This window comes from Drosophila santomea, chromosome X, assembly GCF_016746245.2.
Source record: "Drosophila santomea strain STO CAGO 1482 chromosome X, Prin_Dsan_1.1, whole genome shotgun sequence".
NCBI lineage: Eukaryota > Metazoa > Arthropoda > Insecta > Diptera > Drosophilidae > Drosophila > Drosophila santomea.
In genome coordinates this window covers 16,303,767-16,781,074 of record NC_053021.2, presented here as the reverse complement: position 1 = coordinate 16,781,074, position 477,308 = coordinate 16,303,767, and the positions used below count along the sequence as shown (strand labels likewise).

General features: G+C 43.1%; 42 protein-coding genes and 4 long non-coding RNA genes across 87 annotated transcripts; 26 read left to right on the top strand and 20 right to left on the bottom strand.

The window, feature by feature from the left end:
- The first annotated feature begins 675 nt into the window (after positions 1-675).
- Positions 676-4,391, top strand: LOC120455762. Its single transcript, XR_005616764.1, has 2 exons — positions 676-3,795; positions 4,145-4,391. It is a non-coding gene; the product is annotated as an uncharacterized LOC120455762 (long non-coding RNA).
- Positions 4,392-13,396: 9,005 nt separating this feature from the next.
- LOC120456497 lies at positions 13,397-25,969 on the bottom strand. 2 transcript variants are annotated; one of them, XM_039643365.1, is made up of 7 exons: positions 25,747-25,969; positions 18,804-19,036; positions 18,407-18,623; positions 16,288-16,865; positions 15,761-16,220; positions 15,296-15,695; positions 13,397-15,236 (listed from the first exon to the last, which is right to left on the bottom strand). In XM_039643365.1, exons 3-7 carry the CDS (start codon positions 18,459-18,461, stop codon positions 13,739-13,741), a joined length of 2,991 nt encoding a protein of 996 aa, XP_039499299.1. In that variant the 5' UTR covers positions 18,462-18,623; positions 18,804-19,036; positions 25,747-25,969; the 3' UTR covers positions 13,397-13,738. The 2 variants fall into 2 exon arrangements, with proteins under 2 accessions (XP_039499299.1, XP_039499298.1); XM_039643364.1 differs by having other exon boundaries at positions 18,407-19,036.
- An 829-nt stretch (positions 25,970-26,798) lies between these two features.
- On the bottom strand, positions 26,799-29,867 carry LOC120456267 (vacuolar protein sorting-associated protein 4). Its single transcript, XM_039642992.1, has 5 exons — positions 29,697-29,867; positions 28,799-28,938; positions 27,841-28,702; positions 27,523-27,751; positions 26,799-27,453 (listed from the first exon to the last, which is right to left on the bottom strand). The coding sequence occupies exons 2-5, from the start codon at positions 28,932-28,934 to the stop codon at positions 27,352-27,354; spliced, it is 1,329 nt and encodes a 442-aa protein (XP_039498926.1). The 5' UTR covers positions 28,935-28,938; positions 29,697-29,867; the 3' UTR covers positions 26,799-27,351.
- A 403-nt stretch (positions 29,868-30,270) lies between these two features.
- Positions 30,271-31,564, top strand: LOC120455602 (mitochondrial fission process protein 1). Its single transcript, XM_039641981.1, has 4 exons — positions 30,271-30,289; positions 30,513-30,639; positions 30,705-30,930; positions 31,267-31,564. The coding sequence occupies exons 2-4, from the start codon at positions 30,534-30,536 to the stop codon at positions 31,427-31,429; spliced, it is 495 nt and encodes a 164-aa protein (XP_039497915.1). The 5' UTR covers positions 30,271-30,289; positions 30,513-30,533; the 3' UTR covers positions 31,430-31,564.
- Position 31,565: 1 nt separating this feature from the next.
- Positions 31,566-38,172, bottom strand: LOC120455600 (glutathione synthetase). Of its 5 annotated transcripts, none has more exons than XM_039641975.2 (8): positions 37,795-38,167; positions 37,513-37,727; positions 36,912-37,124; positions 35,594-35,967; positions 32,928-32,970; positions 32,583-32,821; positions 32,138-32,522; positions 31,566-32,013 (listed from the first exon to the last, which is right to left on the bottom strand). In XM_039641975.2, the coding sequence occupies exons 2-8, from the start codon at positions 37,669-37,671 to the stop codon at positions 31,711-31,713; spliced, it is 1,716 nt and encodes a 571-aa protein (XP_039497909.1). In that variant the 5' UTR covers positions 37,672-37,727; positions 37,795-38,167; the 3' UTR covers positions 31,566-31,710. The 5 variants fall into 5 exon arrangements, with proteins under 5 accessions (XP_039497909.1, XP_039497910.1, XP_039497911.1 ...); XM_039641976.2 differs by having other exon boundaries at positions 37,884-38,167; XM_039641977.2 differs by lacking the exon at positions 35,594-35,967 and adding an exon at positions 33,511-33,644 and having other exon boundaries at positions 37,795-38,164.
- Positions 38,173-38,428: 256 nt separating this feature from the next.
- LOC120455695 (fibrinogen-like protein 1) lies at positions 38,429-39,596 on the bottom strand. The gene is made up of 2 exons (XM_039642103.1): positions 38,635-39,596; positions 38,429-38,570 (listed from the first exon to the last, which is right to left on the bottom strand). The coding sequence occupies exons 1-2, from the start codon at positions 39,579-39,581 to the stop codon at positions 38,429-38,431; spliced, it is 1,089 nt and encodes a 362-aa protein (XP_039498037.1). The 5' UTR covers positions 39,582-39,596.
- A 1,017-nt stretch (positions 39,597-40,613) lies between these two features.
- On the top strand, positions 40,614-65,784 carry LOC120455021 (serine/threonine-protein kinase minibrain). 3 transcript variants are annotated; one of them, XM_039640850.1, is made up of 9 exons: positions 40,614-41,428; positions 49,573-50,651; positions 54,880-55,031; positions 55,594-55,728; positions 57,534-57,705; positions 57,776-57,943; positions 58,031-58,317; positions 58,388-59,222; positions 63,872-65,784. In XM_039640850.1, exons 2-9 carry the CDS (start codon positions 50,594-50,596, stop codon positions 64,843-64,845), a joined length of 2,781 nt encoding a protein of 926 aa, XP_039496784.1. In that variant the 5' UTR covers positions 40,614-41,428; positions 49,573-50,593; the 3' UTR covers positions 64,846-65,784. The 3 variants fall into 3 exon arrangements, with proteins under 3 accessions (XP_039496784.1, XP_039496783.1, XP_039496785.1); XM_039640849.2 differs by lacking the exons at positions 40,614-41,428; positions 49,573-50,651 and adding an exon at positions 53,080-53,652; XM_039640851.2 differs by lacking the exons at positions 40,614-41,428; positions 49,573-50,651; positions 63,872-65,784 and adding exons at positions 53,095-53,652; positions 60,167-62,637.
- Positions 42,719-44,247, bottom strand: LOC120455024 (RNA-binding protein 25). Its single transcript, XM_039640855.2, has 2 exons — positions 43,303-44,247; positions 42,719-43,242 (listed from the first exon to the last, which is right to left on the bottom strand). Exons 1-2 carry the CDS (start codon positions 44,163-44,165, stop codon positions 42,789-42,791), a joined length of 1,317 nt encoding a protein of 438 aa, XP_039496789.1. The 5' UTR covers positions 44,166-44,247; the 3' UTR covers positions 42,719-42,788.
- Positions 65,785-65,876: 92 nt separating the features above from the next.
- LOC120455025 (zinc finger protein 622) lies at positions 65,877-67,570 on the bottom strand. Its single transcript, XM_039640856.1, has 3 exons — positions 66,870-67,570; positions 66,383-66,745; positions 65,877-66,304 (listed from the first exon to the last, which is right to left on the bottom strand). Exons 1-3 carry the CDS (start codon positions 67,386-67,388, stop codon positions 65,954-65,956), a joined length of 1,233 nt encoding a protein of 410 aa, XP_039496790.1. The 5' UTR covers positions 67,389-67,570; the 3' UTR covers positions 65,877-65,953.
- Positions 67,571-67,679: 109 nt separating this feature from the next.
- LOC120455023 (actin-related protein 8) lies at positions 67,680-70,206 on the top strand. The gene is made up of 3 exons (XM_039640853.1): positions 67,680-67,835; positions 67,909-68,488; positions 68,544-70,206. The coding sequence occupies exons 1-3, from the start codon at positions 67,831-67,833 to the stop codon at positions 69,780-69,782; spliced, it is 1,824 nt and encodes a 607-aa protein (XP_039496787.1). The 5' UTR covers positions 67,680-67,830; the 3' UTR covers positions 69,783-70,206.
- On the bottom strand, positions 69,929-71,781 carry LOC120455032 (putative sulfiredoxin). 3 transcript variants are annotated; one of them, XM_039640865.2, is made up of 4 exons: positions 71,685-71,781; positions 71,344-71,535; positions 71,047-71,230; positions 69,929-70,472 (listed from the first exon to the last, which is right to left on the bottom strand). In XM_039640865.2, exons 2-4 carry the CDS (start codon positions 71,436-71,438, stop codon positions 70,260-70,262), a joined length of 492 nt encoding a protein of 163 aa, XP_039496799.1. In that variant the 5' UTR covers positions 71,439-71,535; positions 71,685-71,781; the 3' UTR covers positions 69,929-70,259. The 3 variants fall into 3 exon arrangements, with proteins under 3 accessions (XP_039496799.1, XP_039496798.1, XP_039496800.1); XM_039640864.2 differs by lacking the exon at positions 71,685-71,781 and having other exon boundaries at positions 71,344-71,603; XM_039640866.2 differs by lacking the exon at positions 71,685-71,781 and having other exon boundaries at positions 71,047-71,211; positions 71,344-71,600.
- An 830-nt stretch (positions 71,782-72,611) lies between these two features.
- Positions 72,612-75,637, top strand: LOC120455022 (laccase). The gene is made up of 4 exons (XM_039640852.1): positions 72,612-72,761; positions 73,166-73,392; positions 73,869-74,505; positions 74,566-75,637. The coding sequence occupies exons 1-4, from the start codon at positions 72,689-72,691 to the stop codon at positions 75,564-75,566; spliced, it is 1,938 nt and encodes a 645-aa protein (XP_039496786.1). The 5' UTR covers positions 72,612-72,688; the 3' UTR covers positions 75,567-75,637.
- Positions 75,638-75,932: 295 nt separating this feature from the next.
- On the top strand, positions 75,933-76,720 carry LOC120455031. The gene has a single exon (XM_039640863.2). The coding sequence runs from the start codon at positions 76,001-76,003 to the stop codon at positions 76,718-76,720; it is 720 nt and encodes a 239-aa protein (XP_039496797.1). The 5' UTR covers positions 75,933-76,000.
- On the bottom strand, positions 76,716-78,240 carry LOC120455026. Its single transcript, XM_039640857.1, has 3 exons — positions 78,000-78,240; positions 77,836-77,938; positions 76,716-77,774 (listed from the first exon to the last, which is right to left on the bottom strand). The coding sequence occupies exons 1-3, from the start codon at positions 78,140-78,142 to the stop codon at positions 76,938-76,940; spliced, it is 1,083 nt and encodes a 360-aa protein (XP_039496791.1). The 5' UTR covers positions 78,143-78,240; the 3' UTR covers positions 76,716-76,937.
- A 73-nt stretch (positions 78,241-78,313) lies between these two features.
- Positions 78,314-80,564, top strand: LOC120455029 (RING finger protein 121). The gene is made up of 7 exons (XM_039640860.1): positions 78,314-78,400; positions 78,603-78,773; positions 78,859-78,893; positions 78,966-79,262; positions 79,332-79,560; positions 79,624-79,859; positions 79,917-80,564. Exons 2-7 carry the CDS (start codon positions 78,726-78,728, stop codon positions 80,035-80,037), a joined length of 966 nt encoding a protein of 321 aa, XP_039496794.1. The 5' UTR covers positions 78,314-78,400; positions 78,603-78,725; the 3' UTR covers positions 80,038-80,564.
- Positions 80,565-80,703: 139 nt separating this feature from the next.
- On the bottom strand, positions 80,704-83,668 carry LOC120455028 (mitochondrial uncoupling protein 4). 2 transcript variants are annotated; one of them, XM_039640859.2, is made up of 5 exons: positions 83,230-83,657; positions 82,891-83,159; positions 81,884-81,993; positions 81,256-81,744; positions 80,704-81,193 (listed from the first exon to the last, which is right to left on the bottom strand). In XM_039640859.2, the coding sequence occupies exons 2-5, from the start codon at positions 83,137-83,139 to the stop codon at positions 81,019-81,021; spliced, it is 1,023 nt and encodes a 340-aa protein (XP_039496793.1). In that variant the 5' UTR covers positions 83,140-83,159; positions 83,230-83,657; the 3' UTR covers positions 80,704-81,018. The 2 variants fall into 2 exon arrangements, with proteins under 2 accessions (XP_039496793.1, XP_043862466.1); XM_044006531.1 differs by lacking the exons at positions 80,704-81,193; positions 81,884-81,993 and having other exon boundaries at positions 81,472-81,744; positions 83,230-83,668.
- A 249-nt stretch (positions 83,669-83,917) lies between these two features.
- LOC120455027 (replication factor C subunit 4) lies at positions 83,918-85,279 on the top strand. The gene is made up of 3 exons (XM_039640858.2): positions 83,918-84,107; positions 84,183-85,050; positions 85,113-85,279. The coding sequence occupies exons 1-3, from the start codon at positions 84,001-84,003 to the stop codon at positions 85,197-85,199; spliced, it is 1,062 nt and encodes a 353-aa protein (XP_039496792.1). The 5' UTR covers positions 83,918-84,000; the 3' UTR covers positions 85,200-85,279.
- Positions 85,246-86,441, bottom strand: LOC120455030 (transcription initiation factor TFIID subunit 9). The gene is made up of 2 exons (XM_039640862.2): positions 86,201-86,441; positions 85,246-86,138 (listed from the first exon to the last, which is right to left on the bottom strand). Exons 1-2 carry the CDS (start codon positions 86,349-86,351, stop codon positions 85,462-85,464), a joined length of 828 nt encoding a protein of 275 aa, XP_039496796.1. The 5' UTR covers positions 86,352-86,441; the 3' UTR covers positions 85,246-85,461.
- Positions 86,442-86,839: 398 nt separating this feature from the next.
- LOC120455104 lies at positions 86,840-97,861 on the bottom strand. Its single transcript, XM_039640985.2, has 5 exons — positions 97,230-97,861; positions 88,319-88,448; positions 87,890-88,230; positions 87,655-87,820; positions 86,840-87,588 (listed from the first exon to the last, which is right to left on the bottom strand). Exons 1-5 carry the CDS (start codon positions 97,353-97,355, stop codon positions 87,479-87,481), a joined length of 873 nt encoding a protein of 290 aa, XP_039496919.1. The 5' UTR covers positions 97,356-97,861; the 3' UTR covers positions 86,840-87,478.
- Positions 97,862-100,876: 3,015 nt separating this feature from the next.
- LOC120455103 lies at positions 100,877-107,160 on the top strand. The gene is made up of 9 exons (XM_039640984.2): positions 100,877-101,117; positions 102,567-102,918; positions 102,997-105,133; positions 105,206-105,318; positions 105,380-105,548; positions 105,626-105,716; positions 105,785-105,892; positions 105,953-106,085; positions 106,163-107,160. Exons 2-9 carry the CDS (start codon positions 102,601-102,603, stop codon positions 106,184-106,186), a joined length of 3,093 nt encoding a protein of 1,030 aa, XP_039496918.1. The 5' UTR covers positions 100,877-101,117; positions 102,567-102,600; the 3' UTR covers positions 106,187-107,160.
- A 1,609-nt stretch (positions 107,161-108,769) lies between these two features.
- On the top strand, positions 108,770-109,226 carry LOC120456454. The gene has a single exon (XM_039643294.1). The coding sequence runs from the start codon at positions 108,835-108,837 to the stop codon at positions 109,219-109,221; it is 387 nt and encodes a 128-aa protein (XP_039499228.1). The 5' UTR covers positions 108,770-108,834; the 3' UTR covers positions 109,222-109,226.
- Positions 109,227-114,896: 5,670 nt separating this feature from the next.
- LOC120455813 (homeobox protein unc-4) lies at positions 114,897-135,274 on the bottom strand. Its single transcript, XM_039642273.2, has 4 exons — positions 134,752-135,274; positions 116,964-117,166; positions 115,451-115,590; positions 114,897-115,386 (listed from the first exon to the last, which is right to left on the bottom strand). Exons 1-4 carry the CDS (start codon positions 135,173-135,175, stop codon positions 114,993-114,995), a joined length of 1,161 nt encoding a protein of 386 aa, XP_039498207.1. The 5' UTR covers positions 135,176-135,274; the 3' UTR covers positions 114,897-114,992.
- Positions 135,275-141,158: 5,884 nt separating this feature from the next.
- On the top strand, positions 141,159-141,920 carry LOC120456477. Its single transcript, XR_005616833.1, has 2 exons — positions 141,159-141,303; positions 141,384-141,920. It is a non-coding gene; the product is annotated as an uncharacterized LOC120456477 (long non-coding RNA).
- Positions 141,921-148,228: 6,308 nt separating this feature from the next.
- Positions 148,229-159,406, bottom strand: LOC120456883 (homeobox protein unc-4). Of its 2 annotated transcripts, none has more exons than XM_039643980.2 (4): positions 158,269-159,401; positions 151,350-151,528; positions 150,468-150,607; positions 148,229-149,841 (listed from the first exon to the last, which is right to left on the bottom strand). In XM_039643980.2, the coding sequence occupies exons 1-4, from the start codon at positions 159,002-159,004 to the stop codon at positions 149,010-149,012; spliced, it is 1,887 nt and encodes a 628-aa protein (XP_039499914.1). In that variant the 5' UTR covers positions 159,005-159,401; the 3' UTR covers positions 148,229-149,009. The 2 variants fall into 2 exon arrangements, 1 of the variants encoding a protein (XP_039499914.1); XR_005616880.1 differs by having other exon boundaries at positions 149,706-149,841; positions 150,468-150,611; positions 158,269-159,406.
- An 18,400-nt stretch (positions 159,407-177,806) lies between these two features.
- On the bottom strand, positions 177,807-219,484 carry LOC120457256 (ras GTPase-activating protein raskol). Of its 8 annotated transcripts, none has more exons than XM_039644659.1 (9): positions 218,488-219,484; positions 208,812-208,924; positions 207,959-208,151; positions 193,375-193,446; positions 182,798-182,918; positions 182,599-182,726; positions 179,018-182,530; positions 178,655-178,949; positions 177,807-178,496 (listed from the first exon to the last, which is right to left on the bottom strand). In XM_039644659.1, exons 1-9 carry the CDS (start codon positions 218,564-218,566, stop codon positions 178,247-178,249), a joined length of 4,764 nt encoding a protein of 1,587 aa, XP_039500593.1. In that variant the 5' UTR covers positions 218,567-219,484; the 3' UTR covers positions 177,807-178,246. The 8 variants fall into 8 exon arrangements, with proteins under 8 accessions (XP_039500593.1, XP_039500594.1, XP_039500595.1 ...); XM_039644660.2 differs by having other exon boundaries at positions 177,807-178,475; XM_039644661.1 differs by lacking the exon at positions 193,375-193,446.
- On the top strand, positions 184,121-202,935 carry LOC120457257. Of its 3 annotated transcripts, none has more exons than XR_005616922.1 (4): positions 184,121-184,694; positions 199,004-199,397; positions 202,475-202,569; positions 202,760-202,935. It is a non-coding gene; the product is annotated as an uncharacterized LOC120457257 (long non-coding RNA). The 3 variants fall into 3 exon arrangements; XR_005616921.1 differs by having other exon boundaries at positions 198,978-199,397; XR_005616923.1 differs by lacking the exon at positions 199,004-199,397.
- On the top strand, positions 185,062-186,026 carry LOC120457258. The gene is made up of 3 exons (XR_005616924.1): positions 185,062-185,307; positions 185,368-185,430; positions 185,501-186,026. It is a non-coding gene; the product is annotated as an uncharacterized LOC120457258 (long non-coding RNA).
- Positions 219,485-219,975: 491 nt separating the features above from the next.
- On the top strand, positions 219,976-222,197 carry LOC120455717 (lymphokine-activated killer T-cell-originated protein kinase). Its single transcript, XM_039642132.2, has 3 exons — positions 219,976-220,439; positions 220,955-221,313; positions 221,410-222,197. Exons 1-3 carry the CDS (start codon positions 220,180-220,182, stop codon positions 221,964-221,966), a joined length of 1,176 nt encoding a protein of 391 aa, XP_039498066.1. The 5' UTR covers positions 219,976-220,179; the 3' UTR covers positions 221,967-222,197.
- Positions 222,198-222,524: 327 nt separating this feature from the next.
- Positions 222,525-226,171, bottom strand: LOC120455718 (partitioning defective protein 6). Its single transcript, XM_039642133.2, has 3 exons — positions 225,796-226,171; positions 224,960-225,188; positions 222,525-224,898 (listed from the first exon to the last, which is right to left on the bottom strand). The coding sequence occupies exons 1-3, from the start codon at positions 225,868-225,870 to the stop codon at positions 224,147-224,149; spliced, it is 1,056 nt and encodes a 351-aa protein (XP_039498067.1). The 5' UTR covers positions 225,871-226,171; the 3' UTR covers positions 222,525-224,146.
- A 613-nt stretch (positions 226,172-226,784) lies between these two features.
- LOC120457400 (ubiquitin-conjugating enzyme E2 S) lies at positions 226,785-229,684 on the top strand. Its single transcript, XM_039644979.2, has 3 exons — positions 226,785-227,345; positions 227,735-228,205; positions 228,299-229,684. The coding sequence occupies exons 1-3, from the start codon at positions 227,337-227,339 to the stop codon at positions 228,446-228,448; spliced, it is 630 nt and encodes a 209-aa protein (XP_039500913.1). The 5' UTR covers positions 226,785-227,336; the 3' UTR covers positions 228,449-229,684.
- Positions 229,685-231,087: 1,403 nt separating this feature from the next.
- Positions 231,088-257,248, top strand: LOC120457399 (serine/arginine repetitive matrix protein 1). Of its 3 annotated transcripts, none has more exons than XM_039644976.1 (9): positions 231,088-231,250; positions 234,056-234,219; positions 240,200-240,284; positions 244,711-244,880; positions 245,003-245,281; positions 251,784-252,306; positions 252,699-253,989; positions 254,799-255,455; positions 255,523-257,244. In XM_039644976.1, exons 2-9 carry the CDS (start codon positions 234,160-234,162, stop codon positions 256,589-256,591), a joined length of 4,134 nt encoding a protein of 1,377 aa, XP_039500910.1. In that variant the 5' UTR covers positions 231,088-231,250; positions 234,056-234,159; the 3' UTR covers positions 256,592-257,244. The 3 variants fall into 3 exon arrangements, with proteins under 3 accessions (XP_039500910.1, XP_039500911.1, XP_039500909.1); XM_039644977.1 differs by having other exon boundaries at positions 231,089-231,240; XM_039644975.1 differs by lacking the exons at positions 231,088-231,250; positions 234,056-234,219 and having other exon boundaries at positions 239,316-240,284; positions 255,523-257,248.
- Positions 257,249-258,098: 850 nt separating this feature from the next.
- On the top strand, positions 258,099-260,758 carry LOC120457052 (O-acyltransferase like protein). Its single transcript, XM_039644226.2, has 4 exons — positions 258,099-258,409; positions 258,519-259,242; positions 259,311-260,244; positions 260,308-260,758. Exons 1-4 carry the CDS (start codon positions 258,217-258,219, stop codon positions 260,446-260,448), a joined length of 1,992 nt encoding a protein of 663 aa, XP_039500160.1. The 5' UTR covers positions 258,099-258,216; the 3' UTR covers positions 260,449-260,758.
- A 126-nt stretch (positions 260,759-260,884) lies between these two features.
- On the bottom strand, positions 260,885-272,545 carry LOC120457051 (spectrin beta chain). 4 transcript variants are annotated; one of them, XM_039644221.2, is made up of 8 exons: positions 272,379-272,544; positions 262,781-269,030; positions 262,516-262,712; positions 262,278-262,446; positions 261,845-261,895; positions 261,586-261,692; positions 261,305-261,471; positions 260,885-261,224 (listed from the first exon to the last, which is right to left on the bottom strand). In XM_039644221.2, the coding sequence occupies exons 2-8, from the start codon at positions 268,827-268,829 to the stop codon at positions 261,038-261,040; spliced, it is 6,927 nt and encodes a 2,308-aa protein (XP_039500155.1). In that variant the 5' UTR covers positions 268,830-269,030; positions 272,379-272,544; the 3' UTR covers positions 260,885-261,037. The 4 variants fall into 4 exon arrangements, with proteins under 4 accessions (XP_039500155.1, XP_039500156.1, XP_039500157.1 ...); XM_039644222.2 differs by having other exon boundaries at positions 272,383-272,544; XM_039644223.2 differs by lacking the exon at positions 261,845-261,895 and having other exon boundaries at positions 272,379-272,543.
- A 559-nt stretch (positions 272,546-273,104) lies between these two features.
- On the top strand, positions 273,105-277,181 carry LOC120455977 (integrator complex subunit 2). The gene is made up of 3 exons (XM_039642530.2): positions 273,105-274,148; positions 274,476-276,112; positions 276,188-277,181. The coding sequence occupies exons 1-3, from the start codon at positions 273,333-273,335 to the stop codon at positions 277,050-277,052; spliced, it is 3,318 nt and encodes a 1,105-aa protein (XP_039498464.1). The 5' UTR covers positions 273,105-273,332; the 3' UTR covers positions 277,053-277,181.
- Positions 277,182-277,379: 198 nt separating this feature from the next.
- LOC120456354 (rho GTPase-activating protein 190) lies at positions 277,380-289,901 on the top strand. 7 transcript variants are annotated; one of them, XM_039643142.1, is made up of 15 exons: positions 277,380-277,446; positions 279,753-281,045; positions 281,194-281,876; positions 282,200-282,782; positions 282,865-283,043; positions 283,104-283,346; positions 283,412-283,477; positions 285,208-285,252; positions 285,819-286,316; positions 286,863-287,096; positions 287,339-287,391; positions 287,455-287,851; positions 287,908-288,039; positions 288,099-288,243; positions 288,315-289,901. In XM_039643142.1, the coding sequence occupies exons 2-15, from the start codon at positions 279,763-279,765 to the stop codon at positions 288,511-288,513; spliced, it is 4,740 nt and encodes a 1,579-aa protein (XP_039499076.1). In that variant the 5' UTR covers positions 277,380-277,446; positions 279,753-279,762; the 3' UTR covers positions 288,514-289,901. The 7 variants fall into 7 exon arrangements, with proteins under 7 accessions (XP_039499076.1, XP_043862550.1, XP_039499077.1 ...); XM_044006615.1 differs by lacking the exon at positions 277,380-277,446 and adding an exon at positions 277,459-277,840 and having other exon boundaries at positions 286,863-287,087; XM_039643143.2 differs by lacking the exon at positions 277,380-277,446 and adding an exon at positions 277,459-277,840.
- Positions 289,902-291,153: 1,252 nt separating this feature from the next.
- LOC120456356 (probable ATP-dependent RNA helicase DDX10) lies at positions 291,154-293,878 on the bottom strand. Its single transcript, XM_039643150.2, has 2 exons — positions 293,406-293,878; positions 291,154-293,331 (listed from the first exon to the last, which is right to left on the bottom strand). The coding sequence occupies exons 1-2, from the start codon at positions 293,790-293,792 to the stop codon at positions 291,247-291,249; spliced, it is 2,472 nt and encodes an 823-aa protein (XP_039499084.1). The 5' UTR covers positions 293,793-293,878; the 3' UTR covers positions 291,154-291,246.
- Positions 293,879-294,104: 226 nt separating this feature from the next.
- LOC120456358 (nucleolin) lies at positions 294,105-296,610 on the top strand. Its single transcript, XM_039643154.2, has 3 exons — positions 294,105-295,051; positions 295,285-295,688; positions 295,968-296,610. The coding sequence occupies exons 1-3, from the start codon at positions 294,296-294,298 to the stop codon at positions 295,987-295,989; spliced, it is 1,182 nt and encodes a 393-aa protein (XP_039499088.1). The 5' UTR covers positions 294,105-294,295; the 3' UTR covers positions 295,990-296,610.
- Positions 296,611-296,776: 166 nt separating this feature from the next.
- LOC120456359 (NADH dehydrogenase [ubiquinone] flavoprotein 2, mitochondrial) lies at positions 296,777-297,930 on the bottom strand. The gene is made up of 3 exons (XM_039643155.2): positions 297,772-297,930; positions 297,121-297,639; positions 296,777-297,035 (listed from the first exon to the last, which is right to left on the bottom strand). Exons 1-3 carry the CDS (start codon positions 297,808-297,810, stop codon positions 296,865-296,867), a joined length of 729 nt encoding a protein of 242 aa, XP_039499089.1. The 5' UTR covers positions 297,811-297,930; the 3' UTR covers positions 296,777-296,864.
- A 271-nt stretch (positions 297,931-298,201) lies between these two features.
- Positions 298,202-300,550, top strand: LOC120456357 (neurofilament medium polypeptide). 3 transcript variants are annotated; one of them, XM_039643152.2, is made up of 5 exons: positions 298,204-298,438; positions 298,499-298,789; positions 298,932-299,119; positions 299,209-299,520; positions 299,578-300,550. In XM_039643152.2, exons 1-5 carry the CDS (start codon positions 298,321-298,323, stop codon positions 300,340-300,342), a joined length of 1,674 nt encoding a protein of 557 aa, XP_039499086.1. In that variant the 5' UTR covers positions 298,204-298,320; the 3' UTR covers positions 300,343-300,550. The 3 variants fall into 3 exon arrangements, with proteins under 3 accessions (XP_039499087.1, XP_039499086.1, XP_039499085.1); XM_039643153.2 differs by having other exon boundaries at positions 298,202-298,438; positions 299,374-300,550; XM_039643151.2 differs by having other exon boundaries at positions 299,209-300,550.
- A 319-nt stretch (positions 300,551-300,869) lies between these two features.
- Positions 300,870-302,131, top strand: LOC120456936 (coiled-coil domain-containing protein 137). Its single transcript, XM_039644076.2, has 2 exons — positions 300,870-301,027; positions 301,093-302,131. The coding sequence occupies exons 1-2, from the start codon at positions 300,945-300,947 to the stop codon at positions 302,006-302,008; spliced, it is 999 nt and encodes a 332-aa protein (XP_039500010.1). The 5' UTR covers positions 300,870-300,944; the 3' UTR covers positions 302,009-302,131.
- Positions 302,132-302,483: 352 nt separating this feature from the next.
- Positions 302,484-306,853, top strand: LOC120456068 (transmembrane protein 41 homolog). The gene is made up of 4 exons (XM_039642657.2): positions 302,484-302,952; positions 303,141-303,435; positions 304,604-304,732; positions 306,040-306,853. Exons 1-4 carry the CDS (start codon positions 302,931-302,933, stop codon positions 306,548-306,550), a joined length of 957 nt encoding a protein of 318 aa, XP_039498591.1. The 5' UTR covers positions 302,484-302,930; the 3' UTR covers positions 306,551-306,853.
- Positions 306,854-324,455: 17,602 nt separating this feature from the next.
- Positions 324,456-331,357, bottom strand: LOC120455561. Of its 6 annotated transcripts, none has more exons than XM_039641915.1 (12): positions 331,255-331,357; positions 329,643-330,168; positions 329,028-329,567; positions 328,852-328,965; positions 327,854-328,795; positions 327,492-327,801; positions 327,133-327,272; positions 326,991-326,996; positions 326,528-326,893; positions 325,982-326,458; positions 325,773-325,913; positions 324,456-325,707 (listed from the first exon to the last, which is right to left on the bottom strand). In XM_039641915.1, the coding sequence occupies exons 2-12, from the start codon at positions 330,033-330,035 to the stop codon at positions 325,636-325,638; spliced, it is 3,501 nt and encodes a 1,166-aa protein (XP_039497849.1). In that variant the 5' UTR covers positions 330,036-330,168; positions 331,255-331,357; the 3' UTR covers positions 324,456-325,635. The 6 variants fall into 6 exon arrangements, with proteins under 6 accessions (XP_039497849.1, XP_039497854.1, XP_039497850.1 ...); XM_039641920.1 differs by having other exon boundaries at positions 327,133-327,254; XM_039641916.1 differs by having other exon boundaries at positions 328,852-328,962.
- Positions 331,358-332,027: 670 nt separating this feature from the next.
- LOC120456258 (uncharacterized protein DDB_G0271670-like) lies at positions 332,028-350,755 on the bottom strand. Of its 4 annotated transcripts, none has more exons than XM_039642979.2 (7): positions 350,514-350,755; positions 341,449-341,542; positions 334,288-334,382; positions 333,708-334,221; positions 333,074-333,617; positions 332,824-333,003; positions 332,028-332,743 (listed from the first exon to the last, which is right to left on the bottom strand). In XM_039642979.2, exons 3-7 carry the CDS (start codon positions 334,337-334,339, stop codon positions 332,633-332,635), a joined length of 1,401 nt encoding a protein of 466 aa, XP_039498913.1. In that variant the 5' UTR covers positions 334,340-334,382; positions 341,449-341,542; positions 350,514-350,755; the 3' UTR covers positions 332,028-332,632. The 4 variants fall into 4 exon arrangements, with proteins under 4 accessions (XP_039498913.1, XP_039498914.1, XP_039498915.1 ...); XM_039642980.1 differs by having other exon boundaries at positions 332,830-333,003; XM_039642981.2 differs by lacking the exons at positions 332,028-332,743; positions 332,824-333,003; positions 333,074-333,617; positions 333,708-334,221; positions 334,288-334,382 and adding exons at positions 338,589-339,130; positions 339,236-339,965; positions 340,028-340,536 and having other exon boundaries at positions 350,514-350,750.
- A 709-nt stretch (positions 350,756-351,464) lies between these two features.
- Positions 351,465-358,857, top strand: LOC120455844 (ankyrin repeat and LEM domain-containing protein 2 homolog). The gene is made up of 10 exons (XM_039642314.2): positions 351,465-351,584; positions 351,924-352,178; positions 354,777-354,956; positions 355,039-355,754; positions 355,834-355,986; positions 356,134-357,132; positions 357,201-357,743; positions 357,806-357,939; positions 357,996-358,127; positions 358,250-358,857. Exons 2-10 carry the CDS (start codon positions 351,947-351,949, stop codon positions 358,698-358,700), a joined length of 3,540 nt encoding a protein of 1,179 aa, XP_039498248.1. The 5' UTR covers positions 351,465-351,584; positions 351,924-351,946; the 3' UTR covers positions 358,701-358,857.
- Positions 358,858-361,523: 2,666 nt separating this feature from the next.
- LOC120455857 (sodium channel protein Nach) lies at positions 361,524-364,165 on the top strand. Its single transcript, XM_039642328.1, has 8 exons — positions 361,524-361,970; positions 362,075-362,374; positions 362,442-362,523; positions 362,621-362,903; positions 362,966-363,104; positions 363,168-363,378; positions 363,439-363,612; positions 363,674-364,165. Exons 1-8 carry the CDS (start codon positions 361,594-361,596, stop codon positions 363,791-363,793), a joined length of 1,686 nt encoding a protein of 561 aa, XP_039498262.1. The 5' UTR covers positions 361,524-361,593; the 3' UTR covers positions 363,794-364,165.
- Positions 364,166-395,288: 31,123 nt separating this feature from the next.
- On the top strand, positions 395,289-475,192 carry LOC120455176. Its single transcript, XM_039641107.2, has 7 exons — positions 395,289-395,862; positions 395,978-397,213; positions 466,687-467,786; positions 467,852-468,079; positions 469,263-470,124; positions 470,191-470,885; positions 470,947-475,192. The coding sequence occupies exons 1-7, from the start codon at positions 395,304-395,306 to the stop codon at positions 473,188-473,190; spliced, it is 6,924 nt and encodes a 2,307-aa protein (XP_039497041.1). The 5' UTR covers positions 395,289-395,303; the 3' UTR covers positions 473,191-475,192.
- The last annotated feature ends 2,116 nt before the right edge of the window (positions 475,193-477,308 follow it).

The window sequence follows — 477,308 nt, the reverse complement described above, 5'->3', positions numbered from 1 at the left end:
GTAGTTTCTCTATATCTGTAAGAAAGCAAAGATTTAAGAGATGAATAAGCATTAGAGAAGATAACGATAAAGATAAAGATAAAGGTCCAGTCGAAGATGATGAAACTAGCAAAACACCAAAAACGAACGAGGATTGAGGAGAGGGAAATGAAGCGTAACGAAAAGAAAACCGCCTACTTAAGATTAGATTTTATGTTTTAGATCGATCGGTCGGAGGAAATGATTTTAGCTTCATAAATACAAGATACCAGATAGCGGATAAAGGTAAACGATAAAAGATAAAAGATACCAAGCGCATGATATATGAACATGGAAATGAATCCAGATAGCGATACAAAGAGCCGAGTGTAAAGTAAGGTTGTTTTTTTTTTCTAGCCTTAATCTAGACAAATGAATAAATTTAGCAAGCATAAGTGTAAATGAGTCTAAGAATTACCGATGTATAGCTGAATTTAGAACATTATTTTAATTTATTTATTACAATTATATGTTCATATTTTGTCCTACATCTTAAGACTTTGATTTAATCACAAAATAAGCCACTATAATTAAACAAAAATAAAAAAAAGAAACCAAAATTAAAACCACAAATAAAATGGAGAACAAGAAATTGAAAATCGTGTTAATATTTACTTATGAAAGCTTAACAAAAAAAAAACATAAATTATAAAAAAAAAAAAAAAAAAAGAAAAAAAAATTTGGAATAAATGTGTTCAGCAAAAGAAATGTTATTATATGTTTAAATAAATTACAGTTAATTCGAAATGAACAAAAAATTTAATGTAATTAAATTAAAGCTAAGTACACAAGTAAAATTCTAAACAATTTCAAATTGTACATAAACAGCATATACATATACAGATACATTTAGCATGTAGCATATCTAGCATATCTAAAACATATGCATATGCTGCATCCGAATTACAAGCTAGCTAATCGCAGACTAAGCGCAGACTAAAATATGAAAAACTTAAACCTTGAACATACCAAAGACACTCGAGCATGAGAAACTGAATGAACAGTGAGAAGATTAGGAAAACGGAACCCCATGCTGATCCAATCCGATCCGAACCCACAATAAAGAAGCGATATCAAAGCAAATAAATTGAGAAAAGCGTTTTCGAACCGTTTTTTATTTCGCACAGTCCCCTGTGCCCTCCACCACCCTAAGTTCCCCCTTGTAAATAGTAAAATAAAAGAAAACTCGCTATTCGAATTATCCGACTCATTCCATACTTGTATGTACCTATATATTTTCTGGTATTTGTATTTTGGCCTTAGATCCGTAGTTAGTCGAATCGAAATGGAATCGGAAACGATACCGGAAACCGGAAACCAAAAACCGTATCCCTTTCGATCTAGGATCTAGTCTGAAGCAAAAACGCTAGTTCTGTATTCTTAGTTCGTATTGTAATTGTATTAGCTGGCGCTCAAAAAACCAAATGTAATGAAAAGTTCTAAATTGTAAATACGTATTTGATTTCGTTTCGTAACGTACGAGTATCTTGTGTGGGCTCAACCTAAGTTTCGTCTTTGGCATATCAATCACTCCCAGCTGCAGTTGAGTTTTTCGATCAGTAATCAGTAATCAGATATCAGTCAATCAGTCGATCAATGCTAACCGATTAGATACACCCACATACATATATACTGCATACTAGCACATACACACACACACAAACACTCACGTACATGATTTAGGAGCTGAAAGCGCACTTCTTTCGGTTTTCTTATTACTTTCATATGCTTGAACTATGCTCTACTCAACTCTACGCTCTACTTAAATCAACTCTAGTCTAGCCTACTTTAATCCAAAGCGAAATGCATTAAACGAAATCGAAAAACATTAGGCGATATATTAGTGAATAGAATCGCAGGAGAACAAGAACAAGATGATGATAATGATGATGATGATGAAGAAGCAAACATATCGTTGTAAAGCAAGAACTAAGTTATGAATACCACGAATAACTCAAAAGGAAAAGTCTAACTTATGATGCATAATTATTTTCGAATATAACACTAACACGCCACAACAAAGATTCGACTTCTCCAGTTTAATTCCAACCAAAAACAATCTTTTCAAGTTTTCCATTAAATTTAATTGCAAACCTAACAAAAAAAAAATCTTAACACGCATACGTAAACAAAAAGGAATATTTATATAAAAATAATGAAAACCATTTTGATTGTACGGACTATAATGAAACAACACACATTTACCATATGCTATGTACGAGTAAATCAAAACATAAACCAACAAAAAGAAACCAAAAAAAAAAAATAAATAAATCTTTCAAAATCTTCTCAATGCTTCAAGAACAAACAAAAAGAAAGAAAATTTCTATTAAGGACAAAGACTGCAAATAGAGATTTAAAAAAAAAACGTACACTTAAAAAGCAAATGCAAATGAAAAAACATTTAAATTAATTGATTTTCAATTCTAATTTGGCCTTGATTCAACCTACCAGGAAATAAGTTTAGGTTTAGTTAGAAGTTCAAGAGACAACACCGCACACCAGCATACAATACAATACCATACAATACCAAACCGGACCGGACCGGACAGAACTGAATCGAATCGAACTTTCAATTTGAAGAACTCCACCCGAACCGCAGTCATTTAGCATCAGCAATAGCATAATTTTTGAATAATAATAATAGCAATCATGCAGAACCAAAGAACAAGACCCAGTCACTAATAAGGATATCAAAGCAGATAATAACATACATACATACGTACTTATAATACAAACTTGATTCGAACACGAAAAACAGTCGCAATAATCTCCATTGACAAAAAATCTAGTATTACGCCCGATAAGATATTACAAAGCAAAAACGAAAACGAAAACCGAAACCGAAACTCACACACAGAAATTAAACTAAAAGAAACAAAAGAACGCATAATGAAAACAAAAGAAAACGAAACAAAACAAAACAAAAATGGAAATGTTGTTAAGATTAAAAATGAAATGTTTTATAATCGTTATTCAATAAAAATAAAAAATAAATCAATTTCCAAGAAATCATTAACCAATAAACGCAAGCAATGGCGCAATTCGAATTCATTCGAACAATTCTAGCTGTAATCTACCACCATCTCTATCGATATACCAATCTATCGATCTACCAATCTATCGATTCCTAGGCAATAACCCAACCAACTTGTCCCAAAAGCCCCATTTTGATACATTTTAGACTAGCTGGTAGTATTTGCTTTGTGTTCGTACTTCTAACTAATTAATTTATTTTGGGTAGGCCTATTCGCAAGGGATGGCATTAGATCTAGTTAGTCACTACGTTATTCCTACAGTTATCGTAATTATCGTAATCATAAGCCTTGGCGCTAGTTACCTAGATCTAAGTCCAGACCCTTCGTTCCGAAGAGGGGGGCTTGGCACCTCCCCCTTTTCTTGTCGAACACGCAGACAGACAACCCCATACACACATACCCGAGTCATTAACCATTACAACCCACAGTAAATATACTATATATACATATATATATATGCCATGCCAGTAGCACATTCCATTGCAGACATCTCCTAGCGTAGTTTAGATCTCTTGCCCACCCTCCCCCACAACCTCCCCCCAAAAGAAATGCATACACATATCTCCGTGAGCACACACTATATCGCAGATATAGCGATAAATCGAGTGAGAAAAGTAACAAGAGTACACTTAAAAAAGAATACCCACACAACTTACTGAAAATCTTGGAAAGTTGAAGTCCAAACAGGTTAAATCCGGCCCCGGCAGTCAAAGCGATGCTAGTGATAATCCAGCGAACGGTGAGTTTGAAAACCCTCGAGAAAACCCCTCCCCAAAACCCCCGGTTATCCTATATCTATGTCTCCGTCTCGTTAACAATGCCCTCTGATATGAATATATATTTTATACTATATAAATTCTCTCGCTCCCCAAGAAAAACAAAAAAACGCCAAGTCTCAGTCGGTTTTCCCATATATGTATCTCTCTCTCTCTATATATATATGTATCTATCTATATTATGTTTTGACTTTGACTAATCGTATTCGTTTTGATTTTATTTTTATTTCTTTTATGCGTATGAATCTTCATTTTGATTTTGCCTATGCCCCCGGATCTGCGCTACATGCCACTCTCGATTTACGTATTAAGCATTGACCATATTATTGATAATAATCGTATATGGAATATTTTGTAAACTTTTGCTTACGTTCTCCCCCCTGCGCCGAATGTAAAACTGTAAGAATCGCTTCAGCGCTCAGCCGCCTGCACCTGCTCAGCCGACGCTCCTGCGCTATCCTGCTATACCGTAACCGTTATCGTAGCCGTTACCGTTACCGTTACCGTTATCGCTATATCATTAACGCTATCGCAACCAGAAATGCCAGCAGCAGCAGCAGCAACTGCAGCAGCAGCATCTGCCGCAGCAACATCATCAGCGTCTAGAACAACAACGAACAACTAGGAAGATCTAACAGCCCTCTCAAAATGCTGAGGCTGTGCGGCTCCTGCTTCTGCTCCTAAGTCCCGTTTCCCTGTGCTTCCCGATTCCGGTGCATGTGCAATCAGTTGCTGTATCCAATCGAAATCGAATAGCAATCCAGCAATCGAAAATCGATATTGAGATCGCGACAGTACCAGAATCAGATCGCGTCAAGCGCAATCTGCCAGCAAATTCAAATCCAAGCAAAGCAAATCAAAGCAAACCAAAAGCAAAAGCAAAGCAATCCCAAATCAAAAGCAAACAAAAAAACAAACTGCAAAAAAGCAAGAAATATACACAACGGCGCACGCTTAGCACATTTGCATAAAAATACAACTTACTTGCTACCTACCTACCTATCTACCTATCCACAGCCAACACACCCAAACTACACCCAACACACTCAAACACACACACACAGATACCAACACACACAGGAATGCATACACCAACTAAGGAGTTAAAACGAAACTTTTTTGGCTTTTCTACTCACTTTGAACACGTTTTTTCTCTCGCTTTGATTTTGATTTCGTTCTCGAGTACTCGAATGAGCATTATATCAGCAACTACTCTTTGCCTAATTACGATCGCTTAACTATACCTAATCTCTATGTTACGAACCCATCAAAAAGAACACGTCCCAATTTAAAAAAAACACACACACATACCCACTGCTGCTTGGCAATTCGGCTGCTTTGGTCGGGAGAATTGCCGAGCAGCTTTATCCATTCATCAGCCATTCGCGCCATGATCATCCTAAAAGAGAAAACAACAAATTTAAGCACACACACACACACAATCATGACACGCACAGACAATCGAAAGAAAAATTATGAAATCATGCACACAAAAGTACAGTCAGTTCAAAACATACAGTCAGACAGTCTAAACAGACGATCCAAACCAGTGGAGGCGGACAAGCTCCGTACGACGGCGACGAAGGAGAAGAATTAGACGAGATGAACCAAACGAAGAAGAAGCGAAAAAAGAAGAAGAACACGAAGTCCAGGCGCTCTAGCTATGTGTCTCCCTCCCACCTCCGCGCTCCACCGCTGTGTCAGTGTGTGTGTGTGCCGAAGCAGTCGGCGGATGGCTCCTTTTGCTATCCCTCACCGTTAACCGATCGCTGATCGCCGATCCCTGAACGAAGGATCGGCGAGGATCGGTTCGATTTGCTTTGGTTTTTCCACACATCTCTATCTATGTATATTCATTTTATGTCAAGTTTAACAGCGACGACGCCAAACGCCGGCACATTTTGTTTATTCAATTTGGCAATAAGTACGCTTCGGTTTTTTGTTAGCCAAATCAACCCGCAATCCACCCATCAATCTATATGTATAAGTATGCATAGTATGCCACCATGATTTTGTCATCTTGATTTTTGAAATTTATTTACGATTCCGACTTTGGTTTTGATTTAAGTTCATAGTTTTACCCACCACTCAGTTGGTTGTTGTAACCAATTTTGGTTGCCGCCAACGAATTGCTTTCGATGTTTGCATACAAATACTTATACGAATACCATTAACCAGAACAATAACAATAACAATACCACCCCTATACCTATATATACCAATACCTAGTTAAGCTTATAGTTTTGACTTTTGCTTTCCCCTGAGTTGAGTTATCGCTTTCCCACCCGCCTTCCCCATCCACGGATACTTACTCGAACGTCTCCAGCCAACCATTTGTAAACCCAACTTGTATCGCTTCGTTTAAGTAACCCATATGTATTTGTTGTGACACGTTTTTCTTTTTTGCGTTTTTAACAAGATTTTAACACTTTAGTTGGGTCCGGAGCCAAGAGCTCGGGACCCCAAATCTAAGCCACTATCTAGAATAGTATATCGAATATATTAAAACTTATAACTCATTTCTACTTGTTTGTTTTTTTACCACCTGATTTACATACTGCGTTCTTCTTCTACGTTCTTCTTCATACCAATACCAAATCAAAAACCAACAAAACACACCAAATTCAATTGACTTTGAAACGAATTTGCATATTTAAACACGGATCGGATCGAATCGAAACGAAACGAAACGAATCGATTTAAATATACAAACCAATTCGAACTCGAACACACCCAACGACAATGACCATTGACAAACATGAATCGAATCCACAAATATTGCCATTAAACAAACGAATGCATTCAACAAAAATGCATCCAGGCCCGTCGGCTTCTGGGGCAAAATTGTCGGCTCTTTGTGCGTGATCGCTGGTGTGCTGACAATCGCACTGCCGGTACCGGTTATCGTCAGTAATTTCAATTACTTCTATCACCGCGAAACGGATCAGGAGGAGATGCAGAGCCAAAATTTCAACCACGTTACAAGTTGTTCATATTTACCTGGTGCACTAGGTACATACTACTACTACTAGCGGTTAAGAAAATCCCTAAAATAAAAAAAAATAAAAAAAAACAAATAAATCCCCTATCCTTGAATCCCGCCCACTCTGAGCAACCCGTATAATTTCCCCTCGCTAATCGTTGTATCTGATCCACGACCCCGGATATAGGTCAACATTTGAAGAAATCCTCACTCTCCGAATCGTCGTCGGACATCATGGATTTGGATGATGGCATTGATGCAACCACGCCAGGTCTGACTGATCACACGGGCCGCCACATGGTGCCATTTCTCAGGACGCAGCAGTCATTCGAGAAGCAGCAGCTCCAGCTTCAGCTGCAGCTGCAACAGCAGTCGCCACATGGCCAGCAGATGACGCAGCAGCAGCTGGGCCAGAACGGCTTAAGGAGCACAAATAGTTTACAGTTAAGGCACAATAACGCGATGGCCGTCAGTATTGAGACCGACGTCTGACTACTAGGTGAGTATTGCTTGGCGTAAGTATAATCAATGCCCCTCGTTGGGCGCCAAATAATTCTGACTCATTAGCTCGGTCCCATGTTGGGCGCCAATAACTTTTGACATTTGAAAACTTTCATAAAATAGTACTACTTATGGTAAAATAATAAAATTTAATTAGATATCGAAATATAGTCGTATACATATATCTTTCAATTAATGTATTATTTTTTTTTATAACTCTTATTATGATAATGCAATATGCTTGAATTTGTAGCACTAAGTCAAAAGTACTAAATATATTAAAGTAGCACATGCTTCTCCTTCAAAGTTATATCTTTATTGCAAATATAGTACATATTTCTAGGCAACAAGACATTTTTTGGTCACACTCTTTATCGTTCTCCTTTGAATCTATTTCGCAGTCAAACAAATGGAAAATGGACGAAATTTGCGCAGTGAAATGCTACGTTGGATGCCAGAAACGTCATCAAAAGCAGTCTAATTTAGAATTTTATTAATAAATACAATTAAATTATAATTATAATAATTAGTAAGCAACGTAGTTGTAAATTAAACAGCAAGTGTACACAGACACAACACACACACAAACACAGTGCCAGTTCACTAAGCTTGAATTAGAGTATTTGTAGACACCAAAAAGAGTCAAATATGGACTGGCCTTCAATAGGGATTTCCTTGTTTCTCCTTTCATTTTCCTTCTGGTAATCTAGACCCCGAAGAGACTCACACACACACACGTCCACACATACACACACACTCAAAGAAAAAACTCTACTTGATACCTATGTTCAAATTTAGCAATTAACAACTAACAATCGTTAACAACAACAAAACAAAACATAAAAAACCCAAAAAGGAGAAAAAAAAAACAAACAAAACTAAAATCTAATTATCTTAGTAGACTAATCTAATTGGAGTTTCTTCCTTTCTTTAGAAGCTAGCAAAACAAAGAACAACAACAACCAGACAAAAACAAACAACATACAATATCTGCTAATTTTATTTTCATCTTTAAATTATGCTCTATTAATTAAATATTAGTCAGAATATTAGTAAAACAAACTAAACCAAAAAAAAAAAAAATACCAAAACAGCAACAAGTAGCGGAAACAGAAAAGCTAAGGGCAAACTAAAGGCAAGGCAAAAAAGAAGAGGAATATGAAACGACGGGTAATCGTCGTTAAAACAGTGCTCGGTTGATATTTAATATCATTTAATATTTTAGATACCGATTTGTTTTCGGAACGTTTTCCTTGTATTAATTACCAATAATTTACTTGGAATTATTCGATTAATTATTACAGTCTATAAAATGGAAAGCCCTTAGCTTATATTGACAATTAAGCATTGTCCGATGATTCATTATCCTTTTCCTATAAAGGTCATCCATTTAACTCGAGCGCTGTTTTGATATTTCGTTGACACAACCAACACAGCCATACACATAGACACATGAGACACACATGATAATGCTAAAAACATCAAAACTGCCGTTAAGTTTAAAGAATGAGTAATACAAAGATTATATATAAATAAATATATATTAAATATATACATACATTTACATATATAATTAAATATACATAAACTAAAGTAAAACTGCTATTTTGTAAATAAGTGAGTCAGAGCTGAAGCTGAACAAATAGACATAGACACAAAATAAATATTAAACGACAAAAAAAAAACAAAAACAACCAAAAACCAAGCAAAAACCAACCAAAAACCAAAATCATAGCTAACTAAAGGGAATACAAAAAAGGAACCTAAAACCAAAAATAAGGAAAGCTGCTAACGATACAAAAACAATAATTAAACTTAGCAAATACAGACAACCGAAAACAGCCACAAAAAAAGAGAATGCGAATGCGAATGCCACAAGAACAAAATCTAGAAGAAACCGCGCTGATCTTTCCATTTAGGAACCAAGAAACCAAAAAAAAGAGAGGAAAAAAATTGCAAATTTTATATGAGACCTGTAGGAGAATCCTGGCTCATCCAGTACTAGCTATGATCTCTTATAGAGACCCTTGTGATGCCCACGTGCATGGACCTGCTTTCGTTTGGTTAAATACAATCTATTATAGTTTCTAGTTTAGTTTAGTTTAGTTTAGTTTAGCTTGTCTTCCCTTAGAAAAGAGAGACGACTGTAACAGTTTCGATATTCAGTTCTCAACTCGAGAGTTATGCAGTATAACCTATATATATTCGTCAGAACTGTTGCATGTTGTTTCTGTCTTTCTTTTGTCTCCACTCGCACGCACAAAACACACAGATACAGATACAGAAACAGAAGCTTTAGGATCTAATAGCTCACACAAACATGTTTATGAGTTGTAACTTGATTCGCTGTCTTCCTGATTTTTGTGATTTAAAAACAATCGAAATCTTCTCACTTGAAAAACGTTCAATCTAGCGACTTCAACTTTTGTCAAATTCCTAGAAAAATGGCAAACGGAAAAAGAAAACTAAAAGCTACAAAACCAAAAAAAAAATCGGATAGAAAAATCGTTAGGGGTAATACCAAAATTATCAATTTCAATTTGCATGCGCATTCGATATATCAATTCTATACAACATAAGATACAAATACGTTTGAACTGCTTCCACTGCTTCACTGTGCAAATGTCACTAGTGCCGAATGTCAGCGTGCAAATAGATCGATCGAAGCCATATCTAAATTTCTCTATACCTAGAATCCTACCTACAAGCTTTGCTTCTACTGCTCTTGCTAACCAAAACGAATTATGAAAATCGAAATGGAGTGAGGAGAATCAGACGAGGGAGCCCACAAGTTACTTTGGACCACAGAAGAAACATCTCACAAGCCAGTAGATTTGGATGTTGAGAGATACGTTGCGTTACGATAACCATTGCGATAACGATTACGATGATATAACTTTGGAGTTAAAGATGGGATGGTTGGGATAACCAAGCCGAGAACTAAGCTAACGCAGGCATATATACATGCACACATATATGGTATTTATATATATTCGGATATATATATATATAAATATGTTTTTTTTTTGTTAGATATGCGACTGAATAAAAAGTTTTTATTGATTTGCTGCTTGTTGTAATTAAGAAGAACTTAAACCAATATTTATACCGAAGCAATCTGTAAATATGTAAAAACGAAAAATGAAAAACCGGAAAAACGGAAAACCAAGCAAAAATATGAGAGCGGGGAGAAAAATAACGTTATATAAATCGAATCAATTTACAGCTTTGAAAACCGTCCACACGCACACAGCAAACGAAAGGGAAGAAGATGAAGAAAAAGAAAGAGAAAGCGAAGGCGAATGAGAAAGAGAATGAGGCAAGGAATAGGCGCGGAAAAGAGAGGGAGAACCAACTAGAACCGAAAGTCATTCTTACGTATACTTGATTTGGCCTTAAAGAAACACGCCTGCTTGCACACACACAAACACAGACACACATTCATGCTCCGATCGGCCCTACTTATATACAAATATATATATATTATATATGTATATACCAGTAGCAACAGTTGAAGTATCCCATGTAGTGTACTCATGTCAATGTCCCGGCCATATCCATTAGCATTATATATTAGCGGATTTTTGAATTTGTGAATTTGTGATTTAATGGATTATTGGATTATAGGATTCACGGACCTGCGTCCGAGTTCAGTTTGGTTTTAGTTCGTTCGATTCGTTGAAAAGTTCTCGGTCAGCCAACCGATTAGATAAGCCCAATGAGCAATAACAAAAATACCACAAGATTGCATATAAAATATTCTTAATATTAACTACGATAATTACACAATAATCTCTATATAGGCATACAAATAATAATACAATTAAAAACATATCGTCTTCAAGTCATGCAAACGGATAAACCAAATTCAAAATATTTTTTTTTTTTATAAGCGTAATTTACAAACTAATATTAAACTGAGAAATCGCTAAGAAAATAAAGCTTACTATTAAAAACCCAAAAAAAAAAAGATGCAGAGAGACCGCAGCATAGGAATGATAATTTGAGGGCAAAAGGAGGAGATGAACCAACTTGGCCAGACTACAACTAAAAGTGATATAAAAACCAAAAACAAGAGTCACAAAACAAAAGTAAAAAAAACCAAAACCAAAAAAACTATTAACTTGCCAAAATAATTAAGGGTATTAGAAAGCGGAAGCGGAAGTGGAAGTGAGCCGGAAGTGAAGCGATGAGAGGAGCGAACTATGTTTAATTATAACAGAAGTAATATGCTTAGGTACAAGTACAGTCTGTAGAGTCTAGCTAAATCCAGCTTGCCCCTTCCAGTAGATCCCCCCCATAGCCACCCCCCGCCCCCAAATAGTCGAGGAATCGCCGATTCCTTCGTTGCTCGTTTCAGGATCGATGAGGTGGACAGAGAAGCCGGAGGAGAAGCGAATTAAATGAATAAAAACAAAGACTGGAATAAAACAAATAAAGATTACAACAACAACAAAAAAAAAACAAGTATATACACGAAAGCCGCGGGACTGCAGACATATATTTATGTATAATGTTCGATCAGTCGGACTTGACATACATACATATATACTTGATAGTTCCAGACCACTTCATTCAGCTTAAACCGAATCAAATTAAATCAAATCAAATCAGTCTTCATTATCGATTTCGATTCCATTCCGAGTCTTCATTTCGATTCAATAAAGTGCAACTACCAAACAAAAAACCAATATATATTTAGCTCAAGCATGCGAAATACAACAATAAAAGTAAATGCAAGTAAAGATGATAACTATGCCTAGATAATACCACACTACCAACCACACACAGAGAGCAACGTATTAGGCCCAGATCAAGTAGGAGGCAGGAGATATAGCAGATATACATATATGTATGTATGTGGGAGGCATATGGGATATAGGATGGCAGGAGGGATAGAAGGGATTGAAGGGATAGAAGGGAAGAGTTAGCATTACGAATGCGGTAGTCACTCCATGTAAATTATGCGTACAACAATAATAACAACAATTAAAAAAAAAAACCAATAGCAGCAACAACAGAGATGGGCATATGGAAAAACTACTTATGAATTAATGCTAAACAAATTTACATATTAAACGTATACATAAATAACACTTAAGTAAATCAAATTATAACAGAATGAACGCCGCAACAATTATAAAAAATATATGTACATATATATATGTATATAATATATATATACATGTATATATATGTTGTTAAGATTCTAAAATGAAATGTTTTATAAATAGTTAAACCAAAAACAAAAGAAACCAAAATGATTATTATACATTAAATACGAGAGAAAACGAAACCAAAACAAACCAAACCAGATAAAGATAAAGAGAAAAATAAAAATAAAAACACACAGCTAGGAAGCGAAACAAAGGCAAACAGACACAGAACAAACACACACAAGGAGAAACAACACCAAAACCACAATACGCAATAAGCAACAAACAAACAAACAAACAAATAAACAAGGCCAGCAAGCACCAAAATCTACCATTTGACTTTCGATAAATTTAAAAGCAATGGTTGAATAGCTAAATCCAAGCCTAGGTGGCGAAAACCGAAAATTAATTTTTACAATCATTGTAAATTGAAACCAACCAAATTGGATCTCAAATCAAAGCAGCTTACAAAACGAACAAATTTAAGTGAATAATAAAAACTATGAATAACAAACAAGACACAGACATGCTCAAACACACACACACACACATACCTACACAGACAGAGGCAGACACACGTTACTTTATGAACATAAAACAAATTAAATGGAAAGTATATAAAATAAATTATGCTAAAAGGAAAATTAAAAGAGCGCGTTTCATTTTGAATTTCAGTAAGCAAGCAGTGCACAACTATTGTGAGCCGTTAACAGCGTTACCGGCAAGCAGTTTATCACTGTTAACTCCAGCACTGTACAGTACTCCTTAACAGAAAATGTGCAGTAAATTTGAACTAGATGAAATCGGTTACACTTTAATATTAATATTTAATATTTATTTTGCAAATAAGGAATGCACATGTATGTGGACATATCTTACCCAGTTAAGGAGGCAATGTAATCCCAAAATATTGAAATGCAACCATTATATTGTGGTATCTTAAGGTCGAGACCCTCGACAATAGGCTTTATCTTACCAACTAAATTTCTCACATTTAAATTCTTACATTCAATATCTTATTCTACGATGCAACATCCCACGATTTGAAATTCCATTTCATTATCTATGTATGTACCATTGCTTGCTCGTTCGAATATTTACAGTGTGAGGAGTATGGGTGTAATGCGAATGAGTGAGTGATCTGGATTGGGATTAGGATCGAAATGGGATGCGGTTTCAGGAGCCACGTTCTGGTGTGCATATCACAAAGTGTTCATCCCCGATGGCGGGACAGCTTGGGCAGCTGAATGTCAGAATGTCTGAATATCAGGGAATTAGCTTTGGTGATCTGCCACGCCTTCTGGCCCTCGATGCGGAAACGGTACCGGAACCGGAAACGGCAGCGGATGCCAGCGGAGCGGAAACGGCAGCGGAGGCGGAAAATGCAGCTGCTGTTTGCGGCTTATAGGTGGGTAGATCGATGAATACGGGCCTATATTCCGGTGCCTCGGGCCGCATGGACCGCGATTCCGATTGCAGCACATTGGTGTAGTAGTTGACCTCGTTCCGCTGCCCCTCACGCTGCCCCTCCCGCTGCTCATCCGAACCACTCTCGTTGTCCTCCACGCCGTGGGATCGCGCTCTCAAAAGTCGCAAGAGGTTTCGCTGCTGCACGGCCGAGCGACGCGATGCCTTCTGCGAACGCCTCCTGGCATTGGAGCTGGTGTTCAGGAAGGCCGACTCCTCGTAGCGTGGAATGTACCGTGGCTTGCGCGATTCCCCCGGACGCACTGGCTCCCGATCGTGGGGCGTCACATTGAAGCCAAAGAAGCGCGGCGCCTGCACGGATATGAGCGGTAGAAGGGTCTCCCGTGCATAGCGCTCCGCACGCTGAAGCAGTTCGCCCAAACGGAATGGCAGCAGTTGCACGGTTTGCGGTTCATCCGGGTCCGGCGAACGTCCGGTGCCCATTTGAGCCATCGTCTTGGCGGGCAAGCGGGAGGAGCCCGCGACGGCGGATGTAATGGCGCCCAATGTTGTGACCATGCCAGCAGCCAGCTCACTTTCGGACAAATCCAGATCCTTGCCCTGCTTCACACGCGGTGTGGTGGCCTTCAGAACGGGTTCCACAATCTCGGGACTGTCGGTGGTGGCATAATCCTGCAGATTTCGCCCCCTATTCACCGCCAGCCGGCGATCCTTGAGCACCGGCTCAAAGATCTCGCCGCCAATCGAGTCCGAGAGACTGCGACTGGACTCCGCAGCCTCGGCAGTCTCGTTGTCCAGCGAATTGCCCACCAAAATCGGTTGCCACGGCAGTTCGTCGCCCTGATCCAAGGGATACGTCTGATTGCGGGCCAACTTGAAGCTGGTGCCCAAATTGAAGATGTCCTTGCGCTGCTTGGCGCTCTCCACCCCATCCACCGATGCCGCCAAACCCGATTCCTGGACACTGGAATCGGGCACATCGGTGGGCACGGCCACCGTGGGATTTCCCGCCTGCTGGGCAGGTGGTGCAGCCGGTGGTTGGGTGGTGTACGCCCCATAGTCCTCCTGATTGTCCAGCTCACAGTTGCCCGCCTGAAGGCGCAGGCGCACCGGACTGCCGCTGCTCAGTTTGGTGGTGGGGCGGCACAGGGAGTGGCTGCGGCCAAAGCTGTCCGTCAGCACCACCTTGTCGATGTCCCAGTGGGGCAGGCCCTTGCTCAACCACCCACTGTACGACTTGTAGTGCAGGCTCAGTGTGGTGGGGAATCCCAGTGCCGGATGCGGCACAATGATCTTGGACACAATGTCGCCGGCGAAGAACTCCGCATCGTCTTTCCTGCAGGTGAACAATGTTAGGAACGTGGGTAATTCAACTGCTTGATCCATCACACTCACTCGGATATCTCGAAGGTCTCGTTGAGGCCACCATCTCCCTCGAGGATCGCCTCCAAGCGACCAATGGTGCGCAGTGGCAGATCGTTGAAGGAGTTGAAGATCTGCAGCTGGAACTGGTGGGCACAGAAGGGTTCCTCCTCGCGGGTGAGCAGATACAGCTGACCCCGGCCCGTCGAACGATCGGCATAGTAGCCCATGTTGCCGCACCTGGGCACACCCTCGGCCAGATCCTCATCATCCTGGGCACAGGGAAAGCATCTGCCCTTGAGAAAATCATCATAATTTCCGCAGGGGAAGGCGGGGAACAGACAGCGTGGCGCCACCGAGTCGATGAAGAACTTATAGGCACGTCTGTGGTTGCACAACGAACGACCCTCCTCGTCCTCTGCAGCCTGGGCAGCTGTGAAAGATTGGGTATCCCAGTAAGCAAAGTATACTGAAAGTATATTAGAAAAGTATACTTACACCATATGAAATCGGTGACTGCGCCTACGAAAAGATTCGAGCAGCCGGTTTGCACCCGCCCGCCATTTGGATAGTAGTCCACGTGGCCCATCGGCTGCCAGGAACCGAGTCCGCCCAGGATCAGATTCTCGCCATTCGAGTGGATGACGTCCACGAACTCCGCATCGCTGCTGTCCAGTCGCACCTTCGGATGCTGGGCCTCAAAAAGCGGACCCGCCGGATCCAGACCCGTGATTCGGGAAAGACCCGGGAGTTCAGCGCCGGCAAAGCCGGATACATGAGCACCCAAACTGAAACCAATGACGTGGGTGCGCATCAGATCGAGACCCTTGTGCTGCTGGAGATTCCTGAGCAGCATGGCCAGTTGCTTGCCCACCAAACGGGTGTTGGCCGCTGCTCTCACGTAGTTCGGAAAGGTGGCTCCATTTTCCCAATCCACGCAGATCACAATGCAGTCCTCCTGAAAAGTGGCAAGTGGGATTAGGAAGAAGCCTATTACATAAATGTGGACATTGTGCAGCACTTACCACCGCCATCAGAGCTGTTTTCATCTCGTAAATCCACACATGCGGACAGGCCGAACCGAATCCATGGACAATAACCCGCACGGACAGCTCATCGAATCCCTCGAGATCATCGATGGATGGCGTGGGCTTCTTTTGCCCGCCACCAGGACGTTCTGTGGTGAACGTGGCGTTCATGGCGGTCATGGATGATGACCTGCCACTGGTGCCCTCGGGTGGACTGGTGCTCAGCTCCGTCTCCCTCTTGCCGCGAAAGGCATTGGTCATGTTCAGAAAGGACAGCTCCATCAGCGGACGATCGGAACGCTGGCGCGTGGAGTAGAAGTAGAACTTGGTGTTGATCTCCTCCGGCGACGAGGGCAGCATCTCCAGATAGGCAAACGGGCCGGAGTCTTCGAAGCAGCCCAGTTCGCCGTAGCACACCCGTTTCACTGCCCGCCGGGAGCGGTGACCACGACGCACTCGCTCCCGCTGGCGCTCCTCGTGCTCCACCAACTGATCCTGCACAGCCTGCGATAGTTCCGCGAATTGGGACGGCGAGGGTGCGGCGGGCACAGTTCTGGCCACTTCCTGGGCGATGGCTATAAATATCCAATCAAACGGCACACAAATGCGAATCAATAGTAGATTGAAATGCAATCAATTCCGTAAATACTGCTATGTGCATGGCAAGCACGTTCGCCGCCATACACATTAGATTTATACACTCGATTTGGGTGTTTCCAAGTTTGTCACTGCTCCTTCCATGCTGTTTATATTTTAAAAACCCAAACCCATCAATCGGTTAAGTCTTGCATCAAACCAGTCAAGTTATGGTACTTTTCTGGGTCTTATAAATTCGTTAATTATTCTTTATCATTATCAGTAGAGATAGATTTCAAATCCCCTAAGTTGCATAACTAGTTAAGCCAAGCCCTTAAAGTACATGTGTACGTGCTGTTCCCTGATATAACAATTTATTGCCCAAGCCGATAAGTTGGTGACAACAACTTAAAATTTCTTTCCAATGACAACGCGTGAATTATTTTAATTTTAATTTTCCGTCTTACGTTTCCAGCCGAAACGATTCGTTTCAATTCAATTCGAATTGAAACGCACGCCATGCGGATGACATAACTACGATACTCGTGTGCGGGTTTATATGATGGATCGTCGAAGCGTGATTGCGTTTTTAAAATTCCTAAATACCCCAACACCTTAAAGCCGAATCTAAAAGGTATTAACCCAAGTGCTGAGCCCCAAAATTGTCAACACGCGTCACCGGCTTAACGAGCTTCTAGGGTCCCGAAAAGGAAATGGGGAAATACTTCTGAGTAGCACTTAAGGCGACTATAAAATATATATCTAAAAACTTAATAGTGGTGCACTGAACACAGGACTGCACATTCTATACACTTAAACTGAGATTCTCTCTACACCAAATATAATTGTATATTTGAAAAGTTGAAGGGTAAGTTTCTATTCACTTGGAATTTCTGCCAAGGATCTTTTAACAGCAAACTTTCTATGTGCAAGAAATCAAAGAAGATGAATCCGTCATAAATATATTTTACAAATGGAAGCATTTAAATGCCAGATCCTCAGATCTTCAAGCCATGGCTCGACTCAAGGGTAAACTAATCGTGGCCGCTCTTGGCTTTATTGGTTTTACCTTCACAACGCAGACAATCAGACACTTGTAAGCATGAAAAACTACACAGCTAAAAACGATTGAATTAAATACAAATAAACGTGGTTTATTTAACATATAACGAATCTTTTTATTCTTGGTATTCCTGCAAAACTCAAAAGGTATAACTATTACTAATTGCTGACCCATATAGGCCATTATTTTTCCGGGTGTAAGCACCACAAAAGCATATATGGCATATGGCCCCTTGAAAATCTGCTCTGTGGACCATTGTGCAATCATCGCATTGAAGTGGTTCGTTAAACATCTTCTCAATTGACACAATCACCGCACCACCCACATAAGTACAGCTATAGATATGTATATATATATATAAATATGTGCGGAGACACTTGTTAAAAGCAAACACAAGTCGAGCACTTAGTAAATTAGTTAACGCTTCGCGCCGCCGAGTGGCAATTAGTTAATGGAGCCCACAGGGCGTATACTCACCATTTCCCGTGTGGCATATGAGCAGCGCCAAAATGACGTAGCTGGCACTTAGCATGGTGATTTCGTTTGCGGTTCCAGCTGTTCTGAAGCGATCCTCATTGATTGAATTCCACAAGATGTGCTGTCTCCTTGGTTAACTCGCTGTCTGAATGGAATTGCAGTGGCCAGTTGTAGTTGTAGATGGAGGTTGTCTCAGTGGTGTTATGCGTCTCTTTCGCTTTGGTAATAGCAAAATATACAATAAACAAATTCACTTTCACTTATTTGTGAACCTGCCGGGCGACAACGGCAAAAAAGCAAAGCCAAAGCCAAAGCCAAAGCGAAGACGATGTGGATATAGACGTGCTTGTGCAGTCGTGACTATAACTATGACTACAAGTTCGAGTGGCTGACTCACTGACTGACTTAGCCAAAAGGCAGACACCACCGACACCGACACTGTCGCCAAACTCCACTGGGATCGGGTATCGAGTGCCAAGTACCGAGTATCGGACCCCTTTGAGTCCACTGATCCACTGTCCAGGTCTCAGGCTGCCACTTTGGCTTTCTCCGAGAAGGGAGAGCAGCTCCAATTTGCGACGAGCGGCATTGACTGATTGATGGCCTGATTGATGGCTGGCGATCAGTCGCCTGCAATCAGAAGAGTCAAACTCATGTACTTTAAACGTTTTCGCTACACACAGAAAAAAATAAGGAAAACCTAAACTAATCCTAGACAAGTATTACTTTTAAATTAAAATATTATTAGTGACCGTTGGTGGCATTAGTAAGTCTGTCAAATAAATCATTTTAAAAGTAGATCGTATGTGCAATTACTTATTACTTAGATACAGAACAGATGTGGACTTAAATATATAATATATATACATATATGTATATTTTCGCATATTTATTTAAGTTTTTACATGGTTATGTAAATTTCATTGAATTTTGGTTTGTAAGCCAGCGAGTTTGTGCTCCGTGCAGCCATTGGCCATTGTATAATAGGCCGGTTGCAGTGGCGCCCGAACAGGATGTTGCGCATGTGCGACCGTCTCGTGTTGCTTGCAGCTCGCATCTTGCAACTTGCATCTTGTGTGCGCGACATCTAGTCCATTGACCTTACACTTGACTGCCGACCGATTCTGGCCGCTAAATCCCGCCCGACCGCTTTTTTGGCCGAATCACACATTTGGGTCAACAGGCAGACAAAGCCAACATTCAAGAGTCGAGTGCCGTCGCCATCGCCATCGCCATCGCCGTTTGTTGACTTTTGGCTAATTTACTCGGCCCCAAATTGCAAGAGGAGTGGATGGAGGGGTGACTCAGGCGAAGAGCCAAAAAGATGTGACAAACGAAAGTGAAAACCTTTGGTCATAAAAACAACAAACTGGAACTGAAACCGAAACTGAAACTGGAACCGACACTGAATCTGTATCTGTAGCTGTATCTGTATCTGAAGCGGAATCAGAAACTAAAAAACCGCACTTAAACTGTTTCCCCTATCGATTAACAAATGCGGTCTTCAATCAACAACATTTCACTTTCGTTGGGCGACCAACGTGATCTACCAATTAGCATCTGAAGACCAAAGATTGTGCAACATTTACAAAAAGATTATTTGGTCAGATACTCGAAACTCGGGAAATTGCCCACCCACGAAATATTTTGTCATCGGTGCAGCGTAGCACACAACGAATGCACCTGTTACAATGCAACGGCTAATTTCGAAAGAACAATTTGGCAAAGACAGAGATTTGCCATAGATTGCGTAACCTCTCATTAACCTTAATTGGCATTTTTGCAAGTTGATAAGCCATAAAGATAAATGGCGAACGTTAAAAATGTTTATACAAATTTATATTCTCGATTAGTCGCCTTTTTCTAGGAACCACAAGCATAAAAGTTAAATATGTTCAATTAAGGTATCAGATGATTCAAATGTTTCCAAGAAGTCTAGAAAATTAAAAATTCAGAAGTATGTTAAAAAGACCACAAATATTTCAAAAAAGCAAAGCAATTTCAGAGACACATCTCCATAATAAAGAAAATGAATTACCTATGCTCAGAACATGGAAATTAAATTACACTGTTTCGCTTCCAATTAGTTTGATCAAGAACTCAACCACTTCAACCACAATCGCTCTAAAACTGTAAAAGTAATGCTCGGTAAACCAGGCTAATTTGTGAAAATGTATGGCATTAAGGAAAGCTCGCATCCTGCCAGTAACGATTTGCTCAACTTTCCGTGACTGCACCGATCACCCCAATAAGCTGAGCCCAAACGATTCCAACGGATGCCAACACATAATTATCATTAAATTGCGGTACGGAATGGGCGATTTTGGGCCCTTTGTTCGCTGCGGATCGTGTGAACATTCAAAGCGGATGGGTTCGGCGAAAAGCGAATTCAAAAGACGAGTGCCGTTAAAGAATAGAAAGACTGTGAAGACAGGTGAAGTTGAAGTTTCTGAGAAAGCGGAGACAAATGTCAGCAGCAGCAGCAGCAGCAGCAGCATCAGCTCGAATATCGCCAACAAAATGGAAAGTAACGCACAAAATAATGCTTCTAAGGCGACTTTCGCATGGGTTCCATCAGATGTTCATTTTTTTGCGTCTTTACCAATATATATGCATATATGTATATATATATATATATATATATAAGCTGGTGGTGCCGCGACCAACGCTTCCACTTTCAAATAGATTAACCCAATTCGGCGGCTCCGACGCTTTCCGCTGCTCATTTTCGCGTTTGGCGGCTAATTCAACTCATTACGAAGAACGATCGCCTGTGATCTCTGAACACCGAGAAAAGCAGCAAGTACTTACACTGATAAACTCAGGATGCACAGCAAAAATATTAAAATATATCAGCTTATACCGAATAGGTGTCTCTTTCTTTTGTTTTAAGCATTTTTAAACAAATATTTGTGCACAATATTGATGTTTTTTCCGTGTGCAGGTCCCATTTGAATGGGAAAAAGTGAGACGAACTGAGAACTGGCTGGGAAAGTCTGCAAATCGATTGGGAAAACCGAACCGTGCCAAAGAAAAGTGCATTTCGCAGCAGACTGCTGCGGAATCGAGTGTTTTTCTGTATTTTCTACCTCATGACCGACCATCCGACCATCCGTCTATCCGGCGGAATGTCTCATTAAACTCTGGACGTGAGCCAAGCGAATGGCGGACAATGGAAATGGCCACTCGGCATTGCCAAATGCCAGACGGCGAGAAACAGAGAAAATAAAACCAAACTAAAAACAATAACACCAATGCATTGTCTTCGCCTTGTGTCTTTGTGCAATCGAAGTTCGCATTAAGTCGTTTGATTGATTTGTCAAGCCAGCGACATAAAGACGGACGACACAAGTATGTGCCCATAGCAATAGAAGTCGATAAAAAAAAAACAAAACAAGTCCCAACGCAATAGTTATAACTTTTATTATTATTACTCTATAGCCGCCAAGCCCATGCCAAGAAATCGAACAGATTATGAAGAAATCCGGAGTGATTTATAGGTTCCCAGTTTAATTTTGCAAACTGTGTTGGTGGTAAAAGCTGCAAGGCAATCCAAGCTGGCATGCAATTTAAAAGCCAGGAATTACTGACTTAACATTCTGACTGGGCATTAAAACTTAGGCAATTTATACATCTATCCTAAAATGTTATTTTAAATTGGTTGTTAAAAAACTAATAAGCTACAAAACAGATAATCAATTACAGGGAATTATTACACTTGGTTAACCAAGTCGAGGGTATTCCTGTCTCGCTAAACAATATTTCATTTTTTCAAATCAAAATGCCACTTGCCAAACGAAAGACTTAGGCAACGAACTTGCCACCGATGGCTAACGCCTGATTGCAATCGCAAGAAACAAGCGCTACATTAAAATGAAGTAAGGAAAACCCAAAAGCCAAAAATACATATATAAATTTCCCTAGCCAATTTTCGCATGGCAGCATAAAATAGTTTCCTGTTTGTTACGACGGACCCAGCAACTTCACACAAAAAAAAAGGGAGGAAGCCGATCCGATTCAAGTCGACTGCCAAAAGCTGGGGCAAGAAAATATAACGAAAACCAGCAATGCATAAAGTTTCCGCTCGCGTCTTTGGGGATTTTCAGCCCAATGTAGGCAGTGCACTGCAAGAAACTGGCACCTTAATGAAATAATAATAATTAAATGTAATACAAATTATTTTCGATCAGCTTTGTTAAATGGCATAATGATATAATCATGAAATAATAATAATAAAATGTTATACAAAGTATTTTCGATCAGCTTTGTAAAATCGCATAAAAGTGAATCAGCTATAGAAGCATTTGGAATTTAATATAGAGCACCAGCTCTCCTCTTGAAATAGTATAAGCATTATGGAGAATACGCTGTAAAATGTAGTTTTTAGATATAAATAACAAAAAAGTGGTTTTGCTATCGCTCGTCAATCTGCATTAACTACAAAAGCGAAGGAGGTCAACTTTGGGCTGTATTTTTTTTGCGATGTACCTTTTCATAGCCGCTGCAGGCAATTAGTGGCGCCTATTTGTGGTCGTTTCCGAGGTGCTTTTTATGCCTCCCGAAGCGCAGAACTTTTTTTGTGGGGCCACGCAACTCTCATTGGCGATGCAGAACAGCAGCGGCGGCTTATAAACAATAAGCAATATTCCATAAATCAACTGGCTGCAACGGCGGTGTGGTAAAATACCAAAAAAAAAAAAAAAACTAGCACAATTACATGCATGCAATGGACTTGGCTCACAAGTGTACATTGTAGCCAGGTGACACAGTTTTTCGGGAACAGAGTACTCTACTCCGAACCCAAATACCAGCACTCTTTTGTCATTTCCCGGCGACAGCATCAAGTTGCCAGTTATGGTTCATGGAACGAGTTGACCCAATCAGGCACTGCTATATCATTTCTAGTCTTATGAAACTTTCTGGCCCAGTTACCCAACGACAATCAGATGAAGAACAATGAAAAGAAAAGCAGAGAGAACCACCAGAATGTATTCACTAGACGAGAAATAGTCAGTTATACATACATATGTGTGTCCATACGAAATCCAAAATATAACATGGCATTTACAAATATTATGAGAAATATATTAAAGCATATACTAGGCATCTCTGCATTTTTCTAGAGAAGACTTGAGAAGACTTTTCCCAGACTCTTTGCTGGAAAATCTAGAACCCTGGCTTATCTTTGGCTTTCCACTCACATGGCCAGCGTAATGACAGCCACAATTAACACACCAGATTAAAAATAATTATTCTGTTTAATTGTGTGCCACGCTCCGCTTTGTCAAGAACAAAAGAAATTTAATTTGCTTGCGCTGGTTTTTATGGTCTCCTTTCCAGGCAATTATATTTTTCATTACTGTGAACTTTTAATACTACAAGTAGACAAGTGAAAAGGTGAAATACGACAAGCGTATTGAAGTTTAAAGCCGAAATTGATGTAAGTGATCAAGACAAGGGTAAACACATTCAACGCAGCTATTATCCAACAAATTATGCTTAAATCACTTAAGGAAATTTTCCAGCGTTTGGCAGACATAATGCCCATTTGCATTTAATAATACCGCGTGGTAAACGACCTTGTTCCTCGGGCAATTCGATCCAATCAACAACCAGCAATCAAATGGAGGTGATTGTTCGCTGGCTCTTCGATCGCTTTGTTTTGACTTCAAATGCATTTCCAAATGGAGGTACGAAAGGAAATAGTTGCAATTTCTCGTCTTAAATAATAAAATTCTGAGCAGCATCTATGAATATTCCTTAATTGATTTTAAACCTATGCATTTCTTTTCGATACAATTTGAGTTGAAGTTTGGTCTGATAATAATCAACCACTTAGCGAAATTTGCCTAATAATACACCAATATTATAGAAGTTAGTGAAGCAAAATGGCATATAATTTAATTCGAAACTACCCCTTTTAGGCACCGTTTTCTTTCGGTGCAATGTGCCACTGAATTGACCAAATACAAATTTGTAAGCCAAATTAATATAATTCATTGCTGTTGGCCAGTGGCATTGGTGGAATTTTATGCACTTTAATTGTGGAGCACACACAACAGATCTTAGTCATAAATTTGAAGTTGGCAGTTTTGCTTGGATCTCAACTTTAAACTGTATGATTTGACTTTTGTTTGTTGGCTCTTGGATATTTTGTTTTTTGTTTTTTTTTTTAGTTGTTGCTGGCGGCGACAATTCGTGTCAATGTCAGCATGATTTTTCGTTTTTTCTGAACCACGAGGGTGGGCCGTGGGGTTGGGGGGGTTGGAGGGGGTCGGGTGTTGATGTTAATGCGTCTGCAAACAAGTTTAATCGAATAATGCATAATATGCACCTGGTGGCCAGAAGAAAAACCAAACAAACTGGATGCAAGCAGTGCAGTGCGAGAAGTGCAAGCAGTGACACACTCGCAGAAAAAAAGTAAGTCGAAGAAACGATGATGATGAAAGGCATTTCCATGCGCATAACTCAGTCAGTTGGACACATATTTGAGCCACAAGAAATATGCATTTCTGAAATAGTTTCGCAAAACGGCGACTGACACAAAAACAGTAGCCAAAAACACAAAAGTGAAGCACACAAAAAAAAGGGGGTAAAACAATGCGAATATGGGGGAAAAAACAGAGTCACCAGCAACAGCAACAACAACAACTAGATATACCAATAATAACAACACCGAAAATAACAACAAATCATGTGAGTTTGGCTGCTGTGCGGCTTCAACTCGACTTCTTCTTCATTTCGCTTATTTGAGACCCGGCTCACGGTTTTCACCTGAAGCGCGTGAAAGTTGCGCTTCGCCGGGGCAGCAGCAGCCCATATGCACTGAGAGAAACGTCTGCCTACTTTGGTTGGCCCTCCCTTCAAATTCACTACATGAAACTAGCATCAGCAAACACTTGCAAAATCTCAAAAAACAATACCTGAACATATGGATACTTATAAATTTTAAAAGATCAATGATTTAGATGCTTAAAGCAAAATAAAATTTGATACAATATTATATTTTAGTAACATTTATCAGTCATACACAATTGTAGTATTCTAAACTCCTTGCTTATAAAATGTAATGCTTTGTATGGATGTAATGGGAAATATCCTAAAAACTCTGATACTTATTGAATATGTTTAAAAAAATGGCATTATTTTTTTATGACGAGGTATGTAAATAGTGAATATTTTCCTCCGTGCACCACAGACCGCACTTAAAAAAAAAGAGATCAAATAAGGTGTGTAAAGTAAGGGCCGGGCCCATGAGCCAGGTAATTAATGCACCTTTGAAAAACAAAAGCCACTTGCACACCAAACAAAACAAAAAACAAATCACAGCAAATACGCACTTTTTTTTTTGTATCTGGACTCTATCACGCTTTTCACAAAGTTGCGCAAAACAAACCGAGAAACGTTGTTGCCGTGTATCTGTATCTTTTCGGCTTGTATCTTTTAGCTTTATGCAGCGCAGACGACGGCGCTGCACTCACGTAACGGAACTGCCGATGTGCGGGCGAATAAAATAGCGAAAAACTCTAGCGGACCGATCCTACAGTTTTCAAACCTCTAGCCTTTGCGGCCGAAGATCAACTGAAACTCTGGCCCAAAGCCCGGCTCAAAACCCGCCATCCGAACGCGAAAACTCAGCGAGCCGAAGGCGAAGTCGGAAAGCCGAAGCCCACAATCACTGCTCGGCTGCCTTCGGCATCGCACAGTGGAGCTGATGGTCGAAAAAATGTCAGCTTATGGAATGGAAGTAATATGATAATTGCTTGTCAAATATTTTATTTATAACTTCAATAAACTACTAAAACATCTATAAAATAAAGATAGCTGGATTTGTATAGCATTTATTTTTGATGGACTTAACTGGTGACAAAATATTTAGAGCTATTGATTATCTACATTAAAAAAATTAACTTTCAAAGGGGAAATAAGGAAGAGCAGTAAACGAGAAATTCAGTTTAAATAAAATTATTCCGAATGAAAAGAATATTTCTGGAAGCAAGTGCTCTCATACCAGTAAGTATCCTCAGTTCGCTTTGTACAAATAAATCAAGGCCCACGGTGCGCTGGCAGTAGCCGCTCGCCATATGCCCGATATCTGGCCGATCGGCTAGAAACGAGCATACATATGCTGTATGCTGGTGGGCCTTTGGCGGCGCAGAAAGATCTTATCGCACTTGGCATGTAGGGCAGGCGGCTGAGTCTCACACATTCTTTGCGCCACTTTAGACCGAAATCGCTGGCACTCTGGTACTCTCTTCGCTCGGTTTCTCCAGTCCGGCCGCCTGCCACCCACACACCTGGTGGCTTACACTGGAATGGGGTCATTTGCGGCGGCGGGGATTCCCCGCGACGATTCGCTGATTCGCTGGCAATTGGCATTCCCGGGCTGTCGTTATAGTATACAATTTTCGCTTTTATTTCTGGTACGTTACAAGTTAAATAGGTTTGCTCGGCTGCGCTAAAACTCCTTCAACATCTCATGCTCCTTCTGCTTCTCATCATCCTCCTTCTTCTCCTCCTCCTCCGCTGCTTGTTGCGGTTCTGGTCAGGTGTCCGTGGCACGTCCGAGTGGCAAATATTGCGCAAGCGCGGCAGACACTCATATTGCGTTCGGTTTCCGTGTCGGTTTCATTTTCAGGCTGGCTTTCGGGTTTCTTCTATCGCTTAACATTTAGAGTACAAAAATACATTGACTTTGTGATTACAACAATCCACAGATTCACAGATCCACCCACTTTTATCGCTCACTGCATGTCCTTCATCTCTGTAGCAATCGCACGACAAATTTGAATTACAATTTAACCATATATCGTATGTATACATTATATATATAAAATAAAAAAAATTATTTAAGGAGAGCCAGAAGTAAAACGTGTTTGAATTTATGCAATAGGCAACAATTAGAATTAGCTGGTGGTGCTGACGGTTTCTGGCGGGGATCGTTTCTAGCCCTCCTGCCCAAAGTCCTCTGTGAATTTGCGCAGCTTCTTCAGATCGTCTTCGTTGACAGTGGGTTTCGTGCGGGACAAGGACTTGAGCATGTCACGCTGAATGGGATAGGTCAAGAAAGATTATAGGCATTATAGGATAATAAGCGATTATTAAGGATGGCGTACCATGGTTACGGGCGGTTCGAAGAGCTTGTCGCTGGGCACATCCATCCAGTTCATCTCGATGGCGCCCTGGTCGCCAGGCGAGCACGGAACCAGCAAATCGTTGACAATCTCCTCGTGGTTGGTGGGGCTCGGACCGGATACCCGCTTGAAATGCGTGGCGGTCTGCACTTTCCTCACAGGTTCCATCAGCGCATCGCGCACCACAATCGATATATCCGCGCCAGAGTAGCTGCAAAACAGAACAAGAGTTAATTAGTTAATATGCTTATTATAAAACCGAATAATAGAAATGTATCTGCTTAAAAGAAACTTATTTACCCCTCGGTTTTGCCGGCCAACTCCTTGAGATCCTGCTCGGTGAGCACGTGCGTGGTGTTGCCCAGATGGATCTTGAACATGACGAGGCGGGCGTGGGCCTCCGGCAGCGGAATGTAGATGCGCTTCTCGAATCGCCGCCGAATGGCCGAGTCGAGGACCCACGGTATGTTTGTGGCGCCGAGGACGAGAATGCCATCGGTGTCATTGCCCACGCCCTGCATCTGCACCAGAAACTCGGTCTTGATGCGCCGCACGCTGTCGTTCTCGTTGTCCGATCTCGCCGAGCACATCGAATCGATCTCGTCAATGAAGATGATAGAGGGCTTGTGCTGGCGGGCCAGTTCGAAGAGATTCTTGACCAGCTTCTCGGACTCGCCCAGCCATTTGGACATCAGATCCGAGCTGGACACCGAAAAGAATGTGGAGCGATTGGCCTCGGTGGCGACGGCCTTGGCCAGATAGGATTTACCGGTACCGGGCGGGCCGAACAGCAGGATGCCCTTCCACGGAATCCGCTTGCCGGTGAACAGCTGCGGGAATTTAATCGGCAGGATAACGGCCTCCTTCAGCGCCTCCTTGGCGGCATCCAGGCCAGCGACATCGGACCACTGAACCTTTGGCTTCTCGATGACGATGGCGTCCTCCAGCTTGCTCTGCAGCTTCTTCTTCTCGGGATCATCACCATCCTCGTCGTCGCTATCGCTCTTTTTGTCCTTGTCGTCCTTGGCGCTGGACTCGCCGCCCTCCTTGATCGGTTTCTTTTTGCCCTTCTTCAGGTACTCCTTCAGCTTCTCGGCCCGATCCAAATACTGCAGACACTTGGCCCGTATGGAGTCCTTGGCCTTCTCGCCCTGCGTCTCATCTGTTCGGAAGATGGTAATTAGATTGTTAAGAAGTTAACTTGCTTCTATTCAGTGAGTTTAAATGCATCTTGGATGTACTGATGTGGACTTCTTACATTTGATGGTGTGCAGGAAGTACTCCACTCCGTGCTCATACAGACGCAGTGCCTCCGCGTAGTTCTTATTTCGATCCTCTTCGGTGGCCTTGGTCACCAGATCGATGGCCTTCTGTAGTGTGGTTCCGGCTGCCATGGTGCTGGAAGATATAAGCGTTCAGATATCATTACCATTTTATTTGAATATGTAGTAAACTAAAGAACTATCCGCTGGGACTTAATTTTTATGAGGTTTATTTAAGATCTCATTTCTGCTTTCTATTAATTTAGTTGAGCTACCATATTTACAATACCTTAAGGTTTAAATCTTATACATAACGAAGGTGCCACAAGTGTGTGGATAAATCGATTCGTGCAACATAAAGTCAAATGCAGGTATAGTACAAAATAAAGTACATAGAATCATAACAATGGTTCTTAAACTGGTTTTAAAGTTATAGTTACAGTATCGATTTATGCAAAAACTGGCAAATCAACTGGAAATAGTCCTAGCTGGCTATATATCCACAGCTTGCTGTGCACTCACTATCACTAACCGATACCACAACTCATATCAGGTTTGGCATCCCAAGCTCCCCGAGCATAATGGTTCCATAGAAGATGGTGGCTTTTTGGATATATTTCGGGTTATAATAGCCCCTCCCCATGGGGATATATCATCTCTCCGTGAGTTTCACTGGCCAACCGATGACGATGTTTAATCAATTAACCCATGAAGGAGTGGTAACTCCCATCTTGATGGCCAGTGTCCTTCGGTGACGCAGTTCGCGAGCAAAATCGAATTTCTGGGCATGACTAATGCTCGAATACAGCGGCATTGACAAAAACACAAGTCGACAACTTTTTGCGGGGCGGCTGCGGAGGGGATGGCGGCGGGGCAGTTCCGGGCATTACTCACATTTATGCTGGCTGACTTGCTCCTGAAATCCCGGCAATCGTCACTGCTCAACTCGTTGGCTGTTCGACAGGTGTTAAACAAAAGGAAAACTTAACTATTTTGTTGGAATTCCAACGCGAATGACGACGTCTTGTTTTTTTTTTATTCGGTCAGTGTGACCACAGTGGGGGCTAGGCCATAAGCCGAGGTGCAGCTGCAACGGTCACACTTCGGGAGATGAAATCACTTGGCGCGCTTTTTAAAACTCCAAATAAAAGACAACTTCATTTTATCAAAAAGTTATCAAAAATAAAATCCTTACACACCCATTTTACACTTGGTAATTTGTTTAAATTACTTCATTACGTTTAAAACACGTCAGTACACATTTGTTATGACACTAAGTATACGGCAAACGATATTAAGTGGTTTTAACTCAACTAAACGCTTAAATAAGGTTTATATTTACCATGGAGCAAAGAATATTCCATAACTAAATGTGTCTTAGATAATTGCTATAAACTGTAATCGCCATAAATAATCAATTTTAGCTTTTTTCCCCCTCTGGCTCTGGCAATCGATAACGATAGACCTTATCGATACGCGCAATTAAGGTATTTATGTAAACAGTTTGTTTTTAAAGACTTTCAATTTATAAGCACTCAAGTGCTTAAATCACTTTGAATTTATATAAATCGAATTCAATGGATTTTTAGAGAATCCAGTTGCCAGCTGATCTTGCGTCAGTGGGAACAGATCACCCTGTCATATTACCCAACTACTCAAAAACTACAACTGCAACAAAACTTCTATCATTCCAAAACTTTAAACAATCAGTGATTAAGTACAGAGAAGGCAATGGCGGAGGACAAGCAGTTCATCCGCCGGGATAAGGGCACTAAGGAAACCTCCGCGGTCATGAAGGATGTGGACATCTACCGCGACACCTTCATTCGCTACATGGGTAAGTAATCCTCCGATCTGCATAGCTCCATCGAAATGTGAGTTTGATTTCTTCCGGTTTTCCAGGCTACAGCAACGAGATTGGCGAGTCCTTCCGCCCGCTGGTGCCCAAATCTCTGGTGGCCGCATCCTACGGCATGGCCATCGGATATGTCTGCACGGACACCTTCGACAAGGCACTGCGCCTCCAAATGGGTGGGGCTTCCCCCAGAGAAGTGGCCGTCAAGGGCGGCGACGTCTTCTGCTGGCAGATGCTGGCCTCCGTCGCCATTCCCGGCCTGGTCATCAATCGGTGCGTTAATCTGTTGCCAGATAATTACCCGAAAACGTAGACTTATACTTATCTTAACTAAGTAAGCATAGTAATAATGAGATTCCTGCTATCCTATGGAGTGTATCTATAGTATAATGGCATGTGCAATGTTGCAAAAACAGGTTTGCTGCTTAATATCTACTTCAAATTTGTGCTGGTAGATAGACAGAGTGAAGTCATCGTTCACTCCACGATTTTATAACTTTTGGTATAGGTATTGCTAACAATGTTAAAGCGAGCAACCAATTCTAATACATTTGCTTATATCGAGATGTTATGATTAAGATTAAGAAATGCGCATTTGTATCGTTTTAGAATCACCTGGGCCACAAAAACACTGCTGAGCAAGGCGCCGATGCCCGTGCTGAAAACGGTGCCCACTCTGGTGGGTCTCGCCAGCATCCCGCTCATCATTCATCCCATCGACAGCATGGTGGACCGCCTGATGGACGCCACCTACCGCAAGACGGTGAGGTAGTGAACGCTGCGCGGGATATGCCCAACATCTACCCTACTCCTATTCTAATCCACGGTGATAGTTCTTAGGTATTAAGAGTTTACGTGAACTGTAGCAAAGCTTTAGCCTCCAATCCAGTTTGCATATTGACAAGGAGTTTGAGTTTTACGTTTTGTTTATTGCCATTTGGGCGGGAAAAATAGTGCAAAATTTACAATACGCTTTACAAAAATAATCATGCATACAAGACTGAGGCAACTGGTGGAATGCCGGCGTTTAAAGCCTTTATCTCATAAAGGATCCTACTTCTGCTCATCCTCGTCATCGCTATCGATTAGATATGGACTGTCCAGGGCGCCCAGACCGGCTGCCACGCCTCCTTCGTTGGCGGTTGAGAGCTTTGTACGCAGCATGTGTCCCGCCTGGTAGTTGTGCACAATGTGCTCCGCATCTCCGATCACCACGCCGAAGATGCCCAGCTCGGAGACCATGTCCACGATCTGGGGCGGCATATCGCCACCGGGCCTCACCATATAGCCCTTGGTCAGCGGCGGATGAATCAGGTCCATCAGAATCCAGGCGGAGCGCTCCACGCGTGACATGCGCTGAAAGAAACAAGGACAACGATTTTAATGATTTCCTCAATGCCTTCAAACACATCTTGTTCAAATAAACTAAACTTACTAACTACTTAGAGTTTGCTGCCATTAACCAAATAGGATAACTTACCTTAAGCGCATCGGGTATATCCACGCCGTAGACGTTATTGCCACCACCCTCGCGCTGAGGCTTCAGCACGAATCTCTCCGGCGTGCGCAACGCCATTTCGTAGCTGGCATTGCCCGCCTCGTTGTCGTCCAGCGAGTAGAGACCCGTGAAGATCTTGCCCACCGCCTTGATCTCCTCCGGATCGTTGATGAAACGCTCGAGCACCGCCGGCTGGGCGAGTGCCTGCTGCACCTTCTTGGTGCCCGCCAGATGGTAGTGAATGGAGGGGCACTTGATGGCCAGCGAGGTCTCCATCAGGTAGCGGGCATCCCACTCCGCCTGCGAGTGATAGTGTCCGGGCTCGTAGCCAGCTCGGAAGTAGATGACGGCCACCTCTTGCGAACCCCTGTGGAGTGTGGGGCAAGCGTGAGAGTTTGAAGGATCATTTGCACATGTCAACACTTACAGGAGCAGCTCCTTGGACTGGCCCAGTTTGCCCTCGCGATGCACCTCGGTGAGGGTGCGACGCAGCACCTTGATGTGCGGGTACGTCTCGCGAATGTAGAACTCGTGGAAGCGCTGGTCGCAGATGTTGTACGACACATCCTCGATGATGAACAGGATGACGGCCTTCGGCTTCGCGTAGATGTCCCACGCCTTCACCATCCCATCGCAGAGTCCGGCCAGGGCATTGTTATCCGGCATCTGCAGCGGGGTAACAAGCATATAACTTAAGTTGTCTGATACTTATTGTCATTATTTGATTACTACAATAGATGTTTGAAACTTGTAGAAAAAACCATATACTCACATTGTGCAGCTTATCCGCATGTCCCAGCTCGCTGAGTACGAATCTACGCGGGTGAAAGAGACGGGTGGTGCCGGAACAGAAAGAGACAGATATTAGCATAATTCCGCTGTCTCTTAACAACCAACAACAGCAACAAACAACAACAAATGTTCGTGGGAAAGGGGGCTGGGGTCAAATGGGGGGTGGGGGGTTAATTACTGAGACCAAAACCATCAATGGGGGGTTACGTATGGTTAGGGAAGGTGTGGAAGGGGGGGTTACGTGTGTGTGTGTATGAAGGCCAAAAATGTGAAGCTACAGCGTGTGGAAAGAGACGGATAGAGCCATAACCAATCAAACTGCATGCAGAAAGAGACAGCAACGGTTGCAAGTGATCAGTGATCAGTAATTTGTTCAGTGATCAGCGATTAGTGAGGGGGAAGTGGGTGGTGGGGGGGGGGAGGGATAGGTGTGTGTGGACAGGTGTATGCTTTTCTTTTAGGTGTGTGTTTGTGCATTCGTGCGTTTGATAAAGAGAGATAGACAGATAGATATATAAATAGATAGAGAGAGATAGAGAGAGAGAGAGAAGAGCGCTTAATACTTCTGCTGCGGCACCAATTGGGTGGCTATGCCAGCGAAACTGGAGGCCACCGTGTTGATCTCGACCTGCTTTATCGCACAGCCCTCGGACACGTGTGCCATATAGTCGGATCGCAACAGACCGATGCTATATGCCTGCAATTATGATCATTATACAAGATATATACATTAGGTGCGTCCCTTAAAGAGCAGCTGCTTAGCCGGTAAAGCGATTCAACAAAAATTCAAATGCATTATGGTGTGTGATCCTCGTCCGTGGGTCTTATAGCATATATAGGATGAGACAGGTGCGGATATTTACATTATCATATATTCAAAGAGAGAGAGAGAGAGAGAGAGAGAGAGAGAGAGAGAGAGAGAGCGAGGCGAGAAATGGTGCAAGATGGGTACAGTGAAACGATGCTTCTCCCAATGCTACTCTTAGTACTACCACTGAAGTTTATTTCTGGGCTTCCCTATGAAAGGCTCCTTATATTTAGTTTTCATATTAGAAATTTCTGATCTGTCTGCTGTTTCTATGAATAATTCATCACAATGGCGGTGAAGCATGGCGAAGTAGAAACGAGTTTTTAGCCCATTTTTTAGTTCATTTGCAGCTGGTACTTTTGCAATTATAACTATAATAAGCATGCTCTGATCTAATCTGTTTATAATTATGTTTACGTCACCATTGCTGGCAAATAAACAAGCAGACAAAACAGCTGAAACCCCAAACCGTATGATAAACAGATGTTTTGGGTTCTAACATTTCCTAGCTGGAGTCAAGCGCAAGTAATCTCGGTTTTTCGAGCCTTCAACTGACACTCTCGCATGAATTTGTAATTGAAGACACATTTTGCACCCAGCAATGCACTTATTGGGCCCGCTATCGCCTTCGTCTCCACTTTAAATAAACAATTACCAGGCGTATCTATATCAGTTGGGTTCGTATCCCTATCGCAACCCTATCTGTAGTACAGCGGTGGGCTCTCCATGTGGGGCTTTATATACATTGTATATGTGTTTCGTCTACAAATTTTGGTTAGCTGCTAATCGCCAAAATGTGGCCCTGAGTTTAATATCTCTAAAAGTAAAAACTACATTTAAATGGTCTGTTCCAAACATTTGAATGCAGAGTTTAACTGCCAGAAAATTTTGGGGCTTTAATAACCCAAGCGTACAAGTTGTGAAATTTTTAATTACGGCCTTTACTGATTACTGATTACAAATGACAAATTACAATTGTGTATCTTGTGAAATCGCTATCTCCGAATCTTCTAGAAAGGCATTTTTGACTTTTTTAGAGACTTTTGTATATACATTGGCTAACCTCTGACCTTTAGGCCCCAAAAGTCTGTACGATAAGTCGGAAGAGTAAGCGACAGCAGAACGGACAATCACTGACGGAAGTGGAGATTATTGTTCGGGTTAGCTGATACTTTTGGATCGGGAGGAGCAGGTGGCAGGTGTCAGGATGAGGGATGCAGGGTGCCAGGAGGCAGGTGGCAGGTGGCGGGAGCAGAGCAGAGCAGTTCGGGTACAGAGCAGGCAGGAGGCAACGGGCGACAGGCAGCGTCAGCAAATGAAAACTCTGGACAACAATCTCGCAGACTCAACCAAAAAGAAGTTGGCATTTAGGCATATTTGCAGCAAGGTTTGTAGCTATGGTTAATCATAAATACATGTCTAAGGAACAGTGGAACAAAATCAACTTCAACTAAAGTACAATGGACTTTACAAAGCAACACACACAAAAGCACACACTACGAATAGATTAGCTCATTTCAGTTAACTGATCTGATTCTTGTTGTAAATTGGACTTAATGTTTACAGAAAGTTCTCTACGTTACTTCGCTTAAATTCCGATCTTCTTCTGATTGCAAAAAATCAAATCAAATGAAATTTGATGCGGGCATCGTAAAGATTTCTACTTCGAGAGTTAGTGTGTGATTTTGTGCGGTTAGGCGGAGGATGCAAGCGATGCAGGAATGCAGAAATGCGATGAGATGATCGGGTCATGGGAGGAGTACTGGGTGTTTATGGAAGTGTTGCTGATGATGGTGTGGTGCGGAGTTGCACTGATGCACTGTGCGCGTGAACAGCACCTTTGTATGGTTTTACTTGCTGGTCCCAAGTGGCCAAAGCCCGATGCTATTGTATTGATCTCGACTTGCTTCCAGCAGCAGTAAGCGGAATGGACGCCGTTCGCCCTCCGTTCCCGCTCTTTGGTGGCCCGGCCCAGCTGGACCTCCCTGTGCTGCTTCTGCTTCTGCTCCTGCTCCTGCTGCAATTCCTTCTCCTTGCTGCCCGTGCCAGCGGCAGCTCCGACAGCAACGACAACTCCAGCTCTTTGCCCCACAGCAGCGCCCGCATCCTGACCACCATCCTCACCAGCCGCCGTTCGCAGCACCCGTGGCGACAGCTCTGGACAGCCGGACTCCAGCATCAGATCGCTGCGCAGCATTCCCAGCGATGTTTTCTTTGATTCAATCATTTTTCGTAGCACAGCGATGCAATGAGTGACGGATAATGGAGCAACGGATTGCGATTTGAGATCGAGAGTTTGTACAATTGCGTGGTTAGGTTTTACATTTTTGAAGGAGTGGTGACGAGAGAAGCACAGATCGTGAAATAAATTTAGCACAGCAAGCAAATATTGCAACTAAACTTGACTTGATATTCGGTAATTAAAATGACTAAGTTGCAAGTGAAAAACCAAGCTATTTACACTAAAAATCATTGCCAAAATCAACAAGTTTAACATGAATAATAATTTAATAGATCCTAGCGTTCAAATGCTTGAAGTGACACTTTGATAAGATTTGGGACAAGCTTGAATAGTAATGAAGTATAAATAGCCCTGACAAAGTTATATTTAATAAACCCTATCAGCTACTGGGCCAATAACTATTCAAATTATAAAAATGTCACCTTTCTGATATGATCTACAAAGATTAAACTTCTTGCGACGTGGAAGAGTTACAAGAATTCGCCTCTGTGCTGGTTTCGTTAGGGGAAATGAAGGTAAATCAAAATAGGAAGAGCAATGGCAATGGCAATGGCAATGGCAAAGGGCTAGCGTTATGGGGGTCAGGGATGGCCTGTCCTACGTCGATTTACAAGCCAACGATAAGGAGCTGCGAGTCCAGGATGCTCGCATAAATCACGCGAGATTAGCGACTACCACCGACTTCTGGGCTTTGGCTTTGGCTATGGCTATGGCTATGGCAATGGCCGGGCGATTTATGAAGGAGCGATTAGATTGCGACCGCGGGTGGAGGGGCCCAATAAATTCTAGCGAGTAACCCACTGGCTGCCTGTAGATGTGCTCCCGATGGGGATGAGGTGGATACGTTGGTGGGTGATGGTGATGTGCAGGGCGGAGGATCGATGATGAGTGGACGCCAGCTGACGGAATCTCACCTGGGTGAATCCGTGCGCGAGCACCTTGCGATAGATGTTGAACAGATTGGCCGTGAACTCGTCCACTTTGATCGTCTCCGCCAGCGTCGTCGTGATGAACTCCTCGTCGTGGGCCACATTGTGCATCAGCCGATTGATGATCGGCTGCAGGGCCACCGCCTTCTCGAACTCCTTGCGCGGAAACGAGGAAGGCACCAGCACAAAGGGGGCGAACTGCAAGGAATTGGCAAGGAATTTAGTATCTCGGCAAACTGCAATGGAATCGCGCTAGCTTGAGTCTCGATTAAATGCTATTGCGTAGCTTTTCCTATCAAACTGTTATGCTTACTAGTTGTTCAAAGTGGTTTATCTTTTGCTGCTGCACATGAAATGGAAAATAACTCAAACGTCTAATCACAATTTGCATTACACATAATTTAAAATTAACAAAACTAAATGGAAACATATATGAGTAGATAAGCTGAATGTCAAGTTACTGCTGTCCTATTGAAAATGAGCTACTTGTGTGCAGAAAGCTCATATAGCACCAAAAACTAGTACAACCTAGTTACCCTAGCATGAAGTCGAGCTCTCACTAGCGAATCCCCACTGTAGCACCCACATTCAGGGAGTCCGGACTGAAGGCCGTCTTCGATCGCATGGCGGCGCCGTGCATGATGGCATAGTCCTTGGCCTTGGCTGTCACCTCCAGGAGCTCGTCCTCCGCCAGCGGCAACCGGATGCAGTTGCGCAGCACGGGCGTATTCGCGTCGCTGGACATGATTGGTCTTTGTCGCTCGGTCGGCTGGTGTGGAATCTGGGGGGGCTCAGCTGCGTCTGCAAATGGCAAAGTTTATTTGTTAAGTTGCCTGCGTTTGTGCCGCACCATGAAGATGAAGCTCACGGGGTCTGCTCGCCGGAACTGCTCGCTGGGCACTGAGCACTAAGCACTGAGCAGTGAATGACTGGTGTGCTGGTGTGCTGCCTACTCACCACTGCTGGGGAGCCGCTGGAAACTCTAGAAGCTTTGGAACTGCGACGGAGTTATCTCTGCGCTCCCAATTTCGTCACTCTCAACGCTCGATTGTTGTGGCTGCGCCGCTGGTTTCCGTGGTGACGCTGCTGCTGCTGCTGCTCCGCCTGTTCCACCGGTTGCACTGGCAATTTGGACACACCGTAACGCTTGGGCTTGGGTTTTCAATTTACAATTTAGCCAATTGATAAATTATAAATCTGTTTTTTGAGTTTCTAGTATTTTTGGTCTGAATCTGTGCAGTGTGACCGCAGCGGGTTGGGCAGAAAATACCAGCCGGCGGAAAGCCAAATACCGCAATATGCCAGATGGTATGCAACAAAAATACCACGCAAATACACTGCGACAAAAGTGTAGCACACACGCGTAAATCATAGCCTTATTCGGAATAACCAATGCAGCTCAGTAAATTTGAAGTGAGATGAATTATGAATTGAGATGAATAATAAATTATGAAGCCATTTCATTTATTTTGTTTTTAGTTGAACATAGCTTTTATTTTCGCTCAAAAGCTGCGCGGCTTTATCATCATCTCCACAAAGGTAAGCGAGTAGGTCCAGTCGTTGTTGTGCCACGAACCCCACATGATGCCATTGGTCTTTCCATTCCGCGAGCGGCCCTCCTTGTAGAACTTGCCATTCAGCATGCTGCAATTAAACAAGTTGATTAACACAACTCAACTATTATTTAGATATATGGATGTGCACTCACCTCTTGGCGCAGTCGTAGTACCACCAGCCACCGTACTCATCGGCGGCACAATTGAACCTGTAGGCATCGTTATCCCGGTCGTTGGTGGTGAACTTCTGGCGCTCGTGTGGCCTCAGGGAATCGCCGGCGGTTCCATTGTAGTGGCCCAGCGACTTGAGTGCATAGGCTTCATGCTCGCCGCCAATTTCGAAGTCATCGTAGTGGGCATAGCTGGTGGAGCCATCGATCTTGCCCAGCTTTATGTACAGCTCGTGCCTGCGTTGCCGCGTCATGCGGTGCACTTTCTCCAGACCGATGAAGAACTCTCCCCTCACACGCCCAAATCCATCCTTGTAGTCCTGCCACGTGCGATCGAAGTTCTCGGAGCCATCGTGGCGTTTCTGTATGCTCAACCAGCCAGTGGAGCTGCAGGGTGCTTCGAATGCATCCAATCCACGGATTTTCAGCTTGTAAATGCCATTTTTGCGGTCAATGGGGCACGTATCCTGGCGGCTGCACTTCAAGAGTTCATCGCTCATGTGGTTGAGTTTTTCGGCACCCAATTGTATCTGTATGTCCTTGCTTTTGAGCTCCGCATTCGCAGTTAGCCACTCAGTGCGCAGAATCTGCAGATTCTTGGATAGAACGTTCACCCTGGCACTTTGATCTTTCAGCTGTGTGGCTTGCAGCAGAAGCTGCTCGTCCTTGTGTCTGATGCGAGTCTGCAGGTCCTTGATGGTTTCTGCCATGGCGTTCATCTGATGCTTCAGCTCCTCGCTGGAGTTCACCTTCACGAAGCGATCGAGGATGGGTCTCCACACCCAAATGCGGTACGCGCTGCATGGATTGTCGTCATTTTGATCCGTCATTTTGATCCTCTGCAGATCCTTCGCTGCGCTGGCGGAAGCCAAGGATATGGAAAGCGAGAGAAGAAGGATAAGGCATTGGGGTTTCATTATCCTGAACATGCGTACTGCGCCAGCTGCCACGCCAAAGTAAGCTGATTTTTTATTTGCAAATGAATATTTATAGGCACTTGATGTGCCATCAAATTTTTAATAACGTGTTGCTTTAGAGTTTTGGGCATTAAGCTGGAAGTATAAGTGTTCACATAAATTCGCACAGTGGAAAAGGGCTTGACTTTGCACTGCGATCAAATTGGGAGCCTTTTAAAATATTAATTTAAAATAGGTGGCAATTTATTGTTTGGAAAACAAACAAACGACAGTGTATTCAAAATATTGTCAACTAATAAATGGTATTTTCAATCATTGTGCACCTAATTATATTCTCACAGTGCCACAATTTTACGATCAACTGCTTAATAAATCGGGTCAGTTTTACAACTTCTTCGTTTTTCGAAATAACTGGATTAATGTGTTCTAATTAAAACCGGTTAAAATTCACATAAAAGTTGCTGGTCAATGAAAATAAAATTTGTAATTGCAAGGGATTTGACTTTCTGAAAGAATTTATTAAATAATAAAACTCAAGCAGTGGGTTATATGTTAATGGAACTATTGTTCCCAATGCGATGAATGGCTTATTAATAGAACGGATATTATGTTAATGAAAAAACAAAAGTTTGATATGAAACAATGTTTTTAAATATAAATCCACCTCGCGTGGTTTGAGTGCTCGCTTAGCCAGGAGTGTGTATTAGCTAAATGTATTTTGGACAACAACCACTTTGAACTGATATCGATTATTCAGATGTATATTTATCGATAAGCTACCAGCCCTGGCTAACAATGCCTATAATGAATGGTCTCATTCGATATGCAAGATGTTTATAAATATATAAATACAAAAAAATATATATACTTTACAAAATTCCAGCTGTATATTTCGAGTCGGACAATGGGAATGGTATATTCATGTGCATAAACTGATGTATGAAGAAAATTCCCCGAAAACATCGAATGGCAATTCATCGGCTACTATCGAAACCAAAACGCCGATAGTGCCTAGCAACCACCACCACTCCACCCGATACATCGATATCATCGCTAGTGGCTAACCCAGCTCTGAAAGGGAAGCAAGACACCTAAAACCAGCAACAAAATGCGCAGCGCGGAAACACAGGCGGCGTGTTAAATAAAATAATAATATAAAGTCGGTGCAGCTGGCCGTGTGTGGCCGCTGGAAAAACGGGAAAGGCGTTAACACAGTGCTTTTTATTTAGCATTTTCTCCGTTTCGCCCGTGTCTGTGTATGCGTGTGCTGCGTGCGTGAGTGTGAGTGTGTTTTTTTTTCCCTCATTTGGTGTGTGCTTTTTTTTTTGTACACTGCGGAGACGCGCTCTTTTTTGTGGCAGACGGGCGGAAAAGATGAAAACCGCAGAGAGAGCTGCGAAAATTGAAAGGAAAATGTGAAAAGTTTGTTAATTGATCGAGTTCGAAATGAAAGTATAGAAAAAGGAGCAGCGGCGGCGGCAGCAGCAATAACAACAACAACAATAACGAAAAACGGCAAAAAATTTTTTGTTTGCCTCGTATCGCTCTCTCTCACTCTCTCTCTCCCGCTGCGTGTGTGCGTGAGTGTGTGTGTGCGCGTCACATATCGACGTCCCTCTCTTGCCACCGACAACAACAACAAATACGAAACGAAGAAAGGAAAGAAAAAGGGGAATAAAGTGAAACATGTTTTTCTGTGGCAACAGCAACAACAAAAACAACATGAGCGGCAGCTGCAACTATCGGCAACAACAACAGCACCAGTAGCATAAAACATGTGTGGAATAACTACAGCGAAATTAACAAAGCCCAAAGCCTGGAAATAAAGTAACCAAAAGGGAAAACGACGAAAATCAAATGTAAGTAAGCCTTTTTATGCTTCTGTTTTTGCTGTTTGGTTAGGTTGAAAAAAGAGAGAGCAGAAAGAGAGTCGAAACTCAAGCGTCCAGCATTATACAGCGTGCTGTTAGGCGTTAACAGCGTGGCTGTTAGGCGCCCAGCAGGCAAGCCAATTGGACTTGCCGGCATTTTAAAGTCCAATTGGCTTGTGTCCATTAGTTCTGAAATTTGATGTTTTTTCAGTTAAATATGGTATTAGACTATTTATTGGTGATATTTAAATTTAAATTAGTCATTTGACGATCTGGCTTATTATTTTAGACTGCAGTCTCATTAAATTCACATGCATTCCTCCGAAAAGGATATTAAATTCGTTGGATTATACAAGAAAAAGAATATTAGTCCCAGTTGTCTATTCGCTTTATGGATCATCCAGATTTAAAACTCTTATCAAGTTCTAATTACTCTTTACAAACGTGCGCTGAGCAAACCATTTAATTGACTTGATATCTACGATTTATTAAATTGGTTCGGTTGTTTTTGCAACTGCCTAATTAAATATGCTTGAAGTGTTAATTGAGGATTTTAAAATTATAATTCAATTTATACGTTTTCCATGAATTTGCTCTCTTCTATCGCTCTCACTCGTTTTCTCTCGTTCGCTGCGCGCGCCCTCTCTCTCCTTCTCACTCTCTTCCGTTTCGAGTTTCATGAAGCGACGCCAAAATAGCAATAAAAACAACAACGACGCAACAGCGCCGCAAAAGGTGGCAACCCTGCTGCCGTTGCACTTTTTACACCCAACCGCCCACCATTTTTCCGAAAAACGAATACAAAAGGGAAAAGGAGGAAAAATCCAAACAGCTGCCAGCATCGCATTGGCAGCTGTGATTTTCCCTTCGCTTTTCCGCTGGACAACATGGGTTTTCCACTCTATCTATCTCCTCTTCTATTCCGCTTCCACTCTCCGTCTCCTCTTCGCGATCGTGTTTCGTTGCGACTTGGCCTTGCACTCGTTTCCATTGCCTATCCCATTGTTATTGTTTATTTCGCAAGAATTACGACACTGCCTGGCGAATTTGTTGGTAAACAATTGTGTATTGGGGCAGCTACAGTAATCACTCGCTGGGTGGACCCACTTTTGTTTATGGCTATGAAACCATTAATGAAGGCATTTGTACCTGAAAGCTGTTTAATACGATCTTAAAAGTGAGAAATAGATAACAGGAAAAACAGAATGTACAACTTGCAGATAGGTAATATTTAATATTTAAGCACGAAACAAGGTAATACCCTCAAACTCGTAACTGTTATCTAAATATAGCATTTAATTCGCAACGATTATAAAAACAGAATTGTAGATGTAGCAGATATCTCCCATCAATAGAGGGAGCGCATTGGATAGAACGAGTGATCCCCGTACAGGGAAGGTTCTCGATAGCGATCCACCCCCTTCAGCAGCTTTTCCCGCCGCAATCGCTGTTGCTGCCGTCGGCGCTGCCTGTAGAGTTCCAGGAGGGCGTTGCATGTGTTGCTGTCGAGGGCGTGGCCACACCCATCTTGGGGCCTTGGAACGGGAGCCGCCGTGGGCGGGGGCAGCAAAATGCCGGCGGTGACCTTTTGCCTGGCCTCCACGGCGGCGGATGCGGCACGACAGGCCGCCTCCCTCACCTGCTCGTACTCCGACCTGGCTTGCGCCACCTGTCGGGCCAGTCGGTCACCGCGCGCCTTCGCCGCCGCCAGCATTTGGCTCTTCTCCTCGATATCCCCGTTCGACTGCTCCATTAGGCCGTCCAGGTCCGACAAAGTGCCCCTCGTCTGCTCCACCAGGGCCCTGAAATCATACAATACAAATGAAAGCATCAAATCGATAGTTTCTCGTTGGGATTTATACCTGAATGATGCGGCTTGAAGCTCCGCTGCTTTGGCCACCGCACAGGCGGCATCCATGTTTGTCTCACTGACCTCCAGCGAGGAGCTCACCTGCTCCACCACCGCCTCGGCCTCCCGAATCTCCCTGGCGTAGTTGTCCACCATGGCCAGCTTACCCTCGAGCACGGCATCGGCGGCACGGGCGGCGGAGATGGCCTTGTCGGCCAGCTGCATCTTCACCTGCCGCGATGCATCCATGGCGGCCGCCGCCTGTGCATCATTGGCGGCCTTGGCCACCTGGGCGGCATTCTGGGCAATGTGGGTGGCCTTCAGTCGCGACTTGTTCGTGTCGCTTTCACTGGAGTCATAGTTATTCCTATCTCTATTCCTGTCGTTGTCCCGATCCTTGTCTCTGTCTCTGTCCCTGTTCCCATCTCTATCCCTATCCCTATCCCTATCCCCACACCTATTTCTATCCCAATCCCGTTCTCGATCCCCATCCCTATCCCTATCGCGATCTCTATCTTTTTCTCGATCCCGATCCCGATCCTTGTCGCATTTGTCCTTGTTTTCACATCCAGATGGGTAGGACGATCGTGTTGTGCATCCCAGAAGTGGGGGTGGCTCCATTGTGGCCGCCGCACTGTTATCCCCTTCGCAGTTGAGCTCCTCGGGGAATATATCATCGTTGGCGTTGTCCAGATAGCCGTCCAGGTAGGAATTGTATCCGTAGTAGGGCAGGTCGAAGCTCATCGCATGGACACTCAATATGCGGAGGCTAATCAGAAGCACGGTATATGGTGGAAATATATTCATTTTGGATACGGAATTTGAGGGAAGTGACGCAGGCTGCTGCTTTAAGATCTGTTTAAAACTATATATCATATAGATTTTGTTGGGTTTTGTAGTATTTTGGTATATAGTATCAGTTTGATTGATGTTTGAACCCCTTTAGTTTCTTTAACCTATTGGTGCGGAAAGGCACTTGTTTGCCCTTTAACGATTTTTTAATTGAGCAAAATGGTTTCCTCATACTTTTACGTCAGCGGTATTCCCATTTTTCATTTTCCATTTTCCTGGAGGATTAATGGCTGTCAGAACGATGGGTAATTAGCAGCTCTGTTGGCAGCTTTCACACCTTTTTCCCTTCGCCCATTGCATTGCAAATGCGAACCAAGAATATTTCATTAGTGCCAAATTGCGGCGCAATTGCGACACTGACGCAGCCAACTAACTCGCTAAGTAAGTAACTAACTAAGCGACTAACTAGCTGACTGGCTAGCTGGCACGTGTGGCCAGCGGAGAAAGGGGAGAAAGTGAGTGGAGTGGAGTGGGTGGTTTGGGTGGTTTTGGGAAAGGCTGCACTTTATCACAACAAACCAGATGCCAAGCACGTGCTGCCATTTGTTTTGGTTATTATTATTCTTGATTCTAGTCCAGTAATCAGTGCAGCCAAACAAATAAGTGTGCGAAAAACAGAGACCATGAATGCAGTTAATGGGCGGTGGGGAAAACCCGTTGGCGTAAGTAATATTAACAATTGCAGCGATCTGTATATACAGTACAACTTGCTTGATAATTCAATATTTCCCTTTCTCATTTACGAGCTAAACCATTATTGTTATTCATTATTAATGAATAAACGAAACAACTAAATATACTTATATTTATTTGGTGAAAGAATTCAAATGTGTTCTATGCCCTCGCTATACAATTTTCGAAGAGTTTTAAATTAAATTACGCATAAAAGTCAGGAAATATATGCTATCCGCATAATTAATGTCAGACTCATAATGTCAAACTGAAATTCCAGAGATGCAGTGAATAAAAACATTTTTCGGCCCACATATTTATTAAGTGAAATTCATTCCGGCCATTCTGTTCCTTTGTTATATACTACATAGTACATAGTATCGTAATTGTAGTCTTCTCGTTCTTCTTTTTGTTGTTGTTGTTGTTGTTGTTGTTGTTGTTGTTGTTGTTCTTCCTGCATTCATTATCATTGTTGTTGTTGACTGGAGACGGGTGATTGGCGACTGCAGTCTGCCTTCAGTTGTGAAACTGAAATTTTCAATGCCAGTGTCAAAGCTGCGACGTCATCCGTCATCAATGAATGCGCAGTTTTCAATTACCATACAAAACAGCCAGTACGGCTCTACAGTAGCGGAAATGGGGAATGATACCGCCAGGTTGTTTATAGGAAAGTGAGAAAGTATAGAAAGTAGCAGAACGAACTACTGTTTACAAGGCAAGTTGTCGAAAACCCAACAGTATTCCACTCAATTAACAGTCTGCATGGGCGATTCATGTGCCTTATGAGAAAACTAGTTCTCATGTGATCCTAAATACATACATATGTTTATAGAAAACTATGTGGGGGTATCGTTATCAGTGCTATCTACATGTCAAAAAGATTATGTGCAATGATTCTTTGTAAAACAAACCAAATACTCATTTTATGTTCTTTCTGATTTATAGAAAAGTAAATATAATCATTGCCAAAATGATTTATATTTTATTACACCTTGCTCGATACATTTATGCATATTTTATACATGATCTTGAGAGATCACTTAAACAACTTTACGAAAGGTTCTTTTTAAATTGCCGCTTGTTGTCTTTTGTATTTTCGCTTGCCACTTGTTAATGTTTATATTTTTTATTTGCACATTTTTGCGCTATTGCGTATTGAGCAAAAATCAACTTTATTAACTGACCTTGTGTGTGGCCATGTGCCCCAGTGTGTGTGTGTGTGTGTCTGTGTGTTTTTGTAAGCGAGATGGCAACAAAGCTCTGCGACTGCGCCGCTCACTTCACTTCATTTCGGTTCATTTCAGTTCACTACGTTATTTAATTTCAGTTCATTTCTCTTCAGTTTTGGCGAAGGCAAAATCGGTCATTGAACTTTGAACCACGTCGAGCGAAACAAAAAAAAGAAAAATAAATAAGACAGCAAAAAAAAAATAATAAAACAGCAGCAGAAATAAATATAATAATAAACTTAGCCAGCCAGCCAGCGGCATTTACATTCTTCGCTCTTCTCTCCGCTCTTCCTCGCTTTCGATTCTTCTCTATCTACGCACTTGGCCAGTGGGTGCGAGCGGGACGGGGATTGGGCTCAGGGGGTGAGTGCGGAGAAAGAAAGCATAAATTCTTCGCCTTTCTCTGCACAAGCTTCCATTGAAAAAGTGCTTTCAAAAGCGCAAAAACCGTTTTGATGTCGCTGTCGTCCAATTGTAGTTGCTGCCACAGTAGTACTTCGTTAACTGGCTTCAAATGGAAAATGGAATCCAAAGACTTGCATTCTAGTTGATTATGATTTGTACGATTTGTAGGCTACAATAAGAGAGATAGCTAATCTCCACGCAATTGACCTTCAGATTTGAGATAAAACCATATTATTTGAACAGTGCACAGTTGGATTCCAAGTTATGGAAGTCGTGCCGTACTAATTCCTTGCCAAATTCCCTTAGCTCTTCTCGTTCTTGGCTAATCAGCGATACTAATGAATACAGAAGAAGCGGAAAACGCCTACAAGGTATTTTTAGTAGACACCTAGAAAATCTGGAGCACGCACATAGCCAAATAAGTTTGTATATGTACAAATGCGCAGACGTGTGAGTACACGCCGTATTAATAACAAAACGTTTTCTTTCCTTTTTTTTCGGGCGTCGCCACATGTTGCACTAAAATAAAATTGAGTCCAAAAATAAAAATACAGGAAAACAACGCTGTTGCAGAAATATGATTTATTTCAATTATTAGTTTAGTAACAGCATTTAATGTGCACGCAAATTGAATTAAACAAAACGAGCGCAAATGGGAAAAGTCACACGAACGATTTGGGTCACCACATGACGTGCTCATCCCCTCTCCACCACCCACCAGCCCGCTCCTCCTTCTTTATCTTCTTCTTCCCATTCTGCGGTGGGTGGCTGTGGTGGGTGGACAGCGGAGAAAGACGAAAGCGAGAAGAAAGAAGAAAGAGAGCGCGAGCGGCAGGGCGACCACACATACATGTGTACATGTGTATTTCCACCACACGTTCATACATACATATATTGGCGCAGTCCGACAGACAGACAGACAGCCAAGCCAAGCGATTCTGACGTCAAACGGCCGCCGCCGATCATAAAGTTGTATTTTTTATGCCCCCGCTACAGTGGCTACTCGCTAAGTTGGGCTGCTAATAAAGATTTCCGGTAAAACTCATTGGATGTTTTACATTTAAGAAACGATGTCATTTTGATCATTATCTTACGTTGTTGATGTTTTGATATTTATATAAAAAAGCAATGCAAAATTGTATCACACTCTAAAATAAAGTAATCTAAGTGCCAACCAAACTAACAGCGTATCTCTAGTTTTGCATATCTCTTAAATGAAATCGTTGATAACAACTAAAGTTTGTATTGGCGATTGATGCCTGTAGTAGTGGTAGGAATCTTAATGTGGAATTTTTAGTACTTTTCCCAGAAGTTGGGGGAGTAGACTGCGATCCAATTGCGGAGATATTCGTAGACCACCCAGCCGCGGGACAGGGTTGCCAGCTGCAACCAAAAATCAAAAATTAGCTGGCTAACGTTTCTCTCAGTGCGCCTCACTTTTCTACTCGATTGTTTTGTGTGTTTGTGTGGGAGTGCGTGGGTGTGTGTCGTTATTGCAGCTATTTATTGCTGCTTTTTGCCGATTTCGTGTTGGCCCAAAAATAAACGATGAAGCATGCAAAAAACTGGCTGCTGCCGCCCGCGCTAAAAATAAACACAATAGTAAATAAATAACGATCCCCGGACATCGGCGGATGGGGGGACACATTGCAGAAAAGTGTGAAAAGTCAAATGAACATGAACTGATAATGGTAATAATAATGATAATGATAACGCAAAAGCCGTTCGATCGCTGATCATCGATCGTCGATCACAGTTGACAACAACGGGTTAACACTCGTCAGCCACATGATCTGCAAAGATCCGCATCCGCACACTGCGAATCGCTTGCTTACTTATTAGTCACAAAGTGCAGGCAGGAGTGACGCATTTCTTTCTACTTTTTTTTATTTATTTATTTTTTTTTTGTAGTGATTCCGATTCTGATTCACGCCAGGAGAATCATTATCGGGCTGCAGTTTTCCTGCTCTTTGTATCCCGTTCTGTGGATTTTGCTGATTTGGGAACTGGTTTTCTTCTGTTTTGCCGGTAAAATGTGTGAATAATTTCTGCAGAAATGCGAAAAAAAACACAAATACAGTAGCAGTGTAATAACTTGCCCATAAAATATTGTTTTAATTCTGCTAATTTTGTTTTGTTTTTTTTTTAGTTTTCTGCATAGTTTTCTGCTAAATACTTTGACAGAAATATTAATTATAATTATTATTGTACTTTTATAACTTTGCTGTGTAGCCTTTGGCCCTATAATAGTGACCGCAGCTGTACAATTGTGCATTTATTTTGCTGCTATTGTTTATTATCCCTTTTTTGCGCCGCGAGGCAGAACAAGAAATTGAGGGAGGGGTGGCAACCCTGGTCGCCTGCTGGTCAATTCCATTTGCTTGGCAACAAAGTCGCGAAATGCCGACAGAAGAGCAACAACAACAACATCAAAAACAAAGCAACAATAAAAAGTAGCAAACAGCGCACCTCTAAACGCTAATAAACGCCACTTTCACCGCAGCATAGGCAACAACAGCATTTTTCCCTTGTGTGTTTTATTTTGTTTAGCTAATTAAAATATTTGCTCACGTATATCGTGTGTTGTGTGGGGTTAATCGACATTTGTAATTAAAATGCACACCAAATTTTTCGCCTTGACAACAGAGTCGAAAACGAGTAATCGAAATCGAAATCGAACTTGAACAGCTGTCACTCCACGGTGCGTATGTATGTGTGTTTGTGTGCGAGTGCAATGTCAGAGGTGGGAGTGTGTGTATGTATTAGAGGCGGCGCCCCGGCAGAAGAAAAAAAAAACAACAACGAAAAAAGCCAAGCCACACGTTGAACTTGCGCGCTCTCTCGCTCGCACACAGACGCATGCTTTTTGCGTCGCGTGTCGTTCGTTCACCTGCCAAAGAGAGCGAGAGCCGCAAAGAGAAAGAGAGAGAGTTGGAACAGCAAGCTTAATAACATCGCGTTAACAGAGGCAGAGAGAGCGCTAGATTGTTATTATTTATTATTTTTATTTGCGCCGTACGCTTCAAACCTTATCCGACTCCCCAATTCATTCACATATATATTTAACTATAAGTAATTATAATTCAATTAGTTAATTAAACAAACGTCTTCTCTTTTCATTGCAGCAAGCAACAACTCAAACAAAAACAACATCAGTAGCAGTAGCAGCAGCAGCAGCAGCAGTAGCAGTACAGTTTTGTAAACAAAGCGAGGCGACAATTATTTACCATTATCAAATGTAAAAGGAAATACAAAAATAATTAAGTGCTTGTGAAATGTTTATGCAAAATGTTGAGCATAGCCGAAACCAAAAATTACCATAAAACCAAAAGTACACTAACTTGAGAAAATCGATAGATTTTAGCTAAAAAATCGATAAACAGAAGAAAAAAACCTAACGGCAGATCGCAAAAGTTTTTGCTTTCTTCTCAGATTTCCCCGTGCGTCTGTGTGCGTGTGCGTTCGCATTCGCGTGTGTGTGTGTGTTTTGTTTTCATTAGAGCACACACACACGCCCCGTTGTGTGGGAGTGTGTGTAATTGCAATGTTGAACGTTAAATAAACGGAAAGAGAAATAACAATAACAATAGCAGCAGCAGCAGGAGAAACGTGTTTTCGTTTTGTTTGTTTCATAAATGTTTGACAATTACACTGTAAAAAAAAAAGGAAAGTAATTCATAGCAAGCGCAGACAAACGGTAAAGCAAATTCGACAAAAGACTTGAAACTTGTGTTCATAATTTTAAACAAACAACAAAAAGTATTCGACCCATTTAAAAATATATACGAAAAAATATATATTAACCAATACCACATACATAAATCTATATTAACTGGTACTCACGAAAAGAAATTCAAACAAAAATAATAATGCAACAACAACGACACAAACGATAACGAAAAGAATGCAAAATAAACTATTTAATTTATAGAAAACTACAAATCACAAGCAACCAAAATCCGAAACAAAAACACAATTTCAAACTATCCAAATCACATGAACAAATAACGCAACATATTTATACATCTATATAAATATATATAAGCAAGAGTATATGTATGTCAAGTACATATAGCGTAGTACATAGGAGCCAACAAACTAAGTAACGATTCATTAATCAGCGCAAAACCAACAAACATCAGCCCCATGTATAGACTAGAGGATACGAATAGCGGCGGCGTTATGGATAAGAATAAACAGAAACGTAAGTATATCTGCAGATCCTTCTCTAAAAAACACAGGATCAAATCGCTTGTACCGCTTGAAAAACTGCCAAATATTCCATCAACTTTTCCCTATAGTTAGCCAGTTCTTTTTGGTAGAAGTATATCCATCGAATTTATACAGTGCCAGTGTTGTGTATATTTAAGTTAGTTTTCATTGAAATATAGATAGTATTTCGTGGTAATTGAATATTTGTAGAATGAGGGGTATAAATCAAATAAAATGAACCCATTTTGCAAATACCTTTGACATTCCAAGAAAAAAAAAAGGGTGTTAATGATATAGTATTACAGCTGTAACGATAGTGCACTATTTACTTTTCAAATAAATCAGTTAAATTTAACTGATTTCGATTGCAGTGCATGTTCTGCAATACTGCTACGCAAATGGGGCATATCACCGATAATAATAATAAATATAAGGGTTCAGGTGCAATTTTAAATAATGGCCATATTTCGAACCGCTAATTTCGGCTGCCTCACCCCACCGATTCCACTGCTATTGCACCGTGTGTTCATTTCGTGTTCAGGCCAGTAATGCAACAATGTCACTCCATTCATCCAGTAAATAGTGTGTCAACTGTTTGCTTATCACTCAACCGTCACCAACCGTCTGTATTTGCTGCAATCCGTACAGTTTTGAAAAACCCGTAAGTGAGTGCGGGACTTCCCCATTATTTGCCAAATATGTCGAGACTTTAGTATCCGATTAGCCGGCGCCATCTGTTCATAAAGTTGTCAAGTGGAGGGCCACTCCACTCCACCAGTAACTGCAATTGCCGCCGACACCACCTCTTCAACGTCTCTTCGTGAGTCACCTGCTCCGGATGCCATTGCCATCGCCATCGCAATTGCAATCGTCATCGTCAACGTGTAATTATCGATGGAGGTTGTTGGTAGTGGCCCGATCCCCCCATTCCTGGCCCAAGATGCAAGTGGCAAGTGGCAAGTGGCAAGCAAAAGGTGGCGGGGAGCGAACGCAAAATGTCGTCAACTATTTTTATTTTCGCCGAGACGCGACAGACAAACGAACAAGAGAACTTTGGGGCGAAGATCCCACATTGGGTACAGAGGATCGGATTGGATCGGATCAGATGGGAGGGGATGGGATGAGATGGGATCCCTATAAATAGAGGGGCTGGTGGCTACGCTCCTGCGAATTTTTCGAGGGCCCCGAACTCATTAATCATTGAACTCTTTCATCGATTGGCAAGCGTTCAATTCGTTTATAAAAGCAAATAATTTTATAATTGCTTCTGCAAAATGGAAAACACAAATTAGTTTGGCGTGTGGACAGACATTTACATAACTCTAAAGAACACAAGTTTATAATTATTTCGATTTGAATAAGTTTCAAAACAGCTTGGCTTACTTGGCCATTTAGTTTCGAAAGCGATTTCAAATTTCTATGGCTGTCACTTGCAAGTGACGACTCAAGCAGTTATACAGTTTTGTAACGCACTGCATTATGTACACACATTTTTTGCATGGGGTTAATTACATTTTATTTTAATTTCACATTTCGTTAGCTTTGTTTTGATTTCCTTGACTTGACGACGACGCAAATTCCGAAACAAAGAAATGCATACATACCATGTATATTTGTATATCTGCGCGCACGAGACAAGTGCGAGCACTTTCCCACCAACCCACCCACCGTTCCCCCATTTTCCCCACCCTCTTTCACTTCACTACGCTACATGTCATTATTGAAATGCCATTATCTACGAAAAGCGGAACTCCCGCTTTTAAAAAACATTTGTGATAAACAACAAAAAGCCAGCCAGAAAAGTGCTTGTAAAAACAACAATAGGGGAAAACAACTAAGAAAACAGATTTATTCATTTGTGATTAACCAAGTAATTGCAAGTAACTCTTTGATCACTTATGGTCAATACAGGGTTACTGAAAGGCATGAATCATATGCACCTTAATAATTTACCCAACATTGTTTCAATCAATTGAGCTGTTCTAACACTAGAGATGTTCAACTCTGACTTTCATTGACTTCTTTCCCCAAAAGAGCTTCGTGTTCCCCTTCACTCAAATGCAATTGTGCAACACTGAACGAGTGCAGTGTAAACATAACGCATTCCGATGCCAGATCGCCGGGCATCCCCTACTTTTGCTTCATTATCATTACCACGCCGAGATCGTGATCGTGATGATCGTTGCAATCTCGCTATCGCCGCTCTGTTCGTTCGTGCGATCGGCAAAAGTGCAGCAAAAAAGTGCAAAAAAACTGAGTGAAATGAAAGAGCAGCCAGAAAACACGGTTGTTCCGTATAAATAAAACAGACGACAAAAACGACGAGTGGCAATCTTTGGGGACAGAACTGGGGGAACAAAAACTGAGGCAGTTCGCGCTGAATTTTCACGCGACGCAGATCGCGCTTCGCCAAGCCATTCAAATGGATCTTAAATTACTTAAATAAACTACATAAAAACGGGGAAAACCTAAACAAAATAAGCATATATTTTTGATTGAAAAAAGCAAGCGGATAGTGCGAGTGACAGTGCAAGTGCGAGTGCGAGTTATGTCGACGGCTCTAGTTTATTGGCAGTCAATGAATGGCGGCGATCCGGTTGACAAGGCCATCACGGATTGGGCGCCATTTGTGGTTGGTGCAGCATCTGGTGGCAGTTTCAGTAGCAGCACCATCACCAGCAGCAGCTTGAACCACCATCCACACAACGGCCACCACAATCACCATCATCCGCCTCATTACATCAATTATTTGGCGCAAATTGGCTGCCAGCATCGTGTCAGAAATTGGCCAACAAATGGCAATCAGGAGGCGGATGACGACGACGACGATGGCCATCAGATCATCTCTAAATGCTTACCCAAAAGTGCCTGGAACACGGTGCCGGTGGATGGGGATCGGGATAGAGATCGGGTCGATGGCAATCTGCTTGGGGTTCAGGGACCAACATCATACCCATCGAGGAGGGAGGCGGAACGAACACTCCCTTATAATAGTAAGCTTATTGGATAAACAGAGGATGTTAGTTGGTGGTTGCTGAGTGCCAGTTCATTTAATTTCTTTCTTATTTGCCTTTGAAATATCATTTGAAATAAATTAAGCCATTAAGAAAATATACCCAGTATATTAGTTCAGTTCAGTTAGAGTGGAACTGAAGTGAAGCATTTATTTGTATATATACGGATTGATAGAATAGAATAGAATCATGTTTTATATCCCTTGTAAGAGGGATATCAATAGATCAACCTGATCTTATGTCTTAAAATCTCCGCTCTGATTGCATTTCTCTTGCCATCTGCTTTTGGAAATTTTGAGCTGTTAGAATATCAAATATCTCGGTTTTTTATTGAAACCCCAGCTGCTGCCTCTTACAGGTTTTCCCCCCTAAACCCCCCACAGCCCCTGCACGATTTTAGTTGCTGTTTTTTTCTCTTGTTTATAACGTTGGGTCTATTTTTGTTGCACAAGCCACCAGCCAGCAAGCGAAGAGCAAAACAAAAAGAGTGAGCATGTGAAATGGTCATAGGAACTTGGGAAATAGAATCTACAAACGGCAGAATTATGTATCTGTGCCTGCATATTGTGTAATAATTTCGTTTTAGTTCCGTCTGGTTCTAAAATTAAGGTGGATCTTCTTTTTACCATTTCTGACTGCCAATGCACAGGAAAAAAAATGATAGAAAAAGTTCAGAAAACAAATGAAATGATTCAATTAGTTTTTTACAAGGCAGCATCATGGGTTTACCAACTTTAGCTTAGTTGTATACCAATTCAGGTTGGATTTTTAAATACTTAACTACTAATTTTAGGAGGAATTGCATCTTAAGTTAAAAAAAAGAACGGATGACTCCGGGCTATATCACATCTTAAATGGGAATTGGCAGTGTTTTCCCTGCTGTTGTTTTTTTTTTTATTTTTTTCGGTGTGTGCATACTTGCCGCCCTTCCCGTTGCTTTTATTATCGTTTTGGCAACTCTCGACGCTGACGTAGTCAGGTGTGCGAGAAAACAGGTGCATTTCGCAGAGGAGCGGTGTCCGAGCGATCCGGTCAATGAACCAGCACAAACACGACGGCGCACACCAAAGGCAAAGGCAGCAGGCAGATGCAGCTAAATAATTATATACACATTTATTTTGTATAATTTCCGCCGATATCTGATACCATCTCTGATCACTCTCTTACTCTCTCTCTCTCTCTTTCTCTCTGTCTCTTTTGCTCTAGTGTCCGCTTATGGGTCCAGCGGGGGCAGCGTCGCCGTCGACGCCGCGCAGGGCAGCGGAAGTGGGGGCGGAAGACAGCGCCACGCCCCCCTCTACGGGCGATTCGTCGACGCAGAGGATCTGCCTGCCACGCACCGGGATGTCATGCACCATGTGAGTACTGTTTAACCCTTTTCTTTAATCTAAAACATGCATTCAAATGAAAAGAACCTGATAATCGTAGAAATTGTAGGGAGAACAACCTGTACCTTAAGAAAAGAGAATAGTATTCAAGAAAGTAGATAAACTAGATGTTAAGAAATATCCCAAAAGTACTTTGAGCGCACCGTGTAAAAGTTAGGGTCACTTTGGTGAATGTTTTCCCATGCTCCACTTAAATAAAAAGTTGCAATTAGAAAGGTTTATGGAGCATTTGCGAAAGACTCGCCCTCAGAAGAACAATGAAAGGTACTTTTCAGGACTGGTTTTGCCATTCACAATTACCTACGGCCATTAAGACTACGTATTTATGTTTATTACACAGTTTTGCAACCGCGTTTAAAATGTTGTTTTTAGAAGTTTAGAGATTGTTTTCAAATAGTAAATGACTGGTATTTATGATTTGCACGGTTCGGGTTACAGGGCTTTGGGTTACTTAGCTGACCATCACTGTACTTCTTGTTACCCATTTACCAGCAGCTTGAGTATTAATCTTTCAATTCATCTCATCCCACAGCATTCTAGTCCCTCGTCTTCGTCGGAAGTGCGCGCCATGCAGGCCCGGATTCCCAACCACTTTCGGGAGCCCGCCTCGGGACCTTTGCGCAAGCTGAGTGTCGATCTGATAAAGACCTACAAGCACATCAACGAGGTGAGTCTGGACCACAACTGGCGAATGTTAATCTACCACTACAACATCACACTATTAGGATCCATAAGGATATTTGATCATAAAATCCAGTGTTTATCGAGATTTGTCCTTATGATTTTTGTTTCTATTTCTATCAGCATTTTGTTGTAGTTCTATTGAGTAATTTGTATGGCATCATTAAGCATACAGTTTTGCAAGATTCCATGTCATTTGATATTCATCTATACTGATTGAGTCCATGAACCTAATGAGCTTACAAATCAAACTGTTGGTGTTCTTGTTTTCTGCAAAACTGCGAAGGAACCTTGGCATCCAAACCGAATTCTTTCTTCTTTTTATTTACGCTCATATGACGATCGGAATTTTTGTCGGGGGCTTTTCTCGTCTTGTGGCTTTTTTTTTTTTTTTTTTTTGGCTGTCTGACTATCTGCTGACAGCGGATATTTGTGGCGTTGAGCTGGGCTAAAGATACGTTTGTCCTTGACCCGCTCGTGGGGTCAATTCCCCTCAGCACCACCACCGCCCCCACAGCCGCCCATTTGCAGTTGGCTTCGATTGACGTCGTCTGCCGCCTCGGTTGACAACAGCCGAAAAAATAAAAGGAGCATAAATGCTACACGCAACTGTCTCGGTTCTCCTGCCAAGTTCCCAAATTTCTCAACAAGAACGTCCCCCCGAATAACTAATACTTGTTTCTTTTGATGGCCTCTCATGGAAACTGTCAAATGACGCTATGACAGAATGCCGCCGACCTAAATCGGTGATTATGCGCCTTTTGTGGGTGGGGCGATTGTCGCATGTCTCATAAAAATGTTAATATTTCACGCAGTTTGAGTTCATACGAGTTGCACGCAACTTTTCCCCAAAAACCCTGAACTTTCTGACTAAATCGGTTGAGAATAGATATACATTAGGAAATCTGTACTACATATTTAAGTAGGTATTAAAACTTCTTCGAAACGTTTCTTATTGTCTTTATCAAAAAGCCTACTTAACTGTAATCAATTTGGAGGGACCTTAAGACATGCATCTAGAAAATCTTGCTTATTTATATCGAAAGTCAAACATATTGATGTTGGTCAATTAAAGTTCTGCAGTTGACCGATTTGACAGCTAGCGATGTTGCAAGTATTCGAAGTATTGCAAGTATTTGACAGGTGCTCTCGAGCAGTTGGAGTGCTTTTGACAGAAGCTACAGTTACATTTGCATTTGGCAGTTTGGGCTGTTGGATATGCCGTAATATTGCAAATGCCTTTTCGCTGCCGTTTTGTATGCTACAGTTTTCGATTTCCAGAGAGTGGGGCTCTCTTTCTCTGTCTCTGTCTCTTGTTTCCTCTCGCAACGTGGCGCTATCTCACTCCCACCACCGCCAACTTGCCGCGTTAGCAACAACTTTTTTCACTAAGCTGAAGCCTTTTTTCCCCCGTTAAAGAGAAATTGTGGTGGGGAAAAAGAGACTGCGAGAGAGAGTGTGGAAAAATGGGGAGAGGATTTTCTCTTTTTTTTTATGCTCGGCGTCGCCCTCTTTTGGCATTTTTTTATTTGCCGGTCCTGGCTCTCATTTTCGCGATTTCCCCATCTTCCCACTTTGTGTTTACATTTGTCGTTGGTGAAGTGGAAGTAACGGGATTACTTGCAACTAGCCAATAGAATCCAATTATCTTTACTTCTTTACTTATTTTTGAAAATTTTGTATGTTTAAAATTGATCTCTTTGGTGCATACAAAAATTAAAAAATTGTATTTAAATATATTAAATTATTAGTTTATGAAATATATAATAATATTAATTTACTTAATTGCAGGTTTACTATGCGAAAAAGAAACGTCGTGCCCAGCAGACGCAAGGAGACGACGACTCATCTAACAAAAAGGAGCGAAAACTTTATAACGACGGCTACGACGACGATAATCACGATTATATAATCAAGAATGGCGAAAAGTTTTTGGATCGCTACGAGATCGACTCTCTGATCGGTAAGTGGAAATCAAATATATCTAAATTTTGTTCATTTATTTACTAAATATGCTTCCCAAATCTCCGCAGGCAAAGGCAGCTTTGGCCAGGTGGTGAAGGCTTATGACCACGAGGAGCAGTGCCACGTGGCGATCAAGATAATTAAGAATAAGAAACCGTTCCTAAACCAGGCACAGATCGAGGTCAAGTTGCTCGAGATGATGAACCGGGCGGATGCCGAAAACAAATACTACATCGGTATGTAAATCTATATATGTACATACATATATACCAATATCAATTTATACACCGTATTTAATCTATTTAAAACAATTCGATCCGCAGTTAAGCTCAAGCGGCACTTCATGTGGCGCAACCACCTGTGCCTGGTGTTCGAGCTGCTCTCATACAACCTGTACGACCTGCTGCGGAACACCAACTTCCGGGGCGTTTCGCTGAACCTCACGCGCAAGTTCGCCCAGCAGCTGTGCACCGCACTGCTCTTCCTCAGCACCCCCGAACTGAACATAATTCACTGTGATTTGAAGCCCGAGAACATCCTGCTGTGCAACCCGAAGCGCTCGGCGATCAAGATCGTTGACTTTGGCAGCTCCTGCCAGTTGGGACAGCGGGTAAATGTTGGAGTAGAGTCCTTAATATCTGCACTAGAAATTAAACAATGTACTCCTTGTATACCCACAGATCTACCACTACATCCAGTCGCGCTTCTACCGCTCGCCGGAGGTGCTGCTTGGCATCCAGTATGACCTGGCCATCGATATGTGGTCACTGGGCTGCATCTTGGTCGAGATGCACACTGGCGAGCCGCTATTCTCCGGCTGCAACGAGGTGGACCAGATGAACAAGATCGTTGAGGTGCTGGGCATGCCGCCCAAGTATCTGCTCGACCAGGCGCACAAGACCCGCAAGTTCTTCGACAAGATCGTGGCCGATGGCTCCTATGTGCTGAAGAAGAATCAGAACGGTAGGAAGTACAAGCCACCAGGATCCCGCAAGCTTCACGACATCCTCGGAGTGGAAACAGGCGGCCCAGGGGGCAGGCGTCTCGATGAGCCAGGCCACTCCGTCTCGGACTATCTGAAGTTCAAGGATCTGATACTGCGCATGCTCGACTTTGACCCCAAGACACGGGTCACGCCCTACTATGCCCTGCAGCACAACTTCTTCAAGCGCACGGCAGACGAGGCAACCAACACGAGCGGCGCGGGCGCCACAGCGAACGCAGGAGCCGGTGGCTCCGGATCTAGCGGAGCTGGAGGCTCCAGTGGCGGAGGCGGCGGCCTAGGAACGAGCAATAGCAGTAGCGGTGCGGTCTCCTCATCCAGTGCAGCAGCTCCTACGGCGGCGACAGCAGCTGCCACTGCCGCAGGATCCTCCGGTTCGGGTTCAAGTGTCGGCGGAGGATCCTCCGCAGCGCAGCAACAGCAGGCGATGCCGTTGCCCTTGCCGCTTCCTTTGCCACTGCCGTTGCCACCACTCGCGGGTCCAGGCGGTGCGTCAGATGGCCAATGTCACGGTGAGTAGTAGTTGAACCCACTTAGAAACAATCCCCCAAAGCTTGGTTACTGGTTCGATTTTATGGCATACAAATAGGGAGGAGGTTATTGATAAAGTCTGTGCTCAGAGTTTGGCATCAATGAAAATCCTTTATAGAATATTTAATACAAACAAATTGTTTCCTTCAGGAACATTAAAATATGATTTCCAATGTTGTTTCATCAACTAACCATTGATATTAATACTTTTCCATGCATAAAAAAGACAAATTTCTATTCTCTAAATTGTATAACTGAAATACTTCTTAATCTACTTGACATATACGTTTTAAGATAAAGATGTTGATGCCATGTTCTATTGCCGCAGAATACATTGAAACCCCAAAAGCCCTGGCCTTTAAAAATCGATACCATTGAGTTTTGTAGCTCCTGTCCCATAGAATTTTGCGTTTGTTGATTATGAATTTAATTTTTTGCGAGCTGCTTTGAGCAATAGCTCCGTGTTATGTGTTGTAGTTCGTAGCGAGTGGGTACTGTGTTTATGCGGACGCCTGGTGGCAAACGCAGAATCGCAGTCTTCAGTTGCTGAATTTCGTGTGTGTTTTGTGTGTGTGTGTATAATTTAGTTTTTAGCTGTGGACAAATTTGTACTTAAATATATATTGTTTGTATTAGGCAATTATGATTTCTATTCGCTACTTGATGATTACCATTTTGTTGCACTAGTCACCCTTAGCTATAAGAAGTGTTTCGTTTTATCTTTAGTTCGGCGCATAGTGCGAATTTAATTAGTTGTACGAAACTAAAGTTTGTGATAAGTAGCAAGCAAGAATGCAAGCAATGATTGTGGTCCCTCATATAAAGATAAATTCCTTTCTTTTTCTATTCGAACACCTCGATCTCGATCTCTCGAATACAAATATGTGTCAAATAAAACCCATGCAAATTCAAATGATGCCAGCAGACGATCGCCGATGACCGGCAACAAGCGCAGCCACATCTGCAGCAGCAACATCGACTGCGGCGGCAAACTCGAGGATGACACATCAGTAACCAGGGACATGCAGCACGCAGCATGCAACTGTGCAACTGTGCTACTATGCAACGTGCAACTTTAGGAGCTGCTGCAACATGGTCATGTTATCCATTATCTAATAGCTTTGTAAATATTCATGTATTTTTTTCACATAAGAACACACACACACTCTGTCTATCTCTTTCCACGCCTTTGTATCTCTCTCTTTCCCAAACGCCACCAAAAAACAAGAAGTGCATTTGTTTTTTTTTTCCTATCAGAAGTAATGTGGCGCCTTCACAACTGATTCCAATAAACCGAGAATTTTTTTTTTAGAACTTAATATGTAATTTGTATCATGCTCACGCATTTTAAGCGCTCGGATGAAAAACAATCGTGTGTTAAGTGTTTAACGTTTTTTTTGTCAACTTAATACCGCAAAAATGTCTAAAGAGTAATTACCTAAGTCTAAGCATTTAGTGTCATAGAACTGTACGAAGAGTTGGCGAATACATAAGAATAATAATAAGAGGAATCCTTAACGACTTTCTTAATGACTGCCATACATATATACATACATTTAATATACATACATATATGCATAAGTACAGGTATATACAAGTTAAACGACACTGAGAAAAACAGCGAACGGCAGGGTTTCTCGTTGCAAATTATAATTTCTTTAAAAAAAAATCAGATTTCAAATCTCGAGTGCTTGTTAGCATTTTTGACAATACCTACATTTGTTTGTAACTTTTGAAATCATCTGTACAGATGGTAAAGGTTTCAGTTTTACTAAGCTTTTCTTACTTAAAAAAGAAAACACTCGACAATTTTTAAAATAATTTGAACTGTTTATTTCGCTTTCACTCAGCACCATTTAAGTAACAGTATGTTTTAAAAAAATAAAATAATAGAAAGAAACGCTAATCATCACTGATGATGACCAAAATTCGAAGTTTCTGTAGTCGAGATAGGCAACCCTGCTGTTCAATCTTCGTAAATATTTAAGCGCGAAAAACGAAAATTTGAAAAAGCGATAATGGATCTCAGTGAAATATGCGAAATACGAAACACAAATCATAGTTTGTAAAAAGTATAAATCCAAAACGAAAATCGTAGACATGTAAAAACGAAACAAATTTCACAAGCAAAAAAGTGGTAAGGAAAAGAATCTGTTTAGTAACCAAAGTACATACACAAAAGTCAAGTAATGAGAACTTAATGGAAAACCCCAGTTTGTAATATAGACATATATAGTTTTTTTTTTATCCCCAAATTATACCCGTTACTCGTGGAATAAAAGGGTATACTAAAATTCGTTGAAAAGTATGTATGTAAAGGGAAGAGTTTCCGGCCCTATACAGCATATATACTCTTAATCAGGACCACCATCCGAATCGATCTGGCCGTGTTTGTCTGTCCGTACGTCTGTCCGTATAAACGCCTTGATCTCGGGTGCTATAAAAGCTGGAAAGTTAGAAAGCAAGAATTATGCCTAATCATTCATTTTCCAGAGACATGGACACTACTGTTTCCAAATGTCACGCCCACGCCCAATTTCTACCGATATCTTAGAAACAAGCACTTCCACTAGCTGGGTAACGGGTATCTAATAGTCGGGAAACTCGACTGCAGCGTTCTCTCTTGTTTTAAACCTTTAATTGCCGTCGGATAATGTGTGGTAAAAGCAAATAATAATAGTTTTCTTTTCAATTCTTTCAAAGGAATATACGTTTTTATAAATTATGCCATCATAAATATAGATAATCTAACGAAATTGAACCCTGATTTAAACTTTAAGTGAATGCGGAAATTACTCGATCGAACGTACATAAATTAGTACTCTCCAAATAGCATAACGCATTATATTTGCTTTTACGACCCTTTTTGTGTGTGGTAAAACACTTCTTGGCATTAAAGGGATAACGTAACTGTGGCTTTCTCGCTCTCTTTCTCAAACTTTTGGGAATTACAGGTATTTCGTGTGACGAAACCTTAGCGAAGAAGGAGAGCGAGTGAGCAAGCGATAGCCGCTTTCTTTTGTGATAAAAACCGCAAAAAATAATTAACCCTATGAAGCCCCAACATTGCCGCAATCTTTAAAACGTTCGGGCCTTGTTACAAATAAAAAAAAAAAATAAAAAACAGGCAAAAATGTTAAGCAACAAAGCTAATAGATACAAAAACACAATCTCAGAAATAAAACAGCGGTTAATATTTAAATATATGCATAACAGTTTTAATTGGATCGATTGATAAGCGATAACCGATATAGAAAGGGCGATAAATATCGATGAGCGTCAAATATGCGAAATACGAGTTGAAAACCAAACACAAATCATAGTTTGTAAAAATATAGGCATGTAAAAATAGCAGAAAAAAAATTGGTAAATGAATAAATGAATGCGTTTTGTAAACCACAAGAAGTGAATAAGAAAGGAAATGAAACCGTATAGCAAGCATAACAAATTAAATCATTACGTACTAAAGAGAAGAACTTTAGCATTTAATAAATTAACATACATACATCTATATATAACACTTACGAGTAATTATGCGGAAAAACTCAATTAATTTTATTATACACAGACGAAAACGCAGACAGACAAACGGATACGAAATACATATAAAAGTAAAAAGTAAATATTTATTAAAACTAGAGGTTAGCCCCGAATAAAATGATCCCATGATCTATGAATTTAACAGCAACCAGAGAGACACTTAACGAAACTTGTGTAAAATACTAAAACCCGAGAAGCGAGTGTTATAGGTCGAGTAAGTTTAAAAGTCACCATACATACACACACATACATACACCCAGCAACACACTTAGGAGACGGCGAAGTATGCAATAAGAGCGATAACTTGATAACTTGAAAGATAACGATAACCAATTGTTATTTGGGCAGAGTTGCATTTTGGATAGAAAGCGGAAATGAAAGCAAAAAGAAAGTGCAATAGCGGTAAAGAGAGCCGAAAAATCGGGGAGACCATAATGCATTTTTTTTACGAAACAGTATTGCAATGATATGAAAAATATGAAATTCGAATTCAAACCAAATTATTAAAAAGAAAAAAAAAAAGAAAACACAAAAAGCACTCACACATACACAGAAAACCGACAGACCGACACACATATGTATAAACATGCAACATGTGTGGCATTTATATAATATAAACATACAACAGCTGATGGTTTAAGTTGAATAAGTACGAGATAATTTATTAACGATTAATGAGACCGAAATGAAAACTTTACCAAAACCAAACCAGAAAAGGAATTCATACAAAAAACTAAACCAAACCAAAGCAAAAGATAAAAATTACAAAAAAAGTGAAAAAAAAAATCTTCAATAAAAACTTATGATATAATCAACAAAAAAGAGCGTGGGGTAGAAATGTTCAATGCTTGCGGGGCTCAAAGGATAACTTAAATCCTTGGAAAATACTATGGTTTTCTTTGTTAGAATTGTTGTATGAGCTTTAATTATTAAATTAATTAAAATATTGTAACAAATATCGGAAATTTTCGAGTTGAATGACCAAAGTGCTTAGTATTCTCCGAGGATAGCTAAGTTGTCCATGGGTTTTTCTAAGAAAGGACTGTGAATATGAAACCTATCTAAAACCAAACATCTATTTCTATTGCAGGCCTGCTTATGCATGCGGCGGCGGCCAACGCGATGAACAACTTCTCCGCTCTGAGCCTGCAGCCCACCGCCCATCCGCCGCCATCGCTGGTCAATAGCCACCATAGCACCAACAGCCTGGGCAGCATGAATCATATCAGTCCCGGCAGCAGCAGCTGCAACAACAACATCGGCAGCAGCAGCAGCAACAACACACGCCACAGTCGTCTGTACGGCAGCAACATGGTCAACATGGTGGGTCACCACAACAGCAGCAGCAACAGCGGCAGCAGCAGCAGCAGCAGCAACAACCACAACAGCATCAGCTATCCGCACGCCATGGAATGTGATCCGCCGCAGATGCCGCAAATGCCGCCACCGCCGCCAAACGGACATGGCAGGATGCGGGTGCCGGCGATAATGCAGCTGCAACCGAACAGCTTTGCGCCCAGTTCGGTGCCCTATTACGGCAACATGTCCTCGTCGTCGGTGGCTGCGGCGGCGGCAGCAGCTGCTGCTGCCTCGCACCTAATGATGACCGATTCGAGTGTGATTAGCGCCTCGGCGGCGGGCGGTGGACAGGGCGGCGGCAATCCCGGCCAGAATCCGGTTCCGCCGTCAGCTGCCGCCTTTCTCTTCCCATCTCAGCCCGCCGGAACGCTCTATGGAACGTCGCTCGGCTCGCTGAGCGACCTGCCACTGCCGCTGCCTATGCCACTGCCCATGTCCGTGCCCCTGCAACTACCGCCCTCGTCGTCAACCGTCTCCGCAGGTTCAGCAGCAGTTGGATCTGGAGGAGTGGGTGTGGGTGCGGGTATGGGAGTCGGCGTGGTTGGTCAGAGGCGGCACATCAGCGGACCCTCCGCACAGGTGGGCATCTCTCAAAGTGTCGGCAGTGGCAGCAGCTCGGCCACCGGAGCCAGCAGCAGCGACGCCTCCTCGTCGTCGCCCATGGTGGGCGTTTGTGTTCAACAGAATCCTGTAGTTATACATTAGCATAAACTGGAAGAAAGCGACGAACGTTAGATGCCCGCTTAAAATACTACTTTTCACGCCCTTTGCCGCTCTCTGCTGCTATTTATTGCACCGCCACCAACATCTCCACCTCCACCACCCGCCCTTCAACCAATGAACCACAAAATCACCAACGCAGCAGCACCATAGGTGGTCGAGAATCGGGAGTCTTATCGAGCACTTGAAATTCTACAACGTACGTGGGGTATTCTTTGCAGAAGGGTACGCGTTTATAAGGTCCAGCTCTTAAATTAATTGCGAACATATTTGTTTCTACACTTTTTTCCAAGTGTACATACTTTGTACGATGTACACGACGATTTAGACGAATAATTCTTTCTGTTATTTGTTGAAGCAATTTGCTGTTTTATGTAAACAAGTTTAAAGTATATCATTCTAGGAGCCTAAACCTTTTAATTTGCAATAATAATGTAACTCCGATTGGATAAATAGCGAAGACCCTTTGCTTGCCAAATTAAAACTGTTTTGTTTAAGGGGTAAGCTGAAAGTAGGCACGTAATAGCCAACTTTGAGCTCTTCCTGTAGACGAGATGAGGTTTTTGGATCTTTGTGAGACAAGAGGCCTGATTGAGACCACTGCACCACAGACACATGCCCAAAATAAAAATACATTAACATTAACTAGCTGAAATTGACCCTCATTTCCCACGAAACACACGAAAAACTCACTCACCTGCGGTTCTTACTGATTAGTCACTTCGAGCTCTCACCGCCGCGCCCACAGCACCGGCCACGCCCCCATTCGCCCGGGATTTAGGCAGGAATGCCGTGTGGGCGACTTGAAGGATTTGGCAGAGTTTATTTTTTTTACATGCTAGAACCTATTTTTTTTTTGGTCTAATTATAATGTTTAACTTTATGTTGTAACCGTAACGACATAATTTTACTTTATATAAACGAATCAAAATTAAACTTTATTTAATTGTTAATTTAAATTATGTAATTTTATTCGACGAGAAATCGCTAGTAATATAGAAAGCAAACAAATATGCTTAATTTAAGCAAAACTCAAATTCTTTTTATTGTACATGTGGGGGGGCAATAGCAGCTAGAAACCAAATGGCAATGATTAGATCAGAACCTGTGCGCGATAGTGCTTCTGCAGCTTATTGGCCTTGCAACCGAGCTTCATCTGCCACTTGGACTGGACGCGCTTCATCAGATGGATGTCGCGTGCCTTGCGAGCGGCGGACAACTGCTGGGTTTGCGTCCAGCCCAAAGCCCGGTACTCGCTGAGCACGCGGTGCAGCTTGCGATCGGACTTATGGATGACCACGGCGCGCTCCGGGCGGAGGCGCTGCTTGTAGTAGCGGAGCAGGGAGCGATGGCCAATGACTGCGCCCGAGGGCAGCACCAGCTGATACTCATCGCCATCGAGCAGATCCGGCACCACCTCTTCGTCAATGTCCATGCCTTCATTCTGTGGCGGTCAAAGGATTTTCCAAGATTCAGTCAAGATAACATACATAGGTTCCTGGGGGCTCCATGATATACTCACATTATCCGGATAACTGCTGCTGTAGTCGTAGTACTCGGCATACTCGGCCAGGGCCACGCCCTCGTGCAGCATCTGGCAGTGGCCCTTGTCGACCATGTGCTTGCGCACGGCGTCCAGGGAGTAGAAGGTCTTGCCGCGATCGTTGCAGAACAGGCAGATGAAGTAGTTGGCCACCTTCTCGCCCAAGTAGTACAGAAGGCCCTCGATGTCCGTGCAGAATTCGGTGTCCGGGATGAAGAACGAGTGCGCCACAGACATGTGCTTTAGGTTCTCCACCAAGTCCTCGCTTGCATGTGTACAGAACAGGCAGTCGCGCTCTGTTAGCGGATTCTCGGGTATCTTGTCCCACTCATCGGAGTCCACCTGTAAAATAAAGTCTCGTTACAGAAAGCTGTATACATTGTAAAGGCGATAAACTACAAGACAGATTAACCCTTCCATAAGCAAGGTAAAGTCTTTGCGAGCTGTATACACATAGCGCTCCTACCTCCTCCTCTTCAATGTCCTCGAAGTCATCGTCGTCCTCGTCGACAAACTCCTCGTCGTCATCGTCCGCCTTGGCCACACGCTCCGCAAAGGCCAGTCGACCCTTGCCAGCGGCTGCGGCGGCCAGGGCGGGATGGGGCCGCTGCTCTACGACGCTGCGCGTGCAAACGGATGCGGCGGTGCTGGCGCTGCCGCCACTGGCTGTCATCTGCTCGCGCTCGAAGCGGGCCAGCAGCTCCTTGTGCTTGCGACTGTTCAGGTGATTGTCGTGCGCCTTCTGGCTGGCGAATTGGCGCCTGCAGGCGTGGCAGTAGACACTCAGGTTCTGCTCCTCCAGAGCTGCATCCGTGGCGCTGCGGGCGCTAAGCACGCGCTGCTGGAACTCCTCGGCGGTAACAGGCGGCAGCTGGGCCACCCTGCGCTTCAGGTTGTAGCGATGCCAGTCGGTCTTGTAGTGATCCCGCTGCACATCCGCGCTGGCGAAGCGGGCATCGCAGTTCAGGCAGGTGAAGTGCGACATTGTGGCGCTGATTGGTTACTGGATGCGCTTGACTCGATGCGGCTGGCACTTTCTTTGGCACTCTGCAATTGCGTATTTCACAATGGAGACTAAGGCTGCTCAATCTGATAATGATGATTAACAAACAAAACCACGTTCTCGACAGTGTGACCAGCCGACTTCAACAACGGGACCATGCACAATATACCGAACGCAGCTTTTAATATTTGTATGTTCATATATATGCGTGTAAACCAAACGCTGCAGCGAATTTCAATAATTAATTAAACACAAATTTTGAAAAACAGTCCCATTTTGGTATTGTTTCTAGCTTCTATGTTTGCTGTGTTTTTATTCTATTCAAGCTCGCGTTTGGCCAGTACGGTCACACTGGCTGTGCTGTTATGTGTTGTTGCCGCCGATTTCCGCATTTTCAAAGGATTCGGATTCCGGAAAGCAAACGATGCAGTAAGTGAATAAGTAATGTGCGAAGCAACTAATTAAGCAATCATGCGATGACTTGGATGCTCCCCTCGCCTAGACGATCCCGTGCCAGCAGCACCAGCAGTGGCCGCCAGCCGGCGCCTCCGCCAATTGGACTGCCCCAGCCGCAGGCGCAGCCACTGGAGGCGCCAAAGATCATCGTCATCCATCCGGGATCGCAGCATTTGAGGATCGGTAGGGCAGCCGACCTGAATCCACTAACGCTGCTGCATGCGGTCGCCTATAGGCGGCGTCAGCTGGCCGGCGATAGGCCGCATCATGATCCGCTCCTGCCGCCGCTGGACAACGTCAACTCCGCCCTGATGGGCGAGTTCGAGGAGCAGCGCCTGGCGGTGTCGCGCATTCTGCAGCATTGCGTCGTCGATGACAAGAACCGTCTGCGGGTGGCCACTCCGCCGCAGCAGCTGGCCCACTTCAATCGGAGCAGTCAGGCGGAGAAGGTGCCGCCGCCAGGTGGCCAAATAGCGGACGAACCCTGGCTGGATCGCGAGGCACCCGTGCTGTTCGACGACCGGATCCTGCGACTCAGCGCCGTGGATGCACGCGACTACGACATCCATTTCCCCATGCAAAGGGGCGAGCTGAATGTGCACAAGGAGAAGGGCGGTTCGCTACAAGTGAGTGTTGCTCCACAGGCCGCTCGTAATCTAAACTGAAGAATCCTTTTTTCAGGCCAGCCTGCAGCACTTGGAACGAATCTGGTCGTACGCCCTGAAGGAGCGTCTGAAGATCCCGCTGCGTGAACTGGGCACCCACTGCGCCGTCTTGGTGGTCAACGATGTCTATGTGCGGCGGTATTTGCGCGAGTTTATGACTCTGCTGCTGCAGCGTTTGGGTTTTCGACGCTGCTTCCTCGTCCAGGACAGCGTTGCCTCCACCTATGGCGCTGGCATTGGGTACGGCTGTGTGGTGGACATTGGCGCTCAAAAGACGTCCATTGCCTGCATCGAGGATGGCATTTCCCAGCTGGATGCCAGGGTGCGACTGCCCTATGGCGGTGGCGATCTGAATCAGGTGCTACTCCTGCTGCTGCGCAAATGCGGCTTTCCCTATCGCGAGTGCAATGTGCAGGAGAGCTATGTGGATGCCCATTTGCTGGACGAGCTAAAGGAGAGGTTCTGCCATCTGAATGCCAGCGTTTGTGGCGCCCAGGAGAAGCACTTCAACCTGCGCAAACAGAACGGCCAGTGGCTGCGCTACACCATACAGGTGGGCGATGAAGCCCTTATGGCACCACTGGCCCTCTTCCACACGGAGCTGCTGAGTATCACTGGACGGACGAAAGCAGTTAGTACGCAGCAGGCGGCGCAGGACCAATACGACTGCGAGGACTGCTTCGATGCAGAGTATCTGAAGGAGACGGGTCGGAAGAATGGGGTGAGGGGTGGAGACAGTTTGGCCCTGACCACCAGCGGATCCCAGCCGCGACCCCAGCTGCCCGTGACCGCCGACGATGAGGAGCTCGTTGTGGTGGATCAGGACGAGACCAACAGTAACTGTCAGTCACAGCCGGGATCACAGACAGCTGGTGGGCAGCTAAACTCGAACGGCTGCTATCACAACGGCCAGGGTCAGGTATTGCCTTTGGACCAGGCCGTGATCCAAGCCATTAGCCGACTGTCCAACTACGAGACCAAGCGCAAGATGTTTGGCTCCATTCTGCTCGTGGGCAGCAGTGCCAAGCTGCCGGGCCTGGCTGCCTGGCTGGAGCACCGGATTAGCCAGCAGGTGCAGTCCACCGGCACCGAGGTGAACGTCCTCACCAAGGGCATGGACGCCGGCATGGTGGCGTGGAAAGGTGCGGCCATTATGTCGGTGCTGGAAAGTGCCCGCGAGCTGTGGATATCTCAGCATGACTGGCAGCGTCATGGACTGCGGGTACTCCGCGAGAGATCTCCATTCCTCTGGTGAGATGGTGGTGCCCCACTGCATTTCGAATAAGTTTGAGGATTCTTCTGTTCTATAGGGTTTTTAATTGTTAACAGAGTACAAGTAGTATCGTAACCATAGGCTAAAATGCCGACCAAAACATTACCCTGAAGGAAACACACTTTAGATGGGTTCCATAAAAAATGATAAAATTATTTATTATAAGGCACGTAAAAAACACGCAGAATGCAAACAGGAATCCGAGCCTGTTTTAGCTTCTGCTTCATTGTATTTAGAATTATATTACTATGTATCAGTGGCAGATTAGGTAAACAAATTTAGAGTCCAGCGATAAGCGCAGTATATACGCAAATTTAACGATTGCCAAAAAAAAAAAAAAAATGAAAAGAAAAGAAAAAGAAAGTAACACAAACAACAAAGAATAAAGCTATTCTTATTGCTTTGATCACGACTTCCTTATCAACAACAAATGAACAACAACAAACAAATGCCCAAAGATCAGGCCAGGTACTTGGGTGCACTGGAGCCCATGTAGTGATATAAATCGCCCAGGGTGGACTTCACCAACTTCGCCTTGATCGTCGGCCGTTGAAGCCGCTTGTACGCCTCGAACCGGTGGCATCCTCCGAAGCTAAAGTAGTAGTCGCCTCCCTCGCTGCCCGTGATCCACAGCAGGTCGATGGGGGGCACCTCCTCCTCGCTGGCTTCGTACTGCGGTGAAAGAGAAAATTGATAACCGGTGGGGTAACCAGTGGAGCAGGTGTGTGTACCTTGTGGGGCACATGTATTCAGTGGTATGTACATTACTTTAGCTTTTAAATTTAACTTTTAACTATCCTTCAAAAGTATTTCTTAGGACTGGCAAATGGTAAATAACAATCTATAACTGTTAACTGTTTATTTAATATAAAACTGGGGTCCATTTTTGAATGTTTTACTTGGTTAGAAAGTTTGATTTTGGATAAATGGATAATTTGGATAAATTCGAAAAGCTGCTTCTATGAGCTATTTTAATTAACTGCACTAAATAAATAAATAATATTAGGACACAATAAAAATAATAAAATTAAAATAATGAAGGTTCAGAAAAATTTTAGACTACTATCTTACATGTAGAGTACTTTACATTTTAAGTCTAACTAAGATCTTGTAATCTTCATTTATCTGAACAGCGAACGGAGCGTATTTTGTACCCCGCCCTTATCTAGGTACACAGGTACGTAGGTACGTTGTAGTCGTACCCCAAGCCACCCTTCTTCGGACCAAAGTACGTCCACCAACCCACCTTAATGGTTTCCATCAGGGATTGCACCTTCTGCTCGTCCAGAACGGAGGGAATGGGTCGCTGGATGACGCTCATGGGCACCAGGTGGGTCTCATCAATGCCGGCGGAGTGTACTGTGGTGTCCATGGTGCTGCAGCTGGATGTGAATCTGTATCTGCTGAATGCCTGTCGATTGGTTAAAGATCTTGGCCAGTTGTGAAATTTCACCAAAAACAACCGCGTTATCAATGTGCGTGTAGGTGGCAACGCTGTGCTGCACACACACACATAGCCACAGTTGTGGCACAGAAACCTTACTGTTTTTGGATGATTTCGCTACGATTTCTCTGCAGGATTGGACCCAATACGGTGCGTCTGCTCGTCTCTCGCAAGAAATGGCTAATGAACTCCATGGCGGCCAATTGCGCGATTTTTGAGACCGCACGGCGTTGAAACTTGTTTGCTGCTCATGTGTGGGTTCGTTTACCGCTATATGTTGTTTTGCTGCAGCTACTTGTTGTTTGTTTTATGCATAATCATACCCCCCACCACCCACAAACGCACACACACACATGCGACCAGTATTGCCAGTGCGATAAAAGCGAATGAAAACAAAATTCAAAATAAGAAAAATACAATATATGTATGTATATACATACATATGTACATATGCTAATGATAGGCCGGCGGGGGAAGGGGTATTTGGTACACCCCGAAAGACAGAGGCAAAAATGCAGAACTCTCGACTGGGGGGCAATCGCTTGCTGATTAGCGTCAGCACAGAAATTAAAATGTGTAATCTACGTTGACAACTCTTGCTGCTTGTTTATGCCCCATTCCCCATAGCCCTCTATCAGAAACCAAGATAAATGCTATGTGCTATTGGGCGGCAAAAGTACTTGTGTGTCTGATAACGACAGGAATAAGGTGCCATTTCCATTTTATAAGCAAGTTTTGCATATATTTGAATAAAAAAACTGTCCCAAAATCGACAGCTTTTTAAACACAACAGCTGGCCCGCGGTCAGTTGGCAACTCTGTGCACTTGACCAGATGGGCAGCACTGTTCCTGCAAAGTCAAATTCAAAATTTCAACAGCCTGCTGCGCGGGCTTTTTAAAAATGACGTGAGTAAATGAGATTTTAAAAAGGACCAAGAGCATAGTGTTATTTTCGTTTATATGCAATCCTTTTAATACTGTATCATTAGCTGGATATCGTAAATATACAAAAGTTTGAATATTACACTTAAAATTTTAATATTAAGCCTGCATATTTTTGGCAAATGAAAAAACTAGGCCAATGGCACTGCATATTTCATTTTGGCAAACAGTAGCGACTGGAACATGCTAAATTATTCGTGAATGTGCGTCAGTAATCGGCATCCTCTGTTCTTCCAGCGCCTTGTCAGCCGCACAATCTTCAATTAACCGATACGAGATGTTCGACAACGGGCAACAAGCAACCGATTCCGGGTAATTTTTAGACACTTTCCCGGCGGAGTTGCTTACAAAAAGGTAAGCGATGACGGAAGCCCATTGACAGTAACATTTGGCCCTCAGCCACAGCCACAGCCACAAAGGCGGCTTCTTTGCAGCATTTTTATTTTTTACCCTAAGTGTTATTGATATTGTTTTAATTTTTTTGATTCGATTGGATGCGAGCATGAAATTCAATTTGGTGCAAACACTGGTCTTCACTTTGTGCCTCATCAGCGTGCAAATTTATGGCATTCAAGGTGCTTAAGTGAAATGGAAAATCATATAAAAACTGAAAACTAAAGTTTAAATAAGTAAAAAAGCGAATACTTGGTGTTTCTCAATTAAAAATATTCCTAAACGGTTTCTTTTGGATATTTAACCAATTGGTTTTACGCGACCCACTTGGAAAATGAATATTTAACTATACCGCTTACATTTAACCACATTTTAAAATACCAAGAAGTTGATAATACAAATGAAACTATTTTAGAAATAACGAACATATTAATTCAAAGCCCCATAAATAAAAAAGCACATTCAGTTCACTACTACAATACTTAAGAGTTTAAATATCATGAACATACTCCAAATAAAACAGCAATACATAAGTTTACACTAGTGAATACTGGCAATAAATCAGAGTTTGCTATAACACCAACAGATGCCAGTGGCAAGCGGATCGTGAGCAAGTACGAGCGCATCATGCAGATGTATCCGCAGCTCTCCTCCGGCGCAGGCGAGTCCTCGCAGTGGCGGGCAGCCGAGAAGGACAACCAGCGGCATCCTTGCAGACGCGACTGCGCCGACAAGCAGCCGATGACCTGCTACTACTACATGGTGGTCCACTACGACGACACGATGGCCGAGACCTGCAAGCGGTACCTCCAGGTGAGTTGAGGATCCCAAAGATCGCTAGTTCCATGGTCAAAAGAGGTATCTAGGAGTACGCAGTGGAAAATTGAGTTGTTTTGAATGAATCAAGGAATACTGTTACATAATTGCTGTTACCTGTATAGGAAATCATCACTTTTATGATTGTTAATATGAGGAATACACCCTATTTTTGTACACAACTAAAACCAAAGTATATGACTGTAGTTTCCATCCAAAAGGTATACAAAGGTAGTAACTGTTTGTATATTGTATGGCGTACTTTAGTTTTTTGCAGGATGTAGACAATGTTATTTAGATTTCATAACTCGATTTAAGCTGTCGAAATAAGCCAACCCTGCTATCTTAAGAATTGTTTGTTGACAATGTTGAAAGGCCTGTGGATTCATTGGGTTATGATAAAAGCCACGAGCCTTTGCTTTGTCTACATAAAGCTTCTTTCCTCCTGGTAAATAATATCTTCCTCTTGGCAGTCCAAATTCCGCTTCAAGCTGAGTGGCAAGGAGTTCATCGACGGGATTGCGCTGGCGGGGCAGCTGGCGGCGAACGACGACTGCAAGTACGCCGATGGCCTGGAGAGCGAGGTGATGGTGGTCAATGGCCAGCTGCCCGGCATGAACATCGAGGTGTGCTACGGCGACACTGTGGTGGCGGACGTGATCAACAGCATGCACGAGACGACGACGATCCACTGGCATGGTATGCACCAGCGACTGACGCCCTTCATGGACGGCGTGCCCCACGTGACCCAGTATCCAATTGAGGCGGGTCAGGCCTTCCGCTACCGCTTCGAGGTGGATCACGGCGGCACCAACTGGTGGCACAGCCACACGGAGCATCAGCGGGCCTTCGGACTCGCTGGGCCACTGGTGGTGCGTATGCCGCCCAAGCTGAATCCCCATGCGCATCTCTACGACTTCGATATGTCGGAGCACGTGATCATGATCCAGGACTGGGTGCACAACTTCGTGGAGAGCGTGGCCGAGAACATCCTGATCAACGGGCGGGGCAGGAACCTGAAGAAGGGCGTCAAGGCCGCCAAGCCCACGCTCTACGCCCACTTTCCGGTGGTCAGAGGAGGACGCTATCGCTTCCGAGTGATTTTCAATGGTAAGTTAAGTTAGGGCGCTTTTGGCAATGGGTTTGAGTTCATTGTTCATCCATTTGTAGGCGTTTCGAACTGCCCGATCAGCTTCAGCATCGACAAGCACGACCTGGTGGTGATCGCCAGCGATGGCAACGACATCGAGCCGGTGGAGGTGCAGCGGATCATGTTCCATGGCGCGGAGCGCTTCGACTTCGTGCTGCACGCCAACCAGGAGGTGGGCAACTACTGGATCCGGGTGAAGGGCTACAGCTTTTGTGCGAAGAACCAGCTGCATCAGGAGGCGGTGCTGCACTACAGGGATGCGGATACCCGGGCGCTGGACACGCACACCCTGAGCTATGCCTACGATGCGCCGGGCAAGACGCTCAACGAACTGGGCGACGAGACGAGCGGTGCGCGTGGTGGCAATAGCATATCATTGGCCAGTCTCAATGCACAGCGACCGGAACCGGAAGTGCCGCCATCGGTGACCTTCTACACCAGCATGAACGCGTTCGAGGTGCGACAGGGCGAGGGCTTCCGCTTCCAGATGGACGACATCAGCTTCAGCATGCCCAGGATGTCGCTGTTGCAGACTCGCAACCTGGGCGTTGGCCAGTTCTTCTGCAATCGCTCGCAACAGGCGGATCTTGGATTCAATTGCCGCCAGCGGCACTGCCAGTGCTCCAACGTCATCCAGGTGCCGGCCAACCAGCAGGTGGAGTTCGTCATCTCCAGCCTGTCGCAGACGCCGCATCCCATCCATCTGCACGGTTACACATTCCGTGTGGTCGGGATGGGGATGCTCGGGGAGCAGAAGATTGGCCAGATCGAGCAGATCGACAAGAAGACGCCGCTGCCGCGACGCGCAAAGGGTGCGCCTTTAAAGGACTCCGTCCAGGTGCCCGCCTTTGGCTACACGATTCTCCGGTTCTACTCGAACAGTCCCGGCTACTGGATGTTCCACTGTCACATATCGCCGCACTCGGAGAACGGAATGGCCGCGGTGGTGCGAGTGGGCGAGGATGTCGAGATGAAGATGTGCCCGGTGAGCAACTGCGGACTGTGCAGTTCGGTGGCCTAGTGGGTGTGCTATGTCCCGAAGTTACGTCACATATCCCTTTATGAGCAATAAAAGCGTTATCTTTAAGCTGGCATTATTTCGAATGGATTGATTTGGAGCGGGCAAATTTGTGTAACCGGAAACGGAAGAGCAAGTAAACGTCATGTGCATTTGCTTAAATAACAAGCAATTTCCACAATAAACTATAGGTTCAGATTATTTTAGGTCATGAAGTCTCTTGTCTGCTAAAATGGCCCAAGAATGTGACTTATCAGAAAAAGTATAAGCAATCGAAATTATACTCCAATTTTTAATTTAGTATTCCACCATAGCGCTTTTCCAATGTATCGATATTAATCGTTTCGAAACCTGACAGGTTCAACTATCGTACAAGTTAACGGCACACCTATCGTTTAAAAATAAAGTGTAAATAAATATTCAAAGATCGTACAAAAATGCCAGTTAAATCATGCGACAGCGACTCCGACTCTGAGGATGACGCCCAGATGCGCCAGTTCCTGGAGGCGGCGGACACCACGCTGCTAACAAATGCCATGTTTCAATCGCAGCCAAAGTCGGATGGGGGCAAAGCAGCCAACGAGGAGCAGTCGGTGGCCACCAAGAAAAACGATGCACCACCGGTCAAAAGTGAACGCTACGTGGAGGATCAGGACGCGCCGGCCAGCGATTTGCAAATCTCTCAGGAGATGCAAACGCACATCTGGAGCAGGCTGAGTGGCATTATCCAGGAGCAAATCGAGTTCTCCCTGGATGCCCCCAAATGCGTGGCCAAACGGAAGCCGCCACCCGACAAAGTGAAGCTAGTGTCCAATGCCGATTGCTATTTGATCGCTGATTTGGTGGTGGAAGGTCCTGCGGGTCCGAAAAAGAAACCCACCATCAGGAGACGGACCCCCAAAGAGGACCATTCTGCGCCCGAAGCTCTGGACTCTGTGGTGGTCACTGGTGAGTCCATACTGGAAGGCAAGGACCTGCTCGCCTGGGCACAGAAAAAATCGCGCCACGACAAACTCTTTCAGTACAGAGCCAGCGATCCGAATGCAACCAAGCTGGTGGCCATTGAACCCACCAACGAGTTCACCAAGCGGAGGCGACAAAACAACTGGAACGAGTCCAGGATAAGCAAAAAGAAAAGTAATAAACAAAAGAAGTAGTTAAAGCTATTTAATGAGTACGTTTTCTAAGAATTGATCTTAGCTTAAGCCTAGAGATCTTAGTCGTTTTATAAAAAATTTGAAAGATTTGATTACTAGGGATATATCCGTGTGAGATATTTGCTCCCGGTGAGAATTATATAAATATGGGACACATTGAACAATCTAATAATAATTTGAGCTTAAAGTAATGAAAATATCGTAACAATTTTAAAAATCACGTCTCAAAAGTGGCGTGAAAGTTGCTAACCGTGGCGCCATTGCCATTTCCATTGCCGCCCGTGCTGCCATTGCCACTGGTCCCGGTCATGTTGGAGGTATTGGACGATATTTGGCCATCGAGCAGGCCGTACAGCATCTGCTGAGAGCTGACTGTGCCACTGGAGCCCGTGCTTCCGCCGAGATCCTGCAGCATATCGCCCATGGCCAAATTGCCGCCTATGCTCTGGCTGCTGCCGGTGGCGCTGTTGTCCAGGATGTTGAGGAAGTCGTGGCCATTGAACTCGTTGTGCTGCTTCTGCATGCTGCTCTGGCTCTCCTTCATCAGTTTGTCGTACTCCTGCAGCACGCTATTGAACTCGCCGATCTCGACGCGATTCCTGGCCAGCACCTTGTGCTTGTAGTAGTTGTGCACCTGGGTGAGCGAGGTGCCCGTTAGGGCAACATGGGCGCGCTCTAGGGGCACAAGCTGCAGCACCGTGGACTTTTGCAGCCGTGGCTGACTGTCATAGTAGCCGCGATACTCGCCGATGAAGCTGCGCAGGAACTCCTCGGTGGCATCCGTCAACAGCTGCACCGCCGATTCGGAACAGTCGGTGAAGCCGGCCAGGCGCAGCATGCCGCACATCACCTTGCGCATCGCCTGGCGGCAGGCACTGCTGGAGATCTCCGGATACGCCTGCGGATCCCCGCGGGAGTAGGCTGTGTCCACGGAGGGTGTAAACCAGATGGGCTTCTGGAACTTTTGGCTGCCCACCAGTTCGGCGGCGTTCTCTGGCGGAAAGTCCACTTCCGGTATCATGAGGCAGGGATTCAAGAGGTAGTTAGAACTTCCCTATGATTATATTATTAGGTTAATTGGGTAAATACTTCGGTTTAACCAGAACAGAACTTGCATTTTTATTGGAGTACGTTTCGATGAGGGACTGCAGAACTTCGGTTTGCTTCATCACCTCGATGGTCTGGGTAACCAGCGCGCTTTTCAGTTCCACCTTGTGGCTATATGGATTATATTTTTAGTTTACTGGCTGTGTTATACCTGTTATTTAGATTTATTTACTGTTTTTCATCCGGTTGCGGATCGCCGCGCAGACGAATCTCGTCCAGCTTGGGTTTCTTGGCCGCCGTGGGAACGTATTTGTCCGGTGTTAGTTGGACACCGTCGTCCTCTGCGGGCAGGGAGCCCCAGTGCTCCGTTTGCATGTTTATTCCCCTTAAAAACCTATGTATAACATTTACTTTACAATATTTTGTTTATTTATCCGGCCCTAAAATAATACGATTGGTTATCGGTTACTATCGATAAGTTCGGTTGCGCTGGTAAACGAATTACTCAACTCATTGAACTAAACAGCTGATGGTCGGTAAACATCGGCTTGGCCAGATGCATCTGGCAACCTTGGACTCGAACTTTTCGTTTTCGATTATAAGAAAGCGCTGTCGTAGTCAAAGTAAATAAAGGTTAGGATAAAATAACAATAATTTCGGAAAAACCCCATTCTCCAGACAGCTGGTTTTGGAAGTCAGGCCGGGCTTGTGTTTTTGTGGATCACGTCACACACACACATGTATTCACTTTTTCGGCCGCTTTGACAAATGGCAACGCCACGGCAGCTGGACACGCACACAAGCACAACATGTAATTATTTGTTTTCGTTTCAAGAATTTCAAAGGTAAAAACCGAAAGAAATACGTGGTCGGCAAGATAACGCAGCGACGCAGACGACGAGTGGGACTGTCCGGCGGATTGGCGGCAGCGGGTTACGGCGGATACAACGGCAACAAGATGCACCAGGAACACATGGACCTGCATGCGCCCGTGGACTTGAACAAGGTGAGTCTTTTCTAATGGGAATCGAATAAGAAGCCCCACTCAACTGGAAAATTTTCCTATTCCCTGGTGATGCGGATTTCCTTAGTCCCTGGACGAGATGACGCCGGAGGAGCGAATGCGGTAAGTGGAGGAGTGGCCTTCGAAAATGCATTCTTTTAATCATGTCAAATTTTCGGTTATCCAATTTCGCAGAGCGCAGCACCAACTGATGGTGGAGAAACATCGCGGCCACGACGCCATGCACTCCGAAATGGTGATCATTCTGTTTGTCACCCTGGTCATTGCCCAGATAATCCTGGTTGAGTGGAAGAAGCGGCACTACAGATCCTACGCTTTCGTCACCCTGCTGGCCATGTGGCTTATTCCGCTGATCATCTCCGTTAGCTTCGGCTGGCTGCGCTTCATAATCATCTGGCTGGTGTTCACCTGCATCACGGCACTGGTTATGCGCCGGGCCATCAGCAAGCCCATCCAGGGCACAACGCCTAGGTGAGTCACCGCTGATATGAACGGCACTCGACGAACGGCCAGATAATAGCCCATAAAATCCGCTTTCAGGCTCGTCTACAAGTGGTTCTACTTCATCTACAAGCTCAGCTATGGCCTTGGCCTTGTGGGCTATCTGGTGATCATGGCCGCCTTCCTGGGCATGAACTACATGTTCTCGCAGCCCCCAAACACCTGGATGGATGTGGGCCTGATGTTCTGCTTCTACGGCCTGTACATCGGTGTACTGGGGCGCGATATATCCGAGATATGTTCGGATAAGATGGCGGCAGCTATTGGCGTAAGTTTACCACGATACCTTGATACAAAATTGGAAAGTTATAACCTTGCGTTTGTCCTACAGTACTACACACCTCAGGGCATTCCCACCCGACATCTTGATCAGAATGTCTGCGCAGTGTGTGGCAATCAGTTGCTAGTCTCGGAGAAGGAAGAGGGCGTCATTGAGAACACCTACAAGTTGTCTTGTAACCACGTATTCCACGAGTTCTGTATACGTGGCTGGTGCATTGTGGGCAAGAAGCAAACGTGTCCCTATTGCAAGGAAAAGGTCGATCTCCAGAAGATGTTCCGCAATCCGTAAGCCATTCAGTGCCATCCGTGTGACTATCGTACTTAATATTGTTTCTCCGTTAGGTGGGAGAAGCCGCACGTATTGTACGGTCGCCTGCTGGACTGGATTCGCTGGCTGGTGGCCTGGCAACCGCTCATCTTTTTCATAGTACAAGGCATCAACTGGATGCTGGGACTGGAGTAGGTCCTGATTCCAGTATTGGCTTTCCTCGGCGTCTAGTCAAGCACACACACTTTGGATTAAGTCCTGCACATGTAACCACACGAAAAACTCGACGATTAACAACGACAGACCAACATGGAGGGGCTGCGAAACACCCGCACCACTAGCACCGTCGCCGTTCATTCCCCCGCTCCCCTCCACGACTCCTGAACTATAACGAAGATGACGGATGAAAGATCTGTAGACGAAGCCATCCGGATGCCTGCCATTGCCATCCAATCTGTTTCCGGGTTTCCAGTTCTGTGTGTGGTTAGCTTTTGGGCACCCAAAATTTTCCATTGGAGTCTTTAATCGAAACGTAAATGCAATTTTGGATATATGTATCTATATCTATATATTATACATAGCTATGTATTTATGTACATATGTGTGCCTGTGTGTATGTCTCCTAGGTATTATTACCAATTTTATTTTCTTGATTTCACTTAATTGCACTGGAGCTGGTTAGGAATATACATATACCAAAAAAAAAATCTATTGATAAAATACTCGAAACTCGTTTCACATTCACAGCGGGAGGGGTAATGCTTATTATTAATTTATTTTACTGGATTATACAAGTTCCATTGACCGCCAGCATTGCTGTCTCTTTCGATTTCGCTCGGCTCTTAAGAAAGTAACCGCTGCTTTGAAATAACAAGTTTCTTGCTTTATTGTAAGTTTTGATTTTAATCTTAAGGCAACAACAATAACAAAAGATAAGTGAAAGAAACCTGAAAGAAATCAGTGGGGAAGACCCCCTGGCATAACAGACTAAAATGGACAGAGTATGTGCTAAGCTTTGCCAGGAGCCGCAACAACATCCTGCTGACTTTCAGCATTCAGGCATTCAGGCACGGAAAATAGGATTATGACCGACTTTAAGGCGGAGTAACATGAACGAACTGCGTTATACATCTGCTTGTATGTACATCTACACCTAAAATTAGATTGAGCCACCGCTCAGTAGCCGGAGGCTCCGATCATCTTGCGGATCTGCTCGAAGGACAGCCAGAAAGTCAACGACCACGGTGCCATTCGTATCCAGCAGGGCAGGAAGCCTTTGTACAGCGCCACAAAGGCCTCCTTCGCAACCGTCTGACGCAGGCAGTCCACGGATCCGCGGTAGAGCAGGCCCCTGCAAGAATAATATAGGTGATTAGGGATTCTAGTGGTTAAACGCGGCAGTTGTTCACTTACCGCCCATTCTCGTCGGTGGGCTGGTTCATGATGCGCGTCTTAACCACATCAGCTGGCGTGCCCATGATCGCTGCCACGAATCCGGCGCAAACGGAGGCCAGTACGTGGACTGTGTGACAGTCGGGCATCTGCAGGCGGTCCATGATCAGATGCTTGATGGTGTCGTATGTGGTTAAGTCACCCAGATTAACCAACGCCGCTCGCTGCACATTCGGGATGCTGCCCTTCCACAGGCCCTTAATGCCGCCCCGCTGCACGATCTGGCGGAAGGCATGGCCAGCGGAGTGGACCCTCGGTGGCTCGCCCATCAGCCGTCGTCGACCTTCCATCTGGATTTGCACCTTGACCAGGTCAGCGGGCGAGGCAAGCCACTGGGCAACGGCTCCGGCGGTGACGCCGCACAGCGCCGACTTCCAAACCGGCAGAGCCTGGGTGCCATTCTGCGTGAACTCCTTGCGCATGAGGTCGTAGCTGCAGATCCTCACACCGCTGCGGATGAACATGGACAAGGAGAAGTCGGGTTAGAACTTGCTGAGCTAATGGCTGATGGCTGATGGCTAACAGCTGCTGGCAGATTGGCTGTGGCGGTGATCTAGTTGCTAGAATGAGGAGTTTTGGGAATGCCCACCTATAGACGACGTGTCGGTAGAGCGCCGGCGTTACGCCCTGCCACAGCTTCAGGGCGCCCTCCTCACGCGCAATCCCGAAGGCGGTGGCCACCATGCCGCGGTATTGCATCTGGTAATGGTAATCGTTGGGAATCGGTAATTGTGGGTGGTTCATTGTAGTATCTGTATCTGTTGCAGGCCGAAAAACACAATATTCACATGGAACAGGCACACACAAACGGGATGGGTTGGGCAGCGGGATGGGGGTCCTATATTAGTTGGCCGTTCCTATCGCATATCTAATTCAATTTACTTAGCTTACCCTAGAAGCCTTCTAAGTTGTTGTTAATGTATCCTGTCTAACAGAGCTTTTCGCTTAAGAAGTATTGAAGAAGTTTAATTTATATCATAATTGTATATCACTTTATTGATTCAATAATCTTTATAGCTTCATACTAACGATCTTCTCCTGAGGAACCGAGTTTGGCCATTCTAATATGCAACATGTTCTTTGTGGTAAGCAAACTGTTTTCTTTTAATAAGATTAGACTAGTATCTACTCATTTTTGTTAGCTATCGTTATCATATATTCTCTTAGTAATCAATTGTTCCAATACAGTCCATAAATACAATGGGGTTCAAACCAATCCAAACACACACACATACAAATGGGAAGAGGGAATGCGTATACGGGCACAGTGGATGAGCAAGCCAGGGTGGGGGCATGGGTGTGATCTGGGCAGAAGCTGTGACTGATACCGAAACACCTAGCCTAGCAAAGCGTCTTGTGAGCCCAGTCTTATCAGCATGGTCGTGCCCATTCCGATTTGCCATATCTCTGACGTTTGAAATACATTGCGATTGGAGTAGATAAATCGGAGGGGCAGCACCATCTTTGGTTTAGTTTGTAAGCTGGCGGATGGAATGGATGAGGGGGATGTGGATTAGGTTCCAGAGTTAGGAGTAACCAAAAGCCTGAGACAAAAGAACAACAAGCGGAAAGCAGTTAGTATGGGGTGTCACTCACATTGGACTTTCCAGCCGAATGGGCGGCACCTTCGCCCTGGATCTGCAGACGCGTCTTGGTCAGGTCCAAGGGATAGGTGGCCAGCTCTGCGATGGAGGCGGCCACCACGGAAACGATGTAGGTGCAGGCAAATGAGTCCGCGTAGTCGAACTTCACGGGTCGCAGCTGGTGGCGTCCACTGGAGGGCGCGGGACTGTTGCTTTTGCTTGGCGCCACGGCTGTCGAGGATTCGTCCGTTTTGGCGGCCATTTCCGAGCCGAGTTTCCTATCTGAAAGGCACAAGGGAGGGGGAGACTTAGTAACTTCGTTAAGCGTTGGGTAAACAAGCGCTAAACAAACTCGAGCAAGGCGAAACTTTCACACAATCGCGTGATGTGTGCGGGTGCTGGGCGCTCCGAACTTAAGCTCCGTGTCCCGCTGCGGAGCACGCCGATTGCGGTGGATTCCGGATGAGGATGTTGCCTGTGCCAACGTTCTGCTTCCGTGCATTTACATAACAACGTTTTGGCAACGCTTCTTTTGTTTTTTTCCTTTTCGGTTTGTGGGGCGAAGGCGGGGCACAAAAACAATAACAATGGCAATGGCAAATCAAAATCAAAACCAAATCGCGCTCTTATAAAACACTCGTTGGCACGCGCTGCTCTGGGCGGTTAATCATGTTTGTCCACCCCGCCTGCGAAAGCCGCTCTATTTATATCCTTTATAAAAAACTAAAAAGCCCGTAGTTATCAGCGCAATAAAAAAAACGCAACAAAAACTAATGCGATGCAGGCCAGGGCTGCCAGATAGATAGATGCACCTACGCGGCAAGAAATTGGAAATTAAATGTTCATATTGTTATAATATGTTAATAGTAATATGTATTTAATAGACAATGTTGTGGAAATGGTGTACAAAGTTTTAAGTTTAGGAGCACAAAAATTAATAAAATTTTATTATAAAATTAAATTCGATTCGATTTATACCCGAAAGTTTTGGCAAGTGTTCATTTGCTCTATCTGGCAACTCTGCTGCCGGGAACCTTTCAACTTGTTATCGATAAACGCGCGGCAAACTTGCATTGTGCGTCCAGATTTATTTATAATTTTGTCAAGTAACCCGGATTCCGGTATGCAAGCATTTTTGAAAACAGGAAAATCAACGGCGGGATCCGGAGATAAGAACCAGGGAGCTACGACGGCACGACGCAAGCCACCGGCTCCGTGGGTGGAGAAATAGTGAGTTGACGATTTCGTCAAATTGGACCACATGCTTATTTAAGTGTTTTCTTTCTTTCCAAATAACAAATACAGCCGGCCACGCAATGTGGATGATGTGGTGGAGCAGTCCGAGGTGGTGGCCGTGCTGCGCAAGTGCGTTGAGGGCGGGGACCTGCCCAATATGCTGCTCTACGGACCGCCCGGCACGGGCAAGACGAGTACGATCCTGGCTGCCAGCCGACAGATCTTTGGGGACATGTTCAAGGATCGCATCCTCGAGCTAAACGCCTCCGACGAGCGTGGCATCAATGTGGTGCGCACCAAGATCAAGAACTTCTCGCAGCTGTCGGCCAGCAGTGTGCGTCCGGACGGTAAGCCGTGTCCGCCCTTTAAGATCATCATTCTGGACGAGGCCGACTCGATGACCCATGCCGCACAGTCTGCGTTGCGTCGCACCATGGAGAAGGAGAGCCGGAGCACCCGCTTCTGCCTGATCTGCAACTACGTGTCCAGAATTATTGTGCCCATCACGTCGCGTTGCTCGAAATTCCGCTTCAAGGCGCTGGGCGACGACAAGGTGATCGATAGGCTGAAGTACATTTGCGAGAAGGAGGGGGTAAAGATAGAGGAGGATGCCTATAAATCCATTGTCAAAATTTCTGGCGGAGATCTGCGTCGCGCCATTACCACTCTGCAGTCCTGCTACCGCCTAAAAGGGCCCGAGCACGTCATCAACACTGCCGATCTGTTCGAGATGTCGGGCGTCATACCGGAGTACTATCTGGAGGACTACCTTGAGGTCTGTCGCTCTGGGAACTACGAGCGCCTGGAGCAGTTCGTGCGGGAGATCGGCTTCTCCGCCTACAGCGTTGGCCAAATGATGGAACAGTTCGTTGAGTTCATTGTCCATCATCCGGGGCTAAATGATCCGCAAAAAGCCACGATATGCGACAAGTTGGGCGTATGTATTGAGTGCATAGTTAGATATGTTTCCTCTTGTTTAATGGTTTCTTTGTCACTCAGGAATGCTGCTTTCGCCTGCAGGACGGCGGTTCCGAGTATCTGCAGATCATGGACCTTGGCTGCTGCATCATCTTAGCTTTAAAGTAATCTCATCCCACTCACCACATTCAGTATATGTATTTTTTTTCGCGACTGGAGTCTAAAATAAATTGTATATTTAATATGAACATCTGATAGTTGTATTTATGTATAAAACGTAGATTTCATAATCATTAACGGGGGAATCTATACTAAGGTTTTTTGGATATCTCATTAAAGTTCAAACTTAGTTCCCCTGAACCCCTCAACCAAATGCAAATGCTTTGGTCTGGTTTACGAATATTAGTTTAAGGTAAATGATGTCGTTTCGCTAGTTGGTTACAAACTCAAACTCCTCTTCCTCGCGCTCCCGCTTGACGGCAACTCCTACTCCAGATGAACCTCCTGCCCCGCTGGCATTTCCCGCTCCTGAACCGGATCCGCCAGCGATGCTGCCCACGGCCGCCGCATCGCTGTCTACCTCCATCTTGAGATCTCCGCCGGAGCCACTGGGCTCGCTCTTGACCTCCAGACCACCGCCGCCACCAGAGCCACCGGCGCTGGCCACCGTTTTTGTCGTTGTGGTGGTGGTAAACTTGATAACGGGTTTGGGAATGGTCACCACCTGCTGCTTGGCCACCACAGAGTGTGGTCTCTTTGGGCCATTGGCGCTGGAGACGGGTTTAACGACGGTCTTTAGCGGACGCCCCTCGACCGCCGACTTGGTCATTTTCTTGGGTTGATTGGTGGCTCGCAGCTTGTAGTTGACGCCGGTGAGGCAGTAGCGGTCGGGCGGCAGTCGAAGACCGCAGTGCGGCTTGATGGGTGGCAGGGGCATGCCGTTTCGTACGTCGGCCACCTTGGCCAGAACGTGACGCGCCGGCGGTCCGGTGAAACTCTTGTCCAGCGTCGTCTCGGTGGCCAGACGCACGTCGTCCATGTCGATGGTCTTCTTGCGTGCATGGTTAGCGTACACCTTGGCGTCGTCCAGAATGCAGGTGACATAGCCTGCAATTCAAGGCAGCATTTAGAAAAATGGAGGGAAAACCAAAAGATAAGCCGCCGCTTACGAAAGGTAAACTCCAGCATTTGGTTGACCACGCGCGGCTCGTACTCCTGAATATTCAGCTCCTTGAGGATGGACATGATCACCTGCGCGTCCTTCGGTACGTGCTTGATTTGGGCACTGATCTTGGCCTTTTCGGCCTTTTCCACACTCATACCTTTATGATTGTTTACTACTACTCTACTACAAAAAGATTGTTTATTTCATTGAAATTGTGCACGTACATATATATTAGTCTATCGAAAATCGATGCGTTTATGCGATACTATCGATACGCACGCCTAGTGTGGAAAACGCCGAACCGCTTGACTGCAGTGTGGCAACTCTGGCCAACGACTGACATTTTCAAAAGCAGCAATGTCTAAATCATAAATCGATTTGAAAATGTAGAAATTAAACTAATGAAGCTTATAGAAAACTTATTATTAAATATAACGAAATTCGCTTCATAGAATTTTGTGTGGATATGTTTCTTATCTCATCAGAAACAACAATTTCAATATATTTTGGAAAGAAAATTCCCAAACTTTTTTATTCAGCCAATTTAACTAGTCAAAATCACGAATAAAAATGCATTTTCTCCTTAACATTTGATCGAAATTAAAATCAACAACCCACCAAAATTAAATGAAAACAGTAAAACTTTAACGTAAGAAACTTTTATTCATTAAACGTACAGCTCTACATACAATATGCACTATACTTGGAAGACAATTGAAGCTTGTCGCGCATTATTACATTCATATACATTGTACAATGAAACTTTTAGCTTAGATACATACACATATTTGTTTATTATTATTTTAGATACGCTACATGTACGTTAAGTGCTACAATAAATTAACTCTTTATTGTTCCGTCTTTTAATCGCCATCTCGCCGTGGTCAACATATAAAACCATCCATCCATACGTCTCTCTATGATATTTGCAAAATAACGCGCAAACAATTCGCGCACCAAAAACTTGGACGCAACTTTGACTCAAGTCCCACGATCAGTTATACATACAAGCATATAGATATACATATATATATATATATACTATATATATATACTATATAGCTCTATATAGACTACAAACTAGATTCTTGTCGAAAAAAAAATGATGCTTTATATAATATTGTCATTGTCAGAATGTATGCAATTTAAGATTTCGTTAGCGGTTGCTCTATTTGATCGCCAAGTGGTTTGATTACTGGGGAGGGTTACCAGGTGCCCTCCTGGTCATGATTTGTGATCTCTATGCTGGTATTGCTTCAGCTTGCCCCTTTTGGGAGTCGCCCTAGTAGTTGTAGGGTCCGTACTGCGAGCCATGATAGTAGGGTCCTGGGTAGATCTGCGGCTGGGCATAGTTGGCATAGGGGGGATAGGGTGGCTGCTTCTGCGAGTAAACTGCAAATGGAAACACAAAATTAGTGACCAGATATAATAAGGGTTTTTTGTTGCTGGACGACATACCTGGCATCAGGTACTGCAGGTTCAGCTGCTCCTCCTTTTCCCGCTCGTTGCGCAGGCAAACGGCAGCGCCGGAGAGCAGGATGGACGCCAGGAGACAGGTTCCGATTCCTGCCCAGGCCACGATGTACGACCAGTCGTAGGCGATCTTCGTGTTGTCGCGCAGGACCTATTTAATCAAGATATCCAATAATAATAATCAATCCACATACTTGAGCAAAGTAGCTAGTGCACATACCGTGTTCCACTGCTGGAAGTAATCCTCGCCCACGACCTTCTCCTTCTCAAAGAACTCGACGGTGTGCCAGAGTCCCATGGCGCCGGCGGCCAGGAGACAGGTGACTAGCAGCAGGATCGAGGTGGCTGTAATGGCGCCCGAGGAGCGCTTCCAGCAGCCGGATAATCCGGTCCAGAACGCACAGAAGATGGTCACAAAGCTGATGATGAACAGGGCGATGCAGGAGCGGGCCAAATGGAGGCGCGATGTGGCGTCCTCGTTGGCGATCTTCTCGTCCTCCGCCTGCGGGAAGTAGTCAATGTTCGAGCAGTGCGTCTCGATCGGTGACAGATAGGTGGGCACTAAGCATTGGAAAAGGATTGGAAAAGGATTAAATATAGGATTAATATATGTATATGCATATATAGCATATGCAGCTTTACTACTCACCGGCTGAAACTGGCGGCCGCTCCTTGGGATAGCAGATCCTGAACAAGCCCCGTGTCCTCGTGTAGTAATAGTACTTCACGTTCATGTTGTGCAACAGGGACTCCGCATCCGAGTGCTTGGCGGCAAAGGACTGAAATGAAAAGGAAAATCCGTATTAGATAAGTTCAATTGCAGCCCTTCTATATAAGGAGTTTCTTTTCTGAGAGTAAAACTCTGGCACTCCCCATATACTGTATTTGATATGTACATATATTTATATGTATATTTATAGCTAGCGGATTAACCTTCTTGGGGAATTAGCGCCTAGAGTAAATGCCGCAATTCAAGCTCATGTCGCAGAATTGTTATTCAATCGAAATGTACACAAAGCCCCACTACATTTTCAATACATACTTATTAATAAACCCGTTTCCGCCCCTAGTGGGCGTATCTTGATAATGTGTCCAACTACCTCGCCCCAGACTCCATTAACAATCCCAATCGCAATCTCAGCGAGAAATACAGACAGTCAGCATTGAACCGCTGTCGATCATCATCATCATCCGGTCATCTTAACGATATACGGATGTTCGAATGTTCAGATAGTGTGGGTTGGATATGGTGCTATATGGCATATGCTTAAATGATGCGTGCATTGTGGCCCTTGTATCAGATCGTGTGGCATTTTGAACACGTTCCGCGGTTTTCCATTGTTTTTGATTTTACTTTTAGGCATTTGCTGCTGCTGGGTTGAGCAATTCTCGCGAGCGAGTCTACGACCCAAGGTTCATGATGTATAATACAGTGCGTTTCTGGGCTGTAAGGCCCTAGAGATCTCCAACTGATCATTGTCACCAGGGGTCGTGTCTCAGTGCAAGTTAATGTGGCGGCCTTGAGCTTAATGGGTTTTACTTGCGGTGTGCTAATCCGATAATTAAGATCTAATTAGATTTAACCCAGATATGATCTTTAACCCACGCGAAGAAGAGTCTTTTATAAGCATTACAATCCACAATTAATGTGGAAATTATTGAATGAGATCTATCAGTTTTACTTAAATCTTAAATCACCTTTATTTCAACCTCCAAGTTGAAGTGTGATCATAGATGAATAAAAATATGACGCATTTGATTAAATCACCATTCAATCTTTTGGAACCCACTGCCCATTGAGTCTGGAATCGTGCTGTGAACATAATGGAACTCCACGTAGTGCTGTCTAGTATTTCGATCCCTAATCACCCCCCAGCACCTGGCCAGAAATTTCTCTGCGTGTAAATCCGAGTGAAATCCAACTATCTCGAGTGATATCACGTTCCTCACGTTTTGGCACTTTGCCAGAAATTCTACGATTTCGGTTAACGCGGATGATCGTTGGCTTTTCCACCTTTTTTTTTTTTTTTTTTCCAAATGGCGAGGGAAATCGCACACAGACGCGAGGCGAGACTAGTTTTTCACCATCGCAGCCATGCATTTTCATGAGGGGAAAAGAAATGGAGCCGAAAAACGTGTTTTACTCTACGGTATGTCCGGTACTTAAACAACAATGGGAAATCCAAAAAAACAAAAAAAATGGAGAAAAATATAAGAGTTGGGGGGTTCGTCGCCCAGTTCATATCGAAAAGAGTTTTCAGTTTTTGCTATCTATACTCAAATATGTATATATATGTATGTACATCGAACTGGGCGCTTATGTAAATTGGCGGCTGGCTGGAAAATGATTTTCGCTTGCGTAACTCTCGTCTGGAGACGATGGTTAGGGCACCGTGAACTGGTTAGGGCGTTCCACCTTCCATTTCCATTTCCATTTCTATGACCATCACCATCACCATTACCATTCGCTGCTATTGAGAAAGGTTTTCGCTTGGCTCGGCTCCTCAAAAAAGCTGGGCTCCCTTTTTATTAGCGCCTCTTCAGCGGATTAATTTTGTAACTTTCTTATGAAAGTCTTGGGCAATTAAGGGCCCTCGGACTGGTAACATTCAACAAATTGTGCAGCATTCAATCAGGAAACGCATTCGGCTGTGAACAGAAAAAACAAAAAAAAAAAACAAAAAACCCGGAGAGATACTGCCCACAAATCCGTAGAAATCGGTAATCATTGGGGGGAAAGAAGGTGGAGATGCAGTTGGAAAACGAGAGCGATTCGAATTATCGGTTGGTTAGCTGGATTAATACGGCATACTATATAGATATATAGCTACTATATCTATATAGCTATAGATATAGATATGGCCATGTGGTTAAGGGGTTACGCATGGCGAGATATCGATTGCGAACAAAACTGTAATGCGAAAAGTGCTTCAAGGTTGATCGCTGATCAGATCGGAAGGCCCAGTGCATCGGTGAAAATATGACAGCCAAGCCAGCGATTTCTTCGACTTTATCGGATCGATAATACAATGCACGTTGTTCTGGGAACCCAAATCAATACGATTTCATCAGCGGCCCCACAAAACACCAAACTCAACACAACTTTCTTCAAACGAATTGCCCATCGTGCGGCATGGAAAGAAAGTCTTGGAAGTCGAAAGACTGTGTCAAAAAGCTTTAATTTGTTGCTGATAAGATAATCCCACGAATGGGACACTAAATCACGATTTAACGTTTAAAACGGGTGACTGGAAAAGTTAGGGATTACATTTTAAGATGGTAGCATTTTGTACTGCGATACAAGCTATAGTAGTAAGCAGATAGTAATATTTAAATTGGCCATAATGAAATGCACATGTGAGTTTGATCGCAATGGTGGCATACAAATTATTCAGCAATCCAATGATTCGAATTCAAGTTCCCCTGTGTGTAGAAATTCCATTCGATCGGTGGAACTGCGGAACTGCAACCACTTGGCAGTCGGTTGGTGGTTCAGTGGCTTAGTGGTTCGCTGGTTCGGTGGTTCGGTGGTTGCCTCAGTTACCAGAGCTCAGTGGCTCAGTTGGACACTTGGTAAGTTGGCAAGTTGGCAAGTTGGTAAGTTGGCAAGGCACAAATATTTTTATGACACCCGGGCCGCAGCACATGCGAAACTAGTTTGGGGCCTACTACCAGAGTGCAGAGTATATCCCCAACCCCCACAGCCCCCTAATCCCCCCAATCCCCCCACTTTGTGGCGACGACGGATGTCGGTGATTAGCCAATCGGACGGACGGCATTTGTAAGGCTGAAACCAGATAAAAGACCGCCGAGAGTGGCAAACTGGATCGGTTCTTGAGCGCAGGACGGGATGCCAGCAGCTGTGCTCCAAGTTTCCCCCAACTCCCAAACACGAAAAACAGCCTATCGTGAAATGCACTCAAGTCAAGGCCGCAGCTGAATTGGATTGAACCACCTCCCACTTGGGCGCAAAAATATCAACGAGATTAGTCATATTCTACGTATTTATGGCTAGCAAAAGATATATGTATATCTGAGGCAAATTTCAGGAGAAAAAACAGTAAGCCCACAAGTAAATAAAAATTAAACTTAAGTATTATTGAAACTTTTAAGTTATATGATCAGATCATATAATCAGTGAGATAGCAGATTATTAAACACATTTTAAAAACATACTGTTTCCCTATCAAGGCAGCTTGTTAACACACTAAGGTTGCATTACTCTCTACCTCCATTCCTTTGTGCCCCCATTTTGTTGCAGTGCAGCCATTAATGAATAATTTATAACACACTGCACCCAAGACAATGCAAAACAAAAAACAGTTTGCAACAATTCCGATGCACAGACAACATCAATTTAAGCCATCGGGCAACTGGCAACTGGTTTCTCTATTTCTGGTTTCTCGATTTGTCAAAAACGGAGAAAAAACTGAAAAAAAACTGAAAAAACTGAAAAAAAACTGAAAAGAAACTGAAAAAACGAAAAAAGGTCGTGGGAGCACGACATTGAGGAAAGATCGCTGAGGTATTTCAATTCGACACCGCATTCTTGACACTCGTCGGCGCACTTTGGCCCACACAGATACTTAGATACTTAGATACATAGATCTGTAGATAGATGGATTGTTAGATTGCTAGATGGCAATTACAGAGCCCAAAGAAGGCACATTTTATGCCATTTATGTGGAAGACTCTGCGACGCGGAAGTCGCCACATTTGTGGATAAAAAGTGATAATGAAAAAGTAATAATAGAGGCGGCCAGCAGAAACCTGAAACCGATTGAAATCAAATGATTTGTTTATTGATTCAAGTGGCGAATAGAAAAAAAACAACAAGAAAACACACGCACGCGATAATCGCTTGAAATTCGGTTTGCTCTGCCCGTCTTTTACTTCTACCAATTTGTACATATGTATATATATTTATTTTTATTTTTCATACATATATATTTTTTTGCACTTGTGGGAAGCGAAAGCGTTTTCAATCGCACGCTCAAGCGGTCTCCATAATGAGGAACCTCGGATGCTGCGATCTTCGAGATCTTCGAGATCCAAGAATCTTGCATGCGGATAATTGCGATGAAATTAAGTTTCGTACATCGTATAGCCTTAATTTTCAATTGCCGGAACCTGATTATTCGCTGGAAAATGGCGAACTTAAGGGTGCTTGCAGATTTTTATGGTGAAATGTGCGATCATTATAATATCTATACCATTTAGCGCGATTGCCTAACCAAGGAATCTGTGAATCCTGGAAAAATATTCCAATTTATTCAAGTGCTGTTTATTTGCTGGAAAATTACGATTTCACAGGATTAAAAATAATAACATGTGGGATCATAAAAAATCTATCTCTATCCCACAAGACGCTTGTTTATCAATAGAAATGTAATATTTTTGAATATGTTGCTCATTGAAGAATTGACTTTCAGTATCCCTGCTTAAAACTCCCTTTCGTATTATGTCTTTAGGTTCTCTTGACTTGTTATGTGACTTGTTAGAAAGCCATTTGGAACCGGAAACACCGACCAGTTCCCGATAATCTCAGATTCTTAACCGAAATTCTCCCAGGCTAAAATCAAAACACATTCTATTGGATTTCAGTCAAGTGCAATTAATTTGATGCTAATTCAAGCCAATCGCTGGAAGTGCTGATTAATCAACCTGGAATTTCACATGATGTCAGCAATAAAATAATAAATTAAACACTCAGTGATGGCGTCAATACCTATTGGCGGTGCCGTAAAAAATGGGTTCCACTTCAGTTAAAATGCCGCAAAAAAACAAAAAAATCAGCGAAGAAAGGTGGCCGAAAGAAGAAGAAGGAGAAGAAAAGAAATCTTCTGTCACACACGGCGTATGCGCAACCGCAGCTGAAAATAATTAATTTCACATCGCGAATTAACATGTGTTTCGTTTCGTCTTTCTCCCGACAAAAAGCTTACTAAGCGTAAAGACCCAACACGAAATTCATTCATCGCCATCGCCATCGCCATTGCCAAATGGCAGGGAAAACGGCCAACTGGAAAGAGCCGGGCCAACTAAATAAATGAGCAACGGCAGCTTTTCATTTGATATTTGACTTGGTTTTCGGTCTTTGCTTTGGTTTTTCCTATTGCTTTTGTGTTTGCAACCACTTTTTCCTTTGGACATTAGCTATGTTTTTGGCTTTTTGTCATCGCATTGCATTGCCCAAAGTAAGATTGCTGCAAAATGAAATCGAAGACACGGCAAAATGAAGGTTTGCACATTGCCAATATACGCGGAGAAAATATTTGTAAATAATTACGGGTTAGGTCCCGATATAAAAATGTATCCTTTGGGATAATCCTTTGGGTTTATTATGAAATATCTTGAATGCAAAGTATACACTATTTCTTACAAATTTCTATTGAAGATCTTCCATTGCAGTTCATTTAAAATGGGTAGCAAATTCCAAGAGAATTATTATGTAAATGTTTAATTCGAAAAGTACAACATACTTGGACCTACATATGTACATATGTATGTTTATAATTCATTTTTTGCGTAGCGTGGGGAGAAGGGTTTTCTCTTTTCACCGATCGAACAACGAACCCCGCGATTCGAGTTAAAGACGCGGCTCCAATCCAAAACGCAGCTCCATCAATTTCGGCTTGGGTGCCCGGGGATACCAGATACCAGATACCGGACCCCCTCCCAACCAACCCACCCCCCTGCCCAAGCGGAGAGAGGGAGAAAGAGAGAGAAAGAGACACCACCACCTGCGAGTTAGGGCCAAAAAGCGAAGTGGCAAACCAAACCGGCCAACTAGCCGCATACCAATTTTGAGTCGTCGTGCTTGTCTCGAAAACGTGAAACGAGTGAAAACTCAACTCGAAAACCAGTTTGTGGGTTGGGATGTGGATTGCGATATAGGCGTGGATACGATCCAAAGCCCCAAAGCCAAAGCCAAAGCCAAATGCTTTGGCCTAAGACAAAACCAAAAGCAACATGGCACTGGCATGGCAGCCAGTAGCAGGGAACTTCGAACACGTTGGATGCACACAAGGAGTAGCAGGATCGGTGGGGAAAGCTAGAAGTAGATGGGGAAGTTAGTGGTCAGGGCAAAGATGTAGAAAATTCAAGGAAAAGGGCGGCCTGAAAGCTAGGAAGACTTATATTCCACACAAAAGAAGAAAAAAGTACTATAAACCGTATGCAATGTGCTTCTATGTACAGATCAGACAAGATAAGTAATATTGTAAGATATATGAGTAAGAAATTACTGTCAGTGCTTATTGAATCGCTCAAGATTGTAGTTTTCATTTCCCATTATAATAGATTCCGCTGGACTTCTTCCGAAGAAAACGATTGTAATTAGCTGAAGAAAGGTTGGAAATGTTCATATTCTGACAACATCATCATTATTCCGTCGACTGACTTCCCAGGATTCCCAACCTTTTTGAGTAGCGCTCATAATCGCTGTGGGTATTCAATTCCCCACTCCCCCGGGGATGCACTTCCTCTGGCCAGGTAGCCCATCTCGAGTTACCTGTTGCACCTGAGCGGTTCTTCAAAGGCTCTTCCAGGGGCGGAAATCGAAGGAGCAAGAAAGAGAGAGAGATAAAGAAGCAACGTGGATGGGGGGAGAGGGGAGCGATGACCCAAAATGGGGGAGGTCAAGGCAGACGATTGCTTCTAATGGCTTTATAAGTGTCCGAAGCACTGAAGATTTCGAAACACGGCGAGATTCGAAACTCACCGCAATTATCGCTCCCTCGATTCCATTGAAACTTTCGGATTAGGCGACAAATTCGAAAAACGTGCAAATATTTTTAGCACACTTTGAGTGCTTTTCTTCCTCTTCTTCAGCTTTGTTTTTTATTGTTTTTTCATTTTTTTTTTTTTGGTTTTTAGCTAACTTGTTTTGGTATGATTGGTATGCGCACGCACACTGCCGCAATTTTACACCTATTTCCATAGTGCGCTCTCATCTGAAGTTCTCTCGGTTGCACCTACAAGTCGGAGTTGAGTTTTCTACAGTGGCACCTCATTAACACAAACTGATACGTTTTAGGAACCGTTTGTGTATTATTAATTATATTAACACACATTTCAGCAAATAACGAGTAACCAACTTAAAGTAGAACATTTTACTACGTTGTGAAGGAATGAAAGATGTGGTAATCCGAAGTTTGACTGTATTTGCAATGCAAACTGTAAAATGGTGTGGCTCCCTCCACTTCTCCCCCCTTTCTCCTCTTTCTGCGGCCTCTTCTGCCTGGGCTCTTCTTCTTTTCTCGCTTCTCATTCATCGCGTTTGGCTTGGCTAAGCGCTCGCGTAGAAAGTTTGAACGTTAACGGCCGTTGCCCACCCTCCACCCCCCACTCCGGCTTTCCGCCACCGCCCCTCACTCCACTCCACTCCCTCCCTTCGTCGCTCCCCCACCTCCTTCCAATGCCAGTTGTTCGTGTGTTTGCTTTCGACCTTTCTTCTTCTCCGCCTTGCCCTTATTTTCTTTTGGCCAAGCACAAAACGAGCGACTGTTACTGTTACCTCCGTTTGTTGCTGTTGCCTTCGTGCCTTCATCTCCCCTCCCTTTTCTCCAACTCCTCCTGCCTCTCTTCTTTCGCCCTCCTCATCCTCCTCCACCTACTCCGCACAGTGGGCCGCGCACACCTGTTTGCAGTGCACAAATGTCAGCAAGTGCATCTTAATCATCTTGTTTATCTCAGCACCGCTAAAGATAAGATTCTTGGAAGGGGCAACACGGATAACAAAAGATATTCAAAGAAGTTTGTGCATCTAAATGTAACTACTATTATTTTTGGTAGAGTATAATTCACATAGTCCTTTTAATTCAACAGATATTTCTTTTGATGCTACTATCTTTAAAGTATAAGGACCATAATCCTTGTCGTATTTATTTTTATAAACCTTTTATACATTTCTAATGACATTGGTGAACTGTTGGTCTTTCTCCTCAATTGATATCTATTGTATAGGTATAGGTATATCATAGGTATATATATCATATATATATATCATATTCCTTTCCAATTCCCAAATGTTACCATACCAGAGTCACCAAAGTACCATTATATCGCTTTGTGGCACGACTTTGAATCCGATCTTTTCGGATTTCTTAAGCTGTTGCCTAATCCCCGCCTGGATTTACACATTCACCACGGCTCTGGGCCCAATGTGCGGAGCTTGTAACCGGAGTTTAAGCTCCCTCCTAACAGCCAGAGTCTTCTGCTTTGGCTAAGACTGTTAAGAGTGTTTCTGTAGCTGTGGCTTCTGCCACGCAGTCGCAGATGCACCGTATGTATATTTTGGTGGCGCTGGCTCTGGTTGTGGATCTGGCCTTAGCTGATTATGTATTCCAAGCGGATGGGCCTTGGGTTAATTCGATTTGTAGCCCCCCACTGCTCTGTCACTGGAGACCAAAGACCAAAGACTGCAGACTAAAGACTGCAGACTAAAGACGGCAGACTAAAGACTGCAGACTAAAGACGGCAGGCTAAAGACTGCAGACTCAAGACTGCAGATTAAAGACTACAGACTAAAGACTACAGATGAGAAGAAGAAGACTCACCTGTATTTGGTTGCGCCAGACATCGTAGTGCAGCCAATTATCCGTGGAGAAGGCGATCGCCAGCAGGGCGGTGGCGATGATCGCGCAGATCGTCGCTATAGATAGGGTTACGGCCGAGCAGGGCATGCTGGTGTTTTATTCCCCGGAACTGTTTCGGCTGTGATACGGGATTTATACAACGAAAATCCGCGAGAAGAAAACAATAACTACAGTTGCTATTAGTTTTCTTTCGATTTGTAATCTCCAGCGTCTTCTATGTCTTCTCCTTCTTCCGCAGCTAGATTCTGCCGCTTCTTCTTGAACTGCTGCTACTGCTGCTGCACAAATACACAGTTAAAAGAGCAGCAACCAGTTTGGAAGGCACAGTAAAAAAAAAAACAACCAACGTTCGTGAAAAAAAATAATAATTTTAGCAACGGGCCAGCACTAACACACTGACACGGGCTCCACTACACACGCACACAACACGATACACACACACACACGCGCGCGCCGGCGAAGAATCTGAGCTGGAGAATTGAGAACGGAGAAGTGAGAATCTGGATCTGGGCAGCGAAGAGACGGAGAACTGATAACCAAGACGTTGTGATCGCAACAACGTTCGCCAGCGGACTGAAAATCGTCGGCGACTGAGCCCGACTTCAGGTAATACCAAATACCCATATACCATTGGTATGGTATACCCATACACATGCACACATACCCATAGTCTCAAGTCGCAGTCGGCGTTTCATTTGAGCGCTTTGCAATGCAGCCGACTTGCGGGGGGAGGAGAGTTGGGAGCAGGAGGCAAGGAGACGGTGCCTCTTCTACCTGCTGGATAAAGCAAAAACAAGAAAGGAGAGACTGTTTCGGTGGCAGCCGGACCATGGAATACCCTAACAGAATGCCTATTTCTCTATCGATTTATGGCAAACTCGATATGATCCTCTATAAGCTCATTATGCATTCATGTACCAAGTTTCAGATTTTTATAGTCGATAAAACGAGAATTGCGTTAATGTGACCTAATGTTATCGTATCTGCGGAACCCACGACTGGATAATCACAGCGAAACAGGATCCCTATGATATCCTGAGAAAACAAGTAGATTTTGCTAAAATAACATACAAGATCTAGTAACCTCTAGATAGGGTATACGAAAAGCAAACAACAACAAAGCAGCAGCCTGTTGATCTTTTCGTGAGTTTGTTTGGTATTTGGTATGCGGTGCTGCCTGTGCCAGTGGTTTCGGAGTCCCAGTGGGCAGGAAGGTAGGACGCGAGGCAGAAAGGCACACAGGCACATGGGCGTAGGCGGTGGGCTGGAACTCGAGGGGGGGCGTTCAAAGGGGAGTGCTGGTGCTCCCATATCTCGACCGTATCGCAGTTATGCCACGCCAGATCGTAACTCTGTCAAAACTAAACCACATATTTTATTAACAACGTATTGGGATCAGCCTCCTAAGTACAAATACCCATTACACTGAAGGATTATTATCATAGTTAGGATCTAAGGATCATAATGCGTATTTCTACGGAACTTTTGTGATGAAGCATACGTTAATATTATTACTAGCACACCCATTGAAACAGTATTGTATCAAAGCCTGAATAAACATACATCAATTGGCGATGAAGTCAGATTAGAAAGCCTATATCTTAAATGGTTCATTTGAAAACAACACAATACGTCCAGCTGCATAGAGAGCCATTAGCTTCTGGGGCGAGAATCTATATATTCAAATACATAATCTGAAAATCCGCCCACATGAGGTGCGATTAGTGCGGCCTTTTCCATCGCCTGCTGTTAATCAGGGCGCAGCCAATTTCTCGCAGTGTGCAATTGACCCAAAGATGCTGCGGCTGCGCAGGTAAAAATATATACATCTCGTCTACAGACTTATCCATAAACAGATATGTACATAGGTGTGTGTGTGTGTGCGGCATTGGCATCTCGCTGCGTCTACTTGTTGTTGTTGATTTTCATCGGCTTTAATGCCTTTGTCTATTTTGGGTTTCTGTTTATGGCGTGGGTTTTTCTCAATTGCATTTTTGGGCGCGCTCTCGACTGCAGCAGATCAAATACAATGGTGGTGAGTAAAATAGCAGCGCTAAAATAATTGAAACTTTTTCTTTTGGATTTGTTGAAAGTCGCACTGCTAAATTATGAACTAGTATTTACAAATAATATAATATTTAAAAAGATATATAAAAGTGCTGCTAGTCTTTGCTATTTATACGTGTAGAGTAAAAGGGTATACTAGATTTATGTTGCCCCGCATGATATATTTATTAATTTATAAAAAATGTGAAACTTATATTTTGATGACTGGTATTGTAAGTGTCGTATGTGTGAGTGTGGAAATACCAGAATTACCTAAATAACAACAAGAATAGCCGTGCACTTATAAAGCAATGTTTGTAATCGGATCGCATTGGCATGTTGGCCAGTTGAGTTCGGTTCTCAATTGCTGGCCAAAAGTTTCTGGCCCCTCGAGTGTCTGTCTGTCAGTCCGTTTGTCTGTCCGTCTGTCTCTGTCTGTGCCCCATCATCCCTCTCTTTCTGCTCATATAATTCGTTTTCTTTTCGCATTCCGCTGGAATTCCACAACGTCGCATTTTGTTGTAGTGGTTGTTGTGCTGTCCCGACTTGTTGTCACTTTTTTCAGTGTTCAGTGTTCAGTATTTAGTTTTTAGTTTTCATTTTTCAATTTTTTTTTTTTTCAGTTACCCAAGTTGGTGGTAACCAGCATGGTGCGTTATGCATGCCGTCCGGCACTTAATTCACAGTTTAGCACAAATTATTAAATATTTGACGGGCCGCAACGAAAGTGAGAGCGGTGACGACCGATGTTGGTGAAAAGACCCTACACTTCCGCCACTGCACGCAGAATGGCTAATTTATGCGATTATTGGTAAGACGGCATTGGTAAGACAGCCCAGTTCGGTCGTCCGTCTGTCATTTTAATAACTCATGCATTGTGGCCATGCAGAAATATCACAATGCCCAGCGAAACGTGTTCGCCGCAGTGAAAGTAAGAGCCAAAGTCAACAGTCACTGGGTAACAGGCAACAGGCAAAAGGCAACAGGTGGTGACCGCGACGGTCTGAAGCTACAAATGGCAACGGTTCCCTGTTCCCAGTGCATCCCTGGTGGAGGTTGGGGCAAATCCGATCCCCAAATGGTTGGGGTCATAGAGGCATCAAATAGCTATAATTCAATTACCGGATTCCTTGCTGGTGGAAATCAACTTGGAGTGTCAAACTAAACTTATTTATGTTAATAAGCTATTATCATTTTATTTATTCTTTACTCATGGAGTAAAAAGGGTATACTAGATTCGTTGAAAAGTATGTAACATTCAGAAAGAAGCATTTTCGATCATATAAGGTATATATATGTTTTCTTGATCAGGATCAAAAGCGGACTTGAAATGGCCATTTCCGTCCATAGGCATGTCTGTCTGTTTGTCCGAATAATCCTTGTAATAATCGTTATAAAAATAAAAGTTGTTTAATTTTGTTTTAATTGTAACGGCTATTTTGCACTTATCGATTATACATTTAAAATATTTTCAAGATGTCTGGCAGCACCGATAATATCGATTAGAATGCGATGTCTGTCCCATCACTCGTGCGTTAGAGCCGCTCCGCCAATCGATAGTATCGCACTTACATCGATGCAGTGCCATCGCTAGCTAAACTGAAATGCTGAAATTGAACATCGAAATTGAAAGCAGCGGCCGTGCAGCAATTGCAATGCGTGCAATCAATCCCGTCAACAACAAATTGGCGCAGAGCAGCCAATAGGAATCAGATCGGAATCGCAATTGGAATCAGGATCGGATCCGTGTGGGTGTCGCGAATCTAATCGGAGGAAAGCAGCCGACGAAAGGGGCAGCGAAAGGCAAGTGCGATTGCAACTGGAATTGTATTTGTAATGAATGCAAACGGCTGTGTATGTGCATGTGCATGTGCCTCTGTGTGTGTGTATGTGAGTCTGGCCTGCGCTGGTGTGTGTGTGTGTACGCGAGAGCCAGGAGAGCAATAATTAAATTAAGCAAAGGTGTTAAATTAAACCCGTGTGTGCGAGTGTGTGTGTGTGCGTAGGTGTCGTGGCTCTCTCGCAAAGTGCGCTGGTGTGTGCGTGAGTGTGTGTGCGTGCGAGTTGTGTATACACGCAGAGTGACAAAATTCTAATAAGAATTCTTCTTATCGCTGCACTGCACTGCCGTGTTCGCCCCCTCTCCCTCCCACCCGCTGGCGGCGCCTATATAAAATGGCTTAAAAAAAATACTAGCAAACGTCGTACTACGAAAACGACGACGCACGATGTCAGTGGGCGGTGGGCGGTTTTCGGGGGGCGGCTGACTTTTCCGGCTACTCTTTTGCCCATGTGTGTGTGTGTACTACAGCGGTACTTTTTACGCACTTCAGATTCCAATTGGCAAAGATCCTGGATTCTTGGATTTTTGGATTCTTGGATTCCTGAATCTTTCACTACCACACTGAATCTCGCGGCTTTTCGTTCTCTGAAAGTGTCTTTGGAAAAGCCGCTGGCAAAATCCGCAAACTAAATCTCTACGCCCAAAAAGGGGGATAAAAATCTCGTCTGCTTTTTTTGGCTTCAATTTCTGCGCACAAGCACGAGCGTAGGTGAAAAGGGGGCGGCGGTGGGGTTAGGCTCGACGAGGGGGCGTGGTAAGGGGGCGGGCGGCTAAGGACGACAGGACGAAAAACGGCGCACGCAACTGTCATTGACCTTCAATTGCATTCGTTGCAAGCTGCAGCCGCCGCACCCAAAGGTCATAGGTTGGGATGTGTGTCATCCAATTAATCAAAATCGAATCCTAAAAAACCTGCAGCTAATACTATCTTCATAAGTGCCACATACCGCCTACAAGGCAGCATTTTCATCGCTCGATTTTAGTGGAAATTATGCACGGAACGCGCATGAAATATTGCTGATAAGCTGCATTTTCCGCACATTCAGCGGTATTTCATCCTTCGCGAATAATGCGCAGATATTTGGAGTGAAAGAAAATGGTATGAGCGAAGATCTTATAAATCATATCTTGAAAAGTGGTTAACAGTTCGTTCTGACATTGTTAATAACAAACTTAAATCTTAACTTATATCGAAAGTACTACTAAGAAATAAAGTAATCTTTCGAAATTTAAAAAGAAATCTTAATTAAAAAGCAAAGTAAAACGCATTTAAGCATTTCAACGATAACCTTTGTTGTGTCTTTCATTAAAGTTCTTTTTTTTTAAATACGTATCCAGCCCAGCATCCTTTAAAAAGTATTTGTTAATAACACGAATAACACGAACCCGCTTTTCTTCTCGTTATTCAGCTGTTGCCTCTCACCTGAGTCTCTTGCCCCGAAAATGGAATCGTCCATTAAGCTTAAGGACAGCAACTCCAACTGCAGCTCCAATTCGAATGGCAATGTGGGCGGTGGCGTTGTCGGCGGCGGAGGTGGAGGCGTGGCCGGAGGAGGTGGAGGCGTCTGCGTGTCGAGCATCTGCAGCAGCGACAGCTTTAGCATCATGCCACCGCCGCATCACGAACTGGTCAGCGCAAACAGCATCGAGCTGAATGCGGCGGCCTCCCTCAGCGATGATAGTGGAGTTCCCCTGACCACCAACAGCTCCATCTCCAGTGGCGACTCCTACCGACTGGGCATGTGCAAATTCGAGATTGAGGTAAGCCGCACTGGGTCGCACGAATTACCCCCACATAGAACCCATTTCCACCTAATCCCCCTATTCTATCCCTTGCAGATGGTGGAGAGCGATGGCGAGGTGTCGCAATTCGATTCACTGGACAATTGCTCCGAGGGCGGAATGAGTGCAGAGAACTTTAATACGCTGAAGAAGGGACCGCTGGCGCCCATTGATCCGCCGCCCGAGTTCCAGGACTCGCCACAGACCACCCTGGTGCGCTCCATCTCCAAGAATATAGTGAACAGTCTGCGTCGCTGGACCTCCTCGCAATCATCGTTCGAGCACCTGAAGGACGATGCCACCACCACCATGGTGAGCGGTCTGGCCACGGCCGTACTGCCCGAGGAACCGCATCCGCCCAGCCAGGAGTTGGTCCTCTTGCTGGCCAAGACCGAGTGCAAGCTGGACGCCCTGGATGGCCAGGCCCTGGGACAGATGAGTCTCAAGGAGTCGTATGCGATCAACAAGCACCTGTACTCAAGCGATTCCATACTGAACAGCCACACGGACAACATTTACGACGAGCCCAACAACATTGTGAGCAGCTCGCTGGGCAACAGTGTGGATCTGCTCGAGGAGGAGCAATCGGACGCTAGCAGCTGCTCCCCGCTGCCATCTCCCCCACCACCCGTGTCAATAGTTAAGATCAAGCAGACGCTATGCCCGTACTATCAGGACCACACTCGCTATTTCAAGGCCATACCCACGGAGCAGGATAACATAGCCAGTGCCAAGGCGGCGGCTGCCCAACAGAGGTTCAACAGCGCCGGCCTGTCGGAGATCCACGACTACGACCTGTACTACGGCGCCAGGAGGCAGCCGGTGGATAACAGCAGTCTGCAGCGCCGCCAGGCCTCGCTCTACAGTCCATTGGGCCACACCAGCCATTGTCACTACCACCACAGCCATGGCCACGGGCATGGCAGCCATCATCACCATCACCACCATCAGCCCGGCTACGGCTACAGCCATGGCCAGCGGCCCAACTCGAGGAACTCGCTTAACAGCCGCCTGAGCAGCTCGCACAATTCCTTGAACGTCTCGTCGGCCAACAAGCCGGACGACTCGATCTTCATTACCCAGGCCATGTCGCACGATGCGCTGTTTACGCGCGAGATTTCCGACTTCTACAACGTGCCCATCGACTCGGACATCTACGCTTTCCCCGTGGACATGATCGAGCAGCAGCAGCAGCAACAGCAGCAGCAGCAGTTGGTGCAGGAGCAGCAGCAGCAGAAGCCCGCGGCGCACACTTACCACAAGGCAAGCAGGCGAAACAAACGCAACAAGCGCAAGCAGCGCTACGGAGGATCGGGCACGGGCGCCGGCACGGAGACCAGTGACGGGGATGGCGAGAAGAGCAAGCACGGCAAGTACCGCACGCCCGTGGGCGTGGGCATGGGTCAGGTCAGCGAATCGGAGCCATTGCACATGACCCTCGACGAGGTGAAGCAGTTCTATCACACCCTCTACTCGGATGCGGGCAAGCCCACGCCCAAGCCGATGGTCAAGTCGAGCAACGAGACCATTTGGAGTGTGTCGACCAATACCACCACCACTACGGCGAGAACGCGGAGCAGTGTGGGCACCACCCGAGGCGGTGGTGGCCCGCCAGGAGCGGGCAATGGGGCTGGTGGGGCCAGCAGTGATGGTGGCGTTGGCGGTGTCAGCGGTGGCGGCGGTGGCGGCGGCGGCGGTGGCGGTGGCAAGTATCTGAGCAAGCAGAACAAGCACAACCTGGACAACGATAAGCTCAACAACAACAATAACAACAACAACCATCAGCCAACGCAACAGCAGCTGGAGAAGCCGCCAACGGAGCACCACAACCAGCACCAGCACCAGCCACCAAACAACAAGCACGTCCTGCACTCGGAGAAGAAGTCGCAGTTCACGCTGAACCTGAAGCAGCGGTTCTGCAGCATCTTCCGCTTCCGGCGTAGCAATCACAGTCGTTGCCGCGGCTCGGGCGGCAACCAGACCGGCACCTTCGCCAGTGCCAATGCGAATGCAGCGGCAACAGCGCCCCTCATCCCGCCAGCTGCCGTGATAACCAGCGCTCCTGGGGCAGCGGGCCAAACCCAGTTGGCCAGCGAACTGAACGGGGCGTTAATTACGGCTGAGGCAGACGAATCGAATGCCGATCTGCGCAAGAAGTTCCAGTCTCGTGCCCTGCCACCACTACCAAAGAAGGGTGAGTAGTGGCCTCCTGAACTGGTCATCTTCCATGTTTATAAATGACTATAAATACCTTTCCCATCCACAGCCGCAGCCTATGCCATAGAAGCCGTCAAACCGGAGCCGGAGGAGGTCAAGACGAACATGATCCAGGAGCCCCGCGCACTGCAGTTCACCTCCAGCATTGAGAAAGTCAAAGACGTAGGTTTCCGTCATATTGTTAAGCGAAAAGTGCTAATCGTTCCATGATCTTGCGTTCCAGTATGGCTGGTACTGGGGTCCCCTGTCCAGCGAGGCGGCCGAGAAGGTGCTATCCAGCGAACCGGACGGCTCCTTCATTGTGCGCGACAGCTCCGACGACCACTACATCTTCTCTCTGAGCTTTAAGCTGAACAACTGTGTGCGTCATGTGCGCATCGAGCAAGATCAGGGTGAGTTTGAATCGAATACCTTGATTTATTTTACAATACTATATGCACATCATGTTTCTTTTTTACAACCTAAACAGGAACCTTTTCCTTCGGCTCGTATGCCAAGTTCAAGTCGCAAACCATCACCGAGTTCATTGAGAAGGCCGTCGAGCACTCGCGGAGCGGCAGGTTAGCACAGCCCAAAAGTACTGCATCCACTGTCCGTCATTAAAAACCCAATCCACATTCTCCCCCAGATATCTATTCTTTCTGCATCGTCGGCCTGAGCACGGACCAATGCGAGTGCAATTAACCAATCCAGTATCTAGGTTTAAGCATGTACAAAGCTTGCAGCACATGTGCAGGTGGGTTCGTCCTTCCACTTGCCATTATCACACGTATCTATAATGCATCTATCATTTCAGATTTGTTATACTAAAGGCGGTTATACGAAAGGATCTAATACAGACATTGCCATTACCGAGAAGACTTCTAGACTATCTTAACTATAAGCACTGCTATTCTGAGCAGGTGGAGAGCGACAGTTCGCATTCGCAGGTGGGCAGCAATCAGTTCAATTCTGTGTATATCATATGTATTTCATGTATATAACACCTTTGATTATAATCCTATAGATATCTGGCGATGGAACGATGTAAGTGAGGGGATATCGAGCAGAGAGACGATTCGCTTGTGACAACAAAACGTAAACGAAAGCAACAGAAATTATTACCTTAAATAAGTAGTAGAATTTAACGAAACATTAAACAACAAACAGTAACAACAAAGCAAGCAAGCAAGAAACAAACAAAGAAACAAACAAACAACCGTTGAATGTGTTCTGTATAACAAGAACAGCGAAAAACAAACAGAAAAGGAGAACACCAAACAACAAAAGAAAAACAAAAGGTTACATGCGTAAGCAATGCGGGAAAATTGTTAGTTTTGCTAAAACAAGAAAAGAAAAAAAAGAAAAGGAAAAAGAAAAACAAGAAAAAGCGAAAAACAAAAAAAAAACCAGAAAAATCAAGGAAACAAAATTCAAACTCTGTTTATTGATCATTTTTTTGTACTCGGTGCTATACTATAAATATTAACTATTTAATGAAAGGATGAAAAACAAATGAACAGAATATGACGATTATATAAATTAATTATGCGTAGTCAAGTAAACGAATACCAGAGTTGTACATAAGCAAGTTTGAGAGCCAGTAATCCAAGTCCCACCCACAACCAGAACCTCAACCCCCACAACCTCCCACTTTGGGCACGAATCAGACAGAGAGAGAGAGACAGTGACAGTGACAGTGACAGAGAAAGAGAACGATAATGAGAGAAGGTCGTTGATCGTTGATGTTTTGTGTAATCAATTAATTACTTTTATGCTTGCCTTTTAGCTGTGATTTAAATAAGTCGTCGAATGTTAATTGGAAGACGATGTGCAGTTTGATATTTGATATTTGATACTTGATAGATTTGATATAGCCTAGCCCCCATATAGTTGAGGTTCTGTTATGCACACTCGATCTGAAACCATTTCGAAGCAGCTCAATCATCGCAATCATCGCCCGTGCCCAAAGGTCCCCGAAAGAAAGCGAACCATATGAAATAACCATTATTGTACTTAGTTTAATCCGCGTCATGTACTCAAACGACGAAGGACGAACGACGAACGACGGCATCGTCGAGGATCGATTGCCAGATTGAAAGGATCGCAAACACACACATACACACACACACCGATGAATGGGAAACCAAGGAAAACCAACAATTGTATTGTGTTGTCTTGTATTGTATTGTATTTAGGTTTATTTGAACTGTTGACTAATTTTTGTTTTCGGCTTTGTTATTTATGTTTTAAGCTCGACTCTTTTGTACACTATTGCGTATGCTTTGTTTTTAGTTTGTAATTTCGTATTTATTTAGTGTTTTTTTTTTTTCTTATTTGTCGTTTGTCATTATTAAGTATACGATGTAAGGGAACCCGCGCCCATCCAATCGAATCCAATGAAGTCCAACCCAAGCCAAGCCAAGCCAAATTCGAGTCCGTCGTGGGCTCTGCTCCTCTTTGAACATTAAACAAACAATATTTGTCTATGGAAATTAAATAAACGAATCGAATGAAATGTAATGAAATGAACGATAGAAATACAAAGCAATGCCGACGATATGCAATGCGGTGGGGAGGAGAGGAGAGGAGTGCGAACGGTCACAGTAAATGAGCAAAACAACAAAGGCAATATAAAGAACATTTTTAAGAATAAAAATTAAACAAAGAACTTGTAGCACTTGTCGTTTGACTTCTAATTAAGCAGTTTTGCAAACAGTTTTCGGGGTGTTGCCTAATATGGTAATGATATCCTGCAACTTGAAGGTTGCCTATCCTTTAAACAGTTTGCGAAGAAAGGATTAACATCGTGGTAAGGATATACATATGAATATATTTGAATAATATGAATTTACACGAAATTACACGTATTCTACATTCTACACAAACTCAGTCTACTTATTTGTAATTTACACAAGAGATGCAAACAAGATATACGCCACGTGCAATAGATGGCTCTGTATGTTCAATTGCTGAACCCAGATACAAACATAGGTGGCGCCACTATACTCGATTTTGGAAAAGGAAATTCAATTTCGATTTATTCTTTTCATGAGAAAATGTTATATTTATTAGATTTAATTTTTACAATGATATCCGATGTGTTTTCTATAATTCGTTTGTAGCATTTAGAAAAAAGTTGAAAGTATACGAAATAACATATTTCAGCAGCTAAAGTGCTGTGTGTGCCATGCTGTTTATCAATAGGACTCGTGGTGTGGTTTTACCTGCAACTTTCCCAATTAACTCCAGGTAGTACTGCAAGTCCGGCATCAGTTCGAAACGTATTACGCAACAATAAAAACTGTCACCGAATGGCGCCACCAGAAAATGCTCACTTTGGACTTTGGCTCATCCCGCAGGTAACCTTATGAATGGCGGGAAAGTCCATGGGATTTCCCGTAGAGCTGGTCATTCATGAAACTGCAACGGCGATGCGTTGCGCACACGTGTTATCAATTACCTGGATTCTCAGTCCCAAATCCCGCGTCTCGAACTAGAGGATCAGATATGGTGACCAGGTAGTTAGTCGGGGTTTTCCAAATGTTTTGTGAATGAAACGATTTGGAAACGTTGGCGGCGTTGGTATATAAGGCTATACAACTTCACCGAGACAATCAGAAGGACGACAAATCTGAAGCGATTCACACATCTTTTCGAACTGAAACTAACTATAAGTACCTCAAATTCAAACGAACCATGGCTGTAGGAGCGAAAACCCCGATGACCATCCTGTGTCTGAGCATCTTTCTCGCTGGTCATGCGCTGGGCGCATCCATATCCACATCCACATCCGGAGGACTACAAGGACGAGCACAGAGGATCGCCGAGTGCAGGGAGCTCTGCTACCGCCAGTCCATGCCAGTGGTCACACCACCGCTGCTCTGCCGATCCCGGCCAGAGTGCTACATGTGCCACGACTACTGCCGCGTCCTCGACGTTGTCCAGCGCAGTCTGGCCACCTCCATGTGCGCGGACCGGGAGTTCTGCACCCGCGGATGCCGGGTGGCCTGCTCGTACCATCGCCTGAGGATATTCCAGTTCCCCCAGGAACTGGCCACTGCCAATGCGGTGATCAAGCAGTGAGAATGTCCTGGACACTGAGACTCTTGTACATATGTAATTCGCCATAAGTTAGCACCTATTATTAGTGTACAGTTCGTATAAGTTACAAAATAAACTAAACTACAAATTACACTCAATAATTTAATCATTCTGCTGCATTCTGTGGGCACTAAAGATATTTCTTGCTATGTGAGATAACTTAATTAATTTTGACTTGATGATTTGGATTTTCTTGTATTCAAGTGAGCTACAATCTAGTGGATTGATAGGAAATTCAATAAATCCTGCAAAGAATCAAGTAAGTCGTGTAAACGCTCGTCAATTAGTGACTGGGCAAGTGATTACAATCATAATCATTATTAGGCCATAAAAAAGAAAGTCAACTGCACTTTTTCGGCACTGTTTCTGTGCTTTTGGTTTTGGCTTTTGGGTTTTGGGCCCGGTCGCTCTTCTCACGAACGCGATTGGCAATTGGCAATGGGAATTGGCCAGGCTGTTGCAGCCAGCTGTTGCAAAAAGGCAACATTGTCGATCCGGTCTGGATGTTGGCTTTATTAATCACCAGCGATGGCCAGGAGGAGCAGGAGGAGCAGGAGGAGCAGGAGCTGTAGGATGAGCATAAGCAGGAGGTTCGAAGTTGAGGAGCGTTCGAAATAATTTAAACTTGCATATGAGGGAGAGTGCAAAAAATTAAATTAAAAATGCGGCGCACATAGAAAAAGGGGCACAACAGGTGGCCACGACCGGATATTGAATCGATCGCATACACATATATAACTTATAACTTATAAGTTGTATGCGGCATATGGTCCATATAACGTGCGATCCGAGTGCCTCGATAAGGAGGGCCGCCTAACGGAGCTCCAAACATCATCATCATCATCATTGTCAAATTGTTTGCCCTAACACCTAATCACCTAATCACATAATTACATAAAGATGCAGCAGTCATCCGGGTTTCCAATGGGTTAACACCCGCCCGTTGGTGTTAACTTTAAGGCCGTAACCCATAATGGCCATAACCACACCCCCCCTGCCTCCCCCCGCTGCACTGCTGTCACATAAAACCGTGGCGAGCGCATAAAAAGTGGCAGCGATGATCATAAAAAAATCGATTTGAAGTCTATAAAAATCATATCATACAAATTTTTATATGCCATGCTCGCTTCAAAATGTCACGATGCACCGGGTTGGCCAAAAGGAAAATCATTTTTCGATGGCGAGGCTAACAAACTGAGCCGCAGTTACAAAAGAAAATATTACCAACAAAGAGGCGACCTTAAAGTAGGGTATACAGTCGCAATCCAGATGCTCTGCAATTACCGAAAATTGCTACAATATTTTAGAATATTTATCTTTTATCTGTTGAATACTATTATGCCTGTCATTTTATTAAGGATGATTGCGTATTTATATGCATACATTTATTATGAACGTGATAATGCAGATATTATTACATTTGCTTTAAGTTTTAGACCAAATATAAAATATATAAATATTATAAAATAATGTCGTCAATGCAAAAGGCAAACAACCTTGCCACAAATGATGAGAGATGAAGACTTTGAAATGGAAAACTAAGCTGCGTTTTGAAAGGAAATTAAAAGCCGCGACAAATGCGGCAAAAGGAATGACAAATAAATTTCCCATTGACCAACAGGTGCTTCGATATGGAAATGAAAATGGGTATGAGCATGGGTATTGGAATGGAGGTGGGAATGGGAATGGGTATGGGAATGGGAATGGGTATGGGTATGGGGATTCCAAGCAAACTTTACTCACACCCAGCCTATCGCACCTCTTATTTCTCGGCTGCTTCGCCAGCGAATTGAAAACTTTTCGATGATGCAATAAATTCACAGATAAATGTTAATTTACGAGTGGAGGAGAGCAGACTGGCTGCAAGGGAAATGGGAAAAGGGAAAAGGGAAAGGGGGGAGGTGCCACTGCGACAGGCTGTCTGGCGGGTAACCAAGCTGGGCACTCCATGCTCCATAGATGCCATGCCCATTGCCCCTTTTCCAGGGCTCTCCTCTCTCCTCTCCCCTGGAACCTGCCCCACTTTCGAGATTATGATTATTGAAATGTTTTTTCTTTCTTTTTTGGAGCCCGTCAAAGCGAAACGCTGGCAAAGCCCAAGAAACGCGGCGGGCGTGCAAATCACGAAGTGCTATATCCAAATCCGGATATTTATACCTGTATTTGTACATGTGCAGCTACGTATTAATTAATTATAAGCCGCAAGGACGGACAGACGGACAGACGGACAGACGGACAGACGGAGGGACGGAGGGACGGAGGGACGGAGGGACAGAGGACAGCGAAGCCTCCATAACGTGCACGAAGGTGAGAAATCAATTTTCAGTATCTCGCTTTGTGTTTAATATTTTTCCAGTGAAATGCGCCGACCATCCAAAGACGACGGCTGGACGACTGCGACCACGACCACGTTGATGATGAGCCTCGCTTTTGGCCAGAGGTTGGGGCTTCAGTGCTACAGCTTTTCAGTTTGGCTTCAGTTTGAGCCCCGGGGCATCGCTTGTGACGGCGGTTCAGGTTCACACACTGCAAAAAACTAGTGCCACATATCCTTCACCTTAATTCCATACCACAAAGAACCAGAGAGATCGCGATAGCACCTTTCAATGTTGCTACAATGAAAGTCAATGTTGCTACAATGAAAGTCAATGTTGCTACAACTAATGTCAATGTTGCTACAATGAAAGTCAATGTTTCTACAATTAATGTCAATGTTGCTACAATTAATGTCAATGTTGCTACAATTAATGTCAATGTTGCTACAATTAATGACAAATCAATGTTTATTACATGTTTCTTTCAGTGCACCGCATACTGGGTTTCTGGTTAGGTGCCTTGTTCTGGGGCACGTAAATTAGGATAACAACGTGAAACATAATTATTACTTTGGACAGATATGGCAGTGTCTGCTGCGCCTGCGCCTGCTCCTGAGCCCCAAAGTTCCCGGCTTCCTTGGCGGTGGAAGTCTCAGTTTCAGTTGGCGACCCCGTCCCAATCCCGGCCAGCTTTGGCTTTTGTGGCCCAAATAAATGTATTAAAGTTGGTTAACGCCTTCATTTCCAAGCCGCTCGCTCCGCCGATCCACGTCGCTGTTGCGGACCTTAAAGTAGGTGTAATAAAAAATATGAATTGTTGTTATATTAAGATCCATCCAAACGGCAAACAGCAAAGAGCAAACAGCAAACAGCAAGCAAGGATCATTCAGCGCTTTTTACGATCTGCAATTCGTGTGAAACTCACGCATGCGTAGCGCTTTTGCACAAAAGTTTGACCAATTTATTGGAGACATCCTTTGCAGGCCAATTTGGAATAATATATTTTGTATTATTATTTTTATTTATTTTTAAAAAATAAAGTTTCGTTTTTTACATTACACGCTTACATTTTACCCAACTAACTAGCTCAGTTGATTGAGAAATGATTGTGTGATGAAAGCAGTTAAAGCACTTTGTAACTTACTTACTAAATAAATAAATAAAAAACTTACTTTCAACTTGTATACACATCATCATGCGTATTTTAAGTAGCTATGACTTGCAATGTCTTAAACCCAAAATAAGAACTCATCAAGTGCGTGTGATTCCATTTCGCGTATAATTTATTGCCCAATTTATTTGCACAACCCCGATACTTCACTCCAGTCGCTTGACTTGACCCTAATTCAATAGGGGCGCCTTTTGTGCACCTCGATTGGTTAATTGGCATTTGATCTTCCGGCTCATCAGCTAATTAACACTAGCCAATCCGCAGACAATCCCCACCAGCTGAGACCGCTCGCCACCCGCTGGCTAAAGCTTTTGGCTTAGGTGCGAATCCAAGATCCCAAGATCTCCAGATCTCCAGTTCTGCAGATGTCCAGTTCTGCAGATCTCCAGATCTTCAGATTCCGAAAGGAAATGCCACGAAATTGAAAATGCAAAACGAAATTGGCAGCGGAGACAGAGTGGTTCTCTGTTTCTGGTCCAGGTTTTGATTCCGATTCTGATTCCGATTCTGATTCTGATTCTGTTTCTGGGTCTCTGTTTCTGTTTCGGTTTCAGTTTCTGACTTTTTTGCAGATTGCAACTCGGTTCCTTCGGCTCTTGGGAGAGAAAGGTGGCAGGAAACGTGGGCCGTGGCCGTGCGTAATGAAGACGTTAAGCTCGGAGGATCAGCAGTGGGCTATGTGGATGTGGATGTGGATGTGGATGTGGCTGGAGTCGAGCGGATCTTCAAGAAAGCTGCCAGGCATACGTCGCCGTTAAAGTCCAACCCCATCTCCATCTCCATCAGCAGAGTTACCCTCTTTACCGATCCTCAGCTACACTGAAGATAATTCTAATGGTTTCTTAAATTATTAAGTATTTTGAGCGCTAAAAGTTGGAAACTTCTAGAACAGCATTTATTTAAACACATTTATATAAGATAAATCAATCAAAAGTTAAAGCAACCAATCATGTAATCATGATATTGAACAGTTCTAAATTGACTGGCATATGACTGGGCTTTTTCGCGCAGTGTGCGTAACTCTTTGAGTCTCGTTTCGGTTCCGCTTGCATGTTAACTGAAATGAAAATTCGTATGAAGGCGAGAAATTAATGAATCATTCACACCTGCATGACGGATTGTCTGCATTACTCGCCACTCTGCATCCCCACTCACCTGGGTTTTGGGTCTGGTTCTGGGTCTGGTTCTTGGTCTGGGTCTTGGTCTGGGTCTGGGCTACGGGATGGCTCTGGGTTTTGGGTTTTGGGCTCCATTTTGTTGGATTCGAGTGCGAACGGGGGGCGCGGCCTGGCTGACGCTTCTGCCGAAGGAGTTGCCTTCTAATTTATTTGCCTGATGTGTGTATTACATTTGTGAGTCCGCCGCTGTCCTTGCAGCCGTCTCTTTCGTCCCCCGGCGTTGTCGTCTCTTTCTGCGCTGTCTTTGCTTCAGCGGTTGCAAGTTGCATTTCTGAAACTCTTTCTGCCCCGAGGTCGAAAGCTGCGCGACTCTCAGATTCCAACGGATGCGAATGATGATGGGTACCATGGTTGTCGGTGTGCAGAGCACATAATCACCATTTACAATTCAATTAATAACTCTTTACCCCCTTTTAATCGATGAAGAATTCAATCAAATCAAAGTTAAGTAATCCGACAATGCAGCACAATTCGATTCAAGTTCTTTTTTTTTGCTACTAAGCTTCGTGAATTGTTTCCACCGTGCGAGCTGCGTGTGAACTTGATGGATGCACTGCCTCCGCCTCCTGGAGCTGCTTTCCTCTGCCTGGTTTCTTATGCTTAACCCATCGAGAGCCTTCGGGGTGTTGGCTGGAAATTAAAAAGCACTCGCATTTTGGCATGCGTACTCCTAACCGTACCGTACCCAAATCACCATCGCGATGCCACACTCTTGACCCCAAAGAAAACGCTACAGTCGAGTCCCACGACTATCAGATACCCGTTAATCAGCTGTAGAAGTTCGGGATGCCCATGTCCCACTTCCCGCCACATATCCCGCCATGGATCAACAAACTTTTGCCAGATCGACTGGGCTATTGATCGTAATTAAGAATATATATACTCTATATGGTCGGAGACGCTTACTTCTGTCTGTTACAAACCTGTAAACGCATCCAGTATACCCTATTACCCCACGAGTAAAGGGTATAAATACCAGACACACGGAGGCGGTTGCTTTGGGTTTACAGTTTATTTTCGCTATAGTTCCTAGCTAACCACCGAAATCATAGTAGACTTATGGAATCATAGTGCAACACCCGATATTCACTAAGATCCCAATATGGATTCGATGCTGAAGGGCGAGCTGTAGACGGTCTTATTCTGTTGTGGTGGTGATGGTGGCTCCAGTTTTATCTGAACGCCCATGTCGTCGGCATCCAGTTCGCTGCTGGTGCTCTTCTGGTACGTCCTGGAGGAGCAGAAGGAGTTGTCCTGACTGTCGCCAGTATTGTCCTCCTGCCCACCGCACACCGCCACCACATCGATGGGCGGATCGTCATCCACCTCATCCTCCTCATCGTGCTCCTCCTCCGCCCAGTGCTCCTGGTGGGTAGCTAGGTAATCGGCCTTCAGGCGGGCATAGTTCACCTGGATTCCCTTGAGCCGCAGCTTCCTCGCCTGCCGATCGATGGCCTTCTTCATCCGCTTGCTGCGCTGAGCTCTGTTCAATGTGGATTTGTTTTTGGATCAGGAATTTGATCGGGTTACAACCTGGTGGTACTCACCGTTCCCTGGCTCGCAACTCACTCGGCGGAATGGGGGCACCACTGCAGCTCTGGGGCTGGGAAGTGTGCGCCGGTCTGCCAGGACCTTTCTTGGTATGATCCTGTTTGCGCCACTTGGCACGACGATTCTGGAACCAGACCTGCAAGGAAACGGTTTACTGTGGATTTGCGATTTGAAAGGATTTAAGGCGAAATTGTACAAGGATGAGAAGTGGGAATGTTGGCACTGCCAGAGCCATAATATCCATTACTAGGTAATCATAATTCGTTTCAATAAGTCAGCAATTCAGATGCGGACGATTAACCAGGTCAGGCCAAGGGCAATGTGTCATGGATGGATCGGATCGTCATCATCATCGCCCTGGAGATCGTGACCACACAGTGCTGATGATAGTGATGATGATGATGATGATGATGGCTATGGTGATGATGCGGATGGAGATGGGGCTGGTTGCTTTGGTTAGTTGGAGTCATAAACAAGATGGCGTCGCTAATTGACGTGCAGTTTGCCGGGGCATCCAGGCGTATCAATGGGGCGGTGGGTGGGGGTTTGGGTTTGGGGTTTGGGTTTGGGGTTTGGGTTTGGGGTTTGACACTGGGCTGGAGTCGAGGAGGGGCTTTCCAGTGCGTGCCTGTGTGTTTGCGTGTGTGTGTGTGTGTGCGTGTGTGTCTGCGACAATTTGAAGTCATTTGCATGCATTGTGCACTTTTTAATGTGCAACAAATTGTTTTCGAACAGCGGCATGCAATGCTTCGTTCCCGACTTTAACAAGAGCCCCCCTCCTCTGCCTCCTCTGTCCCTCAGTTCTCTGTTACATATACATACATACATATATATATGTACATATGTATGGTTGTAGCTCCAAAGCCCGTGGAGTTGAGTTCGCCATTCGAGTGACGGACAGACTGTCGCTGTCTTGCCGTTCGCATTGACAAATTGATATGTCATGTCAAGAAACAATTTCAGACGAAAAGCGTAGCCAAATGTCCCCGTCCCCGAAAGAGATAGAAACAGAGCGAGAGAGTGAGAGAGAGAGAGAGAGGCATATTGCCAGATAGACAAAGACCCACGATAATCACACGACTGACATGCAAAGTCAGCGTCAGCCATCGGTGGGCAATGTGTGGGGGGTTAATGGGGGGAGGGGTGGTGGTGTGGGTGGCCAGGGGTTAAGAGTGAGCCGACTGGCTAGGGGGGGGGGGCGACCAAAGGGTTAAGCTACGCTATGGGAATGCAATTGAAATCATTACAACAACGAGCGACACGAAACGCAATTGCAAATGAAATAAAATGAATTATAATGGATAAAAATAGTCAGGTAATTGGTTTTATTGAGTAATTGAGTTCCAGTTGCCACCAAATTGTTTTACAATGCTCACGCAAATGTTATCGACACGGTTCCAAATGGAACCGATGGGGATTGTGGATTGGGGATTGGGGATTGGGTATCCTTAAAGGGTATCCCCTACGACCTTATAGGAATTGTTTAATAATTTGTAAGGCATAACTCACCGCTATGCGACCCTCCTTCAGATCGAGTTTCGTGGCCAAGGACTCGCGCATGAACATGTCAGGATAGTGACTTCCCTGAAAGGCTTTCTCCAGCTCCTCCAGTTGCCAGGAATTGAAGTTGGTCCTGCAGCGCTTCCGCTTCGAGGACTCCGCATCCTCATCCTGCTCCAGATTGGACTTGGCCTTCTTATCGCATTGCGGATCTGGTTTAGCAGAATTATAGTTAGATTATAGTAAAAATATCAATGTAGAATCAATGTAGAAATATCAATGTTACAAGGACAATGGAATGATCTCGATGATCTATATATTTCCCCGAATGTATATGCATTATAAAATTGTTAAAATCGCTGTTCTTGCGCATAAGGAGTTGCTCCCAAGTAGATTAGATCGCTAGCCAGCCATTGATAGCGCCCACAATTATCCCGAATACTATCTAAATGGGAATGCCCCAGTCAGTGGGTGTATTCATGAGTCCACGTATCCATGTTCACATGTTTCCATGTATCCATGTATCCCCATGTATCCATGTTTCCATGTGTTAGTCCCGGGAAAGGCGGTGCCCCGTTCGTTTCGGTTTCGTTTTATAATTGCAAACAATTAAAGTCTATTTATGCAAATTTCCAAGATATGCAAGCGAGACCGCAAACAGCAACGGCAACGGCACACTGAAACTGAAATAGAAACAGAAACAGAAACAGCAACCGGAAGCGGAAGCGGCCACGCCCCATTCCCAACCAGACCAGCCCAGCCCAGCCGCCCCCTTTGGAAATTCAGCAGGATTCGAGGAGGAGCGTCGTTTGTCTTTCTAATTTATAGCGGCGCAAATTGGTTTCCACAATTAGGAAGTGGTGGGTGTTGCTCGGATATGTTTAAAGCTCCAATGGCGGAAGTAAATTACTCCTACAAGCCGACCCCCTCCCCTCCCCTCCGCTCTCCTTTCGTATCCCCCCGCCCAATCTAGTCCATACTATACCATACTACTACACTATACCATACCATACCATATAATTCTATCCTTTTGCCGCCTTGCCTTCGCTCCGTTCGGTTGCAGTTTTAAGTGAAATTTAATTGCAAAAATTTGCCAGAGCCAGTGCTCCGCCTGCTGACTGGGCAATTACAATGGGGGTAAGGACGACATGATTTCGGAGCTTTGGTATTTCGAGGTTTGGGCCATCGACTTGTGGAGCCACCAAGCGAGCGGTTAACCACACGAACCACCAAGTGGAATGGATTCACTTTCTTTCGTAAAAATGGAAAAAAATACAATAAAAATCATAGAGCGGTCGGCGGCTACGTGAGTTTCATATGCTGAAATGCACACAGATTTCGACAATTTACAAACACATCTGCTAGCAAATCGAAGGAGCCGCAGGACGCAGGACGCAGGGGGATTCAACCCCTGTTCGACACGACCCAGACATTTCATAGAGTTCACCAAACACCAAACAGCAAACAGTGAACAGTGAACACCAAACACCGAGCAACAAACACAACAAAGGGGCAGGTCCCTGACAAGGACCAAGGAGAAAGGAGCAAGGAGCAAGGACCATATCGGCATCAGTGTATCGGTGTCCATCCAACGCATTGTTGGATTTACCCCCTGTACGCTCGCAACCTCATCATCACACTTGAAAGAGTAAATAAAATATAATTCCTCAAGGGTGTTATAAATAAAATTATCTGAATTATGGTTTTTGTTGACTTTCCGACTCCCCGGCAAATGCGGAGAAGGACGAAGGACGAAGGACGAAGAAGGAGTTGCAGTAGAATCGTAATCGTATCCTGGCATAGTTTCGTGTGTGCCGCACAGCATTTTCGGGGGTTTGTCCACCTAATTTGCCACGAAGATTCTGGCAACTGGAACAGGTCTTTGGCTTTTGTTATTGTGTATCAGTTCGGGGATTTGGATTCCGGATTTCGGATTTCGGATTTGGGATTAACAGTGGACTGGGAATAGGATATCATGTGTGTGTTTGCTGCTCGCCAATCGATAAGGGGGCGTGGCAACTAATGGTTAAGACATTTGCCGGGCATTTAGAGGCGACGCCAAGGTAAACTGGCCAAACTGAAACTGAATGAGACCCCCAAGGATTGATGGGGGGAAGTCCTGCGAGGACCTTTCATTCAGAAAGTTACAGTGCGAGAAAAGTGCAATGCAAACTGTTGAAATTCGTTTACAATTCCAGCAGTTTATATTCATAGAAATAGTTAATATGTTTTAAAATATAAGATGGTACTCCTTCTGAATATTTATCCATTTATATTTTAGATTCTTATAATTGGTAAAGACACATCTAAAAATAAATACAAGCAAAACAGCGCATTAAAGCTTTAAATACTAATTAATTCGGGCAATCGATTTCCGCCTCACTTAAAATTCAGCTAAATTAATTCAGTTGAATTAGTTTGATCATAAACTCCTTCAGAGTGCTTTCAACCCCCAACAACAAGCGCTCACCCCCCTCCCCTTCGGTTGGCTAATTAAAAACGTTAACCCAATTTAAATTAGGCCAGCGAATGGTAAATCTGCATCCGAATCATATGCAAACTCGGCAGCGACTGAGTGAAAAGGCGATCGGTGAAATTAGCATATAAACAGTATAAATTGCTGTCTGCTTGCCGTCCAGTCGAGCATCGTTCCAGAGCCACAAAAAACCCAGAACCCAGTGCCAAGTGCCCAAACCCAAAACCCAAACCCATGCCCAAATCTCAGAGGCAACCCCAGAGCAGCGGGCCTCATGCTTTGGCCCTTAGTTTTGCCTAATTTCAAAGGTCGTTAAACAAACAAACTCAAGTGGAACAAAATGCACACGCAGATGAAGGAAGGAGGCCCTCGGGACGATGATGATGATGGGCACAAGGACACAAGGACACCATTGCTCGTGGCCTGGCTCATAACGATTCCGAAACTACGAAACGACCCACAAAAAATTACCCAACAAATGCCCGTAAAAATCTATAAAAAAAAGGCGATGTTGAATTGCAAAAGAAAAAATGTGAGGGCTCATTAGCATTTATAGGCCACACAAATGTCGCTGGCTGGGAACAGGAAATCATAGTAAAAAATGTAAAAAAAAACAAAAATGCCATTTCAGGGTGCCTTTTTGAGGTTCATTAGAAGCTTGTCACATGATTTGATTTGCCTGACTTGGAAAAAAAAGAAACTCCACTGCAAAAACACAAATAAAACGCCCAAAAAAATGGCCACACAAACTATTAGGGCTGCTAATTATGCGACCCTCAGTTTGACTCCTGTTCACTGGCAGTCAACCCCCAGGATCATCGCCTAGAAAGGAAAAAAACTAGTGCCCAGAATCAGGCATTAAGTCTGACACGCGCCCCTAACACGGGGATTTCCAACGTACGCCTCTGTTTCACACTCTAAACTCGAATTTTAACCCCTTTTTTTTTGTTTTCCACCAGCAACAAGGCCGCTTTTCATTGCCTGTCAAAGGCGTTTAGTTCCTGGGCAAATTGATGGATTGTCCGTCCGAGTTTTGCCCAACTCCAAGCCAAATTCAAGTTGGTAATGGAACTAAATTGTTTGCTCAGCGCATAACGTGGGAATCTGCTGGAAATTAGAAAAAGTCTTTTAGATTTACTTTGAACTGCTTTTCCCAGCAAGAGTTGCGTATTATCGCCCACCCAAAGCTCTTAGTCGCATAATTAAATCTTAGTATAAAGGTGGTTTACATTCAACCCCCTGCCAAGTGTTTAAATAAGAACTAAACTGGGATAAATACTACAGAGATCAGAGATTCCCCTAGAGAGGCGATCGCTTGAGTCCATCATCATTAGCCGACTGCGACTCCGCCAAGCGCATTACAGTAGACACTCGGACAATCGCCATTTGCGAGGTGCCCAGTAATTTGTCTAGGTTCCGACGACTCAGACGCCGTCACTCAACTGGGTTTCATGTGGTGGGCTCCCCCCCTCCTCCTGTTATCCTGGCCAAGTCCTTGGCCACAGTCTCATTTCCGTCGGCCGCTTTATGGGCGAGCAATAATAACCGCAATCGGAGCTGAACTGGAGCTGCTTGCTCCAAAGGCACCGCACAGTGGGCCACAAATGTGTGGCACTTAATTTAATGAATTTCTTTGCACTTTGCCTGATGCCTGGTTGCCTGGTTGCCTGGTTGCCAGTCGATGGCGATGTTTCCAGGAAAGGGATCTCCAAAGGAGCAGGGGCACCTCACCGGCTGGCTGCCCACTTGCCACATGAATTTATACGAGTTGTTTGCATTAAAACGAATTGATCGACACGACGAGCGAGTGCAATCGACAGCAAAAGGCTGTCCCAGGTATTCTTCTCCTACTGATACTGATACTGGTTCGGTGCTGTATATTCTGGGTTACCTGTTCCCTGATCCCTCCTCGGCACCGAGCGATCTGGTCGAGCCGGGTCATTGCTCATCTGCCAGGCCAGGCACGTCAACGCGGCAAATTACTTTGCCCTGCTGCTGCGATGCAAAATTGAAAATTCAAGTGGAAGTGGCCGAGTGGTTAACTTGGCAACATGCTAGCCATCTCCATCTCCATCTCCATCGCCCAGTACCTGTTGCCATGCCCCCTGCACTCGGAGAAATCTAGCGGCACATCCCATGAATCTAAGCGTTTAAATATCAGCCTCCTTTTAGGCCAAGTTAACTAAAAGAATTCTTCCCAAGTTAACACCTTTATATAAATGGTTTTTGGAATCAATGCTCATTTCTAAAATTTGTGCATATCACATCATCATATATCATAATATGTGCATATCATATCATATATCATATCATATTATATTGTTTAGTAAAAAATAAATTTAAGTTGTATATCTATCCTATTGTAAAAATATGGCAATACCCATTGCATTTGTATTATTATTTTTGGGGTAGTGTATTAATATTATTGAACGAAAGTAAACGCCTATTAGTAAATATATCATCTATAGAGTAATATGTTGCATGTACATATTATCATATTCGTTTTAAAATCTATTTTTTCCAGTGCACTATTGCCTCTCTCCTGTTTGCTGGTTGTGCTGCATGTTATGATTAAATTTTGATAGCCAACAACAATCAAGTCAAAGAAAATCAATAATTTTTACGCATCTTGTTACGATGTTGCCAGTTGCCCCCGCTCCTCTCTCTCTCCCCCTCCCTCTCCACCGCAAGTCCGCTCCATTGGACGCCCCCCCTGTAACCCCCCTCGCCCAGAGCAAAGTCTGCTGCCATGACGAACTGCTCTCGAACGATCTACCAGCTACGATCGACATGCCAAAGCGGCGCATAAATGTTTTGTTGTTTTAATGAAGACGTCGCTGGATCTTGGATCTGGGGTCCTCAGTCTTCACTCTTCAGTCTTCAGTCTTCGGTCTTCCGCCTTCAGTCTTCCGTCTTCAGCCTTCAGTTTTCAGTCTTGCCGAGTCGAAGAAGACATCAAGGCGTTGCATGCCACATTTTTTACCTCGTTCTTGCCTGCTTCTCTTTTTCTTTTGTATTTTTTTTTGCGCTTTCGTTTCTTTATTTTTTTTATATATTTTTTTTGTTTTTTTTTTTGCTTTGTTTTTCATTTTTGCAAAGGGGCGCGTCAGCGTCTGCACGCCAAGAGGATCGCTCTATCGCTATCTCTATCCGGGTATCTGGCCTCTCGCTCGCACGCTGCCAGCTTGTGGCGCATTATTACGAATAGGGTCTAATTATTGTGGCAAGCCCCTGAGCTATAATTTGCCTGATTGATTTACATAACGATCGAAAATGATCAAGACATTAATTTCTTATTAACGTCGTTTCGTTCGGTTGTTCAGTTTGTTGCTTGTTTCGTTGGTTGGAGCTCGTCTTCAACTTTAGATCGCCTACGTCTGCTCCGGGTCCAGCTTGGAGTTCGAGTTGGGGTTCGGGCACGGTCAGGTTTTCCTTTGGCTTCGGTCTCTGGGGCGTAACTCTGAACGGGGGCTGCACTCGTTTTCCTTCCCCTTCCAAATTCCAGCTCAATACCTCCAGCCCACTTCACTTCACTCCACTCCACTCCAGTCCTTTGCTTTTCTTTCCCTTTTTGGTTCCCTGCTTTGTTGCCATGTTCGTGGCTCTAACATCTTTCCATCGATCGCCGGTGGGTTCTGCATACACATGCACATATATAGCTGAGTATATATATACATATATCAGATCGGGGGGCGCCACTAAAGCCACTTACAGTGTTGCATGTGCTGGCTACATCTCTCATGTTTTTGCGCCAGCATTCCGTCGAAAGCTAATTTTCATTTCATTTACCTGCTTTAAACGCTATATTATTTGACAGTTATGAATTTGATATGGTTTGCCAGGATCCCAGGCTGGATTTTCTTATGCCACATGGCATGACGTGAATTCTTGCATGCTCAACACCATTTATATCGGATCCCCTTGATTAAGCCACTTCATTACATGGTGCTATAACACGTTGGCAGCGCCTTGTTTGCTCTCGGGAATGTCTTTATCATGTTTATTGCAGCACCAACGAATGCAGCTCATATTGCTATCAATAAAGTGTGATTATTCAAATACAAATCTCAATACATTTTCCCGCATAAACGACCTTGGCTTCTTTTACAACTTTGGTGACACACAATAATACTGCCCCACGTTGGGCGCCAGTTTCTATGGCAGTCGAGCTTAGGCCAGTATTATTTATAGATGTTACATTTCTTCAATTAATCAATTCACAAGAGAACTTCCGCAAGTTAACGCCGCATAAACGATCTTCGCCTTGTGCCACTTTTGTTGTTTTCAACCAATTTGGAGCTTCCTTATTCCAACGTTCCCCGTTGTTCAAGTTCCCTGCTCTCGATCGTTTTGTTCGTTTCGGACATAATTAATGTTAGTTTTAACGCTGCTTGAAAATGTTATTTCCCTTGATTATAGGAGGACTGCCGTCTGCTCACTGTCTCCATCTCCGTCTCTGTCCCTGTCCCTCCCTCGTCCCTTCTCTTTCTGCCGCTGTTTACGGCCGCTGATTGTTGGTTGCCTTTTTTTCCCCCCTCATTTTTTGGCGTTTGCACCGCGCTGCTCTGCCGCTGCGGGCAGTCATGGGGAAACATTTTATGACGATTACTGTAATTCGTTGCCGCAAACAATAATTACTTTCCATTACGAAAATGGCGGGCATATTATCACCTGAATATCACACATACACACACACACACACGTCACATTGCAAGCGGCACCAACACCAATACCAACACCAATACCAACACCAGTACCAACACCAATACAGGTGTGAAGCCGCGCCTGCGCCGGCGTCAGCGTCAATGTGGACGTCACTAGGGGATCCCAAGATTGCAAGATCGCAAGATCACAAGATCTGCAGATGCCCAGATACCGAACCCAATTCGCTATGGCAAATGGGACCTTCGGCTGCTTGGGCTTGCAACGTTGTCTAAAATTTTCGGTAATAAAATATGACAACTCAATCAAGGCCCATAAAAGAGCCAACACCAACAAAAACAACAACAGCGAAAGCAACAACCACAGCAAGAATAATAATGATCATTTTGGGGCGGTGCCCGCTTGAAGATCGGCTACAACAACAGAACCCGAAAGCTTCGGTAATTTGCAGAGGCTGCAAAGACGATCAAAATTTACGATCATTTTGTTTTCAAAATCAATTTAGAAAGGAAGCGCGGCAAAGATCAGGCTCTGCCCGAGAAAGAGATAGTCGGCGCGGGTGCGAGCGAGAGCGAGACAGTGAGCGCAAATTGAGTTCTTAAGTTGTCTGAAGGGTTCTCGGGGAATTAGGGGAACTTGTGGAGCATTGGGGAACCTGGGGAATTGGGGGAACCTTAAGGGGAACTTTGGGGGCAAACTGGAACTGAACCGAGTCCTCCAAAGCTGCGGATAAGGCCATCATGCCGTTTCTCGGGGATCTCGTTTTGGCCCTGCTTGGTTGGGATTCTCCGCCGTTTTCGGCAGTTATTAGCCTGGTAAAACACGAGTCTTGCACATTTGAGAGCTTGTAATTTACTTAATTTGATTACGAAGCGACTGCGTCCCGCTCTCTTCATCTTCGCAGAGGAGGCGTGGTCCAGCTGTCTGTCTCTTTCGCGCTTTCTGCGAGTGCTTGTGTGTGTGTTTCTGGGTGTGTGTGTGTGTGTTGCAGGTGCAAGGTTGAAGAACGATGGCAGTCACTGATTTAGAGTTGCAGATTGCCATTTTATTGGCAGAATTTGAGCGAGGTTAGTCATGCTACGATGCAATAATTTGCATTTTATTAAGATTTATCTGAGACCTACTATAATTAAAGCGACAGATTGCAGGATGAAGAATTTAAATCAAATTAGTAGTTATGTCAGATAATATTATATATATTGTCTTTTTCCTTAGCAGAAAGTTAACCTTATTTTGATGTCTTCTCATAACTCAACTAAAGTATTTAGCTCATTACACATACTGCCCATTTACAATGCCCAATAACACATTTATTTTAATTTGCTTCTGGAAATCCACTTGAGCTCCCCACCAGCTCATCCAGTTAAAGGGCAATAATCCCCAAAATACGATTATGGCGTGGGTTTCAAGACCAATTTCGGTTGCTTTGTATAATTAATTGGACAAACAAATCTCGACGCAAAAGCCAAAAACCATGCCACAAATGGCATGGCGCACAAAATCTATTAATGTAGACAATAGTTTATTAATTGAAAGTTATGTCTGAACGCGAACCGATGATTTATGCACAAACAACGGCAATTTGAAAATTTGAGCAAAAGCAAAGAGCACGGCAAAAAGCTAAGCAGGTAAAAAGCAAAAACGACGGAGCGACGAAGAAGCAAAGAGGCGAGCATAAAAATTGATTTCTGCTGCTGCTTTTAATGAATTCTTCCCCAGCAGAAACAACAACAGAGACAGCAACAACAACAATAATAATAACAGCAACAACAACAATAACAACGACAACAACAACGGCGGCAGTATCAACAACAACAACACAATCTCAATCAATTTCCAGTCGCACATCACATCAAAACAAATTACCAAGGAATTAATTTGCCATCGGAATCACGCAAGCGCAGATTTGGGCCCACGCGAGCGAAAGAGAAAGCAACAGGGCGAGCAAAAGGGAGGGCGACAACGAGGATTTTGGCTACACAGAAAGAAAATCTCAACCCTGGCTTCTATAATATAATGATAAAAGCAAATGCAATAAATGATAATTCTTAAATTGAATTCACAGGGATATTTTCAATGTTTTGAATGTTTTTTTTAAAAAAGTATTTATAAAAGAATTTCAATTGTAAAGCTAAGCCATTGAAAATACGTCTTTTTGTTAGATTTCCTGATAATCGAAGTGTAGGCAAATATGCCGTGATTTCTTTCGGTGTACAGGATTCAAGCACAACGGGTTTTCGGGCGATGGCGATTAATAGAGCGAAAGTGTGGGCCACAGAGGGGCTGGATGTGCAGAGGGGGGAGGAGGAGGAGAAGGAGAGTAGGTAGGTGCCGTGATTAATACATGAGGATTTAATTAACTTGCCATCGCGCTATCTCGCTCGCGCACATCTCATTCCCCTGGAATGCGCAAACTATGGCGACTGCGACGTCGCCGCGCTGCCGCGAGAGTGGGAAAGAGATGGGCAGAGGGAGCAACTTGTTGTAAATGGTAGGTGTATGTGTATCATAAGCAGGTGAACGGGTGTGTGTGTCTGTGTGTGTGTGTGTGTGTGTGTGTGTGCGTGTAATTGAAACGTGTTTCGCTGTTATTGTTGTTGGTGTCGAACGCCTGCAGCGCGAAAATCGGTGGCATGTATAATTTTTATCACCTTTAATTAACTTTTCAATTAATAAAAAAACGCAGCAACAACATCGCCAAACATGTTGAGCGCATGTTAAGCGAAAAAGTCGCAGCTGCCAAAGCTGACCACAGCAGTGCGAAAGAGATGGCGCAATGGGGGTGCGAAAGAGATGGACAGTGCGAGGCAGACGGACGAATTGCCGACGGCATTTGGCCAAAACGAACAAAAGTGTAACGAAAAACATGGCCAAGTAGCGGAAACAGATACGAAGACGAATAAGAATACCAATGTCCACTTCTTCCACTCTTTCTGCTTTCGACTTCCGTTCGGAACCACTTTGTTCTTAAACCTATCTACTATATCAACATTCCTATAAACAGCCTGTACTCATTTTACCCAATTTCGTACTATCTGATTTAGACTGTATGTACATATGTTACTGTTTTTGTAGAAATTAAATGAATAATTTATATATAACCTAAATACTTGTTAAAGCAACAGGATAAAATTACCAAGCTGTTATTGCTTTTTAAACTATATTATATTTACACTATATTATAAAAGGGAAAAACCTTGGTTTCTATTTCCAAGCCATTTAAATGGAATAACTTCAAATTAAATTTATTTTTTAGACGGACTTGCTTAACGTTGGCATTGAAAATGAAGAGAAAGTTGCTGTTTTATACAATTAAATCTGGGAAAGTCACGCACGTTTGCTCGAACGCAAAGTAATGCCAAGTCAATCGTGTCCCAAAAATTGATTAAAAACCGCATCGACTCGTGGAGAGAACAATAAACAGTGGGGCTTCGAAAAGCACGGAACGGAAACGGAAATGAACTCACACTCGCGACGGGTAAATGGCTTCAAAGTCAGCTAAAAGTGTCATTACAACTCACCGAAAGCCAAAGCAAAGCATGGAAAAAAAAAGCAAGGAAAGCCGAAAAGCAAAAGCAGAGCACAGACCGAAACAACAATAGCAACAACATTGAAAAATAGGGAAAACTTTCAGGGACGTCTGCTGCACCTACCGCCACCCCTCGCAACCACTGGAAAACCTCCCTAGGCATACGGCTCAATTCAATTTTATCGTTTCAATATTAACCCAAAACAACCCCACAATATTGCCTTCATTTAAGGTTTATTAGATACAACGACAACGTTGTGGAGGCAGCTTGAGGTGGAGCTACAGTTTGCACGGTCTTGGGGGTTACGAGGTTCGGCTTTTGGGAGTACGGGGGTATGGGGACTTCGGGTTGGGGGAGGGGGGGGGGGTGGCGACTGGGTAGACAGCCAACGAGCGGAACGCTCTTGGATACAAGAAATATTGTGACTACAGCCAAATCGAGACTAGGAAGTTAAGTCGAGGGAGCCGACTATAGTGCACCCTCTATATGTATGTGAGAAGATTTGGGTAATGATTTTCCTAGGTCACAATAAAAGATCTATTTAGAATATGAATATATGTTATATATATATTAGAGAGTATGTATTAAACTTATTTTTAAGATCATGCCTTTGAAATATATATTTCCCAAATTTGAATATCTTTTATTAATAATAGATGAATATAAATAATAGATGATTGCATTGCCTTTATTAAATAACTTGAATGAATGTCTCATTTGATCTCCTAAATCCGTGTGCATTTTTGAATTTACTACAATATCACTTTATTTGCTAGGTACTGCAGCAGTCGATTCGAAAATACTTCTGTGCAGGACACGAAAACCAAAATTTTCCAATTTACAGACGAAATCCGGCAGGAGAAAGGAGCTTAGAGGGGCGAAGGAAAGTGGCGGGGCAGTGAGGGGCAAAGTCAGTAGACAGGGCGGTGTATAACAAGGATAAATGCCTCGGTGTGCTTTTGCTCCTGCTCCTGCATATATACCCATACATATATATATATATATATATGTATGAATATATGTACATATATATCCCCCGTACGTTTGCATGTATTCGTGTTTGTATAATGGCATAAACATTGATCCAACCGTAAAACTGGCTGACAATCGAGTTGGGCGAAAAGAGCGACAGACAGCGGGCGAGAGGGAGATGGTGAAGAAGAGGGAGAGAGAGAGAGAGAGAAAGAGAGAGACAGGTCCTGCCAATCCCCAGTCCTTTCGCCCCCGTAACTCCCCCTGTTTTTGGACCATGGCACTGAGCCAAACCGAAACGACGCCAAGCCAAGTGTATAAATTGTATTAGCCCCGAAGTGTCGTGCGGCTTTTCTTCTGCACACCCCTTCCCCCCTCCTTCTTTGCACGATTTTTCCTATTTTGGCCCGGGAAAGTGGACGAGTGGGGGGGGGGAGTGGCGGGGGCGTAACCAGGGTAGGCAATTGCTCGTCCTTCTCCCCTTTCCGCTCCATTTTCCTCTTGGGTGGTTGATGCGCACCATACGCACACACACGCACCGCGAACCACATGGCGTATACGCAATATGGCCGCCATCGTTGTCCTTGCAGACGACGGGCAAAGTGGAATGGGAGGAATGGAGAGGGTGAGAGGGGGGAAGGATAAAAAAAAAGGGCAGGAGGACAAGTATGTCGAGGCAGAAGCAAGAATAGCACCACCAACTCGGTGTCATTTGCAGCAAATTGCAAACCGCAACAATTTCACAAAGGACAGCGAAACAAGTGTCACGCACACACACACAGAAACACACAGAGTGTCGCAAGGATACACACACAGACACACATACACAGAGATCAGCAGGGAATAGAATGGAATGGAATGAACGGGAATGGAATGGAATGGCAGGGCAATCTGTTTCAATATAAACGCACATGAGGCATTTACGAGAGAATCCAACAAGCGTCGAGGGTTTTCCGAGTGGGCTCTTCATTTTTGTGTCCTTTGTGTGGCATGTGTGTGTGTGTGTGTGTTGGTGGGTGGGTGGTTTTGGGTGGCCACCCAAACGAAGCTGCCACTTAAATGCCGCTAGATTTTGTTGTTTGGTCAACAGTTTCTAGTTGTGCCTCATGCTGAGATTTTTTAATGTGCCTTGCTGTGAAGTTATATATGTACATATACAGCTCTTTTAAAGTATCGAATATCAGCAACCTTTTCCATATCCCATGTATATTCAATGACAATGTATTATAAACAAAATAGTACTATAGTTTTTATGCCGTAGGGTATACACACTTCGATGTGAAGCAACGAATTCAACCTCACCCACTTGATTCTAGGGGTTGCTGCCACCGAACACACATACATATACATCCACATCCACATCCACATCCACATCCACATCCACATCCACATCCACATCCTTGGACTCCCTGGGGTGCCATAATTCTTGACGAGCTCATCTTTTACTTAAGTTTTACATAATTTTCATGTCGTCGAGCGGGGAGTTCGCTTGTTGGGCTCAAGTCCATGGAGATAACATAAAAATCGGGACGTGTGTGGGTGCTTCTGCTACAGGATGTTGCAGGATATTAGGGGTTTTTTTTTTGTTTTCCTTTTCCTGGGTGGCAAGTGGGTGGTGAGCTTAGCTTTAGCGGTAAAACGCTCGATTCTACGTGCTTGCGGCTTTTCCGCTTAGCGTTTCGTCGCTACTTGATATTTTCCACCCAAAAAAATGTTCCACCCTCCTGCTATTTATTTTGTGGCTTTGGGTCGTGTAATTGCCTTGATTTCTTGACACTTGTCGACACAGATTGCCAGCAAAGTGGCGAAATGAGTAGGGGATAAATTAGTGGAGGCTCGACTGATGGATTGGCCATTCTATATCACTTCCCACTTACCACTGCCCTCCGCCATCCACAAGCAGTTATTAAATAATAAGCGGGATGGGGAAAACCCTTCGCTGCCGCCAATAAATCTACCAATTTACCAATTTAACATTTTCGGGCGTCTAACCCTAATTTGCTAATCGCCAAACGAGTTGTACAAACGAGTTGGAGGGCGGTTCGGGGGCGTGGCACTTGTAAAGGTATTTAAGACAACAACAAAAATTACACCTCAAAACTGCAAATGGCCAAAGAACAGAGAAACAAAAAGGAATACAAGTGAAACAAGTCAAGTGGCCGAAACAATATACCTCTTAATATTTTTTTTTTTTCATTTTTTTGCCCTACCCACAAGCACTGCTTTTTTCGCCCCTTTTGGCCAAAAAATGTTTTAATCTAGCGCCGCCATCTTTGTGCTAAACGGTAATTCAACAATGGTATAACGGCGCAAAGCAGGGGCGGCGTGGGCCAAGAAGGGGGGAGGAGGGGTAAAGGGGGCACTAAGCCAAATCCGCCCCTTGAAGTGTTTATCCTTTGGTTTTTGGGCAGGGGAACGGGTTTTGTGTTTTTCTTTTTTTTTTGGGGCAGGACTGGCCTAAAGTGTTTTCAATTTAAGTTTAGAGAACAAAACGCCTTTTGATTTTTATTAGTCCACCCAAAAGGGTTTGGGGCACACCAAAAAAGGGCGTTGAAAATATTGGGGAAGGGGAGCAGAAATAAGCCACTTGGTAGTGGGCAAAATGAAGTGAGTTGGAGCTGCCAAAATGCATTCGCAGTGGGCCTAGAAAAAACCAAAAGAAAAAAAGATGTTGGCTTCTATTTTGGCTGCCTGCCATTCTGGTGAATTTATGGCCACCGGCCAGGGTTGTCGCCCTCATAAATTATGCAAATGCTAATGCAAATGCAAGGACAACATGGGCGGGTTGCAGTATTTAGAGCGATATAAGGGCGCTGTGCTTTTTTGATAATGCTCTGATTTTCTGATTTTCTTGTTTCTCGTTCGCTTTTTTGGCAACCGCCTAAATGGGGCTCCACTTAAATAATTATCATTTCCCGGGCCAAACGAACAAAAAAAAAAAAATGAAAACGAAAAACAAAAAACAAAAATAATAAATAAATAAAGCGGAGAGCTCGTCAAAAGCTCATCAGGGGCCCGACGATCGGACCAATTAGTGCAACGAGCCCACTGAGCGTTTTATTAATTATCCAAGGAAAATCTCGCTGGAAATTGGACCAATACCCCTCACCACATACCCTATACCCCATAGCTATCCCTTCCAATTGCCCCGTTTTCCGATGCGAACAAGAGTCCCATTAGTCGCTGATGTTGATGGGTTGCGTTGTTCGCTTTTCGGCTCTTCGGGCTTCCAGTCTTGTTTTCGATCCCCTCCACTCCCCTCCCCTGCCCCTCCCCTTCCCCCTCCTACAATATATACCACTCACTCAATCTTTCACTTTTGGGCGAGAGAAATCTTTGGATCAGCACTCATTCACTCGTCCATGCAGAGCATCTATCATCTACACCTGAAAAAAATGCTTCCCAATGCCTAATAAATAAGATTGGTTACTTTTATTGCTGTTGAAAATGTTGGATTTGTAACGAAATTTCCTAAAACTAAAGCTTATTCAGTTATGGCGAAAACAGCGATTGAAAATATGAGGTTAACGTAAATTTTTTTTGTAAATCGCAATATTTGTTAAAATTCTTTCTTAGCTGTGCGCTTAGTTTTTAAAACTGCTTCAGAACTTATAGAACTAATGCCTAAAATGTTAAATATTGAATACGAGCTTGAGAATAAACTATTCAAGTTGAATAGCCATATCCTTTTCATGCCTTTTTAAATCAATTGAATTTTTGTTTCATGTTACTAAGAGTAAACCCCGCTTTTTCGCCGTGCAGCGGTACCTGTTCCCATCTTTATTTTCCACTCGACACAATCACAATTAATCTATGGCTCTAGTAGTTCAGCCAAGTTCTCCCGGTAGTTCAGCTCCATCCAAAACCCCTCAAAACCCCATCGAAAACCCTCGAAATGATGGCAATTACCAGAAGCGCTCGCGGTCAGCGCTGCCTAATGAGCGGCCAACGGCTGGAGCGGATCATCGGAGATCACCTGGAATCACCTGGGATCACCTGGGATCGCCTGGGATTTGGGAGCCAACAACTCAATTCATTCATCACCAATTCACTGATGATCGCCTGTCGGGCGGGGGCCCTTATGTTCGGCCCAGAAAAAATGTTAGAAAACAGAAAAAATAGAAGAGAAAAAAAAAAACAGAGAAACCGAATGAAAGGAACCTGACGGGGCGTGCCAATGGCGTTCTTATTAATTTGCCCAATTTCCACAAGCAGAGGAAAATGGGGAAAACTTAATTAAAATGTCGTAAACGAAAATTGTATGTTTAGGCACGCGGTTTTCGGGACTGGCAGGCGAGGGGCGGGAGAGGGCGGGTGGAGGGAGGGCAGTGAGCTACCAAAAATAATTAAGACATTTCGCTGCGAGTTCGACCTTTTTCCCCTGCTTTCCTTTGGGCGCACGAAAAATGGTAAGAAAAATAGCTGCCACAAATTGTTTGGCTGCCCAATTGCCACAGGTCTTCCCCCCACCCCCCTCCGACTTTCCACCGATGGTTTTCCATCGCTCGCTTTACAGTTTTCAGTTCCCCGTTTTCCTCTCTCTTTCCTTTTTATATATTCTTTTTGTATTCTGTAGTTTCGGGGCCGCGACCGAAAACAATAAAAATGACTAATGGCAGCTAATTTCCCGTCGTCGAGAAAAGTAGGAGGATGAGGCCCAGCAAGACGGCCAATTCGGAATTGGAATTGGATGCGCCTCGAAAGTGGTTCAATTGCCAAAAGACCAAAGACCAAAGACCATAGACCAAAAACAAAAACAAAAACAAAAGAGAAAAGGGCGAAGTACGAAATAGGAAATACAGGCGTTTCCCGAATTGGGCGTGAACTGGGCGAAAAACCAGGAGGAAAACACGGCGAGAGGAAAGCAAGACTTCACCTGTCACTGCTCATTTCCCATGCACCATTTCCCATTTTCCGATGCCAGCTGCCTCGCACCTCCCCGCATTTTCCATTCACAAGTTGCAGTTACACATTTTCATTGACCTTAGAACTTAAGCCATATATTTAATTAAAAAAGTGCCAAGAAAATGTTTATGATAGAAAATTTGGTGTTTTTTTTAACTATGTTTCTAAGATAGACAATTTTTTGTTTTTTTTTTATTTATCTATGTTTCTTAGAAAAGAAGATATTGGAGTTTGGGGTTTTTATTGATAATAAGTCTTGCCAGAAGTATACTTTATATATTTTCTCATTCAGCAAAGTTTATTTACATCAGCACCGTTTTATAAAAGCCCATTAAAGTTTTTACTGGTTAGTTACCAATTTCCCCAACATTTCAGCCGATCTCATCTAATCACCCACGTTTAGCGGTAATTCCCGGCAAGGACACTTCCGAAATGGCGTTATTTATGACCACCCCCCACATGGCCACCCGCATTCTATGTCCGTATGTCCGTGTGTCCGTATGTCCGTGTGTCCGTATGTCCGTGTGTCCGTATGTCCAGTGGCCCACTCATTTGTTCATTCATTACATTCATTAACTTTGCGGCGAGCTTGCGCAGATAATGCCATTTTCCAAATGACCGAATTGGAATGGAAAACAAGTTTTCCGGCCAGGACCTTTATGCCGCCGCGCAGTTTATTCAATTTACCAATAAAATTTCAATCGAATTGCTCCTTTTAATCAATTCAGCGCCACCCACACACGCGCAACACACGCATTTACATACGCGCATGCATAATTCGTGTGTTTTTATGTTTTTTGATCAATTTTTAATCAACAACAGGCGGCAGCAACAGCAAAATCTACAACATTATTTGCCCGCAGGCCAGCACTTTCAATGTGTGTGTTTATGCGTGCTTGTGTGTGTGTGTGTGTGTGTCTGTGTGCGTACCTTTGTGTGTTTTTGCCAGTCTGTAATTGTTGTTGCGGCTTGTTGATTATTCACGTAATTAAATTTGGCCAGCAATTTCGTGTATTTTGGCCAAATGCGAATTGCTTAGTTTATAGAGAGCCAGTGGAATAGAGTGGTTTTTGGTTTGTTGTATATGCTATTACTAACCTGAGCTATAATATTATAATTAATTATGATCCGTTGAAAAATTGTTACTAGTTACTTGGAACATTCATTGAAAAACTGTTACTAGTTTCTTGGAAAATTCAATAGGACTTAGCTGGTATTATTATAGATATGGTATTATTATAATTAAACTTACCCGCGCGGATGTTCTGCGGATGCTGGCCTGCTAGCTTCCTCTCAGGACGTTCAATGGACGGCAGTGATTCCACTTCACTGGGCTGCCCAGCCGGATCCCTGTCCAGTTCCCGATGGAGATCCCTTTGCTGCTGGATTGCTACTGCTGCGGCTGCTGCGTTTGCTTGCTGCATCAGCGCCATCTGGCGGAGCATATAGATGGAGGTTGCGGAGCTGGGGCCATCTTCCATTCCATCTTCCGCGGCATTTGGGGCATCCAGGGACGACAGGCCGAGTAAGGCCGACCAGCCGGGCACTCGCATGTTGACGACCGCTGCTGCCGCGTACAGTTGCAACGCGGTTGCCTCATGAGGATGTGGTTGCACATTCTGAACTTGCGCCTGAGCTGCGATTGCCAGCTGTAGTTGTTCGATTAGTCGATCCATTTTTGCGTTAATTTTGGCTCAGTTCCTGATTAATGCTGTCAACTTTGCTTCTCTTTCACACAAGTCAGTGCTAAGTTGACGTTTACAACTGCTTCGTCGAAGTTGAATTCTGGGCACTCTATATTATGCTTTTAGGATTTTACTAGTTCATTTTACTAGTTCATTTTACTAGTGCATTTTACTAGTGCATTTTACTAGTGCATTTTACTAGTTCATTTACTTTAATATCATAATATTATTTATATTTTTATATTATTATTATTTTTATATTTTTATTATTTTTATATTATTATATATTTATATTATTATTATTTTTATATTATTAGCTTTCTTTTTGCTATAATTCTGGAACCCTGACTCAATAGTTTTTGCTTTGTTTATGGTTTTCCTTTATGCTCGCCATTAACTCTAGGTTACTTTACGTTAACTACGGGTTAGTGTTCATCTCGGGTTAGCGCTAACTTCGCCTTAGTCTGCAGGCTCTTTCGGTTAGCTTCGTTTTATTTGGGGACTCAATTCACAAGGCACTTGGGCACACACATACACACAAGACACACAGGCACTGAAAAAAATGTAGCGAGTATCCTGGCCGCACAGTGGAACGCAATGGGCGAAATGTGCGAAATGTGGCATAGCCTGCACAGTGGAGCGGATCGGCGGCCCACTGGGCAAATGGCTGAACTCAGTGCAGCGGCGGCGACAAACAAATTGATTCGAATTAAAATTACGGCCAGCACTCGCTGGAGTTGTGGAGTTTTGTGGAGACGCACCGCGAAGTCGGTGCGAGCGGGATGGCGCGACGGGCGCGTTCAAATGAATAATATGTGGAGTTCGTTTCGTCTTCTTCGTGTTTGTTTAATAAAAATGTGCACATGTATGTGCGAGCGTGTGTGTGTGTGTGTCTGTACGTATGTGTGTATGGGAAGGGGGGTACCACCGCTACAAGTCAGTGGGAATAATAAAAATGGGGAAAAAAGTGTCACCAATGTTGGTTGGTTGCTCGTGGTTTGAGTCTGTGCTAGAAAGTGAGATGGCGACACCTGCTGCAGCAACAACAGCAACAACAACAACAACAACAACTGCTGCAGCAGCAGCGGCGGCGACAACAACAAGAAACTCATTTTCAACACTTGATGGTCAGCTGCCGTTGTTGTTGTTGTTTTAGGGTCGCATGCGCGACTGCAAGCAAAAATCATTAACGTTCAAATTTATGTGCGCCAAAGCGAGAAATAACAAAACGAAAAGCGAAAAAAGGCACAGAACTCAGCGGAAGAAGAACAAGAAGAACAAGAAGAAGAAGACGACCAAGCTGAAGCTGAAGCAGCGGCAGCAGCAGCAGGAGCAGCGGCGTCGACGTCGACAGCGCAGTCGTGGCAATAAAAAGAAAAATGGTTTCACTTAACAAACATGCCAAGGCGCCGTCCGCAAAAACCCACCACCCACTGAAACCACCCACACCACCCCCCACTTAGACCCCCCACCACCCCCCGCGGGACACGCTTAACCCCGCACTGGCCCACAAATGGCCAATGCAATAATGGTATTTTTCTGCCTGACTAAATTGTGCGACAGAGAGGCAAGGCGGGCGAGAGAGAGAGAGAGAGAGAGAGCACGCGGGTCACAAGAAGAGAGAGCGAGCGAGAGCGTGCGATGCGCAACAGGGAAAATGAAATGAAAAACGCCAAAAAAATTGATTTAAAGTGAATCAGTGTGCGTGTGTGTGCGCGGGTGTGTGCGAGCGTAACCCAACAAAGAGCGCGAACGAGAGGGAGAGCAATAGCCAGCGAAGGCAGAGAGCCAACACGAGTGCGGGCGAGACAAACGTAGTTCGGTGGCAGGCGTGGCCAGAGAAAAAATAGGGGGAAATTTCATATTAATATGATTATGGCCAATTTAAGACCCGGCAAGAGGAAGACGGCTAGCGAGCAGCAAGAAGAAGAGCCACTGCTTGGCAAAGAAAGGAGAAGAAAGAAGTGCATGGCGAAGAGTGGTGGGGGTGGCGGGGGAGTGGGTGCTTTTCCCTCGAACGGAGAAGAAAGAGAGGGCACGAGCAGCGCTGTCCCTACGAGAGCAGAGCAAAAACTGACATTTTATTGATTGTTTTATGCGATTATAATGTAATAATGTCTTAAATATGCGGGGAAATGGTTGGGGGGCGAACCGAGTACCCCCCGTTCCCCCACCCATAAATACACCCACTTTTCCGAGGCAGTTTCAATGCGCAGCTGCCGTCTTTGGAAAATGAATTATGGCTGCAGGAGAGGGACAGAGCACGACTTTAGCCAGGGCAATGAAAGCCAGGAGCGAGTGAGTGAGTGAGCGAGCGAGAGAGGGAGAGAGAGCGAGGGAGTGGGCATGAGTGACCACCCAAAACCCCCCGCCAACATTTGCTGGACGCTCCTTCATCATTGCTTTGTGATTGGCAAAAAGAAAAGGGCAAAGGGAAATTCCATTTGCAGCTTCTCCTTTTTTGCGTTTTCGGTGGGCTATCGCCACATGGAGATCTATATAATAACCCACCCCCCACCCACCGCCGCTTTCCCGAACTCAAACTCAAACTCAAGCCACTCGAACCCAAACCATTACGGCGTACCCGCACTCAACTCAATTCAATTAATTTTCACTTGATTTTTCCACACACAAACAAATTTTCATTTAATTTGCTGCGGGGCGTTGGTTGCCCGACTTTCCTCTCGCTTTTCCGTCCCCCCACCGCTTTCCCTCCTTGGGACTCCAATGCTGGCATTTTCCTCATCGCCTTATCGGACGCCATTTTCTTGCGCTTGATTTTCTATTAAGTTTTCCCGGCTCTATTCCCCGAACAACTTTTCGCCGCTAATAGGGGCACTCAGACCCCCGCGCCTCCCCGCGATCTTCTTCATTTTCCTCATTTTCTTCCTGCCAGAGTTAGAAGTTGTTGGAAAGTAAATTTTCCTGTGACACTTTGTTGCGATTTGATTGTTATGCTGGGCCATTATTCTCTATGAATTTCCCAAATTTTACTTAAACTAATTAATTGGAAAACAGATGTAAGCGCATAGTAATTTCCCTAGACTAGAGAAGAAAAATTATGTAAATATTTAATGGCAATTATAATAATTCAAAATAGCTTTAATTTATTTAAACATTTTCTGGAGAAATCTATTACAACCATATTAGTATATGAGCTACTGTAAATACTTGTTTAATCTACGTGTAGGCCTTGGTATAATTTATAGTTTATTTATTAGTAATTTAAAGGAGAAACAGGTCAGCAAGGTCACCTTAATTTGAAGGGAAACAGCAGCCAAATGAATATATATTTCATTTAAAATGAATTTGCCGTTTAATTACGGTTTGTATGCCATTAAAATAAGCCAACTTCAACAGCAATGACATAATTTGTTTTGACTCTTCGCTTCATTTACTTGGTTTATCAAATTGTTGCAATCGCAAATCAATTATTATTAAAAGCGCATTTAAAACAATAAAATCGTCATTGCAATGAGCCAAGCGTATGGAGAAATAGCAAAAAAAAAAAAAAAATGGGAAAATAAGCGGAATAAAAATAAGGCAAAACGCGTGGCATCGGGCAAAATAAACAAAATGTATATTAAGTTTTAATCATTTCACATTCGATTAAACAAATCAAGTTCGCTTCGATCCGCTTATCGCTTCATATCGACAGACTGTCTCCTGTCCCTCTGATTTTTATTACACTTTATTGTTATTATTGTTATTTACCTTCTGTCGACTAATTTGTTTTTAATTTGTGCTGATAAAATTGATGAATAAATAAAACGGACAGCGAGCAAATAACCAAATTAATAAGTGACTCCGGCAAACTGCTGGCTCTTCGTGGGAATGGGTATTGGTTTTGGGTATGGGTTTGGGTATGGAAATCGGATGTGGAGTGGGCTTGGAAATGGTAATGGTAATCTGAATGGGGAATAATGCCACCAAATAATAACCGAATGCGGCACAATCACCGAAATTGTGACATTAGTAGCCCGATTGATTTGTCAAATCATAAACATTTATTGAAGTCCCATTTGTCACGCAGTCGTGGAGAAATTATTTTCGGGGGTCGCAACTGAAAATGATCGAGTTTCTGGCACTTTGATTGAACGAAGTTCATACCTGGATTTTTTCTAAATATAAGGTGGAGTCAATTAAATAGTAGTTACTTTATGTTAATTTATACATTTTATAATACCATATAGTATATATTTATGTACATATGTAAGCGTATGTGTTCCTCCTTACTTAACATTATATAGATAGGTTAATAAGAGCTCAACTTGTTGGATTCTTCCGTATGAATTCCTTTGCCATACCGCCTAGCTGACCCAATATACCCGCAGACAGGTATGATACCCTTTGCTGCCAAAATCAAGCCCCACTACTCTTGCAGCCTTATCAGCGATGTCTGGTCAGGAATGGAGCATATATGTTTGTAGTTGGCATTGTGTGTGTGTTTGAGTCTAATAACTTCATTAGGTGAGCGTTACTCATACGAAATGTCACATGACAATGCGTGGCCAGGGGCGTGGTGCGGGGTAAATATCGGGCATAGCGAACCAAGGGGGAGAAGGGGTGTTGGCGGGGTGCTTTGATTTGTTTTGGGTGATAAGCACTTAAATTAAGTCTTAATACAAATGCCGCTTGTCGCACACGTGTCGCATCGCCATCGCCATCGAGGTCGAGGGGTCGGGTTCAGATTTCGAATCCAGATTCGGCCCTTCTATATCCCACATATATCGTACGATCAGGGGAGTGGAGAGGGGTGAGGGGGCAGCGGCGACATTGACGTTGCGCCTGTGAAATGGACATTTAATTATTTGCCGTGATTAAACAGAATGAGAGCAGATACACACACACACACCCCTTCATGTCACACTTTCCACTGTGTGTGGTGTGTGTGTGTCTAATTCCAGGGGGGGAGGGAGGTGTGAGGGGGAGGGAAGGGCTCGAACCAGCTTCATGTTCCAATTATTTATCTTATCAGCCGTATCTTGCAGTTTTGTAAATAGTCAAAAACCGCAGCCACCCCTTCGAATCAGAATTCGGAAATCAGAGTATCTGGTGTTTGAGAACTGCGAGTCCCTGACAATTTGACAGTTGCATCAGTTCCACACCTCCCACCCCCCCGCTCAAAGGACCTTATCGCCAGCATCTTTTTGTATCCTTGCGGAAATATTTACGTTTCCCAGAGCCAAGGAGCGATGTATAGAGTTCGAAATGCGAGTCCTTTCCGCTGTCAAATTAATGAGATTTTGCGTTTTGATTTCTGATGGATCGATTTGGGCAGGAAAAGTGAGGGAAAGTAAGGAAAAGTGAGGGGAAGTGAGGAAAATGTTAGCTGGCGTGAGGGGGGGGGGGGGGGTTGGGTTAACCCAAACTAACCGTCCAATTATACAAATAGCAGGTGACAACTCAGCATATGGCACCCCTGGGTGCCAGGGTTGACTTTGCTCCTTAATATGCAAATTTACACTTGCCAAATGGCTGTGCGATTTTATTGCGGGGTCTCTCGGTTCGGGACTCAGACAATCATAATACAAGTGTTAAAAAAAAAACAAAAAACAAACTGAACTCACCCCCACCCACAAAACAAATGACGAAACAAAAAAGCCAACTCAAACTCAAATTGACTTCTAAAAGCGGCAAAATCAGCAAAAAATTTGCATTTCAATAAACGATTATCGTAACTTTGCGTACGGTTTTCGGTTACGCTCGCAGTTTGCCATTTCGGAATGGTTACGGTTACGGATACGGATACTGATACGGCTACGGATACGGCTATGGATTACGGGTTGAGGGTTACGGGTTGAGGGTTACGGGTCGAGGTTCTCCAGATCCACTGACATTGTGGGTGGCGAAGGTTTACGACCAAATTGTTGGTGTAAAAGTCAAATGTGGAAAATTTATTTTATATTTTTAGCATTCAAATTAAATAAAGTTTTGCGTCGACACCGTTTTATTTGCATTGCCATGTTGTCACCTCCTCCATTCCGTTCCGAATTTCCGCTCACGTTTTCCCAGTTTTCCAGCCCCCTCTCCGCCCCCCGCCCCGCTTTATTGTTTAGGCCGTTTTTATTGCGGCGGCAAGAGAGAAGGAAACTCCGGCAAGAAGACCAGCAAAACTGGTAAACTGGTGGCTGCCACAAATCACGTACGGCTCTTAAATATGCCGCTCGTTTCATGTCCATTTCATGTCCGGCAAAAGGAGCACAAGGAGGAGCACAAGGAGCAGCAGGAGGAGGAGCTGGAATCCCCGTACATAATATGATATCGGGGGACTGAACGTATATATGTACATACATATGTACTATACTGTATGCACCAGGGACGGAACAGCAATCCGTCCATTTTGCATGCAAACGCAATTTGATAACGAGCGAACGTATTAATATTATTGGGCGCCATTATTTCACTGCCCGGCACACAGAATGGCACCCCTCCAAAAGAGCTGCTCAGCCACCCATGTGCTTTCCCCAAAACCCCCATCCTGCAACCCCCATCCTGCAACCCCAATCCCCAATCACCGAAATACCGGGACAAAAAATGATGGACATTTGAAGCTGGCAGGCAAAAGAAGCAAGAAGAAGGCTGAATCTACTTTGCACGTTTTTCAAGCCAATTTGTTGCTGCTCTTCTATAACTATAAACCAAAAATGGTGTTATATGCCATAACTAGATGATAGATCCTGATAGGATCTATGATTCAAAGAATGAAACAATAAAAATATATATTTTCATACTATAACTGCGGCAACAACCAAGTGATTGGGGCAGAAGAACTCACAACCTTTCTAAACATAAATGCATGTGTGCATAAATATTAATAATATTTAATATAATATATAAGATATATTTAATATAATATATAAGATATATTTAATATAATATATAAGATATATTTAATATAATATATAAGATATATTTAATATAATATATAAGATATATTTAAGATAATATATATTTTTTATATAAGAAAAGTATGAACATATTAGTGTTTAATTTGCGGGTAAGAAGCAATATTGCTCATACGCCGCATTGGCCAAAAGCTGTGAAGTGCGGCATAGAGTGTGCAAATCCTGCTCAAGGAAAATCTCGAGGAGCAGTGGACCGTAGCGATGGACAGTGGGAAATGGGCAGTGGGCGGTGGGGGCGGGGCTTATCGGAGCGCGTGTGCAACTTATTGCCACAATTCGCAGCCATTGCCGAGCGCATTGGCAATTGTGACTGATGGCCAATAAATTTTTACAGCCTGGACATATGGAAATGGGAATCAGAATCGGAATCGGATTCGAAGTCGGAGTTGGAGTCGGAGTTGGAATATGGCAACCGATCTGGACATGTGCGATGTGGGTGCTTTATCAGAGCACATGAATATGTATATATATGTACATTTGGATGTACATATGGATGTATGTGGCAGCAGTCGACCCCAACTGCTTATTAAATAAATCACACAAAAAACGAGGAGAGGAAAGCGGAGCGCTTGCATGCCACATAAATCCGTGCACCCAATTATCTCATTTGTCTAAACGGGCCTCTGACATCACGGAAATCGGAGAAAGACCCCAGAAGATCCCCCAGCTCCAACTCCACAGATCCACAGATCCACAGACTCAACTCACAAACATTTCATTTCATTTGAATTCGATGCATTTCAATTGCGCGGCGGGCACAAAAGTTGTGTCCCCCGGGAAAAAAGGGGCGCAGAAACAAGTAACGAGAATTGTTCGTCTCTGTCAACCCCTCAAATTTATTTGGCTTTATTTTATATTCATCTTTCCCTTTTTTTTTTAAATAGTTTCTTGTTTGCTTATCAGGCTGCCGTTCGAGTGCTTATCAACTGGCTTATCAGGCCGGGCAGCACATGAATTATGAGGGGTATCAGGGGGTCTTGAGAGTTTCCGAGTTTGCGAGTCTTTGAGTTTCTACTGACAAGGCGCTGCCTTCAATAACAATTTGCCCATGACTAATTGGATTTATTGGAATCGAATTTATTGTGCTATGCTTATTTAATATTGACTGCATGCGCTGTTGGTTTTTGATTTGCGATTTTCGAATTTACAGCATCAAATGGAATTGCAATTGAGACGATTCCATTTAGTTGGTTGCAGCAAAAGCCCAGCAAGCGGGGGAGTAGTGAGAGGTAAGGAGGAGGAGAAAGTGGATCCGGGTAGGAGGACCAAAAAGGGAGGCGTGTTGAGGCCTCGCTAATGACCCTAATAAACAGTTTTGCGGACGCTGGGCATACTAATGAGCCTTTGACCAAGGAGGCCAGGACCTCAAGGAGCTGACTCTATCCCACCTTACACATCGAGTGCACAGAAAGAAAACTACACTTTATTTTACTGTACTGCAAGTGAAGCTTATAGAAATGTATATGGCATAGTAATTAAATTTAGAAAACGACTTGAATTAGGTTGTAGTTTCTTTCATCATTTATCACTACCACATTTTAATTTTAAATCCAAAAATAATAATCGGAAATAAATGGGCTTTGAAATGACTCTTGACTGTTATGTGTTTCTCTATCTCCAGCTATTAAGTATCCATTTATGTCCTTCAACTTCCACGTTCTTCCTGTGTATTTCAACACGGGGCAATAACAATAACAGTAATAAATGCAAAGTGCAGGACGTCAACACCTTACACAGCTGCCGATCCATTTACCGCCACCCCCCCTTCCACGTTCCCCCTTTGCCACCCCTCGCATTACAACCACCAACTTACTGATGTACATGCATACATATCCATCTGGTTTGGGCCAGGCCATAATGAGCAATCCATCTGCGGCAACACCCGCACGTAGTTTAGTGAAACTTCCTTGATTTACATGATTCCCCCCCCTCGCATCCCTGTTTCCCTGCTTCCAAGCAGTTACTGCAGGTCCTGGTTATGAGGTCCTTTTCCCTATTTTCCCTGTTTTCCACCTACTGGCATGTGTGAGTCCTTCGCCTTGTCCTGCGACTCGTCCTCGTCCTCGTCTGCGGCGGCTGGCTGGCTTAATAAATTGTTTGCCATTAATAACAATAAAAATAGATAATCTCCGTATAACAAATTAATGATGTGCGCCGGCAAACAGAGATGGCTAGATGCGACAGGCGTTAGTGGGAAAGGGAGGCAAACACTTGCGAGGGTGGCAAAATATGAAAAGTTTTGACTTCACTTGCTGGCTGCACTGGACAACATGATTGCGGTTCAAATTTAGATTAGATCGCTAAAGGATTTCAAACACTTTATTAAGCCTTTAGTTTGATTTACTAAAATATACAAAATAAATACACTATAACTAAAGTTTGCTGTAATATTTGGTGAAGCTTCTCTGTGCCAAGGCAAAAGGTGTGCCTTGTTGGCCAGTGTTGCACGGCGCTTCCTCGGTGGTTGCTCACCAGATACCAAAGTCATAACCCAGCGGACAGGACCTGCTGTCCGGGGTCGAGGTGAGTGCTCCGTGGAGGACGTGCCACTTGCCGCAACGGGACGCACAAGGACGCAAGGACGCAAGGACGAAGTAAACGAGTGGTGGTGTGCTGGTGTTTGTTCCCGACTTCTATCACCCCCCCCTCTCCCTCCATCACCACCATCCCCGTGCACCCACGGGAGTCATGCAGTTGAGTACGGATTTGAAGTAAATTAAAAGTCACTCACACCCGCTTTGCTTGGGTCGTCGTTTGGTCCAGGTTCAGTTTCAGGTTCAGGTCCAAGTCCAGGCGCTGGAACTCTGCGGAGTTCATTATTATGATATTTGGTGTCAGCGCCCCGTGTTGAGCCAACCCCCGTAATAAACTGGCAGATAGCTACTCTCCAGGGCGTGGCAGCAAAAAACACACACTAAAGTAGAAGGTAGATGGGTAGAAAAGCCGAAACTCAATTATAACAATATGCCCAGATTTTCCCTTTTTCAATTTGTGGCCCAGCAGCTACTACCTACTACCAAATACCACTACTACTACTGACAATGGAGCGGATGAGCACAAACTGGGGGTCATAAACTATGCCAATAACCATAACTATGAACTAATAAGGCCGCGATGCTCCCAACTCTCCATCCTCATCTCAATCTTCATCTCAATCTCGATCTCTGAAATCGAGGAGATCTTAACAGGGCATCAAAACAAAGAAAGTGGAGCAGCGAGCTGAAAGGCCGAGACGAGAAATGCTGCTAATCATCGCACAATGAAATAAATTACAAACATTGTTTGGATGGCTGAGAGTCTGTAGTCTAGAGTCTGAAGTCTGAAGTCTGGATATTGGTAGTTGTAGTAGTTTTGGTAGTTTTGGTAGTTTGGTAGTTGATCCCTTCAGAATGCCCGCTGTGAAAATTGAAAAGCGTTCGAAAGGCAAATAGAAAACGAACGGGGCACAAGGCGCAAAGATTAACACCAATACCAACACCAAGTCGACTACTCATGTTGCACGTTTACACACAGAGAGTGTGAATAAATTAAGGCATCAAAAATCATAATACAAACGATCGGGCCACGATAAACACTTTGATTAGCGTTCCATCCATTCGCCTTCATCTCCATCTCCATCTCCATCTCATCTGAAAGCCCCCGCTGCGAAATTGAAATGGAAGCAACTCCCAGTCGATAAGTCGAGAGAGCGGCAAACACCAAAATGCCCATAATTATGACAATCATCTCTGGGATCCGCACCACTGCTTCACCCGGATCGGATCAGTTTGGCATTGGAATCCCAGAGACCCAGAGTCCCAGAGTTCCAGAGTTCCAGGTGCCAGTTTGCTGTTTGCTGTTTGCCCGCTTTACGATGGAGCACTAATCCCCATTGTGGGCACCTTTGTTTGGCACCCCTTGTTGTTGGCTTAAGAATCTGTTACAGAAAACTTAAAAGCGTCGCTTTAATAACTTTATTGATTTCGATTAAGCGCTATAACGTAGGGTGATCATCATCATCATCATTGCCAGCACCATGGACCTCTATTTCAGTGCGGGCATTTCCGTTTTTGCCAACAGCATGGCTAATCATACTGAAACAGGACTTGAATATAGTTAAGCTAATATTTTATATGCTCTTAACAAAGTAATTAAATGCTCTATTAGGTTACATTCCCATTGCAAGACTTACAAACTTTGCTTGCAATCTTAACCTTGGAAATACCTAGATATTATATTATCTTAAGATTGCTTGTAGCGCACATCGCAGCCTGAAATGCCGAACCCATGTCCCAAACATCGATTGGCCTCCAATAAACAATCAGTGAGCGAACAATAAGCTTAACAAAAATATTTTCAGCTCAATAAAAAACTCATTTACAACAAAGCGCGAGCCGAAGCAAAAGGCCGAGATGGCTATTCACTATTCACAATCGATGGTCAGGTTTAAGGAGCTGGGAATGGATCGACTCACTATTTGGTTACATATATATATATAGACAAACAGACATAAAGACAAACAGACAGACGCACAAATAAACCCAATGAGAAACGTGTGAAGAATGGCTAAGAGCGGCCAATTTGATTTGCATCGAAAAGTAATTGAGCCGCAGTAAAATAAAGTGAAAAAGAAAGAAATGCCAACGAAGTTATAAACGCTCCACGGGGGCACGAGTCCGTAAGAGTCCAAAAAATCCAGATGAAGATGTGGAAAATCTTCCAAATCATGCACAATAATTAAAATCCATAAACGTAATAATCACATCAACAGGCAACAATAACAACCAGGTGAAGCCATTAACAGCATGCCACAAAAATACAAAAAAACAAAAAAAAAACACAGCGGCGGAGGGGAGATTTTTAAAAAGGGGATTTTTACAGATGGGGAGAGTGGGGCGAAAGCGCAAACAGTGAAAAATTAATAAGCAATAAAATTGGCATGAAATGAACTGCACAACCAGCGCTTAAATTCCCATGAAAGCGACCGCTCCAGGTACCGCTGCCCCGCCCCCTTTACCGCCGCCGCCCCCGCTGGGAGGAAGTCGCAACGGTTAATCGGCGGTGGTACCGTTCGCAAGCTGACCGCTGACCACTGAACACTGACCGCTGAACGAATGCAAATTCAATTGACACTTTGCCGGCCTTCGCGACTGCAGGACAGGTTTGCCGCTTTGCCGCTTGCCCCTGCTGCATGCCACACTCTCCACTTGCAGCTCCACGGGGGCTCGCTTCTTCTCGCTTTCAGCAAAAAAAGAAAAGAAAAAAAGAAAATAATAATAATAACGAAGAAAATAAAGCCGACGCCTCTGCGCAACCGCAAATCGGTTATATGGACAAACGGACCGATTTGCGGCCTGAGTTGCAGCCTGATTAATGGGCTCAACTCGAAAACTTGTTCCAATTCGAAATGAAATATAGCCACTCGGTCGGTTTGTAGTTAATTAAATAATTTTAATGCTTAGATAAGGAAAATAGCCATAGTTTTATGACAAATCCATTTCATTGCAATTTCTGTCATTAAAAATTTAATAATTCTATTAATGATTGAATCCATTAAAAATTGATGAAACAACTGTGAAAATAAAGATTTGGAACTCAAAAACTGCATTGCAACTCTTCCTATCCCCATTTCCATGACGAGAATTGGCCATTTGCAAAGGTTAAGATACTTGAAACGTATCTTCTATCTTTGTATCTTTAGAGTGAAAAACCAGAGACATGAATAAGTTGCAAGCCCGTCGGCAAAATGGCATATTAACAACAGAATTTCCCTTGATTTTTCGTGCTTTTGGAACTGCGGCACTTGACCAGAAGCCCATTCCATTGATATATTCCGAGATGCTGGAGGTCCATAAGATTAATGCGCCGTATAAAGATGATGTGCGTGCCATTAGGAGATCCTTCCCAGCCATTTGCACGCCATTCCACAATCCAAAACACTCTGCAAACGCCAGATTTAAGTGTATTTTTGATGCCATTTAAATTGCCATTTATTGAATTCCATTTCATTGGGAATTGGGTAATTTTCAGAGGGAGCCTTTTTGGGGCTTGCGCAGTTTTTTTTTTTTTTCTCGTTTTTTGTTTCTTTTTTTTTTTTTGTCCTATTTTTGTGTTATTTATTGTGGTTAAGCTCGACTCGAAATGAAAAGGGGGGGAGGGGGGAAATAATAATCGTAATTTGTTGTTTATGTGGTTTTTCTCTCTTTACAGATTCGCATTTTATTCTTGTTTGACAATCAGTTTTTTTTAGATACAATATAATTTTTTAGCAGCCATTTCGCCGTTCTTTGCATGTCTATACGTAATATTGTGTGGGTTCTCTCATATTTGTAATATTCTAGCCTGCTTTTATCGACACAAAAAAAAAAAAAAAATATTCGCTTACTTAACTCGTGGATTTTTTATTATTTCAATTCTTTGTGTTTCGTTTGTTTTGCTAAATTAAATTACATTTTTACACACGCGCTCTCCCACACACACACGCACACACACACGCATACACACACACACAATCGCATGCACACTTGGAAAAAAAATGTCCTTAGTCAATAGACTTCTATTACATAATTATATTATTCATGTTTCAAGCATTGCTTTGGGCATCAGCCACTCCAAAAAAAAAATGGTTATTTATAGTATGTATATATACGCGGTACAAATAATAAATTCATTTACAACACTAATTTAGTCTCTCTCAGGGAACAAGGTGTACGATCAAAAAAATACAAAATATAAACGACGAAATAATACACTACACATTACATTGGAATAAATAAATCACTTAGGGCATATATTCAAGCTCTGAACCGAAGATACGTACAAATGGTGAAACTTAGAGTGCGAGAAGTGGAAACAAGTTGAGCAACATATACTAGGAACGCGGAAATCCAGGAGTTCTCGAGGGGATGCGGCCGGATCGGGATCCTCGCGTGGTTGCCTCACGTGTTGTTGAACAGCAAGGACTCGATGCTGAAGGGATTGCTGCGCCGCATGCTGATCGGCGATGTCTGGTGCACCAGATTCGCAACTGCCGCCGCCGCCGCCGAGGCGGATGCACTGCCATGGTGAAGATGGTGCTGATGCGGATGCTGGTGCTGGTTGTGCTGGTGCTGGTGCCCATGCCCATGACCATGCCCGTGGCCGTGGCCGTGTCCAGATCCCGAGCCCTGACCCTGAGCCACGACCAGTGCGTGATGCTGTTGGCTGCTCTGCAGGTTCAGTTGGTGGAAGGCCTTGGCGGGGAAGAGCAGCGGCTTGGGCGAGTCGCGCGAATCCCTGTCCCGCTCCTCGGACTCATTGCCATCCATCGGCTCCAGCTTGCCGAACTGCAGCGCTCCATTCGAGAGCATCGACGGTGGAGCCACCGAACTGGGGCTGCCCAAACTGCCGCCGCCGCCAATGAAGCTGCCCGCCCGCGAACTATCGCCATCGCCATCCAGGTTGCCGCAGTGCAGCGATGAGGAGGCGCCACCACCACCACCACCGCCGCCTCCCGAGCCACTGCCACCACCTCCTCCTCCTCCGCCGCCGCCACCGAGACGCACTGGACTGACGGCGTCGCTGTCGCCCTCGTCGTCGCTGTCCGTGCCGCCCACCACGTCGATCTGGATGCCATCGTCCTCCAGATCCGAGTCGGAGAAGGTGCCGTTCGCCTTGTGCTGTGATATGTACTCGGCCTTGAGGGCCTCCAGGTCCACGGTGATGCCCTTGGCCTGCAGCTTGCGCGCCTGCCGGTCGATGGCCTTGGCCAGTTTCTTTCGGCGCCGGGCTCTGCAAGTGGTAACAAGAGAGGGGGAGACGGGGAAGATGCGGTTTAGTAATTGATTTTGTATAATATATACTTCTGGTCAAGAAGAACCAGAGGAAAGTGGTGTATGCCTTCCATTTCAACGCCAAGCTATTCAAATCCTAAGTATAACACTGCGTATGTCTTAAAATTGGTATTGCTTAGCAATGATACAAATTAACACTTTAGTTAATAATTAAATAATACTTTGAAATTGAAACTAAACCCTGACAATGGCTTAATACCTTAATTCATAATTATATAATACTTTGAAATTGAAATTAAATCTGACAATGGCTAACACTTAAAACAATGGCTATCAGTTAAAATATCACTTAGCAAATGCTCAGCAAATAACAGTAATAAAATAACGACTTAATTGGAAATGCAAATTAAAACGCGTTTGAAAGCTGTTCACTTCAAGAAATCGCATTGTTTATGACAGGTGCAATTTCGCAAATGATTGAATTTAAATATTTGGAAGGTGATCCGAATGGACATTCGATGGGCAGTTGGGCACTTGGAATATAGCTGTTAAATGGCATGCTTATTATGCCATTTATTTGTTAAATAGTTTAAATCAGTTCCCCTTTTTTTGGGGCTTACTTACCGCTCCTTGGCCTTGAGCTCGTTGGGCGGAATGGGCTCGCCGCTGCAGGTCTGCGGCTGGGCGTTGTGGGCGGGGCGGCCGGGTCCCTTCTTCGTGTGCTCGCGCTTACGCACCTTGGCACGTCGATTCTGGAACCATACCTATCTGGAACAAAGCGTATAATCTCAGCAAAGGTGCTCGCCAAAGGACATGTGTGTGTATGTGGTTCGGGAAAGGAGGTTTGGGAAAGGAGGTTCAGGAAAGGAGGTTCAGGAAAGGAGGTTCAGGAAAGGAGGTTCAGGAAAGGAGGTTCAGGAAAGAAGGTTCAGGAAAGGAGGTTCGGGAAAGGAGGTTCGGGAAAGGAGGTTCAGGAAAGGAGGTTCAGGAAAGGAGGTTCAGGAAAGGAGGTTCAGGAAAGGAGGTCCAGGAAAGGAGGTTCAGGAAAGGAGGTTCAGGAAAGGAGGTTCGGGAAAGGAGGTTCGGGAAAGGAGGTTCAGGAAAGGAGGTTACTTTAAGAAAGTTCCTTCGAGAAGGTTCCTTCAAGGAGGTTCCTTCAAAGAGGGTTCCTTCAGGAGGTTCCTTCAAGGAGGTTCCTTCAAGGAGGTTCCTTCAAGGAGGTTCCTTCGAGGAGGTTCATTTAAAGGTTCCTTCAAGCAGGTTTCTTTAAGAAAGTTTTTTTAAGAAAGTTCCTTTAAGGAGGTTCTTTCGAGGAGGTTCCTTCAAGGAGGTTTCTTTAAGAAAATTCCTTTAAGAAAGTTCACTTAAGGAGGTTCTTTCGAGGAGGTTCCTTTAAGAATGTTCCTTCGAGGAGGTTCTCTCAAGGAGCTCCCTTCAGGAGTTTCCTTCATGGATGGATGATAGGTTGCAGCTATGGCCATACTTATCGATCGGAACTAAACTCACCGCAACTCGCGACTCTTTCAAGTCCAGCCGCATGGCCAGCGCCTCGCGCATGAAGATGTCCGGATAGTGGCTGGCGGAGAAGGCCCTCTCCAGCTCCTCCAGTTGCCAGGAGTTGAAGTTGGTGCGCGACCTGCGTCGCTTGGCCGCGCTGCTGTCGTCGTCGCCGTCGCCGGGAAAACCTAGGGAAAACAAACGGAGAATGGGGAAATCTAAATGAAAATGGGGATTCGAAAACACGAGAATATAGTCATTAATATACGCCCGCCGCTCGAATGGGTGGTTGTGGGTGTTGGCTTATTAAAACTAATTAGGGTGCTGCCAAAACCGAATAACCGAATAACCAAAGAAACCAAAAAAACCAAAAAAACTAACCACCAAAACTACGCACACATGGGACAGCCGAAAAATGACCCAAAAATGGAAAATGGAAAACACATAGGAAACATTGGGCGCAAAACACTTTGTAACCGACACTAAAAACCCTATAATTAAGTGTTGGAAAATTATTTAAATTAGCCGCCGCACAGAGGCACACACGGAATGCATAAATATTCATAATCATATATTTCAATTACACCGCCAAAGGGGCCACAAGCGAGTGGCCCACCACCTCCCCCTTTATATGGTATATGCTATATGCTATATGGTATAACTCATAGCTCCCCCTCCCCCTCACCATCCCCCTTCCATCTGAACATTTTCCCAATTTCAATTCCCAGCCGCCGGCCCACAATAAAAACGAAACAATTTAATTACGTTTGCCTGCTTCTGATGCTCCTGATGCTCCATTATGTGTCCGTTCCATGCGATCCTATCTATAGTTTCCTATATTTAGATTATATGCCCCGAAAGGGGGCGTGGCAGGCACACACATTTACACACACATTCACACAAACAGCGAATGCATGCAAAAGGCCGTGCCATTTATCAAATTAACTTGAATCTGGCCAGAGGAGGAACATGGAGCAGAGTTTTGAGAAATGGGAAAGGTTTAGGGACCCAAGGTGTTGTTTGGCCATTAGATGATGGCCACCAAATACTGAGGGGCAGCACAGCGCAGGACAGTAAGACAGAAACATGAAATGTGAGCTCTTTTGAGTAAACTTAACTTAGCTAATTTGTGATAGCAAGGGATATTATTTGTGCCATCAATCAGAGTTAATTATACCAACATTATATATCCTAACTACCTATGTTTAATAGCTCCGAACTGCACTCATTGAATCATCCATTCAATCCGCACATGCCAATCGAAATAATCGATACACGGGCATCGATGGCCGCTAAATACAACACTGCAGTTGCGACTACTGCAATTATTCACTCGACTCACTTTCCACTTTCCAGGCCAATGAATGGAATGCCTGGCATACATATGTACATACATATGTATGTATGTACAATGGGCCATTTAGTGGCTTAGCTCAGTGCCGTCGGCTGATGTGAGGCGACCACTCAAAGCGCCGCCACTCAGCTGACTTTGTAATCGCATTAATTTCGGTTTTTAGACTCTGTGCTCTATACTCCGGACACCACCCCCTCCCACCCCCTTGCCACAATGGTAGAGGGAGGGGGGGTAGTCTACCTACTGCATACGCACACCCGACATTAAAGCGCAATAACAAGAGGACGCCCCTAATGAATGGCTTGCATTCTGCTGTTAAGTGTACCTAATTATGCGTGCCGCACTGTAACGCGCCCCACTACCCGTCTCTTTCACGCCAGCGGGGTAGAGAGGGAAGGAAGGGAAAGAGGGAAAGTAAAGACGGAAACTCGTTTGTTTCCAGCGATTCGGTGTCGGTGTGGCAAAGCGAGAGGTTAATAACTCAATAACAAAACACGGCCAAATACACAACAATAATGGAGACATTAAAGCCAAAAGCGACAAACACCAACAAAAACACCGACTGCATAAGGTGTTGCGGTGCGAGCGAGACGGCCTGCACAAAGTGCATTCAAATGACTTAATAATAACAGGCCAAGTTACCAGGGGCGGCTCAAAAAAAGGGGGTGGAGGGGTGCGAGGGCGGTTTCTATTCTATCAAAGATTGCGGAGTTGGGGGGAGGGGGGAGCATTCATTTGGAGTGCCCGACGACTGGAACATAATTCATGTTTTTGACTCTTTTGCGATTTGTGAGTGGCGAGTGGCAGCAGCGAAACGAGATCGAGTGCAGCGAGTGTGGGAGCAAATGCAAACGATAATTGAAATTTATTATGATTATTGCACGCCCCGAGTGTGCAGTTTGCAATGAGCCATATGCAGTATGCAATTCAACAATGTGCAGCCAACAGCTAACAGCTAAGAGCTAGCAGACTGCAATTTGGCAACGTCGCATGGAATCACTTCACCCAAAATGTCCAAAACGATGAGCACAGAAAACGGAACGGAATGGAAACGAAACGGAAAATGAAATATTAACTTAATAGGTAACAAATCTGAGGTACGATATGCAGTTAAGCACTGTATTTTAAGATTCCACAATTGATTATAAACAATTCACAATTACAAAAAATGTAGCGATCTCTATTTCTTTTAATAAACGACTATAAAACGTTAAGTTCCATTGCAGCTATTGAACTTAAGGATATTTTATAAACATTTTGAAGACATTTTCCTCAGTGAGTGGCACACATTTGGTCGAAACTCGAATACCCTGGGTAAGGGCATCTAAGGAAGTATGTGTGTATGTTGTTGCATGCCCCAGTCACATTCCGTGGCATGCTATTTTCGTTTACAGCTCGCGTCAGCCAGGCAATATAACAGTTACCCAGACGCACACACACACACACACACACACACCACACCAATCACCACATAACCTAACCCTTCGTCCTTCGCCTCCCCCCTTTCCATTCTACCCCCCGATACTCGCGGGTGAGCCACTTAAGTCATAAAAATTAAAGCGAAAATATAAAAAAAGGTAAGACAGGAAAGGAAGGAAGAAAGGAGAGGAAAGGAAAGGAAAGGAAAGGAGAGAGAGTAGAAGGCGAAAAGGTGAAGGAGTGAACACTAACAGTTAACGGAGGGGAGGGGGGGTTCTTAAAAGGGGTGTATGGCAGAGGCGCACGGGTGGGGCATTCAGAAGGGGTGTGTGTTGTTTATTGCATTCCCGAAAATCTAATGACAGCACTTTTGTACGTATTGAGTATCCGAAGCGAACCCATAATTATCGCAAATTAAAAATGTTCAAAATTGTGCAATCACAAGGCGTACCAGCCATTAACAACATTAAATTGTGAACAACTTTGCATGTTATCACAATTAATTGAAGTACACACAACAATCCCAAAGGTTGTAATCACCTTGAGGAAGTATAATTTATTGAAAATTCACTTGCGTCTCCATTGCTGATACTTCAAAAACTCATAGTTGTGAATCCTACAACAAAATGAAAAAGGTTCTTCGGCAATCATCATTGAGAAAATCAGCTCATTTCCACTCACACGAAAATGGAGACTTGCACTGGAAAAAGAAAACCCATTAAAAGGCGGAAATACTTAAAAAGCCAACGGGTATATTCATTCTTGATAAGAAAACTGAAAACTGAAAATGCGACCAAATCTGAGGAGTCCGAGTGCAAAACGATTTATCATTCAGTCAGTCAGTCAGTTAGTCAGTTGCTCCGGCGGAATGGAACCTTCATGCCATCATTCCGCCGTTCCATCAATGTGCCAACTTCCGTTTTGAAGAGGCGGAACGGAAGTGCTCTACAATTATGTATGTGTGTGTGTGCCTTTCGGTTTTTGGCTATACGGAATTCATTAGGACCAGAAAACAAGACAAGGAGAAAACAAAATGGCCGCACGGTGTGATGGTGAACTGAAAATCGCATGATAAATGATTCCGATCGCCTTATGACAGTTTCTTCATTTCCGGCGTGAAATGAGCAACGGCAAGTAAACGTCACGACGACGATGACGATGACGATGATGATGATGATGACGTTCCACCACCTTTGCCACCTCCATCACCCACACCCATATAAATACATACATACATATAATCGTATACCTATATACCCATTGAAATCGCAGACATTTGGTTGCATGTCAACTCTCTGCCGCAAAATGATTAATGAGCAACGAGTGCGATGGCAACCCTGCCTCTGCCACAAGCTCAGAAAAAATAAACGAGGGAAAACTCCCACTCTGCCAAACGTATCCACAATCTGCACAATCGCCAGCCTAATCAAATTGAATCAAATCAAATTAATAATTACTTTTCAAGGAGGAAGTGCCTCTGCGTTGGCTGCCAATTAATTAAGTTCCCGATCTGGGGACATAAGAACTTGGGGGCCCAAACCCAAACCCAAACCCACAAATAAACCCACAAGTAAACGCAGCCAAGTGCAGTTAATTACAACAAGCGGGCGAACACGCCCCCTGCTAACGCCCCGCCTTTGGATATATGCATTATGGCCATAATTACACCAACTAGCCATCATTTGTTAATGCTAATTGGTCAATGAGCCACGATCTCTGCTTCGCTCTGGCAACAACCAACTGGCAACTGGTAACTGGTAAATGGTACTTGGTAACTGACCAGTGCTGACCAGTGACCAGTCCGGTTTGCCAGCTCCGAGTTCCGAGTCGCCACTTAATGGCCAACTGGGCGATCAGAGCAAATGGCGTCCCATCAATTTGGGGTCCAGTGATTGCGGCCCCACCAATTGTCAGTGCGGCGAAACGAATTGAAAGAAAGTATGCTTATAAGTCGCGCTCACCGCAAACAAGACGAACTTAATGCATCATCAATGGGAAAAAAGAGATATCTTTTTGTTGGCTAACAAGAGTTTCCCGGAATTGTAACGATTACGGAATAGGTTAGACAATTGTTTGATTACCCAATGAGCTCTGCCACTCAAGCTGTTCCCGTGCTGGAGATCTTAATTGGCTCTTTTTTAAACAAAAGGTTTTTTAAGCTCGTAAGTGCTAGGCCACAAAATAATATTAGATGCGAAATAAGTTACATTAATTAAGTTATAAAATAAGTATTATTGAAAACTGAAATATAACTTGTTTGCAGTTTTCCATTTACAATTACAAATTACAATTCGAATTTATTTATAAAAATACAATATCGCTGGATTTACAATTTTCGTTCCACTTTTGTTTGCATTCTTGGAAACTTAATCCCAAAAGTGGCAAGGGATCTTGGCCAATTAAAAGCGAAATCAAAGTTATACTATTCACACGTTGCCTTTCGTGTGTTGCCTCAGTTTTAGCATGACATGGGTCAGTTTGGGTATTGTTTATGGACTGCCATGCTCCATGGATGTGGATGTGGATGTGTGTGCCCAATTTGGAGCCTACGACCTTTTCCGGGGGAGCACAGCAGGCGGCCAATCGCCGGCAGTTGGCATGCTACTTTGTATGCTAAATCGAATCAACGAAATCAATCGCACTTTACATAATAATCGATCGCTGATTAGCTAAATCAATAAATGTGTTTCGCAGGTAGCAAAAGTCAAGCACAACTGGCCCGCCTGATATACATTCTGTATGCTCATCGATTGGGGCAAAAAACAGCGTGAATAACTGAATAACTGAATAAGTGAATAAGTGAATGACTGAATGACTGACTGGCCGACTGGCTGACAATCGGAAAGCGTTTAGCAGGGCTAATTGAATGAATTAGCATATTGTCCGTGCAGCGATAACAAGCAGGATGAGTGGAGCTTTGGAGCTATGGCGTCTATGGCGTCTATTCACATGGTAATCGATTGAAATTCGATCTGACCAAATGGATCGCCAAATCGATCTGCCGGCGCTGACCTCCACTCGCGATGCGGAGGCGCGTGTTCCCTGCGACTTGATAGTTGATTTGTCGATCTCGGATTCCCAATCCCCCAATCCCCCAATCCCCCGATCCCCTAATCCCCCAATTCTCCAATCTCGCCTTTGAATATAGCTATACACCCGGCGAAAGTCGGCGTTGGAAATTGATTTCATGGGAAAGACTGAGGTATGCGACTTGTGACGCGAATTCCAGGTTACCACACACACGTGTCGCCGATTAGCTTTCGCATCCGTCAGCAAGTAAACGGTATAACTTAATTGATTATCAGTGAGTGATCGCTCACTGAGTCACTTGTGCATCATCCGAATGAAATGATAGCGAAGAAGATTGTTTATTACCTAGCTTTTCCATTTAGCTTTTGAAACTAGGAGTTGGAGTAGTAGGTTTCACCCATATAAAGCTGGCTTTGTTTGGACTGCTTGATTGGTTCATTGAGTTTGGGTGTCTATTGTGACTATAGACTATATTTAAGAAGCTTAACCTTTTATAAAGACAGATATTACTTGTTATTAGGAAAGATGCACTCTTTAAACGTTTGGTTGTTCGTAGAAAAATGTGTCTTTTCAAACGGCTACAGTCCTATTGGAAATATGAAGTAGGCTTTTTTCTCATCTGCTCAAAAATAAAAACCAGCATACAACATTCTTTTATACAATTGTGTTTTTGGGGTGCAACCTTATTCTTGAAACTAATCAAACAAAAGAATCGAGAATTCTGTCGAGTAAATCCCCCAGTCAACTTCTTTAAAATGGACACCCATTAACTTACATAAAGTGGTACATAAAGTGGTACATAAAGTGGTACATAATGTGGTACATAAAGTGGTACATAAAGTGGTACATAAAGTGGTACCTAATGTGGTACCTAAAGTGGTACCTAAAGTGATACATAAAGTAGTACATAAAGTGGTGCATAAAGTGGCACATAAAGTAGTACATCCTGGATGAAGGAAGTTCAAGCTGAGCAAGTTCTACAGCATTTTCAACAAGACAAACTCTCACATTTAAGAAATACCAACTCCCTAAGACGAAACATCTAGAAAGCTTTACTTAGGCAGGAGCTACTGTGCTCCCAAAATCGCAGGTCTTACTGTAATTCAATCTATGCCTTTGACTTACCGCCATCCTCGTTGGATCCTTCGCTGGGCGGACCCGCCGGCGGCAAACTCTGTCGATTGCCGATCATCAGTCGGTGCTGTATGGTGGCCACTGTACTGGCGACGGCCGCCACCGCCGTCGTTTGGGCGGCACTCACGTTACGCAGCGCCGCCGCGCTCAGTCCCGTTAGATTGGCGAACGCATTGCTGGCATTAACGGCGGCCATTTGCGTGGCGGCGGCGGCAGCAGCAGCGGAATTCGGATGTCCGCCGGCGGAGGCGGCATCGAAACGTGGCCGCCCGAGAAATGGTCCATTGGGACCAAAGACGCCCGGCACGCCGAACTGCAGGAAGGGACCCCAGGGCGGTACGCGGACGCCGTTGGGCGCCAGTTGGGCGGCGGCGGCATACAATTGGAGGGCGGCCGTCGGATGGAGGCCCTCGGAGGGCATGCCGCAACCGGAAACGGATGTGGAGCTGCCGCTCGATGGGGAGCCACCCAGCAGATGCTGACCGGTGGTGGTCCGGTGGGCGTTGGTGGGTATGGGGATGGGGATGGGGATGCTGCTGCTGCTGGTGCTGGTGCTGCTACTTCGGCCAGTCTCCTCCTCAATTTCCTTGGGACTGTGATGATTACTGTTGTTGTTGTTATAGTTGCTACTGTTGCTGTTGTGGTTGTTGTTATTTCGACTGGCACTCGAGTTATTGTTGTTGGTCAGGAACTTTTTGGTATCGCCCTCGGAGGTCTCCAAAACCATTATGGTCCCTGGTTTAGGCCATGAAAATAGGTCTATTTTTATGCACAATTCCGTTGAAAAGGGGCTTTGATTTTGCTGTGAAGGAAGGGGCTAGGTATTCTAGTTATTCACACGCGTAGGACTTGCAAAAAAAAAATATTTGTGTAAGTGTGGTGTTGTGGTTATTATTTGTATAAATTTATGTGTTTCGCTGAGCCGTCGGCCGGCGTTAACCAAACAACGCGTCTTTGCACACTGATTAAATAAAACTGCACTTGGGCAAAAGTTCGGTGTCGGTTTGGTTTCGTTTCGTTACGTTTGCTTTGCTTTTGTCCACCGTTTATCAGCTTTTTTCTCGGCAGAGAGCGAGTGGGGCGGCCAGTGGGCGAGTGTGTGTGAGCGAGAGGGCGAGCGTGCAGGAGCGGCAGACGCGCTCGCAATGAAAATTCAATTTGAACTGAGCGCAGCAATCGATGCGTCCAGCGAGGAAACCCAGAAAAGCGACGTCGTCGTCGTTGTGCGAGCGAGAGCCACATACCCATGCGCGGGGGGTAGGAGCGTGAGCGAGAGTGGGAGAGCGAGAAAGGGAAAGAGAGAGAGAGAGAGAGAGAGAGAGCGCAAGAGCGGGTAGATTGTTGCCATGTTTCAGTGCGAGAGTGTGCGAGCGAGAGGGAAATTCATCAGCCGCAGCAACAACCACTTAATTTTTATATGTGCCGTTTCAATTTCGATCAGCCATCCCGCTCTGCCCGCACTGCCCGCTCACTGCCACTCTCTCTCCCTGAGTGGCCATTTTGCCGCGCGAGCGAGACAACCGTATGCACACGCCGCATAGCACTTCCATTGGCCGTCTGGAATAATAGTGGGAATTCCGGCTGCGCAGTCGACGTCGCTGTCGCGACAAAGGCGCTGCGTCGCCATTGCCAAAAACGACTTGAAGTGTTTTCAATTTTCTTCAACTGTGTGCGAGCGCACTTTTCCAGGGCGGAGTTATGCGGCATTTTTTCAATTTGCCGAGACATGAAATTATTATGCTGCCGCTGCCGGCAGCGTTGCTGTCGCCGCTCTGCCGCTCTGCCGCTGCGCTGCCAGCTGAAAGCTGAAAGCTTCGCCATAACCATACCATAAATGGCAATTTTCCTTGCGACAAATAGAAAATGAAAATTCGTTAACAATTAATTAGCCAAAAGGGAGAAGCGGCTGCTTAGCCCGAAAGCGATTGCAAGGCGTTTTCTGGCCGATTTGTTAGCACTTTGTTGGCGGTTTGCACAATCAATTTATATCTGTGGAAAATCTGGGGAAATTCGCCTTGAAACCACATTCTTCTTGGATTTTTATGTGCAATGAAAATCGGTATTGTTATTGTTTGTTTTGCAGTGCTTTTACACAAAGAAAAGTGTTTGGTTTTATATTATTGAATATGTTGTTATACTTACTAACAGCGTATTAGTTTGTTTGTTTAATTTTTTAAGGAATTTGATTTGTTGGCAGATTCTGTAATAATTTGTTGACATAAACGCCTCGCTCCCAGTTTTCCATTCTGAATGGCATCTGCCCACTTTTTTGGGGCGGCTGCTGTGCTGCGCATGAATCATTCATTTTCATTTTCATTTTATCGAGCGCCAGTCGAGGAGCAGTGCCACTTAACCCATTTGCCAACCTTAACACCCCGACGCCGTTTTTTTTCTTATGGCACAAACTCTGGCCTGGCAATCAATGACATTGTACGGTAAAGACCCCACGAAAAGTACCCGATTTTCCCCTCCCCCCCTAGCCCCCCATTTCCACCCCCTCATCTGTCAGATATTTTGTTGGCAGGTTACTTAATTGCTCGCCTCTCGCTTCCCTACTCGTGCACTGCAAGAAAAATAGAAAATTTATAGAGAATTTTTAAGTTGAATCAACTGTCGAAATGATTCTGATTGATTTCTCGCTAAAAATGGTCAAATTATTGAACCAATTTCGATACCAAATAGTTCATCTATCTTACTGCACTGAGAAAAATATTAGTGCTTTACTTGGCACTTGTTTGTAAACCTATTTTTCAAAACTTTTTGTATTTCATAGACCATTACACCTTTGAAAGTCGTGTATCAATGCACTTCTGTACTGCAAGCTGTCTTCTGACCCGCATTTTGTCGCCGTGTATCCCTTTGCTTTTGCGCTGCTGCTAACATCCGCCCCTCCGCCCTCCCCCCTCCGCCTGTCACATGTGCAACGTTGACGCTGTCGGTTGGTGTTCGCTTTATTAATGACTTACAGCGGCAGTGGCCAAAAGCGAACGAAAAGCACACCGCCCCCCAAAAAAAAAAGCACCCAAAAAAGGAAATCCCTACGCCACAATCCTCCCCTCCCGCCCCTTCCCCTCCTTCCACCCCCTTAGCCCAGTGTCCTTTGTGCTATCAGTGTGTTAATAAAATTTCCATGCGTACCGAAACTTAATTAATTCTGCTACAGTTTGTTGCAAAAGTTCGCCCCAACGGCGCCCATGTCCTTGGGCCAAACCCCCCAAACTCCCCCTTTCCCCTCCCAACCCCACGGCTCACGCAAATCAAACGAATGAATTTTAATTATTTTTTGTGCCAGCAAAAAGTTTTCCGCTCCCAGTTTCCACGAAAAAGTTTTCTTTTCCTCCAGCAAGAAATGAAAATGTAGAGAAATGATGAGCGAATAATGAGTGGGAAACGTAGGGGAATTGGGGTATATTTTTTATGCTCTTCTCAAGGTTTAGCTAATCAGAATTTATTCGAGTGAATGTGATGAAAATCGAAGTGGAAACTGCCAAGACTCAAAAATGAATTAATGGTTGTGGTATGCAGATTGTATGTTACTTTGACTTTGGGGGGAAAAACCCCAAAAGATATTGATTAAAAAGAAATGGTACTGATTCTGATTGGATCAGTTAAGAGATCAGATTATCTATATGTTTCTAAAATTTTCTTAAAATTCGATCAGAGATTAGTTAAGAGATCACTCATTATCTATTTATCTATATGTTTCTAAAATTTTCTTAAAATTCGATCAGAAATTAGTTAAGAGATCCCTCATTATCTATTTATCTATATGTTTCTAAAATTTTCTTAAAATTCGATCAGAGATTAGTTAAGAGATCAGATTTTGTATATTTTCCTATAGTTTATTTTAAAACCAGAAATTTTAGATTTTTATTATTTAGAATTTGCAGAATTGTAGTATAAATTTGTATATGCTTTACATAATACAGTAAAAAATATTTCATTACCCCTATAATATATTTCTGTGATTTATACATTACTATTTAACTCTACTTCTACTAAGAAAATTAAGCTATGTTTAAACTTCTGTACAAAAGCCCCGAAAGAATTAATAAATATTGTTAAATCAAAATACAATTTATTCCCACTATTTTAGGCACAAATATAAAGGCTTAAATATAACAAAATAATTTAGGAAACTCATAAACAAATAGACTTTGAATAGCCAAACTCGAAATGAAAGCCAACCGAAAGTCAGTAAAGCAGGGAAATCGAATACTGGGAAATTCGCCGGCGAGGCAGGGAAATTGGCCAAGTGGCAGCGAGCAACTCGGATTGGATGTGGAATGTGAGATGCTTTGTGGGGAATTTTCCGCTCAAAATGTCTCTTTGATTTGTCTGTCAAATGGCTGCAGTGGCGTGGGTGGAAAATGCGATGGTGTGGCGAGGGGGGAGGGGCAATGGGGCGGCATGGCGATATGGACGGATATGAAAAGCAAGGGAATGACAGGCAGGAAATTGAAGAACTGCTCCATGTCATTTGGAAGTAAGTAATGATAAGTGCGGATACCCAATTGGCGTGGGATGTTGCGTACTTTGCAACTCTTTTGGAAGCTAAATTTACTACGAATTCTATTCCTGAACTTTATCTAAGTAAGGGGAATGTAAAATATGCAACAAATTTGTAGTAACTGCTTTATTTAGCTGAAGAAAAGGTTAAAACAGTAAAAGTATAACTCCTTTTTATACAATCTTATATTTGAAAAGGCAAGTAAGCAATTGATTTTCCATAATGAATAGGATAATTCATGAATTATAATTAAATAATATATAAAAGCACTAAATTGGCATTCTAAAAATAGTTAATTTTCTATCTAAAAAAACCTTACTTGAATGATACAATTACGTGAAAAACACGTGAATTGAAAATCCACTTTGTTGCTACCCATTTCATATATTACAGCCATAAAATCCATTTCATTGAGCCAAACTTTGATGGAATTCCATTGGGCCACCCCAAAAATAAATGCAGTCAGTGTGAAAGTCGGAAAGTCAGAATTGTGACAGTTGTGAGTTCGATTTGAGTTGGTCCAATTAACGAGCGTGTTAATTGGCCGTCATTGGAACAGATAGAGCATAACCACAGCGTGTCAGCCGCACATCATATTGTGGCCATCAAAAATGGCTAGTGCCACGCCCACTCAGCCTCATTCAACGAGCGATCAACAGATGCAGCGGAAAACAGGAGTCAGAAAACAGGAGTCAGAAAACAGGAGTTAGAAAACAGGAGTCAGAAATCAGGATCAGGGCGCACATGTGTCGCTAATTTGCAACCGACACGCCCACTTTTCCTGCAGGCGAAAACAATAAAAAAGAGAAAATCAAAACAAAGAACAGGACAACCCCCTTTGGAAAACTGCGACCATGAAGCAGGAACCAGAAAACCAGAAAACCAGGAAACCAGGAAACCTCCCTCCTCAGCGTCTTCTGTTTTCGGCTGGCAAAAGTCAAGTCACACAAAACGATGGCAATTACGCTAAGCAGGCCATTTATTTTTATGAGCCCACGAATTATGAATAATTGCAAGTAAACTAAACGTGCGGAGGGGGGGGCGTGGTCTTTAAGGGGGGGTGGGGGTGAGGCAACATCGTTAGCAGACATGTTCGAAAATCCATTTCGACATTCGGCGCTGACATAATGAAAAAGCGCATTCGCATGCCGGCAGTTTTCTCGGCGATTCCATCACGGATCGAAGCCAATCTGCAGACCCTCCCACACACAGAAGCACACACCACACTCACACACACACACACACAGGGTGTGTGGATTCGTCATTAGGCTCATAAAATTACAATGAATTGGCCAACACACACACACAGACACACACACTCGAATATGCATAGATATTCACACAGCAATCTTGACAAATGACAAACACAAAAACTGAAGACCTTTTGTGCGCAGCAGTGTACGGAAGTGGGATTACCCTGTACAATTAGAAAATACACAATCAGTTTATTGGGTGCTTAAACGTATTACCAACTCACAGTAGATACAGCGTATGATGGAAGTGAATAGTCATTGAGTTCCAATATTTTAGTTTAGTTTCCTTGCTCTACAACTAACAGCTATGCAAACATATAATTTTTAACACTCAAAAAAGGCTGCATTTAGTCACAGTCCAACACGCTCTATCCTCCATTTGCACCAGCGATTTCCAGGGTATTATTTCTGGGGCGAGACGCTGTGTGATTTGGCACAGACAACGAGGACATCGAGGACAACAAGGACATCAACGCCATCAGCGGCAACAACAATTGACATTCATTGGCTAGTTTGATGCTCGTTTCGCAGCCCTCCGCTGGCTGTCCTGAGTGTCCTGCATGTCCTGGATGTCCTGAATGTCCTGGATGTCCTGGCTGTCAACCCCGCACAGCCTAATACATTGTCCTTGCCCAGTTGCTGCTGCTGGAATCCTTGGCCTGGTCCTTGCTCCTTTGGCTGTCGCGATTGATTTTCTCTCCAGCGCCTGTGCCACAAACCCCCTCTCCCCCTCCCCCCCGCTTCCTGCTACCCCTCTATTGGCTTGGCGGCAAATAAATTACATTGTAATTTGTGTCCCCCGTTGAATTTGGCCTCCCCCTTCGCAGGTCCTTCGTCCTTCGTCCTGACCAGACTGGCTCCTTCAACCCTCGACTTTTCTGCCGCTCTTTCTGTTTCTGTGCACTTTAAAAAGGTTTTTGATTAAGAAAAACGCTTTTTCTGTCAGCCAAGAATTATTATATATAAAAATTATATTTTTTATTGTGGATTTTAACATATTAACATATATTCTTTCAATACTTTAAATCTGGATTTATTTATAAGGCAAATTGTGATTAATATATTTTAATGAATATTATTAGAACCATATATATCAGAGACCAACCATATATTTATACAAAATAGTTATGCTACCACAACAAAAGTATAGTTTAAAGCACATCCTAAAATTTTATTTAAATGTATATATTGTTAATTTAGTGCAAATAGTTTTTTGCAGTGCCGTTCTTGTTGGTCGTGTGTGCTCGTAATTTCATTTCGAGTGCCTTTTGGCCCACCGCCCACCGTTTTGGCATTGCTTGGGCATACTGCCACGCCCACCAAGGCCAGTTCTCCCTCTTAAACCGCACCCCGCCTTTCCCCCGCACCCCGAACTTGCCCCATGCCCCTTGCCCCGCAGCCTCTAGCTCATTTAAAGTTGATGGTGTGTGAAAAAATGTGAACAGATTGTTATGTAATTGAGTTTTTAGGCAGCCGTTTTGAGGTCGCCTTTTGTGGTGGCCGCCTCCTTGCGATGTCCTTTCGTCCTTTCGTCCTTCCAACCCCCATGCCCACGCCCACTTCCACCACCGCCCACCAGCGCCCACGCCCCTGACTGTTGTCGCATTTTGTTACATTTATTTGTCGCTTGATTTGATTCCTATTTCCTCAGCCTTGGCTGTGGCTTCAGTTTTCCCCGCTTTCCTTTTTTTTTTCCTTTTATTTTCCGTCTGCTCGTCGGCATTTCCCTCGCCCATTTTCCCTCCCAGGTCTATTTGCCCTATCAATGAACAGGGGCGTGGGCGGGAAGGGGCAGTTTCTGATTCAGTTGACCGATTTGCGGTCGATGAGGCCAAGTTGTGCGGTTTGCAATTGCACTGGGAATGGATAAATGGCATTGGAGTGGACCAAAGTGGACCAGAGTGGACCAGAGTGGACCGGAGTTGGCACAGGGATCGGCATCATTGATTTTATGTAGCGTAATTAGCGCAATCTGTTAGATACATTTTGCTGTGGAATAGAGACATGCTGTTGAATGCCGATCATCCCTGAGCTATTTATTCATTTATGTGGCATGCCACATGTGGCATACTGATGAAACCTATTAACTTGTCACGTTAACTGATAAAGCACATTACATATTCTCCTACAGGTTTTTCTAATTGCATTTTAATGTGGAGTGCTGTAAATCAAGAGATGCTTAAAATGATAGAACACTACTTTTCGGTAGCTTTCCTATTTGCCTCGTATCTCTGCATATATTTCCACCAGTTTATATATTACGAGGTGCATAATGCCGCTGATGAAGTGATCTTCATGCCGATCATTGCTTACTGTCCATCACATTGGTCATGCCAATCCACCGCCGACTGCCCAGCCCCATTATATTCCCATTTCGGTTGCATGTAACCGATCAGGAACCGAACATCGGTTAACCCCATTCCCCCCTTCTCCCCCATCCCTTCCAGAGCTGAAGGATGAACCGAGCATGAGGATGAGTATGAGGATGAAGATGAAGATGAAGTTGGCCTGACTTGCAGTCCGCTGCTTATTAGCTTGCATTTAAGACCCAGCAGGGTTTTCACACCTCCGACGCCCCACTGCGCCGCTGCAAGCCGACAAACGAATGGTGAGCGACGGCGAAAGGCAAAGACAAAGGAGGGGAACAAGGGTACAAGGCACAGGGGAAGAGAGGAGGGGGAAGAGGAGCAGGAGCAGCAGGAGGATTCCTCGGAGGAGCAGCGAGGAGGAGCAAGGAGGAGCGCTGCAACAGCGCACGCGCGGTGCAATCAAATTCAAATCACTTTGCATCTTTGAGATCTCAATAAAAATCTTTTCTCCTTGCCTGCGATTGTGCACTGCAAAAAAAAAGGTCACTGTGCTGCAACCAGTCTTGAGATTTTAGTTATTAATTCTCCAATAAGGATGCAATAACTAGTGCAAATAAACTATTACATTAACATTAATTTAGTTTATTCAGATAAATATATCTCAAACTTAAAACTTGAACTTTGTCAAATAATGTTAGAAATACTTATTATTAATATATTGCTCTGAGTGCTTACTATGAAGTGCATGCCACATGTGGCACATTATATGCATTGTTTTGGCCACGGTATTGCAAGAGTTTTTCGCTCAGTGCAGCTGCTGCCGCTGTTTTGCTGCGGCTGCCATTGACTTTAATTGTTGCCGCAGGAGCATTGCTCAAATATTAATTGGTTTTTTCTCTCTGTGTGCGGAGGCAGCGACTCCTCCGATTTCTGGCTAAAAAGTGGGGGGGGGGGGGAAGGGGTGGGGGGATCCGTAGGCGGCGAAGGGTTCCCTTTTCCACGTCTGTTTGCAGCGCGAAGGCTGCAAAAATTAATTACGATATCATGATTTACAAAATTAGCCGCAAATGGTGCGGCCTTTTTTCCCTCTCTTATTCCACGCCACTCCCCCTCCTCCACCGCCGCCCCTTTTTTGCTTACCTGAGTGGGCAGGTTGCGGGGCGTGGGCGTGGCACCACAGAGTGGAAGGTTCCAGGTCGCCTACATGCCCATATATGTACATACATGTGTGTTATGTGTGTGTGTGTTCGAGTTGGGCAACAAACTGCTGCCACAGGAGGCAGTATCTTTAGCGAGATCAACGTTGTAATGCAACACAAAATGGGCAACAATTGCGAGGCTCTTGAATGGGCACAAGTTGTGTTTGCATTTGTATTTGTTGTGTGCAACAGTTGTAATTTTCAGGGGAAAATAGGGAAATTTCTGATGATTCAAGTACTTTTTGACATTTTCTAAAAATATTACAAGTATTTTAGTACTCTTTGACATTTTCTAAAAGTATTACAAGTATTTCAGTACTTTTTGACATTTTCTAAAAGTATTACAAGTATTTTAGTACTTTTTGACATTTTCTAAAAGTATTACAACTTTTTCAGTACTTTTTGACATGTTCTAAAAGTATTACAACTTTTTCAGTACTTTTTGACATTTTCTAAAAGTATTACAAGTATTTTAGTACTTTATGACATTTTCTAAAAGTATTACAACTTTTTCAGTACTTTTTGACATGTTCTAAAAGTATTACAAGTATTTTAGTACTTTTTGACATTTTCTAAAAGTATTACAACTTTTTCAGTACTTTTTGACATTTTCTAAAAGTATTACAACTTTTTCAGTACTTTTTGACATTTTCTAAAAGTATTACAAGTATCTTAGTACTCTTTGACATTTTCTAAAAGTATTACAAGTATTTCAGTATTTAAATGTTGCATATGTGCAACTCTTGTTTTGTATTTACAAACAAGTAATTTGTATACTGTGTGTTCATCTATTTGATTTGTTTAATATTCTTTTCAACCCATTTAATTATACACACTTTACAGCATCGAGGACCATTCATCATTCGGCACTCACTTCCTATGGCCATAAATCTGCACCAGACTCACTCCTCCTCCCTTTGCAACATTGCAACATTGTAAGGAATGCAGAAGGGCTGCAGGTATTCCACAGTTTCTTCTTGGCCAGATCCGTCACCCAAAACTAAAAAAAAATTAAGGAAACTAAAGAAATAAAAAGGTAGCTACCATTCCTGGGCAATTAAATGCGCCACCTGATCGGCCTTGGGCGGCATCTTCAGCGCTCCAGTTACGATCCCGATCCCAATTCCCATTCCAGATCCCATTCCCATTCCCGCTCCAAATTCCCATTCCCGCTCCAAATTCCCATCCTGCTCCCAATTCCCATTCCTGCTCCAAAGGGGAGCAGCACTTGCCCAATGGGTTTCGCCCTTTTTCCAGCACTTGGTCCAGCTGCCGGCCACGCCCCTTTCGCTTTTTAGGGGCTGGGGCATTTGCCACTGTTACAATATTGTCGCCCCTTCTCCTTCTTCTTCTTCTTCTTCTGGGTTTCTTGTTCCGCCTGGTGGTAATTAAGATTGTGGCTTCTTCTGCTCGCCTTTTCCGCGCATTCCATGCGCCTTTTTTGCATATGTGCATTGCGTTTATTAATGTCATCAACGCCCCAGCTAAAGCCCCATCTTGGCCACCCCGCCCCCCGCATGGCCACGCCTCCTCATCCGCAGTGGGGCAACGCCGAGTTGACAACTCAATCTGTTGCACTGGGCGTAAAATCCAGGTAATTTCTTCTCACTATTTGCATTTATACATTACAATATAATAGTTTATAACCCTTTTTTGTGCACTTTATAAAGCTTTAATTTACTTCAAGCTTCAGAGATTCTTTATAGAATACTGAAATGATATATATTTAAAATAAAAATATAATAGCATTTATAATATAATATATTATATGATATGATAAGATATATTTTATAACGAATACCTTAATCTAAATATGTTTATAATTATAAATTAGTTGTATCCTTAGTTATCCTAGTTTTAGACTTCTTGACTGCTTCTGACCAAAAACGGATTACCAACTTGGTGATTGTTTTTTCCAAGTGCAGCGCAAGACGTGCAGGGGCGTAGGACTGAGGGCAGAGGGGGGGACAGGGTGCTCATCATCAGCGACATCAATTAAAATGATTCCGGCGATCAGAAGAAGAAAAAATACAATACAGAATACAGAAAAACCGAAACAAAAACGGGCGCAAAAAGGCAAATTAAACGCCTAACAGTAAGCCAAAGGCGCTGGCGAAACAAGGAAAAAAAAAATTGGAGCTAATTTGATTAATATGCCAGGGGGGGGGGGCAGGGGGCAGGGGGTGGAGCACACAAAAGGGGGGCCTAATGATGGGAAGTGCGAACGCATTTTGGCTCCCAAGACGAGTTCGTTACGCGCGTAATTGCGAAAGTAATTAGTGCAAAGCGTTCAATTGCGATACTCGCAACCTGTAACTGCTTAAATCCCCACTTCCATTCCCCCCTTTTTGAAAAAGCCACAAATCCCATTTAAGCCCCCATGCCCCCCACAAAAAGGTGCAACTGTACTTGCAACAATGGCGCGTTCCCACAGACGAGCTTCTCGCTGGTGACCCCGACAAATGGCTGGGAAGCCGCGAAGAGTATCCAATGGCAGGTTGACGACTTGATGGACTCCATTTTTTGATTTAATGAAGCACACACAGTATTTGCGCTCATTCAGAGAATGAAATCATTTGAAGTTCAGGCGACGAAGTTGTGGTGACCCCAATCAAGGTGACCTACCAAGCAGAAAGCGCTATTAAAATATAATATTATAGTGAAACTCTTTGCTGAGTTTAAGCAACTAATCTAATTGCCTTTTGCTAGCTACTTAGTTAATAATAATAATACTAAGCTACTATGCCAAGTACCAAGTTCCTGAGTACCAAGCCCACTTAAGTTGTATTTGCTCACCCTGGTGACCTCACAAGTGTGCCTGCAACCCTTGCATCTGGTGACCTCGTCCCTGGAGTTGGAGTTGGAGTTGGAGGTGCAATTCGATGTGCATCTAGGCAAGTAAGTCGCAAATCCCCGACAGCCGCCCGAGCCGGGCACACGTAGCGATTTCACGGCTAGCGAAACCACAGAGGACTCGGCTGAGCTCCGCCTCCGGTGCGGGATTCGATTCCAGATCGGATGGCCCGGATTCTCCGGGGACGCGGTTACTCCGGGCATATTTCACGCCTCCTTGGCCGACGTGCTTCATGACAAACTAACCACCAGCTTGGGCGCAGGAGTAAGGGGGGTGGTGGGTGGTGGGCGGAGTGCCGATAAGGATATGACAAATTTCACGCGCTTAGCGCTAAAAGGACAACACAGCTGCACTGAGAACAAATTTGAAGAATTAAGCAGTTAATTAAGTGAATAAGTAGATGCGCACTTAAAATGTATAATATTTATGTCTTAAATTCATAATTTCTTTACTTGTGTAATTACCAAAAATGGTAAAAATATATAAAATTTTTGTGCTAAATTCATAATTTCTTTAGTTGTGTAACTAACAAAAATGGTAAAAGTATATAATATTTTTGTGTTGAATTCATAATTTCTTTAGTGGTGTAACTAACAAAAATGGTAAAAATGTATAATATTTTTGTGCTAAATTCATAATTTCTTTAGTTGTGTAATTACTAAAAATGGTAAAAGTATATAATATTTTTGTGTTGAATTCATAATTTCTTTAGTGGTGTAATTTACAAAAATGGTAAAAATATATAATATTTTTGTGTTAAAATCATAATTTCTTTAGCTGTGTAATTAACAAAAATGTTAAAATTTTTGAGTTAAATTAATCATTTTTTTAGTAGTGTAATTAACAAAAATTGTACAATTCTTGCTTTCAATCAGCTTTGCCCTCAAGAAGCCTAACTTATGTATATAAGTCTTATAAAAACCAGCTAAGGAAGTGACTTTTATTACAATATGTTTATTTGTTTCTTTTTTAAGCCAATTACATTTTATGCAGACATATATCTGTTGATTGCAACGCAGTTTCTCGCAGTGCACTGGAAGGTGGCTGACAAGACAAGGTGGACGCCGTCAGCGGCTTAATTTCGAGTCGCACAGCGGCTTTTGTCAGCTTCCCAAGGACCAAGGACCAAAAACCCAAACAAGCAAACAACCAAAACCCAAATCCCGCAACCCGAATCCGAAACCGAAAATCAAAAACCAAAAACCAAAATCCAAAAACCAAAAACCAAAAAAACAGAGCGACCAATGCCGAAAATGAAGTCAAGATAGCAATCGCAGGGATGGATGATGCCGTGCGGCTCAGCTCGAGTCGCACTTTAATCAATCGCAACCGATTTGTCGGCTTAGCATGTACAACATGACGTAAACAAAGAGTCGGGAAACGGGAAATGGGAAATGGAAAATGGGTGGGGGAAAATGTAAGGAAGGGGAAGCAAAGGGAAGGCGAGGCAAAATCGGCATAGCAAAGGCAATAGAAAGGCATTTCGAATAGAAATCGGAAGTCTGCAGCGAAGGGTGGCCGGCATTAAAGTGAGCAATCGACGAGGATTAGCGGCTGCCTGGGAGTCGTTCGCCGCGGTCGGGCTTAGCGGGTATTGCCTGTAAAGTGGCCCGCTAATAGTTGTTTGGAGCGTGAGAAGATGACGCCGAATGATGACGGTTACCAGCGGGCGGGCCGAGATTACCGGATTTGTGTTTTGTGTTTTTGGCCACTGCAAAAATCCCTGGCCAAAATGGAAATTGCAGTTGAAAAATGGCACTTGCAAAGGTGCCAAAATGGGGGAAGTTATTGATTTGTTTTGGAAAATACTCCTATATATATATAAATGTTTTTAGACTCCCATATTAGCGATAATCAAAACACTTTGAGTGGGTCCATAGAATGACATTATAAGTGAGGTCTGCGAACTCAGCACTTTGCGAAATACATTTTGTAGTATTTATTATTTGTGGGAAATGGCCAGGAAATGCATACCTTCTTGACTTATCCCATGTTTCCCAGCCGAGAGATACTAGTTTACCATCCAAATGGCTAGTTGTGTCCAATGGGATGATGGGATAACAATTTATAATGGCTTAAGTACGATTTATATGATGCTAATCGGGCGACCAGCATCGCTCGAGGACTTAAGTTCGCTCGAAATAAGAATCCTCCCCTCGGTTTTTGGACAAGGGGAGAGAGGGGGGAGGAAGGGGGATGGCAGGGGCGCACAACCCCGGGGGTCCGAACCCTTGACAATGGCTCTATTTTTATGCGATTTACTTGTTTTGATAAACATTCGACATTTCTGACAGTCAGACGACACCATTCGAGACGCGAGTCCTTTGTGCCAGGAGCACCCCTCCTCCTCCTTTCTCCTTCCTCCTCGTGGAAGGATGAAGGGCACGGGCTGCTGGAAATAATTTGGAAATTACTCTCCTCCTGCCATTTGGGATTTTTATGAAGGTCGCGTGCGGTTTGATCGGCTCCATGCAGATAGATAAGGCGACCCGCCATATAAATCATACATAAATCTGCATTCAGCCGAGAGTTTACTTTATTGTTTGATAAGTATTTCGATAATAATTCCGGGCGCTGCGACGAGCGCTTAACACCCTCCGCAACAGATTGGAATTGCAATTGGAACAGAGATCTGAATCGGTAACTGGAATCCGAGTCTGAATCCCGAGTCTGAGTCCCGAGTCCCGAGTCCCGAGTCCGAGGGTTGCCATCAAATGGAGATTTATGCCGGAGTTAAGAGACTTTTATGGGTTACCCAAGCTGAAGCTGAAGCTAAAGATGAAGCTGAAGCTGAAGCTGAAGCTAAAGGATGGGCATCCTTAAATCGGAATCCAAATCAGGCAGCAGCAGTCACTCAAAGACAAGTCCCAAGTCTCAAGTCCCAACTCGAATGTCCACTGTCCAGTGTCCACTGTCCAGTGTCCAGTGTCCAGTGTCCGCAGTTTGCAGAGCAAGGGGCACTAATAAGCACCTTGGGCCACTGGCGTTGGACAACCGGTGAGCAAATTGGATTACTTCATTTCATTTCTGGCGTCGGCTAACATCAAGCACACCAAGGATTCATCCATCCATCCGCCAGTCCCAGTCGCAGTTTAAGCTCCACTGCCAGAAAAACCTAGTTGCATTGATTTGAAATAAATAATATGAAATAAATTGAATATTTAATCAATTGCAAGTGGAAAAAGATGTCGAAAAGACTAAGATTGATTTATTAACTTATTTTTAAGGAGTATGTTTCACTAGCATACTTATTCACTTATATACAACTTTTATCAAAGGAAATACTAGCTTATTTGCACTTAAGTTACTCAAGTATTGTTTGCTGCATAATATTTGCATTTCTTCTATATAGATTCGGTTTTTTTTTAAGTGCACATCTTCGGTTTCGGCTTCGCAGGCAGAGTAGGAAATAAATAAAAACAAATTTGCAGTCGGACATTTGGTCGATTGATTTCTGCAGCTCACGGATTTCAGACTCGGGCGCTGTCTTCCCCTTGGTTTCTTCGCACCCCTCCCCTCTGGAGACCGCCCTCTGGAGGCCCCCCTCTACACCCGCCACCCATGCAATTTGAATCTTCAAGTTTGTGGCTCAAGTTGCCTGAACTTGCTGTTCGCTTGCAAATTGCCGCATATTTGTTGAGTAATTACGCTTTAACTTGTAATAAAGAAGACAAACAATAAAACGAGGCCCCAGCCGTGATACCCCCTCCGCTCCCCCCCTCTCTCTCTCCGAAAGGTGGGCTGCCAGGGGCGGCGTGCAACTGACAGGCTGGACAGGGGGGGAGGGGGAGAGGAGCACATCTGGCGGCGTGTTCTCAATTGAAAAGCGTGAATAACAAACGTGAACGGGGCGCAAATTGGTGAAAAAAAGAGTCGATGGCGAAGTTGAAGACTGTTCAACTGGATCGAGAGATTTGCGTTTATGCGGTGCCGAAATCTCGTAATTGATGGTATACGTTGCTGATCATTAACTTGTGAATTTGTATGCAAGTTGTGGTACTAACTAACTAATTAGGTATAGTTAAAAAACTCAAAAAAGCTCCAAAATGTAGAACAGCATTTTGTAAAAGAAAATAAAGAAATTTGAATTTTCTTTTTTAAGAATTTTCTTTGAAATTAAGATAGAAATTTGATTGAATGTTCTACAATTTGTTGCCCATATGTACATATTGCACATATGTATTTATTGGTAACAATTTGGCTCAGTTGAAATCGGTGCACTAATCAGCACTGAAAAGCCACCAAGTCTGGTATAATTGACGCGAAAACCGCGAAAAGTTAAAAACCAGAGACAGAAGAAGAAGCAGTAGATGAAGAAAACTGGACGACGAGATGGCAGGAAGCTGGAGCGAGATGGCAGCAAGGATGGGAGCGAGATAGAGCGAGTGCTCCGACTGGCCAAAACCATAAAATGCATTATTATGCTAAATGACTATAAAAATCACGTTTACAATCCATTTATGCCTGGGATAATAACCCATCCCATTCGACTCCATTCCATTGCCCTTCGCTCCGTGAGGCCAAAAAGAGTGAGGGGTGGTAGAGGGGTGGTAGAGGGGTCTGGTGTTGGGCGGTGGGTTTGGTGGGGCGGTGCAGATGGACGGGATGTTGGCTAAAAACCCTGAAAGGCAGCATTTGTTTACGCCGCGAATAATTGAGTTATCTGATCTCGGTCCTCGGAGTTGGACTCGCAAACTCGCAAACTCGCAGACTTGCAGCTAGCCACAAGACACGAAAACTCACTTGGATTCCTGCGCTTGGTTCCATCCTGCAAACGAGGCTGGTCTCTGGTCTCTAGGTCTATTAACCAGGTGGGGGGACGGAGAGGATGGGGGGCAGGGAGGTTACCAGGGGGCGGTGGTTTTGGACGGCACATTGCATGTTGGCCATTGGCAGCAGGTAGGTGTGGCAGCGGCCTACGTAGCAAATTGTTTGGGGCGCATTAGACGGCTGCTTACCAGTGCCCATGCACTGAGAATAATAACGCATTAGCTGGGAATTTTAACTGTTAATAAGAGAGAGAGCTGTTCAGAAATCCCTTTAAATAATAAATAATAAATAATAAATAATAAATAATAAATAATAAATAATAAATAATAAATAATAAATAATAAATAATAAATAATAAATAATAAATAATAAATAATAAATAATAAATAATAAATAATAAATAATAAATAATAAATAATAAATAATAAAATAATAAATAATAAATAATAAATAATAAATAATAAATAATAAATAATAAATAATAAATAATAAATAATAAATAATAAATAATAAATAATAAATAATAAATAATAAATTAAATAATAAATAATAAATAATAAATAATAAATAATAAATAATAAATAATAAAATAATAAATAATAAATAATAAATAATAAATAATAAATAATAAATAATAAATAATAAATAATAAATAATAAATAATAAATAATAAATAATAAATAATAAATAATAAATAATAATAATATTTCAATATATAAATGTAAATATCATTATTGAAGATATGAACATACTGACAGTGATTAGTTAACCTTTTAAAGGAAGTGAAAAAGGTTCTACAACAAACTTCAGATACCACAATGAGTAAAATGGAGTACCTAGTATATTTGAAAATGTTATAACATAAAATGTAAAAAGCCAGGCACAATTTGGAAGTGTTATTTGATAAAGAATAAGATAGATTGTTAAGTAAAAATAGCCATATTGCACAGCATTTAATAGAGTACCTACTGAAAGAGTACCTTTTTTCTGAAATAATCTCATTTCTTACAGTGCAACGTGCCCCTGGAACCCCCGTCTCCTTTTGCAACCTGCGCATTGGTAATGACTTTATTTGGTTGCTGCGTTAATGGGGCACAGTCTGCTTCTACTTCTACATCTCCATCTCCATCTCCATCTGCATCTGCATCGCCTGCCTCTTTCCGTTTCGTACCGTTCCCATCTTCCATTTGGCGGCAGCGCAAATTGAAAGCGCATTTCAAAATTTTTCACACCTGAAAATTATTTCGTCTCGAGAAGGTTTTCCTCCATCTTCCCCTTCCCTTTTCCCTTTCCCCTTGCCGAACAGCCAGCGGGGGGTGGGGTTGAAAGGAAGAAGAGCAGGACGCGGGGCAAGTGCAGCGAATTCCGTTTGTGGAGTGGCAGGCTGCAAAACACTCTTCCCGTAGCGCCGCACTCGAAAAACGAGAAACACCAAAAAGAAGGTGCCGACTGCAATTAATCAAAATTTAATTTCAAAAAGTGACGCTGACGATGAGGCCCAAAAAATTGAATTGAAAAGCGGCCAGTGCGAGAGGGAGAGAGATAGCGAGTGAAAGAGAGAGAGAGAGAGAAAAGAGGCAAAAGAAAATGTAATTAATCACAAGACGGTTGGGAAAAATGGGAAAAAGCCGCAGCCAACATGGCAACAAGGCAGCCAGGCAACAAGGCAACAAAGCAACAAAGAGCCAAGGAATACAAAAGAGGCGTCAAAAGTTGACCGGCCAGTCCATCAGCAGTCGCAGAGGCGCCCCTCCCCCCTTTGCTTTGATGGTGGGGGATCCCCTGCTGGCCCCACCGTGAGCTAACCAGATTTCCGTTACAATTTATAGGCCCCTCTTTTGGTAAGAAAAATGATATGATGATATGTGCCGTGAGTTTCCCCCCCCCCCCCCTCCCCCCCTAAAATCGTTGACAAAGCAGGGCGATCGCATTTGAACCTGATTACCGATTGTTGCTCATCGAAAGACCATATTCTTTGGGCTCCCTGCGGCGGGGATCAGCTTAAATATATGATTTCTATAATTCACTTTTCACTTTTTAATTCACTTCCACATTTGTTAAATTTTCAATAGATCGGGTCTCTAAAGTTGACTATCTTAAGGTCTTTACTCAATGTTTAGCTCAATGGCTTAAATAGCTTTTTATTCGTTATTTATTATTTAGTGCCTCACTATTTAAATGAATACTTTGTGTTTGCTTTTATAAAAAGATATTTTTTAAAGTCCATTGGAATTACCTTTTATGACTTTATCATCATCATAAATGATTTAATAAATAACCCTTTTATTTGTTATATTTAATATTAAAACAAGATTTTAAAGATTAAACTCTTATACATTTTTTGATTGTGAAAAACGAAATGTCGTTTTAAGACTGCTGGCTCCATCTAACTTTAGGTATATCCCAGAAAAAAGCGCCCTCTACATCTGGATTTATTAAAGATCACTGTTTATACATTTTACATGAAACTACACTAAATATCCACTATATCGAATGTAAAAAAAGTGCTGTTTTGCGTATCTACACTGTCGAAGTAGTTTTCGTGTAAGTTACATTTGTGACATCAAATTCTACATGCAAGCAGCAAATATTTATACAAAATTCAAAACAATAAGAAATAAGTAAGCCAAGTCGTAATTTTTTGTCTAACTTTGGTTATAATTTTATTCATTATCTTAACTTGTTCCGGTTTCTTCTTCACTTCCATGCTCCGATCTTCAGGGGTTTATCTTGCTGCCTTTGCAGTTGCGTTTTGCGTTTTCACATTTTGTTGGTTTTAAACATAGATTGAGAAATTATGTATAATGTGTATATGTTATGCATAGTTATATATTAAACATGTAGTATATATATATATTATAATTTATGTAGCATACAAAAAAAAATATCTAAAAAAAAATAAACAAAAAGGTATCCTTAAGACAGAACCGCGACGGTGTCCAGCGCAACAACGATGCCACCGTCAGTATGCTAGGTATGCTAGGTTTTCGGTTTTGGGTTCGGTCGCGGTCACCTCCTAATCCTCCTTAGTCTCCTTCCATTTCTCCCCCTTCTTCTCTCTGCCCCCCATCCGCTCACTGTGGCTTCTGGGTCTTTGGTGGTGCTTGGTGCTGCTGCTGCTGCTGTTGCTGCTGGGTCTCGTACCGCTGGCGCAGGGCGGTCAGGGCACTCAGCAGCCGGCTGTTGGCCGCATCCAGTGCCGCGATCTGCTGGCCCTGCTCCTCGATCACGCGCTGCTTGTGCGACAGCGCCAGCGACATCTTCAGCTGTTCGCGACGCAGCTCCTCCTCCATGGTGATGAGTCTGCAGGAGGATTGAAAGAAACTTTAATTAGGTTTACCCCTGAAGTATGGGTCCATGCCAATTATTTAGGCAGTCGTGCGGCCAAAATTAGTGCGTATTCAAAGCAAAGCTGGTTAAGCATTAACAAAACATCTATTTTGGCTACAACGCTTGCGTCTTAAATTGATTGCAATCCCTACCTGTCGATGATGCTGCGCATTGTGGACTCCGACTGCATGCTGAGGTTATTCGCTCCATTGCTGCCCGCTTGACGCTGCAGGCCGAACAGCTCGTCGCTGGAGTCGCGAAGCTCGGCCTCATCCCGGTCCAGCGTGTGACAGAGCGTGTCCAGCGTCTGTTGCAGCAGCTGGATCTCTCCGTTCTGGTCATAGCTCTTGCCCAGTCCCTGTTCCGAACCGGCACCTCCTCCGCCGCTGCCGCCACTGCTGCGCAACTGCCTGCGTCGCTTGCCCTCCTGCAACTGATTGCAGTGTCCTGGAACCAAAAATGCATCTCAAGTTAGCTACGTTCTAGGTACATTCACACGGATTTGTCCAACTCACCCTCTGTATCCGTGCTGCTGTCGGAGAGCGTGCGCGCCGAGTCCAAGCTCAGGCGCCTCTGTGCCGCTGATGTGGCCGAGCCCACGCTGCCCGCCACACTGCCGGCATACTGCTTCAGTTCCTGATCCCGTTCCCTCTGCTGTTGCTGCATCGGATTCTGCTGCTGCTGGTGGGGATGTTGATGGTGTCCCGCGGCATTGGAAGTGGACAAGCCATAGCCCACATTTCCACTGCTGCCGCCGTAGCCACTGCCGTAGACATCCTCGCGCTTTAGCGGTCCATTCAGTCGCCCGTAGGCGGATGAGCCGCCGCTCTTGCCCAGATTCGAGGTGGACGCAGATGCTGAGGTGGAGGAGCTGCTGCCGCCGCTGAGCGAGCGCTGAGCCTCCAATTTGGTGGCAATACCCGCTCCAGCAGCTGCCGCCGCTGCATAACTGAAGTAATTATCCGCCGACAGCTGTTCGTCCGAGGAGCTGGGCGTCAGAGTGGCCGCCTCCAAGGCTCCGCCACTGTTGAGGAAAGCCGCCCTGGCGGCCACCAGTCCACCACCAATGGGTTTCAAGCGGCTGCCAAACTGCTGTTGCTGTTGCTGCTGCTGCTGCTGTTGGTGGGGATTACTTTGAGCCGATGATCTGGACGAGCCAGTTTGGGGCTGGAGCTGATAGGAGGGATTCTTGAAGGCCAGCGGCGCATTGTGACTGCCCATCGCGGCCTTCAGCTGGCTCTCCACGGGACTGGAGGACTGCGAGGGCGAGGGATTCGTGGAGATGCTCTGGTAGCCAGAGCTGCAGTGACTGCTTTTCGCTGACAGCTGCTCCTTGCCGGCAACGGCTGTGGGTTTCAGGTGACCCTGATGGTTCTGCTGACCTTGGCTGTGATGGTGATGGTTTGCTGGTTCCGCCACGTCGTGCTCCTCGGCGTACTTGAACAGATCGTCGAGATCCTCCAAGTTCTTGGGCATATTCGAGTTGGGATTCAGATTGTTACCCCGCACATAGCCACCTGAGTGATCGGGTATGCCCAAATTCAGTTTGTGGTGGCTTCGTCCGGTACCCGCTGGTCCCAAACTGGATTTCATCATCGGTGTGGGCGACTTGCAGACAAAAGCACTGCTCGTATCGAACCCGGAGATCTGGATTTGGAATTCCCCGTGCATGTCATCGTAGCTGCCGCTCTGGTTATTGTTGCTGCTGCCCACGTTGCCATTGGCATTGGGATTACCATTTCGTGGCAGTGTCCTGGAGCGAGTGCTTGATGGCGTGCCGGCCTCGTAGTCATTGCCATTGTGCGCCATATACGGATAGTTCATCCGATCCATGCGCTCCATTGTGCTGGATGCACTGGTCTGTGGCGCCGGCGGGCAGTGATGTGGATGCAGTTGCTGCGGGTGATGGGCATGTTGCTGGTGGCCATGCAGCAGATTGCTGCTGCTGCCATTGAGCGATGAGGATGCCATCGAGGTCTGCGATTGGGCATGCTGCAGACCGCCCGGCGAACTCATATATTGGTTGCCGGCAATGGAGGTTTGTGAATTGGAGAGCAGCTGGAGGGGATGCTGGTGGTGCGGCTGTTGCTGGTGGCCATGTTGTTGCAGCTGCTGATGCTGCTGTTGCTGCTGCTGTTGTTGTTGCTGCTGCTGCTGCTGCAACAAGCCATTGACCGTGGGGTCATTGTATCTGAAGATATTCTTCTCCAGAGAATTGGGCGTAAGTACTCCTCTCATGATGCCGCGCTCCGCAGACAATGGTTTACTGACAATCGCATGCTGCGGCTGGGCCAACTGGCTTTGTTGTGGCAGTAACTGCTCCGAGTTGGAGCCGACGTGCGAGCCCGAGGAGCCCGGATTTCGATTCTCCTGATTCTCGCTGGCTATCGAGTGCGTGGAGGAGGTGGCCGGCAAGTATCCGCCCGGCAGTGCTGTGCCCATGCCGTGCTCTTTGGCTCGGCTGATCTCATCCAGAATGTGCTGCAACGGATCCAGCTCGTGCTGCCTGGCCTCCGGCAGCTTGGCCAGGCTCTCGCTGAGCAAGCTGTGTAGTATGGACAACTGTTTGCCCTGGTCAATGTACCCGGCCCAATCGAGAATCGAGTCCGGAGCTGGATGCTCCGGCCGCGTGGATATAATCTCCAGAAACTGTTGCATGCGAGCGGCCTCCTGTTCGAGAAAATCGTTGAGGAACTCCATAAAGTTCTCCTTGCCCTGGAAGCGGGTGAAGTTCGCCAGCGTTTGCAGCGTCTTGGCCACCAGTGTGAGATTGCGGGTGGCCCGTGCCGATGGCAGTTCGCTGGTGATGTTGAAGAGCGACGGCGACAGGATGGCCGGGCACAGGAAGCGCAGGAAAATGCTCGCCGAGATCAGGTTGTCGGCCATATCCTGACGGCCCAGCTGCTGCAAGCGCTCCCGGAACGTGGCAAAGCAATTGCGCAGCTGGGCGGGGAAATGCTTGTGCGATTCGAAGATGCACTGCCACGCCCCTCGCACGGCGCCACGCAATGCGGCCTGCTGTCGCTGCAGCGAACCCGCCGACGTACCGCTCGTCTTGGTGGGATCCACCTCGCAGTCCCTCTCCGACTGAATTAGCTCGTTTATGGGCGCGGATAGTGTGTCCTGCAGATACTGTTCGCCCGTCAGCTTGAGGAATGCCTCCATGCTCTTGGTGGCCAACGAGTTGCCCCTGAACGTAAGCCTCTGATCGCCCACTCGCAGCAGATCGAGGGCCACCACATCGGTGAGGAAGGCGCCCGCCAATCCCTGTGCGTGCATCAGCAGCACCAGTGCCTGTCCAATGTCCTCCTTCGCCTTGACGCCGATCACCGGCTCCAGGGTCTCGCACACGCGCTTGTAGTTCTCCTTGAGGTAGGCCAAAAAGTTGGCGTACACATTGATGGGCAGGATGTCGGTGCTCTGGAAGCGGCACTTAATCCTCAACGTGGGCAACTGCTCCTTATCCTTGGACCCACTGCCGCCGCCGCCCGAGGTCCTGCCCAGACTGTCGCCCGCCTTGTCGCTCAGTATGGGATACCATTGCTCGCAGGGCAATCTGGAGGTGACATCGTGCACGGGTATCTTTACCGATCCCACGAACTGGTACTTGTCCCGCTTCTTCTTCTTGTCCACCTCACGGAATACGTTAACGGTGATCACATTAATCTCGGGTATGTCGGGAAAATCGAAGTGCTCTCCCCAAAACAGCAGATCCGTTTGCAGCTTCACCGAAGTCCGGCCGTACAGGGTCTTGTCCAGTTGCAGTTCGCAAAAGTATCGCTTCTTGGGCGGCAGATTCTTCGCCTCGTACACCCACATCTTCAGTGAGTTGTCCGTGCGACGCGTGTGCTCTGCATTCGGTGCGATCGACTTGCGCAGCGAGTAGATCCAAAGGTCACGCTCCTGGCGCGATCCGCACGAGTAGTACCGCTCGCCACGAGGCCCGCCCCGTACCTGGAAGCAGTGACGACGTCCCAGGACCGACTGGTGCACCGGCGCCACGCCCACCGCCCCAGTGCAGGAGAGATCTGGAGGAGCAGAGAAGAAAACGGTTTCAGGATTGCGGCCTAAAACTCCAGCATTATGGAGAACTCACCTATGGTGGACATGACGGCGTGACTGGACAGCAGACTCTCGTGCGAGCGGGAGCCCCTCAGTCCGCCGGATCCGCGCTTGGTCCGCTCCAGCTTGGTCACCGACTTGGTCCGCTTGAGGGGATTGGATCTGTTGCAAGGAAAAACGATAGCATATGATTAGTTTTGTAATCTTAAACGCACACTACGTCAGCGACTTACTTTTTGGAAAAGAAGTTGGTGAAACGCGAGGTGGCATTGTGCTCCGTCTGGTGCTGTTTGCTGCCCAAAATGGGCGTGGTGGGCGCTGATCCACGGCGACACGCCTTCTCATAGGACGTATCTGCAAAGAAGGAAGCGAAGGATATGGGCATTAGAAGGGATTATCTCACAAGTGCCAACTCGAATTTCTCATCTCGAGCACATTTCATTGACCTTCTTTCTTTCAGGTGATTCACATTCACATTCAGATTCAGTCAGATTCATATTGAGCTCGGCAAGTATTTTAATCCCCAAATGATGAATTCCCATCCCATCTCACACAACTTCACCCGCACATTCCTCTGGAATCCCGTCCCGCATAACAAAAACGGCCACCACACTTTGGCATGAATCGGTTGTAGAACGTTTTTTTTCATTTTTTTTTTCATTTTTGGAAGACTTGAAACTGGTTTTCGCCTGTCGAACAAAAGAAAAGGAGCAGCTGCTGCTGAAATACATTTTTATCCCAGCTCCGGAGAGCCATCAACATCGCCGCATCACCTGCCGCAAAAAAATAACAACAGCCGGAGCAGCCCGAAGACATGGAAACTGAGGCAAGGAGGCAAACTCTGTGGCAGCAACAGCAGCAGCAACAGCAGCGGAAGGGGCAGGTAGGTATGATTCATCAGTCATGTGCCTCATTACCGTGGCAAGATGCTAAGCGAGTACACTCAGCACAGAACTCAGAAAATAGAACCAAATGACACGAACCAGATGATCCGAATTCAGGTTATCAGACCTGTTTTCTAAGTATTCCTCATTGTACCTATAAACCACGACACATTTACTTTATTATCCTCTTCGATAATTTAGTTTGGAATAACAGGAATAGCAACTTATTTTATTTTTGTATTTATTTATCCATTTAAAATCAACATTAAACAGGATATTCACGGTAATAAGTTCATTACCATATATGTCAGATGAAGAGAACAAGACTAAAAGTATCTTTTTGAATATTCCACATTTAAACCCATAAATTCTATAATTTCTATTCTCTATTTAAAGTGTTGCTAATATACTAAATTAATCGAGGAAAATAGAGAGAACTGCGCTTGTAAATCGTGTTTTCCGCAGTGCAACAGTAGCTGAAGCTGAGCTCAGAATCCGGGAAGCAGAAACCAGTTTCCACGAGGGCATCTCGTCTTCTCCTCCTCACAAAGCCGCCCTCACAGCCAAGAAGAAAATGAAGAACGAGCCCAAAAACAAAGCGACCTTGTCGAAGGCAGGCCACCTACAAAGTTAGCCATGAAAAATAGGGGGGAATATATCGTGTGTTGGTGAGTTGGGAGGAACGGAGGTGGAACCCATGGACGTGGTGCCATATCCCATCATTCTGACTCATCGGGGGAGAGCAAACATCATTTCTTTATCTGATGGCATGCAAAAGAGGCATCGGGAAAACAAAAACGGGCAGTTCCATGTTTTATGGGCTACTCTCCGCCCATCAGTTTCGTTTGGTGTCCAAGAGGGCTGCCTTCCGCATTTCCAGGTTGATTCATTTCAATGGCCATCACCAGCACCAGCACCACCACCACCACCACCACCACGACCACCAGATGCAAACAGCACGATTTGTCATTCATTCAAAAAGTACAACAAACCAACCAAGAAGATGGGGCAGAGCAAATTGTGTCATGTTTGGCATTCAGAGACACATAACTTCTATTATTAATACAAAATGGAAAATAGCGAGCACAGAAAATTATGAAATATTCCTATATAAGATCAAAACTCGTTGATGAGCAACTGTATCATCAGTATCATCATCTTAATCTCACCGCCTGGCGTGCAAAGCAAACAGCCACAGCGAAAAAAGCATCAAATTCAAAGCGATAAACCATAAATGAATAAAAAGGTGAGTCGAAAACGGCGCATTTATACCAATTTTGTAGTCGGTGGGTGTTCCACGCCCCCAGATTAATGCCAAATCTAGAATAGGCACGCAAATCTGGCTAGCACAAAACAAAAATAATAAAAAAGGTTAGCAAAGAACACGCACTCCGTGAAGAAATGTGTTTTTTAATTAAAGGAAACTAGGATAGGTTGCTATCTCAGCACTTTCAAATTAATCTATACTCTGCATAAACATGATTTTTTCTCCTCACAAACTTTCCATACCAATCTAGGGCAACTTGGCTTATCAAATTTCTGTAGAAACAAGCTGCAATTACTCGAACATTTCTGCTTCATAAAGAAAGTAATTATTGTACTTCCTAAGCATTTCAATGGGTTTGAACTGCCGTTTCAATGATGACCCGCCCATTAATCCCATTTATAACTAATGTAGCCCAGAGTTCAAGAACTGATTAAGTCGCTGTCTCTCTATTGGAAGATACAACCGAGATTGTCTGTTTCTACATTTCTACAGTTCCACAAAATCCAATGAAACCCAATGATGGCAAACGCCATTTCGGGCAATAAAGGTGGGCCAATCGCATATATAGTGCGATGAAGTCAGCGGAGATCAGGTCTAGTATATTACACCAAATCCCCGGAGAGTGTGTAATAATTTGGTAATTTTTGGCCAGATGACCGGACCTCCGAGACAGCGGGTTCATGATCGTGATGATGCTGATGCTGAAATGCTTATGGTGACTACTCATTTACGAATATTGCTCATCGCTTGAGTCACTGCATCAAATCCAAGTTCTTTGTTTTTAGATTTCGGGGTCTTGAGACAGCGATGCAATTAAAACGGATTAAAACGGATCGTTGGGAAGGGGAGGGGGTTGGGGGCAAAAGAGAGAGGTTCGCTTTCACTGGCCAGCGAGCGAAATGGTGATCGATCGAACTGGATCGGATATGTGTATCTTGGGCCCCTTGGGCAGATGCTAACTGTGCGATAAGGTCAGCGCTCAATTATCGACGCGTTAAGTAAACCAAAGCCAAAGCACCGTGTGGAAAGTGGAAAATGCGTACAGTGATCACTCACTATCTCACGATCCGTCAGTGGAGCGCAGTGATAAATGGAACTAGCTAAACCAACCAACCAACCAACGATCGTGGCAGATAAATGGCCACAGTATCTTTATCTCCACTTTGCTTTGTTTCGCTTCTCTACTCTTCTTGTCGTATTTCTCGAAAATGTCAACAGTTCTCGGCTGAGTGATATGTGATATACGATCTATGGGACCATGGAGTCGCAGTCTTTTTTTTTTTTTTTTTAGCGATAAGGGGTCGATCAATAATGAAGCAACTTCATATTTGAGCAGCGCACGCTCTTCAAATCATAAATATATGTATATTCCTTTCAGACTTGTCTATTTTCATTTCATTTCCATCGTCGCTGCCGCTTTATCGACGAAAAATGGAAACCGCCTTGGGTTAAGTCGTTAGTTACGAAAGCGTTTGCGCCTTATCACATTACAAATAAAATGCAACTGAACTGCAACTACAACTACTACAACTACAGCAACTACACTGAGCGAATGCAGCGGCAAACAACAGCAAACACTATCTCCATGTTTGCTGACCACTTGAAACGGACTGTGCGGCACTTGAACGAGATGCACATGTGTGTTTCGAAACTCTATTTTTGGGAAATGTACATACAAAGTTTACATTTGAATATGAACTCGCATTTCGTAGCATTACAAATTTGGTTCTTCTGAGAAATAATAGACATTTGTATAGCCAAGAAGCGTAACTCTATTAACAGAATCAGCAAAAAGTCAGTTAATATGCCCTCGCATGTAACAAAAAATTCGTAAGGCATTAAAAATTACAACACAATTTGGATGTCGTAAATTGTTTGGCACACAATCATTGAAGATGATTTAACATAATTGCAAGTATTTCATCCACAATTTGTTTGCTCATTTTCTCGAACTATCCTCAAATTGACACCAATTATTTGCAGTGCATCAGCGAAAAATGGCAGCAACAATTTGAGTTTTAAAATAAAGCGGTTCGTTTGTTTGGCATTCTCATTCTCGCATCTCTCTCACTCGCTCTCTCGCTATCTCTCTTCTGGCTTCCAAAACGAAAAAAAAAAAAAAAAAAAAAAACTGGTTTCTTGTGCGGGTGTGTGTGAATCATAATAAAATAGCAACAGTCCAGAAAAAAAGCAACGAAATTGAAATTGTAGCCAGAGAGAATGGAAGGGCAGCAGAGGAAGAGGAGCGCAGGGGAGGGGGAGTGGAAAATAAAAACAAGCAAACAGAAACGACGCCGCACAGTGGGACCACGATTTAAATGATCACAAATCGAATTGGTCACACTTCTGCGGCGGCGTTAATGCGAATCGATCGGGCATTTAACGGTATCCTCTCTCTTTCGAACTCATTGAAATGCAATGGGCTTCCTGGCGGCGTTCCAAGTATAGAAAACTGATTCCGATTCAATGGCCAGCGCAGCGGGAATAATTCAAGAAGTCGTCACTAGTTGGAAAATACACCAATGGCGTTCCTGGAATACCAAATCAGAATGCAAGAGGCCAGGATAGAGATACTTTATTTATGTACACACTCCAATCACTTTCGAATCGGTTTATCTCGGGGTTCAGTTCAGAAACTACACCGCAAGAAAGCCAAATCACAAGTTAACAAGTGGGTCAGAATTAAATAAATATCGAACAAAAATCATATAATTAATATAGAATGTCATTCAGCGTAGTCTAATATTTGTTCTGCAACTTGATATCATTCAATATTCTTCATTTGCTGTGCACTGCTGTGAAGCCCATGGTGCGACGCTTCACTGCCCTCCAGGGCCATCAAATTGAGCTACAATTGAGCCACACAATTGGGCTACGTTCCAAAGGAATACATACACTTGGGCGCACATAAATATATATAGTATATATATATATATGTATTATGTACATGGTGGCGTTGATTGGGGGAGGAGGGAGGGTTCACCTCCGATCGTGTGTAAATAAAGTAGCTGGCAGGCTTGATGATGATGGCAAACGTCGCAAAAGAAACGCACAGGAAGGCTTAATAAGAGCCGCCCGAAAGTGTGAAGAACACATGAAGAAAAGAGAAGGGGGCAGTAACAGTGGCAGTGGCACAGCTGCGGTCATAATAATAGCCCTTGAAACATCTGCCCATAAAATTAAAGGTACCCACAATAAAAGTTGTAATTCACAAGCATAACATAGTGTTGTGGAGTTTTTATATTAGCCATTATCACCCCTAATAGACACTTTGTTATATGGTTTGTACTTGAGTTAATAGATCTGGATCATGGGGCAATATTTACTGGATAGTACTGGACAGTAATAGCAAACATGCTAAAAGGAAGTTTTATCACTATCAAAAAATATAACTATATTATACCAATAACAAGTATTTCTTATAGAAAACAATATTATTTTCTACTTGAGATCTTCTAAGAGAGATCTATTAGATCTAGAACCGATTGATTTTAATGAGCAAATTGGAAACACATTAAAGGGTTTCGTTTTTGATACCCAGAAGTGATCTTGTTAGTGGGAAACAAGAATTGTAAATGAGTTCCTGATACCTTTGTCGTAGATTTCTGTTTCTCATTTCTTCGGATAAAGATAGCTATCGTTGACCTATAACTTTGGCCCGTACTGTGATCGAGGGGCGCGGGTTATGTCTTATCTTATCGTGACCCTGCGCAGATAGGGGAATACCAAATGCGATCGCCGTTGCTCGATACAAACGGAGTTTGCTCGATCGGATCGAAATGAAATGAAATGGTATATGGGATCGCAAGGGGTTGTTTTTCGGTTGTTTGCCACAGGAAATACTTATGCCTGCCCATTGAGCAGACACACAAAGAATTCGGTACTTTTTTTTCTCTTTTTTGGTGGGGGGAAATCGACCTACCAGAATGATGTCCCGCATCGTCCTCCGCCGTTGTCGTTGTCTCATGCTCTGTGGTCACAGAGAGATCCGCTCCAGTTGCGGATGCGGATGCGGATGCCATGTGTATGGCCAGATCCCTGATCTTGAAACGTTCGCAGATCAGTTTCTCGCACTGATCCGCCTGGAAATAGCAGTTGAGCTCGTCCAGACTCAAGGGACACACATCGTAGGGCTGATAGAAGTGTTTGCCCCAACTGCCATTGTTGCTGGAATTGTCGCCAGCACAGCTGGTGGACAATGCTCCCTGCATGACGCCCTGATGGACTCCGAGTCCTCCGTTGGATCCACTGCCCGAACCCAGAAGGCCAGCCTGATTTGGTTTGAGCAGCGAATTGCTGCGTGCCACTTTGGTGGAGTGGGCACGTCGGATGAAGCTCAGCGATTTCTTGGGCGGCGAACAGATCGTCGAGGTATTTGGGGGCGTGGCCGCGGCGATATCCGTTGTCAGTTTGGGTGTGGACTTGAGTAGAAAGAGGTTCTTCGGTGGGAAACTGTGCGTGAGTATCGAGGTGGCCGAACAGCTGTTCTGCAGCTTGTAGGGCGATGAGCCTGCTATTTGACTGGCCGTACTGCCGCCGAACAGCTGACGCTGTTTCTCCTGCAGCTTTTCCCGCTTTTCCCGCTTTTCCTGCTTCTCCTGATACTTTTCCCGCTTCTTCTCCAGTTCATCCAGTGCGGCTGCCTCGCGTAAAACAACTGAAGGCGATAGATTTTGCGGCAGGGTCTTCGATTTTGCACGAAGTGTAATCAGTGTCGTCGTCGTTGTTGTTGTTGTTGCTGTAGTGGTAGTATTACTGGTATTACCATTACTGTTACCATTATTATTATTGGGCGTCGTGTTTGTGGCCAAACCGCGCTCCACCGACGGCAGCGGTACGGCCAGTATATTGGTTCGCGATCGCGATTTCATTAGCTTTATGGGCGTCGAGGTGTTCGTCTGCATGCGACTTATCTCTGAATCATCATCGTAGTCGTTCGACTCATGGGCGGCGGATAATGCCTGCTGTTTGGGCGGCGGGGGCGTGGCCAGGACAATGTCGTTCTCCTCATTGAAATGAGTCCTGGGCGCAGCCGTATTTGGTATATTCTGGCTGTTTGGCATGATGGGCATCGTTGGCATGGTACTACCACCACCATTACTATTACTACCCAACGAGGACTGTTCGTTATCGCTGCCATTCAAACTGATGACGTTCAGTACGATGCCATATCGTTTCAGTTTCGATGGGGATGCGGTGGTGGTGGCATTGTTATTGCCGGTGGGCAGGGACTTGAGCAGCTGTTCGCGATGACGCGCCTCCGTGGAGTTCTCCTCATCCTCATCGGTGTCGGAGTACTGGGCCGTATTCTCGCTGCCACTGATGCTCCAATTGAAGCCGCAAGGTGGCGACATTTTCGTTGGGGTTTTCCGCTCGAATAGTGCACTAACCTTGGCCACGCCGCTTTTCACCGAACTCGATTTGCGCAGACTATAGCTTTTCGATGATTTCGTTTCGGAATTCGTTAGTGAATTACTATTGCTACTTAGGCTGGTATTGCTCGAGGACTTTTGTACCAGATGATCTGTGGACGTATCCTTTTGGGTCTCCTCTTCGTCTTCTATTACCAGTGGTACATAGAATGTGGAGCGTCGTCTTTGGGATTTTTCCTCGGGCGTCGCTATTATTGGGCTTTCACTGTTTCCTGTGTCTACTGTATTTCCCACTGCTGCTGTTGTTGTGCTGCTGGCGGCCTGCAACATTTTGTTATTTTTCGCTCAGTGTAGTTTCGAGAGCATGGCACACACACACGTTTGCAGAGTGAGAGAGAGCGATAAAGAGATAGGGAGAGGGAGCACACGCAGGTATATTTTGTATTTGTGTTTGTTGACGCTGCTGCTGCTGCGGCTGCTGCTGCTTCTTCTTCTTCTAGTACTTCTACTTCTTTCTCTTTTTCGCTGATGCTTCTGTTTTTACTTCTTGAATTTTATTTACTTCCCCTCTCGCTTCGTCTTTAAGTTATTTTTGTTGCTGTTGTGTGCTGTTGTTGCAGTGTGCGTTTGTCGCTTGGCTTACAAAAATTATGCGCTCAACTGCATTTCCGCGTTTTTTCTCTTTCTTCACGCTTTGTTTTTGCTGTTACTTTATCGCCTTTTCGCACCACATTGTCGCTTGGTTAAGTTTTTCTTTATTTATCTTTATTTTTTGTACTACTCTTGATTTCTTTTTGTTGTTGGTTGGTTAATTTTGGTATTCAGTTGCAGCATACACACACACACACGCACGCACAGACACAACCGCAGCGCAGAGAGTCTGCACTAATACACACGCACACGCATCTTTTTTCTCCTTCGTGTGCAGGAATGCGTTTTTAGGTTGTTGTTGTTGTTGTTGTTGGAATTAAGGGATAAAACACTTTAACAAAAACAGCACTAGCTTTAACAATTATTAAAAAAAAATATATGTGTAGCTCAGCAAACAAGGCAAAGGAGGTAATATTTATGCAGCGCAGGACATAATAAAATGCAATAACATAGTTAAAACCGACGCACGCGACAGCGAAACTAAAAACAACAATAATAATAAACGGGGCGATTTAAACAAACGCCGGCGCCGCTCCGTTCCGTTCCGTCCACTCCACCCGAACTCAAAAATCGATCTGATCTAGCGATGTACAAAACATTTGCGCAGCGCGCACCGATGTTTGCTGCGGCGCGATACTTTTCGGCTTTTGTGTCGCTCGCTATCGATTAATCGATTTTCAAGCCATGATCGTGATCTACGTGCGGAGTCATCCCTTTTCACAATTTTGCTCTAATTAAACGCCTAGTTCTTAGTGTTAAATGTCAATATACAACGTTTTTCACACAGCGGCTGATCGCGAATGCGAAAAGGCAAAAAACAGCAGCCGACGATCGTCAGTCGGCAGCGCTGCCCATCGAGGGCTGCACATGCGCAGGGCTACAACAACGCCACAGCAGCGGTGAAAATGATAGCTACTGCAGCAATAAACAAAATTTTGCAATATAACACAATTTCAATTAAAATGTGTTCTCAATTTAATATATAAAATAAACCAGGTTTATACATGTTCAGCAATATATAAAATATATATTTATATATATTAAAATAAAAACATAGCAAATTTTCATGAATTCCCATTAGTTACTAATTAAGCTATTATTTTTATGACACGACATATATGTATGTACCATCTACGCTTTGGAGCACACTAAGTAATCCTATTTTCCTACCTCAACTGTGGCCGTATGTGTGTGAGTGTGTGTTAGGCGCTAGTTGGGCAGTCGGGCAAGGCATAATACAAATTAGGGGAACACCAACCGAGCACCACCCTCCCCCCGCAACAACCCACTCGTAGCAGCCGTCGTAACGCTTGGTTCGGTCTTTGCCTCTATTTTATTTTATTATTGTGTTTTTTTTTTCTTTCCGTTTTTGTTCACTGCGGAAGTGCGTGACTATGGGGTTTTATGTGACACGTTCACCTCCTTCGCCGCAACGAAAAACGGAAGACTTGTTTACGAGCGGCTCGAAAGTAACCATTTTCATGCGCATTTCCATGGGCATTACATTAGCATAGGGGCACAATGAACTGTGTGAGAGAGGGAGTTTACTGCTTTACTTTTCAACTTTCAACCCCTGGCCAAGCGATCGTTATATAAGCCACGTCCTGCCTCTTGAAATTCCGTTACCCTTATAGGGATTGGAATTCCCCTAAATTCATTAACTACTTCTTATTCGGGGAGTTATGCAAATAGAGAACGGGTAATCCATGAAGTACTGCATACTTTTTGGGTTGTGTAGAATACCTGCGCCATGTCAAGTAGAAACGTGCGTGTAGAATTCGGAACATTACAGTAGAATCTACGAAGTAGATCATCTTAAAACGCCGCGATTTATGCAGGCAGTTTAATTTTATAAAGAAAATTGTGCAAAATATATATATTTTTTTTTTCATTAATGATGTACTAGCCTTCTTTAAGCTACCGAAAGCAAACCAATTTAAACCAAAACCTTAGACTTTTAACAATACAACCAGTTTGTTTACAAAAACTTAAAGGTGCTAATAGTTAACTCAATTTCATGGTATGTATAAATATTTATGAAACGTTTTAAAACTGGTTGCTTTTAAGTGGCACATAATTATCAACTTTTAAGTGGTTTTAGAATACTCAATTTTGCAAGACATGAAAGTAAAATTGTTTGCAATTGCAGTTTGCATTCTTTTTCGTTAATATAATGGAATTCCGGAAATAGAAGCACATAATTTGAGGGTTATGTGCTTCCCATATTATCTACAAGTTTTGAGAACCCCCAGGCGTCAGAATGCATAGAGTTAAGTGTCGCCCATGAAGTGATAATGTCCAGCAATTGCTGATAAGTTCGGAGCAGATCGGATTGCGCTGAGCCGGCAAAAGTATTTGCATTTGTGGGTTTCTAGGTCTCTATCCGGCTGTCCAGTGCAAAAGCGTTCTAAGCGCCACATGGAAATCGAGGGGGGAATCAGAAGCAGAAGTAGACACAGAAACAGAAACAATGTCACGACATTGAGATACGGATAATGCATGAGTAAGTTGTTGCCATAGTCACTCACTCAGTCACTCACCCACACACTCACTCACTAAGTCAGTCAGTCATTCACTCAATCATTCATCACACTGAAAGGGAATCAATCGAACAATCGGGCACTTTGTGTTGTTACCTTCGTTCAGCGATGTATCGTTTAGCGCCGTATCGAAATGTATGCGAGGCAGTGTCTTCGACTTGTACTCACCTGTAAAAGTATAGGAAAAAAAAGAAAAAAAGAGGTTTAAATGGATTAGTTGTGTTAAATGCAAATGCCAGAGACGTCTTAATACTAGATGTTTTGTTTTGTTTTGCAAAAACGCGACCCATTTACATGGCCTGACCTTTGAGCTGGTGCTGTAAAATTCACTTCAATTAATGCAAAATATGAAATACAGCGAGATACAATTGCCACGAGTAGACATCGCAAATGGTCGCAAGTGATGACAATGTGGGGCACGCTCGTAAATTGAGCAATTGTTGTAGGTGACCCAGGAGTTTGTGCTCACTGTCTGTTTCTCTGGGATCTCTGGTCTTTAAAGACCCCCTGGGTTCCCAGAGCAAGGCGTCATTATGGTGATTATGAGTGTGCCGTTGACACTTTTTTTCCCAACCAAACACTGCATTATTATCTACTTTGCGCGGGTCATCGGTCGTAACTGTGCAACTGTAAATTATGCCGCCACACAATTGACTTCAAAGCGAAATGGCCGAACTGACGAACTGATGAACTGCCCAACTGATGAACTGCCCAACCAATCCACTGATTATTGTGAATTCTCATTCTCATTCTCGATGATGTCACATCCGTCTTCCGTCCATCCATACAGTTATTCATTCATCCCATTGGGCAGTTATGTGATGACAGATAAAATAAAACTCTCTGGGGCTTCTCCGATATGAATATACAGCTGAATCATTTAGTTTTCTGACTCAAGAGTTTTCTTTACGCATTTAAAGCTCTACTTTAACTATATCCTCGCTCAAACATATACAAATACTTTAGTCAGGGGTCAAGAAGTATGCAATGCAATATTTAATATACGGAAATTCAAGGAATTCCAACTTAGGGCCAACTTTACACACACATATTTAACTTATCCTTAAAGATTTTACGTTATTTGCTTCCCAGCACTAGTGATAGTATTACTTACTCCTGCCCGTGGCCTCCAGAGTGGATGCACCCGATGCCGTGCCGGCAATCCGCTCCTGCTCGCCGCCCTTCATCAGCTGCAGCGCCTGGAGTATCTCCACATCGGTGTTCATCGTCCCGTGAATGGGCGGAGTGGGTGCATCATCCCGTTCGCCCCTCAAACAGGAGGCCAATCCCCGACCCCTGGGCATTGTGCTCCTCCGCATAGCCGAAGTTGGTGGCTGCTGCTGTTGCTGCTGCTGCTGCTGCTGATGATCCATGGTTCGCGTTGCTGGATTTGGTGTGGAGTGCTGCGAGTTCTGCGATTGCTGCGTGTTCTGGGAATTCTGGGGGGCAGTACGCGGCATGGAGTGCATCTTCCTCTGCTGCGGAGTCGTCGAGTTGGCCGTCTGCATTTGCACCTCGTCGCTAATTGCTCGCAAAGCACCGCAATTCATTTTAATTTGGTTAGCTGCTTTACTATTTGGTATCCTTGCTAAAGTTGCCTTTGCAGATTTTTGGTTTCCGTTGCCGTCGTAGTTTTCTTAATTTTATTATGTATATATTATTTTTTTTTTTAGTTTTTAGTGCTTAACCTTGACATGGTTTCCTGTGCGACAAAGGGGCAGGGTATAAATTTCAGATCACAACACTCGCGAGGGATGAAACACACTGGCCTGGCTTGGTTAATTGCATTGAAAGGAGTTTCGTTTAAAGGAGTTTCGAATTTTAAGAATTTAGTTTCTATTTCAATTAAGCGAACACCATTCGCACGCTAGCGTAAAAAATCCATTAAATTTAAAGGTTTTAAAGGTTTTCTTTTCACATAAATGCAGCACATATATGATCACTGATCTCGGACATCCATCCCCACTTTTTTCGGCTAACACACAGGGCTGTTTTCCGTTTTTCCTTTTGGCCCAAACCATCTGACATCGACTTGGCTTAACTTGGCTCGGTTTCGCTTGCCTGCGTCGGCAATTAAGATTTATGGTCATGGCGTGTTGGCCCCTGTAAGCGCACCCCTACCGGTTTCTACCGCCCTCTAAAGCGAGGAAATAATATTAATAATAATAATCTAAAGGCTCCTACGACTGCCACTTTTTTCGGGCCTCCAAATGTTGTTCAGCTAATTTTTCCAAGTGGCTTTCCGTTCTTTTGCACACGCGCGACTGCGCAACAAAGGAAAACATATAAATAATATTGCACACACACACACACACACATACATGCATGTGTGTGTCTTAGCCTTCAGTGTTTTGGCTTAAATTTTCCTTTTAACTTGTTCAATTTTACGCTCGTTGGCTTTCGGTGTTGCAGTATTGGTACGAAACGGAATCGAAATGTTTGTTTATGTGTGAGCAGCTGTGGGTGCTTTTTTTTCAGTGGGTGGGGGTTTTCCACATCTGATCGAGAGAGAGACAGAGAGAGAGAGAGAGAGAACTAGAGAAATCCGCAGAAGAGAGACTATAAGTTATGCAGCCCACACAAGATTGTTATTACAAAGTCTGCAACTCATATGAAACTATTAATATAAGTGTACACCACTCTGTTCTAATTCCTGTTTAAATAATATAGTTACAAATCACATTTATCTGGCAGATAGCTCGACTTTGAAGCGAGAGTTTTCCTCTTTTCCTCTTAATTAAGGCGCCAATCGATAAATGCAGGCCAATTAAAGCGCCAGCACACATAATGTATGCAATCAGCCCAAGGCGTTAAAAATCTGTAATGATTGAGGAGCTTCGGCTTTCTCTAGTTCGCCTTTTGCATTTTCCCCATTTGAAAATGCCACAAAGTAAAAAGAAAAAACGAAAGAGAAAAACCAAAAATGGGGTTTTGTTTGAACGGCGGTGTGAATTCTAGGCCTCAATTTTGTGGTTTGCTGATTTCCATTACTGGATTTTCCTCTTGCGTGCGTTTCGCGTTTTTATTTTCGTTTTATTTTCTTTTTAGTTTTATTGTTATTAAAATAATTTTTCCATAACTGCTTTCAGTTGCTGCTGCGTGGCCGAAAAGAAAACTGCCTGCTAACCATCGTATTTTTCTAGTTGAAATTTTTTGTGTGCGTGCTCTGGTGATAAACATAAATTTCGCCACAGAAACTTGACTATTTTTTTTCATTACTTTCTCCAACGGTAGCGACACAGACACGCAGCAGCTGTTCTCTAGCTGCCTCTCTTTTCTCTGCTACACTGCCAGAAATGTGGTGTTCGTTTGGGCAGCCAGCTAAGTACAACTTGATAGTTGATACTAGTTGATAGTGTAGAGTTGAGATACTACTACTCAGAACCTAAAATACACTTTCTCTTTAATTTACGACCTCGAGTCAATGGATTTTCTGCGAGTGCAGGCTTGTATCTCTGCTTACTCGAGCGAGTCGCCCACGTTGGCACCTGTGCGTCCAGAACGGGCAGACAGACTCTCTTTTGTCCACCTTCCTTCCACCTTGCACCTTCCATTTAAGCGGAAGTGCAAGCCAATGGCCAGAAGTGCTCAGAATTCGATATGCCATATATGGCATACTATACACATACTATACTATACTATAGTATACTGCACAATATGGTCACATGAGTCGCACTCCCACTCCGCTTCCCTTTTTTCATTCCGCCGGCGACTGATGATGTTTTTATATGGGAAAAAGAGAAAAACTCCAAACAAAAGCGGCAACTGCAACGGATGCGCCATATAAAGGCAGCATGCAACGCTTCAAGCTGAAAGCTCTTTTTTCTCCATGTGATTCCCTGCTTTTTTTTTGCTTTTTGCTTTTTCTTTTTTTTCATTTCTTTTTCTGTATTTTTTTTTTTGTGTGTTTTTTTTGCTGATTAATGCAGCCGGCGTTGGCGTCACAATGTGTTTGCTTTATTTACGTTGTTTGGGGTTTTCTTTTTTACTTTTTCGATATTTTTTATTTATTGTTTTTGAGGGCGTAGCGGGCCCGCATAATGAATAATTTGGCAGAGATGCATTTTTGCACGTCGATGACGATGGAAACAACAACAGCAACAGCAATAAAATCTCAAACATCAGCCAACAACGTCAATCCAATCATAGACTTTGCCCAGACTCAACGCAACTGATTATATATGCAGCAATGCAAGTATCTCTCGAAAAGTGCATGCATATGTACATATATTACTATACATCATGGCTCGAAGAGGGCGGGGGGGTTGGTGGGGCAGGAGGGCCAGGTGATAAGCCACAAAAGGTAAAGTCTCGGCTGTCGAGGTGTAAAGAACAAAACCCAGATCCAGCGGAAGATGAATGATCCCCAGCCAAGGGTACATCATCCATTTCCTACACACCAAATCCCGAGAAATCAGATTAAAACTTTTACCTTTCATAGACAGCATTCCAAGTGCCACATGAATAATCTATTATAATATAGTTTAGTTTAAATGGCATTTAAATACACACTTCCTAACTTTTAGAGTTCATTTATGTTGCAAAACATTTTTATGGCTGGTGAAGAGAAACACCCATTCTTGAGAATTCGCTGCCGATTCTCTTTGTTCATTTATACTTATTTTTTTCTATTTTTTTTTTTTTTTGGGCAGATAATGGTTCCGTTCCGGAGAAGTTGAAAACCGCCTGGAAGCAAGGTCCCACACAATTGCGAGTGGCAGTCATAGCCAAAGCTAAAGCTCATTAGGTTTACGGCTAATATATATTATAATGAGTATCGCCTTATAATAGGCACTCTGGTGTGGCTGCCCTCGTCGCGGGGACGTGGGAAACTTTCCATCTATTCATCTTTTGTCGCATAGAACACCATGGCGACGATGATCGCCAAAGTCAACGGCTGTTGTTGAATGCCATCAGAGCGAAACCGGTGTTTCGATCGCACTTGGGTTATGCAAGCGAAACAGGCCCTCTTATTTTGCTTAGTGTATTCATACGGCTTCTAACATATTAAGATCTTTTATAGATACGATCGTATTTAAATCGATTTCAAAATGTTTCAGCTATCAGTATATGCTATCTATATAACCAGGAGACTTTAACACATTTAAAAAAGTAATTAGTAATCCTAACTCTTAGATAATATATGCTAGTATCTGTCATGTATCTTATTCCCAAATAATAAAGTTGTTGCACTGCAAACTACTGCATAAAAAGGTGTAGTATCAGCAATGCCTATAAAAGCTTTTGCATCTTTCTAAATCACTTGCAAACAGAAGTACACTGTGTGAAATTTTAGATAGCTGTCTTTCCGAGTGGCGGGTTCATGGATCGTGGACAATGGACTGGGGACTGGGGACTGGGGACCGGGTAGCCATACAACTTGTGTATTGGAATTGAATGAAAAAAGGGCCGTGGGCTCCGTGTGCACCGGTCCCCAGGTCATTTCCCTCTGCGCAAATCAGTCAGTTGAGAGATCAGCATCAGACAGAAGTACACAAGTACAGGGTACAGTAACTAAAGTGACTACAACATCGGCACAGAAAGTATAAAAAAATACATAAAATAAGGCAAAAGGCAGAGATCTTAGATTTCTATTATGGCATTTCTTTCATCTTCTTTTTTTTCGTTTGATTTTTTTTTTTTTTTATTCGCATCCATGTAGTGGCCCGTTCGTCTTCATCAACATTTTCATTTTCCAGGTTCTTTTTTTTTCTGCCATTTTCAGTTTAGCCATTTGGCGGGGCAAACGGCGAATTGAAGTCGCGGCGTAATTGACGTTATAGTGATGAGATGAGATCAAAATGGACCACAATGATTGCGGCGATAATTGCGACACAGACAGACAGACAGACAGACAGACAAATATTCTTTTGGAGCCACGCACCGAGGAATGATAAATGATAAATGAAATGTGCCAGGGAAAAGATGCAGCAGCAGATACAGATACAAGCTACAAGATACCCAGAGTTCGGATACGCGGAAAAATCAACTGGCGATGAAGACAATGGAGAAAGGGGGAGGCGGAAAAACCACTTCTGAATGAAAAGTGCTGCGGAAAAGTGTTAATGTTCCAGGAAAATGCCCATAAGGTTCGCCTGACAAGCTGCTGCTCAACATTTGTATGTACAATCTAATTTCTTCAAGAAAATCGTACAACTTTATAAAACTGATGATGTAGATAGGTTAGCATGTTTTCCATATGATACCATCCACAATTTGCATAATTTGCACATAAAGTATTCAAATGAACTGCACCCAAAATGGCAAAGAAGTGAAAACATGTCTTCAAAGTATTAAACTGCAAATATGGCTTAATAAAAGGGGTTTCTAGTAATTCCATCACTTATGGCAAAGCTTCGCCATAAAAACAAGTTCCCAGAATAACGCTGAGAAGCAAGTGCTTGTACATCTGTTTTTGGCGCAGTGTATAGAGTAATCCACCCATTTTTTTTCAGGTGATTTCCAGAGGGGTGGGCGGTTTTGTGTGAGTTTGTGATTCATTGAGAACAATGGCAATCTAATGATGATGATGATTATTGCAAACAACAACTAGGTAAACTCTTCTGACCAGGTCAGAGGGTTGAAGAGGGGGGAGGGGTGAAGGGCGGGGGTCGTGGTCGTTGATCCACAGTCAAATTAAATTACCAACCAACCACAACGAAGTAACAACAACGAAAAAGTGAAATTGTTGTTGCTCTCTCGTCCGGTTGTCATTGAAGGCACGTTTTCGTATTTTCGACGGATATTCGCGGTTTCTTATTTGAAGTGATCAGATAAATAAAGTGGACTGCGGACGGGGAATGGAGGGGGGGTACGTACTACGTATCTCAATCCCAATAAAGGGAGTTCATGTTAGAGGTATAATACGTGAGCGGGAATGATTTTCATCGCAGATCCGAGCAGCGAGAAATTCAGCAAATATCGTGGGAGCATCTAACTTCGATGAAAGAGTTCTTCCAACTTCCCAAAATGAACTCAATCGAAGCTCTAGCATATCAGTACTATGATTTACTTTAGTATCAGAGTAAATGAAACAACTGCCTTTGCATATTGATCACGCTGATATTATCGCAAAGGGAAATTGTGTTAGTTTCTGGTAATTTGAGCGCAATTAGTAGCTGCAAATGAGCTCATAAAAGAGAGCTTCCCAGATCCCAGCGATTATCTGTGCACTTGCTAATCTACTGTTGTACACTTCCCCCAAATGACTGGGGAGCCAAAGAACTATGGAACTATAGAACTATAGAACGATAGAACTATGTAGCTATAGAACCATAGAACTATAGAACTATAGAACTATAGAACTTAAACACCGTTAGAAGCCGTCATCATCAGCATGCGACGGCTGTTTGAGCCACTTTCCTTTCACAACACAACTGGGAAATGGTGTTCTATGGCGGAGACAACGCAATTTTCACACGATGAACTTAAGGCGTAGTAGCCCCTACTTTAGCCCCCCTTTTCCCCTCTCCCCTCCAAATCTAAGGCCCCCCCTCGACTCAGCCGATATATTCGTGTCAACATGTGTTGTTTTGTTGCATATTATGTAAATTATTTGCGGGGCAAAAAGAAATGAAAGAGCAGCAAGCTCATTGTCTTAGTGCAGAGAGAAATATTCCTAAGGTTTCTAAATAATATTCTGTATATTATATTTAATGTAGGTAAATAATGTAAGTAATGTAAAGAATACATTTTTATAATATTACGTTTGAATAGCAGTATGTACATGATGCATACTTGAAGTTTGTTTATTCAAATGCTATACTATTGAGAAGTTCTTGAGTTCCTGAGTTCCTTTTCGCACAGTGTCTATCTTGCCTCTCTTTCTGAGCCCCAATTGCGGCCTCTTTCGTGGACTAAGTAGCACCCAATGGGCCATCTCCAGCAGACGGGCCACAACATTGTTGACCATGTTGAAATACATCAAGCAATTTTAACCGTTTTAATGCTTTTTTCGCCCTGCAGTGCGAGCGAGACAAAAACAGAGGTGCGAGCGAGACAGAAAGATAGAGAGGGAAAGAGAGGGGTAGTATAGACCAGGAACTTATGGAGCTCATATAATTTCTGGCCATTTCTGCTGCCATTTTATTACCAGAACTGTGTGAACTTGTTGCTCGCGCTTTTCCTTTTCATGCCTGTAGTTTTGTTTAGTTGTTCGTGCGATTATTTTTCCAATTTCTTCTCTTGTTTTTTTTTCCCTGCGAGACTTGCTAAATTTAGAGTAGCGTAGAGAGAGCTTAGGAAAATGAAAACTTGGGTGTATTTTTGGAAATGATTTCAAACGCATCTCAAGGTGCGAAATAAACAAATTTCTCGCCCGATGTAAACAAATCAAGCGTACCGAAAAATTTCGGTTCTGCTCGTCAAAATATAAACAAAATCAGCGGGATCGTTTCGATCGTGTTTACATGTGTGGCCACAGTAACAACAAATATTGGGAACTGATTCGGAAAATACGAAAATTTGCATCGAGAAAAGGCATACATATGTATGTATCAATATGACGCGTTGTCTTCGTAATGTGTTTAAACAATTTGAATTACAATTTACTGATTTATGTAAGGAAAATCTTAATCATTGTTATATCGACAATCAGCCAAGAAAATGAAGGGTTTTCTTATGACCTTAGTTTCGGTCTGCAAATGAAGCCGCATGATCCATCATCATCTGCTTTATCACTCATCCAGCACAACGATTAGGTTGCTGCCGCCACTTGATTATACAATCGAGTTAATTTGATGTTTCGCTGGCAGCAATTGCCACCATATCCATACACCATGCAACACACACCATACACCATACACCATACACCATACACCATACACCAACTATACCAAATACATATATATATACACTATAAATCCCATATAGATCGGGGCGTGTCCCGGGCCACAGAAAAGCGGATGATTGTACATCCCATACGTTTGTGCATTAGCCAGTGCGGCGATGACGACATCTCTCAAATGTGTGGCAATCCGCGGACGGATAGACAAGTGGAAGATACAGATACAAAGACAGCTACAGCTACAGCTACAGATACAGATACATTTACAAACAACTCGGCTACGGATACGCAAAATGCCGACAGACAGATAGATTTATGACATATATGAATTACTAACTGTGCCGCTTCGCTAATTGTTGTTATTGCTACTCTGTGCCACAGTTATGACTCGAATTATTCAATTTTCAGCAGCGCCCCGAAATCAACAGAAACTTCAAAGCAACGGAAATGCAAAAACACTCATGTGAAGGAAGGAAAAGAAGGGAAAACTTCAAGCAATCAAATCGGTAATACCCTTTTCGTATCAAAAAAGAAGTAACTTCAATCAGTAAAATAAATGAAATAATAGTAACAGATATATAATTAATAAGTACAATTACTTCTGTAACATTCAATGATTTGTTATATTGCTTTTAAGTCTTTTGAACATCATTCAGAGAACACTTTGTGATATAAATGTGATTTGTGTACTTGCAGCGCATCGGGCAGATCATCGTGGCCGAAAGCAAGTGCAATTGGCCAAAACCAGCGCCACAACCAGATAAAAACTGAAAAAACAATTTCCAAGCGTTCGCCGCCCGTTGCAATGCATTTTAATTTGACTTTAACTATTTGCGCATATAATTAACAGCAGCAGTTAGTACACATAGAACAAATAGTTTGATGTTTTAATGCAAAAATGTTTAGTAGTGAAAATATCGTTTAATTTATATGAAAATATTTGATAAATGTATATTTATGCATTTTATTTATTTATATTAGTTGAAAAAATAAATCTGTTTCATGTCTATGTTTTATGGTGGCAATAATCAACAAATGCTTTTTAACTTCAATGAAGATTTTAAAATATTATCTTTGTAGTTTTCAACGAACTTTTTCTCTTGGTGTATCGCTGCAACAAAAAACACCAACTGCGTGTTTCTTTTTTCATTTTGAGTGGAAGGGGATCGCATTGTCTGGCAATTTCGCCCGCAACAATGAGATATATAGCCATTAATACATATATATGCATCTATATACATATATCTCGTTGGATAGGCTCGACAACTACAACTGCCAACAGCACCTTGTTCGCAATAATAACTCAAAAAAAAGCTCTCCAATGTGACATGTGCCAGCCCCCTGCCATTCAGCCCCCCTCGAAAACGCCGCCCCTCCTCCAGCCATTCAGGCAATGCAAATATGAAGCTTTGTTTCCAACAACTCCGCTGAAATGGGCGGGGGGAGGGGGGGAAAGGCGGCGGGAAACTGGGAGAAAAAGCGAGGAGGAAACCGCGAGGAAGTGGAAGATCAGCTGACAACAAAGCATCAGCAAAGAGAAGGGCAAGCAAAAACAAAACAAAATAGTCGAAACAAAAACAAGAAACAAGAAAAAAAAAAAGCACAAAGATCTCAAACAATTACACACAATTCCCTTGTTGCAGTGCCAAACAAAAGATGATGGCCACAAATTTGATCGACTGCTGAGAAAACCTATGGCCAAAACACTTTGTTGCCAACAAAAGGGACTTCCTAGGGGGCCAAACGCTGGTTTCCCCACAAACTTAACTACTTACCATCAAAATATGGTTACGAAAGCAACTATGCAATACCTTCACCAATTCCCAAAGCATCACAATATCTTTGGGTTCTTCAGCTTGCATTCGTTACTTTTAAAAACAGAGTTAAAATATCTATAATTTTTAGTGCGATTTCACCAAATCAGTTTACATTTTCGACACTTTCAACTTTTTTCAGCTCAGTTTCAATCTGCTCCATTTAAGGCTGCCAATAAAAGCGTATTTGACAAGCTGTTGACCTCAGTTTATTAATTTAGCGAATATCTATCTATGAATATATATCTATGAATATCTATCTATGAATATCCATCTATGAATATCTATTCATTCATTTTCATTCACAGAGTAGTCAAAATTCATAGAAGAAAACATGGCCACTGGGCTAGATGAATGCAAATTTAGAAGTGAAGTGCTATTTTCGTATGATATTCAGCAAGTGCAGTTGCTATCAACAATTGTTGATGTTGCAGTTGCTGCTGCAGTTTGTTGCAGTTGTTCTTGGCTCTGAATAATATACTATAGTGTAGTATAGTATACTCCACATGCAGTGCGTTCAAGTAGATGCATGTATAAATAAAATGTGGGTCATGTGCATCAAATTATTTAATTGGTGTCAATTGGCGTTGGATTTTTCTTTTCGCTTTTCGCTCGCTCGGCCGCTTTTCTTTTATTTTCATTGCATTTCGTTTCGATTTCCGTTAAGCCGTTTAACTTGATGATGTTGTTGTTGTTGTTGTTGTTGTTGTTATTGTTGCTGCGCTTACAGCTGAAATTGCAGTTGCATTTCGTGTTGCTGTTGCAGTTCCAGTTGCAGTTGTGTCAATAAGCCGGGCTTAACACTTTTGTGTGATTTGCATGGGCCTCGAAATTTTGATAGAGCGCAAGTACACAGAGGGAAATCTTCAAGACATTACACTCAATTTGAATTAAAAAGGAAATATGCTTTCAAATTATGATATAACTACACTCTTAATTTTTGGTTAGGTATCAAAGCCAGTTTAAACTAATATATTTACACCAAACATCTAACTATTAAATTTGTTATTTTTAATTAAATGTGTAATTTTCTGCTAGCTTATTGCATTTTAAAAGAGTTTCTTAGTTTGGTTGGCAATTGATAGTAGTTGATACACAGTTTCTATTCAGAACTAGCATTTTAGCTGCCAGCTATTGCCCTGTAATTTCTCTCAGTGCTCAAAGTAGAAGCAACAAATTTGAACCTGCCTATAATGTGTGTCAACGGCTTCTGATTGCAGCAATAACAACAATAATAACTGACAACACCAACCAGTATTTACAACAAATAACAAACAAGACGGCCAGAAGCTCCCTTATTACCCCCCCTAACCTACCACCCACCCCCCACCCACCAAGCAAATGGAAATGGGCACCCCACTTCCCCTCCCTTGTTGCCATGTTCCAAATACTTCGATGGCAAAGCGAAAACAAAAAGACGGCTAATCCGGATACGATTATGGCCGTAAACGGTTTACAGTAACCAAAAAATATAAAGTAACACAACAACAACAACAACAAAAACAACAACGTGACTTTCCGGTGTCCCTTAAAACGGTGTCAAGCGCTCATTTCCCTAATTTAGTTTACATTTTTTCCTCTTTTTTCTCATTTCTTATTTCCTTTCTTTTTGCCTCAATTTGGTGTCTTTTTCTTGCTCACCCAAATACAAAACACCCAAAAAAAAACAGAAAAAAAAAACAGAAACATTGAAAACCGCCCATGGAACGCAAGTCGAATGATAAAATGTGAAACTTTTGGTAATAATAAATAAATAAACATTTTAAGATCTCATTTAAATATCCTAAAAAAAAAAATTACATAAAATATTTAATTTGCATAACATTTTAAATAAAACAAAACCAATGCTATGCAAATTAATTGAATCGAAGAACGCATTTTAAGTGCGTATTTTTTTACTGTGCAGTTTAATGCCTTTTTTATATCAGAACCATATGATTTAAACCATAAACCATAACCATAAATATTTAAATCCCATAAATAACCATAAGTCAGTGTCAAAGTAAAAACTTTGTAATAGTTTTGATCTTGAAAATATGAGAAATGCTTTCTGTGCCTGACTGCTTATTTTGCTCAATTTATATGGCCAAGACGACGATGATGGGCCATGTCAGAATGCGGGGGCGGGGGCGTGGTTGGTTTCTTGGGCGAAGGGCGGGATGGGGGATTTGCACTCGCAGGTTTGCCTTTGTAGTTGCCCAGTATCTTTTTTTTTGTTTTGTATATATTTTTTCGTACGATTTTCACATTCTGTTTGTTTTTGTTTGCATTTATTTTTAGAACATTTTCGAATTCGCAACGCACACGCACGCAAATACAAGCACGGCCCGCATAGTTTAGCCATGTTTTCAGCCATTTTCCATGCTAGCTACTCATACGATATTCACTTGGGCCAAAAAAAAAAAAACAAAAAACATTCAAAAATATTAAACGATTAAACGCATAACTTTGTATGAAACGAATGTTAAACGCGTCTTTGTTGTTGTTGTTTAGCGGAACCAAGCCAGGCCAGTAATTTTGCACTGTTAACTGTTGGCCAAGTAATAACAATGACAACAATAACATTAGCACCAAAAACAACGAACCGAACGGAGCGATCTCAACCGCCTGCGCCGGAAGCTTAAAGTCGACTGAATGCCGCTCAGCCATTCACGGCCATAGCAACAAGATGAGGCAACATTCCCGAATGTTGCGGAAATGTTTAGCCGGCAACATGTTGCCGAAACGGTTAACAGAGTATCTTAACAGCACACTGTTACTGCTACTGTTAACCGTTTTTCCTCGAAGTTTTACGAGATTTTTACGAATTACGTTCGTATTTTAAAGGATTATTTAAAAAAGAAATACATTTTATTAAAAATAACTTTTTACACTCAAGGTGCATTGTAGAAGGGGCTTACATTTTTCATTACAAGCGGAGAAAGAAAGGGAGAACATGCGAGTGCTTGGGAGAAATTCAGAATGAAACCTAAAAAACAAACAACTTTTATCTATAAAAAGATTCTGCTGTAGTGCGGATATTTCGAAATAAAGTACCAATATTAATAACACCAAAAAACATTTATTTATACAAGTTTTTCTTCCAAATGTATGTTTGTATAAAGTTAATGGATATTAATTTAATGAACAATGTACGCGGAAACATGTGATCAGCATGGCGATCAGGCATTGCAACGTTATCAAGAGATAACTTAGTGTGTACATCCATTGAAACGACTGCATTTTGCATGGCTGGTATTGAAATGTATCCGTTCTTAAAGAGCGACACATCTTATAGATAAGCGCACACGCAGGCGAGCAATAGAACCGAAACGATCTCGCCATCGACGGAAGTGTCGGCTGCACGGACGGCACCTTCCACATGGGCCCAAAACCCAAACCGCCCAACCCTCCCACTGCAGCCACCCCAAACCGCCTCCCGTTCGGCATCGCCATCGCCATAGCCATCGCCATTGTGCCGAATGCTCCGGCATGCGTGACGATAGAAACAAATTTCCTGACTACTCACACACACCACACACAGAATGCATTGAAAAAACGCCAAGACACGGATACACACACCTCTAGATACGATCGAAAAGTGTTACGGACCCACGGCAAAACATGAACAGCAACAAAAAAATACAAAAAAAACACAAAATAAAACTGCAATTACTGATGAGCACTGATGAGCCCGCTTGCCGGTCAAATGCAATTAAAGCGCCGCTTGACCACACCAACAAAATCAAATCCACCTGACGCGAAGCCATATGTATGTATGTATCTATGTGATTGCATAACACTCGAATAGGGTGATATGCCAATATCACTTCCTTCCGACTGAAATGCTATTGTTTGTAATGATCATTGGCAATTAGTTCTTAAATTTTAGGTTCCTTGTTCAAGTTATTTATATTCATAAAAGAAGTTATTCGTGGAGAGATATTCTTGTATTCCACGTTCAGTATTGTAGCAAATACTCCAAAGTTCTTCTTACTCTGAATACTTTAAAGGTAGCCCAAAAGTATGGTGGCATTGTAAATAGCTTTTGCAAAACAACACCTTCAAAAACACCTTCTGTAACACTAAGTTTCTCACTTACCTAGTTCACTGTAGAGCGTCGTGTTCAGCACGATGTCGTTGATGCCACTCATGCCGCTGCTCCCGCCCACACACGAATCTGAATCCTCGTTCTCCTCGGCCAACGTCGGCGGTCCATCCCACAGAGCCTTCGCAGGACGACGAACTCGGTCCAGTCGCACCCTTGGAATGTCCTCGTAGCAAGTATCGCCTCGCTGAAGATCAAAGTTAGGCGTTTATAAAAGTATTTCAAATATGCCAAATATGCGACATTTTACAGTTTCCGTTTTAAATGCTTTTACTTAGATTATGCTTTAAAGATACGATTTTCCTATTGAATGTAGCAAAATCCGAGTTAAGTTAAAAGCTTAGTTATAATTAGTATTTTACTAGGATAGGGATATTAGCTTTTAGATATTTAAATTTCCATTTCATTTCGAGATCTCAACATAGATCTAAGCTTTCATATATTACAATTACATTCTTCTTTTACCAATGACGTAAAAAACGGAAACAGTAACGTGTCTTTTCGATTATGGTGGGCGGTTTTCCAGTTCCGCATCGGATTGCACTACCCACCTCCGTTTTGGGCGTGGCCGGGAATATCTACAGGTTAGTAGAACGATAGTAGTAGTAGAAGTAGTAGCGGTTTGTTTACATCCATATTGGTTAGCGATAGTGTGCAGTGGGGAGAGACAGGGATAGATATACACAGACGAAAAGACAATGCCAATGAACTTGATATGTTAACAGTTACGGTTACAAAGCGATTAGATGTCTGTTTTACTGCCTGTTTCAGCATGTGTGTGTGTGCTTGTGTGTGTGTTAGTTGCTATATATTGGGGTATACTATCAATATATCTGGGATGGCTCACCGATATCTCCTCGCTGCAGTAGGCGGTGAATGTCTGATCGTCCTGCTGCAGCACGCAGTACAAAGGACCCCAGGGCAGCGTCTTGATCACGCGAGTTAGTTCTCCCTCGGTTTCTGTAAGACAAAATACAAACATTATAGTAAAATGTTAATAGCATAACATGCAATGTGAGTCTTGCTTAAATCTTAACCTTATTATCACCAAGTGGCGCCACCTGTTGGCGAACGCCTAAGCAGTTATTGGAAAAGTGCTGCCTACTTTTAGGCTTTATTTTTTCAAAGCAAATGTAAAATGCGCGTAAAATGACATGGTCGTGTTATCTACCCGCAACTTACTCGCTCAAATGTAAAGTATATAATGACTGATCTGCAAACTGGATTTAAATTGCATTTCAATTGCAGTTTGAGTCATTAAAAAAAAACGAAATCCAAAACTGCACACCGTCAAACGTCGTGTAGATGCCATGTAATTGTGCCAAAAACTTTGTGTGGAAAATGTGGCGCATGCGTGTTTCTAATTATGCTGCGGCAACTGGATTAGATTATTTATTTATGCATCTGCAATCGCATATGCAGTCCCAATTGCAACTTTGGACTGCAATGCCGTTTCTGATGTGCAAATTATATGCATTAGAATTTATCTAATGGGGGATAAGCAGACGAAGAAGCAGAAGAAGCTGTAGTAGCTGCTAAGATAAAACAATGAGAATTGCTTAGCCAAGTTGAACCGCATTGTGATTCAATGCCCGTTTTTTGCCTTCAGTTTTCAGCTTGCGTGTCTGAGTTCTCAAAGTTCGTTTCACTCAGTTTGCGTCCTCTTCATGCTTTCTCCTTCTTCAATTCTTCGTTTTTTTTTCTCCTCTCTATGAGATAACAATGTGAGGCAGCTACAAAAATGATTTTAATTTGAAGTTTAGCTTCGTGGCGATGTGGGCGTGACACGGATTACACGGAAAATCAAAAAGTTTTCACAGTCGTACTTAGAAATTTGTGTCTACTCATCGACAGAAAAAAGTTTGTCATTCTATCATGATTTAGATTTACATTTATTTCGGCCGCAAAAATATTATTTAAAGAATAATTAAAATAAAAATCACATTTTACTCTTACTAATTTCGAAAATGTATTATTTACTTTTGTATACATAAGTGATGTAAATTACATTTAAATAAACTTGTTGCAATTTAAACTCAAAATAAAAGGAAAAGGACTTTAAACGAAATTAAAGACCAAGCAGAATGATGATTATGATTGTGCTTGGCCAACTGCATTCCTTTCAGTGTATTTAAAGTTTGACTTCGTTGAATTCTCTGTTTTTTTCCTATTTAAGCGGCGAATCATTTCACATACAATATGTACGTACGAGTGAGCGTATTTTTCAAGTCCGGCGCCGTCTGCCCATTTAACATAAATATTGTAAGTAATTGTGAAGGCAACAACAACAACTACAACTACAACTGCTGTAGTGGAGCGGAGCGATGACGTCGAAGCCCCAGAAAGAGATGGGGCTACATGGAGTAAGAGAGAAAGAGAGAGGGCGCGAAATTGAAGTCGTTGCTCAGCAAGTTTGCGTTAATTTTTTTTTTCTATTTTTTTAACGTTCGTTAGCCGTTTGTTTCTTTATTATAAATTTTCACATTATATTTTTTTCGGTTTTTCTTGTTGTTGCTTTTTGCATAAGAATTTCTCGCTTTTTGAGTTCTCGAGTTCAATGTACTGTGTCAGCGGTTTTTCTTTTCTGCACACGGCAACAGGTGGCGACGAGGGGGCAACAAGGGAGGTGGGGGGTTAGCTTAAAAGTGGGGCTGAGGGGGGGTTGGGGGGTTAAGGGGGGCGAGCGGAGATTTGCGGTTGGCCAACGGACAAACGCACACAAACCTTGGCCATCAGCTGGCATCTGAGCGTGGAAAACGTGGAAAAACAAGTGTTTTGCTCTTGGTTTTCCCGCCCCCCGTCACCGCATCAATTCGGTTTTTCTTCAATAATTCTACACAGAAGGAAAAGGAAGTTGAAAACTCAATCTATCTATTGCTTGCTTCTTAAAAGAAAACTAAATACAAATGTACTGCGAATACTTTTCGTTCGTATGAGAAATTGTCTTGTTCTTTTTTTTTTCTTGAATAATTCGAACAATCTGTGAATTATCTTCGCTCCGCAGTGCATTTCCCCGTGGCATTCGCATTCATATACATATATGTGCTCATATGACCGTCAGGGAACTCGAAGATAAGATACAAACGACAGATTTAATTCCACGTAAACCGCTTCTCGTCATGAATGTTTCAGTGCGTTTCAGATGTAGATATTTAAATTCCATATAGTTAAGCAAATATTTTCCAGAATAACATCAGTTGTGAGTCTGGGAAAACATTAACAATAACTTAAAAGAACAATCAATATAATTCCGCATCGCAATTTGGAGTTAATTTGTTTGCAGTGGCAATAATTGTATACAATTTATTTTTCAATCAACAATTGAAATGTGAAAATTTAAATCCTAACTTAATACTTTAACAATCCCTTTTTTTTTAAATTTACAGCTCAAGTTAAAAGTATGAAATTTGTGCCAGAATAATCAATATAATAAATATTTGTCCACATTAATGAACATAAAATGATGAATTATTTATTACTTTTAAGTAGTCATAGGAATGAATAATTTTAGTTTTATTGAAAAAAGTTAGCTAAATTTTATAAAATTTACATAAGTGAGTCAAAATATTCATCTTTGAGTAAACGATCCAAAGTAATTTGGCAATTAACAACTAAATAATCAAATAAACCTCTATGATAACAACCAAAAGTCATTAATTAACTCTTCATCACTCATACAATCATTAACAATTTTCTTTCGGTCAAAGCTTTCTACACAACGAATAGTTTAATTTTCCAATTAAGCTGCGATCGATTTACCGCAGCGAAACGCACTGTAAAAGGTTCACAATAAGAATGGTATGCTAATTGAAATTATCTCATTACAATGCCGACAACTTCTCACATCTTCGCGCTGTTTTTCTTTCATTTCGCTATCACCGCGCATAATTAATGACTTCATCGGTAGTCTTGTACCACTATATATACATATATACCCACTATATTCCAGTTGAGTTTTCCCTTCTTTTTTTAATCGGAATTTGGATTGATTCACTATAGTTTTGTGGTGGAGTTTTGTGGAAAAACGCATCTCCCACCAAATTAAATTATTAAATGTTAAGGCGCAACGAAAAGACATTGCCAATTAAAACTAATTTAAAATAATTTATGCTTTGTGCGTCATCTGTACGATGGTGTGGGTGTTGGCGGGGGGAGAGGTGGGTGTTGTTGAGGGGGGAAAATCGGAGGGGCAGGGCTGGGGGGCGGGGTGTTGAGTGAGGGGAAACAGTCAAGCTGTTTTTCCCTTGTCCATTGTCGCCAGCGAAACCACAAGCAAGAAATGAGTTTTCCTGCGGTTGGTGTTTTGTTCAAGCAAATGGGGGCGTGGCAGCTGCAGCCTCTCAGCTGCATTTACAGAAAAACTTGGAAGTTAGAAATGGTTCCTTAATTACTTGAATTCCTCACGAAGTAAAAGTATTTATTAACATTAAAAGAAAACATTTACTCAAGTTGTTAAATTGAAATTTGTAGCATTTTACCAAGGCCAGTCTTTTTGCACACAAATCGTAAATTTATGACCGATAAACAAATTGTTTGTACAGCTATAGCAACAATACTATACTATACTATACTATATTACAGCTTTTTATATTGGTGATCTCATATTTGTATAAATTGTGTTTCTTATCTTAAAAAAATAAGAATTTTGCTTTAAAGGGATTTTTAAATTTGAGTGAACATGTGGGCTGCTTAAAAATCCGATAGCAAGTGGTACATCTTTTTTCTGAGTGTCCCGTTTAGGCTATAGCTTCCGCATGCTGCAGCTGTCCCAAATCATCTTCAACCCCACCTCCTGCGCCCCCAAAACAACATGTTGCATTTTGGGCGGTGACCCCCGCCCGACCCAAATGCATATACATACATACATACATATATAAATCTCTATGTGCCCAGACATCCGTATATATATGTATGTACATATAGGTATGTATATATAGATGGCACGCAATCCCGACACAAATCGTATGCGTTGCGTAAACGAACGAACAAACGCATTTAATTAGGTTTATGGGAAATATGCGAAACGTTCGAGAAATCAAACACAAACAACCGGGCGCAAAAAAAAAAAAAACAGAAAAAAACAAGAAACAGAGGCAAAAAAGACCGGAGACTGAAATCTAACAAACCAACTGGGGCTGTTCCACTTTTTAGAGCCCCAATCCCCCCCTTTCCACACCCTTTGAAAAGCAAACAATGCAGAATTATAGCATAACTTGGATTTTGCATCATGTAATAGCAGCGACCTGCTTGCATTTGATTTGTCAATACATTTATAGACTCTTTTCTTTCGACTTTTTCCCAGTCTTTCGACTGACTGCCCAACTTCTCTCCCACATTGTTGTGGTGATGTTTTATATTTATTTTTTCGGTGATATGACAAAGGGAATCACGGCTCTGTGAGTCTGCGATCGTCGCCAATGTTTGGTTGCATTTTTGTGCCCATACTATACTATACACACACACGATCCCATTTTGTTGGTCCATTTTGATGGGCTTTATTTAGTGGAAGTTCCGATTTTAGTTCGAAAAGATACATACTAACTTAACTGAGATATTTATAAGAATTTCTCTCAAGCTAGCTGAGTTATGCCTAAGGAAATGTTTAAGAATTCCCCTATAATTCTTAAATCATATCGAATAAAGAAAGAATTTCTTAAAAACTGCTATCGTTTGATGTTCGATTTATGTGAGCCATTAGTTCTTAGCTCAGCGAAATGATTCGATTTTCTAGACATCTGATTGCGAATTGCGATATTGGTAAATCGACACCTTGTTTCCGAGAAAGAAAAATAAATACCTGTATAGCTGGCGAGTTGCGATGCATTGCACCGAAATGAAACACTATAGGATCTACATAAATAAAAACCATAGCTGCCAAAATGCGACACTTTGCGGATTGTTAGTCGAATTCTTCGGGTGTGAATTGTTTTCATTTGGCTTTTGTTTGGCTTTTGCATACGCAGTCCCGCTGAAAATGTGTTTACATTCCGCTCAGACTTATTTTGATGTGATTCGTATGGATATAATTGGGCGGCTGGTGGGGGAAGAACAAGTGTTTTGGCAGCCCAAAACCCAAATATGATTCAATACGATGGGAATCCAGCATTCGACAAGTCCCATATGGACAATCATCACTTTATCGCCTCTTTTGGCTTTTCTAAGTAACTATATATATATATATATATATATATATTGGAACGATGCGAAACGGGTTTTCTTTCACTGAAGTTTCCCTTTTGTTTTAACGACGGGGCAACGTGTTAATTTGTTCGAGTTCGATTTGCTAAAAGCCCCACAAAAAAGCCGGCTTTGGACCCCCAAAACACTTGGTAACTTCGTAGACTTGGAGACGCAGGTGGTGAGGTGTTGTTGCTGTTTCTGTTGTTGTTGGTCATAGAGGAAAAAGTGAATTTTTTCATAGAAAGTTGTTGGGCAACATTTGCAGCGGCGACAGCGCAACGCATTCGATACTTGAAAATAGAAAATTACAGTAGGTTCCCCCACCAACCGACCATCCATCCATCCATCCATTCGACCATCCGACAGCAGGCCGTCTCTTTCCTTCTTCCTGCCTCGCTCTCTGTCGCTCTTAGCCGGGGCGACAGGTAATCGCAGCCGCATCATGTTGTTTCGACCATGTTTCACTTTCTAGCAGATGCAGTGGGTCAAGCTCGCCAGGCGGCAGATCCCAGCCAGATTATGGATGGATTGCAATTGGAAAGGTTCGCCTCAAACGAAAGTTACCCGCTGACGGGGATCATTGAACTTGAACCATTACAATTTTCAATTAATAAGCAGTGGCAATTTGTATTTCAAACTTTTTCACTTCTATTCGATATTCTACTGTAGAACAATTTATACTTCATTGAGTTATGGTTAAGTGTTTCTCAATGAGAGTTTGGCATATGACTCATGTAACATTAATTAATATAATCCCCAACGAAATATTTTATATTTTACGTCATTATTCATTCTTATATATTCTTATTCATTAAATTTATCAGCTTCTTCTATTCGATAGGCAAACTTTTAGCTAGTTGATCGTAAAAAATTTAAAAACCTGAAGTTTTCTTTACAAATTTAGTTGATTTTAGCATAGCTTGAAGCCACTTTTCATTTGAGCTTAGAGAGTTTTGCTAATAGCTGGCGTTTAAATGCTGCAAACTGTGAGATACATTTGTATATGAAACCTGCAATTTGATAGTTAGCAGGTGGCGGCGTCGCTTTAACCCATAAAAATCGAATTGGCCAACAAAAACGACAACAACGAGTGCAATGCCAAAAAGTGTGTCAGCGACAAAAGCTTTCGGCCAAGTTAATGACGCCATCATCTCGACACTCGAATGTCGCTCCACCATTTATCGTTCTTCTCCATCGGCTTGTCGTGGCCAATGGCCACTCCTCCTCCAGTCGCAGTCGCAGTCGTAGTCGCAGTCTTGAGTCTTCAGTCTTCAATCTTTGCTTTTCAGTCTGCCTTTTGGCCCAGTCGATTTCTCCGCTTCTCGCCGTCTTCCTTTTAACGCTTTTGCCATGGGCCTGCCTGCTGTTGGTTTTGTACGCAAGCGGCCTCATAACCAATTTCTAAACGCCAAAGCCAAAGCCCAAAGAACCAAGTCGTACCGTACCACACCACACAAACGGGCCAAGACGAAGAGTTTGGACATGGCCAAGTGACATGCAAAGCGAAAGCCAAGAGGGGTTAACAGGGTACAGTGGACACCATCGATCAAAAGCGATGAAAACCCTCTTTCGCATCTAAGCAATTTAGCAAAATCTTCATAAATTAAGTAATTCCTTGTCAGGCAGATTTATTAATTACATTTTTGTTCAGATCTTACTTTAAACGGCACATGTTTTCATCATATTTGTTTTTGCAGCTGCTTGCGCACATTGTAGCCATTGTTGACTGTGCCATCTAACAAGCGACCAAATAAAAAGGCAGCTACAACACGAAACATGACAGAAATGATGTCAAGCCAGCGGGCGACACGAAAGAACAACAGCAACTCTAGCAAAAAGAAAAAACTAACAGGAACAACCAAATGGATCGAACTTCTGCGATTAGTTCTTGGCTCGAATACACTGACAGGAACTCGAACTTTGAAATCAACATAATATGCAAGATCAAAGTTTTGTTTTAAATCTTTTGTCTTACAACTAGACTGTGTGACAGATAAGCTTTAAAAGTAGACTGCAAACAGTAGGAATCCATTAGGTTTAAATCTATCTCGCTGCTAAACAATGAGATATAATAACTTTCAACATAGTAAGCATACTAATGAAATTACAATATAGTATGTATTGAACAAAAAGATGCTGTACAGATGTCGTGCGTTTTTTCTTTCTGTGCATCTGTTTCGCTGCCTCTGCGCTTGATTGTTAACCGAGTTTTGTAGGTGGGCTTCAAAAGCGAGTGTGCAAGAAAATAACAAACGTCCGAGAGACATGGACAAAGACGAAGCCAAATGGCGAGGCAAAAGGTTACCATAGAATGCCATCAATGACCTTGACACACCAACCCGCACGCACACAAACACACACACGCACGCACACACACACACACACAGTCGTGTTCACCTGGAAATAAACACACCTTCCTTCCGCTGCGGGCAAATAACCGTAACAGAAAGGTAAGAAAACAAAAAACAAAAAAAATTGAAATGGAAAAATAAAGCAAATGAGGCAAACCAACGAAATCCGAAAACGGCAATAAGAGAAGTTGCCTTCAAGGCGAAGGTAGCCTTTTTTACTGTTTGCTGCCACTTATCGCGATCGTTTCAATGTGTGTGTGCCTGTGTGTGTGTGTGTGTGTGTGTGTGGATGTCTGCTATTACCAATTTCAGCTATACGTGTTCCCTCAATGCCCCATGCTAATCCAAATACACACGAGCATATCGGCCACAGGCGACAAAACTAAATGTGCTATTTGCCCTGGCAAAAACCCTTTTACCAATTATAAACTGTAAGCTGTTAACTAGCTTTAAACATTTATATTCAATACAGCTTTCAAACACTCGATTTATTTAAAAAACTTACGCATAAAACCCTTTTAAAAGGTATTATTTACTGCCAAATGTGTCCGTGTTTAAATATTTATAACATGTGATTTATACATTTGGCTTTGAATAACATTTAAGAACGCTATTGAAAATATTTTAAAGTGTCCAAGTAATGGATGGGTAATAGCAACTACTTAAGTATTTATGACCACTTCACCTTCGCCACTTTGGTCGCCTGAACATTCGATGAGAGGAGATACCCTGCGCAGGGCTTTGTTGTCTATTTGCCTGGGTATTTGCAGTGTGCGATATGTGTGTGCTTGTGTGTTTGTGTGCGTGTGTTTTCACCTTTTTCCGAGGGACGTACAAGCAACCCCTCACTGTAACAGCAACAACAACTAAGGCAACGACAGCCTGCGACAGGTAAAATGTGAGATAACGGGGAAAAACGTTCGTCGACAAACATGAACCTGCCCGAAAAATGTGGAAAGGTATTTTTTCCCAGGCCAAGGAATTTGCACAGGTGACACGAAGACACTTAACTCGAGAGAGCTCATCCCACAGCCCTCAGCAAACATCACAGATCACACATCCCACATCCGCATCCACATCCGCAACCGCTTCCACATCCACATCCACATCCGCATCCGCTGGGAGGCAACCTCTCCATACGAATTTCCCCCCGCAAAACCCACAGATGAACCTCCTCCCATAAGTGTCACATTAAAAAGCCGACTTATGGACACTTGCTCACCATTTTTATGCACTTTTAAAAAGGTGTTAAATGTAAAGCCAAGTGAAAAACAATTGGTCACTGGGTTTGATTTTCATGTTTGACGTACTCCCAAACTATAATTTCCCACTCAAAACTCGCTATGCCTAATTAAATGATTCCTTAATAATGGTTAATATTTAACTGCCATATCTTCCAACATATATTCCTACTAGATTTTGTAGACAAATAACAAACTTTTATCTGAGCCGCTTTCATTAGCAGCACATATAAAGATTGCATCTAATAATTTGTATCTAATGGTACCTAATAGTAATTAAGATTACAACCATTTGCTTACTTTGAGTTGCGATTAGAAAATACATTTGTTTCTCGACGGTGGGTACTCTTGGGCACCATTATTTGTCTTCAGATGTTTTTCCTTATCTCCCCGGTTCCATTAACTCTTAAAGTACTTTTAGTTTCGAGTTTATAAAACAAAGTCTAGGGGATAGTTAAAAAAACTATACTTGGCAATTGCTCAATTGCATAAATTATCAAATCATCCAGTTTTAGTTGCTAACAATATGGTTTATTAATATGGTTTAGAAATATTAGGCGCGGTAAAAAAAAATATCTGATGGCAGTAGCCGTAAACTAGTTTTATGGTCTAATCAACTTCATTGTAATAGACGAGTGTATTATTATTGGATAAGGATACACAACAACCCTATATTTCCTTTATCGAACTTAAATTGGTGAGTTATTCACTATGAAGTCTATGTATGATGTTATATGTAACTCGCACTCACCGCAGACGTCCAGCCATCCTTCGATTCTGCTGGGGTAGGAAATCGCTGAGGACCGGCTTAAGTAAGTTCGACGTCCCATTTTGTGGGGGTGGTAATTTTGTGAATTTGGATGGGCTTGGGTGGATGCTGTGCTCTCTGTCTCTCGCTTTTCGCTCGCTCTCTCTCTTCTCCCCTTTTGGCTCTCTCTCACTTATCGTTTAGCTTATCGACTCGACTCGTTGAGTTGTTGTTGTTCTTGTTGCTGTTGTTGGTTCTGCTGCTGCTTAATTTGAATATTGATTTTGTTTGTTCTTGCTGCTTTAGTTGTTGCTGTTGTTGTTGTTATGGTTTTTATTGCACTTGTGCCTTATGGCGATTTTGGGGGTTATTGTAAAACAAAAGATTAAAGCGAGATTTGTGTCGATTTTAAGAGCAGGTTGCCGCCTTTGTTGTTTCTGTTGTTGTTATTATTTGATTTTTAACGATTTCGTTTCCAATTCCGCTCTGTGTTTTAATCTCCATCTTTCCTCTCTCTCTCCACCTGATTTTTGATGTTTTCGGTGATTTTCGCTGTTTTTTCGCCGTAACAGCTGAGTGGCATTTTTGCGGTTCCTCTTTATCGTTTATATTTTTGGTTTCTTCTTTAGTTATTCATGTTTTTTTTTGTTGTTATCACCAGAAACCAGTAAAGAAACTTTATTTTGCACCTTACATACGCGCGCGTGTGTGTGTGCGTATATTTTATTGTGGTGTTTTGTATTATTTTTAAATCACGACTCCGCCAAGCATGTGCATATTTCGGTTTTACGGATGTTGTGTGTGTGTGCCCGTTCCAGAATATTAACGGAGTTGTTGTTGCTGCCGCTTTGCCTTTACGAAGGTGACACCCTCCCACACCGCACTCGAAAAAATAAAACAAAAAATTTTGAAAACCCGCGGCCTGGATTTTCACACACGTCCGCTTTCGAATCGCCGCGCTTGTGTGCGACTCCGCTGGTGTTTCTCCACAGACTGCCTCTGCGCGCCTCTTCTTAATCGCATCTCCGCTTTGGCACGGCCTTCGCGCCAATTGTTGGTATGAAAATACCAACAAAATGCGCTATTTCTATATCGGTTGTTGTCTGGGGAAGGTGCACTTGTTTCGGTTCGTGTCTTAGCTAACCATTTTTTCAGTTACATTTAATTTAAAGCTTAACGGTAAAACCGACGCTTTTGATATGCAAAATGGTAATGAAAAACTTTAATATAATAAATCTGGCATTTGTTCGTTCTTTATTATCAACTCCAGTTAATTTAGTTGGCACCCTTATTGAACTTGCTTCCGTTTTTGTTAATTCGTAGTTAAATGGAGGTTAGTAAAAGCAATTTGAATGCCAACGGCTAAATAATAAGTACTGCAAGCTGCTTCACTTGTCAGTGTGACCAGTCGTATGGCGCCATAGAACAGCAGGCGGGTACTTCGGTTTTTAACTATTTCCGACGGAAGTTTATAAGCTATAACTTCGTAAAAATTAAGTATGTTACATAGCAATAAGAAGAAATTTCAGTTTAGACGCAATTTCGCGATTAATTGCTGCCAAACGAGCCGATACGGTCACACTGGCGCCGAGGACCAAACACAACACCAACACTGTTGCATTCCATTTACAGTTTAAACGGTGTTTTGTGCGCGTCGCTTTAATTTCGGTTTGATTGAATTTTGCCATTGATGCGATGGACACGCCACGCCGCAAGCTGAGAAATTTGCACATGGAGAATGTCCAGAACAGCAGCACGCCCATCAACGTGCCGCCCTCGCCGATGCTGAAGACCCTGGGCCACGGCACTGGTATCCGGGTCTACCGCCTGGACCGCTCCCCCCGTCTCGGCGAAATCCGCTCGCCTTGGGCCGTCAAGCGGATCACGCAGAACATGCGGGTGAAGAAGGACACGCTCTTCAACGAGCGGATTGTCCACGAGGCCGATATTCTACGGTAGGATCATCCAAATACAAATGTCCATTCAAATTGAGCGTGTGTGTCAGTGTCCTGCGTGTGGGTGTATGTGTGCGCGAGTGTGCGTGTGCGGATGCTGGATGTGCGTGTGTGCTAGGGTGGACCGATATGTGGGTCAGCAATTTATTAGGGTTACCCACAGCTGAACAGCTACAGTTTATGCACAACTCATTAAAATGTTATCAAAATAGTGATCTCGGGTCTATTCAATGAATCACTAAAAATTTCATGGACCATCGCTTAACTCTTGCTTGAAATGTTATTTTACTAAATTGCTATCTTAAAATTTAGCTGATCGCCTAAATATACAAAATCCTAACTCTTAAAAAAAATTTTAAGTTAATTAGAAGAAGTTTTTGCTTTCAAGGCATTGAGTTACCTTGATGTGCATGCGTAAATTGTGCCTTTTGGTGTACACACCACGCAGGATTGTTGTTGTTATAGTTGCCTCTAAAACTGAAAGTTCCTATAAACAGTACCTTCTGACTTTGCAGCAAACTGAAGCATCCAAATATCGTGGGCTTCCGAGGCGTTGTCACCAATGACGAGGGCATCAACACATTGGCACTCGAAATGTGCACCACTTCACTGGGCTCCATACTCGAGGAGCGTCACGACGAGGACCTGGGCCCGTTGCCGGCCAAAAATACCTATAAGATGATCATGGACGTGGCACTGGCACTAGATTTTCTTCACAACGAAGCGCGTCTCATGCACGGCGACCTCAAGTCCTTTAATGTCTTGGTCAAGGGCGAGTTTGAGATCTGTAAGCTGTGCGATTTTGGAGTCTCTCTTCCGCTGGACGAGCAGGGCGAGGTTAATTTCCTAAAGAATCCCGGACTGCGCTATGTGGGTGAGTTTACTGAGCTATTATGCAGTATATCAACCAATATGCTATAAAACTGCATCTAAAGGAGTTTAATTCACAACCAATGTCGTGTTATTTTAGGAACTAGCCTCTGGTGCGCCCCGGAGGTAATAGACGAAGTGGATGTAATTGACAGCAAGGCAGAAATTTTCAGCTTTGGCCTGGTTATCTACGAAACCCTTGCGCTGGTGCCTCCACATACCTTGGAGCTCGATGCCGCACTTGGCGAGGATATGGACAATTCCCACGATTTACCCACCGACACGGAGAAGCTGCAGCGCAAACAGCTGGACTTCTCCAGCGATGAAAGGAAAAACGGACTACCTACTGCAATGGATGAACATACAGACAACGATATGAGTCACGATGATGACGACGAGGAGGAGGAGGAGGAGGAGGAAGAAGATGATGACACGAAGGAGAACGACATCTCCGACTTTACACTGAACAACCTTCATTCCGCCTATGGTACACGCCCACCATTGCCCGTGGCCTTTCAGCTCAGCGACGATTACAACTGCATCGTGGAGCTGTTTTATCTGTGCACAAATGCTCTAAGCGAGGATCGACCAGCGGCCAAGACCATTTGGCAGTGCCTGGAGAACAATGCCGCAAATGTTGCGACTGGAAGCGATTAGACTGATTATCATTCTTAGTCTCCGAACTCCACAATCTTCCTCTTCAATGTAATTTGCTTAGATGACTCATTTTTGTTTTGAATGTACGATTAACTAGCTATAATTTTTACCATGTAAGAACAAACCAACCTACGATCCAAGCCCCAAATTCGCGAATACACACTTGAACAAATGTACATATTCAGCAACCAAAAGAGTGGTCGAATAAATCGAATCCCTAATGAAACAAAAGCTAGATGGTTTCCAAGTTCTTAGGATGCAAAAAGGCTAGGTTAGTTTAACTAAATAGGAATTAACCAGCTATCAATTCGCAGTCTATAAAATGGTTAAGCGGATTTCTGTAAGCTAAAAATAAGTAAAAGCAAACCAATTAAATTGAAAAGATTTGCTTACAATGGACTAAATACTTTCTTATACAAACGCACGAACAGGATATAATTTTTAACTTTATATTTTTGTAAACTTTAGGTAACAGAAGCTTCGAAATAGTTGTGATATAAATAGTAAACTTGCATTGTTTTGCTACAAACTCCCAGGAAAAATCAATCACACACCAGCTCGGTTACAAGTTCTCTTAGGTTTATTAAAAAATAATAATACATACATCAAAATATAGGGTTTTCTTTCGTGATTTGCTTTTCGGTCTTTTCAGTTGCTTAGCGGGAATACACTTTTGTTTTATATATATATATATATGCGTGTGCTTGGAAATCGGGGATTCTAAAGATTTTTAGTTCGATGTAAGTTCAGATTTCTAGGTAATGTAGGGGGATATGTGGAATGGGTATGAGGGGAATGGTGAGACGATACGCATTTAGATATAGTTTCAGATTCTCTGCTGTCTATCCTAGATCTTGCTATCTATCTAGGTTACATCGTATGGTTAGTTATGCTTGTTCCGCCACATTAATATGAATATTGTTAACTTCAAGTCGAGCAGTCGGGCTTTGCTCAATTTGACTAAAGCGTATACAGACTTCAATTATGTGTACAGGGGTACGTATATAACATAGATTGTATTAGTGTATATATTCTCTTGTATATATATAAAAAGTTTCGAATTGCTCTCTTGAAGGCAAAGGCGCTGTTGGTGTTTCGTTTGTATCTTAACGTTTTGTTAACTTTTTCTCCTCGTTTTTTCCTTCTTTCTCCATAACTCTAAGGGATGACAATTACAACAAAGAACTTGGACGAGTATTGGACACATTGACGAAAAAACAAAAGTTACAATTACAAAAAGTATATAAAATAAACAGATATAATGAGTAATGACAAAAGAACAAGACGCTGAGCTAAAAAATACATTGCAGATATACACAGAATGATCGTTTAAAATAAAAAAAAAATGTTTACAAATCAGGAAATATAATTTTGTTGGGCTTTTTCCGACTTGTCACAGTACATAAAATGGAATGTTTTTTATAAATTATTCGTGCTAGTATGTGTGATTTCGTTACAATTATTGCCGTTTCAAATGGTTTAGTTAATAAATCTGCCTTCTGCATTTGATGCCCTCTCTCTATTTCACTCGCTCCTCTAGCTGTCTCACTTTAGTCTAATGCAACAAGCAAGAATAATAACAAGACGTAAATCTTACAAATTTAAATACACATATAAGTATGCCAGGAAAAAAGATAAAAACAAGGGACTGCATTCAAAAACGTGCAAATGAATAGGTGTGTTTTCTTTGACTTTGAGTGTTTCGTGGAATGTATGAAGGAAAGTTGTATGATTACACATGTATATACAATCGTGTTTTATATATTGCTCACCTACAATCGGACTCGAATTTTGCAGAACATTAAATTAAAATGGCCAAGATTAACAAGAAATGAATGGGATATATGGCCTATACATTAATTACTCAATCTTTCAGGCATTCTGGCTAATGCATATGGATTTTACAAGGTTATTTTCAAAATCATTATTGGTTGAGTCGCTCTGACAGTCGCTTTAGTAAGTGAGCGATATACATACAATCGATCAGAGAACATGTGATAAGTTGGCCTAACTTGTATAACTTTAAATAATTGACTCGAGTTTAACGAACTTATTCGATCTTAAGGAAAGTTAAGTCTGATAAACTGAAAATCCTCTGCGCTTCTCTGCGATGAATTCGCGTTTTCCGTTGCTTAAGTTCTGGACGCTGCTGCTGGAGGTGCTGTATCTCCTGGTTAATCCTACAAATGCAGCACTCCATCCTTGACATCGCTGGCCATTATCGTGGACGCATTGGAAGCTGCCTGCTGATGGTGCGACGAGGGTGATGAGGATAATGGTGGCTGATGGTTGTGGTTGCCGGCTGACGTGGACGTGGGACTCTCGTCCAGTGTAACACCTGTTAAGTCCACAATATCGTCCTGATCGTCGTGCTCGATCTCGTCGGAGGTGTTGGTATTATTAGTGTGATGTGACCCACTGGACAGCTGGCTGTTCCTCGAGAAGGATCCGCGATGTGTGGACGTCAGTGTGCGCTGATTGGCCGGCTTCACGGTGATTATCAGATTGGAGCTATTGGCCACCATCATATCGGTGACCTGATCCAGAGTCTTGCCAGCCACTTCGATGCCATTCACCTCGATCACCTCATCGTTAACGGCTAACAGACCTGTACTTTCGGCCAGACCGCCCGGAACCAAACGGGATATGAAAATGCCCGGTTGCTTCTCCAGCCCACTGGCCGTCACCCTGACAGAGGTGCCATCCCGTATGTAGAATCCCAGGGGCTTGTCGCTGCCGTGCTTTAGCAGACGCACTCTTCTATGCGTTTCCGGCACAATATCCACATCAATAATGGCCGAGACCTGGCGGAAATCGTGCGGTATGGATATCGACGGCGCCTTTGTCTTCACGGGCGTATGGCCCATCAGTATGCTGCCGATGAGGTTCCTCGGTTTCATCGTTCCAAAGCCAGAGTACTCATTAAGATCATCTATAGAGTGGAAGCAACGATTGTAGTTGAGTGGTTTGTATAGTGTCTCATGCATACTTACCCTTTCGCTGTACAATGACCCGTAGAAGTGGACGTGCTGTTTTCAGGGCCCGGCCGAAGTTGTCGTCGTTGTTGATCGGCAACAGATCGTTGTCCCGCGGATCGATGTAGAGTATGAGAAACTGGATGTTGGTCAGCTTGTGCAGCTGCTCAATGAGGGCTGCGAATTTGTCGAAGCTCTGCTCCGCCTCATTTCGCTTAAAGCTCCACCGCCGAAACTCTGCATCGAACTAAAGTATTGGATTTGATTAGTAAAAGGGCTAAACGTTTGTTTAAGAGCATCACTTGTTGATTCAATTGTATGCAACCTTTTTACTAGTTTAATGGAAACTCTTCTGAATTGCAGTACATTTACTATCTTTCAGCTATAAATGGACTTTATCGTTTAATCTTTAAGACCTTTTCTGTATCGAATACCATGCAATCACTGAAAATGAGCGCAACAGGGTAGTTTTCGAATAAGATGCAACAGATTGATTTTCAGTCAAATAGCCCAAGCATTAAAGGGTGTTTCAACATTCCTTATCAGAACCCAGGAATTCCGACAAGTAAGGTGCATTGCCAAGAGCACTTTGACAATTTAGGGTGTTCCGAAGATGGAAACCAGTTGCTCCTCGCCCCTCGCAGTCCAAGTACTAATATAACCCAACCGATTGTGGAATGTCAGCAATATAAGGAGTTCCCAACTTGGTAGCCACAATGTTGCTCAGACTAAAGACCCCTTTCCCCCACAGAACTTCAATTTAAGCTATTAATCCCATTTCTGTGCGCATGAATCAGCAGCTCAGCGTCGCAGAAAGGGGCGTGGAATGCGGGGCCACGAATGTTAGGACTCACCTTCGACTTCACCTCGATCAGATTTGTTTCACTGGCCGCCGTTCCTGACGTTGTGTTTATCTTGTTCTTCGACATTTTCTCCGATCCGCCCGATCAAGAGTGCACTCACAATTTTCCACTCCCTTGCCTCACACACAACACAAAACACGGCAGTTCAGTTCAGTTCCCCAGACTCTGATCTGATCTTCAGGATCGAAATCGAACCGATACGCCCGATGCGAACCGAAACCGAACCAAAGTGCAGCGTACCGATGGCGGGGAGCGACGATAGTAGGGAGCCGCCAATAAATTAGAGTTAGAAATCTAAATTAAAACTAATTAAATAAAAAAAATGGATGGATGAACCTATCGGGCACTATCGTACTTCGATATTGGGAGGCCCTATCGGTTATCGGATGGTATTAGTTACAGTGTGACCGTCGGAAAGGCAAGCCCAAAATATACCATTTCAGTTGTCAAAAATACCACAAATATGCAAGTGCAATGCATTTTAAAAGTAATCAATGTTTTCAAAGTTGTTTAGAAATACCAGATATATATGTTTTATAGATAGCTAGAAATGATTTGTATAAGTCAAAATAAAAGCTTAGCTTTTTTTAAATAATAATATTTTCATGTTTGTTCTTTAATAATTTCCAAAATAAATACCTTTTACTTGGGCAATAAGCGATGTTGTGCACCTATCGATATACCGATAGCGTCTAAGCAGCCCTGTTGGTGCGTTAGTGTAGAGACAGTTTGTTTGTGTGGGCTATGTAGATCTTTAGATGCGCTACACTTGCAAAAACGCTACTAGTTGCACGTAAAGCTAGGCTTTACTGTCACATGACTGTAGAAAAGTGTTAGCTTTATTAATATGCTTAGTTTATATAACTCCGTATTGAACTTGCTCGCCAAAATTCAGCGCTCAAATCAAACGACTTTCATGCACGCATATGCCCCAAATTGTAGCGCAGCGCCATCGACGAGGGTTACTGTAAAATTGAACTGTTTTTGTGTGTTGTTGTCGAGCGTGAAGTGTGCAATTAGACAACTGAATTTGTTTAAATGTGACGAGAGAGTCGAGAAAATTCACACAGCAGCAACGACAAAGGCGAGCGAATCGATTTTAAGACAATAGCAAGCTACGGAACAAAATTTCAAGTCGCTCGGCTATCCCAAAATCGAGGTTTTCGAGAAGTGCTATACCAAATACATATACGAGTCTGTAGAAGAGAGCGTGCGAAAACAGAAACCCAAACAACGGATAAGGAGAGACAAGTGGTGGGGCTAAGAAAAGCAAAAGGAGTACGCATAGGAAAAGGAAAAGCCATCCACACACATATACCCATATTTTTGGGCCACTTTTCCAAGCCAGCTGGGAAAAGGCGGTGAAATTGGGACTTTCGAAGGCCCGAAGAGCTCAGCTGCAGGAATAAGCTGACGAAGCTGACGAAACTGAAACCTTGAGACAGCGATTCGCACGCACACCAGCGCAGGTCCGCATCTACTCACACACACACTCACGCACAGAAACAGGAGCAGCAGGAAGTTCAGACATCATGAGTTCGGTAGGATGAACATGTTCTTTAAATAATTGTTTGCATTCTTGGATATTGCGAAACCATTCATAAGAAGTTGTTTACGCGATTATAAAGAATCTGAGCCTATCAGAGAATGCCTGTCTTTACCAAATAGTTCTAGAATAAAAAGCCCTGTTTGTGAAGTCATATGATTCTGGTAGTGAAGTTTGCATGTAATAATCCTTACCAATAAGTACTGTACTTGAAATTCTGTATATCTGATGATTTGTCAATTCATTTTAGAAATCGTACGTCCAATAAGTATTCCAACCGCGATTTATCTTTTAAACATAAGGCGATTGTGATGCTAACGTGAAATTTAAACTTTTACTGATGTAGCAGTGCAATTCCAAACTAATGATTTCTTCCATTTGCAGCAATACTCGAATGTGGAGAACCTGTCGCCGCAGACGATAAGGCAGGTGATGAGGGAGCTGCAGGAGATGGAGACCACGCCACCGGAAGGCATCAAGGTGCTGATCAACGAAAGCGATGTGACGGATATTCAGGCTCTGATCGATGGACCTGCTGGCACTCCGTACGCCGCTGGAGTTTTCCGCGTGAAACTGACGCTCAACAAGGACTTCCCGCAGACGCCACCCAAAGCGTACTTCCTCACGAAGATCTTTCATCCGAATGTGGCCGCCAACGGGGAGATCTGTGTGAACACATTAAAAAAGGACTGGAAGCCGGATTTGGGCATCAAGCACATTCTGCTCACCATCAAATGCCTGCTGATTGTCCCGAATCCGGAATCGGCGCTGAACGAGGAGGCCGGCAAGATGCTGTTGGAACGCTACGATGACTACTCACAGAGGGCGCGCATGATGACAGAGATCCATGCCCAGGTAAATGAGGGGTTTTCATCTCCGATATGTTTGTGTAGCATTATATAGCTTATATAGCATTGTGTAACCCATATGTTCGCTCTTCCATTTTAGCCTGCGAAATGCGGTGTTGGCGCTCCTGGCGATGCCAAAGATGATGATGGACCCTCGACGAAGAAGCACGCGGGCCTGGACAAGAAGCTGCAGGACAAGAAGAAGGAGAAGTTGCTCAAGGAGAAAAAACGCATGCTGAAAAGATTATGAGAGGCATAAGGCGGAGTTCCATGGACTAGCTAATCAACCAGGAGCAGTAAGCAGTAAGCGGTAGCAGAACACGTCGGATACGAATGGATGGATAGATGTTAAAGAATGGATGAGTGCGAGCGTAAACCCCAAAACCACGTGAAAGGCGGCAGGATCGAAGCTAGCAAGATCGAATCAAAGGAGCAGGCGCGCTATGAAATTTTACACTGATCTGATACAAAACAAAAACAAAAAAACCAGTAAATTGAGCTACTGAAAGGAACGGAGTGACCGAGGAAACCCGAATAAGAAACTGAGACACCTGAAGGCTAATATCGGAAACGAAAGTTAAAGCTGCAGCAATTTCGGTAGAACGAGAGAGAGACAGAAAAAAAACCACTCCAAAGAACAGTGCATCCAGTTACCATATACGATTATTTTAACCACATTTTTTGGTGGCACGCCGCTGTCAACTGAGTCTAGGATATAGAAAACAAAAACCAACAAAAACGCAACCAAGAGAAATGGGGATTGCAACCATCTCCCAAGTAATTTATGTAGTTCTTTTTTCTTAACGCTCCATGGGCTAATCCTAGCATAATTTATGTAATTAGATTAAACGAAACAAGGATAACATTATCGCCTCATACATGCCACCATCCAAACACCCTGCCTCCAAAACTCTCTAGAAAGCATCACTAACATACCTTAAAGAGCATTATGATCGTTCACTTGGGGCACGTCCGCATATTGGATAAGCGCCCCGCCAAACGTACACTTACACCTTTTATTTTTTTTTTGTGTCTTTTTAAAATTGTATTCGCTTAGTTCGTTAATTAATAAACTTCGATTCGTTACATTCAATTGCCCTGTTTAGACATAAGATACACACAAAACACACATCCACGCATCCAATACACAAATTATTACAAAATACTGTAAAAGATTGATTGCACATTCTGTAGAGATTTAGTTTTAAGTGCTTCCAAATTGTAAAATCCTCGACGCGGATCGGATGGCATCGGAAAGAAATGGACTCGAGCGTATTGGATTGGACCGGAATGACACGGTGATAAGTGCATTGGATATCCAGAGCCTCGTCCTTTCGCTATCCTTCACGCCTGCTGCTCTCTCTTTCCTCCTTCGTTCGAACATCCTTTTGAAGCTCATACACAACAACACACACACACAAATCGAGGACAAAGAGTAAAAAAGCAATAAAAAAGAATAAAATTCCAAGAAATTACAAAAAATGCAGATGTGCCTAGTCGATCGCATTGTGGGCAAAGTGAGTTTGGGAAATTGTTCTTCAGATTTGTATAGATACTTAAGGCAAGCTCAGCTTCAAAGCTGAAAATTACACAATTTTACATGTTAATGATTCTGATTTTACATTTAGAGGCAGAAAATTGGGGTAAAGAATTCCAATAACTATGATTTTCAAAAATCAAAGCTGTTATGAAATCAATATATCATTAAATTTTTTCCGTGCACTGCAGTTAGTTTTCCAGATCACGTCGCGCGTGCCAATAACAAAAGGCATTTCCTAGTTCCGCTTCGCTCCATACAAACCCCTCCTCCCCTTCTCCCCCCTCAAACTGTTTTGTATATTGTATTTTGCCCACTGTCCACCGGAAGAGTTTATCTGTGTTTTGGGGAGTTTCTCGATTACCGCGATTCTGCGAAATATCATGAGACACTCGCAAAACTAACACCGATAAACAAACATACTCATTCGCGAGTAGGTGTGTGTGTGTGTGTGTGTGCGGCTCTGCCCCTCTCGCTCCCACCGCCTCTAGCTGGCTTTGTCTAACCGCCAACGCTTTCGAGACGGGCCAACATTCCAATCCGATCGGATCGGATCGGGTCTAACCTTCAGGCAACTTGTCGCTCGAACCAAATATTGTCGCACAGCAGAGAGTCAGAATCTGGCAGGGGTGTCGAATGGGAAATACCCTTTAATGAGTAGTTGCTTACCCGCGTGCAAGGATCCTACAATGATCTGTATATCTAACTTGATTGAATTTGAATTCTTATTAAGCCACAGCATAAGAGAGCAGGTTAGATATAACATGAAATTGAAATTCAATACTGATAGTGTATAAAAATGTATTTTTTATGATTTATTTAGGGATAAAAACTGGAGAACTTGCCTATACATACATTATTTTAACTTCATACTTTAAACATTTTACGGTTTTCTTTAGACCTTCACCAAAGTATAAATAGATTTTACTGATAAAGGACATAATCAATTTGAAACTGATCTCAGAGCGGCTGTTCCCGCTCCGAAGTTAGGGTATTGCCTCTCTTCGAATTCGGCCAAAGATTCAGATTCAGATTCGGACCGAGTTCGATTTCGATTGTTCGGACTGGCTGGGCGCTCTCTCGTGCTCTCTCGCGCTCTCTCTCGTCCGAAGTCGGACTTGAATGAATGGCCAGCAGATGGACCGACCGCAAAATGGAAAATGCCGATCGGTGGCGGCGGCGAGGGGCGATGCGGGGGGAGTGGCGGGGACTGGGGGGTTTGCGCCAAGAGGGAGCGGCGATCGCCAATTTCAGCTAAAGCTATAGCCAAAGCCAAAAGCCAAAGCAGCAGCAGCAGCAGCAACAACTGAAAAGCGAATAACAAACGGCAAAAGCAAAAAGCCAAGCAGGTAGATCAGTTGTGAATCTGGCAACAAACCATTTGGCTGGGGCTGCTGCTCCAAAATAACAAAAACAACGCGATCCGATCCAATCCAATCCGATTCCATTCGATTCGATTCGATTTGATTCGATGCGATCCTCTCTTCGGCTCCAAATGTCCGCGTGTGAGTGAGTGTGAGTGAGTGCCTATTGGATGCACTGTGTTTACTGTATTGTTGTTGTGCTTTTGCCGCGCTCCTGCTAATAAATATCACAATATATCCCCATAATAACCACACTTGTATATCATAACTGTTTAAAACCGCCCTTTTGGTCATATATGTATGTACATATGTAAGGGTTTAGGCCCTTTGGCACGTGACGACTTTTGCAAGGATAACATTTTCCCGCTGAAGTGAACGAAAAACGCGTGTTTTCTGCGCCTTTTAGCGGCCTGTATGACGCCCTATTGGCCTTTTTAGAAACATCTGTTTGCCAATGTGTGTGTATGTTGGCTAATTGGCCAATACCCCAGCCCCTCCACCAGCCACATGTTTGTCCACAACTCACAAACTCTCGACTTGTTTGTTTTTGTTTTTTGTTTTCGTTTTTGTTAAGTGATCGATAATATGCGATCTGCTGATGACCAGTGTTAAGTGATCAGAAAGCGGGATAACTTTGAAGAGTTGACTGCGAATGAAGTGTAAATGAAGGCTTTTAGAGTCAAAATATACATAGATATACATATGTACATAAGTATCTAATGTAAAACCTATGCCAAAGAGGGATCATCCTCATCGCGGGCTAGGATCTACATATGTAACTAGAACACATCCGTATAAGTGCGGGTACGTGATACCGTTTATAAGGTGCATATATAGTCAGTGTACGTGGGTAGTTTGCCATTAGCTGCACAAATGCGAGCGAATCAAATTCTAGTGGATTCTAGTGGAATGGAATTGAGTTAACGCATGATTCGATGACGCTGAATCAGTTAGCCCTGTTTTTCGCTCTTACTGTTATGGCTTTCGTTACAATCGCCCCAATAAGTTTTGCATATGATCACAGTGAATCCTCGCTTCAAGTTCTGCAAAGAGTCCTATGTTTAATGAATAGGTATTTCATTGACTAACATTTAGCTGGCTTAATCGATAGGTTCAAAACTCTATAGATGGATGATTAATTTGCAGCCACAAATTAGCCAATAAATACATTTTTATTAGTTCGTTAATCACTTCATTCACCAAACTATTCGCTTCGTTCAATGAAATCGAATCGAGTTCGTTCATTCAAGGCGAGGATCGCGTTAGGAATGCTGCACTGTGGTTACAGGTACGACAAACTGACAAACTGACAAGTTCCACTTTTTGTATGCCACACAACAAACACATACAGTCAACACCAGACAGATCACGGTTCTATAACGTGTATATAATGTATGGCAGATACATCTACTCGCTTTGTGTGGGTCGAAGAAAGAAAGAAAACAGCATCAAGAATGAGTTAAGTAAAGTCGCGCAAATAACTCGATCGTTTCGTCATTTTGAGCAGCTATCAATATTTGATATATGTCCAAATACACAGACATGACTATATCCATATGTAAAGTGTACATATGCAAATCGATTCGAAGATCTACACTGGGGAAAAAGTCTGTGAACTTGCTTATTTGGTATATTTGATTATTTTACATCTAATGATTTCGCGTTTGAAAATAATATTGTCAGCATTCTTTAAAGTCGCTTTATAAGAGAGAGTGAATACAAATAACTTTTGGAGTAGGATTATATGTGGTTTAATATTATACCAAAAGTATTTTTCTCTGTGCACAGACACATATACAGAACGCCTTGACGTCGAGCATCGTAAAATCCTCCGATTTGGTAGATTTGTTGACTCCAAACCCCGTTTGTGTGTCAACAGTAATATTGTGTTTAAGTCTGTATGTTTCTCTTTTAGTTTCTGGCTCTGTTTTTTTTTTTTGTTTTTGGTTTTTTGTTTCGAGAACGCTTGAGCGTTTCATTAACAGGCGGGGGCGGGTCGCCAGGCGAAGGCGTTCCAAATGATTTGGATTTGACTTTGGCTTTGGCCAAAAACGAAAATTAAAACTCATTTTGACCAAATGCGTTCGAAACTATGCGGCAAAGCTGCGAGTGGGCCGCTCAGTCAGTTCAAAGTTGTTCGAAGGCAGCAATTATCCAAATGATCGACCGATGCCAAAGATCGGAGAAGTGGCGAACACAAAATCCGAGTCAAGGGGACGACAACAAAATAATTGATCCTTTGATTTAGCATGGAAATGGGGGCTTTTTTTTTTTGTAGATTCCCAATCATTAAATTTCTTTTTGAGGCATACACAATTCAGCCGCAATCGTTGCAACTATAAAAATTATTCACGAGTTCATAAAAATCACAGGTTCAATGGTAAATCAGTTAACACTTTCTTATCGGCTTAATTGTACATTTGATGGGGTGATCGATCTGTTAAATGGACGATTCAAAAATAAAGCACTGAATGAGGCACAATCTATGTATGTTATGAATGGCTCTCCACATACAACTAAGTCTAGACTATAAATAAATTGATTTTAAATGTTTTAAAATGTGAAATGAATTCAGCCAGCTGAGAATTTTTGTGAACAATGTAAATAAATATTGTGTGGCGCACTTATTTTTGGAATCTGATAATGAATCGTTTTAAATCCCATTAAATATACTATCGAGTGGCTCCATCTCTCGGAATTATTGTGAACTCCCCACTGAGAAATTTGAAGCATACTTTACTGCTTGCACTAAAGCGGAAATAAAGTTTGAAACTCGGCTAAGCAAATGCATAAACCAGTGAATCTAAATATAAAAAGCTAAAATAAATTGTTTAAAAAAGTTTTCGTGCAAACACTTAATTAAAACCGCTGTATAATTCTTTATGAGTGAATAAATTAAAAATGAAAATGTGATTAAAATTTTACCAAAAACCCCTTTTTATTTATTTTTAAACAGAAAACAGGTTCAACTCAGCAAAGTGAAAGAACTGTAGGAGAAAAGTAATCGTATTACATTCAACTTTATATTTATGAGACAAATCTGACAAATCTGCAGTGGCTATGGCTTTAAGCAAGACCATCAAATCAAAAGCTGGCGCCAAAGACGAACAAAACGAACTGGTGAGTGCTAGATGGACCCCTTTAAACCTCAACCACCCACTGCCCCCTAACCCATCACAGTTACTTACAATACCATTACTCACAGTTGCGGTCAAACAAATATGAGTTTTTGAGTACCTAAAAATTACACTTAAAAGAAGTGTTTAAAAATGTGCAAAGTATATTTCTAGTCAGAATGAACAATAAACTCAGACGTTTAATGTACTAAAGCATACTTATAGACATTTGTTTTAAGATATTTCAATATTTTGCATGTTTCCATGTTCATAGCAAAACATAGCCATATTTTTTTGACCGCAACTGTACTCCCCTGCTGGCTGGAAGTGTACTCACATTTGGGCCACGTTAATCGCGTAAGGTGGCTCAGGTAAAGCTCTCGACGAGCGGGCAAAAACAATGAATGGCTGCCAGCGTCGACAGAGCGTCGGCAGAGCGGCGGCAGAGGCAAAAATACAACAGCAAAACAGCAAGAAAATAATAAAGTTTTTCAGCTCAGGTGTAACAAACTAACGGTGCAGTTACCGACGGCCAGCAGTCGCAGACGCGCCATCGAACACGCCGCTCGCGATCGCGCGCTCATTCGGATTCGGATTCGGATTTTCCATTTTCCATTTTCCATTTACCATTTTCCGTTTTCCAGCAGCGGCTCAGCCAGCACACAGTTTTTCCAGCTTATTCGGTTCGGTTTTTTTTTCGGTTTGGCACGATCGTTTTCCGTTTCGATTTCAATTTCCATTTCGTTGGCGCTTCATTTAACACAAGCGCTTAAATTGAAAAGCCCTCGAATTCAATTGATCTAAATTTAATTGTGTTTTGTTTTGTTTGCTGATTGTCGCGTTGCACTTGATTTGTTATTTTGTATTTTTTTTATTTGGTTTTATTGCTCGTGCGGTTTTTTGCGCTAATTGCCTGCTGAATGGCGAAGGCAAAGTGCAAAGTGTGACAGTGCACGAGATAAAAATAGCCAGCGATCGCGAAAGAGAGAGTGAGAGGGGTAGAGAAGGGTGAGCGGCAGGCAAGTACACTCGGAAAAAAAAATGTGCATCATGCTCAAGAACTTGTTCTTGGTTCGTGATAGAATGCATTTGAAAGGTATTTGGCTGATTATTTGCATAGATATCTCCGCAAATGTAAGGTGCATTTCGATATTTGAAAGTTCTACCTGTCTACACTAAGCCAAATACTTGCAGTTGCATGCATCCGTAAGTTGTATAAATTGACTCGGTAGTTGAAGTATGACACTAGTAAGGCATATGTAATTCGTCACTACGCAGATATTGATGCTGTGAATATTTATCTAAATGCATGCAAATATTTCGCTGTACATGCAATTTCGATCTCAAAACAACAGCGAGTTAGTAAGAGTATGAAAATATTTAAATAAACAGTAGAATTTCAAGACCATTGCAAATAGTGAGTACTAGCTTGGGGCGAAAAGCCATTAACAATTATGAAAACTAGGCCAACAAATAGATTTCGCTCAACAACTTATTTGCATGTGCGTGGAATTTCTAGCGATGCGCATTGTTTGTCGTACGAAAGATATATGTTTTTTGTGCTGTGCAGAATTGTAGAATTGGATATATATACATACATATATATATTTTTGTGATATTGCGACCCATTCCCGTTGCCAGATCTCGTGGCCCAAGTGGCGTATACGTGCAAAAAATTAATCATTAACTTGGGCTTTTTGCCTTTTTGCTTTTTTGCTGCTTTTGCACTCACTCTTCGTCGTTCGTTTCGTATGTTGTTCGCTTCGTTTTCCTGCTCCATTCGTTGTCGTGACATTTGTTGTTGTTGCTGTTGTTGTTCGGCTGCATATTTGCCAAACAACAAACAATTTAGTTTGTACTTCTATTTGGTTGCCATTTTGTTGATCTTTGCGTGTTGCATCACTCAACCCACATGGCCCATCGCGCATACGCAATGTTGGCCCAGCGAATTAGTTCTACCATTGGCGCAATATTGCCAGTTTGTCAAACCCCAAACCCCCAAACCCCCAAACCCCCACCCCCTACTACCCCTACCCCTACCCCTACCATTGCAGCGGGCCACGGAAATATTTTCCCACCATTAAGAGGCCCCCAAAGTCCGAGAGATCAGGCAATATAACAACAAGGCCTGAGAAACACTCACATATAGCCACAAATCAAAGCCTGCACACAAAGTGTTGGACACAACACAGCGAGAAAAGGGATGGCGCTTCTTCAGGAATTTTGTTGCCAAATGTATTATTAAATTATTATAAAATATTTTAAAATCATAATGCAAAACTAACTATAAAATCTCACCAGAACAGTAATCATTTGAAGAGTTTTGCCAGAGTTTTTTGCAGTGCATCAAGTTTCCAAGGGGGTGTAGTGGGGGGGGTTTTTCACTAGCACCCACAACTAATGCAGTTGTTGTTGTTGTTATATCAGTTTGCTATTATTATTGTTGTTGTCGGCGGCTGTTAGTTGCCAGTTATGTGTGGCTGCCTTTTTGAAAAAGAGTTTTGTTGCCCGCTTGTTTATTGTTGTTTTTATACGTGCTCAACTTGTTTGTCCGTTGTGGTTGTTTTTGTTGTTTTCGTTGTTTTGTTTGTTGTGGGTGAACTATTTAAGATTTTTTCCCGCTCTTCTAAAAGGAAAAACTCTTTTTTGGCCTGTGTGTTGCGTTTTATTTTTTATTTTTTTTTTTCGTTTTTGGACAGCAGCCACAATTCAATGTCTTTGTATGGCCAAAAGGCGTGAATTAAATGCAACTACAACTTGCCGGTGGGAAAAGGGGACTTTGGCTGGAGGGTGGAGGGTAGAGGGTAGAGGGGGTAGTGGCGGCTTTTGGGGGATTGGCTGGGACTAGTTGCTTTGGATACCTATTCGACGTTGGTTTGACCAGTGCGTGACTTGTGGGCTCGGCTGCAACTTTGTTGTTGCTGCTCAGATCGCACAGCTCACAGCCTTCATATATGTAGTTGCTGTTGCAGCACACGAAAAATAGCAAGAAACTTGAAGATATAACAGGATTAACACATGAAAAACAGGTCATTCTTATCAAAATTCTTTTTTCCAAAAAAAAAGGTATCTTAAGCTATGCTTTTTTCCAAAAATAAAGGTATCTCAAGCTATGCTTTTTTACAAAACAAAAGTTATCTCAAGCTATGCTTTTTTACAAAAAAAAGGTATCTCAAGCTATGATTTTTTACAAAAATAAAAGGTATCTTAAGCTATGCTTTTCATTGAAGCTTGGTCACACAGCACGAGTAATGTGACCCTGCTGTTCAGCAGAAGAAGCCCAAGACTAAAGTTGCTATAAAACTAATCTGCATTTTGATGGTCCATCTGAAAGCTTGATTTTTCTCAGTGCTTTGCTGCTGTTGCTTTTGGGTCAAGTAAAAGGCATTGCGATTGCATTAGGAATTGTCAAAGTTTGCCATTGCTGCGACTCCAAACTCCAGCTCCCCCGAAAACAAGCGAGATTATTCAATTGGTGACTCATTGTTGGGCGTGACTACACCCCCTCCCCCTCCCCCCACTCTCCAGCAGAGACCCCCTTTTGATTTTGGCCCAAGTAAGCCTATCACAAAAGAGGAGGCATCGCCTTAAGCGGCACACCGACAATTCCAACTCAGAAGCTTCTCTGCCATATTTTTACGTTTATTTCTTTGTATTTTTGCGGTGGCTTCCATTGATTCCCTTTTACAAAACATCAACAACAAATCGATTTGACCGGAAGCAATTACAAAAATGGCCAAATTGCAGTCACAATTAAGTGTGTGTTGTTGTGCTGGCCTGACGTCATCATCATCATCGGCAGATCGCTGAAAAAAAAACTAAAACCGAAAATAGCAAATCAGCCAGTCGACAACCCGGTCAAGATTTATTGTCCGCTTGCCTAATTATCGATTCAAGAATCGTTTTTCCCGCACCAACGAGCTTGTGGATGTACAAACATAGATACATAGATACAGTCGAGTCTGGGGAACATCCGTAGGAAGCAGAATCTGGGTTCACAAGAGCGATGGTCAACATAAACAGTTAGTATCTCAAGTTGGTATAGGGAAACTGGAGTTCAGTTTGCAAAAGATTAGTAAATCCCATAGGAAACTAATAAGAGGTCAGTTTAGCGAAAGTTATGTAAGTTACGAAACTATTTCTATTATTCAAATATGCAAACGTAGTTGAATTAAAATTTCATACTTAGTGCTATACTTTATGTTAGCAGTTGAATATTAGAAATAGTTAGCATTCAAATAAATTCCCGACTTAACTACTGATTGAAGTCTTACCCATTTCGCAAGCTTTTTACCATTTTTCTGTGTAAATCCAGCCAGATATCTTCGTGTATATCCAAATATTCCCTAATACAGCAACTGCAGTCAGAGGGCAACATTTTCACAGGCCACTTGGTCTTGTTTTGTATTTTGTTTGTTTGTTTGTTTTGCCAACGCCGTGGGTCTGCTGATCTGACCTTTGGCCGCTCTTTGGGTCCGGCTAATTCAAAGTGGGCCCACAAAGTTTGTTTTGCGTCCGAATTTCCACTTCTATTTTCCATTTCATCGCCTTGAACTGTGCACGTTGCCCTTTTGGATTTTCTCTCTTGCTGGCCAAACAAAAAAGTGTATATGTATATGTTTTGCTACCAAAACAGATATAGTGGCCCAAATGCCGGAGCCGAATCCATTTATGGCCCTTGGCTGGGGCCTAATGAGCTAGCAGAACCGTTCTGGGCTTAACGCTTGAGGAATTTAACGCCCACTGAAAAGGCGGGCGGCGTATCATCCATGGTTATCACTCGAACGAGTATGGGTACATAATTTAAATACAATTTTGATGGAAAATATACAGTAACATGAATGCTGTGAATGCCTTGAAAATTATGAAGCTAGGTAGGTCACATTTTCTGTGTTGTTTTCAACTACATACATTGCTAAAAAGGATCTTAAAGTTAGAAGTTGCTGTTTTGTAATCCCCTCTAGTTGTTCATCCAAAATATAAATTTAGTTTGTTTAGGGTTCTTGTTTTCCCCGTTTTCTATCTCTCTTTCGCCGTTCGCTGCTTTAATTGTCTTTCAATTCGATTCGTTTCGATTTGGTTTGGTTTGGTTTGGCTTAGAATCCGGGCTTAATCCTCGCGAGCTGGAGCCGTGAATCGCGCTCTGCGCTGCGATGTGGTGCGAGCTCTGGACTTGCCGCCGAGCAATACCACAAACTGGAGCTGGAAGTGCGACTGCAACTGGAAGAGGAAGGGGAACGGAAACTGGAACGAAAACGGAAAGTTGGCGGGAAGAGTGGGACGAGCAGATGTAGTCGGCAGTTAGAGCACAGCCACCGTTGCAACCGCCAGCGCCAGATGATCGAATGGTGGTGATCCTCCTACTGTCGCCATGCACTTGCAGCCGCAGCAGCAGCAGCAGCCACGCCCACGACCACGCCCATGATCCCGGCCACGCACCATCCAAGCACCACCACCAATACCACCACCAGCAAGCACCACAGCAACCACCATCGGTGGCTAGAAGCGGAGATTCCCGTAGCAGCAATGAGTCTTCATCGGCATCCACGGGCGACACAGCCATTCCGGCTGGATATCTGCAGTTGCACCACCAGAAACAAAAACAGAATCAAAATCAAAATCCAAATCAAAAACAGAATGAACAACAGCATTATCCCCAGCAACCTAGTCATAGTTGTAGCACAGCAACAACCACCGCCACAACCACAGCACCACTGCCCGTTTTTGGCCACGGAAGTTGGATGCCCCAGCAGCCGGCGAACTCCGTGCCAAAGCCACCGCGATCCCATGGCCTCCATTGGTCGACGACGAACGCCTATCCTGCCCCACATGCCTGCCCCAGCCAGCAACAACCGGTCATCTTTCGCGTCCAATCGTCACTGCCCAACGGGAGCTTTACTAACGCCACCACCACCACAACCACCACCACTGACTACGTGCGTCACGTGACCCGCGTTAACTTCTACGACATTGATACTTCGCAGGTCGAATTCGAACCCAAAGATGACGAGGACAGCAACGAGGTCAACGAGGCAAGCAATTGCGATACAGAAGCTATTACCAAAGAAGGTGAGTTCACCTAGTTTATCTGCACATCAATTTATTAGATTGGGTAACTTAGTAGGTGATACTTTACTTACTGATACCTTCCAGGTTAGAGGTTCATTTGCAATAAGTTCTAACAGAAGTGGTTTAAGACTAGTTAACTCTAGTTAACTGCTTACAAGAGAGTTTATTTGATTGGGTAAAAGTTGTATCAGCCAATAAGAGTTGAACCAAAGGCTTAAAGAGTTGGAGAATCAACCTGAGATTAAGAATAATTCTAGATTTCAGGTTACTGGCTGTATAATAAGGCTAAAAAGATAGATAGGTAGTCAAGATAAGTGAGGGAAATATGAACACGAAATGACAGTATGTATATATGAACATGGGCAATCGCTTAACTATCACATCACTGCGATCTCCAGCGACGAAGTGGGTTCGACAGTTCATGTCAAGACAGTGATCAATCGGAACGTACTGAACAGTTCGACTGCCTGAACAGATCGTGGGTGAGCCAATCAGGTGACATCATCGCCATTGGCATGTCCAAGCCTTCGAGCAACAAATTGCCACCAACCACCAGTAAGCAGTAACCAGTAACCAGTGAGATCACAGGGAGTGAGTAGAACAGCGGAGATTTGCATGGATCGGATGGATCGATAGCAGTGGTTTGACATAGTCAACTCCAGTGACTGGATTACTCACTTGATTATCGATTGCGGCTTGTGGTTGTGCAATAGTGCATTTATACCGCAGCGTACAATTGCTGCTTAATTTGGCAAAGAAAATCTGTTTTAATTCAGTGTTAACAACTGACCTATCGCACATTAAGTATACGACCCGGTGGCCGCTGAGGAAGATGGGAAATGCAAGCGAAAGCAGCGAATGCTGTGAATGTGATTCCGATCCATTTCCATATTCATAATTCAGCTGCTAATCCCAAATTCCTTTCGCTCCCTGCTGTTATTATTAGTTTTTTTTTCAATTATATGTACCACCCGCGGAAATCATAGAAAGTTTTGATTTAATTATGTGATTAACATAACACAAAGGCGCCACAGGCAGCAGTAGACTGCAAGCAGCCAGCAAGTGGCAAGTTGCAAGTTGCAACTGCAACAATAAGTCGATTACCTGCGGCAATCTGAAAAATGTATGCACAACAACCGTAAAAAACGTGTAAAAATTAGAAATAACAAGCGGCTAACAACAAAATGCAAATGCATGGAAGACTGCCAACTGAATTGTTTGGAAAAATGATCCAAAGGAAAAGGCAATGTTGCAGTGCTGCAGCGGCAAAAGATTTCCCACGTTAGCGAATCATTAAAAATCAACTCGCGAGCCAGCTTGACAAGCCATATGCAAAAATGGGAGGAAAAGCGCTGGAAAAATTACAATAATTGGTGCACCACCTAGCTACACCTCCCACCTCTTCACCTCTTGCCACTTGCCACTTGCCACTTGCGACTTGCCAGTTGCCACTTGCTTCTTGCCACCGAGCTGCTACTTTGGTTTCCATTTTATTTGTATTGCAAAGGAAGTGGCTCCTTAACTGCGACAAGAAAGGGAAAATTGTAGCTCTCGGTTGGAAAGTCACATAGTTGTATTATTGTATAAATATATTTATAAGCATATTCAATTCTCATACTTTCCTATAAGTGTTTTCTATTAAATTTCTAAGTTCCTAACTAAACAGGCTATATAAGTTTTGGATAGGCGTCTTAACTTGGCTTAAACCAATAGTTTTGGCGGCTTCCATATTTCCTAATACATGTTTTTCCAATAAAAGTATCAAATATCAATATGATTTATTTAGGGAATTTTAGCAAATGCTCACCACTTTATTTTGCTATAAAATACAATAAAAGTAATATTCTATAATGAATTAATGATCACCTGTTTCCCTGTGGATTCTTTTGGTTTCGCACCCGCTTTTTTTTCTCTGTGTGCCCACAGGGGGTGGTCTATAAATTGGAAAATGCGATTGAGAAGGGGCGACATCGGATTTGGGATAGGTTGACAGGCCATAATCGATACCACAATTAGTACAAGTGCTGATCGCAGCCAGAGATGTAATGCAATATCTTGGTGCTGTGGAAAGACCTGCAGACAGATCGTTGGTGGATGGTGGAAATGCGCGGAAATCGCGGGAAATCGGTGGAAATCGCTTGAAACCGAGGCTTGTTAAGTGGGCGTGGCGAAGTAACATAAATTCACATTAGCGTCAAGAGCCCAAGCGCAATCGATTGAAGCGAATCGGTTTTTGCTTCGGTATATTTTTCCCCTTTTTTTTTCCTCCATTTTTCCATTTTTCCATTTTCAGTTTTGAATCCGATCGAAACAATGGCAAACGAAACCGAGAATGCAATTGCACCCGATATCCAACCTGCTGAAAAGCCCCTTTATTTTTTCCCTTCCCCTCCCCTCCCACCTACATCCATTTCCCCCCCCCCCCCCCCCCCCCCCCCGATCCGCAGCATTTTCCTGGCCACATTTTCCTCTACGATTTTCCTCTCCTCGTCTTGTGCCGTTTGTTTGCTTAATTGTGATTGTTGTTGTCGATGGCGTTGTTATTGTTATTGTTGCTATTTATGAAGTGGTTGACTGCCCTGAAGGAAGGGAAAGAAAAATGGGGCGGGGGGGAGGGGCGGGGCGGGAAAAACTGAACCAGCAGCAGTTGCAACAATGCGGATATGTATATATAGTGTGCGCAAGTGATAAAGATAAACAGTCTGGTCAGGCAAATATATATAGACGAACAATGGGCAAAGGCCTTGGCACAGTGACACCTCCTACAAAGTGAATACTCTTACTCTTACTCTTTTATTCTTAAATGCATTAATCTTGAATGCTAATCAAAAATATATTAAGCATCTGAGATAAGTAGATGAATGTGGAGGAAGTGGAAGCATGTAAGTATCTAATAATATAACTCCATCTTTAAGCTATCTATTTATCAATGAAGCGTCTGCAGAAAGTTGTGTCCTTTAAGTTGCCAAATTGTAATCAGTACCCCAAAGGCTTACGTACTCCATAGGCAGTGCGGACTGTAGTTCAATCGACTGCCCAGCGGACTGCAATTGCGGTCTCGAATTCGAAGCAAGTCGCGGACTTAGATTCAGATTCAGATTCAGACGGACGCCAGACAACGCGACGTCTCGTTTCGGTTTCTGCCGCTGCCGCTGCCACTGCAAATGCAGATAGATTATATAAGTGCGACCTTTAATGGTCCAGCGATCTCAATGCAGCCGAGATCCAGCGATGGGTCCAGAGAGCGGGGGCCACAAATGGACAGAGATGGAGCCCAGGCACGGCGGGAAAACCCACCCCATGCTCCTTTTCCCTCCACACGATGAAGGCAGCAAAAAGCTGCTGCAGCGGGAAAATCTCGCGGATGTCCGTGCTCGGAGCTCTGGGCTCTGGGCTCTTTGGTCTTTGGTACAGGTTGCTCAACAACTAAAGTATGACCATGTAGGTACATTTGGTAATTTAATTTCAATCTTAAGGTAGTTAAAATTCAACCTGAGTTTATAAAATCACCGCAAACAAATGCAATATTGTAGGGTAAATCAACCATCTTATAGCTTTTTTTTCATTTCCCTCGTTTTTAGCACAATTAAAGCAGCAATGCAGGTTTTTTTTCTGTACTTAAAAATGAAAACGTGCCGGGTTAAGTTTAGCCTTTTTTTTCAAAAATGCAACAAAAATCGGACAGCACTAGGCTCGGAGTACAGTTAGCCGAGAGACCAACTTGGTCTGGATTACGTAATTTGGCGAGCAGCTCGAATGCGCTGGAGCGCTTCACGCCCCTCCGACTTTCCGACTTTCCGTCTTTGCGACTTCTTTTGTTAGAAGCGACGGAGTAGATCTCAAAATGGGCATTATCCACATGCAAATGAGGCATCTTGGGCAGTTGGCTCTGTTGCAATTGGTGCCAAAAAAAAAAAAGAATATAAAAAAAATAACAGCAACTGCAGCAGTTGGCCGCACGAGAGTCATTGGGCAACATCTGGTCCTGTCTGCAAATCTGCAAATCTGCAGTTGGCTGCCCCAAAAGCTCGGCTCTGAAGAGCTTTAGTTTTGGCCCAAACCCGAGCTTCAAATGGCCAATCAATCTGCCAGTTTGGATAGCCGCCTTTTGGGATGCAGCCCCAAAATCAATTCGAAGCTTAAGATATTGTGTATGAAAGTACCAGCAGCCAACTACAGAAATTTGATAAGAACTTGAGATTAAAACTAATTATTATTAATTATGTCTATAATTCCTAGAACATTATAAACATGGCTCAAAATTACAAAAATATGCCAAGATATGATAGCAATATATGTGAGCATTTTTTAATATTTGAAAGGATAATAAGCATACTAAGCAATATATTTTAAATAAATTTGTTATAATGGATTATTTATTCATTCAAACTGATAAAAAGCTATCCTCGTTTAACCCATTTTGCAGAGGAGTGGATAACGAAGCGCAAGACAGAACTCACAACCACCAGACAGATCGAAACGCGGGTGAAGCGACAGGTGAAGCTGCAGGATGGCAAGGTGATCGAGGATTCGGGGCCGATTGTCTCCACCAACACCACCGAGGACACCGATAAACAGGAAACGGAAACCACTGAGGTGGGTTGTTAAGTGATTCGATTGCATTGCTATAAAGAGTGGTGTGCGTTCAAAGGCGCACTTTTAAGTATATGACTTACCATTAAATCCCCATTTTCCGCTTCTCTTGAATTCGATTTTAGAAACGCGACCTTGACCTGCCGGATGACCTCGATGGCAATGCCCAGCTGATCGACGTGGCCGCCCTGCAGGCGGGCGCCATAAATGAGACGCAGTTGGCCCAAATCCAAGAGGTCTTTGGACCGGCCGACGGGGCCGGAAAGCTGGTCAAGCGCATGGTTCCGCGTCCGGTGGACGGACTGGTGCGTCAGACGGACGACAAGCGGGTCATATCGCACGAGGAGATCAAGGACTACCACGAAACGGAGGACGTGCAGCATCACGGCGACTTTACAGATCAGGTGGGTGTACTTATGTTAAAATCGGTGTGGCTTTCAATCAATTTCTATTAAGACTTTAAGATTATACTTTCAAGTAGTCCCCCTCCACCGTAAAACATTTACTTATTACAAGTTAGCTTTATGTTCCAATTTACCGCGAGTTGCATCAGGAAAAAGGGGGAAAATGGCTTTGGAGCGCAGCATTTGGCGGGAAAGCGCTGCAATTTTCTCATTAGAAGGGGCTTTCTTCCAATCGGTCGTGGAACTAGCGCCCACTCCCGACCTCCGACCCCCCACAGTGGAGTGCTATTCATCTTGTGCCTAAGCTTCGGCTTCATCTTCGTCTTCATCTTCGACTTCGTCTTCGGCTTCAACTTCGGCTTCGTCTTCGGCCTCACCATATTTTCATCTCAATCACGAGTGGCGCTCTGCCACACTCGCCGCTCCGAACAAGAAGAAGATCGACCCAAGACCGGTTGGGTTAAACGAAAACAGGAGCGGTTCAGGCCAAGATCGGTAGTCAAGTAGCCAGATCAGCCATTAAGTGCAATTTATTTTATTTGATAGGGATGTTGTTAATTAAATTTAACATATCACTGAGTTAGTTAATTAGTTAGTTAAAAATTCGAGGTATACATGCAATTTATCTGGGAATACAACTGTTTAGCACTGATTTTGAAATTTGAATTTATTCGATGTATATTTCTTCGAGTGTTTTTTGCCTGTGTAATCGGAGACAGGACTGTGGACAGGCCGAACCGAAACCGAAAATTGGCGTAAATAACTGAAAATCAATTCGGCGTGAAAAGCAACAATGTAGCAGCACTGGATAGTTGGCTTTTTTTTTCCCCCCGATTAACTTGCCTGCCGAGGCACTCGGACGATGACGATCAGTTGCCGTTGAGCGAGCGAAGAGAGTACAACTCGGCTGTTGGCTTTTCGCATCGTCCCGTTTGATTTTGCGTTTTGCATTGATGTACTGTTATTTCTTTTTGTTTGGTTATCTGTTATTTATCAGCGCATTAAAGACAATCGGTGGAAAAGCACGTTAATCGTTAATCATCTATCGGTATCGCCAATCTTTACGGCTGTGCGGTTGTTGTTGCTTTTTTGTTTACAAAAACAAGCTACACTCTCTCTTTATTTGAAATTAGATGAGTGTTTCGTGTTTCGTGTGTGTGTGTGTCTGTGTTTGTGTTTGTGCGGCTTAGTTTTTGTTTTAATTTAGTTGTTGATGCGTGGGTCGTCTTGGCCAAGTTAGCAGTAGATGGTGCAACAGAGATTAGAGCATCGATAATTTTGTGAAGAAGTTGTGCGAAAGAGCAGAGCAGAAGGAGAAAAACAAAAGAGAGAAGGAGGAGCGGTAGGAGGAGCAACACATGCCCAATTTGCATAATTATCAAGGTGCGATATGTTCCAATACCTAATGGTATAATTAAGACCAATAAGCATCCCGAAATTTCCTCCCCTAAAACAAATTCCCATCGTGGTCTTCGGTACCCAAAAGACCAACATAAACCGGTAGTTGGCAATTAACCAAGCCAAAGAGGTAATGCCATTGAAGATGTGTTGGGGCTCTTGTTGTGGTCGTTATGCGGACACTTACAAGGCATCAGAGTTGTCCGCTCGACCACATCCCTGGAAACCTTATTAAACAAATTTTAACTCAAATATAACCCTAGGTTTGAACGTATAATTACAAACTACTATTTATCAGCTATATACAAATACCTATACTAGTTGGTTATAAATAATCACGTTCCCTGTAATTATTATTAGGTTGTTATTTATTTATTTTATTTATTATTTTTCCTGAATTCGTTATCTGTCAATATTGGTATGTAAAATAATTTGGCTTGCATTTCATGATTGTTATTTTATCATTGCGTTGCTGTAATTCCCAACTGGTGCTAGCTTTGAACATTTTAGACATTGTAGATAGTAGACGGTGGCTTTCTTTTACAACATTTAATTGTAAATGTTATCAACGAAAGCAACATTGCAACATTGCAGTTAGTTACAAGCTATTTCATTTAGTCCAACCAACTAATGGCTAAAATGATGGTCAACACTGCGAGGCATACACACTGGGATGATCGAGCGAGACAGAGTCAGAGGCTGGCAGAAAGAGAGAGGGCGATGGGAGTGCACACTCTCCCGAAGGCGAAACCTCGGAAACCTCGGAAACCTCTGACAAAAACCCAGAGCAGCTGGCTTTCGGCCCGGGGCAGACCTGTTCTGAGCCAGGTTTAATCAATAGCCAAAGAGCTACTGCTGCTGCTGCTGCTGCTGCCGTTGCTCCTGCTTGGCTTTCTTGGATTCTAGGCGTGTCTGCGGCAGGTCCATGAACCTAAGATACAGATATACACAAACAAACCAAACCAAACACCAACCGACCAGCCATATAGCTATATAGCCATCCAGCCATCCAGCCAACCAAACCCCATTGCGAACAAATTGCGGAATCGGTGCGAGATATACACAAGTACACAAGTACACAGTACACAAGTACATAGCACATTAAATTTGTCCATGCCACAACATTCAGAGAAGTTTTGTGGAAAGCGACCACAAAAAGTGTTTGGAATTTGAATTTAAATTTTGTATCTCTCGGTACGTGTGTACTTCTTTGTCTCAGCGGCAGTCTCAGTCTCAGCTCGGTCTCCATCTCCATCTCCATCTCCAGGTGTATCTATGTGACCACGTAGCGCTCTGTGTGAGTGGGTACTTGGCTGGTCGAAAACTCGTTTCGAGTCAGTCTAGGTGCCCCCACATGCTAAATCCAATCCAATCCAGCCCAAACAACTCTAATCAGCAAATGCCAATCAGCAGCAGCAGCAGCAGCAATAGCCGGGCATAGCCGAGGTTCAGGGGGTCTAAAGTTGGTCTAAAGTTGTCTTAAAGTTGGTCCAAAGGGGCATTAAAGGGGCTTAGACTCCACAATTCACGCAACGGAAACGATAAAACGACTTCGAGTCCAAGTTGGAGTTGGAGTTGAAGTCCGAGGCCCACGGATCCCAAGCATAGACCAAGTATCTTTCCCTGCTTAGCTGCTGGCCACTGCAAAGCTCAAGCCACGAATTTGAATTCGGCTCCAGATTCAACTCTCAATGCCCAAAAACACCAGCATCAACTAGCGCGTACACTGGCACTTACTTACACTTACCACTTACCACTTACAATGGGCCAACATAGGTGTTGTGACCTCTAAGAACAACTAAAGTTTGGTCTAAACTGCCTGACTTACTTATCTCCTTAATAGTACTTCTAAAGGATTCTATTGTTTCAGTTGTGTAAACTAATGGCAATGGTTAAATACCATTCTCAAAACCTACTTTGCTTGAAGTTTCGTTGTACCTACTATGTTTTATTCTTTAAAATTCACAAATGTCACATATTGTTAACCTTTTAAAGATCATTATTAATTGGAAAAAATTGTAAAATTGCTAATATTGAAATTGTTAATATCTAATTACGCTGATACAAAACAAGGCCAAAGGCATTTGGGTTTTTTGCGACCCACACAAACGACCTTTGATGCTATCTATTGGATTTGGTGAAGAGGAATGTGGTAGGCTTTTGTTGCCGTGTAGACATCATTATCATATGCAGGCGCGTTGGCGTTGGCCGCACACTAACTGAATTACAATAATAATAATCGATCGAGAGCTCTGCTCCATTCCGCTCCGCTTCGCTCAGCTCAGTTCAGCTCAGCTCCGTTTGGTTCGGGTTCGGTTTGCCTCAGTTCGGAGAGGTTGAGCAACTCCCAAGGCAAACTGGTCTTGCTCGGTCTTGGTCGCTGGGTCCAAGCGATCCACTCCACCGTGTACACAGGGGGAATAAGGCTAAAGTCATCCATTGTTTCCTTACAACCTTAATGTATATTATGAACTGGAAATATTGGCATTTTAAGAACTCGTTCCCTGCTCCTGTAGTCATATCTTCTTATCAGTGTCATGCCGGGCAACTCAAAACATACATGCTCACATTTTTATTTATATTATGAACAGGAGATACCTAGATCATAGGAACGTCTCATTTTCCTGTAATCTTACCTTCCTATTATTAATACAGCCATCTTCCTCATACATAAGTATTTCTAAAAATATATACATTAAGAACAGAAGATACCGAGATCTTAAGATCCCCTAATGTTTTTGTAATCCTAGCCCAATACGATGCTCTTCTAACATAAGTAAACTGTTTGTGTGCAGTTAAATAGTTAAATATTACATTTAATTTGTACCAATTATTGCAGTACTTTTTGGCTCTGTGTAGCCTGCTTCGATACCAATAGCGAGTCAGATCCACCGCCTTTCCGCCCCCTTTGGTTTGGCTTTAACAAAATTTGCTCATTTCTCTTTTTTTTCCCATTGCGATTTTGCTTTGTTTTTCATTTATGTACATATTTTCTGCTGGCTTTTGCTTTTGGCCACTTGTCATGCCAGGCCAGGCAACTTGGCCAGCGAAATGTCCATTTGAATATGCTGGCCGCAACATGAGTGCATGCATACGAAGTATCGGGGCCTTATACCAGTAAAGTACCAGTTCGAGTACGAGTACGAGTTCGAGTACCAGTATGAGTACTTACATAGCCTCCGGGCCCAGACCCTCCTGCACCTGGGAAACCCTCTACTTGCAGTCGATTTTCGTTGGAATTCAAATTCGACTTTTGGGATTTGGCCAGGTGAAGGCAATAAAGCGAATCAAGATAAATCACAACATGCGGGAAAAGTTGTCAACGCACATGGGTTTAACCAGGATTTTTTGGGTGGGCCAGTGGGTTGCACTGGATATAATTGATTGTATCTTTCATAAATATAGCTTATATCTGGACTTGTTAGATTTATTTGATAGCTTCAACTTCATGTTATAACAAATAGATCATAGATCATAGGCAGCAAACGCTTCATTTGCATTAAAAGTATTCTTCTAAAGTAATTTTTAATGCTTCATACAGAGCTAATTTAATATTAATTGAATAGTAATTAGATTTACATAAATCACAGACTTCATTACTTGTCTAGCCAATATGCTATTCCAAAAAAAAAGAATGCCACCAAGGTGATGGCGGTATTTTTGGCCAATGACAAATAACTTGACAATGCCGAAATCAAATCGCCAAAAGGGGGGATCGCATAAGGGGATATAAAGGTGAAGGGCCATATAAATCTTAAAAACGCAAACTTTTCGAAGCGGAGGAGATGAAGAAGTGATTCGTGACCGCCTCTGCGTCAGCAGCAACGTCATCGTTTGATATTAATCACCGATCGAAGAAGTTTTCAACCTATCCGCATATGTATATACATATATGCTTGGATGCTTGGATTTCGTGTCCAATGGGGCTTTGAAAAAGAAAAAAGAAAACAGACGGGATTAGTGGTTTTGAGTGTTGGGGGAGGGGGTATGAGTAAATAAATATGGCTTTGAAGCTGACTGACCATCAAGTTTCTGGCTGAAAGCGAGAGAGATGGCAAACACCAACTGGCTGAGCAACAACAAAACACTTTCTACGCGCGTTACCGTTAACGCAAGGTCGTCGACAAACAACACAAAATAAATAAATAAAACAAAAAAAAAAACAAAAAACTAAACTAAAAAAAACAACAGGTTCAGGGGCGGCGGAACGGGGAGGGGGGGATCGACTGTGGCTTCGAATGACGAAGACGAAGACGAAGACGAAGAGGTACAACTCTTCAGCTCTTTATCCACTGACCAGCGTCACCCAGGCGTGCCATCTGCTCGTCATCCAAGAAATCCAAGATGCGATACCCATTGCGATTCGACCTTGAGCTGTCCATGCCGAAGCGATCCCTTCTGCAATCCCCCGTACACAGAAAGAAATGTACCACGCGGTTGATAGAACTTTAAATTCACCTAGATAAATTGGATATTGAATCATCTACATTATGTTCACTTGGGTTCAGCTCACAAGATGATATTTATTCTCCCTAGTTTATTTGTATGTCAGTTTAAATAGCTATACAAAAAATTATTGATAAGAACCTACTAAAGTGATAATTTTGAAATATTTAACATTCCTACAATTTTAATCCTTTTTGGTAGCTAAATATTTCTTTCGGTGTACCCCCACCCATTTTTCACCGCTCATTCTTGAGTCGCATTCTTGACTTTTACCGTTACCCCAATGACGTTGCCCCATCCGCGTTGGCAACTCGAAAAAGTAAGTGGATCGTGTGGATTTGTGTTGTGGTTACTCGCTCTGAATACTTAGGTGCGGAAGGGGTGCGCGGTGAAGGAGAAGGAGGAGGAGGAGGAGGAGGAGGATGGTGACGGGAGGTTGGGCTAAACGGGCTAGGAGCCACCATGTGCAGTGACTGCATCGCTGCAGAAGTGATGCAACCCTTTGTGAGAGAAGTGAAGTGGGGAATGGGCCACAGATAATATTGGTTTACCGATTGGCAAAATCCGCTAAGTGAATCGGGCGAATATTATGACACTCATAATATTTACATATATATGTAATAATATTTAATCAATTTATATTGAATTATATTTGCAGACCTACGTGAACGCAGTTCGCGACGGAGTCGAAAACCTAGAGGCCGTGCTCTGTTCGCCGGAGAGCCAGCGGCAGTTGGTGCCGCTCGGACCCAAGGTGGTGGCCAATCGGAGCAAGTCGCGCAAGACCATCGACTCGGAGGACACGCAGAAGCGCTGCCTGGCCCAGGAGGACGGCACCCTGGTCACCGAGAGTCGACGGACCACCGAGCACGAGCTGATCCTCGACGACGAGCTGCCCGATCCGCCTGCCAACGGCGCCACAGATGAACGCGGGCTGCAGCTGCAGGTGGGCGAGCAGGTGACCACCACGGCGGCCAACCAGCGCTTCTTTCGCCAACGGGACGAGCAGCATGTGGACGTGCTAGCCAACGGTCGGCTTCAATCCACCGAGATGCGCTACGCCGCCGAGACCACCCAAATGGACAAGGACGGTCCCGCCGATCTGGAGCGACCAGGTGACTGGGACAGCCTATCCGACCGGATGCGCAAGCTTCGACGATCCCAGCAGCAGCAACAGAAGGGTGAGTCTATCTGGATTACAAATTACAAATCCAATATATGTATATTCCATAAGTTTGTGAAAAGGAATACATATTATTAAATATATATTCTAGATTTTCTATAACAAAGCAAGCATGATATTTGTATAAAGTGATTGTTTCACATTCAATTTGACATATTCGACAAACTTTTAGCCGATGACATCAGTTAAGTTGATTAAGCGAAGAACTCGTTTTAATTTGGTTTTGAAAATACAACATTATATAATTTAAATAAGTACAATACATCGCAGATAGCAATCGAGAACATTTATTTAATCAAGCACGTTAATTAGTTAGTTTAGGGGTTTAAAATCATTCGTGATCGATCGAAAATGACATATGAAATCTTGTTGCACACGATTCAATTGCAGAGGTGGCCCTGCTGGCGGATCGCAAGGATGCGCTCACCAAGCGACCACTGGACTTCGATCGCGAGGAGGAGACGCGCAAGGGCGAGACCATGAAGTGGCTGGAGTCGCACTTTGGCAGCGAGTCCACCGCCTCCAATGATTCCCGCGACGACGAGGCCGATGCCGAGGTGGAGCCCACCAAGAAGAGCTACTTCAATGTGACGATCAAGTCGCAGAGCCATGCCCAGTCCCATCTGGCCACCCAGCAGCATCCGCATCCGCCGCACATCTCGCATGGCCATCATCCGCAGACTTTGCCCAGAAGCGCCGAGCGGGAGCGGGAGCGCGAGAGGGAACGCGAACGGGAGCGGGAGAGAGAAAGGGAACGGGAGAGGGAGAGGGAGCGGGATAGAGATCGACATTCCCATGGCATGACCACATCCGCCGCGCTGGATCGCAAGGCGCCAGCCAATGCGGCTGGCGGTCGTTCCAAGTACTTTCAGGGCATCTCGAACTGGTCGGAACGCAAAGATCCCGGTCCGCCAGTCAATCACTTCTCGTCGCAGGCCTTTCGCGACGATCTGCAGGAGACCATCCGTCGCAATGGCCTCAAGAAGAAGGTCAGCGGTCCCGGCTCCAGTCAGGGATCTGCCCTGGCCCAGGAGGCGGTGGGCCAGCCCAAGGACAGCTATGTCAGCCGCGAGGATATACTGCAGCAAAAGCGCCAGAGCCTGTCCTCCCAGTTCCTGGCCCGCTCGATGCGCGGCTCTCGCGATGCTCTGGACGATCTGGAGGCCATACCGGGACCGGGCCCAGGTCCAGGTCCATCCATGATATCACCGCGTGCCGAGGAGCCATCGCACAAACGGGTGGCCTACGGTCATCGCGGCAACAGCAACATCAATGGCACCCACATCAATGGCCATGCCGTGAATGGCGTGGCTCCCGCCCTGGTCAATGGCCGCGGCAAGAGCTATGAGCCACCTGCTGCTCCTCCGCCGGCCGCAGTTCCGCCACTAGAATTTGGGGGAGGCGGCGGCGGTGTTGGTGTCAGCCAGCTGGGTCAAAATCCGCGACCCACTGTCCCGCAGCGACGACGTGCCATCGAAAAGAAGCTGGGCGAGCACAGCCACACCCACAGCCACACCCACAGCCACTCCTCCCACACATCGCATAGCGGCCATTTGCCAGTCAAGTCGCAGGCTCCGATGCCGTCGCAGGTTAACCAACTGGAGCCTCCGCCGGACTACTCGCCGCCGCCCAGGAGTCGCAGTCGTTCGTCCTCGCCGCAGGTGGATTACCTGATGACCAGGTGGGCTATGAAGCTACATTGATGTTTGTATTTGCAAAAAAAGAACATCTTACATAGTGATTTGAGATATAATCCTAAATGATTTCAAAATAGCGATACACACCGGGTGTAAACACCTAGTGCACCTCACAGCTTTATATTGTTTTGAATTGGTTTTGGTTTTTATACAATATATACTACGTAACGCCGTAATGTAAATGGTAACCATAATTGTTGAATCGAAATCGAAATCTGAATCGTAATCGTAATCGTACCGCAACTAGTCGGGAATGTGGCAAACCCTTGACAGCTGCGAGGCGCTCGACCGCCAATTGAGACAATCGGGTAGTGCTATTTATACGCACCGCTCGCGGAATAAGCGCTTGGGAATTATAACGAAGCTCACTGAAGCTTGCTATTGTCGTCAGCTCAGCGCTGCGGCTGCGTTTGCGTTTGCGCCCCAACTAATTGGCATTCTGACTCGAAATAAAACAACTAATTGGATTTATATAATATTATTTTTAAAACAACAATTTCCTAAAAAACTCATTTATTAATATTTATATTAAACATAAGCTTTTTTTATATTCTCTTGACTTAGACAAGCTGTTTGTTTTATATTCTCTTTATTTAGATAAGCTGTTCTTTTTAAACCTATTTAATTTATGGTTACTTTTATTATTTATAAACTTATAATTTATTTAATATTATTTATAAACTTTTTAAAAATATTTCGAATGGTTAGTTTTGGAGAATTTACTTATAATATATGTATTTCTGTGATTTTAAATATTTAATAAATAACTAACAAATATATATATTCCACATAGGGAGTTGCCTGCCAGCACGATGACACTCAGCCGGAAGCAGCAGCAGCGCACACGCTTCGCACCCACATCCAGTTATCCGCCGGCAACTGGAGGCGGAGGCGGTAACCTCCGGCCACCTGGAGCCACCTCGGCGTCCACATCTAATCTCTCGGCCATGAGCGGCGGCGTCAGTACGTCCAAGTCGAGTCGCATGGGTCAGGTGATTGGCAACTCGCTGCGCAAGCTGGTCAGCAAAATCCGTTCCGCCAGTGCGGAGCGCAAGTTCCGCATGAAATCGGCGGCCAGCAAGTCGCGCGAGCAGTCTCCCAGTCCAGGACAAGATCTACGGGGAGTTGGTCCGCCGGTGACCACCTACCAGCAGTACAATGTGATCGATGGGCATATCGGTAGTCACGATTCCGAGGATTCCAATAGCGACAATCAGCGACGCAGAGAGCGGGAGCGGGAGCGGGAACGGGAACGAGATCGGGAGCGTGATCCTCTCAAGCAAGAGACCCAGTCGCGACAAAATTTCAAGCGCGCCGAATCCGCGGACCCGCAACTGCAGCACCTGGAGCAGGCCATAAGTCCCAGGCAGCGGTACTACCTGGGCGAAGATCCCTACTCCAGCACGCTCTATGGCAAGGAGAACCTCTACGAACGACGGCCACGTCAGCGGTAAGGATCTCATGCTAATCCCTTAATGGTTTTAGGCACTAATACAGCTAAACATTTAACATTTCAGTAACATGGAGCGACCGGATGAGCGAATGGAGCGATTGGAGCGCTTAGAGCGGGAGGATGACTACTACGAGTCCAGGGCACCGCCACCAGTGACGGCTGCACACACTTTGGGTCGCTACCAGAAGCATGGCCAGCGCTTCAGTGGCTCCACGCCCAATCTGCACCAGCAGCAGCAGGATTACCGCTCGGCTCAGACGCTGCCACGCAAGCTGCACGAGCAGCGCACCCAGCGATTTGGTAATGCCATGGAGAAGCAGCCGGCTCCGGGCAGGGGGAGCTACCTCTCGGCGCCTGGACAACAGCACCAGTCAAGGGGCGGGATTCCCCATAGCCAGAGTCAGCAAAATCAACAGAATCCCAACCCAAGCCCCAACACCAACGGCAATTCCAACCCAATGCAGGCACAGCAGGGACCGGCCAAGCCGGCTCGCACCTACGCCAAGGTTCTGAATCGCAGCAAGAGCTTCAATGTGCACGGCATGAACGGCAGCAACGATCCTAGTCCCATCTACATCGAAAAGCTCACCCGGAACAACTATCAGCAGCGGCAGGAGCCGAACTTTGGCTACGGCCTCGGCCAAGGACCCAATGCCAACTACAAGTCCAATCCGCATCTCTTCTCTGGCAAGGACAACTCGCTGAAGAGCGGCCTCAAGAGTCCATCGATTGTGAATCTCATCAGTCGCAGTCAGAAGGACCTGACCAAGATCGCTGGTAACGATGAGGATGACGGCGGCTATCCGGAGCAGGACAAGAAGCAGCTGTATCTGCGCGGCCTGCACCAGCAGGCGCCAGACCTCTACCGGGTGATCCATGGCGACGAAGATTACGGATCGCGAAAGTATCCGCTGCAGGCCAAGTACTCGCTGGACTCGCGTTCGCCGCCATCCGTGGAGCTCAACAAGGATACGGCGAGCATTGTGCGGCGCAGCAGCGAGGTGGACCATCAGCAGAGCCATCACCACCACCAGCAGCAACAGCACCACCAGCACCACATCCAGAACCACCAGCAGCAGAACCTGAGACGTGGTTCGGGTGCCACCATCATTGAGCTGCGCCACCGCAAGTGACCCGTCATCCCCTTGAAACACAGTCGTCCTATATTTTGCGAACAATCGAACTTCCCATCTCGAACTATATAATCAGAAATCGAACAGAAATGAAATGCTGAACTGTTCCACAGCTCAAAGTGAATTATAAATAATTCATTTTCTCAAAATCAAATTATATAAATGCTATATATGCTATATATGCCGTTCTAGAACTTACTTTCTGTTCGAATACATATCCATAAATCCCTGACAGGTCACCCTAATCCCTAACTATTTGCTAACAAATGCTCGGCCGTGGGCTTTAGTTTCATTTGACAAGCAGCAAATTTAAATATAAGGCCAATCAACCAATTGATTAATAAATGGGTTATAAAAAGCTGCATAGTTGACGGTAAACGGAAGACGAATTGCAAATTGAGTTAATTGTTAAATAAGTGAACAAAATCTATATGTAATGTGGAAGCCATTCCCACTGTCCTGCCACGCCTCTTCCAATCGTAATTTGATAATACTATATAATGCCTACATCTAATTACATAATCTATTTGATCATTTTTGTTTTTTTTTTTTGACTACTAATATTAACGTTTGTTGTATAGATACCGTTAAATGGATAAACTAACTAAAATAACTAATATTAATTCGATATTATTGTACAATTTTGATTAATAAACAAATTGCAATTAAAATAAAAATAAAGTGCCAAAATAAAGAAAATCTTGGGTTTAATTCGTGTTTTTATGCCCTTCGTCCAAAGTAGTTGGACTTTCTCACCTCTGGATGGTAGTTCACGTAGTGACGATGCGCACCAGAAAATGTGCCAAATCGACTACTAAATATGTAAAAAAGGATAAGGGAATTTGGAACAATGTAATGTCGAATGTAAAATCACTGTTCGTTACAAAACTGGTTCTCTGAACTTTGTATATTAGAGGTGCGTTCGTTACTAGTTGCTCACCTTGTTGAGCGTGCATTTGTTGAATTACTATATGCAAAATATTTATTATTTTCCAATAAACGGCCCAAATTATTGACCATGTCTGAACTTTGTATATTAGAGGTGCGTTCGTTACTAGTTGCTCACCTTGTTGAGCGTGCATTTGTTGAATTACTATATGCAAAATATTTATTATTTTCCAATAAACTGCCCAATTGATTGACCATGTCTGAACTTTGCATATTAGAGGTACGATCGTTACTAGTTGCTTACCTGGTTGAACGTGCATTTGTTTAATTACTATTTGCAGAATATTTATTATTTTCTAATAAGCTGCCTAATTTCTTGACAATGTAGTATTAGTGTTTACCCTTTCTAGCATTGTTTAAATTAATAAGCACAACCTAAAAGTAAAAGTAATTTCCGACACAAATGGGTTATCCGTACCCGTACCAGGTAAACCTCAGTCGAGAAGTCCAACATGCTGTCATTCGTGCTAACGACAAAACAAGCTCAGGTTTAGTACAGATGTAAGCTATAAAGCAACTACTCAGATCTTAAAGAGCGTCACGGATCACTTGGCCCTAAATAAACGGAGATTATGTGGATCGGCTTAGACTTTGCTTCATCCCCGGCACAGAATTAGTTGTGCGGCGTCTGTCGTGAAGTACTGAGGTGTTCTGCCCCCAATCCTCCGATCGTAATCATGCTCCTCGTTCTGCTACTTATCCAAATTATCGCTGTGCTCGGCGATGTCGGGAACTGTGAATCGAAATCCCTGCTCAAGGACCTCATCGAAATGGTTCCTCAACATCAAAATGCCACACTGTCCAAGTGTGAGGAGCAGCTGTTGGAACTGAGAAAATCTTGGCAGGATCAGCAGTCCTGGGCACTGAAAGGTAGGTGTGCAGGGTGCTTAAAAGTCCTCGCAAATAATCACCGAAGGATAACTTTTTATTCAAATAAAATCCTTATATTTAAATATTTGCTATTTAATGCAATCGCTAGCTATTGACGCCTCCGGCGAGGGCTACTCCAACTTTATGATGGGCCAGAGCACCTGGCTGGGCAACAGATTCACCTGCCGCGCCGTCAATGAGCCGATGCTCCGGGATATGACCTCCAGCAATTTCCGCCTGCTGCGCTCGGTTTCGCCCATTAAGTTCCACTATCTGGTGGCCTACATTGAATCCAATTCGCCGTGGCAACTGGAGGTGACCATCAAAGAGAATCCCCTGCTGCACATTGGCCTCTGTATGCCCACGACCTGTGACGTCCCGGAGGTGGAGCAACTCATCCGAAGAGCGATGGCCGAGAAAGGGTCCTTCCATTGCTGGGATATGGATGCCAAGTTGGCTTATGCCAAGAAACCAGAGCTTAAATCCCATTTCTTTAATAGTGGAGCTGTGCAAATGTTCTTTGTAGTGGCTGGTGTGACCTTCCTATTGACTCTCGTGGCCTCCACTGGTCTTGGCCAACACTCACGCATCCTGGCCTGCTTTGATCTGGGCGCCAACTGGCAGCTGGCCTGGAAGCCAGTTAATCCCAGCCAGGAGAATAGACCCATCAATGGACTGCGAGTGCTCACCGCCTTCTCATTGATTGGCGTCCATGTGATCTGGTACAAGTACTTCTCCGTGGATCAGTCGGTCGAGATGCTGAGCAAGCTGGTGTCGATGACCATGCGGCATACCTACTGGCCCAGCATGGTGGAGATCTTTTTTGTGGTCAGGTGAGAATGGAATCCGAGTACCTTAGGTGGAAGCACAAACTCAAGCGAAACTCTTTTTACCATCGCAGTGGTTACTTGACGGTTTTGAATTTCATCAAGGACGAGCAACTGCAAAAGGATATCGCCAGCGATGGACTCCTGGGTAACGGGCGTCGCTACCTCAGACAGTTCATCCATCGATACTGCCGGCTGGCTCCGCTGCAATTTGTGATTATCCTGATGGGTGTGGTCGTCATCGAGTACCAGCGTCAAGTGTCCGTTTTGCATATAACCGATCCGCAGGACGAGCTGTGCCGACGCAACGCCGTACGCAACTTTTTTTTCATCCAGAACCTGTTTCCCATTCAGGTGATGTGCGGATCGTGGACCTGGTCGCTGGGCTGCGACATGCAGCTGCACATGATGGCGATGCTGCTGCTCTTCACGCACACCAAGCACCCAAATGTGGTCAGGTGGTTAATCCATCTGCTGCTGGTGTTCAGCGCCTTGATGTCGATTGTCATGATGGAGATCAAGGAGGTGGGCTCCAATTTCGAGCAGCTATTCCACACCAACGAGTGGTCGTACATGAGCCCGTTCATCCGCATGCTCGCCTACATAATTGGTGGCTCCTATGCCTACTCCCACGTCAAGGGTACGCGCACTCCCTTCGATTTGGTAATGCCAAATTGGTGGGTCAGATTGTTGGCCATTGTGGGCATTGGCTGGCTGACAAGTCAGGTGGCCATGGATGAGCTGCCAGCCACCAGTATTATTGTCACATTCATGGTCATTCTGCGGGTTGTGGTGACCACGTCGGCCAGCCATCTCATCATCTGCGGCACCAAGTCGGACAACAGCGACTCATATGCTCCTACGCGCTGGCTGCTGGCGCTCCTGCAGTCGGAGCTGGTGCAGCGGATCAGCAAGTTCACCTACGCCATCTACCTGCTGAATCCCATTGTCATCATGTACTTCTACCACTCCTTCAACAATGATGTTAAACCGGACAACACCATGATAGTGAGTTCTGTAACTATGTTAATAGGGATCCATATAATTAATTAACTATTTTTTTTCTTCTAGATAATGCTGACCATCTCCTGTTCGGTGGTGTGCTACCTTTTGGCCATTGTAATGACGGTGTTCTTCGAGATTCCCTTCAATCGGCTGATCAGTCTGATAATTAAGTCTAGATCCACTATTCCAACGAAAAAGAGCCAATAGATACCAGTAGATCATCCCCAAATCCGACGAATATTTTGCCGGAATTTCAAACTTAATTCATTTAAAAATAGCAATCAAGAAACCTTCACAATAAATTGCACTTCGATTGCCAAAATCAATAAGCGATAGCGGTAATTGATCAATTCGCCGGCAATTGGTGTACTTTAAAGGAATATTTCGTTTATTTATCGAATACATTGAAATGCATACACGAGTTGGTTTCCTCAAATTTTTTGTATGTTTTTTGTATTTTTTTTTTATCTTTATATTACTTTGTATTTGTTTAAATAAATAAGATACATACGTTTAATCATAATAGCAGTATTTATCGTGCAAATTTGATAAGCATAATAATTGTTTACGTTTTGCTCGTTCTTCTCTCTTGCAAGTTTTTGTCGGTTTTTTTGTTTTTTTCTCATTACGAAATAAGTTTAAATATATGAAAAAAAAATATATATTTGCTTCTTCTTAATTTTTGCTGTATAATTTGTTGTCGTTTTGTATTTTGTATTATATCATTTGTCATCATATTATTTGTTATTTGTTTTAATTAGCTGCTCTTGCTTATGGTTGCGTTACGGCTGTTAGTTTACTTTTTCTTTAAAGTAAAAAACGATCTGCGCTTTGGTTCGTCCTTTTGTGAGGTGGCGGGCAGAGTCTGGGATCTGCTGGCGGCCACCGCTGTCGAATCGCTCTGGGCTTTCAGGGAGGTCACCCACTGGGACATCTCGGTGTCGTCATGGGCCTGCAGCAAGAATAAGGCTCCGTTGGCGAGCCTGTATGAAGCGAATATATAGAAAGTATATCCGATAAGTAAATGGGTATACACAATATGGATAATATTTTTGCTACTCACTTGACTCGCAGAACGTGCTTCTTCTTGGTGTAATCACTGGCAATTTCAATGGCAGCGTTTTGCAGATCGTAGCTGGGCTCACCGCGGAAGGTCAATTCGGGATTACTCTTATAACCCTTCTGATCTTTGTAGAAAGAAATGCGTCCGGCCCTGGCAGCCATGTATACCTGAGAAACAAAAAGGGTTTATGGATGATAAATGCAAACTTTTTAATGTTGAACTCTTTTAAGCATTCTTGCAAAATGCTTTTATATCCATTAGTTAAATGGAAATGACCTTACCTTGTCCCAAGATCGGTTGGAGGCCTTTTTGGTGGTCGAGTCCCACTCGTGTTTTCGTGTCACATAGCCTTCGTGTCCCTCGCCGGCGCCGGGGGTTGCACCTCGTTCTAGGAAACAGACAAGAAAATTATTAGTTAATAGTTTCATTGCCAGGGGGTTTTCAACATTAAAAATAAACGCAAGCGAAATGAATAAGCTCCATGGGATCACATAGATGCGAAAGGACATGGATCTGCGCCTACATAATGATGCTTTATACCTGTTTGGATCTCGACAACGCGCTCGAACTCGACGGCCGTGTCTTTGGCCGCTTCATGGGTTTAAGTTGATTGGTTAGTTGGTTAATCCGTGGCAAGATGAGATTGGTTTGAGTTTGGTTAAGTAGGCATGATTGAATGACAGAAAACGTTAAGAGAGATTTTGGTTAGACGAGATTTGCAGCAGGATCTTGAGTGCTATCTTGACTGGGATCTTGACACTGCGGCTGGGAGGGATGTGGATGTGGATATGGATTTGGTTGCGGATATGGCAAAGGACAACTGGACTATGATACAGTATTCTTGAAAATAAACACACAAAATGTTCAAGCTGTATTCAACAAATGTTGAATGCTATTGTTATATTAATAATGTATGTTGCTGTATTATTTTCAACAATCCTATATATACCAAGTAACAGTTTATACTTCATACCTGAATCGTCGTGCGAGGCTCCAACATCCACGTCGTCGCGTCGCTCAGCCTCTCGTTTGGCCTGTTCCGCCGCCTCTGAGGCGGCCTTGGCCTCCTGCTCCTCCTTAATGCGTTGTCGCTCCGCCTCCTCCGCCAGCTCCTGGCGCCTCTTCATTTCCTTAAGCTCAAACTGAAAGCGAAAATGGACGTTTAAATGTTATGGGCTATACTAAAAATATATTCGCAAGCAAGCACTCACTGTTGTCAAACGCTCAAGAGCACTGAAGCGCTCCTCTTGGGCGGCGGCAGACTTTTCAAAGGCCTCGTGCTTCTTAATCAGGTTCTCGACCTCGTCGATTGTGTGGCCCAGCTCCGAGGAGAGCAGGTAAGGCTCCTGGGCGATCAGCCAGGCCTCGGCCACGGCAGCGTCTCTGGCGAACTGGTACACCTCCAGGACTATACGAATACAATGGAAAATCGGTGATTAACCAGGGCGTACCTTTTAAATATAGAGTTTTACTCACTCAGCTGGAGATTCTCCCAGCGCTCCTCCCAGCGGCGAAGCAGGGCATTGCGGCTATTGCTCAGCGTCATCAGGCGATCCTTGATGTCAGCGGAGGCGTAGTGGTTGCGGGTGAGCAGCTCCTTGCCCAGCGAGATGCACGCACCGAAGTTGTCCTCCCGTGTGTCGATCTCGGCCTTAAGGCTCTGGTGGTTGTTCATCAGCAGCTCCACGCCGGACACGTCGCGCGGCTTCTCTGACGTGTTCATTTGACGGACGAGGTCCTCCATCCAGATCATCAGGATGCGCACCATGTTAAAGAAGCGGAATAAGTCGCCGGTGTCGGCCAGTTTCTGTTTGCGGGCATCGCACATCGCCTGAAGATTGTCCCAGGCATGGAGCACCTCCTGTTCCCGATTGGTGATCTCCTTGGCCTTGTCACCAGCATAGGCGTCCTGCAGTTTGGCGGACTCTTCCTGAATCTGCTGCACTTGTGAGTATAGGGTGGTGAGGTCTTGCAGGAAGTTGTAGTGCTTGCGCTGCAGCGTCGACACGGAGCCGGCATCGCGTCCCAGTTCATCGGACACACCATGCTGCTTCTCCAGGATGCGGCCCAACACATCCTTGCAGTCGTGGAAGAATTTATGCAGCTCCCGGGAAGCGGCCAGCATCTGGGTGCGGGTCTCGATCAGCTCCAGCAGATCCTGCCACGATTCGTTGAGGTTGTCCTTCCATTCGGCAATGGTGGCGGAATCAGAGTGTCCGGCCTGGATGAGATTATCGGCAATGCCGTTCACCTTGGCCACTCGCTCGCCGCCAACGGCTTCCGTGTCACGGGCAAACTCATTGAAGCGCTCCGACAGCAGGGTGACGTGGTCAAAGTCCTGGCCCAGTTCCTGGGAACCGGCCACAACCTCGCGATCGGTGATCCATTGCTCCAGATCGTCGACCTCGCGGCTCAGCATGAACAGCTGCAGAGCCTCGTTGAGGCGAGCCCTCCTCTCGCCAGCCAGATCCTTCAGTCCAGCATAGAGCTTATCCAGCTGCGATTGCTTGACGGCCACGGCATCGCCGGAGGAGATGTCATCCCCGCTGAACTGACGCGCCACCTCGCCCAACTGGCGAATGGTGTTGGCGTAGTCCTCCACGGATTGCTCCAGGTTTTCGTGCTTCTTCATCAGGTTCTGGGCACTGATCTCGTCCTTGCCGCGATCCTCGACCATCATGTACAGCTCCTGCTCGCTCATCCAGGACTCCGCCTCCTGGGCATCGAAGAAGTACTGCTGCACCTTCTCCGACTCCAGCAGATGCTTCCGTCGGTTCTCGATGGCGTCCTTGAGCTCCTGCCACTTCTGGGTCAGATCGCTGATCAGTGCCTCGAACTTCTTGGCATCCTCGTGGCCCTCGTCGATCAGCTTGCGGCCATTGTTGCAGATGGCATTGATGCGCGGCTCGTGGTTGTCGATCTCTGTGGCCAGCGACTGGTTCTTCTTCTTCAGCACATGCACGTTGAATAGGGAGTTGCCGTAATCTGGTGAGTTGGCCACCGGCAGCTTCTCGTCGATCCAGAGCTTCTCGTCCTCGACATCGCGACAGAACTGGAAGGCCTCCTTCTTCTTCTCCAACGCTTTCTGGCGCTCCAGAAGCGGCGCCTTGATCTTCTCGAAGCGCTCGAGCACGGCCGTCTTCTTCACCACAATCGGTTCGATCTTCTCCTCGGGCACAGTCTTCTGGAGGTATTCGGTTTGCTTGTCGATTTCCTCCACTTGGCGAGCCTTTACCGCCATCTGGGTCTGGATAACCTGCTGCTTCTGCATCAGGATGTTCACGGATGTCAGATCGTTGGCAGTGTCTCCGCTGACAATCTGCTTCTCCAGGTCGGTGATGTAGGAGTCGATGTCGTCGCATGTCTGCTGGACAAGCACCTCGCGGTTGGCGTCGAACAGCATGGCGCCCTTCTCCTTGGTGTGCACCTCCAGGTCGTCGAACTGCTTGGCCAGCTCCTTAAGCTTGGGCTCGATGACGTCCTTGAACTCGGGCTTCTCCTTGGACAGCTCCTGGGCGGACTTCTCTGCCTCGAATAGGCGCTCCTTGTTGGCGGCAATCTCCGCCTCGAAGGCCTGATGGCGCGTCCACTTGGAGTGGATGGTCTTTGCGCTCCTGTACGACTCGTCCTGTGAAGTGGCATACTTCTCCTGCACCCACTCGGCCAGCTCTTCGAGATCCTGCAGGAACTCGTGCAGTTTCACCTGATTCTTGAGCTTCTCGTGTTGGTCCAGAGCACGCTGACGGTTGTCATCCCGACGTCCGGTAATGTTCTCCGCACGCTTGCCAATCTTGTCCGCATCGAAGTGATCCTTCTCCACCAGGGTGTCGGCCACCTGCAGCAGGGTGTTGATCTTGTCGTCGTTAGCCTCCATGGTAGTGAGGAAGGCCTCGTGGCGCTTCAGCTGATTCTCAGCCTGCTCCAGGTTGACTGGGGTATCGTCCTTGCTGAGGAAGTGCTCCTGCTGGCTGAGCAACACCTCCGTCTGGCGGGCATCGCGGTTGAACAGCTGCTGGTCCAAGCTCTGCGACAACAGCACCTGCCTGTTCTCCCACATCTGGTGCAGCTCCTCCCAGCCATCCTTCAGGGCGTTCAGGCGCTCCCTCAGGAACATGTACTGCGGATCGTCTGAGGTGCTTCCCTCGGAGGTCAGCTGCTCGCCGTACTCCATCATGTTCTTGTAGTCCTCAGTGTAGTTGTCAATCTCCTCGCGGATCGATTGATGCTGGTTCAGAAGCTTCTCAGCCTCCGGCAGGGAAGTGGGAGTGTCCTCGGAAGCGACGTCTGTCTGGGTCTTGGTCAACCAAGTCTGGAAGTGATCGAGATCGCGCAAGAAGCGATGCAGATCGCCGGCCTCCTCCAGTTTCGAATCGCGCTCTTTGAGCATCTGGGTAAGCTGCTCCCAAATCAACTCGATCTGGGCAATACGCTCGCGGATGATCTTGGCCTCCTCAGGATGCTCATCCTCGATGCTGTTGGCCTCGCGTTCCAAGCTCGAGAGCTTGGCCTGAATGGCGGCCAAGTCGCGTTCCATGCCGCTGAGGCGACGCTGCAGGGTCATCACTCCGGTCAGATCCATTTCCAGGCTGTCGGTTTCGGTAAGGATGCGCTTCTTGTCCTCAATCCACGAAATGGTCTCGCGGCACTCAATGTAGAAGGTCTGGACGCCATGAGCGGACTTCAGATCATCCATCTTGGCCTCGGCCTTCTCGCGCAGGGTAGACCACTCCTGGTTGAGGTGGTTCTGCCTCTCCAGTATCTCATCGGAGTTGGGATGCTCGACGTGGAGCAACTGGCGGGCCAGTTGATTAACCACGGCAACGCGCGACGCATTGGCGTTCATTTCCTTGTCGAAGCCCTCGAAGCGGTGCTTCATGATCTCCACATCCTCGATGTCCTTGCCAGGAGTCATCGTGTCCAGCATCTTGGTCTTCTCCTTGATCCATTGCTCCACGCCATCCGCTTCGGACATCAGCTTGTACAGGCTGAGTGCGTCGAGCAGTCGCTGCTTGCGCAGCTTGGCCAGCTCGGTGAGCTCCTTGTACCGATTGTCGATCGATTCCAGGCGCTTGTCCACATTGGCCTTTTCCGCCTCGTTTAGCTTTAGGCTCTCCGCCTGTTTGTGCAGGGCATCGATCACTTCGGCGTAGTTCTTCAACTCGTCGGCCACGTCCTTGTGCTTCTTTAGGAGGGACTGTACGTTGGCCTCGTCGCGACCGACGTCCTCGCTGGAAACAATGCGCAGGGTGTCCAACATCCAGTTATCGACATCATCGGCATCGGCAAACAGCTGGAAGTACTCGACGGCGTTCTCCAAGCGCTGACGGCGATACTTGGTGAGGTCCAGAAGGTGGTCCCACTTGCTGAGGATCTCCTTCAATCGATCCTTGATGCGATCGGCACCAAAGTGACCCTCGGTGATCAGCTCCGACCCGACCTTGGCCACATTCTGCAGCTGGGGATCGTGCGACGTGATCTCCGACTCGAGGGCCTTGTGCTTGCTGAGCATCAGATTGACGGTGGTCAGATCATGACCCACCTCGTCGGTGGAGACGATCTGCTCCTTCTCCTTGATCCAGTTCTCCTCGTCGGCGGTGTCCCAGTAGAACTGCCAGAGTTTGCGGCTCTCCTCCAATCGGCTGCGACGTTCCACGGCCAAACGGACCAACTCTGCGTAGGCATCCTCCAGTTGCTGGACGCGCGACACAATGATTTCGGGATCGCAGGGTTTGTACGACTCTGGGTCGTCGCTCAAGAACTTCTGCGAGTTCTGAACCACCACCTTGACGCGCTCGCCCAGGATATTGATATCGGCCTCGACAAGTGAGTGCTTCTGCAGCAGATCCTCGACGCCCATCAGATGCTTTCCGTAGTCGTCGGTCATCAGCAGCTGCTTGATCTCCTCCATGTTGTCGAGGATGTAAAGCATCTCCTGGAAGTTCTGTTGCAGTTGCAGCGAGATCTCCAGGCGCATACGGCGCGCTCTCAGGAGCTCCAGCAGATAGGTCCACAAGCGCATAACGTTGTCCTTGCGCAGCAGGATGCGCTTCACATCGTGATAACGCTCCGATTCCAGTTCATCGCAAACGGCAACCACGGCCTGGACACGCTCCTCGTAGGCGAAGATGTCGGTTTCGATGGCCTCGTGCTTCTTGGCCGCCGCCTCAACAGCCGCCAGATCGAAGCCGAAGTTATCCTGGCTGACCAGACGTTGATTCTCCGACAACCAGGTCTCACGCATGGACGCCTTGCGGTCGAAGCGAGCGGCTAGCTGCTCCAGCTTCTCCTGTCGGATGAGCTCCTCGCGCAGGGCCAATTCGCGTTCGTGTTCCGCCTTCTCCAATCGCTCCCAGGCCTTGTTGATGTCCGAAATCATTTTGCCCTCCTTGGGTGTGTAGGGCTTCTGGTTGTTGGCCCGCATCTTGGACTGCAGGGTGAACAGGAGCACCTCCAGATTGCCCTTTTCGACGAACTTGGGCGGCTTCTCGATGGTGCGGTAGTTGGAGAACTGGGCCAATTGCCCTTGGACGCCGGCCAGCGAGTTTTCGAACTCCCGCTCGCCCAGCGACTGGATGGTCGTTTCGATCCACTTGAGCAGATCACTGGTGAAGTGCTCGTAGTCGTGGACCATTTTGTCGTTCTCCATGGCAATGCCAACCACCTTGCCGATACGCTTGCCCTGCACCGTCTCCTGCTTGAGTTTGCTGAAGTAGTGATAGTAGGTGACCACGTAGGTGATAATGGACTTCTCATCCGGATGCTCAACGAACACATCCTCGGCATCGAGGAGCTTGGCCAGGCCAAGTTTGTCCTCGGCCACGTCAAAGGCATTGTTCAGGTTGTGGATGGCGTTCGTCTTCGAGAGCTTCTCGAACTGAACCAAATCCGGACGGTGTTTGTGGATGATGGCATTGAAGGCCAGGCCATCGCGCCACGAGGTGGTGAAGTTGCGCACGTTCACATTGTGATAGCCGGCAGTCTTCATCTGGCACCAGAGCAGCAGGGCGTCCTTGGCCGACTTGGTCTCCTTGTTGTCCACCTCCTCGATGGTGATGTCCTGGATCTGGAAGCGCAGGATGATGGTCCAAATCAGGCCCAAATTGAGGGAAGCATTGCCATCGACTATGTCATGGGAGCCAATATTCTCCAGATGGACGCGCTGTTCGCGCAGGAACTGCAGCGCCTTGTCCACGTTCTCCAGGCAGTGGATACGCATCTTGCCCTTGGTGGGCTTGGGCAGTCGCTCGCCGGAGAGGACCTCCAGCAGTTTGATCAGGTGCTTGCCATCCCGCATATCCACATAGAGATCGGCAATGCGGCAGTTGACCCGGCACAGATGCGAGTTCACCCACTTGGTGAATGTCTTCTTTTGCACACTCTCACGCTCCTCGGCCAGAGCCTTGATCCTGGACCGCTCGAACAGTCGGGAACTGGAGTTGCCGCCATCGTACTCGTACTCATCGATGTACTCGTTGCCAGGACCCTGGCTGGGATCCCAGCGAACAATCGAAATGTCCGTCGTCATGGCTGGGGATCTACGGTTTCCACAGTGGTTTCGTGCTTAATTTAGTTAGTTGATAGCTGCTTGTCTATAGTGTGTATAGAGTGTCAAGTGTTTGGGTTTTGTCGTTTCGTTTAAAGGGAGCTCGCCACTCCTCCGTTCGTCGTTCCGCTAAGTTTATCCTTTCAAGTCCAAACCGAATGTGTTGCCTTCAGAAGAGAATCACTGGAAAAGGCGTTGGGAAAATCGGTTAGATAATTGTCAGCAGCGGCTGGTGATTCATTTATGTATGTCAGTTTTCGTTTTCATTTTGAGTTTGGGTTTGGGTTTGGGCTGCCATGGCGGGATGGCATGGCGTCACGCGGGTCGCCGGGGTCACCACTAGAATGTCCGATCGTAATTGTCACTATGACTTAAAGCGATTACATCACTCTCTGGCCAAAAAAAAAAAAGAAAAAAAGAGAATACATAAAACTGGGGCGGACCTCCCCCAGCCGGATTCGAATGGCAAAACCGTGAAATTGCAGGAAATTCAATTCACAAAAACCATCGAAACGGCAGACAAAAAAAATTAAAAAAAAAAGGTACATATGTACATATATGTGTATACTGTATCCACATAACAAGTAGCTAATTACTGAGGGTTTGCTTTACATGCGGGCTTCATTCATTTAGGGGTGTCATCCATGTAAATGCACCATAGGTTACTGTATTTAATTGTTATTTAATTGCCCATTCATTGACAAATAGTTTACTCTAACCATTGCATATAACTATTTCTTGTTATTTTTTGAAATTAAATAGTAAAAACGATAGGGAATATCAATAAATAATCATCAAATATCAGTAGTAAATAAATAATACATTTCAGCTCGATTGCTAAAGTTCGCTGCTATCTTTATGACCTCGACTGTGAGCACACATCACACATTTCACATTTTCATAAATCATATTCATGCTGGGCCCATTCAGTTTCCATTTTTCCATCGGCGAGCTTTTTGTTTTACGTGTGTCCGTATGTCTATCACTCATTTACATGGGCTTGTATACTGGTATTTTACTTGTTTTTATCGACGTAGCCGACGATTTGAAATTATGACCTATTCACACGCCAGTTGGCTGGCCCTCGAAAATCCATTCGGTTTCACACATCGCAGCGTTTTTCACACTTTTGCAAGCTTTTGGACTGCAATGAAAATGGGCGAAGTACTTGGGCTGTACTTTTTCCACTTCATAGTTTTTTTTTTTGGTTTATTGCGCACTTTCTCCCCGGCTTTCACATTACAAATTAGGAGAACACAGAAATTAATGCAGAACTCAACATTTTCCCAAAATTTTAATAATTTTTTCTTTTAATTGTATTGAAAGTTGTATTTTATGTCCGTAGATGTTTATATTTAATACATTTAATGCATAAATAATCAATATGATGATATTTTTTAAATTACTTGTAAGACAAGCATTGAATTATTCACTGAATTGCCTCATTCATTCATTGAATTAAGTAATATAAGCTTGCCGACCTAGGTCAAAAATAGAATCACTGATTGAATCAAGCCCCTTTTATTCTGTATACCAGTGGGTTTTTGTGCTAATGTCCTTTGACCTTTATTCCCGTTCGCTTTTGCACAGGTGCCGGGGTCATTCCCTTCTACGCACACGATTGCAAAAGCAGCAAACATAACTTTTTCCCATCGTTCGTTATCGTCCTCCTCCACACTTCGCTCTTCCTCTTCCCGCTTACACAATTAACTAAGCTGCTGATTTCATTTGTACTAATTTTATGAGAGCACCGCAACAACAACACCCAGTGAAAAGAACAACAAGAACCATAGTGCGAGCGGGAATTGTTAAAACAAACAAAAGCAAAATCAGCACACACGCACGCAGCAGCTTCTATCTTAGTATTACGTAATATTTTTATTAAAACGAAGCTTAAAACTTTGAGAGAGCGAGAGCGAGCAACAACAAAACTGGAGCGGCAGAGATGGGTAGAATGGCAGAGAGGGAGAGAGTGTGCTATTGTATCTATATATCTGTATCTGGAAGGTGGTGCAGTTGGAGTGGGAGTGCTGAAAGTGGGAGCGAGCAAGGGATAGAGGGGTGGAAACTGCACAAGTCGCTCTCACGGGCTAGCTCTCTCCTGCTTACACACCTCACCCACCCCACCTCCCCCCTTCAAATTGTTGGTGCTTTCTAGACTTAATTATGATGGCCGATCCGATCCTCTAGTTTCCAGTGTGAGTTCATCACAGAGAGAGACACAGTGAGAACGGAAGAAATAGAGAGAGCGAGAGAGAGCGGGGCGTGTGTGCAACTGCGAGTTCAATTAAACAGGCCAAGAGTTCAACTTTGGAAACTTGGAAATGAAACCACCACCAAAGTTGAGTCTTCGCTAAGGAAAAACCAGTTTTCCCTGCCATTTATGAGCAAGTTAATGAGTTTTCGGCGATCATTTGATTGAATGCCTGTATGTTTGTAGGTGTGGGTGCGGGTCCGGGTGAGGGTGTGTGTGTCTGTGTGTGTTGTGTTTACAACTGTACGTGTGTGATTTGTCATAAACAACAACAAGGCAAGAACAGCAGCGACAAGGTGAAACACAAACAAACCCACAAACAAACAAACATTGGGCAAGTGCAGCTCTGTATATTTGTGTCTTTTAACTTCTTCGTAATTTCGAAAAGAAACTTCAACTCGTGACCTCTGAGGGGAGGTGAAATGGCGGGTGGGTGGGGTTGCAAGGGAAATGGGAAATGGGGAGTGTGTGTTATTTTTAGCCGATGTGTTGGTGAGCACGTAACTGTATTTCAGCCAAGTGCATAGGCGTATGCGTATCTATGGGGAAGAAAAAAGAGCGCACCGCTTGTATTTCATAAAAACTCACAAACACACGAACAACCTCAATGTATGATACATATGTATATATATATATATCTCCGATTAGGCGATAGCCGTGTTCTTCATTTTTTATCACCAACGGAACAACTGACGCAAACGTTACTTAAGGCTTGCGCTTCTTTTTTGCACAGCACCGTGTTTTTCATAATTTTAATTCACAGCTCAAAGTTTTGGCCCTACCATTGAGGCACATTTACACCAAGTAAATTAAAAAATACAAAAAAAATGCGAACAACACTCGTCCAATTCGATTACTCGAACAAGCACACACACAAACTCACGCACGCTACGCGCTCTCACCAAAAACCGAATGATGTCATCATCGGAGGCAGAGGCAGCGACGCCGGCAGCGACGGCGACAGCGTCGAAATATATGAGTTAGCAGGCAATTTTAATCGATGATGTTTTTATTATGTACGTTGAGATGTAGCGAAAAATCACTTGGTTTTCATATTTTAGCACACTTCTCATTCCCAAACCAAAAACACACACACACACTCGCACAGCAAGAGTAAGATACTTTTTGCTCTCTTTTGCCACTTCTGCCTTTTATTGGTGGCTCCTTTTTCGTGGCCTATTCACTTGGGCGTTGGTCTATTTCACATTTTCCCCGTTCGACCGCTTGCAATTCGCATTTCGCGCCGTTTTCACTGCACTGCGGCGACTTTCACTTACCTACTCGATAATTTTGCAGCTCCGCTCGCCCTAATTGATTCATAAAACACAGTTAATTTCATAGATTTAGCACGTTCGACTAAAAATCTTCGGTCTGGCGGATGAACTTCACTTGGCGAGAATGGAAAAAATGTATGTATTCAAAACATCGCGTTGCGAACGAGTGAACGAAGTGAACCAGCGCGAGAAGGCGCTAAAAAACGCTTACTGCGCAGTGTGACCGTGCCGCGCGGCAGCTAGCGAATGATTTGGCTTTAAAGTAGCCAAAACTTTAAAGCCCAAAAGCTTTATATGTTATTAACTTGCAGAATATAGTCATTTAACTTTAATACCTCACATTAAATAAGCAAATTAAGGAGTTTACGTAATATGCGTAAATGTTTTTGTTTCTTAATATGTTGGCTTTGAGGGAGAAAATAGATCGTATTGATAATAATAGTAGCACAATACTTACGTCTTAAGTGCAGTTTAGAGGTAGAAAACTAAATGCTAATTGTATTTGTAATTACAAAACTATTTAATAATTCTTCACAAAGCATACCTATTTGATTTAAATTACAAAGAGTAACAAAAAGATTATTAATCAAGTAAAGTAGTTGCAAACCTTTTGCAATAATTATAAATATTTTTCTTTAGCTGCTCATCTCTTCGATACCATAACTTCCTTTCATAGTATTTTTGAAAATAAACTAAGTGAGGTTATTGCTGTTATTTTTATAGCCTCTCTGACTGGCCACACTGACGTGTGTTGATTTTTTGGATGCGGATCGCATTGGATTCTCGGATTCTCCGGCATTCCCTGGCCCACCTACCGCTCGCTGAGATTAAAGCAGACCCGCACCGGCATCTCCAGCACGGACACCCCGCCGGCCAGGCCAAAGGAGCGGGACAACCGAGCAGACGAGCATTGCCGGGTGCAACAAGTTGAGACGAAACGACGACGACGAGGACAAGATGCCGGTGAAGATGTACGATGTGTCGCCGCGCGTTTTCTGCGCCATGCAGAATCTGGACATCACCCTGCTGGCCAGCTATCCGGAGGCAGAGATTCGGCCCGTTCTGCCCTCGCTGGTGCGGATGAGCCTGCTCTCGCCGCTGGACAACACCGAATCGTCGATGGAGTCGCGCAAACAGATCCTGGCCGTGCTTATCGGCATCGAGGTGGTGAACAGCATCGTCTCCTATCTGCAAGTCAACTACCATGAGCTGGAGAACGAACTGAAAAAGGAGCTGCAGGCCCGCCAGAAGTCGGCCTTCTTCGAGGGACAGCAACACGAGTACGGACTGCAGTCGGGCATCGCACTGGGCTTCGAGCGGGCGGATGTGGCGCGCAAGGTGCGCGTGGTGCTCTCGGAGATCTTCAATCTGCAGCAGCAGGTCTCCGAACAGAAGCCAGCCGCCCACTCGGAGATGCTGGACGATGGCATCTATCTGGAGGAGGTGGTCGACATCCTGTGCATTGCTCTCGCCGAGCTGCCCTCCCTGCTGAACATACTGGAGCTAACGGACGCCCTTGTCCATGTACCCAACGGGCATCGCATCATCTGCGCCCTGGTCGCCAACTTTCCGGATTGCTATCGCGACGTTGTGTCCCATGTGATCGCCAACTGCGACGAGGATGGCAGCGATGGCAAGCACCGGTTGATGCTGCTAATGGGGCTCAGCGAAATGAATCCCTCCCAGGCGCTGGCCAACAGGTCCATGTGCGTGGACATGCTCAAGGTGCCGTCGTTTATGCTCAAGCTCACGCTCAAGCATCCCGAGGATCTGGTGAGTAGGGTAATATTAACCCGACAGTCGGTGTAAGAAGGTTCAGATCTACAGATTCACCACATATCCTTTACATTTTACTTTAAACTTAACCTACATAAGATATGTTATTTTAACAAATATTTTTAATTGATCATTCTGTAATTTTTGATTATTTTTGTAACATGTGTACATTTAAGCTTTAATGTACATAAAGCAGAAACGAGAGAATGCATCGATAAATGCTATCTCTCTCTAATTCGTTAAAGCGAATTAAACTAATTTAGACCTATGCCAATGTTTACAAACAATGAGATAACAATGCTGACTGCACCTCTCCACCCACAGATCGCCTTCCTCACGGGCCTGCTGCTGGGCAATGACCAGAATCTGCGCTCCTGGTTCGCCGTTTACATACGCTCCAGTCAGAAGCGAAAGGGAGACGCACTGAATCTGGTGCGCGTGGAGTTGCTGCAGAAGGTGATCCAAACGACGACCAATGCGGCGGAGCTGCGCGACTTCAATCTACAGGGCGCGGTGCTGTTGCGACTGTACTGTGCCCTTCGCGGCATTGGTGGTCTGAAGTTCAACGACGATGAGATCAATGCTCTGTCGCAGCTAGTCACGAGTTGTCCGCAGGCGACGCCCTCGGGCGTGAGATTCGTAACGCTGGCACTGTGCATGCTCATCGCCTGTCCCTCGCTGGTGTCCACCATTCCCCTGGAGAACAAGGCTGTGGAGTGGCTGCAGTGGTTGATACGCGAGGATGCCTTCTTCTGCAAGCGCTCCGGAACCAGCACCTCGCTGGGTGAGATGCTCCTGCTGCTGGCCATTCACTTTCACAGCAATCAGATCTCGGCCATCAGCGAGATGGTCTGCTCCACGCTGGCCATGAAGATACCCATACGACCCAATAGTACAAACAGAATCAAGCAGCTCTTCACGCAGGACCTGTTCACGGAGCAGGTGGTGGCACTGCATGCGGTTCGGGTACCCGTCACTCCGAATTTAAATGGCACCATACCGGGCTACCTGCCGGTGCACTGCATCCATCAACTGCTGAAATCGAGGACATTCCTCAAGCACAAAGTGCCCATTAAGTCGTGGATCTTCAAGCAAATATGCAGCTCGGTGAGGCCAGTGCATCCGGTGATGCCGGCCCTGGTGGAGGTCTTTGTCAACACACTGATAATACCCAATCCCACCGGAAAGGTGAATATTGATCACATGCACCGGCCCTTCACTGAGGCCGAAATCCTGCACGTATTCCGCACATCCAAGCTCACGTTCTTCGCCGAGGAGCTGCCACCAATGGCGGAAAGTGACGAGCTGAGCCAGATCGAGGTGACGTGTCCACTAACCGCCCAGCTGCTGATGATCTACTACCTCATGTTGTACGAGGATACACGGCTGATGAACCTCAGCGCTTTGGGTGGCCGCAAGCAGAAGGAGTACTCCAACAACTTCCTGGGCGGACTGCCACTGAAGTATCTGCTGCAGAAGGCGCACAACTACCACCACGACTATCTCTCGCTGTTCCATCCGCTGCTGCGTTTGATCATCTCCAATTATCCGCATCTCAGCATGGTTGACGACTGGTTGGAGGAGCACAACCTGGCGCAGGGCAACTCCACGGTGGTGGTAAGCAAGCGTGAACTGAAGCCGGAGCAACTAGATCGTGCACTGGCCGCCATCCAAACGAAACCGCATCTGGCCATCCGGGTGTTCAAGCAGCTGCTCCAGATGCCTCCAGAAACGCAGGCACAATATGGTCAACAGCTGGTGCAGCATCTGCCAATGGTGTTTGCCAAGTCGGTGCCGCGCTACATCAAGGATCTGTACAACGATATTTGGCTGCGCCTGAACGCCGTGCTGCCCACCACGCTGTGGATCATGTCGCTGCGAGCGATTACCAACAGCTCGGATTCGATCAACCGACGGACCTTTGCCAACGAGAGTCTTCTGGAGCCCATGGAGGTGCTAAGGTGAGTTAGCTTCCCTCTGTTGCTTAATGCAGTTTTTGTTGATATTCATTGTTCTGCACTCTTCTTGTCCAACAGTTGCCCACGCTCGGTGTTCTGTTCGCCTTATTTGCTGATGATCCTGCTGCGCATCCTGAAGGGCAGCCTGGCCGCCTCGAAGACCTATCTCAATGTGCACATGCAGATGCAGCAGAAACAGGTGCTGGACAAGAACGGCATGGTGCAGACGGATGCAGTTTGGGAGGACCTAAGGACCACGCTGATTGCATCGCAGGAGAGCGCCGCCGTGCACATTCTGCTGGAGGTGCTGGAGTACATGGCCAGCAAGGCATCGGACCGGGTGTCGCATCTGGAGCTGCGTGAGATACAGGGCATAATTGGCACCTATGTGCATCAGGCATTCATCTCGGAGCCTTCGCTGGCGAAACTAGTGCACTTCCAAACGTATCCAAAGTCTGTTATTCCCATGATTGTGGCCAGTGTGCCATCGATGCACATATGCATTGATTTCGTTCACGAATTCCTCAACGTCACCGAGATGGACAAGCAGATCTTCACCCTCGAACTGACATCCCACCTGGTGCTGAACTATTCGATACCCAAGAGTTTGGGCGTCTCGAAATTCTGCCTGAATGTGATCCAGACGACGTTGTCCCTGCTGACCGCATCGGCCAAGTGTAAATTCCTGCGCAATGTACTGCCAGCGATGGTGCGGTTCGTGGAAACGTTTCCCATTCTGGCCGACGATTGCGTCAACATCCTGATGACCATCGGGCGCAGTCTGCATTCGCAGTCATCGCTGGGCGTGACCACCATGCAAATGCCCCTCACCGAGAGCGCCAAGCTCTGCTCGTATCGGGATGCCCAGCTGCACATCATCATGATCGAGGACGCGTTCAAGGCGCTGGTCACGGCCGTCATGCAAAAATCGGAGCTGTATTAGTTGGATTCGATCCCGCCTTGTTCTTCGTAATCGTAAGCAACCCCTTCTCCCCCGCCACCCGGCTGAATATAATAGTGCTTGTAAAATTTATAACAACATTGACCAGAATAAACATTAATTGCAAAACCATTTCTATCTAACACAACACTTTCTTAAGTTTAAATTTGGCGCTTCAAATAATTATCAGTACTCAGCTTGTTATCGCATCATGCTTGTTATCGATACGCCACTTAGCGAGTACACCTACCATCTGTTTCTCTGGGGTTGCCAGCCCTGCCACCCTTTCACTTGTCGTGTTATGTGTTATCGATAATACCTAACAAGCATCGGAATAAGTTCCAGCTCTAGTTTTTGTTGTTGTTAAATTAAAGCTCGGATGTGAATTACAATAATTGTGAGTAGCGATCGTGCGTGCGTAATTTGCGAATTCGCTGGCATTCGGCTTTGAGTTTTGTGTTTTGAATCCTGATTTGAGTCAGGACGTTTTAGGCATCCTCTTCCAGTGTGCGTTTACGATGCTGATTCGTAATTGTCTTTTGTATACGTTGTGTACGCGCTGCACCTCTCTCCTCTCGCTCTCCCGCTCTCCCTTGTCTTGAGTGTGTGCGCCTGTGTGCGTGTGAGTGAGTGAGAGTTTCGTGGTGGGAAAATAATTATTGAAACAAATACAACAAATACATTTGCTTAGTATTTTGTCAAGTGACCGGCTGGAAAGCCAAGAAGCACGGGCTTCAACAAAAAGTGTCGCCGAGGCGGATTAAACTTGAATTCTTTGTGCGCAGCTGCAGGTAATTGTTCACACACACAGAACCCACGCACACACACGCAGCATGCGAGCACGGAGAGAGCGAGATGCCGTGATGCTGGGAGTGTGTGCGCTAGAGCGGGATGGTTAGGCGGATGCGGCAACAGTGTTTTTCTTTTCTGCAACAAATCTGAAAATTCGTTTCCAAAAATTGTTTGGTGTTGTGTCTCTCGCCATTGCGCTCTCTCTCTCTCCCGTTCCCGCCCCACCCGTCGCTGTTTGTGCTTGTAATTGTACCATTGCACATGCACTTGCAGTACTATCTCTTCCTCCTCTCCTTCCTCCTTGCTTTCTCATTTCTTTTTGCCTTTGTCGTTGTTGTTATCACTGGATCGTTGCTCTCCGGTTCCTTCGCTATGGCTCTGACTGTTGCTGTTGTTGTTGTTAGTTTTGTTGTGCAGCGCGGGGAATGTACAGGAAATCTGTTGCAGATCCAATTTCGCTTCTGCGCTGCACTTGTCCAGCATGTATGTGTGTGCATGTGTGCAGTGTTTGTACGCCGGAAAAACTCAATTAAAGACCAGTGGGGAATTTATTATTTCCACTCCCATTTAAAAACGCACAACCACACACACCCACACAGTTGCACTCCCACTCGAGGATAACAGCAACAAATTGGAGTGCACTAGCAAAAGCAACAGCAATAGCAACAACAAACACATTCACATCCACCCACGCGCTCTCTCCGCTTTCCACTCTCACTCACTCACTCTCAGTCGCTCTGACTCTGATTCTCTCTCTCTTTGGAGAGTTGCGCCGTGTCGTTTGCAGCAGCAGCAAAAGCAGCGCTGCGACAGAACAGCCGCCGCAGTCAGGAAGGAAAAAGGATTTGTTGCAGACTGACTTTCCCTACTTGCCGAAAATGTTGTATAAAAACTAGCCATATAAATAAATACAAAGATCAAACCGAGAAACCGAAGAGAAAGCAGGTAAAAAACAGCCCTGTGCATTTGTTGTGAAATCACAATTCGCGGAAATTCGTTGGTCAAAAATCACATGGAATGAATTTTCGGGTAGCGCCGGCATAAGAAAATCGCTTTCGCGTTTTTCTTCTTCGTTTCTGTTTTTTTTTTTGTCACATCGCAGCAGCCAATCTCTCTCTCGCTCTCTCGTGATTTTGGACCCCAATCCGTGGATGTATCCGTAACTGCGTAGTTGTAGCCGAAAGGAACCCATGACAAAGTCCTAGACTGGCGAAAAGTGTGCGAAAATGTGAAGGTCCTGCGGCCAATTGGAGCAGACGGCGCGGGGGACACGGGGCGAATCTCCAACTCGAAGGTTATCTTGGATAATAGTCATCGCCTGGCATCGCAAGCCAGCCATTTTCCGTGAAAAAGTGACCAGAAATCGACGACTTTCCGTGTGCGTCCGAAGAAACAGAAAGGTTATTCCTAAATAAGCAAAGATACCCATAAGCTGGCATTTCCACGTAAACACATTGGAGTATAGTGAGTGCCGCAGCAAAGTCTATCCCACGCTTTTCCTTTTTGTATATCCCTATAAAACGGGGATATATTTTTATGTGAAATCCTGAAAAGAAGAGCATTTTATATTGTTCTTTTCACGCAATGGCATCCTCAATTGATATACTATAACAGGTTATCCCAGGTTATTGATATCTTCGAATATTCACTTTTCAACTGATTGAGTGAATCATTTTTCGATGGATACAAGGTTACAACATTGTGTCATGTTAATAGGCATGTTAGGAAAAGCGTCAGTAGATAACCCCTTATCGATATGATAAGGCACAATCGTAATTTTGAACAAAAACACATGCGAAATTCCCAATTCGGAATTACCTGTTCCGTAACATTTTGATGTGCTTTCAGCATTAATCTGCGAATATACAAACCAGTATCTAATACACTTATTTCACGCTTGAATCCTTGCAGGAACGTCAAGATGCGTCAGTTTAACATCTCGGTCATTGGACTATCCGGGACCGAAAAGGACCGCGGCCAGGTGGGAGTGGGCAAGTCATGCCTGTGCAACAGATTCATGCGCCCGATGGCCGACGACTACTTCATCGATCACATATCAGTGCTTAGCCAGAGCGACTTTAGTGGCCGGATCGTAAACAATGACCACTTCCTCTACTGGGGCGATGTGCGCAAGACGACGGAGGAGGGCGTCGAGTACCAGTTTAATATCATCGAGCAGACGGAGTTCATGGACGACTCCACATTCCAGGCCTTTAAGGTGGGAAAGATGGATCCATACTCGAAGCGCTGCACGGCCACCAAGGTGTTCTCCGCGGAGAAGCTTATGTACATATGCAAGAATCAGTTGGGCATTGAGAAGGAGTACGAACAGAAGGTCATGCCCGATGGCCGGCTCAGTATCGATGGCTTTGTGGTCGTCTTCGATGTGAGTCCAGTGCCCAATCGCAGTGTGGAGAAGCAGGTGGAGTTCGTGCAGAATGTGATCGCCACCATACTGAAGAACAAGAAACCCCTGGTGCTGGTGACCACAAAGAACGACGACGCCTATGAGTTGTACGTTCGTGAGGCGGAGAAGATTAGCCAGCGAAAGGATTACAAGAGCACCGTGCAGCTAATTGAGACGTCGGCCCACGAGAGCATCAACATCGATTTGGCCTTCCTCCTGCTCGCCCAGATGATCGACAAGGTTAAGAATCGGGTCAAGATCATCTCGTACCAGGAGTCGGCCAAGTCGCGCAAAGAACTGCTGGACACACGATCCGAGGCGGTGACGCGACTAATTCGCAACCAGATTACCGACTATCATGTCCTGTGGTCGCAGGGCTCCAAGATGCTGTCGCAATACCGCGAGTGGAACGAGTTCCTCAACATATTTGGTCACGAGGCTGGCCAGAAACTATTCCGGCGGCACATGAAAAAGCTGCGCGACGATCATCTAAACAAGAAACTGCATCAGTACTTGGACAAGTTTGCCCTGGCCCTGGAGTACCTGCTGCCGGACATTGGGGCATTAAATATCAGCGATGACGATGCTTGGGAGTGCGCCAGGAACTATCTGCAGAATCACATCGAGTTCGAGCAGTACTTCTTCGAGTGCCCGCAGGCCTCGTGGACGGAGCTGGTGGACATGGACGAGGCGGAGGATGAGGCCCGCATTCCCTTCGATGTGCTGGAGACTTCCGAGGCAGAGACTGTCTTCCGTAACTACTTAAACTCGGTGCAGCAGGACAAGAAGAAAATTGGGTGAGTTCAGACCGAACGTGTAATTTAATTAAGTCATTTTACAAAGGGGGGAGTTGTAATAGGAATACACATTGCTCTATTGATTTGTTGAGCTTTCAGTTATATTTTAACACATATAAAACGTGTCTGTATCTTTTTATTCTCTTAGATGGAAGCAGCAGTTCAAGATGCTACTTGAGGAGTCGGGCTTTGTGACGCCCGGCAAGCAGCTGTCCGAGGTGCGCGTCCTGTTCATGGGACGCGAATGCTTTGAGGCGCTTTCGGAGCATGATTGCCAGCAGATCTACGACATCCACCAGGACGACATCATCGAGAAGAGCAAACAGAATTTTGTGGAGCTACTGCTGGAACACGCTCAATATTTTCTACAGTTCAAGAACGTTGACAACATCACGCAGGAAGATGTGCGCCAGATCACCGATGTCATACAGGAGGATTCACGCTACAAGATGCTCGATCGCTTGGACCAGGAGCGGCGATTGATGCTTGTCCAGCACCTGCGCTTCATCCACTGCCCCATCCGCGATCACTGCCCCTTCTTCTACAACTGTGTGGATAGCCTGATTGAGGAGGTGCTATCCGACAAGTCGGCCAGCAACCACAAGACGCCCAGCGGCGGCGGCTGGAAGAGTTCCGGCAGCGGCAGTGACCGCACGCTCAATCTGCTGATCGTGGGCTCCGAGCACCTGGCCAGCGATCTGCTCAACGACATCCGCATCTGCACCGGGAGCAAGGGCGAGTACATCTACGAGAACCAGACGTATTATCTCAATTATCGCATCGCCAACGGTGACATGGAGGCCTTCAAGGCCATAGATGTCTACTCGAGTGGTAGGTTTGGTGTTTCATAGAATCACAAATAGGGGCTGGCACCTTATAATAAGTAAAGCTCACTCAAGTAATTGCACTTAATTGCCCTGCGGCTCACTATGCTCCCAAGATATAGTAGTTAGCTAATTAACGGACTAACGAATTTATATTGCTGGCATATGAGATCATGCTGCTTACTCACAACCTTTTGATTTCGAATTACTAATTGCCTATTGATGATTGTTTTCACTTAATGAAAAAAGATTGACATACCTGCCCGATGACATAGAGAAATGTGTTAAACGCTTCAAGTACTGCAACTAAGAAATTTCGATTTTTTGCAGGTCTTATTTGCGTGTATTCCAACCAGCAATCTTTTGAGACGCTCAAGGACAACTTGGAGCGCACGCTGCTGTGCAACCTGGAGCTGGAGGACAAGTTCGAGAACCTGCCGATCGTGCTGGTCTACCAGCCACAGGATCTCAAGGAGAACGAGGTGGAATACTTGCGTAACGAGGGCATGCGTCTGTCGGAGATGCTGCATTGCGACTTCATCGATCATACGCAGAATCACCAGAAGTACGTCTATGACATACTCAACATAGTCATCCTGTCGCTGAAGCTGACTGAGATGAAGAGCTACGAGCCGTATCCCTCCAATCACACCGACCTGCGCATCCTGTGCTGCATCTTCTGTGGCGATCAGTACGACATCGAGAACATTGTCCAGCCGCTGGTGGAGGAATCGACGCTGGTCAAAGCCAACGAACACTCCATCATTATCGACGTCTTTATTGGCGATGCCAAGCGACGGGTCGAGTTTATCCTTTCCTCATATCATGGCACTAGCCAGTACCGCGATGAACTAATCCATGGCTACATTTACTTTTACTCGGCCAAGCGTCGATCATCGTTGGCAAATCTAAGGTGAGTTCACTTATCTATGATGATTTAAGGCATTTACAAGCATTAAAGATTCCGTTTCTTTCTTTCCGTTTCATGTGTTTAGCATCCTGGCAGCACAGAATGCCAACATTCCATTGCAGATTATCGCGGTGACCGAGAGCGGAGGCGTTAATGCCTTCTTCAACAGCGATATTTGCCAGTATCTGATCACCGAGGGCAATGCGGTGGCCGATCGCTTCAAGGGCAGCTTCATGACCTTCTCGGCGGATCAGTATGTCAAGTGTAAGTGAATTATGAAACGAATTCGAGGCATTTAATCTAACATTGTGACCCGTTTTACAGTTGCGTTCTATAATCCATTCCTGAAGACGGCATGGGACAACAAGTACGAGGTGGAGAACCTGCATGTGGAGGAGTCAATTACTTTGGATTCGGGCGAGGGCACGCTGGAGAACTCGGTTAACCAGATGCCACGCCCGCCGCCGCGCCACGAGAGCTATATGCTGTCCAATACGCTGGGAACCGATGGTTCCGGCAGTGAAAACTACGAAATGGCTCCAACCCGATCTCTCAACTCATTAAATGGTGAGTCAATCCATCGCGCCAATGCTCCCTAAATCCTCTCTAATCTAACATCTTTAAATTTGCAGAAGAAAGAGATATATCATTAGATGAAATCTACGATGACAACGAAAAGCCGAAGCACCTGCATCAAAGTAAGTTCCATGCTGGCCACTGATCCCAAAACGACCAAGCCAAAAGACCCCACCTAAAACAAAACCAAACCAAACCAAACTCATTCAGAATTCGTGATCCATAGCCAATGAACTATATATATATTATACATACCCTATATACGATATAATTATCCATGTTTGAATATTCATCCATTCCATCATCCAAACCATTTTTCATTCATTTATTCATTCATTCATTCATCCATCCGTTTCATTGCCAACTCGTGGATATCGAGATCGTGCCATTTCCATGCCATACCATATATACTTATATGCGCCATATCTATCTATATCATATATATAATGATTATTATTAATTAACGATTAACCTTAACCATTTTTTATCGATTTATCTCTGTGTGTGTATTTGTTGTTGTCGTTTTGCCTATTGCAAATCAAATTATTTGCTCTCAAACAAACAATACTCAATCAAAAAAAAAAAAAAAAACCAATGAAACCAAAAAAACAAAACGAAAATATATAAGGATTCCAGATATTCCCTCCTCCAACAACTCCTCCAGAGCCAGCCCCTCCAGATCATCAGCTCATTACATGCACATATAAGAGTCAATTCGTTTCGGCTTCAGAATCAAGTTTGGAAGAAATAACATGTAATCTAACTATTTGAATATATTTCTCCTATATTCTCGTTTATCTCTATCTCTCTTATCTCTATCTGTCTCCCTCTATCTCGTTATCATCCCTTAGAGTTTTTGAATTATTCAATTATCTATTTGGTTTCCTTGTTGTGATCACTCGAAAAAAAACACCAACGAATCTTCACCAACCCGTCAATCCGCTCCTGAACTCACTTTCCTCACTTTCTTCCCTTTGATTCTTTATTTTCGGGTAAAGCTGGTGAGGTGACATCCTTACAGAGAAGTTTATCCTGAGTTTGTTGCATTGTTTTGAAAATATTTCGTTTGAATTTCGTGAAAAAATAGGAAGCGAATAGACTCGAACTATGATGGATTGTTTTTAATGCTCTGTAAATAGTTTGTAATATACAATATGGTATAATTCAGAATTTGAAACCAATTGTGATAAAGTTGCATACATAATGAGAAAGTGTATATGTATATATATATATAAATTCTTCTTGGAATTGTTATGTAGACTAAGAGTAATGTAGAAATAACCCAAAAGTTTATTGAAACGTATATTATGGTATTTTGAAGGCCAACTTGAGTAAGTTCTAGATTTTGAAAATATGCTTTTCTGGCATCCTCTGCAAGGATAACTCACCAGATCTATCCGGTCGATCGTAATCAATCGAATCAACTTTCATTCGCTCCACCACCTGAATGTTTCTACCCGATCCTCCCGGTTTTTTTTTTTTCGAATGTTCCTTTGCTATGTTACCTCGTTTTGGTTTTCGTGAACTCTTCAGTTTCGTGAGCCCGTACTGTCTGCCAGTAAAGCTGTTTATGTATATATTCCATGTGCCCACGATTTGTCCATGTCGCCATGGTGCCCGACCCACGACCCCCGGCCCAAATGCAAATGCCAATCGCCATATCGTTGGGAATCCGATTGTACAGATGTTCTTAAGTTCGTTTGCTGTTCCCCACGTTCTCCTTTTGCTTTGCTCAATCTGTTCCTCTTATATGTATATATTTTTTTGTGAAATCACTCGTCGGAATTTGAGTCCATTTTAAATCTGGTATCCGGTGTGTTTGCTCTCGTTTTTCTCGTTTCCCGACACGCAGCGGATGTTAGCGGGTCCAAGGATTCACTGGCCACCCATGATGCAGGTTAATCTCACGTTTCACTTACGTTCTAGACACTAGATTAAGTCCTTTTCTGTTCTGTGAATATGCAACCGAAGCACTGCCTGAAAATCCAATCCAATCAAACCAAACACAAAACCCAAACCCAGGCACGAATCCCCCGAGTTTATTTACCTGCTTGCCCCCCTGTAACTTATTCTTGTATATGTTTTCTTGAATATAAAATGAATAATATTTTATTTGAGTGAATAAGCCAGGCTTGAATCGTCTTTATTCAGAGTGTAATCTATATTTAAATGAATAAAATGTTACACTTAACTTATATTGTATATGTAACTTGCGTATATTAAATGTATCGCTCATGTTTTGTTGATAACAACTCACTTACAAGTTATAAGTAATAAGCATAAATGTGACGCAATTGCCAAGAGCTCATATCAAATTATTCGTTTTATATCAAGTAATAATTGTGCCCCAGACCGATGCATTTATAGTTAGAGAAGTTCACACGCAGAGGAATCACCTTCGATTGGGCTAATTGTGAATCTCTGCTTCTCTCCCCCCAAACTCAAATCGCGTGGATAATTTAGAGTGGCTGGAGGACAAGAGCGATGGGCGGCGCAACATGAACAAGAACTTGATATGGAACAACTTCAGCGGTTCCACACATGCCTACACCACCGGCCGACGGCACATCGACTCCAATCTGAACAAAATCCGCCCAAAGGGACCCAGTCAAACGCTCAAAGTGGGCGAGGCGCCCAGTCGCAATTGCCCGGCCATGAGCTCCTCCACCTTCACCCTGCCCACCCAGCAGCCGGGCAAGCTGAACATGAAGAACTTCCAGCTGGTCAGCGATGCGGTGGCCAAGATGAATTTCACCGGCTCCGGTTCGGGCTCCGGATCCGGTTCGGGTTCGGGCAGCACTGGACTGGGCCTGGGTCTGGGCTCCGGCAGTGGCTGCATGGGGGATTCGTATCTGGAGCCGGGCGACAAGGACGGCAAGCGGTACGATCATGCCCAGTTGGATGGCGAGGATGAGGATTCCGAGGAGCTCGCCGAGTACGAGCAGATCTACGAAAATGAAGGTATTGATGCCAGGGAAACTCCAATCGCAGCGCAGCATCGTTTCGCTAGAACTAATTAACTAACTAACTATCCTCCTCGCCCACTAACTCACCCAAATCACTCACCCTGCACACAGCCATGCTGATGACTCCACGAACTTGATGCTAACAGATCGAAATTATATATATTTTTTTGAATTTCATTAATACTATAGTTTTTTAACTTTTTATCGAAAAGAACGCATTTGTTTTTAAAGAATAATGTATATTTGTGACAAACACTGAATGAGTAGTTTATTTGGCGTAGGCAAATACTATCTTTCAAATTCAACAAATAACTGTGATACACATATGCTCATTTTTTTTACTATGTTTTCTATAACGTTGTTACTTAAAAATGTGATCACTCTTAGTTTGCATTTAAAATGTTAGGATCAAGTTCGCTTTGGAGTAGAACAAGATTTTGTCATTGCTTCTCGAACGCAGCATTGTCCAGTGTCCCTCGCTGCTCCTTTCCCGAACCAAGGGGAACACACTTCTCAAACCAATCTTCCGTGTCATCCGCAGACTGCACCGAATCCGACAGCTGTGCCAGTTCCACGGAGCGACGGGTGCGCCAGCAGAATGCCTACTACAAGGCCAGCAAGAAGCCGGTGGCCGCCAAAAAGCAGAAGAAAAAGAAGGTGGCCATTCCGGTGCAGACGCCGCGTGTTCCTCCGTTCGGCTCCTATGTGAGTCCGCCGGAGATTCCGCTGCACTACCAGCGCATGGCCATTGGCGGCGGCGGGCCAGGTGAGAAAAGTATGTGTCGTGATTTGTGTTCTTTGCTTATATCTACATATATGTACATATATCTTCACTGGAAGCTGGCAAACTGTTTGTATCTACAAAAACTTTGCATCTAAACGGTGCAGCGGCTGCAGGTGGAGCGTTCTGCATCGTTTAGAACTAAATTTCATTCATTTCTTTTAATTATTAAATCATCCTAACCAAATACAAATACATAATATCTAATGTTTTTTTTTTTCTTTTAATTTTCACAGAGAAACCAGAGCCTTGCGTTCCGGAGTTCATGAAGAGCGACAAGTCACCAGAGGTGGGTGTCCCTGAAATAATATCTACACTTGTACAACTTGAACTGATCCTCCTTTTCCTGCAGTATTCCATGGTGCCAGAGCTGGCGGGTGCCGGCATCTTCGGTGCAGAGAATTTGCCCGAGTACAACATGAACCAGGCCAAATGCTTGAAGGACTTTGAGAAGCTGGAGAAGCGGCGCATCAAGGAGGAAACGGCCAGGCAGCGCAAGCTCCAGGAGAAGGAGAAGGAGCAGGAGAAGAAGCTCAAGCGCAAACTCAAGCAGAATGCCAAGGGCCTGGTTGAATCCGTGGAGGCGCAATTTGGCAAGTTGATGATTACCTCCGAACAGGGCGAGATACCCATCTTCCTCAACAAGTGCGTCGAGTTTATCGAGAAGGAGGGCCTGGACTCCGAGGGCATTTATAGGGTGCCCGGAAGTAGAGCGCATGTCGACATGCTGTTCCAACGCTTCGAAGAGGGTAAGAGTCACAACAAAGTTACAGTCGCAAACAAATTATAATGTTTTCAAATTCAGATACCAATACTGAGATTGATGCGCTGGACATTCCCGTCAATGCCGTGGCCACGGCACTGAAGGACTTCTTCTCCAAGCGCCTGCCTCCGCTGTTCAGCAAGGACATCATCAAGGAGCTGGAGGAGATTGCCGGTATGTAGCAGACAAAATGTAGTCCCTGCGAACGCGTTTAACATGTTTTTACTTACAAGGTTCCCGTGGTGTGGGCAATTCCAAGCTGAATGTTGAGGTCAAAACGGACCGGAGTTGCCGCTTGATAGCTTTAAAATCGCTGCTCCAGAAGCTGCCGCCCATCAACTTTGCCATACTCAAATACATATTCCAGCACTTTGTGCAGTAAGTTGGGCAAAGGGAATCCACTGTCTCTGATTCGTTGATATTTACTTGTATATATTTGCTCCACACAGCGTATCGGACAACTCGAAGCTGAATAGCATGGACAGCAAGAACTTGGCCATCTGCTGGTGGCCCACACTCATACCCATCGACTTCACCGACATGGGCCACTTCGAGCAGCTGCGTCCGTATCTAGAGGACATTGTCCAGACAATGATTGACCAGTTCCCGTATCTGTTCTGCGGCAAGGACGCTTTTGTCATGGTCTAGGCCTAGATCCCCGCCAGGCCATGGCACACTTGGACTTCTACTTGACCGCCGGACGCGAAGCCAAAACGAGATAGTTAGATTCAATGTGCGTTTGTGTATGAATGTGGGCGCCAGTGCCATGTGTGCTTTGTGTTTTTTGGGTGATCTAAGGAGCATATTAGTAATAGCCATAGGGAGAAGGAAGCAGGAGGTAGCAGGATGAAGCAGGATGAAGCAGGAGGAGGCAGGAGGCGTTAGCAGGAGGCAGCCCATCGATCGATCGATTCATTCAAATGAGGATCAGCAGCCAGGCATATACATATTTATAATAGTATATAATATACTTGGGTCTATTGTGTGCATCGTGTGTGTATCGTGATTCGTGATTGTGTGTGCGAGCGTGCGAGCGAGAGAACAGAACTTGGCTAAGTAGGGTATATTTATTTTTTATATATACAATATATATTTTGTATCGATGGCTTTGTTGTGTTTCCGTGATATATGTAAACGCGTCAAGTATTTTCTCTGTGTGCTGGTGCGTCCCTTTTGTCGTTGCATGCATTGAGTGAGACCTCCCCTCGCCGCCCCCCATTCCCCGCCCCTCGGCCACCGCCAGTCTCCTCCCCTCCCCTCCTCCTCCCCTGCCACCTGTCACCCGCCATCCACAAACGATCCTTCCATTACGAGGGGCGGGGCGGGGGCGCCAACGACAACGCACAAAAAACCAGAACATAACTAAAATGTAAAACAAACAAATGCAAAAACAAAAAGAGAACAAAAACAAAAAAAAAACAACCAAGAAATAAATGTATGAAAGCATGGGGAGATATCTTGTAAGATGTCTGCAGGAAGATGGTTAAATAAAATTTACTGTGTATCTGTGTATGTTATAAATGTAATTGTAATTGTAATTGTATGTTAAAAATAATGCGCGATCAGCCAACCAATTTCCACATAAACACAATAGCGATAATGCTAGATATATAATATATATTTAAATACCACTAAATGTCTGTGTGTCTAGTATAGGAGAAAGTAGGCGAGGAGGAGGAGGGGGAGAAAGGACAAGCGAAGAAAGGACTACACTATAAACAACACAACACAACACAACAACAAGAACAGAAAACCCAATAAAAACAACCGAGCAAAATCTAATTTTCGAGCTAAACTAAATGTGCATCTCTCAGTGTGTGTGTCTGTATATGTATGTTTGTCATCCAACTAGATATATACACTATATAATTATATAGCTACCATATAAGCGAAAAACAAATGAAAATGATAATTACTACGGCAAAGGAAATCTCCCACAAAAACTACAAATAAAGTTACAAATAAAAACAATTATACAAATAAAAAAAATAAAATGAAGCAAAGCGAAGCGAACTCAAGTTTCCCCCACACTCGAATCTCCACTGATTGTCTAATTGATATTTGCATTAGCCAGGCATATAATCCTTAATGTAATACTCTCTATTCTGTCTCTCAAAAACCAAAAGCAAACTGAGTGTGTGTGTGTGTGTGTGCGTGTACTGTCGTATCGAATTAGCGAAAAAAACAACAACAAATTATACAATTTCTACTCATGTACGCATATATTTTAACTAAAAGCGAGCAGCAGATTTTCCACAAACGCAATTTCAACAGGCAGAAGGAACGACTAAGAAATGCAAAATCGTAAACAATTGTAGACAACATACGCCTAAGTGTTATTCCTTGTAATTGAGCATTAATTTTTTATATACAAACCGAAACCTAATTATATATAATTGTGTATCTTGTGTCTGAAACGGACCTCAAACTCAAAGGAAGAAAATAACGCGAGATCTGTTGCCAAACAAAAAAAGAATAATAATAATAATAATACAAAAAAAAAAAACAAAAGAATTAAGCACTCCAAATGAAATTTACAACAAATAACGAGAGAAAAAGAAAAGAAAAACTTAACCATTATATAGTATAATTTGTATAGATGTGTGTCTATTGCATTATTTGTACACGTACATATATACGCTAAACTGAAACAAAAACATAAAAAAAAACAAAAAACAAGCAAATATGTCTAAACGAAACAAAAAAAAGAAAAAGCAAAACAAATCGAACAAAAAAATTGTAATTGACGTGATGTGTAATGATATTTTTAAAAGCAAATTTTATGCCACGCCCATGCCACGCAGCCACGCCCCCTCCCGCCTTTCCAACCGGAAAGGAGAGTCCCCTACCCACCCAAAACGAACCCATTCCCGCGCAGAATCCAGCGAATCCCCGTCCCGCCCTCCCAGCTCCATCACTCACCACCTCCACGCTGCGGATTCTGGATGCCGGATATGCCATGTCTGATGGGTGACCACCGCTCCACTGGACTCCATCCGATGGGCTGGTAGCGGTGTGGAGCCGCCGCAACCAAAAGACGAGAGCGAAAACATAATGAAATCAAATCAAACGAAACAAAAGTAATAAATTTGTGGGCATTTTCCAAATATTTGTGAAGCATTTGCCAAGCGACTTTTTACTGGGGGTGAACTTCCTCACAGATACAAATGTATCTACTTAATTGGGCCTGGGAATAAAAATAATTACACGACCGCCTTTTAAAACTTATTTATAGTTCAAGTTTAGTTTCCTTTCATTGAGCCCAATTAAAATAACATCGGCATGAAGTTGAAGTATCAATAAAAAACAAGCTTCTATTAAACTACACATTATTTTTACACAGTAATTTGCATTAATTTATTCCCACAGGCGAGCCCCCACTTAGCTGCCCAAAAGACTGGCCGCGATGGCCTCCGTGTCCATAAGTGTCATCTTATTCGTCAGCTTGGACTTTTTGTAGGCGGGTTCATCATCGGAGTCATCGTCGTCCTCATCGTCGGATGCATCGCTTGACTCTGATTTGGATTCAGTATGCGCGTCTTCATTTCCATCCGAAGTGTTAGCCTTATTTTTATAGACCTTGTCGGGATCCGGCAGCCAGGAGAGGTCCACTGAATGGTCACTCTCAGTGCCAGCATCGTCGGCATTGCCATCATCCTGCTGCTCATCTTCCTCGTCGCTGCCCTTGGCCTCCTCCGTCTTCTTGCGCAGCTTCTCCCGTTGCAGTTTGTGCCGCTTCTTGACCAGCTCCCGGAATCGCTGCTTGTCGTATTGATCCTCCTCTGTGAGCAGTGCCTTGGACAGCACAAGATCGATGCCTCCATCGTCGTCGTCTTGGTTCTCTGTTCTCTGCCTGGCACTCAAAGCCTTCATTTGGCTGCGATCATCTGCCATAGTTTCGCCCTCGTCATCGAACTTCAGCTTGGAGTTGACCTGCAGGTTCTTCTTCAGCGCCTTCTTGGCCAGCGAGGCCTTGGTTACCAGCTTCTCTCGCTTGGGCACTACAAGTGGACCCTCTGCCTCATTCTCTGTGGCTTCGACTTCGTCCAGTTGAACTGGTTCTCCTTCCACATCGTGATCCTTACGTTTCACCTTGATAAAGTCGTCGTCATCACTGTTCTCTTCATCATCATCAGCGCCGCCAAAGCTCTGCTGCTTGGTCATCTTGCTGAGCACTGGATTGTCAGCTGTTGGTTTATCACCTTGTTCCTTCTGCTGCTGCAGCTGCTTCTGGCGCCACAGGAATTTTTCGAGGAAGGGAACACGCGGCGTAACCGCCAAGCCCAGCGACTGAGCAAATGCATCTAAATCGAGACTAAACACATTGAACAAGCGCTTGTTGCGCATCAGGAACACGGATTTTATGTACGAAAGGAAGGCGCGCTGGGCGGTGGCTCTCAGTTCGGGAAATTGGGCCAGAAAGGCCTCGATCTTGACGCGCGGCGAGAAGAGCTTCTTGGGATCGATTTGCACACACCGAATGTCAATATTCAACTGTTCCTTGAGTGCACTAATCATGTACTCCTCCTCGCTGGGTGTCAAAACCAACAGACACTCGCCGCGCGTCTTGTTTCGGGCAGAGCGTCCCGCTCGATGAATGTACTGGGAAACATCCTCCGGGCAGTCCAACTGCACCACCCAATTGACAGCAGGAAAGTCCAGGCCGCGCGATGCCACATCAGTGGAGAACATGACGACGTGGCTCTTACGAAGGAAATCCTCGTAGATGGCAATGCGGCGATCCTGATGAAGGGTTCCATATAGAGCCAGCAGCGGGCTACCCGGTCGCAGTTTGCAAAATATCTCGTACAGGTACTTGGCCTGCTTGCAACTGGATACGAAGACAATGATCTTTTGCTTCAAATGGTTCTTGATGAACGACCACAGCATGGTGATCTTATCCTCGAGGTTCAACACCACATAGCTCTGCTGCAAAAGCTCGGGAACTGCCAAGACAGCGGTGTTCGGAGCCTTCTTCGTGCTGGAGCTGGGTTCTTCACCTGCCGTCGCTCCTCCGTAGCCAACGTAGACCGGATCTTTTAGATTGAGCCTCGCTAAATCCTGCACCGTATTCGTTTGCGTGGCCGAGAATAGCATCGTTTGACGCACGGGTGGGAAATTTTCTATGATTGAGTTTAGGGCCTTTTGGAAACCCATATCCAAACAGCGATCGGCTTCATCCAGGACCAACACCTCCATGGTGCTCGTATTGAAGAGCGGATTCTCGTCCATGTGCTGCAGCAACCTGCCGGGTGTGCAAATCAATATGTTGCACTGGTCCATGCGAGTCCGCTCGAACTTCAGGTTCTTGCCTCCGATGATGAGGCCGGCGGAGAAGTCGTGGTGTTTTCCCACCTTCTTTAGGGTCTCGAATATCTGGTAGGCCAGCTCGCGGGTGGGCGAGATGATGATGGCGCCAACGCCATCGGAGCGCGACCATTTGTTCATGAATAGATGCTCCAGAACCTGCAATAGATGGACCATTGTATAACTTGCATTCAGACTTCCATTCTTTCGAATAAGCGGGGGGACCAACTTACGGGTATGAGAAAGGCCAGTGTCTTGCCACTGCCTGTGACGGCCGCACCCAGCACATCCTTGCCCTGCAAAGCGGGTCCAATGCTGTCCCGCTGCACCTGTGTGGGATGCACGAACTTGGACTCCGTCAGTGCCTTTAGGGTCTTCTTGGACAGCGGAAAGTGGGCGAACTTCTTGATGGTAGTAGCATCGATCTCCGCGTATTTGGCCTGCAGTTCCTTGATCTCCGCTTCGGTGGCGGCCAGTCGCGACTTGTTGAACTCCTGGCGCGGACGTTTCTGGTTGTTGTCGCCACTTTTTCGGCCACCAGGAGCTCCTTTGCTCTTGCCGGAGCCCGGCTTGAAGCGCGGACCCGGTTTGCCGGGTCCCTTGGGTTTCTGGCGTTGCATTCCCTCTGTTTATTGGTCGAAATGCGCTCGTTTCGAAACGTATTGAAATTCGCACGCGGTTGGTATTAGGGATGACAGAGAAGTCGATTCTTAAATCGATTAATACGCATTTTAAGTCGAATGTATCGATTAATTCTTATCACTAATTTTGTAGTACCGTTTTTTTTAGAATTTTGGAAAAATATTTGAAATAATACTTTTACTGCATTCAATCTTTTGAGCTCGTTCATACAATATAAAATATATATTCTCACAGATTGTATATTTATACCATTCATAGAACTGCATATCTTGTATTCGTGCACTTGCAGTTTTACAGTCTGGTAACACTGCCAAGTGTACAGTCGTCGAAAAACTCTATTAAAAATTTGTTTTCTTGGTACGCGGCAATTTAAGTAACCAATTGCCCATTTGCGTTCCGACGGAATCGCCATCGTATAGCGATAGTATATAGGACGGGACGATTCCACACAACCAAACACTACCGGATAACCAGGCGCATTATGGCCAAGCTGGGCAAGAAGGTGGCAGAAAGTAAGCGCAGGAACGGAGTTGCCGCCGAGAGCGAAAACGAGGATAAAGATCAGCAGGGGTCCAATGGGAACACCAGCTCCTCCAACCCCTCGGGCCGATTATCCAAGAAGCCGGCCAACAAACGCAAGGCACCACTAACAGTGGCCTCTGGAAGCGAAGACAGCGATGACCAGACCTCCAACTCCAATGCCGCGGATGTATCAAATGCCAGGAACAAGCGCAAAGTGGGCAGGGGCAGGAAAGCCATCACTGCAGCCGGCAAAAATGGTAAAAAGTTGGTTGTAGAGGATTCGGTGGCCTCTGGAACCGAAGACAGCGATGACCAGTCCTCCAACGCCGCAGATGTATCAAATCCCAGGAACAAGCGCAAGGTGGGCAGGGCCAGAAAAGCCACCACTCCGGCCGCCAAAAATGGTAAAAAAGTCGCTGTAGAGGATTCGGACAACGATGCCAATGATTCTGATGTGGACGTGAGTGTCGACGGCTCGTCAAAGAAGGCAGGGATCAAACGCAAGTCACGACGATCAGTGCCCGCTGGAACTGAAGATAGCGAGGACCTGCCCTCCACCTCCAAAGCCGGCGCAGATGCATCTAATCCAATCAAGAAGCGCAAGCTGAGCAGGGCTAAGCCTTCTACCCCTAAAAATGGCAAGAAGGCCGCTGAAGAGGATTCGGAGGCCGACGACGATGTGGAAAACGATGAAGACCAATCAGCCCAACCCCAGGTGAGTCGTACAATCAAAAAATCAAAACCTAGTCCCAATTTGATCATGAACCTTAGTTCTTTCTGGAATCACAACATTAAACTCTGATTGGAAATTGTGCAATTTGAGTTATTGCTTTATATGGAGATTACCTTAGCCAAAAATTCCTCGTACTTTCAGATTCATTAGTTTATAAGATAGCCCTTACAAGATAATCTTTTTAATACAACTTTTTCATCGTCGTTGTTTTGCAGAAGGTTGTAGCAAAATCGAAGGCCACGCAAAATATTAAAAAAACCAAGGGACGCGGTCGACCGACCGCCGGTACCAAGAAAGTCGCAGCCCCAGCCGATCCAGAAAAGCAATGGGAAGTGGAAAAAATAATTGATTATGTGGTCACCAAGGAGGGCGACATGTTCAAGATCAGATGGAAAAAGTATGGACCCCAGGATGATTCCTGGGAGCCAAGGAAAAATCTGGCGTGCGACGCCTTAATCGAGAAGTTCATGCGGGAACTAATAACCCAGCAGAACGTTGATGCCAAGGAGCTGCGCGAATCTCCGAAGAAGACCGAGCGACTCGTCGATGAATGCTATCCCAGGACAAATCTACACAATCGCATTGAACGCTCCTCGAAGCGGTCAGCCGCCAAAAACCGGTGCGTTTAATATCTCTATATACAAAATGAGGTTAGAATAATGACACAGCCCTAAAGTAATTCATTTAAATACTTATTTTTCGCGCCGAAGTTTTTAATTTAGTCCTATTACTTTTCATTGCCATGATTAAATGGTTTTTTTATATCTCGTTTCCTTGCATAATTTTGTTTGTATAATTTTACACACTGTGTCTTATTTTCTTCCTTAATTTGTTTATAGCTTGATACCCATACTCAACAGTTTTACTCATGTCAATAAAACATTTTTCTTACTTTCAGCATTTTTTACGGCGAGGATTGAGAAAGGGCAACGGCCCTGCCTCCTTAAAGTTATCGTCAGCGGAGGCGGTTCGTTTAGGATTTTAGTACATTTTACCTTTTTTTTTGTTGGCATAGACTCTAATGATGCGTGTGGACCGGTGTACGTGGAGAGGTGACCCAAGGCGGATCCAGTGGATTTTAACAAACTCTTTCCTTCTACGTCATTGGTTTTAACAAAGCTCGCTGGCGAAGCCAAACCACCTCTTGTCCATAATTCTGACTATTGGCAGACACCTTCACAGGCAACAAAATATAATATTACTAAATATTAAATTCGGATTTTAGCACATAAGTAAGGACTGGCGAACGATTGCAGCATAGAGCATATATGTAATATTATATCTGGTTTTGCTGCACTCAACCAGCGTAGAATGTAAGCCTAAGTTTGTGTAGTTTTAGTTCTATCCCGAGTAATTGATGTCCCTGTGGGCCAATTGCCGCAGCTGAAAATAGCCTCTTAACTACTCTTCCAATCATCTCAATTCATAATATACGTTCATACCTACATATGCAATAGTACACACCAAGTAATAACATAATAATTAGCAAGGGAACGCTGCCGTTTCAACTGCAAAATAAAAAAATCATCAAGTGTAATGTATCCACTCGCGCTTGTGTGATTCCATGGGGTTCTGGCGATCTTTCACATCTAGTTACTTGTACTGGTCAGCATTTTCAAATTTCTTTGGAAAGTTAATAATGTATATTGTGGTAGCAACAGAAAATCTATTATTAAAAGGGCGTTTCCACAAATAAGTCACAAATCCTTTATCAATGACCTCTAAGAGTTGCTTAACATTTATTTAACTTTCGTTCGACAATCAGTGATAGGTTCTGCTCCTTTCTGCTCATCCTCTACAGACCGGCCTGCAGACCAAAGCCAGGTCCCTTGGGCTCCTCGCTCAGGGAAGTGGGCTCGCCCTTTGGCTCGCTGGCAAAGCGTCCGTTGCGTGGACCAGGGGGCGATATCTTATCCGCCTTCAGGTCGTTCAGGATGTCCTGCATGTCCTTGGCCGTCAGATCCTCCTGCAAAATGAAGGACACGTTAGCAATGTCGGATTTTCTAACAACAAATGACCAGGAAAAACATTTAGCAGCTAGAATTGCTTACATAGTAGTCATCGTTGATCGCCACCATCGGCGCATTGACACAGGCGCCCAGGCACTCGACCTCCGAGATGGTGAACTTCTTGTCCTTGGTGGTGTCGCCGACGCCGATGCCCAGCTGCTTCTTGCAGGTCTCCAGAATGTCGTCCGATCCGCGAAGCCAGCAGGGCGTGGTGGTGCACACCTGGATGTGATACTTGCCAGTGGGCTTGCGCATGAACATCGTATAGAAAGTGGCCACCTCGTAGACGCGCATGTTGGGCAGCTGGAGGATCTCAGCCACCTTGTGCATGGCGGAGATTGGCAGCCAGCCGTACTGGCGCTGTGCCAGATCGAGCAGGGGGATCATGGCGCCGCGCTTGTGCCCCTCCGGATAGATGCTGAGTATGGCCTCCACGCGCTTCTTGTTCTCCGCCGTGAACTCAAACGGGATGTTCGGATTATCCTCCGGTGTGTCGCGATGGACAAACAGATTGTCGCTGGCCCGGGCACTGCTGGTGGCAATGGCCCGAATGTTGGCACGCTGCAAATAACAACACATATCCTTAATGTTATTGTTTTCCTGTCGCGAATTATATAACCCAGGGAGGAACAGGTTGGTTTCCCCGGCTGCCAGCGCAAATTATTGGCTAGTTTGGATGGCTGCGCTACTCACCACGGCGGCCAGCGTCTTGGAGGCACAGTTTGTCAGCATTCTGGCGTTTCCAAAATAATGAAAAGGCTAAAAATTTGCTCTTATGTTATGTGAAGTCCGTCGGCTGCTGTCAGTTTTTTTTTAACAAGCACCGCTTACAGCTGATTTTCGGCGGAGCGATTTTCAACACTGGCCTGTGTCGTCAGAGATGAGCAAATCCGTACATATCTTGTACAACGATTTTATTCATTAATCACACTTTTGACGATTATTGTCACTTAGAATTTGACAAATGTAAAATACATGCATTTCATAATATATTGATTTAATACAAACATTACTGATAGTTAATAGAGCTTAAAACAGACTTTTCTTTGTTATTAAGTAATTAATATTGAGTAATACTTATTGTTTAGTTTTGTACAACTGTAAGCGATGTATATTACCGTTATTCCGATGTTCCGTATCTATTCAACACTGGCTGTTGTTCCTTACTATTCGATTTTCGATTAATTGCTAAACGCGCAAACTTGAAAGTTTATCGAGGTGACAACGTTCGACGGACTGAAAATGGAAAATTATCCGCTTGTCAGAGAGTTTTTGGGGCAAAATTGTTCAAATGATGCCCAAATGTCGCAGCTTGAGAAGGAGCTGAAGAAGAGAAGGGAATTGGACGCCGAAGAGCAGCGTGAGTGGGCTTAAATCGCGAATCTCTAAGGGAGTCTCTACATGTTCCTGCTTGCTGTAGTTATAGAGCCGCGGTTGGAGAAGGAGCTTTTTGAACTGAAGTTGATCGAACAGTGCGCTTCGCAAGTGAAGGATAACGATGTCAAAATGGCACAGGCCAACACCATAGCGCAAGACTGTATGTTCCAGATCCTGCAAATTGAGGAGCTGCTCGAAAGGGCCGGTGTTCAGGACATCCTATACTACACGGTGCATCGCAAAGAGGAAGAGGTGCTGCGCCAAATGAAGCTAGAGGAGGATTCGGCCGAGCAAGAGGATGAGCAGAACACCACCCTCGAGTCGCGCAGTGTCGGTAAGATTCTGTGAAACAAGTCTGCCATATAATCGTTACCAACAAAATGCATGGTTTTTATATTTTATACCCTTTCTGATAGTATAAGTTTTATGCGCATAATGTTGGTCTTTTGTATTACCTGATTGATTCTCAATTGCAGTCCAGGAATTCCGCAAAGTACAAGGCTCAAAAAAAGAGGCCGAAAAGGAGCTAGCCTTAGTGGAAGAACAACTGGACCAGTCGGATCGCGAGTGGACAATTACACTGAGAAGTATGACGGACAATCGTAACAAAAAGATCGTCAGCGTTTTACAGATGAGCAAGCTAATCAACGAATTGGAGGAACAGGTAACACTACTTTTTAAAATAGTTCTTAACCCGAAATCAAACTGTTGCAATTACACAACTTTAAGTGAATAACTTTTTTCGTTTTTTAGTTGAAAGAAATGAATTTGATTAAGACGAATGCCACTAAAGGGCATATCAACATACATGAAGATAGTCAGATTGATAGTCTTTCAATCGGAGTTTCAAAACCATTCACTGACACCACTTCACCATTTCAGTCCGCTTCAGAGTTCCTCAACAACTTTTTCTTTAAGAATATCACCACAGATGACAATGAAGTCAAGACGAGCGTGAAAAGTAAGAAGGACAAAACTAAGAAGCTGGTGACACCGCTGCGATCCATTTTGGCCAATCGCAAGGAAGACGAACCTTTTGCCATTTCCAACTCGCAAACAAAGCAAGTGCGTTTTTCTCCTTATCTAAAGATAAACCATATTGAAAAGAATAAATCTGAGCAGCAGGATTGCCTTTCTTATTCTGGAGAGACAGAAGAGGACAATGAAGAAATGGAGTCCACAGAAGAAGATTCCGAGGAAGTATCAGAAGAAGAATTGGCGGAAGCATCTGGAGACGAGTTAGAGGAGGCTTCCGAAGAGGAATTAAATGACGAAATGGAGCTAGAAGATGAAGGATATGAGGAGGAAGTAAAAATAGAAAAGTCAGCAAAGGTTTTGGAACCAGAACAGGGCGAATATGATGAGAAATCTGGATCAGAAATGGAGGAATCCCTATCGGACGACAAGGAATCAGGAGAGGAGGCATCAGGAGAGGAGGAGTCGGATGATGCGGGCAAACAAGTGAAAAGCGGCGAAAAACCAAAGCCGGACGAGCTGAATTCGAATGAAAATTCTGATAAACCCGAAATTATTCGAGTCGATATACTTTCACCCATTAAAGACATATCTTCGTGGGTTAGCGACGATATACCCACCACCTCCACAGGCACTCTCAATCGCTTTACTGCAAACCAGTTGATGAACTATGGCATTTATATTGACGGAAACGAGGCACCGCCCAACAAGCGACTCAAACTGGAGGAGGATGAGTTCCCAATGGCCCAGCCTATGCCGGATTTTTACAAGCATCCGTCGTCCACATTCAACAACTTTGATGATCAATCACTACAATTCAACACTCCCCATAACAATTTTGACGATGATTATCTGCTGAGCTTCAGCGATGATAATGATGCTACACCTGCTGGCTCATCATTTAAACTGTAAACGTATTTCGATCAAAAATTAATGTGTGTTCTTGATAAGAACGGACAATTAATTTACATACAGCTATTAAAGCATTTTTATTTTTCGGCATTAGAAAAATGTTCATAAACAGCTAAAGTTATTTTAGCTTTATAATGAAGTAAATTTCTTTACATATGTACATATGCATATAAATCATGCGTATATAAAAACCGGGACTTCCCAATTACCATATCATACTCCATTTCCATTTTGTTATTGTTCTTAAACTAATAATAATAATAAATTCATGAATTACAATTTTAAATTTTACTGCAAAGAGTAATAAACATTAACACTCTAATAAAGAAATCTTAGTTTGAAAATGTATTATCCATTATTTAAGGAATAGAGGGTACTTAGTGTGATACATGTTATAAAATGCATATATAGGATTTGAAAATCATTTAAATATTTCATTTGTAATTCTTGGCGCTAATGGTTCGAGTCCAAGCTAAAGGTAATTTGGTATATTTATGGTTTGTTTTGTTATTTGCCAGCATGCATTCCGTTTAGTATATTTACCCATGCGGTCAATACCACGAGTTTATTTTGATAAAAATTAAACAAAAAACGTAGACAGAATGGCTCGGAAACGAAAGATTCCCGTGCGCAAGCACCACGGCGTCCGAGATCCCCTCAAGCAGCTGGAACAGAAGGAGAAAAAGTACGTGCACAGCGGGAAGTCTGGAAAACCAGCTAAACTAATATCTGCACCATTTCACATTGCAGGCTTTCTAAAGTAACGAACAATCCGCCCGTGAAAAAGGATGAGCAGCAGGTGTCCTTCAAGTTCCGTCAGTTTCAGCAGCTAGCCAACGCCACCAAATCGGGCAAGAAGCTAAGATTAGGCGAAATCGGACGGGAAGATAAGCCGAAATCCTCTCCAGGATCCAAACCTGGCAGTAGTTCCTCCTCGAAGGAAACGAAGAACATTAAACAGTTTGCCAACGAAACGGACGAGGATTATCTGCAGCGAGTGAATCGCATGACCAGCGCATCCGTACGAGAAGCTCACTACGAGGCCAAATATGGTGTGAACGTGATAAGAAACCCCAAAACCGGGGAGATTACGGTCCAAAAGAGGCCCAAAAACGAGATTGACGAGCTGCTCAAGCAGAAGCAAAAGGAGCAACGGCTGGCGGGCAAAAGGGGTCGCAAAAAGGTTCAAATCGTGCACAAACCCATGGATGCGAAAACCAGTCGCGAACTGGTCAAGAGGGCCTACAAGGAGGCACAGCAAGAGGTTGAAACCGAGGAGAAGCAGAAAGCCGGGCCAACGGAATTCAAACAGGATGTTGTGGCATTTGGTGAGATCGTCCATGCTCCGCCTTCCCTCAAAATCCTGCCACGCAAGGCGGAAAAAAGTGAAACGGTGCCGCGTCCAGGACGCAAAGCCAATCTCCTTCTCAAATCCATGCTGGATCCCGACAAGGCGCAGTCAAATCGGGGCCAGGAAGACGACGACAGCAGTCGATTAAAGCTGGCTGCCCAATCCAAGAGCGCCTTCAAAGCACCCACCAAGGCCCAGTTGAAGGGCAAGCGGAAGGATTTACCCTTGGCCACAAGGTCCATGCTCGAAACCGAGCGCAGCAAGATGGTTCAGCTATATCGTCAGCTTAAAAACAAGACGACGGCGGATTCTTGATAAATTCTAGAGTAGAGACCAGCGTACATTTTTTTTTAACATTAAAACAACTAAACTTAGTCACTTAAGTTACGTGAATGTATTTGTTACCTACTGAAGTGCAGACGTAGTTTCATTATAGGATGTTAAATATATTGATAAGATTTTTAGTAAATTTATTTTCATACAAAAAAAGTATATTTTTAACAGCGTTTTATAGACGTGATAATATACAAAATGGATTTTTGGGTTAAAAAAATGTCACGGATACGTTGACATCTATAGATTAAAAAAATATTTAATTTGCTTATGCAGACATTCACATAATATTTATTATAGATGAAATAACATTAAATAATTAAATTAATATAGATTTAAGAAACTAAAAAGAAGCGCAAAATATTTGAGTGTGACCCTATTAGATTTCTACCCAGATAGATTTTTTGGTATATGTACGGTAGCTGTGTCAATTCAACTTGGCCTTATTCAACACTGAGCTTTCGGTCACATTGGTCGCGACGGAAATTTATGAAATTAATTTAATTTAGTTGAATTAATTTTTCAGCGTGAGCGTCCGCCGCAGAAGTCGGCCAAAGTGAAAAAGATAAAAAAAAAAATAAACAAACGATGAAAGCCCAGTAGCCAACGACAATTACCGTTGTCAACACATTGTTAGCCAACTTCCTATTTTTTTTTTATATTGATTAAATTCATTGTGTGTAGACATACGCACAGACACACACACACATACGCACAGGCACGCGGATAGAGAGGAAAACAACAACAAATTGTGACTGGCGCGCAAATACACACACACAAATAACATAACAATTGATAAATTGCTTAGACGCTAAATGAGTCAATAGTGAATTAAAATCGGCTATAGAAGGCTTCTGATTTTTTTTTTTCAATTCGGGCTTACGTACATCGTGTCAAAGCCGCAATGTCTTGCTGCACTGGTGTGGGTGAGTGTGCTGTTTTTGTTGTTTTTGCTTATCAGCTGAGCGAAGGAACGGTGATTAACCCGCAGCTAGTGCGCAGCCCGTTGGGCCAAAAACGCCAATTAACCCTTAGTCAGTGCATTCGGTTCACTACCACCCCATTTCCATTCAAATGCGTTACATTTGCACATCTACATCTCTCTGTTTTATAGCCATGTCCGCCGACGAGGGGATAACAATGCGCAATGGCAGGACCAAGGCGCTGCAGGAGCACTCCCCGGATCAGGTGGCTACTTCGTTGTTGCCACAGGTGCCGCCGCAGGAGCAGCAAGATCTTAATCCGCAACAACAACAACAGCAGCAACAACAGGCCACTCCGCAAAAGCAGGCCATGTCCGCCGACGAGAAGAAGGCCACCAAGAAGTCCCTGGTCATCGTAGCGGGCATTTTTGTGGCCAGCTTGGTCACCATGTGCTATGTGTACGCCATATTCCCCGAGCTCAACGCGTAAGTGGGTCTTTCTGGGGTTAAAGCGCCTGCAATGATGTGTCTCCATCGCATTCGTGCACCTGTAAGGTGTTAAGTGGCCTCCATGTGTGTGTGTGCATGTGTGTCTGCTTGTCACTTTGGCTCGCTTGATTTGCGAGCAGAGATGTCGGCCAAAGATCCGCTTAAAATAGCTAGAGCATATCCAACTATGATTAGATATGCCAGGTAGTCATTTATCTAGTGCTAGGTAGTTCCAATACGTCTCTCAAAGTATCTTGTATCTTCAAATATCTCACCTCGTATGCCATTTGAATATCCAAATTTGAACTATTACAGCCATAGTTAGATAAGTAACTTAACGCAAATGTCACGCTTTGCATAAGCAACCCTTTCTGCACACGTTTTTTGTTATCTTTAAAGTTTAGCCAAAGCTGATTGCTGATTGAAAATCTGGTTCTGTGAGGGACTAAAATAATAATAAGCACTCATTTTGTTTAAAGTTCAAGACGTTTGTGTACACGTACATTACTAACAATCTGAATTCAACGGAATTTGATTTGCATGGAATCAGCAAGTCAGCGAATAATCTCTTTGTTTTTTTCTGTCAAATTTGTTTAGCAAACGCAAGGTGTTCAAAACTAAAAGTGCGGATCACTCTAATCATTTTTTTAAGTCGCTTGCCAGACTCATTACTCTTATTGATAAAGTTGTGAAATTTTACTTATCTTTTTTTTTGTTTTGTTTTGTGCTTGTGCCTTTTTACCGCATTGGCATACAGTGATTATAAAGTAATTGAAGTAGCAACAAAATTTGGATGTCTTTTTACGGCATTATAAAAACACTTATCTGTGTATCGTAAGTTTGCTTCCATTCAAGAGGCATTTTCGGGTAATAAAGATAGGATCTTTGTACAAATAGCTGTTAAAGTAGGTTATTTAATCAAATAGTAAGTTCCCTAGTAACTAGCCGATGCAAATTTAGAAACATTTACATAAAACTCCAGTTAAATAGCCAGATTTGACTGGAAAATGTCTGAAGTTACAGAGCTATCTCGCGAGAGGGTTTATTCGCACATATACACACGCATTGAGTCACGCCACCAATATGGTACATACATATATATATATATATATATATATATATACAAAAATACTGTGTTTACACCTCGTCTGGGTTCTTTTTGCAGGTCGGAGAAACAACACTTGAAAATTCCGCGTGATATCCAAGATGCCAAGATGCTGGCCAAGGTCCTTGATCGCTACAAGGACATGTACTACTTCGAAGTGATGTTCGGCGTGGTGGTCGCCTATGTATTGTATCCTTTTAGCAAATCTGAACAAAGCATTGCTCTAAAAACGGCATCAAAAGTCGGTCACACCGACTGATTAGATAGTGAAAGAGTTCTATTGCCCGGCGGTGACCTTGACCCGATTACCAAAAATGAACACCGCGCACCGCAAACTATTCACGGTCAGTCGTGTGCGTTTGTGTGTATTTCCACCTTAATTAATTCACGATCACCGTTTGAAGCGCATAGTGTGCATATTAATTACGTGGGCAGCACGGGGAAGTGCGAGCGAGACAGCTGTAGGAAGCAGAGCTACGGTTGAGGTTGCCTTCCCGCTCTCAATTACTACTTGCACTCTCTAGGGTGGACCTTATTCATATTGTTACTGGAATTCAATGCTATCAAAATATTAAATCCACAATGATCAAAACTAGTGGTTCACTGTGCGTATGTGTAATTAAATAACTTATACGCAATGTAACTGTTTTGCCATTAATTCGCTTATTTTAAAGACGAAACATCATCGAAACAAGCTGCTCCAAGAATATGTGATAATGATTGCTTTTATGAATGTAATAGGGTCCACCCCAGTGCACGCAGCATGTGCTGCCTAAAAATCGACTTTGGTCGCTTGTTCATGACGCATTCCCTGTGTTTGTTGCTGTTGTCTTCGCAGAAATCAGCTGAGCTGGACATTATTTTGTTGTCGTCAGTGTTTTGATTTGTGTATTTTGTTTATTGCTCCTCTTCTTCCCCATTCAAGTGCGTTTTTAGCCCCCAGTCAAGGCAGGAGTAAACAAATGAAAAAGAGGCAACGAGCAAATTTAAAAGCAAAAGCAAAAGCTAAAGCACATACGTAACTTTATGGCCTTGCGCCAGTGTGTTTGTGAGCATTTTTTATTGGCCCGTGCATTTGTTATCGGGCATTTGTTGAATACGTGGTCCGATGCCAGATGAACCGAGTGTGTGCGGGATACTCGGACGATGGGGGTGTCATTGTCAACTCTTTGCGTCTATAAATACCCGCCCACAGACGTCGAGCACGCGCCCAACTAGTCGTACGATCTGGCTTTAATCCCAGGCACAGTGCTTCCACGAAACACGGCATTTGGCTAGCCAATGTGACATGACACGTTTTTTACTACCAGAAAAAGAAAAACTCAGAGTACTCGCCATCACTTAAAACATCTGTAATGGTTTAGCTATTTTTGATATAAGCAATACGTCGGTTAGGTCTTTAAATTCAGTTGGCACTGCATTGAAAAGTGCAGCTAAATATTCAGATGAAACCGCCTACGACTGGTTACCTTGACCCAATTGAAATCCATTTATAGCCTGCAAACATTCGCCATTCCCGGATCGCTGTTTCTATCGATTCTGCTCGGATTCCTGTACAAGTTCCCGATCGCCCTGTTCCTAATCTGTTTCTGTTCGGCGCTGGGCGCCACGCTATGCTATACACTTTCCAATCTGGTTGGACGCCGCCTGATCCGTCACTTTTGGCCAAAGAAGACCAGCGAGTGGTCGAAGCACGTCGAGGAGTATCGCGACAGTTTGTTCAACTATATGCTATTCCTGCGCATGACACCGATCCTGCCCAATTGGTTCATCAACCTGGCATCGCCCGTCATCGGTGTGCCGCTGCACATCTTCGCATTGGGCACCTTTTGCGGTGTGGCACCGCCCTCGGTGATCGCCATCCAGGCGGGCAAGACACTTCAGAAGATGACCAGCTCGAGCGAGGCCTTCTCCTGGACCTCGATGGGCATCCTGATGGCCTGCGCCTGTGCATCCTTGCTGCCCGGCCTACTCAAGAACAAGTTCAAGCACAAGAAGGAGGCGTAAGCTGGCCAAAGGACCTTTCCGAAATATATTTATATGTATGCTATTCCCCAAACCGAAACCAAAACAAACCGAAAAATCATTAATTGTAATTTATACACTACGACAGAAACAAGAGGTAAAACACACACACACACAAACCGCGTTTTTTTCAGTGTAATTGAACGCGGCAATGGAAAAATGAAAAGCCCGCCCCAGAGAAAATTTCGGTATGCCACTTTGGGTCTCGATCCACTATGTTTAAGACAACAACAAAATATCTGTGTTTATCCTATTAAAAAAAAATATTAATTTTTTTTAAACCTATTTCTTACCAAACAATCTTTTGCATCATATATTTCCATCGATCGTTTTTAAGTTAGTGAATTTTTGTTTAGTGCTATGGCAGTATTTACTAGAAAAGTTTTCCTCTAAGTAAATGAAGTTAGCAGAAATACATTGAATATTACGCAGCGTATGTAAGTTAAAACATGAGAAAAGTATGTATGTGTCTGCAAGTAAATGTTAAAACTACAAATTACAAATTACAAAACATGCGTTTTAATTTGGGTGATATCTGGAACTAAGAAATTGGCTACTTATCATGAGTATAAATATCTTCGCTCCACTCAATCTATTTACACTTTGAAAAAAGCATATAAATAAGTTGTTTAATATAACAGTGAGATAGAATTCAAATATACGTGGTAAATATAGTGGAATTTAAGCTTATAGAATTCAGTGCTTAAAGCTATCCATTTTCTGTAAGCTTTTGAAATGTTTGGCGGCGCCTTTGAATTTACTTGGCACAAACTTTGGCCTTTCACCTTCTCACCCAACTGCATTGTTCATTTATATTGGCCAAAAGTTTGGTTTCCCTTGTCGCCCATTCTTTGTTATGCTTTTAATTAGCCTTTATTATTCTTGGGCCGCAGCTCGATTTTTCTTGGCCGCCTTCTTGTTATTCTTGCGGTTTTTTGGCCGCCATTTGATTTGTGTGCTCAATTAGTTGGGCAAACTTTTTTAAAAGGATTAACTGCGAAGATCCGTTTTGCAAAAATATTTTTAATTTACTTTTGCTGAGACTTTGCGTTGCTCCAAGAGATTTTTTACCAACAGTCTGCGAGCTTGTGGTTATATTGCTTGGTGCATGTAGAGCAAATGGGTATACTAGACTCGTTGCTAATTATGTAACAGGTAAAATATAGTTTTATCGAATTTATGTTTATTGTAGGTTTTAAAGTAGTGATCCTGCAAATAAAAGAGTTGCAAACGATTCCCGCTCGCACTGCCCTTAGCTGCGTAATGGGTATCTGATAGTCGAGTCACTTGACAATAGTGTAGTGGCTTGCTTTTTCTTAGAAGGTCTTCAGCCAGACGCTGCTACAGGTGTCCCCACACACAGTGGCAAACAAAAACAGCCATAGGAATTTCGCCCATCTATACGCAACACGCACATCATAGACAACGTGGCCCTTATCTGCTGTTGTTCTGCTCTTCGTAATTGATTTAGGACGCGTGTAGTGAAACATAAAGGGCCGTGTTGTAGACAACAGTGGGTATTGCCTATGGGGGAATCCATATACGTTTGTTTCGAAGTGATTCCATAAGTAACAACAAGTTGATATTTAAGAATGGCATTGCAACAAAGGAAAGGGAGGCAAATCTTTTAGGGGAAGTCTCAAGTGCTCGCTGATATAATTAATTTGATATAATTAATAATTAAAACCCAACCATTGCATTTATCTATTCCTTAAACACGTTTCCTTTATCGATGCATTACTGCGCGACTGTGCCAGCATGGAAATTGTATTAACGACATCATAATTTCGCCTGCCATGCGTTTCATCAGTACGAAGGCGTACGCCAACTTTTGGTAATTGCCTAAAAAATATGCACATCTTTATTGGGCTTAAGTAGTACAGATATGAGCCGAGTTTGGCTGCTGCGAGTGTTTCTGTCTGTTTCAGCCAACAAATTCTGATCACTTAATGCGCCCAGACAAATGGGAGTGGCAGTGAAAGTGGGAGTGAAAATGGGCAACCAAAGGGAATCGTAATCGTTTGTAAATTATGCACTTCATTAGCTGGCAGCCATGGGCTTTGTCGAACAATTTACATAGTGAACAAATTAAATTTTAAATTTTTGTATCTAGCCAACTGCCTACAATATGTTTAGGCACCATTTATTTAGCCAAATTTGTGTCAAATTAAAAATAACTACTGGGTTAATTATAAGCAAATGGCAGATAGGTGTACATTCTATTTGTCGCACATTTCCATGCTTGGTACTTCTGTTTTTTTTTTAGCTGAAGGGTTAATTATTTTCGTTTTAATTTCGTCTGGCCAAATGTGTTTTTTCTGGGCATTAGAAAAGGCCAAATTGTAAATCTCAAGTGTGCTTTCTGGGCCTGGGCGGACGACTCTAATCCACTTTGTCGCCGAGTCTGCCAATTATGCAAATCAATCAGGGCGAGAGAAGGGCGGACACACTTGTCCGCTTCACTAGCGAACGTGCCCTTTTGCAAGTTTCGCACTGACAGCGCACAGTGGGCCTAGTAACTCAATTCTTATACCTGCCAAATTACAAAAATATAACTGTAGTAAGCAGAAAATGCTCAAAACTGCACACAAAACATTGCAGCATATACGCATAGCAAATATATCATTTATTTTCAAAAAGTAACAAGGATAATCGAGTCTCTGGAAAAGCCGTAATCAATATTTGGTCCATCGAGCCGAATTGCAATAAACTTCTTAATTAAAAGCAACTCTTTATGACATATGATATATTTAATAGTTAAATAACTTTAAATGAGCTTTAATGATTTGAAATACTGCACAAATTTATCGGCTTTAAAAGGATGTGAATCAACTTGGCCCAGTGTTCCGAAACTCGAGTGTTTGAAGAGCCTGGAGCTTGAAAGTGAATCTGCAATTGGCCGATGATTGAGGCCCTGCCTTGGTGGCGATGTGATGTGAATTGGCTGACGTGACAGGGCCAACAAAGGGCCACACAATATGCTAGGTGTGTATTATTTTTTAATTGCCAAAGAGGACATAGAGCCAAGAGGACCTGCTCCATGTTTGGCTTTCACAGAGAGATGATAAATGAAACTTCAATGACCATCGAGTGCTTATCGAAAACTCAAGCGAAACACGCACATGCGTTCGCTTTAATCCAAATTCAATTCACTTTGTGCGGCCTCCTTATCACAACTCTCGACCGGCAACAATTCCTTACAACAATTCCTCAGAACAAATCCTCACAACAATGCCTCAGAAAATTCCCAATCGGCATAATGGCCTTGAAGTCTATGGGCACAAGGCCAAGGGATCCCAAATCTTAGCAAACCTGTCCATCCATCTACGCATCCTTGTGCCAGGCCACTGCTTAATTAAATAAGATTGAAAAGCTTCAATTATTCAATAGAACAATAGAAGGGATTGCTTGCCGTACGCTGCGCTCCATGTCTGTATTTCTATTTCAGAAATCAAAAGCTAGACAAACTAGAAAACCTGTCTGTTACTCTTACTAAATAAAGAAATAAATGTTGAGGCTAAGGCTTTAGCTCTGTTTTACCATAGAACTCGTTTCCTTTTGGAGGATATTACCTTAAGGTTGTGCAACGCACTTTGTTGGCCTTGCGAAGGTCATCTGTTATTGCATCTTTTCGATCGACTGAACACTTGGAAAGCCGTGCAGAAACAATGGACTTATCAATGGGCGCACATGCAGACCAACTAATTGTAAAGTCAATCAGAAACTGTTAGCCAAATGGTTCTTGGAATAATCTATCCACTGGGATGTGGGATGTGCGTTGCTGGCTCCTAATTCTAATACTAATTCGAATCCTAACACATTTGGGCCGTCGATTCGCTCCTTTGAATGCAGCCACCACGACGGCCATGGGTATTAAAAAAGTTTTCAATTTCCTCGCCGTCCTTGAGAGTTTTCATCGGCAGACGCTGGATATTTGATACTCAGTTCTTGGATTTCAACTGAATAAATGACTAAGTTTGATGTAAACAAAAGCATAGTTGCTATGTGGTTAAATAATGAATATATATTTCATATTTCTAGATTCCATATTCAGTGCAAATAAATTAATCACACGTTGCGTATACGCAATATTTTGCAGAAGCGCTGCAAAGTAAACGCATGGCTAACTAAAAAGTGTGTTTAAGGCAAGATTTTAAAACTAACTAAATTAAATTACAGGATATCTGGCGAATCCAGAGCCAGTGTCCTGGCTGCCATTTTTATTTGTCTTCTGGCGAAAAGGGACGCGAATAGGCGAAGGCCACTCCATGGGCACCACATAATTTTAACTTTTGTAGGCCAACATAAATACTTGATTAAGTAAATCCACATTTGTAGACAGTCTCGAGACGAGTGACGAGTGGGTCCCACAGAGAGAACAGAGAGGACAGAGAAGAAAAGAATGAAAATGGGGAGCCTTTGACCCGCCGATCGTATGTTGTGGCCCCGACTTCTTTTATGTTGCTCGATTTGCATAATTTAGCATGAGAAAAAGGCGCGTGGCTAGGCTCGAAAGTTATACCCAATTTGGCAAGTAATCAGGTTAAAATGGGTACCATGCCATTGCTCGAAAGTTAACCTGTCAATGGCGACTCTGAAAATTCCACAAATCTTCGTTAAATCCCGACCAGATAAATATACTACTAAATATACAGAAATAAATAAAAGAGCGCCCAGTCATACAAAACAAACAATCAACTTGAGTATCTCGCCGAATCGCCGGGCAAATAATGAAGCAATGAAATGGCCAATTTAAATCAATGCTCCTCTTGGCCCAGACGCAAAAAAATAGGCAAAAAAAAATACGCTTAAAAGAAAAAAAATAAAGAGCAGGGCAAAAAGAAAGCGAATGGCTAAATTGCCTTTTGGCCAGCTCTGTTTTCGTTGTTTTTATTATTTGTGCCACTGCTGACCCATCATCGTCTTCTACATGCCATTAAATGTTGCAGATTTTAGACGGATTTCAGTCTGATTCGTTTTAGAGCCACAATCAATCGAACGGAATCACCACTTTTGATGGCCAGTGCTTTATGGCAGTGTCTACTGTAGTAAAACCCCAGATTATAACTCATTTAACGTGCGAGGAATTTATTATGAATAATATGTGCTATGCATGAATGGTAAGCTCTTAAATATATATATTTAATGAATAATTTATTATATATATTAGCCTAGAAACTTCTGGTCAGTATGCTTATCTGCCTAATGAATGCATATATTCTTGTCAGTTTCAGATGGTTTTTGGTTTATTTGGAAAATATTAATTAAATTATTCTGGGCGCTTCTGGTGCCATCTTAAGAGTCCTTTCTGCCGTACACATGCTTGCCAGGACTAAGTATGTGTGTCTTGACAACAATGATAAATATTGATTTTGCACCATCGATGGCGACAACAATTACAATGATAAAAGATTGGCAGCCGCTTTTCTTTGGCATATGGCTCGTCCTGCGTCCTGCGTCCTGCATCATTCGTCCTGGCTCCTCAATGCTGCGTACCGCCTTCCATCCATCAGCTGCGTCCTCCAGAGTCTAGACATTTCCACATAAAAGCCTCGGCGTCCCGCTTTTCCCCTCCACTTTCCACTTTTACCCCGGTGTCTGACACAAATTTTTTTGTAATTATGCGACAGATTCGTTTTTCAGCGCCCCCTCTTTCTTCCTCCCACTCCCAGTTTTCTGTTGTGTGATTTTTTTCCCACCTTGTTTTGTTTGTTGCCATCCTTGCGCCTGCCTCCTGCGCGGATCCTTTGTGCTCCTTTTTAATGGCAGCGCTTTGCGTGCCTAATTTGCAGCGCACACGGCGCACATTAATGAGGAGAGTCCAAAAAGGACGAGGACGAAGGGCGATGTGGGGCAGGATGTGGGACACTGTGGCGCAGGATCACCTTTTAGCAGGAGGTGTCACTCAAAATACACTTCTTTGTTGATCGCATCAAGCATCTATATTAATGATACAAATTTAATTAATATTTAATATGGATATAAGGAATTATAATTAAATATGTTACTAATTGAAATTCCTATTTTACTGCAGAGCTCAGCGTAGTGACGAAGCTTGCCACAGTATGCATAGATTATGAGATGGTTCGATTAAAAGAAGTCGTGCATCGTAAGATATTCCAATAGAATTATAAATATTTATTATAAAAATAATATAAATACTTACATACTTGTAAAAATTGTTTATAAATAGTATATGCCTTTTAATGAAGTCAGTAATAGATTTAATCCACTGTGAGTGCGAAATAATATATCTGGCGATATTATATGGCGACCCGTATGCGCGCATGATTAAATAAGATGGAAATGTAGCAAGGGGCGTAATTTTGCGTAGTGGGCGTGGGAGTGTCGAGTGAAATGCAATTTCAACGCCTTCTTTTAACTGTTGAATTAATGATGATAGAGTGCGGACCAGCCAGAAGAAGTGGGTTAAATGGCGCCCAACGATGGTACCAACGACGGAGGATCCTCCGGCACCATCAAAAATCGGGCCTATGTATATTCCTGGGCATACACGCATGAAATTAATTACGAAATGCGTGGGCGAATGTGCAGAAACGTTTAGAGCAATTTAATGCCTGTAAATAAAACAAATTGCAAAGCAAAACGAACAGCAACGAAATCTGAATTCAAATGAGAAATAGAAATGCGGGATGCTTGCAAATCTATATCGATTCGCAGAGTATCCTGGAAATATAAGAAATATACAGCTATCATTGAAGAATACTTGCTTAATAAACTAACATTGTTAATCTAAAGTTATTGTAAAGCTATAAAAATAATATAAAATATACGAGTATTCAGATATTTTCAAAGCATAAAGTTCTTCGCATTCACCTATTTTGTTTTTTTTCCAGGGTATCAAAATAGAGAGCAGTGCGAATCAGACGCCAAATATGCAGACAAACAAATGGCGGGCAAAATCTGACGTATGCCATGTGTGCGAGGGGGAGGGCACGACACTGTCGCCCGCTGGTGGGAGCGAGAGGGGCAGAGGCGTAAAAATAAAATGAAATTTGACACTTTGTTTCTTTTTGTGGGTGCCAAATAAAAGCGTTTTGCGTATGTGTGTGTGTGTGCCATTGGAGTTGTTGTTGCTCTTTTGTGGGTTATGAAATAAACACACTCTCACACAAACACACACACACACAAACACATGCACTCACATATCAGACACAAGTGAGTGTTTGTTGTTGGCAGTAGATTTTCCGATCATTTTACGCGTATTTTACTCCGAATGCCAGAACCAGCATAAACGACCTTGGAGTGGGTGGGTGGCCGCAAACAAATCGACTGCGACATTTACGGGACCCCAGTGGCCTTCGGCCCTCCCGTATTTCCCGACCACCTCGCCCTTTTCCCTGGAAACCGTGGTAAACTTAACCAAACAGCGGAAAACTGGACAGGAAACAATGAAAACTGAGATGCCCTAAAAGGTATGCTACATATTTTTTCAAAACTCCAAGCAGACACAAGGAACAACTTTGTAATGGAAACTGGATGCTAATAATAAAACAAAAGTTAATTTATATTTTCTGGTACATATATTATATATATATATGGAAGCCTATGAATATTTTTGTCTAGATAAAACCAAAATGTGTGATGTAAAAAACCTACCATTTACGTGAAACTAATATAAGAGAAGCAAACGAAAAGATTGAGAAAAAAAGGACAAGTTGGATGGAAAATGGCCCAACACCTCTTGCATTGAGGTAGTCCCTTTTAGCGACAACCAAGCAAATGAAATGGAAAAAGTGTCACGGGGCATCGCGATGCAAGTGCATCACGCATCCGCCCTGGTGTACAGAAGCAAAATCGAAAATCGAATGGCAGGAGCACTAAATAAATATACAAGACTATATAAATAAAGTTAGCCCGACGCTGAAGGGGAAAATCAAAACAAAAGAGGAAAAAAACGGGCAAGACAACAGACAAGAGTTGAAAAATTTCATTGAAACAAATTCGAAGATTAAATTACAGCCATTTACCTCGGCAAATATTTGCTGCGAAGATTTTCCCCAGAGAAATGGAATCCGCTTGACTGCCGGCGATGATGAACATGAATGATGATGATAATGATGACGATGGTGATAATGATGATGATGACATTGATGGGCTAACTGACTATGGACGTGGGATAGTGTAGAGCGATCGGGAATGGGAACTCAAATCTCAGATTGGCTTTAGAAGTACGCCTGGGGAACATGTGTAAAATAAATTAAATTTTATTGGGCAGAGTATTAACAGAGTATTTGACAAGTTAAGGGCTTAAGCTACAACATTTTGAATGGCATTTACATACTCACTTTATAGCAATTACATTTGCACATTACATTAATTACCTTTATTTCCATATCCACTCGATTTGCTACTTCTTCACCGTAACAATATGTATAAATATATATATATATTTTCATATAGGCAAATCGAGTGGCGAGTGGGAAGTGGGCGACGTTTTCCATTTCGCCGGAGGAGTTCAAGTGCCAATGTGCTGTCAAAAAGTTGCTAGTTGCTGGTTGTTGGTTATGTGTTTTATGCACCATCTACCCCTGACATTGGATTTTTACAACTTGTCTGAACTGGCTTAAGTACAAATTGAGTTTCACTGTCGTCCATTGTTGTTGGCGGCTGCTTATAAACATTTAAGGTTGTAATATTGTTGTGCTGGCTTTTTAATGGCTTTGTTCGCCCTGGGCTGTCCCGTCTAGCCCCCTGGCCCACTAGCCCCTTCTCTGTCGCACGGCATCAGGCCGTCTCTTTCGATTGTGAGACAAAAGCGCAGTGCACATAAATTCATCATAAACGTCGACAATATTAGCTAAATTGACATATGGCCAAGGAACAGACACCAGAAGGTGGGCAAGAACTTCGCCAAAGCCTGGCTACACTATAAAAAAAATGGCAGAGAAAATCATACCTAAATCATAATCATTAATTTAAAATATCAAAACGTAAATCTTCCATTTTTAATACCCAAATAATTATTAAAATGTAATACGTTTTATTGTGTTGAAGACAAGTTTTCTGATCTCTTGTTCAATAAATACTACATTTTTGTTTAAGTGTAGCAAAAGTTATAATACAACGCATGAAATGCAGACAATTCCCAAGATAAAAAGGCACTCTTTAAGTTTTTACTCCGCAAAGATTGTGGCTGCAGCAAAGTCATGTTGAAAGTTTGCAAATTAACCAAGAGCATAAAGCGTAAATCGAATTAATTTGGCTAGGCGGCAATAAAGGTTAATCATCAAAAAATAGAAAGGAATGCGGCAAAATAATTTGACGACGATGACACTGCTGGATTAAAGCTGTTCCATCTTAACCCATGTTTTTGGGTTAAATACTTTAAAAGCTTCAGTTTGCTTCAAACTAAACAGATTTCAATTTAATAATAATAATAACGACACAAAGACGAAATTCTCCAATGAGCTGCTGCATTTAAGTTCAAGGAGCTGTTGAGCATGGCTTGTGGTAAAATTGAAAGTGATAAACCAGAAATGGAAATGGGTTAAAGGCCTGGATCCCTGGGCTTTTGTCTATGTAAATGAGATGGCGCCCCGAAGGCGCTCAAACTATAGCAAAATGTTTGTGAATGGCAACACAGAAAACGAAGCTAAAGTAGAAACCAAAGAGATGAGAAAGCAATCTAAAAGTTCTGTTCCATTTATTGACAATTTGTTTCAAAATAATTGGCGAATGTCCTCGTACCCTTTTGACCCCCCATCTTTGACCCAATAACACGACACTGTCCTCTGTTAACTGTTAACTGCTAACAGCTGAGGGCTCCACTCATTTGGTTTATGCGCCGCAAGACATGAGCACGTCCTGCGTCCTTCGTCCTTCGTCCTGCGTCCCTCGTCCAGCGATTACCAGTTGAATGAACCACACCGTGGGCCGCATATTCGCTCAGTGTGTTTATTTTGCACTTTTTGAGGGCGGCGGAGAGGCGTGGCCACATGCAAGCTGCATGGAAAATTAATTGCCACTCTGCAAATATCGAAAAATGTCAATATTGTGAAAACTTTAGTGCAAACATAGTGTCTGCAATCAGGCTAAAAGGTTCTACAAATTTGTGGTTGTACAATTTGTCATAAAGAAGTATGACAAAATACGTATTAAAATACATTCAAAAGCGAGCTCTTATCATTTTAAGATGGCTTTAACTGAAAGACGATTTTCTAGCCCGCTTTTTGACAAATTCAATGGATTTATATATGTTTTTAAAAGCCACGTGCAGGTCGATTGAATGACAGTTGGCCATGTATGAAATAATCCCACCATAAGCTTTATAAATCATCGAAAAGTACACAAAAAAAATAGGATGCTTTAAAATGGAAAAGTGTCAATACTTAGATAAAGATAACACTTTTATAATTATACCCGTTACTCGTAGAGTAAATGGGTATACTAGATTCGTTGAAAAGTATGTAACAGGCAGAAGGAAGCGTTTCCGACCATATAAAGTATATATATTCTTGATCAGGATCAATAGCCGAGTCGATCTGGCCATGTCCGTCTGTCCGTCCGTATGAACGTCGAGATCTCAGGAACTACAAAAGCTAGAAAGTTGAGATTAAGCATACAGACTCCAGAGACATAGAAGCAGCGCAAGTTTGTCGATTCATGTTGCCACGCCCACTCTAACGCCGACAAACCGCCCAAAACTGCCACGCCCACACTTTTGAAAAATGTTTTGATATTTTTTCATTTTTGTATTGGTCTTGTAAATTTCTATCGTTTTGCCAAAAAACATGTATTTAATCATATGAACTTCGCACCCAGCACCCCGCACCCCGCACCCAGCACCCCGCACCCCGCACCCCACACACCGCACCCCGGACCCCACACACCGCACCCCGTACCCCGGACCCCGCACCCCGGACCCCGCACCACGCACCCAGGACCCCGGACCCCGCACCCCGGACTCAGCACCCCGGACGCAGCACCCCGGACCCCGCACCCCGGACCCCGCACCCCGCACCCAGGACTCCGGAACCCGTACCCCGTACCCCGGACCCATTTGCACCCCGCACCCAGGACTCCGGACCCCGGACCACGGACCTCGCACCCCGGACCCCGGACCCCGCACCCCGCACCCAGGACTCCGGACCCCGTACCCCGGACCCCGCACCCAGGACCCCGGACCCCGCACCCCGCACCCCACACACCGCACCCCGCACCCCGCACCCAGGACTCCGGACCCCGCACCCCGCACCCAGGACCCCGGACCCCGCACCCCGGACCCTGCACCCAGGACCCCGCACACCGGGCTAAATTTTTGTTACATGTACTTCATTACACCCCGCACCCCGCACCCAGGACCCCGCACACCGTACCCCGCACCCCGGACCCCGCACCCAGGACCCCCTACCCCGCACCCCGGACCCCGGACCCCGCACCCCGGACCTCGCACCCCGGACCCCGCACCCCGCACCCAGGACTCCGGACCCCGTACCCCGTACCCCGGACCCCGCACCCAGGACTCCGGACCCCGGACCCCGTACCCCGGACCCCGCACCCCGCACCCAGGACCCCGGACCCCGCATCCCGGACCCAGCACCCCGGACCCAGCACCCCGCACCCCGCACCCAGGACTCCGGACCCCGTACCCCGGACCCCGCACCCCGGACCCCGGACCTCGCACCCCGGACCCCGGACCCCGCACCCCGCACCCAGGACCCCGGACCCCGCACCCCGCACCCAGGACTCCGGACCCCGCACCCCGCACACCGGACCCCGCACCCCGCATAGAAATTGCTAAAAAAACAAGAGAGTACGCTATAGTCGAGTTCCCAGACTATCTGATACCCGTTACTCAGCTAGTGGAAGTGCAAAGGAGAAATTTCGACACTGACAGTTTTTGGTGCGGTAGCACCCCGCTGAGTAACGGGTATCAGATAGTCGAGAAACTCGACTACAGCGTTCTCTCTTGTTTTTTATTAAATCAGTATTGAATTAGTACTAGAATGAACATTGCGGATATCTTAATACATTTTTCTATCACTTGATTTTTTTTTGTGTATGTACAAGAAGGTAGAATCACCTGCGAATGGCACTTTATGCTATCTTTATGGGGTTGTCCCTGCGACAAATCCTGAGCAGCTGCTGGTCACCAGAGCGGATAATCTCCCTCTCCCTTTCTCGCCTTCCTTCTCTTTCTTGGCTGCCTTTATGCAGACCCTTCTTCATTTATGATTCCGTTTTACTTGCAGTTTGTTTTCAGTGATTTTCTCCATTTTCCAGCAGCAATTGCTTGCAAAAGCGCCTCTAATGTGGTCACTTCTGTGATTTTTTTTTTATCTACTTTTAACCCACAACGTGCCGTCTCTTTCCGTCGGCTAGTGCCATCTCTTTCCAATGGCAGCTTAGTGTCGCCAGCGGCAGCGAAGCGTGTTAATACAATGAGTAGATAAGTAGTTGCGATTCGCAGTCTCAGTCTACTGTCGATGTGCAGATTGAAGTTGCGGATGTGCGAAAAATAGCAAGCGATGGCAGGTTGGCACTCGGGGGTTAACATGGACACTAAAAAACGTGGCAATACTTAGATTACTTCGTATTATTTTAATATTCACCAAATTTATGAGTAAATGCCTTTCTATTCCGGGTTTTTAAGTTTTTGAGCTCTTTAAATTGTATCAAGTTAATCTGCAAATTGGTTACAATATATACTCATAAATTCATAGATAAGATAAATCTCCTTTCGGTTTTAAACCATTCCCAGTTAAATTTTAAGAGAGTCAAACGTAAAAACTCTCTTAGCCAACTTTCCCCACCGTTATTTACCCCAACCAAAGTTGTTCCCACTATTCTATGCTGCCCCAACTGGGTACAGTGAGGACTGCGTCGGCGCGGATAAGTTTCCCCTAGCACGCAGGAATCGTGCCTCAGGGGAAAATCGCGATTTATGAATGAAATCAAATTTACTACGCCGCTGGGAACAGTTGCTCTGGTTTCCGAGGACAAGGAACAAGATGTCCTGGCTGTGTTGGTTAGTCAAAAGGTTCACGTTCTTTTAAGGTTGAATGACATGAAATTGAATGAACAAAAAAGTGGAAACGTGTAAAGTGAAAATAATAACACAACGGAAAATGTGAAACAAACCAAACAAAATGCGACGGAAACTTAATTAAATTGGCTTCCCGTTGAATATGCAAAACCGAAAAGTCAATTTAGCGTTGGCTATCAAGCCAATGTCCTTCATTCACGGACAGGATTTAAGGACTAAGATTTATTGCAATCAGAGTGGTCATCGTCATTATTTAATATGCTTGCTGGAGCCAAAGTCGTAGTAACACTTACCGTGGGTCTTTGGCTAAGGACATGCAACTGATGTTGCACGCTCAGAAGCATTATTCATATCCTTGAGGATTTAATAGACTGCAAACAAGTAGTAGTTTTTACTGCCCTGCAAAAGGGGTTGAATAATGGCTTCTCATGAAGGATGAAAGCGCCTGATGTACAACGACAGAGTGCAAGTAAATGTCTTGTTTGTTATTCGGCTGGCTGGCTGGCTGGCTGGCTGTCCTTTTCAGGACACTTTCGTCCTTTTGCAGCAATTCCTCACAGAAATATTCATTTTTAAACCAAAGCGCTGACTTTAAAACTCACATACGCTGCTGGCAGTTTGCAATACGAGTACCTTTCAATCTGCAAGCCAAATCGGAAACTTGGCAAGTCCCTTGTCTAAATCACAAACTGCAACCGCTTGTATTTATGGGCCATTGTATCTTGGGGACACAGAATATACAGAATATGCAGTATATCACAGAAATATGCGCATATTTCGATGTTATTTCGCCCGACCGCTGTGCACACTTGTGCTTTGCACAATTTACACAATGCCATAAACTCAAGTTCGACAATGTGAGCGCATGAAAAGCGTCCAAAGTGCAGACAAAACTCTCAGAACTAAGATAGTTATCATAAGCGGCAGTGGCCACAAATGTTCGCACCATATTCACCATAATTCTGAGCGATTCTGCTATTTCAAATGCTTACGCGTGCGATAACAGTAAAAACTATCAACTGCGAAGCCCCCAAGGATGTAAACCTACATATTTTTAAAGCAAAACATTTACAATCGAAATATAATAAAAACGGAAACAGAAGAACTTGAGCCCTTGAAAAGTGACTGCGATTGCTCGTAAAACCGACAGACAATCCAATTGTGACTTATGCTCTAGACCAAAGCAGAATTGGCAAAAGCAAAAAAAAAAGAAAGCAGAAGCAAATGCATTTGGCTGTTGATTAAGCCTGGCTAATTGGGGGCTTTTCCGGGGGAAAACACGATGCAGCAGCGCAGCTGTGTCGATTGCATGCAAATGAGGCACGAAAAACCAGTCGGCGGCTTTAATTGTTATGTTTTGTTTCGGTTCTCGCTGCGTTTCAAGTGGCAAAAACCTCCATCAACCTTGTTGGGGCCAAGCAACGCAAGGTCATAACCGTTCCTCATCCCAAAACCCAAAAGAGAAAAACCACCAGCCATTTTCCAACGCAACCCAACCACCCAGAGGAGACAACAACAACAAGAGTGCAGAACACTGACATGCGAAGCGACAGCGACTGCGATTCAGTTGGGAAATATGAAGTATACGCCGAGTATACACGTGCGACACGGCGCAAAAGACAACTTATTTAACACATTATGTGCAAGTTCAAATATTCAACTTTAGCTCGGAACGGCTTCACCTCCGAACGACCCGCGCTTTCCCATTTTCTCCACTTTCTCCATTCTCTCACTTTTCCATCACTTTTCCGCGACATGTGCGAGAAACTTTTCCCTTTGCCCAACAAACTTGAGCTGTAGCTGAATCTTCCACAGGATCCATGGCGAAGCAACACCTCCGGCGAAAATGCACCAAATTATTCATAGTTTCTTTGTGGCACAGGGAAGTATTAAATTACAATGTCTAACTTATATGCGAGTATGCTAATCATTTTGGTTCATTAAAGAAACATTTGTCAGAGTCTATGTGTCAATGTGTCACTTAAGTTGCCATTGTTAATTTGTATATTACTCCTCCTTATTAATTTTTTAATTAGAAATGCCACACAAATACATAGATTGCACTTGTTTTCTTGACTTGGTGGTCACAAACTCTTAATTCTGCTTTAGTTTGCGGCAATATTTCTTAAACCACTGCAGTTTATGACAGAGATGCCCTTCTGGTTTTGTGGCCAATGCAAAAAGCGTTGCAAGGGCGTCGTTTGCAAAAGGTGCAAATAAGACTTGCACCTGGCCTGTTAACGCTTTTTTGACCACATCGTATTTTGATTAAGTTCCCAGTTGCCGGTGTTGTGTGCCAAAAAATGGGCGGGGTCGGGGGCGTGACAGATGCAGAATCACGGGAAAGCGCATATTAAATTCCACTTTGGCGGCAGATGGACGTCCAAACGAACAACTGCTTCACATAATGCACAAAGGGACTGAGACAGTGAACTCTGGCTCACATGCACCGGGGAAAAGTGACAGTGAAACAGTTGATAAATAGTAACTGCAATCTAGATATGTTTTTGATTGTAAAAGCAATCAAATAAGATATGACATTTCAAATTTGAACCATTATTTAAACTGCTGTGTTGTATAAACCTATATTTTTTGCCATAACAACATAAATACGTTTCATATATTCCCAAAGCCAACAATATATTTTTCCGTATATATAGTACTCTTTATTATTAACAGATAGCGGGTGTTCACTGTGGCCCTTGTGCTCGCTCACCCAGAAAGGTGGCAAATGGCAAATTGGCAAAAATGCACTGTTTCAGCGACAGGACTCCGTTCCGCGTGTCACTTAATTTCCAGCGACAAAAAGCCAACAATGGCAATAAAAAGCCAACAGGCAAACCACACAAAGAGCCACCGTCGACCACGGTTTTGCTGCGGCAAGGATTCAAAGGACACGCCAGAGCGAGTTCGAGTCCTGCATTCAGCTCACTGCTCCCAGTTAGTGGCTACTTACTGGTCAAAGGATTCGATCTGGTGCAGCATGATATATGACAGCCGCATGGCCATTTGAAAGCACTTTCATCCAGTGTCCATGTGCACACAACAGGTTTTTTTATGTTTGCTGGAAATGTTAAAACGGCAACGAAAGGTGGTCTCGTAAATCAATGTTTAGCCTTGCAGCTTTTCTGAATAGTATGAAAAATAAAATAAGAGTTTACATTTAATTGGTCCTTGGTTATGAGATGTTTTAAAGTAGCGCTGAATTGTGAAACTGCAGGGTAGTTTATACTATAAGATATCATAAGATAATGTTAAATTGGTATTATAAAGTTATCAATTATAGATATACAAATATTAATCAAATGCATTTAATGACATTTTACCTTTTAATGAAACATTCCCTCGAGAATTATCCTTATATCTACATCTTTTCCAACTCCTTTAAATCTTAATAATGTATTATGACTATTATTATGTCCCAAGTTGAATTCAATTAATAAATATGCACACACGATTTCGTTGCGAAAATTGCGAAAGATGGGAACCGCAATGCCAATGCCCCTTTTAATTCGATTATAAAGCGTATGGAAAAAACAGGAATGTGCAAAAAAATAAATAAAAAATAAAATCAACGTGCATCATATATTAATATTCCACCTTAATTCTGCATTTCCCTGGGGCCAAATAATTGCAATCCCTTTTCCGCAAAGGAGTTGTGAAAGTATTTTTAAATTGCACGTTTTTCCGGGCCACATTTGTAGTGAATGGCTGTACACTGAAAGAAATATTCTGCAGTGCCCAACAATTCCCTTTTTTATACCATTTAAAATGTTTTTTATTTACGTGCCCTCAAGCCGAATTCACTCTTTAAAAAAGTTATTTTCATGTGTGTTTTTCCAAAATTTGTTTATTAAAAACTAAAATTTTTGGTCACATGTCATGTGTGCATCCAATGCGATTTCTGCGTAATTGGAGCAACTGTTTTTTGTGCCCGAAGCCGGAAACAGAATCCAACAAATTGAGTTTCGTGTTCTCCGTGAAATTGTTTCTGGTTTCGTCGTAAATCAAAAGTTGCTTGCAGCGAAACGGAGCGATACTTTTTTACATTTTACGTGGGTGGCGCGCATAAATAATATCCATTTGACTGCAGCTGCGTCAACAAGCAAAACATTTGGCGAAAATGTGACCCATGACCCCATCAAACCACCACTCTTCATGTATCATCAATTAAAGTTGTACGCGAAAAGCGCTCAGCGAAAACCGAGTACAATTTTCATTAAAACAGAGGAAAGCACGTGGAAACGTTTTGCAATCTAAAATTAATCAGTAATTCCAATTAGGGAGATTTAAATTAAAATTAAAAAAGGGAGATTTAAATTAAAATTAAAAAAGGGAGATTTAAATTAAAATTAAAAAAGTTGTTATATTGTTAGTTGTTATATATTAGCTTTCAACTTACCGCTTAACTTTCGTTATTCCCAAACTGAGCTGCAAACCAAAATTGTATAAAACTCGGCTTTTGTGTATAAATGTAGTTTATTTTTGTATTTTTGTTTCTCGCTGTTGTTTGCATTCGGTCACGTGTTAAGTATTAATAAATAAATTGCATTAGGTAGTATACGATTAGTGTTTGGTTTTTTAGAAGTTAGTTAGAGGCGCAGTAGCAGAGAGTTCTATAGTGGGTTACTTAGTGTGTTTGCCGTGTCCCGAGTAGCTTAGAAATTAATAATTTAATTGTTGTGGCCGTGTGTGTCGTCTGTGTTTTGCAAAAATATTGCACCTGCGCTTCCGAATGGCGATCAGAAGAATTCTATATATATATATATATATAAATATTATTAACTTGCGTCTTTTGTTGTTACCTGCACTTGAAATATTTAAAATATTCTTTTAGTTTAGTCGTTTCCATTTAGATTAATAACATATGTATACATATTGGTTTCAATTATTTGCTTTTTGTGATTTATTTGCCTTTTTCTTTGTCGCTTTTAAAGTATGCAAAAATAAGCTCTCTCTCTCTCTCTTTCTCTGTGTCTATCTCTTTTGCTTTCTATGGCGCCCTCTCTGTCCGTTATGTGACTTCGTCTCTTTCTTACACGTACGTATGCTCTTGCTTAACAGAAACTAGACAATGCTGAAATTATTGTTCTTCGTATTACTTTTGCTGTTTTGCTTATTGTTTTCGCTTTAGATTTATCATAATTATCGTACGAGTATATATCGTTATGTATATGGCAATAATCGATCGAGAAATGTGCAGATTTCTTGTACAAACATTACATATACAATTAGAATCAATATGCGCTTCATTTTTTTGTTGTTTTGTTTTGCTGACGCTTTTTAAATGCATTTATTTTGTTTGTTGTTTTGTTTGTTTTGCAGGCATGGCTTCGTTTTTCTAAGGCTATTTTTTAATAATAAATATCGGTAATGGTATTGCAATAATTATCCGCAATGGCTCTATACAATAATAAGTTTAACGAAATCTAACTCTTTTTTGGCATAAGGTGTGTTGCTTTTTGTTTCTTTTTATCGAAAATTATAAATGTAGTTAAAGAACTAAAGTACGGTTAATTTACATGACAAATAATGGATTAGATCATATAATAAAAATTAGCTTGCAAGTAAATTCAATCGAATGCTTAAGCTAATTGATGCGAGGGAATTTGGGAAGGTTGAATATATTTTTGGGACATTGGGTTTACAATTTTTTAAATACTTTACAATGACTGCTCACATACGCTCGCACTGGCTTTAAATTCAGTCTTTTTCATGTACAAAGATGGACAAAATGAACCAAAAAGTAGCATTTCCTGGAACTGCATTAATAATAACCTCTATTGCAGTTGTCGGTTGTGGACAGTTGAACTATTTGACGACGAACAATTAATCTCATTGTAGACATAATAAATGTACACATTTAAATTGGCTAAAATTATCCTTGCAATGTGAGTACATAAATACCAATATTCAATGAACCATTTAAGCAAACTAAACAAATTCCAATTTTGGTCTATTTGCGAATCGATGGAACTTAAAGCTGATCAAGTTGCAGTCGACGAATTTATAGTTTTTCGATTCCAGCGTAGGCGTGTGAACAGTTGCATATATATATTTATATATAGATTGGCGTCTCCTGACCGGTGAGCAAACGAAACATGGACGTGGGCATTGTCTTCATCAGGATCTGATCAGAAAGTTATTGTAAATATGGGTATACAAAAGTTTAAAAATCATGTCATATGTACATACCTCGCCCACTGAGGATGACAACAGCTTAACAATCGTATCGTGTGGCACGGCCACAACACTCTGGTTGTTAATCTCAATGATGCGGTGGCCAACGCGAACTCCGCCCCGCTCAGCGATTCCTCCACGCAGAAGACTGCAGATCTACATAAAATAAACATAGATTATTAAAAACAGGAAAATCCGAGCTATTTGTAGCATTTTGAAGTTACCACGCCATTTTGAACACTAAAACCCAACTGGAAAAGCGCCTTGGGCCGCAGGATCTTGACCTCGACGACGGGCGGACAGGGCACAACGGTGAACTTGACGGCAGTTTGGTTCTTGGCATTGCGAATGTAGCTCTGGCAGGTGGACAGCGGCAGTCCCACCAGACTCATGCCGTTAATGGCGATCAGCTGGTCACCGATGTTCAGCTGGCCGCAGCGGGCAGCTGCTCCGGAGCTCATCAGGTTGGCAATCACCACGGTGGGCAGCATGGAACCCCAGCCACTCTCTACGATCACCACGCCTAGGATTTCGCCTTTGGCCTTCGGCACAACCACCTCCTTTTGCAGCTCTTTTTTGGCAAAGATCTCCAGTTCGTCACCGAATATCTCCTGGCTGTTGAGCACTTCCTGGTAGTCCATCTCTTTGGCAAGGCTCTCGTTTTCGATGCCGTTCGCCTTCAGGAACTCCATGTAGGCCACCTGGTTGAGTATAAAAGAAATCGATAGTTGGTTATATATTGCAATAATACATTAAGGGTATATGTGTACCTGGAAGGCCTGTCCAATGGACTGAGCTATGAACTGCGCCTCATCGCTCTCGAACACATGGCAGATCATTTTGGGCGTGCGATTGTGCTTGCTGAGTGGCTCCTTGGGCGGCGACTCCTCCTCGCCCATTCCGGGAGTGGAAACATCACCCAATGGACTGCTGATCGATGGATCTACAACACTATTCGGTACGAATCTGCGACGAGCCATCAGCACAACTAGATCGCCAATGTCGGCTATATAGGATATAGTACGCAGCGCATGGTCCATCATGATCTCCTTGAGATCCGTGTTAAGCACCATTATCTTCTCGGTTGATATGAACAGGTCCACTTCAGTGCTCGGCTGACTTTCGCCCTCGGGAGCCTGTTAAAAACAAAACCAAAAATGTATATAAATGTATAATGCATTTACGTCTAAATGGTATTAATTGTCAACTAATAGGGGGCTAACGATCGCTTACCAAAGCCTATCGAGAGGAATGCGCAGCAGGGAACGAGAAAAGCGAACGAGAAAGTTTTAGACACACACATAGAGCATAGCCTAGCGGGGTTTCTTTGAATGGATGTGCTTTCATGTGCATCACCAGGTTCTTGTTCACTTACCTTGATCCTGGAAACGGCCTCCTCAGCCTGCATCATTCTGGTCGACTTGGTTGGCTGACCCTCGCAGACAAGTTGAGTTGATCCAAGGTATCTGGCCCGAAACAACACGCCCTCAATGAGAACTTTGGGTTCCAAGAGACCTAAGAACGAACCATATTGAAATTAATTAAGAAGCACATTTGTTTCTGATTGTTAATAAACAAAATATATGTTTTAAAAATAAACCAAAACATCTGCTGGGTAACAGAGACTTACGTGATATCAGCATTTAATATATACGGATTGCAGCGTGAAATGTTTAATCGGTTTTGATATCAGTAAACGAACAAACAGGGGCGTTGATTACTCTGCTAACTTACCCTCTTTGTTTCGAGATTTGGCCTTCTTGTCCGAGTTCGCAGAATCCTTCAGGGATTTTATGGAGCCCGTTGGACTTTTGGTGAACTGCAGCTTTTCCGGCGAGCTTATGGAGATGTCGGTCGTGCCCACGATCTGGCAAATGTCCGGCGAATTGGGTGTCAGCGAGGTGCCGATGCCTTGTCGAATGGTGGCCGTCGAGTAGGCTTGCGGCTTGATATTATTCATTGGATTGGGATTATTGTTGTCTGACGTGCCATTTAGATGTCCATTGCTGGCAATATCCGTGCCCTCATTGGCATTGTTATCAGCCTGTAAAGATAATATTTTAATAGCTGATATCGCTGTATGGTTGCTACTTTACCTGATCGGCGAAGAAATCCTGCTCATCGTGCCGCTGCTGACCCAACAGGCGATCTGTTTCCAGATCAGTGTCTGGTTCCTCATCTGCCGTCGCACCTTGAACCGCTGAGACCGTCGTCCCCTTGCGTGGAACCCAAACCGGTGAGTCTGGATCCGTGGGCAGCACTTCGTCGCAGAATTTCAGCTTTTCCGGCTGCGTTTTAGCACGCTGCAAGGCGGTTCGTATCTCCTTCATGGCCTCCTGGATTTCGGAAGCAGCCTGCGATGGCAAAGTTCCTCCTGCAGATACGGCAGCCACTCCCAATCCAGATCCCGTTGATTTTTCTGCGTGAGAAGTACCCAAAGCTGCTGCATAAACCGCACCGTAATGACTGTCCAGTGGATTATCAGCATCTGCCGCCATGGTCATGGATTCACTTGCATCGGCGATCTCGATTTGGGGCGGCGATGATGGAGGCGGAGCCGGGGGCATGGGCAGTGAGGCGAAGTCGCTTATCAGCGCCGATTGCGAGGCATCTGTGGTCAATGTGGCCATGCTGGCGCTCATCACATTGTAGTCGTTCTCCAGCCGCTCGCCATTGCCGTTGTGCTCGTGGATGGGCTGAGATTGGGACGACTGCTGCTTGTCGCAGAGCACGGACACGTTGTTCTCCGTGTCGGAAGCGTGGCCACTGCTCAGGCCATCTTCTAGGACGGGCATGCTCGTATACAGTTTACCATAATCCGTGGGGCAGTTGATGTCGTTAGACAGACTGTCCAAATCGCCGCAATTCGAATCGTAATCCGTCGTCTCGGGAGACAGGGTGAAGTTTCGCGAATGCCGCCGCAAATTGGCCTCCAGTTCAGTGTCCGCCAGATCGCCGCTGCTTCGGCTATTCGAATCAATATACAACTCAATATCATTATGCTCCTGGTAGGCTGTCGCTGGATTCTGGTCACTGGGCTAAAAATTAAACAAACATTAGCTCCTTTAACGACTGTCATTTCGCTATGACTTACCGGCTTCTTAATGGGCGATCGGTGCACCATGTAGAGCTCATCTTTGGGTATTCTCGCCAGCCGCTGTCCAATATATGCCTGTTCCATGGGCGTAGCTGGGTACTCTTGTGGCTGCTAGTCAATCGAAATACAATATTAAATGGGATTCTAAGCTTTTTGGAAGTAGAAATACTCACCGAACTAGCAACATCGTCTCCACTTTCCGTGGTGTAATCCGTGTACCGCTTCTCGTCCTCCGGATTCGCCTTGAAGAACTCCTCCAGCACCTTTCTGGTCTCTGAGAATTCGTACAGGTAGTCGAAAGTAGGGGTCTTCTCGCGTTGCGTCCCCGAACGCTCTTCCTCGTGGTCGACCAGATCGATGAGGTTGCCCACCGATGCTTTTGCCGCGGCAGTCGCATTATTAGCGCCACTGGTTGTGGGCGACACTCTTTGCGGAAAACCCGGCGGACGTTTTCTAGGACCACCCATGGTAATTGTATTTGTATTCGGTTGATTGCCAAATCGTCGCGGTGATCCCTCGTACTCGGCAATTGGCAGCTGTCCAATCATTTTGGTCACCTTGAGGACATCCTCATTGCTGCCAGGACGTTGGCCGCTCGATGCCTTGTTCATCCAGTTGGTGTCGATGTCGTCGAACACCACGATCTCACCATCACGCAAGCACTGACCGTCCGCCTTGCCCACATCCGTTGGCGAGCCGGGTCTGGCCAATCCCTGAAAGAAAAGTCAGAAATATGTCATTGTAGTGGATGAAACTTAGCCTCGAAGTATTTTTCAAAGTTAACTTACCTGTGGCAGGACATCCCGTGTCTCGAACTGGCTGCCCGGACTCCTACCCAGTCGTATTTGATGCAATTGCGGTCGCTGGTAGTAATAGCCGCCAGAATCACGGCCCGCATTCGAACCATAACCGCCGGATCCCTGACCACCGCCGCCCGATGGCGAAAGACCCTGCAGCGGAACGTAGGACAGTTCGGCATTGAGATCCGGCGAATTGAGCACCGTGCTGGCTGGCGTCACATTTGGGCTACGGGTTCGCATCTCCCACACATATCGCTCCTGCTGCTGCTGGTGCTGATGTTGATGCGATTGCTGCTGCGTCTGCTGGCCAAAGTTCATCTGTATGTGCGCGGGATTGACCATGGACTCGTTACTGCTGTCACTGCAGGAGTTTGAGTTCATGGCTGCACCAACAACTGCGTTTCTCCGGGGATGAGGGACTGCGGCTTCGATACTACTACTACTACTGCTCTAGTGCTGCTGCTGCATCCGCTGCTGCTGCTGCTGCGATTGCTGCCTCACTGTGGGCCACTGCCTGGGGGAGAATGTGTGATTAGTCGATGATCTAAGGCGGCAATGAATCACTGCGAATCACTGCACTACAGCCCAGCCCAGAAAAAAATCAGGGACAGGTGGTCGTTGCCGATGACGTACTATGGATTTAAATGGACATAGAAATACTTGGGGGTTTCGTTATAGGAAGAGGCGGGGCGAAAAGGGCCACAGCAAACAGGCCCATCTATATGCTGATTTGTTTATTTTTGGACCTAAGCCCATTGTTTTAAATCTCATTTTTAAATTTTTTTAAACACTCTCATGTGTATTTGTATCTTTTTACAGGTCCTAGCCCAACTCGTTAAATGCGATTGAGTATTGTTATTAAGAAGTATTCTAATTTTTCGAGCTTCGGTTTGTTGGCTGCGCTGGTTTGGTAACCTCTGCTTGTGGCGACCTCCTGGCTGGCCAGCGGAATCAATGCGGGCAATTAACCCACTATTGCCTGTCTATGTGTCTATATGTCGACACCTCAGGCAGGGCCCCCCGCCGCGGTTACCACTGGCCTCCGAGCTTCCGAATTCCGGAGCTTCTGAGTTCCGGAGCTACCGTGTCCGTGGTTGATTGCGCACACGTAAACTTGGCCTCCAAAAGTCCTCGCGCAGGCAAAACAAACGCAGGAAGCTGCAGCCAGACACAACAACCACCCACGCAAAGGTTGAAGGATGGGTGGGCGGTGCAAGTGGGTGGTGCCAGGAGGCGGAACCAGGGGGTGGTGCTGGTGACCCTTTGTTGTCGCCGATTGTTGCAATCGCTTAACACTTTGGAGGCGTGGGAAAAAAAACAAACTCCCCGTTACCGTTATGTGTGTCTATCCATGTGCGTATTGTTAAAAATCAATAGGTTTGTCGTGTTTTTTTTTTCGGAGCTCCTTGGCTGTTCGTTTCGTTATTTTTTTTTGGTGGGGGAACCGCACAACACAACACACTCATACACACACTCGTCGCACAACATCACACACACACGGAGCACACTCGGCACTCGCAATAACTACTGCAATGGTGGCAGCAACAACACGGCCAGCAAATAGGTACGAAAACAACACCTGTCGCGGTTTTATATTTACCATTCAATTCATATTTATTGCACTACTCCTTCAGCAACTCGATTGGCGGAGAACGATTGGCAGCCATATAGATAATCTCGGGCTAGACATCGATGGCCTATCGATTGCTATCGACAGTCGACAGCTCGGTTAGTGTTGAGCAGCGTTAAATAGTGCCATGCAATTTGTACCTAAGTAGGTGCAATCGAAACAGCATATTTTCCATTTTTATATATTTTGAAAAGTTTTCTTTCGCCACCTACTTCACCCATATACCACAACGGCTTGTACCTTTTCCTAGGTACGCGTTCACTGGTACCTAACCGTTAGGGCCATCCCAACACTGATTGTACGAAGAATTTCCCAACAGTCTGGCCACGCCAATTAATAACATTTTTTCGAATAATATCAGTTTAGCATTTAATGATTAATGTACTATATCTGGGTTTTGTTTTTCGTTTAATATTTGCAACATTCGAACGGATAGTACAAGTACAAGTGGTGTATAAAAGTTCGATGAGCAAAATTGACAAGGATTGTGTGGCAGTAAACAGTTTTTCTTGCTCTTCGTTAGCATATAATTCATTTTTTTTATTTGTGTATATTGAAACAATTTCATGCAGCCTTGCCAGAATTTTAGTGATAATAACTCGTTATCAGTATATTCAAGATTTTGAAAGCAATTTAAATTTGAACTGCAAGTTCTGTTTACCCATCGAAAACTTAATGTACTAATTCAGAAATTAGACACTGTTTATTTTCTCAAAAATTCTAGCAATACCGGTGTGTATGTGTATGTATGATGTTCTCTTTTAATTGTTATTTGCTTGCGTCGCTTTTAATACATTAATTACAGTGTAAAGTTGCTCTATAGGCTAAACTGGAAGGAATGATTGCATTTAATTGTTGGACACAAAGTTGGAAACTTAATAAATAGTGATTTCTAAACATAGACTTGGGACTTGGGGAAGGGCGATAAAATAGTCAACAATATAAATAAGGTTTAATAATTAACTAACAGATACGAGTACAATGGGGTTTATTCAAAGAGAGCGGGCATCGGATCAGTGGGGGAAAGTTGTTAGGGGAGGGAAGGCTTTAACTAACAGCCAAGACCAACAAAAACATTGCGCACTTAGGATCTATACGTACACTAAACATAATTTTGGTAGTTTTGGGCTTAAACTAGTTGCTCGTTTGGTTGCCTAACATTAGTAAATACATACACGCGCTTAAAAACTACGCTACTTAATGATTATGATGTCTGGTTGTCAAATCAGGAATGGAATTTCATTTTAAGAGCGAAACGAAACAGAATCGTAATCGAAATCGAACCAAAAACGTACAATAAATGATAGAGGGGGGGAGGGGCGGACTTCCAAACGGGGAAGGCCGGAAATTAAAGCTTTGTATGTTTGACCGTATCCGTCCAGTAGTTCTGTATTGTCATCGCCTCCAGCGAATTGAGAAACGAGTCGTTGTCCAGGCTATACATCTCATCCGAATTGTCCTGCAAAATTGAAAAAAGGGAAAAATATTTAGTGCATAGGACATTCGGGCGCCACTGGCAATTGGTCAACGAATCCTTACACTCACCCGCATGGTGCTATCATCGATATAGACACTCGAGTCCGGTTCGCTGAGCGCCTGCGGCTTGTTCAGATACCGACGGCGATACAGGACGATCCCAATGGTGCCCACTGTGCAGCACACGCCGAAGACAGTGAAGCAAATCGCCGAAATGGCACCCGCATCCAGGAAGTACGTGCGCTGGAAATATAAATATAGCATATTACTTTAAGAACTATATTTAAGAAAGCTAATGATTAGTTTCACCCACCTGAATGGCCAGTGCCTCGGATGAGATATTGCCCTCGTCGCCGACGCCGCCGTCGTAGAACCCGGATCCGGTCACGCCCTCCGCCACGCTGGGCGCCGCGGAGGCGGACCTGGTCAGCAGACTCTTGGTGTCGCCAGAGAAGTTGATGTAGCGATTGATGTGCTTATACTCCGCGGATAGAACCTTCGACTTTCGCGATCTATGCTCGCTTTCGGCGCGCCTAAGTTCGTCCTCCTTGTTGGCATTTTCCAGGGTGAACGGCGCCTTCTCGCCCTCGGCCGTGACCCCTGAACCCACGCCACCAGTCGCACCAGCCGCCAGCAGCTCATCGGACAACCACTCAGTGTGAATCTTTGGCGTGGACGGCGTTGCCGCGGAGCCAGCTGGCGTGGATGCGGATGCACTGCCTCCGGCCCTTGGTGTTGTTGCTGCTGCCGGCGATGTGGCCAACGCTTTCGCGGTGGTGGTTGTTGTGGTGGCCGGACTACTGCTGCTGATTGAAACAGGTTTTGTGGTGGTGCTACTGCTGCTGCTGCCATTTGTACTAAAGGGAAATAGTTACAATTAGTTAGAAATTTGAAAAAGTATAGTATATACATTTACATTCATATATACTTTTTTTTGGAAAACTTACCTAGTGCTACTGCTAAAATTCGTAAAGTTATTCAACTGGTCGGAGGTAAAATCCGCCGATCGCTTGAACTCGAATTGAGCCAGCTCCTCGTTTGCTACAGCGTCCTCTATATCCGCATCCGCATCTGGATCTGGATCTGGATCTGTCTCATCCTCCTCCCGCTCCTGATCAGAAATCTCATCCTGCTCCTGCTCGCGATCGTTGAGCGGCAGCTCCTCCTCCTCCTCCACCACCTCCTGCAGCTCCACTGCCTGGTCAACATCAGCGACCTGCGCCAGTTTGGGGCCACCACCATAACTGGGGGTCACCACCGGCCGGCTGGTGGTGGGTCGGTGGGTTAGGTCCATGATGTTGCTCTGGGTGGCTGGGCCCCACGTCTGCGTCACCGTCGTTTGATAGAGCTTGGTGGTGCGCACGGGTTGCGGTTGGGATTGGGATTGGGTACGCGGACTGGAGGTCAGTGACTCCGCCTCCTGGCTAGGATATGTGTGGACATGGCTGGACAGCAAGTTAACTGCAAAAAATGAAATTGAATTCAATTAGAATTCAAGTAAATCAATAATAACCACTCAATACTTACCACTCAGGATCAGGGTTATCCAGAACCAGTGTGACCACCAGTAGAAAGTCATGATGCGTCCCGTTCTGTGATCTTGCGACGACTGCTCCCAAACGCTGGAAGAGATGGGGAGAAAGAGTGGTTGAGGATGAGTCAGTGGCTCTCGGCTTGGAGGGAAACAATTGGCATTAAGTGTGTGAGGCTCGATGAAGTCATCGAAATCGCGTTTTCGAAATACGTTTCATATTCTGAGGAACGGGTTTAGTCGCCTGTCGCCCCGGAGTAGTTGCCATTTTTGGGCATTTCTGGGTGCCCCCAATATCATCCCGCCTACACAGGAAAAAAAAAAAAGCAATCCCTTCAGACTTGCCAATTAGGACATGGAGTGTTTTTGCCGCATTGGCGAGTTGAAGTTGGCGAATGAAGTTCAATAATTGCTTTTAAATGCTATTTAATAATATTTATGGTGTACCACCCACCCACTGAAGGTCGACGACTTGTGCGTTGTAAACACAAAGGCCATCTTCAGTCGCATCTTCGAATGAGTATTTTCAGCCAGCCCATCCCTTGTTTCTGTTTGTTAATTCCATTTCGAGTTTATGCCCACGCCAAAAAAACATAAAACAAAAAAAAAAAACAAGATGTAACCGTCTTAAATGGCTCTGACTGTATGGGCCAACCACTTCGAGCCTCTCGTGCTTGCTCTTAATTGTTTTGCCGCTTTGTTCTGGCCAACTGGCAATACAAATAAAGCCAGGAAACTTCTAACGAATGGGTTCGAAGCTGTGATGCTCTGTAAAAATTAACAACGAATGGGTTCGAAGCTGTGATGAATCGATTCGAAGCTGTGATGCTTAGTAAAAATTAACAAAACAAAGAAAATGTTGCATAACCAGTAACAAATTAATATTTCCTGAAATATGTACTACATTTTAAATGGACATACAAAAATGAAAATAAGGTCAAAACACATTCGCATCATAAATGTCGAGTATACCCCAAAATAAATACCAGTTACTTGACAACGAAAAAATTAGCATTCCAATTTTGGGCGGCTGTGAAAATACGAAATTTAGTGGTAGCTGTTGTGTTTTTGTTGTTAATGTTTTCTCTTCTTTTCATTTTGTTGCTGTTATACACAAACTTTTGGCAATTCCAAGAGAGTCGAAAACCACAATTTGAAGCCCGGCCTAATTCGCATTTGTGAGGCACGTACATTTGCTTGTGCTAAACAAAAATAAAAAAAAAAACGCGAAGTGAGAATTTGTTAAACTTATTATACCCATTTATTTGGGTTAATGGACTTGTTTGAGCTGTGTTCTCCGCCCGAGATAAGATATGTGGTGAATATCTAGACATGCTGACGGCCGATGAAAGTGCACCTGCAACATTACGCATACGCCACATGGCACACGGCAAGATACCTACGAACTACGAACATGGTTGACATGACGGCATCGTGCGTTAAAGGTCACAAAAATCATTTGGCCGCCTGCTCCATGTTTTATGCTCCATGGTTATTCGAGGGGCCATAAAACAAAACAGCAATTGTTTAAAGCCCGCCGGATTTATTGTAAACAAAGGCAGGCAAATGGAGAAGTTCTGCGAACCATAACGAATGACATCCATACCACACTGAGCCTCAGCTTCCAAGCTACGGGGCATAATGGTATGGAATAGTGTGGTATGGTATGGTATGGTGTGGCTTGGAATGCTATGCAAATCTCATCAGCATCGTTAAACAATTTGCCCAGCAGCGGGCGAAAAAAGAGATGCAACTCAAATACAGTTCGGTCCAGTAAAATAGACGTTTTCATTCAACTAAATACCAATTAATTATTCTAATAAAATTTAGTTCTGCTATAGCAGTTACATTACATTAAAATTGTTGCACACTTGCAAAATATAACCACTTTAATATCATTACAATTAGGTACTCAAAAACCTTATTTATTTAGTCGAATGTAAGGTAATAGAAGAAAGCGCGTTCGTCACTAGTTGGATGACGCACTAGGTTTGATAAAAGAAAATGAAAAACCTTTATAAACTGTGGCTTTTCATGTTGTTTATGAAATGAAATATCTACTAGTTTTTAATGAGGTTTTTGAGTTTTCTTTTTGGTGTCTATTTAATTTGAACTTGGCTGTATTATGTGTATGGGCCGCATATTCGAATCGGACTCAAGGCCCTGGGCCCTGTGTGCAGACCATTTCATAATACCACAAAGGCAGAGGCGAGCAATGAAAACGCTGCAGAAAAACCAAATGCACTTTCATATGCCCGCAAAACTGGAGCAAGTGCCTCCACATTGCAGTTAAGCCCTGCCGCAAAGAAAACACGAAGGGAAACATGTCGTTTCCTCCGATACTCTTTTTTTTCCCTTTGCCATTAAATGCATATTTAACTTTAATCGACACTCGTCGCAGTCATAATTTAAATGCTTGTTAGGATTGTTTAAAATGGAAGCAAGTCGCTTGACTAGTGCCCTGAATAGATTTAATCCAGCATCTTGAATTTATAATAGCACCAGTTCGACATCCTTTATTATTTATTTAAATGGGTTTATCATATACAAAAACATTTGTATTTGATCTAAAATTAAACTAAATACTCATTAATATTTTTGTCTTGACAAAGCTGACAACAAAAGGAAAATGCCCGATTGCTAGGAAAATTCAACACCTCAACGGCGGAGAACACAACAGAAATTAAAGAAAATGAAAACAAGGCAGCCTTCAAGTGCAGGCGACAACGGCGAAATTGAAAAGGCAAAGTGCAATAATTATATGCAAGGGGGCGGGGCCAAAAAGGGGCGGTGGGCGTCGCTGGTGAAGTGGGTGGGAAAGTTCACGCTCACTTTCTACTCGTGGCACGCAAAAGTTGAAGCTGGAATCCCAGCCACTGATTATTACTTCAGAGCGCCGAGAACTGCGATTACCCATAAAAATCTCAATTAATTTAAGCAAAAATTTAAACTAAAAATCGGAATTGCGAATATACTGCCACAAATTGATCAGTGTGGGATTTCAATTGCATATAATGTGAGAACTTGACTATTCTTGAAATTAAGCAAATCGGAAAAAATGGCGTAGTGTTACGGTGACCTCATCCAATTTTGTTTTGAATGCCAGCCATTGTGGTTTAATAAATATATATTTATCGAAATTAGCAAACAATTGTTACTTTCCGCACAGTGGAAACCCATTTAACTGGTTGTCCCTGCAATTTTCCAGCATTTCACTACTTTTTACCACGAAACTGTGGGCTTTCTTTGTCTGAGAAACAGTCTACCCGCCTATTTAACAAATAACTAAATTTTTGGTATGCAAATCGAAAGTGAAGGCTCCCCCACTTCGCAGAACAAAGTGAAATTTAATTTAACGACAAGCCAAATGCCTCCAGATCGGGGTCACCACCCAGTAACGTGCGTGTCGCAACTGCAAAACAATGGGCAACTGGCCCCTGGTGTTTAGATTTTATGTATTTGTATACTACTAGTTATTATAAAATAATTCATATAGATACCGCTTCATATGCTAGACAATATAATTTACTTATATTAACTTTGCGATGTCGGGATGTAAGTATTTGGCAACATATGTATATATCAGATGTATTTTTTTTCAGTTCAAGATTGCGCAATAAACGCAAGCACTTAATGTGTAATTACAAAGAAATGTAAATAAATACCCCTTCATATTTTAATTACCATCAACATTTACGCTACTGATTTTGATATCCAACTACTTGAATAATTTACCGCGTTCAATGACCAACACGCTTTCTTTAATAAGTGATTTGACATGTCTGTCTGGGCTAATACATGTGAATATAAAGCAATAAGTGCATGTAATTGATAAGATATACGATTGATTGATTTACTTAATGAGTTAAGTGCTTTTCGCAGGTGTTATCAATATCTTTGATTAGATAATGAAATTCTAATCACAATGAGAGGAAATCATACAGATGACAACTATTATTTCTACACTATACAATACTTTTTATAAGGCAACTCATCTTATTTGATTTCTTATTTCACTTGGCCAAAAAAAACCTTTTGTTGGCCTTCGTTTGGTAATATGAGAAAAGCAAACTGTCCGCCAAACAATCGATGCTGACTAGTTGATTTTTTCCTTCATTTCGATTGTTGGTAAGCTGCTCGATTTTTTCTTCACTTTTTTCGCATGTTTTTCACTTTCTTCCACTGACTTTGATAAAAAGTGAAATTTAATGGCATTTCTATATACATTTTATACTAGCACTTCTATATTGCGTTCATTCTAGTTTAAGGTATTTAAATATGTACAAATAGCAGTGGATTTTGTTTGAAAAGTGTAGTTTACAAATATATGGAAAATATTTGTAACATTACAAATGTTTATTGGTACATAGATGAAAAATGAGATGAATGGGAATATGGCAGTGGTTCTTGATATACATTAACAATTTTCTTCGAATGATCTTGAATAAATGTTCAATGCTACACCATTCCGATTTCCCTCCGGATTTTTTTACATCATATTGCCGTGACTTGACTTACTGCCACTGGCAGTGGCAGTGGCAGAGGCAGTGGCAGTGGCACTGGCACTGGAGTCTTGTGGTCCACCACCAAACATAAATTGCGAAACATATTCCGGAATGTAGACCGGCCAGCAATTCTGCTGCGGTTGAACCTGATAAGTTTCGTTACTCGATTGCGATTGATTAAAATTCGGCATTTGAGCATGCTGCCATTGGTTACATTTTGGCCAGCAATCCGACTGCTGGCACATCGAGAAACCAGGAGGAGGACGGCCATAAGTCGATGGCCTGGACATCATCGATTGATCGTTGAATTGGTAATTGGAATCATAGCCATAACCTGGCTGCGATTGGTGGTAGCCGCCAGCAGGAGGACGGCCATAAGTCGATGGCCTGGACATCATCGATTGATCGTTGAATTGGTAATTGGAATCATAGCCATAACCTGGCTGCGATTGTTGGTAGCCGCCATATGGCATACTCGGCGAGTATGGAGTCGAATCCGCCTGCATATTGGTGGTATTAGTGTCGCGAAGATTGCGGATTACGGTCATGAAGGCCTCCTCCAAAGGCATTTCCTGCTGCCGACGCATCTTTTCATCCGCAGCTAATTTAGCATGGCCCAACCTACTAGCATCCGAGGCGGAGCCTTCCTCTTTTTCCGGGTTGAGCACCGGCTGGGATTTTTTCTCCGGGGACTCTGAAATAGAAAGGTTATCGATCGACAGATTCAGTGCAGCCGTATCCGTGGGTTCAGCCTCCGTGCCTTCCATCTCGTCCGCGCTGGACTCCGCTGGGAGAAACTCCGGATAGGAGAAGAAATCATGGGCAATCTTCGTCAGATTCTGCATACTGAATGGATCGGATGAGGAACAGCTAGATTCGCCAGATCCCTTGCTTTTGTCCGCCTGACGGGGCCAATGGAACGAGGCGGATGATGAGCTGCTGGCTCCCGACAACTCCTGCTTGTCACCCGATAAATTGCTAGACTGCCAGTACCATCCAGTTTGGTAGCCAATTGAGTCCTCTTTGGGCGGAACGTCCCCCTTCAGAGGGGTGGACTCGTCGGGCTCCTTGGCCAGTTCGGTTTTATTGGAAGAAACTTCCTGCTCCTGATTGGGATTCTCCGGCTTGGTTGTTTCTTGCCGATTGTAAAGTACCTGCATAGATGGATTCTGCGAAAAGTACTGAGTCATGGGGTGTGTACTCGCTAGTGTCACTTTTCTCGTTGCTTCACCTGTTTCACATCGTCATCCGGCTCCACGTGCTCCACAAGCACCTGCATCGGCACCTTACCAGCTCGTCCAGGATTCGGACGAGTGCCAGTCTTGCGCTGCTTTTTGGCATAAGCAGAGTTCGATGGCACTATGGATTGCCTCAATATTGGCTGATGTATTATCTTCGGTGGCTCTAAAATACACGCGGCCTTTTCTAAATTCTGATTTTGTGATTTAATCAAACGTTTGAGCTGCGCCTGTGACATTCTAGGGAATTTTTTGTGTGGCATTTTGATTGGAATTTTACTTTCAAACGTTAGTATGTGTAATCGTGCTCGGGAGGTATACGAAACTGAATGGAGTTCAGGCAAATCCCAATGACATTCGATTTGACAGGAAGCAGCGCTTACTTGAAATTTGATGGCAATTCTATTTCTAGTATATAAGTTTAGGGTTCCCACTTTCACAGCTGGTTGCGATGTCACCTCACAGTTCAGTTTATCAGCGAATTATACAACACTGGATGTCTCTAAACTTATGCAAACAACACTTAAATTAATTATGCAATACTAGCTATATAAATATATATATTATACATATGTAGATATGAAAGGATAATACAACACTGAATATATTTAAACTTATTTAAAGAAGACGTACATATATTGAAAAGATTATACAACACTGAATATAATTCAAACATCACTTAACTTAATTTGGATGCACATCGCAGAATAGGTTAAGCCATTTAAGTTATTATATATATTTAAGTTATTATATATATTTAAGTTATTATATATATTTAAGTTATTATATATATTTAAGTTATTATATACATATATTTAAGTTATTATAATGTATTATAATTTATGTATAACGCATTATGTTACTTAACAACTACCACTATTTAGAACAATTACTTGCTTGATTAAAAACCAACACAAGCCAAACTTATAGAAACATAGTTTGACCCTTTTGATTTCCACATCATCTTTCGACCGATGCGATGCTATCGCCCGATCTACTGTGAATATATCATAGTTTTACGCAACTTCCCCCACATACATATGTATCCCCACCCAAACACATACAAATACAAATAAAATCCCCATATCAACAATGGCGAATGCCAAGATGCGATTTCCATGGGCCCTAAAGACCCCAAGTTGCGTTTTCAGTTCGCTCCGCATTTCGTCTTTCATCTTTCGTCTTTCGTCTTGGGGTTTTTGCTATTGTTTTGGTGGAAGCTGCAATTGCAATTGCAACTGCTGACTCTGATGACTCTGCCGACTGGCAACCGGATATGGTCACAAAAATCTGAAATCTCATTCCCATATGCGATATGCGAGTGACGCTCTGCATATGATTTGCAGATTGTTGTTGGCTCTTTTCCCCCCTCCCAATTTCCACCATTTTCCGTCATTTTCCTTACGGTACTCACAGTTGTAGTTGCTCCTACTTTGATTTCCTCAGTGTGGCTGGAGTTTTCCTTATTCGATATATTAATGTGCTTCCTTCTGGCGCCTCAGATGCAACTGCAAGTAAATCAAGTGATTTAATGAATAGTTGCATTAACAAGAAATTGATATTACTTAAAGGTGCGTAGCTAACATATATTTTTACAGTATTATAGTTTTCAAAGCGACTCGTCGTAATTTGATTCAAATTGCCAGGCTGACTTAGTTGATTCGTTGAGTTGCACAACGCTGACTTCAAGGACATTATCTAGAATTCTCGGATCTTGAGATCTTTGGTCTGTTTGGGATGCCCCGCTGACTTGGACACACTCAGATGCGCTCCACTGCCGATCCGGCTGGCTAAGTCCACCGATCTTAGCCAGATATCTTGGCCCGATATGTACCGCCCCCCGCCAGCCATTCCCTTGTCCCTTGAACTGTGGTGTAATTTGACTCAGTTTTTGGTTTTTGTTTTCCGCTTTTGGCTAATCAAAAGCAAGACTTGCCCTGGCTTTGCCTAATTATAATTAATAATTACAACCCACTGGGCTGAGTCAGAGACAGAGATTAGGTTTACGTATTGGTATCACTCGCAGAGTTCGCGTTGCTTATGCAATGCGGTGCAATTAATTGCGATAAGAACGTGCTCGAGTGTAACGTCAACTGCTCTGGGTTGGGTTCAGAACCTCACAGCAGGGGGCAAGTTACTAGCACACATATCACTTTATTTGACTAAATTCATTTCACTGCTCTCTGTGCACTTTGGTTACTTATTTCTTTTAATTGATGAGTTAATGAGGTACGTTTACCTTTAAGTCTTTGTTTTAAATAATAAAGCAATAAATGTTTGTCTATTATTGTGCACTTTTTTCTGAAGGGCGCACCCATATGACGCGTTCGTGTTTCTTTGGTTCTGGCTGAGAAAGTGACAAGCCAATTCCGTTGACCATGTTTGGAGTGGCGCTTCTTGGTTTTGCTTTCGGCTTCTAGGTTTGTTTTCCGTTTCCATTTCTGTTCAGTTCAGTTTTGTTCTCGTCTCGTTTTCCATTTCCATGCAACGTGGTTGGAATGGCCAAGTGGTGCTCCACAATTGGGGTCAGCGGTTCGCTGGTTGTGGGTGCGATTAGCTGACACCGATTCCCGGTGGTTGATAAGGCCAGTTAAGCTGCCCGAGAGACTGGGCCAACTCGAATTTAATCGCATTGATTTCGTTTAAGTGCACCCAAAACTATTTACCCCAACTCCCAAAAGGGGGTTTGACCACAAAAGGGGGGTTTGACCTCAAAAGGGGGGTTTGACCAGCAAATATTAGCCCGGTTTCCTGGCTATCTTGGTATTATTAATTCATAATGGGTACTAGTTTGAGGGGTAAAGTGTAGAGTAATCGCTTACCAAAACCCCAACTGAATAAACAATAACTGACCTCATTCACTGACCGATTTGATACCATCTATTATTTACCTTTCGTTGGCTCTTAAGCCATTTTATTCTGGTATTCAGAACACATACTAGATAGTACACATTAAAATATAATAGTTTGTTTGCAGTTTTGCGAAATCAATTAGTAAAGTAAACAAATGAAGACATTTAAGCTATTAAAGAGTGTGAATCTTTTAATGTGGTTTATATGGCAGCCTTTCTCTTCACTTCTTTAAGTTTTTTCCACGTTTTTTTGCTTAAATATTTTCCAGTTTGTCATCTCCCGACTGATGATGGTCAAAATATTGCTAACATCGTTCGTTCAACTCGTTGCGGATTTGCAAATCTGGCTAAGAGCTGGCACGCCACATTTGAACATGCATATACAAACATACATATATATTATATACATATATACTTATTAACCATAATGATATGGCCAATTCCGATGTTTCACATGCGTCTGGCTTCCAGCTAACTATGTGCAAATGATCGGGCGCACAAAGGCGAAGAAACTATTTGCCAAATTTTTAATAACCATAATTAAGTGCTTAGAGCCGGGCAGGAAATTGCATAATTGTGGTTTTCTGGGGGTTTCTCCCCGCACCCCACCTCACCGTTCTCCACCTCCCCATCTTACCCATTATGCAAATGCCTGTGTCTCGCCGCGTTCTATTCGCGAATAAATCACGTATGTGGCACGTATAAAGTGGCAAACAAAAAACTTTGACGTCATGCCGACCCAGCCCCCAATAGCACCTCGCCCACCTTCCCCAGAATTTCCCCATTTCATATTGCGTTCCATATTGCGACCCTTTCCAGGGGTTTTCTGATATCAAGTCTATCACTCGAATCGGGAAAAAAGCACGTAACTGCCTCCGAATATTGAAACTTGAATGTTTATACATTTTTTGGGAAAAGAATAATACTTCCATGTGTAAAAAATGAAAATGATTTAATTTTAAATTGTTTTAAGTTCAAAGCAGATAGTAAGAACGCACTAAACAAACTAATATTGTTATCATACAAAATAAATAAATAAATCCACATTTAAATCAAATCTGTAACTTTTACTCAGTTAATTCTTTCTCAACTGAAATCTATGTTCATTCTAGGCTTAATGATTTTTTCCGGTGCCGAGTTCTCAAGGTGACTATTTGTATTTGTCCGCTGGGAAAACTTTCATTTCGACCAATGTTAATGACTTTCGGGGACTGCAAGAGGTCTTGGCATTGAAATCTGGTTATTGATGATTGCACGCGAGCCTCACATGTGCCAAGATATATCCATAGACACCTATATATATATTTTTTTTATTTTTTTTAACAATAATAGTACATATAACGAAACCGAGCCAAAGCGATCCGAAAGCATTGCATCTCCACATGTCTGCCATTCAAATGGGCTCGGGGAAAACCTTTCCCACTCGCTACCGTTTCAGACAATAGCTCTGTATATATGTTAGACGTTATACGTTTTACGTTATATGTACCCCCGATTGCCCGCAGTGCAGCCCACTTTTACTTTCGGCTAATTGCACTACTTGGCCAGCAGGCGGCGCCACTTTCCCAAAACGGCAGCATGCTCAATATTAACAACAATATAATAACAATAACAAATATAATATGGATCGGAACTCTTAAAAAGCCATTTCCCTTTGCTGTGTGTGAATGAAAAAATGTAACAGACTTAAGGGCGATGGAAAGGTTATCAAAAGACGTTCGCAAATTGATTGGACGGGGTGACATAATGGCGATGGCTCCTTGTAATTAATTACAATTAATTGTGCTTAATCAATTTGCCATCTCATGTCTATCATGCAGACATAATGCGTTACATGATTTTAAATACGATATATGTAGATAATTGGCGGAGGAGAGGCGTTATAACATACAGTCCGATCATTAGAGTAAAGATACCTCAGCTCAGTTCCTGTTTTTTCTGCGCCTTTTACTCGTATGCAGTAAACACCATTCGGTGTTCGGTGTTTGGTCTTCGGTGTTTCCGATGCGGATATGAAGAGGGAATGACTGTTACTAAAGGGTACAGGAAATGTAACGAAACTCGTTAGTATCTGCAGCTAAAATGAAGAGTTTCCCATCGCAGATGTATCTTCAATGCATATAAAAGACCTCTCCTTTCTGCTAAATAGAAAATAATCTGTCATGACTTGTTAGGCGAATGCCATAAAAGATGACACATTTTCAAGCATTTCCGTTGCTAAAGAATTCATGTACCCGTTTGTATTTTTATCCCAAGACATTTTTTTCTGTGAGTCACTAAGTAAGTTCACCCAAACCCCATTTCAAAAGTATTAAAAACGACTGCTGAAGGTAACAATAATTCCGCTGTCTCACTCACATGCAAATTACATCATCGCGGCGACAAAGAAAACAGTTTTAAGTGACCTTTTTAATCACTGCTGAAATGCAGTGTACTCAAGCATTTCAAGGACTTATTGTACCCTTTTGAAGAATAGAATATGAAAAACTTGGGCGGCAAAAATAAGAAGTACAGCGACATTTATCAAAGAAAAGTCGCTAGAGCGACACTTGCTCGTTCCGCTTGTGACCGCATTTTAATGGCTGAAATTTCGAGGTGTTGGGTGACTCGAAACTCTTTATGTAACAAAAACTTGTACAAAATATACAATTTTCCATATTGATAACGTTACCATAAAGATGTCTTTGCATTGCCATTACTTTAAACAAATATACATGTAAACTTTTCCAGATTGATTACGTGTGTGTGTTACACATTTAGTCGAATTTTTCTTTTAATTTTCTTGGCTGGGCTCCAGGCTTTTTTGATGGAGAAATTTATGGCACAACATCAAAGAGACGTTGGGAAAACGAAATTAAAATATCACAGTGGGGTCTTAAGCAGCCCGATTAAAGCCGGTGAAAATCTGTAATTGAAAATCTCTTATGCAACATTCATTCATGGCAAAAGTGAAGGCTGCGAAACCTTTTCCGCATTTATTTGCAGACCTACAAATCGAACGAAAATCGCCTTTGTTGAGCCAGAAATTAGTGAGGCGATTGTCATAGAAGTCGAAATGCTAAAATAAAATGCAAGAGTGGAAAAGGGGAGCCTCGCGCTGCGCTAAACATCCGCTGCACAACGGGTCGTATGAGTAACGTCAATTGAATTGACAGTTTAACAACAAATTACACAACATCCAGGGGGGCTGGTGGGGTGTTTTGGGATGCCCAGGGGCCAGACAATAGCTTAGAGGCCTCATTAAATGCTTAGAGTGGAAAACGTATGTGAGCTAATTATTTGTGCTACACAGAAAGAAAAATATAGATGTGAATACAATTACATTTTCTGAACTCATTTTAATGGATTTCAAACTGCTTAAGAAAATATTTCGATTTGTTAGAAAAAATAATTTATATTAAATGGATATTAAATTTATTATATTTTAATTTTGCATTAAATAAATAGATAAATAATTGACATTTCTGTATAAAGTACTTTAATTCTGCAAACTAAGATATCTTTTTTCCAACTTGAACTTTATTTCGCTCAGTGTATAATGCCCGCTCTATTTTATAGTTGCATTTTTGCATGTGAACGGTGCTTTCGATTGGCTTTTGTTATCTGAAACTATGCTCCACTGTACTGGCCCGGAATGCGGCGGCTATGACATCACAGTTAAGTAGCATTTACCATATAGTATAGTATAGTATAGTAGTTCGTATACCCACCCACTTGTTTCGCACTTGAATTGCCATCATCGATGGATCGTGGCTGTTAAATAAATTAAAGCGCGATTTGCATAAATTTGTAATCGAATCGAGGTGACAAAGCGTGTAATTTATGCCGCAAAATCAATAACACAGGGCCCTCGATGAAGACACCAAATCCCATTGTTGTCTCCTTCCATTCACAAAAGGCAGTGGGAATATGGAAATGAAATCGAATAAAAATAATATGCAAAAAATATGAATAAAGCGGCGACAATGAAATTTTTTAACTGCAACTGCAACGGCATCTGAATCTGCATCTGCATCGGAATCTGCATTTCAAGGCACCACCGTTCCCATAATGATGTTCATATATTTTTTGGCATCCGAAATACAAGTCATTTGCGATCGCCTTCGTCATCGTTGGGCGAAAACCAGAAAGATATCGTCATTGACATTGTCTTCCCACAAAAAGGAAACCCAAATATGTATAAATACATATATGTATCTGCGATCCGGTTTAACAAAACTATTAACTTTGTGTTCTCGTAAATGCAACAAGTTAGGCCGGCCAATTAATAAATTGTTTTGATTGATTGGCTTACAACATGGCATAAACCAGTTTTTAAAAGTTTTTCCCTGGCAGAATCTCAACTTATATTCTGTAATTTGATACTACAAATTCTATAGCTATTCCTCAAAACATTTGTATTATTTTGAGGCTTTATTTACGTCAATCTCCGTTATTGGCGAATTATACAAATTGATTTCTGGCCATTTGGCACGTGCATTTGGATGCTGGCATTGCTGACACAATTTTCGAATTAGCTAAACATTTGTTCATGCTCCATTCAGCCCATTGTGCGTTCAATGGACTAAACTATCAACCATTGTGGCTGCATTTGCAATCCGTTGAATGTATAAGTTGTTTATATTATTTCTCGTTTTTATTTTTTCCACCGATGTGAGATATGTTTTGTTGCGTGGAAATCATCCATTATATGTCGGCATTTGGGTCATCGGGCGAACAGGTGAACAGGCGACCTTGAAGCGATCGATCCTAGAGAATCGGGAAGGTCAAAAGGCCCACGATCGTCGAGAAGATGCCAAGTTCAAAGTCGAGCCAATAAGGAAGTGTGAAGTAAACTACCGTACAAATATATGCCACTAAACAAATAATGGTTGGCATAAAAACGAAGAAAAAAAAAAACGAAAAAAAAAAAACGAAACTCAAGTCCCAAGAGAGGTAAATATCGGGCGCAGCTGTTGAAGACTTGAAATTCGAGACTCAAAGTGAAGCTTCCATCCTCGCCGCCGGCAATTTACTTGCCCCATTGATCACTCAATGTTTAATCATGTTTCCGATCATTGTTTCTGGTCAATTATTTCGGCTTATGTTAGCCCCAACTACCCCCCCTCCTCTGACATTGGCCTAAATTCAAATACTTCTGTATTCAACTATTGGGTTACCAATCGCAATTTGTCAGGGCCCAGAATTAAAGGGCTCAAACGGGGGAAACCCAATTCGATGACATCAATTATTGACGCTCTGCCTCGCCACAAAATCAAATGGAATATTTAATTTTTAATTTAAAATTGTACTTTGTAAAATGCGATTATGGCCGCCGCTCATTAAACGCACATACTCGTACATATGAGGAAGTTGCATCCAATGGCACGCTTCCCCCAACCATATAAACTGAATTCACCCCGTTTCTCGACCCCTCCCCAACCCCTTTCTCTTCCGCTCTTTCTTAACTCTACATAGTAACAAAGAAAAGACTATAAAGAACGCTCCGCTGCACAACATCGACTTAAAGATACCTCTTAACGACGTAGCTCTTCAAAAAATATATTTCTAAAAATTAGTTCAACTTAACAGTTCAGACTGTCTTAAAAAAGCTGAAAATGTAATCTAAGAAATCGAATTCTTAACTAGAGTTAAATCTGGAACCAAGCAATTTCGTACTTATACAAAACTTTGGAGGCCCATCTACTTGCATCCCAAAATTAATGTCCCTATATGATAAAGATCCTGAGATATACAGCCTTTAACTTTGGCATAAATATATAGGGCTTTCAACTGGCTTATACAGCTATACTCTCGCGACTTTACAGGTAATCAAGACAGCCACAGTAGCTATGGCCGTAAGATCCGCAGCTGATTCAGAGTCTGTTGATTCTACTTACTTAACGTATGGCCTCTATGCCCGGCCAGTCATAAACTGGTTTAACGACTTAAAGTTCTATAGACAAGCGTGGCGAAAGAGAGGGCTAGAGCCGCGTAGAAAGAGAGGGGCATAGATATAGGCAGGTAGGCAGTAGAGTCCAGCGAAACGGCGAAAATGTTAATCAGCCAATTGAGACTGCACTTGGACTTGATAGCCAGCTCAACTGCACTTGATACTTAACTTGATGTACATACATATATAAAAATGGCAAAAATATAGATCGACGGTATGAGTCATTTAGCAGCTATAGGCATCCTCCGATTAGATAAAGCCACAACTGATAAAAATAAAAAAATTAATATACCTGCAATATGCTACATATAGAGCAAAAGAAAGAGGTAAACAAAAGACAGCGCGGAATGGGTGAATGGTGAAGTATCAGAATCAGTGCATGGCAGCTGGCAAAGTGTAAATGATTTAATATACAGCCAGGCAATTGCCAATCCAGTTAAGAAAGGCATTAACAAAAAACGTATAAAAAAACAGTAAGCTGCTCGCTAACTGTAAAGAAAATAATAGCAAAACACCGCGGCGCAGAGATAAAATCGCCATTACTATTAATATGGGGTCTTGTGATTATTGTTTCGACGGTTTTTCTACGGGGTTAACTCGCTTTATCATAGATCACTTAACACCAAAGTGCGGCCAACTACAGTGGATAGCGGCTAATAGATAATACGAGTGCGGTGTTCAATATACGGTAAAAGTAATTCAACATACCGTTGAGTTAGTTAGTTACTCGCTTCAGGTATTTCTTATCATTTAATAAGTTGTCTATGGCAATAGTTTACTAGATTGCACACTCAGATGCCGCAGATATTACTCATCTCATAGTGGGAATTTTATTGAAAGGAATACAAAATCTTGTAAAGAAATTGAAAAGTTTCGGAATTCAAGATAAGTCATTCGTATAAATCAGCAATTTAAAACTCATTTGGCATTATCAATATATATTTTGTAAACTGTATTGGCAACCAAGAATATTTAAAGAATATTCAATTTAAATAGCTAGCGATGTATATTAAATTGTAATTATATATAAATTACAGGAGTATGCTGATTTATAAATAAGATGAAGGATTTATGATTAAAATTAATAAGTGGCAAGCAATTGGGGATAAGTAAGTAGCTCAGGAACAAATGCGAAAATCAAAAACAATTGGGCACTTCAAAGTGGCAATTAGCTTGGCCATTTGAAACGGGAAATGTTTTGTAAAACGAACGGTTAATGCAGGTGCAATTTACAGAGGGTAATCGCCTAATTACCGTTAGTCGTGCCTCACTGTATATTCGTTTGTTTTGGGCTTCTAATTGGCAATTGGCAACTCGGGTTTTTTGGCCATGCTCGACTAACTAAGTGAGCCTCGTTTAACGGTCTTTTATTTATTTAGTTATTGCAGCTGCTTACTTACTGCAAAGTAAACCCAATGAATAGCAGTACCTTTTTCAAACACACACACGCACGCACACACCACTCACATGGATACAAAGGACCTGCAGTTTTTGTTGCTTTGACTTTTGCTTTATTTTATTGATTTTTAGCCAAGAATAAGAGACAGGTTCAAAACACACAAACAAACACGCATACACCCGCACGCAGGAAAACACACCCCTGCTGTGTATGTGTGTATCCCTGAGCTACCAAAAAAAAAAAGGGACAAGGAAACAAAATGTAACCAGTTAATTAACTAGAAGTCTTAAACAAACCTTTTTGTGACGCAGGATTACAATTTGCTTGTATTCACTTCCTTTTTTTTAGGAAATTACTGTTTTCTTTTAAGTTACTGTTAATAATGGCGCGCACGTTGTTACCAACAACAACTACAATTGGACAACAACAACGGAGTTAGCCGCACGCCAAACACACACACACACAACACAAACACGTTAAAAAAATCAGATCGCGCGAGTAGACCGCTTTTCCCCACGAAATCCACGAACGTTATGTTTCCAACTGTCGGCGGCCGTTGAAATATGTCCGAAAAATCCCCCACCGTTAATTGGGGGGCCTTATAAAAATACCAAAAAGATACCAAATGTGCACAAAGTCACCACAGACTCAAACCAACCACTTGCAACTTGAGCTGTATAAAATCGTATAAAAGGGGTAAAAGCTTATTAGCAGAGCAACTGTTACACATATTAAAATAATTGTAACTTGTAACTGTAAATAAACGTTAAGAGGGCTTAATTCTTGGCGGTAAATTTAAATACGTTAGAATTTACTAAGAAGATACCAAATTAAGTGATAGCACCATGGACTCAAACCATCTAATGTTTTTGTTGCCTACGAGATAAAAATTGGGAAAGAAAAAAGTGAAAACCTCATTTGAACGATGTATGAAGAGTATAATACTGAGTTACAGTCACGCATGTCGGTTAAAAACTTAAAATAATATGCAATTTCTTCTGTTGTATTTTAATAGTCTACTTTGTTGACAAAAATAAACAATATTAACTATAGCTTTTTCATGTGTAACCGATTTGATGAACTACCAACGTCTGGTGATCAACCGTAAATATAGATTTGCATCTAAATGTGACGTCATTTTAAAGTACGTGATTTAGAATTATTTCAATGTAATGGGAAATTTAAAAATTGACTGGCACTCAACAGCGATAGTCAGGCAGGAAGGCGATATTTGCTATCGATATTACTCCACACCTAAGTTCAGTGGCAGGCCGCCTCTAATTTCATTCGGTTTGTGCACATTTTGTTTGAAAGACGCCTAAAATTGTTAGATGTTATTTCATGTATTGTGCCCCATGTGCTAAAAGGTAAGAATAACGGCATATATGTTTGTGATTCAGCCGATTTGTTAGGTATTTTAAGTTTCTCTGGTTCGCGTCGGTGCTTGTTTTTGTGCGTGTGCCGTTTTTTTCGTTTTTTTTTTTGCGTTGTTGTGTTTGTGTGAGTGTGAGTGAGTGTAGGAGTGCAGCCGAAAACAACAACAAAACGGAGCAATAGAGTTACCTGGTATTTTGTGATGATATTACCCTATTTTTACTGTTGCCTTTGCTGGCCAACAGCCGAACATGAACATTTGCGCGGAGTTGTGAAGAAGTTGCCTGGTATTTGATGTTGGTGTTAACCCATTTTTACCGTTTACCTTGCAGTCGATCCGCCATTTTACGCAGAGATGTCGACCTATTTCGGGGTCTATATCCCGACCTCCAAAGCGGGCTGTTTTGAGGGATCGGCGTCCCAGTGCATCGGCTCCATAGCCGCAGTGAACATAAAGCCATCCAATCCGGCGTCTGGATCGGCATCAGGAGCATCCGGATCGCCATCCGGCTCGGCTTTATCCTTGCAATTGGGTAACTCAGAAGATGGCAATGCTGCCATCAAGTACGATGATCCCGACTATCCACGTAAGTAGGAGTGAGATGGAGCGAGTGTCGGTATGTGTGTCTGTTTTGCGTTCCAGTTATTTGCCGCTTGTTGCTATTGTGATACCCTGTAATCGGGGGTCATGCGCGAAGGCTCGAACGGTTTGCCTACTCTGGTCACTAAAAATCTGATTCGTTTGCTTTAAGAAATAGTTTTAGTGTTCTGTTTATTAATTATTATTTTTTTTTATTTTGCAAGGGGTTACAAGTCATATTGCATTTCGGGGGTTGAAGTTTCACAAACCAAGCAACAGGAATGTTCATGATCGGATTTGCTTTGTGTTTGTTTTGAAACTAAACCAGAATTGCTTGACAGATTTTTGCAACGAAGTCTGTTTCAAAAGGGGTTGAAATTTCATTACCACTCAACCAGAATTTCCTCAATCGAATTGTGCACAGTATATGAATAACTCGTTACCTGTTCTTAAAGTTATCAGTTTAATAAACACATAATAGTGTGTATTCCACAGGTTAAGTGTTTTAATATTACTATATAAAATGAAATGTAACTGGGAAAATATGCAGGGTAATTCAACGGTTGCATTTTTATAAGTTTTGTATTGGCTGTTTTTCCCTCCATGACTAACTGTCCATGAAGAGGTTTCGATGTGTGTGTTCAAAACTTTTTAGAATCGGGGAAAAATAAAACAGAATCGTGGCTTGCGCAACTGTCCCGCTCGCACAGTCGATTTCCTTGTCTGGGAGCGGTCTTTCGATTCATCGGTAAACAAATGGTGAACGATTGCGATTACCTGACTAATTAAATGCAACTCGCCTGCTCTCACTCGTTCGCTCATTAATCCAATTAAATGCGATTCGAAAACAATAACCAATTGGGGCGGGTTCATTCCACTTCTACATCCACATCGGCATCATCCAGTTCCCATACCAGGCAATACCCAAAACTGAATGCATTACTAGGACCTTGACCTGTCAGCACCCATATTCTGGCATATTTATGCTCCAGCAGTCACAGCTGCGGTCAAAATAATATGTTTTTTTTTTATATTTTTACCAAGAATAATTATGGGTTCAATGAACAATTATCGTAATGAATATTGGTCAAATTCGGGGCAAAGTATTTAACTTTGTAGCAGCCTTTTCTTTTTTTAGTATTACATGAGTATTTTCTTTTTCTATATCATTCCTTTTTTATAACTCCCAGCTAATTTGATTTACTTATGTATGTACATGTCAAAATGCGATTTTTAGAGAGCTCCCGAAATAATATTTGATAAAAAAAACTAAAAATGAGCTCGCAACTGTATATCACACAGAATTTCTCCAATTTGTTTCCTTTTTAAATTTATTTATACTGCGAGCTGCAGAACAACAAGTATCCCGAAAAAGTGTGTGCGTGTACTTTCAAGAGTCCCCGGATCCAATAATTACACATACATCCCCGGTTTTGCCGGCTTGTGTTATTGTGGGTTGTGCCTGTCCCTGTCCCTTTCTCTTGGCCCTGTCCCTGTCTTTTGGGCCAAGTCAACAGTCGTTGCCCAAAAAAAAAGAAAAATGAAAACAAACGCGCAAAAAACGAGAGAGCCAAATGTCGTAAAAGCAAATTACAACGACTTGTGAAGTACTCTACAATTGCGTGTGGTAATATGTTAAATATTTTTAAATAATAATATAAAATATTTAATAGAAGTAGCAAAAACGCACCAAAAAGTACTGAAATGTACCAAAAAGTACTTAATTTGCTTTAATTACAAATAACTTCCCTCTTTATTCAACCCATAAAATAAAAAAAACATTAACACGCCTAATTAGTGTCAAATTAATCCAATAGCAAATGATTTATGCCTTTTAATTGAACTTTCATACGTGCCTCCTATTGGCCCACACTTGTTGTTAGTGTTGTTAGTTCTACATGCTATATGTTGAGCTTTTATCAGATCTTTGATAGGAACTTTACCACCAAGGCTGCGGTGTTTTTGCATGTAGTTTTATTTCTGTTTTTGTTTTGCTAGCACAGTGCGAAGGGTTGAAAGTAAATTTAATTATGGCACACTCGCTAATTTCGAGAGGTAATGTTCAGAGAAATATACGAAATGTTTGTACGCCACAGCTGCGATCTAAATATATCTGCTTTTGTTTTTTTATAAATTCAACAAGTTATATTTAAATGGGCTAGTTAGCCACAAGTGATCATAAGTGTCATTCATCTTTGTGGGGGTGGGGTCTATTTAATATCAATACGTTACCTTAAATGAAATACATAAAGAACAGGTAACCAATTCCATTCCAATCATACATATCTTTGAAATCAGTGACAAAACTGATGATACTTCTGATAAGGCAGGGCCTAGGAAAGTTTTGCCGGCGTTGTGCCAACAGCTGCGTCACACGCATGTGCCCCACGGCCCACAGCCCACAGCCCACCCAACGCCCCCTCAGCATAGTTTGTTTTGATTTTGTTTTGCTCGAGACAATCCTCCGCTCGTCCGGCATACGACACTCGTTCGCTATACGCCATTCGCCAAACCGATGGCGTGACCAAAACAGCCAGCTCATTTATTAATGGTTTATCCCTCTCGATGCCCACACATCAACATTGCCAACGCTACGACGGAGCAGCGGACTCGCCACTGTGGCTGATCTTCACGGAGAAATCCAAGGCGCTGGACGTCCTGCGACACTACAAGGAGGCGCGCCTCCGCGAGTTTCCCAATCTGGAGCAGGCGGAGAGTTACGTGCAGTTTGGGTTTGAGAGCATCGAGGCGCTTAAGAGATTTTGCAAGGCCAAGCCCGAAAGCAGTGAGTACATAGTACATTTAGCTATATAATTGCTCACCCAGTGCTTTAACTTATGCACTTATATTATTTATTTTTGTTTTAGAGCCCATTCCGATGAGCGGGGGCGGTTACAAGAGCTCACCGAGTTCGACGGACAATTCGTACTCCTCCTCGCCGACGGGCAGCGGAAGTGGTTTCATCATTCCCCTGGGAAGCAATCCCTCAATGTCCAATCTACTGCTCAGCAGTTCACCGACTTCTTCGCCGAGCAGTACCAGCAACATCATTGCCAATGGCCGACAGCAGCAGTTGCAGCAGCAACAGCAGCCGCAGCCGCAGCAGCCGGATGTGTCCGGAGAAGGCCCTCCGTTCCGTGCGCCCACCAAACAGGAACTGGTAGAATTTCGCAAGCAAATCGAAGGTGGACACATCGATCGGGTCAAGAGGATTATATGGGAGAATCCACGATTTTTGATCAGCAGCGGTGATACGCCCACCAGTTTGAAGGAGGGCTGTCGCTATAATGCCATGCACATCTGCGCCCAGGTCAACAAGGCCAGGATCGCTCAGTTGCTGCTAAAGACCGTTTCGGATCGGGAGTTCACTCAGCTTTATGCTGGCAAGAAGGGCAGTGGCAAGATGTGTGCCGCCCTCAACACCAGTCTGCTGGACTACTACCTAAACATGCCGGACAAGGGGCGTGGCGAAACACCTCTCCACTTTGCCGCGAAGAACGGCCATGTGGCCATGGTCGAGGTTCTCATTTCCTATCCGGAGTGCAAGTCGCTACGAAATCATGAGGGCAAGGTGCCCAGTGAAGTGAGTTGCGTGCTAGAAGGCTCGAAAGGAAAAAAGGAGTCGCTTTTCACCATAATGTAACCTGTTCTCCCCCTTTTAGATCATCTGTCTGCGTAATGCACAGGCTACACATGTGACCATCAGGAAGCTTGAGCTGCTCTTGTGCGATCCGTATTTTGTGCCCGTACTACGATCCCAATCAAACACACTGCCGCCAAAAGTGGGTCAACCGTTCTCGCCCAAAGAACCGCCGGTGGGTATCTGTTTTACATTTTTTAGCTTACCAAACTTTTTCCAGTATATTTAAGTTATTTAAAATTTGATTAGGTATTTATAGAGGACCCTATATAACATGCAACAATGAACAACGAATTTATGTATTTGTTCTTATACTTTACAGAACCTGCAACACAAGACGGACGATTGCGAGGGTCTCAGTGTGGACCTGACAATCAGTGCGCTGGCAGGACCCATGCCCCGCGAAAAGGCCATGAACTTCTATCGCCGGTGGAAGACACCGCCACGGGTCAGCAACAATGTGATGTCGCCGCTGGCTAGCTCACCATTTAGCTCGCCGGTGAAGGTAACGCCGAGCAAGTCGATCTTTGACCGAAGTGCTGGAAACTCGAGTCCAGTCCACTCCAAACGTAGGGTGCTCTTTAGTCCATTGGCGCCGACGACCAGCTCACCAAAACGCACGACGACCGTGCCCAACGGCAGCAATGAGTGCGAGAACAACAATAATAATGTGAAGCCAGTGTATCCGTTGGAGTTCCCGGCCACACCCATTCGCCAAATGAAACCGGATTTATTCATGGCCTATCGCAACAACAATAGCTTTGATTCGCCATCGATAGCTGATGACTCCCAGTTCCTGGACATGAGTCTAAGCCCCAGCATGAATGCATCGCTAAATGACAGCTTCCGTGAGCGCCACATCAAGAACTCTGATATCGAGAAGGGTCTAGAGGTGGTTGGTCGCCAACTGGCACGCCAGGAGCAGTTGGAATGGCGCGAGTACTGGGACTTTCTCGATTCCTTTGTGGACATTGGTGCGGCCGATGGGCTGGCCCGCCTGGAAGCGTATTTCCTGGAGAAGACCGAACAGCAGGCGGATAAATTAGAAACGGTCTGGAACTTTGCCCATCTGCATCAGTATTTCGATTTGATGGCTGGCGATCAACAGCAGCAACTCCGAAAGGATAGAAATGCGGCTGCGTCAGCAACCTCGCCATCCGCCGGAGTCATGACTCCGTACACATGCGTAGAGAAGTCGTTGCAAGTGTTCGCCAAGCGTATCACCAAAACGTTGATCAACAAAATCGACAACATGGTTTCCATCAACGACACGCTGCTCTGCGAGCTCAAAAGACTGAAATCGCTGATTGTCAGCTTTAAGGTGAACATAATAAAAAGAATACCTCAGAATTTACTCAGAATTTAATATCCCACTTTTAACCTTTTTAGGATGATGCCCGCTTCATTAGCGTGGACTTTAGCAAGGTGCATTCGCGTATTGCCCATCTGGTGGCCAGCTATGTTACCCACTCGCAGGAGGTCAGTGTTGCCATGCGCCTGCAGCTGCTGCAGATGCTCCGAAGTTTACGTCAACTGCTGGCCGACGAACGAGGCCGGGAGCAGCATTTGGGCTGCGTGTGCGGCAGTCTGTTGCTGATGCTGGAACAGGCACCGACCACCGCCGTGCATCTGCCAGACACTCTGAAGACCGAGGAGCTATGTTGCGCCGCCTGGGAGACGGAGCAGTGTTGCGCCTGTCTGTGGGACGCGAATCTCAGCCGCAAAACCAGCCGTCGCAAGCGCACTAAGTCGCTGCGTGCATCCGCCGGTGTTCCATCGCAGGGTCAACATCAAGATACAACGGGATCCCTGAACGCTTCTCTAGGTCTGGGAGCATCACGGGTGGCCGTCGTTGCGCCCATCTCGAAAACTGCTTGGCGCAGTCAACAAAGCGACGACGAGGACTACGGCAGCGACGAGGAAGTAAACTTTGTGAGTATTAGTGGTTAGTACTGTTGATCTCTACTAAACATTTCTGTTGTTTTTTCCTCAAGTTCGACTGCACCGATGTGACGCCACCGTATGGAAGCAGCAGCGAGGACGAGGAAAACTTCCAAACACCGCCGCAGAGCTTGTCGCCACGTGTGTCCGTTGATTTGGAACCGCGCTATGAGTTGTTTATTTTTGGGTGAGATAAAAGATGGTTTAAAATTTATGTTTAAGACTAAACTTTTAAAATTGTAGAAACGAGCCAACCAAGCGGGATTTGGATGTGCTGAATGCCCTTTCCAATGTGGAAATTGAGAAGGAAACACTGCCGCATGTCTACGCCTGGAAGACTGCCATGGAGAGCTTTTCCAGTGCTGAAATGAATCTGTACGTTTTTAACACCTTTACTGTTATACAATTTTCAATTTAAGAATTTAATGTTTCATTTGGTTTAAGTATTTCCTTGTTGATAGTGATTTTGTAATGATTTTTGCGCACTTCTATTACAGCTTCCCATCCCCAAAGAACGTCAAGGTTCAAAAGCCGGAGCCTTGGCATTCAGGAACCAGTGCTAGCCACAACAGCCAGCCATCGCTGCATCCCAAGCGTCTGCTTGCCACGCCCAAACTGAATGCCGTGGTCGCCGGCAGACGCGGCTCCGGGCCACCGACGACGCCAGTTCCGCCGCGTCTGGCGCGAACTCCGTCCGCCGCCAGTATTCAAGTTGCAACCGAGACGAATGGCGATTCGGTCGGATCCGTTGTCACTCCGGCATCGCCGCTTTTGAGTTCTGCCGCCTTGTCGGCAGCGACGCAGTCATTCCTAACACCATTGAACAAGGTGCGCGGATTGTTTAGCCAATATCGCGATCAACGGGCCTATAACGAGGCGGACACGCCGGTGGGAAACAGGAACGGAAACGGCATGGTCCCGGAAACCGGAAACGGAAACAGCGACTGATAGATGAGAGGCCGCCTGCATACTTACCCCCAGAATACCTTGTGTCACCCTTTATCCCTTTTAATGTTAGTCGCATGTATATTACTTTTTTTTTATACATTATGAAAATAAAATTCATGAACAAAGTGAAATAAAAAACGAAATTTTTGCTACCAAATGCTTTGCTACAGATAACAAGTTCATTATTTGTTCATTTCGCAGCAAATCGCATCAAGTGCTTTTCCAAATACTTTCCAAGTTCATTTTGAAGAGGAGAGGGGGCTATCAGTACATGCGACTGCGACTAAAAGCGAAATTACCGCAACAAATTGTGGCCGAGCAGCGCCGTAGAAAGCCATAAAAGCAATTACCATTAATCACACAAACGGACGGACAGTGGAATGGACACCTGGACGCTGGGCAAGATCGCGGCTCAAAGGAACATTCTTCGCCACCGATCGATCTTGTTGCTCGCTGCAATGCAAAACGAGAAACTGAAACCGCTCGGTTCGGAAAAATACAAAAAAAAATAAAACAAATTCAACGGAAAGGAAAGCAAAAAAAAAAACCAAAAAAAAAATGTTTATCGAAGCCTGTATACCCATAGATTCTGGCCCAGCTCAGGGGATCCCCTCGACGATCCTGATCCCGATCCCAAACCCGACCAGGTCTCGTTTACTCTCAATTTCTTATTTATGAGAGTACTCCCGACGTTGGAAGCGGAGACTGCTTCTTGCATTACAATGGGTATGCTCGACTTTCGATGGGGAGCGCTGACAACAGGTGTAAGATGATTGTGGTGTATAGACCATTTTAAATTCTCTGCATTTACATAAAGTACTTAGGTCAAAACTAGAAGGTATGCGATAGTCGACGCTCAGGTACTCATTACTCTGTAAGCTTTTAAAAAGTAGTTATTCTGAACCCAACGATCCCAACTTACACTTCTGTTATTTTAAAACTTTAATACCTAGTATTAAAAGCATTTCAATTGTAAAATTAATTACGAGCTCAAAAAGCTGAATAACTAAACCTGTAGGATATCTTTGGGTCGCCACGTTCCCATCGAAGTGTTTCTTCGTTGGTGTCTTTTGGTTTCTGCTCCTCTTCTTTTGTCAACTGGAGCAGAGGGTGGTGGGGCAGGGACGTGGGGCAAGCTGGGGTAGATGGTTGGGGGTCTGAAGAAGCAGCGAACAAATTTGTTGCAATTGCCATTTCGCTCAGTGGTCGGGCCACTTTTCAATGGCAGGGCTTTGACAAATGATCGCTGATAAGAAGCCGAACCGAGGGAGAATACTAAAAGCGAAACAAATTGAGAGGCTATAAGGCGGCATCTGGTGGATTGGGGGGGATCTGTGAGGATCTGGAGGATCTGGTGGATCGGGGGCAACTGGGGGGAGTTCTGGTCATAAGTGGGTCGCAATGCCAGTGATAGAGATTATATAGTACATACAAAGAAGTATTTTGTGAGAAGAGCCTCGGCCATGGAATTCACATTATGTATTGAGTCCTCTTATGGGCTTTGAAATATAAGACAATGGGTTTATCCAGTAGAATGTTGATATTTCCTTGGGACTGGATAATATATGCTGCGATTAATCTTTATATAACTTGCTATACTCCTTTTTGTAAATAAATGTTGCTTAACTTAATGAAGTTACCATTTTATTCGCTTAATATAGTTATAAGCAGAGCGGCGAGTAACAAAAACAATATAATATATGCAATACGCACGGTTAATGAAGGGGAAAAGCGGAGTAGAAGGGAGCCCAAGCGACTGGCGCCAGTGGCTCCGATTATCTGACCACCGCCATCAGGGTCAACTCATTCCAGCAGTTCTTTTGTTTGCCCCCCAGCTCCGGGCCATAATCCAAAACCAAAACCAAACGAGACCCGAAAAATCCAAAACCCATTTCTGGACGCTTTGTGAAACTTGAGAACACTTAGCGATTGAAAACAAAAACTAAAAAATAAACAAATAAATGAAATGAAATAAAAAAGGAAAAAAGGGAAAAGAGAGGGCGAAAGAGCGAACAAAGAGAGTCTGGGCCGTGTCAGAAGTTCACACAAAACTTGTGAAGTTCCTACGATCCTTGGAGTGAACTGGCTTTCGGTGGAGTGGCCAGCCCAATCCCTAGATTTTTTTTTTTTTTTTACCGAATTGCAAGGCGGCGCCGGAAGCTGTTCAGACAACCTCGACCAATTAGCCAGCCATTTATCCAGCCAACAATCCATCAATCCAGCCATCCATCCAGCCATACATCCATCCATCCATCCATCCAAGGCAGCTGCATTCGGTGACTGGACTAACCCACAATTGCACAGGACTTTAGCCATATCACTGACCCTAATCTAAACGATTTGGGTACGAAAAGTTGGTAGACTCATTACTAAAATCAATTTACAGATACGTTACTCCAAAATAAAATAAATTCTGTGTAAGTATTTTACTTCAAGAGAATTTTATTTTAAGATAGTTAGAAGTATACAAATTGCTAAATAATAATTAAGTTAGAAATGAAAGGCTTCATGGAGTATGTAATTCCCAAAATTTGAATTTATAACTTGATCTGCAAAAGTTCTATATGGTTAAATTAAAAACCTTTTCTTGAATATTCACCAGTTATTGTTTCAAGTATAAATATCTAGATAGTCCATGGTAACTTACACAATCGAAAAAAACAATCAAGCGCATGCAAACGGCATTATGTGAACAATGAAAGGCTTTTAGTACCTGCAAATGGAACCACACGCAGGTGGACTAATGATACACACATCGATTTGCCACTCAATGTATCGCCATGAAGTAATGCCCCAGGTTTCAGTCCAAATGTCGACTTTGGATCCGATGCCAGGGCATCAGTTTTGAGTTCATTTCCGAGCCGCGTCGGCGAGCAATGTTCCTGAAACGGAAATGCCGCAAGAGAAACGCCAATCGCCGGAGTCCAGGACGCAGCGCTTCCTCCAAACTTTGGTCATCTTTCGGCGCAGCCTCATCTACCAGACAAAGGAGTTCTTTCAGAACTCGACGCTTCATGGAGTGCGATACATTGCCGAATCCGGCCGGCCCATCGGCGAGAAGTTCATGTGGTTCTGCTTCACATCCATCGGTGCGGTCACCGCACTGGTCATCATCATGAGTCTCTGGGAGAAGTTCCAGACCAATCCGACCATCACCGGTCTCGACACCGATTTCCACAACCAGAACGTGGTCTTCCCCACCACCGTCGTCTGTCCGGATACGGCATTTGACCACGACAAGACTTACGAGAAGGTTTACAACACACTGGCGTGAGTACTAAAAATTAAAATAAAATTAATATGTATTGTATATGTATATGTATGATTGTTAAAAAGTTGGTTAATATTAAGTAGATAGTATTTTGTGATTGCAGTAACTACGACGAGGCGCAGGCCCAAATGTATACCCCGTTTCTGCGGCTTCTGACCTCCCTGAACTTCGACAGCATTCGGGACGCCAAGATGCTCTCGCAGTCGATTCCGCAGAACCTGCTAGATGCCCACACCATCCGGGAGTGGGCCTTCGAGGGCCACATTGATTGCCAGAACGTCTTCGTGTCCTGCAAGTATCGCGACGAGGACATACCCTGTTGCGACCACTTCGAGCCCATTTACACGGAGCACGGCTTCTGCTACGCCTTCAACAGTCGTTTCAAGTCCACGCCCACTGAGGAGTAAGTTTTAAGGGATCGGAATCTAATCTAAACTGAGTTTCATTATATTTTATATTTTATTGCCTAGCGTTAAGACCGGTGCACCTCATGATCTCTACGAAACCGACAAGAAGTGGGCGCTCTTCTTCATACCCAACAGCACTTCAAGGGTAAGTTGTTAATTATAGTACTTATGCCAATATGACTTTACAATTTCCTAAACCAAAAATCCTCAATTTCTCTCCATTATGAAAACCCATTCTTTAGATCTATATCTTTTCGAACGAGGAGTACTTCGGTTCGGATTTCAATGCACAGATCGATTGGTCGGAACCGCAGCTGGTGGAGGTGAGGATCTCCAAGAAGAACACCTACACCACGGACGATGCTCGCCAGCTGTCCATTGGCCAGAGGAAGTGCATCTTCAGCGACGAGGTGAAGCTCAACTATTTCCCAGATGCCTACACATTCTCCTCCTGCATGAAGCAGTGTCGCATGAACAGGGCCATCAAGTTGTGCAAGTGCAATCCGCCATTCTATAAGCCCATACGTGAGTTTCTATGTGTAATTAACAAATTTACCCATCTATTGCATAATTATTATTATTCGTAGCTAATGTGCCCATGTGCTCGATCAAGGACTTCGATTGCCTCGATGAGTTCAAGAGCAACATTACCAACATCAAGGATTGCCTGCAATGCGAGCTCAGTTGCTCGAAAACCGTTTTCAACATTGATAAGCTGATAAAAATGTTAGTTTTTCCAAATATTCATATCTAAGATAGTCCCCAGATGTATGATGTACCATATTCCAGGTCGGATCGACCAGAGAGCTTGGGTGTGCTGGTGGAGTTTCTCACCTGGCCGATCATTCGCTATAAACGTGAAGTTCTCTTCGGCTGGGTGGACCTGTTGGTGTCATTTGGTGGAATTGCCAGTCTTTTTCTCGGTTTTTCATTGCTTTCCGGTGTGGAGATTATTTATTACTTTACGCTGCGAGCCTGCTGCATGGTCTATAAAAATCGGGTAGGTTAAGCTAATCGATTATTTAAAGAACTTTCTCATTTAAATACATCTACATTACAGCAAGATCTTTACGAGATCGAGGAGAAAATACGGCAGGAGCCGCCACCCAAAATAGATCTAAAACTGAGTTTAAGTTTACACAATCCAAGGATTGGAGACACGCCCACTTCGGCGGTGCTGAAAGTGAAACCGGCGGAGGAGTCCGTAGGACCAAATCAAAGAAAACACGAAAAGGTTAGTCTTTAGAAAAATAACTAGTATTTTTCATGGCACTTTTACAATAACTTTTTCCCAGGACTACTCCATCAATACAAAGAACTATTATAAAACACCCAAAGTTTTACCAGACTATGGATATACAAATAAATCGAAAAACTCCTGGACAACTTACAATACTTCTCAATACATGCCCTGAAACTTAAGCTTTTTAAAAAAAACAATATGAAAATACAACTGCGAAGAAGCAAAATATTATCAACGCTTCAGTAATGTTATGCCAATTGAAAGTTCTTTAAACGAGAAATGTACCAAAAACATTTAAAAAATATATTAAACACATAGATGTAGCTTAAAATAGTCTCTATTTCAATTTGGCCTTTTGATATATTTCTTAAATGTTATCAAATAAAAATTGAATAATGTAATACAATTATTTTAAGCACAGCTGTACCCAAAATAATTGAGCAACAAATACCTAGCCATCAATGAATATTCATGTGCACCAGCTGTTGCGAATGCAAATACTCTTATCATGTAGTAAACTCTTTTTTTTTTCAATAAAGATATGCACCAGCAATAAAGAAATATCCGCTAGTAAAATACTTTCGACTGCCGCTGAAATGTTTCGATGGGTTTTGCTCCCAATTAAACTTCAGTTCTGTGTTGCATACTTAGCGGCGCGGCGGGTTCACTGCACCATGGTGGTTGACAAAGCGTTGGCGTGGGCAGTGGGCGTGGCTGGGCAGGTGCTGGGTGGGCGGTGGCAAGCTAACCGCCGACCCGTCCGCAAAACTCCCATCTTTAGATCCAACTGCATCTGTGGCTCCCAGCCCGAAACTCAAACCCACTACCAAATTCCCGGCATTCAGCCGCAGCTCAGCAAAGGCGAAAAGCATTTTTCAGTTAACATCGTTGCTGGCTCATTGTTAATTCCCCTCAGTGCTGCCCACTATTAGCCCTTAAACTGGCTATAACAGTGTTCTAACTGCTTTGGGGATAGTTAACCAATTTCACTTGTAAAATTGTATAGATAAACAATGTGGAATATGCACAGAATCGGTAAAATGTGAACTACTATATAAAAAGAACTGCTAATAAAAGGCGTCTTAACGTTAAGAACATTTTGAAATTTCTAAATATAAATGTATAGTATTTTTCTTTAAAGTAAAGTTTTCGCATTAACACTTAATAGAATTCAGGTATTTAAGCTTAAAATAGCAAGAAATTACGTTGAAGGTGCATTAAATAGCTACACTTACAGCACTGACGTGCGGCAGAAAGAGAGAGCAGGCGAGTGTGCGAGGAAGAAGGCAATGCCGCCTCCCAAAACGGCCAACAGGTGGAGCGTGGTGTTGGTCGTAGTTGTAATTGCAGTTGTAAGCCGCGTAGTACGCAACGAAGTCTACTTTTCCGTTTTTCCGGGAGTTGGATGTGTGTTTTTCCAGTCTCGCATTCAATTTGTGGGATTCCCCCCACCATTTGCATATTTCTGTGAATGAAACCGCCGCATAGTTTGTACTTTTTCCCTTACTGGCAAAAAAGAGGCGTTTCCATGGCCAGGATTAAGATGCAACGATCGCTTTATGACCCCGCCGCCAAGGATTAAAAACGAGCACAAAATTTAAGGGGAGCAAATAAATAAAAATCGTGAACAATCAAAGAAAATAAAAAAAATGTAGGCACAACTAAGCAAAAGAAAATAAAAAAAACACTCAGTGCCTGTTAACGGACTTGTTGACAATAAACACACGCCCACAAATAACTAATCTCACATGCATGGGCACACAGAAAAAAACATTAGGTATATTTCCTAATCGATGATTTACTTTACATTTAAATACAAATTTTTTAATGCGAATTTTGTGAAAAAAATACACTCCTTTTATCAGAAAGTTTTTTTTAAACAATTAAGATTAAGATTATTTAAAATTATTGAATATTTTTTGTTTTATAATGTTCATGCCAGTGCAATAGCATGCATAAATAAATTTAGCAAACTTAATTAAAATAAGGGAGTTGAAAGCGCTGTTTGCACACTCCAAAAAAAAATAAAGAAAAACAACTTTTCAAATCTTTTGCTCCCCCTCCCACTCCCCCCCTTTCCGAAAATGGTGCAAAAAGAGGAGAAAACAAGCGAACAAACAAACACTCACAAACTCCCTTCCGCATTCCGTTTGAGAGCTCTTGTGCACTTGATTTTCGATTTGCATTTCTAAAATGGCCCATAAAAGTGCTAAAACTAATGAAATAGCTTTGATTCAGTTGATGGCCACTGCCAGGTTGTTAAAAAAAAAGAGTAATTAAACAATTAGGAGAAAGGTGTGGGCAGTTTTATCAACGGTGATTCACTTCAGTTTCTGCCTGAAAACCTATTAAGCCCTGGCACTAAAAATTAAGCTGTAGATACACATGTCGTATACGTAATATAAATTACTACTTTTGGAAACTAATTTAAACATATAAGCGCAGATTGCGAACATTACACAGGAGTTTTTTGTTAAGTTGTTTATGCATATGCTTGATATTTGATTACCATTATGATTTCTATACCTACAAGAATATTCCATAACACCAGCGGGTTAATAACAACCATTAGTACGCCTCGCTGCAAATGCTCAAAAATTAAATAAAAAACTGAGCTAGCAGGGGAAGTATAATAAATTCAAATAAACTCACGAGGACAATGGCAATGGTTGAAATGTGGCTCGCGGATACGCAATGTGCCACAGGCACCGGAACCGGAAGCTCTGTACAGTGTGTACCAGCGCCAGCTTCAAAAAAAAAATAAATGTATGAAGTAAAAGAAAATGCCAAACACCCCGCGAAACATGGCGGCAAACAAATGAGCAGACGGCGGTGGGCGTGGCGCCTCCTGACAGGCAGCTTAATTAAGATGGCCAGGATAATGCAGAAATTAAGACACAAAATGCCACGAGAAGGACGAGCAAAGTTCCGCCAGACGCCGAAGTTTTCCCAGCCAGACGAAGACATATCAGATGAGATTTTCTCCGATTTTTACGAGCCACTTCGATTGGAAAATGCCAGAGGCACGAATCATTTGATATATTTATTGAACTTGGTCCTGCGGGCGCATTGCACACAAATGTCACCCATAAAGTTTATGGATTTCCAAGACATATTTTATTAAAAACAGGAAAACGCAGAGGTAAGCTTAAATGATTCAAAAACTAAGTGTTGCTGTAATTCCTACATTCAATAAAGTTATAATTAAATTTTATTTTAATTTCTTCATTTATATAAATTGTTCTTTTAATTTCAGTAGTTCCATTAGTAATTGATTTATTTTCAGATCGGTTTAAGCCACTTTTGCATCTCTGGTTACGCCGACAGCCTGGCAAGTGCTTCTGTTTCCGCTGGGTCTTTGATTGCATTCGACTTTTGGCTGCAGTTCAGCCGCCTCTTACCCCCTTATATCCCTTTGCCACCCCACTTTTCCACCCACTCGACGACAACAATATTGTCTTTTTGCCTGAAATCAAAGTGCTGGAAAGTTTTAGCCCGACAACGTAAACATAAAGTAAACGCAGTGCCAAAAACAAAAGTCAAGTCCACTCCGAGTGTCCAACTGCATTCGCTGTGTGAGTGAGTATCTGTGTGTCCGAGTATCTGTGTGTCCAGAGTATCTCCATGTGTGTGTGTGTGTGTTCGTTGGCTTGTTGATGCGTGTGCATGTGATCTGCTGGCTGCGATTAGAAAATGATTTACACCTCTGGCTGCAAAAAAAAAAGAAAAGAGAAGTCAGGATAAAAGATGGGCCTTACAACGTCTGCGAAACTTCTTCTTCCCCTGCATCTTCTTGTTCTTGGCCAGCTCTGCTTCTTCCCAGTATGCAATTACACATTTTATTATTATTAACGTTAATGTCGCCCCTGGGAGGGCACTAACGCCCGGCTCCACATAAAAGGCGCTTATTAATAAGAAATTGCAATAAACTACAAGACACAACGGAACGTACAGCAATACGTCGCTACACTAGAAGAATTTTTAATATCAATTTACGAATGTTTCGCTACACTGAACAACACAAAAACTGTGATTATGCTAGCAATAAGTAGACTGAAACTAATAAATTACTTTTCGAAGAACAGTTTTATTCATCCTTATATTATTAATTCATTTATTTATGTGTAGATAGTAATGTTTTTAGATTTTTAAGGCCATAGTTTTTTAAAGTTCATTCCGGTACGCTGGCGCTTAAAGGAGCAACAGCTGGCGTGTGAGTAAGAAGGCAGATAGTGGGAGAGGGACATCGAAACAGAAACATAAGAGAGTGTGAGAAAGGGAAAGAGAGATCCCAGCCGGCGAATGCGCGGCAAAAACAAAAGGCAACGGGAGAAGCTCGGCGAAACAGCTGGCGAAGAAAGTCGCTCTCTTTGGCTTATCTCTTATGAACCCCCTTCTGCCATTGCTTTCCTTAACCCTTGCGTATCCTTGTTGAGAGTAAATCAAGCGCTCCACATATTTTATTAAGTTGGAAACCAGTAATAAAGTAGGAAGCTCGTTGCCAGCTGCAGCTCACAGACGCACACACACCTACACTCACACACACTGACATCGATGCACTCTCCTGCGGCGCTGGGGTTGCTGTTGTTGCACTGCCTGCTGCACGCGCGAAAATGCTAAATTGACAGGAGCGGATTCAGCTAGTTGGGTGCAGCATTCCAGCGGTACTTTCAAGTGACTAGTTAGTACTAGTTAGATTAAAAGACTAACAAAATTGTTAAATTAAAAATATTTCTATAAAACTTTGCCTACTTTTTTGGGCATTTGTGTAAATTTCAATATAAATGTATGGCTTTGCATCTATATACATAATTGGTTAAGCTGCCGTAAGGTAGCAGTACAATATTTTCTTTCTACATGTATCAAATTACACCGTTGCACCGTTTTACAATGATCCGCACCTGTCCTGAAGCATTCTCTGCTCTCTCCTTCGCTCCCTCTTCCTCTTCGTAGGCTCAAAACGTGCGCCTAACAAAATGCCGGTTTAGGTTTTACGTTGTTTGGCGTATACGTAATGCAAAAGGAGAGAGAGAGCAGTGTGCGAGAGCGGGAAAAGAGCGCGCGCGTCGCTAGTTGCTTTTCGTCTGATTGGAACTCCAAACTCCAATTCCAACTCCTACTACAAATACAACTACAACTCCACTGCATCATCTTGCTGTTGTTGTTGTTGCCGCAGCCTTAGCTGTTTTTTGTTTTTGTTTGAGCTGGCAGTTCTTGTTCCTTTCCTTCTACACTCCATTCGCACACAAGCTCAGATCCACAGCAGTAGTCAATACAATAGCAGCTAAAACTGCAGCTTTTAAAAGTTTTCATACTACCCAAACTCGCAATAAAACTATGTTGAAGAATATAATGTTAAAGCTATTTAAAAGATGAAAATCATTTTTAAAGTTCGTGTGCTTAGTTAAATAAAAAACTATAAACAGAAATGGTTTTAATGACCATCCTAATCCTTAGCATAAACTAGCAACAAGCTCTGTGCTATTTGGGCACTACTTCACTAACCGCGTCTGTGGCGAGCAAACTGCATTTGCGGCGCTGCCGGCGTCGTCGACGTGGGGACGTCGCTGCGTCCATGGGATTCGGCCGCAGTTGGATTTTGGTGCTGCTCGCGCGAGGACGTCTTCTCTAATACTGCAAAGAGTGTCGTTTTGGAGTCGCGATCAGAAACAGCAACAACCACAACCTGGTGGCCAGCAATTCTTACCAGTTTTAAGAAAGAGCGACGAAAAAAAATGAAGTAGTGTGAAATATTATATTTTAATTTTGTGTGCGCGTGTGTGTGCGGTTCTCTTTAATTTCGTTACACTTCTCTTTTTTTGCGATTTTTGTTTATGTGCCAAACTAGTTTCGAGTTAATTGAATTTGCGGCGCCGTTGTCAACCGATCGTTGCTGAAAACGTAAGTGCAGCTTTTTAAGTAGCTAAGGACATTTGTTTGCCGCAGGACATTTGCGGTCACGTGGCAGCTGCCACTTGCGAACTGCAACCGCAAAACGAAAAAGCCGCCAAAAACATTAGCACTTTTGTGGAACAGTATTTTGCAAATTGGGATTATACAAGTGTGAAAAAAATATTTTTGCAGTGAACCAAAATTGAATTATTTTAACAAAAAATAGAGGCGTTTATTGCTGATTTTATTGACCATAATAAGTTTACAATATTTATATACATTTTCGTTTTTAAATGCAACTTTAAGGGGTAAAATGCGAACTAAAGTTTTTTCAGCTTTCTCACATTCTCTCACATCTCTTTTTCGACACTTTCATAAAATATAAATCTCATATTCTGTACTCATCTCTTCTTCGACACTTTCTTAAAATATAAATAAATGCCAGGAATTGTCAATGTTTGAGTGAGCAGTTTCCCCCTTTTCTGCACACTCACTTTATTTATATTAACAATAACTTACCTCTTTTGTCTCCCAAGCAATTGGCTCCAAATGTTGGCGCGTCGCCGTTAGCTGCATCCTTTGTTTCGTCCTTTGCCATTAGGATCCCTGTTAATTAAGATGAATAACTTGTAGTTTTCATACGTCACAGAAATCCGACGTCGCCGGGATTTAGTTATTGGTTTATTAAAAGCTTTAAAACTGGGAAAATTTTGTGGCTCGGATGTGTTGAAATTTTTGGAAGAAGGAATTAATAAAGTGGTTACGAAGTTAAGAAATATTGTTTGCTTATTTGTTTTTAAACTTTATAACTTTATACAGTTTCTGTAGCTTTTAATTGTACTTTGCTAACTAGAAGTTTCCATCTCAAACCGTTAAGTTTTTCCAGCATTTTGGCACAGCTTAAAAGTTGCCAAGTGCCAGAAGTTCAAGCGCGCTGCTCACCTTTTAATTAGCCAGGAATTTAGAGCGAATCTAATTAGTTGGCCATGGAGGTGGCAAGCGGGGGAATGTGAACGGTCCTCTAATTTCTTGGCTCCCTGATTGCTACTAAAAGCCGATCGATCATCAAAAGGCTCAACCGCCACGCACAAACATAGCAAAAAAAGTAAACAAACTGAAAAAACAAAAAAAAGCAAGCCACGAAACAAAAAAAAAGGGCCGAATTCTAAACTGTCGAAATTTTTTGGCAGTTTCAGCGGGGGGCTGTTAAAAAAAAAGTGATGGAATCTCTGAAGTGTCACCAATCAAATTGATTGAAGAAAAAAAGTGTCCGTTTGGTTCACACTTCCTATTTCACCTCACAGAAAAACTTTAAAAATGAATAGCAAGAATAGTTTTATACTTTCAACTTAAATGTATTGTGTTTTAAAATGTTAACATAAAGTAGACATGCATTAATGAATGTTGGACAAATAAATATAAGAAGCCAAAGTTCTTTGAATACTTGTTCATCAAATTAGTTCTAGTTCATCTACCTTACGTTACGAATGTGAAACCCTTTTAAGCAACCGAAAAATGCAAACAATTTGAGCAACCCTCCGCTGATTTCGCTTATTAACTAAAATAAATCCGTCCAAACGGAAAGGTGCAGAAGGACAGGGCCGTTGGCCAAGTGCTACTGGCCAACTAGCTGACCATTTCCCTGTTTTGCCTCTTTTTTCGTTTAATTTTTTTTGTTTTTTGATTTTTTTTCTAGCTTGGCTGCTGCTTTATGTTTGCCTTTTATTTTGGCCACAAGTTCTAGTTAGTACGAGGCGGACGAAGGCGAGTTCATAGAGCCAAAGGAACCGGTCTTGGAAAGTCGTCTAAATGTTTCTCTTACCTCGGCGCACTGCGAGAAAAAACTAATTACAAAATATTAGATTTCTTAAACGGCAGAATTTCGGAATTTCGGATGCATCAAACTAACTTGGTGCGCTTCGTTACTACGTGGACTGCAAGCCTACAATATTTACTACTGAAGTTATTATTGAAATAACAGAGCTTGAGCTGTGTTAATGTTCACCCAAAACTTACCAATATATATAGTTCCCATGCGTTTTTATCAGTGCACCTTTTTATCCCCGTCCAAGTCGAAGTCCGAGACTTTTCGATGTCGATGCTGAAGGCCCACTAAAATGTCCGACTGTGTGAGTGTGCGAGTGTGTAGTGGCTCCTTCCACAGAGTATTCATTCCCAGAGGAATGTGTTAAAGTGTCTAAAGCTGTTTGCCTTCCCCCGCCATTCGAATGCCCCCCGCCATCCATCCAAATCGCCAAATAGAAAATTCTGAGCTCGAGGAGCAGCATAAAATACAAAGCCGAACGCATCAGAATGGCAACGGCGATTTATAAGATAGTCCACGGAGCAGAGGAAAAATAATATCAAATATCAGGGCTTAATTGAATTTTTTTCTTCGCTTTTTTAGCCTTTTTTTATTGGTCATGAGTCATGAGGCTTATAAGTTTTATATGCACCATAAAGGTAGATTTTCATTACAGTTTATTGCACATAATATTGCCAATACAAAATGTTGCGAAAATTCAAAATGCCTTATTTCTTATTTAACATGCTCCTCAAAAATACAAGTTCGTTTAAATAGTTAAATCTTAATATTGGGTAACTTAGTTTTGAATAATGTAATTAACTCCTCAAGACTGAAATTAATCGCAACTAGTCGAAAAAATGTGCAGGACCTAAAATCATTATGGGAAAATTCAAGCAAATTGAATTTCAAGCTGCCTGCTTCCCAGTTGATTCTCCTTCGCTCTTGCCTTGTTTGATGATGACATAGTATTTGCCCAAGTTAATGGGAAAATGGGAAATGAGCTAGCTATGGAAAGTACAGTGAATGGCGAAAATGTAGTGCTGGATGGGCAAAAAGAGTAGTCGCGCTACATATTATTTTAATACACTTAAATTCACTTTATTACACTTTAAATACACTTAAATTCACTTTATTACACTTTATTACACTTTAAATACACTTATCTGCAGTATTTACCTACACTTGGTATTTGTAAACTACATGTCAAAAAAGTCGATCGGTTAAGTGTGACTTTTGAGAAGCGCAGAGAAGGGCACATCTTATTTAGTATTTAGTATTCACTTACACTTGGTATTTGTAAACTACATGTCAAAAAAGTCGATCGGTTAAGTGTGACTTTTGAGAAGCGCAGAGAAGGGCACCTCATATTTAGTATTTAGTATATACATAAAATACCAAAATTTTAAAGTCTCAAATGTGGCCTAATAAAATCAAAATTTTTTTGTTCCTAATGACATTCATCAATTTCTTTATTTAATTTTTTATTGCCTGTTGAAAATACAAAAACTACCGAATATAAAATTAATATTCGCTAAATCCGACAACAAATGGTTAGACAGAAAAACCCTCCTACATTTTGGGCAATATATTTATGGCTGGCACTCTTTAGGTCCTAACCCTAGGCCTTAACTAGCCCCCTCCCCCGCACGTCCCTGGATATTGGACGTGTTCTAATGGAGTTTTTAAATAAGTAATCACTTGCTGTTGTTGGCGGGCAAGGAGTTACGTCAAAGGGAAAAGGCGACCGGCTAACGGTTAAAGGCGAATGCAAACATAAGCCCAGACATTGCCACGCCCCCTTTAACCCTTTGACTGCCCCCACCTCCGCGCAATTTACAGGTTAACATGGTAACAAAGAGAAAAAAAAAACCAGCACAGGAAACTCGGACCCTAATTGATTGTTAACTCGTGTGTGGTTCGCAATTTTTGTTTTTTTTTTTGTTTTTGCCTCTTGGTTCCCCTGGAAAATTGAGTCGCAGAAAATGCGGGGGAGTCCCCCGCAAGACCACCCAACCCCCGCACAATTATGGCTTAAAAAGTGTTGCTGGCATTTCGGGCCCAACAACGGCAACTGCAAAAAATAAAGGCCATAAGTAAACCAATTAGTCGCCCGGCAGTCGTAAGCTCAGTTTGCAGTGCAACTGTCGCCATCGCTGTCACTGCCAGGGGTACTCTAACCCCCGTGACCCCTCCAGTGTCCCCACCGCGCTCAGCCCCCCCGCCGCCCGCAGCCCATGGCGAAGCTGGTCAATTGGCTAGCGATATTTTTGGGGAATTTTTTGTAAACATTTTAAAAAACAAAAGTTGGTATTTTTCCATGTGCTTGATTAAAGTAGTTTGTTGATATAGTATTTATACAAATAAATATTTAATCATTCTAGTCATTTTATTTATTTATATGTTTATAAATGTGTTTTATATTTTACGTTACATACTTTTCTTTTAAACTCTATTTACATATACATATGGAGTTTTCTAATCAACACTGCGTATGCGTGATACAACGCACACTTTATGGTATATAGTGCTTTACAAATTGCATAGCTATAGCTAATTTAGAAAATCGATAGTTGGCAGCACCGAAACTCGAATATGCAGCACCAGCAGCTCGAACTGAAACTGCGGCTTTGGTATTGTGTAGTGTTATAAGCGCATTTGACTTTTTGCACAACGCAAAGTTGGTTGAAAACTGGTGGCAAATCGGGGTTTAGTTGGTGGGCTAACAAGGCCCCCTTATGAGCGGGGAACTGTGCAGGCTGAGGCTTTTCGTTCGTTCAACGGAGGAGCATTTAATTCTTGCATTTTTCTCAACTTAATCTGTATGAAATCTATATTCTTAAATCTATTTAAATCCAGATATTGAAATATTTAATTTACTTCTCAAGAAATAAACAAAATAACATACTTTTAGAAACAAATTCCATTAGACTACCAAAATAGCGCTTGTTAACTTAAATTTAAAGGCAGTTTGTGCCTTTTTCAGTGTCTCACTGTTAAAAATGGGCCGTTGGCACTTCTTGCTAGACACATTGCCTGTCGGCTTTTAGTTGCAAGTATTGCTTATTACAACTGCAATGGCATCACCCACCGACCGCCCGCCCCCTGGCGCCCACTTTTCCTCCCACGCTTTTCCGGAGCGCTCAATGAAGCTTGAAACGCGCTTCTAAGTAATGGCAATCCGCTTTGGCTTTCAATTTGCTCCTCTCCACCACATCTCCCTCCCCATCACATCTCGCCCCCCCCTTTCTCCACCACATCTGCCATCTGCCATCTCTCTTTCTCCTATTTTGCATATCTTGTACATATGCCCTTTGGCTTTTTTCATACCAACAGCCAGATAAAGCCGAAGAACTAGCAGGCAGAATGGGGCTTACGCTAGAGATGGGCTAGTGGTGACATTTTGTTCTCAAGGCAACTGCTGTTATAAAAACACTGTATCTTCTTATATTACCTATAAGCATATTATGTATACTCTCTTGTATCTTTTGTCTTACAAACATTTCTCATTGAAATCTGCACTATTTATCTCCAAAATCGGCGTGTCACGTTTCCATTGACATCACGCGCCCATCCCTAGTTTTTTTTAAGTTCGAAGTTTGAGGGGGAGGCGCAACAAAAGCCTGTAAACGTTACTAATGTTGCACTGATGGGGAAGTGCAGTGGGAGTGGCGAGAAGCTGCACACGAAAAAAGACACACATCAAATTTTATTCTAAAAAAGTCACACAAAAAGATATCAATTTTTTCTTACCAAAATATAAGTACATTTAAATACAAAATTGAGGACAAAAATGTATTAGTATACATTTTATAGTATAATAATATTATAAATTATTTTAATTTATATAATATATATATACTCCTTAGTTTTGCTTAAGGCGACAATTTCTTTCGGTGTACATTTATAGTCCGCAGTGGAGTGAAGGTGGTGAAGTTGTACATATTATTGCATTTTGTAAGTAAAGTGATTTCGACATCGTTATTTTCTGCCGCTTTTTATTTCATCTTAAGCTGCTCTTCCGTCTCTTGGCCCGTTTGAAAAACTTTGCTCTCTAGGCTTTTTGCTTTTTATGGCGCTTTCCTTTGCCAACTAAAATTTTCGACCTAGAACTTTTTTAAAACCCATGGAATGGGAATATGGGCTCTTCTGGGGGACGAAAAGGAATGAAATGGGGAAATTGCCATGTTGATAAGTTAAGAGCAAAAGGTAATGCTGCTGCAGGGGGTGGGGAGTGTTGTCCATGACTTAAGTGGCCTTTTAGTGTTTCGCGGTCCACTCCAATACTCCACCGGTCCCCCCAACTTGGCTTGATCGGCGGTTTTAACCCCGAGCATAAATAATGGATGGATGGGGTGGCCCAAAGAGGTTGGGGGAAAATGCAAGAGTAAACGTAAGAAACTTTAATAATCAATTTTTCTGTTCTTTATAGGTATTGCAGAAACAATTAAATGACGGAAAATGATTTAACAAATATTTATGAAAAGGCTGTAAGAAATTAATTAGCACATCTTTACTCTTAATATTAAATCAAAAAATATTATATCGGAAAATATGGCTAGAAAACTATTAAAATGTGAAAGTGTGATGATAAACAAATATAAATAAGCAACATATAATCTTTGCAATTGTGATGATAACTCTAAGAATTAAATAAAAGATTTTAAAATAAAATATACAAATATTATTCCACCATAAAATGTCGGTAGTTGAACTGCATTTACGAATTACAACACACAAAAATACAAAATACATGCTGGTATAGATATTAAAGTAACACAAAATTAAATAACTGAAATCAAAATGCCACAAATGTGTGCAACAAAAGCCACAATTAAATAGGAAAAAAGCTGTGCAACCGGAATACCGCAAAAATTAATGTGCCACAAAAAAATGTCTTCAACCAATTCAATGTAATGCCAATTAAGCCAAATTCGCATTTAAGGCTTATTTTTAAAGCTGCAAAAATTCTGTGTGCATAAAAAAAATGTTATAAAAATGCAAAGAAACCTAAAGAAACCGACGGGAAAGACACCAGTGGGCATTCAATGAGATCGACAGCAACATGAGTAAAACGACATCAGAAACTGGCAACTGTCAGTAAACTAGTAGCCTGCAAATGCACCCGCAGCGAAGATCGGAAAAAACATAAAAAAAAGGAGAAAAAAAACTAAATAAATATATGTATAGATAAAAGGAAAAACAACAGCACTCCCTAGAGTTTAAATTGCAGTTCGAATTGCAGTCGTTGCCGGCGGCCTAATTACGCAATTAAATTATATATTTCGAGTGGCATTTGGAGTGGGAAAAGTTCAAAGACCACAAAGGAACCTAATGCAAAACAACAGGAGACGACTGGCCCATCATTTCTGGTGAGTTTTATATCTGGCTTATGGCACTAACAATAAAATGGTTGGTTTTTAATTGAATTCTATTTATAAATTAGCATGTTAAATGCGAACGTAATCGGCTTTTCTGCCTAGATATCTATTTTAAATAACTAATTATGGAGGATTAAATAGTAGTTGCATTTAAATAAACGCAAGCTGAACATTAAGTATTCAAGTCATTAAAATCATCAAGACACAAAAGAATAAAGCTTATGATTACAGGAATGGCGTATGATGATCAATTTTACTTCAGAAAATAGTCATTAATTTGTTGGTTACAAGTATTACCGCTTGGAATTTCCAGAGCTGTAATATTTCTCAAACTTGTAACGTGAATTATCCATTTTCCGGTCTTTTGAAGAATGCCAATCAATAGGAACTCTTTCCACAGAGGGATGTAGGGGAAAAACAAGCTTAGTGATTATGTAGGCCACTTCTCGTGGGTTAATTGCAAAAAGTTCAGAGTTGACATTCCTGGCAAGGAAGGATTTCAAATTCCAGTGGGGCAGCGTACTAAGTGTGATGCACTGAGGCATGCGTTTTTTTTTATGCCTTTTCCTTATGCAACTTTTGCCTGAAACAAAAGTCGTTTGTTGCACTTCTTTTGTGGCGCCTCCTGCACGGGTTAGCTAACCTAACCGCCCCCTTAATCCTTCCGCCAAGTTGTGTGTGTGTGTGTGTGTAAGTGTGTGTGTGTGTGGGGGGCATGTTGGTAATAAAAGTTTCATTGACTCTTGCACTAGAGTTGACTTCAATGGCTTTTTATTGCCGCTCTCTTTTGAGGGGTCTTTGCCGGCTTCCAGTCCTGTTCTAAACAACTTTCCCCACCAGCCAACAACAACAAGCTACAGTGAAGATTCCGCAACTTGAACGCAATCGAAAAGAAAACGGAAAAGTGTTGAGCCAAACTAACATTTTTACCCCATTTAATTTGTTACCTTCCATAGCATTCCTTCTACCTTTCTTGTGCAACACAGCAAATCTTTTGTAATGCAGCATGCAACAATGTTGCCATTTTTACGATCCCCACCATCTAATTCTAATTACCCCGCCCCTCCCCGCGGATCAAGTATCAACCATAACCGTCATTAAAATGAAACGACAAATTGGCCCCGGCTTTTTCATTTCCACTTCATCAGCAATAAATGAGAAATCCAAGTGCGTACGTCTGTGCTGCATTTTTTTATTGAGCGATTGCGGAATTAATGAAATTATCAGCATTATATAATGAGTGTCGGAGGACTCGTCGCTGTAATGACTTCATTTCGAATGCAAAACGCAAAACGCAGAGCACAGACGATAATGACGATGATAACGATGATAACGACCATTGGGTGGTTCAGTGTCTGTGTGTTAATTAAATGCAATTTGCCAGGCCAACTGGCATCTGATTTTTGCCATTCGAAATTGAACTAGTGCAGTATATCAAATTATTTACACTCATATTAATGCCTGTATAAATCTCAAGAAATTGAAGCTATAGTACAAAATGAAATCACTATAAAAACCTGTAATTGAAACCGTATAAGCAGAAGCTCAAAAAACACCAAAAAAAGGACGGAAGCTAACTGGCTTGAATTCAAGTAATCCCTTGAGAGCCCTTGCAGCTGAGGAACCTAAAGTAAAACGCTAACTTTCAACTAACGGACAGAGGAAATTAAACTTTATAATGATGTCGTCGAGTGGTATAAATTTCCATTGAGCCACTCCCCAATGCCAAATACCCAATGCATTCAATATCCCGGCAAAGGTGCGATTTCCTGCACCGCACTTTCCGACTGCCCGGCAACCTGGCAACCCTAATGCAGCGAAAATAAACAGCAGAGTTGCCTCATCAGCCCGTTACGGGCATAAAGAAATCGCCACGAATCATGAATTTCTAATTGAAGCGGCGAAAAAAAGAAAACAAAATAAAATAAAATAAAATAAAGCCAGAGACAACGGAAAGAAAAATGCGAAAAGCCAAACGCATGTGGATACGCACACTGAGAGAAATTCTAAATAAAATCGCTACATTTGCTAAATAAATATTAAGATAATTAATGGTATAAAAAGCTGATGAATTATTCTTAGGCATTTTTTATTAGTGCTAGGCACTCTGTTAAACACATGAGAACATTGCGTAAATTTCTCTCAGTGCAAGGACTAGCGTGGGGAGGGCGGGGACGTACGCAGGAATGCGTGCAACGGGCGCAACGAATGACATTTTGTTGCCGGGGCAACATCGAAAACGAGACGTCACTTCGGCTCACGGACCAAACTTCCAGACACGGATGCGACTTTGGACAGGAAAAGAGACAAGGACAGGGACAGGAACAGGAACAGAGACGCAGACGCAGACAGAGACAGAGACGGGGCCACAATGTGAGAGAGAGAGAGAGAGGGGCATAGGCGGCGAAGAGAGACAGAAACGCTTGGCACTTGACGTATGCCAAAAGCATTTAAGCTCCACGCATGCGCAGCCTTCGAAGGCATTTTTTATCCGCTACTCTTGGCCGCGGTCACTTTTTTAGGGTATTTCGCACAAGTACCGTTTAGCTTAAGCCTCCAATACACTGTAATCAAAATGGGATGAAAGGCCTCTGTCTATGAACATGTAATGTAAAAAATTATTTTATTTTATTTCAAAATCAAGGGCTTACTGTTTTATCAATGTTAACACACATCTTTTTCATTTTGTACCCTTTATAAAGTGGTCATATAACAAATTAGACCCTTTTAAAAATATTATTTACTGTTTTAAAAGCAATATACATGTATGTATGAGTGAGAATATTTTCATTATTTCGCTATAAACATACTCTAAATAGATAAAATTATTACTGGATAGAGCATGTAGAAGTCGTCGTTTTCCATTTTATTTTGGCTTTCCTCGTGGGCTACAAACCGTTTTATTTATGCGCATTTTATACGCATCATTTTGTGCGAATGAAGAACGGGCTTAAAAAAGGAGAAGGAGTTTGAAAAGAAGTTTGCTGTTGCAGTTGTTCTTGTTGCTGTTGCTGTTGCTGTTCCTGCAAATGGCATTGCAATTTGGCCCACGTACAAACAAACAATTAAGTAACATACATATGCACCTTATGCAGTGGGTGCCGCACAAAAAAGTGATGCAAGCAGTGGGATAAGGGCACTTGAATAGTATTTATACTTAATATTCAAAGTTAATTCGTATTTTAGACTAGGTACTGTTCAAAGTTATTTCGTATTTTAAATTATGTTAAAGTTGATTTTATTTGTGAAAAAAAGAGGATTTTAATGGGTTTGGCACCACTGTACTGTACTGTAATCTGTGAATTCAACCCCATCGTGCGCCGTTGGACATTCGGACTGTTGTCTAAGCCGCGTCTGCATTTGAACTTGTGAACTTGCCTGTCTGTCATTCACAGTGTTTTATTGTTGCCAATATGGCAGTGGGCAAGGGGATTGGCTGGTTGGGGGGACTAGGCCTAGAATTGCCTGGCAACATATTCAGCCAACAGGCTTCAACTGATTCGCCATTCCGACTTGAATGACTGGTCGAAAGTCTGCGACTCCGCTTAATCCACTTACACTTTGACATGAGGAATGATCCGTATATATTATCTCAGTGTTTCCTTGCATAAACTGCAATAGCAAGTTGGGCATTACCTTGAATCCAGCTATAAATTGATTTGATTTTTACCAATAATACCAACAAATGAAAGTAGCAGCTAGCGGCTTTTCCAGCCATTTTGGCAGCGCTGTGTCGCATTTGCATTCAGCTTCATTTCAGAGAGTTGGGACGCGACTCCTTTTCTGCATACGTTCCATTTCGTCTCGACTCGTTGGGTCCTCGACAACTGACATCTGGCATATGCCGGCCTCCATCTATATATAGATGGTCCAGCTCCAGCTCCAAACTACAGCTTCAGTTTCAGCTCCATCTGTATCTTCAACTCCAACTCCAGTCCAGACTGTCCTGCATCCTTTGGCAGGTCCCGTCTATCTGGATATGCCTTCTGTTTGCTTGTTTGTGGCTGCTGTTTGCATGACTTCCATTTGGCAAACATTTTAATTTTAATGAATTTATGTAATCGCTTCGTTTTGCTCTGGTTTTTTGTTTCTTCTCCTTTCATTTGTTTAAATCATTTTTTTTCTTTTTTTTTTTTGCCCTGCCTTTGCTGTTCCGTTCCTTTGTTTGTTTGGCATCAAACACCCCTTTCCCACACTCGCAGACATCGGCGTGTTTGTCAACACTTTTCATACACTCTGGCAATTTGGTTTGTTGACTTTGCTGGTGGCGCTCGGGAAATGAGAATTGAAAAACTGGCAGACAGGACAGAAGCTTTGGCCATCATCGTTTGTACATTGTTGGGCTGGGCAAAAAACGTGCAACAAATATTGCCGCAGCCTTCTATGGGAAATTTAACCAGTGGTTAAAAATGTTAAGGAAATAAGGAAAATACGCTTCCCGCAGACATACCTCATGAAATATTATATGTAATTGAAATTACAAATAAAAAATCTGGGCTTACCTTATTTTACAGAAATGAAATATATTGTTAACTTGTTGTCTGCGAGTCAATCAATACCTTTAAATGACTACATATGTTACGCAGTGTTTTTGGAATTATTAAATTTATGTTGAGGGCATTCCCCATTCGTTGTGTTTAATGCGTGCAAAAATGCACTTAAATATCATTTTCTCACTCACGGAGGCAGCGACTCCCGCGGCACTTGGATCCTTTGACAGCCGAGATGAGGAACTTTTATGAAAATTGCTTTCCCCGCCGGCCGGCGAAGAAGTGCAGCGTAGGGATCTGCTGAATGGCGGCGACTCCCAGCTGCCTGACGTTGGTCCCATCAGACGAAATTGATTTCAATTTGTTGGCGGTACATAATTGTATTAATTACGGGCTCAAAACTAACCGCACAATCAAATGAGATGGCCAGGTAGCAAGGGTATGGGTTAAGGTTTTGGTTTGAGTTTGGGTTTGGGTATGGGTATAGGTATGGGTATGGGTTTGGGCTTGGGTTTGGGTCAGGTGCCTGGCGCTAGTTGGGCATGGGTATCCACTTAAACCGCAAATTGAAAAATTGAATTGAATTCTGCGGTTAAACACAGTCAAAGGAAATGCAGCGAGAATAGAGCGATGGCAGAGCAAACAATGCCTTGTAAATCGATTAATTACGCGCAATTGAACAAATATTTAAAATAAAAAGAAAAAACAATGCAAAAAGGCAGGAGTATGCAAACAAATATGTGGAAAGTTGGGCTCTAATGAAGCGCCCATTTCGCAAACAAAAACGCCCAAACCAAAAACCACAATCCATATGAAAACTTTTACAACTGCACTGCAAAGAATCACAGATATAATTTAAATAATATAGCTGTAACTCGAAATTTTCATAAGCATACAATATATTCTTTACTTTTTCCTAACTAAATAATATAAAAGGTATCCTGCTAATTCCTAGCCTGTTTTAAATTTTGTTAAACAAAAAGGTGACTCAAATTTCTTTCAGTGCCTCGTGCTATTTTACTTCTGCTCGTCAACTCTCAATGGACCAATGTGTCTAGACGTCGATCGAGTGCAAAACTAAAGTTGGCCCAAAGTTTGGTTTTAGTTTTTGCGTGCGCAGTGAAACTCGAGTATTGATCACGCTCCGGTTGAAAGGACACTCGACCCAATTGTCCTGGGTATTCGTATTTAATTATTCAGTGTAATGGTCCCACTGTGTTCGCCATCGAGTGCCCACTGTGATCTGCATTTCAAGATGTGTCTGCTCCACGCAGATGTGCCACGCCCCTTGTTGTTGCAGCTCGAGAGGATAAGGGCAACAAAGTGCCTACAAAAAGGCTTCTCCCACTTGGCAATGCGAAATCCGCTGTTGGGTGGTCGTAAATTATTATGATTATTGGCAGAGGGGTTAATGTGCAAGTAGAACGGCGACAGGGGGTTAAGAGAGTGGGTTAAGAGCGGTGGCAGGCCAATCGGCAACTTGTTAGGCGGACAAAGAGTTCGAGTATCTGCACAGGAAAAAAAAAAACGAAAAAGAAAAAGGTATATGTTTATTTGGAAATTATTATAAGCCCCACTAATTAACGAACACTTTTACAAACACAGCAAAAAATTACTTGCAATACGTGGATTTAATTTTTAAGCTAAAAAAACAGAAATGTTATTAATTAAAGTAAATTAACAATAAGTATGTATTAAAATAATAATAAGTATGTGGATTTTGCATTACAATTTTCTTCCTTTTCAATAAAAACATACTATATTTTGAACATTTTCGGTTTTAGAACTAGCATGCTAATCTTAACTAAAGAAAGATACATCCCGATTTGTATGAATTTTTTAGTTGCAAATGAACTGTTTATATTCTTCTCTCCTAGTTCGACCCACTTTTTTCCCAGTGTACACATACACTCGCAGAGTATCCGTAAATAATGCCACAAAACGTGCAGCACGATCGTGAACTTGCAACTGCCAGCTTCGCGGATTCCAGGGGGGAGGTGGGAGGGGGGGAGGAGCTGGGGATCGGGATCCCAAAGGGGGCATATGTATCTCTGGCAATTCGCGTAAAATTATAAATGAGCCTCTGGGTAGGCGTTTCCCGATATCGGGAAATGAAGCAGCAGCAGTTGCAACAGGCGTTGGAGGAGCATTCATTAGACGGCTGCCACTTGGCGGAGGGGAGATGGTGGGGATGGTGGGGATTGGAGGGGAATCGAGGATCGCCCTCATATACAGACCACGCCCCCGGCGACCAAAGGTGTAGCCAAGGGAATGGCAAATATTAATTCGTGACGAGAAATGTTCTTTTCTTTTCTTTTCTTTTCTTTTTTTTTGCAATTTGAATTGCCAGCCGCCCGACTTCATTAGCGCCTGCACACTAAAAAAAAAACAAAAAAAAATTCAGCGAAGAAACAAAGAAAAAAATTAAAAAACAAGTAAAACCGGAGAAGAAAACATTTTTAACACCTCAGCATAAAGCAGTGGACGTGATGGGGCTATTGGATTACACCAAAAAATGGCAACGCGAAAGCGGGATGCGGATTCAGACGGTTCACTGATAATGATCATCAATGCCATATTTAACGCCATTTAGGCAACAGGATGGGGATGCCCCCGAGGCTCCAAAGGGGGTGCTCCACCAAGGCGGTATGAATGTGATGGAGGGGTAGGGGGAGGAGGAGTTGGAGGGGGGATGGCAGACTCTTCGGATGATTTTGCTCGAGGCTCGAGGCTGGCAGCTGTTGGCTGAACAATGAAATGTAATGGCAATACGTGCATTTATTTATAACGGTGTTGCGGGAGAAATGCAGGGATACAAAGATAGCTACACAGCAAAAAAATTAAATATGCAGACCCATTCACACATTTTTCCAAGATCTGTAAAGTATGCAGATCGCATAACATATTTTTGAGATTTTTAACAAAATAACAAAGAAGTAAATAAACACAGGCTTACAAAATATTTGCACCTTTTTTCGCTGGCTATATAATGCTCCTTTTTTTTGGAGTGCAAAGGAAGCTTATGTTTTGAAGCGTGAAGCCAGAAGATTCGCTGCATCTTCCTCGCTCTGTTCCTTTCCCTATCGCCCTCTCTTTCGCACGCTCACTTGCCATCTCCCTCACTTGTTAGCATTTGTGGGCGTCTCAGCTTGCAGTCTTCTCCGCCCCAATGATTCTTCCCAAAGAGGACGAAACTCTTTCCTTCAAATTTATTTCGTACTAAACGGAAAAACCAAAAAAACAAAAATAATCCACGGAAAACGGCAAAGAGGAAACGTGATGAACGCATTTTGTGTGGAGGCTGCTTTTAAGCTTAAACATTTTTGTTGGACCAACTTTTCCCTGCGCTGGGCCAAAGAGGAAATACTTTATGGGCATTGATAATTTGAGCCATAATGTGCAGCGAAATTGACTCGCTTTAGTGCCGGCTAATTTATGTGTGCCACAGGGCACAGCGCGCACAAAAAAAAAAAGGGGACGCGCAGGGGCGTTCGTTACTAGGCAAATAAATGGGGATTTTGTGTAAACTGTAATGTGGGAAAGTTTGGCTTTGCCGCTCCGCGGGATGGCATTGATTGATTTTATATTAACTGCTTGGATAAACTTGTATTTTAATTGAATAAAATATAGCAGGTTTTATATATTTATATAAAATGTAACATTTTTTAGGCAATGCCATTTATTATTACCTGTGCTTCCTACTTTCCCCGACTTTCAACTTTCGCCAAACAGAACCAATCTACGACGCTCACTTTCTTGAGATGATGGCAGCTTCCGGGGAGCGAAGGAGACTCCGCAGGAGTAGTGGCCACGGAGGAGCAGAGGGAGGAGCTCTGCTTGCACGGGTGCCATTTTGTCATATGCCAAGCAATTTGCCATTGTCATGCCCATCTAACGCGGCGTATGCGCAATTACTATAATTTACCCGCCGCCTTAAACGTTTTTAATGAACGTCTGCCAGAAGGAGGGTTAATGCACTGTAAAAACAAAATAAACAGCTAGTATCAAATCGATTTTATTGAACTTTAAACAACGTACGCTGCTTTGCAGCTTGTTTAAAAAATATAGTATGAATCCTTGATATTTAAAAGAATATGTTATACATATATTTTTTTCTCTGTGTGCTGTGCTGGCCGAAAGCTGTCCGAGATTGAAGTGCAGCGGAGTGAAGCCAAGTGGAGCAGCAGTAGCTGTGGCACATTAATTGTTAATGCCGCTGCGATGACTTCAGCTGCAATTGCAACTGCAACTGCAACTGCAACTGCGGCTTCTGCTTCTGCTTCTGCTGCGTTTTTCACAGCGATTTTCCACGGCTTCTAATGGCTGCAAACGATGACGCGGCGCGAATTGAATGCCCAATGCTGAGTGCGGTAATTGTCGAGTCACTGCCTCCTCATCTGGGGATTCCTCCTTCTGCCACAGCAATCGCTTCCCAGGGGGATCTTCCTCACTTCCCCTGCAAAGGAAAGCATTACATAAATGGCCAAAGTACATATCATAATAATGCAGACAGTAAATTGAAAAGTTTATCAAATCCTTCAAAAAGTTTCCCTTTTAAGTTAAAATATAAAGTCATTATCTGAAACGTCTTCGTCTGAAACAAATAAACAAAAAAGAGAAAAAACATGGAAATATAATTTTAAAAGATATATCTGTATTAAGAGCATACAAGAGGCACCAAAACTAATTTTTAAATGCATAATTAAGCGTATGAATAAAGGAAGTTAACGGGCATGCAAACAATTTCGCTGGCCAATCACTTAAGTGCATCACTTTCACCGTGGCCACAAGCCAGATCCATATCCACATCCATATCCAGATCCAGATCAATGTCCACAACCACACATCGCAGTGTTGTTGGGCTGGAAAGGCATGTACATGTATCCATTGCTAAAAACAATGGCTGTTCATAATGGAACGCAGGCACCTTGTTCTCCTGCTCCGCGAATATTTGCTGTTTGGCCATAAACACTTCATCGACACTTTGTCCATTGCTCACATCCATCCACAGCCACATCCACAGCCACATCCACAGCAACATCCACAGCAACATCCACATCCATATCCATATCCATATCCTTGGCTTCGGTTCTCCATCCTCATCCAATTCCACGTCCAAGTGTGTGATACATCAAACATGAGTTGCACACAGAGCTCATTGTTGCTGCTTTGAGTTGCCAGTGGCAAGCCGTCAATGCACTTGAAAAAAAGATTTGATAATAGAAGCAACTAATTTAATAAATTGCCTTAAATGCAAGCAAGCACAAATGTTGAAAGGAAATCAATCACAATTTATAACACACTTAAAATAGGAAATATTAATATTACATTTTTGTGAAGATTATTAAGCTAAATTTTTAAATGTCATCTTACATATTTACTTGTATTACAAGAGCTGAATCATTAAATAGTTCTTAGTAACTTGGCAAGAATTGGTGTGACTCTTTTCGCTGAGTGCATCGCTTCCAACTGAAGTCCTCCTGGCTGCTACACTTTCCTTTTGGCCAAGTCGCCAACTTGCGGAAGCGAACATTTAATTGACTTGGCGTGTTAAGCGCTGCATACCAGCACATAACAGCAATCAACCGACAAACAACTGGTGGGACACCACTTGGCCACTTAGTGAGGGATTCCGTCCGCCCGATCCGCTCCTCATCCCCCAATCCCCCAAACCCCCGATCCCCCAATCTCAATCCGCTCCTGGAGCCGCTGAACAGCCGTTGCGGCATTCGAACAATGCCAAGTAGCCGCAAAGTTTATTGGGCGCATCTGATTGAGCGCATCATCCTCGGTCTCATCAAGCTCTAGGATGCGGCAGATGGATCGCGGCAAGCAGGTACACTGAAATAAATTTCTAATCTCATTGTATATTTACACAAAGAAGCAATGAGTAGCTTATTACAGGATTAGGTGCTTCAATGAAATGTTCTTATATTGCATATTATATTAAGGACTTACAAATCCTTTTCTTAGTCCGCTGTTTTTTCCCAGTGCATTTCGAGATGGATCCCAACTGTAGAACAGCCTTTGCTGCCCATTAGCGCTGTCACTTTTGCACGCATATCATTTACAAAAACAAAAAGAGGGTCGGGGGGGAAAAAGAAAACCAAGAGTCCAGCTGAAAAAGGGGAAACTCTGGGGCGGAGAAACCACAATAACCAGGCGGTCATAAGCCGATTACCATCAACTGTGCACTGGACACTGGACACTGGACACTGGACACACTGGACAATGGACAGTGGGCAGTGAACAGTGGACAGTGAACAGTGGACAGTGGACAGTGTGCAGCAGAAAGTGGACACTCGAGGTCAGCCGCATCACATGGCATCCAGTTGGCTGGATTGGATGCGGTTTCGGTTGCATTTCAGCGCGAAATTTACGCGTTGTAAACTTAAGCGGCAAAATCAATTAGCGCACAATGTCCGAGATGAGTTTCGAGTGGGGGGAATGGAGTGCGATACGATACTGGGACACTGCCCCCGGGGCAGGACATCATTTAGGAGGTGTCAAGTGAGCCGGACACGAAACTCGACGTAATTACGTGGTGGAGTGATGATACGCGTAGTTTCCTGATATCTACTCACACTTGCGCCCTTCATTTCAAATTGAACGCAGCCTGAAAAGGGCATCCGATGTGTTTATATTTATTTATTAATTGTGTATTAATTAGGAGGGAACCTAAAGTCATGACTTAACGATAAAGTCAATTTATCGGCACCTAAAGTCGTTTTAATGACGCTTCTCGCGATCGCGTGTCAGATGGACAATCAAGTGACAGGTGTTAGATAAACCCATCTAACCCTGCAATCCAACACCTCAAGCTACAATTAGCAGACAAGTCGCTGTGATCTTCGCAGAGAGAAGATGTTGTGGCATTCGAAAAATCAACGGAAAGTTGCTGCAATTTATAAGAGAAAGATATGCTGCAAATGCAAGACTTCAAGACTTTTAAAGAAGATTAGCAAACTCGCTAAACGTTACAAACTTCTTTCCCAATGAACCAACCTTTACTTTCTCAAGTAAAAACTGTTTTTGAGACTTTAATTGAGCTGCGAATGGTTGGGTGTGAGTTGTTAAGTTATGTGAAAGGTGTTGGGTGCAATTAGAAAATGCCGGATCCAAATCAAGGTGCATATCAATTGGCGAGGTGTCAAGTGCTGTCAGCTTTTCCACCTTTTCACTGGAAAAGTGCGTGCTGTTGACTGTTAATTAAATTTTAACGCAACGCAACGCACTCGCCGGGTTGTTTAACCCCCAGGTGAATCCGGATGAGCTGAGTCCATGCAGCCCATGGAGCCCATGGAACCCATGGAAGCCATGGAACGCAGGGATCCGGACAACAGTCATTGACTCTTGTCGTGTGAGCTTTGTCAGCGCCACTAACTTTTCGAGTGTCACCATGGATTCGGGAGGGAGCTGCCACTGCTACCCAGCACTTGGCATCAAAGTATCTGCGAGGGAGTCGCGACCTGCCGCAGGCTATAAAAATACTGGCAAAAAAAAAAGAAGGAGGAGGAGGGGGAAAAGAAGAAGCGAGAGGAGGAACAGGAGCCAAGGATTTAGTTGCTCCTGGTGGGCAAAGAAATGAAAACTTCGATGCTTGAAGGTTTAACGAACTCGCGGGGCATCTCCCCTGTCATTCGGATGCGAGGACCACAAACGTCAACGTTTCGCTCTTTGACGTTTTGCAAAAAAAAATTAAAAAAAAAAAGAAGGGAAATTATAAAACACGAAAAAAGTATATATGTATGTATGTATGTAGTATATGGGGGAATGCCACCCGCTGCAAGTGTAATTTTTACTTTCACCCCAGCGTTGTTGGCTTTTCCGCAAAAGGGTTTCTGACTTTGGGGAGTCCCATGTGAGAGTCCCAGCTTCGTATGGCACTTGTCCTTATCAAGGGAATGGGAATGGGAATGGGGATGGAAATTGGAATGGGAATGGGTATGTGGGAAGTGGGATACTGACGACGAAGATGACGAGCATGATGGCATTCATTCATGCCCAAGAGCTACTCTTAATGGAGCACACAAACACGGGCGTTGCAATATGCATGGAGATACATAGATGAGCACAATAAAACCAGAACGCAGTGCAACTGGGATTGGGAATGGGAATGGGAATGGGATTGGGATTGGGATTGGGATTGGGAATGGGTGCCAAGGAACATATGGTTACGGGGAAATAAGTGATTGTGGCAGGTTATGGCACTACCTTCAAGGAAATACATTCATTTAAATCTGTTTTATTACACCTCTAAAGTACACCTCTAAAATACAAAACTACAAACAAAATATGAACAAGAGGCTGAGAAAGATAAGTGGATTTGTAATTTTGTAGGTTAAAGAAAAATCAAATATTTTTTAGAAACAAAGAGTTTATCAAGAGCTTATGGAATGCGGCAAAGGTTAGACTATTTCTTTGCGTGTAATGTGCCAAGTTTAATTACCAGTAGAAGAAACCCCCAAAGACGAAGAAAGTTTCAGCAGGAAAGAGCCATGCATAATTCACATCCGTTGACCAGTGGCACATCCCAAGATCTAATGCCGGGAAATCTCGGGCCAATGACCTTCGTCAACCTCTCAAAAACCTACGCCGCACCACCCACAACCCACCACCCACCAACCCACCGCCCAGTAACCCACCGCCCACATGGGCCCAAGAAATTATGCACAAAGTAAAAGGCGCTTGAGTGCACAAAATAAAGGAGACGAAGCTGGCGACGTTGGAAGATGCAGATGGAGATGGAGATGTAGATGGAGATGCAGAAACTCGGATTCAGTTTTGCATTCATATACCTATTCGTATTCATATTCATTTTCATACTTGCACTCGGATGACGAGGAGCGAAGGTGACCCATGCCCAATCCAATGCGTAGCATGTGGAATGTGGCATGTGGCATTGTTTCGCGGTGAAAACAATGGACGAATGCCCCAGCCATGTAATTATGTGGAGCATGTGTAGTTTGCTCTTTACAAAATTACGAAACACGGCGCGAAATCCTGCCCAGAAAGGATTTCCCCCTTAGGGAAACTCACATTTTGCATAATTCGTTGTCGAGTGCATAAAATAGGCAACTGTGAAAAACCAGGGGGAAAATACAGATCTTTGACCCTGAATCCCAATGGAGATGGGGCAATGATAAGCATGTACATGCAGAGGTTCTTCAAAGAAACTTACTTATTGCAGATAGTTATTTACATGAAAGTGAATTCAAATTTAATGCAGTTTTAAGATAATTTTGTGCTTAATTCTAACCAATCTCCAAAATCGAATATCCAACCTCCAATTGAATTGCTAGAGCAACTTTAATCTGCCAACTGCAAACTCTCTAACAAAATCGAAGCCAACTTGAATGGAAAATGTGGGGACAAAAGTGAAAGCGAAGCAATTGACAAAATGTTCCAATGAAAACGACACTTTAGCATGCCCAGAATCCACATACAAAAAAGAAAAAGAAAACTTGGTGCCGTGGTAAGGAGGCTAATGCCACAGATAAAGCTGAAAGCCAGATCAGGCCTACAAAAAAAAAAAAAAAACAGAAAAGAGAAAATAAAGTCCACACTCAAAGGAGGCGCAGGAAAAGTTGCACATGCAGCCAATGTAGCTTATCGGCCAATGAAGAATGAATGAAGTGTGGAGTTCCAGGGGGGTGGTACATGGGCGCCGAAGGGGCAAAGTTGGTAACTCAGAGATAGCGCACATCATGGCGACATTATCTCTGCCTATTCCCACAAACATCTGGGCGAGCAGAACATCATCATCATCACTAGAGGTGGTTATAATATGTATATAAAATATAATAAATTATGAAGGACTTTTATCTGCATTCAATATCTTTCTAGGACTGTTAATAATTTCTATATATTATATTTTTTAATATATATGTATTTGTTTATAGTACTTAGTTATGCCCACATCACTGATCATCATAATTAACGTTAATTCAACGCAACTCCCTTTGGCTGCATTCATTTTACTTTCTTGCACACAGACACGGTGAAAAATGCGGAAAAATGCAGGGAAATCATGCTGAAGGATGTAAAGATGCAACTAAGGGGAAACTAGCTCTCCCCCATTTTCCTTTTCCTCTAGAATTATACATAAAAAAAAAAAATATATATATATGTATATAAAAGAAGAAAAACTCCCATATTCCATGTTCTGTACTCCCTTTAACATTTTTTGCTCCTTTCACTTTGCCTGTTCGCATTTTTTGTGCCGGCTTTTTATTTCACTCGCACTTGTTGACAATGCAGCACGCAATGCGGGGGAAAATGGTTGCATGGCTGTGAGGGGGGGATTTTCTAAGGGGGGAGGGGTGCAACACAACGGAGGGGATGCGTTGCAAGTCAATGCACCCAGCAGAACAATCAACGAAAGCGAGTGACAATGCCAGTGGCGGAAACCACCCAAAGCCAGCTTTCTGTCGCGCAACCTGGCAACCCTGTTCAAAAGCGGATTTCCCCTTTTTATTGGTCTTAAAATCGGATTATCAATTTAATATCGAGCCAGTGCTCTAATGGAGCTTGCTGTTGAAAAGGAAAAGGATTCAAGAGGGATTTTAAAAAAGAAAAGCTTATTCGGAGATTATTTCAAATCCATTAAACTCCATTAGCAGCGAATACTTAACTTCAGAAATAATAATAAGTTGCAGTTATTGAAAAACCAAAGAAAATCATCATAAAATATCACCAGAAATATAATAATGATTAGTGTACTTTCCAATACTAATTTGTATAGCACTTGGGATTTGAGTTCAAAGTTCTTGCAGGGCAAGATCAAAAGATGCATTTTGGAGGAATTAAAAAAGGGAATCCCGCTGAACTTAAAGATTGCAAGTCGGAGTGGAATTGCTTGCCCCTTGAAGTCGGCACAGCTGCGAGCCGCAAAGTTGCACAAACGGATGGCGAAACAATTTCGAAATATGTTTTCTAATTACTTGTTCGCACTCGGGCATCAACATGCCATAAATGGAATGGGGGGGAATCCGCTGCAGAATCGGGAGGATGACTCTGGGGGGCAGCAGGAGGGACAGGGGAAGTCTGAGTGAATTGGCGACACATAAATTGCAAATATGATAGAAGAACATGCAACACTTTTTTTGCAGGGGCCAGCCTGCTGGGGTTGATGTTGCAGTTGTTGATGCTGATGCTGTTGCAGTTGCTGCAGTTGTTGCTGCTGCCTCAGCATATAATTATTGCAATGCGTTTCTGTTCTGTTCGGTTCTGTTCGCTGTTGTTGCCCTGCCCCTTGTGGCAGAAAACACGCGCCACGCAGCCACTCGAAGGAAGGCCAAAGGGAGAACTACACTGGCAGAAAAAAAGGTAGAAAGCGATTCGCCTTATGCCATTCCAATTTGATTAATAGCTAAGATAAACTAATTCAAACTATTTTTATATACAACATATACAAAACTATCTATATTATCTTGTAATATAAATACAACTTTCTCAAGCTATGTAGGTTGAAACTTAGGTAACTAAAAAATTGACCATTTAACATATATTTTGTTCTGTTCCCCCTTCTTGAACTAATTAAAGTTAGTTTTTTCTCCAAGTGTTGGTAGCTGTTGGCTGGCCTTCGTTTCCCCATTAAAGTGCTGCCACAGCTGCAGCAACTCCTTTTTTCGGTTAACGCGTATGCGTGTGTTTCTAATTAAGTGCTCCATCGGGGTCACCACCCAATCAATCAGCGAAAGTCACTTGAGCAGTATTGAGCAATATTGGCATAGGAAATGGAGGTTTCCTTAACGCATCTGCGGAAGACGCAGCTTGATGGCTTTTGTTCGCTTTTCCGCGCTCGCTTCAGTTCACTTTGTCCGGGAAAGTATGGAAAATGTGCTCGAGGGTCGAAGGAAAGTTATAAGAAAACAAGGGTGAAATAAGCAGGGGAAGTCTGGGCGATAAGTAGACTAACATATACCCTCCTTCTTGAATCTTTAGGAATCTTATTGTACATATACACCACATGGTTTTTTATACCATTTTTACCTTAAAGCTATGAAAAGTAATTTCTTATTGCATCGTTCCTATTATCATTACATTATCCTCCACTTGGCTTTATATACCCGATTGAGCTTTTGGCAATGGGTACTTGTTGAAATTGTGAAACAGTTGAGAAAACAGGAAAGACACAACAAAAGCAAGCAAACTAACGAGAGAGCACACGGCGTATAAAAAAATAACAGCCACGCATATATGAATCCTTGTAAGTGGGTTGAAGCGTCGGCAAACACAAAGTTTACCCTGCTAGCCAGAAGCTTTAAGGATATATACTTGTATATATACATATATAAATACGTATTTGTAGGAGCAACGCGGAGGGGTGAAGACTTCAGGGGGAGCTCAAGAGGATCCAGGGGAATCCTTGGCCTGCCTTTCGAGTGGTTTGCTCCCTGTCAAACTCCCACTCCTGCACCGCCTGCTACCCTAGCTTCCCCCCTCCCCCTTTAAAACTTCCCCCCTTCCACGCTGCTAAAAACCCCACTCCACTGGCCGCCTCATTGTTGTTGTATCTGACTGTTGACAATGGCATGCGTTAGGGTTTTTTGATGTTTTCCCCCGTGAAGTTGGAAGCCCTTAATCCCCCTAAATACCCTGTCCTGCCCTTGCGCCACTTCAAGTGCACGCAGAGCTTTAAAACCCAAGACGTGGCTCTGGAACGCAGAAAATAATAATAAATATATTCAAAGGAACGACAGAGAGAGAGAGAGAGCATGAGAGAGAGAGAGGGGTGCATGCTGGAGGAAAGAGACAACATGCAGTGCCCCTCGCTGGGCTCAATTCAATTTGTTGAGTAGCTAAATTTAGACGCTAATTTGGGGACCTGCTGTGCCAACGAGATCGTGTCCAGTTCTCAGACTTGTCTCAAGTTACAGAGAAACGGAGAAACGGAGCGAGATGGCATGCGATCCCAACAGAGAAAGAGCGAGCCGGAGGATGAACAAGAATCGAGAAACGGGATGGACTTCTACTCAAATTACCAATTGAATTTCTGTCTGCTACCACGAAGAAGAATCCTTGGCCACTGGGATAACCACTCATAACTCGGTGGCATTATCATCGTCAACTTTATTATGTTCCCCTGCACATTATCGGATCTCATCTGCCTGCTCCTCCTGCTCTTCGTCCAACTCCATTTCCAACTCCAACTCCTTGGCATTCCTTGGAGTTCTGTCCTTTATCTTGATCATAATCTTGCCCAACAACTGACATTATCATTTGTCAGGGGGGAAAAGCTGCCTGTTTTCGCAGTAAAATAGCTGAAATTATTGACAATGAATTAATCCAGCAAAAAAAGGGGAAATTTCCACCAACAACTATATATTATTAGTGCAATATGTTAAATTCCTTAAATGTGCTTCGTTTTTAATATGTTCTCCACAAATATATGCTGTTTCAAAATCCCAACTCCAAGATGAATTTGATTTCATAAACCATGTCGGACTTTGACTTAACCTCCGCTCTGGGGCAAGTAGCCCATTCATATGTGGCATACTCACCTGTGACAGCTGGGTATCCATCATCTTGCTCTCGACTCCACCTGACTCATTTGTGGCCACTGACCACTGACCACCGACCACTGGCCAGGCTCTTTGCTCGTTTAGTCCGGCTTTTCAATTACCGCTCGGCTGTGCCTTTGAAGCGAGTCCACACAAAAAAAAGAGGAGCCAACCAGCCGCCGACCCTTTGGCCATCAAAAGTAGAGACTTTGCTGAATTAGCGGCAATTAATCACGGCGACATGTGGATTGTGGCAAGGAATCGCTCTCTGAACTCGCAACTTGTGGCGCGAATGCCGAATGCCACAATGCCACAATGCCACAATACCACTAATACCGCATTTACTAAGCCAGTTTAGTGGTCAAAGTTCCAGGAACTTGTTTTTCTTTCGCCAGTGGCAGCTGCTGCAATTTGTATTTCTATTTAACCGAACATTATGCTCGCTAATTTGTCAGCTCGAGGTGCTGCATTCATTAATTATTAATTAAAAATAAGCTTTTTTTTTATTGAAAATTGCCTCTTTGTGTTTGCAAACATTTTTATAATGAGTTTCACGCTTTTGCTTTCTTGGCAGATCGAAGCTTTTGGCGCATCAGCCACACCATGTGCCATGGAGAGCCTGGGCCTGGGCAGCAGACGCAACAATGGCAGCAACTCGACGGCCGCCCCCACAACGGGCCAGGGGGGCGGGGGCGTGGCCGGCAAGGTCCTCGTACACACGAAGCTAAAACAGCAGCAGCAGCAGCAGCACTCGAATCAGAATTACTACACGCAACAGCAGTCGCAACTGCAGCGACTCAAGCAGCAGCAGCAAAAGTTGCAGCAGCAACAGCAGCAACAACAGCAACAACAGCAACAACAGCAACAACAGCAACAGCAGCAGCAATTGGAGGCGGTGCACGGGGGCGTGGCTAAGCAGTGCCTGCAGTTTCCACCACCACCGGACTATCCACCACCCATCAGCACCACCGGTGGTGGTTCGCCGGTGAACACGCCTGGCAGGAGACAGCAGTTGCCGCGGTATCCCGATCCAGATCCGGATGCCATTGAGATCTGCAATGAGTCGGCGACCCTGGAGACATCACCATATCATCTCAAGCAGCTGGCGGCGCGGCATAGCAAGACGCTGGGCAGGAACATCAGCCATCAGCAGCACCACCATCACACTGGTAACTATTCCTTAATATGGCAATATGTCTAGACTATGGTTAAAATATATATATGTCCAATTAACTATTAATTGTAGTAATATATAATAGTTAAATATTTAATCCGCTTTTTTAGTCCACCTGCATCATGACTACTCGTACGCCTACTACGAACCCGGTGCCGCCATGAGGCACTCCAACGTGCCGGGCGCTGTTTCCTCAGGCGGCGGCGGCGGAGGCGTTGCCGGAGGTGGTTCATCGGTGGTGGACACCGCCACAGCCGCCTCACCAACGGCAGAACCACCGCCGAACTCCATACGCGCGCTGCTCTCCAAGGGCAAGAAGAACAAACAGCTGGTGAGCCCGGCCACCTTGCAGTCGTACCAAACGCGCTACCACAAGTTGACCAGCACCAGCACCACCACCACCACCTCCAAGTCGGGTGGCATGGGTCAGAGCGAGAACTTCTACGAGGAGATCAATGCGGCTGCCCTGCAGACGAGCAGCGGTCACCAGCTGCGCAGTACAGTGGGCTCCCATTCGGCTGGCTCGCTCAATCAGACGCTGGTGGAGGAGGAGCTGCGTCGCGTGCAGAACAGACACCACAAGATATTGGGCGAACTCAATTTGAGTGTGGAGGCCATGCTGATGCCGGAGAGTCCGCCCAAGTCCATGGACCAGCCCCAGCCCCAGCCCCAGCCCCAAGGAGCAGGATCGGCGGTAACTGGCGGAGCTGAGGTCACTGCACCGCAGCCCAGTGTGAGTGTAACGGCAGCCAGTGGTCAACCGCCCACGATTTTGGCCCGACTGACCTCCGCCTCGGCGGACAACATCTGTGATAGCGGCGGCGGCGAGGCGGGGAAGAGGAGCAAAGGAGCCACCGGCTGTCCTGGCGGCGCAGTGGAGCAGCTGCTGACCTCCACATGCGGCGACTTGGACAGCGGCTTCAGCGGCAGCAGTGGCGCCAGTTACATTGGCAGCCTTCGCCTGAGCAAAACGCAGCACATCAAGTGCGCCCGCCAAACGCCCACAGTGGGCACTCAGAGCTGCCGTTCGTTCCAGCGAGCGGCCACTGTATACGATGAGGCGGGAATGACTGGCAGTGGCAGTGGTGGTGGTGGTGGTGGTGGTCAAAGCGGGAGCAGCTTCCTTACGCGCGCCTCCTGTGGCCGCAGGATACTCAGCTGCGCCAGGATACGAGCGGCAGAGGATCCGGGACCCAATCACCGGATCGCGGGTGGGAATGGCATCCAAACGGTGCAGACCACCGCCACGGAATCGAAGGCCAGGAGCTTCTGGAGTCGCAAAGGATGGCGGAAGCTGCCGGGCTTCTCCACCTCAACGTCCAGCATCAACGATACGGGCTTAACGGGTGAGTTTGAGTTTGAGTTTTTATCACTAAAAGTTAAAGATCATTATATTTTCTTTCTACTAAGAGCAATTTATGTTTTGGGATAAAGGTAAAAGTACTTGTTTGTGCTAAGCGTGGAACTAAAAATCAGAGTTATTTACCCTTTGCATAACTAAACTCTCCGATTTCCCTATATTTATAACTACATTCCTTTGCTTTAATTTTTGACCTTACATTAAGGAACATAACGATATTATTTAGATTTAAATTTAAAAAATCATAAATTCATATTCACCAAATTGCACAATTTACGTAGGCATATAAAGTACACGAAAAACCAAAAAAAAAAAATATTGCAGATAGTTTTTAGACCATTATGGAATAAACAAAGATAACTGTTATACTTCCATTTGAATTCATGAGAAGAACTAGAAAGGTGGCGCTTCTGGGAATCCAGCTTACCGTTGCCCCCAATAGGTGGAGCATTTGAGTGAAGCCTTTAGTTAGCTCTAGAGGTTGCACATTCGACCTATAGATGGCGCCTTACTTTGGAGAGTGACCATTTTCCTGCGTTCTAAATATTAAGTCTTCCAAATCATATTGCCTTATAATTTAATAATTATAATTTAATGTAATAATTTAACGTAGTAAATAAGAAACGCATCTAATTTATATTTTAGTCTACGTATCTTGCTAAGGTGTCTGAAACTTAAATGAAATGCACTTTGTTTAGACCTAGGCAAATTTAGAACTTTTTTAACTGGGAAATTTATTTTTCTACATTCTACATGGGCGCTACACGTAAAATTAATAATTGCCGCTAGATCGCTCACGATTCCCCACGAACCCAATAGGTGGCAGCACCAGAAACTGGAAAAACCCGCCAGATGACGCCACCTAGCTTTGCCAGCCTGTCAACAGATGGCGCCACTCGCCAGACTCATTTTCCATCTAACTTTTCCACTTATCCCCCATATTCGGCTTATCGCTCCCCTGGACGGCCAGTGAGCAACGCCCCCCTTTCTTTCAACCGATTTCTATATATTTTTATCAGCGGCTTGGCTTTGCATGCAGAGCGAGCATCAGCACCATCATCATCGTACTATCATCGAACAACGAGCGAACCCCATTCAATTCGGCCCCAGCGATACGATCCATGAGTCCGCTTTTGCGGTCCCGCTTTTTCTCTCTTTTCTTTTTTTATTTTTGCTCCGCTGGCTCCAGTCTACAGAGTTTACAGTCTCGTTTTGTTTGATTTCAATTTTGTATTTTTTTTTTCGTATTTTTTCCAGCGCTTTTTTTCGGCTTTTTGCCCACTTCGGTTGCGCTGCGCTTCGGGCTCCACGTTCCGTTCCATTCACGTTCGCCATGGCGATGGATTCATGGATGCGGTTTCAGTAGAATCGATCTTGTCGTGGATGCCGCATGCTCTTTTTTTTTCGTGTGTGCCAAAAAAACGCGGGCTTTGTGTTCTCGTTTGCCCCGAAATACTATACATTTTCACGTCTTGCTGGGCTAAATATGCTTTTTATTTTGCTGTAAAGCAGCACAACTTTGCCTTAGACTTCGGGTTATGATTGCAAATAAGTGGCCCGATTTAAGTAGTGAATAGTGTCGGGATTAAGGTGATGTTATTGTGAAACAGCCCTAGCTCTGGAATTAAGTGCGTGTAATGGCATTTCAACTGATTAAATCCGCTCTGGATGGTCCGCCGCAGCAGCAGCAGCAGCAGTTGCTTAGACGTCACAGCAATTTGGGCCTGCCCCATCAACATGCCGCAGGAGTTGTGCTGCTAAAATGTGGGTAAAATTCTAGTGAACACATTGCAAGATAAATTAAAAATTATAAATCACAATTATGTAAATGGGTAAGCCAGAATGGCGCAATAAGAGTATTTAAATAAAGAGCAGCTTTAACAGCTTTATCAACATCAAATTAGATGATCACTTCAACAGGAAGTTTAGGTAATAAACAATTCAAACGCATCACCTTTAAAACTAAAATGCATAACATAATTAAAATACATCAAATGGAAATCAACTCAATGTATTTAATCAGGAAAAAGTTTAAAATTAAAATAAAGGATTTTATAAGGTACTAATTCAATGATTAATCCCAACTAGCAAACGGTTTAGAATTGAAAGAATGCATTTCCTAGTTAATTTAATCTATAGAAAAGTTCTTGGGCTTAGGATGACTCTCCTCTAGGCCAACGCAATTTTGAAACAATTTTACAATTTTATACTACAGCTGCTGGCCAAATGAATCATATACTATATGGTATATGCTATTTGGTATACCCCCTATATTCCTCCAAATGCTTAAGCTATTTCGGTGCGTAATTTGTTGTTGGCCAGCGTGACTCACTAATAGTGTGATTTGTAGTTCTTCTTGACAAGAACAAAACGAGAAGCGAACAAAAAAAGAGCCACTGCCAAAAATAAACGCATCGCCAACTATTTATATGAGATTAAAGCGAAGTGAAAAAGGGCAAAGCTGATAGAACAATCGGAATCGAAAATAAATAACCGATTCATTTGATTTAATTAAGTAATGTGACAAGATCAAAGTTCGCTTGTGGGTATGTTGTTTTAGAATGTAAACAAATAGGTTAACAATGGTAGGAAAGATGTCATTGCACAATAATACACATCATTATTGGGGGGAACCTCAAGATTACTACACAAATTACTTGTCAATTTGAGGGAGTAGCAACTGCTACTTCACTGCTGCGTAAAATAAGCAAAGACAATGTCAACACGTCCTGCCAAAACTAACACAATAATTGAATAAACAGGTGAAGATAATATTTGCAGAAGTTCAACAACAATAAATGCATAATAAATGCATTATTGGCCTCAAATGCTACAAGCAATAAATCATAGAGCGCACACACAACATAATCGAGCATTAGTAAACATTCAAATTTGCTGCAAATCAAATAATTGATTTCACATCTAGTTTAAATCTATTGCAATTGTTTTGGCACAATATTGTTAAATAACTCAGCTTTTAAAGCCCCCCACCATTATTTCCAACACAGCTGTATGTTCACGTACTAGGGCATTCCAGGTCATTGCCCAGTCGTATATACCCCACAAATATGTATAAGTATATATATGTATATACTCGGTATAAGAGCAACAGACTAACTTGAAATTAACGGCGGGTTGAAGGGTGTTCACTTGGCAATTAATAAACATATTTCAAAGTATTTGCACAGATGCATGGCATTGCGAAAATGGCAATAAATAGTGCTCCCTCCTTCAAACTTATTCCTAGATTCCATTCAATTATTCATCATAAAAATCTGAAGACGAATAAAACGGAGAGAATTATGATTGCACTTTTGTTGTCGCTTATTTCCCCGTTCATTGTGCGCGATTGTTGTTGACTTTTGTTTGCTTTTTGTTTGTTGATGTTGCTGCTGCTGTTGTTGCTGCTGCGTTGTTGCTGCTGCTGCGTAGTTGTTGCTGTTGTTGCTGCTGGTGTATCTGCAACTATTATTGCTGGCATCTGCGGCATTAGCAGCGCGTGTTTGAGTGCCGCTTTAACTAAGCACTCGTTAATCAATGTCGCCAGCGAGTCTCTCCTTTCCTCCATACATATAACCACTTGCACAGCCATTTCTCTGGTCATAGTTGTCGATATTTCACAGCGGATATCTGGCTGGTGGCTGGTGACTGGTGTGCGGCGGAATTATGTGGTATTGGGGGTGTCAAGTTTGTCGGCATTTTGTGGGGTTAAGTACTTTGCGGCACATGGAATTGGGCAATAAGCGATATGGGGGATTGCTTCTAATGACTTGGCTTAGCACTCCCACTATTTGTCCATACAAGCTGAATATTTTCGGCAAACATTGTGTTTGGAAATGCAACTGCCTCATTAAATGCAAATAAGGTTAAATAAACACTTAAGCTTATTGAGTAACATAAACCTAATTAGCTGTACTAATGCAATACATAATTATATGGGTTTATAAGTAAAGTGAACTTAAATAAAATGTTTTTTTTTATTTTGCATTATTTTTAAAGCTTTTCCTTTTCAAAAACACCTAATAAGTGAGTAACTTAGCTTAGCTTACTAGTAGCAAAAGTATGGGATGAGCCATAGGCTGTTTAAGCCACTTACAAAGCTGTCCTCCCACCCACTTCTCCGCCCACTCCACCACCTCCACCACCTCCCACCCCTCTGCATTCCCACCAAATCGAGTTGAGAGTTTGTCATGTACGACACGAAATTCGTGTAGCCTTTGGTGGATTTTTAGTGAAAGTGTTTAGACTTTGCCTGCATCTAAGCACACAAAAATGGCAACTAAAAAAAAAGTAGCAAGCCGAAAAAAAAGTGTGCTCATTATTTCGTTTTGAAAACCGTATTTACTTGGCATACTTTTTGCCCAACGGCATCGAACACACCTAGGATGGCAGTTGCAGGGTGTACCACGCGGCGTATGCGCAACGTTAATTAAAATTCAAACCAACCACCCCCCCCCACAGCCCCCCAACTATGGTCGCCTTTTTTTTTTTTTTTTTGAAAGCGGTTGTTAGCCGAAAATTTGCATAATAACAACCGCAACAAGAAAACAATGTAACCGACAATCGGCAATCTCAACTTATCTGAAATTATAACAAACAACGCAGACAATGCTCATACGTACTGTTGTACTCACTGGGGAAAAGAAACAAAGAGAAAAAGAAACGGGCAACCATCATAAACGGAAAACAAATAAAAAATTGCAGAAAAACAGCGATAAAGTGCCATCGCTTAATTTACATGGTGAGATATGAAAAAAGTGATTGAAAAACTCACTTAGGATTGATGGCATATTTCGCGGGTTACGTGTGAGATTCCAAAACTGTTTCAATTGAATTATTTGTTTTATTTGTATGTTTCTCTAAGTGTAGTTAAGATATTGCCTGCGTTTGTGGGTTCTACTGAAAAGTTTCGTTTGTGTTGCGGTTTTCTGGAAATATTTGTATTTTTTTCACAATCGGTTTGCAGAATTCATTGTTTAATTACTTCAGCTAGCAAATAAAATCATGTTTGATTTAAATGCAAATTCTGTGAACGGAAATAGTGCCTTTAGTAGTTAACTTTGGTTAACGTTCTATCCAAAAAACATTGCTTGCATTTCACTTGGTTCTTTTAATTGTTTTGCGGGTTTCTTTGATTATGTTTAAATAGGTTTGCGAAATACTTAATTTTTAATTCAAAGGAAATGCAATGCACTCGTTTAAAATATAAAATATACTGTTAAACTTTACTGAAAATACTCGTGCCCATTCAGTTTGTTTGCTCTTCATTACTTGGCACATCTCTGAGTCAAAATTTCTTAGCCATTCGCATTTAGATTAAGATCCAGATTTAATTATCTGCAGCCATAAATTTCGCCAGCGATTCTTTGGCGCTGCAAGGAAAGTAGCCGCCACTTTTTGTGGCTGTTTTAAATACATTACTTTTGTAGGCCATGGCCAAGATGATTAATGGCCGAATATATATTGGACATTATTTAGCTGCTGCTGCTGCTGTTGCTGTTGCTGTTGCTTCTTCTGCCCGCGTGCTGTCAATATGTCGGCACTCTGGACCCCCTTAACCCCCCGATGGCCACGGAGTGTGTGCTGTTTTTTTTTTTCATCTTGGTAACCCTCTTTTCTGGCTCCGTGTTGACTTGGCTTAGTTCGGCACACGCGGCCAATTATCGCTGTCAATGCCAATTGAAAGCCATAAATTTTTCCCCCTCCTCGTTTTTTTATTTTTTTTTTTTTGCTTCCTCACTCATCTTGGACCATTGTCGCTGGGGCGAGGGGCGGCCGGGGGGCGTGGCTGGGCGCCACGAGATCTACATTTGCCAATTGGTTTTCGGTGTTGACACCATTAAGCCAGTCCGCAACTTGTGGCTGCCACCAGATTTACGACTGCCAGTTGCACACAGTGCAGCCTGGAAATGCTTTTTTTTTAATTATAATGTATTGCATTTCTGTTTAAAACTAATTAAACACAGCAAATTGCATTGCTTATTGTCTTTAATAATATAATATTAAAAACATGAGTGGTTAATTCTAAGAGCGCATTTTGGTTACAAGCGAATAATTATATATCTTAATTTATAGATTTTTGTGGGCTTTTTTAAGTTTAAAATTGTGCAACATTATGGTTTCTAAAAACGTACTTTTTTTTTTTGAATATTTGATGGTTTTTTGAAGCCGTGCAAATTTTGTTTGTATAATTTTGTTGTATCAATTTAAAGCATCATTTTTTTGGTGTCGTGTGACTTTTTCGCTGGCATTGTGCAAGCCAATTAAAGCCGCCAAATAGTTGGCCAATTGTCTTGGCCCCTTCTCCCTACCATCACCTCATTTAGTTGTTCCACTTTACGTGATGCAAATCACAAAAAATAGCCAAAAAACAAAAAGGAAACAAAAAGGAAAATTAAATTAAGTTGCGGCAAAGTCGTCTGTCGTCGCCGGTTGCATGCTGCAGATCACTTGCCTGAGATTAATGCGGCAAGTATGCGTCAGATGCTCGCTGCAAGTACTCCCCCTCAGCCCAAGCAGCCCAGCCATAACCCACTTTACCGCCCCCCCTTACCCCTCACCCCTCTCTCCACCCTCACCCCTCAAGTGTCCACCAATTGGCCGACGGCCAGTCAGTTGAACCGCATTGCGCATACGCACCGTTGACCCAGCCGCATTACTTTCGCCTCAGAATCGAATCGAATCGAATCGAAATTGGAATTGGAATTAGAATCCGAGCGGCTAACTGGGCCAAGCAAGTGCCATCGATCCAACGATCCCCGCTCTCTCCCTCTTTTTTCGATTATTTTTTTCCTATTGACTTGTTTTTTTTTTGTTTATTTTTTTGCGTTTTTTATTTGCCCCACTCTGATGCTTAATTAAGTTTTTGTGTTCGACTGTCAGCAACTGGATTGACTTGAAATAGTTGAAAATAAACTGCGAAAAAAATGTGCAACAATATGGACAAAAAAAAAAAAAATCATATGGCAGTGCGCGACGAGTGTGTCTAACCAAAAAGCGTATGGCCAGCATTTTGTGGCACAAAACGTTTTTGGCACGCATCTGTTGTTGCTGTTTTTGTGCGCAAAGCAGTCGCTTTTCCATCTTAACGTGGCCAAATGCTGAATGCTGAATGCTGAGTGCTGATGACAGTGGGCCGCGGCTGCCGTTGTTGGTCAACAACATGATTTATGTCCGAGCCGTGAGCCTGGGCGTGGCCCCTGGAGCATTTGAGCCGGAAGCAGACGAGCGCCGGACAGATGGACAGATGGACGGATGGACGGATGGATGGCTGGATGACTGGATAGCTGGATAGCTGGCCAGCAGTGGCCAAAGATGACAGACAGGCTCCAGACGACGAGATCTCGCTGCAATATCACACGGCCACAAATTATAATTGACAATTTCATAAAAAAGGAAGCTGCAGAACTGTTGATAGAAATTTATTGGTAACTGGCATACAAAAAGGGAACTGAAACATAAATCAAAATTGATAAAAGAACTGATTAGTTTGGGAATATATTCATTGCCTTGGCTGAACCTTAAGTCGATTGGATTATTATTAAATATATGTGCTTCAGTTCTAGATGCATTTTGCCTTTTTTGCAAGTGCATTTAGTTCAGCAGCAGAGGTAGAAAAGAAGAAGCCAGCCGCAGACAGGCGACTATTTCCTGCTTATTGCAACTGAGATGCAGATGCCAAGTTCTGGTTCCTAGTTCGCCTTACTTTGTTGCAGCGCAGCGAATGCAGTCGCTCCAGAGCCCAAGATAGAGATAATAACTTTAGTCAGGGTTTCCAGATGGATTGCTGCAGCAGCAGAAACAAAGATCCTTAAAGGGCTTAAGCCATTTGATGTGCCGTTTACCTATAAATATTCCATTCAAACATACACTTAATGCTACACAAGTTGTGCACCTGAGCAGGCAAGATAGTGAGCTGCTAAATGCTTAAATGCTTAGCATTTAACGAGATCAATAGCTTGGCAGGCAATTATAATAAATACATTCAAGCTGATTAATTGGTAAACGCCCCAAACTAATCTCGATTCCACTTGGCCATCCTTGTCGAGAACATTTACCCGTGACTCTGCTGAATTTTCAACCGGATGAAATCGGCCCACAAAATATTGAGGAAACCACAAGCATACTCGTATGTACATATATAGCCCATTTATCGGTATTGTGTGCTGCATACGAGTCTTATGTGTTTGGTGGCTATGTATATATGTACATACATATATGTATATTGCATAATTGATTGCGGCTCGTTGTGGGGGGACGAGAATGGAATGTCCATGTAATTGCATGCCAGGTGTCATAAAGCTCTTTGCAATTTGTGCTGCTGGCCCGCCCAGGCCACAGCAGTGAGCCAAAAAACTACATACAGTGGGGCCTCCATAAACTGCACCCAAGCTGTCCCACAACAAACTCGATTTATGGGTATTTTTTATGTAAGGAAACCAATTTAAAAGGTTATTTGCTTAGGAATTTATGTTTGCTGCAAGCAAAAGTCTTTTAAAATATTTAAAATACTATATGCTCACAAGAAAAGTTTAGTAATTAAACTTTAAATTGGAATTAGCAATTATAAGAGTTGCTATTCCTTATAAATATACCAAAGTTGTGTAGCGACTTTATTTTAAATGTTGAGCATTTTTAGAGAGTGACGTCTGTAGTCGAGTGGGTATGTGCAGCGAAGTCGATTTTTCTTGTGGTGGCAAGTTGCACGTTGCAAGTTGCACTTTCGGTTTCGGTCTTAGTTTCGGTGTCGCTGCCCACGCACTGGGCTCCCCCTTCCCCTTCCCCTCCCCCTTCCACTTCCCCTTCCCCTTCCCCTTGCCCCGCACTTCCTCGGTGCCCTGACTCTTCCGCCCGCATTCTCAGACGACAACTATGGCAACCACAACAACCTGGCTGCTGGTGCTTATTTAACACAGTTTAGTTGTTCAGTTGTTAGGTTCTTCAGTTGCTCAGTTGTTCAGTTGCTCAGTTTTTCAGTTACTCAGTTGTTCAGTTTTTCAGTTGTTCAGTTACTCAGTTGTTCAGTTCTTCAGTTTTTCAGTTACTCAGCTGTGCAGTTGGTCAGTGCGGCATTTTTGTACCGAGCTGCTATTATTGTCGCCCAGGCAAATTCGCTTTTAATGAGAAACCAAAAAGCGCAGCCGCCGACGCTCGCAATTTGCCTGCGCTTGCAGTTCGCAGTTCGCAGTTCGCCGTTTGCAGTTTCGGTTGCTGTTGCTGTTGCCATTAAAACATAAATTTCCATGAATTAACAACAGAAACAGCAGCTCCCGACAGCAGTTTTGCAGTCGGTTCCACTTTGGTTCCTTTATTATGCCATTGCCATACCCTTCACCGAGTTAAGCGTCACTTTAACCAGAGGTTTGCACCAAAGCATTGTACAACTTCAAAGTTGAGTTGGCAGGTGGTTCTCCTGAATTCTGTAGTTCTTCAAAGGCAATTAAATAATGTCCATAACTACCAGGTTCTATTTATTTGGACAGGGTACTCAATAGCCCGTTCGGTTTGGGGTCTAACCTTTTCCACTCATTTTGCTTATTTGTTTTGTATGTGCGTTATGGCAGAAACAAGCAAACCGAACGGAAGGCATGGCCAAGTATAGCAAAATGTAGAAAGCTCAAACAACAAAGGCGTGCAAACAAAAAAATGAAAAAAAACAAAGTGGAAGGATCTGCACAACAAGAAAATTGAAGAATAGCTCCAGCACAATGAAGCCAACAAATTACTGAAGCAGGGCAATGTCAAGGAAAACGTAAAACTGGAATGGAAATAATACACATTTATGCAGAAAATGGGGGAAATGTATTTAAAATTAAACTTTGGCAGGAAAAGAAAAATGCTGGAAATATGTAATTTATTAATATTAGCCTGCAAATTCAAATAATATATAGTCATATATATAATGTATAGTAACATATACTTTTTAAACCCTAGAAGAGTATGTATAGCATAGCATATAGGTCCCGTTTTTTTTTAAATTTTCATCTGATATTTTCCTAATCACACGTGCTTGGCACTTCGTGCTTTTTTGCTCATTTTTTCATTCATACATCATTCATACATCATTCATAAATCTTATTTCAAATAGACGGGTGAATTCCGCAAGTTTATTGTCCTTTAACCTGCGAGAATTCTCGAGCCATTTGCCTTGCGTTTATTGTTTACCAAATAGGGTTCTCAAAACTCATTAATTGTATTTTGTTTAATTCGGTTGTTCGGCATTTGTTTTCTTTGGCTTCTCTTAATCGATATTGCAACCAATCGATGATGAATTCCAGCTGCTCGTGCATTACTCGTATGCAGATTAATGCCTTCGCACATGAACGTGTTCTGCAATCTTCAGTCTGAACCCCTTTTAATCACTCAAGTTTTGCTTCCCTCTTCACAGTTCTGAGTTTTTTTTTACTTTATTTTTTTTTGCATCTTGTTTTTGAAACGCGTCAAAAGCACGCCTGTAACACGATCTTTTCTGAATCGAGAGGAGGTGGATCGGTGTCAGGGATTTGGTTTTTTATTCCTCTTCGTGTTTCGCTGTTCTTGAAAGCTGTGCCCACTTGTGCCACTGATTCAGATCCAGATTCAGATTCATATTCAGATTTAAATACAGACCCAGACAGCTGCTACTGTGCAGATTTCTTGGGGAACTGCAAAGGTAGTTTTGATAGAACTTTTTGCTTTATAAAGTATTGCCCTGGATATAAATATTATTATATTAAAAACTTCTCTAGAAGATTGTGAAATTCGTTTGTTCTAGTGAAAACTCGAATTCAAACTGAATATAATTCCTTGAAATTCCTTGAAATTCCTAAAAATACTACTTCGACAAAATCTAGCTTTCAAATGGTGAGGATTTGCCAGAATTTGTAAGTAGCTTTAGTCAGAAATGTACTTTGAAATCCTTTGGTACAGCAGTACCTCTTGATATTTGTACGATTTTTACGAAAACCAGGTTATTTTTGGACATATTTCTGTGGCTTTTTGGGTTTACAGCATACGAAATTGCGGCACACATCAGAGTTGGCCGAAACAGGAAAATATTTTCCGAAGAGCGACTTAATATCCAGCTTGTTTGAGGGCTTAAGAGTTGAAAAAGCTGGCCAAAGAATACTGGGACAACAACAAAAAAAAAATACAATTCGAAAGGCGTAATCAGATGGCATGAAATGCGATTTGCAAGAGGAGAATTTCGCCTTTGTCCTGTCTGAATTGTTTTGTTTGCTCCGCAGCTCCGTTCGGTGGCCAAAAATAGAACGTAATTAAGAGCAGGAAATTTCACTTTTGCGTTTCCATTGAAAGTGCCCATAGAATTTCCCGACTGCTCAAACAGCTCAAAGTGCAAGCAACACACCAATGATATATGTATATGCGCCAACTCACTTACATCTACGCAAATATGAATTTTTCATTGCTCAAGACAACTGTGTGTGTGTGTGAGTGTGTGAGTGAGTGTGCTAGCTTGTGTGTATGTATGTGTCTCAGTGGCGAGGGGAAAACAATAACTCGAGCACAAAGTTCAGGATGTTGGGCCACCGACAACTAGATGCCCTAACATAGAAACACACTAAATGCTTGAAGATAAATATGTTTATTTAATTTAATAATAATTTTCATTTAAATTATGTTATTGGGTAAACAAATATATATATGTACATATATAATTTATGATATTTATTACTTGTGTTATTTATTACTTTTGTTGCATACTTTTGGGCACCTACAAACCATGTATTACTCCCATTTTATATTAACTTTCAGATCTCAGCAGACTCTCCGCAATGAGAACACAAATCTGAGAAATCAAACGCTCTCAGGATCTAATGAATATCCCCCCGCCCCCCTACCCACTTCTGAATTTTGAAAAAACACCCTTTTTTCCCTCGGGGACTTACCCATCCTCACTCACTCAGAAAATCGCTTCACAATAATTGAGAGCACGCGCACCGGATTACACGAAATTATTTCATTGCAGGACCCGCACCGGGGGTTGCATTTGCATCGGGACTTTTTGCGAGGGGTTGCCGAGGAATTAGGGGGTTGGAAAAGTCAAAAAGGGTAAATCTATCTGCCTGGCCATATATCTTGCGGTTTGGCTGCCCGATGTAGGTATTCATTCAATTGAACAGTTCGATTTCCGCACACCGCACCCCCGAAATTTGCAGCAAATATTGATATCACTACTGTAAACATCGATATCCCACCGATGGGCCATAAATAATAATACATTTAACGATTTCCGACCCGGGACTTGTGTTTACCAGGAAATTGTTATTGTTATTGCTTGGGCGCCCATAAAGTGCGAATACGGGAAAATCTGCCAGATACTAGGGATTTTCTTCTTTAGCTGGGAATTATCTCTACGATTTTTAAGCATCATGATTCACCATCTGCTGGAAAAGAAAACTTCGATTTTTGCAAAGATGTGCGAACAGTTATATCGAGAAATTTAACTAAATATATATATAAATATTATATAAAATAATAAACAAATATAAATATTCAGTTACCAAAAATATATATACAATAACCTAAAATTTTTATCTAACTTATATACATAGCTGTTATATCAGACTTTGTTGATATTTTTCCGCACCATCCAAAGGTGGTCTTAATTTTCTCACACTATTTTCCGGACACTGTCGAACCGAACCAAGCTGATCACACTCAAGTTTCAAGCGTTTTCCTGCTTAAGGTTTTTTTTTATTGATGCTGCGAGTTGATTTTCAATCGAAAGATGAAATTAATTGTCTCCTTTTACCTGTGCGGCAGCTACAGCCACACACGTTGGTTTCACGTTGGCCACCCAGGTGTTAAATCCCCGCCCCTCCGGCTTTTCAATCGCCCGCACCTTAACCCTCAAATGGGTGTAAATGTAACCCTAGACGGGCCAACAACAATCAACCATCAACAATCTTAGCCTAGGCCAAGTTCCGTTAAAACAACAAGCCGCGCTCAAAGTAAATAATCGAAGTTGAAAAACCGAGGCAGAGTTGTCATTGCTCAATGTGAAGCAGATTTTCCAAATCGTTGAATGTATTACGAGCAGCTGTCGACATTTAAGTGAGATTTTCCCCACCCACATATCAAAATATATATCACAATCGGCTTACTTTGGCTGCAAGCAATTAATGTGAACCTAAAAATTGGAAAATAAGTCTGAAAAGGATGTTTTTTTCTGATGATCTTGAACTTAGCTGTAGATTGTAAATAACATAATCTGGAATTTTAAACATTTCAGTTGCTGTAGCTGTGTAATTTCGCATTGAGACGTCACAGGATTGCCAATCAATTTGGCTGTACGCAAATTTCCCAGATGGTCGGCATACTTATCGCGATCACTGTGGCCGATCAATGCTCTTCACACTGTCCGTTGACCGTCAGGAGCAATTAGTTAACATGAACAATTTCACGCCTCGTTAGGAGATGATAAAGACCCAGATGAAAGGGGCGTTCGCTATGGAAGAGTATCGATGGAAAGGGGGAAGATGCGGGTGAAGAGGGAGATCTGGAGAGACGGGTCTAAGTTGGTCAATGGATCGGTGGATCGGTGGATCGATCGGTGGATGAGCTAGGCTTGCGTGCTTGAAAGACATTTCAAATTTGGTATTGCCTTGCCCCTCGCTTTGATCTCTAATTAATCGAACATTTTCAAGCGAAATTTTCACCATTAGAATCATTTTTGTTTATCGATGCGACGAAGAAGCAGACTTTCAAGATTTTCCAGACCCCAGGAATTTGAAATGTTTGGATTATATTGGATACCTATAAATATATACATATATGTAAATACATTTTTTTTTCACATGATCTGCTCGCATCTCTGTCTGGCCTTATAAGTTTTGTGCATTGCTGTTTTTGGATTTTCCTCGACCTTCTCTTTTACCTTTTATTTTTGCCTTGGGCAAAGAAAATGTTTTTGTTTTGGCCAGTTTTCGTTGTGTTGCCAATTTGGCGATTTGAATGCCAGATACTCTCGGACATGAACGATGCATACTCATAATTTTGTGTTTTTTCTTTGCACCCCCCATCCCTCCCCCTTACTGGTTTTTCGCATTTCGCCAGGAGGAGAGTGAGATTTATCTATGTTTTCAATACCGCGGGCCACGACAAGCAACCGAAGTTGGCTTGATAAGTTGTCGTCACTGCGGCAATTGACTTTGTTGCTTTTGTTGCTGTTGTTGTTGTTTGGCTTGTTGATAGGTAATTTACATAATTACCGCAAGGCGTGTCGGCCGACAATTGCATGTGGCACCTACCGCCCCTTCGGCCTCCTCCTCCGCCGCCCCCTTCCGGAGAACAGAAATCAGAAATCATCCAGACCACAGCCACAGCGAGCTAGCTGATAAGCCAGAGCCGCCAGCCAACCTGCTGTGACACCGTCGAGCAAACAAAGCGGCGAAAAAAGATTTCGCAGAAAAGGGAGTCGACTGTGCCACACCCCGCAGTATGAGTGCTGCTTCGTCTGCGCGGCTGGTCACACTTATTTGATGCTTTGTTAGAGTGTGACCTTGCAGTTTACGACAATAAGCTTATTGGAAAACATTAAAGAACTCGAAGGTGTAAGCCAAATATAAACTGTAGCTGCCTAACTTTTGTGGTTAAATCTTCTCGATGAACAAATTCTCGCTTCAGTCGCATTGAACTGATATACCCCAGCCGCAATCCGCCCAATGAGCAGCCGACCGAGGCATAACTATGCGGAACTGAACAGGCATTGCAAAAGGGCGCGCAGGGGCCCGTCAGGAGGCACATTGAACTTTAGCAACGAAAACGAGGAGCAGGCAAAAAAAATCAAAGCGCACCAGAGACGAGAAAAGAAGAAATCTGCGGACCGTCGTCTGCGGGTCGGTCACTGCCATCCATCCCCATACAAACATACATACATATATAGTACTAGCAACCTCCATCCTCAGATCGGCAATCTCTATCCACCGTCTTCACTGCCAAATGCCAAATGCTGTTTCCAACTCGGTCCCAGTTGGTGCGTGCATTATTATGCATGTGGATATATGTACATAGATGTAGATGCATTCGTACACAACGCGAAAATTAGCGTGCTTCGCTTGCAGAGTTGGTCACACTTAATGGGCAGTGTGACCTTGCAGACTGAGCAAATACATGCAAAACTTGGGGGTCGTGCTACAAAATGTATTTAATAATGTAATGTATGAATAAGAAGTAAACTATTAATGAAACAAATTATTGTCATATAAAAAATATTGCAACATTTCCTCAATATTTTCCTAAATGTATCTTTAAATATGTGGTGAAGAGGGTATGGGATCGAGACTGTTGTTGATGTCGCCAGTTTTGCCATAATTATTATTTTTATTCTCGATGCTCCTCTGGATTGCTAATCCCTCGCCCAGGAGCTGTCAGCACTTGTGAATATACTGCATTCTCGTGCTCCCCTTAAAATTCCGTTGGCTTGTACATTTAATTTGCTAGCCTAGTATTTTGATTTATGGAATAAATCATTTGGGCATGAACAAAAGCTTATAAATAAATACAATTCGAAAGCAATTCTAAAATTCAAAGGCGATTTACTGATTTAAGAATGCTATATATTTCTCCCTAATTTGTTTACTCTGGCGCCCCGCATTAATTTATAATGCTCTCACGCGGTACACTTTGTTTAATAAAATTGTTTGCACTATATGCAGATAGCCAATTTGGCTATTGAAATTATGTTCTCACTGTGCGGTGCTTTTAAATTGAACTAGTGTTCTTGATGGCGGAATATCCCATGAAGTAATTGGCGATAGTCAAGCAGGATTCTTCATCGTTTAGTGCAGCATGATGGTTTACCCCATTGGTGTACATGTGTCATAGTCGATACTCACAATCAGCACTATGATTCATCCTACGCTCGCAGCAAATAAGCTTCCCAATTGGCTGAATCAAATGCTGTTATCAGTGGCAGGAACTGAATCCTGCGTCATTTGCCCGATTTCGGACTCCGTGCAGCAGGCGGAGGAGCGGGTGATATCACCATGAAACGTGTCCCGGCAACGTGTGTGTGCACTTAGTGTCCAAGTGGCCGGGCTAGGGCGTTGCACTGCAAAAAATAACCTAGCATATCATAAACAACAAGTATTTCGAACACTATAAACGTTTTATTAATACAAGATATGGTATTATATGTACCCATTATCCTTATTATTAAGTTGCATTACTTTTTAGTTACGTCAAGTTCATATCGGCATTTTCTTTAATTAAGTCCCTTAGTTCAGTTGCATTTTCTTGACCTGCATAGTTGCTTTTCATTCATTGCGTAAAAGAGCAATTTGTCGTTGTTTATTGTGCGCTTATTATTTCATTGGCATTGCCACAGCAGCCGCAATATTTGTTTCGGATTTTTGCATTGTCCCCTGGACGGGACAACTACCCATTAAACGCCCACTAACCATTGTCCTGCCCACTGCCGCCCACTGCCCCGCCCACTTTTCGAAGGATACCAACCGCTGGGAAGTAGAATCAAAATGAAACTCGAGCTTTTAATTGAATTGCCTTCATGTTGTCCGGCGGGAGATGTTGATGTTCGTTTACGGTTGGGAAACTGAGTAACTAAGAAACTGGGAAACTGAGAAGGAACTGGGTTTTTCCTCCAGGAAACGAAGGGGACATGAAGAGACTTTCCGGCTTGGTGGTAGACTTACACGTGAATGCCGAGCGCTGTCTTGTCTTCGGCTATCCGTGTGTTTTTCTTTCAGCTACACGTCCACGTGCCTGGAAAATTTGCCATTTCCACTGGTTTTGTCCACCGCTCGTTAGGTTAAGCCACTTGCCATTTAAATTGTCAGGCCTCAACAGGTTAGCATACAGACAGCATACAGAAAAGCGATTCAAAAGCTGAATGCGAATGCAGTAAGCAGTAAGCAGTAAGCAGTAAGCAGTAAGCAGCTTAAGCTTCGTAGTTGGAAAATGGGGGATGGTAAACTATTCTAAGGAAAACAGTGCACATTAAATGCACTGGCTCCTGTCCTATTCAGTGAAGCTTTTGGCATTAAATCCTTATTGTATAAACATCTGTTCTCTATAGCATACATTCAAGTTGGTATTTGGAATTAATTTCATTTTTCCGCTCCAATTATGCATATATTATTTAATGGTTCTGCTTCCATACTTTCCAATTCCATGGGGAAAAAATTCCCAATATTGTTTCTATTCATTTCCATTAACCCAACCATTTGGTATTTCATATGCCGGCAATTGCCAGAAATATTGCAACATTTTCAAGCGGCCAGACGGCGGCGCCTGTTTCCAGATCCCCATATGCCCTATATCTATAACTTGCACCTCCAACCAAACTCCACTCCACACCACTGCACTCCACTCCGTTCCCGGTTTTCTGGTTTGCTTGCTGGCTGGAGCTGGATAATGATTTCGCAAGCGCTTTTAATGGGATTTCTGATATTGATCAGATGCTCCGCGGATGAGATTTTCTGGCAGCCTGACCCATTTAAGAAGTGGAGCACTCGCACTCGCACACCTTGCCCGCGGCAATGGGAATAGGGAGATGGCTAGTGTGGGAATGGGGATTCCCCGGGGATCTAAGGGAGTGGAGTCCATTGGCCAGACATTACATAATCCAGAGAGTAGCAATTAAACGCCGATACTTTTACCCCATCGATTTTTGTTATCTTAATGAGCAAAGCTACTTAAGCTGAATGTGGAAAATATTTGGGTTACTCCATCTCCATTGTCTGGAGATCGGTTTCCACCGCACATATGAATGTACATATATATATATGTATATATCTTTTTCGCTTGTGCATCTTAAGTGGCCCATTAGAATATGAATGGAGCAGTTTTATTTTTTTTTTGTTTGCAGGGGCACAGGGAGACTTCTGGCCGCATTGTGCTCATTATTATGTATTATGGATTATGTATTATGATTATGTATGGATTTCATTTGTTGTCATTGTCTGCTCTAGTCTCTGTTCTCTAGTTCTCCAGTTCTCCAGTTGCCTAGTTCTCCGATTCCCTGATTCCCCGATTCCCTGGTTCCCCGATTCCCTGATTCTCTGATTCCCTGATTCTCCATGTGGATTGTTCCCGGGAAAGGTGTGAAAAGAGTGTCGTGCGGAGGACAATGCCGGCAAATCGACGAGGAGGTGGTGGGAGGTCTGCTCAGCTCTGGCCTGGTCTGGTCTGGTCTGGTCTGGCCTGGTCGCTAATGAAGGTACTGTGTGCCCTCGTCAGGGTCTCGGCGGAATTAACACCTACAAGCCGGTGAAGAAAAGAGGGAATCAAGCTGGGAGATGAATGGGTTCTGCCAGCGGTAGTGGAGCATCTAATAAATGGCCACAAATGCAGGTGGGAGACACTTGACCATTATGCATTTGTTAAAGCCAGTTGGATTTCTATTCGGTATTTGGTTATGTGGTAATGTTATTCTGAACCCCAATAATAACAAAGTGAAAAAGATGAGGGCAAACGTGCACTGTATTATCTGATTTCTAACTTTTAGCCATGAGATACTGATAGTTGCAGTATTATCTGAATTCTAACTTTTAGCCATGAGATACTGATAGTTGCAGTCAAGTTAGAAGCAAACTCATATCTGGTCTGCGCCACTCGACTTTCATCAACGTTTTTTATTAATGATAATTAAACGAAATTAAAATGCGGCCACATTTGATGTACGAAAAGAGCTGAGAGGCCACAATATCGAGTGCGCCAGTTAACGCAGAGGATTGCCTATGGATATGTGGATCTATGGATCTATGGATCTATGGATCTTAATTGAATTAGATCTGCGGATCCATCGCTGCATCTCCATGTCCAATGGAATTCGAATTGCATTTTCCCCTCGCTCAGTGGCTGTCTCTGTAATATTTTTGAATTTTCCTTCATTTAATTTCTGTTTTTTTTTGGTTCGGTTCCGTTCTGATCTTCGCGCTTCTGGCAATTTGTGGTGTGTGTTTTGGTGCCGGGAAAACAAACAATCCAGGCCGAAAACAAATTTTCATTAAGCGAAGGCAAGGCAAGAAAAGCAATTCCGTTTCAAAAACTTATCAATGGGTAACGCGTTTCATTCCGCTTCGTACTCAAGCATATTACACTGAACGAAACTGTGATAATCTCGTAGGGGAATGAGTCCTAGTACATTAGATATACATATTGTATCAATCTAAAGAAACAAATAACAAGCCCAAGTTTAATAGGTACAAACATAGTGTCATAAGTAAAATACTAAAATTATTAATTTTTAGTTTTTTTCTCTGTGTACCAATTTCAGCTCGTGCAATGCAAACTCATTTGGTCGAGTGGATGCGAGACTTTTCCATCGATTCCCATTTAATTGCATTCGATTTCCTGTTGATGCGATCAGCAGATCGTTTTAATTCTCAATCGATTTGTCTAAGGATAGCTGCATATTTAGCTTTAAGGCCTCGGAAAATCGACAAGATTTAAACTTGAAGGACGGTAAAAGATGCAAGTTACTGCCAATTCATGTTACATTTTGTTGCAAGGTCATATTTGTTTAAATTGTCCCATCAACTGTCTTTTTCTTAAGTAAACTTGAAACTGTTACTGCATTCTTTTCCGTTTAGAAACCACGGCTTCACAATGCCGTAGACTTCATCTTAGCGCCTCTATCAATTAACGATTATTTTCACTTTCGCTCACGACTTGGAAAGCTTCTACCGATCGATCAGCCCATACCACTTTTCCATTTCCAATATCCATACATATTTATAACACTTTCATTGGGGCCGCATATGAGTTGTAAAAACAGAGACGATTTCTGGGAAAACCCCGTTAAAAATGCATAAAATCAAATCAAACATTCTGGGACAACTTAGCATTCGAAGAGTAATAGTAATAACAATGATCATAATAATAGGGTCAGATCTGTTTGGGTTTGAGAAGTAGAAGGAACATCATCATCGTTGAGTGGGGCGTCGATAAGAACACCGCTCTGTGTGGCGTCTTGAAGTGAAGTGAGCCAAAGAGTTTCAAACTGTTCCAAAGTGCTCCAAAGTGAACCAGAGTGAACCAGAGTTATCTGAAGTGAAGTGGTGACCCCAACGACTTCATTATGCAAATGCAGGCACGGCACTTCAATCATTTCATTTGCCCATAATTATGACAGGGCGCCTGCCGTTCTCTTCTGCCCAAAATATAAGTCAAAACTAAGAGTTCTATAGACGCCGGGATACCTGGTACTTCTCTAGAAACTTATAAATAACAAACAGTTGAAAACTTTGAAATACTCCCACTTAGTATACCCCATTCGTCGGAAGTTACCCTGTTGGAAATGAGAGAAAATCATTTAGGGCCTGACCGCGTTAATAAGCGGACATCTAAGTCCCCCCACCATTGCGGATCACAGTTTTCATGGGTTTTTAATTAGCGTTCGATTCGGATTCGAAAAGTAAGGTGACATATCTCCCGACATTTTCCCCAACTTCTTCAGACCAATTAATTGAAAATTTTATGCGTGCGTCTAGAAGCATTTTTTATGGCCCACTTGATAGCCGTGTTGAAAGTTTTTGGGGCGGGGTCTTCGGGAGAATGGATCGCTCCATCCATCCATTGGTTACCAGCCACCAGCCCGCATAAACCTTTGACCGAGGGCGAAAATGCCGCTTACAGAACCCTTGGCATACACTTGGCATGTCCATGTGTGTGGTCAATTCTTAAATATAGGGATACGCGTCTGTCCCTGGACCTTTGTCAAGTTGCGAGGCGGAAAAAAATGAAAATGAAATAAGCGATAGAGTGGGGAATATTGCATTAATGCAGACCTCGGGCAAGGGAAACCAGAGAACAGAACAGATTTCTTATTTTGCTCTTTTTGCTAAGATTTCATGCATATTTATGTTGGATGCATCAGCGGATTTCAGGAGGGGAACTCTGAAATGGGTTGACAAGTGGGCCGCCTGTTTTTTTTTTCCGTCTCTCGGTGGGCCATTTGATGGCCAATTGACAGCTGATGCGGTGCGGATCATTAATCACAACCGAAAGGAATCCGCTTTGATGTAGCTCTTTTTTTCAGCGCGACTCGAGGCTAAATTATAGGAAATATATAAAAGGGTCAGCAGAAGGATCCGATTGGAATAAACACACAAATCGCAATAAAATTGAGGAAATACGTGATTGGAAACCACAATTGAATCACAAATATCCTTGAATTTAAGTTGGATTTCAAATCATGTTCCCTTTGATTGAATGCATTTTTATTTTAGCTGCTAGTGATAAGAAAGCAATTTGCTTAGCATAAGTAATTACTTTCCCTAAGACGTCAATGTCAGTTGCTTTCAGCACCATTTTCATTGCACTTCCCCCAGCACATTTCTAGTTATTCCAACCCACCAGATTTTTATTTCGGTTCTTCTGTCGATTATAATCGCGGTAAATCAGGAGGTCCTGAAGGTCCTGGAAGTCCTGGCCCCTAACACGTGCTTTCACAGCCTTCCCGATTCCTGGATTATGACGCATTTCTAGTGGTATCTTCTGCGGGCTCGGCATTGTGTCCGCCGAGCTTTGTTTTTGCCTTGATTTATCTGCGGTTACCCGGAAAAAGGGGTTTATACCACTCCATGATAACCGACATTCCCGAGGGTCGTTTTCCTTTACACTCATTTTCACACGGGTTTTTTTTTTCCATCCCCTGCGCAATTGAGAAATGACTTGTTAATTTTCTAATTACGAAATCATTTTCCATCGTCGTCGTTGGTAACATCGCGTCTCCTACCTGATACATAGTATACACTATAGCATACCTTCTACCTTTTCTGGCGGTGCGCCGTTTGAAGAGCTGCATCGATGGAAGGAGCAGGGGGTGGGGGGAGCAGGACCGGCGAGAAACCTGTTTGAGAATTGTCTTAATTTCTTTCACCAGCCGAAAATTTCATTGCGCCTGTGGCGTTATCGTATAAGTATTTGAGTGCACTGAAATTGTTTATATGTTCACAATGTTTCACTATTTTGGGCCAAACAAAACGGTTTAATAGGGCATGAACACCACTAGGATCGACTCATTTTTATAAATGCTGTAATATTGCGTATTGTAATACATAATATTTTCCTGTGCACTTTTGTACGAGCGCCCCTACTGTGCCACGCCCCTTTTTCGTTGGCGGTTCGCTATCAGCGCCGGTTCATCAGCATGTGAGCCTGTCTAAGCCTCTTTACCCTCGATGCCCTTCAAAACACTGCTCCTTGCTGCCTTTCTTTCAACCGTCTGTTACCCTGTAATAGGAATGTTTAGGACATATATATTTTTTTGTTAAAATTCATTTTAAAGTAACATGCAGTTTACTAAAAATTCAATTTATTCTTAGAATAAATACATAATACATAAATACAATATTATACTGTTTATAGGGTATGTGCTATATCCATAACTTCACATTCCCTCTTGTTTTCAATTTATTTATATGCGTATAGTACTAAAAAACAAAAAAGAAAATAAAAACCTCGCAACAACAAAGGGCACAACAAAACATATAAAACACAACGATGGATGTTCTTTACCTGTTCCAGAGTTGTCGTTCTTGTGGCTGTGTTTTTTATCATAATCATTTGTGAACTGAAGCTGTCTCTCAGTCGGCCGTCGTTTTTGTACCCATTGCTTTGCGTGTGGTGTGGGTATATTACATACTCGTAGTATTTAAATTCAAATATCTTGTGCAGTTTTGAAAATGTACTTTTGATCTTCGACTTCTATTTATTATCTATATAGAGTTATAACAAAATTTTTATAATGATTAAATTAAATGCTAATTTATTTAGATTTTTAGGATAAACAAAATTTAATAATACAGTTTCGTTTAGGTATCTATTAGTCGAAATATTCAGCCTTAGAACAATCAGTACGTTTTTTACTTTATTTTGGCCCTCTGCTGTCCGATGCGTATCTGTATCTCAAAGATACTCGCATCCGTATCTGTGTGGGTCTGCCTGCATGAACGATTTCTGCTTGGCAACTTCAAGTGCGACTGCCTCTGCTGCTGCTTCTGTCTGTTGGTAATCATAATTATCTTTAATTTTAACAGCCAGCCGAGGGGTGGACGAGAAGTGAAGATCAAACTATAGGAAAAAGGAAAAACTAAAAGCGAAATTACATGAATGAACGAACGTGCGGAGATGTATTCGTACAAATGTGTGTGTGTGTGAGATTTATCTCCATGATTTCTGTCTCTATACGTCAGGTGAATCCGTAGAAGCAGCAGTACTTGCTAAATACATATTTACCTGGATCTCTGGGTCCACGACAATGCAGGTGCATTCATTGCCGGGCTGAAAGCTCTAATCATGTTATCACTGTGCACACAACAAACATACGCCCCGTTGTCCCGACTATTTGCATCCGAAGACAAAGAACTACATATACTACTGTACTACTATAGCCACTCAACAAGTTCTCGGTTAAATGAAGTGGAAGCTATTGAATACTAATCACGTTAGTCCATTGCATTAAATTATCGAATTAGGTGTAATGCTTCTTAGCTAATACTTGTTTACCTATTTAAAATCGCATCTTTAAGGAAAAAAATATGTAGTTTTTCTTCGAAAATTGGCCAAAGCTCTTCAGTATTAGTAACGTAACGAAAGCAGCTATCCTTCTTAGTGTGAAACCCATTTTCATAACTTCAAATCTCATTTTCACATCATCTGTCTTGATACTCATCAAACACATCAAAGGGAACATGTTTCGAAATCCTAGTAACAGGCGCACAGAATCGGCGAACAGCGATAACACACACATAGTTACTATGCTTAAGACTGTAACTAGCGCAAAATTTTGGCAAACATGCGCAGAACATTAACCGAAGTCAAAATGAGGGGCCCTCCTTATTTCAATACACCGAGAGAAAATATTCTTAAGCATGTCCAAGCACATTGTTCGACGATTCCAAACAGTAACAGTTACCAAGAAACCTCTGTAACGTAACATGAGCGATTTTAAATTCCTAATCAATCGAATGTAATTTTTACTTACCGTTTCTCGCTGTGTACATACGCTTGTGTGGGTGATTGTGTCTGTGGAGTGTGTGGAGTGTAAGGCATTAATTCGCGACGCGACTGTACGCAACTGTTGCATTTTGCACTTGAGTTTTCATTTGCCTCGTCTGTCAACGCCTTGTGGCTACTATTTTGTTGGCTTCTATTATTCCCTATATGCATGCACATATCTTTCTGTAGGTGCTTGGTTTGTTTATTTTGCTGTGCACTGGCCGCAATTGAGAATTTCTATGGAAAATAGGAACAGGAACAATGGGCGAGAAAGGGACGGTGCGAACTTCAAGTGCAGCGACAGTTTAGCAAAGAAAACAAAGCCAAAATAGAAGGCGGGGGTGTGGCAAACCGATGCTAAAGCAGAAGAAGAGCAATAAGAGTAAATGAAGAAGAAGAGTCCGAAGAAGCAACGGCGACAACAAAACAACAACAGATGCAGCAATTTCCGGTGCTATTGTTCTCAATCGGCTAACGCCATCTTCTCTCCCTGTCCCTCTGCCACACTTCCCGCCTGGTTGCGTCTCGTTTCTATCTCTATCTCTGTCTGCTGGTGGAGTTCTTTTATTTTTGCGCAGACGCGACTGTTTTGTGGGCTCTTCTTCTTGCACATGCGGGTGCGTCATGCAAAATAGCGGTGGTGAGAGAGGAAGAGGAAAAGAGATGTGCATGTCGGTCAGCTTCCCTCTCCCTTCATCTCACACAAAGTGCAGCAGTTGCGTCTGCGCCGTTAAAAACACAATAAGAGGGGAACTTGGCAAATATCCTGGCAGATCCTTTTGGACCATTTCACGGCCCAAGTATTTCAACAAAATTGACAGGAAGTAACATCTTTGGAGTGGCCAACACCTTTTTAATTATTCAAAAACAACTTAATAACTTTGTTTCACTTTGCTTTAATTTGTAAAAGAGTCAAAATGTATGGAAACATAATCAAATACAGGATAATGATCAAGTTTATGAATTATATCTAATTAGTGAACATATTCTCTAAAGTGTTACCACAATAGCGTGAAAAGTAAACATCCCACTTGCTAATGAGACGTTGGATCCAGCAACCCACATTGTGTGTAACATACCTACATACAAACGTATAATAAATATAACATTTACAGAATATGTAGTACACTTCAAGATTAAATTCATAACGTGTATAAAAATTCGCACAATGCGAAATAAATTGGTGGTTTTCTGGCGATTCCGCGAAACTAACTATTCTGCTATTATCCGCCCACCCCTTCTACCCCTTTCATCCGTTACCCGTTACCATTGTCGCCAAGAAGAATTTCATTCATAAAATCAGGCACATACAGTGGCGTCCAATGTAACGGACACAAGTAAAAAATATCCCGGAAAGTATCGGAAAAACTTTGTGACCATCAATAGATTCCCTATTAATGTTTAACGAATGCAACAGTTGTAAACAACGTATCGGTTTTAAGGAACTTGAAACATTCATTCTATCGCATAATGTTCGTAGCAATAGCAGGGAGAAACCATTTGCTGGCGCGCACTGTATGCGGTGAGCGAGAGAGCGCACGAGAGTGAAAAGCGTAGTGATGTCCACTTGGCTATTTTGTGGCTATATTGTGGCCACATACTGTTAAATAAACAGAGCTGATCTCATCAGAATTTTTTTATTTGCACATCCTATTATTATATTTGTTGTGTTGCACTTGTGTTGTTACTTGGCTTTCCAAAATTCATCTTTAATTAAACACTATGAATAAATGATAATTGGTTTGTCGTCTTACAAACATTGCCCCATAAGCAATATCAAAAAATAAATTAATGAGTAATAAATTATGCAGATGCTTATTACACCACCTGGCTTAGAACCTCACCAACATATATAAAAACATATTAACCACAATTATTGTTGGGAACAGTGTTCAGAATATCTTTTTATCTCTTATTTCCCTGCTAGCCGTAGCTCTAGCTACTTTCAAGCTGCCCTTCCAGAATCTTAGCTACTTGTTGCCGCTGCGAGCGGGCATCACTGTCGAGAGAGCATTGGTGTCTGCTTTGCGTTTTGCGTTTTCTGTTGCTTTCGAACTTTCGTCGTGAGCGGTTCGTTCGCTGTTTCGCGCGCGTCTGCGTTTGAATATTTTTGAAAAACGGTTGCGTTCAAGTGCAACTGCATTCGTGCCAAATCGTTGAGAATACTGGAATCGAATTCGAAAATCTGCTGATTCAAATCGCCGAAGAACGAAATCATTTTTTTTTGCTCTGCGCGAGTGCTCAAGAATTCATATTATTTTTTGTGGCAAGCAACAAGTGCGAACCAAAGAAACAGCCCGAAACGTGCTGCAAATTATTAATGTTTTTATGCGGTTTTCGTCGCAACAACACAGCTGTCAATAAATACAACAAAAAAAGCAGCAAAACAAAAGTGCAGTGACTCGAAAAAAAGAAGTGATCGCCTCTAGATTAGAAAAAAGGAGCGAATCAAATACAATAAAAGAAAGGAGAATAAAAGAAAAGAGAACAGAACGCGAACAGAACAGAACAGAACAGAAACAAGTACAACTCATCAACGTCGGCTCAAAAAGGTAAAAACAAATCCCAAATAGAGAGGTGGAGAACGAGATGGAGATAAAAGTGCATGGGGAGATGGGAATTACGATTACGATTAACGATTACGATCTGAGATTAAAATTCGAACTGTGACTAATTTGTGTGTAGGCCAGTGCTCGCAGCGCTCTGTACATTTGTGTGCAATTAAACATGGTTTATTTCATTGCCTCCTCTCTTATTTTCTTACTTTTCTTTTTGATAATTGCTGCAGTCCTTATGCGCCCCTCCCCCTCTCCGCCTAATTTACGATCCAGCGATCGAAAGAGAGGAGCCGAGAGCTTCCTGCACTTAACCCTTTTTGCCCCCCATCTCCCCATCTGCCCCTTCTACCTCCTCTTCGCTCGAGACCCTTAGCCTTATTTATTGTTGTAATTTTTCTTGGCCCTCGAAAGTACGCCCGAAATCCAAGTTGCATATTTAAAAATTCAACACGCAGTTGCATTTTAATTTTTTCCTGGAACTATTCTTGCCAGAAAGAAAGAACGTGAAGAAGGTGGAAATAAAAAACCCAAACGAAAGCGATAAAGAAATCAAAATCATCGTGCAAGTGTGTGTATGTGTGTGTGTATTGTGTGTATGTGGGGCTGCAATTGCCCCCCCATCCGGATAAAAAACCCTTTTCTCCTTAAAAAGGGCGAGCGAAAAATCAGATAGCCTCAGGGATAAACCCAAAAAACAGGACAGGAATGTAAGACTCCTCTCTGCGGATATCGATGGTTTTAACACCCTATTGGTTTTATTTCGCACAATACTATTACACCTTATAAGACATAAGTGTACCAAGTTTTATATCTCTACCTTGCCAATAAGTAAGTTATTTTACTAGCAACCAATTTCAAAATTAGGTTCACCAATTGTATTATGTGCTGTTTGTTTCAAAAATAGAATAGCTATGATCTATTTTCAAGCGTGCACATTAAAGTTATGCCCACTTCAAGGGTATATTAATGTACAGCAAAAACTCACCAAATAAAAGCAATGGGCAGAAATTCAGCCGCAACTCGATGACCATAACGTATCAAGTGCACTTCGTGCCGCTTTCAATTTTGGCCTCTGGCTAAACCAACAAAACTATATGCAACGCATTTAAAGACCTGCAATTGATCCGCACTCCCTGTACCCCTTTGAAATACCCTCTACAGGGACAAGTACCTCGGTGTTTTGATTGCAGAAAGCATTTTTCATTAGCTAAAATATCTGATTAATCACCGCTTCTTGCTTTTAGTTGATTTAACCCAATGAAACCCTTTGAATGCTGGAGCTGCAAAGATTTGTATGAGATAATCAAATGAACCAGGAATTAGAAGAAGCCAATCAGTTAACACTTATTAAAAATGTAATTGAGTTGCTTGTCCCTGAACTAGGATAAAACATCAGCAGTAGAGTATATCTTAGTAGAGTATAATTTGTGTTCACTGTACTTTATGGCGCAGCTTTTAGTCTCGGCTTTTTCTGTCTTTAGGCTACAAAAAGAAACCCGAATCGAAAAATGTGAGTCTAAGAATTGCAATTGGATTCGTTCGGTTGTCGCGCGTCTTTGAAGGTTAAGGTTTTTTTTTTTTTTGCGAAAGAGCTCAAGATTGAGGCCTTCGATCGGTGGTTTCCATTCCTGCCCTCCGTGGATTCTTCTTGGACGTCATATTTTTTATTTGCCTCGTGGCTGAGTTTCGTTCGCCAGGCTTTAATCAAATTAAATGGCAGGAAACGTGCAGTTAAACGCCCGCTGTTTCGACGACTCCTTAACCCACTGAATTGTGCCCTCCTTCTCCTTCTCCTGTTTTTTTGTTTTTTGTTTTTGTTTTGTACCGCCCATCTATGCCATACATCCATCCATCCCCTCGCAGCGGGACAACTGATTTGGGCTCCGATTCAGATTCGGACTCGGACTCGGATTCAGACTCGGACTCAGCAACAGATTCGGATTCAGATTCAGATGCAGATTCGGATACGGATACAGATACAGATTGAGAGATACAGATACATATTCCGAGGAATGCCCAATATGTCGCACGTTTGCCACACATGTTTGGCATTTGTTGTCGAACCGAATGCGCAGCTACAAACATACGTAAACAGGAAGAAACCGGGGATTGTGTGTATGTATATGCATGTATGTATATCTTGGGTGTTTACGTAGCGCAGTGAGGTAAAAGGAACTCAAAGAGTGGGGCAAAAGACTTCGGCTGACGTTTGACAGGCCTCGGCAACAAATTGAGTTATTTAAAAAACGACGCAGGCAAATAGAACGGACTGCAGGATACTCAGTGATTGAGTTAAATGAGTATTGTAATTATCATAGAAGTGTTCAAATCACTTGGAAGCATTATAAATTGAGATAGAGATAAAAAAGCTGTACTTAATACAGAAATGTAAATCATACACTGCAGTTTACGTAGTTGAAAACATAGTAGATCACTTTAATTTTGAATAAATTGTACAGTTACTAAGAAAATCAATATATCTCTTGTGCTTAGGTATATGTAGCACACACAACGAGGTACGATTTTAGACTATAATACCCGGAAGTTTGCCAGGTTGCGTAAATGCGATCTGGGCATCGCGAATCCTATATACCCATTCACTCCACAAATGCCAGGTACATAAATCACAAAAAAACGAGGCATCTCGGCACCTGAAAAATAGGAAATTGAGCGACAAACCGAAATAGAACACCGAAATCAAAACAAAACAAAGTCGGGCAGTGCAGTGCACTGAGCGAAAAAAAACCATCGGCAAGAATTGGGTTAGATTGGGCGATAGAAAGTTGCGTCATCCTTTGTGTGTCACCGAATCTAAGAAGTAATTGAAGCACAGGTGACACAAAGTAATAATACAACAACAAACCGTGGGGACAATCCAAGCCCAATGATCTACAACCGAGAAACCGGAGAAAGTGATTTGGTTTTCTAACACGCACCGTAACTTGGTCACAGTGGGCTGCAAAAGTCAGTGGACAAGTGTGTGGAAAACGCAGAAAATACATTAAACGAAAACCCAGCAGAAAGATGATTATTTTTTAATGATTTCAACTAAGCGCAGGAAAATGAAAGTTGTTTTTATTTTTTTTTCCCTCGCTTCGTTTTTGTGCACAAGTTTATATTTTCTCGTTTTCTGAAATTGAAGCGCAACAAATGGTATTGAAACGCATGCCCATTCCCGATTTCATCCTTCAAGTCCCCGCCCACTTTTCCGGCCCCCGCCCCCATCGCCCCTTTCGATCCCTTTAACATTGATTAATTTGTTTTTCACGCCGTCGTCGTCGTATTTCTCTCATTTTTTTCATTTTGTCGCCGTTGCTGCATCTATTTTTCGTTGTCTTCGCATTTTGACAATTTTCAATTTTCCCCGGCATTCGACAGAATGTGGAAACATGTGTAGGGTCGTCTCGTCTCGTCTCGTCCCCCAGATTGCATCTTTTATGTTTTATTTTTTGGTTTGGTTTGGTTTGTTTGCTTTAACCCGATTTTTGGGTTTCGATTTCATTTGCGTGTGGAAATGCATTAACAACCAACACACAAGAAAAAAGAAAACAAAACTGGAAAAAATAGAGTTGTCGTTGTTGTTTTTTTGGAAATTTCTTTGACTTAATTTCTGTGGGGCATTAAGTTAATTGAAATCAACATTTCCCCTGAAAGCTGTGCCTTTAATACGCTTTTCATTGGTCTGCAGCTTTTCCAAATCGAATTTTGAAAAATTCCCGCTAAAAAGGTGGAAATATAAATTAAAAGAATTTATAACCGAGCAAAAATTATTCAAATGCATGCCAAATGCATTTATGCCAATTTTCCACAACTCGAGCTGCGATAAGTAATGCTTCTTTAAATCAAACTTCCTTTCCGGTTTCTTGCCTTCCATTTTCCCATTCAGTGGCAAACTTTTCTTTTAGCGTTATTAATCCGCTTTGGGAACTTTGTACTATGACACAAAGGCACTCTCCCACACTTCCGCACTCTTATTTCCCATTGAAATATATATGTATATATACATATAAATCGGATGATAGAGGGGGCTAGTTTCTGTAAGCTTATCTGGCACGCGCGACTGCCCCAACAAGTGCAGTTCAAGTGGCAAAACGGTCAAAGTTTTCCTATTCACACTCGCACTTGGACTTGCACTCGCCTTTTCCAATTCCAAATTGTCGGGAATAAGGGAAGAAACTATAGTGAAAATGGCAATAATGGCTGAAACGCCTGCCAATCATCGTTTCAGAATTTGATTATTTTCAATTAAGTGAATGCTGCTGGGCCTCTAAAGCTGCCAAAAGGAATGCAAGAGGTGGAGATGAAAGATGGCGATTAATTAGTTGAGTTGCACTTGTAATAGTTTAAATGGACATTGAACTTGTGAAATACTAGCCTTCACTCGTTTGTGCGGAATATTTAACTTACAAGTGTCCTATGTAGTTGGTATGTTTATTGAATGAGCTCACTTTGAACTTTCTTCCGAATAATTTAGATCCTTGCTGACCTTTAATTGGAGTCAAGTTTTCTTGGCTCATTTTTTGCCGTGATGAATAGCCTAGGCGCTCTCTTTTATTTAGCTGCTGCCAGAGGTGAACTAGTTCATTTAATTTTGTTTGCGTGCAGCTGGTCATCGGGGTGTTTGTTTAGCTGAAAGGTCAACGCTGCTTAACTTGCAGCGCTTAAATGCAGTGCCGCAGAACCAACGACCCACCCCCTAGTTCCTCCACCATGCCACCCACACCACCACCGCCAGCACCACCACCCACAACTACCCATAACCACCCCCACCCACTCAGGGTGTGTGTGTGTGTGTGTTAAGTGTTTTGATGAGCGTGTAATGGCCTCATGCTGCTGTCAGTTTAATTGATGGCAAATGCTACCAGGTCTAGGTCTATGGCCTTCTCTTTTAGATTTACACAGAAAAAACCCAAGTTATATACTAGAAAATATTATTTGCTTTCAAAGATAACCAATAGCACTATTTAAATATATTTGAATGTATAAATTCAATCATCTAGATCGTATGTAGAAGAGCCAACATTTTTTCCCAGTGCATGTCCAGTTGAGTTCTATAACTTTTCCCATCTATGCGGGCGGAGAAAAAAGTAGGCGGAGAAGGAAAGATCGACGGAATCGTCCCCAACATTATTTTCACAACTAATTTAGTTTCATTTGATTTTATTATTGTCTTTGCTCCCGTCGCTTTGTTTTCCCCCTGCCACGCCCACATTTCTATCACTTGAGCTCATTAACTTGCCATTTATATATATATATATTGAGATATATGTATATGCACACCCCCGATATTTGAGCAAATGCTGCGGGTCATACGAGTAAATAAACATAGCATTAAAAAGAGGAAATATTATCTAAGCTCTTTGCAGTTCATTCTTCGTTGGCTTCTGATCGATTTTTAATGTTGTAATTGCTGGACAATTGTTTAACTGTTTCTTATTGAAAGCTTTGGAAAGCGTGTGGAACGGAAAACGAAATAAATAAATAAGACCGAGATGAACGATTAGGCCCAAATTAAATCCAAATCGACAAGCAAACTGGAGGAGAGCGAAAAAGTTCTCAGGAAAACTTGAATTTAATGTCATTTGGCGATAAATCTTCGGCTCAGATCGACAAAAATTGGCCAACAAATTGTAATTTACGATGGAAGAAGTGCCGCACAAAAGATGACGCTGATGATGATGGAGATGGAGATGGAAGATGGTAGTTGGTAGTTGGGTAGAGATGCTAGATGCTTGATGGTAAATGTGGGGAAGCTTAATATTCCCACGTTCAATTGTTCAATTGCGGGGGGTCGCAGGGGCCAGGGGTCAGAATTGTATGTATTTGTATTTCAGCCGGGTCTGCATTAGAATCAAACTTATGTATATATGTTTGTATGTACATACTATACATTCATGTGGCGCCGAAGGAAGCCTGTTGAGTCAGTGGGTCCGGATCGTAAATCAAGCCAACACATGGGTACATGGGTGTAGTTTATCCGGGAGATGAGGACAATGGTGACAAAGCCTATCCTCTGACTACAGTGAGTGCTCATGGCACAGAATTCCCATGTGGATAATCCATGGAGTGTGGGAGTCGAAATGCGAAATGCAATAGATATTAATCCATAAGAATGCCCATACATATAAGTTTGTTATGCTGGAAGTTACAATTGGCACATTGATAAAAACTTGTTATGCAAGTACTGATTTGAATATAAATTACTGAAAATAATTCAATAAATATGATATAATTGTAATTAGCGCTCACTACAGTGGCACTTAATGCACTTACTATAAATCCATCTTACTAAGAAAAACGATCACGAATTACACGGTTGTGTAGCTGAAAACTTGCATAATTGATTGACTGATTTAATATTTGATAGCTAATTAAGTTATAATACTATGTTGTATGCCAGCCAGCTATTTAACATTATTTGCAATATGTGAGGCGAAAAACCAGCGATAATTCAGTCGCACTTTGCGCTATTTTGATTAATCAGATGGGCGAAGGGGAGGAGCTGTGTGTTTAATCATGTAGCAAATGGCAGGTGGAAGGGTGCTTGAACTCTTGACCAGCACTGGCTGCCTCTAATGAAATACACTTAATAAAAAAAACCCCACTTTGCCGACGAATTTTTGCATGTTTTGCGCATTAAAAATATGAAGGAAAGCACAAAAACATAAGAGTATGCTCGTTGGCGGCTCTTTTTGAGGCTGCTGTTTATAAATTGTTTTCACCTATTTTTTATTGCCCGGCCCAGAGACGCACACAGACGTAAATCTTCTTGGTTGCCACCGGCAGCGCTGATAGGTGCACTGGGAGAAATTATGTGTTAAAATAATGATCTGCTTGAAAATAAGTAGAGTAAACGTTGGAAGTATTTATTTTTATTTTTAGTTATTTAAGAAAGTAAATAAAATTGCTTTGTATAGGAACAAAAAGGCAAACTGTTTTCTTAAAGCCTCTTGAAAATATTTTACCATCTCTTTCCTAGATTTTCCCTGCTCCTTTACTCGACCCAATCTCAATCTCTGTCTCAAGCTCCAACTCTCAAATCAGCTGAAGTCGCTGTCGCATTTTCATGAGATTTTTATCTCAGCTTTATGACAGTTTCTTTCGCACACACACACTCACTCACTACGTGATTTTGCATCGCGAGAGGCGGAAAATAGGGGAGTTGGAGTAGAAGGGCAGTTTTTTAGGGGGCGGAGAGCCAACCAACTGGGCAACCACGTACGACAAATTTTCCGCTGTGCTTTTGCCTTGTTTCCATACACCACGTGTACGTATATACATATGTACATACATATGTACATACAAAGGTATTTTTTTCGGCTAAAAGTCAGTTGGTCGATGGGTTAATGGTGGCCAGCAATAAAAACAATTCGAAAATATCTGTCAACAAAGAGTTAAGTGCATTACATGCGAAGACATAAATTTCGGGATACAGCTGCGGTGGCAGCAATATTGTTAAATAAAATTGTTTATCAACAAAATTCCTTAGTTCTACTTGTGTGCAGGAAAAATTGAGGTGTTAGAAAAATAGCAAAAACTCATCAGCGAATTCGTATAATTATATCTTATAAATTATAACAATAATTTCTGCACCGTGGTGTAAGTGTGTAACTATTTGTGTGCCATAAATCAATCCAATTAAAAAATCAGCTGACAGAGTTGCTAATTTTTCGAGCCCAGCTGTTTATTTATTAACTTTAGTCGTTGACACTTTGCTACAGTTCACACACTGCCCCCACCCCCTCCCTTTGTGTTCCCTTCCTTTGTCACCCACCATAGGTCGTTTTTCATTTAATTTTGTGTTTATTGTTTTTTGTGTTTTTTGGCTTGGGCATTTTCCCCATCAGCTGGGGGCCTGTGAACTTTTGCTTTCAACGGGCACGGGTATTTTAGTTTGTTGTGTTTTTTTTTGTCGCCGGGCCTGCTCCTTTTGGCATCATCAATCATGCGATAGCGCAGGCGCAAATGCCAAGCCAAAAGCCTGGCTCAAAAATGTGGGGGACTGGAGCCCCAAACACAATGTTTGACAAATGCCCGCCGATGGGGCTGCGAATTGTTAAACGAATGTTAACATTAACCTTTTCCATCGGTCGCACGTAATTAACAGTCTCGTCGACGAGCTTTCGACAGTCATTCAAGCAAAGTCCACGATTTGCATCGCCAATTAATCAGTTTTCGCTTACCTTTCAGATGGAAAATAGCAATGTTTACTTAGCAACAAAATACTGAAAATCTATTTAATATATTTCATATTGTATACACATATTTTACTTGGAGAATGTACTCAAAACTTGGAGAATGTACTCGAAATAAGAACAACATATGCAATGCGTTTAAATTAAATGATGCATTTTGTATGTCATGCAGCGAAAATAATTGAGCGAATCTCCGCTTTCCGCTTGTAAAATATTTGCAAAAATTGTGAATATTGCGTTGTCTTTGCAAGGCTTTCATTTATAATTTGCCATAATTCAATTATCATCAGAGGCCACAGAAATAATTGTAATTCAGGTCAGGGCAATCGATTGGCAACTGATCTATATATATGTTATATTGGGAATTTGCACATACATATATACGCTATATACGCTATGTACTAGTTCGATATCATCGGGCACCTGCTTCATTCCATTTGAGCCGTGATGAATGCAATTTTTCCCATGTAACCAATTAGACGGCGATGGGTGTGCGGTTACCAAGAGGTGCTACCGTTACCCAGTTCTGGTTACCTGTTACCTGTTACCGCCCAGGTGGGTGGATCGATGGGTGGCTGGGTGGTTGGGTGGCTGGGAAAAGCCATTAATTACGCCGCACAACAACAGGCAGACAAGACCCCATGCTAATGACGAACGATTCTGATGAGCCTGATGGAGTGGGCTAATGGGTTGGCTTGGCAACACCCGAAACACCCGAAACCCCCGAACATTTTCCATCTGGCTTCTGGGAAATGTGTGTCAAAGCGGGAATTTTCCCGGGAATCCGAGGTGGCTTGTTGGCCGTTTCGGTGGCCAACAAGTGCCGAGTGCGTCTTTTGTGACATGCAACCGGGATTCCTGACATTCTGAGCCTCAAATTATAGCCAGTCAGTCAACCGAGCAAAAACCATCCTGTTGGTCACTAAAACCATTTCATAATTTCGATTTAGTACCACGGCATTTGGGTTATTGAAAATAGCAGAGATGATTTACGGATAATATAGACCCCATTTCGATAGGGCAACTGAAGCCTAAAGCTGTATAATTCATTCAGAATTGGATTGAATCAAAAGGTAGGGCTTTAAATACTCCAAATAAGTATATACTCTCTAAATAGAGTTTTATAGTTAAGGACTTAATTGAACTGTACTCTCCTTCATTAATCTTTTCATTCTCACACATCTTATTCTCCTCGATTGCCTTCGCAATTCCGAAGCCGAAGTGGAAGTGGAGAGGTGGGCTTTGAAGTTGGGTGCTTAGATTTACTCTTAATTGGCTGCCAAATGAGCTGGACGGTAATCGTCTGAAGTGCCACGCCCACACTGGCTTTCCTGCCAATTTTCCAGGCAATTCCCTACGATTTCCACCATACCATTCCCCATACAAGATGAAAAACGTAAAAGTTCTAGAGGCGGAAATCTCGTGCAAATCAATTTTCCTTGCCCATGTTCTTCGCCATTCGGTGCACATACACTTTTTTCCCATGTGGGCCCATGTCACTTTGGTGCGATATCCGAAAGCAAACTTTTCAATCAATATTTAATACGAAATCCCTTTATTTTTATTGATTTATATGATTTTCGGTGGCCTTGCAGATAATAACAAGCGCCAACAAATTGTTTCCTATCGTTTCTTAGTTGTAAATGCCCTTGAACTTTGTTTCTGTGTTGTTCCTTTGTTGATTGAATGAAATTGAATTGAATTCGTTTGGGTTTCATTTTTATTTTTATTTGTATTTTTTTTGCTTTGTCGTTTGTCTTTTTTTTCCGACTTTTCTGGCAATTGAGTGCTTCTGGACTTGGCGAGATTTGTTTGACGACCTTTGACTGTGGAGGGGCGGGCCCTCCACTCCCATCTGCATAAATCTTGGCTGTAATAGGAAAATAATTAAGTCCGCTAATTGAAATTTTTGAATCGCTCATCAAACACACAAAAACGGTTAGTTATTTATTTTTCGGGGCGTTGTTCGCGCGGGATTTGCATAATTTCTGTTTTGTTGGCTAAACATAAAACATTTGCCTAATGCGACCTTCCTAAATGCCCTTTAATCGGTGGCCTTTGAACTAAGCCCCCCAAATCCAAACCCAAGACCAAATGAAACGAACTCAAACTCACACCCAAATCAAAACCTTAACCCTTCTTTGCATTTATTAAACATTTACGTATTTTTGATTTGTGTATTTTTCGTTAGTTTACTTTTCAAAAATGCGGAAATATGAAGTATGCCTACCGGGAATCGAAATTTATTACTGTTCCAATATCAAATAGCGTGTAGAATACCGTAAAGATATGCTACGTATGCCGATAGTTTCATGGATCATAAAGTAGACCACTCCACGTTACCCCTTTCAGCACTGACAGAAAATTATTATAGTATTATTACAAAATAATATCCCCAGGTTATATATTTCATAGTTCCTTACCTGGAGTATTTAAAGATCAGTGTCTTTGCAATGTGATTTTTTAGTAGTATATTAGCATATTCTTAAAACTCCTAACTATAGTTTATGTAAAGTTTTTTTGCAGTACTATAGCCGACAGAATATAGATGCCACCCTCGATTTTGGCTATCAGCGGCGGAAGAGTGGGATAGCCAAAGTGATAAAGAGGAAACAAAGGATGGGGGAAACAGTGTGCACAAAGAGCCGAAAACCCAAAAGAGAAACGGAGAACACAGAAATGAGGGGGAGAATCGTAGAGAATTGCGGAGAACCTCCTACCGATATCCCTCCGATATCATTTATCATACTAATGCCTGGAAATTGAAGGGAGCTGGGAAGTGGAATGGAGATATATTGTATGCCTGGTGATATATGTATGTACATATCCATGTATGTATGTATGTGTGTATGGAGAGGGAGGGTGGATGGCGGGAGGTTCTGAGGGGTATGGTGGTGGTACATGGGGTCTACGATACAGAGCCAACTGCTTGACACGCATCAACAGCAATAAAAACAACAATGAGAACAATTCCAACGCGAATGTGCATGCAAAGGGAGTGTGCGAGGGGGTGGGGAGGGGAAGTTTGGTACACACATGCACACCAAAGGACAAAATAATAGTGGTCGAATAAAAATACTTATAGAAATAAGATATAATACAAATAATTTTTATTATTTATTTAAATTTCATTTTCAATTTCCATTATCATAGAAAAAAAAGATTTTTTCTGTACATATAGTCATATACATAAAACAGGCGAGTTCGCATACTTTCCTGGTGCGCTTCGTCACTACGTTGATTTATTTTGTTGACCATCGCGGTTATCGAAGGTGTATTTATGTAATTGCCAACAAAACCTGCCAAATGCTTCGCTGATACTCAAACGAAATCCGTAATGACAATTTTTTCGCTGCCTGGACAAATGAAGGGTGGTGTTTACGGCAATAATAGGAAAGCAGCTGCAGATGGTAAATAGATTTTCCACCCCCCCCACCGATTCTAATTGGAACTAGTTGCGCACAATTTTTGCTAATGTCTCTAAATGAAAGAACCTTTTCATAGCGAAAATCCTACGATTTTCCCTCTATTTTTACGCCTTGCGCTTGACTTTGTAGGTTGTCTTGTAATGATGGGCGATAAGAGGCCATGCTTATGAATACAAAGACATCCCACAGTTGTTCATTATCAATGCCAGCGACAACATAAACAACACGATAGAACTTGCAGATGGAACACGAGCGATGGCGAAGAAATGGGGAAGAAAGTGCAGCGGAGAAAGCAATTGAAAACTCACGAACAAAGTGCCAACTTCCCTGCAACCATCTGCCCTGCCTGCCTGCGAATGAATCCGATGTTCAATTTATTATTTATTCCACGGAACTGTGCGCAGCTGTCGCAGCTGTCGATTCGGAATTATTCTAAAAATATAGTTAAAACCTTTGACTAAAAAAATGTTTACTAAGTGCATACGCTGCAAATCATGGAAACAACAGTGTATTCTTTAGACCATTTAATCGCAATTAAAAGAAGGGTTCCTCTTAAAACCAATGCAATGCTAAGATTTTGATAAGCTCTACCCACTAATCAACAAAGTTGTGTTTAATTACTTTATGTTCTTGAGAACGTTTGAAGTGCGATAACTGCAATCGCAAAACATGAGCAATTTTATGCGATCGTATTGAAAGCTTCGTTAATGTTTTATAACTGCTAATAGAGAATTAAAAGTAAATCTAATTGAATTTAGATTTTAGCGATTTAATTTTAAGGTATATTTTTTTTAATTCCTATTTAAGCTTTTTTGTATGTGTGTTTAGTAGTTTGCGTTGCCAGTGTAAATGTTTTTTTTTATTTATTTATTATTTATTAAGATTGTTAATGGTATTTTTTTTTCATTCGCTTATAGTTTTTCTCGGTGCATTTTTCGAGTTCCCAGTGTGAATATGAATTTTTGAGTTTGATAGTGTTTGGACTCTGTTCGCTTGCCATTAATTACTTGCAGCTCGCACTTTAATTGACAATTGCACGCGCTGATAGAATTGCCGCTCTCTATCATTTTAACGACGATGCCAATTGACGCACTCGTTCGCAGTCACTTAGTCAGTCCTTCAGTCAGTCAGTCAGTCAGTCAGTTAGTCAGTCGGCCAATCAGTCGTTTTGCAAATTACTGATTCCGACAGTCGGTTATTGAGGCGGTCTCATTAATTGGCTCTCAACGCCTTTGTGCTGCTCGCCTTTTGTTTTCCACTTGGGTGGCACTTTTTACAGCCATTGTGGGAAAAACAAAAACAGGGCTCTCTTTACCCGCCAAATCGCAACAAAAACAACCAACAAGAGGGGACGCTGCAGTCGAGTTCCTCGACTATCAGGTACCCGTTACTCAGCTTGCAGGAGTGTCAACAAGAAATGTTAAAATTATTTGCAACTAACGAAGGAAAATGGCAATCCGGATGCTGGACTCTAGACTCTGATCACGATACCTATTACTCTGATACCTATAACACACACTTTTCAACCAATGTAGCATACCCTTTCACTCTACGGGTAACGGGTATTAAAAGACAACAAAAACGAGAAAATTGTAAAATACAAAAGGACAATTAAGTGATTTTTTTTTTTTTTTTGACTTGACAACCAATTTAGACTGCTCATTTCTGTTTCGTTGTTGTTCTCAGCTGGGAATTAATTAACAAATTGATAAGTTATTCACTCGAATGCATCCATCGCCTTAATTTAAAGCCCCAAGATCTGAGGGCACTTTCTGCAGCTCATCTGTTATTAAGTTCCCCTGGCGAAAATAGCCAAGGAATTGACTTTCAAGTTGAACTTGTGCCGGATTAATTAACCCGTAGTAATTATTGGGGTGGCAAAGTTAGTGAAGTACACTGAACCAGTTAAAGGGAAGTAAGGAAAGCAATTAGTAATAATCAAGAAAAAGGATTTGCTAAAAAGCATCTGAAGGATCACAGTACTTAAAGCATTTATGGGAATGTTCGAAATGACAGAGGCATGTCCTTCAAATGGGGTAGATGTCTCTAAGCTGAATTGATTTCTGTGAACTCTCGGCTGTTGGTTGTTGACTTAGCCAAGTGGATTCTCCTCCTCTTTGGTGAAAACTGGTTCCTGTGATGCCATTTACGTTGCATCATCTCAATGTATGATGACAAATTCTATTCACGTATTCCGCACATCCATTTTCCCACCGATTCCCCACCGCCTCATCCCCGTCTATCCATCCATGTATCTATGTATCCATCTATCTATCTATCTATCTATCCATCTGTCTCTGCACTGTTGCTTTTCTTTTGTATCGCTGTATCTTTGTATCTTTTTTAGCGGGTACAACCTTTTGGTGTTTGCATTATGATTATTTTTATCATGCGCGCATTGTCGGCGTCAAAACTCTTTGGATTTGCCATTTTGTCTCGACTTTTTCCGCTCAACCACACCGTAGATATGTACATATGTATGTATGTATATCTGCTCCTTGTTTCTGGGATTGTCATCTTAATCATCAGCGCCGGGAAGTTGGCAAGTTGGCAAGTTTGGTAGTTGACACTTGCCTGATGGAAAATGCCAGTGCACAGCGTTGTTTTCCTTTGCTCCATCATCTCCTGCTTTGATGCCAGAACTTCCCTTGAAGGCCTGCTGCATTCCATTCTATCGTCGCAAAGAGGAAGGCCCTTAACTTCAGACTAGTCGAGTTCATCAAAAGTGGGCGAGAAGTTGACAACTATTTTTACTATTTGTCTGCGTCACATAAACCAAAATCGAAGCCACAAAGTCGACGGGGGAGGTGAATAAGTTTACGACTCGAAGAGGTCGTACTTACACTGTGCCACGAAAACATATGAGTGGGAATTGATGGCTCAGATTGTTGGAGTGACATGTCGTTAAATACACATATTTCCCGTTGACCTTATGGCTCTTTTTTATTGACCAGATTATGTCCTTCACAACATTGTGAGTTTTCATTGCAAACGGGTTAAAACTAATCGAAATTATCGATATTTAACTTGTTTACAATTTTACGATTTTCATCGATTGTCGATTTGAACTACTTTGCAACGCTTGCAATTTGTTGTTTTGGGAAGTAATCAGGCTTTTCTTAGGGCTGTGCTGCTTGCGTGCCATATTGCCTTATGACAGTGAAACGCACTGTCTGCCCGTGCATATTGTATTTGCTTATTGATTTGTAATTTAGTCAGTCGACCCCATTTCAATGAACATTTTCCCATTTCGGCGCTTTTTCCCCATTTAAACACTCGCCTTTACTTTGGCTTTACTTTTTTCCCCATTTGCATTTCTATTTTTACTTGTATTTGCCCTTTTCACTTTCGTTTGGGTCTAAGTTAATAACTTTTGGTTCCACCTAAGTTTGCCCCGTCTCTTTCGCGGACTTGAAGCTGCTTTTCACTTTTTACTTTTGTTTCTCTTTCGTTTGTTTTATTTTATTTTTTTCTATTTCATTAGTTGTATTTTTCCCTCCTTGCCACGCCCACACGCAACTTGTTGCGCTTTTACTTTTTTGCCTGCAATTTGTATTTGATTTGTATTGCGAAAAAATGTTGTGCTAATTGCCGTCTTCTCTTTCTTTTCAGGTGAGTAACTCCATCATTTCGCTAATCTCGATTCGGCGATCTTTTGGTAAGTGGGCTAACGGTTTTGAAGGGAACGAAGCACATCCATTAATCTCGGCCAGAGTTCCTTCTTGATTCCGATTCCATTCCCCAAACTGTGACTCATGGTAGAACACTCAATGCGATGCCCCCTCTCTGTCCCGCATTTCCTTTCATCTTTGTCTAACTGCAGTGCCTGCATGACTCACACACACATTTATAAGTGCGTACAGTTTGGGCGAAGAAAATAGGAAAGTGGCAATAATTATACAAATTCATATTTTTAAGAAAACAGCCGACAAATTTCATCGTATAAGAATATTCAATAAGAATATTCAAAATTAAATACAAATTATGTATGCAGTATACAAGATACATTTGCAAGATATTTTTGCATTTGTTTGTTCACTATTAACTTGCCCTCTGCTGTGCTGTGCTGTGCGATTCTCGGTTTGTTTTGTATTTCTGGCTTTCTGCTGCTGCTTTTGGCCATTTATTGCCGGTCTGAAAAGAACTTGGCAAAGACCAAAACAAATTTATATCTCTCGGATACAGGCACAGATACAGATACAGATACAGATACACTGGCCGACTGAATCATCCGCTAGAGATGCGGAGATGCAGCTGACATCAGCGATGCTGTGTGATGAGTTTTCAAGGGTCTACATAAATGACTGACCCACCGACTGGCCGTTCAATCACTCTTACTCTCTTTTTCTGCATTTTTTAATTAAAAACCATTTTCGGTTTTTTTTTTTTAGAGGGTAACCTTGCGACCCCGCCCTCGGTGCCACCGGGTCACCCACAACAATATATATCAGCAAGGGAAAAGCAAAAGCAAAGAAAAAAAAAAAAACAATTTTGGGGGTACCACATAAATAGACAAAAGCATTGAAAAGTTCACAAATTGCCTTTCACTTTTATCAGTCATGGCTACAATTGAAGGAAATGCAGATACAGATTTCGGTACGCTCGCATTAGTGGCTATAGCCCACCGATCCGCTGTTGGGTAATCCCGGCCAGCAGTTCACTAACCCCTGACCATCCGAAGCTATTTGGGTTGAAGGTCCCCAAGTGCTATCTACTGCCCACCCACTCCGTCGCCTTTCCCATCGATCTTATCAGCCGAACTGACCAATGGTTCGATGCCCCACAATACGAAATCTGAAATGCCAAATCTACAATCCGCTGTCCGCAGAAGAAACACGCACGAAACGTGTTCATAATTTGTCAAAGAAACAATGTGAAGATGCCTATGACATGATACAAAGCCACAGTGGCACGAAGGTTATTTAGAGGGGAAACTTTGCAGTGGCCACAGGTTTCATCCTCAGTGGATTTCCTAAAATTTAGAATACACAAATAGTACTTTACTTCATAATAGGTTAGTTTTAATGTTGTTCCTATACATTCCTTGGTATAATTCGAGGCATTCATTGTTTTTTCTCACATATAATGTATTTAGGTTCCCATTAAATTTTAAAGGCTAATTTAATTGTGTTTACTTCTGTTTGTGGCAGTGACGAAAGAGATGTTTATATGGGAATCTTTGCACTCTTATTTCATGCACAGTGGGCAACAATTGTTTCGAAAAATCTATGGTTTTTGTTTTTAGTTCCACAAAGTTGCTGTTAATCTCCTATGTTAGCTGAAAAATAAATGTGCTTACTTAAACGATTTAAGAATTTAATCGATAACATTTGTATATTGTTGATATAATTGCCCAAATATTTGGCACCACTGTGGTGCGGCGGTGGTGCGTCATTGGGACTTTTCGTTGCCGTCAGCTGTCGGCGGTTTTTTGAACTCGAACGGGTGTCATCTTGCGCCTCATTCTCTGCTCGTCAAAGTTAATTGGGCATTTGGCAGTCACCCACCCACCACCCACCGCCCAACACCCACCACTCAGCACTTATCGCGCACCACCCACTCACCTTGCGATTTTCAGCGGTAAATGCAAATTAAATATCATTTAATGCTAACGCATTACGTACATTTTCGTACGAGAAATGTACGAAAAATGTTGCCTTGAACCTTCAAAAAGTCTATCGCCAGCTATTGCCGTCTCTTTCGCTGCGCAGATCAGCCATCTCTTTCGGATCCGGAAGTTTAGCCAAATGTTTTTGTTTTGCCGGTTATTTCATAGCTTTTTAAATGCTCCGAGAATTGTGATGATTGTGCAAATATATGCATACGAATCTATAAGTGTTATTGTTTTTTTTTGCATTGTTTATGGTTTTTCTTTCAAAATAAAAACGAAAATGTTTTCGTAATTAATTGGCGCTGGCGCTTTTCATTTGCCTGCAGTCGGCACTCAAAATGACTCAAAATGCTTACAATTTAAATGTTTTGTATGCAGTTTCAGCTTGCGGTACAGTGCGATTCGTTAATGTAAGTTGAGATTTAAACTGCTGCAGCTCATTGTTATACAGGGATCCAGTTTTGGCTTTTATATATGTAATTAGACTTATAATTAATTATTGTGGGGTTTTATGATTCAACTGACCGGTTAATTTGATATCAAATTTGAAATATGACACACTGTTCTCATTACAATATCTCACCCTAATTATTGTTTCTTGGGTGTTTTCGTAATGCCTTTAATGTTCGCAATGGCGATAATTGTGGTTAAATGCTTGCCATGCGAAACAATGAAGGCGCACAGAAGAACTATAATTTAAGTGTTTTGCATCTGTAATTTAAGTGTCTGTATCTGGACATTAGGCTCTGCAAATGTATCTGTATCTGTATCCACATATGCGAGTACGTATCTGTATCGCGACTGTATATGGCCGAGCAGCCAGCTGTATGTTAATTTGTTTGCTTTGTTTTGTCGCGCTTGCCATTTCATAAAGTTTCATAAATTATTGCACAATTAACCTTGAACGCGGAGCGTTTTGAGCTCCAAGGGGGGGGATATACCGATGTGATGTGATGTGTTGTGATGTGGTTCCCTTCTTAAGTTTTCCTCTGGCGATCCGCGGATCTGTGATCTTGAGAACTCTGCGTTGGCCGTCGTTTCTTTATGCCCCCAGACATCGGCAGATAACCCATTTGACACTCGACTTTATGACAGTTTGCGACTCATTTAAAGCGTATTAAGTTCTTGCTTTTTTCGCATTTGCTTTTGCTTTCCTCTGTTCTTCGTTTTCTTTTTGTTCATTTATTTTTTTTTGCTCTTTTCCTGCCCCACACACTCATTATTATTATTTGTGTTTGTGCTTTTTTCTTGGGAACTAAGCGAAGGACTAATGTCGATTTCCCCCGATTTCCCCCGATTTCCCCTGATTTCCCGCATCATCTAATGGGTGTACTCGTGACCCCCACTAACTCGAGATGAAGGCTTCCTGGGATTACCAAGGTGTCAGCTTTATCTACATACATATATATTTTTTCTTAGAGTGCAATGAGCATTCTGCTTTGAACTTGTGAAGATCATCGAGTTGGCTATACGGAAGTGTCAGCAGATTGTTAATCGAGGGAACTCTTATCAGGTCAGAAAGTGAAGTGAAATTTCATAAAAGATTAAATCGGATATTTACCATATTTCCACTTTTTCTATAATAATTATTAATTTATTTATATTTCGTTCATAATAAAATGCGATTTCATCAGCGGCGTAAACTACAAACGCAATCCTGCTTATGTATTCCAATTATAAGTCTCTATTTTGTACGGCTGACCAATTAGTCCATTTCGATGTATATTTTCCTGCTTTGGCAAATGCCGCCTTTTATTTTATTTCCATATATTTCAGGCCAGATCTTAATTAGACCTACTAACTTATTGCTCTCTACGCATTGGGAAACATTTCTTTTTTCTCGAGCTTTGTTTTCGTTGTTCGTTTCCCCATTTTGTGATGATTGATCGACTTTCTTGGCCTGGCCTAAAAATGGAAAAGGTTTGAAATACAAAATTCCAATTTGCAATAGTCCACTAATTGGGCTGTATAAAATAAGGAAAAGGTGTTTCGACAATATTGCTATGAAAAGTGCAAAAGCTTTTCATGAAAACGACATCAAATGCGCAAATCCTCTTTTTCATAAGGTTTTCTTTTTATACAAGAAGCATGTTTTTTATTGGATGGCTTATGCTTTTGTATGGGTTTTATGTGTTATCGCGAACATATGTACATATATGTTTTACTTCAAGCGAACAAATGTGCATGTAATTGGGCTCTAATGTTGGAAAGAAAGGGGTGTTGTCCGAGTGAAAGAGACCACCCGATGTGGTTGGTGACCACGCTTGGTTAGTTTCCATTGCATTCCAGAACATCCTTTGAAGCGGAGTTCCGCTATTGATGATGATGATGGATGTGAAAAGTGGAAGAGTGGAAAAGCCGAGCAAAAGAGAGGCAAATAATGGCGAGAAAGAGAGGGCAGGCCCTTACCTCCGCACCCTTTTAACAAAATAGCACTCCCTTTCCACAACAATGAAAAGCTGCACCCATCACTTGAACCTGCCCCAATAAACCAGGTGAACACAATGCCAGATACAACAAATGCTGGAAAATATAATAGAAAACGTAATACCAAGCAATTTGGTGCAGAAAACATGAAATTCAGGTCAAAAAATGTGTTAATATTGAGAATACATATGCGCAGCAACAAAGTCGATTTAACTAAAAGCCTTTAAAGCAGTTCGACAAAAGTATATGTAAATGAAAGCCAAAACGAGATAAATGCTATACGGATTGAAGTACAAAAACCCAGCAATTTAATACAAAAACACCCATGCAATGAAAAAAATTCCCAATTAAAGACCCAACCCCCCCAAATGAAATTTGAATTTTTTGATAAATTCGCAATCAGCATCAATGGGGAGTCACTCGCCGCCAGCAGGTGCAAAAAAAATGAATACGAATACGAATACTGCGACTGGTTTCAATTTCGACTTGAACTTGAATGGATGGCCGGAGACCCCATTCAATTATCGGTGTATAAACAAACCCCAACTGTTAACCCATTGAGTAGGTGGTCGAGGATGAGGATGGGGATGAGGAAGTGGGGGCAGTAGGGGAAGCCAGAGAAGTAGCTACATCATCATCATAATAATCACAAGTTGAACTGCCGAAGGGCAAACTTGCTATAAAAGTTACGTCCTTGACTCAAATCTGTTCGCAGCTCTCTCGCAGCAAAGAAATCCGAAATAAAATAATATAAATATATAAAAGTGAAGCAACGGCAAATAATGTGAAAAAATTAACATTTGGGCAGAGTTCAAGTGGCAACGGCTAAGTGCATTTTGGGATCAACTTAAAATCAGATACACATTTCGGTTCATTAATACATTGACGCGGTACATAACACTGAGTTAAACCACTTTTCGTTTTTGTGTATAAAGTTAGTTAGTTGTACTACTCATATAACAAGAGTTCGTGCTAATTTGTGGGTGTATATTTTCCATGGCAGCAAAACTATGGCATTTCAAAGTTTTTGCCTTAGACTTTTTTCGTGGGACTCATTAGGAAAAGTTTGTTTTAATTTGTGCATTTATTGTGTGGCGAAAACTATACGTTCCTTTGTACTCGTCAAACCAAACGAAATGCATTGCACAATGCTACGGAAATACGGAAAATTCCCAATGAAACTTTGTCATACCTTGAAACTGGCTTTTGACCCCAAAGGCGAGTTGAGAACATGAGAAAGGACAAAAAAAAAACAAGAAAATGTGAAAGGGTTCAAAAAAAAAAAGGGGGAGTAACTCCATTATTTCTCGCCATCTTTGCCCATCTCGTTCTCCATTCCATTCCAGTCCATTTCAATCTCAATTCTCTTATCGGATCCATCAGCTGCCTTGTCCCCACTTTTTGTCACTCATTTGTCTCTTTTTTTTGGGATTTACTGTATTTTCTCACTCATTCATTTTCGCCTGCCTTTGCGATTTTACATACTTCATTTTTCCCTTCTCACACAATTTCCTTTTGTTTTCCCCGTCCGCTTTACTGTTAGTCCAGGGGGATTGACCATATGACTCACTAAATATCACGATATATATGTATGTGTATTCCTTCATTGACGAATTCGCGAAATCCACGGATTCCCGCTCCAGTCGATTGAGCGACGGATTTCCGAAGAATCCGAATGAGTTCCGTCGAACTCTGCAGAAGACTGTCTACCACACAACTCCCCTTTTTTTCTGGAGTGCTCCCCTCATTCGCTCCCCTCCCACTCACCCACTCACTCACTCACTCACTATTTTCGCAGAATTTTGTTATTATTTATTTAGCTGAATCAGGTAATTGCGGAAAGAGGGTCATGGTGGGGGGTGGTGGTTAGTGGTGGGGTCAGCCATTGACCCCAACGATTTTTCGATACTGATATGTTTGACTAATGCTGCCCCCATAACTCAGCTCAAAACAAACAACACCTAAAACACGGTCATCATGTTTAAACTGGAGTAAATACATCGAATATTTCTGATATTTAGGGTATCAGGTATTTAAGCCTTTAGCGGATTGTTAACAAGATTGTGAACTGTGTTGAACATGTCGGCTTGTTTCAAATGGGATTAAAGCTAAGTGCGTTTTTCTGCGGTTTAATGTATGTATGTAGATGTTACTTTTTATACCCGTTACTCGTAGAGTAAAAGGGTATACTAGATTCGTTGAAAAGTATGTAACAGGCAGAAGGAAGCGTTTCCGACCATATAAAGTATATATATTCTTGATCAGGATCAATAGCCGAGTCGATTTGGCCATGTCCGTCTGTCCGTCCGTCTGTCCGTCTGTCCGTCTGTCCGTCTGTCCGTCTGTCCGTCTGTCCGTCCGTCTGTCCGTCTGTCTGTCCGTATGAACGTCGAGATCTCAGGAACTACAAAAGCTAGAAAGTTGAGATTAAGCATACAGACTCCAGGGACATAGACGCAGCGCAAGTTTGTCGAATCATGCTGCCACGCCCACTCTAACGCCCACAAACCGCCCAAAACTGCCACGCCCACACTTTTTAAAAATGTTTTGATATTTTTTCATTTTTGTATTGGTGTTGTAAATTTCTATCGATTTGTCAAAAAAAATTTTGCCACGCCCAATTTAACGCCCACAAACCGCCCAAAGCTGCCACGCCCACACTTTTGAAAAATGTTTTGATATTTTTTCATTTTTGTATTAGTCTTCCAAATTTCTATCGATTTGCCAAAGAACTTTTTGCCACGCCCACTCTAACGCCCACAAACCGCCCAAAGCTGCCACGCCCACACTTTTGAAAAATGTTTAGATATTTTTTCATTTTTGTATTAGTCGTCTAAATTTCTATCGATTTGCCAAAAAACTTTTTGCCACGCCCACTCTAACGCCCACAAACCTGCACTTCTACTAGCTGAGTAACGGGTATCAGATAGTCGGGGAACTCGACTATAGCGTTCTCTCTTGTTTACTATGCACATCAGGCTCCTACCGTTTTTAATGAAACATTTTTCCAACAAATCCCCGGGTTTTCCCTTTTTTTCTCCTCTTTTCCTGCCCGTTGCATTTGAGTGATTGACAAACTGTCTTCAATCCGCTTGACTCGCTTTTGACTTCCATCGCCTCCTGGAGCTTGGCCTAATCAAATTGCTTTTGACGCGGCCACGCCCCCACTTGCCGCACGCCGTCCGCCGCCCCTTTTTGGTTTGCCGCGAGTGTAACATCAACTAAATTAATGTAAATTGAATGACACGCAATGGGGCCGCAAAAGCACTTGGGAGAAAGGGACGGCGACAGCACGCTTCCTTTCCCTTTTCATCCTGCTAAAAAAATATGCCATATGGTAGGGAGGGCTATATGTATGCATATATTTATATATACATTTATATATATGTATGTGTTTATATATATTCCTATAGGTAAGCGGTTGAAAGCAAATTAATTTATTTTGCCGCCTCAGTCTTGCGCCCCGTCCCGCTCCATCCTTACAGCTCTCTCTTTCGCACGCCAAGGGAAATCCACTTCCTGCCGCAGCTAGCCATCTCTTTCTGCTCCCTTAAGGCGTCTTTATCTGTTGTGCACTGTAAAATATCAATATTAGTTTATAATTACCAATATTTAAAGCTTGAGAACGATAGATTTTAATAGGTATACAATAAACGACCAATTGATGAGTACTTTTCAGTCTACTTAAATGTGTTTAAATATATTTTTTTACAAATTGAATTTTAAACAGCTGATCTGCAACCATTTTCCAAATTTAAAATGGGTAATAGTACTGTGCCAGTCCGTTACAGGGAGTGCTTGCTGTACTTAGCTTTGAGAGGTGACTTCGTGTGTGCTCGCATGCTTGGGTTCCCTTTTGGATCTTGGATCCCGGTTCCTGTCCCATTTCCATGTCCCATCCGCCCCGCTCCCTTTTCCGCCGCCGCCCCCCTTTGCGTTCCGACTTTGGAATATGCTAATGAGCGTTTAATTTGCTGTCGCTGTCGCTGCCGACGTCGACGTCGACGTTTGGGTGAAATAAACCGAAAACGCTTAAAATTCACTTTCAACTTGAGGCGTCCGCTGGCGCTGACTGCGAACTTTAGTAGCTACTAAATTAGAATTTAATTTGAATATTGTCTTTGGCTTCGTTGAGTCCAACCCACCCCCCTCCCCCGTGCCACTGAAAATTCCGCATAATTGCCATCAATGCTGTATCCCAGTATCCATTTGAGCTGTTTCAAAAATGTACTTCGCTTCAAGAGCAATGTTATAGTAAAAATAAAAATTGAAGAGAAAACACGTGACCATTTGGCAGCCTTTGCTCAATTCCGCTGAATAAACTATAACTGTAAAACATTTCCTGTAACGTTTTTCCACAATTAAGCCGAGATCAATCAATATCAAATGCTGAATTCAATTGCAGTTTGTCTGTCGTTTGCCTGTCCATTCAAAGTCAAGTTAGTTGCGCTTTTTCATGTTTTCGCAATTTGTCTTATCTGAGTTCGATCGTCTGTCGTGTTTATGACACAAACTTCCAATGTCAATGTCGTCGGGGGCGTTTTAAATACATAGTTTTAAATACTACTTTTCCGTTCTTGAGTCGCGACTGTTTCTGTTTCGACGTGGGAGTCACTCGAACAACTTGCATTTCAGTTATTTTTATTTCCAGCGCTTTTTGTCCGTTTCCATAGTATTGCTTTGTTTTAAATTAATTCTTTACAACGTTGCAGTTGTAAACGAAAAAGATGGAAAGATGGAAACCGAAACGAATCTGGCCAAACGCACGAAAATCCCAAATGAAATGCAATTTGTCAACGCTGCATACATAGTTAAATAATAAATATAAAAACACCGAAGAGACACACCGCGGCAAAGTCATTAATTTTTTTTGGTTAGTGGTTTTTATACTTATTTATGTGAAGCTGGTGGCCATGCGCGTACAGTGCGTGCCAAAAGTGCAAAACCGTTAGAGGAAAAAATGGGATATTACAACAATTACAAACCAAAATAAGGTTACTTGCAATTGTAAATAGTATTATCACAAGGTATAAGTACCTGGAATTTCACACATTTCCAATCGTGCTTCAAACAGCCTTCGAAATTGTTTGTCACCAGCACACTTTTCACATATGTTTGCTTATCGTTGGGGACATTTGAAACTGAAACTGGAACTGCAGTTGCGAAACGCACTGTGTATGCAAAGTATCTACCAAATTGTTTAAACATCTGGACATGACATATGTTGCGCCTTACAACAATGCCATTCAATTTCAATTTGCATGTCGCCCACGTTTTTCCTCTCCCCTCTCCGCTCTCCTCTCCCCTTTTTTTTGTTATTTTTCATTTTTTTTTTTTGGTTTTGGGGTCTGAAATGTGGGAAAAGCGTAAGATATTTTTGTAAGCGCCTTAGGCAGAGCGACTTCGATGACGACTGCGAATTAATCTTATTAACCGAAAAAAGCGAGTCGTCGAACAAAAGAAGAAAAATTTCGCTTTCGTTTGGCGGAGTTCACGTTTTATTTGTATTTTTTGGTTTTTTGTGACTTCGCTTATGCGTTTTCCCCCCTCCCCCATCCCCCATATTCCCCCATTGATTTCTACGCATCTTTTCGTGGGCGGCGTTTAGTTAAAAGTGAAGTGGAAAATGTGTGGGCGGATGCCATAATGCCATAGTGCCATAATTGGCAGGTTGTTTGGGGGAAGGATAATTGAGTGTCTCAACTTTGACTAGACCTTGCATTTTAAATACCAATTTACCTGTTTTGCGGGAAACTAATTAACAATCTTTCTTCTGCTTGTGTCATTGCAGGTGAGTCAAGGGCGCCAAGGGGACTACCTTAACTTCCATGGCTATTAAATGGAAAAAGCTGGCTGACAGAGTGTATATGGTTTTTTATTTTTGAGAAATATTGCTTATTGTTTACTAAATGAAATCCTTTTAAAGTCTATTGCTTATTAGCCATTTATTATACCATGTATGAAATGAAATCCTTTTATTAGCCAATTATTATACCATGTATGAAATGAAATCCTTTTAAAATCTGTTTAGATGAAACCATAGCATATCAACATGTCGTCGAGCAAGTAATTAATTTTATTGTCTTCGCCTTTTTGCATTTGACAACTTTCCCTCATCGCCTAACTGCGCCGCCAGATGGCGCCACACAGCTAATCCGACAGCGTTGAGTAAACACACCAGGGTTATCTTAATTAAGCCGAACTGCAGCGTGTGTCAACAGTTGTCCGTAGCTTTTGAGTCCATCTCTATCTCTATCTCTATCTGTATGTCTATGTCTATCTCTATCTCTCCCTTTCCCCTTTCTCTTTCTCTTGCGCTATCTTCCTCTTTTCACTTGTTGCAGCCAAGCCCACGAAAACTGGGTAGCTGGCGGCAGTGGAACCTAGCTAATGAGAACTCCTAGAAAAGTGATATATCTGAGCTTGCCTGCAAACGCTCTTGGAAATACACCCAATTATTAACTGAAATAAAACTACATTTTATTAAAACTTTTACAGTGTTCTTTGTCAATTTTAAATACAAGTTTAATAGCTGTTTTTTTCTCTCTTAGACTGCAACTTTTATTTATTATTTTTTTTCTATTTTTTACTTCACCGTTTGTCTTAGGGAGCGTAGTCTGTACATGTGGTTATCACTGCGACCGCATTACGCACCTGCTTACATTCTTCTTCCCCGTTATTCAACCCAATATCCGTAACTCCCCTGCATTTTCGACGCAACGCATTGGCCACGTTTCGTTGTCGTTTGGCACGTCTAAATGTTTGCGCATTTGAAAACTGATATTTCCCCCGAACTCGCCTTGTAAGCCCCCCTTGTAACCGCCGCCTCTGCGACACACATTTAAGAGACCTTCTTTGTGGGGCTGAACCCCCTTTGATACGCATTTGCATGGACTTGGATGAGTTTTAGTTAACTACCCAAAGTCATGTGTGCTGGCTTTCGAGGCAGGGGACATGGGTTTTGCTTTGGGTTTGGGTTCGGTTTTATAGAATAGAACACACCCAAAAAAAAAAAAAAACATACGCGGGTTTTTTCTCGTTTTTCCTTTACAACATTGAGACAACATTGTCATGGTCTATTTGGCTTTTGGGTTTTGTTTTTCTATTTTGGTTCGTACAACCTGGTATTGCACACACTGAAAATAAAATAAACTCGTACTATTCAGGAAATCTAATCTAAGACAGTGCATAAAAAAGGAAAACACATGCACTTAAATGTGGCAAAATATATAAAGAGTTTAAAAAGCAGTTAGCCTACATGTTGAAAAAGATTCCTTCAGTTTTGCACACACATATTTTGAAATGACTTCAACTGAATTCTAGACACGTGCGTAGAACAATCGCATTCTACATGAGGCTTTCATAATTTTCTCTCAGTACTTAATTGAGCTCGTGACCCAAGCTTCAGTTTGCCATGGAATCTGCTCACCTTCTACCCAAAAAAAATTAAAAAAAAAGAATAAACTTTGAATATTCCTCCAACTTCGTTGCCCATTTAAAACATTGTTCCATGTGTGCCATTCTCATTAATTTCAGATGTTTCACTACCCCAACGTTTGTCATTTCAGTTCGTTGAAGTTCCAAGAACATTCCTTCAGCGTTTTTTGTACATTTTTGTACATTTCTTTTTTGTTTTGTTATTTTCGTTTTGTGGGTGCGTTAGGCGCAATGTTTTAATTGTTTGTCGCGAGCCACGCACTCGGTAAAAATCCACGGGGGAAACGAAACCGAAACCGAAACTGGAGGCAAATTCAATTACGAGCCACGCCTGAAAAGCGGGAAAAGCGGGAAATGGAGAACCAACTAAGCCGGGTCTTACGGGTTCCCTGAAAAATACAAACAACAAAAAAAAAAACCGAAAAAAAAATATCAGAGAGTCTCGGCTCGACTTTCCTTGGCTAATTTGCAGAACTGAACACAGTAATTTCGCTGGCTAAATTTACCTTTTTCGCCAACCCTACGCGAAAAGCTTAAAGGATTTTTCTTTACTTTTTCGCCCCGTTTGTAATAATTTTGTGCTATTTAATGGCGGGTTAGGGAGCAGCAGCGATGCTGTAACCATTTTCTAAAATTACAAATTACAAGCCCAGTTCTCCGCAGAGCACACAATTCTATATTAGGCATAATTTGAAATTATTTTACATTTTACAACCCACCAGCCGCAGGGAAACGCAGTCAGGCAGTCAGTCAGCCAGTCAGTTGGTCGGTCTACCACCTTTTACTACCCAATATTTTTGGCTGCTTGTTTGTATTTTGCTGCGGAGGCCTTGTAAGTCAGCCAAGCAATCCAGTGGAAATTAGTTTGAGTTAAATCGCTGAGAAATTGACTTATAATGAGACTAATTAGCCCGAAGGGTTCTCCACTCCAAATCGCTGACGATGGCTGATTGAGGTGGTTTCACATGGAGATAATGTCTGCAGGTCATAAATATTAGTAGGGAATGTGCTCTTTGGAACTGCAATTTATTGAAAGTTGTGTGCGTAAGTGAAAAAAGGGTCATGAAAAGAATCTCGGAATTCCCGGCATATTTGATGAAGATTTAAATGGATATAAAATTCATAATTGAATGGTTTTTTAAGCTCCTTAAAGTCGCAGGATTTTTTCTAACAAAAAATCTAAGACTGACTTGACCCGTTGCCATTTCTCACACTGATTGACTCCAGGAAAGTACAATCCACCCACGCCCGTGACCTTGGCCCATCTGGCCGTCGGTTCTCTCGTCCAGTTTTTCGGGTCCTGATCCCAAACTCAAATATTTATCCCATTTACATGCCTAAGCAGTTGGGCCAGAACATCTCGAATCTCGAACCTCAAACCTCCGCCTCCGACTGACACTGACAGACATGGACTACATCAACCACATTCTCATCCTTGTGCTCATCCGCATCCTGGCCAGAAAAGCAGAAAACCCCTAACCAAAGTGCTGAGGCGGCTCAATCTAATTAGTTGTTTCTCTGTTGCTATTTTTGGACCACACAAATTAAGTTTGCTTTGTCTTAAAGCAGTTGCTAGTTCACCAAATGAGTCGAGGGGATTTAAAGCTTCATTTTGCTTCATATTTAATATGAGGATTTAAAAGTTGAACTCTAAAAGTACGTAACTTATGTTCAGCGCTTGTGATTCATTAGTATTTCGAATTTGTGGAATTTATTCAAACATTTTCAATTGACCTATTTCCCATGAAGCCATTAATAAATGTTTACTGGCTACTAGAAATCTGTTATTCTGTTTATTGTATCCAGTTACCAGCGCTACAGTTACACTAACTGCCCTTGTTAATGGAAATGAGTTCACCTTTTTCCCCGCGTAAATATTATGGTAATTTGCATATTATTATTTTTGTCTACACCACCTGGAGTGATATAGTTTTTGTGAACCGGGAAATTGACATGATTTCTTCGCTCGCACACCTATTTTTCTGAGCCTACGCGTTGCTCATTAATTGTGAATTATGTCATGATCTTGCCGACTTTTTGGGCTTTATGTAAGTGTGAGCAAGTCATGGTGGGGATCATCTGATGTGGAAAATGTCGCATTTGCATATTTCATGGAGCCGGCTAATGAAGCCGTTCCCCGGCCATTACCAATGACCTGGCTTAAAGTCCAGGCCAAAAGCCAAGTTAAAACAGTTTGTCTGCTCATTTAGCGCATCGATTTAACATGTTCGGCTGCAAGAAGTTGGAAAATTATGCTAATTATCTGCGGTCTGTGTTAAGCCCGCTGGAGTTTTGAACTCTTTGGCAAAGCGTTTACCAATTCAATTAGGCCCACTGATTGTGGAGAATGTGGCTTACACTGAACCAAGAAAGTGTGCGTTACGATAGGAAATTTATAAATATATATAATTTGCAACTTAAATAGAACAATCGAAATTGTATTAATGCACATTGAATGCTTTTAATACATCTAAATGGACTTATTATAATTATCTGGAACTGGCTGATTTATCTGCCTTATCTACCTACTTAAAGCGTTATATATATCTCAGTGCTTTTCACACCCCCACTATTTTGTACAAAGTCGTGCAGTTGGATTTACTATTGCTATTTATTTGCTATTCCCCAATTTTGTTGATTGATGTTGAAAGGCGGCGACTCGCCCAATCGAACTGAGATCAATGCCAATTGCATTTTTATTGTTCAAGCTGCTCACGCACCTGCAGCATCGATGATTGTTAATCGATAAGCGATTTGTTGCATTGTTGACTCGACATGTTTGGTGAAATGGCCAGGTAAAAAACCAGGTAGTCAGCAGCCCCACACCTCCCCTCCCCCTAACCCCAGGAAAGCGTCTCCCAAGTGGCGGCAACTTTCAAAGTCAACAACCAGATTGAAATGAGAAAAGTAAACGGTTGCTGCAACGTGTTGTCAAGTCGACTCGACTCAACGCGACTCGACTGACGAATGTTAAGTAATTGCATTGAATTGTTGAATTTCTGAATGCTTGTTTGCTCAGCCAGCGCCGGATAATCGGTCCGACTTGAGTCAGAGAAAACATCTGCTCCGATCGGCGATATATGCGATATATATGTATATATAGATGACTGGCAACTGCTGATAAGATTGAAATGCTATTGGTAGAGTATACAGTGATTTCTGCACCAAGAACAACTCTATATAATAATTACTTATCCCAAGAGCACTAATAATTATGTTAATCAAAGTGTTTAATTAACTAAAGCAGTAACAAAAGTAAGCCCATCTAAAAGCGTTACAGTTCATATCATCAAATCGCATAGGACTATTGTATTTCATTTGCTGCGCACTGCGCACCTTGTCTAATTTATGCCTCGAAAAGCACACTGTATCTCATAGATACTTAGATAGTGACAGTTTGAATTATCACTCCCATTGTTGCGCTCCTTTTACGCTTCGTTGTATTTTTGTTTATTAGTGGCGCCACTCGGCTATTTGTTTATGTTTTTATCGCCAAACGAAATTCTTTTTACAAAATCAGCCACCACCCACTGTTACATTTGCCTCGATTTATTTATTTCTTTTTGTTGAGGATTGCACAACTTAGTATCTTTTTTTTTTTCGTTTTTTCGTTCAAGGTTGTGTGTTACACTTTTCATTCGTTTACATAGCTTCTGTGCCCTAACTTGTATAATGTATATATATGTATTTCTTTTATTGCATTTGACCACATGCTGGCAAGCTAAACCGTCTGAATTTCGCCCTTAAAATCTCTCAAGAGACTTTGACGTTGACAGCAGTTGCAGACGGAGGTGGTTCAGATCGTTCAGATGGCTTGGATGGTTTTAAGGTGGTTTTCAGGTGGCTTTCAAGTGGACTTTAGGTGGTTCAGGTGGCACACAGGTGTCTTCTGCACGAGCCATAAAGGTTAAGTGGCCAACTAATGTGGCAATTTCTTCTTTTTTTCTTCTCTCTTATTTTTTTTTTTTGACAGCCCCCACACGCAGTGTTATTATTACTTTTTTAGTGTTTACCGAGTCGATAGGCAAGCGATAGGCAGCGAATTAAGGTCAAGTTTGTCGCCTGTGCGTGCCATCCTCATAATCATCTTTATCATCTTCATCAACACCTTCATCATCATCTTCATCATGATGATTATCATCATCATCGTTGTAAGCGTAATCGTCATCGGCGGTGCGTGTTGCAATCTTTTGATTGCCACCGCCACATGTCGCCAGACAGTGCGAAAGAGAGGCTCCCATAGGCGGCGAAAGAGACCGAGAATCAATCATAAAATTTCTGGTTTATTGTTGTTGCCATTCTTACCGCCAGCAGCTTCCACGCAAAGTCATCAAACTGTAAGATAGGATTAGCAGGGGAAAAGTATTTAGAAATAGTCTGTGAAATACCCTAATATTTAGATCACTTACGAAATAAATAATACACAAAAACACAACCATTGTAGTAGAGAGGAATTTCTTAGAGGCTGCCAAATTAAACTGGCAACAAAGATTTATTCAGAACTAACTTGAGTTGCAACGAACCCAGCATACCCGGCTTGTCCTAATGTTCCATCACAGGGTATCAGCTGTGCACATTAACGACAGAAGTTCGGCAAATGTGTCGCAGTCGCTCAAAAGCCATTAATGAATATTAGCAATACATTGTATTCGTTTACTTTTTTTTGGCTCCCCTTCAATTTTTGTTGGTCTTACTCGGCATCTTTTAATAGATCTCGAAACGAGTTTGCTCCATTCGCCGTCGCCGTCGCTCGCTTAACCTGTTGCCAAAATGGATAAATAAATAATAAACAAAAAATTTGGTAATATTTATGGCCTTAGTTCTTGGCCGGCATTTTGGTCCCCTTTTAAACGCTTAATGCGATTTCAGATTGCTCAGATTGGGATGTGTCATTCGTATACCCCCTCGTTTCCGTTTGCCCGCATTGTTGCGGAAATGTGAGAACGATTTTGCTAATTAAGAGAAACGAGGTGGCCCCGAGCCAAAATATAATATATAGCTGCTGATCACATCGATCGATCGGGCGGTGATCGAAGTGGAATTAAAGGAAGTGGCCAGCGAGAATTATGAGTTAGATGTGTTTGCATTACAGAAAACTGTAACTATAACCACATCAAGGTTTTTTGCAGCATTGATCAAAATAAATAATCTCTATACAATTTTTCTATAAAAATAAAACAACTTGAATCCCGTAAAAACTACAATGTTGCAAATAATCCTCATATAAATTTTACACCAACAATAAACATCCACTAATTGGAAGCGACTAAAGTACTTCAATCAAGGAAATTGAAATCACAATCAAAAGGCGAAATAGATATGGTAATAAACTTAAACTTGGAGCTGCAAACATGAAACTTAATACGATCTTGAGTTTTCTTGTGTTTTCGTGTTGTAGTGGGTGCCACTTTCCAACGCGGGAATTATGCACAAGCCGTGATGTTGAGGAAACCAGCGACTAAAGTAAGCAAATCAAGCAGGGTAAACAAAGGGCAGTCCAAGCAAAAAAAACAAAAAAAAAGGAAAATATACAAAAAATATATATATGTATGTCTATGGCTTTGAAGACGACAGCAGACTGCGTGTCTCGGATCGGATTGAATCGGTTGAGATTGGTTCGGAACCACCCAAGTAACCGCATCGGAAAAGCGAGAAAAAGCGAAGAAAAGCGGGGAAAATGCTGGGAATGGAAATGCATTTCGATGATGCCTTTTACGATCCGTTTGTTGTCTGCGCCTCTGCCCTCTGTGATTGTTATATAATAACAGGGAAGTCGCCGCCGCCCTCACGCACTGCAAAAATACAGAAATGAATATACATATATCTGTACAGATAAGCACGGGGAAATGGAAAACCAAACCAAATCAGATCAAAGACCCAACTTCCGATGGGTTTCGACTTACACACATGGAAGTTGATGTTGTTCACAAAGCATATGGCAAATTGTGCTTGAAGTTGTAAACAAATATTTGTGGGAAAGAAAACTTAAAAAATGTGTAATATTGAAGACAGCTAGCCATTATCTACTGTAGCTTTAATATACAAATATATATGTATATCGAATAAATCCTTTAATAACAAACATTATTGATTACGTTTTAACAAAGTGTTTGGTTAATTAAGAAAAATGGATTTCAATGCGATAAACCAAGTCGAACCGTTAGCCAAGCTTCTTTTAGTAATAGAAAACGTGTCTAACTTGTTTAATGTTTACTGTAAAGGGAAATAAGCTTTTACCTGTTATGAACGATTTTTCCAAAGATTTTTCAAAGAATTTACTGTTCTGCATGTGGCTTATCCATCTCGGTTCGTGTCATTTTTCGTTTTTGGCTGCCGTGAAAGTGTGCCTTAGAAATGAGGCAAGAGATTTGGCTGCATTTTGGCCGCCCTTTTTTGTTTGGCCTTTAACAGGTATAGAGGTGTGGGCCGAGGGGCGGGGTGAGAGGGGGGGGGGGCAGACACCTGTGAGATACGACGACTTTCACTTTGAACTGCGGCGCATTCTTGGCCACTGGCCATCCGCAAATTGACAACAACCACGGCCAATAAAGCACTCGACTTTCAGCTGCCACCTGATGCACTGCAAGAAAATCTAGGCCCTTGCCACATACGATCGATCGAAGCAGTTACTCTGCCTGTAGGAGTAAATGTGTGTGCAAACTCTATATTAATTTCGTGAAGTGTACCGCATTCCGCGCAACGTTTATGATCACTTATTACTCTGTGTCTTATTATTTTATTAAAGCCATATTGGCTTTTGTAGTTTTTCTCCTTCGCTCATCATCGTCGCTCAGCTGCCACATAAATTATGTTGTTGACCATAATTATAGCGAAACAAAAAAAAATCAGTTATTTTCGGACTTTTTCTTGGCGGCACTTTGTTTTAGTTTTTAATAAAAATGTCCACAAATTGCAGTGACGACAGCTGACAACGAATGGACAATTTATGCAAATTGCAATTGGCAATTGGGAACGACACCAAAAGCTTGAAAACTCATCTGCCACTGCATTTACGCCACTTTGTCGGTAAAATATAAATACATAATATTAAAATGAACAAAAAAAAACACAAAAAAAAGAAAAACAAAAGAGCGCCGCCAACAACAAAAATCAGAAAGGAAAACTCGTTCAGCTGATAAGAGAGCCAATGAAAGTGAAACCATGTCACAGATTGAACAGTTGTTGTGCCGTTGCTGTTTGCTGTGTGTAAATATCATAAATAAATAAACTAAACAAAAAAAACACACACACACACAGAGGGAAAAAGCAAAAAAAAAAAAGCGAGAAAACCCACAAAGAGACCAAATGCAGCTCCAGCTCCGATAAAACGAAAAGAAACCAACAGAAATAACAGCCATAAAAGCCATAAAAACAACACCCAGTGGAATGGAAATGGGAATTGAAATCGAAACGCCAGTTGTGAGGCGTTGAAAACTATGAAAACCGAGGAAAAGCGAGGAAAACTCGCATTTCGCAATTGTTGCACTTCCTCCTCCCGCAAATTAAACAAAACGATTGTTGCTCTTTATCAACTACGTACTATGTACTAAACTTCCACTTCGTTTCGAATGCAAACAGTTTACAAAACGTTTTGGCGATAAGACATCTATGATATCTTTGTCAACCGCTGCGGGGTGTTGACGGAAATATCATCGCGATAAGGCGGTTATTAAAACTGCAGCGACGAGTTGGTCATAATTTATGGCTCTTGGAACTCGGCTCGCCTCTAATGGGCGTTTTTAAAGACTTTTAATTAGGCGGGAAAATGATATGGACTTTCAGAAGTAGGGCAACCTATTAAAGGCTTCTTCTTCTGATTCTTCAAATTTAATTGTATTAAAATGATACATTTTTCAAGGGAGGTTACCAGCCTTTTTTGTCGACTGTTAAACCGGAAAATCTGCATGGCTGTCAGGGGAATTAATGGCGGGGAAACATGTCAGGGGAGTGCCAAATCAATGAAAAGTGTCAACAACTATTGTTAATTTAATTATTCAATGCTGCGAGCTCGCCGGCAGAGGGCGCCTTTGTGCCCGCGAGGTCACCTCTTCTGACAGCCATTGTCGAATTGAATAACTAAGCGTGGCAATCTATATTAATGTCAGCCCGGTATGGCGATGCAAAAAAAAAAAAAACAAGCAAGTTTCCTGAAATTCGGCAAGTTAATTTTTTCATGTTGGCATTTCAACGCATATGCGGTGCATCTTTATCCCATTTGTGTTATCCGTTTCAATTTTATCCCTGGTTTTTTGCTTGTTTTCTTGTTCTTTGGGCTGCATGCACTCAGCTGTTAATTCAATGGAACAGCCATCAAGCTCGGGAAATTTAATTTCCGAGTGGAAAAGCCTTTCAGTTAGCTCCCTGCAAATCCAAAGTTGTATCCCCCATTTCAGTTACCCCCACTGACATTGGCCAATGTAATTAAGTCGGAAATCTGAGGGCAATCGCTTGTGCCGATGCTCCTGCTCCAATAGCTCCTGGTTCTCCCTCCTTTACTCTTTTTATTTTTTATTTTTTGTTTTTTACATTCAGTCTCTTCTTTTTTTTGGTTTTTGTTTTTGGTTGTGGTTTGGGTTTTATGCATGTCTGGGGTGTGGGCCACTTGAAGTCGCCAGCATTGTTTTCAGCTCAGCGCCCGCTAAAAATAGTCAAAGGCATGTGCCCTCCATCTGCATCTGCATTTGCGGCTGCATCGAAAAAAGACCAGCAGCTTTGCCTGTGGCAAAGGCATCTCCAATAAAACAAAAAAGAAGAATAACCACACACTCTGGAAAAGTTGTCAACCAGAGGGAAACACATATTGAGGCACCCAGCAGTCCAGAAAGTTGGCCTACAGAATTGGGAAAAAGCTGGGAAGCAATCTATATTAATCATTGAGCTTAAACACCTCTTCTTGCCTTATTTTTTCAAATACGACCTATTCTATTAAGTTACATAAGTAAAGGCATTGAACCAAGCGAATCAGCAAGGAGTTAATTAAATATTTCAAAAGGAAACAAATGCATAAATATGTATTAAATTTGCCTTTATACCGCTTGCCTAATGGACCCGAAAAATTGTAAACCAACCTAATGGGTATGCCAGAAAATAAAAAGACATCGCACAATGACGCGACGAGTTTCCTTTTTCAAAGCGGCCTGCAAGGAAATGCCTTAAAATAGGCAACAAAAGGTGGAGCGACAGGGACGGGAGAGGGGGGCAATCGGGAGTGGGAGCGGGAGAGGGAGAGGGAGCGGCAACCAGAGTTTTCTTCTGGCTTTTCCGCACTGAATGCCCCCCACCGCCCGCTCCCCTTCTTGGACATTGGTAGGCATCCCAGGGCGTCATCGTCAAGTGCACGGCCCTGCGTCAAGTTGCCAAAGCAATTGAGTTGAGTTGACTCGAGTTGACTTCGCCCATGGCGAGGCGGAAAAGTGGCAGAGGACGGGGCATGGCCCACTTGAATGGACTCAGGGCCCTTATCCGCATTTAACATACCCTCACCGAGACCCTCGTCCATGGCCCAAACCTAGATGTAAAATTAGAAAGAAAAGGGAACAGGAATAACACGTTTAATATTAATGGTTTTCTTCAATCATATAAATGAATAATAAATGGTATTGTATATAAGTATGTATTTGTTGTCTAAGAGCTTGCCCTCTTTTTTTCAAGTTCCAATGTATTAGCTGCATTTTTTGAAAGTCCATAGTCGCAGCTTTCGGTAGCGCAGAGGCCACGGAATGGCAAGAATATTACATGCCACGCGTTGTGTTTAATTTGGATGTGGCGTCTTTCGCAGGGCCACAGGTATAATGTATACCAAACTATATATCCTATATATGTGCGAGTACATCCAATCAGAGCAGCAACTAAATAATTCATGTGGGACAATGAATATCTGTACCGCCGCCTTACTTACTTACCAACTGACTGACTGACTGGCTGAATGACTAACTGACTGACTGACTGACTAACTGAATGACTGACTGACTGACTGCCATTTCCACCTGTCTAACGAGCAACTTGCAACGTCTAACGGTGCAAGTACTCGAATGTGGAGAACTGGGAAACTAGTTCGCAGTTCACAACTACTACGCGGTGGCATGGCCCATTGTATTAATCACAGGGCAACACTGGGAGCAAGATGTCGGGGAATCGGAAAAGTATGTGAAATGGGAAACGGGAAATGGGAAAAATGGAAAATCGGAAAACATTTGACTGACATTAGCAAGGTCATCAGAGGAGGCCAATTTGCAATTGAGTTTCTATATCCAGACTGTGGTTAATATTAATGTCGAAGTGGCCCAAGTCGAAAACATTTGGTTCCGGTCAAAAGTTGAGGCCCAAATGTCATGGCATTCGGTCTTGATGTTTTAAGCGGTGCGGAAATGCAGAAACGAACAGGTGCGCTTTTAAATTTCCTTTTTTTTTCCACTATTTTTTTTGTTTCATCAAAAGTGCTAGCCCACTTGCTTCCTTGAATAAAAAGCGCTGGTAAATGTGTTTATTAAAGTGAATTAAAGTGAATTTCGCCATGCATATAAAAACCAGAAAGCATAGATTTATTTCGGTGAAAAATAAGGTGTTGCTTTAAATTTCTTTTAGGTAAGAGCTCTGTGAAAGATTTTTCACGGGCTTCCCCACTCGCCAAAAGGGCTTTCCCCACAGGAAGTGAGAAATAATTTCAAACTTTTCCGAACCTGAGAGTTTTTTCTTTGCCTGACTTCGATTTTTTGCAGCTTTTCATCAGCTTTTCCCCAAAACTCTTGCCGAACATCTCACCCACCCTAAACAATTCCCCCACTTTGGTCCATTTTCTTTCTTAATTTTTCCTCCGCAACTTCGCACATTAACACCTTTCGGAAAATCTCTGGCAAGTTTTCAGCTTTGTTTCGCATTTTCATTTGTGAGAACCTAAAAAACACTAAACTGGAAAATCAGTTTTCACACCGAATCACCGAAAAGAATACAAATTCGATTGGCTGCGATGTGAGTTCGATTTTCTTGAGTGAGTGCAAATCATTGGCCAACAGACAGGCAGCAATTTTCCACCGCCGCTCACCGGCGATTGAGTCAACAACATTTGGCCAAAATTGCCCCGACCACTTGGCATTTTAACCCAATTTTCTGGCAATTTTAATTGCCAACGTACAGACAGTCAGCCCAGTTAACAGTTTTCAATTTTATTAATGAAGTCGTAAAGTTGCCAAAGTTTATCACTCGGCTGCGATTTTGTGCAGCTGTGCGCTGCGTTCGCCCGATAAAGCCAAATACCAAATTCTCCCCCCCCCCCCCCCCCATAATTCGCCCAGGTTTTTAGCCATCTTTTTCTGCCTCTCCTGTCTGCCTGCCTAATTTTGATGTCATTAATTTTGACCATCTCCATTTCCATTTCCATTCCGCGTTTGCAGTTTCTGTTGGCCCGGTTTCTGCATTTTTTTTTTCCGCTCAAACACGCAATTCTCCAAAGAGCAATGATAAAGGGGGAAAAGAAAGTGAGGGGGGACGATTGATCGATCGACTTGGGTTTCTCCTCATCAGCGTGGTTTTTGGCCAAGAATTGGGCGTGATTAAAAAAGGCAGAGATTTTTAATCCAACCCCAAAACTAACATTTAACTTCATTGAGTGTAGTTGGGAATATTGAATTAGCATTTAAATGAAATACACCTCTAAGTGAAATTCATGACCGGCTGACCTAATTCGCTTGTATTTTCGCACAGTGCATCTGAAGAATTTCCCAACTCAGTACGGCACTTCCGCCTGCCCCGCCCCCTCATTACCACCTGCTTCCGCTCATGAATATGCAGGATTAGCTCATTATCATCCGTCCGGTGTTTGGATTGGAGGCTGGTTGCCGTTAGAAGTGGCTTCTGCGTGTGTGATTTACATTATAATAATTAGTTTATGACAAAGCCACGCGCTACTTTGACTTTTCCCTCCATTTTCCGCGCCTTCCTTTCCACTCAGCCAACTCTCAGTTCTCAGTTCTCAGCTCTCAGTGCTCAGTTCTCGTTTTCGTCTTGGTCCTGAGCATCAAAATTGCAAATAGAAAGCAATTTCCACTCTTATTATGGCCACGTGTGGCGGTGGGGGCGGAAAACCAAAGGGTTTTTGCCATATATCCATGTGCAGGATTTCCTCGCCCTGTGTCCTACGATTTTGTGTTTTTCCCTTTTGGCGGTGCGCGTAATGAGCTTCCGCAAGCTTCCATTTTTGCTTGTACACGGGGAAAAGCCAATGAAATGATGTGCTCTTGCATAAAACAGATTAATTGAAATATTAATATGACGAGTGACTAAGAAAACTAATTTATTTGCCTCTTATGATTAGCTGGGCACACCCCTTGCGCAGTGTGACCTTGCGATATGCAGAATGTGGGCTTTAGGCATTGTGAACTCATTTCTTTGTGTGTAACCCCTCGGTATCCTCGTCGTTCTCTAAACTCCTTTGGCTACCAGCTTTTGCTACCAGCTTTTTGCCTACAGCTGGCCTAGGAAACTTGCTAACTTCGCTGAATTTCTGCCTCTAAGGCCAGAGTCTGTTGCCTGAAGTGAAACGCTGGAAAACGTGGAGGAAATTGAAGGGGGACATGGAGAGAAAGGGGGGGGGGGGCATTGGCTGCCCGCTGCTCAATTTCAGACACACACGAAATTACTTTGCAACTCGTGGCAGAGTGGCAGAGAGTCGCACGAAGCCTTGTGGCCTCATTAGAAGACCTCTGGAGAAATGGAGAATCGAGGGGCATGAGGAAAGGCGAGAGAAAAGGGGGCGGGGGAGAAAGGGCGTAACAGCAGGTGACTAGTTTCCAGCTACTTAACCATTCTGGCCTGCATTCTGCGCTGGACTGAAATATTTATGAACCATCTGGGGGCAGAAGGGCACATCAAATGCAGCGCAAAGTGAGACCTCAGTTTTTATTACTACAGTTGCATCCGCAATACCCTTGACATCGGGCATGCCCACTTTGGTCTAAGGTTGTGCAGAGGCAATAAATTAATTAATATCATAGATATTTTTTCAGCAAGCTTACTACTTAACAGTTCAGTATGTTTAAGCGAAATAAATGGGAACATGTGTTTTTTTTATTCCCTAGACATTTTGATCAATTATTTGCAAATCAGATTTGATTTATGAGTTTCAAGTTAACTTTGACGTGCTACAATATAAACCCCAAAAATACATTAAAGTTAGGGTACTGGGAGACTTTGACCCATCGAGGCTGTGCCTCCAAAAGTAGACACACAGTCTTTGTGGTTGTCATTTCAATTAGCAATGGACTCGGTTCTGTCCGACTTTGTTTCTATGACTGTTTGGGATCTGTTTCTGGTTGTGAGCCCAAACTGAACTGAACTAAACTGAGCTGAACTGAACTGAACTGAGCCCCTGTGGGCGTGAAATGAGTTGGCAAAACAATAAAGAACAAACAGATATGGCAACGTGTGGATGTGTGTAATTTGTATAATTTAAGTGAGCATTAGCATTTGCAGAGATTTCTTTGTTGCGAGCATTCTGCATTGGCATTAATGAGTGGCTCATTAATCACTCGCGGCAATTGGTACCGAATGGAATGAATAAGTGAGCGAATGCGAATGCGAATGTGAATGAATAACCCGGTGACTGACTGCCTAACTGACTGACAGACGGCTTGATGGACCAAAGCAGGCAATAGTTGTGCCAAAATAACGTAAACAAAACGAAACTCGCCGAAAATATTGCATGGGAGAATCTCACTTTTTACGAGAGACTGCAAACTGCGACTCCCCCGCGGGCTCACATGGCGTATGATTAATTTTTCACAATCATTTTCCATTATGCAAAAAGTCGCGGAGGTGGATTAGATGCATCCAAAGGGGTCTCTTTTTTTCCTTTTTTGAGTTTTTTTTTTGTTTTGGTTTCATTATTTGCGTGCCGTGGCAGGAGTTTGTTTTCGGTTTCCATTAACTGTTGCACATTGCCGTGATGATAATTAATGAGCCAGCGGTGCGTATACGTGATGTCGTAACAGGCCAAACCAAATCGAAATCGGAAAAGCAAGTAAATAAATTACATAAACCCCTAAACTATGAAGATTTGCGTGGGGTGGCCAAAAAACAAAATAAGGATGGCAAAACTGTGTCAGTGTGCCATATAATTTTCTTTGACCGGCATATAATTAAATTGTCTCATTTACCTTGAAGCACACGCAAAAACTGCCAAAAAATCAACATATTGTTTCAATAATTTGCTTTCTATTAAATTTACATATTTTTCCCTGTGCATTTCCATATCCATACTTCCCCCTTTTTTGTCCCATCATCCCCATTTTCAAAGTTATTTAAGATTAATTAATAAACTCCACGCCAGCCGCATTTGCGTGCTTATGGATTATGTTAAACCAAGTGTACGACAAAATGCCAAAAAAAATATGAAAAAAAAAAAAACACAGAAATGAACGAAAATATGTTTGCCAACAATCAAGTTAAACGCTGACATGCCACGCCCCCCATTCCCGTTCCCGCCCCCGCCCACCGTATTCGACTGCTCTTTTCAATATGTGAAAAGCGTGTTTTTTGCGCCCTGCCTCCTCGAAAGTTACACAAACTCAATTTTGTAAAAGCGAAATTTGTCTCCCTTTTTGGGCCGTATATATAATGTAATTTTGAAGATGTTTTCACATTTTGCGCAAAATATTTACACAATTTCCTCTGCCCTCTTTTTTTATATACATATATTTCGTTCGGTTTCCCCGTTTTCCACACATTGGAAAATGGGTATTAAAAGGGGCGTAATGGGCAGGGCAGTTGGGATGTTGGGATGTTGGGATGTTGGAGCAAACGCGCTGGACTGAGCTGAATTTGCAATTATCACAGCTAACTGAACCCGACTTGTCACCACATCCCCATTCCAACGCCAGTCGTCCACTGGATGATTAATGGTCGTGAACATGACATCGAGTTTGTCTCGAATCTGTTTTGTTTCTGCGGCCATGGTTGTGCGTTCGTTCTCCATCTGAATCTCAATCGGAATCGGAATCGGAATCGAAATCGCCATCCTAATGTTTGTTTAGAGCTTGGCTTCTAGCCGCACTGCGAGAAAATGTGGTGCACCATACACTCTGCATACGATGAATGTGCGAGAATCACAGCTTCTTATGAGGAATAAAAACCTTTTAAGCGCGGTTTGCCAGCTTTGGCTTAGTTTCTCTCAGTGCATTCCTTGGGCCTGACAGTTGTCTCTCTAATGCCGTTCTGGTGGCTCTGGTGGTTCTGATGGCTCTGGCGGAGTGGTTGGTGTGGGTCTGTGCCGAGTCTGAGTGGGGCTGAATGGCTGAGTGCCCGGAGTACGTGGCCCAGTGTGGGAGTTGCTGCTGGCTTTCTGCCTTTCTGGCTTGCTGGCTTGCTGGCTTTCTGGCCATGGCCACTTGGCGAGTAACCCACACTCTGCCAGAATGAGTCTTGGCCACAGAATTGGCGGCTTTCTGGCTTTGATGCCAGATGCCCCCGCCACACTCTTCCAGTCGCCCCAAAACTCAGTCACAATCCCAGTCCCACGCCGCAGAAGTTGGCGGTAATCGCGAACGGAGACATGACGGCCATGGCCAAATCCTGTTTGCGCTGCTGTTTTAGCCGACTTCATCTGCATATGGCCCACAATTGCTGGCAATTAACTCACTCGGCCAACGCCACATAATTGCCAATGCTTGGCGGCTGTGGCACTGACGTCAGCCAGGGAATATTGAATGTCATCCATTTTTTGTACTGTTCTTGGTAAACGAGTATTGAAGTTTGGGATTTAAAGCAAATATAATTGAATATTGTTAAATATTATTAGATTTTTGGGATTTTGCTAATTTTTCATTTTGTTTACCCCTCGCCAGATGAACACAAATTGAACTCTGGCTCATGGGAGGACACCTTGGACGAGCCCCATCACCACCACGCGCACCACTCGCACCACCAGCACCACCAGCACCATCTGCACCAGCACCACCCGCACCTCAGTCAGCGGCATCAGCAGCAGCTGCATCAAAACTCGTTCATTGGATCACCGGCGTCCAGTGCCAGCATCACCACCGCCCAGCTGCACAGCGCGTTTAGCCGGAGGATCGCCGAGCAGCGGGAGCGAGATCAGCGAGATCAGCGAGATCAGCGCGATCAGCGGGACGCAGCGGGCTGCACCGCAGCCACAATTGCCGGCGGAAGCTTCAGCGCCAACGGTGGCCAGGCTGCCGTTGGTGTCGGCGTTGGTAGCAGCAGCAGCTGCGGCAGCAGCAGCGAACGGGACACCAAATCGCCGTGCCGCGAACGGGATAGGAATCTCGAGCGGGACAGGGATCGCGAGCGGGAACGGGAACGCGAGCACGAGGAACTGGGCGAGGAGGAGGAAGTTCTCACCGAGGAGGAGCAGACCAGCAGCAGCGTGAGTTCGCTAAGTGCCGGCAATCAACGCAATTCGCAATTGCGTTCCACCTTCAACAAGGCCAAGCAGCATTTGTCGTTTGACAAATGGCGCACGGCCGCCACCGGAAGCGCAACAGGTTCCGCCTCCGGTCCAGGATCATCAACCACTGAGAGCAACAACGCCGCCGCCAGCAACATGATTATGCGCCGTGCCAGTGCCTGCACAATGCCATCAACTGGCGCAGCAGGAGGAGGAGGAGGAGGATCTGGTGGTGGTTCGCAGAGAGAAGAGGCCACCACACCGGGTGAATCGCCCGGTGGACGTCTGTCCCGCTGGTTCTCCATCAGGCGCGGCTCATCGCATCAGTACGATGTGGGAGGACGCGATGGCCGCCACTCGACAGCCTCCAGTTTTGATACGCCCGATTCGGGCACGGGAAATTCCCCAAAGAACGGTTCCAATGCGGCAGCTGGAGCCGGGGGAGCAGGATCATCCCAGGGAGTAGCGCTGGACGCAGCTTCGCCACAGAAATTGGCCAATTTGGGAGCCAGCAAAATGATGCCCGGAGTGCCAGAGGTGAGTGCATTCATGCATTTCAAATGAGCAAACAAATTAACAACAACATTATTCTCTAACTGCAGTCGGAGGATGATGAGGCGACCGGCAATCGCTTCGATATGGACCTCATGATGACGCCGGGCAGTCGGGCCAATGGAACCGCTCGCACCGCCCACAACCGGCTGATTGTGCCCATGCTGCCCCCCGCCCCCGCCGGACTGTCCCAGCAGCAGCTGAAGCGGCGCCACATCGTGGCAGCCATCGTGCACAGTGAGAACTCGTATGTGGCCACCCTGCAGCGACTAGTCAATGTGAGTGGGAATGTCCCAAAACGATCATTCGATCGGGTTGGAAATGGGATTATACAGATCTCAGTCTTATATCGAGTAATGGATGGGATTATACAGATCTCAGTCTTATATCGAGTAACTTCGCTATTCTTAATTGTTACCTGCAGTAGTTTCTATTTGATCATCGAATTTTGAGGAAGTAATTAAAATATAGGTAACTAATTTCGAAAATTTAGTTAAAAGAATGTTAAAATAAGTAGCCTTGGCCACATTTTTGGGATCCGACTGGGTTTGGTCCTTCAGCTCCTCTGCCAGGATCTGTTGGAGCTTTCGTATCTGCTGCCTAGTTAGCTTTAGGTCCTTGAAGCTCATTGTGGTCGTGTATATGAGTATAGTTAGGTTTATTCCGAGTGTATATTTTATTTCGAGTGTGTATATGGATGTGGAGCAAATTCGATGTGTTAACAACTAGTTGACAAGTTGTAGGTTAGTTAGAAAATAAAAGCCACTAGATGAATGTGTTTTAGTTACAAGGAATAGTCACTTAATATAAGTTGTCTTAGAAAAGCCGCACACAAGTCTTATTTTTATCGATAAGTAAATCTACTAACTAAGCTTTGGGTTACATAGAGTGCCGCATGCCTTTGTAGTTAGACAACCGTAGTACCCCAATTAACCACCGACTAATGTTAATCTCATATCAAATCATTTGATCTCTTTACATGCCATCCTCTTCCCATATGCCATAACTGCCGATTTCACCGTCATAAAAACAACTAACCAACCAACCAACTAACAAATCACACTCACCAACTCGCCCACTAACCAACCACTGTACACACCCAATTTGAACCCAAAATCACATTTCACCCACAAGTAGTTGCAAAATTAGAAAAACCCCAAAACAAGTAAATACTCGTAAACAAAACCCAGACTAAAATCTAAGCTTAACTGTGAGAAACTGATAGAAAATACGGCGCAAAGAGCTTGGTAATCACTCCAATCCATGTATTCAGTGTTGCACCAGTCCTGAAAAAGTACATTCATATTTAAACGCTACTAATAAGGTAATTTTAAATTAATAAAAATGTAGTTAAGAGATATTAAATTGCATTTTGAGGAACCTACAGGCTGGTGTAACTGCATAAGTTAAGTGAAGTCGTGAAACTGAACTAATCACCTGTGTGCTGTTCTCGACCCGCAGGATTACAAGAAACCGCTGGAGGAGTGCAGTCCGCCGGTGCTGAATCCGGTGAAGATAGCCACCCTGTTCCATTGCCTGCCGGACATCCTGCACTCGCACAAGTTGTTCCGCATCTCGTTGGCGGAGTGCGTCCGGAATTGGGATCGCGATGAGAAGATCGGCGATTGCTTTGTGAGCGCATTTGGAAAGCCGCAGCTACTAGAGATCTACTCCGGTTTCATCAACAACTTCTCGGCGGCCATGGAGCTGGCCAAAATGGAGGAGAAGCGCAAGTCGGCGCTGGCCGATTTCTTCAAAGTCAAACAGATCAGTGCCCACGATCGGTTGTCGTTTTTCGGACTGATGGTGAAGCCGGTGCAGCGTTTCCCCCAGTTCATCCTCTTTCTGCAGGATTTGCTGAAGTACACGCCGCAGGGCCATCACGACAGGATGTCGCTGCAGTTGGCCCTGTCGCAGCTGGAACTCCTGGCGGAGCTGCTCAACGAGAGCAAACGGGAGGCGGAACAGTACCAGGCCTTCAAGGAGATGCTCGGCCACATCTCGGGCACCTTCAATGCCCGCTCCTTGAGCTTGAGCAGCGTCAGTGTCAGCGACTCCGCCGGCGGCCATCGACCCAGGTACCTACTCCGCGAGGACAACGTCACCCACATGGAGTTCAACCAGGCCGGCTTCATTGTCAAGTGCAAGCAGCGTCGGCTGCTCCTGCTCAACGACAAGGTGATCTGCGTGTCGGTGGCGCCCAAGCAGTCGCACGATTTCGGGGCCACCGAGAAGCTCACCTTCAAGTGGATGTTCCCAGTCAACGATGTGGAGATTGTGGATAACAGCACGTCGGCCACGCTCTCCCGGATTCTCACGGCCGGTAAGGATTGTCAGACAACAGACTTGTGAAGCTTACTTATATAACCTTGTATATTTTCATTTCTAGGTCTCAACCGTGGCGGCAGCTTGAAGTCCAATGGCAGCAGTGGCGCCAATGGCAGTCCGTATGCGAATAGCACTCTTCCAGGACATGGAGGTGGCTCGTCTGGCTTCTCCGGTTTTGGAGATCCGCACAGCTCGCCGGCCGCCCAGCTGACCAACGGGGCGGACAATCTGTGCAGCGAGATGAGCACACTGATGTACGACTACGAGGTGATCTCCCGCATTCAGGATCTGGTGTCCAGTTTGAAGGGCAGCTACAAGGAGCTGAACGCGAATACCACGCGCAACGTGCTCAACCTAATTCAAGGCTCCATCCAGCGCAAGGACGAGGAGATGGCCTGGGTGGACTCCTGCTGCCTGCAGCTCATCGGACGACACAAGTCCGGCAAGGAGGAAACCTTCACATTCCAGACGCAGACGCCTGCGGTGAAGAAGGAGTGGATCACAGAGTTGCGTCTGGCACAGCTGGCCCTTGATCCGAACAATTCGCCAGCCTGGGAACGTGGTGGCTCGCATCCCCAGCCCGCCCATCACCATCCACATCATCATCCGCTGCAGCATACGCACACGGGTGCGGGCGATCCCCGCCAGACGCAGGAACAACTGCAGCTGCAGGAGGCCGTACAGCAGAAGCAGTCGCGCAAAATGCCGCTCTTTGTCAAGGCGATGCCTGTTTACAAATCACAGCATCAAACCGAGGTAAGTTTCCTGAACATAAACCTATCGTTCCTATCTGCAATGACCTCTGTTTGCCTTCCAGGTGCGCTGTGGATGTTACTATAGCATCGCCAATGACACCAAACAGAGCGGAAACGCGCGACGCAGGCACAAGCAGCTGAATTACCTGTGGATGTGCAGCAGCGATGGAACCTCCTCGCACATCACCGTTTTGGCCCAACATCCCCAGCAGGCGGGCAATCTTCGCGAGGCGGGCGCCTTTGACATTTTCGAGACACAGGTCTCTGCCATGGAGTTCGTCAAGGGACTGGATCAGCTGAGGTCGCGAGATGAGCCGGCCAGTCTGCTGGGCGATCTGGTTTGGCTGGGCACCGATAGCCGCAAGATTCTGGTCTACTCCGCAAGGAATCCCGAGCAGGAGGAGCAGCTGGGAAGCTATTCGGTGCCGGGCGCAGTTCAGCGAATCCTTTACCACTTCGATGCGGTCTATGTGGCTCTGTCGGGAGCCACGGTGCTGATCTTTCGCCGAGGAAACGATGGCGTCTGGCAGTTGCGCGACCCGCAGACTATACGTCTCGGTGATACCGATCTGGTTGTGCCCAGCCTATTGCCAATCAACATGTGCATCTACGCCTCGTGCGGCAACCGAGTGTATGTTATGAACGCCCTGAATGGCGAGATCCAGCGAAGCTTTGAGGTGCAGCACGGGGCCACTCAGCAGGTGAATCTAATGGCCCACTCCGGCATCGGACTGTGGATCTCGCTGAAGAACTCGACGATGTTGTGCCTGTACCACACGGAGACGTTTAAGCATCTGCAGGACATCAACATAGCCTCCAGTGTGCTGCGACACGATGGCAAAAAGGAGCAGCCGCTGAACAATAGCTCCGTGTATGTGACCGCCCTGATGGCCTGCAAGGGATTACTGTGGGTGGGCACCAATGTGGGTATTGCGGTGACCATTCCGCTGCCCCGTCTGGAGGGTGTGCCCATCATCAGCGGCGGGATCAACATGTCCTGCCACGCACACTTTGGACCCATCACCTTCTTGTTGCCACTGATTCCAAAGGTCTATCCCGCCTACAAGCCACCGACCGTGGGTGCAGCTCCATTGGTGCCCAGCATGGGGGATGACCTCCAGCTGCCGGCCATCGATGCGGATCCAAAGATCCAGGAGCTGGACGACGGCGCTGTTGTGTTGCGTCGTGATCTGGCCAAGGAAGAGATGGTGGCCAGCAATCCCGGAGCGGATTCAACGGCCTCATCACCGCGCAGCTCCAAGCTGGACAAGCAAAATTCACTGGACCAGAGTTTCACTGCAAAAATACGCGCTTCACTGGCCAATTCGCCGGCTTTCCACCGCAAGCGTTTCCGCGATGATCCGAATAGGATGTCCAAAACTTTACCCCGTGGTCTGGGAGCTGCTGCAGCCGCCAGCGGAGCAGGAGGAGGCAGTGCAGCGGGATCCGGAACTGCCAGTGGAAACACATCGCAGCATGGCGAGCACGGTATCTGCGACGTTTACGGCCTGTATGGCAAGCTGATATTCGTGAAGGAGGACTATGATGCGGAGGAGGGCAATCAGGGCAACCTGATGGACATGATGTATGAGGGAATGAGACGCTCGGATCCAGAATTGGCAGCTATACCCGGCAAGGTGTGCACCCTGGACAGGCGTTTGCGCATGAAGGCATCGCGACCGAGATCTTTGGACCTGTCCAACTGGTCGGTGGACTCCAAGTCCTCCAGTCTGTACACATCGTCGGGCAGCGAGGAGAGCATGGGCATTCGGCACTTTGGCGGACGTTCCGTGTCCCGCAACAGCAGCAGTGCCAGCCACAAGACCTCCGGCACAGGCAGTGATCTGGGCAACATATCAGAGAACGGCCTCATGACCACTGCCGACATCCATCACCATCAGCAGCAGCAACAGCAGCAGCAACAGCAGCAGCAGCAGCTGAATAGCTCAGCCAAGCCGGAGGAGATGAGCCGACTGGGCGCCGGGAACTCGGGACTGGACAAGCCAGCCGCCGCGGTGGCCACTTTAAAGCGAAAACAGAAGCAGAACACCAAGCAGCAGCAGCAACAGAACGCCGACGGACCGAGGACAGTGATCACGCTGATGGGCGGACGCGGCTACTGGCGCCAGATGTGGTACAACGGGGCGGGTGGTTCGCCCAGCCATAAGAACAGCAGCTCTGGCGGCGGAGGAGGCAGTGGCTCCGGTTTCAGTGGCCAAACAATGCAGTCGGGCAATCCCAGCTGCTCACCGCTGACGGCCAACTCCAATGACGCCCACATTGTGGTCTGGGAGAAGAAGTTATAATCGCAGGAGCTGGTGTGCTGCTGCACCCTTCAGCAGCATCCCCACCAGCACCATCCACCGCTTACCGAGCTGTGGCGCCGCGTGGGCGAGCAGCATCAGCAGCACCACCAGTTGCAGCAGTTGCAGCAGGCGCAGCGTCGTGGACGTGGACGGGTCCGGTTCCGAGGATCCTTTATTCAGCGGGATCGCAGTGCCGGCAGCGATGGTGGCGCCGGCTGCGGATCAGGTGCATTGCCAGGTGCAGGTGCAGGTGCTGGCGGATCGGGGGGCATGTTGGGTGCCAGTCTGAAGCGACTGACCAAACTGAAGCGCGGCGGCAGCCTCAAGGAGTTCTAGATTCGCGTGTACATTGTTTTTCGAAATTTAGTTTGTAGCACATAGACTTACGTTTAGGCACAAAAACCTGGCGGCCACCTAAATCACTTGATTTCTTTTGCGTTTGCTGTAAGCCGGAATATCGAATATATTTATTAGCGCCCTGTTTACGATTCCAATCCGAATCGGAGAACCAATTAGCCCCAAAGCTTCAAATATTTTCAAATGTACAAATTAATGGATAAACTGTACTGATTTCGGTTTTCAAAATTCAAAACTAACTCCTTCTTTTTGAGTTTATAAAACGCTTTCATTTTGATCATTTCCTGCAATTTGGAAATCGAAGTTAAACATTGTTAATTTCTAAGTTAATCACATTTAACTGCACTTTTTCAAAATTAAAGCTAAGAATCTGCTAGCTTTCGGGAAAAGCTGAGTTTGAATAGGGTTTGGAACCTGTAGCGGGCACAGTGGTGTATATATAGCGAATGTTTCTGAAGAAACCTAGTGTTTAGTCTGTGTTTTCTCAAACTTGAGCAGCCAACTATCTCTTTTCGTTCTCGATTCTTGCGTTAGAATGTGAAACTTAGCCATAGGGAAATGTTTTTTTTTTTTCGTACGTAGTCCATAACTGAATATCCAAATATACAAGTTTTTTTTTCGTTAGTTCTGTAAGCACATTATGTTACATAGGATATAGCTAGATGATAAGCGGTAGATGCAGCACACACACAAGAGAGCGGCCAAGCCAACAAGCTAGGGGGAAATGATGTTGTCTGCAAAATAAGAGATAAGGCAAAACAATCAAACAATAATGCATTGTTTGAGTAACTGCCGGGAAAATGTCAAAAAAGAGCAGGACTTGTGGATGGAGTGCGACATGGTAATGCAGATGGTTGCTTGGCCCATTCTACGACCATGTGCAGCACTTCTTTTTTTTTTGGGTTTTCTCAAGTTTTTCGAAGCGAAAACTCTGAGGCAGCTGGCAGCACTTTCCTTATGTATGTATTATAACGAAATTAATATTTAACGTACTTCCCCTTTATGGATAAACCCCATTTGTAGCACTCTAATGCCTGTATTTGTGAACATTTACAACAAGCAAACAAAAAATAAAAAAAAAAACAAGTGTTTTTTTTTTGTCTGTCAAGTAAATCTAAATATACCAGAGTAATGAAGCGAACAAGGAATATCTTATATATATACACAAAAGCATACTTATATACGATTTACAATTATGAAATATACATGTGCGTGTGTGCTACATGAATATTTAGCTAAAAATAATAATAATAAAACAAAATAAACATAATGTTTTATCGAAGATATTTTTTGTGAACGATATCTTTTGGATACACATATAGAAGTCAGGCATAATGCAATTATGTAACTTTTTATATCATTGTGCATATTTACACACACACCAACACACATACGCGTTAACGCACTCATCGACATATATGAAAATAATATATTTACCTATATATCACACATATTTACGGGTTCCCCGGGAAACCCACATGTACATGTACTTGGATGGCATATTATTCGGCTTCGAATGTGAATTATCTATCCACAGGGAAGCCAGTTGCTTTGTCGGTGTTATACAACAAAAACAAATTAAAACAAGAGCATTGTATGTATTCAAGAACAAAGAAAATGTATTAAAATATTAAAAAAAAATATATATGTATTGTGCGTTTTTATTTGATCCTAACCTTGGAGTCGGTTATTTTACATGCAGTCGAATGGTTTTGGCAAAGCCCTTTCTTTTAAGCCTTCTTACAGGCCTGGCAGGGAGAAAGCGTCTTGCCAGCATGCTGTGGTGTCTTTTAAGCCTATCACTATATCTGCTAGTGTGCTAGATCTGCTCTTAGTCGCAACACAGTTCGATAGGAAATTTAATTACGAGCTCAACGAGGTATGCCATTCCATATTCGGACCAATATTTCGAATGTTCTGATCAAAATACTGATATTTATAGTCGCAAAATAACAGAAAAGCGGTTATTGGCAAAAAATCATCATCAAAAATTGGAAGAAAAGTGAAAAAGTTATAATTTTTTTTTTGAAAACACATTTCGATAGGAAATTTAATTACGAGCTCAACGAGGTATGCCATTCCATATTCGGACCAATATTTCGAATGTTCTGATCAAAATACTGATATTTATAGTCGCAAAATAACAGAAAAGCGGTTATTGGCAAAAAATCATCATCAAAAATTGGAAGAAAAGTGAAAAAGTTATAATTTTTTTTTTGAAAACACAGTTCGATAGGAAATTTAATTACGAGCTCAACGAGGTATGCCATTCCATATTCGGACCAATATTTCGAATGTTCTGATCAAAATACTGATATATATAGTCGCAAAATAACAGAAAAACGATTTTCCGCAAAATTTCAATATGTATGAATAACTTTATTTTTATTTTAATCATTAAATATGTACGTTCTTTTATGAAATATGTTTTGAGAATAAACAGCCCGCAGCAAGGCACAAGTGAACATAAATATGTAATTTAATAAACTACCTCCTAAGTGTGGAACATACCTGGTCAGGTCCATGATGCACTGCATCCAGAATGACGACATGGTCTCTGGAACCACTATCACACACACAGACACACAAACTACTACTTTTACTACCACATTTCAACTTCAACTTACTTTAAAAACCTACAAGTACATGGACAATTAATGAAAATAAAAACGAAGCTTGCACATTGAATCAAGAAGTGACACAATCGACAAGGATACTGCCGCTGATACTTCCGTCCAAAAAAAATGATAGAAAATAAAATGGCATAAATGCAGCTAGTCTGTGTGCGAATGTAATAGAAAATTTGGCCACGATCCAACTTTGGAGTCGGTAACTTTGATTTCTTTCAGAGAACTGCAGTAAGCCACCGGCACTCTAAGTGCACCCGGTAAACACCTAGTGTCTCAGCACCAGGTTGTTTGTAGACACTCTATTTTCGGCAATAACAAACAACAGAGTGTTTTGCCACCCGGTACTTTTCTGTATTCATTAAATTTGTTTGGGTGGAAGCGAGATGGTCTCAGAAATTAATGGTGAAAGGTTAACACAAGAAAAAGGTCGTGCACATGTTGTTGAGTTTTGATGTTTCTAATGTTTTAACCAAAAACATTCGTATATATTATTAAATATTATTCATACTTAATAAACACTATTATATTTATATTGTTTTAGCTGGCACTCAAAGTGAAATTATAAAATTATAAATAAGATAGCTGAAAGTATTACGTTACATTAAAATAAATAAATAAATGAAATAATATATAATACTAAACTATACTAAGTACTAAATACTAAATACTAAATAATACCAAAAACTTAATACCAAATAATAGTAAATAATACCAAATACTTAATACCAAATACTTAATACCAAATAATACTAAATATTACCAAATACTTAATACCAAATAATACTAAATAATACCAAAATATAAGTGCCCTTCTCTGCGCTTCTCAAAAGTCCTACGTAAGCAAACCACTTTTTCGATCATTTAAAATAAAAAAATACTAAAAGTGAGTGAGTGGTGCAGTGATTTTATGTGGCAGCAGAGGATATCAATAATGTGATTTCGACCTTCTGGAGGACTGAGCTAGCTATTTTCCAGGAGATACAACCAGATGTCAGCTCTGACGTGGAAAGAGCTTGAGCAAAGGGGTGAGTACCTGGGGGAAAATAGAGAGGCTGTGGCTGCTTGTTTTTTTTGAGTGTGATTAGGATGGAAAAAAATGCCACTCATGCAGTCCTCTGATTTTTATAATAT

Bases quoted from the DNA above. Each gene is read 5' to 3' on its own strand.
- LOC120456356 (XM_039643150.2), bottom strand. From the start codon at position 293,792: ATGCAACGCCAGAAACCCAAGGGACCCGGCAAACCGGGTCCGCGCTTC. The intron at 293,332-293,405 runs GTAAGTTGGTCC...CATCTATTGCAG, and splicing joins CACTGGCCTTTCTCATACCC to GTTCTGGAGCATCTATTCAT.
- LOC120455030 (XM_039640862.2), bottom strand. From the start codon at position 86,351: ATGAGTGTGGAAAAGGCCGAAAAGGCCAAGATCAGTGCCCAAATCAAG. The intron at 86,139-86,200 runs GTAAGCGGCGGC...CTTGAATTGCAG, and splicing joins AATGCTGGAGTTTACCTTTC to GCTATGTCACCTGCATTCTG.
- LOC120455021 (XM_039640849.2), top strand. From the start codon at position 53,208: ATGTCGACGGCTCTAGTTTATTGGCAGTCAATGAATGGCGGCGATCCG. The intron at 55,729-57,533 runs GTGAGTCTGGAC...ACTTAATTGCAG, and splicing joins CCTACAAGCACATCAACGAG to GTTTACTATGCGAAAAAGAA. The intron at 58,318-58,387 runs GTAAATGTTGGA...GTATACCCACAG, and splicing joins CCTGCCAGTTGGGACAGCGG to ATCTACCACTACATCCAGTC.
- LOC120455602 (XM_039641981.1), top strand. From the start codon at position 30,534: ATGGCGGAGGACAAGCAGTTCATCCGCCGGGATAAGGGCACTAAGGAA. The intron at 30,640-30,704 runs GTAAGTAATCCT...CCGGTTTTCCAG, and splicing joins CACCTTCATTCGCTACATGG to GCTACAGCAACGAGATTGGC. The intron at 30,931-31,266 runs GTGCGTTAATCT...GTATCGTTTTAG, and splicing joins CCCGGCCTGGTCATCAATCG to AATCACCTGGGCCACAAAAA.
- LOC120457051 (XM_039644221.2), bottom strand. From the start codon at position 268,829: ATGACGACGGACATTTCGATTGTTCGCTGGGATCCCAGCCAGGGTCCT. The intron at 262,447-262,515 runs GTGAGTGCTTGC...TTTCGCTTTCAG, and splicing joins CTCTTGAGCGTTTGACAACA to TTTGAGCTTAAGGAAATGAA. The intron at 261,225-261,304 runs GTGAGTAGCAAA...CGCTTCATACAG, and splicing joins AAGCACGTTCTGCGAGTCAA to GCTCGCCAACGGAGCCTTAT.
- LOC120455031 (XM_039640863.2), top strand. From the start codon at position 76,001: ATGCCAGTTAAATCATGCGACAGCGACTCCGACTCTGAGGATGACGCC.
- LOC120457256 (XM_039644654.2), bottom strand. From the start codon at position 190,417: ATGTTGCAGGCCGCCAGCAGCACAACAACAGCAGCAGTGGGAAATACA. The intron at 178,950-179,017 runs GTGAGTTGGACA...TTTTGGTTCCAG, and splicing joins CAGCAGCACGGATACAGAGG to GACACTGCAATCAGTTGCAG. The intron at 178,497-178,654 runs GTAGGGATTGCA...ACCTAATTAAAG, and splicing joins ATGCGCAGCATCATCGACAG to TTTCTTTCAATCCTCCTGCA.
- LOC120455022 (XM_039640852.1), top strand. From the start codon at position 72,689: ATGAAATTCAATTTGGTGCAAACACTGGTCTTCACTTTGTGCCTCATC. The intron at 72,762-73,165 runs GTGCTTAAGTGA...TAACACCAACAG, and splicing joins GCAAATTTATGGCATTCAAG to ATGCCAGTGGCAAGCGGATC. The intron at 73,393-73,868 runs GTGAGTTGAGGA...TCCTCTTGGCAG, and splicing joins CCTGCAAGCGGTACCTCCAG to TCCAAATTCCGCTTCAAGCT.
- LOC120455561 (XM_039641915.1), bottom strand. From the start codon at position 330,035: ATGAACTCAAACTCCTGCAGTGACAGCAGTAACGAGTCCATGGTCAAT. The intron at 329,568-329,642 runs GTAAGTTAACTT...CTTTTCTTTCAG, and splicing joins CACGGGATGTCCTGCCACAG to GGATTGGCCAGACCCGGCTC. The intron at 326,459-326,527 runs GTACACATATAC...ATACTCAACCAG, and splicing joins CCATTGGACAGGCCTTCCAG to GTGGCCTACATGGAGTTCCT.
- LOC120455695 (XM_039642103.1), bottom strand. From the start codon at position 39,581: ATGTTCAGGATAATGAAACCCCAATGCCTTATCCTTCTTCTCTCGCTT. The intron at 38,571-38,634 runs GTGAGTGCACAT...GTTTAATTGCAG, and splicing joins TACTACGACTGCGCCAAGAG to CATGCTGAATGGCAAGTTCT.
- LOC120455857 (XM_039642328.1), top strand. From the start codon at position 361,594: ATGCCGCAAGAGAAACGCCAATCGCCGGAGTCCAGGACGCAGCGCTTC. The intron at 362,524-362,620 runs GTAAGTTGTTAA...CCCATTCTTTAG, and splicing joins TACCCAACAGCACTTCAAGG to ATCTATATCTTTTCGAACGA. The intron at 363,379-363,438 runs GTAGGTTAAGCT...TCTACATTACAG, and splicing joins GCATGGTCTATAAAAATCGG to CAAGATCTTTACGAGATCGA.
- LOC120456354 (XM_039643142.1), top strand. From the start codon at position 279,763: ATGCGTCAGTTTAACATCTCGGTCATTGGACTATCCGGGACCGAAAAG. The intron at 283,044-283,103 runs GTAAGTGAATTA...CCCGTTTTACAG, and splicing joins GGCGGATCAGTATGTCAAGT to TTGCGTTCTATAATCCATTC. The intron at 287,852-287,907 runs GTAAGAGTCACA...TTTCAAATTCAG, and splicing joins GTTCCAACGCTTCGAAGAGG to ATACCAATACTGAGATTGAT.
- LOC120457399 (XM_039644975.1), top strand. From the start codon at position 239,561: ATGGTGGTGATCCTCCTACTGTCGCCATGCACTTGCAGCCGCAGCAGC. The intron at 252,307-252,698 runs GTGAGTCTATCT...ATTCAATTGCAG, and splicing joins CCAGCAGCAGCAACAGAAGG to AGGTGGCCCTGCTGGCGGAT. The intron at 253,990-254,798 runs GTGGGCTATGAA...TATTCCACATAG, and splicing joins GTGGATTACCTGATGACCAG to GGAGTTGCCTGCCAGCACGA.
- LOC120456359 (XM_039643155.2), bottom strand. From the start codon at position 297,810: ATGCTGACAAACTGTGCCTCCAAGACGCTGGCCGCCGTG. The intron at 297,640-297,771 runs GTGAGTAGCGCA...TGTTATTTGCAG, and splicing joins CCAAGACGCTGGCCGCCGTG to CGTGCCAACATTCGGGCCAT. The intron at 297,036-297,120 runs GTAAGCAATTCT...TTCATTTTGCAG, and splicing joins CGATCAACGATGACTACTAT to GAGGATCTGACGGCCAAGGA.
- LOC120455977 (XM_039642530.2), top strand. From the start codon at position 273,333: ATGCCGGTGAAGATGTACGATGTGTCGCCGCGCGTTTTCTGCGCCATG. The intron at 274,149-274,475 runs GTGAGTAGGGTA...CTCCACCCACAG, and splicing joins TCAAGCATCCCGAGGATCTG to ATCGCCTTCCTCACGGGCCT. The intron at 276,113-276,187 runs GTGAGTTAGCTT...CTTGTCCAACAG, and splicing joins GAGCCCATGGAGGTGCTAAG to TTGCCCACGCTCGGTGTTCT.
- LOC120457052 (XM_039644226.2), top strand. From the start codon at position 258,217: ATGCTCCTCGTTCTGCTACTTATCCAAATTATCGCTGTGCTCGGCGAT. The intron at 258,410-258,518 runs GTAGGTGTGCAG...TGCAATCGCTAG, and splicing joins GCAGTCCTGGGCACTGAAAG to CTATTGACGCCTCCGGCGAG. The intron at 259,243-259,310 runs GTGAGAATGGAA...TTACCATCGCAG, and splicing joins GAGATCTTTTTTGTGGTCAG to TGGTTACTTGACGGTTTTGA.
- LOC120456936 (XM_039644076.2), top strand. From the start codon at position 300,945: ATGGCTCGGAAACGAAAGATTCCCGTGCGCAAGCACCACGGCGTCCGA. The intron at 301,028-301,092 runs GTACGTGCACAG...TTCACATTGCAG, and splicing joins CTGGAACAGAAGGAGAAAAA to GCTTTCTAAAGTAACGAACA.
- LOC120455104 (XM_039640985.2), bottom strand. From the start codon at position 97,355: ATGCCCTGCTCGGCCGTAACCCTATCTATAGCGACGATCTGCGCGATC. The intron at 88,449-97,229 runs GTGAGTCTTCTT...TTTTCATTTCAG, and splicing joins TCTGGCGCAACCAAATACAG to TCCTTTGCCGCCAAGCACTC. The intron at 88,231-88,318 runs GTGAGTAGTAAA...TCCAATGCTTAG, and splicing joins GCGGCCGCCAGTTTCAGCCG to TGCCCACCTATCTGTCACCG.
- LOC120455028 (XM_039640859.2), bottom strand. From the start codon at position 83,139: ATGGCCGCCAAAACGGACGAATCCTCGACAGCCGTGGCGCCAAGCAAA. The intron at 81,745-81,883 runs GTGGGCATTCCC...GTTCATCCGCAG, and splicing joins TACCGACACGTCGTCTATAG to CGGTGTGAGGATCTGCAGCT. The intron at 81,194-81,255 runs GTAAGTGAACAA...TTATTCTTGCAG, and splicing joins CCCACCGACGAGAATGGGCG to GGGCCTGCTCTACCGCGGAT.
- LOC120455024 (XM_039640855.2), bottom strand. From the start codon at position 44,165: ATGATATATAGTTTTAAACAGATCTTAAAGCAGCAGCCTGCGTCACTT. The intron at 43,243-43,302 runs GTATAAATCCCA...GTATGATTTCAG, and splicing joins CTTCAAGCCGCATCATTCAG to GGCCCTGGTGGAGCAGACGA.
- LOC120455029 (XM_039640860.1), top strand. From the start codon at position 78,726: ATGCACCAGGAACACATGGACCTGCATGCGCCCGTGGACTTGAACAAG. The intron at 78,774-78,858 runs GTGAGTCTTTTC...GGATTTCCTTAG, and splicing joins CGCCCGTGGACTTGAACAAG to TCCCTGGACGAGATGACGCC. The intron at 79,561-79,623 runs GTAAGTTTACCA...TTTGTCCTACAG, and splicing joins AGATGGCGGCAGCTATTGGC to TACTACACACCTCAGGGCAT.
- LOC120455717 (XM_039642132.2), top strand. From the start codon at position 220,180: ATGGACACGCCACGCCGCAAGCTGAGAAATTTGCACATGGAGAATGTC. The intron at 220,440-220,954 runs GTAGGATCATCC...CTGACTTTGCAG, and splicing joins CACGAGGCCGATATTCTACG to CAAACTGAAGCATCCAAATA. The intron at 221,314-221,409 runs GTGAGTTTACTG...GTGTTATTTTAG, and splicing joins TCCCGGACTGCGCTATGTGG to GAACTAGCCTCTGGTGCGCC.
- LOC120457400 (XM_039644979.2), top strand. The intron at 228,206-228,298 runs GTAAATGAGGGG...CTTCCATTTTAG, and splicing joins TGACAGAGATCCATGCCCAG to CCTGCGAAATGCGGTGTTGG.
- LOC120455027 (XM_039640858.2), top strand. From the start codon at position 84,001: ATGCAAGCATTTTTGAAAACAGGAAAATCAACGGCGGGATCCGGAGAT. The intron at 84,108-84,182 runs GTGAGTTGACGA...TAACAAATACAG, and splicing joins GCTCCGTGGGTGGAGAAATA to CCGGCCACGCAATGTGGATG. The intron at 85,051-85,112 runs GTATGTATTGAG...TTTGTCACTCAG, and splicing joins CGATATGCGACAAGTTGGGC to GAATGCTGCTTTCGCCTGCA.
- LOC120455600 (XM_039641975.2), bottom strand. From the start codon at position 37,671: ATGTCCAGCGACGCGAATACGCCCGTGCTGCGCAACTGCATCCGGTTG. The intron at 32,971-35,593 runs GTGCTGTTCACG...TCACCCGCGTAG, and splicing joins GCAAGTAAAACCATACAAAG to ATTCGTACTCAGCGAGCTGG. The intron at 32,014-32,137 runs GTAAGTTATCCT...TGTTTCTTTCAG, and splicing joins ATATACCCGATGCGCTTAAG to CGCATGTCACGCGTGGAGCG.
- LOC120455844 (XM_039642314.2), top strand. From the start codon at position 351,947: ATGTCGACCTATTTCGGGGTCTATATCCCGACCTCCAAAGCGGGCTGT. The intron at 354,957-355,038 runs GTGAGTACATAG...TTTTTGTTTTAG, and splicing joins CAAGGCCAAGCCCGAAAGCA to AGCCCATTCCGATGAGCGGG. The intron at 357,744-357,805 runs GTGAGTATTAGT...TTTTTCCTCAAG, and splicing joins GCGACGAGGAAGTAAACTTT to TTCGACTGCACCGATGTGAC.
- LOC120455032 (XM_039640865.2), bottom strand. From the start codon at position 71,438: ATGGAGTTCATTAGCCATTTCTTGCGAGAGACGAGCAGACGCACCGTA. The intron at 71,231-71,343 runs GTAAGGTTTCTG...CAACTGGCCAAG, and splicing joins AGCGAAATCATCCAAAAACA to ATCTTTAACCAATCGACAGG. The intron at 70,473-71,046 runs GTGGGTTGGTGG...CTTTCACCGCAG, and splicing joins CCCTGATGGAAACCATTAAG to TACGAAGCCAGCGAGGAGGA.
- LOC120455025 (XM_039640856.1), bottom strand. From the start codon at position 67,388: ATGTCGCACTTCACCTGCCTGAACTGCGATGCCCGCTTCGCCAGCGCG. The intron at 66,746-66,869 runs GTAGGAGCGCTA...TTTATTTTACAG, and splicing joins AGGACATTGAAGAGGAGGAG to GTGGACTCCGATGAGTGGGA. The intron at 66,305-66,382 runs GTGAGTATATCA...TGACCGCCACAG, and splicing joins GCAGCAGTTATCCGGATAAT to AATGAAGGCATGGACATTGA.
- LOC120456358 (XM_039643154.2), top strand. From the start codon at position 294,296: ATGGCCAAGCTGGGCAAGAAGGTGGCAGAAAGTAAGCGCAGGAACGGA. The intron at 295,052-295,284 runs GTGAGTCGTACA...GTTGTTTTGCAG, and splicing joins ACCAATCAGCCCAACCCCAG to AAGGTTGTAGCAAAATCGAA. The intron at 295,689-295,967 runs GTGCGTTTAATA...TCTTACTTTCAG, and splicing joins CGGTCAGCCGCCAAAAACCG to CATTTTTTACGGCGAGGATT.
- LOC120456258 (XM_039642978.2), bottom strand. From the start codon at position 340,297: ATGCCACACAAAAAATTCCCTAGAATGTCACAGGCGCAGCTCAAACGT. The intron at 339,966-340,027 runs GTGAAGCAACGA...TACTTTTCGCAG, and splicing joins CGGATGACGATGTGAAACAG to AATCCATCTATGCAGGTACT.
- LOC120456357 (XM_039643151.2), top strand. From the start codon at position 298,321: ATGGAAAATTATCCGCTTGTCAGAGAGTTTTTGGGGCAAAATTGTTCA. The intron at 298,790-298,931 runs GTAAGATTCTGT...TCTCAATTGCAG, and splicing joins CCTCGAGTCGCGCAGTGTCG to TCCAGGAATTCCGCAAAGTA. The intron at 299,120-299,208 runs GTAACACTACTT...TTCGTTTTTTAG, and splicing joins TCAACGAATTGGAGGAACAG to TTGAAAGAAATGAATTTGAT.
- LOC120456068 (XM_039642657.2), top strand. From the start codon at position 302,931: ATGTCTTGCTGCACTGGTGTGG. The intron at 303,436-304,603 runs GTAAGTGGGTCT...TTCTTTTTGCAG, and splicing joins ATATTCCCCGAGCTCAACGC to GTCGGAGAAACAACACTTGA. The intron at 304,733-306,039 runs GTATCCTTTTAG...ATCCATTTATAG, and splicing joins GTGGTGGTCGCCTATGTATT to CCTGCAAACATTCGCCATTC.
- LOC120456454 (XM_039643294.1), top strand. From the start codon at position 108,835: ATGGCTGTAGGAGCGAAAACCCCGATGACCATCCTGTGTCTGAGCATC.
- LOC120456497 (XM_039643364.1), bottom strand. From the start codon at position 18,461: ATGCTAAGTGCCAGCTACGTCATTTTGGCGCTGCTCATATGCCACACG. The intron at 15,696-15,760 runs GTAAGTATACTT...AATCTTTCACAG, and splicing joins AGTCACCGATTTCATATGGT to CTGCCCAGGCTGCAGAGGAC. The intron at 15,237-15,295 runs GTGAGTGTGATG...GTTCACCTGCAG, and splicing joins GAGACCTTCGAGATATCCGA to GAAAGACGATGCGGAGTTCT.
- LOC120455718 (XM_039642133.2), bottom strand. From the start codon at position 225,870: ATGTCGAAGAACAAGATAAACACAACGTCAGGAACGGCGGCCAGTGAA. The intron at 225,189-225,795 runs GTGAGTCCTAAC...CCAATACTTTAG, and splicing joins TGATCGAGGTGAAGTCGAAG to TTCGATGCAGAGTTTCGGCG. The intron at 224,899-224,959 runs GTAAGTATGCAT...TCCACTCTATAG, and splicing joins GGTCATTGTACAGCGAAAGG to ATGATCTTAATGAGTACTCT.
- LOC120455813 (XM_039642273.2), bottom strand. From the start codon at position 135,175: ATGGATCGACTAATCGAACAACTACAGCTGGCAATCGCAGCTCAGGCG. The intron at 117,167-134,751 runs GTAAGTTTAATT...CTGCTAAACCAG, and splicing joins TCCGCAGAACATCCGCGCGG to ATCCGCAATGCGATAAGAAG. The intron at 115,591-116,963 runs GTGAGTTATGCC...GTTTCCTTGCAG, and splicing joins TGAAGGAGGGTCGCATAGCG to GTCTGGTTCCAGAATCGTCG.
- LOC120456883 (XM_039643980.2), bottom strand. From the start codon at position 159,004: ATGGTTTTGGAGACCTCCGAGGGCGATACCAAAAAGTTCCTGACCAAC. The intron at 151,529-158,268 runs GTAAGTCAAAGG...TGTTTTCCCTAG, and splicing joins AGGATCCAACGAGGATGGCG to GTTTTCCCGGCGACGGCGAC. The intron at 149,842-150,467 runs GTAAGTAAGCCC...TACCACTTGCAG, and splicing joins GAGCTCAAGGCCAAGGAGCG to AGCCCGGCGCCGAAAGAAAC.
- LOC120456267 (XM_039642992.1), bottom strand. From the start codon at position 28,934: ATGGCAGCCGGAACCACACTACAGAAGGCCATCGATCTGGTGACCAAG. The intron at 27,752-27,840 runs GTAAATAAGTTT...TCTGTTTTGCAG, and splicing joins TTGGCCGGCAAAACCGAGGG to CTACTCTGGCGCGGATATAT. The intron at 27,454-27,522 runs GTACGCCATCCT...TATCCCATTCAG, and splicing joins TCGAACCGCCCGTAACCATG to CGTGACATGCTCAAGTCCTT.
- LOC120455023 (XM_039640853.1), top strand. The intron at 68,489-68,543 runs GTGAGTGTTGCT...TCCTTTTTTCAG, and splicing joins AGAAGGGCGGTTCGCTACAA to GCCAGCCTGCAGCACTTGGA.
- LOC120455103 (XM_039640984.2), top strand. From the start codon at position 102,601: ATGGAATCGTCCATTAAGCTTAAGGACAGCAACTCCAACTGCAGCTCC. The intron at 105,549-105,625 runs GTGAGTTTGAAT...CAACCTAAACAG, and splicing joins GCGCATCGAGCAAGATCAGG to GAACCTTTTCCTTCGGCTCG. The intron at 105,893-105,952 runs GTGGGTTCGTCC...CTATCATTTCAG, and splicing joins AGCTTGCAGCACATGTGCAG to ATTTGTTATACTAAAGGCGG.
- LOC120455026 (XM_039640857.1), bottom strand. From the start codon at position 78,142: ATGCAAACGGAGCACTGGGGCTCCCTGCCCGCAGAGGACGACGGTGTC. The intron at 77,939-77,999 runs GTAAATAAATCT...TAATCCATATAG, and splicing joins CCGCAACCGGATGAAAAACA to CCACAAGGTGGAACTGAAAA. The intron at 77,775-77,835 runs GCAAGTTCTGTT...ATATAATCATAG, and splicing joins AAACGTACTCCAATAAAAAT to GGAAGTTCTAACTACCTCTT.
- LOC120455176 (XM_039641107.2), top strand. From the start codon at position 395,304: ATGGAGAGCCTGGGCCTGGGCAGCAGACGCAACAATGGCAGCAACTCG. The intron at 468,080-469,262 runs GTGAGTGGGAAT...CTCGACCCGCAG, and splicing joins CCCTGCAGCGACTAGTCAAT to GATTACAAGAAACCGCTGGA. The intron at 470,125-470,190 runs GTAAGGATTGTC...TTTCATTTCTAG, and splicing joins CTCCCGGATTCTCACGGCCG to GTCTCAACCGTGGCGGCAGC.